Source organism: Hypanus sabinus, chromosome 6 (genome assembly GCF_030144855.1).
Source record: "Hypanus sabinus isolate sHypSab1 chromosome 6, sHypSab1.hap1, whole genome shotgun sequence".
In the NCBI taxonomy this organism is placed as follows: Eukaryota; Metazoa; Chordata; class Chondrichthyes; order Myliobatiformes; family Dasyatidae; genus Hypanus; species Hypanus sabinus.
The window spans coordinates 57,671,742-58,097,892 of NC_082711.1; the positions used below are offsets into that span (position 1 = coordinate 57,671,742).

At 41.1% G+C, this 426,151-nt stretch overlaps 2 protein-coding genes across 6 annotated transcripts; one reads left to right on the forward strand and one right to left on the reverse strand.

Annotated features, from left to right (window-relative positions):
- Positions 1-8,699: 8,699 nt before the first annotated feature.
- gtpbp10 (GTP-binding protein 10 (putative)) lies at positions 8,700-64,819 on the forward strand. 2 transcript variants are annotated; one of them, XM_059972208.1, is made up of 10 exons: positions 8,700-8,878; positions 21,271-21,464; positions 31,730-31,821; positions 37,972-38,116; positions 40,443-40,516; positions 45,275-45,327; positions 50,804-50,911; positions 52,443-52,520; positions 56,638-56,761; positions 61,626-64,819. In XM_059972208.1, the coding sequence occupies exons 1-10, from the start codon at positions 8,846-8,848 to the stop codon at positions 61,826-61,828; spliced, it is 1,104 nt and encodes a 367-aa protein (XP_059828191.1). In that variant the 5' UTR covers positions 8,700-8,845; the 3' UTR covers positions 61,829-64,819. The 2 variants fall into 2 exon arrangements, with proteins under 2 accessions (XP_059828191.1, XP_059828192.1); XM_059972209.1 differs by lacking the exon at positions 8,700-8,878 and adding an exon at positions 20,385-20,547.
- On the reverse strand, positions 63,284-400,942 carry adam22 (ADAM metallopeptidase domain 22). 4 transcript variants are annotated; one of them, XM_059972203.1, is made up of 31 exons: positions 400,624-400,942; positions 400,182-400,360; positions 399,740-399,816; positions 331,764-331,830; positions 281,535-281,617; positions 258,833-258,902; positions 238,053-238,122; positions 227,340-227,404; positions 226,714-226,788; positions 226,357-226,428; positions 224,168-224,334; positions 197,290-197,371; positions 186,699-186,786; positions 181,829-181,880; positions 144,779-144,878; positions 142,408-142,479; positions 139,474-139,566; positions 130,393-130,473; positions 129,486-129,536; positions 128,123-128,186; positions 126,475-126,580; positions 121,338-121,457; positions 116,282-116,450; positions 109,156-109,255; positions 104,772-104,862; positions 97,562-97,579; positions 96,735-96,845; positions 95,143-95,243; positions 92,060-92,126; positions 70,397-70,520; positions 63,284-69,724 (listed from the first exon to the last, which is right to left on the reverse strand). In XM_059972203.1, exons 1-31 carry the CDS (start codon positions 400,709-400,711, stop codon positions 69,704-69,706), a joined length of 2,724 nt encoding a protein of 907 aa, XP_059828186.1. In that variant the 5' UTR covers positions 400,712-400,942; the 3' UTR covers positions 63,284-69,703. The 4 variants fall into 4 exon arrangements, with proteins under 4 accessions (XP_059828186.1, XP_059828187.1, XP_059828188.1 ...); XM_059972204.1 differs by lacking the exon at positions 97,562-97,579; XM_059972205.1 differs by lacking the exon at positions 96,735-96,845 and having other exon boundaries at positions 400,624-400,941.
- Between the last annotated feature and the right edge of the window lie 25,209 nt (positions 400,943-426,151).

Sequence of the window (426,151 nt, forward strand, 5' to 3'; positions counted from 1 at the left end):
CTTATCAGAATAGGTTGAGTGAACTTGGCCTTTTCTCCTTGGAGCGATGGAGGATGAGAGGTGACCTGATAGAGGTGTATAAGATGATGAGAGGCATTGATCGTGTGGATAGTCAGAGGCTTTTTCCCAGGGCTGAAATGGTTGCCAGAAGAGAACACAGGTTTAAGGTGCTGGGGAGTAGGTACAGAGGAGATGTTGGGTAAGTTTTTTACTCAGAGAGTGGTGAGTACATGGAATGGGCTGCCAGCAATAGTGGTGGAGGTGGATACAACAGGGTCTTTTAAGAGACTTTTGCACAGGTATATGGAACTTAGTAAAATAGAGGGCTATGGGTAAGCCTAGTAATTTCTAAGGAAGGGACATGTTCAGCACAAATTTGTGGGCTGAAGGGCCTGTATTGTGCTGTAGGTTTTCTATGTTTCTATTTTTCTATATTACCCCCAAAGCACGACTTATTTGCAGGGATGTCATGGTCAACTCTGCCATCTGGGTGGAGCTGGCCGCACGCAAAGGGAACCGCCAGCACAGATTTTCACTTAGTGCTCCAGCCTGAAACCAAGAGCAGCACAAGTCCAACGTCTCATCACTTGCAAAGGTGCAAACCTGTTAACTATGTTGTAGTCTTTTCTGTTTCAAGAAAAACAGAAGCAGGTATTACTCAAAGCCACAAAAATTAATAATTACACAAATTATATTGCAGGAAGATGTTCCTGCTTTGTGATTTGGATCTGCTGCTACCTGTCACACATTAGTATGTTAATTGCAGCACACTGCTGTTCATCAATATATACATATATATAAAATTTTGATGGCATTTGACAAAGGTTGATTGAGTGTGTCTGTTGCCAACTAAAGGGACATCTTTTTAAATGTCAGATTGGGAAAGTCTGGCACCAATATATTCTTGCAAGAGTGAAGGACAAGGTTGGCACGTTTATGAGGAAATAAAAAGAAGGAAGCGTGCACTGTCAGGATCAAATTAATCCCTTGAGGAATATAAGGGGTGTGTAAGAACAGACTTTCAAGGGAAAATAGGAGGACAAATATGGGATATGTGAAGCCCTTGACAGATAAGGTAAAGGGTATTCCTAAGAGACTTTATAAATACATTAAGAGCTAAAGAAGGTGACTAGGGAGATCATGGATCCGATCACTGTAGTTATTTCCATGTGGGGCCTTGAATTAATACTTCATACCTTTACTTACCATAGAGGAGATCACAAAAGTGAGTGAATTCAGGGAAGCAAACAGTGATATCCTGAAATACACCAATATTAAAAAAGGACATACTGGCAGCCTTGTAGTGAATAAAGATGGATAAATCCGTAGGACCTGGCCAAATGCATCCTCCGATGTTACAGGACCATAGGACATAGAAGCAGAATTAGACTGTTCAGCCCATCAAGTTTATTCTACCACTCAAAATTAGCTGTTATTTTTCAACCCATTATTAGGTCTTAACAGCCCCCAAACTAATCAAGAACTTTTCAATCTCTGCCTTAAATACAGCCAAATAAATTCTTTCTTTCTTTCTTTCTTTAGATTATAATCAATTATTCTAATTAAGAACAGTTGTTGACCAATACATAGAACTCCATGTTAGAAAGTGGGAGAAAGTGGAATGGAGGGTGTGGGAGAGTGGGAGGAGGAAGGGCGGAGAGGGAGAGAGAAATATGGAGAAGAAACATCTGGTCAATGGGTTGAGATCCTAAATTGGGAAAGGCTAACTTTGATGACATCAGAAAGGATCCGGCAAGTATGGATTTGTAAGTGAAATGCCTTCAAAAGTGAAATTTTGAGAGTACAGAGTTTATATGTTCCTGATACAATAAAAGGCAAGGATAACAGGTTTATGGAATGTTGGTTTTTGAGTGATATTGAGATCCTGGTTAAGAAAAAGAATGAGATTCATAGCAGGTATAGACAGGGAGGAACAAAGGAGGTACTTGAGTGTAAGAAATGAAAGAGAGCACTTAAGAAGGAAATTAGTAGGGCTAAGAGAAGACATGAGAATGCACTAGTAGATAATGTGAAGGATAATCCTAAGGTCTTCTACATATATATTATGAATAAAAGGATAGCAAGGGACAAAATTGCTCCCGTGGAATATCTGAGTGGTAATCTATCATGGAGCCTAAAGAAATGGGAGAGATCTTAAATTGATTTTTTTTTTGCATTTGTGTTACTTGGGAGACAGACACAGAGTCTGTGGATGTGAGGAAATACAGCAGCAAGTTCATGGACCCCATGCTGGTTACTGAGGAGGAGGTGCTTGCTGCCTTGCTGTCAGGCACATCTCCAGGTGTTCGCTCAGACTTTGTGGGAGGCTAGTGCAGAAACTGCAGGGACCTCAGCAGACATATTTAAAATATCCTTGGGCACGGATGAGGTGCTGGAGGATTGAGGATTGCTAATGTTGTCCCATTGTTTAAGAAAGGCTCTCAGAATAATATAGTATATTATACGCTGATGAACCTGACATCAGTAATGGGTAAGTTATTGGAAGGTATTCTAAGGGACCAGATATATAGCTATTTGGATAGACAGGGACTGATCAGAGATAGTCAACATGGCTTTGTGTGTGTAAAGTTATGTCTGTTACGTACCCCGTAACTGGGTTTACAGACCAGCAGAAATAGGAGAATCCGTTGGAGTCTGGTGGTACCAAAAACTAAAGGTGTTTATTAGTAAACTACACAATACAGTATCAAAAATGCAAATATACATATAAAACAGGTTAGCGTTAATAAAACATAGAAGTGTAGGAATAATAATCAATAATAATAAACAAGCCCAATGTCTAGGGGTAAATGAATTGTCATTGAAGAATATAAAGTTCAGTTCAGTTCAGTTCAGTTCATGTGTGCTGAGGTAGTTGCAGTTGCTGTATTTTAAGTTGTTGGAGAGAGAGAGAGAGACAGAGAGAGAGCGAACAAGAGATTGAGCAGCTGCAGCCAGCAAACCTTCTGTTATATTCTGATTCCGTTGTACCATTGTGGTCATTCGGTTATGACCCCTCTGTCCTCAGCTAGACCATTCTTCTGTGGTGGCCTCGTCACTCTGGCATGAGTGGACATGTACAAGTCCCCACCGGCCCTGTGGTCACACTGTGAGCTTTGTTGACCGATCTCCTGATTCAGTCCTCGAAGTCCCCACCTTCCTGTGGGTGCACAACATTCGGTCAGTATCCACTGGTGTGTCTGAGGGGTGGCTCCCCACACCTGTCTTTTATCCCCACTGACTGGGTATCAGAACTCAAAATGACCATGTCCATCAAATCAGGCCACTCCTGCTGTCTCCTTAGAAATGTTAATAAGCAAAGTAACGTCCTTGCAGCGAAAGGTAAACAATCCAGGAAGCCATAATACATAAATCAACTGTGTCTCTCTCTCTTATCTGTAGCAGATGTCTCTCCCTCTGTGCTTCATCTCTCTCTCTCATTAGCAGCATAGCAATAGCAATAGTTCATAGTTCTCAAAGGGGGGGGGAATGGTTAACTCTTCACCCCATTTCCATCAGGTCTGTTCAGTACTCATAACATGTCTAACCAATATTTATAGAGTTTATTTTGAGGAGATTACCTGGAAAATTGATGAAGGCAAGGCCATGGATGCTGTTGCATGGACTTTAGCAAAGCCTTTGACAAGGTCTCGCTTGTGAGGCTGGTCAAGAAGATTCAGTTGCTTGGCGTTCAAACTGAGGAGGTAAATTGGATTTGTCCTTTGCTTCATGGACGGAGAATCTCACATGGTTCCTCAACACCAGCTCCGTAGCTCAGAAAGCCCAGCAGCATCTCTACTTTTTGCAAAGGCTGAGGAAAGTCCATCTCCCACCCCCCATCCTCATCACATTCTACAGGGGTTGTATTGAGAGCATCCTGAGTGGCTGCATCACTGCCTGGTTCAGAAAGTGCACCATCTCAGATCGCAAGACCCTGCAGTGGATAGTGAGGTCAGCTGAGAAGATCATCGGGGTCTCTCTTCCCGCCATTACAGATATTTACACTACACACTGCATCCGCAAAGGAAACAGCATTATGAAGGACCCCATGCACCCCTCATACAATCTCTTCTCCCTCCTGCCGTCTGGGAAAAGGCTCAGAAGCATTCAGGCTCTCACGACCAGACTATGTAACAGTTTCTTCCCCCAAGCTATCAGACTCCTCAATACCCGAAGCCTGGACTGACACCTTGCCCTACTGTCCTGTTTATTATTTATTGTAATGCCTGCACTGTTTTTGTGCACTTAATGCAGTCCAATGTAGGTCTGTAGTCTAGTGTAGTTTTCTCTGTGTGTTTTTTTATTATATAGTTCAGTCTAATTTTTTGTACTGTGTCATGTAAACCATGGTCCTGAAAAATGTTGTCTCACTTTTACTATGCACTGTACCAGCAGTTATGGTTGAAATGACAATAAAAGTTGACTTGACTTGACTTGACTTGGAAGGCAGAGTGGTTGTAGATAGTTACCACTGATTGTTGAAATGTGACTAGTGGTACGTGGCTGGGATTAGTGCTGGATCCATTGTTGTTTGTCATCTACATCAACAATCTGGATGATTATATGGTAAACTGGATCAGCAAAATTGCAGATGACACCAAGATTGGGGGTCCTGATCCCTCTAGCAGTGAGAACTAACAAAGCTTGCAGTGGGGTCTGGACCAGCTGGAAAAATGGGCTGAAAAATGGCAGATGGAATTTTATGCAGACAAGTATAAGGTGTTGCACTTTGGAAGAACCAATCAGGGTATGTCTTACATAGTGAGCAGTAGGGCACTGAGGAGAGCAGTGGAACAGAGTTACCTGGGTATACTGACCCTGCGGAAGACCACTAGTCACTGGCAGCCAACCAGACAAGGATCCTTTTATTCCCACTCCCTGTCTCCTACCAATCAGCCAATGCTCTAACTAGGCCAGTAATTTTCCTGTAATATCATGGGTTTTTAAATTGATAAGCAGCCTCAGGTGTGTCACCTTGTCAAAGGCCTTCTGAATCCAAATATACCACATCCATTGAATCCCCTTTTTCTACCCTACTTGTAATCTTTTCAAAGAATTCCAACAGTTTTCTCTTAAGGAAACCATGCTGACTTTGTCCTATCTTGTCCTATCACCAAGTACTCCATAACCTCATCCTTAACAATTAACTCCAACATCTTCTGATGCACCATCAATAACTCTCTGAGATGTGAGGCGAGATATCGGCTTTTATTGACTGGAAGAAAGAACAAGCAGTAGTTGACCGCCATACTACATCCTGGAGACTGAGGGCAGGGCTCAGGCCTCAATGGCCTTTATACCGGGGTCTGTGGGAGAAGCCACGGTTTAGTGGGAGGAGCCACAGGAGCAGTCAGCGGTGGGAGGGGGGAGGGGCGTGTCCAGACAAGTATATGTAGTTCACCACATCTTCCCAACAACTGAAGTCAGGCTAACTGGCCTATAATTTCCTTTCTATTGCATTCCTCCTTTCTCAACGAGTGGGGTGACATTTGCAATTTTCCAGTCCTTTGGCACCTTGACAGAGTCCAATGATTTTTGAAGTATCACTTCTAATGTCTCCACAATGTCTATGATTCACTCTTTCAGAACCGTGGGGTGTAGTTTATCTGGCCCGGTTGACTTAGGTCCTTCAGCTTTTTGAGCACCTTCTCCCTTATAATTGTAACTGCACTCTCTTCTCTTCCCTCACAACCTTCAACATCTGGCACACTGCTAGTGTCTTCCACAGTGAAGACTGATACAAAATACTCATATAGCTCATCTGCTATCTCCTTGCCCCCTGTTATTATTTCTGCGGCCTCATTTTCTAGCAGTTTTATATCCACTCTCATCTCTCTTCTTTTTTTTTACATATTGAAAAAGTTTTTACTATCCACTTTGATATTGTTTGCTAGCTTGCTTTCATATTTCATCTTTTCCCTCTTAATTACTTTTTTAGTTGCTCTCTGTAGGTTTTAAAAAGCTTCTCATTCCTTTGTATTCCCACTAATTTTTGCTTTGTTTTATGCCCTCTCTTTTGCTTTTACATCAGTTTTGACTTACTTTGTCAGCCATGGTCGTTCTGTTTTCCCATTTAAATATTTCTTTGATTTTGACATACATCTATCTTGCACCTTCCCCATTTTCCCCAGATAGTGTCATGCCATTGCTGCTTTGCTGTCATCCCTGCCAGCATCTCCTTCCAATTTATTTTGGCCAACTCCTCTCTCATACCACTGTAACTTTCTTTACTCCACTGAAATATTGCTATGTTAGACTTCCTCCCTATCAAGTGCCAAGCTGAACGCAGTCATATTGTGATCACTGCCTCCTAAGGGTTCTCTTATCTTAAACTCCCTAATCACCTCCAGTTCATCACATAACACCCAATCCAGTATAGCTGATCCCAATAGGCTCAACATCAAACTGCTCTAAAAAGCCATCTCATAGGCATCCAACAAACTTATTCTCTTGATAATCATATTATTACTAATATGATTTTCCTAATTGACTTGCATGTTGAAATCTCCCACGACTATCATAACATTTCCCTTTTGACATACATTTTCTATTTCTCATTGTAATTTTGTAGTCCACATCCCAGCTACTGTGGATAGGCCTGTATATATCTGCCATCAGGGTCCTTTTACCCTTGCAGTTTCTTATCTCAACCCACAAGGATTAACATCTTCCAATCCTATGTCTTTCTACTGATTTGATCCCATTCTTTACCAGCAGAGCCACGCTACCCTCTTTGCCTATCTTCCTGACCTTCTGATACAATGTGTAACTTTGGATTTACAGCTCCCAGCTACAACGATGGGCTGAAGGCCCTGTTTCTGTGCTGTAGTGTTCTATGAATCTGTCGCTCTATATTTAAAATATGTTATCTGAATTTAGATATTGAGTTACAAGTCTGGAAATCTGGAAAAACTCAGCAATATCTAACGGAGGAAAATGAATGGTTGGCATTTTAGGTGCAGACCCTTCATGAGGACTTTGAGTGAGAGATTTAAAAAGTATAGATGAAGGGTCTCGATCAAAAACATTAACTCTGCATCTCCCTTCACAGATGCTGCCTAACCTGTTCAGTTCCTCCAGCAGTTTATTTGCTCCAGATTTCATCACCCACAGTCACTCTGCCACCATTGAGTGAGTGATATTGACTCTGAAAATGATTGTCTTAATTGAGTGCCTCAGTAAATGTATCAGATATTACTAACCTTGGTACAGAAGCTAAAATTTCAGCCTGCACCTGACAATCTTAATATCTAATTTCAAAAGTATTTGGTCCTGGAAACTGATTACGACGTTGACCCATGAACTAAAAAGAACACATGGATCACTTTGCTCCTAGTTTTTCTATATCAGACATCCCACCTCTCCAGGAAATCCTGGGAGTCTCCCGCATATTGATAGCGGCTCCCTGATGCCTGCAAATTATATACAATATCCCAGAAATCAATTTTTTTGAGAGTGAGATGTGGGGGGGGGGTTAGGTGAGGGAGAGGGCAAGGGAGAAAAAGGGAAAATGAGAAAATCCTGATTGGTCTCTCTTCCTGATAAGTAGACCTATCAGTTTTCTCTGTGGGCGGGTTTTACAGTCGACCTCTCTCTCCCTTTCATTGTCCATCAGTTCAGTTTAGTCTCCTGAAGTGCCTTGGCAAAGTGTTCCAAAAAATATATATAAAATGTACTTCACCCCAGACTATGCTAAAGTGAACCCCAGCTAATAGAGGTCAAAAATAAAGACAGTGTTTCTCGCTGCACTGTTTGCAACAGTTACTTTTCTATTGCCCATGGTGGGTTAAATGACTGTCAAAGGCATGTTGAGGTGAGTTTAACAGGTGTCATTTGTTCATTAGCATAGCTTATGTTATTTAAACTAGCTGGCTAGCTGCCAATGAGGTACTCCATTGATTTCCTACGTGATGAGTCCAAACTCCCTGTAGACTTGCTTAAAGTTGTAATAGAATGAAACATTATATATTATTATATTAACATTATATAACATGATATAATTGTGAATCTTGTGAATCTGATGCCTTGCAAAATTAACAAATTCATTGACACAGACTGAGGTCGAGACTTCCAGCAAAATGCTCAAATCTGCCAAGCAAACCATGTCACAGTACAAGGAAAGTTTGCAAAAGAAATAGAATTGTATTAGCATTTAGCTATTATCATTGACCTGCCAACAAAATACTCAACAAGGAATATATATATGTTTGTGTGTGTGTGTGTGTGTGTGTGTGTATAGTTTCAATATGTGATCAAATAAATTGTTGTGTTCTTTCATAATCAAATGTTCTGTACACACCCTTGGAGGTCGACCGTGGGGGCTGGGTGGATATGGGGTTGCAGGGGGCGGGGGTGGTGGTGCTACCTCCCCGAAATGAGCTTTTGCAAGGTGGGATGTCTGTTTTATATCTTAGTGCTGCAATGCTAAACCATCAGTTCACTTGATTATTATATCGTTTATAAATTATATCAGATTATTATAAGACTTTGCGTATTCAGGTTCAAGAGTACTTGGGCAAAGTTGGCAGCTTTCCCTTTTACGCGGGATGAGGACGGAAGGTAACTTTCACGATCACACCGATCATAGAAAGTGGAACTAATTAAATGTGTGCAGCTTCCCCGGAATTTTAAGATGACGTACCAACGACGTTCCTCGACAATTCTACACTTTTCTCGAGTCCTTTGGCTTGATCGTGTTATTGAAATTAACACATCGTACAGCGCGAATATTTTATTATTTAATCAGGAGATTGCAACCAGTGAATGCCTCTGTTTTCCCTCAGTAAACGGATGAAGGTTTGGAGGAGGCGGAAACTCTGACGGACAGATTCCGGTTGTGGTTGCCATGGTGCGGTGCGGCCCCGCGTTGCTGAGAAAGGTGCGTTAGTTCTATTCCGTTATCGCTCTGGTGGGCGCGAAGGAGCTGAGCCGATTGTATGGGTACGGGTGGAGCGGGGCGCGGTCCTAGGTCGGGGGCGAATGATTCGGGACGGCAGGCTGAGTTGCTCTGGTGCAAGGGTAGCGAATGTTAAAGCCTGTTGCGGGGGAAAGAGGTGGAAGTTATCATCGGTACAAGTTCCTTTCCAGACTAAAGAGCATCAGTTCTCTGTTGTCATGAGTTGGAATCCATCACAGGATTCCATCAAGCTGCATTTCTTGTAATTCCCGTAGGCACCTATGTATTCGGGACAAGATAATCAGAATCAGGTTTATAATCACTGACAAATATCGTAAAATTTGGTGTTTTGCAACCGCTTAAAGGCACTCAATATGTTCATTGTTGTTTTGACTGTAACATCGTCTTCACATTTCGGAACAGCTGATCCAGAAAACACCGTTTTGATTTCCTTCCTTAATTCACATGGAAAGCTACCAAGTATTGAAAGGCCTATATGGTGTAGATGCGGAAGGATGATACCATTATTAGGGGAGTCTAGGATTTAATGTCAGAACTTTAGAATAAAGGGACATTCCTTTAAAAACTGAGATGAAATGTAATTTCTACAGCCAAACCAAACAACATTACTACAGGGTCAAGGTGTACAACACAGTATGGACAGTCACACACAGCACAGACAGTCACAAACAGCACAAAACACACATAAGATTGCAAGCACACATAAAATCACAATCACATAGTAAAAGAGTCAAAAACTCACACTATCAATCCACAGTTGACCAATAAAGTCCATCTTCTCCAACCTGGATGCTACCCACCCCAGACAACACTGCAGCTTGAGACCATACCACACACATACAAGACTACAAGCCCATGTAGAATGTCAGAAGAAAAAAATACAACCACAGGAAATATATAGAAGACCCTTAGTCCATTGAAATCTTCACAGTGGACTTCCAATGTTTGGAAGCCAAACCATTGGGTGTACTTAAACCAGAGATTGATTGGTTAAGGGTTATGGGACGGAGGAGAGAAAATGGTGAATAAACAAAAATCATCCATGATTCAATAGTGGAGCAAACTTGATAGCCTACTTCGCTGTTATATCTTATTATTATCTCCAGTTGCTCCAGGTTCCTCCCAAGGAAGGAACTGATATCTGGAGGAACTGATTGATTTACATGCTGGCTGGGTCAATGGGTCAATTAACTGACTACTCTAAATTGCTCCTATATAGATGAGTTGAGCACAAGAGAGAAAATAATCACAAAAAAAAACCGAGATTGACTAGATCAGCCTGAGAGATTGATAGACCTAATAGCTTCAATGATTTTCTTTTTTTTATATAACAAGTTAATAATATTTCATTAAAAATCCTATCATTTTTTAAAACTCCAGTGAATGCAAGATTAAGTTGTCCAGGCCTTCTTTGCAACACATACTCTTCCTACTGGAAATATTGACAACACTTGATTATGAAGCTCTGATTATTTTGAACATCTGAAGGTTGCAAAAGACACTGAATCCTCCAGCAGTTTGGCTCCATTTAAAAGAAAAACTTTTTTGTATATCTATTAAATACCCCTGATCTACTTTCAATAGTAAACTTTATACGTTTAAATCTCAGTTTGAGAGGTAGAAAATTTAATGTATTGTACATGAACTGGATACTGCACTTCATAATAGTTCATATGAGTCCAAAAAGAAGACTGTCATATCCAGTGGGCAGTGGAGTGAGAGGTAGCAGAGTGATAGGGCTTAGGCAATAATGAGGTGAGGTAGGTTTACCTGTGTTAATTGCGGAAAGGAAGTATGTGTGTGAAGCCGATTTTTGTGCTGGGTGTCAGATGTGGGAGGTCCTGGAGTCTCCCAGCCTCTTAGATGGCCATATCTGCACCCGGTGTGTCGAGCTGCAGCTCCTCAGGGACCACGTTAGGGAACTGGAGATGCAGCTCGATGACCTTTGTCTGGTCAGGGAGAGTGAGGACGTGATAGAAAAAAGTTATAAGCAGGTGGTCACACCCGGGCCATGGGAGACAGACAAATGGGTAACAGTCAGGGGAGGGAAGGGGAAGAGTCAGGTTCTAGAGAGTACCCCTGTGGCTGTACCCCTTGACAATAAGTACTCCTGTTTGAGTACTGTTGGGGAGGTACAGCCTCCCTGCAGGAAGCAACAGTGGCCGTGCCTCTGGCACAGAGTCTGGCCCTGTGGCTCAGAAGGGTAGGGAAAGGAAGAGGAAGGCAGTAGTGATAAGGACTCTATAGTTAGGGGGTCAGACAGGTGATTCTGTGGATGCAGGAAAGAAACTCAGATGGTAGTTTGCCTCCTAGGTGCCAGGGTCTGGGAAGTTTCAAATTGCATCCACAATATCCTGCAGTGGGAAGGAGAACAGCTGGAGGTTGTGGTACATATTGGTACCAATGACATAGGTAGGAAAAAGGAAGAGGTCCTGTAAACAGACTACAGGGACTTAGGAAGGAAGTTGAGAAGCAGGACCACAATGGTAGTAATCTTGGGATTACTGCTTGTGCTACTTGACAGTGAGTATAGGTGGAGGATAAATGTGTGGCTGAGGGATTGGAGCAGGGGGCAAGGATTCAGATTTCTGGATCATTGGGACCTCTTTTGGGGCAGGTGTGACCTGTACAAAAAGGACAGGTTGCACTTGAAACCCTGGGGGATCAATACCTTGGCGGGGAGGTTTGCTAAGGCTGCTGGGGAGAGTTTAAACTAGAATTGTTGGAGGTGAGAACCGAACTGAAGAGACTGTGGAAGAGGTGGTTGGCTCACAAATAGATAAATTTTAGAGACAGTGTTTGAGGAAGGATAGGCAGGTGATAGAGAAGGGATGCGCCCAGACTGATGATTTGAGGTGTGTCTTTTTTAACACAAGGAGAATTGTAAACAAAGTGGATGAGCTTAGAGCGTGGATTAGTACCTGGAGTTATGACATGGTGGCCATTACAAACACTTGGATGGCTCAGGGACAGGAATGGTTACTTCAAGTGCCGGGTTTTAGATGTTTCAGAAAGGACAGGGAGGGAAGCAAAGGAGGTGGGGGCGTGGCACTGTTGATCAGAGATTGTGTCACAGCTGCAGAAAAGGAGGACATCATGGAGGGATTGTCTACGGAGTCTCTGTGGGTGGAGGTCAGGAACAGGAAGTGGTCAATAACTTTACTTGTCCTGACGAAGGGTCTCGGCCCGAAACATCGACAGCGCTTCTCCCTGTAGATGCTGCCTGACCTGCTGCATTCCACCTGTATGTGTTGCTTGACTTTCCAGCATCTGCAGATTTCTTCGTGTTTGCCTTTAAAATAACTTAGTGTTTTTTATAGGCTGCCCAATAGTTACAGGGACATCGAGAAGCTGACAGGGAAACAGATCCTAGAAAGGTGTAATAATAACACAGTTGTCATGATGGGAGATTTTAATTTCCCAAATATCAATTGGCATCTCCCCAGAGCAAGGGGTTTAGATGGGGTGGAGTTTGTTAGGTGTGTTCAGGAGGGTTTCTTGACACAAAATGTAGATAAGTTTACAAGAGGAGAGATTGTATTTGATTTGGTATTGGGAAATGAACCTGGTCAGGTGTCAGATCTCTCAGTGCGAGAGCATTTTGGAGATAGTGATCATAATTCTATCTCCTTTACAATAGCATTGGAGAGAGATAGGAACAGACAAGTTAGAAAAGTGTTTCATTGGAGTAAGCGGAATTATGAGACTATCAGGCAGGAAATTAGAAGCTTAAACTGGAAACAGATGTTCTCGGGGAAAAGTACAGAAGAAATGTGCCAAATGTTCAGGGGATATTTGTGTGGAGTTCTGCCTAGGTACCTTCCAATGAGCCAGGGAAGTTATGGTAGGGTGCAGGAACCATGGTGTACAAAAGCTGTAATAAATCTAGTCAAGAAGAAAAGAAAAGCTTACAAAAGGTTCAGAGAGCTAGGTTATGTTAGAGATCTAGTAGAATATAAGGCTAACAAAAAGAAGCTTAAGAAGGAAATTAGGAGAGCCAGAAGGGGCCATGAGAAGGCCTTGGAGGGCAGGATTAAGGAAAACCCCAAGGCATTCTACAAGTGTGTAAAGAGCAGGAGGATAAGGTGTGAAAGAATAGGACCTATCAAGTGTGACAGTGGGAAAGTGTGTATGGAATCAGAGGAAATAGCAGAGGTACTTAATGAATACTTTACTTCAGTATTCACTATGGAAAAGGATCTTTGTGATTGTAGTGATGACTTGCAGTGGACTGAAAAGCTTGAGCATGTAGATATTAAGAAAGAGGATGTGTGGGAGCTTTTGGAAAGCATCAAGTTGGATAGGTCGCTGGGAACGGATGAGATGTACCCCAGGCTACTGTAGGAGGTGAGGGAGGAGATTACTGGGCCTCTGGCGATGATCTTTGCATTATCAATGGAGACGGGAGAGGTTCCGAAGGATTGGAGGGTTGCTGATGTTGTTCCCTTATTCAAGAAAGGGAGTGGAGATATCCCAGGAAATTATAGACCAGTGAGTCTTACCTCAGTGGTTGAAAGTTGATGGAGAAGATCCTGAAAGGCAGGATTTATGAACATTTGGAGAGGTATAATATGATTAGGAGTAGTCAGCATGGCTTTGTCAAGGGCAGGTCCTGCCTTACGAGCCTGATTTAATTTTTTGAGGATGTGACTAAACACATTGATGAAGGAAGAACAGTAGATGTAGTGTATATGGAATTCAGCAAAGCAAAGCAAAGCAAAGTTACCCCATACAAGGCTTATTGAGAAAGTAAGGAGACATGTGATCCAAGGGGCCATTGCTTTGTGGATCCAGAACTGGCTTGCCCACTGAAGGCAAAGAGTGGTTGTAGGTGGGTCCTATTCTGAATGGAGGTCAGTGACCAGTGATGTGCCTCAGGGATCTGTTCTGGGACCCCTTCTCTTTGTGATTTTTATAAATGACATGGAGGAGGATATGGAACAATGGGTTTGTAAGTTTGCTGATTACAACGGTTGGAGGTGTTGTGGATAGTGTGGAGGGCTGTCAGAGGTTACAGCAGGACATTGATAAGATGCAAAACTGGGCTGAGAAGTGGCAGATGGAGTTCAACCCAGATAAGTGTGAAGTGGTTCATTTTGGTAGGTAAATATGGCAGAATATAGTATTAATGGTAAGACTCTTGGCAGTGTGGAGGATCAGAGGGATCTTGGGGTCTGAGTCCATAGGATGCTCAAAGCAGCTGCACAGGTTGACTCTGTGGTTAAGAAGGCATACGGTGTATTGGCCTTCATTAATCGTGGAATTGAATTTAGGAGCCGAGAGGTAATGTTGCCGTTATATCAAACCCTGGTCAGACCCCACTTGGAGTATTGTGCTCAGTTCTGGTCACCTCACTACAGGAAGGATGTGGAAACAATAGAAAGGGTGCAGGGGGGTGGAGTTTCAAGATGGCGACGTAAACATCTGCCTTTTAGGCGCTCTTCACTTTTCTAACTATAATCACCCTTTAATCAAATCTTTTCGAATTTAATCAAATGAGTTGATATTTTCGATTGACTTTTTTTTCCCTAAAACTATATTTGATCTAACTTTGCCGAACTTAAAATGGCTACAAGTAAGAAATCGTCTAAGGAGCCTTTATCTATCGACGCAATTTCTAATCTTCTGGACGTTAAATTTGCAAGTTTGGAAAACAAGATGGAAAGTAAAATGGCAAGTTTGGAAGATAACCTGGAAAGTAAAATGACAAGTTTGGAAAACAAGCTTACCACGAAAATGTCTGAACTTGAAGGAGCTGTTAAATCGCTTGATACTAAGTTTCAGTCGCAGGCAACGGATATTCAGCGGCATGAAGATAAGTTGGAGACTCTTGAAAAATTAATTGTTGAAAAAGCATGTACACTTGAGGAGTTGGATAAGAAGGTACAATCTACTCTTAAAGTTGTAAATCTGCATAAGTTCAAAATTACTGATCTCGAAAATCGATCTCGCAGACAGAATTTGCGAATTATCGGGTTTCCCGAAAAAATTGAGTCCGGTGATTTAACTGAATTTTTCTCTAAATTACTGTGGGAAATTTTCGGTGATGAAGGTTTGCAAACTAAACCTGTTATTGACCGTGCTCACAGAGTTGCGAGGTTTTCGTCTATGACTGATAAACCACGAGCGGTGATTGTTCGCCTTCATTATCCTCGTGAGAAAGAGCTTTTAATTCGATTAGCTCGTAAAAAAGGTATGATCTCTTACAATAACTTCAAATTTCGAATTGTTGAGGATTATTCTTATGAGGTTATGAGAGCCAGAATCGCTTTTAAACCAGTGATGGCAGAGATTTATTCGATTGGACTTAAACAAGTTTTAATGTATCCAGCGAAGCTTAGAATTACGCTGAGCGACAACAATCAGCAAATTTTTAACACTCCGGAAGAAGCGAAGAAATTTGTTGAAGAATTTCGATCTTCTACTGCAACTTGAACTATGTGTTATGTGGAAGATTTTTCGGAGAGAGGATATCTTTCTATCTTAAGTTTTAACCTACGAAGCTGGGTTATAACTTTTTATTTTGATCTATGGATCTGGCTTTTTTTTACTATCATCATTGTTTATAGATGTTCTTTTTAACTTTTATAATATCTTTATTTTCTTTATGTTTTGGTTATATACGTTTATATTTTGCAATAATGATTTACTTTTTTTTAAATGTCGTTTCTTTTTCCCGTAAGATTCTGTTTTTTTGTAAGTATTTATTTGTTTGCCTGTACTCAGAAATGGGACGAATGTTTCGGATTTTTGGTCTTTTTTTTATATATATTGTACTGTTTATTATATCCTTTTTTTTAAAATCTTATTTTGTCTTTTAATAGATTGCTGAACTCACATTTGTATTTAGTAATATGGCTTTTTCAAAATGGCGTTTCTTCTTCCCATAAGTCTTTGCTCTTGAAATGTCATCTTGTATTTGAACACGGGATTTTTTTTTAAAGGTATATTACACTTTTAAATTTTGATGTTTATACTTTTTTTTATTAATGATTGTTTTATTATATTTTTTTTTATTCTGATTGATATATATATTTTTTTGCAACTCTATATCTTAATTTGGGTGTTATATAGTTTTCTTTTAATCTTTTTATAGAGCTGCCATCTTGAAATGGGGGTAATATTAGTATTAGATTATGCGCTTGCCGCTTGGCTTTTTTTCAAAGGGTGGGGGGAGGGGGGAGGGATCTTTTTTCACGCTTTTGCTTTTTATTTTTTTGCTTTTAGTTTATGGGCCGACTTTAAATTATTAATATTGTTGAGGTGTCATGTTCTCCGGTTGCTCCTGAATCAATTTTCCTCCTTCCTGAATTGTGGGTTATGTGTCTTTTTAACCTTTTATGATACACACAACTAATATTAGTATGATGGATAAATCTGTTAATTTTATCTCCTGGAATACTAATGGTTTAAATCATCCGATTAAACGTAAAAAAATATTTAAAGTATTCCATAGACTAAATGCTAATATTATTTTTGCACAGGAGACCCATATCAGGAGGGAGGATAATCAACGTTTTTTTAGGTTCTGGGAGGGTCAACAATTTCACTCGAATTGTACCGCTAAAATTAGGGGTGTGTCTATTTTTATAGACCCCTCAATATCGTTTACACATCATGAAATTATTTCTGACCCACAGGGTAGGTTTTTGTTGATAACTGGCTTACTTTTCCATCGGAAAGTTGTTCTAGTTAATATTTCTGCTCCAAACTTTGACTGCCCTGAATTTTTTAAACGTTTATTTACTTCCCTTCCTAATCTAAATGAATATATATTGATAATGGGTGGAGATTTTAATTGTTGTTTGAATCCTTCGATGGATAGATCTAAACCTATTCGTACTCTTCCGAACAGATCAGCCCTACTTATTAATTCGTTTATGGTTGATTCGGGAATTACAGAAATATGGCGGTTTTTGAATCCTAAAGATAAAGAATTTTCATTTTTTTCACATGTATATCATAGCTATTCTAGAATTGACTATTTTCTTATTGATCATCGGTTATTAACGGATGTTATTGATTGTAAATATGATTCTATTACTATTTCGGATCATGCACCTTTGAAGTTATCTATTAAGATTTCGGACTATTCCAATAATATCAGATCTTGGAGGCATAACGCTACTTTGCTTCAAGACCCAGAATTTATCACCTATATAAAACAACAAATTGACTTGTTTTTCTCAACAAACTGTACTGAAGAAATCGACAGAGGAATACTTTGGGACTCTTTTAAGGCTTTTATTCGTGGACAAATTATCTCATATTCTGCTGGTAAAAGAAAACAAAGATATTTAGATATTGCTTTATTAGTGGATAAAATCAAGGAAATTGATAAGATTTATTCCGTGACTCCTACCAAAGAACTTTATAAGAAGAGAGTTGAGCTTCAAATGGAACATAGTTTACTATTATCTTCTTCAATTGAAAATCAATTAATTAGGACCAGGGCTCAATTCTATGTTCACAGTGATCGTACTGGTAAACTGTTAGCTAATCAATTAAAAGCTATCTCGACTAAGCGACAAATTATTAAAATTCGCAAACAAGACGGTAATTTAACTACTGATCATAAATTAATAATACCTTTCAAGATTTTTATAAATCTCTATATCAATCAGAATTTGATGGTGACCAGTCCATGATAGATAATTTTTTTAACAATTTGAATATTCCTAAACTGATAGATGAAGACCATAGCCTGTTAGATGCTCCTATCTCTATGGTGGAAATAGGAGAGGCTATCTCATCAATGAATTCAGGGAAAGCTCCTGGTCCTGATGGTTATATAGTAGAATTTTTTAAAACTTTTTCTTCTTTGCTCTCTCCTTGGTTATGTGAAATTTTTAATGATGTGTTTGCTAAGAAGAGATTACCTCAATCTTTTTATGAGGCTAATATCTCTCTAATTCTCAAAAAAGATAAAGATCCTACTTTATGTACATCTTATCGCCCTATATCACTATTAAATGTAGATTCTAAGATTCTTACAAAAATTTTAGCCATTAGATTAGAAAAAGTACTATCACAGATTATTTCAGAAGATCAAACTGGTTTTATGAGGAATCGGTATTCCTTTTTTAATGTTAGAAAATTGATTAATATAATTCATACTTCACCACCCACAATCCCAGAATGTGTTATCTCATTAGATGCTGAAAAAGCTTTTGACAGAGTTGAATGGACATACTTATTTAATACATTGAGAAATTTTAATTTTAGTCCTAACTTTATATCATGGATTAAATTAATATATTATAAACCTGTTGCTTCTGTTCTTACAAATAACTATAGATCCTTTTTTTTTCAATTATCTCGTGGTACGAGACAAGGCTGTCCCTTAAGTCCTTTATTATTTAATATTGCATTAGAACCTTTAGCTATTGCTATTCGTGAATCTCCTAATATTTTTGGTATTACCCGTAATGAGAAGTTATACAAATTATCACTTTATGCTGATGACTTGCTGTTATATATTTCTGACCCTGATAGGTCTATTCCCGCTATTTTATCCTTGTTGGTTCAATTTGGTATTTTTTCTGGTTATAAACTAAACTTAGATAAGAGTGAATTATTTCCTTTAAATGCACAAACTTTATTGAGTGATAGGATACCATTTAAAGTTGTTACTGATAACTTTACCTATTTAGGTATAAAAATTACCAAGAAATATAAAGATTTATTTAGATTGAATTTTTTACCTATGCTTCATCAAATTCAACAACTTACTACAAGATGGTCTCCTTTGTTTTTATCATTAATTGGTCGGATTAATGCTATTAAAATGATGATTTTACCGAAATTTTTATACTTATTTCAAGCCCTACCAGTTTTTATCTCTAAATCTTTTTTTGATAACATTGATTCAAAAATTTCCTCATTTGTGTGGCAAAATAAAAACCCTAGGTTAAGCAAAAAGCAATTACAAAAATCTAAAAAAGATGGTGGTTTAGCTTTACCTAATTTTAGATTTTATTATTGGGCAAATAATATTCGTAATTTAATGTATTGGAAACTAGATTTGGATTCACCACTGTGCCCACAGTGGGTAAATTTGGAATGCAATGAGGTAAAGGGATATTCTCTATTCTCTGTTCTTGGTTCTTGTCTTCCTGCTGATTTAGTTAAATTTAATAAACAAATATCTAATCCTGTTATTAAACATACATTACGAATTTGGTTTCAATTTCGTAAGTTTTTTACTTTGAAAAACTTTGCTCTTGATAGCCCTATCTTACTTAATTTCTTTTTCAAACCCTCTTGGACAGATCAAGCTTTTAACATATGGAAAAGGAAAGGTATAAAATGTTTTCGTGATCTTTTTTTTGAAGATACTTTGATGTCATTTGACCAACTTTCCAACAAATTTGAATTACCTAAATCTAATTTTTTCAGATATTTACAAATTAGAAATTTCTTACATAAAGTTTTACCATCTTTTCCTAATTCAACTTTGGTGGACTTTACAGATTTGATTTTTACCTTAAATCCTTGTCAGAAGGGATTAGTAGCTTTTATTTATAATATGATTATGAAGATACAACCAGAAATATCAGTTAGAATTAAACAAGAATGGGAAAAAGAACTTCGATATAATATATCAACAGATAAATGGGAAAAAATTTTGCAAATGGTTAATTCTTCTTCTATATGTGCTAAACATGCCTTAATACAATTTAAAATTGTACATAGAGCAAGATAAACTTGCTCGATTCTATTCTCATATTAACCCTCAATGTGACAGATGTCATTCAGAAGTGGCCTCATTGACCCATATGTTTTGGTCATGTCCCACTTTACATAATTACTGGAAGGACATATTTACTACTCAATTTGGAATATAGATTTGGAATATAGATTTACAACCTCATTTTATTACTGCAATTTTTGGCATACCAAATGAAGATGGTAATCAGTTTTCCCCTTCAATTAGACGAATGATTGCTTTTGTAACATTAATGGCCAGAAGGTCTATATTACAAAATTGGAAAGAAGTAAATCCTCCTACCACGTTTCAATGGCTTTCTCAAACTATTTCTTATCTGAGCCTGGAAAAAATTAGAAGCACTATTTTTGACATCAATTAAATTTGAAGAAACTTGGAGACCGTTTATTCGACATTTTCATATGAATTAATTTGGCCTTTTCCAGACCTTCTTTCTGCTTATTCATGTTCAGGTATGGAGTTCTGGAGTTTGTTGACACTATCATATACTTGTAAATTATTATTATTGCCCATGTTAGTTTAGTGTTTTATTTTTCTTAATATATACTTTTTTTCACATATTTTCAAATTTTTTTTTCTCTCTTTTAATGGTTATTTTTGTTTTTTTTCATATATAATCATATGGACTTGATTGACTAAGGTATTCTCTTCTGTTGATGTTTAATAGGATATTGTTATCTTATTATCAATGTGATTTCAAGTCTATTGTACTCATAATTTACTCATTATTATGTTATTTTTTTGTGTATATATGAAAATCAATAAAAAGATTGAAAAAGAAAAAAAAAAGAAAGGGTGCAGAGGAGATTTACAAGGACGTTGCCTGGATTGGGGAGCATGCCTTATGAGGATAGGTTGAGTGAACTCGGCCTTTTCTCCTTGGAGCGACGGAGGACGAGAGGTATATAAGATGATGAGAGGCAATGATCGTGTGGATAGTTGGAGGCTTTTTTCCATGGGTTAAAATGGTTGCCGCAAGAGGACACAGGTTTAAGGTGCTGGGGAGTAGGTACAGAGGATATGTCGGGTAAGTTTTTTACGCAAAAAGTTGTGAGTGCGTGGAATGGGCTGCCAGCAATGGTGGTGGGGGCAGATACGATAGATTCTTTTAAGAGACTTTTCGATAGATACATGGAGCTTAGAAGAATAGAGGGCTATGTGTTAGCCTAGTAATTTCTAAGGTAGGGACACGTTCGGGGCAACTTTGTGGGCCAAAGGGCCTGTATTGTGATGTAGGTTTTCTATGTCTCTCTGTATTGGACTGTCTGTCCACTTCTTATCTAGCTCTGTCCCCCTTTTCCCTGCTCAACTGTTTTTACAGTAGTTTAGTGAGCCATTGCCCTTCCTAAGTGCCATGTAATTGCATTTTAACAGTAACAGTTCTTTTGCTTTGTAAATTGAGTAATTTGTGGAAGTAGAGTGGATTTCTTTAGTACAAAGAATAACAGTTTTTGATGCATGTATCTTTTAATGGGATACAGAACATTACAAATTCTATTGTCTAGAATGATTGCTTTCACCATGTTAACCAGTGAAAGATAATGATGCAAAAAGTTTGGGGAAAAATATGTTGTGAATTTGTTGAGCATCCAATAAAATATTCTTTCCAATATTCTTTTTGCAGTATGGCAACTTTATTGATAATCTTAGACTATACATCCGTGGGGGCACTGGTGGAATGGGCCTCCCCCGACTTGGAGGTGAAGGTGGAAATGGTGGGAATGTCTTGGTTGTTGCACAAGATGGAATAACCTTGAAGATGATCAAGGATAAATATCCAACTAAACGTTTTGCAGCTGGTGTTGGTGCTAACAGCAGGTATGACTTGTTTATAACTGTTAGGTTTTGAAACAAACTGATAATATAATATTTAGCATTTGAGTTTTTGGTCAAAAGTTATTTCTCTCCTTGTTAAGTGTACTCCCATTTCAAGAACTGAATGAATCTGAAGTTTTTAAAATAATATGCAGCCATTAGAGACACATGTATAATATATTTACAGTTCTGGGCTATGAAGCTGTTTAACACTGACTCAGAAGGGGATATAATGGGGCTGATGACCAAATTGATGGAGATTGATGCATGTACCTAAGAAGAGATGAGGAAATTTGGGAAAAGGTTTTACTTGCTATAGTATATCTTTCTAGTGTAATATCATTTTTGTAACACTGATCATATGAAGAATGACTGGGTTATTTTTCTATGTTAGTAATAGTGAATGCAAGAAAGTTATTCTCATATATAAAAAGGTAATTACTGCTTCTGTTGCATCTGTATGCTTTTGAGACTTCAGATACTGAAAGACACCTCAAGACACTGGGGCGATAATAGAAGAGCTAACTTCAATAAATCTTCTAGATTCACAGATAAATGTCTTCACCCCACCTGACAACCCAGAATTCAAAGTTCGAAGTACATTTATTATCAAAGTATGTATACATTATGTACCCCTGAGATTTGTCTCCTTACAGGCAGCCACATAACAAAGAAACCCAAAAGAACGACAAACACCCAATGTGCAGAGAGAGAGAGGGACTGGGGAAAAAAACACATCATGCAAACAATAAAAGTAAGCAAATGGCATTTAGAGTGAAAGTGAGTTCTCCAACACAAAGCCCAGAGCAGGACGCAGCCTCGGCCTGAGTGCAGAGCAGAGTAAATGTTGTGGAGCCCACAGATGATAGCCTGGATCAGCAGTAGGAAGCCTCAGTGCAATGCAGTGCAGAGCAGAGTAATGGTCGCTGAGCAGCGAGCAGATCTGGCTTGACCCCTGCCTCTGGTCTCGACACCTTGCCTTTTCAATCCATCTGGCTTCGCATTTAAATCATCCAAACATTCGTTCCTCGACTAAAGATCCAAGCTCTGGCACATTGATATGCCACAGATTTCGGCTTGTACCTGACCTTTCCAAATCATCCTGGTGCTTAGACCGATCAAATCTCGCTCTTAGTTTAGGTGGATGGGCCTTGAATCTGCTCAATTCTCCATGAATATGCCTTAACCTTACCTTGACTGTACCTTGAAAGTGCCTCAATCTCACCCCAACTTTGCCTTGCAACTGCATGATTCGACCCTTGATTTAGCCTCACCTTCTCTCACCTCTTCATTGTTTGCAGTGATAATTTTTTTTATATAGGAAAGCGTTATTAATAAAGTATTTAGTTGTGTTTTATATGGTGAGAGTGAGCGTTCGGCACAGACTGGAAGGGCCGAGATGGCCTGTTTCCATGCTGTAACTGTTATATGGTTATTCATTGTTTTGTTAACCACCAGTAAGTAGTCACTCACCGTCAAAAGCGCCATCTTAAGCCAGAACTGGAGACTTATTAGAATCAGATTTATTATCACCACCTTATATGCCATGAAATGTATTGCTTTGTGGCAGTGGTTTAGCACAAATACAGCATATGACATTATTATTAATTACAAATACATAAAAGCAGTGCAAATAAAAGGAATAACTCCATGTCAAAGTAGACAGAAGAAAAGATTCAACAATGTTTATGGTACCACAGTTACGTAACAGTTAGTTTAATGCTATTACAGCCTGGGACATACTGGAGTTTGGAGTTTATTTCCAGCATTGTCTGTTAGGAATTTGTACGTTCTCCCTGAGAAACACGTGGGCTTCCTCTGGGTGCTCCAGTTTCTTCTCACAATTCAAAGATGTACCAGTTAGTAAGTTAATTGGTAATTGTAAGTTGTCCTGTGATTAGGCTAGTGTTAAATAGGTGGGTTATCATTGTAGGCAGGTTTGCTAAAGCTGGTGGGGAGGGTTTAAACAAATTTGGCAGGGAGTCGCGAGATGGAGTGATAGGGCTGAGGATGGGGTAGTTGGAATATAATAAGATGCATTGTGTAGTGAGACTGTGAGGGAGGACAGGTAGACGATAGGGCATAATTGCAGTCAGTGTGATGAATTGAAGTATAACATGGGGTAGAATCGAAAAGGATGATGAATACAGGTCTAGAAGTGTAATCTTTGAATGTACACAGTATGCAGAATAAAGTAGATGATTTTGTATTGCATATAAAGTTCGGCACGTATGACGTTGTGGACATCACCAAGTCATGGCTGAAAGAAGATTATAGTTAGGAGCTTAACATCTCAGGTTATACATTGTATCAAAAATATGGGCAGGTAGGCAAAGTGTTTGGGGTAGCTCTACTGGTGAAAAAATGAAATCAAATCCTTAGATATGATGTAGGATCAGAAAATGTAGAATCCTTGTGGGTTGAGTTAAGAAACTGCAAGGGTAAAAAGACCCTGATAAGAGGTATATACAGGCCTCCAACCAATAGCCAAGGTGTGCAATGAGGGGAGATTTGATAGAGGTATATAAAATTATGATGATTATAGATAGAGCGAATGCAAGCAGGCTTTTTCCACTGAGGTTAGGGGAGAAAAAAACCAGAGGACATGGGTTAAGGGTGAAGGGGGAAAAGTTTAAAGGGAACATTTAGGGGGGGGCTTCTTCACACAGAGAGTGGTGGAAGTGTGGAATGAGCTGCCAGATGAAGTGGTAAATGCGGGCTCACTTTTAACGTTTAAGAAAAACTTGGACAGGTACATGGATGAGAGGTGTATGGAGGGATATGGTCCAGGTGCAGGTCAGTGGGACTAGCCAGAAAAATGGTTCGGCACAGCTAAGAAGGACCAAAAGGCCTGTTTCTGTGCTGTAATGTTCTATGTGGAGTAGGAATTACAATCGGAAGTAGAAAAGGCATGTAAAAAGAGCAATGTTACAATGGTCTTGGGGATTTCAATATTCAGATAGATTGGGAAAATCAGGTTGGTGCTGGGTCCCAACAGAGGGAATTTGTAGAGTGTCTATGAGATGGCTTTTTAGAGCAGTTTGTAGTTGAGCCCACTAGGGGGAAAGGCATTTCTGCATTGGGTGTTGTGCCATGAATTAGATTTGATTAGGGAGCTTAAGGTAAAGGAACCATTAGGACAGTGTGGTCCTAATATGATAGGATTCACTCTGCAGTTTGAGAGGGAGGAGGTAAGGTCCGATATATCAGTGAATTGCAGAGCAAATACAAAGGGAATTACAGAGGTATGAAAGAGGAGCTGGCCAAAGTTGATTGGATGGGGATACTAGCAGGGATGACAGCAGAATAGCAATAGCTGGAGTTTCTGGCGGCAATTCAGAATACGCAGAAGATACATCCCAAAGCCGAAGAAGTATTCTAAAGGGAGGAGAAGCATTCCCATGCAAGTCCGACAAAGAGCTTTAAAAAGCATGAAGTTTTTCTGCGGGAGTCATTGATTGGAGTACTCCAGAGATGTAGGAGAAGTGGTTCTGCGCAAGTCTGGCGAAGAGCTTTAGAAACCCAGTCTCCATAAAAGAGGTCTACCATTTAGTGGTGCAGTTGTCATTGGAGTGGTCGGAGTCAGAGTGGTAAGGCTTTGGGTCCACGGGGCTTAGTCGGATATAGGTGGAGGCAAGATAAGTAGGTAAGTTCATTCCTTATTTCTTATTTAACTCTTGAGAAAATAGTGTCTACAGGGCCAGTTTTCTGTACTGGGTGTCAGATGTGGGATTTCTAGGAGACTACCAGCCTCCCCAGTGGCCAAATCTGTATCAGGAGCATCAAGATGCAGCTCCTTAAGAACTATGTTAAAGAACTGGACCTGTAGCTCAATTACCTTTGGCTATTTAGGGAAGGTGAAGAGACGATAGACAGGATTTACAGGGAGGTAGTCACACCAAGGCTACAGGAGACAGCTAAGTGGGTGACTGTCAGGAGAGGGAAGGGAGAAAGTCAGATAGTTGAGAGCACCACTGTGGCCATCCCACTCAACAGTAAGTACTTCATTTTGAGTACTGTTGATGGGGGGAGGGGTGGAAGCGACCTACTTGGGGAAGCAACAACGGCCACGACTCTGGCACTAGGTCTGGCCCTGTGGCTCAGAAGGGTAGGGAACTAAGAGGATGGAGTAATGGGGGACAGATAGGCGATTCTGCGGATATGCAAAAGAAATACTGATGGTAGTTTACCCCCCAGGTGCCAGGGTCCATGATGTTTCTGAACACATCCACAGTATCATGAAAAAAGATGGTGAGCAGCCAGAAGTCGTAGTACATATTGGTATCAATGACATGGATAGAAAAAGGGAGGAGGTCCTGAAAAAAGAATACAGGGAATTGGGAAAGAAGCTGAGAAGCAGAATCTCAAGGGTAGTAATCTCGGGAATCTGAGAGGGACTAATATTCTTCTGGGCAGTTTTACTAGAGCTATTGGGAGTGGTTTAAACTAATGTGGCAGGAGAATGGGAATCAGTATGATAGAATTGAAGATGAGCCAACAGATTTACAAGTAGGTGACGGATATAACATGAATGTTAGGAAGAACAAGACAATAATTGGGTACAAATGAAGATGGAGCAAAGAGTTAAATTGTAGAGGCAAGATTCAAAAGGGCTAAGAATGCAGGACTGCAGGTGCAGTATTTAAATGCGTGTACCATTCTGAATGAAGTGGACAAACTCGTCTCACAATTAGAGATTGCTCGGTACACAGCATCACTGAATTGTGGTTGAAAGAAGGCTATAGTTGGAAGCTTAATATCAAAGGACATTCTTTGCACCAAGAGGACAGGCAGGAAGGCTTAGGCAGTGGTGTGGCTCTGTTGGTATGAGATGGAATTAAATCTTTAAAAAGAGGTGACATAGGACCAGAGAATGTTGAATCTTTCTGAGCAGAGATAAGAAACTGCAAGGGTAAAAAATTAATTATAGGAATCATATAGACCTTCAAATATGGCCAAGATGTGGGGTTGAGATTGCAAAGGGAGCTGGAAAAGGCATGTAATAAGGGTAATGACACAATTGTGTGATTTCATTATGCAAGGGGATTGGGAAAATCAGGTTGGTGTCAGAATGCAAGAGGAGAAATTTGTTGAATGCCTGCGAGATTACTTTTTAGAGCAGCTTGTGCTTGAGCCTACTAGGGGAAAGGCTATCTTAGATTGGGTGCTGTGTAATAACCCAGATTTTATTAGGAAGCTTAATGTAAAGGAACCTTTAGGAGGCAGTGATCATAATATGATTGAAATCTTCCTGCAATTTGAGAGGGAGAAGCATAAGTCAGATGTATCAGTATCACAATGGAATAAAAAGGAATTAAAGAGACATGAGAGAGAAGCTTGCCCGGTTGGATTGGAGGAGGATACTGGCAGGGATGATGGCAGAGCAGATGGCTGAAGATTCCAGGAATAGTTCACAAGATACAGGATAGATATGTCCCACAGAAGAAATTGTTCTCAAATGGCAGGGCTGGGCAACAGTGGCTGACAAGGGAAGTTAAGGACTGCATAAAAATCAAGGAAAGGGCATATAAAGTAGTAAAATTGAGTGTGAAGTTGGATGATTAGGAAGCTTTGAAAAGCTGACAAAAGGCAACAAAGGAAGCTATAAGAAGGGAAAACATGAAATATGAGGACAAAGTAGTCAATGCTATAAAGCGGGATACTAAAAGTTTTTTTTCAGTTGTATATTGAGTGAGAGATGATATTACGCGCACCAATCCTCATAGAAGGATCAGAAGTAAAGAGAGTGAGCAGCTTCCAGTTCCTGGGTGTCAAGATCTCTGAGGATCTAACCTGGTCCCAACATACTGATGCAGTCATAAAGAAGGCAAGATAGCGGCTATATTTTATTAGGAGTTTGAAGAGATTTGGCAGTCAACAAATACACTCAAGAACTTCTATAGTTGTACTGTGGAGAGCATTCTGGAAGGCTGCATCACTGTCAGGTATGGAGGGGCTACTGTACAGGACCAGAAGAAGCTGCAGAAGGTTGTAAATCTAGTCAGCTCCATCTTGGGCACTAGCCTACAAAGTACCCAGGACGCCTTTAAGGAGCGGTGTCTTAGAAAGGCAGTGTCCATTATTAAAGACCTCCAGCACCTAGGACATTGCCTTTTCTCACTGTTACCATCAGGTAGGAGATACAGAAGCTCGAAGGCACACACTCAGTGATTCAAGAACAGCTTCTTCACCTCTGCCATCCGATTTCTAAATGGACATTGAAGCTTTGGACACTACTTCACTTTTTTAATATATAGGATTTCTGTTTTTGCACATTTTTAAATAATCTATTCAATATGCGTACGTTTGTAATTGATTTCCTTGTTTATTTATTATTATGTGTTACTTACTATTTTTTCGCTCTCTGGTAGCTTATGTATTGCATTGAACTGCTTCTGCTAAGTTAACAAATTTCACATCACATGCTGGTGATAATAAACCTGATTCTGATTCTGATTCTGGACCACTGGAAAATGATGCTGGTGAACTATTAATGGGGGACAAAGAAATGGCAGATGAATGGGTACTTGGTATTGGTCTTCACTGTGGAAGACACTAGCAGTGTGCCAGAGGTCCATGAGTGCCAGGGAACAGGAGTGAGTACCATTGCTATTACGAAGGAAAAGGTGCTAGGCAAAATCAAATATATTAAGTTGGATAAGTCACCTGGACCAGATGGACTACATCCCAGAGTCCAGAGTGGTTGCTGAAGAGATAATGGATGCATTGGTCATGATCTTTCAAGAATCACTTGATTTTGGCATGGTCCCAGAGGACTGGAAGTTTGCGAATGTCACTCCACTCTTTAAGAAAGGAGAAAGTTTAAAACAAAGGAAATTGTAGACCAATTAGCCTAACCTCAGTGGTCGGGGAAGTGTTGGAGTCTATTCTTAAGGATGAAGTTTTGAGGTATTTGGAGACCAATGATAAAATACGTCAGTCAGCATGGTTTCTGTCAAGGGATATCTTGCCTGACAAATCTGTTAGGACTTCTTTGAGGAAGTAATAAGCAGGATGGACAATGGAGAGGCAGTAGGTGTAATTTACTTGGATTTTCAGAAGGCATTTGATAAGGTGCCACACATGAGGCTGCTTAACAAGATAAAATCCTATGGCGTTATAGGAAAGATACTGGCATGGAAGTTGGCTGACAGGCAGGAGAGAAGTGAGTGGGAATAAAGGGGGCCTTTTCTGGTTGGCTACCAGTGACTAGTGGTGTTCCTTAGGGGTCAGTATTGGGACTGCTACTTTCCACATTGTTTGTCAGTGATTTAGATAATGGAATTGGCTGCTTTGTGGCAAAGTTTACGGATGACACAAATATAGGTGGAGGGGTAGGTAGTGCTGCAAAAGCAAAGCGATTGCAGCAGGAACTAGACATATTGGAAGAACGGGCAAAAAAGTGGTAGATGGAATACAGTGTTGGGAAATGTATGATAATGCATTTTGGTAAAAGGAACAAGAGTGCAGGCTATTATCTAAATGGGGAGAAGCTTCAAACATCAGAGTTACAGAGAGACTTGGGAGTCCTCGTGCAAGACACCCAGAAGGTTAATTTACAGGTTGAGTCTGTGGTATAGAAGGCAAATGCAAAATGTTAGCATTATTTTAAGGGGAATGGAATATAAAAGCAAGGAGATAATGCTGAGCTTTTATAAGACACTAGTCAGACACTTGTCAACAGTTTTGGACCCCATATCTCAGAAAGGATGTGTTGTCATTGGAGGTTCATGGGGATGATTCTGGGAATGAAGGGGTTAACATATGAGGAGTGTTTGGCAGCTTTGGGCCTGTACTCACTGGAATTTAGAATGCGGGGTGGGGGTGCACGGTGATGGGATCTCATTCAAACTTACTGAATGTTGAAAGGACTAGATAAGGTTGATGTATAGAGGATGATTTCTATTGTGGGGGTATCCAGAACTAGAGGGTGACCTTTTAGAACAGAGGTAAGGAGGACATTTTTTGGACAGAGAGTAGTGAATCTGTGGAATGCTCTGCCACAGACCATGGTGGATGCCAAGTCCATGAGTATATTTAAGGCAGAAGTTGATAGTCTTCTGATCGATCAGGGCATCAAAGGATATGGCAAGAAGGTAGGTGTATGGGGTTGAGTGGGATCTGGGATCAGCCATGATGGAATGCGCAGAGAGACTTGATGGACTGAATAGCCTAATTCTGCTCCTATGATTTTATGATCTTATGGGAGGATGAGGCAACCAGAGCTGACAAGGGAAATCAAAGACAGCATTAAAAAGAAAAGTGAGGGCATATAATATAGCAAAAATTGGTGGGAAGTTAGAGGATTGGGAAGCTTTTAAAAACTAATGTAAGGCAACTAAAAAAGCCAAAAGGAGAGAGAAGCTGAACTATGAAGGTAAGCTCACCAATAATATGAAAGAGGATACCAAAAGTTTTTTTTAGGTATACTAAGTAAAAGAGAGGCAAGAGAAGATATGGGACCATTGGAAAAAGGCACTGGAGAGGTAGAAATGGAGGTTGAACTGAATAGATATTTTAAATCAGTTTACTGTTGAAGACACTAGCAGTATGCCAGAAATTCGAGATTGTCAGAGGACAGAAGTGAGTATAGTTGTTATTACTAAGGAGAAGTTGATTGGGAACCTGAAAGATCTGAAGATAGATAAGTCACCTGGACCAGATGAACTGTACCTCAGGGTTCTGAAAGAGATATCTAAACTGATTGTGGAGAATTCTTTTAGAAGGGAGAAAGGCAGAAGAAAGGAAATTATAGGCCTGTTAGTCTGATTTCACTGGTTGAGAAAATTTGGAATCATTAAGGATGAGGTTTTGGGATATTTGGAGGCACATGATAAAATTGGTCAAAGTCATCATGGCTTCCTTAAGGGAAAATCTTGCCTGACAAATCTGTTGGAATTCTTTGAAGAAATAACAGGCAGGATAGGCAAAGGATGTCAGTGGATGTCATTAATTTGGATTTTCAGTAGACCTTCGACAGACAGGTTAATGCTCATGCAGTTACTTAACAGCTAGCATGGGTAGAAGATTTGGCTCACTGGCAGATTATAAATAATTTTAAAAATATAAAAAATTATAATCAAAGATTATAAATAAAAGGCGCCTTTTTCTGGTTGGCTGCTGGTGTCTAGTGGACTCCCTCAGGGGTCTATGTTAGGACTGTTTCTTTTCATGTTATGTATCAGTGATTTGGATATCAGAATTGATGGCTTTGTGCCCAAGTTTGTGGATGACATGACAATAGGTGGAGAGCAGGTGGTGTTGAGGAAGCACAGAGTCTGCAGAAGGACTTGGACAGTTTTGGAGAATGGCAAAGAAGTGGCAGATGGAATATAGTGTTGGGAAATGTATGGTTATGGACTTCAATAGAAGAAATAAAGGTATAGACTATTTTCTAAATGGGGTGAAAATTTAAAAATTTGAGGTGCAAAAAGACGTTGGAGTCCTCATGCAGGTCCTATGGTGTTCTTTGTTGTTGGATACTGCAGCTTGGAGGGCTGAATGACCTGTTCTGTGCTATATCTTGAAAGAGATTATTAAATGAATACAAGTCTTCTTGGTAAAATGCAACATCTTCACTGAGTCTTGGTCTGTATTTTCATTGTGTTCTTAATAATCTACAGTGAAAAGAAACACAAAGTAGTCTGTTGTTTTATATTAAAAAAACCTAAACTGGAACCAGAAAAATTTATGATAAGTAATACAAATGGTAAACTCATAGGAGTGTTGAAAGTTGTTTGGGAATAAAATTGCAAACTATATTTTCATACTAGTATACAATTTTATTTGCAGACAATTTTCAAGTTTGATTGGCATTTAGTTGCACCAGTTCCTAGAAACAAGATTATTATTTTTTTTGCTCACAGAAGGGCATGTTGTTGGCAATGTTGGCATTTATTCTCCAACCCTAATTGGCTTCTAGGCTATTTCAGAGAATATACTTGAATTTAAATTACATGGCTGCTGTAGTGAAACAGAAAGATGAACAAATAATAATCAAGATGAAAGGCAAGTTTTGTTCCTGTAATTCTGTTTCTCACAAAAATACTGAAGTTTCACAAAAAGGTAGTAAATATAATGGCCAACAAAGAATATATTAAATAAAGGGACACACGTGTAACAACGTGGCCTCCAAGTTGAGTTTCTTCATTATGTGAGGACGTGGCTGAGAAAAATAGGAAGCCATTGAAAGTAGCATAAATTTTAAATGTCCCCAACTTCGGAATAGTTGAATACTCAAGTTCTAACTATATCTCTTCCTTATCTAGCATACGATCACTTAAAGGTGCAAAGGGAAAAGACTGTGAAATTTATGGTCCAGTTGGAATTTCAATCACCAATGATAATGGAAAAATAATAGGTAAGAAATCCTATGTTAAAATTGATTGTAATATCAGTATAATTTTTCTAAGTAACATTTATCCAGTTGAGTATTAGAATGTTAAGTTAGTCTTTACAAATTCTCTTATGATGCTTTTTGTGACTGAACACTGCAATTACTATTACTAGAACTGATGTAGTTCCACTTATTTTGCATATAAATTATGGTTTTTATTACTATAAATTACACTCAGTGGCCAGTTTATTAGGTGCATTATGAAACTTGGTGTGATCTTCTGCTGCTGTAGCCCATCTACTTTAACATACGACATATACATTCAAAGATGATCTTCTGCGCACCACTGTTGTAACACGTGGTTATTTGAGTTACTGTTGTCTTCCTGAGAGCTTCATATATGTCACCTTGTACAACCCTGAGATTCATTTTCCTGTGGACATACTCAGCAAATAACTATAACAGGATCAATGAAAAATCCACCACAGTGCAGAAATCATCAAATGCAAATATGAATAAGTAGCAATAAATAACAAGAACATGAAATAATGAGATACAGAGCCCTTGAAGTGAGAGCATTGGTTGTAGGAACAGTTCAGTGATGAGGCAAGTGAATGTAGTTCTCTCTATTCAAGACCCTAATGGTTGAGCAGTAACCATTAACTGTCCTTGAATCTGATGGTATGAATCCTGACATTCTTGTACCTTCTACCTGATGGCAGCAGTGAGAAGAAAGCATGATGTGGGTGGTGGAGATTTCTGATAACGGATGCTGCTTTCCTACAACAGCATTTCACGTAGATGTGCTCAGTGGTTGTGAGGGCTTTACCTGTGATGGACTGAGCCATATCCACTACCTATTATAGATTTTCCATTCAAAGGCACTGGTACCAGGCTGTGCTGCAACCAGTTAATGTATTCTCTACTACATATCTATAGGAGTTCGTCAAAGTTTTAGATGTCATGCCGAATCTTTGCAAACTCCTAAGGAAGTAGAGGCATTGCTGTGTTTCCTTCACAATTGCACTTTTGTGCTGGGTTCAGGATAGGTCCTCTGAAATAGTAACACCCAGGAATTTGGAGTTGTCAACTCTCTACCTCTGACCCTCTGGTAAAGACTGGCTCATGGATCTCTGATTTCCCTCTCCTGACGCCTATAATCATTTCCTTGGTTCTGCTGACATTGAGTGAGAGGTTGTTGTTATGACACTACTTTCCCACCTGTATGCTGATTCATCACAACCTTTGATTTGGCCCACAACAGTAATGCTCACTTGTGTTGATGGAGATTTTGTTGCCAATCCGATCTGCAGTTGAGAAAATCCAGGACCCAGTTGCACATAAAGGTATTGAGGCCAAGGTCATGGAGCTTCTTGATTGATTTTGAGGGGATGATGGTATTGAAGTATTGAATGCTGAGTTATAGTCAATAAAGAACATCCTGATGTAAGCATCTCTGCTTTGATCCAGTCTGACCATTTTCTGTTGACCTCTCATTAACAAGCTGCTTTCACCCACTGAACTGCTGCTCACGGGATGTGTTTTGTTTTTTGCACCATTCTCTGTAAACTCTAGAGACTGTTGTGCATGAAAATTCCAAGGGATTAGTATATTCTGAAATACTTAAGCCACCCTTTCAGAAACCAACAATCGTTCCACACTCAGAGTCACTTATTTAACATTTCTTCCTCATTCTGATGTTTGGGTTGAACAACTGGAGACCTTGACTATGTCTGCGTGCTTTTGTTCATTGAGTTGTTGCCACCTGATTAAATTATTAAATATTTGCATTAACGAGCAGGTATACAGGTGGAGCTAATAAAGTAGCCCCATATCTCATTTGAACTCTGGACCCATCTAAGGCAGAAGAGAAAGCAGATGCTGGACCATCTGGATTTCTGAACAGTCAAATGCCAGGAGGAAGCAATGGTGTTGTATATTTAGATTTTTCAAAAGGTTTTAGTAAAGGAAGTAGCTGATCAAATTTAGAACATTTAGATTTAGCGATAATATACTTTGGTCAAATGAAAGTTGGTTATCATATTAAGAGCAAACAGCAATGATGTTTGGGATCAAGTTTTTCCTATTCAACCATTCTCAGGTTGAGTGACTAGATCAAATTTAATATTTGCAGGTTTGAGGACATGAAACTAAGTAGGAGTATGAACAGAGAACAGTTCAGCACAGGAACATGCAGTTTAAAACAACCCTGTGACTGTATATCCCTCCATCCACTGCTATTCATGTGCCTCTGAAATGCTGTTGTCGTGCATATTTCCACCACTACCCATGACAGCACATTCTAGGCACAAATACTGTTTGATATTTTCACCCTTGGAGAAAGAGTTATTCTCCTCTATCTGTGCCCCTCATCATTTTAAAGTTCAAGGTAAATTTATTATTGAAGTACATATATGTCACCATATACAACCCTGAGATTAATTTTCTTGTAGGCATACTAAATAAATCCACACTCAAATAATAACCATAATAGAATCAATAAAAGACTGCACTAAGTGTGTGTTCAACCAGCGTGCAAAAGACACCAAGCTGCAAATACAAAAATAAAGGAATAATAATAATAATAATAAATAAATAACCAATAAATATTGAGAACATGAGATGAAGAGTCCTTGAAAGTAAGTCCCTAGGTTGTGGGAACGTTTATTGATGGGGTTAGTGAAGCTGAGTGTAGTTATCCCCTTTGGTTCAAGAGCCTGATGGTTGAGGGGTAATAACTGTTTCTGAACCTGGTGGTGTGAGTCCTCAGGCTCCTATACCTTTGTCCCGATGGCAAGAAGAGAGCATGTCCTGGGTGGTGGGAGTCCCTGATGATGGATGTTGTTTCACTGCGACAGTGCTTCTTGTAGGTATGATCAATGGTGGAGAGGGCTTTATCCATGATGGACTAGGCCATATCCACTACTTTTTGTAGGATTTTCTGTTCAAAAGCATTTGTGTTTCCATACCAGGCTGTGGTGCAGCCAGTAAATACACTCTCCACCACACATCAAAGTTTAAGATGTCATGCTTAATCTTTGAAAACTCGTAAGGAAGTAGAGGCGCTGCCGTGCTTTCTTTGTAATCACAGTTAAGTGCTGGGCCCAGTACAGGTTCTCTGAAATAAAACTGAGGAATTTATGAAGTTGCTGACCCTCTGCACCTCTGATCCTCCAATGAGGTCTGTTTCATGGAACTCCAGTTTTCTCCTTCTGAGGTCAATATTCAACTCGTTGATCTTGCTGACTCTGAATAAGTGGTTGTTGTTGTGGTAACATCCTAACAAACCTCTTTTGCATCCTCTGCAAAGCCCCCAAATTCTTCCTGTTACATGATAGCCAGAACTGAACTGCACGCAATACTCCATATGGGGCCTAACCTGTTTTAATGGAACAGCAACATGACTTGCTGCCAACCTTCATACTTAATGCCATGACCTTTCCTTGCATCAACACTCCAAGGTTCTTGCCATTTACTCTATATGTCCTACAGAATTTAACTTCCCAAAGTGCATTATCTCATACTTGTCTGAATAAGTTTCATCTACAGTCACTGTTCCCAACTTTCCAGATGATCTGTATCACACTGTATCCTTGGGCTGTCTTCTTAGTTTTCATCTCTTCTGGAAACTGACTAATCATATTATCTACATTATCATCCAGGTCATTAACACCACAGGGCACTGATCGCTATGGAATATTAATGATCATTTGCTTCCGGTCAGAATAATAACCTTCCACACTTAACTTCTGTCTTTTATGGCCAAGTCAATTCTATATTCCAGCTACCAAGTCTCTGTGGATCCTATATGTTTTAATCTGGTGGATCAGCCAACCATGAGGGGACTGTATTGAATGATTCATTAAGGCCCATGTAGACAACATCTACTGCCTCACATGAATCCAGTCATCTTTGTCATTTCCTTAAAATAACTCCATTTGTAAGACATGGCCTCCCCTGCACAAAGCCATGCTGACTATTTCAAATTGGTACACACTTTTCTAGAGATGATTAAGTCCTGGTCCTAAGGATCATCTTCTGTAATTTCCTTACCACTCAGTGGCCTCCAGTTTCTTGGTTGCTACTGCCCTCCTTAAACAAATGAACAAAACTGGCTATTCCCTAGTCCTCTGAAAACTTGCCTATGACTAAAGAGGATACAAAGTTCCCTGTCAAGACTTCAACAATCTTCTCTTCTCTCAATAAACTGGGATAGATCCAGTCAGGCCCTGGGGGCATCCATCTTGATATTCTTCAAAAGACCCAACACCACCTCTGAGAAATCAGTATGTGTAGCTATCAGAATGCAAAGATACTCAAAATAATCAGTATGAGGTTTTTTTTTATCACTGATTTGTGTCATGGAAGTTGCAGTATTGTGGCAGTAATATAGTGCAAACTTAAAAAATTACTATAAGTTACAAAAATAAGTAGTTCAATAGAGGAATAATGGGGTAATGTTCATGGACTGTTCAGAAATCTTATGGTGGAGGGGAAGAAGGTGTTCTAAATCTTTGAGAATGGTTCCTCAGGCCCTTGTACTTCCTCTCTGATGGTAATACCAAGAAGAGGGCATCTCCCGGATGGAGAAGGTCCTTAATGAAGGATGCCACCTTTTGAGGCACAGCATCTTGAAGATTTTCTCACTGATAGGGAGGGCTATGCCCATAATGGAACTGGCATAGTGCACAACTTTGTGCAGCCGCCTTTGATTCTGCGCATTGGAGTCACCGCACCAGGTGGTGATACAACCAGTCAGAATACTCTCCACTGTACATCTGTAGAAATTTACAAGAGACTTTGGTGACATATCCAGCAACATCAAACTCTTAATCAAGTAGAGCTGTTGGCATGCTTTCTTTGTGATTGTATCATTGTATTGGGCCCAAGATAGATCCTCTGAGATGTTGACGCTGAAGCACTTGAAGCTGCTCACTCTTTCCACTGCAAGCCTCTCAATCAGGACTGGTTCTTCTGATTTCCACTTCCTGAGATCCACAATCAATTCTTTGGTCTTGCTGATGTTGAGTGCAAGGTAGATCAGCTGAGTTGAATGGTCAACAACATTGCAAGTGGAGGACAATGTGGTAAAATGTGATGTTACCAAAAAAGACAGTGTATTTTTTAAATGGTGAAGTAATGGGAATTGTAGATTTTCAAACGTGAATGTGTACAACTTATGCAAAGCTAACATAGTTTAAGTTAAAGTTCAGTTTATTGTCATTCAACCATACACATGTATGTGCGGCATCCATTAGTCTCATGAGACCATGGATCTACGTTCTCTCCAGGGCGCAGGCCTGGGCAGAGTTGTATGGAAGACTGGCAGTTGCCCATGCAGTGTGTCTCCCCTCTCCATGCCACTGATATTGTTCAAGGGAAGGGCAAAGACCCATAACAGCTTGGCACCAGTGTCATCGCAGAAGTTACCAGAATGAGGTTGAAAGCAACGTCAGACTGCCTTAGGGACTCCAGCTCTGGATTTATCCTCAGGGTTTACTCCCTAAGCCTTTCCCCATGAGTGGGTATGGCCGCAAGGCAGCGGAGGTTTAAAATCAGAGTTTTCCCTCTCTTAGATGGACTGTCTTCCTAGGCTGACGAGCTCCATCTACCCGAAGCACTGGTTTTAAGGTGCCAGGACCTGCCTTCGCCCCTTATCCTGTCAGTAGAAACAGTTCTGCTGGGCTTGGAGGCTAAGCCATACGAGAAAGCCAGGAGTTGGACTTGGTTGTCAGAAGCTATTTGATACAAAAGTATTATTACTACAAACAAATTAACAAATAATAAGGTGCATTTATGACACACTGGCACTTCATATGTGATGAGACCTGGGTGTTGGGAGGGGGGTTCAGTAGTCTTACAGCCTGGGGGAAGAAGCTGCTTCCCATCCTAAAAGTTCTTGTTCAAGTGCTACCATCCGGTAGGAACCTTTCACCTTACCCATTACTCCTGGTTCCTTTGGCACCCAGTCTCCAGTGGAAAAAGTCGACTTGAATGTGGGGAAAAAGCCTGCTTGCTTTTGGATTTTTTTGGCTTTTGGATGCTGCTGAAATTTTTGTTTGCATCTAATTATCTGCACCTTTTGATACAGAATATATGATTAGTGATTTTTTTTTTAAATGGTTAGAATTGCAGTTGCTATTCTAAATATTTGAAGTTGTTTTTCTTCTCCAGGTGAACTGAACCGAGCAGGGGATCGGTTAATCGTAGCTCAGGGTGGTCATGGCGGATCATTTAGGACGAACTTTCTGCCTTCGAAGGGCCAAAGTGGAATCATAAGAATGGATTTGAAGCTGGTAGCAAATGTTGGATTGGTTGGGTAAGTTGTAGTTGTTAATTTATCAACAATACCACGGAAACAATGATGTTAGTAGCATATAACATCTGTCATACATTCCTTGAGTGGGATACCAGCTTATTCTAATTTTAGTGATTATCTTGGTCTTCATGCATAATCCTATTTTTTATCATTAAAATAATTGCAAGATTAGCACATTTTATTTGACTGAGATACTCAGAGGAAAATGCACATTTTGCAATTCTGGCGATGGAACAGAGAAAATATTATCTCTAATAGGATTAATAGGGTGCCAATGAAAAGATGCTTTCTCATTTTGAGTGTCTAGAACTATAGTTATACTCCCATGTAAAAGGTGTGCCAATTAGTAGTTACTTCAGAAGTTATAAATCTGGAATTATGATTCCCAGAGACATATGGTTGCTTAATCATTGTGCATTTTCAAGTTGAAATCAATAAATAATCTGTCTCTGTTAATCCAGAGACGTAGGGCAAGACAGAAAATTGGATTGAAAGTAGAAAATCAACTATGATTTTAAATGCTAGTCAGTCTTGATGGATCATATAGGCAATTCCCATTTCTGTTTCTTCTGTTTTTTTATGTTCCCTACCAATAATTTCTTTTATCTGGAGCACTTTCCAAGATGGCTACCAGTGATGAGTGGAATTCCTTAGCGGTTAGTATTGGGACACAAATTTTATCTTCAGGTACATAATGCTTACATATATTATCATTAATGATCTTGATGATGGAACTGATGGCATCATGATCAAGTTTGCAAACAATACAAAGATGGGTGGTGGTGCAGAGGCACAAAGTCTGCAGAAAGACATGGACATTTCAGAAGAGTGGGCAAAGAAATGACATGGAAAACAGATAGAGAAGTGTAAGATTATATATTGTGATAGGAAGAGAAAATGTGTAAACTTTTTTTTAGTTGGAGTAGAATTCAGAAATCGGAGGCATAATGGGACTTGGGAGTTCCAGTCTGGGATTCCCTTAAGGTTAACCTGCAGGTTGAGTTGGTAGTAAGAAAGGCATTCGTCTTGAGAGAATTAGAAAATAAAAGCAAAGATGTACTGCTGAGGCTTTGTGAAGCATTGGTCTGACTGCATTGGAATATTCTGAGCAGTTATGGGTCCTGTATTGAAAGAAAGATGTGCTAGTCCTGGAGAAGGTCCACAGGAGGTTCACAACAACGATCCCAGGAATGAAAGACATAATGTTTGATGAATCTGGACCTGTACTGAATAGAATTCAGAAGGATGAGGGTGGATCGAAATGAAACCTGAAAACTAGGTGATTCTGGGATTCAAGGGCACAGCCTCAGAATAGAGTTATATCCCTTTAAAACCGAGATGTGTGATTTCTTCAGTCAAAGGATGGTGAATCTATGGAATTTAGTTTTGCCACAGAGTCCTTGCAGGCCGTGTAATATGTGTATTTAAGGCAGAAAGTAATAGGTTCTTGATTGGTAAAAGGGTTCAGACAGTGGGAGATGACAGAAGAATGGTGTTGAGAAGAGAAATATAGATATCAGCCATGATTGAATGGAGGAACAGACTCAATGTGCTGAATAATGTAATTCTGCTCCTATATTTTATGATTTTATAACAATTAAGGCAAAAACTGATGTACTACTAGCAAACTTCTTTTTTTTCTTGTAAGTGATAGAAATGTTGACCATCTACTGGATAAGGTAGTTGTGTTTAGGAAGAAATTTAACAATGACTTGGGCAATATAGCCACATGCAAATAAAACCAGAGATCCACTCCTGCTCAGGATCTGAGGACTTGCTAAATAGTTTCTATGGTTTGATATGTCATTTAAAATTCAGTTATACTTCATGCAACAAAGGTAGCATTGAGAAAACTATCTAAAAAATGAGAGTTCTCATCAATTCATAAATTTCTGCAGATTAATGAAAAATGTTTAGAACACATCCTGTAAGAGTGGATTTTTGATTTATCTGCATTGCTGAAGTTGATGTCAAATTTTCTCTATTATAATTACAAACTTTCGCTGTCTGCTGTAAATTTATCAGCACGATATTTGTTGTGTACACAAATTGAAATGCAGAACAATCAAAATGTAAAAGCTGCTCTGAAGCTGAAGTCATAACATTATTGAACTTCTAATTGTTTAGTTTCATTTACTTGAAAGTTCTACATTGAATGACAGGTATCAGTACATCATTGAATTTGGTCTTAATCATTTAAATCTTCTGATTTTTTTTATTATGCAGCTTAGTACTGGACTGACTTTAGCAGATAAGTTAAAACTTTATTGATTGTATACTTTTAAGTTATGTCTTAAGTTCATAAATTTATTTCTATTAATTCCAGGTTTCCAAATGCTGGGAAATCTACACTATTGAGCAAATTGTCTCATGCAAAACCAAGAATTGCAGATTATCCATGTAAGTATAAACCATTGAAGATATTTATTTTTGGATTTTCCCCCTCTATATGTTACCAATGCCTTCCTTTAAGACTTTTTCTGTTGCTTCCTTGATTTGAATGTGAATAAAGGGGTTTGTTTTCTGTTAGAAGTCCCAGTGTCATTATTTCAATCTTATCCTTTCTTGTATACTGTACTTGGGCAATGGTTTCAGATCTATGGATCATTGGGATCCTCTGGGATCTGTACAAAGGGATGGGCTACACCTATAACTGAAGGGGATCAATATCCTTGCAGGCAGTTTTGCTAGTGCTGTTGGGAAGGGTTTAAACTAAAATGGCAGGGGGATGGGAACTGGAGTGTTAGGAATACTGGTTTACAAGCAGATGTAGGGTATAGTGAAACTGTCAGGAAGGACAGGCAGATGCTAGGGCAAAATTGTAGTCAGTGGGATGAGCTGCAATGTTAAAGGGGGCAAAATTGAAAAGGGTGACAAATGCAGGACTTAAGGTTTTATATTTAAATGCACGGGTATCACAGAATAATAGCTGAAAGACAATTGTAGTTGGAAGCTTAATATCCCCCAATGTAATACACCTGCAATACACAATGTATTGAAAAGACGGGCAGGTAGGCAGAGGGGGAAGAGTGGCAGTACTGGTAAAAAATGAAATTAAATCTTTAGAAAGAGGTGATATAGGATCAGAAGATGTAGAATCCTTGTGGGTAGAGGTTATGAAGGTGAGAAGACCCTGATGGGAATTATTTACAGGCCTCCGAACAGTAGCTAGGATGTGATCTACAATTACAGCAGGAGATAGAAAAAGCATGTGAAGAAGGCAATGTTACATGAGTTATTGAGGATTTCAATATGCAGATAGATTGGGAAAATCAAGTAGATGCTGGATCTCAAGAGAGAATTTGTGGAATGCCTCTGAAATGGCTTTTTGGAATAGCTTGTGGTTGAGTCCACTAGGGGATCAGCAATTCTGAATGGGGTGTTGTGTAATGAACTGGATATGATTAGGGAGATTAAGGTAAAGAAACCCTTAGGAAACGGTGGTCATAATATAAAATTCACCCTGCAATTTGAGAGGGAGAAGCTAAAGTCAGATTTATCAGTGTTATAGTGGAGTAAAGAGAATTATGGAGGCATCAGAGAGGAGCTGGCCAAAGTTGATTTGAAAGGGAACACTAGCAGGGCTGACGTCAGAACAGCAATGTCTGGAGTTTTTGGGAGCAGTTTGGAAGGCACAGGATAGATACATCCCAAAGAAGAAGAGGTATTCCAAAGGCAGGATGATGCAACTGTGGCTGACAAGGGAAGTCAAAGCCAACATAGAAGCAAAAGAGAGGATATTTACTAGAACAAAAATTAGTTCAAAGTTAAGAGGATTGGAAATTTTTAAAAAGCCAACAGAAGGCCATTGGGAAGATGAAATATGAAGATAAGCTAGACAATAATATCAAAAATTGTATTAATTTTTTTTCAGATATATAAGAAGAGAGGCAGGATTAAATATTGGACCGCAGGAAAATGACACTGGAGAGTTAGTAACAAGGGACAAGGAAATGGCGGATGAACTTTATAAATGTTTGCATCAGTCTTCACTGTGGAGGACACTAGAAGTATGCTGGAAGTTTCAGAGTATCAAGGGGCAGAAGTGAGTGCAGTTGCTTTTGCTAGGGAAATGACGCTTGGGTAACTGAAAGGTCTGAAGGTAGAAGTCACCTGGATCTGATAGACTACACCCCAGGGTTTTAAAAGAGGTAGCTGGAGATTGTGAAGGCATTAATAATGATCCTTCTAGAATCAATAGATTCTGGCATGGTTCTGGACATTGTGAATGTCACTCCACTCTTCATAAAGGGAGGGAGGCAGATGAAAGGAGATTATAGGCCAGTTAGCCAGACAATCAGTGGTTGGGAAGATAGTGGAGTCAGTTGTTAAGGATGTGGTTTTGGGGTACTTGGAAGCACATGCAAAATAGGTGAAACCAGCATGGCTTCCTGAAGGAAAATCTTGCTTGACAGATCTGTTGGAATTTTTTTTGAAGGTATAACAAGTGGGATACACAAAGGAGAACTGGTGAATGTTTTATACTTGGACTTTCAGAAGACCTTTGACAAGATGCCGCACGAGGCTGCTAAATGAGTTAACAGCCCAGGATATTACGGGAAAGATACTAGCACAGATAGAGCAATGGCTGATTAGCAGGAGGCAAAGGGTAGGAATGAAAGGAACATTTTCAGAATGGCTGCCGATGACTAGTGGTGTACCCCAGAGATCTGTGTTGGGACCACTTTTTTTGTTGTATTTTAACAATTTCCATGTTGAAATTGATAGCTTTGTGGCCACCCAAGTTTGAGGATGATATGAAGATAGGTGGAGGGGCAGGTAGTCTTGAAGCAGAGTCTGCAGAAGGACTTGGACAGAGTAGGAGAATAGGCAAAGAAGTGGCAGATGCAATACAGTGTTGGGAAGTATGTGGTCATGTACTTTGCAGGAAGGAATAAAAACATAGACTACTTTCTAAATGAGAAGATTTAAAAATCAGAGTTGCAAAGGAACTTGGGAGTCCTTGTGTAGGATTCCCTAAAGGTTAATTTTCAAGTCAAGTCACTTTTATTATCATTTCGACCATAACTGTTGGTACTGTACACAGTAAAAATGAGACAATGTTTTTTCAGGAACGTGGTGTTACATGACACAGTACAAAAACTAAACTGTGAACTACATAAAAAAACAACAGAAAAAAACTACACTAGACTACAGACCTACCCAGGACTACATAAAGTGCACAAAACAGTGCAGGCATTACAATAAATAATAAACAAGACAATAGGGCAGTAAGGTGTCAGTCCAGGCTCTGGGTATTGAGGAGTCTGATAGTTTGGGGGAAGAAACTGTTATATAGTCTGGTCGAGAGAGCCCAAATGCTTCAGTGCCTTTTCCCATATGGCAGGAGGGAGAAGAGATTGTATGAGGGGTGCGTGGGGCCCTTCATAATGCTGTTTGCTTTGCAGATGCAGCGTGTAGTGTAAATGTCCGTAATGGTGGGAAGAGAGACCCCGATGATCTTCTCAGCTGACCTCACTATCTGCTGCAGGGTCTTGCGATCTGAGATGGTGCAATTTCTGAACCTGGCAGTGATGCAGCTGCTCAGGATGCTCTCAATACAACCCCTGTAGAATATGATGAGGATGGCGAGTGGGATTTCATGTTGAATCGGTGTTAACACTCATTTTAAGAGGACTAGAATATAAAAGCAAGGATGTAATGCTGAGGCTATATAAGGCACTAGTGAGGCCACACGCAGCAGTTTTGGGCTCCTTTTTTAAGAAAGATTGTGCTGATACTGGAGAGAGTTCAGGGGAGGTTCATGTGAATGATTTTGGGACTGAAAGGGTTATCACTTGAGCAGTGATTTAAGGCTTTGGGTCTGTACTGGCTGGAATTCAGAAGAATGAAGGGGCATCTCATTGAATCCTATTGAGCATCAAAAGGATGTTTTCTTTGTTGGGAGAGTCTAGGACCAGAGGACACAGCCTTAGAATGGAGCCACGTCCTTTTAGAACAGATGAGGAGGAATTTCTTTCGCCAGAGAGTGTGAATCTGTGGAATTCATTGCCACAGTTAGCTGTGGAGGCCAGGTCACTGGGAGCATTTAAGGTGGAGTTTGATAGGTTCTTGATTAGTCAGGGTGTGAAAGGTTATGGGAGAAGGCAGGAGAGTGGGTTTGAGAGGAAAATGACCCAGCCATGATGAAATGGAAAAGCAGACTTGAGCCAAATGGCTTAATTCTGCTGTTATGTCTTGAAGTCTTTTAATTATAAATACTGTATATCTATCTAAGGTGCCTAAGACTTTTGCACAGTACTGTAGTAATTATGTGCACTGTACTGCTACAGCAAGAGAAACAGATTTCATGATGTGTGTGTGTGTGATTAACCTGGTTTTGATATGGATTTCTATGTGGACTGAGAGTGGGAAGGGGCAAGGAGAGGGTCTCATAGTTGGAAAAAGACAGGGAAACAATAGAGACATTCTGTAAAGATCAATAAACCAATTGTTTGGAATCAAATTACCTTGCCCGGTGTCTCAATGCTGGATGTGTCTGCACCCACACCATCCCCCGCCTTTGGCACACCTTCTATGCCATTGTCCCACACCCCACTCATGGCTATGCCCTTGTCATGCTTAACATGCTTTGCTCTTGCCAAATTTTCAAACTTGTTCTCTGCTCCACATTGAAAGATACAGTACTATGCAAAAGTCTCAGTTACCCTAGCTATATATATGTGCCTAAGACTTTTGCACAGTACCACATTATGGTCTAACGTCAAAGGGCAAATGTAGACATATCATCAGACATATTTGTTTGTGGTATACTATTCAACAAAGTTAAACCCAGAATATGATTAAAATGTATAAATATATAGTACATAGAAGGTAGTTTTCATTTTTGCTCTTCCAGTCAGATCTGCATGCAGTTTATATTGAATATGTTGTTGTTGTGGACTCATTCAATGTTGTGGTATAACATGAAAATAAATTTATTTTAAAAGTAATTTATTTGGGACAGGCTATGTGGGCTAACTGATCTTCCCCATGTTGTCTTCCACTTTGAGCACCAAGCAAAATTTCTTTTCCCAAAAGAATGTAGTCTGGGATCCAACTGTCATATTCTTCAGCTTAATTGACATGTAAAGATACTCGTGTCTATATCTTTTTTAAAGTTTTTTTTGTTCACATGTGTTTTGCTTTAATCTTTAGTCACTACTTTGAAACCAGAAATTGGAAAACTATTATACAATGATTACAAACAGGTGAGAATTGAATCATTTATGTTCATTTCACAATAGAGTAGAAAATACGAGACTGCTTTTTTGAATTAATCAGAATTTTTTCCACAGGAAATTGGAGAAGAGGGTCATTGCTAGAAATTTAGCCTGCATCAGCCCGGGGAATGTACAACACAAATAATAAGACCCAGTTTTTTTTAGTAAATGTTTCAATATGTAGAATCTGATGGCACTGTAATGCTGTAGATAGTTGAGCTGTCTTGTGGCTTCAGGGACCTGGATTCAGTTCTTAGCTCCAGTGTTGTCAGTTTGCATATTCTTCCATGACTGCTTGTGTTTCCCCAGTTTCCTCCCACATCCCAAAGACGTGGGTTGGTAGATGAATGGTAGAATCTGGGGGAACTGGATGAAAATGGGGGGAAAGAATAAAAATTAGGATTAATATAAATGGGTGGTTAATGATAACTACAGACTTGAACTGAAGGTCATGTTTTTCATTAAGGCTCCATAACATACTAGGTTAATTGACCACATTAGTAAATTGCCTCGAGTATGGGTGGATGGTGAGGAAGATGATAGTGAATGGGTGAAAGAATAGGTAACAAGCAAATAAGAGAAAGGATGGAATTGCTTGAGAATTGGCTAAGGCTCGATTGTCTGAATGGCCCCCTTGTCATAAAGAATAAAAAGAAACTTCAATGTGCATTACCCTTATTTTAGTAATTGGCAAATAAAACAGAGAGGTATATATTAATTTACAATATAATACATATTTATGATGTTCACAATCTTTTATGTATTTGCTTTATTTCCTCACAGTGTAGTTACTGGTATTTTAATCAGAATCAGGTTTATTATCATTAGCATGTGATCTGAAATCGTGAAATTTGTCAACTTAGCAGCAGTTCAATTCAATACATAATCTAGCAGAGAGAGAAAAATAAATAAATAAACAAGTAACTCGATTACATATATTGAATAGATTATTTAAAAATGTGCAAGAACAGAAATACTGTATATTTTTTTAAAAAGTGAGGTAGTGTCCAAAGCTTCAAAATCGGATGGCAGAGGGGAAGAAGCTGTTCCTGAATCACTGAGTGTGTGTCTTCAGGCTTCTGTATCTCTTACCTGACAGTAACAGTGAGAAAAGTGCATGCCCCCTGGGTGCTGGAGGTCTTTAATAATGGACGCTGCCTTTCTGAGACATCACTTCCTAAAGATGTCCTAGGTACTTTGTAGGCTAGTGCCCAAGATGGAGCTGACTAAATTTACAACCTTCTGCAGCTTTTTTTGGTACTGTGTAGTAGCCCCTCCATACCAGACAGTGATGCAGCCTGTCAGAATGCTCTCCATGGTACAACTATAGAAGTTCTTGAGCATATTTGTTGACGTGCCAAATTGCTTCAAACATCTAATAAAGTCTTGCCTTCTTTGTGACTACATCAATATGTTGGGACCAGGTTAGATCCTTGAGATCTTGATACCCAGGAACTTGAAGCTGCTCACTCTCTCCACTTCTGATCCCTCTATGAGGATTGGTATGTGTTCCTTCGACTTACTCTTCCTGACGACCACAATCACATCTTTCGTCTTACTGACGTTGAGTGCCAGGATGTTGCTGCGGCCCATTCCACTAGTTGGCATATCTCACTCCTGTACGCCCTCTCGTCACCACCTGATATTCTACCAACAATGGTTCTATTGTCAGCAAATTTGTAGATAGTATTTGAGCTATGCCTAGCCACACAGACGTGTATACAGAGAGTAGAGGAGTGGGCTAAGCATTATTTTCCTGATGGTCTCACTCTGTTCTCTCTGTACTGCAATATTATTATGCTTGATGAACATGGTGGCAATAATTATGGGGAAAGACTAATAATTATGGATAATGAAACATAGCATTTGTCTTTTTAAACAAAAATACTGGTAATGTGTTAGTTTATTGATAAAATAAGGCACTTAATTATTTTAGCATCTTAAATGTGCATATTTTGTGTGTTATTATATCAATGGAATGGACTCTCAAGTTATCTTCGGCTTATGTGAAATGAAAGAATACTTTCTAAGATAACCTGTGGCACATCCGTGGACTTACGTATCCTAATCTTTTTTAAAAAGTTCCAGTACATCCTCTTTCTTAGTATTGACATGTTCTAATATATCAGCTTATTTTACGCTTCCCTCACAAATGTCAAGGTCCCACTCAGCGGCGAATACTAAAACAAAGTTTTCATTAAGGATTTCCCCTACCTCCTCCAACTCCAGGCATATGTTTTCTCTTCTATCCCTGATTGGTCCTACCCACACTATAGTAATCATAGAAACATAGAAAATCTACAGCACAATACAGGCCCTTCGGTCCACATGGACCGAAGGGCCTGTATTGTGCTGTAGATTTTCTATTCTTCTATGTCCCTACATGTCCTGACCTTCAGAAATTACTAGGCTTACCTATAGCCCTCTATTTTTCTAAGCTCCATGTGCCTATCCAAAAATCTCTTAAAAGACCCTATCGTACCTGCCTCCACCACCATTGCCAGCAGCCCATTCCACGCACTCACCACTCTCTGCGTAAAAAAAAAAAAAAAAAAAAAAAAAAACTTACCCCTGACATCTCCTCTGTACATACTCCCCAGTTCTAAACCTGTGCCCTCTTGTGGCAACCATTTCAGCCCTGGGAAAAACCTCTGACTATCCACATGATCAATGCCTCTCATCATCTTATACACCTCTATCAGGTCACCTCTCATCCTCCATCACTCCAAGGAGAAAAGGCCGAGTTCACTCAACCTAATCTCATAAGGCATGCTCCCCAATCCAAGCACCCTCCTTGTAAATCTCCTCTGCTCCCTCTCTATGGCTTCCACATCCTTCCTGTAGTGAGGCGACCAGAACTGAGCACAGTACTCCAAGTGAGGTCTGACCAGGGTCCTATATAGCTGCAACCTGCGCAGCTGCTTTGACGGTGCTGTGGCCTCGGACCCCAAGATCCCTCTGATTCTCCACACTGCCAAGAGTCTTACCATTAATACTATATTCTGCCATCATATTTGCCATCCTTCTGTTCTTTACATATGTGTGGAAAACCTTTGGGTTTTCCTTAATCCTGCTCGCCAAGACTTTCTCATACCCCATTCTAACTCTCTTAATTCAATTTTTCAGTTCCTTCCTTGCTGCCATGTAACTCTGTAGAACCATCTCTTATCCTTGCCTCCTAAACCTTAATTAAGCAATTTTCTTCCTCTTGATTAGACATTCCACATCTATTATTAACCATAGTTCCTTTACCCTACCATCCTTTTCAAGCCTCAATGGGATAAACATATCCAGAACCTCATGCAAATGCTTCCTAAATAACCTCCACATTTCTGTTGTGAATTTCCCTGAATAGTTTTGTTCCCAATTTATACAACCATGTTTCTGTGTAATAGTATCATAATTATACCTCCCCCCAATAAAACACTTTCCTATGCCATCTGGTCCTATCCCTCTCCAAGGTTAGCGTAAAGGTTAGAGTTGTGGTTACTGTCTCCGAAATGCTCTCCCACCAAGAGATCTGAACCCTGACCTGGTGCTTTGCTTAGTACTAGATCTAGTATGGATTCTCCTAATGTTGTCTATCTACATATTGTGTCAGGAAACCTTCCTTAACAAATTCTGGCCCATCTAAACCTTTTGCACTAATGAGGTGTCAATCAGTATTACAGAAATTAGGGAAATCACCCATTAGAGCGATCCTGTTATTTTTGCACATTTCTGAAAACTGCCTCCAGATCTGTTGTTATTGGTGGGGTGGGGGGGGGGGGGGTTCCATAGAATATTCCCAGTAAAGTGATTACTCCCTTCCTATGTCTGACTTCCACCCACACTGACTTAGTAGATATTCCCTTTACAATGTCCTCCTTTTCTGCAGCTATGATACTATCCCTGATTAGCAATATCACTGCCCTACCTTTTTTTACCTCCTTTTCTGTCCCTTTTGAAACATCTAATATCCAGCAGCCATTCATGCCTTTGTGACAGCCAAGTCTCTGTAATGGCCAGAATGTTTTCACTGTGTACTGACCCAAGCTCTAAGTTCATCACCCTTGTTCTTAATACTCGCATTAAACAGGCACACTTAAGCCCATACCAAAGACTGCAATTTTGATCTATCAACTGCCTATCCTTCCTCACAGTCTCTACACGCTGCATCCTCTAACCTATCACTCTGATTCCCATTCTCCTGCCGAATGAGTTTAAACCCTCCCCAACGACTCTAGCAAATCTGCCTGCAAGGATACTGGTGCCCTTCGAGTTCAGGTGTAACCTATTCTTTTTGTTCAGGTCCTACTTTCCCAAAAAGTAGTCCCAATGGTCCACAAATCTGAAAACCACTCCTGCACCAATTTCTCCTCATTCCTTTAACTACCTGTGTTGTTGCTACAAATATGTACCATAATTTCTGTCTGCTCATCCTCCCCCTTAAAAATGCTGTGGACCTCTATCTGAGACGTCCCTAACACTGGCATCTGGTAGACAACATACCATATGGGTGTTCCTTTCTCATCCATAGAATTTCATAGCCCCAGCTATTGAATCCCCAATCACCACTGCAAACCTCTTCTTCCCCCTCCTTTCTGGGCCACAGGGCTAAATTCAGTGCCAGAGACCTTGTCGCTGCAGCTTTCTCCTGGTAGGTCATACCCCTGAACAGTATCCAAATTCAATGTACCTGTGATTGAAGGAACAGCCATTTTTAGTAGGCACATTGATGAGAGAAAAATGGAGGGCTATGTGGGAGGGAAGAGTGAGATTGATCTTGGACTAGGTTAAAAAAGATGGCATGACATAGTGGGTTGAAGAGCCTGTACTGAGCTGTAGTGTTCTATGTTTTGTGTTTAGGTTTGTCACTACAAGACCAACATAAATCTTGTGGATGCCATATTTGACGAGCTAACTTGGATTAGCCATATGATTATGAGAGTAGGCTGGAGAGAGATAATAAATCAACTGGTAGAAAGGTGGAGTAGACTTGATGGGCAGAATGGCCTAATTCTGCTCCTATGACTGAATGGTCTTATGGATATTCAAACTGAGTAATTCATTGTCAGGAATTTGAAGGAATACTTGCCACTTGTCTAGATGGATACTTTGTCAGTAACATTTGACATTAACCAAATATCTTCCAAGTGTGTGATTACTAATACCAAGGTGTTCTAGGGAAATTGAGGCACCTCTGCATTTCCCTCTAAACAGTCCATGTTGACTTTTAACATTTATTTTTCTAACATAAAAATTGAGAATTGATGGGCTCACAACTGCTTTTTCAAAGTTAAGAGAACTTAACTTTACCCATTACCCAAACACTGCTGGAAAACTTTCTGTCACGTGTTTGTGTGAGGCCAGAAATTAGAAATAGCACATTTTCAAATATAGTTTAAAATTAGTTCTTTATGTTTCAAACTAATGTATATAAATTGTAAATTATGTGTAAAGTACAAAGTGTTTGTTGTAACAGGTGTCAATAGCAGATCTACCTGGTTTGATTGAAGGTGCACACTTAAATAAAGGAATGGGTCACAAGTTTCTTAAACATGTAGAGAGGACCAAGCAACTTCTTTATGTGGTGAGTGAGAAACTAATTTTATTTGATTTTCTTATATAATTCTCTAGATGTGGAATGTTTTTGCTCACTGTATTTAGACATTGATGAAACCAGCATGACTTATTTACTTGTTTTCTCAAACTGCTTTTTCATCTGAAAATCCTGATTCCATACCCACCACTAGAATAATGAGAAAGTGATTCATCTTTATATATACTTAATCCATAAAATATGGCATGCTGTTTTGTCATTAATGGCAGTCTTGAAAGCATTGCATCAGGAGTCGGACCTGGGTAGTTACAAACAGGTCTATAACTACTCCTGTTTTATTAAAGTCTCAGATCTCAGGTCAGATGTTGTAATTATGACATTGACCACTGAGCAAGTGCTTATTTGAATGTCTGCATGAAATTTAAAAAATCTTAAACTGTAGAATTCCTCTAGTGCATAAACAGGGTACTCAAGATTCAAGATTCAAAAACTTTATTGTCATTCTAACCGTACATCAGCTCAGCAGGGCAGAATGAGACAGCGTTTCCCAGGGGCAAGTGCAATCATAACATAAAAAACGCAAAACTAAATAATAAACACAACAATAGATAGTAAAACACAACAGCCACATCTCAGTTAAAATCAAGTTATAAGTGTCCAGTGCAGGTTAAAGGTGTCTAAGGCAGAGTCAGGTAGAGCAGCTATTTGGGAGCCTGTGGGAGGAAGCTGTTTAGTAGCCTTATGGTTTTAGTTTTGATGCTGCTGTAACATTTGCCTGATGGCAGAACAACAAACAGTTTATGGAGAGGGTATGAGGGGTCTTTAATGATGTACCGTGTCTTCTGGACACATCGACTCTGAAAGAGGTCTTGGACAGAAGGTAGGGAGACCCCAATAACCTTCTCTGCTCCCCTAACCACTCTCTGCAAGGCTTTTTTGTCGGCAGCACTGCAGCTGGAGTACCAGGTTGTGATGCAACAGGTCAGCACACTCTCAACCACGCCTCTGTAGAATGTAGTTAAGATGTTAGTGGGGAGAGATGCTTGTTTAAGTTTCCTCAGAAAGTGCAATCTCTGCTGGGTCCGTTTCACAATCCCTGTGGTGTTCCTGGACCAGGTGAGATTGTCCGAGATCTGCAACCCAAGGAACTTGATGTTTTCCATACTCTGCACTGTGGAGCCGCTGATGCTGAGGGGTGTGTGCTCAGGCTGAGACCGTCTGAAATCGACGATCATCCCCTTGGTTTTGATGACATTAAGCATCAAGTTGTTGTCACTGCACCAGCTCTCTAGGTGTTTGACCTCCTCCCTGTACATTGTTTTGTCATTTTTGCTGATGAGCCCCACCACTGTGGTATCATCAGCAAATTTAATGATCAGGTTCCCCTTGATGACTCTAAACTTTGTTGAAAGATGACCAAAATTATTATACCTTAGTTGATGTGTCATCTATTTTTAAATTTTAAAACTTAATGAAAATCTATTTTACTGACAGCATTATGATAAAATTAATGTACTTGTATGGTTCTTACAATACCTTTTTTTGGATTTATTCTGTGTAGGTGGATGTGACTGGATTTCAACTTTCATCTGAAACACCATTTAGAAATGTATTTGAAGCTGTTCAGCTTTTAACAAAGGTGAGCTAATTTTTTTTTAGAGAAGTATAAACCAGAGAGTTTTTTTGTTTTTGATTTGAACATACAGTCCTGTATATCTACAACCCATTTGACATTTAAAAATATTCTTTTGATTTCCATTCCTTATGTTGTATTTGTAACTCTCGCTTCAGCTAGTGGCTTAATATAGGGGGTGATAGCCCCCGGCCCGGCCAGACTTAAGAGATCTTGTTTGGGTAGATGCTGTGCGATGTGTCCCCTGTTACAAATCAGTAGCTCGAAGTAACAAACAGTACACAATATGTGATTAAATGATTAAGCTTTATAATTCTTACTTTTACTATATGGTTAGTAAAGAAAGAAAAAAAAGAAAATAAAAGGGCCCAATCTTATTAAAAAGTTTGTTGCGAAATGCTGGAGCTCACTGATAAGTCAATCGTCTACCATCAACCTCCTCCAATCGTCGCTGCCCTTCAGACCCTCGCTCCAAGTCCACCCCATTTGGCGGTCTACCAGATCTCTCCAATCGCGAATTCTCTCCTCATCTGTCCCCAGCAAAAGCCTGCAAAAAACCTCCTTCCAGATGCACAGGACAGAGCAACAAAATTCTGATTGGCATCCCACAGTCCTGTTACCTCCAGCCATAACCCAAACATTGCTGCTACAGAGAAACCTTTACCTCAGCAGTGAACATTACATAGAAGCCATTAGCAGTGAATCCTTACAGCACGTTGCTAAAATAAAAGTTACTTGTAACAAGCCATAAGTAAGTAAACTCCTTTACTTCTAGCCTCAAATAACTCAAGTCTATACTGAGAAAGGCAGAGACAACATTCAGGTATGGTCTGTTAAATGGTAAATATTATTTTCACCACACACGTCAGGCAGTATTATTCTCTAATGAGAGAATTCAATCACCTGTGCTTGGCATTCAACTATGCTGAACTCTCTCACATAATACCCTAAGGGCTTTAGTAAACTAAAAAGTTAAAGGGACCAGCCCTGTAAACAAAGTGGCTACAAGAGCTGATTAGGGGCTGTGCATTCTATAGCATATGACTCACCTCCCAACGTCTATAAGCCTTTTTACCAATTTACAAGGCACAAGTCAAGAATATATAAGAATATTTTCTATTTGTATGGTGCAGCTTTAAAAATGCATAAGAAGTTCAGCCCCATCCAGTACATAACAGCCTACATGACTGTCTCTAATCCGGATTGGAGACAGCATCTCCAAAACCATCACACTGAGCACGGCCCCCCCCCCCCCCCCCCCAGGGCTGTGTACTCAGCCCACTGCTGTTCACTCTGCTGACCCATGATTGTGCTGCAACACACAGCTTGAACCGCATCATCAAGTTCGCTGATGACACAACCATGGTGGGTCTCATCAGCAAGAACGATGATTCAGCATATAGAGAGGAGGTGCAGCAGCTAACAGACTGGTGCAGAGCCAACAGTCTTTCTCTGAATGTGAACAAAACAAAAGAGATGGATATTGACTTCAGGAGGGCACGGAGCGACCACTCCCCGCTGAACATTGGCTTCTCGGTAGAGATTGTTAAGAGCACCAAATTTCTTGGTGTTCACCTGGCGGAGAATCTCACCTGGCCCCTCAACACCAGCTCCATAGCAAAGAAAGCCCAGCATCTTTACTTTCTGCGAAGGCTGAGGAAAGTTCACCTCCCACCCCCCTCCTCATCACATTCTACAGGGGTTGTATTGAGAGCATCTTGAGCAACTGCATCACTGCCTGGTTCCGAAATTGCATCATCTCGGATCGCAAGACCCTGCAGTGGATAGTGAGGTCAACTGAGAAGATCATTGGGGTCTCTCTTCCTGCCATTACAGACATTTACACTACACGCTGCATCTGCAAGGCAAACAGCATTATGAAGGACCCCATGCACCCCTCATACAATCTCTTCTCCCTCCTGCCATCTGGGAAAAGGCACCAGAGCATTCAGGCTCTCACGACCAGACTATGTAACAGTTTCTTCCCCCAAGTTATCAGACTCCTCAGTACCCTGAGATTGGACTGACACCAACTTACTGCCCTCTATAGTGCCTATTGTCTTATTATTTATTGTAATGCCTGCACTGTTTTGTGCATCTTATGCAGTCCTGGGTAGGTCTCTAGTCTAGTGTGGTCTTTTTCTGTGTTGTTTTCACGTAGTTCAGTGTAGTTCTTGTACTGTTTCTTGTAGCACCATGGTCCTGAAAAAGTCTCGTTTTTACTATGTACTGTACCAGCAGTTATGGTCGAAATGACAATAAAAAGTGACTTGACTTTACTTACTGATGTACTTTAGTAGTTAATGCACAACTGTAATGCACCAAATTCTCTTTCCAAACTCTCAACTTCACTCTCCCTGTCATACAAAAATAGCAGTTGAATGGAAAACTCACATCCTACAGATTCCTCTCTAAGTGACACATCATCGTGAATTAAACATTTTTTGTTGTTCTTTCATCAGTGCTGGCTATAAATCTTGGATCTGTTTCCCCAGCAGAACTCTGAAAGTATCTTCACTTGAACAACTGAAGTGGCTCAAAACGGCATCTTACCAACACCCTCTTAATTTCATCTATAGATTTTCAGTAAAACTAGCCTTGTCAATGAAGCTCAAATCTTGTGATGAATTTTTAAAAAGCCCTGTTGCCTTTAATTTGAATGTGTAGCTACCTTCCTGACATATCCTCTCCTCTGACTACTTCAGTGTGAGTTTGGGCTTGTTTCCTGTCTCTGACAGCTGTACCAAATAGTTTCATTTAATCCTTGTGCCAGTGAATGGAAATATTGATAGCACGAGGTTCACTATGGATTGCTGTGAAATTTAGCAAAGAACAGAGAGAAATTTGGGGAAGGTTTGTGTGTATGTTGTAGCACCTACTTTGTTGTCAGACAAAAAAGCAGATTATTTTTGTATCTCCTGTAAGATCAAAGCTTAAAACTGATTATTTGAGAATTGGGGAAAAGAAAGGATGAATCTGCAGGAGAAAAGCATAAAAAGATCTTCAGTCTCCTTTCCTCTAAAATTAGGTAAAAAGGTGTTCTGAGCAGGAAATACATGGAGCCAGATTACTTGATTGGCCACAGATTTATTGATGTAGGTACAAGTAAGTAAACCTGAGAATAAAACTTTAAAGTACTTTCTTGTACATTAATGATGTTGTCATTCCTCACTGATCTAATAGAGTAGTGTGATTTTATGCTATTTCCAGTAGTTGCACAAATGCAAGGAAATAACATAAAGATCATACTACTCCGTGAAGACTGCTTCAGTACAGAAAACAAATCTTTACCAAAGGATGCCCATGGCACTTAACAGTAATTGGTGTTGATCAACTTAACAGGGCTTCATCCAGTTATTAAAATTTACCTATTACAAAATCTTTGGAGCTCAATGCTATGAATATTGAATCAGGATATGTAGGTGAAATGTATATTTGCAAATAAAAAGCAGCTTCACATGCATACAATATCATTTTACTTCCCTTTTTTATTTTATAAACATAGTGTTTCTGCCAGCGTAATTCATTACCTATTTTCCTCCAAGGATTTGTGTACTAGCAACTAGTATTCAAGTTTGTACTGAATAACATTCAGAGTACTATTCCTTTTGGTATTCTAGATGACTAATTTCATTTGTGAGTTTGGTAATGTGCATTCTTCTGTCCCATATTTATCAATCTGGTAATTATTTATCTGCTGGTAATGCAGGATACTTGGAAAACTTGTTTTCAATGTGTAGCATGTTATTGCCAAAGTAAAAATTGATTCTTTTTAACCTCCTTTCTGCAATACATTGCTTTTATCAAAAATATTTCCAAGTTACTATCTGCATTTGAATTATTCATTTGAAGAAATAGTCATATTTTGGTATCGGTTGATCTTCATTTCCACTCTTTATATGAGTTTCTTCTCAATTACTTGACACCTCCTGGAAAATACTGAGCTGTGGAGATTGCACAATATGTGCTTTGTTTGGAGTAGGCATACACTCTGCTGTATGTCTCTTACTGTTCATTTGAATTTGGGATATGGTCACACAATGTGTCTCAATATTTCAGCATTCTTACCTGGCAGACTATGTTGTAGATCTTGTGTTTCATTATGATCCTTTTTCACATACAGGAGTTGGAGCTATATAAAGTGGAGCTTTTATCAAAGCCTGCATTGTTAGCTGTAAACAAAATGGATTTGAAAAATGCTGCAGAAAAATTTAAAGAGCTAATGCAACAGCTTCAGCAGCCTCAAGGTAAGGCAGAAAACCCATTTGATCCAAGTGTTTATTCATATTGGTATGTTATAATTTGTCATTATCAAGCACTAACTCCAAAATTAAATGCATCGTAGATTTAATTTTGACCTTTGCCAAATGACTATTGAAGACTAATATAAGTACAAAACACTACAAATTCTCAGTAGATTTGATAATATCTGTTGAGAGAGAAAAACAAAATTAACATTTTAATTTCTGGATCAGTAAAATCTGTAATATTATTTAAATTTATTAAATGAGCTGCAGGACACAAAAAAAAATCCAGATGCCTTTGGCTAGATCGGATCTCAAGAAGCAGCTGACAGTTGAGTTAAATAGCATAGGAGTTATGGAGTGAACACTGAAAGGTTATTTGCATTGCTCCCTGGTCCAGGTCTAAGTTCTAAGCAGTACCAACTAAAATGGCATTCAGAGTTCTCTTTTTGATTTGTCACCAACCGTAGACCCCTTGGAGCTGGTCTTAGAAATGGAATAACAAGGACCGCCACCATTAGTGCTTTATTCATTTCAGGCAGAGGCAATCAAAATCCATTCTGATATCTTTAAAAAAAATTTCTCTATTTGTGATTGTTAAAGTATTTTGCATATAGGAACTGTTCTATCAGCCTAAGTTTTCACAAAAACGGCTAACAATTATGTATCTTTTTTTTAAACCACAGATTTTACTGTATATACCCATGATGTCATCTTACCTCAATGAGACAATGTAACAGAGTTGACATATTTACTAAAATGGCAGTTTTTAATCAGCTGTACCAGAAGAGACAACTTGTGACCCATTTTTGAGAAGCAATTGATGACTTTTCATAATCTATTCATTAACTAATATTGAGTTTTATTTTTAAATTGGCAGTTTTCCATTTTAGATCAGAAACATCTATTGTACTAAATACTTTGCACTTACCCTGTGAATTTCAGCATTAGTGCATGTCATTAGTCAAAATGCACATTAGAAACAACTGATAGTCATGTTAATGTACATTGTTTAAAAATGCATAGTTAAATCTTAAGCAGCAAGCCAACCTAAAATGTAAATAGTCAAGAAAATATGCATTTAATTTTGTAATAGATTCCAGTCAGCATTTGTTTTTTTTATTTCAAATTCAGTCATTAAATTTATTGGTTAAAAATACAGTGCATTAAGTACTCCTGTTTGAGTATTGTTGGAGGCAACTGCCTACCTGGGGGAAGCAACAGTGGCCGTGCCTCTGGCACAGAGTCTGGCCCTGTAGCTCAGAAGGGTAGGGAAAGGAAGAGGAAGGCAGTAGTAATGGGGGACCCGATAGTTAGGGGGTCAGATAGGCGATTCTGTGGATGCAGTCAGGAGACCTGGATGGTAGTTTGCCTCCCTGGTGCCAGGGTCCGGGATGTTTCTGATCGTGTCCAAGATATCTTGAAGTGGGAGGGTGAGGAGCTAGAGGTCGTGGTACATATAGGTACCAATGACATAGGAAAGAAAAAGGAAGAGGTCCTGAAAGGTGAATATAGGGAGTTAGGGAGGGAATTGAGGAGGAGGACCACAAAGGTAGCAATCTCAGGATTACTGCCTGTGCCACACGACAGTGAGAGTAAGAGTGGAATGAGGTGGAGGATAAATGTGTGGCTGAGGGATTGGAGCAAGGGGCAGGGATTCAAGTTTTTGGGTCATTGGTACCCCTTTTCGGGCAGGTGTGACCTGTACAAAAAGGACGGGTTGCACTTGAATCCTAGGGGGACTAATATCCTGGCGGGGAGATTTACGAAGGCTACTGGGGAGACTTTAAACTAGAATGGTTGGGGGGTGGGAATCAAATTGAAGCGACTAGGAGAGGTTAGTTCACAAATAGAGAAAACTAGTAGACAGTGTGTGAGGGAGGATAGGCAGGTGACAGAGAAGGGGAGCGCTCAGACCGAAGATGTAGGGGAGAAGGAAGAAAAAGATAATAAAGTTGTTTGCACCATTAGGGATAAACAGAGGAAGAGGTGGAGAGTTTCTTAAATGCATCTATTTTAAAGCTAGGAGCATTTTAAGAAAGGTGGATGAGCTTGGAGCATGGATTGATACCTGGAAATATGATGTTGTAGCTATTAGTGAAACATGGTTGCTGGAGGGGTGTGATTGGCAACTAAATATTCCTGGATTTTGTTGCTTCAGGTGTGATAGAATTGGGGGGGGGGGGCAAGAGGGCGAGGTGTTGTATTGCTTGTCACAGAAAATATTACAGTGGTGCTTTGGCAGGATAGATTAGAGGGCTTGTCTAGGGAGCCTTTGGGTGGAATTGAGGAATGGGAAAGGTGTAGTAACACTTATAGGGGTGTATTATAGACCACCTAATGGGGAGTGAGAATTGGAGGAGCAAATTTGTAAGAAGATAGCAGATATTTGTCGTAAGCACAAGGTTGTGATTGTGGGAGATTTTAATTTTCCACGCATAGAGTGGGAAGCCCATACTGTAAAAGGGCTGGATGGTTTGGAGTTTGTAAAATGTGTGCAGGATAGTGTTTTGCAGCAATACATAGAGGTACCAACTAGAGAAGGGGCAGTGTTGGATCTCCTGTTAGGGAATGAGATAGGTATGTGTTGGGTAGCACTTAAGGTCCAGTGCCAATTAGATTCAATATAATTATGGAAAAGGATAGGACTGGACCCAGGGTTGAGATTTTTGATTGGAGAAAGGCTAAATTTGAGGAGATGCGAAGGGATTTAGAAGGAGTGGATTCAGACAATTTGTTTTATGGGAAGGATGTAATAGAGAAATAGAGGTCATTTAAAGGTGAAATTTTGAGGGTACAGAATCTTTATGTTCCTGTTAGGTTGAAAGGAAAGGTTAAAAGTTTGAGAGAACCATGGTTTTCAAGGGATATTGGAAACTTGGTTTGGAAAAAGAGAGAGATCTACAATAAATATAGGCAGCATGGAGTAAATGAGGTGCTCGAGAAACTTAAGAATATAAAAAGAATCTTAAGAAAGAAATCAGAAAAGCTAAAAGAAGATATGAGATTGCTTTGGCAAGTAAGGTGAAAATAAATCCAAAGGGTTTCTACAGTTATATTAATAGCAAAAGGATAGTGAGGGATAAAGTTGGTCCCTTAGAGAATCAGAGTGGACAGCTATGTGTGGAGCCGAAAGAGATGGGGGAGATTTTGAACAATTTCTTTTTTTCGATATTCACTAAGGAGAAGGATATTGAATTGTGTAAGGTAAGGGAAACAAGTAGGGTAGTTCTGGAAACTATTATGATTAAAGAAGAGGAAGTACTGGTGCTTTTAGAGAATATAAAAGAGAATAAGTCTCCGGGTCCTGACAGGATATTCCCTAGGACCTTGAGGGAAGTTAGTGTAGAAATAGCAGGGGCTCTGACAGAAATATTTCAAATGTCATTAGAAACGGGGATAGTGCCGGAGGATTGGCATATTGCTCATGTTCTTCCATTGTTTAAAAAGGTTTCTAACACTAAACCTAGCAATTGTCGGCCTGTAAGTTTTACGTCAGTGGTGGGTAATTAATGGAAAGTATTCTTAGAGATGGTACATATAATTATCTGGGTAGACAGGGTCTGATTAGGAACAGTCAACATGGATTTGTGCGTAGAAAGTCGTGTTTGATAAATCTTATTGAATTTTTTGAAGAGGTTACTAGGAAAGTTGACAAGGGTAAAGCAATAGATGTTGTCTATATGGACTTCAGTAAGGCCTTTGACAAGGTTCCACACAGAAGGTTAGTTAGGAAGGTTCAGTCGTTAGGTATTATTATTGAAGTAGTAAAATAGATTCAACAGTGGCTGGATGGGAGATGCCAGAGAGTAGTGGTGGATAACTGTTTGTCAGGTTGGAGGTCAGTGACTAGTGGTGTGCCTCAGGGATCTGTACTGGCTCCAATGTTGTTTGTCGTATACATTAATGATCTGGATGATGGGGTGGTAAATTGGATTAGTAAGTATGCAGATGATACTAAGATAGGTGGTGTTGCAGATAATGAAGTAGGTTTTCAAAGCTTGCAGAGAGATTTAGGCCAGTTAGAAGAGTGGGCTGAAAGATGGCAGATGGAGTTTAATGCTGATAAATGTGAGGTGCTACATTTTAGTAGAATTAATCAAAATAGGACATACTTGGTAAATGGTAGGGCATTGAGGAATGCAGTAGAACAGAGTGATCTAGGAATAATGGTGCATAGTTCCCTGAAGGTGGAATCACATGTGGATAGGGTGGTGAAGAATGCTTTTGGTATGCTGGCCTTTATAAATCAGAGCATTGAGTGAAGGAGTTGGGATGTAATGTTAAAATTGTACAAGGCATTGGTGAGACCAGATTTGGAGTATCTGGTCACCAAATTATAGGAAAGATGGCAACAAAATAGAGAGAGTATAGAGGAGATTTACTAGAATGTTACCTGTGTTTCAGCACCTAAGTTACAGAGAAAGGTTGAACAAGGTAGGTCTTTATTCTTTGGAGCGTAGAAGGTTGAGGGGGATAAATGGAGTTGACATGGATAGGCTTATTCCATTGAGAGTAGGGGAGATTCAAACAAGAGGACATGAGTTGAGAGTTAAGGGGCAAAAGTTTAGGGGTAACACGAGGGGGAACTTCTTTACTCAGAGAGTGGTAGCTGTGTGGAACGAGCTTCCAGTAGAAGTGGTAGAGGCAGGTTCGATTTTGTCATTTAAAAAAAAAAATTGTATAGGTATATGGACTGGAAAGAAATGGAGGGTTATGGGCTGAGTGCAGGTAGGTGGGACTAGGTGAGAGTAAGTGTTCGGCATGGACTAGAAGGGCCGATATAGCCTGTTTCCGTGCTGTAATTGTTATATGGTTATATGCATTATGTATCTTCTATCTTGACGTACATTTTATTTCCTTGTAGATTTCTATCACTTAATACCAGAAGAAATGGTCCCCATGAGACAAGTCCAGTTTAAACACATAATCCCAATCTCTTCATTAACTGGATATGGAATTGAAGAATTGAAAAACTGTATTCGAAAATCATTAGACGATCAGGATGACCTAGAAAATGAACATTATAGGCTTGAAAAGCTGCAGAAGTTACACTCAAACACTCCCTGAAAGTATTTAGAACATTCAAAGTTGTTGATTACTGCAGATGAGTCTTCAAGGAAACTATTGATTATATTCATGATTAAAGGATGCAAGAAAGACCCTTAATATGACTTCAAGTACTCAAATTTTGCTTGTGCTGAACAGATTTATGAGAGACAAGGTGGTGGGACAGGTTGCAAGGTAAAGAAGGCCATCCTCAGTAAAGCACATCCTTGGTATGTGACTCAGTAAAGTAACATCAAAATTTTCACACAATTATGCAGTCCACAAGATTGCCATGCTTGTGCTACCTCTATTAAAGAACACACAGGTCATGCTAATATCCTAATTGCTTATCACCTTTTGCTCAATTATATATTACATATTAGGTAATGGTCGAGGAAGAGGGAAGGATGTTACTATTGGGTTTAAAACCAGGACAGATGGCAACTTTTATAGCATGTTAGAAATGCTAGTTTATTGCCTGAGATTGTTATGTTGATTCTTGACTTACAACAGAAGTTCATGACAAGTGGTGAAATGTTTGCTTCCTTTGGAAATGAAGAGAAGTGAATGCTGATGAAGAAGCCATAGACAGTCAACAGAAGAGCCATGCGTGACCATCAACCCAACTTGAGGTTTATGTGCCTTTACATGTTCATGAGCCGGAAACTTGAGAAGTATTCAAATGTACACGCAATGCTGCATCTTGTACTTAACAAAGAGGGCAAGAGGTTGCAGGAAGAAGTGGGTGTTGAGAATATCTCATCTGATGAAGCAGCTTGACAAATCAGCCTGTAGGATTAAATCATCTTATGATCAGTGATGGAGGGAATGCTCTCTGCTCATTTGATTCATGTATAGATTAATGTTATAGACCACATTCAGGCCCTATACTTCATTCCACACAGAATTCTGGAAATTATATCTATTACCTTCTCTTCCTCCTGAATTGTTCGTTGAATCACAAGGGTCGTAAAACTTGTTTGACTAGTTCATTTTCAAATGCTTCAAAAATGAAAGGCAAACTAACAAATTATCAATAAGTGACCTACCTAATCTTTTTTGTTTCACTTTCTTTCTTGGCATTTTTATGCATGCATTCCATTTTCACTTGAGTGGTGGAGTTTGTGTGGACCTTTAGTCCTGATTCTTGTGCCACCCTTGGCTTTGGCAAATTCTTCTAATCTTCACAGCTACTATGGTACTGTAGAGAACAGTAAGTGTTTCAACAACATTAATAAATGTCCTATTTTACATTCTGCTTTTTTGACCAGGAGGATTAAACAAAAGCATCATAGCCTAAACCAGAGTACAGGCAATGACAGGAATGTTTCTATTGAACATTACTAAAATGGGGTAATTTAGTTGATGACACACAAATCTTATTGCAAATTAAAGATCTTTTGCATCATTTACAGTTTAGAATGTAAAAAATTCCATTCTGGAGGTGATAGGATCATTAACATGTAATATACCAGATTCCAGGTTAAACAGAAGTAGTTTTTTATTAAGTTAATATATTACAATAGTATAGTTTGAGAAAAGCATTAATCTAAAATGTTGCTTTATATACAACAGCACAATAATATCCATGGTCGGCAGAAGCTTAAGACTCAGCCAAGGAAAATGAGCTTTTCTAGGTCATCACATTGCCAGCAAGTAATATACAAGTCCATAACTGGAATTAATTTCTATAACTGTTCCATAAAAGTATACAGAATGGGTGTAAAACTGCTTGAATGGTGCAGAAATGGGAATGGCAACAATTTTATAAAGTTGCCAAAACTCTTCCATTCAATTACATTTTATTGCCAGCCTATTACAGTTGCATCCATAGCACTATAGTCTAAGACAAATATTAAAATTCATCTTATTTTCAAAATGGCATTTCGTAATAAATCATGGTGACATGACATTTTGTTGGCATACAGTTGATGTGGCAAATAAACAATATTTTTGCAATTATGCTGCTGTGGTATAGAGGAGTTCAGAATGGCTGAAAGCATGAGGTACAATTTAACATGCACTTCCAATATGCTGTGAGAATTAAGTATTCAGTGGAATCTTTAAACCATTCTAATTGTTTCACAGAAATATTCTTTGTGTATTTTTATAATTTCTACAGAGCTAACTGTATGTATACATACATCACATTTGATTACAATGATGCATTACAACTTAGCCGGTCATTTCTTAATGAAAGTAGACAGACACTTCTCAGCCTACAAACTGAACTATTGTGGAGGTCCAAGAAATAATTTGACAAATGGTAATGAAAGTGCTACAAAATAATACGGTGGCATGCAAAAGTTTGGGCACCCCGGTCAAAATTTCTGTTACTGTGAATAGTTAAGTGAGTAGAAGATGAACTGATCTCCAAAAGTCATAAAGTTAAAGATGAAACATTCTTTTCAACATTTTAAGCAAGATTAGTATATTATTTTTGTTTTGTACAATTTTAGACTGAGAAAAAAAGGAGCACCATGCAAAAGTTTGGGCACCCCAAGGGGTTTGAGCTCTCAGATAACTTTTACCAAGCTCTCAGACCTTAATTAGTTTGTTAGGGCTATGGCTTGTTCAGTCATCATTAGGAAAGGCCAAGTGATGCAAATTTCAAAGCTTTATAAATACCCTGATTCCTCAAACCTTGTCCCAACAATCAGCAGCCATGGGCTCCTCTAAGCAGCTGCCTAGCACTCTGAAAATTAAAATAAATGATGCCCACAAAGCAGGAGAAGGCTATAAGAAGATAGCAAAGTGTTTTCAGGTAGCCGTTTCCTCAGTTTGTAACGTAATTAAGAAATGGCAGTTAACAGGAACGGTGGCGATCAAGTTGAGGTCTGGAAGACCAAGAAAGCGTTCTGGGAGAACTCCTCGTGGGATTGCTAGAAAGGCAAATCAAAACCACCATTTGACTGCAAAAGATCTTCAGGAAGATTCAGCAGACTGTGGAGTGGTGGTGCACTGTTCTACTGTACAATGGCACCTGCACAAATATGACCTTCATGGAACAGTCATCAGAAGGAAACCTTTCCTGTGTCACCACCACAAAATTCAGCACCAGAAGTTTGCAAAGGAACATCTAAACAAGCCTGATGCATTTTGTAAACAAGTCCTGTGGACTGATGAAGTTAAAACAGAACTTTTTGGCCGCTATGAGCAAAGGTATGTTTGGAGAAAAAAGGGTGCAGAATTTCATGAAAAGAACACCTCTCCAACTGTTAAGCACGGGATTGGATAGACCATGCTTTGGGCTTGTGTTGCAGCCAGTGGCATGGGGAACATTTTACTGGTAGAGGGACGAATGAATTCAATTAAATACCAGCAAATTCTGGAAGCAAACATTTCTTAATGAAAGTAGACAGACATCTTCTGTAAAGAAGATGAAAAGAGGATGGGTTCTACAACAGGATAATGATCCTAAACACACCTCAAAATCCACAATGAACTACATCAAGAGGCGCAAGCTAAAGGTTTTGCCATGGTCCTCACAGTCCCCCAACCTGAACATCATCAAAAATCTGTGGATAGACCTCAAAGGAGCAGTGCATGCATGACAGCCCAAGAATCTCACAGAACTAGAAGCCTTTTGCAAGGAAGAATAGGCAAAAATCCCCTGAACAAGAATTGAAAGACTCTTAGCTGGATACAGAAAGCTGTGATACTTGCCAAAGGGGTGTTACTGAGTACTGACCATGCAGGGTGCCCAAGCTTTTGCTTCAGTTCCTTTTCATTTTTTGTTATTTTGAAACTGTAAAAGATGGAAATAAAAAAGTAACCTTGCTTAAAATAGTAAAGAAATGTATCATCTTTAACTTTAGGCCTTTTGGAAATCAGGTCATCTTTTACTTGCTTAGCTATTCACAGTAATAGAAATTTTGACCAGGGGTGCCCAAACTTCTGCATGCCACTGTATATAGCCACATTTTGTATAGTTATAATGAAATTTAATGTTGAAATCAATTCTTTATAAAAATCATAAGCAAAATGTACGTACCTTACAGAACCACACCTATCATTAACAGTAATTTTACAGCCTATAAATTAAATTATGAAGCATTTTACTGAGATCCTTTAAATCAGGCTAAACTCAATCAGTGAAAATGAAGAAATGGTAGGATATTTTCTAAAACAGAAAACTTTCTAAACCATTCCTTGACATGGATAATTCTAATAGTTCGAAGCATAACGTTAGAAAGCATAAAAATATTTAATATCTGAGTTACTTACTTAGTGGAGCTGTTTAAATTTCACTATTAAATCTTCATCTCATTGATCCACATGAATCAGATATTCTACCACACTTTGACCAAGTACCCAATTCATGTGCATTGATGATGTGAAGATTCAGCAGTGAAACTGATGCAGATTCAAAGCAGTTTTGAGCAATTGTTATTTTACTACTGGAGAGAGATTTGACTTCAGGTACTAGCCTTAAATGTTTATGACTTTTGGCTGCCAATTGTACTCATTTTGTCATAATTTTCAATGGAATTGTGTGTCTAGGAATGAGTACACAGCCAAGTCTCAAGTGTGAGCACCCAGAGGCAAATTTCTTCTATCCTTTATAAAAACTTTGAGATTGTTAAATGTAATAATTTCATTGTAAGCTGCAGAGGAAAAAGAGTATTCACAGTATCTTAGCATTACTGTAGAATCACATTCAATTTGGGCATTTTGATCGGCTCATGACAAACAAATTGATTCAAGAAATAAAGATTTTCAGATTATGACACTATTTGAATTATACAAAGGCACTTCGATTTAAATGCTGCTACTAAAGATAATGAAACCCCCATATCTATAGACTGGTTTTCTACAAAGTAATCAAGAAGCACCTGACATTCTATCTGGCGTTCCACTTTTCTCCCACCATGTCTTGTGAGACTGAACAAACAGGAAAACAGAAGTTATAGTTTGCACCCAACTGACCTTTACAACATAAACAATTGTAAGGAGTTGAGCTGGAAAGTGGCTGTCTAGTGAAACCTTAGGCATATTTATTCTAGAGGGCACACTATATGTAATCGTAGTCTCACTGCTGGATTGTGACCTAAGAATTTTTGAAAAAAGTGTTTCATAATTTACAGATTTAAATACATAGCTTCACATTTTAAATGACAATAATTTGATTGAGATAGACAGGTGATTTTGTATGTTGGGAATTATTCATAAATTTAACTGGTTCAAAAATGTAAAAAAGCCATATTGGACTTCAGTGCAGGGAACTGTCCTCAAGTTGCTTCAGAATCATGAGGATAATGAATGTCAAAGCAATGCTAGGAAGGCAAACATCATGTATGGACATCTGATGACTGTGTTAATGATGGGATGAAGTTAATGAACTGAGATTCATTTTAGAGGAACAAAGACATTTGGGCATTGAAGGCCAGAAGGATAGAGAGATGGGATTGGTGGTTAGCATTGGAGAAGACTGGAAGTTAAATAGACTTTTGCCATTGGATAAAACACACATGGGAATTTTAATTTTGGATTCTGTCAGCCAACATAGACCAGCAAAGACAGAACAGCATCTGAGAGGAATTTGGTGCAGCATTGTTTTACCATCAGTGTTATGTGTGTTTATGTTTCAGAAGGGAGGCTAGGGAGACAAGTACTGAAAAAGGCTGGGTCTAGAATTTTGAAAGACAGCAAACCTGTTAAAATCCTTTGTTATTCTTAAAGGTAACCTAACAAAAGTAAAAAAAAAAACATTTATAAATGATTATAAACTGGATACAAGCATAATCAGTTTTTGAGATTGTTCAAGATAAAATTTTCATTATTATCAAACCAGATTGTAGAGGGGCATGCTGGGTACAGCCATGTACCTAAAAATGCAGTGCCAAGCTGTTAAAGCTCCCAATATAGAATTACATGCATGCTAAACAGTAAAGACAGCATGCAACAGACAGAATTAGGTGATCACCCAATCAGATCTAAGTTCAACTGACCTGATACATCTTGTAAACTTTGATGGACAGTAGCTTAGAGGAGGCTCCAGGAACGTTCCTAGTCTCAACAATGATGGTGCTCCTAGCAAGTGAGTGCAAAGGCTGAAGCATGTACAATATGTTCAGCCAGAAATTCCGAGTGGGTGATCCATCTTAAGTTTCTCATGAGACATCTATCATCATAGAATCAATCTAATTCACTCCATATATCAAGAAACGCCTGACAAGAAATGGCTATCACAAGCCTGTGAGACAGATCAATATCTCAGCTGTAGTTTCTGAATTAGTTATTCTTATAGCCATGTTGTCACAGTACAAATTCGGTGCCTACCTAACAACATAGAAAATTGTCCAGGTATGCCCTGTCCTCAAAACAGCTTGGCAGATCCAGTTGCAACCCACTCAATTTACTCTCAAACATCAGTATATGGAAGGAAGGAGCCATTGACAGTGCTTTAAGTGGCACTTACCTACTCACCACTATCTAGTTTGGGCTTCACTAGGATCACTCTTGGTCCAAATGTGGGCCATAAAGCTCAGTTGCTGATAAGTATTTTCCTCCAGCTCTTATACTGGTAAACTGTTAGCATGTCTGCCTAATGCATTTAAAAAAAAAACATAATTCCTCTTGTGTTTGAAACAAATAGATATTTTTGTATTTTGGTGAGGATGGCTTATTTAGTGAATGACACAACATTAATTATATTTAACTCTGACATGAAAGTTTTCATACATAAATACAGAACTATGTTTTATAATGTATAAAGTTGTACACCCAAACACTTCCTTATCTGCAGATGCTGGAAATTACAAAATAAAAGTGGAAAATGCTACACATACTCAGCAGGTCAACTAGTATTTGTGAAAGGAGAAATAGTTATTTTTTAGGCACATGAGTCTTCATCAGAATTGGAAAAAATGGAAAGAAAAAGACATTGTAAGGTTGGAGGAAGAGTAATGGAGAAAAGAAAGGAAAGCTGTGCAATAGGGTGGAGACTCATTCTCTTCACCCTAAACAAAATTTTCTCACTTTTTCTAGTTCTAATGAAAGCTCATCAACTTAAATGGCTAGCTCTGTTCCTCTTATCATAAATGCTGACTGACATGCAGAGTACCTCCAACATTTTTTTCCATTAAATTATCAGCTTTCTTCTTCATCTCTGGTGTAATGAAGATTCAATAATTTACATGAAAACACCAAATCTACCAATATTAAGTCTGACATGACCATGTTTTGATTTGTAGGGCAAGCAACAATTGCCTGATGTTGTCAGGTAATGTGAAAAACACTGTACATATTTACAAAATACTCTCTGAGCAAGCATTTCTGCAAGTATCAAATATATGATTTTGATCTTCAATTGCATATTCCATTTCTTTAACACAATAACCCTTACAAATGCAATTATTTGTCCCGTTATACAGCTCAATCCAAAGCAATTTTTTAGGGGAAAAAAACATCTTTTTATGTCTATGCAAGTACATTTTGTTCTACTAGACTACTAGAACAAAAGGGATCCGTGCGCACTATTATTCAATGCAGTGAATGTGTACTCAGGAGCTTTCAACTGAGCCTTGCTGAAAAATGGGCTCTCAATCTTCTTCCAGAGGACTAAGCACCATAACATATGCAAATACATGACAGCTTTTTTATTGTCTTTTTTTCCAGGAAGAGTTCCTGTTCCCAGATCATTGTTTCAGTGCGTTATTTTGCACAAGAATGCTGACTCTTCATAGAACATTGTTTTATTAATGATGAGCCAAAGTCTATTATTTTATATTTAGAAGCCCTGGTTTTTGAAGTTAGCAGAGGGAGTTTATATTCCTTCTTTTGAAAGTCTTGTTGATGGTCTGGAGATTCATTCATTAGAGACATCAGTGTAAGGCTGCCCCTTTATAAAACTAGAAGGAAATCTTTAGTTGTTCAGATCCACTAAATGGCAACCTAAATGGAGGTCTCCCAGAGCTGTGGAAAAAAAGAGCACGAATATAGGTTTTATAAATCAACTAGAAACTATTAACCTTTTTAAAAAGAAAACAGATATATACCGGTACCTCTAATTCTTCTGATTTAACAATGGTTCATCTTTCAAAATCAACAAACATAATATTACTTAGCAACCTTGATAATGAACTTATTAATGTAAAATTTAATTTGTGCTTAAAAGCACAATTCACCCACGTTAAGACTAATATATTCTAACTGGTTAAACTACCGACCAACATACGTTTGTGGCTGACAAGAGAAACCAAAGCAGCTGGGGGAAAGCAACATCATCACAGGATGAACATGCATAATTTACACATACAGTACAGGAGATCAGAACTAAAGAAGAGCCATTGAAGATGTGTGAATCAGCACACCTTATTGTTTCATTGTTGCATCCAAATCATCGAACTAATATTTTGTATAAAGAGAAGATTTGTTGTAATTTGATCAGTTCATAGCCGTACTATTTCTCTAACCATTTAGGCAAACTGTTGCCACTCAAGCACAAAATTAACCATTTATACAAAGCTTCATGGTGCTGCCCATAAGATATTGCACTATGGCAAACTAAAGGACCAAATGGTAATGTACTTAAGACAAAATCTTAATGAAATTGTTTGTGTTTTCAACCTCTTCAAATGTACTCACCCGTGCACTTTGTCGACTTGCCTTTCCCTCCTCATCAGGAAGAGGTGGCATCGGGTATGGGCACTTCCTACTAGAAGCAATTGATCCATTGGACGAAGAATGCGACTTAGACGGAGACAATGTCCTAAGAAGGAAAACCAAAAATCAACACAGCCTATGGCATCTTAGATTATTGACAGCCAGAGTACTAAATCTGTATCAGTGCTGGTATGGTTTAGTTAAGGACATCCAGTATATTATTTGGAAAAATTTGCAATGAGCCACTTTTTGTTTTCATTCGGCAATGATTTAAATAAACAGTGAAATCCCAAGACAACATGGTGACACAACTCTTTGTGTTACCCATATGTGTTGGTGGTGTCCTATGGCATTGGAGGATGCAATTTAGGCTACTGATTTATTTGTGAGAATTTCTATTTTTTTCTTATAAGGAAGTTATAAAATGGAGACAAGATGTATCCCACTAAATGACTTAGTTATCAGGCCAGTCCCATATAACATTAGACAGGTAACCCAATTGGTAAAGGCTTGAGAATAAACTGCCTTCAAGCTTCAGCAGTGGTCTGTGGCAGTGGAATAAAGAAGAATTATTACAGACCAGGCTGGTACATCATAGTACAGGCTGATCGCTAAACATTTTACATTCATATAAAGATATTACAAGTGTGGTTAGGGGGATTGGGGTGGAGGTCGGAAGGTGGAAACAAAATCATTGTGCTTACATGCAACTGGCAAAGGCCAACCTGTTATTTGTAAAATTAAGACAAGATTTTTGCCAACTGGAAAGTTAGTCAAGCAAACAGCAAACATTAAGTGACACAAACGCTGCAGGCAGGCAAGACAATGGAAACAATGCAAAATAAAACGTCATAAAAGAAAACTATAAAGCAGCAGGTTTGGAAACATAATGCTTGGTGATTAATTGTTTGAAAACCATTAATTAAACTGGATATATGGTGATAAAATTGGGAAGTAGTATGCAATAGTATATAACCACAAGGTAATTTGTATTATTAACTCGATTTAAGATATAGTTTACTAACTTCCTGTGTCTCCGTGTACATCTCTAATAAGGATCTGTAGTCTTCTTTGCTGCTTCTTGTCTTGAACACCCACAATAGCAACCTGGATTTACCCAGCACTTTTGATGTGACAAAATGTCCTAAAAGTGCTTGGTAGAAGCATCACCAAACCTTGATGCTAAGCCCCATAGGGAGATTATCAAAAGCCTAGTCCTTAATACTCACTTAAACAGAGGAGTAGGAAAAAGGAATAGAGGTATGCAGTACAGAAATTGGTGCAACTTGCCCAGGCTGACTTCTGTGTACTCATCCCATTTCCCTGCAATCAGGCCTGTGTTCCTCTTTGTTTACAAGTATTTGTCTAAATGCATTTTAAATGTTGTAATGTATCTGCCTTTACGACTTCCTCTGGCAAATCATTCCATATAGATGTACAATGTTCTGGAGATCCCTGCCACTTACTAACCAAGATGCAATACTTTTTGCTTTTCTTCCCGATTACATTCCATCTGTCATCCCCATCCCACTTTCCAACTTATCTATGTCCCTCTTTTACAGCCATCTTCCCTATCTACTACTTCATCAATTTTTGGGTTGTCAACAGACTTACTAATCAGTCATCCTAGATTCACACATATATGTAAAACAAACAACAAAGGTCTTAGCACCAATCCCAGTGGTATAACATGGGTTACAATTTCCAATCATAAAAAAAATCCCTTAACCACTATCCCGTCTCATATCATCAAGCCAATTTTGGGTCTAGTTTACTAACGCGCCTTGTATCCAATGTACATTAACTGTCCTGGCCTGTCTACTCTGCAGGATTTTAACAAATGTCTTGCTAAAGCCCATGTAAACCATTATCAACTACTCTCCCTTCAATATTTTTCGTTACTTTCTTCAAATACTCAAGACATGAGAAAGCATTTCACTGAATGATTCCTTCGAATCAATCTCTGCTTTTTGAAGTGGAAATAAATTGTGACCTTTGAATTTTTTTCCAAATAATTTCCCTACTATTACTGTAAAACTCACTACATTGTAGTTACTTATCTATCCTACTGTCCTTTTTTCATAAAGGGAACAAAATTAGGTTATCTGGTATCTTAGTGGGTATGACAAAGATGCAAAGATTTCCATGAGAACCCTAGCTATTTCCTTCCTTCCTTGCTTGCTTCCCACAACATCATGGAATTGATCCTTTCAGACCCCTGGAATTTATTTAGAGCCTGTGCCAACTCTCTAACAACCTCCTTCCTAACACAGGGATATTCTGGAACATCAGCATAACTCTGCATTAATTTTCCATCCTACTTCTTCATGAATACTGATGAGAAATATTCTTTTCAGGATTCAACTCATATCCCCTAGCTCCTCATATTAAATTTCCTTTTTGATCCCGGAAGAAACCTTCTTTTTCTCTAGCTACTCTTTTACTTCTAATATAGAGTCATAGAAAAATACAGCACAGGAACAGATCCTTTGGCCCATCTAGTCTGTGCCAAACTATTTAAAATGCCTAGTCCCATTGACCTGAACCTGGATTATAGCCCTTCATACTCTTACCATCCATGTAAGAGTAAACTTCTCATAAACACTGAATTGCATATGGAGCTCGCATGTACCACTTGCACTGGCAGCTTGTTCCACACTCTCACGACCCTCTGAATGAAGTTTCCCCTCATGTTCCCCTTAAACCTTTCACCCTTAACCCATGACCTATAGTTGTAGTCCTACCCAATCTCAGGCTTTTTCCACTGAGATTGGATAGGACTACAACTATCTACGCCCCTCATAATTATGTGTACCTCTATCAAATATCCCCTCAATCTTCTTCTTTACAAGGAATACAGTCCTAATCTATCCTATCTTTCCTTATAACTAAGGTCCTCCAGTCCTGCAACATCTTGTAAATTTTCTCTGTACTCTTTCAACCTTATTTACAATTTTCCCACAGGTAGGTGATCAAAACTGCACACAATACTTCAAATTAGGCCTCACCAACTTCAACATAACATCCAATCTCCTGTACTCAAGACTTTGATTTATGAAAACCAAAGTACTTCTATAATGTTTTGGAATGTTCTTTAATCCTGCTTTCCAGAACCATTTCATGTCCTCTTTTTTGCCCTCCTAATTTCTTTCTCAAGTCTTCTAAATACCTGTATCTCATGTATGCTTCCTATTTCTGAGCAAACATTCAATTCTCTTTGTTAACTAATTTTTCTTAGTTTTACCACTTTCTGATTCTTACCCTTAAAGGGAGATGTTGACTCTGAGCTCTTACCATCTCATCTTTAAAATGCCTCAACCTTATTGGATTCTGTTTTGCTCTTTGGCTGCTGTTTCCAATCTATCTTCACCAGGTCCTGCCTTATACCATTGAAATCAGCTCTGCCCACAATTTAAGTCAAGGGCCAGCCTTATTTTCTTTTACATGATTACCTTGAAACTTAATAAACTATGGTCACTTTTTCTAAAAGGTTCCTCCAAAGCCACTTCAACCACTTCACCATTGGCATTCCAAGTACAGCCTGTTCCCAATGGAAAAGCATTTTAGAGATTTCATTTTACTTAAGCACCTTCTATGGCCCTCTGTTTGTCAAGGTCAACCATGGATGTTGTGACCTAGCTGTTAAAGTCAATGTGTAAGCCAGGGCAGTATGATATGGACGGCAACCTGTTGCCCATACAGCATCCTCCCCTTCTTCATGCAGCTGATGAATCCAAAGGAACTGCAAAGACCAATACAGTTTCACACCAGTGGCATTGCAGAGTTTCCAGTCAGGATTCAACTCAAAACTGTCTCGGACTATAGCTCCAAATGTTGCCTTAGAATTTATCCCCAAAGCCTTCCTCATGAATGGGTGTAGCTGCAGGGCAGCAAAGGTTTGAAAAGAAGGGTTTCTTCTCCTAGTTGAGCTGCCAACCATGGCTGACAAGCCCCATCTGCCAGGTTTTTAGGTGTCCAAAACTTGACTTTGCCCCTTCTCTTATCAGTAGAAATGGTTCCACTGGGTTTCATAGCCAAGCCACATGTAAAGGCAAGACGCTGGACATGGTTGTCAGAGACTATTTGAGATGTATGCTATTGTGAGTACTTAATCGGGAGCGGGAGCTTATCCCCACTACCCAACCCAGCTACAACAACCTTAAGGAATCTTACACTCAGGCAACCCGTCCATATTGGGAAATTTAAGAAAATCCCGTTATTATGACTCCATCACCCAAGATGTAAAGTTTAAAAAGTAACCTGTTTTTGACAAAAGAGTATACCAAATATTTAATATCTGCTGATGTAGAAATGTTCCCTAACTTTACTGCAAGACTTGGATTTAAATTTTAGAAAACACCCCCTTGTCTCGGACTCATCAACAGTGGAAATAATTTATGACCTCAAGGTCACCAGAACATAGAAGGTTTTTTTCCCATCCTCTGTACTCCAGTCCTCCTGATGACTTTTTGATTATTTTCTGTACTCATCCATGACATTTAATAAAGTGCCTGGATCTCCAAAGCTCTGCAAGCTCACTGGTCTCATGTAATATCACCAACTTTCCCAAAGCTGTGGAAACCCTCAGCCATCATCTGTGGTTGTGGATGTTCCCGTGTCCAAAGTACCTTCCTGTGCTCTACTCCCAAGGTCATCTAAAAGTCATGTCCTAAACATGCCACATCTGACTTAAGCTCCTACGGCCACTGTAGATGTTCACCTCATCAGTAATTGTGGAAAAAGGAATGAGCTACATTGCAAAAAAAGGCCCACATGCCTCACCCACCTCTACTTCCATTCTCTGTGAGCAAGAAAAGGTAAAAATAATTACATCAACTCTGGCAATCTATATTTCACTTGAAAAGTCAGGATTGATTGTATTCCGAAAAAAAAATCTTTGTCACTTATTATTCATTGTTAACATCAGCCTTGATCCTCTACCTGGAGACTGGCATGTGCTTCTCTAACAACTCAGTATTGCATATCAAAGGATACACAAAGCTGTTCACACTAGCATAATGGAGAGTTTATGAAATAAAAATGATAGTGTGGTATGTATTTTATTAGCCTAAATATATAAATCTTTTTAATAGGTTCAGGGTATAAAAGACAGTTACATAACTGTTCAGAACACTCCATTATATTTTTGTTATGCACCTATGTGATATGACCATCACTGGTAGGGATGTTAATTATGGATTATCACTAACTGCCTTCAGAAAGCCTTTTGGTATCACTGGGGTCTACGTGATGCACATACCATGAAAATATTGTTAGCTTTCTGATCTTGGCCTAGTGTTGATGAAGAAATAATGATACATTTCCAAGCCAGGATGGTGATTTAGAAGGAGTCTGCAAGACTGTGGTATCACCATTATTTACTTCTACTCTCTTCTTTCAGAATAGAAAAAAACTATAGTAATAATAGGGCTCTGAAAAATGCTGTAGAACAGAGGGACCTCAGGGTACAACTACATAGTTCCCTGAAAATAAAGTCACAGGTAGACAGAAAGGTGAAGTAGACATTTGGCACACTTGCCTTCTTCAGTCAGGGCATCAAGTACAAGAGCTGGGATATCATGCTATGAGATGTTGATGAAACTACACTTGGAACATATTCTTTTCAGTTTTCATCACCTGGCTATAGGAAGAATGTCATTAAACTAGAAAGGCTGTATAAAAGATCACAAGTATGTTACTGACATTGGAGGGTTTAAGTTATAAGCAGAGTGACAGATATTTTCCATGGAGTCTAGGAATTCAAGGAATGGCCATATAAATGTTTATAAAATCAAGAGGGGCATATATAAGGTGAATGGTCACAGTCCTTTTCCTGAGTCAAGGGAATCTAAAACTAGAAGGCATAGGTTTAAGATAAAATGGGAAGATTTGAAAGAGATCCCATAGGCAACATTTTCCACACAGAAAGTGAAGAATGAATAGGACAGGTTTCTAGAGGAAATAGTAGAGTTGGGTACAATTATGATGCTTAAAAGAATTTTAGATAAACACATGGATAGGAAATGTTTAGAATACAGACCAAATGTGAGGAAGAAGAACTAGCTCAAGTAGACAGCTTGGTTGGCATAGACAAATTGGGCCGAAAGGCCTATTTTTGTGCTTTGTAAGGCCATGGATCTATGTTAGAAACAGGAGTTGGAGAAACACATGCAATACTCTGATTCTGATACACTGTTCAATAAAATTATTGCTCATTTTCTGTTCCAACATATATTCTTATCAAAATGTCTCAGTCTTAAACCTAGTCAATGACGAAACAGTCACTTATCTGTGACTGAATACATTTCACTTCAGGTCAGTCTCAAATGCTCAAACCCTCATTCCAATGAGTAACCTCTTGCTACGGAATCCATCATCAGTGAAAACAAACCTTCTAGTATCTACTCTGTAATTTTTAAAAACAGTATTTATAGTTATAGGCTGACCTATTTAATCTTGGTGGTGAAGGAATGTTTAGAAATAATAATTTGAAACAAATTTAGTGGTTATTTGGAAAAGGTGAATTTATTAGGGAAAGCAAACATTGATTTGGTAGAGGCAAGTCCTATTTGACAAACTTTAAGTAACAGCAAACACAGAGCAGAGAAATCTGATAAACATGGATTATGATGATTGTGAAATGTTGTTTGATAAAGTACCATACACTGTATATTTTCAATCAATATTTAAGCGATTAGAATAAAAGAGACTAGCAATAATAGGTAGAAAATTGGCTAAGTGATAGGAAACACTTTTTTGACTGGAGGGAAATATACAGTCGAATTCCATAGCCTTGGTACTAGGATCACTAATTTTCTTAAAATGTAAACTGAATGACTTCGGCTTGTGTATGGAACACAGTCTCCAAGTCTAAAGATGATACAAAATTGGAAATGTAGTGAAAGTGAAGATGACCAATAAACTAAGAAGTTACATTTCTATGGGAAGTACAAGAAGAGGTAATATGAAGTTAGCAATCTTTTAAAGTTTCAGGAATATAGAGATCTGTGGGTATACATGCACAAAACATTAGAAGTGGCTGTATCTTAAGATAAATTAAGTTAAAAAATGCAGGGGCATGAACTTTTTAAAGAAAAAGGCATATAGTAGAACACACAGTTAATCTTTATGAAACACTACTTTGACCACAACTGGAACATTGTGTGCAGTTCTGGGTACCACATTTTAGGAAAGATACAGAAGCTTTAATGATATCAAAGAGAAGGTTTATTGCATAAATTTGAGAGGCTGGGATTCTAACTGAAGCAGAAAGAAAGGAGATCTCATATGGTTATTTAAAATTATAAAGGATTACAGAAAATAATATTCCTGAAAATTATGAATTATGTCATTAAAGGTTAGCCATTACTTACCTACCATTTTACCTTTTGATCTAGTTTCCTAAACTAGCTAATTAACTTAGAGTATAGTGTATAGTTCTGTTCAGGAACATCTGAAAAAAGTGCAGATTGTTGTCCGGAATGGAGGGCATTAGTTATAAGGAGAGATTTGATAGGCTGGGTTTATTTTCCTCAAAAATGCATGACCATACACTTCCTGACAATGCATTCCATCTGCCACTTCTTAGACCATTCTTCTAATCTGCAGCCTCCCTGTTTCTTCAACACTATGTGCCCCTTCACCTATCTTTTCCTTGTTGGCAAACTTGGCCACAAAGCCATTAATTTCATCATCCAACTCATAGATATACAATGTAAAAAAAAGCAGTTCCAACATCAACCTCTATGGAATACCACTTGTCACTGGCAACCAACCAGAAAAGGTTCCCTTTATTCCCACTCTTTGCCTCCAGCTATTTAGCCAATTCTCTAACCTTGCTAGTATCTTTCCTGTAATACCATGGGCTCTTATCTTGATAAGCAGGATCCTGTATGGCATCTTGTCAACGACCTTCTGAAAATCCAAATACACAGATTCTCCTTTGTCTATCCTGCTTGTTACTTCCTCAAAGAATTACAAAATATTTGTCAGGCAATTTTTGCCCTTAAGGAAACCATGATGACTTTGGCCTATTTTATCATGTGTCTCCAAGTACACAGAAACCTCATCCCTAACAATCAACTCCAACATCCCCCAAACCACTGAAGTCAGGGTAACTGGCCTATAATTTCCTTACTTCTACCTCTCTCCCTTCTTGAAGTGTGGAGTCATATTTGCAATTTTCCTGTCTTCTGGAACCATTCCAGAATCTAGTGATTCTTGGAAGATCATTATTAATTACTCCACAATCTGTTCGTATACCTCTTTCAGAACCCTGGGGTGTAGTTCATCTGGTCCAGGTGATTTATCTACCTTCAGACCTGTCAGTTCTCCAAGCATCATCTCCCTAGTAATAGCAATTGCACTGACTTCTGCCCCCTGATACTCTCAAACCTCCGGCATACTGTTCGTGTCTTCCACAGTGAAGATCGATACTACTCAGTTTGTTTCCATTTCCTTGTCCCCCATTACTACCTCTCCAGTGTCATTTTCCAGCAGTTTGATATTTACTCTCGTCTCCCTTTCATGCTTTATATATCTTCTTTTGATATTATTGGCTAGCTTACCTTTGCATTTCATTTTTTCCCTCCCTATGGCCTTTTTAGTTGCCTTCTGTTAGTTTCCCACTAATTTTTGCTATATTATGTGCCATCTCTTTTACTTTTATGTAGTCTTTATCTTCCCTTGTCAGCTACAGTTGTGTCATTCTACCATTAGATGACACAATTCATTCTTTGGAATGAATCTATCCTAAGCCTTCTCAATTGCTCCCAGAATCTCCAGCCATTGCTGTTCCGCCATCATCCCTAGTAGTATCCCTTTCCATTCGACTTTGGCCAGTTCCTCTTTCATGCCCCTGTAATTCTCTTTACTCCACTGTAATACTGATACATCTGACTAGCTTCTCTTACTCAAATTACAGGGTAATTTTTATATTGTGATCATTGTCTCCTAAGGGTTCCTTTACCTTAAGCTCCCTAATCAAATCTATTTCAATACACAACACCAAATCCAGAATAATTGATCCCCTAGTGTTCTAAAAAGCCATCTCAAAGGCATTCTACAAATCTTCATTCAGGATCTAGCAGAAACCTAATTTTCTCAATCCACTGCATATTGATAGAACCCCAGGACTATCATAACATTGAAAATTTGGCATGCATTTTCTATCTCCCATTGTAATTTGTACCCAAATCCTACGTATTGTTTGAAGGCCTGTATATAACTCTCATCAGGATCTTCTTACCCTTGCATTTTCTTAACTCTACCCACAAAGATTCAACATCTTCCAATCCCATGTCATCTCTTTCTAAGGATTTGATTTTGTTTTTTTTTACCAACAAAGCCATGCCCCCTCCTCTGTCCACCTGCCTGTTCTTTTAATACAATATGTATCCTTGGATGTTAAGCTCCCAATTACAGTTTTCTTTCAGCCACAACTCATTGATGCCCCAATGTTATACTTGCCAATCTTGAACTGCACTACAAGATAGTCTAACTTATTCCTTATGTTGTGTGTATTCAAATATAACACCTTAATTTGTTTTTGATTTTGTCCCCATGTTACACTGCAATTCACCTCACTGACTGTAATTTTGCCGTCATCTGCCTGTCCTTCTTGATAGTCTCACTACACATTGCCTCTGCTTGTACACTAACTGCCCCATCTTCAGCCCTATCACTCCAGTTCCCATCCTCCTCGCCAAATTAATTTAAACCAATTGCAACAGTCCTAGCATAACAGTAGATAACAGATTGGTCTGTGGAGACTCATTGATAAATGAATAATTACAAAATCTTGCTATTAGTTCATGCTGTGATCACCTGAATAATCAGGAGTTCAGGAGGGAATATTTCATTCTCAGAGAGGCATTGACAATGTTATGATCTAAAGGTTACATTGAGTTTAACTGCAGTATCATTGTTGAAATGAAGGATCTGCAAATAGCATGTGTGCTGCAAAATGATTCAATTAATTTTTTTTGCAGTTTCATCCAATATTCTTATAGATTATGCCCTACCAATATTACTCTGCAAATTATTTGTGGACCTAGATTAATAGATCTGAGGCATTAAATTATATTTTTGATGTTGACTAAGTTCTCAACAGTTTTGCTGTTTCAAAATACTAAACGTCTCCCAATTACTGCATAATTAGCTAACTACTTTTTTTAGGTTAATGTTGAGATGGTCCTGTCAGCACTGCACTTTGTGCCGTGGAGAAATCAACAGCGGCCCTCACTATTATGGATAGAAGAGGCAGAAGCAAGGTTTACTGGGCAGTCATTCCATGTACTGTAAAGCTAGTGATCGTCCATAAACTTACAGTCAGCAATGCGTTACACTACATGCACTGATTCATAATCTACACACTTAAATATTTACCACACAGCACGGGGAGGAAATGGACGGTGATTTATAGGTTTCCAGTTGTGAAATAGCTTTCCTGCCTTGAGACATATTAACTTGAAGATGTACAAACATGTATCAATACTTAACCACTTTCTCATTTCTAGGTAGATTGAGTTTAGAATTGTTATTAATTCCATTCTAGTTTTAGCCTTAAAGGAGAAGTTTAAATGCCTAATTCTGCACAAAATTTTCCTTGTGTTGAAGATGTAACTTGGCTTTCTTTGCCCTTGCCAATAGTTTTAAAGAATTTCCACAGTATTGCAAACTCTACTTGGTCACTTCAATGGATCTTTGCAAACAACCTTGCCTCCATTCCTTTTCTCTCTTTTTAAGTAATCAATATAGCAGCAAGTGATACCAACTTAAAGGTATTCCTAATATATAGCTTTGGAATTCAGGTCCATCATCCAAAGGACTTTCAGTAATATTCTGGAGGACCCTATCTTATATTGATAAATGATTCCAAGGAAACAAAGAAAGAAGAGCAAGGATTAATCTAGGAGAGCAGCACAGAGGCACAGCTGGGAGCTTCACAGTCCCAGCCGCCCAGGTTCACGCTTGATCCTGACTGTTGTCTGTGTAGAGTTTGACAATTCATCCTGTGACAAAGTGGATTTCCTCTGGATGCTCTAGTTTCCTCCCAGACTCCAAAGATTTGGGTTGATAGATTAATTGGCTACTGCAAATTACTCCTAGTGTAGATGGGTGATAGAATTTTCAGGAAAGAAAGAACCAATTTTTAAAAAATAGGACATTATCATGGGTTATTGGCTATGTACAACTGGGTTGTTTCCTACATAAACTAAGTTTTGGGTCAAAACCCTCAGAATCAGGTTTATTATCACCAGTATGTGATGTGAAATTTGTTAACTTAGTAGCAGCAGTTCAATGCAATACATAATATAGAAGAAAAAATAAAATAATAATAAGTAAATCTTATTCTGTATACTTTATACTATACATATATTGAGATTAAAAATTGAGCAAAAACCAGAAATACTACATATTTTAAAAAAGTGAAGTAGTGTCTAAAGCTTCAATGTCCATTTAGGAATTGGATGGCAGAGGGGAAGAAGCTGTTCCTGAATCGCTGAGTGTGTGCCTTCAGGCTTCTGTACCTCCTACAGTGGATGGTAACAGTGAGAAAAGGGCATGCCCTGGGTGCTGGAGGTCCTTAATAATGGTTGCTGCCTTTCTGAGACACCGCTCCTTGATGTCCTGCATAATTTGTAGGCTAGTACCCAAGATGGAGTTGACTAAATTTACAACCTTCTGCAGCTTCTTTCGGTCCTGTGCAGTAGCCCCTCCATACCAGACAGTCATGCAGCCTGTCAGAATGCTCTCTGCAGTACAACTATAGAAGTTTTTGAGTGTATTGTTGCCATCCCAAATCTCTTCAAACTCTTAATGAAGTATAGCCGCTGTTTTGCCTTCTTTATAGCTGCATCAATGTGTTGGGATCAGGTTAGATCCTCCAAGAGCTTGACAGCCAGGAACTTGAAACTGCTCACTCTCTCCACTTCTGACCCCTCTATGAGGATTGGTATGTGTTCCTTCGTCTTACCCTTCTGGAAACCCTGCCTCAGGATGGCCTGATTATTTATTTCTTTTTGTCATTGGCCCACTTTATAATATCATGTTGGATGAACACAGCCAACTGTGGGGCGAAAGGAACGGTTAACATTTCAGACCCAGACCCTGCATCGATACCTGATGAGATTAATGAGAGGTCTGACTGCCGCCATCCTAACCAGGATCTTGACCCTGAAGTGTTGACATTTTCCTCCAGCCACAGATGTTGCTCGACCTGTTCAGTTTCTTCACCAGATCTTTTTGCTCCAGATTCTATCTGTGGTCTTTGTGCCTCTCTCTTTATAATTTTACATATAATTTAGATGGTATTTATGAATATGCCTACCCATTTAAACATCTGAAGGCCACTTTATATAAAGTGGTTTATAAAATTGAAGAGGTCTGGATGTGACATTTTTCTGCTATAAAAATTAATGTTGTTGTATTATCACTGGAAACTTTTTAGCGCACAATTGGAGCAATAGCATTACAATGGCAAATCTACCTATTGTTTACTCAAGAGTGCCCTCTCTCTCCTCTGATGGTACCCTAGCAACAAATTCTCATCTAATGACTCATTTCATTAGGCAGCATTTTCCTGCAAAGTGAAACATCTGAATGGATCTAAAAATCTGTTGTGCTGGACTAAGTAATGTAAGTGACCACGTGCTGCAGCAAGCAATGAGCCTCAACATCAGATCAAAATTTGAACTGTTTTACTGCTTCTTCTATGGTTCTCTTTAAGTAAATCTGCATGAATTTGATTGTGCGGAACATCAGTGTAATGTCCATAATTTAGGACTTGGTTATTTGTACTTGACAAATCAACCCCAACATGTACTGAGCTATTTGAAAACAAATTAATTGCTAGAGGATCAGAGATGAAGATCTGACGTCCAAGGGCAGAGTCCAGGGGTGGGGGTGATGATGAGGGTTTGACGTAAAACATTTATTTACTTATTTTGCAATAAAGTGTGGAGTAGGCCTTCTGGCCCTTCAAGCAATGTTGCCCAGAAACCCCTGATTTTACTCTAGCCTCATCATGAGTCATTTACAATGACCGATTAACCTACTAACAGGTACACCTTTGGATTGTAGCAGGAAACCAGAGCACCCAGAGGAAATCCACACATTCCATGGGTGGGGGGTATACAAACCCCTTACAGAGGACGCCAAGATTGAATTTCGAACTCCCACACCTTGTGCTGTAATAGATTCATGCTAACCGCTACGTTACCATGGTAAATGTACTCGAACATGTACAAAATCAAGTTTATTGCCACTCAACTCCACATATGTATACCGCCAAACGAAACAACGTTCTCCCAGATCAAGATGCACAACAACACAACACATCTTACTCACACACATAATACATAAACTAATATTACCACTAGACAATTAACAAATAAGATTCATTTGCAACACAAGTTATAAAGTAAACAGTATAATGCTATTGGCGCTTAATGCCTGTTGATACCTGGGTGGTGGCAGGGATTTCAGTGGAATTATGGGCTGAGGAAGAAGCTGCTTCCATCTTAACAATTCTTGTCCTAATGCTACAGTACCTTCTGCCTGATGGTGTGTGTGGGGGGGGGGGTCAAAGAGGCTCTTGGACAGATGGGGGGGATTACTGACAGTACTAAGGACCCTGCGTATGCAATGCTCCTGATAAGTATCTCTGATGGATGGGAGAGACCTCGAGGATCCTTTCAGCGGTCCTCAGAATCCTTTGTAGGGTCTTGCATCAGATGCCTTGCAATTCCCATACCAGATGGTGATGCAGGTGGTTAGGAAACTCTGCATGGTGCTCCTGTAAAAATTGGTTAGAATTGGGGGTGGGGTGGGGAAAAGAGGGGGAAGAGCCTCACTCTCTTCAATTTCCTCAAGAGGTGAAGTTGTTGCTCTGCTTTTTTATTAAAGAAGTTGTGTTGAGGGACCAGGTGAGGTTGTCCATTACGTGCACTCCCAGAAACTTGATGCACCTAACTCTCTCCATGGAGGAGCCATGTATGCGCAGAGAGGTACGGTCACCCTGCACCCTTTCTGAAGTCCAAGTCATCTCTTTGGTCTTACCAGCCGCTCTACCTCCTCTCGGTATGCCATGTAGTCACTGCTAATGAGGCCACCCTCTGTTGTGTCATCAGCGAACCTGATGATCGGCTTGAATGGGATCTAACAGGGCAGCCATGCATCAGCAATGTGAACAGCAGCAGGCTAGGCATGCAGCACAGGGAGTGCCGATGCTCAGTGTGATGGAGCTAGAGGTGCTTCTGCCAACATGGATTGACTATAGAAGTCCAGGATCCACTTACAGAGACAGCTGTTGAGACCCAACAAGGACAGTTTGCCTACCAGCTGTATTAAATGCCAAGGTGATGTCAATAAACAGCATCCTGGCATGTTCAATGCAGAGGGTGATTAAGAACTAGAAAACAATGCCTGAGGTAACAAAGCAAAATGTGCAAAGTTCAGGCTCCTCGAGGATCTCAATAGGTCAGGCAGCATCTGGGCAGGAAAATGGGTAGTTGACATCTTGGGTCCAGTCGAATGGTCTCGATCTGAAACACCACCCATCCATCGCCTCTCTACAGATGCTTCCTGACCTACTCAGTTCCTCTGGCACTTGTTTTTTCCCTCCTGCAGATTTCAGCATTTCAGTTTCGTGTTTCCATTTTGAAATGATATTCAAAAAGGAAAAGTAATTTGCAGTGCTATTGAAGGAAAAACTTAGAAATGGGACTGAATAGATTGCTCTCCAAGGAGTTAATGAGGACATGATAGGCCAAATGCTCTTTTCTCAATATAGAACCTCTATGATAAATTTACTATTAAATAATATACTACTTTTCTAATTCTCTCTCAACATGAAATAGCTTAAAATAATGTACAAGTTGTTCTCAGACTGCTGAATTTGTGGTTTCTGTAGCAACTTGCAGATTATTATTAGATAATGAATTTAGTAATCGGGCTCAACAATGAATAGAGGATAATTGCTTAAAATTGTAAATGAGGATCATGCCTTGTCCTTTTCTCCACTATTACTGTAACATTTTTCATATCCTGTCTCAGTACAAGCTAAGAAATCCACAAGTGAAGTTTGCAATCAACTTTTTCTCCAACGATGTGCTCCTATTTTGGTCATGCTGTGTGTAGCATAACACAGAGACATTAAAGGTGACAATCAAATGAAGCTTTTCTCTGAGACATAATCCAACAATTTGACAGGCTAGCAATGTAACTAAAAATAGAACAAAACCATTTTGTGACTCAAGCATGGAGAACTACAAATCCTTAATTAAAATAATTGTTATGAATAATAAACTGAATGCATTTATAAGAAGTCAGCCGAAGAGTAGAGTGATTCAAAACAAGCTCAGCAGGTAGCTGGAGCTTGCATAATTTCACTGTCATTGTTTGAAGGCAAAATGTTTAAAAACCTGCAGCGAAAATATGCAAACCCACTTGCATTTGATAAATAGAGTTTTGCACTCACCCTTCACCCATGTTCCTGTTGCATTGCCCATTATGCACATCATTGCAGCGCAAGAGCAGAATTTTATTGTAGTTGTAAATGTCTTAACATGATATTGTGTACAATGAAAATGACATAATCAAAGCAGTGGGTAGATGTGGACATCAAGGTGCTGCATGACTGGACTGAAATGCCACTTTGTATTTGGGCAGTGGCAATTGTGTGTTCGCCCAGTGAGCTTACTTTTAGTGGAAAATGGAAGAACAAGCTAATAATGGTGGCACCAGAGGAAGCATGCACTATAGTACTTCTATAAAGGGGATCTTAGCATTAGATGCAAACAGGAGCTGCAATTGCACATGAAGCTTGGACAGTCAAAGGTAGCAAATGAACAGGGGCAACTTCCAGCTGCAGTAGCTTGTATTTTAATACAAGGCAGCAGGTCCAGTCATAATGTGCTGCAACAGCTCTGGCAATAAATAAATAATTAAATAAATAGACAAATAGATAAACACAATGATTTTAAAAATACCTAAAGTATGGTCCTTCAGTGTTTTTATTCACATCTTCTACCCACTTAGCTACATTATATTCTCTTTTGTACCATGGGTTTAAATACCTGCAGAAAGCATTGGTGGGTTCAAAGAAAGTGGAAGAAGAAGAAGAAGAAAAGAGATCTGAGGTCATAGCAAAGCTTAGCAAAGAGCTTTCTTCACCAAAATGCAAGTGAACGTGCCACATACATCACCATGGATCTTCTCAGCAACTGCAAAGTATTCAAATGACAAAATCCAAGATATATCAAGGCTGGTGCAGTTTCCACAACAGTCAGTTGCCTCAAGAAAAATCATGGGGCCTGCTTTGTGGCCAACTACAAAATTCTGATCTTACTAAAAAAAAAGGTTAATATTGGAGTTTTGCATATTAAGCATGAGATTGCAAAACATTTATGCAAAAAACCTGGCATGTAATTTATTATAGGTAGGGTGTCTTGCATAATTAACTGGACAAATAAAAACAGATTATAGTAAGCTCCACTATCACTGCAAACATTGCTCTTAATCAATTTAAGTAAAGTTAAATTTTTCAGGAAACCATGCAAAAATTTGTTGCATTCTTCTCCACATTATAAGATACTCTAGAAGAATGGCTCCCAACCTTTAATATTCCATGGATCAATACTATTAGGCAAGGGGTCCATGGACTCCAGGTTGGGAACCCCTCCTCTAGAGTAATGAATTAGGTATAATTAACCAATGGCCCAAACAGTTGTAACATTATTCATATCATATCATTTCCAATACAGGCTGTTTATCAGCTGAAAAAAGTTCAAATTAATAACCAAGCTATAAATCAGATCCTTTAGTTATCCAGATAGACAACACATCTGAATGAGCAATGTTTGCCAATCTGCAGATAAGACTATTCTACTGTCATTTAGTCTTTCATCCATCAACAGTGACAGTCAATATAAATAGCATTTTCTGAATATAGATGTATAGCGCTGTGGTGTTGGATGCGGTTAATGGATTAGTAGTTTACCAAATTATTGGCCGCTCCAGTGTAATCATGGAACTTAAGCACATATTGCTAAGAAATACTCCTTGTTACAAAACAAATGTACCTATTGCATACAATTCCATATTGTCTAGCTGAGAAGTGACATAATTCTAGGAAATGCTCGTAAGGCCAAAAAGTTAAGAAAAAGACTATTAAATTTTATCAAAATAACATAAGTTACTGGTTTTAAGAACAGTAATGACTTATTTATATCACAGATGTGCCTTATATTAAAAATGGCCCAGAAATTGGATTGTGACTGAAATGGGAAGTGATCCAGGAGAAACATTTGTTGTTTACGGCTCATGGTGGCAAGAGGATTCTCACAACATTTAAGGAGCAGTTGAATCACCAAGCTGTAGTAGGCTATTAATTAACTGCTAGCATATAGGATTAGTATAGGTGGGTACTTCATGGTCAGTAAAGACATGGTGGGGCAAACAGCCTATTGCTCTGTTGATTGACTCTATGACTCTTGGCTCATCCCTGAAGAGTCATAGAGCTCTATTCCTTATTTCCTTTAATATCCCAAAAACCCTACCAATCTCTGTCTTGATTATAGTCAAATAATACATCTCCACACCTTCTTGGATACAAAACTCACCACACTCTCGGTGAAGATTATTTTTCTCTATTCAGAACATGTTGTATGCTTTAATGAGATCACCTCTTACTTTTCTAAACAATTGAGACCACAAGCCTAGTCTGCTTAGCGTCTCCTCACTGGGCAAAGACAATACACCAGGAGACAATCTGCTGAATCTTCATAGTACACCTGTTTACACAAATATATTCTTTCCTAGGTGGGGAGATCAGGCAGTACTCTGCATGCAGACTTCCCACGAATTCCAAAGAGATGTCTTTATTCTGGCCCTCAAAACCCTTGCAGGAAAGGTAAACATGCATATTGCCTTGCACATGTAACTCTTAACTCTTAGGCACACTTTTCAGTCTCTCACCATTTAAAAACTTGAATTCCTACCAAAGTAAATCTGCATTCCTTATATTATGCCCACATTCCATGATGCCTCTCTGCATTCTCCAAAATTAAACCAGCCACACAGCTTTAAATCCTCAGAAATGATCTCCTCATCAAATTATCAATTTATTGATTAGATTATTATGAACTTCTGGACCCCTGAAATTCATGATTACTGTGCTCAATTGGCCTCCCTATCTAAAATAATTTGTTTGTTCCTACTCTATCTGTTCATTAACCATCCTCAATCCCAGATGCTCAAATTTGTTTATAAACTCTCACACATCACCATATCAAAGACTTTATGAAAATCCCAATCACATGCTCTTTCTGATCCACTTTGCAATACTGTAGTTATAGCTTTGAAATTGAGTTGCCAAATAAGATTTTCCTTTTACAAATCCAATTGTCATTCCCTAAATCCTCAATTACCACAGTTTTTAACACCATCTTCACAAATGATGTCAGTGGAACTGATCTTCACTCCCCAAAGTTCTCTTTTTGGTGGAATTATATTTACAGTACTGCCATCCGATTTGTGAGAAATATTCTCAAAATTATGTAATTTTGGAACATGCAACCCTTGCGTCCATTATCTACATAGTGACCTCTATCAAAATGTTGTTAGAAGGGTCAACTGGTCCTTTAGATTTAAGGCCCATTATTTTCTCCAATACTACTTTTTAATTAATGTTAATTCCTTTCAGTTTCTCATTTGATCTAGATCTGTTTCCACTCTACCTAGAAGGTTTTCCATGCCTTCTTCTGTGAAGCCAGATATTAAATGGTTGTTTAACTTTGCTGATGCTTCCTTATTCCCCAATATAAGTTCTTCTGTCTCTATCAGTAAGCTGAGGTGAGGGTGCCCCTTTTTGTTCTCTTAATTGACTTCTCAATCTCAGTGATTCCTTAACAAACTGATAGTTTGGCTGCTATGCTCCTGAAGCATAGGGCTTAAACGTGGACAATCCTTACAGCAGTTGGACAAACTAATTGCACAAAATGGTAAAAATCAGTCTTTGGGCCAATTGTCTAAGGCAAGATTCAGGCAGGCATCCTGGACAACGACATAGTGCTCTAACAAAAATGCCATTTGTTGCTCTGAAAAATGAGGCAGCATGCAATCGAATTTCTGGGACATTGCACTTTATACCAGAAACCTCTTCTATTCAAATTCAATTAAATCCATCATATAATTACTACATAACAACAATTGCACTCACATTTTGGTTAGAAATTTCAACATCACAGATTGCTTGACTTGCTGCTCAGCACCATGCTCTACATAACACCCAGTTCTACATCATTACAAACTTACATCAAAAATAAGCAGTGCAAGATAAAATAGGCAATAGCAATTGATCACTGACATAAAATACAGCACATTGTTTTGAAATAAATTATGTTCTCTCCTATTAAGTTTTTTTACAACTTTTGTTAGTTTCAACTTTGGAATACTTATTTAACAATAGAAATATTGAAGTCAAAGTGAAACTAATTCAATAGTTCCCCCTGGCAATTAAAGATAAACGTAAAGAGAATATGTCTTCAAATGAAGATAACTTCCACATGTCACAGACCAAATCAGAGATTTAAAAAAAAATTAATCCAGCCCCCAAGTAACTTGTTGCTCTGTTGTGATGGATGAAAATGTATTCTGTGGATATGATAGTGTCAATTTACACTAAAATGAAATAATAGAGCCCGATGTATTAAGCTTCACATTATAACACAGGTATGAAATTTAGCCCAGTAAAGAAACATTTGAAGGGAATATAGAATAAAAGTTTTTTTTCTGCTACATGGCTTTGAAGATCCCTATCACTATAATCAACAAAAATTAAAGAAAGACTTAAGTGTGTAAAAAGTTATAACTTCAATTAAAATATATACCTCTTCACTGTTAACATAATTAAATTGTTAAAACTTTTGGCTTTTCTGTGTGTAGTGTGGATCAAACATTGCAGATAATTTTTCTTTAAATTCAACTTTTACAATTTAATTCTTTTTCAGGGTACAGCATAATCCACATTTATTGGTTATTGAGGAGTTGACCTCATGAACTACAGTGTTGAAGCATCTCCCAGAATTCCTTTGGGGGTAGTTCTAGATTTAGACCAGACAACAATGAAGGGACAGCAATTTATTTTTTTATTACAGGATGGTGGGAGATTTGGAGGGGAACCTTCAGGCTGTGGACATTCACCTGCTGCCCTGATTTTCTTGCGACAGGTTTGGGAAATGGTGTTGAAGTAACTTAGACAAATAACTATACTGAAGGAAATTAAAATTTAGGGTAATAAATGGGCTCTATTTTGTCTCACATGGTGTTAATTTTCTTGAATGATATCAAAAGTTACACATTTAGGCTAAGTAAAGTATTCTATTATACTTCTGCCAAACAGATAGAAGGTAGGTTTGGGGGAGTTGAGTCATTTACCACAGAATACTCAGTACCTGAGCAGTTGGTAGCCACAATATCTATGTGACTGGTCGAGTTGAGTCTCAGCACAATACTGGCCACTGGGGTTGTTGATGGTGAGGCATTCAGTAATGGCAAAGCCATTACATGTCAAGGATAAGTGGTCATCAAATTCTCTTTTGTTGGAGTGGGTCTTGGCCTTTAATGTTGAATGTTTATTCCTTGCCATAGATACAGCCTGACCCGCTGAGTTCCTCCAGCACTTTGTGTGTGTCATTGTAGGTCATTACCAGAATCTACTGTAGTGCAAATGTTACTTGCCAATCATGAGTGCACACCTGGATGTTGCTCAGGCTTTGCTGTCTGCAGGCACTGACTACTTTATTTGTCAATGACTTGAAAATGGATTCAAACATTAACAACTTCCATTGCCATCATCTGACTGGGTATCATGTTTTCCCTCTATAGCTTATACACATTCTTCCCAATCTCTGGTTTCCTCACACATCCTAAAATCTTGGCTGCGGCAAATTGTCCTTTAGTGCAGGAAGTGAAAAAAGAATCAAAGAGGAGTTGTGAGAGAGAATGACTTGCAGGCTGTAGCAAAATATGGAGATAGGAAATGGGAGTGATGGTATAGCTGTGTTGGCTGCCAACTGGGTGACTGTCCTCCTTGTATGGCATAATGCAAGGAATAAAGAAAACATGTTTGAATTATTTTGGAGGTTTTCTTTCAAACATTATTTGATTATAGCTTTGGCAAATTTTATTTCTTAACCATCAGGCTACAATTACTCTGAATGTTCAAATTATGAACAGATTAATCCTTGGTAGAATAACATTCTATGCAAAGATTTTACAAACTTAAGAATCTGTGACATGTGGAGAGAAATGAAAGCAGAAGCAGCTTTTATTGGCAACCACAGTTCCAGTTTGCATGAGGATAATATTCAGGTAGAAAAGTAAAATCTAATCCATTAGCTCCAGACAAGATGAAATAAAAAGTGTAATAAGATGTCAGATTAATCTGAACCAACATATTGCTTATAGCAAAACTCTGCAGTCGTTAATTAATTCTTCATTCAGGTTATACTTTAGCAAGGGGGAAAAATCGCAAAGGCAAACAGGAGTTCAGTAATCTAACTTCACTTGCTGAAGCTACTTAATCTGCAAGCCTCTATACAGCATTTCCACAATTTATAACTAAATATGTTTTGTACTCACTCTGTAGAATTGGAACGTGGCCTAAATTTCCTCCCTTTATTCTTCTTTCGGTTACCTCCTAAATTCCCTTTTAAAATAATCAGGAAAAATTAGAGAAGTTTGGTAACAGAGTGAATGGTATCATCATCTAACTCTAAAAATACATACTGATGACAGTTCATGAAATGGAAAAGGTACCGCAGATGAAAAACATAAACATTTCTAAACATGAAAATAATGAATTTCTCTATTCATGCTGGCCTTTTCCCTTAAGGTTGTGACTCATCTGTTCAAATACAGAATACAGACCATTAACTGGCAAACAATTTTGTTGTGTATCAAAATTCATTCCAGTCCTGGATATTGATTCTCACTATTCAAGTTCAATAAAAAAATGTGTAGTTAAAGTAATTTTACTTTAACTAATTTTACTCCATTGTACATTGTGATGTACATTTCAATTACATTACTGCTTTGGAAAGTGCCAAAGGACTTGCAATGACTGCATACTCTCTATTTCCTTAATACTTTTAATATTTCCTTTTATTTCCTTAATATTTCCTTTTGGAAAGCATCAAGTTGGATAAGTCGCTGGGACCAGATGAGATGTACCCCAGGCTACTGTGGGAGGTGAGGGAGGAGATTGCCGAGTCTCTGCCAATGATCTCTGCATCATCAACGGGGACGGGAGAGGTTCTGGAGGATTGGAGGGTTGCAGATGTTTTTCCTTTATTCAAGAAAGGGAGTAATGATATCCCAGGAAATTTTAGACCAGTGAGTCGTATTTTAGTGGTTGGTAAGTTGATGGAAAAGATCCAGAGAGGTAGTATTTATGAACATTTGGAGAGGCATATGATTATAATATAATTGGCTTTGTCAAGGGCAGGTCGTACCTTATGAGCCTGATCGAATTTTTTGAGGATGTGACTAAACACGTTGATGAAGAAAGAGCAGTAGATGTAGTGTATACGGATTTCAGCAAGGCATTTGATAAGGTACCCCATGCAAGGCTTATTGAGAGAGTAAGGAGGCATGGGATCCAAAGGGACATTGCTTTGTGGATCCAGAACTGGCTTGCCTACAGAAGGCAAAGAGTGGTTGTAGATGGGTCCTATTCTGCATGGAGGTCAGTGACAAGTGGTGTGCCTCAGAGATCTGTTCTGGGACCCCTACTCTTCGTGATTTTTATAAATGACCTGGATGAGGAAGTAGAGGGATGGCTTAGTAAATTTGCTGATGACACAAAAGTTGATGGGTGTTGTGGATAGTGTGGAGGGCTGTCAGAGGTTACAGCGGGACATTGATAAGATGCAAAACTGGGCTGAGAAGTGGCAGATGGAGTTCAACCCAGAGAAGTCTGAAGTGGTTCATTTTGATAGGTCAAATATGATGGCAGAATATAGTATTAATGGTAAGACTCTTGGCAATGTGATCTTGGGATCAGAGGGATCTTGGGGTCCAAAGCCATAGGACGTTCAAAGCAGCTGTGCAGGTTGACTGTGTGGTTAAGAAGGCATACGGTGTATTAGCCTTCATCTACCATGGGATTGAGTTTAGGACCCCAGAGGTAATGTTGCCGCTATATAGGACCCTGGTCAGACCCCACTTGGAGTACTGTGCTCAGTTCTGGCTGCCTCACTACAGGAAGGGCGTGGAAACCATAGAAAGGGTGCAGAGGAGGTTTACAAGGATGTTGCCTGGATTGGAGAGCCTGCCTTATGAAAACAGGTTGAGTGAACCTTTTCACCTTGGAGCAATGGAGGATGAGAGGTGACCTGATAGAGGTGTATAAGATGATGAGAGGCATTGATCCTGTGGATAGTCAGAGGCTTTTCCCAGGGCTGAAATGGTTGCCACAAAAGGACACAGGTTTAAGATACTGGGGAGTAGGTACAGAGGAGATGTCAGGGGTAAGTTTTTTTTTTTAAACGCAGAGAGTGGTGAGTGCACAGAATGTGCTGCCTGCAACAGTGGTGGAGGCAGATATGATAGGGTCTTTTAAGAGAGTTTTGGATAGGTACATGGAGCTTAGAAAAATAGAGGGCTCTGGGTAGCCCTAGTAATTTCTAAAGTAGGGGCATGTTCGGCCCAACTTTATGGGCTAAAGGGCCTGTATTGTGCTGTAGGTTTTCTATGTTTCTATTCAAGAAAACCATCATGGGCCTAGAGCCTTGCATAGTGTGACAAACTTGGTTCAGTAGTTGCAGTCCTGCCTCTGAGGTACAACTCCTGAGGTGCACTCCTGAGACTTGAACCCAAAATTTAGATTCACCTGGAGTTGTACCGAGTGTGCTACACCAGCAGAGGTGCTTAGGTGAAGTGTAAACTTTGGCAGTGCTCCCTTCACAGGTGAACAGCAGAAGTTCCCTTGCTTCAATTTCAAAAACGGTTGGGGTGGGCTTTCCCCTGTATTTTGGTCAACATATTTTTTTATTGTAAACTGGTTTGAAATGTCCTGAAGTCACAAAATATTTTACATAAATTAAGGTTCATTTCCCCCCCAGTAGTCACACTAGTAATAAAACAAATTTGAATAAGGTACATCCAGTAAGATAAATAATAAAACATGATCATTTTGCAACTAATCCTTTTCCTACCGTATTTTGTCTAAATTCCCTGCCATACCCAAATGTAAGCTATAAGCATGTGTGTGTGTGTGTGTGTGTGTGTGTATATATGTGTGTGTAGTTTATACATACAGATCAGTAGCAGTAATGCTAAACATTTTCAACATAAAAGATTCTAAACTAATACTTAAAGCCAGAGTATAATTATGCCCTGGGCTCTAAATGCTCATATACAATGCCCAGAGCACTGGTGATTATAAACTAGTTTGACACTTTCATGTGGTGCTAACTAGGTGCACCTGTTCATCAGATAAGATTTTAATACATTATTTTAATCTCTCATTGATATGAACTATTCTGTTGCTTGAAGATGAAAGGGGAAATTTCAGAAGAAAACTACCAAATTGTATTGCTTGTTCATTATTATTCAGTGAATAATAATATTGGTGGTCCTCTTCGGAAAACTGCCCCTTTAGGTACTTCCTTTGTTCCTTAATCGATTATATTAAATTATCCCCATATATACAATAAACTAACCCTGCCAGGAGTTACTGCGTGGTCTGCCATTTTCACAGACATCTGGAATATGTTTTTCATCTGGAATCCGTTCACTCCAAGAATGTGAGAGTCCATTTGACCTGAAATATTAAAAATACGTGCAAGATAATTCCCCAATTTCACCCTACAAGAAAATGACAGAATAATGTGTTTATTTGTTCTCTGGCATTTCAAAGTTGTTCTATTTGGATGCCAAAACAGAGACCTTGCTCTGTTTCAGTATATTACAGCCATTAACTTTAAATGAGGAAATTTGCATAGTTTAGCTGAAGCAGTAGCCTTTGGAGTGAGGACCCTTGTGTGCTTACCTTGGTGCATGCAGCTCATTACACTGTAGCTTATTCACAAGCAAGGAAGTGGCCTCGTTTGGACATGTGCAAATTCGTGCAGCACTATGCACATTCACAATTTCCCCTTGTGTGCTCTGTATTACTGTTTGTAAGTGCTAATTTTGCTTTGAATACAAGCGGCCATGTTAGACGCTATTCATGGCATTAGGGCCAGTACCGGGAGGAACTGATGCATAGCAGCTCTCCCAGGGTATCTGTGCATGGCATTACAAGCTTTTCCACCTTTTGGTAAATTACTTTGAAGGCTCTCAACATTGCCATCCTCCCCAATTTTCCATATATTTTTCTCAGGAATGGACAGCAGCTGATCTAAATCCAGATTCCAAGATAGGAGGAAATGGGCCATCCTATCAGACCAGATACCTTCTTGGGTAGATAAGCTTAAGTCATGGAGTGTGAATCAACCGGTGACTGGAACCTAGAGAACCAATCGGGTGCCCCTAAGAGGTGATCAGGATAATCAAATGCATAAAATTATCTGAAGAACTTTATATGTCTTCAGTGAATACAATGCCAGGATACTGAATGTTGGAAGTTAAAACAAGCAAAATTCTAAAAGAAACAATAAAACAGAGGCAGCCGCGGCCAAGTACTTACTGTTCCTCTGTTTGTATTTCCTCTTCAGGATGCATGCTTTCTCTATTCTTTCTAGATTCTGAGTTACCTACTTCTCTTTCTCTTTGATATCCAGCTGATTCTATTGCAGTTTGAGATCTTTTTCATTACATTTCTGAAACCTCTACACTGCATTGCCAGAAAACAGACACAGTAGGTAAAATTCCGTGTGAATGAAAGTCTTTTGGAAGTATCTCCTGTCCACAGAGTGAAGGCAGCAAACTTTGGAAAGGAGGGGTGTGGAAGTGAACTGCTCGAATCTGGCCCAGTGTAAACTGATGAACTAAAACCTTTATGACCATCACTGGGTTTTGTCTCAGCATTGTTTGACCATCATTTTGCCGTGTTATAAGTTCACCCCTTCCTTTTCCACCTGCTCTTAAGCTACGTGCAGGTTTTTGTTTGGTGCCTGGGTTAGTTAAAATTCAGAACTGGATACAAAGCCAGTTTTTGCATTAGCACCCCAAACACACACAGGAGGAAATTGGGTTTAAAATGGTATGAAGCTCAAGCTTTTATATAATGTGAGCTTTACTTTATTTGCTATGTAATTAACTCAATCTTCCTGTTGCTTGTAAAAGAGTAGGTTGAAAGAGAAATGCAGACCTTTTCTTAGAACTAGATGCTGAATAGTTTGAGCTGACTCCAGGAGGTATGTCACTATAGAAAGAGTCAGCTTCCCCGGGCTTTTTGACATAGTCTCCTTGTGGCATTTGCCTACAAACAGTGAGAAGGTAGGAAAGAAGAGCCATCAAACCCAGAACAAGTACATCTAGAACTACCATACGTCATAACATATCATCAAATGATTGTGTTCAGAATTCAAATTTAGTTGATGTTATGCTGCATGGTATCACAAGCAACATAGATCAAAGCACACCATGTAGGAAATGAAGACTGTAAAGATAAAGTTGTAATCTTAATTAGTAGTGTGACAAGGATAAAAAATTAAGCAGCCATTGGTATCTGTCATGTTGAACTTAAAGCTGGTCAGCCCAATCATTCACAAGAAACATTAGGCTCCCACCAATTCTAGCCTTAGTTGGCACTCAGATGTATCAGTTTGTCATCCAGGCAGTTGTGTTGGTTCCTGCCTGTTGTGTTAAGTGGAATGTACACAGCATGGAGCCCTGAATTTTAAAGCATAGGGAAAACTAACTAGGCTGCCCGTGGCACACAGGTGAATAACTCCCTTAGGGAGCAGTGCCAAAAGAGGTTGGCACTCCCAGTTCTCTGTTTTTCCATTTGCTGTAGGGAAAGAAGAAGATGAAGGTGAAGGAGGAGAAGGCAATGGTGTAAATTGAGTATGTAATGGGATGGTATGTCCACCGATTAATCATTAATTACCTGTCAGAATTAAAGATTACAGTAAAATAGAGTTAATTCTTAAAGGAAATACATACTTTATAGAGTCCTGAAATGAAATCACATACCTTCTTTCTTGGTAGCTTCTTTCAAAAAATGAAGCAGAGGGAGAAGTAATAAAACAGCAAGTCAAGCTGTGCTCATGACAAGGAAATTGTTTATAAACTACAATGCTAATAACTGCATTTCTTAATGAATAAGCATTAGCACAAGGAATTCATATATTACCAGCATATTACATTGTGGTTCAGTTACTGTATTAGAATAAAAAGGCTTGGACTATTGATCTAGGCAACTTGAATCCCCATGACAACAGCAGGAGAATTTAAATGTAAATAATTAAATAAATCTGGAATAAATAGCTGGCATGAGGAATCATAAACATAAAACTACTGAATTATCATAAAACCCAATCTGCTTCATTAATGCCCTTCAGGGAGATATATTTTAGCCTACACTTGATGAGGCACTTCAGTTTAGTTGACCTTTAACTACAATCAAAAATGGCCCAGGAAGCAATAACTCTGGGGTCAGAGTCATAATTCTGAAGCCAAGTAGTGTCGGAGAATAAATGCCAACATACTCACGATGTCCACATCCCAAACAAACAAATTAAAGTCTTTCTTATTAATCAGTTTTGGAATAAATATCCTACGTTGCAGCCTGCTGTCTCTCTGAGATTTTAATATCTACACCCTGCTACACAAATTCCGAAGCATTTTGTTAAGAATAAAACATCTGTTTTCATTCAGACAACTTCAAACCAGAGGTGTTACTTGTTGAAAATCATTTTAATCTAGAGCAAAGCAATTTCATGTATGCTTTGGGGTAAATTAGCACACACTGGGTATTTTATTTTCTTATGTCTCCCCCACACATATTTTCTGGTGTAAGACCCCTAAAATGATGTCAGCAGAAATGGAGTGTGTTAGCAGCAGGACTTTTAGCCTGATTGGTCAGAGAACATCACCTTTCCCTCACTGAAGTGAGTTTCACAAATCTCTTTACCTCTGAGATTGTTCTGTTCAAAGGGCCAAACCTCAAACTGGATTAGGTTACCTGAACACTATACACCAAGACAGAAGACTTTATCTAGTTTTCTGTTAGCCCATGGGAGCAGACACACTGGGTTCAGGCATCTCTGTACTGTCAGATTCTTCAAAGAATACAAATTCATAGACTTGCCATGACTTATGAGAACCTCCCTCATCTTCCACATCCCTCCCACCCTTACAACAACTGTTTACTCAGAACAACACAACTATAGCTGGAAGAGAAGTGCTTATATTGTTATATGTCTCTGTAGGAACCAGCTGAAAAGATCACACCTGCTGTGCTACTTGCTGATGACCTACAAGGGAATATTGCACTGAAGTTAACAATAATCATTTCTGTGCGGAAGCACACAGGAAAAAAACCATCAATGCTGTAGCAACACCAATAAGACAGCCTGGAGCCAAATATAGTCCAAGATCCTCAGTCCATGCATGTTGCAGCAGTCTGCAGTCGAGCACAATACAGTTTGTCTTCTGCTAAGCGAACACTAGGGGGCAACACCAACCCCAGCTTGGAAGCCGCAGCATACTGCCTCCAGTAGAGCGCACCAACCCCGACACCTCTCTCCTGTGCAGAGGTAGACAGGTGATACTGCAGCTTGAGGCCTTGTCCTTGCTACAATCAAGGCCACACAGCGCCCCCTACCATCCACCCCAGCTGACTGCCAATAAATCAGTGAATTGGATACAGCATTCCACATTAACAATGCCCATCAGGGCCTTGCCGTCACAAGAAGTGTGACTTAAGATGATCACTTGCTTTTAAATTGCACATCACTTCTGCACAATCGACTCCTCTCTGACGCAGGCAGCAGCACAATTTGGACCAAGTTTAGCGGTTTCAGATTTTCCGCCAATGAGCAATTCACTGGTGGGGTAGACCTGCAGTACTTTAAGTTCTTAATGTCCAGCATTGTCTTGTGATCATAAAAAATACATATAAAAAGGACAATAACCGAGTTGACCCCATAGATGGCTGATCAAACATGCCACTATCTTACCTGAAGTCAGTCATCAATGTAGGCACAACTGTAAAGTGAACTAAACTCGTCTATGGTCTAAAAGTGAATGAGTGCGTGGAATGGGCTGCTGGCAGCAGTGGTGGAGGCGGAAACGATAGGGTCTTTTAAGAGACTTCTGAATGGATACATCGAGCTTAGAAAAATAGAGGGCTATGGGTAAAGCCTAGGTAGTTCTAAGGTAGGGACATGTTTGGCACAGCATTGTGGGCTGAAGGGCCTGTATTGTGCTGTAGGTTTTCTATGTTTATAAAGTTTATTCCCCTTATTTCAAAAAGCAATGGTATGTTTAAAGCAGTCTTATGCAGATTTTTTAAAAAACTAACTGTTCATTACTGACACATGAGGAATGGTTTGGTGACATTACAATACGATATGATGGAGTGACTGCACTGAGTTTCAAAGTCTTGCTGGCAGCCTGCAAGCACCTGCCTTCAAGATACAGAAGACAGTCAGTATTTGCACCAACCCTTGGTTGCCAACAATGCATAAACCTCGATTCAGTTTGATAAATAGAGGTTGGATTGAGAGTCTGGATTCAGAATTTATTTACTCATAGAAGACAGAGAGTAGGGGGTGGAAGGCTACTATTCTGGCTGGAGGTTCCTAACACAATGATTGGTTCTGAGACCTCTGTTGTTTGTATATGAATGATTTTTACATGTGCATCAAAGTTCAAAGTAAATTTATTAACAACGTGTCCATATTCAGTGGCCACTTTATTAGTTACACCTGAACACCTGCTCATTGATGCAAATATCTAATCAGCCAATCATGTGGCAGCAACTCGATGCATAAAAGCACATCATTGTTTAGACCAAACATCAGAATGGGGAAGAAATGTGATTTAAGTGACTTTGATGGCATGGTGTGATACTGATGCTCGAATGGGTGGTTTGAGTATCTCAAACTTCTGATCTCCTGGAATTTTCACACACAATTGGCTCTAGAGCTCACAGTGCATTATGTGTGAAACAAAAAACTTTCAGTGAGTGGCAGTTCTAATGAAAGAGATCAATGGAGAATGGCAAGAAGGCAACAGTAACTCAAGTACTTCTTGTGCCTAATAAAGTGGTCACTGATGTATGTCTCCATATACTACCTTGAGATCATTTTCATGCTGACCTTCACAGGAAAACAAAGAAATACAGTTGAATGGGGATTGAAAGGGGGATCTTGATGAGTGGGCATCTCAGGATCTCCATGCCTTCCATCCAGGCTCATGATGATGGTTATCACCAATTATCCCTCGAGATAGACAGATGCCAACCACCACAATTGAATGAAAAACTACACACAAACAAATGCCGACAAACAAGCAATGTGCAGAAGTCAAATTCTGCAAATAATAAATAACACTGAGAACATGATTTATAGAGAGGCCTTGAAAGGAGGGGTTGTGGCATCAGGTGGATTAGCAACTTCGCAGATGACACTGTGGACAGTGTAAAGGACCATCAAAGAATACAATGAGATCTAGACCAGTTACAGATATGGGCAGAGAAATGGAGTATTACCAGGGCAGGTGTGAAGAGATGCCGCTTGAGAGGTAAAATGAAAGGAGGAAGAATACAGTCAATGGTAGACCCCTAATAGCATTGACGTAGAGTGTGATCTTGCTGCCCAGCTCCATAGTTCACTGAGATAAAGTGGTGCAGAAGGCTCATGGCATGCTGGCCTTCATTTGTTGAATACAAGAGGAAGGAAGTCATTGCACAGCCATATGAAGCTTCAGTGAGACTGCACTTGGAGTGTTGTGTGCAGGTCTGATCACCCCACTGCCGAAAGGATGCAGTAACTGTGTCAAGGGTGCAGAAGAGGTTTACCATAATGCTGAGTGGATTTGCAGGCATGAACTACAAGGAAAGTTTGAACAAACTTGGGTTGTTCTCCCTGGGGCAATGGAGGCTGAGGGGAGATCTGAAAGGGGTTCTTAAAATTATGAGAGGCATACTGGAGATAGGGTATACAGTCAGAACCTGTTACCCAGAGAAGACCAAAGGACATAATTTTAAGATTAGATGGAGTAAACTCAAAGGGGCAAGTTGTTTTTACTGCAGAGTAGGTGCCTGGAATAGGTTATGAGAGGTGGTAGTGGAAACAGGCATTTTGGTGCAGCTTTGAGATAGATCCATGAATAGGAAGGGAAGAGAGAGATGTGGATCTTACGCAGGAGGAGGATGACATTTAGTATAAATCGGCATGAAGATTGGCACGGCATCACACGCTGAATGATCGATCTATCCGCTTGTGTACTGCATTGTGTTCTGAGGTTGTGTGCAGTGTATTCACCGTCTTTGTGGACTAGTATAGTCACCCAGTAAACATCAAAGTACTTTTCAAAGTAAAAAGAGACCAAGGCAGCCACGAGTTAACATTGACCTTTAAGTTTCGGCAAAGACTAGGATCTGAGCGATATAATGAGCACAATCATGTTCTATTCTGACCCAGTAAAGCAAAGGAAAATTGAGGGCAGTTAATGCTTTCACAGTTGCACTTTAATGCACCAACTTTTGCTTCACCTTTACATTTGTTTCAAGTTACTTATTTCTTTTAAAGTATCAGTTGTAATCCTGTAAGAAGCTTCCAAATAATCAGCCATAGCAGAAGAAATGAAAATGATCACGAAATTCAATATATGCTACTGAGCTACCAGTATACAAAGAAAACTTCCCTTACATCCCCAGACATTAAATACAAGTAGTTCTGAGCTGGCTGCTGCCTCTCAATCATTTCTAAAAGATTAGCAAATGGAATTTATTGTATATGAAGCAATACTAATTCATCAATTATCTACTTGATTCAGACTTTACCAGAACCTCATTGTAGTTTTAACCTAGCCAGGAAAATGAGACCCAAGCACCATTTGGAAACTGAGAGTCAGTGGCTCCAAGGCTGCAGACTACTGAGTATGTTAGGAGGGAGTCCTAGCAGAAGTGGGCTTAGTAAAGATTAAAGGGAAAGCTCTCTCCCAAGATTGGAAACATCTTTCCTTTTGGAAAAAAACTGTGGTTTTCAGAGGTCAACCAGTGTACTAGCAGAAAATTGGTGGTGGAATTTTTCAGGGAAGCCTCCTCTGACTCGATAATCTACACGTTATACCAATCAATAGCCTTCATCATAACATCAGATTTACTGCTGATTTCCATATTAAGATCTAGTTACAATTCTTCTGAAAATGAACCAGCCCATGCCAGGGAGACTTTTGTTCCCAAGTTCCACCAACATTAGTATCTTTGCAACGGCTGAAGGAGTGTGCTGAGGCCATGATTGACCAAACTCTTAATTGTTCCTGTCATATGGAAGACTAGCAGCTTTGTGAGGAAATGTTACAACAGTGAGCAATTAACTCACTTGTAAACATCTTATTTTTAATTTAATTGTTCATGTGAATACCGGGATATATTGCCTATCCCTCACTGCTGCTGAATTTAACTTCCCAAGATCTGGAGCAGGATTCAAACTCATATCCCAGGAACAATGGGACAGATCTGTGTCTGCTAGTCCAGTTACTACTCTACCCACATAAAACATCAAGAACATAATGAATTATGAGTACTGACCTAGATAGACTCATCGATGGCAATACTGGTTGGCACCCAGAAGGAAGTGCTATTCTATTGACTCAACATTCAGCCTTTCATCACTGGCACAGTATGGCTCCTCTAAAGTATGATATACAGCATGACCCAGAGATCAATATGGAGCAAAAAAAAACCTAATGGCTGGAAGAACTCAGTAGGTCAGGCAGCATCTGCGGACTCTGTATTTCTTCTGTCAGTCCAGACGAAGAGTCTGAAATGGAAGTTGCTTGTCTATTTCCCTCCAAAGATTCTGCATGAGGTGCTGAGTTCCTCCAGCAGTGAGCTTCTTGCTCAAGATGCCAGCATCTGCAGTCTCTATCATCTTCAAAGATCACTATGATTATTATTAGTGTTTAGTCAAATCGGGAAATGCTCATTATATTTTTTCTAAAGATGCACAAAAAACAAGTAACATGGAAAAAAAACAGTGAAGACAGATTTAGTATTGCATAATAAAATAGGTCATAGCAAATTGGTGTCCTATTCAGCTTCCTTTGATTTTATTTCCACTGGAAAACCAGACTAATTGTATCTATTTTATCCAATAAAGTCAGAAAATATGCCCAGTGATATGAGGGTGCAAACTAGGAATCTTGGGACTTTTGCTGAATTCAAAATGCCATATAAAAGCATCTCTATTCGATTAATGTTGAATTCATAATAGACCTGGGTTAGACTGCTGTTAAGGTACAGAAACTTCTGGGAATGCTCTGCAGGTTGAAGCATTTGTGGAGAAAGATAATATTCATCAGACTTCTGATAATGTGTGACCAATCTAAAACAATAGCCCTATTTTATTCTCCATAGATGTTGCTTGACCTGATGAAATAATAACAGCACTTAGTGTTTTATTTCAGATTTCCAGTATCTGCAGTATTTTAGTTTACATTGTGTAGATATGAGCAAATATGTTACCAGAGGTATCATTATGAAAGGATATTTGAGATTTATTTTTCTTCCTGGAGGTTAAAAATATCCTGAATGTTATGAGGAATTACAATGAGATTGAGGGCAACTGATGACTTACAATGGACATTTTGTTGGTGACATTTGAAAATAGTCAAAAGAATTGGCCAGAATGATTAAAACATGTGATGTTCAGTGACATGACCTTGCTGAGGCTGAGAGTCTAAATTATTTAACAGAACATCAGCTGTTTGGGGGAAAATATTAAAGGGGTATGTAGGGCAAGAAGAAGAGAGTGGGATTTGACCATGTGGCTCAGCTGACATGCACGTGCTGATCTGCCAGGATCACAATGAGGCACAGGAAAAGCCTGTATGTCCTGCTCCTGTTCCTTTTCTGAAAATTAGGTAATTTTCTGGTCTTTAGCAGCTGACAGGAATTTTCACCAACCATCTATTTTGTATTAATAAGGATGGCAGCGTGGGAGGTGTGTAAGAGTTCGCCACAGACCCACAAAACTGGCTCTCAATTTCTATCCAAATTCCGTTTTATTTTGGTCAATTTTGGTAAATTAGTGTGACACCAGCACTTTGTAAGAGAACAGATTCTAGCACATTAAACTGTAGCATTTGCTTCAAACATGGTTTCAAGCTATTCTGGAAATAAGCTCAAGGAAGTCACATAGTATCAGAAAAGATAAATTTCTATACTCACTTGTAAAACCATGCTGCAACTGCCAAGACAAGGGCTGCCATCAGGATGGTCCCTGCAATGGTACCTATAATAATATTGGTTCGAACTGATCCTGAAAGAATGGGAGAGGGACACAACAAATTAATCTCCTGGAGAAAACAGTAAATGACCACTTATATCTTTTTTTTAATATGCTTTACTTCATCTCAAAGATTTTTACACCATCATCTGCTCTAGCCATTTCTCATTATCATGCACCAGAAATCCAGTGATAGATCAGTGAGAACTCCCTTTGAATTTCTTTGGATTAATGCACTTCAATCAGTTTCATTTATTTCTGTTTCCAGTTTATCAGTGGAATACACACTACTTAATCTCTTGTGTGTTTCCTAATTAATTTTCTTTGCTATTAAAAAGTAAAATGTGACTATTTATTAATTAAAAAGTTTAACATGTTGACCAATTAACTTCTGTCTTTTAATGATATAAGACACAACTTAGGATCACATAAATTTCAATTTTTGAAATTGGATTGCTTTTTTTCCTTGTAACAAAATGTCGATTTCTGTGAATGAATTAGCATTATTTTTGATTGTATAACATTGTTAGTATTGATCTAGTTTAAGGTGGGTTATATAGGCACAGAGGTACATACGGGATATCTTATGATTTGAAACACTTCCAATTATAAATTTCTTAGCAATTGATAATACCTACAGACATTTACTTTAAAAGGACACAAAAAGTTTGCATGGTTTGGATCCTCAGGGTTCACAAGAAATAAGAAGGCCATGTTCAATGAACGTAAAACTATTTTAAAAAGTTCAGAATCCATGACAAAAAATATAACAACACAAAATAAAGAGGAAAAAAAACAATAAAACCATTAAATGATTTGGTAACAGTAAGCACATCTTCAAATTGTGGCAGCTGGTAGAATTACCCAACCTCCCCTCAAAATTAAAAAGCAAGAAGCATCTTTGGAATGAATTGTTAATAAAATTTAAAATGTTGATTTCAAAATTTTCAAAATAATTATATTATTAGTAAATAATCTTAAACCAAACTTACAAATTAAAAGAATAATCATAACAACATGTTAGAGTTAATATCACATCAAGTACCAGAACAGTCTTTGGCATCATTGACTATTATATTTATATATTATATTTGTCACGTAACTTTAACACAGATTTTGTAGAATTTCAGAGCAGGTTAAAAGGATTTGATTGCAATCCAAGCCTGATGAAACAGCACTAAGATACAATTATTATTATATTTTCTCCCATTACCCTGCTGATTTTTTAATGGTATCTGCCATTATCTTGCCCATTCAATTATCATGACAATAGCATAAAAGTTAGCATAAATTATGAGTCAATAACTGGGTCATGAAGGCTACAAGGAATTGTCAACCTGAACAGACAGGTGAAATAACTTTCAAAAATTAGACTGAAGGTTTGGGAAATAAACAGAACAAAGTGTAAGTTAAAGTTGGTGAAATGAACTTCATATAAAGTACGGAAATGAAATGAGGACAATTAAGAATGAAAAGTGGCTCCTTTAATTTAGAATTTTGCACTTTAATATTTCCTCACTTTAACAAAAATAAAATATACAGTTGCTTTTCAGTGTCAGTGAGGGCGTTTGGTAGTTTTCAATAAATCACATCATTAAAGAACTATTGCACTGTCACACCATTTAATCAGCCACTGAGTTGCCATTCTGAGATTATTGACTTTTGAACGTGGTTTTAATTCTGAGTCTGCATTTACCTGAAGTTGCTGTCACATTTTTACTCATGAAATCCCCAATAGTCTCATAATTAAGTGGTCCAAAGTACCTCAGCATTTGTAGAAAATTCGTTCTGAGGAGTTAACAGAACCGAGTTTTCAGAACTTTACAATAAATGCATGTGTACTAATTATAATTTATAATACTTACTAGATGTGGGCATTTGTAGGCTTTATTACTAATAGAAGTGGCCACCGTATGCAAAGTATTCTCATGCAAATTGCAGGAGATTGTTTTATTAAATTGCCCTTTTGTCATCCTGGATTATAACTGATGATTTTTTTTAATTAGCTGTTTTAATGAGTCATCTTCCTCTGGCAAAATGTAATTACTTTCTGATAGGTTCTGCTCTTCCAATTAGCAAAGTTATTATGTAAATATAACATTTCTTATCTGTCTTAACCAGCAAAGACTAGTTATTTTACTTAAATTGTTATATCTAACAAAGAAGAATTAACAACTATTTTCTTGCCTCTCCTGCAATGATAGTTCCTGTATGTCTCTTAACAAAGCCTTGGTCTCATTACCTTTCTCTATCTTTCCAAATTTCTTTCATGACAACTTGGTTGCCCATTCATAAAATTTTTAATTCGTAGTTCCATGTCTAATTAGTGCTTTAGGTAAGAAATCTTCTTCCTTTAACCCATTCTATTTAACTACTAAGGCCAAAAAGTTCTGTCCCGGCTTAAACAAAATGTTTTATGTTAAGGCTTTTCATTCAAGAATTACGGAGATATCCTCCTTCTTCAAAGAAAGGGGCTTCCCTTCCTCCACCATCTATGCTGCCCTTACCCGCATCTCTTCCACTTCACGCACATCTATCTGCCGCCCATCCTCCCACTACACCACCAGGGCTGAGGTTCCTATTGTCCTCACCCACGAGCCTCTGCATCCAGCACATAATTCTCCGCAACTTCCACTATCTCCAAAGGGATCCCACCACCAAGCACAGCCTCCCCCCAATTTCTGCTTTTCGCAGGGATTGCTTGTATGCGACTCCTTTGTCCATTTGCCCCTCCCCACTGACTCCTTCTTGGCACTTATCCTTGCAAGAGCTACACCTGCACCTACACCTCCCTCACTCTACCATTCTGGGCCCCAAATATTCCTTTCAGGTGAGATGACCCTTCATCTGTAAGTCTATTGGGGTCATCTACTGTATCTGGTGCTCCTGGTGTGGCCTCCTGTATATCGGTGAGACCCAACATAGATTGGGAGATTGCTTCACTGAGCACCTACTCTCCATCTGCCAGACAAAAGCGATATCTTCCTGTGACACCTATTCTAACTGTACTTGCTATTCCGAGACGTCAGCCCATGGCTCCCTCTACTGCCACATTCAGGTTGGATGAGCAATAGCTTATATTCCATCTGGGTAGCTTCCAACCTGATGGCATGAGCATTGATTTCTCTAACTTCCCGGTAATGGCTTCCACCTCCTTTTCACCATTCCCCATCCTGATTTCCATCTCTCACCTTATCTCCTTACCTGCCCATCAGCTCCCTCCGGTACTCCTTCCCCTTCCCTTTCTTCCATGGTCTTCTGTCCTCTCCTATCAGATTCCCCCTTCTCCAGCATTTTATCTTGCTCAGCAAATGACTTCCCAGCTCTTTACTTCACCCCTCCCCCTCTTCCTGGTTTCACCTATCTCCTACTACTTTGTATTTCTTCCTCCCCTCCCCCACCTTCTCATCTTTATTCTTCATTCCTGGTGAAGGGTCTTAGCCCGAAATGCCAACTTATATTCTTTTCCATAGATGTTGCCTGACCTGCTGAGTTCCTCCAGCATTTTGTGTATGTTGCTTGGATTTCCAGCATCCACAGATTTTCTCTTCTTTGTTTTACCTTGGTTAGTCTTCTTTGTGACTCACATTCCAAATTAGCCCTATTAAGCTCCATATCTTCACTTCACCCTATGGCTTACAATTCAGTTTTGACTGTCTAAAAAAAAAATCCAATGCGGCAAAAGCCTAAAAGACGCTTTTGAAAAATGCTGTGGAAGACAAATCCAATCATTAAATAGGCTGGTGTTATTCCTACATCAATTTCCATTCAATCAATGTAAAGAATGTTGCAAGGCAAGGGTAAATCAGAACTTCAGACAAGTACTGACGCTAAGTTAAAAAAACAACATCCAAGAGCCATTGTCCTGAAAAAGTACCTGAATGGCTGGCTTATCATTAAATGGTATTAAATTGGAATGGGATGAAGTGGAATGAAAACAGTGGAACACATAGGCAAGTAAAACACATTGTCATGTCAACATAACATATCTAGTATTACTGACTAGGAATTAACTTCTGCATTAGAGGAAATGAGAACAAGGAGGACATGAAAGTAATGTTGCCCAGTTTAGGATGACTCAAAGGGTAGTCAAAATCTAAAATATTCTCTGAGATGGCAGCTTCAGGTGTTACGTCAATTTAAATTTCAACTGATTTTTGTTGGGTGAGGACATCAGAATTAAAGGTAGCCAAATGATCTCCTAGAGTGATAGATTACTCTAATGAATGGTCCAATGTTCTTCCCATAAATGGTACAGTATTACTATCTACTATGAAATACTGACATACATTCAAAAGTGAACATATTTACATAATTTAGCCAAACCTAGTACTCCTGCGCCTGATAATGCCTTTGGTGCATATTTACTGCAGTCACTGCCGTCCCAGGATGGATCACAGTTGCACTTGACTTCATTACTGCAAATCTGTAATAAAATCATTCAGTGAATGACATTGCAACACAGAGCAGTGAATCAAGTATTAACTGGGAATTTACTAACACCTAACTTTCAAACTTCTCTAGGTGATGGCGGAATACATTTCACCAAACTATATAAACTCTTGGTCCAGCTTGAACTATTGGAGTCAGTACTGATTAAACATAATTGTTCAATTGTGAAACAAAGCTTGGAGCCAAAGGTGGCACAGGTAGTTCAGTTTGAATTTAGCTCTAAGGCTGCCTGCCATTGTACAATAATCATCTTGCTAAGCAGTATTTTTCCTGAATAGGTGGAATTACATCCTGAGATCAATATTTCAGCATTAAAATGCTGAAAAGCATTACAGCCTCTTGTTCAGTTCCATTTTTGTAGAGGGTTTGCCTCTTTAAAAAAAGTTCGTTCATTGTTCAGATCCATTGGTAGAAGGAAAATTATGGATTTGAATGTGATGTTTTAAGTGTTTTCTTTGTAAAGAAATTTATAAGTAGAAATAAAAATGCTTCATTTAAACTTATACACTGATGCTTACTTCAATAGGTTTCAATAAGTTTCAATTGGTACAATTAATGTCAGAGAAATGTATACAATATACATCCTGAAATTATTTTAATACAGAATGGCAGGTGAATGGAATACTAAGGATTTCAATGTTCAGCAGGGGCTTGAGGTGAACCAGATATTACCCTGTCAAGTTTGTCATTGATTTGTGAGGAATTACACATAAACACGTGCAATGAAAGCTCTTCCATTAAAGATGAATTTAATTTCATTCCATTTGTAGAAAGAATTTCATCCATTTTGTCTGGATTCGATGCAAAATAGAACCAGCTGTCAATAAATAGCACTAATCACCTATAGCCATTTGTTCACCTCAAATGAAATCAAAACCTAAAATGCTGGGAAATAAATTGAAGGATGATCAGAAATTATAAACTGAAAATTATATTTTAGATTCCTCCCTTTGAAATTTGTTTTTGTTTTAAGCTAATTGACCTTCCTTGTATTTTCAGAATTTTCTGTCTGTGTTTTGAATTTCTAGCAGTTGCAGTTTTCCAAGTTAGTCTGTGCATTTACAGAAGACTTGATCAACTTTGACATCCTATAACTTTGAAAATTAAACCAAAGTATCATTTAAAATTTTACAACTTTCAATCATATTTTCCCAACAAGGCTGGTAAGCAAATATGGCTCCTGCAAATTCCTGTATGATACAAAAAATAGAAAACTTGACAATTCATAGGTTACACAGTCATTCTTCAAGTACAGTTCAAAGGCAGATAAATGGAGTTAGATTAAGCATGCTTTGCTGGAGTTATTTGCAGAATAGCTCACGTTTTCACTATGCAAAAGTTGACTGTCAGCAAATTAAGAAGCCTAAACAGAGTTTAGTTTACTCGTGCAATGAATCTGGTAATGTTAGCTCTTTAGATGCTACAAACAATTCAACAGTGTACTGGTTTTCGTCTGATATAAATAACAATGGAAAGCTTTTCATACTTCCACCAATGCCATGCAAAGCTTTAAACAATTGCTTTCCACGGTTCAAATTTACTGGATAATATGAGTGCTTCACTGGAATTAGTACAGCAAGTTATTCCTTGTTCCTACTGTCAAGTTAATTTTTTAAGAGATGCAAACAATTTGTGTAAATACCTCAGAGGAAAGTAGTTTGATGCTTTATGACACCAAGTTTGTCCTTCATCAACTTCAATCAACTTTAGATATTCTATGTTCAATACCACATATTGCATTTTTGTTATAAATTAGATTAAATTAGGTATTACTTTTGTGTATCCAATGAAACTACATTGGCATTGAATAGCTTGTTCCAATAATTAATGCCTGCTTGATCACCTTAGTTAAAAGTAAAATCAAACAGGGTATAAAGGATGGCATGGTTATCCTCATTTAAACTGCCTTGCAAATTAATGTTACAGCTAAAATCATCAAAATCTAACAATTCCCAACTCGTGTGTTGCAAAGAGTTAAGACCAAGAAACAGAAATTGTAGCATTTATGAAAAATATGAGCGCAACTTGTAAGAACCCCCTTTTCATTTTAAACTACTCATGAAGACGTTTCAGCTACAGTTCTGCAATTCTCTTAGAGAAATGTCTTTGCAGCGCCTTATATTTATTATGTACTAAATAGCTGGGCAATACCTTTTTTAAATCCTTGAACCTGTAGTCACCTCATAGCAAAATACCTGAATTATTTCAAAGTAGTGCAAAATCATTTCTAGTCTTCTGTTCTTTCATTTTTAATAACAAGCATCAATATTCGCATTGTACATAGTTTAACAGGCTACGCTAAGTTTTTAAAATCTGATTTTATTCCTCATTTTCATTGTTAGCATGTGCAGTTTCATCTACTAACATATTCTAGTACATTTACTTAAATCATTTTTCAGTGTATGCCATTCTAAATGCAGATTCTAGTATAAGGGGTGGAGACAAATGTCTGTTATATTTCAGTGGTGAGAATAAATTATGGCAATTACCTCATTTCCAAAACTCTGTTAGCATTTCAATCTTACCACTGGTAAGTAATGAGTTAAGCAAATAATGTTTATTAATGAAAAATAAAATAATTACACTTACCAGTTGATGATAACAAACTAGGCGGTTCTGGCTTCCCAGGAAAAGAATCACTTTATTAGATATTGATAATATCTATTGATAACATTGCGGCAGTAGAGGAGGCCATAGACAGGCATGTCAAAATGGGAATAGGAAGTAGAACTGAAGTGGGTGATCACTGGGAGATCCTGTTTTTTTTGGCAGGATATAGATGCTCAGCGAAGTGGTCTCCCAATCTACGTCGGGTCTCACCGATATACAGGAGGCCACAATGGGAGCACCGGACACAGTAGATGACCCCAACAGACTCACAGGTGAAGTTTCACCTCACCCGGAAGAACTGTTTGGGGCCCTGAATAGAAGTGAGGGAGAAGGTGTAGGGGCAGGTACGACATCTGCTCTGCATACAAGGATAAGTACCAGGAGGTAGATCAGTAGGGAGGGATGAATGGACAAGGGATTTGCATAGGAAGTGACCCCTGCGGAAAGTGTAAAGACGGAGGTAGGGAAAGATGTATTTGGTGGCAGGATCCTGTTGGAGATGGCAGATGTTACAGAGAATTATGTGCTGGATGCAGAGGCATCCCATTCCCGTTCCCTTCTCTCACCTGAACAACTTACCTGCCTATCACTTCCCCCGGTGCTCCTTTCCTTTCTTCCACAGACTTCTACCCTCTCCAGCTCTTTATCTCTTTCACCTAGCAACTTCCTAGCTCTTTACTCTACCCCTCCCTCTCTCCTGGTGTCACCTATGTACTTCTTTCTCCCCTCACTTTCTTGCTCTAGCTTCTCCGTTTTTTTCCCCAGTAGATGCTGCCTGGCCTGCTGAGTTCTTCCAGCATTTGTCTGTCTTGCTTGGATTTCCAGCATCTGCAGATTTTCTTGTCAGGATGTTTCTTACAGTGGGTGAATCAAGGACCAGAGGGCACAGCCTCGGAATAGAGGGCCATCCTTTTAGAACAGGGATGAAGAGGAATTTCTTTAGCCAGAGGGTAGTGAATCTGCGGAATTCAATACTACGAATGGTTATGGAGGCCAAGTCATTGAGTATATTTAAAGCGGAGATTGATAGACTCTTGATTAGTCAGAGTGTCCTAACTCTGAGCCAACAGTCCAGAATATAGGATGCTTTTACTGTCAAAGCGCAGACAAAGGAGCAGCTCTATGGTGTAATTATCCTAAGTTCTGGTAGTGCAATGAGATACAAACTATAGCAGCTGAATAACAAATTATGTTTAAATACATTACCTTCTTAGATTGTATGATGCATAATATTTTAAATTACCTGGACCATCAATTCACTAGGATGAACTTAATTGTCCAAGAGACTTTATATGCATGTGGTTATTTAAAGCAGAAATGCCAGAATCATTTCCTGATCATTTGGTTCTCAGAAGTTCCTTTTTTAAATTTCCCACAACTGTAGTTACTCAGAAACTGCTGGATTAACATTACTGCTTGGTTTAGGTTTTCAGCATTATTGCTCACAAATCTAGGAGAGAGCTGGAATCTGCTTTCAGATCTGTGATGAACTAGCAGTTTTTGTCCCTCCCTACAAGTGTGAGGAGGGTCAGGATAAATGAACAAATGCAAAAGACCCAAACAAATTAGCTTCCGCAAGCTGGAAGTTTCCTTGCTGTTCTGAAATAGGAATATAGAATTTACAGCACAGGATCAGGGATTTCAACATACAATGCTGCAGCAAACTAAACTAGCAATTAACAACAACTAATCCCTTCTGACTACACAATGTCCATATCCCTCAATTCTTCCTATTTTTTGCTTTAACAGCCTTTTAAACACCTATATTGTATCTACCTTGCACATCTCCTTTGAAATTACCCCCACTCATCTTAATCAAACGCCCTCTACTATTAAACATTTTAATCCTGGAAAAAAGATACCAGCTGTCTATCTATGCCTCATAATTTTATAAACTTTTATCAGATTTCCCCTCACCCATTTCTGCTCTGGAGTAAACAATCCAAGTTTGTCCAGACTCTCCTTACAGCGCATGCCCTCTCATCCAGGCACCATATCCAAAGCTTCTACTTCCTTTCTGCAATGGGATACATCAGATGTTGTCTTGCCAGGAGTTTTATAAAGCTGCACCATAACTTCCAGACTCTTGAACTCATTGGTCCAACTAATAAAGGCAAGTATGTAATATGCCTTCTTTACAACCCTATCAACTTGTGTTGCCATGTTGGGGGAACAATAGGCTTGGACACCATGATTCTTCTGCACATCAACACAATCCTGCGATTAATAGTATACGAATCCTGCGATTAATAGCATACTATCCTTTACCTTTGACCTCCAAAAGTGTAGCACTTCACATTTGGCTTGAATAAACTCCAAATTTTGGGCAGCAGGTTGATACTGACGGTTCATACTTACCCCTTAGATCAGTGCCAATTATCCAACTCATAAAATTTCTACCCCATTAAATATCATAACTGTGTTATGTCCAATGCAGCCTATGCAATGCAAATAGTGTTCCCTAATCCATCAATCATGTTATAACCAATTCACATTATGGAAATATGCATTAAAGTGGAACTACCTGTATATAATCCTTCAAAGTCTGTTTGCTCAGAATCTCTAAACCTAATCTCAAAACTAATTTCCAATCATTATATTTTCATGATGATGGAAAAAATCTAGAGCTGTGAAAGCTATATGTGAATGAGTGCAATGGACATATCAAACTGTCATATACAGTGGCAGCAGTCTGATCTAAAACACAATTGTTCTGTTAATATAGCATCTTTTCATACAACATTGCTGGCACCAACATAATATAAACAATTTATCACACTCAGTGATGGGATAATTCCTGCAATCTCTATTTCATGTTCCAGTACAAGAAGTCACCACTACTGAAAGGCAGGATAATTTGTAAATCTTCTTCAGTGTTCACATTAGGAAAGACCAAGTTAGTCTTTCCTGGAATTACTTGCCATGTGTCACTGCATTCAACATTTTATCTATTGCAATATAAATTCAGTACAAACAATACTTACAATGTTTTTTTGCATTTGGTATATATGCATTTTCAATGGAAAATTAATCCTTTGCCTCATAATTGAAACAGCAATCAATAAGATGCAATGCTCAATTATTTCTGAACATATATTCCAAGATTAGCAGGTGAGGGATGGCTCTTCATGATTATTATTTCTTTGTGATACTTGCATACAATGCTATATTCAAAAATCTTCACAAAAATTAACATTTATTTTGTAAGATTATTTTGCGGGACATTTTAGATTAATATGTTAAAAGATTAAAATAATGCCATGATTCATATTTTACATTTGTCCACATCTTTAACTCTGACCACAAAACACTCCTTTCAATTAGCTTCCTATATATTCACAAAATAGAATCACCACTGCATAAAGGTAATATACCCGAACAAAAGCAGTCATGATGTTCAAAATCTTTAAAAAAGTGACAGTATTATATTTTGAAGTACACATTTGCTAAATTTGAAACACGAGTTTCTCTTTCTGTAAGTTATAATTAGAAAGATTTTGTCTGCTATTTTTCTGGGCTACCAATGTTCGCATATCAGGAGAGCAAGTAGTGTCAGCAAACAGAACCTTGAGTGATCGTCCTGTAACAAATCATGAATGAAGAAATGGTGACCACATTGCAATATAGTAGTTACCAAATTAATTTTCTAATTGACCATAGTATCTTTATCAGATAGACAACTTAATTAAAAGGAATACTATGAATACTGAATTTTGCCTCATATCTTGTAGGAGGTCTTCAAGCAAGCAGCAGCTAATTGTATAATAAAACAACATATGAATGATCAGATTACATCTGTGATAACTGGTCTCCTGAGGTGAACAGTGAAATTCCCCAAGGCAAAAGCAGACAAGATAAAATACACATCAATAGCAATCCATCTGAAATGTCAACATTGTGTATCAATTATATTAAACATTTAACTTTACCAAAAGTGAACATTTGCATGTATTTATAATAAAATTGACTATATTTCTAAAAATTCAAATTGCAAATGCACATATCTTAGAATATTAATTAAATTTTGTAAAAAAGCTTTCAAATCCATTAATTTCAGGCCAACTTTAATCTTATGGTTTGAAATACTTCTGGAATGTGTTAAATTAGACTTTTTTCTATTATTAGAATTATATTAATTTTACAATTTTTCAATTATCTGGTTTATTTTATTTGCTTAGTCTGATTAAATTGAAAATACACAAAACCAATCACCCATGCACGAGTACCCATTTCATAATATAAATTTTATTATTTATGAAACTCTTCATCCAGTCTATTACAAAAACTTATCTGGGTTGCGAAGACTGGATTGGAGTTAAAAGAAAGTTAAGTTACTCAGTTTCAGCATAGACACCAACTATTAAATAACTAAACAATTTTATTGACCTACCCCATGTCCTGAACATCTCTTTGCACCACTAGTGCCAGGGCAGGTACTAAAATTAAATGCTTTCAGAGGAAGACATTTGTGATTGATACACATTCTGTCTTGCCCACAAGGAGTTCCATCTTGCACATATCCCAGATCAGTGTCTTCATCTAATATGACATGGCCACCACTAGAAAACATGAAAGACCAATCATGCAAACAAGAAAACACAGAGACTGACAGTTCTTTTTACAAAAGACTAATAAACGTTCAGAGATTTTAACCAAAGAGTACTCTGTCTGTAAATACTTCCCTGTTTAGTAGCCCTTAACTTCCCAAACCACGTCTTTGGAAGAAGGCAGAAAATGTGAATTCTGGAGAGAATCCATGTGGTTACAAAGAGAACATTCAAACTTCATATAATCAACACTAGAGGTCAGGGCTGAACTCACATCACTGGAGTTCCAAGCCAGCAATCGTACAAGCTACGCAACTATGCTGCCCTAGTAACATGAATTTATATTCCTTAGCTGTGGAATTTGAACCGATGTCATTGGATCAATAGTTCAGACCTCTGCTAGCCTAAAAACTTAACCAAAAGCTACTTCACCATTGTTCCTGTATAACTTGAGTCTATCATCTGACTAGAGAGGATGGGTATGAGATTAACTGTATTTAGCTGAGGAAATCAGATTTGCTTCTTTCCTGGAGGTGATTTCAAGGTTATATAATCAAAGTTTTCTAGCTTATGAAGGGAATTAGGAATTGAGTTATCAGAGAATGAAGCTGAAGTGAGCAGTGCATATGGGCATTAAACACAACTGTTGCATTAAAATAGGAATTAAAAATAATAATAATAAGTACTTTATTGATCCCAAGAGGGAAATTCTTTTGCTGCAGCAGCAACATTTAAAAACGCACTTAGTGTGCAGACTTAACTAAAAGTGAAGTGCAGACTAATAATATACACAATAATGTACCAATGTGCAATAATAATGTACAAAATAGTAAAACAGACACTCTTGTGTTATGATGTGTGTTCTCCTGTTGCACACAGATGAACTGTTGTCTATGCTTATTGCATTTGGTAGGGAAGATCTTCTGTAACAACCCTCATGACAGCGGAGATGAATGAGTCTGTTCAAAAGGGTTCTCTGCTGCTTATTCATTTGGTCATGGAGAGGAGGTGCCGGATTGTCCATAACAGATAACAATTTGTTTAGTGACCACCTCTCCACCACTAACTCAAAAGTGTCCAGGTTGTAGCCAAGGACGAATCCAATCTTCTTAATAAGTTTATTTAGTCTTTTTGTATCACCAGCATCGTTGCTGCTCCCCCAACATAGCGCTGCAAAGAAGACTGCACTCACTACAACAGAATGGTACAAGATCTCTGATGTCCTGCTGCACACATTAAAGGATCTCAACTTCCTTTGAAAACAGAGTCTGCTCATCCCCTTCTCATAAACAGCCTTAGTGCTGGTTTTCCGGTCAAGTCTGCTGTAAGGTGAACACCTAAGTGTTTGCACTCCTCCACCACCACAACCTCTTCACCGAGAGGGCATACAGGATTCGTCACAGTCCTATTGCTCGTAAAATCAATCACCATCTCCCTGGTTTTGGCACATTCAGGAGCAGCTGATTCCTCCCACACCACTCCACAAGCTTGCCCACCAGTCCTCTGTACTCCGACTCCTGCCCATCTCTGATACACTCAACCACCTCAGAGTCATTAGAGAATTTCTGCAAGTGCCAGAACTCAGAGTTGTCCTGAAAGTCTGAGGTGTACAGAATTAAAGAATAATTTAAAAATCAAATAAGCAACCGTTGTGAAGCTAGTAATATCTTCCTACCAATTTTTTACCCTTGGAGAATATGGAAGCATTTTAGGTTTTATGCCAAAAAATGTGCTATCTAGTATGTGCAATTTGCAAAAACTGAGAAAAGTTTAAGCTTGAATCACAACTGTTAATTGAAAAATAATAAAATTTATTGATGTCCCTAAACAAAATAGAACAATTGAACTGAGATGAAATTGAAGAGATTCTATAGAAATTTAGTTAAATTAACATCACCTGATTGCAATTGCTTTTCTGAATCAAGGTTGACAATGCATGCAATTAAAGTAAATTATAGCAATGAAATGAATAAGTCATAAGTAAAGGTCTGATACAACCAGTAATCAATTGGCAGCTGATAATGACTCATCATTTCTGATGGCTGGAATGAAATTAAGGAGGCATTCATGGCTGCTTCTGGTGGATCAGGATATCAGGCATCATGAGTGCACTCCCCACCTGATTTAGCTTTTTACTGAAGTTGACCTGGGACAGCGGTCAGCACTGATCACCTGTCTATTAAAAGAGAAAAAGAGACCAAATGGCTGTTGGGTACAAGGGTGCCGAGAATTTACTTTTTAGGAAAATCAGCTCTATCAACCATGAGGGAGGGCTATAGATAGGGTAGATGCACACAGTCTTTCTCCCAGGAAAGGAGAATTCAAAATTAGAGAGCATAGGTTTAAGCTGAGAGATGTAAATATAAAAGCAGCCCGAGGGTACCTTTTTCATGCAGGGGTAATGTACATATAGAATGCAATATCAGAGAATGTAGCTGAGGCAGATTCAATATAAAAATAATAAAAGTCATTTGGATAAGTACATGATAGGAGGAGTTAAGTGGGAGATGGGTTAAATGTGGGCAATTGGCAAGTAGGTTTATGATTGTTAGATGTACGAAGGTACAATGAAAAACTTGTCTTGCATACCGTTCGTGTAATCAGAATCAGGTTTATTATCACTGGCATGTGTCGTAAAATTTGTTAACTTAGATCAATTCATTACAACAGTACATTGAGGTAACACGATAACAAAGTGCAGAATGAAGTGTTACAGTTACGGAGAAAATGCAGTACAGATTCACAATAAGGTGCAAGGTCATAATAAGGTAGATTGTTAGATCAAGGGTACATCTTACTGCACTAGGAAATTATTCTATAGTCTTACAGCAATGGGGTAGAAGCTGTACTTGAGCCTTGTGATATGTAATTTCAGAGTTTTGTATCTTCTGCCTGATGGGAATGGGAAGAATGCTGGGTGGGTGGTTTCTTTGATTATGTTGGCTGCTTGGCTGAGAAAACAAATAGTGTACACACACTCGGAGTCTTTAGAAGGGAAGGTAGTTTCCATTATGCACCGAGCTGTGTCCATCACTCTCTGCAGCTTCTTGCAGTCACAGGCAGAGCATTGACCTTGGCATTGATACCATGCTGTATTATCACTCTAAACTATCATAATACATGTGGGCTTGCTCAATACCTAATACTTGTGTTGCAGGTGAAGAAGAACCTAGCCTGTCTGAGAAGCCTCTTAGTGCAGGCAAAGCATTAAAAAGGAAATTAAAAGGAAATTGTGGTGATGACAAAGTAGAGGGCTGATCATCAACACTGGTAAAGAGAAGTGTTTTAGGTATTAACAGTTCACATTGTGGGGAAGGGAGGTCATTCTGTGAGAGGCTTTGTAACACCAAGTGAAACAGTCTCAAAGCTCCCATTTCCGATTCTTTTGAATGAAAATACAGCAGCAACAAAAAAAAATGCAAGAGGAAGAAAACAATGCAAAGGATGAAACTGATCCAACAAATGCACATTGCAAATATATACCAGAAAATCCCACTGCTTTCCTTATGAATTCCTAGGACATCTAACTCTGCTGTTGGGAACAGTGCAAGGTTGACAATATACAGTTGGGTACAAGGCTGTGGGCTGGAAAATTTACCCGATTATGGTGGTTTCCTGTCGTATCCAATGACGATAGGAAACCTGAGCTGGAACATTTTTTTTTAAGTGGGACTTCTCCACTCGCTAGACCTCAGAAGTCTGAGCCCAGTGGTATGAGTAGCCACAGTGTTACATTATTTGCTAATAGATTCGGATGTTTTTGATCCAAGGTGCTTTCGGAAGTAAAGAAAGAGGCATAAAATTTGTTGCACCACAATTATTTTATTAAGCGCTAACAGAACAAAGAGAATTGGAAATGGGGCTAATCAGAGCTCTAGTAAGGGAAGGAAAAGACAAAGGCAAAGCAAATCAACATGTTCAGCCCTTCTTATACCTCAGATAAACAGACGTTCCATTCAAATTTGTAGATAAGAGCTAACCAATCAGATAGCCCTATTCAAGTAATGCAGTATCAATAAGCTTCAGAAAGCAACAGAACTGTAAGCACTAGGGACACAATGCAAATACACTCTATGACCATGAGGAAACACACTAAACAGTTACGTGTATATAGCTAGTTATTGTATATAAAACACAAGCAGGCATAAATTGTTAAACTGCAAAGAAAATAACAAATTACATAATCCAACATTGCAAAGCAAGGAATATTATGAAGCCTGAATAATTTTTGCGATAATTAATTTCTGTCATCATCATAAATGGTAGACATTCATAAGAATATAAAAGCATCCATCATTAAGGACCCTCACTATTAAAATAGCTATAAACCCATGTACACCATCTCCTGTACACTACCTCTTTTGCAATCTTTATTATTCATTTATTTGTAACTCATAGTATTTTTAATGAATTTCTCTTTACTGTTGCCTCAAACAAATATGTCATATGTTGGTAGTAAGAAACCTGATTCTGATTATGAACTTACCTCAACCCTTTCTACCCTGCAAGATCCATGTTGTTAATTTTCAAGCTGTTATCCTAAAACCTATTAATCTACAGCTTGAAATGCATTTGTGAACTGAAAATCCACTGTCCCTAGGATAGACAATTCCATCATTACAGCCTTCCAATTATTTGCCATATCTTAGCTCACAATGACAGACCATCTAGGGGAAACAGTTCCTCAGTATCTACCCAGTTAAACCCTCTTGGAATTTCAAAGGTGTAAAAGGATCATATAAATTGCAATAATTATAGGCTCAGTTCATCTTCACAGGACAACCCCAATGACTTCCATGTAAACCTACATTGCTGTTACTCTATAGCGTTCGCTCACAAAGCACAAACATTTCCATTTGGTTGTTTTGTAGTTTGTGTATCAGAGATATAGTAAATTACCTGCAGTTGATGTGTTTATGCTTCTGCAAGAATGAGGTCATCGTCATGTCACCTGATAGTTCCCCTACTCGTGGCACACCGGATGTATCAGCACACAGCAGGTAACCACAAAGCACATCTCTGGATTTGATAAGACAGACAATTAACACTGGCACCAGATGCAGAATGCATTTTCCACATTGTTCAAACAACCTGATCATTACATATTTATATTCTGTTTTTCCCTCCTTTGAAATTTAATTTTATGTACAAGTAACAATGAATTTACCTTGTATAAATTGGGGTTGGAATTTGAAAGAAACCACGTTATGATTCACAGTTTAAGTTAGTTAAACCACTGAGGAGCAGCTTAATGAAAATTTTCAAAAATGCATGGGAAGCTTCCCATGAGTTTTGATTTGTAAAGCACCATGCAACAATTTAATTTATGCTAAATCAACCATTGCTGCATTCATGGAAATATTTCCACAGATAGCTCAATAATAAGGTCAAAGGGGAAGTTAAAGTGTAAAATATTTCAGGTCAAGCAATGCAAAATTGAGAAATAGTAATTAGTCACCTCACTCATTCCCCATGTATAACCTTGCTGTACTAAAATAAACTGATGAGATTGTCTAACTTTGGTGCACCCAGGCAACTGTAAAAATACCCATACATTCAGTGGCCACTTGATTAGGTATCCCTTGTACCTACTCAAGTGGGAACTGAGAGTGTGTTCATGGTCTCCAATCCAAGGTTCAAGGCTCGATGCAATGTGCGTTCAGTGCTGCACACCATTGTGATAACATGTGGTTATTAAAGTTACTATCACCCTCCTGTCAACTTGAAACAGACTGGCCTTTATCCTCTGACCTCTCTCATTATCAAGGCTCTTTTGCCCACAGAACCGCTGCTGACTGGATGTCTTTATTTACTACACTATTCTCTGTAATCTCTAGAGACTATTGTGCATGAAAATCAAGCCATTTCTGAGGTATTCAAACCACCCTACCTGGCACCAACGGTGATTCCATGGTCAAAGTCACCTAGATTACATTTCTTCCCTATTCTAATGTTTGGTTTGAACCACGACTGAACCTCTGGAACACACCTGCATGCTTTTATGCATGGAGTTGCTGCCACATGATTGGCTGATTAGTTATTTGCATTAAAAAGGTGTACAGGTGTGCCTAATAAAGTGGCCACTGAGTGTATGTTAGGCTGCCATTTATTGATTACAATTTGGTGCTCAACTGTATAATTCCCTCACTACCAATCATCAAGCTTCAAAACATGGGCTTCTGTACCTGCCTCGGCAATCTTATCCTTACATTCATTATCGGTAGACTACAATCAGGGTGTATCTTTAACATCTCCTCTTTGCTCATATTCAACGTAGGTGCATCACCCCTCTACTCTCTCTATGTTTGTGACTGTGTGGCTAGGTACAGCTCAAACGCTACCGACAAAATTGCTGACAACACCACTGTTGCAGGCAGAATTTCAGATGGCAACAAGTGAAACCACCTGGATAAGTGGAGTCACAACAAAAGCCTCACACTCAACATATATCCTGGGGGGGCAACACATTGATGTAATATCATGGAGATAGCATGCCAGCAGCCTTATTTCATTAGGAGTTTGAAGAGATTGGGTATGTCATCAAAGACTAGCAAATTTCTATACCAGTATGGCGCAGAGCATTCTGATTGACTGTATCACAGCCTGGTATAGAGGCTCCAAGGTGTAGGATTGCAAGAGGCTGTAGAAGTCTGTAGACTCAGCCAGCTCCATTGTGGGCAAAATCCTCTCACCCCAAGGACATCTTCGAGAGGCAGTGTTTCAAGTAGGTAGCATCCATCACTTAAAGACCCTCATCATTTGGGACATGCAACCATGGGGGATGAGGTGCAGCAGAATGAAGACCCCACACTCAATGATTCAAAATGGCTTCTTCCCCTCTGCCATCATATTCCTGAACAGTCCATGAACCCATAAACACGGCCTCATTATTCCTTTTGTTGCACTATTTATTTATCTTATAACTTACTTATTTATATCTTTGCATTGTAATGCTGATGCAAAATAACAGATTTTGTGTCATCTAAGTCAGTGATAATATATATGATTTTGATTCTGATGTAAGGGTAAGTCTGAAGATACAAAAATTACTGTACAGGCACAGACCTTTCTTTCTCAATTGCTTTTTACATCATCTGACCACTAAATGCTTCTCAATCCACTCTTCCTAATCAACATCTAAAAGGCATTTGGATGAGCACATGGGCAGTCAAGGTTAAGAGGGATATGGATCAAATGCAAGAAAATGGGACTTGATTGGACAGATATCTTGTTGGCATGGTCAGGCTGGGGCAAAGGGCCATTTCTGTGCTGCTGTACTCTATGACTCCAGCTGCTTGTGGTGGTTTCTTGTCCGTCTACAGTACTTTGAACACCCAAAAAGGCAGAGGAGGTTTGGTGGACAGTCTTTCAAGTGTTCCGAGGTATTCATCGCTGACAAGTCAAATTTAGTCTTAACAGAAGTACACTACAGATAGTAACTGAAGAACACTCAAATACTGACATTTAAAGAGAAAGAACAGCAAAGCAGTGTACAACCTTAAGAACACTTTTCAGTCAATTTCTCTGTAGTATTAACTCTGATATACAGGTAACTTTTCACCTCTTAAGCAGCAGCCCCACTCTAGTGACTGAACACAAGCCTAGACTGTTATTTTCACATAATACTATTTGAAAATGTTCTTTACGAAGCTCTATCTCCTCCAAAGAGGCAGACGTAAAAGCAATGAGGTCCCATTTCAAAGAAGATTAGGAAAACTCTTCACCATATCCTGACCTATATCTATTACTTAGCTTCCATCATCGATCACCAGCATCTGCATGATATACTTGTAGGAATTTCTTATCTGCATATTGCTAGCTGTATCTCTTCACAAAGTTGTGTGCTTAGTCCTCTGCTCTACTCATTTTACACTTATGACTGTGAGACTAAGCACAGCTCAAATGACATATTCAAGTTTGCAGATGACACCACTGGTGACAAAACGGCATATAGGAGGGAGACTGAAAATCTGGCTGAGTGGTGCCCTTAACAACAACCTCTCAACAAGATCAGGGAGCTGGATATTGATTTCAGGATGAGGAAACCAGAAGATCATGAGGCAGCTCTCATCGGAGGATCAGAGATGGAGAGGGTCAGCAAATCTAAATTTCTCAGTGTTATTATTTCAGAGGACCTGTCCTGGGCCCAGCATGTAACTGCAATTATGAAGAAAGCATGGCAGCACTTCTACTTCCTTAGGAGTTAGTGAAAGTTTGGCATGACATCTAAAACTTCGACAAACTTCTATAGATATGTAGTAGAGAGCATGTTGACTGGCTGCATTGTAGCCTGGTATGGAAACACCAAAGCCCTTGAACAGAAAATCCTACAAAAAATAGGAATACAGCCCATTCCATCACAGGTAAAGCCCTTCCCACCAGTGAGCACATCTACACAAACTGTTGTTGCAGGAAAGCAGGACCCCCACCACCCAGGCCATGCTTTCTTCTCATTGCTGTCATCAGGAAGAAGGTACAGGACCCTCTGGACTCAGAGCAGTTATCACCCCTCAACCATCAGGTTCTTGAACCAGAGGGAATAACTCCACTCAACTTCACCTGCTCCATCATTGAAATGTTCCCACAACCTTTGGACTTACTTTCAAGGACTCTACATCTCATGTTCTCAATACTTATTGCTTACTAATTTAGTGTTATTATTATTTCTTTCTTTTTGTACTTGAACAGTTTGTGCTCTTTTGCACACTGGTTGAATGCACAAGTTGGTTATTATTCTATATTTATTTACTGAGCATGCTCATATGGTGGCACATATGTACTTTGATAATAAATTTACTTTGAACGTCTTTTTATAGCACAGCTCATAACAGCTAGGATAAATCTCAAATAAGTAAGTATTCTTACATAAGATATAGCACAGTAACTAACAGACCCTTCCAGCCCAATGAACCCACGTGACCCAGTTACTCCCATGTAACCGATTAACCTATTAACTCGTATATCTTTGAATTACGGGAGGAAACCCATGTGGTTACGGGGAGAGAGTACACCGACTGCTTCCAGACAGCAGTGGGAAATGAACCCGGGTTCCTGGCACTGTAAAGCATTATGTTATGCCACCAGCCCCTCGCTGTTACATAATAATTTTTTACAAAGTCGGTTCTAGTGTTCAACGTACTTTATATATTGAGTAAAGCAACGTTCAACAAGTTGCAAATCTCAGTTTTGTTAAGGTATTTACATAATACCAAATAAATTTGCTTTGACTGTCTCCAAAACTTTGCAGCACTTTAAAGAGACTTGTGATGTTCATGTTGTACTTGCAGCATGTCTCCACTCTACATGAAGGACGTGACAGCACTAGAGAGGGTGCCTTAATAAGGTTGTTGCCTGGGCTGGAGCTTTGTGTTAGCAGTAACTATCTATGCTCAGCTGTTTCCTATTAAACAAAGGAGGCCCAAGACTGTTAATGAGAGACTGATACACCATAGGTGGAAACTAATTTCGCCCTTAGCTGTGAGGAGTCGTAAGGGAGGTACAGATGTAAAGATTTTATTGCAAAAGATTTATTTGTCTATCACCTTAATGAAAATGCTTAATCTAAACATTTAAATAGAATGGAAAATAAATTTCAGAGAAATTTATGTTTTCTAGCATTTTGTGGGTATTATGCACAACACCAAATTCTTTAAGACTGTAATAAAAACAGAACATGTTGGGACTATTCAGCTGTTCAGGCACTACCCCTAGCGAGAAAAATAGTGTTATTTTCAGGCTGATAAGCCTTTCAACTTCCTGTTGTATTTCACATGACCAGCACCTGCAGTACTTTTCTTCTGTACAATTTGATTAAATGTTAAAACTTAAAATTGCTATCGATTCTTTCGTAAGATGCTTGATTATCAAGCATCAACATGATATATGTGACATTGGCCATGTCTATGGAGAAGAATGCTTTTTTGTGCAATGACATTGTGCAATAAGAGTACCTTTGTGCAATAGGTCCAGAGAAAAGACAGCCAACAAGCAGCTCATTTTAAATGCCTATAATAGTATTAATGAAATGTTTGTTTACTGTTTACTGCATTGAATCCATGTGCCTTTGTCTTTGCCACAATTTCCTTTCTCTGTTCCTTCAATGTTAAGTTTCTCGTAACATAATTGGTCTGCAGCTCTTGCTTCTAAAAAGAAGATACTTGTTAGTTTCTGACAAATTAAATAAATTTGCTTCAGATCATAAATAAAGCTATCAGTCTGTCATGGGAAGAATGTCAGAGAAGAATTACAGATTGTAAAACGACCTATTTGCACGACAGCTTTGCAACAGATGTTTGCTGAATGATTGAAAATCTATGAAGGCAGTCAGAGGAACCACAAGAAACTGGTTTATGAATCAATAACTAGCCAGATAATGCATACACACTGACAGCGTCCAGTCTAAACAAAGCCTTCTCTCAAGGCTTTCTTCATGGTCGTCTGGGGACTGCAGTCATTCATCCCATATTGTTGACTATTACAAGGGGCTGGTTCCCAAGCAATCTGATTCAGAAGTACAGGCATTTTACGGGATTTGGCAATGGTATTCCCGGGCAGATTAGGAGACCTTCAACTGATAAATAGTTAAGATTTTAAACATTATCGTGGCCTGGTTTAATAAAGGAAAATTGGAAACTTTATAAGGTTCTCTAATGTTTTCAGGGGATGTGGGGAAACTGAGAATGCCCCTTTCTCAGCAAACTACTTTAGAATTTCAAAGAACTCTAGATGTGGCCCTAGTGGTGTGGATGCTCACCATCTGACTGCAAACCAGAACACTCCCTTGCCCCACACCTACAGAGGTTCCCAGCGGGTATGCTTGGAAGTTTATGTCAGCATGTGCCCTGCCGTTAATTTGAAGCCATATATTTAATTCTTTCAATTAGCTCACTGGCCAAAAATAACAGGCCGATATGCTGGATACCATCAAAATGTTCCAGCAGAGTTATGCCTGTAAGCCCAGGTGGCTTATAACCATATAACAATCACAGCACGGAAACAGGCCATCTCGGCCCTCCTAGTCCGTGCCGAACTCTTAATCTCACCTAGTCCCACCTACCCGCACTCAGCCCATAACCCTCCACTCCTTATCTGTCCATATACCTATCCAATTTTACCTTAAATGACACAACTGAACTGTCTACTTCGTCTACAGGAAGCTCATTCCACACAGCTATCACTCTCTGAGTAAAGAAATACCCCCTCGTGTTTCCCTTAAACTTCTGCCCCCTAACTCTCAAATCATGTCCTCTCATTTGAATCTCCCCTACTCTCAATGGAAACAGCCTATTCACGTCAACTCTATCTATCCCTCTCAAAATTTTAAATACCTCGATCATGATACATGATTATCTAATTATCTTGAATTGCAATCAACTCTTATGAACAACAGGAAGGACAGACCCCACCTAAAACCAGAAGGAACTTTACTTATCTGAAGTTCTGATGAAGCTAACTGATTCCAATTACAACATGGCTGATTTAATGCAAGGAAGTCAATACGTAGTTGTCAGGAACATTCAATGGGAGAAGGATCTGAACTCAGAAGGGGCTCCAAAAGTACATTTTTATGAAGAAAATGTATATTCCCACGCAATAATCATTTAAAAACTATGTAAAATAAAATATGAATATAGAAATCAATTAAAATATGTTTTATTTCCTTACAATTTATTCATTCAACTTACTTTCTCCCCACACATATTTGCACTGCCGCTCCCTAGTTTTGCACCTCCCTCCATAACAGCGTCCCTGTAAGTACAAACAAAGACTTTACAGAGCCATCTGTTTCACCAAAGAAAATCACAAACTCTGCTACAAATCTGCTATGAAAAGAATGAAATGTTGAAATTTTTCAGCAGATAAAGCAGGATCTTAGAAGCTCACAAGAACTTTATGGCACAGAAGGCCCCTCTTGCTTGAGCCAGTTAAAAAGCCTAATCTCACCTAACATCACTTGCTCCCTACCCAGTAGTTCAGAGGTTTTCAGGACCACTTCCAGGTGCTGATCAAACATGAAAATAGGGGTATCTCCTCTACCATCTTTCAGGTTGTGAATTCTAGACCTCTACCTTTGAGTGGCTGGAAAAAAATCCTCAACTTCCTTCTAATCCTTCTGACCATTATTTAGATCTATGTATTCCCACCCCATAACCCGCAATAAGACCCATAAACTTTTGCCCTCTTGGCTAACGGGAACTTCCTTCCTCATTATTTTGTTCAGGTACTTCATAATTTTGGCTACTTTAGTGACTACCTAAGGAGGAGGAAACAGTTTTCTATTAAATGCCAGAGGTTTCAAATGGTAACAGCAGCATTTATCTGCTTACGTGCCAGCAAGTTCAGGTCTTGTACACATTTTTAGTGAAACGTGGAAATCGAGACACATTTAGTAACAGAGCCACTACATTTATCAAGGTGCTTTGCTGTTAGATTCCCCATGGATCTTGTCAAGTTCTACCATGACTTATTGTGGAGAGCTGGCTCACAGCCCTTGTGTGACGTTGTTCGGGACCTTCAGACCCCACTGATCGCAACTGGATTGGAGGGCTCTAAAGAAAAAAGTAAAGGGCAAGGTACTCACTTTATTTCAGATTTTTATTGACGTCCGGTTTAGCTATTTCTTTGAATAATTTTAACTTGTGTCACTTTACTAATTCTTTTGAATGTCAGAGGCATTCAAAAACACTGGAGATTCTGATAGCCTGAAAAGCTGGTAGCGAGCCTTTGCAAACTGTGAAAGCTTCAGGGAAGTATTGGAAGTGGGTTCCTTCAGTACATTGGTAGAGCCCCTGGTAGGGTAGGTTCTCTGAATCTGCACCAGATACGCTTGATCACTTGTTGATCATCGGTTGTGATGGAGGTGAGAGCGGCTTCCTGCAACAGCATCTGATCCAACATTTCACGTTAAGTGATTTTTCATTGACCTAGAATCTTAGGTGAGTTTTGTTTTGCTTCCCAGATACCGTCTGATCTGCTGAGCATTTGCAACATCTTATGTTCTTTATTTCCAACCTTCATCAAAGACAGAATTTTGCTTTTCTTACTCACCTGATCGTTGTCACAGATGTAGCCATCTAGTTTATGTACATTTGGTGGACACTTGGGAAAAATTGAAATTGTTAGTGTAATCAGATAATACTTTCATGGGTATTCTATACAGAATAATTAATTGTATTAGGTATAACATTGCATAGCATGTGATCTGGGTGCCTATACATTACATGCAGATTTAACCCATTGAATTACTGTAAATTTTTATTAAGCACTCTTAATTGACTTCCTGTAGCAATGCTAAAGAACAGAAATAAATTATCAATCAAAAGGTGTCATCCAGGGAATGATTAGACTGTAGGGTCAGTTATGCTCGAGACGATAACTACTGCACATAGTATGAGCAGACCAGAACCTCATAGGTGGGTACATTAAGCCAGCAATGTTGGTTCAGCAAGGATTCATCACAGAAGGCTATGAAGTCTTTATTTAAATCTAAAGAAGACACTTGAAGTGAGGCCCTAATTATGGAGTGAAGCATATAAATATTTTCAATAAACATTATTGTAATCTATTTTAAAGCCATTAAAATAAAAAGTCAAAAATATCTCCACTGTTCATTGTAATGAAAATCTCATGGTCTTACACCAATAGAATAGACTAATCCCTTACTTCAGGTTGATGAATTAGAATAAAGATTTCTTTCAAGAGAAAAAAAATCTTGTGCTGGTTTGATTGATTTATGCTGTTATGTGGCTTTTGGGACCAGTTCCCAGTACCAAAGCACATAATTGATGAAAAGTTCAATTGATGTTAGGACAGAATCATTAACAAATTTGGTTACTATCTTAAGGGACACTAACAATCAAATAATCTTCATACAATTAAATTATATAGTTAGGTTTGAACAACTTAATTTTTTTTACAATATAGTTTCAGTACTTAACAAGCTTAAAGAAATCACCTCACTAGAATTTCCAGAGCAAGTTTCAGGAATGTCACAATCATTTACTGCTTCACGACACATAAATCCACTTCTTTCAAACTGCAAAGTCAAAAACAAATGTCAATATTTGAATTTTGATCAGACAAGATCCTGGCATCTTACAGAAAATGGAAAATGCACCAAAATGAGTTTCTAAACTACATCTTTTCCACTTACAAAATCAGCTTGAATATTAAGTGGAGTTCAAGGAGAGGGCAAGAGTATGAATAACCACAATCAACTAGATATAAATAGAAATTCCTTCATATCAAGAGCACTCATTGCTTTGAGACAAAACCCTGAAGATTTAAAAACAATATGGCTGAGAAATGTTGCACTTCGTTCCTCGGCACTCCACCTATGAAAACGGGCTACTTCCAGCGTGGAATTGGATTGCGATGATTTCCAGATCAATTGGGGAACGACCAAATATAAATCATATTTGATTTCCCAACTACTCATTGGGACCACTGCCCAGGAAATTAGGTCACATTTTTCTGAAGAGTTTGTGTCATTGGGAGAAAGAAACAAGCTTGAGCAGGTTCCTGCCTAAGACTAGGAACCACATGCAGGTGGTTTCCTTATTAAATTCATTTCATTTGGCTATCATCCCTATAGCCCCAACTCTGCTGACCCTATCGTTTCAACCCACTTGGTGTGCCATCCCTACTGATAGGACTATGCATTCAATCAATGTATTTAATGTTTTTACACCAAAACAGGTTACTGTTTTTGTAACTTCTTGTTCCAGAGCTCTTTACCTGCTTTTCCATAGGATTGTGCAGAAACATTTCAATGACTCCTGTTGCCATGGCAAATAGCTCAGCTCCTATCCATATTCTAATCAGCAATCAAATACAAGATCTGGGCTGGTTTTTTTTCAGTTGTAGAACTGTCAGGCACCGAGGCCAGCTTTGTTGTCCAGTTTAGATTGAATAATTTAGCACAGGTCAGTAGCCAGCCCTAATTGTTAATTTTTAAAGTATGTGAATCCATTCCGTGGGGTGTGTTTGTAATTTATAAATAGTATGCAGTTCAACATGAAAGTGTTTTAAAATAATCTTAGTGGAAATGTTTGAATCAGGATATATTTTGAACAAATCAGTCTACATTGAATGACTATTAAAGGAATATGTTGAAATTACTTGAATACAAGATATAGCAAATAATGAGGTTCACACTGCACAGTATATGAGAGGCTAAGAAAACAATGAATTCACTGCAGCAGGAAAGAAGCACTAACGTACCATCCTGATATAGACAAATCTGTACTCAAATATCCTTTGTATGCATGTTACTGTTTATGCACATGTACGTTTGAAAGGTAAAAACACACATAATAAAGGATCCACTTAGCTTGAAGGAGCTGCACCTGAACACTTCAGTAAATATGCAAGGAAACAAAATTCAACATTTCAGCAAGCTGCTTACATCAAAACATTGTCTGGATAAGTGAATTAGAAAATTGATTAAGGCAAAGTGACAAGTTCGCTTCATTCCCTCAAACTTCATGAGTAAAAATTCAAACATCTATTCTAATCAAATATAAATTAGCAGCAGTTCACCTCAGCTCACATGAGTGAGATGGTCTTGAAGATGCAATGTGTCTGTATTTACTTATTTATCATTTTATCTTTGCCTCAACATTCCCCCAATACAACATCTACCCCTCCAGAACAGCACAGCAGAGAGAGGTTCTTCATTTAAAAGCTGGGCACAGGACCCACAGGGTTGAAACTCCCATGTCTCCTGTGAGAGAAGTTTATTCCTGGTGGCTGGCATGGAATGCACGATAGAAAATATTCACTGTAGCATCTCATAAACTACTTCTTCAGTGGGATTTTCCAGCTGGAGGTATGTCAAAAAGCAATTTTTGTTATATTGGTGAAGGCATTAATGACATGACAATTGACCTCTTTAAAGAGACTTTTGCTTACATTCTGAATATTCCCTCCCATCAGCTGAAGAAGTTCCATACACCTAAAAGCTGGGGCCTTCATCATGGAAGTTCCTGTGTCTCCGGTGGGAGAACTACAAAAAGCTCTCCTTTGGTTGGAGTTGACCATGGGTGTTGTATCCTACCTGTCTACGTTCAATTAATATGCAAACCAGTACACATACCAGGGCAGTATGATATCGAGAGCGCGCTATTGCCCATGCAGCAGGTTTCCCCTCTCCACAAACCTGATGAATCTAAAGGAATAGCAGAGACCGATATCCTTTGGCACCAGTGGCATCACTGGAGTTAACAGTCAGCATTGAAATCAACATAGGACTGCCTTAGGGTCTCCAGTTCCAGATCTATCGTTAGAGCATACTCCCAAAGGCTTCCCCATGAGTGGGTATAGACACAGGCCTTGAGTTTTCTTTCTCCTAAATGAGTTGCTAACCACAGCTGTCGAGCCCCATCTGTTCAAATGTGGAAGAATTATGTCAGGTGGAACAGGGTGGAAAAGGGAGTATTACATTATGTATTGCAGGTCCTCTAGAAATGGTGTCAACATGGTACTAGGACAGTGGATCAGGAGGACAGGCCTCTGGAGCAGTAATTGACCTACGTTATCTGTTGAAACAGGAATTGGAATCAAATACCAAGAGATATTCAGCACGTCCAGTGACTTTGAAGTTCATACCGACCCTTAACTTCTGTGGCAGCATTATTCCAGGTTGTAGAAAGTGATGTAATCCAATGTCATCTAATTTGATGCCCATCCAACTGTCAAAAATTCTGGCCTTGCAAGGAAACTGCAACATATCACCTTTGAGCAAGCGCTTTTATATTTGGAGCAGAGGAGGATAAGGGGTGACCTGATAGATGTGTATAAGATGAGAAGGGGCATTGATAGAGTGTACAGCCAGTGCCTTTTTGCCATGTTGGAAGCAAGACCATAAAACAAAAAGCCAAGAGAGCTGAATTAGACCATTCAGTCCATCAAGTCTACACTGCCATTCCATCATGGATATTTATTTTGCCTCTGAACCCCATTCTCCTGCCTTCTCTCCATAACCTTTGATACCTTTATGCATTAAATATCTATCAACCTCCTCTTTAAATATATCCAATGACTTGGCCTCCATAGCCCTCTGTAGCAATAAATTCCACAGATTCACCACCTTTGGCTAAAGAAATTCCTCCTCATCTCTGTTCTAAAGGTACCTTCTTCTATTATGAGGCTGTGCCCTCCAGTCCTAGACTCACCCACTATTGGAAACATCCGCTCCATCTCCATGTGAATAAAACATGCAAGAGTCATTTTATCCAGTTAACAAAAGCCAAAGTTCTTTACTTCATAATGAGTAGGTCAAATACAGTCACCTTACACTGACGTCATTACATCTGGCAACATCTCTTAATGCGAACAAAACTCACTGACAGTGTTAGTGAAGTATGTTGAACAATTTCTATTATGAACAATATGGATTATCTGTCACCCATTTCATTACCCTGCTATTACTAGGGAGAAAGTGCTTGGGAAGCTCTTATAATGTAATATGTAACTAATATCTAACATGGACTAGATAGCCTACACTCCAGGGATCTAAAAGAAGTGGCTGAAAGGATTGTGGAGACATTAATAGTGATCTCTCAAGAATCACTAGTTTCTGAAACGGTTCCAGAAGACTGTAGAATTGCAAATGTTATCCTTCTTTAAGAAGGAATGGAGAATGAAAAAAAGAAATTATAGGCCAGTTAGGTTGACTTCAGTGGTTGGGAAGATGTCAGAGTCTTTTATTAAGGATGAGGTTTCAAGGTACTTGGAGGCATATGATAAAATAGGCCAAACTCAGCATGGTTTCCTTAAGGGGAAATCTTGCCTGACAAACCTGTTGGAATATTTTGAGGAAATAATAGGCAGGATAGACAAAGGAGAGCTAGTGAATGGTATCTTCCTGAATTTTCAGAAAGTCTCTGACAAGGTGCCACACACAAGGCTGCTTAACAAGATAAAAGACTATGATATTACAGGAAAGATAGAGGATCATTGACACATATTGAATACTGAAAGGCCAGATAGATTGAATGTAGAGAGGATGTTTCCTATAGTGGGGGAGTCTATGACCAGAGGATACAGTCTCAGAATAGAGTGATGTTCAGTTATAGGAGAAATTTCTTTAGCCAAGGGATGCTGAATCTGTGAAATTCACTACCACAGACGGATTTGGAACTGTTGTGTATTTAATATTTCAGTAATATTTGAGTAATATTGTAAATATATTGTTGATGAAGAATTCTTGTAACATAATTAATTACATGTAAAAGTACATGAATGGCATATATCCTTATCCTGCCGTGTCATCAGTGCACACCTTGCTAGAAGAAAGAATGAAGTAGACATATTTATTTCTGGCTCCATGTTTTTCTTTCAATTAGTTTTACAGTGTGTTTGGAGTTGCAAAACCTAACAGTGGCAACAAGGAGGTTTTAAAACAAACCCAAGTGTCTATATAACTGTTGAAGCACAGTGAAATTTTGAATTTAAAAAAATGCAGTGAGACATTCAAGTCAAAAAAAAAGCAGAAACATGTGCTTCTTTGGGAGGGACAAAGATGTCTGATTTTAAAAAAAGGCAGAAACGGACTAAATTTATGAGTTCATAAACAGTGAGTACTGGGTAATAACAATAATAAATTAACAAAACAGGAATGGCTGGCTACATTGGAAAAATAGACACGTTTGATTGTACAACACATATGTATACAGTGTGGCGGCTCATTTCCTAGCGTATGCGAACCGACTCACAATTAGATAGCCTACGGGGGTTTGCGAGCACAGAGCTTTGGAGCCTCTTCGCCATGGGGGGCCGGTTGACAGAGGCTTAAAAGTGAGGCTGAAGTTTTCGAATAAAGTTTTTCCTTCGACTGCAGTTACCGACTCCGTGTCGTAATTTTAGCGCTGTTTGTAGCACACCGCTACAATTGGTGACCCCGACGGTCCAAACGATTTTTGGACCAGAAATGACCGACGCAGCCTCTGTTCATGCGGTTTCGTTGAAACTGCCGGGTTTCTGGACACAGCGCCCGGACCTATGGTTCCAGCAAGCCGAAGCCCAATTCCACGTTCGCGGGCGCTGTGCGGATGCCGAGAAGGACCCAGGGAAGCTCGTCCGCCCAGTTGGCTCCTCGCAGGCGGGCCATGAGGGCCGACTTCAGGTGACGGTGGAAACGCTCCACTAGCCCGTTCGACTGTGGGTGGTAGGCAGTGGTGTGGTGCAGCTGAGTCCCCAAAAGGCTGGCCATAGCTGACCACAGGCTGGAGGTGAACTGGGCGCCTCTGTCGGAGGTAATGTGGGCTGGTACACCAAAGCGGGATATCCAGGTGGCGATCAGGGCTCGGGCGCAAGATTCGGAGGTGGTGTCGGTGAGCGGGACCGCCTCTGGCCATCTTGTGAACCGGTCCACGATAGTCAGGAGGTAACGCGCTCCGCGCGACACTGGCAGGGGGCCCACGATATCCACATGAATGTGGTCGAAACGCCGGTGGGCGGGATGGAACTGCTGCGGTGGGGCTTTGGTGTGCCGCTGAACCTTGGCCGTCTGGCAGTGCATGCACGTCCTGGCCCATTCACTGACCTGTTTGCGGAGTCCGTGCCAAACGAACCTGCTGGAAACCATCCGGACAGTTGTCCGGATGGAGGGATGCGCCAAGTTATGAATGGAGTCGAAAACACGTCGCCGCCAGGCTGCGGGGACGACCGGACGGGGCTGGTTGGTGGCGACGTCACAGAGTAGGGTCCTCTCACCTGGGCCCACGGGGAAGTCCTGGAGCTGCAAACCAGAGACTGCAGTCCTGTAACTCGGAATCTCCTCATCTACCTGCTGTGCCTCTGCCAGTGCCTCAAAGTCTACCCCTTGGGAAAGGGCATGAACGGTAGGGCGAGAGAGCGTTTCCACCGTCACCTGAAGTCGGCCCTCATGGCCCGCCTGCGAGGAGCCAACTGGGCGGACGAGCTTCCCTGGGTCCTTCTCGGCATCCGCACAGCGCCCAAGGACGACCTGCACGCCTCGTCGGCCGAGTTGGTATACGGCGCGCCCCTGGCCGTCCCCGGGGAGTTCCTACCAGCCCCGAGGGGGCAAGAGGAAGAACCCGCTGCAGTCCTGGGCAGACTTCGCGAGAAGCTCGGTAACCTGGCCCCCATACCCACTTCACAGCATGGGCGGCACCCGACCTGCGTACCCAAAGACCTACGGAACTGTAAGTTTGTGTTTGTACGAAGGGGCGGGCATCGGCCACCGCTGCAGCGGCCATACGAGGGGCCGTTTACGGTGCTCCGGAACAACGGGTCCACGTTCGTGCTGGACGTTGGGGGGAAGGAGGAGGTTTTCACGGTGGACCGCCTCAAGCCGGCCCATGTGGACCTGGCGCAACCGGCCGAGTTTCCGGCGCCTCGGCGCAGAGGCCGACCTCCCAAGCAGGTTCTGGCCCAGGCTGTGGACATTGGGGGGTGTATCGCCGGTTCTGGGGGGGGGTTATGTGGCGGCTCATTTCCTAGCGTATGCGAACCGACTCACAATTAGATAGCCTACGGGGGTTTGCGAGCACAGAGCTTTGGAGCCTCTTCGCCATGGGGGGCCGGTTGACAGAGGCTTAAAAGTGAGGCTGAAGTTTTCGAATAAAGTTTTTCCTTCGACTGCAGTTACCGACTCCGTGTCGTAAGATAAACAGTGAGTACTGGGTAATAACAATAATAAATTAACAAAACAGGAATGGCTGGCTACATTGGAAAAATAGACACGTTTGATTGTACAACACATATGTATACAGAATGAATTGAGCACTATTTTGAAGCAAATTAAATAGCCAATGATAAGCAAGTGCCAGTTTTGCTGAGTGCATTAGCTGGAAGGACACACAGTTTGCTTAGAAGTTTGACTGCTCCAATCAAACCAGCCAAAAGGAGCTTTGTTGAGTTGTAAAAGTAATGCAGGAACTTTTAAAACCAGAACCATGTTGATTGCCAGATGCTTTAGGTTTTATAAACAGGATCAAAAGGAAGGGGAGTCCATTTCAACATATATCGCTGAACTGAAGAAATTGTCTGAGCATTGTCAGCTCAGTAAAGGGCTTACATTTTGCACAGAAAGGTTGTTTAATTTGTGGAATCTTACAAGAAAACATTCAAAAAGGGCTCCAAACTGAAACACTCCTGACATTTAAAAGTGCAGTTGAAATTGCTATATCAATGGAAAAAGCAGATGGAGATGTAATTGAGTAGCAGTCAGAAATGAAAGTGAACGTGAACAAAACTGCAATGTCTAACCAAAAACCTGCCTAGCTGAACAAATTGCATTACCATTGTGACAGGGGCTGACATACATGAAACCAATGCAGATTTAAAGCGAAACTTGCAAAAAATGCAGCTAAGTAGGACACAAATTATATGAATAGCATGTTGGGCAGACAAAATAAATGGACTGCACAGGGAAGAGTGAAAGATAAAAAGTCAAGTTGCAGTTCAAAAAGAGCAGTAACGTGTGCTGTTGATGAAAAATCTGATAATGATGAGAGTGATATAGGACTGGGTAGCCTTGAAAACTAACATTAGACTAACAATATGGCTTACACTGGAAGTGAACAGCAAATTAATTAAAAAGGAACTGGACACTGGCTCAGCTGTTTCAGTCATTTCACAAAATGAGTTTGAATCACATTTCAAAGTTACTAAACTGAAGCCTACAAATATCCAACTAGGAACTTACACCTAATTCAATGCTCCTGGTGGCATATAGCTCATATAGCCTCTGACAACCAAGTCCAGCTCCTGGCCTTCACATGTAGTTTAGCTACTAAGCCCGACAAAACCATTTCTACTGACAGGAGAAGAGGCAAAAGCAGGTTACTGGCAGCTTAAAATCAGTTGTTTCAGGCACATGGGGCTCATAGGCCATGGTTGGCAGCTCATCTTGGAGAACTGAAATGGATCTCAAATCTCTGCAGCCTTGCGGGTATACTGACTCATGCGGGAAGGCTTTGGGAGTTAAAGACCCGAGGGAAAAATCTAGAGCTGGAGTCCCACTGGCTGGCAACTTCTGTGACGTTGCTGGTGCCAAACTGTACCAGTCTCTGCCATTCCTCTGGGTTCATCAGATGCACAGAGAGGGGAGCTTGCTACATGGGCAACAGCTTGCTCTCTATATTGTACTGCACTAGCTCGGGTATCTAGACAGCAAGAATGCAACATCCATAGTTGACGCTGACCAGTGGAAGCCTCGATTTTAAGGAGATTGGAGGAAAGTACGAGGTGATGTCAGAGGTGTTTCTTTTTACACAGAGTGGTAGGTGCATAGAGCACACTGTCAGGGGCCATGACAGAAACAGTTCAGGGGCATGTAAGAGACTCTTAGAAAGGCACATAAATGAAAGAAAACTGGAGGGCTATGTGGGAGATAAGCATGGTTAGACTGATCTTGGGGTAAGTTAAAAGGTTGTCAAACATTGTTGGCAGAAGGATCTATACTGTGCTGTAGTGTTCTATGTTGAAATACTGATAGCCAATCAAAAGTGTGTCAAAATTACTCTCTTGTTCTTACAGTGACCCCAGATTGCAAACACTACCAGGGCCCAGAGAGTTACAGATTGAAGCTCTTGTGTGTTGGAAACAAGAGCACAGACACTGTGTTACAAGACTAGGGGCAAGGGTATTCTAAAATGGCCTCTCTGCTGTGTTGTTTACACTGGAGGCTGCTACTCTACAAAATATGACATCTTTTTGAAGATTTCAAGTGATAACTGGCAGTGAAAGGGAGACACCAATTCAGTTCATAGTGGTGCCTGAGAAACTGGAGATGTGAATTGGCCCAACATTCCCTGCAAAAGGATATACTTTCTGCAGCCACTGCAGGAGTATATGCTTCCCAGTCCAAATATACTGGGATTCAGTCAAATCTTTTCATCCCCTACTGCGCATATAAATAACATGGCTCCCCTAGACATAATTTTGCCATAACTGACTGGACCAAACCATGGAGATTTTTGGGCTTCTGATTTCATTTAATTGATACATTAATCTTCCAATGTATGTGAATTACTGCACAATCACCAGCATTAATATGTTGTTTTACCTGACATTCTTTACAACAGAGTCCATTACTGCATTCAGCATCATTCACGAGGGTGCACTTGACGCAACAGTTTCCCCCTTCTTGGCGACATGCCTAAAAAGATGAAGAAATAAGTTTAAATTGTGCACCAGGATATTAAATATATTATTTTGTAGATATGCTCATCAGTAGTTAGTGGTCTGTTCAAGTGGGATTTTGCACTATTATTAACTAACTGCAGAATCCAACAGAAATTGCTGACTAGCGTCAACCATGTCTCCAATGACACTGTTTCATACCCATGCCTTAATGTGTGGAAAGTTCAAAGTAAATTTATTATCAAAGTCAATATATGTCACCATATACGTAACTATACAACCCAGAGATTCATTTCCTGACATGCAAAGTAAATACAAGAAACACAATAGAATCAATGAAAGACTGGACCCAACAAGACAGACAAACAACCAATGTGCAAAAAAAAATCAAACTGAGCAAATACAAATAATAATAACAACAATGAATAAATAAGCAATAAATATTGACAACATGTGATGAGTCCTTGAAACTAAGTCCACAGGTTGTAGGACCACTTCAGTGATGGGGTGCGTGAAGTTATCCCCTCCAGTTCAAAGCCTGGTGGTTGAGGGGTAATAACTCTACCTGAACCTGGTGGTGCAGATCTTGTGACTACTATACCTTCTTCCTGACAGCACCAGCAAGAAAAGAGAATAGCCTGGATGGTAGGGGTCCTTGATAATGGCTGTTGCTTTCCTTCGACTGTGCTCTTTGTCGATGTGCTCAATGGTGGGCAGGGCTTTACCCGTGATGGACTGGGCCATATCCACTTCTTTTCTGTACAAGGGCATTGGTGATTCCAAACCAGATCATGATGCAGCCAGTCAATATACTCTCCACTACACATCTATAGAAGCATATCAAAATTTTAGATGATATGCTGAATCTTTACAAATTTCTAAGGAAGTAGTGGCACTGTTGTGCTTTCTTCATAATGGCACTTATGTGCTGGGCCCAAGACAGCTCTTATGAAATGATGACACCAATGAATTTATAGTTGCTATCACTCTTCATCTCTGATTCCCCAATGGATACTGGCTCATAGACCTCCACTTTCCTCCTCCTGAACCCAATAAACAGATCCTTGGTCTTGCTGACATTGAGTAAGAGATTGTTGTGGCATCACTCAGATTCATCACCAACTTTGATTTAACCGATGACAGTGGTATGATCGAAAAACATAAATATGGCATTGGAGCTGAGCTTACCCTTACAGTCATAAGTATAAAGTGAGTAGAGGAGAGGACTAAACACACGGCTTTGTGGTGCACCTGTGCTGAGGGAGATTATGGAGGAGATGTTGCTGCTAATCCGAATTGACTGGGGTTTGCAAGTGAGAAAATTGAGGATCCAGTTGCACAAGGAGGTTTTGATGACTAGGTCTTGAAACTTATTCGTTTTGAGTGAATTATACTACTGAATGCTGAGCTGAAGTCAATAAAAGGCAACCTGATGTATGCATTTTTGCTGTCCAGATGTTACAGGATTGAGTGAAGAGCCAATGAAATGGCATCTACTCTGGACCTGTTGCAACGGTAGGCAAATTGGAGTACATCCAAGTTGCTTTTCAGTCAATAGTTGATATGTTTCACCACCAACCAGGCAGATTATCATGTTTTTCTTAAGCACCAGTATAACTGAAAGCTACTGGAAGCAGGTGGATATCTCAGACTGCCAAAGAAAGATGTCAAAGATATTGGTGAACATTCCAGCCAGTTGATCAGCACAGTTCTTTAGTTCTCAGCTAGGTACCCTATCTGGGCAGGATGCTTTCTGTAGGCTCACCCTCCTGAAGGATGCCTTCATGTCAGCCTTAGAGACCAAAATCACAGGCTCATCAGGAGCTGTGGGATTTTGTGAAGGTGCCTCCATGTTTTGATGGTCAAAGCAAGTATAAAAGGCATGGAGCTCATCTGAGAGCGAAACCTTGTTGCACCTATGTCTTTTGGTTTCAATTTGTAGGAAGTGATAGCATTCAAGCCCTGTCACAGTTGTCGAGCATCCCGCAGTGATTCTAGTTTGGTCTTTTAGAATTGCCACTTCACACGTGAGATGGTTTTCTGGAGATCATACCTGGACCTCTTGTATTTAACTTGGTAGCCAGACCTGAATGCCACTGATCTGGCCCTCAGCAAATTGCTGATCTCATGGTTCATCCAGGCCTTCTAGTTAGTTAAGACTGAATGATGTTGTAGGGACACACTAGTGTATGATTGTTTTTATAAAATTCATGACAAGTCCTCTGATGAATCCTTGATCACAGACCAGTCTACCAGCTTGAACTAATCCCATAGCTGCTCCTCAACGTCCGGCAACCACCTCTTTGTTGTCCTTGCTCTTTAGCCTCTGCCTGTATGCAGGCTGAATGAAAACAGCTAAGTGATCAGACTTCCTGAGATACGGTCCAGGCATGGAACAGTAGAAATTCCTAATCATAGTGTAACCGTGGTCTAGTGTGTTGGAACCCCCAGTGCTGCAGGTGATACGTTGATGATAATTGGGCAGGGATTTCTTCAAACAAGTCTGACTGAAGTCCTCAATAATGATTTGAAAGGCATCAGGGCAGACTGTTTTCTTGTTTGCTAATCACAGTACTCGATACATGGAGTACCTGCTTAACATCTGCCTTTGGTGGTATGTAAACTGGAGTCAAGCTCTCTGAGGAGGAATCTCCTAGTAAGTAAAACGGTTGGCATTTAATCAGCAGATGTTCCAGGTCAGGGGAACAAGCATGTGACAAGACCGCTGAGTCTGAGCAACACAAAAGGCTCACCATGAAAAACCAAAGTTGCTGCAGGAGCCATTTTACACAGTAATGTTATTGACTGCTACTGTGACAGTCACAGATTTTAAGCCATAAACAAATTTGCTACTCACAGTCGGTGAGCCACAATCACATTCTTCTCCTGCCTCCACAAATCCATTACCACATTCCGGAGGATCAAGAAGCTGCATTAGTAAAAAGACAACATAGTTACACTGAAAGGCCCCAAGATCTGAAATATAAACCCTATTTTTTCTCTCCATGGATGCTGTCTGACCTACTAAGTGTTCACAGCATTTTCTGTTTTTATTTCAGATTTGCAGCGCCTGTTGTTTTGTACCCCTGATATTCATTCATTGTAACCCAAATCACTGTTACTGATCTATTTTTAAAACAACTAAATGATATCTTTTAATTGCTGAAGAAAATTGTTGAAACAATTCTTGATGTAACAATAATCATAAGGACTAAATATTCTCAATATTATATCTGAAAATCCAGAATGTATCCAGAAGTATTATCTATTTCATAAATAGTGCATTTTTTACCTTCTTTTCTAATTTGTCAGTAACATTGCTTACCATTGTCCCTTATGCTACCAGGTAGAGTGGACAAGCAGGAGACAAATCCCTTGACTTTGCCCCCAGCTTTCACTTTCCCAATATCACATGTCTACATCCAGGAACACATTTTATTGGAGATAGCAAGTGTGAAGACAGGCTTTGCAATACCACAAATGTCATGTTAGGGATTTGTACCATCAAAGCAAATTCTATATTGTCTCTCCAAGTCTGTCATTGTTGGGATTGTCCAATAGAGTCTTGACACTCCTGTTTTGGACATTGCATTGGAATGGAGTATTCTGTGCTTGTTTTGGGGTATGTGTTGCCTACCAGTTAACCACATGGCTTAAGAAAGGAGTAAGTCCAGTAGCAAGTGGGAATCAAGACAACTCATTCAAAAATTCTAGTGTGCTGCTGATTTTGAGATAGTTTTCAGTTTCCTAGTAAGTTATAGCATTGATTCAGTAAATTCCGAAGAAGCTAACAATTATTTCTAGTGCAAAGCAGTAAGAGTTTCAATGAAGAGGAAAAGGCCATCATGTTCGTTTCATAATTCTCAGCCAACCCTGAAACCTGACTACATTAGCAGTTTGCTTTGCACTCAGTAAGTGTCCTCATAAACTAGTGGAGTCAATGCCAGAAAGGCTTAGAGTGGCATAAATAGAGAAATGGATAGCCGACAATGCTGCTGTGCTGGGAACATGCAGCACCCCACTATCCTCCTCCATGCTGGGAAACCCCCTTCTCTGCTGACTCTCCAGCAGCAATGAATTTCCACTTGGCATCATGCAGAGAGGCTGGGGAACAAAGCCAGCACTGGTGCAGCCAATGAGTTGTGGGGCTCAAAGTTGCATCCTGCTGTTGGATCTGTTGGAAGCAGCTGACTCTCATTCCCTTTGTTTGCATCTTGAGTGCAAGAGATATCCCTATGGTAACAGATTCAATTGACATTGTTAGCATAAAGAAATCTCCAAGGCGGGGAAGACATTGCAGTCAAACAGAGAGAAGGTAATACAGCAGCTTTCATCACATCCATCCTGGAGAGGACAAGAGAGAGCACAGGATCTAGGGGTTTGTTAATGCATAGAGCAACTACTGCCAATCCCCAGCAATGGCAATACTCACTATACCAAGCAGGATGCATCCCCAAGCCCCACATCAAAACTCCAGCCCATCTAACACAAGCCTTGATAAACAGCTTCTCCACTCCAGGGTTGAGTCATTGCTCCTGGAGCATCAACAGAAGACAAGAATTCATGCAGGCTCCGAGTGCTTTGGACAAGATTCCGGTCACAACCTCATGTTCCTATAGGGAGGATAGGGATTTGTAACAGGAGCAGAAGACATCTCTAAATCTCTGTTACGTAGCTGTGAGTGCTTAGACTTGAGGAAGAATCGACACTCTGCAAGGTAGCATGAAGCAGGGGACTTTCAATTCATTTTTCCCACATTAATGGAATTCCTTACTAAGCTGCCCTATACTTGGTCCAATGTTCTAGTCAGAGGCATCTGACCAATGTCTCTTCCTATTCCAAAAGTTAGTTATGATCTATATTATCAATAAGGTTACAGTTTCATAAACTTCAAATAGATCACTATTGTTACCTCCCTAAATAAACAAACAAATTACCTTTTCTTCTAATTTCATTACTGATATCAATTGCCTCTGCATTTTTAAGGATAATAACTATGCATATGTACCTACTGCATCATTACACTGTACATTTGAATGACTATATTTGTATGTACAAATGTGTAGTTGTACTATTAAAGCAAATTTCTCAGAATAAAATATAACTCACAAATATATTGAAGCATGACTCTAAGAATTCACTTACAAACCAAGACTAAGATGGTAAACAATTAAAAATGATGTTTATTATAAACAATGTAAAATAATGTGTGCAATTCTTATACTTACTCGGGTAGGTTTATTGAAAAGACAACTACCACCACCGCTGTTCAAAAATTCCCGGTATTCTTCTATGTTGCATTTAGAAAATACATTCGGAAGATAATACCTGCAATTATTAGTACAATGAATCAACGTAATCATAGAAAAATACAAACCTCATTTATCACTTGCAATTATGCACCTTGTTAACAAGGAAACATCAAAAGAAATACTTAATAGACTAGCATTCATTCTTAGTTCCACAAACAGCAAGGATCATTATCAATAACCTGCTTTTCACTAACATGGATATAATGGGAATCCTAAGTAAAATATAATACTTAAGAAACCAGAAATTCCTGCTTTTCTACAAAGTGAACTAAGATTGGTTGAACACTCTACACATACACTGCATTACACTGATCCTTGTAAAACAACATACATACTGCCTTCTCCCAATCTTCTAATATTTTTGATCAACTTTAATTCCTTAGACAGCTCTAAATCTTTCTCTTTAGTTAAGCATGCAAATATTCATGTGTCTGTGGGACAAAATTGAATCACAACAGTGATTCAATGAGCTGAATGAGCTGAATGGTTTGCTTCAGTTGGATTAATTCCCATAATTCAATGATAACTGACTCATTGGAAAGTTTTCCATGCAACTCATGAGCTCAAAATTCCCAGCTGCAGTTTAATTAAGTTAAATTATTTCCAGCTGCAAAAGATTGTAACTTTTATAAACCTTACAAAGATTAAATAAAGGAAATTCAACAAACCTTTTGTGGTATTAAATGTATTCACCTATTACCTTCATTGCTTGGAAAACTTCACTGAGTTAGTTTGAATATCATGAGTAGATGATCATGCTGATGTGATTGTGGGTGTACTTTTCAAATAGCTTGAAAATTTCCAGTATAATAAATCACTGAACACTCAAGGAGCCTCTGGTAGGAAACTGCATTTTAATTATTGTTTACAATAATTCTTTCATCATTGTACTGTTCTGAATGCAATTGATAACCATTTAATTGCTTACACTTTAGGCCACATGTTGTACTCGATGAATGGAAAATTGAGTATAAAATCGGCAATGAAGCAACTTAACTGCAAAGAGCAATTAAAGCCTAGGATTCTGTTTCCATTTTACAGCAGAAGACTAACAAATTAAAAATAAAGTTCAAAGTATGTACATGTCACCAAAGAAATTCATTTCCTTGCAGGCATTCACGACAAAACAAAGAAATACAATAGAATAAAAAAAACTACACACAAAGGCTGAAAACAGCCAAATAAATAATACGTAGTTCATGAGTTGTAGAATCCCGAAAGCGAGTCCATAGCTTGTGGAATCATTTCAGATCTGACTATGTAAAGTTATCCACGCTAGTTCAGGAGCCTGATGGTTGAAGGGTAATAACTGTTCTTGAACCTGGTGGTGTGGGACCTAAGGCTCCTGTACTTCCTTCTCAATAGCTGCAGTCTAAAACAACTGGATCTAGCAAAGAAGGCGAGAGAATGATATTTTTACTCAGGCGAGAGCAAAGTGCTGTATTTTGGGAAGTTAACCTGGAACAGGACATACACAATTATTGGTAGGGCCATGGGGAGTGTTGTTGATCAGTAGCCTACAGGTACACAGTCACAAGAAAGTGGTGACAAAGGGATACAGGGTGATAAAGAAGGCATATGTGTAGCTTGCCTTTATCAATCTAAGAATTGAGTACAGGAGTCGGGACATGATGTTATAGTTGGTTCAGATCAATTTGTTGCTGCCTTGTTATAGGAAGGACCTGATTAAGCTAGAGAGAGTGCAGAAAAGATTCACAGGAATGGTACCTGAACTGGTGGGCCTGAGTTATATCGAGAGGTTGGGTAGGTTGTTTCTGTTCTCCCAGGAGCGAAGGAGGCAGATGGAGTGACATCACAGAGGTTTATAGAACTATGAGGGCAGATATAGAGTGGATGCAAAAGTGGAGAAAAGGTTCAAGAAGAAAGGAGAATGATTTAATGGGGATTTGAGGGACAACTTTTTTCCCACACAGAGGTTGGTGTGTATATGGCTCAAGCAGTCAGAGGAAGCAGGTACAGTCACAATATTTAAAAGACTTTTAGACAGGTAGATGGTATGAAAGGTTTAAAGGGATGTGGGCCAAATGCAACAAGTACGATTAGCACAGACCAGCACCTTGAACAGCGTGGACAAGTTGTGCCAAAGAGCCTGTGTCACTCTGTGAATCTAAAATAAGGGTCTTCTAAATGGTAAAGTAGCCCAGAAAACAGAGAATGAAGTGTCTGTATTTTTGTGATAACATCCTTTGTGTCCATGTTTAAATGCAATTAATGTAAGAGCTGCCAATCAGCAAATTGGATTGGGCACTTTTGGCTGTCTATCACTTCTATACAACTGATGTTTTCCAGAATCATTTAGGCATATGACAAAAAGACATGTCCTCCCTCCTCACCTCCATGACATCCTCTTATGGAACCGTATTACAGATGCCCTGGACTCAGCCCTTTAAGCTTGTGTTCTGCTTCTCATTCTTTTTGTGGCAAAATCAGTTGGTTTGGAATAATAAATGCCATATTTTAAAACCCTGATAGATTCCGTTGTTTTAATCCAAAATTCTTTCAGGAGTCGGGAAAGAGTCACAAAACTTGACACTTCACACTTGTTTAATTAAGCATTAACAGAACAAAGAGAGAGTTGAAAACAGTGTGAGGTCTACTAGTTGAAGAGAGGGAAAGTCAAAACATCTAAGAATAAAGATGGCCTCTGGCCTCATGGTCAGCTTTTTTAACCATAGAACATTACAGCACAGTACAGGCCCTTCAGCCCTCCATGTTGTGCCAACCCATATAATCCTTTAAAAAAAAGTACTAAACCCACACTACCCCATAACCTTCTATTTTTCTTTCATCCATGTGCCTGTGCAAGAGGCTCTTAAATAACCCTAATGTAAGGCCTTTCCGCACAGAAGGTTAGTTAGGAAGGTTCAATCGTTAGGTATTAATATTGAAGTAGTAAAATGGATTCAACAGTGGCTAGATGGGAGATGCCAGAGAATAGTGGTGGATAACTGTGTGTCAGGTTGGAGGCCGGTGACTAGTGGTGTGCCTCAGGGATTTGTACTGCCTCCAATGTTGTTTGTCGTATACATTAATGATCTGGATGATGGGGTGGTAAATTGGATTAGTAAGTATGCAGATGATACTAAGGTAGATGGTGTTGTGGATAATGAAGTCAGTTTTCAAACCTTGCAGAGAGATTTTGAAAAGTGGGCTGAACATTGGCAGATGGAGTTCAATGCTGATAAGTGTGAGGTGCTACATTTTGGTAGGAATAATCCAAATAGGACATACATGGTAAATGGTAGGGCATTGAAGAATGCAGTAGAACAGAGTGATCTAGGAATAATGGTGCATAGTTCCCTGAAGATGGAATCTCATGTAGATAAAGTGGTGAAGAAAGCTTTTGGTATGCTGGCCTTTATAAATCAGAGCATTGAGTATAGGAGTTGGGATGTAATGTTAAAATTATACAAGGCATTGGTAAGGCCGAATTTGGAGTATTGTGTACAGTTCTGGTCACTGAATTATAGGAAAGATGTCAACAAAATAGAGAAAGTATAGAGAAGATTTACTAGAATGTTACCTGGATTTCAGCACCTAAGTTACAGGGAAAAGTTGAACAAGTTAGGTCTTTATTCTTTGGAGCATAGAAGGTTGAGGGGGGACTTGATAGAGGTATTTAAAATAATGAGGGGGATAGATAGAGTTGACGTGGATAGGCTTTTTCCATTGAGAATAGGGGAGATTCAAACAAGAGGACATGAGTTGAGAGCTAGGGGGCAAAAGTTTAAGGGTAACGAGGGGAATTTCTTTACTCAGAGAGTGGTAGCTGTGTGGATCGAGCTTCCAGTAGAAGTGGTAGAGGCAGGTTCTGTATTGTCATTTAAAGTAAAATTGGATAGGTATATGGACAGGAAAGGAATGGAGGGTTATGGGCTGAGTGTGGGCCAGTGGGACTAGGTAAGAGTAAGTGTTTGGCACGGACTAGAAGGGCCGAGATCGCCTGTTTCAGTGCTGTAATTGTTATAAGGTTATATATTTTAGCCTCCACCACCATCCCTGGCAAGTCATTTCACAACCCTCTGTGTAAAAAACTTACCCCTAATGTCTCGCCTAAACTTCCCTCCCATAATTTTGTACATATGCCCTCTGGTGTTTGCTATTGGTGCCCTGGGAAATAGGTATTGACTATCCACCCTATCTATGCCTCTCATAATCTTGTAGACCTCTATCAAGTCCCCTCTCATTCTTCTACACTCCAAAGAGAAAAGTCCCAGCTCTCCTAACCTTGAATCATATGACTTGTTCTCCAAACCAGGCAACATCCTGGTAAATCTCCTCTGCACCATAGCTTCCACATCCTTCCTATAATGAGGTGACCAGAATTGAACACAATACTCTAAGTGCGGTCTCACCAGAATTTTGTAGAGTTGCAACATGACCTCTCTACTCTTGAACTCAATCCCCCTGTTAATGAAGTCTAGCATCGCATGGACCTTCTTAACTACCCTATCAACCTGCACAGCGACCTTGAGGGATGTATGGATTTGAACCCCAAGGCCCCTTTGTTCATCCACACTCTTAAGTAACTGACCATTAAACCTGTACTCAGTCTTCTGGTTTGTCCTTCCAAAATGCATCACCTCACACTTATCCAGATTGAACTCCATCTGCTATTTTTCTGCCCAACTCTGCAGCCTGTCTATATCCTCTTGTTACCTTCAACAACCTGCAGCTCCATCCACAACTCCTCCAATCTTCGTGTCATCCACAAACTTACTCACCCATCCTTCCGCCTCTACATCCCGGTCATTTATAGAAATCACAAATAGCAGGGGTACCAGGACAGATTCCTGTGGCACTCCACTAGGCACCGATCTCCAGGCAGAATACTTTCCTTCCACAACTACCCTCTGTTTTCTTCCTTCAAGCCAATTTTTTATTCAAGCAGCCAAGGTTCCACTTATCCCATACCTCATGACTTTCTTGATGAGTCTCTCATGAGGGACTTTGTTAAATGCCTTGCTAAACTCCATGAAGACCACATCCATTGCCCTAGCCTCATAGATAATACCCTCATTTAGCTAAGGAAAACTCCATTCAAATTCATAGATAAGAGTCAACCAATGATAAAGCCCATTTTCAAATAACCAAGTTTCCAGAAATTCCCAGAATTATCCAATATAACCACTAAGGAACACACTGAATAACTGCATATACATACTGTGGCTACTAGCAATGATATTATGTGTATATAAGAATTACTTCAAATACAAACAGATAATTAAATGTTAAACTGCAAATAAAATTACAATTAAAATTATAAACAGTTGGATCCAACAATGCCCCACCTCATTCTAAATTACATGCTTAGAAGCATTATATCTGAAAATTCAGAGGCAAAAATCTTGTGGTATCTATGTTAAGAATCAAATAATCAATAATTCTTGTTAAGAATTATCAAAGAGTATATATTCTTCAAAGTATTCTTAGGATTATGTCAAGATTATGCAGATTAGTAGGCACACTTATGCGAGTTTGAACTATTCTATTAATGATTGCATTTAAACAAGCAAAAAAGATATAAATTATGATAAGGCATATTAGTATGAATAATATGATTCCTAATATTGAGCAGCCCCATCTTCTGAGACTTAAATGTATCCAGTCAAAGAAATCCCACCCGTCAGATTGATGTATTTTAGCTGCTTCCTTACAAATATGATTAATCGAATTAGTCATGTCTTCAGACTCGTCAGATATGGAAGTACAATACTCCTTGCCTATAACTGCGTATGTTACCCCTTTAACTGCTGAGAGAACATCTAATGTCTTACAACTTTGAAGAACCATCTTACACATCGCAACCATTTCTGTTGTTACTTTCCCTAAGGAAGCAGCAGTTTGTCATTTCTTACTCTTTCTGAGGCTGCAGCAAGATTTTCAATTTCTTTTATTCTCTTTGAAACACTATAAAATGGGAATAAAATTAACGCAAAACAATCTCCTTCTGAAATGTCTTGTTTACTTCTGGAGTAAAGTGTGCATATGTTTCATGGTGGGAAAAACATACCCTCAATAACAAGCACCTAACCAATTACATGAAAGAAAGGTGTAGGCTCCATTTCTGCACATAAAGGACATATTGTTCCATGAACTTAGACAATTTGTTATTACTTGACAGGAGATTTGTTGGATTGTAATAGTTTTGATGTCAATGAAAATGCCAGAGTCATTACTCCATTTAGGCCAATGCAACTTGTAATTGTATGAACTACGCCCTACTGGAATGCTTTCTGAACTCAAGCATTAGGAGGCCTTTATAGCAAAGACATGAAAAGGTTTAATAGCTTTGTTATGAACATTTGATGTACTGTAGATATATCCCAAGATAAGACAATATGATATGTCCTTAAATCATGCTGATTATATTTACATATATTATCTAGTTTAAGACAGCGCTTGGGGGACATGATCATCCTATATTTATGTCTCTCACGAGAATAACAAATCATAGGCATAATGTCAACATCACCATTGCTGAAATGTTTAATAGAGAGGGTGCATGTTCTAGATCTGCAGGAATCCCTAGCATTGCTGCATATTTTGAAATGTGCGCTGTATGTTGACACAGCCAACAGCTAAAGGCATTAACAGCATTAGCAAATTCATGTGATACTTGCAATTATACATTATGAGTCATCTCAACTGGCACAATATAATTAGGAGAAATTGGCAAAACTATAACAAAAATAAATAATATTATAATAAATTTAATACTGTCCACAGTTGTCGACATGCTTGAATTCTTCTGGCTGCTTAGTGATTATGTAGCCTAGCAGTTTAGGAATTGTGGCCAAGAGGTTACTAGCACATTCACCATTGTGCTCGCTGTCCTTTTGGATACATCTTCAGCTCATTTCCAATGGCTGATGAGTATCCACTTACTTCTAACTTCTACTTTCTCTGCTGAGTTGGTAACTAACAACACTTGACAAGGAACTTTCCATCCATCTCCCAGTGGTTTCTTATATGGTTTCTTATTCACTTACTCACCAGGAATCAAGGTTTGTCCTCCCTCTAGATCACTCCAAGGGGCAGTAGCCTGTACAGCTTGAGTTAATTCCACACAATAGTTAACTGAACTGTCTGCCATAAAGCACCTCTTTGAGATTGAGAGCTCCCAGCAGTGACATATTGTTAGACCTCGAATGGACTTAATGTGGTTTTCTTGTTTGTGGTTGTTCTGTTGCTACACAAAGTCATAAGAAGACCCATAAGCCGTTGTTATGCATTCTTCATGATACTTGGTTGTTGCTTGATGATTCCATTCATTTATTTAACTTATTCTGATGACTCTGGGTGATGTGGACAATGATAAGACTAATGAACATTCATTACTCGACATAATTCCTGACAAACACTGTCAGTGAAATGTGTTCCTTGCTCAGAGTTGATGTGACATGGCAATCCCCACCTAGGAATATGGTCTTTGATCAGAGTTTCCCATTGACCTACAGGGTAAGTGGTTCACCTGTAGTAGGGATCCTTAATGCAGGTGCAGTGCACAATGTCACTTTAAACACACTTTCAGTTGTTTTTCATTAAGAGTCATGGGGTTGTCTGAGCACTTACTGCTTTCAGCAGAATGTTGAGTGGTTGAACAATAATTGATGGATCTGCCATTAGCTTGTCAATACATTGATCAGTAAAGGCTTCATCATCAGCCTATGTGTCCTTACTCCCCTTTCTTTATTGGAGCAAGCTGTGACATAACTTTGTCTTATTGTTTCAAGCCTGTCATCTTCACTTGAGTTGCTAGGGGCTGCTATCGATGTCATGTCCATCCTGTAATTCTTCAGAGTTCCGATAGAGGTGCTGTATCGGGAGAATGTCTGATGTAGGCTGTAATTCTTCAGAGTTTAAAGGTGTCGCTGACTTGGGGGACCATTTGATGTAGGTGGTATTTCCCAGGGTGGAGCACCAGAAGCAGCATCACTAACAGGACTAGCCCTTTGAAGACCCTATACAGTTTCTCCTTGTTTTAGTTTGCCTTTGAGCTTCATACATGCACTTTGATTAAATTGCTTTGTTGTTCTTTTGCTCATTCGGTTAATGCAAAGATAATGCTCTTTAGACTTTTTACTATCTCTATCATGCTGTTTTGTAGTTCTTTATAAAAGTCTTTATTTGCCTCATTAACTCTTTCATTTCCTCGCACATTCAATTAAACCGACTACACAGTCTTATCTCTTAATCAGTAAGTGCCATTCCAGGTTTTTCCTTTCCCTCAACAATTTTCCAAATCTTAAAAAAACTTATCTCATTGTTATATTTCATCTGCATCCAGTAATTTGTAATATTTTGAGACTATTTTCAAAGTAATAAAAAGTACATAGATTGCAACTGTGGGTTGTCCTGTGACCAAAATATTATCCCTTGACCAATGGGTCATCCTGTAACTCAATTACTGGATGCAACCGTTGGTTTGTGCAATGTGTATTTTACTAAGTAGCAAATTGATTGCCATCTAACCAAAACAGATCGCTGTGCAAGCAAAATAAATTGTCCTGCAAATGAAACTGATACTTTTACAGATCTGTTTATTTTAATGGCAATGTACTGGTCCTCAATCCTGATTTCCATCTGATCATATTGAAATCAGAACTAGTTTTCCTCTCAAACTTAAACAAAGGAAGTTTGTACCCCCTTTGTTCTGGTGCTGAAAAACTCCACTTTGTCTGTGATTGTTTCAAGTACTTAAAGTTCAAAATATCCTGCCAACTATGCCAATTGTTGGATTCTGATATTTTCATCCAAGGTTCTTTCAGAAGTCAGGGAAGAGGCGCAAAATTTGTTGCCTCATGATCATTTTATTAAGTGTTAATAAAATAAACAGAGAGTTGAAAACAGACAGTGAGAGAGGTCTATTATTTAAAGGGATGGAGAGTCAAAAGATCTACAAACATAGATGAGCTTTGGCCTCGTGGTCAGCTTTTTTATATTATAAAGATGAGGAAAATTCCATTCAAATTCATAGATAAGAGTCAACCAGTGAGAAATCTGGTTGGGAATTTCGAGTTTAACATCAAAGGATGTACTTTGGATCGAAAGAACAGGCAGGATGACCTAGGTTGTGGTGTGGCTCTATTGATAAGAGATGGAATTCCATCTTTATAAAGAGGTGACATAGGGTCAGAGAATATTGAATCTTTGTGGATAGGGTTAAGAAACTGCAAAGGTAAAAATCCATTATGGGAATCAAATATAGGCCTCCAAATAGTAGCCAAGATGTGGGGTTGAGATTGCAAAAGGAGCTGGAAAGGGCTTGCAATAAGGGTAATGCCACAATTGTAATGGGAGAAGCTTAATATGCAAGGGGATTAAGAAAATCAGGTTGGTATCGGATTGCAAGAGAGGCAATATGTTGAATGCCTATGAGATGGCTTTTCAGAGCAGGTCACGCTCGAGCCTAGTCGCGGAAAGGCTATCTTAGATTGGGTGTTGTGTAATAACCCAGATTTTATTAGTGAGCTTAATGTAAAGGAACCCTTAGGAGGCAGTGATCATAATGTGATTGAAATCATACTGCAATTTGAGAGGGAGAAGCATAAGTCACATATATTATTATTGAAATGGAATGAAGGGAATTACAGAGACATGAGAGAGGAGCTTGCCTAGGTGGATTGGAGGGAAATACTGGCGGGGATGATGGCAGAACAGAGGTGGCTGAAATTTCTGGGAATAGTTCACAAGGCACAGGATAGATATGTCCCACAGAAGAAGTTATTCTCAAATGGCCGAGGTAGGCAACTGTGGCTGACAAGGGAAATTAACAACTATATAAAAGCCAAGGAAAGGGCACATAAAGTAGCAAAAGTGAGTGCGAAGTTGGATGATGGGAAGCTTTTAAACTCCAAGAGGCAACTAAAAAAACTATAAGAAAGGAAACGATGAAATATTAGGGCAAATAGATGGTGATATAAAACAAAATGCTAAAAGTTTTTTTCAGTTATATAAGTAATAAAAGGGAGATAAGAGTTTATAAGTTGATATTGGATCCTGGAAAATGATGTTGGTGAGGTAGCAATGGGGGCAAAGAAATGACAGATAAACTTAGTAAGTACATTGCTTCAGTCTTTACTGTGGAAGACACTAGCCAGGGGTCTGTGTGTGTCAGGGAGCAGGAGTGAGTGCTATTGCTATTACAAAGGAAAAAGTGCTAAGCCAACTCAAAGGTCTTAAGGTGGACCAGATGGACTACATCCCAGAGTCTTGACAGAGGTTGCTGAAGAGATAACAGATGCATTGATCATGATCTTTCAAAAATCACTTGATCCTGGCATGGTCCTGAAGGACTGGAAAATTGAAAATGTCACTCTACTCTTTAAGGAGGAAAGAAGGCAAAAGAAAGGAAATTTACCCTAACATTAGTGGTTGGGTAAGTGTTGGAGTCTATTTATTAAGGACAATTTTTTGGGTACTTGGAGACTCATGATAAAATAAATCAAAGTTAGCATGGTTTCTGTGTAGGGAAATCTTGCCTGACAAATCTGTTAGAGTTCTTTGAGGAAGTAACAAGCAGGGTGGAAAAAGGAGAGGCAGTAGATGTCATTTACTTGGATTTTCTGAAGTCATTTGATAAGGCATCTCACATGAGGCTGCTTAACAAGATAAAATCCTACGGTGTTACAGGAAATATACTGGCAGGGATAAAGGAATGGCTGACAGACAGGAGGCAGTGAGTGGGAATAAGGTGGCCTTTTCTGGTTGGCTGCCAGTGACTAGTGGTGTTACACAGGGGTCAGTATTGGGACTGCTACTTTTCACATTGTTTATCAAAGATTTGGATAATGGAATTGATGGCTTTGTGGCAAAGTTTCAAGATGATACAAAGATAGGTGGAGGGGTAGGTGGTGCTGAGGAAGCAATGTGATTGCAGCAGGAATTAGAAAAATTGGAAGAATAGGCAAAAAAGTGGCAGATGGAATACAGCATTGGGAAATGTATGATAATGCATTTTGGTAAAAGGAACAATAGTGCGGACTATTATCTAATTGGGGAGAAGGTTCAAACATCAGAGATGTAGAGGGACTTAAGAATCCTTATACAAGACTCCCAGAAGGTTAATTTACAGGTTGAGTCTGCGGTAAAGAAGGCAAATGCAATGTTGGCATTTACTTCAAGGGGAGTAGAATAAAAAAGCAAAGAATTAATATTGAGCCTTCATAAGACACCAGTCAGGCTGCACTTGGAGTATTGTCAACAGTTCTGGGCCCCATATCTCAGAAAGGATATGTTGTCTTTGGAGACAGTCTGGAAGAGGTTCATGGTGATGAGTCTAGGAATGAAAGGGTTAACATACAGGAGGGTTTTGGGCCTGTAATCACTGGAATTTAGAAGAATGCATGGGGATCTCATTGAAACCTACCACATGTTGAAAGAACTAGATAAGGTGGATGTGAAGAGGTAAGGAGGAAATTTTTTAGCCAAAGAGTAGTGTATCTGTGAAATGCTCTGCCACAGACTGCAGTGGAGGCTATTTCCATGCATACATTCAAAGCAGAAGTTTATAGATTCCTGATTGGTCGGGGCATCCAGGGCTATGGTGAGAAGGCAGGGGTATGGGGTCAGGGTTAGCCATGATGAAATGGCATAAAGGACTTGATGGGCTGAATGGCCTAACTCTGCTTCTGGGTCTCATGGTCTTCTGGTCTTAAAGGTCTTATTCAAACCTTCAAGAAATTCCCAGAATTATATCAACATAACTAGGAGACACATCAACATGTGTCTAGGAGACACATTGAACAACTGCATATACATACTGCAACCACTAGGAAACATATTAAACCATTGCATGCTTATAAGAATGACTTAAAATACAAGCAGATAATTAAAACTGACAATTAAACCATCGGATCCAACACACACTGAAGATCTTTTTAAAAGGAAAAAATTCCCAATATCCCTATTTCTTTTGGGTTGTCCTGAACACAAGTGGAATCAGTTCAACTGTCATTATTATCTCTGTTTGCCAGTGAGTGCCCTGGGAAAAAAATTCTAACTATCCCTTGTATCTACACCCCTTATAAATTGGCAACCCTCTTTATGGTTACCCATCTATCTGCTGCATTTCAGTGAGAACCAACCTATCCTATCCTATCTCTCCTTTAACTGCAGCCCTCAATTCTAGGCAACATTCTGATGAATCTCTTCTGTACTTTCTCTCTTGCTACCATGTTCCTTCTTCAGTGTAGTGTCCAAAACTGTACCCTTGGCACAACCTTGTACAATTGTAACAGATGCTGCTGCCTTATATTTAACAAGAATGTGTTTGAGGAATCAAATATTCAGCAAGTTTAATAAAGCTAACATGTCTCAATTTGGAAAAGGTTATGGAGCATTTCCCATCTCAATGACCAGGAGATAAAGGAAGGCAACATATGAAGTTTTTTCTAGGCATGCATTTAGGTTTGCCTGATTTTATGATTCACTATACTTTGCAGATCCACTGGCAGAATTACAATATGTGCAATTATAACTAACAAAATAAGTCTTTGCATTTATTGAATAAATGCAAAAGCACCAACTGAAAGTGGCAAATAAAATGCAAAGCCCGTAAGTGCTTTGTTTTGATCATCAGTGGGACCAATAAACTTCTTAAGCAGTGCCCAGGTTCTACTCCATTACAAACACAATTAAGTCCCATTTACTCAATTTAAATCAAGTTAAAAGAGAATAATGTATTCCCTTGGGTGCCAATGGTTCCAAATGTATCTAGGCCATTAGTTACCTGAAGACTTGGAAAATTTAAATTTGTTCTTATGTTAATTGACTCACTGTGGGGGTTGAGAATCTTTAGTCAGAAGAGCACTTTATGTTTCTTCTGTTCTAATTGTGTTCTTTCTTGTAAAAATTGGGAATAATTTATGCTTAAATTATGTTCTTCTTTGAATGCTGCTTATATGATGCTATGTGCCTGTGATGCTATTGCCAAGAAGTTTTTCAATGCACCGGTGCATATACAATAAAATTGATTATTGACTACTGGCTCCACTCACACCCCCCCCCCCCCCCCCCAATGTCAACCCTCTAGGGATTGTCTGAAGTCTAAATTACTTGGAATGACAGCACTAAACCATTCAAAACTACATTCCACTTGTTTCAACTCATTAAGACTTTTTTTTACTGTGTATTTTCGTAACTTTTAACTAATGGGAAAGAAGTAGGCAAACTGTCTCTGCATTTTGTCTTCCCTATTGTCACTCTTGTTATAAAATTCCAAAACACTATGCTGAAACAGCACCAGAGTCTTAGTTCCGAACCTGATCCTGGATGCTGTCTGTGGAGTTTACATTACATTCTTAAAGTTCAAAGTACATTTATTATCAAAGTATGTATACATTGTACAACCTTGAGATGTATCTCCTTACAGGCAGCCACAAAACAAAGCCCAAAAGAGCCCATTAAAAAAAAACAGGATACACCCAATGAGCAGAGTGAGAAAGAAAACAAATCATGCAAACAATAAAAGTAAACAAATAGCATTTAGAATGAAAGTGAGTCTCCTACAAAGTGGAGATGGTGTCTGATATCAACTGAAGATGACATATGGATCAGTTGGGGAAAGCAGATTCAATTGGTAGAATGAAAAGTTCACTACTGCTATCAGAACCACTTCCTGCAGTGTCAGAGTCAACTCCTACTATCAGCACAGAGGAGGTCTCAGAACCTGAAACTGTTTCACAGCCACAAGTCTCATTTGTCAAGGAGAGTAACCCCCTTGTCAGGAAGGATGTTATCCCACAAGAGTAAGAAAGCTCCACAGCAATTATTAAGCCTGAATGGGACAATTTAAAACTTGCTATGCTGTGGATGTCTGTAAATAATAATTGTATTATATACTGTGTATCTTGTTGAGATGCATTCTCTTTTGAGTTGAAGTTTGTAGCTAAGCAGGGAGATTGTATATTTAGTGTTTCAATAATATTTGAGTAATCTTGTATATATGTTGCTTGATTAAGCATTCTTGGTTGTTTAATTAATTGTGGTTTATATGTATAAGTACATTAGTTGCATACATCATCATATGCGCCTCACTTAAAATAGAGATGAAATTACACCCGCATTTTGGACTTCTGTGCCTTCCTTTGAATGAGTTTAATGTTTTGTGCTTGTGACTGCATGGGTTTCTTTTGTAACATCTGGTTTTGTCCAGCTTCCAAGAGTACACTAGCTGGTAGATTGACTTTATCCAGTGTTCAGGTGAGTGATTGAACTTACAGGAAGTTCGTAGGAATGTGGGGAGAATGAAAAAAATGGGATTATTACAGGATTGGTGTAAATGGGATCTCGATGGTCTCCATAACTCTGGCTCTATGAACATCTTAAATAGTTATGCCAATTATATTTAGTAATTTGAAACTAGGTTCTCTTTTTTTCAACCTTGAATGCAATATAATCTGGGAAGAATAATTGAAGTGTGGGACTTTCACTTTCACTGTTATATGTGTTGCTTCACTGGAAATAGTCAGGTCCAAAAATGACTGAACATACATCCAACAACATCAAGAAACTATGCAGGCTAAAGCGATCTGCTTGCCTGCTTCTTGACCCTAAATATTCACTTCCTCCACTGATGTTGCATTATAGTTGCAATGTGTTCTATTTACAAAAAAACACTGCATTTTTTTCTCTCAGTAACTCTAAAAGCCCACGACAACAAGGACAACAGCCTTCTCTCCAAGTTGTACTTCATCCTAAGATGGAAATACATCAAAGACCCTTCAACTTGTCACTGAACAATACCATGGGAGTACCTACGTCAGAAAAACTGCAGCAATTCAAGAAGATGGTTCCTTACCACAGTCTCACATGTTACAACAGATAGACAGTAAGTGCTGGCCACATTCTATAAATTACTAAATATCCAAATACATTAAAGGATCCTGATATTGTAAAATATGATTAATGATTCAATTGCCTTTTCAAACAGTGACAATATTTCAAAAATATTGGTTAAATCATAAACTTCTCTGTTGAAAGAGACTTCTGTAGCACAGGCCTTGAAATCTTCTAGAAAATTATACTGGATAACTGATATTATGAGAAGATCGGGGGTGGGGGGCATCTAGACAAGGTGGCTGATGTGTAGGTTGAATTCTGTCCTGAATTCTTGGGTCAAACAGGCTCTCTTTGTGATTTAGCATGTGATAATTCAATTTTTATCTTGAAATTCTGGAGCGGATAAATTGTGTGATTATGAATAGGATGTTAATGAATTCATTGCATTATTCCATTTACAAGTAAAATGAAAGGAATTTTAAAAACTAGGTAATGCCATATTAAACAATTTTGTTCATATGTTAATTATATCCCAAGAAAATTCTTAATTATAATTACTGATTAAGCAAATTAGAAAATCAGCCCTGCTTAATTCATAAATGATTATTACACAAATAAAATTGTGACACATGAATTCACATTTCAGGATTTTTTCATATTCAAATGTACTTCGTTAACATTTTTTGCTGTTGCAAATTGATTGGAGTGCCATGTTCTCATAAAAACAGCATAATCACACTAACAATTGCCAAACATACAATCCATTTCAGGACTATGCAACCTCATATTCTATGTTGTGCTGAAGTGAAGCACTCCCAAAGCAACAAGTAAATGATGATTGGATGTGACTCTAATCTCTGCATTGCTTTGACCAGCCCATTTCCCTGCAGGAACCCTGTAGAAAATGTTAGGCTCCTTTGTCAATTCACCTGGAGCACACTCCTGATGTGAATGCAGCAAGGCGGTCGTGTTATGTTGTGCCCTGTTTTCATCAATTATGCAATCAACTTTCAATGAAAATAATTCATCACAACTGAAAATTTGAACTTATTATGAGTTGCACAAAGTTCTCAATTTTTGTTCCTGGACTTCCATGTTTCTGAAGCATTAGTGCTCAATCAGAATCAGACTTTAATCGCCAAGTACCTGTGCACATACAAGGAATTTACTTCCGGCAGATGTTGTCTCTCTGCTCATAACAATAATGATGATAAATATAAATGAAAATATAGATTATACATACAGGTAGTGCAATCCAAGTAATAGTTAGCCGACAGTTAACTGTTCAGCAAAGTGACCGCAGTAGGGAAAAAACTTCTCCAGTGCCTATTAGTCTTAGTCTGGAGGGATCTGAAGCGCCTACCAGACGGAAGCAGTTCAAACAGTCCATGCGCAGGATGGAAGGAGTCCTTTATGATGTTCCCCGCCTTCTTCTTCAACCTGGAAGAGTACAGGTCCACGATAGAGGGCAAGGAGGCTCCAATGATGCGCTCGGCAGTCTTCACTGTGCGCTGTAGTCTGGTTCTATCCTGCTTGGTGGCGGCTCCAAACCACACAGTGATGGAGGTGCACAGGACAGACTCAATGACTGCAGTGTAGAACTGCAGCAGCAATTCCTGAGGCAGACCATGTTTCCTCAAGAGCCGCAGGAAGTACATCCGCTGCTGGGCCTTCTTCAGGATGGAGCTGATGTTCTGCTCCCACTTCAGATCCTGAGAGATGGTGGTTCCCAGGAACCTGAAGTTCTCCACGGTGGACACAGGGCTGCTGAGGACTGTGAGGGGGGACATAACGGGGGGATATCTCCTGAAATCCACTATCATCTCCTTTGTCTTGAGCGTGTTCAGCTCCAGATTGTTCCGACTGCACCAGAGCGCCAGTTGGTCCACCTGCTGTCGATATGCAGACTCATCGCTGTTCTGGATGAGTCCGATGACGGTGGTGTCGTCTGCAAACTTCAAAAGCTTCACATAGGGGTTGGAGGAGGTGCAGTCATTGGTGTAGAGGGAGAACAGCAGTGGAGAGAGGACACACCCCTGGGGGGTGCCTGACCCTGAAGATGCACAGTGCCTAACAGCATATAATATACACCATCAGGAGTCTCAGGACCCACACCATCAGATTCAGGAATAATTATTATCCCTCAACCTTCAGGATTTTGAACCAGACAGGATAACTTCACTCGCCCCATCACTTAACTCTTCCCAAAACTCCATTTCATGTTCTCAATACTTACTGTTTATTTATTTATTATTTTTTCTTTCTTTTTTTATTTGCACAGTTTATTGATTTTGCACATTGCTTGCTTGTCTGTCCTACTGAGTGCAGTCTTTCTTTGATTCTGTTGTCTTTCATGTATTTACTGTGATTGCCTACAAGAAAATGAATCTCAGGGTTGTACAGGTTTATGCTGACACATGTACTTTGATCATCCGTTTAGTTTGAACTTTATATCCTATTTATGCAGTCTAATTAGCAAAGTACTGTCCAAGACAGAATTCTGATGTGGCTTGCAAACACAGCCCGGAGTAACTGTGAACTGCAATGTAGCTCAGAAGGATTAATTACTACTTCTAAAGTTCAAAAGTTCAGAATACAGTACATGCTCCATTAACTCCATGGTAGAGCTAAGTCTTTAGTTGTGCCTTATATGAATATTGCCATCATGCTTTGTGTCACTTACACTGTATCCAGTAACACTGTAGGGTGCAGTGGCACCCTGTATGGCTAAAGCCCCGTGTATAAGCCATGTGAGACAAATGTTAAAGTTACCAATCCCCACTACTCAAATTAGGGGTATCTGCCTGCAAAAGGGTGATTGGCAGGCATGCTGCCTCTTATATTTCAGAAAGGGAATGTGAAATTTTCATTTCTCCAAGTGCATGTAACTCTTTGCTGTTCGCTTTCTAAATTTGGCTTCACTTCACTTCGACAGATCAAAGGATGCCCTATCATGGTAATTAAAGTAATACGCAGAATAATAATAATGACAGAGTATTAGGCTCTTGCAAAGAGCTCATGTTGACAAAGCTGCTGAAGAATAGGGTAACTCAAGCACTCGTCTATGAGCTCAGGCACTTTCATCTACACAGAGAGTCCAGCAAGCTATTTTTTTGGTGCATAGGTGTATCAGCGGAGGTAGTCATGGAGATTAGTAGTCTTCTGTTCTTTATGTGTTCTGAACACACCTCCTTCTCTTTTTATTCCATAGTTAGGATGTGATGTAGGAAGAAATTATGTAAGAATGATCCTGAAGGGTTGGACAATACTGTCCCGAAATAGGTCCCTAATCTCTCTCACTGCATCAAGATGACTACAGTGTGCATATTTTCCAGTTGGCTATATGAATGTGCATTTCCAAAAGGTGCCCATAACTTGGTGTGAAGGGTTAGGGAGGAAGTAAGCAAGGCGGTCAAGCCTGAGGGTCTGGGTGCCATCTCACAAATAGTTTCATGGCCTCATACATAGTCAAGATTTCTGAACCCACCTTCAGCTGCCATATCCACTTGCCTCAGATCTTTGTTCCACTTCACCCCCTCTCCAACTGCTCACCAACCAACAACTTTTATACCCTCATACAGTAAGTTGATGCATCCGTACATCTCGCACCTTCCATATACTTCCTGCTGTTTAACCTTAACAGTAATATCACCCAAAATTATTAAACGCCTGCACTTTCCACTCTTGCAGAAATAGATGCGGCATAATCAGAGCTACTAGTATCTAATGGGCTGGGACAGGCATGGCTGTGTCATCTGTGAACAACTGGTGCTCTACATAAACAGAATGGCCATTACACGGCCAATATTCAAAGTCAAAGTAAATTTATTATCAAAGTACATAATCCAATTACAGGAGGTAGGGATTCAGGATAAGGTGTGCAGATAGGTGCAGAATTGGCTCACAAATAGAAAACAATGAGTTATGGTGAGAGGATAAGTTTCACATCAAGAAGATGTTAAAAGTGGGATCCACAAGGATCAACTTTGGGGCCGCTGCTACTTCTTATTTAGATTGATGATATGGATAGTCACATAACAAATAAACTAGTAAAGTTTGCTGATGATACAAAATTAGGGGGAACGGGCTGATAACATTCAGGCAGCAAAATCAATTCAGTTAGATCTAACGAAAATCCAGGCATGAACAGATAAACGGCAGATGAAATTTAATGTAAAGTATTATATATAGGAAGTAGAAATATTAGACATAAATATATAATGGGGGATCTTGAGTTAGAAAGTGCACTTGATGAGAAGGATTTGGATGTTCTGGTAGACTGATCACTACCAACATCTAGACAATGCACAGAAGTGATTAGGAACACTAATAGAACCTTGGGCTAAATAATTCTCTCAGTGGAGCTCAAGTCATGAGGTATTGTCTTTAAATTGTATAATGCACTTGTGAGGTCACACGTTGAATACTGTGTACAATTTTGGTCTCCATATCATGTGAGGGATGTGAAGGCACTGAAGAGAGTACAGAGAAGGGTGACTAGTCTCATCCCAGGTATGAAGAAAGATTGAAAGAATTAAATCTTTTACCTAAGTAGACTTAGAATGAGAGGGGACACGATAGAAGTGTTCATTAAGGGTAGAAGTAAAGTGGATGCCAATTACTACTTCAAAATTAATCCATCAACAAGGATATGGGGCCATAGATGGACACTGGTTAAAGGGAGATTTCACACTAACATCAGGAAGCATTTCTTTAACAGTGAGTTGTGGACACATGGAACAAACTACCTAGTTGTGTAGTTGAGAGAAGTACCTGAGAAACTTATAAATCTAACTTTGATAGTTATTTCAATACACTATGTGAATAGGAATTTAGCAAGCTTTGTTGGGCTGAATGGCCTGTTCTTGTCAAAAGCTTTCTAATGTTACCAAATATTACCTTCAGATTCATCCTCTTGCAGGGATTTACAGGAAAATATATACAATAGAGTTAACGAAAATCTATACATAAAGAAAGACTGACAACCAACCAACGTGCAAAAGAAGACAAATTCTGTAAGTAAATAAATAATACCATGTATATGAGTTGCGGAGCCTAGAAAGTGAGTCTGTAGGCTGTGGAATCAGTTCCATGCTGAGGTGAGTGAAATTATCCATGCTAGTTCAGGAGCCTGATGTCTATAGGGTGATTAGTGTTCATGAACCTGTAGTGTGGGACGTAAGGCTCCCATACCTCCTGCCGAGGGTAGGAGAATGTTGACGAAGCAATTGTAGAGGAGGACATTATCTTGACAAAAAATCTTCTGCCTCACATCATAACTCCGTTTAATTTTAAAACCTGCAGGAGGTGAGGGTCAGCTGTGTCTGGGCTTGAACTTTTCTCTTCGGCATGGCGGTCCGGAACCTTACCACTGTACCCAAGGAAATGTGTGAGAAATGAACCCAGATGCAGAGATCACACGGGAGGCCAGAATGAAAATTCAAACAGATACTTTGCTGGATACTTTGTCTGTGTAGCACAGTTCCAAAACAAAGGCAACAATCCAAATCAGAATGCCAGGCCTTTTTTTCAATATTACAAAAACAGAAGCCTAAAAGGAACAAGCAAGCAATTCCAAAAAACGCAACAGACTGAATCCAAAGTTCTAAAATAAAACTGGTCCAAAATACAAAACTAGTGTAACCCCCTGGGTCGCCTCAGGTTCGCTCAGCTCGTTCTTGTCTAGGGGGAGCAGCCTTCGGCCCCACCAAACTGGGTAATCAGCTGGTGTGGATGCTGTGTGATGTCCCCGCCTCGCCCAAAACCAGACAGTACACCATATGCGATTAAATGAGTACAATTTATAAAGGTTACTATAACTAAGTGATTAATAACGATACAGTATATATGAAGAGAAAATTAAAGAAAAGGCGCCAAACTTATCAAAGTCCAAACCACTTCGTGCACAACCGTTGGAGCTCAATTTCTGAAGTCTTCTGGCCACCATTCGATCCCCTCCGAACTCCTCGACTAGCAGCTCAGGACCCTCCAAACTCCTCGGACTCTCCAAACAGCTCAGGACCCTCCGAGTGGTCAACCAAGCACATCTAGCTTCATCCCCCCCCCCCCGAAGAATCTCCCGGCCTCGGACCCCCCTTTGGGGTCCGATCCTCGCCCAGCTTAGAGCATTGCGTCCTCTCTCTTGACCCCCTCGCACCGATCTGCCCAAAAGCCCGTCAACAAAAGCTTACAGACTCAGAAGAAAGAACATTAATCCCCATTTGGTTTACAAAGGAATACCATTCTCGTTATCAGTAAATTAGCATTCCTGCTAGTTAACAAAAAAGAAGAAACCCTCTTTACACTCTCCCTCCACCAAATAAAAGTCATGTCCTCATGACTACTAAATAACTCGCCACCTTTCCTGCCAACACACCGTAACCCAAGCACAAACAGTGACATCTCCTCCCCACACAGTAACCCTCACGCCCTGTTCCTCAGGCGCTACTTAGGCCAACTATCTGGGAGTTCCCTAACCCTTCTGAGGCCTCCGTACCCCCTCACCTAAACCCTTCAGGCTCGGACACAACTGGGGATACCTTGGGCCCACTACCAACTCCTCTCTCAACCCACACTGCACACAGCTAACCCTCCCCGCTACACCTGACTCAATGGGAGAAGGGCCAAAGGTCTCTTCCTCAATCGAGGGAAAGTCAGCAAAAGGCAGCATGTACCACACATCCAGCACATCATCCATCGAATCTGTATTCTTCCTCATTCCTGTGATCGGTAGCTGCTGTTCGATCTTCTCCAAACGGAAACACGTGGCCTGCACTGCTCCTGCAGTCTCTTCAGCTTCCTGTTCAGTATTCACTGCACTTCTCTCCAGCTTTTTCTTCCTCATGACTTCTTCCAGATCAACTTTCAGGTTTTGCACTTCATTTGAACTGTCGATGGTCATCTTCAGGTTCCCTTCAAGCTTCCGCTTCTCTCTGCTGAGATGCGTCTGTAATTTCTTCACCTCCGCAAACTCCCCTCTCCGGGTTCTCAGTTTGCTATTACCCTCAGTCAGACAACTTTCTTCATTCTCTCCAACTTGTAAGTTTTCCGAATGGTTCCAGATCACTTTCTCCAGTCTCTCCGTCTTCATTTCAAACTTGATTCCGTAGAGACAGTCACTCACGAGCTGCGACCTTCGCCAGCCCTGGCACGTGTCCCGAAAACACTTTAACTCGGTAGTTCTCAGCTGCTCCTGCAACGACCTCACTTCATATTCTCCTGAGGCAAATCCAAACACCAAGAGATCATCCACATATACCAAAACTCCAAACGCCTCCACATCCCCTATGGTCTTCCACCTGCCCTGCAGGAAGGTTGCAAGGGCTCCAGATATGCCCTGTGGCATCTTTTCGGACCCGAAGACTCCTAGGGAATTTATAACGGCCGTCTTCTCCTTGTCGGCCCCACTCATCGGGATCTGGCAACATCCACTCCTCCGATCCAGCACCTTAAACCACATCGCACCACTCAGTAGGCCATCGCCTCTTCGGCCCTCAGGGCCATATTCTGGTCACTGACATTGCGCCTCTTCAACGCAATATAATCCACACACACGCTGCCTACGTCTTCCACGGCTTCAGGGGCCAGTCGCCGCAACCTCTCTCTCTCCGAGGTGTCTTCAGCAGTCAACTCCGCTCCCTCGTGGTATTTCGCAGCGTCCACTAAGAGGGTCTCACCCTCAGATACTTCCCCCAGGCCGTACCACCACTGGCTCTTGTTTGAATTCGGTATCAGCCCAATGCTGCTACACACGTCCGCACAAGCAGCTCGAAACCCTGGGTGCATCGACAATGCCTCCAAACAGCGCTCACCCACCTCCTCCGGGCAGGCCCCCAAGCGCACCAGCAGGATATTGGTTCTCTCTAGAACAGAAACACTGCCCGTCTCAACAGGGTCCGGACACATCACCATTAACGATTCCTGAACCTCAGTCTCCTCCACATTTGCCTCTAAGAACTCCATTTTCACTGACCAACAACCGTCGTCTGGATAATCTCCGGCACTGGTACCCCGAATCTCCAGTGTCCTCAATGTCGCCAAGGGTAAATGCTTCCAATAACGGTTATGAAACAAACTGTACAGCAACTTAACCGGCGCCCCGGTGCCGAGGATGGCTTTAACTTGACTTCCATCCATCCGTAACAACACCTGTGCGCATGGCCCCTCTAAGCCTTCAGGAATAGAGTCTGCTCTTTTCGGGAGTTCCTTGGTACATTGCTGGGAACGTGCTCCTCCAGAGACCCCAAGCCGTTCCCCCATTGGGCCTCCTCTAAGTTTCCCGACACCTCTCGAATCAACGGAACAACTGATCCCCTTGACAGATCCCCTTTGCACCACAAGCAATTTATCTGCCCCCCTAGGCAAAAAGGGATACCCTAAAAACTTCCCACCAATCTCCTGCCACGGATATGATAAGCCCCCCAGCTGCGGCATTTGACTTCCAGTCAAACCACACGCATTTTCCCACACTTTCCCAGAACTGGCAGCGGTCACTTCGAGGTAATTGCGCCCGACAGTTCTAACAAAGTCACCAGCCCGTCCCTGTCGCTTTTCCTCAGTCAAGCACTGCCACTCACCCAACAACTGAGAGGTCCGCTCCGCCCACGCTTCCGCCCCTTTAGGGCTGGACATTATTCCAATAACCGGGCAGAGCCCACCACTGCTGAAACATCCCAACCTGTCACTCCTCACTCTCCAAACAGTACGGACAACCCATGGTCCCATCACCATTTCGTCAGCACTAGTCGGAACTCGAACAATGACCTCGAGGCTAGCAACAGCAGCCACCCCACCCAACACACACGCAGCGATAACCAGCAATCACACACCCACAAAGGCACACCAGCTCTTCACCGCAGACACAATTTAAAGAGGGTGATCACACAGCTTCCACAGAAATCAATCCCGGACGAGCCCCCCACAATGTAACCCCCTGGGTCGCCTCAGGCTCGCTCAGCTCGTTCTTGTCTAGGGGGAGCAGCCTTCGGCCCCACCAAACTGGGTAATCAGCTGGTGTGGATGCTGTGTGATGTCCCCACCTCGCCCAAAACCAGACAGTACACCATATGCGATTAAATGAGTACAATTTATAAAGGTTACTATAACTAAGTGATTAATAACAATACAGTATATATGAAGAGAAAATTAAAGAAAAGGCGCCAAACTTATCAAAGTCCAAACCACTTCGTGCACAACTGTTGGAGCTCAATTTCTGAAGTCTTCTGGCCACCATTCGATCCCCTCCGAACTCCTCGACTAGCAGCTCAGGACCCTCTGAACTCCTCGGACTCTCCAAACAGCTCAGGACCCTCCAAGTGGTCAACCAAGCACATCTAGCTTCATCCCCCCCCACCTCCTCGAAGAATCTCCTGGCCTCGGACCCCCCTTTGGGGTCCGATCCTCGCCCAACTTAGAGCATTGCGTCCTCTCTCTCGACCCCCTCGCGCCGATCTGCCCAAAAGCCCGTCAACAAAAGCTTACAGACTCAGAAGAAAGAACATTAATCCCCATTTGGTTTACAAAGGAATACCATTCTCGTTATCAGTAAATTAGCATTCCTGCTAGTTAACAAAAAAGAAGAAACCCTCTTTACACTAGCAAAGCAAGGGCAAGAAATACTTGAAAGGAATACAGCACTGGATTACAACATAGGCACACATCAAGTGTTGGCTCTTCTTCAACTGCTTTGGTGGTCAGCAGACCAATTAAAAAGGTGCATTACCACCACCTACTGAGCTGGAGTGTGAGGAGGATTCAGGAGAACAATCCTGACACCTACCACCACCAGCTAAAGATGAAATACTACTACTAATAATGATAATAATAAATAATTAAATAAACACCCAATGCTATTGACTGAAATTGTATTAAACAGTCCAACAAGCATCAAGACTTGTATTTCTTTTGTTCTTTTTGCTCATATGCCACCAAACTATCCAAAGTAACAATACTGCTTTCCAGAGTCGGCTTCCTCTCCCACTCATATGCCCGACGTTCCAACAGTACATGTGAGACTGTCTCTGAAGTTAACACTGTCCACATTCACCATTACCAAGTCTAAACAATGTGGCACTTAAACCAGTATGGCCAAGTCTCAGTAGAGTAATTATAACTTCCCTTCTGGGCCCTTCTCTCCTTCAAAGTGGAGTAGCCTTTTGCTGAATTCCATATAACGTCTCTCCTTTAATTGTGTGCCCCACAGTTCTGCTAGATTGAGGGAACGTGGTCCCTAATTAAAACTTTTGCCTCCACCTTACTTAGTGGAATATCAATATCAATAACACTGACCTTCAATGATAGTTTTGCCAGCCTATCGATGACTTCATTTCCTTCTACCCCTGCATGAGCTGGGATCCACAAAAAGCAGACGTACACTCCTAAATATTGAAACTGTAATAATGTTTTTCTAACTTAAAACAAAATGTTTGAATGGCTATTGGACACACCACCCTTAAGACCACATAATACAGAAAAGGAATCAAATCATAAAATAACACAGTTAGGCTGCAGATTCTCTATCCAGTGCAATGCAAGGATTGCCACCATTTCAATAAAATAAACTGAAAGTTTATTAGACATGCTTTTTGTAACTGACACCTGAAATTCGGAGGCGTAGACTGCTGCACTGGTGTTATCAGACACTGGGTCTTCAAAGCTATCTGTAAACACTGGGACCATTCCATCATGTTGATGATGCATTATTGTTACCACAACCTCTTCAGATACACCTCTGACAGGTGTATGTTCTGACAGCCTCTCCTGAAGAGTTACATCTGCCCTTGGTAAAGGAAATTGCCAGGGAGGAATAATGGATAAAGCCTGACTAGGAGCATAGATCATATTAGCCAGAGCATGTTTTCTGTCTGATCATTTCCTTTCCATCCAAAACTACAAATCATGCAATCTGGATGCTCCCAACAAATTTTCCATATATTTTTAGTTAGATGATCATCCTCATGATGAGTGAGGTGTACCCAATAGTTCATAGCCATCTGCAATCTTTGCAAATACAATGGCACCTGACCCATTTCCACCTGCAGAACAGAAACAGAAGACCTAACAATGTCCCAACACATACGCAAGTCCTAGGCTTGAATAACATCCAGCTATTTCAAAATTGAGAGGGCAGCAGGCCCATATGAAACACAGCCATAATCTAAGACTGCTCTAATCAATGCATAATACAAAGTAATCACAGATACCTATTAGCCCCTTAATCATATCCAAACTCCGAAGCACATTAAGGACAGCCTTACATCTCCCAAGTATTTTATTGTTATCATGCTTCCATGTAAGTTTCACATCCATCCACATCCCAAAGAGCCTAATCACCGACAACTGTTCCAACATCAGTCCATACAGCCTAAGGTCAACAATGGGCCTACTGACCCATTTACTTAAACAAATAACCTGTCTTTGCTATTGAAAACTTGAGTATTGCTCAAAGACTGAGCAAAGAACAGCGCAATTCACACAGCTTAAATACTCCGAATAACTAGGCACAGGTGTACTCAATTACTATACAACAGGAGTGGCCAACCTTTTACATTCCATGCGTCAATTTTTTCACGCACGAGTTCAGATGCGCCATACAAGCTTGTACCCCCATTCAATTCTTGCAAAAATATGTTAATATAGACATATTTAGCATTTTTACATGATATATTGATTTAATATAAAAACAAGATAAACATTACTTACGTTAATGAGACTTTTAAGAGATATATTTTCTCTTCTTTTGATTTCTTCCTTTTTCTTAATCACATATTCTTTCCGTAACTCAGACCCAAGCACTAGCTTCAGTTTTCCTTCTATTTCAGTCTGATGTTGTGTTTTATAGTGTCTATTAAGATCATGTCTTCTACTATGTGAGAAAGTGTTTTCACACACAATGCACAACGGTTTTCCTGACGGACCCGCTATAAATAAGAACTCATTTTCCCGCTGTTCATTGAATTCACGCTTACTATCACTTTCTGCTTTTCTTTTGCTCATTTTCTTTTGCGCTGTGATGGGTAACTGAATGGAAAAACAAGGCTTAATTTTCGAAAAAGTACAAAACTGCAAATGTTCACAAAGGACGAACAAAGCACAACTCCATAGCGCACCAGTGTCAATTGTAATCTGACTGGCAAAAACCTGTGACGCACCGACATTCCTGTTATAGATTTTTTTTCTACAAATCTGTTTTTGGTTAATACTTCTTACATGAGTAGGCCTTCTTTTTTATTATTATCACTGGGGTGCAATGCATCACTTCTAATCATCCAATGCACCACTTTTGGTACATGTGCCATAGGTTGGCCATCCCTGCCTTACAAGTAATACACCAAGGCTAGAATGTTTGGAAACCATAAGCCCACTGAGGGCTTCTGCTGGCCAGCTGTGGCATGGGCCCCTAAGTCCGGACAGTGAGGTTCCTCCTTCGCTCTCTGCTGCCATAATGATCAAATTGGATATTTCTGAAGAGAAATATTCAAAGTCAGAGGAAGAGTCGGAAGTGGTAGAAGAGTAGGAACTGACTTTGTCTCTCACAACCCAGGTAAAATGTGACTCCTGGTACACTGCAGAGGATAGCTCATTGACTGAACCTGGATATGGGGCATCAGTTGTATGAGTAGTCTTCAGACAGGGCTGGTTCCAGTTCTCTAGAGGGTTGTGGTGAACTACATATACCTGTCTGGACACGCCCCCCCCCACCCCCGCTGACTGCTCCTGTGGCTCCTCCCACGGACCCCGGTATAAAGGCGATTGAGGTCTGAGCCCTGCCCTCAGTCTCCAGGATGTAGTATGGTGGCCAATTGCTGCTTGTTCTTTCTTCCAGTCAATAAAAGCTGATATCTCGCCTCACGTCTCAGAGAGTTATTGATGGTCCATCAATTTTATTGACGGTGCATCAATTTTATTGACTGGAAGTTTAAACCATGGACAGCATTGTACGTCTGGAAAAATTAGACCTTGATCCGCAAGACTCCGAAGCAGCTCTTGCCTTTGAACTCTGGCTTGCATGCTTCCAATCATACTTGGAACAGATTCCAGTGACTGAGCCTGTCACGAAGTACAAAATATTACTAATTAGCGTAAGTCCGAAAGTATTCTCCCTTATCAGGAACCTACCGACCTACCAAGGGGCACTGGATGCCCTTAGAAGACAGTACCTGCGGCTGGTGAACACAGTCTATGCAAGACATCGCTTAGCGACGCGGCGACGGCGGGCTGGAGAGTCGAGCACAATGTTTCTCCGAGTCCTACAGACACTCGTGTGAACTTGCAACTGCAAAGCTCTGATGGCGGAGCAGCATTCAGAGCTCCTGGTAAGAGACGCCTTTGTTACAGGGATCAGGTCAGTGTACGTGCGCCAGTAGCTGCTGGAAAATGCTGATCTTACCTTATGCTCAGCGATCGAGACGGCCGACATGCTGGAGGCTGCTCTGCACAACGCTGACACTGTCCAGCCACACAATCCCCCGCCGGTTCCATGGACACCTCAGACCCCGCCGCCGCCGGTTCCCGTGAGCGAATTTGTCAACGCAGCTGCCAGTCGCGATTCCACGAACTCCCCGAACCCAACCATAGCTGCTGCCAGTCGCAAGCCCGCGCAGTGTTACTTCTGCAGACTCAAAAAGCACCCCTGAAAATGCTGCCCGGCCCGAGAAGCGACCTGCTCCAGCTGCGAGAAGAAGGGCCATTTCGCCAAGGTCTGTAAGTCTAAACCAAGAGTGGGGTCGGGCAGCGCTGCGTGTGAGGCATGGGGGCTGCCATCTTGGTCGGCACCACCTCACCCCGCCCCCGACCCACCGGTGCTTACCGGGCACCAAGATGGCGGTTCAACTCTGGCCTCCGTAACCCTCGACCAAAGCGCCCCACACCAGCTTGCAAGGTCAACGATGGACATCCTGGTGGAGGGGCACAGGACTAGCTGCCTTTTTGACACAGGCAGCACTGAGAGTTTTATTGACCCGGACACGGTGCAACGCTGCGGACTCGTGACACGGCCGGTAAGCCAGAGGGTCACCATGGCTTCTGGGGTGTGTTCCACAGACATCCGGGTGGGTTGTGTAGTGCCATTGGTGGTGCAGGGCACAGAATATCGGAACTTTGCGCTACTGGTCATGCCTCAACTGTGCGCACCTGTGCTATTGGGGCTGGACTTCCAGAGCCACCTTGAAAGTGTGACTATGGCATATGACGGGCCCCTCCCACCACCCACTGTCAGGAATCCTCAGTTTTGTAGGACTTCGTCATATACCCCACTACTGACCACACACACACACCGACCCACACATCCCACCCAGCACCATGCCGACAGCTGCGCTACTGACCACTTGCAGCCTCTCTACCCTCAAGATCCCTCCCCCACCGCTGTTTGCCAACCTGACCTCTGACTGTAAACCTGTGGCAACTAAAAGCAGGAGGTACAGTGTGGGGGACAGGGCCTTCATTCAGTCAGAGGTGCAGTGGCTGCTCAGGGAGGGGATCATTGAGCCAAGCACGAGTCCTTGGAGGGCCCAGGTGGTCGTTGTTTGGACCAGGCAGAAAAATTGGATGGTCGTGGACTATAGCCAGACCATCAACAGGTTCACGCAGCTTGACGCGTACCCCCTACCCCGCATCCAGATAGCTCAGTACAAGGTGTACTCGACAATAGATCTGAAATCCGCTTATCACCAGCTCCTCATCCACCCACAGGACCGCCCCTACACCACCTTTGAGGCGGGCGCAGGCTCTATCACTTCCTGCGCGTCCCCTTCGGTGTCACAAATGGTGTCTCTGTCTTCCAGAGGGAAATGGACCGGATGGTGGACCAGTACCAACTGAAGGCCACATTTCCCTATCTGGATAATATCACCATCTGTGGTCACGACTGGCAGGATCACAACGCCAACCTCCAACGATTTTTCCAAGTGGCCGAAGCTCTGAACCTTACTTATAACAGGGACAAGTGTGTGTTCGAAACCACCCGGCTCGCTATCCTTGGGTATGTCGTGGAGAACATTGGCCCTGATCCCTACCGTATGCGCCCCCTGTTAGAACTCCCTCTTCCCACCACCCTCAAAGCCCTCAGACGGTGCCTGGGCTTCTTTTCCTATTATGCCCAATGAGTCCCCCATTACGCAGACAAGGCCCGCCCCCTGGTCAAGTCTACCACATTTCCCCTCTCTGCCGAGGACCGCGCAGCCTTCAGCTGCATTAAAGGGGACATTGCCAAGGCAACGATGCATGTGGTGGATGAGACCATTCCCTTCCAAGTAGAGAGTGATGCCTCCGATTTCGCATTTGCTGCTACCCTCAATCAGGCAGGCAGGTCAGTAGCATTCTTTTCTTGTACCCTTCAAGGCCCTGAAATTCGGCACTCCGTGGTGGAGAAAGAAGCCCAGGCCATAGTGGAAGCTATTCGGCACTGGAGGCACTATCTCGCCGGCAAAAGGTTCACCTTGCTGACAGACCAGCGCTCAGTTGCATTCATGTTCAGCAACCAACAGCGGGGCAAAATCAAAAATGATAAAATTTTGCAGTGGAGAATAGAACTCTCCACCTACAACTATGATATCCTGTACTGGCCTGGAAGGCTCAATGAGCCCCCTGATGCCCTATCCCAAGAAGCATGTGCCAGGGCACAGCTCGACCAGCTATACGCCCTCCATGCACATCTTTGCCACCCGGGGGTCACCTGATTTTACCATTTCATGAAAGTCCGGAACCTGCCATACTCCCTTGAGGACATCAGGACGATGACCAGGGACTGCCAAGTTTGCGCTGTGCAAACCGCACTTCTACCATCCTGAAAAGGCACAACTTGTCAAGGCCACCCGCCCTTTTGAGTGACTGAGTGTTGATTTTAAGGGCCCCCTTCCCTCCACCGACTGCAATGTCTACTTTCTCAACATTATCGACGAGTACTCGCGGTTCCCCTTTGCCATCCCCTGCCCCGACACCACTGCCACATCCGTCATAAAAGCCCTGCGCCAGCTCTTCACTCTGTTTGGATACCCCTGCTATATCCACAGTGATAGAGGGTCCTCCTTTATGAGTGATGAGCTGCGCCAATACCTGCTGGCTAGGGGCAGTGCTACCAGTAGAACCACGAGCTATAATCCCCGGGGAAATGGACAGGTGGAGAGGGAGAATGCCACAGTGTGGAAGGCCACACTTTTAGCCCTTAAGTCAAAAGGGTTGTCGGTCTCTCAATGACAGGAGGTCCTCCCTGAGGCACTCCACTCTATCCGCTCCCTGTTATGCAGTCCACCAATGCCACCTCTCATGAGCGCCTATTTTCTTTTCCCAAGAAGTCTGCCACTGGGACCACCCTACTGGCTTGGCTGACATCCCCAGGGCCAGTGCTGCTCCGGAAACATGTGAGGAGCAATAAATACTCCCCGCTGGTCGAGAGGGTTCACCTTCTACATGCGAGCCCCCAGTATGCTTACGTGGTCTTACCTGATGAACGGGAGGACACGGTCTCCATCTGCGACCTGGCGCCCGCAGGAGCAGCAGACCACTACCCCAAACGCTCCACGGTAACTATGAACTCTGTACCCGAGGTGACACCGCGCACACCGAGCCCTACACAGACTCCTCACGACACTCCTATACCGGACATCTCGCACGCACATATACCAGGTGCCTTGCACACGTATGAGGGATCACTGACACCTAGTGGGCTGACATCTCCAGTTAGGCTGGAACCAGCACAACCACCGTCTCCGGTGCAAGCACAGCCGGTGCTATGCAGATCGCAGCGACGGATTCGACCACCTGATAGACTTAACCTGTAAATATACTTGTAAGAAACTTTGCCCCACAGGGACTCTCTTTTAAAACCAAGGGGGGGTGAATGTGGTGAACTACATATACCTGTCTGGACATGCCCCCCTCCCGCTGACTGCTCCTGTGGCTCCTCCCACAGACCTCGGTATAAAGGCGATTGGGGCCTTAGCCCTGCCCTCAGTCTCCAGGATGTAGTATGGTGTTCAACTACTGCTTGTTCTTTCTTCCAGTAAATAAAAGCCAATATCTCGCCTCACATCTCAGAGAGAGTTATTGATGGTGCATCAAGGGTGAAGGTCGACATGCTGCAGTGAACTTCGTGGCAGAGTCTACAGCAGGCAATTAATATGCGTGCACAATTAACTTTTTAGTGCATTGAAACTATGTGAGCAACAGCAAGGGTCAGAGAGAAATCCAGCATCCAACCTGTATAGTTGCACACATGCATTTGTTTATATACAATAAACTTGACTACACTCACCAACAACATCAACTCTCCTGGTCTGTTTTGAGTTCTTGGAATGGTAACAATGGACCATTCAGTCATGCGTTCCACTTGTTCCATTGTATCAATACTCTTTTTATTTAATTGCTAACTTGTGCAACTTATGGGAAAAAGGCAGACAAACCGCATTTGCATTCTGTCTTCCCTTGTCACCCTTGTTATAAAATTCCAAAATCCCCGAGTGAAACCTGTTATGCTGAAAGAGCACCAGAGTTCTGGTTCCACTCCTGACCCTGAATCCCTGTAGTTCCACGTGGAGCTTGGAGCCCATCCCATTCACCAGAGTTACTCCATTAACCTGGCACAGAAACAACAAAAAAAAACAAGGGTCTGGAGCATTTTTGAACAGAGAGATCTTGGGGAAAATGGAAACACATGTAGATTGGCTGATGAGGATAGCATATGGCATGCTTCACTTTATCAGCTGAAACCCTGAGAACAAGAGTTGACACATTCATTTACAGCTGTACATAATGTTGTGAGAGACATTGATGTGGTAGATAGCAGGTGTCTGTTTTCCAGTTAACTGTTGTATCTCTTGACAAACGAGAGGAAATCTACAGATGCTGGAAATCCAAGTAACATACACAAAATGCTGGAGGAACTCAGCAGGCCAGACAGCACCTATGGAAAAGAGTACAGCTGACATTTCGGGCCGAGACCATTAAGCAAGACTTTTGAAAACAGAATGGGTGCTAGATGACTGGCAAGTCAAATGGCCCATTTCTGTGCTGTATGATTCTATAACCCTAGCTTCACTGTCTCCCTGGTGGATATGTGAGTGAAAGCCCTCCTTGGCCGCCAGTGTAGCTTACAGAGTTATGTATTGATGACTGCTGTATGTTGACGTAGTGTGAGGCAAAGGGTTGGGAGATGTTCTCATTTCCTGGGGATGCTCAGTCAGTTTCTAGACTACATTCCTTTTTTGATCGTCTTTTTCAGGAGGTGGTTACTCTAGTGCCCAAACAACAGTCCGTGTGGAAATGAGTTTTGCTTTTTAGTCTCCTATCAGCTGCAGCATTCAATGGAAAGTAACGACTGTACTTTAGCGACATGGGCAGGAATCGTGCACCATCTACTGGTGCTTACTTCACACAACAAGAAAAGAATGTGTTTTGCAAGCGAATCTAACAACCAAACGTTGCTTTAAATGCAAAATGTTTTTCAGACATTCTGTTAAGATTATAAGAGGATAACAATGATAGAATCCAAGTGTTTCCTTCACCTGAAGAGTCAAAAGTAAGGAGTCAAAGCATTTGAATATCAAGTAGAATATGTCAGAGTGTGATACTAAAGAGTTGCCGTGCTTAGGATCTTTGGGATTCTTGACTTCTGAGGGCAGAGGATCCTTAGTCATTCAATATATTCAGGACTGGGTTTTGGGCATAAAGTGAATCACTTGGAAACTGAACGACAAGCACAGATCTAACTGAAAGGTTCAAGGGCTATATGGCCTAACCATGCTTTTATTTTTCATGGCCTCACATCATTAAGTTAGACATATAAATTATAAAGAAATCTGTATAAGTACTCCCCGTATCCAGCTGTCAAAATCCATTAAATATTAGAAGGCTCAAAGTGTTTGAAATCCACGTATTGTTGTCAATTAATATCTTCTTAAGTTATGCAAAAGACTGGATAGGCTGTGTTTGTTTATAAGACAGCCAAGGGGAACTAGCTGAGTTAGGCACTTTGGTTGGCATTGACTGGTTGGGCCAGTTTCCACGCTCTATAGCTCTATGAATCTTAACAGAAATTGAGCTAATTGTCCAATTACAATGTACTAGTGTGGATTAAGGATTGTTCAAAGGACATAAAACAATGTAATTAGCAAATAAATTTGCATTGGTATAACCTGAGGGGCACATAAATAAATGATACTGGAGCACCAACAATTCACAATCTATATCAATGAAATGCCTGTGAGGATCTAGAATATATCCAGGTTTGCTAATGGTATAAAGCTGGTAACCAGCTGAGCTGAAAGGGGCTGTAGAAAACTTTAGATATAGACAAGCTAACTGAGAAAGAAAATAGCAGTAGGAATTAAGTGTAGAAATATATTTAGCCATCATTTTTCAGAAAAAAATAGAAAATCTAAATATTTTAACTAGTAAGAGACTAAAAGCTGTTGGTGTTCAGCAGGCTTTGGGTATCCTTACATGCAGATCACTATTATTATTACTGTCAAAAGGCCCTATTATTAAAGCAATCTTTAGGCTGACCAGTACCGCAAACAGATTATTTTCAAAGCTACAGAAATTGTGCTGAAATTCTATAGGGACTGTTGAGACTGCAGTGGGAATGTGCACAACGCTGGTCTCCCTACCTAATGAAGGGTATATGTGTAATAGAGAGAATGCAATGAAGACTTGCGTTCAAAAATTCAAAGTAAATTTATTATCAAAGTACACATACTACCCTGAAATTCATTTTCTTGTGCACATTCACAATAAAAACAAAGAAACACAATAGAATAAGAACATAAGATATAGGAGCAGAATTAGGCCATTTGCCCGATCGAGTCCGCTCTGCTATTTCATCATGACTTTTCCTCTCAGCCCCAGTCTCCAGCCTTCTCCCCATATCCCTTCAAGCACTGACTGATCAAGAAACTGTCGACCTCTGCCTTAAACATACATACAGACTTGGCCTCCACAGCTGCCTGTGGCAATGAATTCAACAGATTCACCTCTCTCTGGCTAAAGAAATTCCTCTCATCTCTGTTCTACAAGGATGCTCCTCTATTCTGAGGCTGTGTTCTCTGGTCTTAAATTCTCCCACCAATGGAACATCCTCTCCACATCCACTCCACTAAGGCCTTTCACCATTCAATAGGTTTCAATTAATTCTTCTGAATTTGAGTGAATACAGGCCAGAGCCATCAAATGCTCTTCATATGATAAGCTGTTCAAACCTGGAATCATTGTTATGAACCCACTCTAGTTTCAACACATCCTTTCTAAGATAAGGGGCCCAAAACTGCTCACAATACTCCAAGTGAGGCCTCACCAGTGCTTTATAAAGTCTCATTATTACATCCTTGCTTTCATGTTTTAGTCCTCTTGAAATGAATGCTAACACTGAATTTGCTTTCCTCACCACAGATTCAAACCTGCAAATTAACCTTTAGGGAATTCTGCACAGGGACTCCCAAGTCCTTTGTGCCTCAGTTTTTTTGTAGTTTCTCTCCATTTAGAAAATAGTCAACCCTTTTATTTCTTCTGCCAAGGTTCATGACCACTGACTTCCCAACACTGTACTGCATCTGCCACTTCTTTGCCTATTCTCCTAATCTGCCCAAGTCCTTCTGTAGCCCCTCTACTTCCTCAAAACCATCTACCCCTCCACCTACCTTTGTATCGTCTGCAAACTTCGTGACAAAACCATCAATCCCATCATTCAAATCAGTAACATATAACGTAAAAAGAATTGGGGTCCCAACACAGATTGGGAAACATCACTAGTCAACAAATATGTAACAAATGTGAAAAGGACAACAAATTGTGCAAATACAAAAAGTAAAACATGATATAGATAAATAAGTAAAAAATAGTATTGAGAACAGGAGTTGTCAAGTCTTTGATTCCTGGGATGGAAGAATTATCCTGTGAAGAAATACTAAGCAGACTGGGACTACATAAAGTTGGGAGGAATAAACATAATGTTGTTGACACAAACAGTACAGAATTCGTATGGAGCTTCTCAAGATAGAACATAGAACATAGAAATCTATAGCATATTACTGGCCCTTCAGCCCACAATGTTGTGCCGACCATGTAGCCTACTTTAGACACTGCCTAGAATTTCCCTGGTGCATAGACCTCTATTTTTCTAAGCCTCATGTACCTATCTCAGAGGCTCTTAAAAGACAGATGTAGCGATGATATTTTCTTAGGCTGGGGTGTCAAGAACCAAGAGTCAATGCCTCAAAATAAATGGCTGGCTGTTCAGGACTGATTTGAGAAGTTTCTTTACCTAAAAGGGTAATATAACTTCAGATTTATCTTTCAAAGTAGACTATTGGAGACTAGTTGGTGAGTAGATTCAGGGTAGATTCAGGGCAGAGGCCTGCAGATTTTTAAATATTAAGAGAATTAAGGGTATCAGTCTCACAAAGATTGTTTTCAGACATGAAAGCAGCATTAGTAAAAGCATCAATTTTTATAATTTTTCTAATATAATTCAAATGCTTTGACAATAATAACAACTCAGATTTCTGTAGGATATTTATTTAACAAAAATATTCCCAGGTGTTTCACAATTCAAACTTTCATTCACTTCCACCAATTCCAGAGCCAAGTGATACAGCTGCAAATGAAGTAATCTGATGAAACCTTCAAAACCTGAATCTATTTGAAACCAAATCATACTGTCAGCTGTGCATTAGTGGGCAATGCTGACCCTCCTAGTCATAAGACTGTGGTCCCACTCAAGCATCTTGGGCACATAATTTAGGCTATTCTTCCCAACACAAGATTTAGGATTGTGGACATGTCGTCATGAGATTTTAAATCATCTTCTCCCTCAAAGAGTACGTTCTCAAGGATCCCAAAGACCTGTTTTAAATAAAATGGGAATTCTTTCTGACTAATATTTTTCTCCCCAAAACGTGAAAAGACAGATTATGTTGTTATTACGGTGTTGCTGCTTGTGGGACCTTTTAAGATTGTTGTTGCAGTTTCCATACCAATCTTTACATATCAAGAGCAGTTCTTTGGCTGCAAAACGTTTCCAATGCCCAAATTCGTCGAATACATTAAGTCTTTCTGTTACTTTTCATGGTAGAAATGTGATGACTTTTGACAGGAGTTACACTACAATGGTCACAACTTGCTGAAAATTCAAGTATAGGCAATATAAGAATTCAAGTATATACAATTTCCTACCCAGGATCATCCATTATGCATCCAGCCCATTTATCTTCACATTTGCAGTCAACTGAAAGAAAGAAAAAGTTCTGATCATCTCAAGATTGTTGTGAAGAATGAAATTCTGCGTTAAATTTGCCTTTATGTAATAATTTATAGCATCCTTTAACTTAGTTATAAATCAATTCACTTAAGACTATCTGTGCAGTACTCAATGCAATAAATGGAACTCGATTATTTGTCTTCGTACTGCAGCTGAGAAACCTGCATGATAAAGTAGAACTGATTCATAACCATGTAATACATTGATCTTGATCGTAAGTCATGCCACAGAATCTCATTATCTTTGAAACTAACAAATGGTTGGAACATAGAACAAAAATGTCAATCATTGTCAACATGCAAGAATAGAATACGGGCAATGCACCTCATTGATCCCTGCACCACTTTCTTTCTGATACAGTGTTTACATTTTAATCCACAAATTATAGTGATAGACTTGGGCTTCTCTCCACAATAAGCATTGTCCTCTTTAATGCTTTCTGTCATTGTTACTTTGCTGTATTCTTTTTCCTAGTGGATACCTTTTCCCATGAGGTGGTTTTTCCCCTAGAGTGTGTTAATGATGCTATTTATGCAGCATAACTTAACGTTAGACATTTGGAGACCTACGAGTAACTAGGTGTCATAAAATGCTTATGCTTAAGAGTGATTGATATAAATTTAATTCAATATATACTGTATATTATGGATCCAATGTGATACTTACTCTTGCATCTCATTTACTTTTAACTAACTGATGACTGCAAATGCTGAATTTTGTCAAAAGCAATGCTGAAATCCACAGTATAAAAAAATGTAGATAGTTCATCCAAAATGGAGACAATATCAAATATAGACAGTATCAGTAAATCATCAAGCAATCTGCTGGAAGAACTCAGTGGGTTGAGCAGCATCCTCATCACATTCTACAGGGGTTGTATGGAGAGCATCCTGAGCAGCTGCATCACTGCCTGGTTCGGAAATTGCACCATCTCGGATCACAGGACCCTGTAGTGGATAGTGAGGTCAGCTGAGAAGGTTATCGGGGTCTCTCTTCCCGCCATCACAGACATTTGCTCTACACGCTGCATCCGTGAAGGAAACAGCATTATGAAGAACCCCATGCACCCCTCATACAACCTCTTCTCCCTCCTGCCATCTGGGAAAAGGCTCCGAAGCATTTGTGCTCTCACGACCAGACTACGTAACAGTTTCTTCCCCCAAGCTATCAGACTCCTCAATACCTGAAGCCTGGACTGACACCTTGCCCTATTGTCCTGTTTATTATTTATTATAATGCCTGCACTGTTTTGGTGCACTTTATGCAGTAGTCTAGTGTAGCTTTCTCTGTTTTTTTTTTACATAGTTCAGTCTAGTTTTTGAACTGTGTCATGTAACACCATGGTCCTGAAAAACGTTGTCTCCTTTTTACTATGTATTGTACCAGCAGTTATGGTCAAAATGACAATAAAGTGACTTGACTTGACTTGATTTGTGTGGGGAGAAGAGTTGCCAACATCTTGGGTTGAAATCCTGCACCAGGACAGAGAGCGGAGAGGAGGAATGGCCAATAGAATGACAAGAGATGGGGATGTTGTAAAAGGAACACAAGCTGATTGGTGGACTAGCAGGCAGAAGGATGATGGGCAAATAAAAACTGGGCAGAGTTTATGGGAATGTGGGGAGATCTGAATGGGTTAAAAAGAATTAATGTGCTGATAGTGCAGACACTATTGGCCTAAGGCCTGCTTCTAAGTTAAATCCTTCTATTTCTCAATGGCAAGGGTTCCAAACCTGGGGTCCACAGATCACTTCGGTTAATGTTGAGTCTCATTGACATAAAACATGCTGGGAAGCCCTGTTCTGTGGGATAGTAACCTGACAGTAGAACTTCATTCAATCACAAGTGAGAGAAACTGAGCAATCTTTTCTTTTGTACCTATGACTGTGCTTTGAGAAAGGATAAATTAACAGTCTTGTTGTGAAGGTCCAAAGAATTTTACACTAAGTTCAAAATGATGAAGGTCAATCAGGATTTGGGGCTTTTAGTTTGAAAAAAAGAACACCACATAGGTATGTGTGACAGGCAGGTTTGTGGAAACTATATTAAACTGAAAAGGTTAGTGAGTGCAAATGTAGGTCTCTTATGAATTAATGAAATCATAGAGGATAGGCAACGGACAGCAATTTAAATTAAATACGTGATTTGCAAAAAACATTTCTTAAAAGAATAAAACAGAACCAGAAAAAATTATTTTAAAAAAATAATCAAATCTCAGAAAGGTTTGTAAAGTTTCCAGAAAGGTGGTACAGCTAAGGTTTCAGAGTGTTTTAAAATTCAGAAAAGGCAGACTGAAAAATTGATTAAAAGAATAAACCATTCAGAAGCAAAACTTCTACACACAAGTCAAGCTGAAAAGGTTAGTGAGTGCAAATGTAAGTCCCTTGGGAATTAAGGATATCAGAGGAATTAAACAGACACATTTATCCACAATGTCAAAGCCCAAAATAAATCTCCCTGAACTTACTGGGACAGTTCAAATAAAGAAAGAAATTTGATGTTAGTAGAAAAAAACAACTACTAGCAAAATTAACAAGCCTGAACACTGATGAATATTAACGATTGAAAATCTACATCCCAGGGTTTTAAATAGAATGAATGATTTGGTTATCATGTTCCAGAATTCCAAAGGTTCCTGTGTGATCCAAATTCTTAAGAAAGGAAGGAGAGAAAAATTACAATCAACCTGCTAGCCTGCACATAATGTATCTTTCTATTTGTAGGGTAAACTGCTCTGAATGCAATATTCCAGGTCTTCATAACATTGCAGTAAACCATTGCCAGTTTTGTATTTTTGTGATGAACGGCATATACCTGTCTGGACACGCCTCCTGCTGACTGCTCCTGTGGCTCCTCCCACTGACCCCTGTATAAAGGCGATCAAGGCCTGAGCCCGGCCTCTCAGTTTCCAGGATGTAGTATGGTGGTCACTCACTGTTTGTTCCTTCTTCCAGTCAATAAAAGCCGATATCTCGCCTTACGTCTCAGAGTGAGTTATTGATGGTGCTGTAGCGGTGTGCTACACGCAGCGCTAAAATTACGACACGGTAACTGCAGTCGAAGGAAAAACTATTCGAAATCCTCAGCCTTACTTTTAAGCCTCCCTCAACCTGCCCCCCGTGGCGCAGAGGCTCCAAAGCTCTGTGCTCACAAACCCCCGTAGGCTATCTAATTATGAGCCGGTTCGGATGTGCCAGGAAATGGGTCGCCACAGTGCATCAATTTTTACCCTTTATTTCAATATCATTGAAGGTCAATATTATGTTTCCTTTCTTAATGTTATTCTGTACTTGCACATTAACTTCAGTAATTCTGGGTGTTTAGAGGGGAAGCCAGATCCCTCTAAACATCAAAGATTTTCAACCTCTTAACAATTAAAAAAACCCTCAATTTTTCTATCAAACTGGGTGACATTAGGTTTTTCTACATTATATTCCAATTACCATTTCCTCACCAAGTCAAGTCAAATCACTTTTTATTGTCATTTCGACCATAACTGCTGGTACAGTACATAGTAAAAATGAAACAACTTTTTTTCAGGACCATGGTTTTACATGACACAGTACAAAAACTAGACTGAACTACATAAAAAAAACGGGGGGAAAAAAACACGAGACTACAGACCTACCCAGGACTGCATAAAGTGCACAAAACAGTGCAGGCATTACAATAAATAATAAACAAGGGCAGTAAGGTGTCAGTCCAGGCTCTGGGTATTGAGGAGTCTGATAGCTTGGGGGAAGATACTGTTACACAGTCTGGTTGTGAGAGCCCAAATGCTTCAGTGCCTTTTCCCAGACAGCAGGGGGGAGAAGAGATTGTATGAGGGGTGTGTGGGGTCCTTCGTAATGCTTTTTGCTTTGCGGATGCAGCGTGTAGTGTAAATGTCCGTAATGGCGGGAAGAGTGACCCCGATGATCTTCTCAGCTGACCTCACTATCCACTGCAGGATCTTGTGATCCGAGATGGCGCAATTTCCAAACCAGGCAATGATGCAGCTGCTCAGGATACTCTCAATACAACCCCTGTTATAGATATGTTACATACAGGAAGCATTGCTGAAATAAACAATGCCATTGTAGCTATCGAAATTGTACTGAACACCTGCTGTTACTTTTAATCTTAGATGTTTGCTAATTGTGATACAGCATGGAAAAGGCCGTTGCAGCCCTTCGAGCCACTCCACCCAGCAATCCCCCAATTTAATCCTACCCTAATCACGGGACAATTTACAATCACCAATTAACCTACCAATCGGTACATCTGTGGAACGAGGGAGGAAACCGAAGCACCTGGAGGAAACCCGGGCAGAACATACAAACTCTTTATAAGCAGTGGTGGAAAATGAATCCGGGTCACTGGTACTATGAAACATTATGCTAACCACTACGTCCCCGTGCTGACCCAAGTCTGATGTACTTTGAATTTGGCAGACTCCACCCACCAGGAGGGTCTCCAGGAAAAAGCTGGCTCATTGTGATAAATAGAGACTTTTCTACCATCAGCTTCAATATCTCTCCAGTGACTAAGATGACAATCACAGCAAGTATGACATGTTTCTTTATTATTCCTTATATTTCACATTGCACTTATTTCTCTCTTTAACTTTGAGACATTACTCCAGCTCCTTTGACAAAATATTTGGTAAACAATTAAGGTGACAACAGAGAAGAATGAGTATTTCACGTACAACATGCTGAGATTGCTTTCTTTGAAATTAATATTCCAGAGCACACTTCATATATCTTTTACAAAATAATTTATAGCACTCCTCCGAAAACTTACCATTCGTTCGCTTCGTATCTAAAAGCATGCCAAGATTTTGGGCTAAGTTCTGAGCGAGTGTGACAGCCATTTGATGTGCATTTCCAAACTGAAACAAAACATCACCAATTGAAATAAGAGCTCACAGAAAAATTCTCTTCAATTCCCAGTTCCCTGTTAAGAGACCCGTTGTTTTACTGCCTCTGAAATACAGGAACGTGGTGTCAGTGCATCAGCTACCCAGCCAACATCATCCCGAAAATGATGACATGCTGCACTGGCATAGAAATTGCCAAAGCTTTCTACTCTCAGCTGGAACAAATCCTCGGCATCCCAATTGTTAATACATTTACATCAAGGTAGCTGTCCCTCATGGAACCTACAGTAAAACTCCAAAAATTCACTGCCTGACCATTTGGATATCCCAATGGTTCAGTGTCAGGTGCAATGGGTCATGATTTCTGCCATTGCTTTCACAGCCTAGTTCTCTTGCTCCCTTTAAACTCACGGACTTCTCTTTCCCATGTGCACTTGAAATTTATTGTTTCCTGTCTGCCTCACACCCTTTAAAGTTACTGGGATCATTGGAAAATCTTATGACTCTACTGTGCAACAGTTTTTAAAAAGTGGACTACGAGTGTATTAGAGAATTGATAATCTGGAAAATCTGCTGGTTCGGCACCAAAGCTCCAAATATGTGGAATTAACAGTTTTACCGCACAACTACACTTGCAGCATGGCTAGATTTCAATCTGCAGATCTCCAGGACAGGAGTAGAAACATGTAGGGCATGCAGATGCACAAATTGGCTGTCAGTATGACCACTTCAATACAATTTCAGTACCGACCACCGAAGTGGGGAAGCTGGAGAAATTAAGAAGCTGGTACTTAAGACAGTGAGGGACAAAGGGAGAAACTGCAGGATGATGTCAACATATCCACAGACTGGTCAGCTGGGAAGGAAGAGGAAGCAGTCGAGAGAGTTGGACCACGGGCATTTGGATCCAGTTCAATTTCCAAATTAGACCAGGAATGGTAAAAGCAGAGCTGTCTGGTGATTTGAAATACTTTTTGTCCCTGCCCTTTTACCCATGTACAGTCATTCCTTTCCGTCCAGATTCTCACATCCTCATCAGTTTGCCCCGATGAGTAACTGTTTTGTTGCAGGATTTTTACAAGAACTAATTCTGCCTTCCTCCTTATTTTGTTTCAGAACATCACTTCTCTCATGTGAACAGTCATGGGGAGGGGGAGAGAGAGGGGGAGGAGGAGGGGGAGAGAGAGGGGGAGGAGGAGGGGGAGAGAGAGGGGGAGGAGGAGGGGGAGATATTGTCCAGAGGTACTGGGAGTTGGGTTGGGGAGGAAAATAGGAATCCTTGAAGTTAACATAAAAATGAGAATAGCAGAGTTTGGACCCGAATAGTGGCGAGTGAGACAGAGATATAGTCAGAGTCTCTGTGTAAGTGCAGATAACCTTATCTCTGATCTCCTTCCCTGTCTGTTGATGGTGCAAAGCATCGGAACACAGTCAAACACAGAGAAATGTAAGGTTTTCTAGACTGCAATTTAGTGTATAATTAAGGTCACAAACTTACAGCATTATTATCTTAGCGCATGGCTTTGGTAAGATTACATCTTAAGTAGCTTTTGTTTCCTTACCTATGAAAGAGATTAAGTTTTCTACTGATGGAGGGCAGGAAAGAATCACCAGACTAGTTGACCCAGGGATGGCAGTTCATCAGCACTTTCTCGGCAACTAAATTGTGACTCAGCCTGCAAAGCCCATATTTTTGAATGAATACAAGTAAATGGGCTGAACAGGCAAAATGGTCTGCTTCGCTTCCTTATCTTCCAAGTGCTTTCTTAACAGCAGATAAGAAATGAAGCCCTTCAATTCACAAATCCCAGAATATTTACATCACTTATGTCCTTTGTCGCAACATTTGATCCATTGGGTTCAAACTAGATGCTCCCACTCCTCACAGCCTTGAAATTTTGCCACTTTGTCTTGCACTGAAGTCCAGGAATGCTATGGACCCCAAAAGCTAAAACCCATGTTAGTACAATTATAACCTCATTCAGCAGTTAACATGGGCTAATGTACCAATCCAGCTCTAAGAAGATTGATCGCATTAAAAATGGTGAGTTGCCGTGAAATGCAGATGTCAACAAGATTGACCCTCCTTCCTGATGCACTGGTTGTGCAGCTCCATCCAATTCCCATCATCAGAACTTCTCCCCACACTCTCTCCTAAGGCTGAAAAATTTTGCAATTCATTTCTTTCAGAAATACAGCTATTAAATTAATATGATCCAAGCAAATGGCTTGAATTTGAATTGCAGCTGTCATTTTGACCATCTTTCAAAATGGTGAGAGCAAATAAAGCCAGTATATTTCAGAGAAACATAGGTTTTAATCAGAACTGTGTCTTGGCAAATTCTAAATTACTGGATCTGAATAACGTACCTCCAAGTACAAGTTTAAAGGGAACATTCAACAATTACCTCTGCTTATGTGTTAAAATGTTAGGAGACTTTCAAGTTACTTCACTCTGTAACTTTCTCCTTTTTGTTAATAGACCTTCACTAATAGAAACATTTTAGAATTCCATAAATGTTCCTCGAGATAATCTGCATATTGTTTATTCTGTTCACTGTAAACAGATCTGTGCACAATACTGTTTAGGTCAGGTGCACAGTTGTCAAGTTATATTGTCTGCATGTTGACACTGTAGTGAAATACCACTGGACTCACTACTGGTTGAATGAATTGTTAAATATGTAAAATACAGTGGACTCTGGTTAACTTGTACATTAGTTAATCAGGGCAGCCATTTATATGGGACAACTCTTAAAGAACAAAAATAGATTGAGAAAATAGCTAGGATCCCATTTATATGCACTTGTATGGCCATTAACACGACATGCTTAGAGTGATCAGTTTTTAAATAGTGTCAGTTGCATGAGCTTGTGTTCACAAAGCAGTGATTTTCGGCATTTATAGTTGATGAGAAATAAGCGATTGGACAATTTGGAACTGTTGCGCTCAGAAACAATTATGAAGAATTATGAATTATGAAGAATTTGAAGGTATCAATAATGTTACAATAAAAATGAAAACTTGAAGGGTGCAGTCATCTAAAACTTTGTATGTAGGCAGGCCATTATCTGCACTGATATTGTTCATTTATAATCAATCCAAAGAACACAGCAGATGAACTCCTCTGTCAATTGTACTCAGTTTATTGTCCTGTAGAGGTATTGGTAATGTTCCAATTTGTGCTATATTTCATTTAAATACATATATTGTGTTACGTACTCGTGACACATGACAGTGGTACCCTTGTCACGTAACTGGGGTTGAAGCTATACTGGACTTGAGGTAATGGTCTTGTGATGGTGGAGTGACGTCATTTTCCCACCAGTAGAGATCATGTGACAGGTTTTTTTTTCAGGTTATAAAAGGAAGACCCCACCCTGTGAGGAGGGGCAGTTCGTGGCTGGATTTGCCAAGTTGACTTCATGCCACTGCGTGATTTAATGTGATGACGCAGTTTAGTTGAAAGATGAAGTTTTATCTAATGCCTAAAGTTTAAAAGGTCATTGCCAGCAGGTTCTTTACAATTCTGCTAGTTTGAGAATCAGTGGAGAGTGAAGATCAGAGTTCGGGAGTTAAAGATCGAGGAGAATCGATTTCTACGGTGAAACGGGTTCAACATTCGGAAAGGAATTCTTTGAGTGTTCTCGTGTTAATCTCTGCGGGATAGCAGAAGATTGAGGACAGTGTGATAAAGGAAAGGTCAGTGCTTTTAAGCAGTTTCGTCTCATTTCGTAAATTCTTCGTGGGAAAAGTTTGACGCCGGGGATCGAAGCAAAGCGACGTGAAAGAGAATTTAAATCGTCTTATAAAGTCTCTCCTTTTAAATGGACTGTGAGCATATCGAACTTTTGCCAATACCACTTTAAAGAACTGTTTTTGCAATATCACTTTAAGAACTGTTTGAGCTGCCGCACAGCGGTTGATTTCCAGTTACGTTAGTGTTTGTTTACTTTTGGGGGGGGTTTGTTTTCTGTGTTTAATAAGCGTGTTGTTTGTTATAAAAAACCCTTGTCGAACTCATATATTTATTGTTGCCTGAATACGTAACATAACTATGGGGGATGCGTCCGGATTGGATCGTTTGAGTTTATATGCTTGCTAACTTTTGAATCGGTGTTTTGGAAAAGGGGAACACTCGGTTCTTTTGTGTGATTGGCTTGTAAGTGGTATTCGGCAACAATGAATATTGATGAGTTTCTGGCTTCGCCAGATGCGGAGTTGTTAGCGAAGGCGGAAAAAACTGAGGTGTCTGAGATAGCTAGTAGATTGCAACTTAAAGGTATTTTGCAGACTACATCTAAGGCTGTTATACAGAGAAAAATCGCGTCACACTATGTGGACTTGGGTGTTTTTGATGAATCGATTTTAGGGTCGTTTCCAATAAGTAATCTGGAGATGCAGTAGCAAATCGAACAAATGAGGTTGGAACAAAGTAAAGCTGAATTGGAGAGGTGTAAATTGGAGGCGGATCAAAAGAAGAGGGAATTTGAATATGCAATGGAGGAATTAAGGTCTGGGAATCAGTCTTCTGGTTCAAGAAAACCGTTTGTTGCTAGTCAAGAAATTAAATTGGTCCCTCTATTTAGTGAAACAGAAGTGGAAAGATATTTTCAACATTTTGAAACTATTGCTCGGATGTCAGAGTAGCCGAAAGATAAATGGTCAGTGTTGTTACAGAGTGTAATTAAAGGTAAAGCACAACAAGTTTACACAGCTTTAACTGCTGCACAAGCACTTGATTATATTGTGAAGATGCATATCCTAAACGCATACGAATTAGTCCTAGAAGCTTATAGGGAAAGATTCAGAAGTTTGAAAAAGTCTGTGGAAAAAACTTATGTGGAATTTGCCTATGATAAAGCTATGTGTTTTCAGAGATGGGTTTCTTCTAAAAATGTAAATGGGGACTATGATACATTGAGAGAGCTGATTTTAATGGAGGAATTTAAAAGAAGCATTCCTGTTGAAGTAGGGACCTACTTAAATGAGAGGGATACTGATAAATTGCAGGACTGTGCTAGATTAGCTGATGAGTATGTTTTAATCCATAAGAATAAATTTCCTCAGGGCAGAAATTTTAAGAGGAAAAATAACATGGAGACTCAAGGTAAATCAGAAATTAAATCAGAGGTTAATGAGAAAGGTAAGGAAGAAGGAAAGCCTGTGAAGGAAAGACAGTTTGGTCTTATTTGTAACTATCGTAAGAAGCCTGGCCATGTAATAGCTAACTGTTTCAGATTGAAAAAGAAAGAGAAGGAAGCAGTTCCAGATGCTTGTGTGCAACATACTGAAGCACCTGTAAAGTTACAGGGTTTGATAAACACAAATGAGGCTTTGTCAGAGTCTGACCAAGTTAGAAAAGGATATGATCATTTTATAACTGAAGGGTTTCTATCCTTGAAAGAAGGATCTACTCTGGTGCCAATAAGAATCCTTAGGGATACTGGTGCTTCTCAATCACTGATTTTAGACAGTGTGTTGAAGTTTAATGAAGAGTCTGATACTGGTGAGGTAAATTACATAAGAGGTGTTGTGAGTGTTTTTATGCCTGTACATTTACATAAAGTAAATTTAAAGTCAGGGTTAGTTACAGGATTTGTTAAAGTAGGATTACAGCATAGCTTACCTGTGAAGGGTATTTCTTTATTGTTAGGTAATGACTTGGCAGGTGGACAAGTTTTTCCTGAAGTGCATTTGACAATGGATTCAGAGGAACCAGAGTTGAATTCTAACACAGATTCTTCCTGTGTTGTGACTAGAGATATGGCTAAAAAAAGATTGATGCGCAGAATGAGGTTGTTACTCAGGACTGTTCAACTCAGGATTCGAGTTTTGAGGATGTGTCAGAGACTTTCTTATCTTCATTGTTTGAACAAGATTCTTGGAGTAAGTCTGACTATAAAGATTTATCTCTGTCTCGGAAGGAGATGATAGCAGAGCAGAATAGAGACTCTGAGATTATAAAATTAAGAGAGCAGGCTTTACTAGATAGTGAAATTGAGAAGGTGCCAGTAGGATATTACTTGGAAAAAGGAGTGTTAATAAGGAAGTGGAGATCGCCTACAATTCCTGCAAGTGAGGATTGGAATGTTGTTTACCAGGTAGTTGTCCCGAAAGTTTATCGAAATGAGATTTTGACTTTAGCTCATAGTGTGCCTTTAGGTGGACATTAAGGGGTAAGGAAAACTGTGGACAAGATTTTAAAACATTTTTACTGGCCTTGTCTAAGAAAAGATGTGGCGATGTTTTGTAAAACGTGCCATACTTGTCAAATTGTGGGTAAACCAAATCAGGTTACACCAGTAGCTCCATTACAACCTATCCCAGCATTTGGTGAACCATTTTCTAAAGTTATTGTAGATTGTGTTGGTCCATTACCAAAGACAAAAACTGGTTATCAGTATTTGTTGACTATCATGTGTACTTCGTCTAGGTTTCCAGAGGCAGTACCACTTAGGAATATAAAAGCTAAAACTGTGACAAAGGCCTTTATAAATTTTTTTTTACTTATTTTGGATTACCTAAGGAGATACAAACTGATCAAGGCAGTAATTTTATGTCTGGATTGTTTCAACAGATAGTTTATAAATTAGGAGCTAAGCAAATCACTTCATCTGCATACCATCCAGAATCGCAAGGTGCCTTGGAGAGGTTTCATTCTACCCTCAAGAATATGATTAGGACATTTTGTGTGGAAAATGAAAGTGACTGGGATGAGGGTATAAACTTACTTTTATTTGCAGTAAGGGAATCGGTACAGAAATCTTTAGGTTTTAGTCCATTTGAACTTGTGTTCGGGCATAGAGTTAGAGGACCTTTAGCTTTATTGAAAGAACAGTGGATTAGTAAGGATGTACACAATAATTTGTTGGACTATGTTTTGAAATTTAAGGACAGGTTACATAAAGCTTGTAGCTTAGCTAAGGAAAATTTAAAGTTGGCTCAGGAGAAAATGAAGACTTGGTATGATAAAGAAGCTAGGATGAGGATGTTTAAGGCTGGAGATAAGGTATTGGTTCTTTTCCCAGTGCACACAAATCCTTTACAAGCTAGATTTCATGGTCCTTATGAAATTGTGTCTAAAATCAATGATGTGGATTACGTGATAAAAACTTCAGATCGTAGAAGGTCAACACAACTTTGCCATATAAATATGATAAAACCATATTTTAAGAAACAATCTGATACTCTGACTATTGTGGTTAGTGAGAATGAGTTTGATTTAACTAGGAACATGATAGATGATTCATCTGACTTTCATTCTAAATCCAACATTCTTTCTGTTAGGTTACCAAATTCAACCATTCTGGAAAATATTGATGAGAAATTAGTACATTTACAGCTAGAGCAGAAACAACAGATGAAGGAGTTAATTTTTAAATATAAGGAGTTGTTTCCAGATGTTCCGAGAAGGACTACTATAGCTTCACATGATGTAGATGCTGGAGATGCCAAACCTATTAAACAACATCCATATAGGATGAACATAGAAAAATGTGAACTTGGTGAGAAAGAAATTGAATATATGTTAGAGAATAATATCATTAGACATTCTAACTCGAATTGGAGTTCGCCATGTGTTATGGTGCCAAAACCAGATGGTAGTAGTAGGTTTTGTACGGATTATAGGAAGGTGAATGCTGTAACGAAAACAGATACATATCCAATTCCTAGAGTAGATGATTGTGTAGATAAAGTTGGAAAAGCAAAGTTCCTGACAAAGATTGATTTATTGAAAGGGTATTGGTGTGTTCCATTAGCAGACAGAGGTAGAGAGATTTCTGCATTTGTAACTCCATCTGGGTTATATGAGTATAATGTTCTTCCATTTGGGATGAATAATGCCCCAGGTACTTTCCAGAGGATGATTAACTCTGTGATTCAGGGATTGAAAGATACTGATGCTTATATTGATGATTTAGTGACAGGAAATGATACTTGGGAAGCACGCATTATTGCGATGGAGAAATTGTTTGAAAGGCTTTCAAAAGCTAACTTAACTATTAATTTAGCTAAGAGTGAATTTGGACATACCACTGTGACTTACCTTGGTTATGTTGTGGGTCAAGGTAAGGTAGCTCCTGTTCAGGCAAAAGTTCAGGCAATTTTAGAGATTCCGACTCCAACGGGGAAAAAAACTCTCAGAAGATTTTTGGGAATGGTAGGACATTATCGGAAATTTTGTAAGAATTTTGCTAATGTTGCCCTTCCATTAACTAACCTTCTGCAGAAGAATGAGAAGTTTGTGTGGACAGTGCCTTGTCAAGAAGCATTTGAAAAATTGAAAACAATGATATGTCAGCAACCTGTGCTTAAGGCACCTGACTTTGGAAAACCTTTTTCATTGGCTGTGGATGCTAGTGATGAGGCTGCAGGAGCAGTATTAATGCAAAGGAATGAGGGTGATGAGGTTGATCATCCAGTAGCTTACTTTTCCAAGAAATTTAATAAGCATCAAAGAAACTATTCGACAATAGAGAAAGAATTGTTATCTCTTGTTTTAGCTTTGGAATATTTTGAGGTATATGTTGGTACAACTCAAAAACCACTTATTGTTTACACTGATCATAATCCGTTAGTTTTTCTGAGTAAGATGAAAAACAAAAACAGAAGATTATTAAATTGGAGTTTGATGTTACAAGAGTACAGATTATGATAACTCATATTAAAGGTAAAGATAATGTGGTTGCTGATTGTCTATCTCGATGTTGAATGTACAATGCAATTTTTTTATGGTGTGTTTTTTTTCAATTGTAACACTCCTACTGTATTGTGAGTTATAAGCTGTTATATGATGGTATTGTATATTGTGTATGTTATAAAATTTATACCTTTGTTTTTCTTGTAAGCAATTGTTAAAAATTTTTGTTCTTGTCAGACCAAAAATGTTTTTTTTGGAGGGAGGTGTTACGTACTCATGACACATGACAGTGGTACCCTTGTCACGTGACTGGGGTTGAAGCTATACTGGACTTGAGGTAATGTTCTTGTGATGGTGGAGTGATGTCATTTTCCCGCCAGTAGAGATCATGTGACAGGTTTTTTTATCAGGTTATAAAAAGAAGACCCCACCCTGTGAGGAGGGGCAGTTCGTGGCTGGATTTGCCAAGTTGACTTCATGCCACTGCGTGATTTAATGTGATGACGCAGTTTAGTTGAAAGATGAAGTTTTATCTAATGCCTAAAGTTTAAAAGGTCATTGCCAGCAGGTTCTTTACAATTCTGCTAGTTTGAGAATCAGTGGAGAGTGAAGATCGGAGTTCGGGAGTTAAAGATCAAGGAGAATCGATTTCTACGGTGAAACGGGTTCGACATTCGGAAAGGAATTCTTTGAGTGTTCTCGTGTTAATCTCTGCGGGATAGCAGAAGATTGAGGACAGTGTGATAAAGGAAAGGTCAGTGCTTTTAAGCAGTTTCGTCTCATTTCGTAAATTCTTCGTGGGAAAAGTTTGACGCCGGGGATCGAAGCAAAGCGACGTGAAAGAGAATTTAAATCGTCTTATAAAGTCTCTCCTTTTAAATGGACTGTGAGCATATCGAACTTTTGCCAATACCACTTTAAAGAACTGTTTTTGCAATATCGCTTTAAGAACTGTTTGAGCTGCCGCACAGCGGTTGATTTCTGGTTACGTTAGTGTTTGTTTACTTTTGGGGGGGTTTGTTTTCTGTGTTTAATAAATGTGTTGTTTGTTATAAAAAACCCTTGCCGAACTCATATATTTATTGTTGCCCGAATATGTAACAATTGTTACTCTGTTAAATGGTAGTTGGTCTGTTTTACAGCTTTTAACTATTTTCATGAAACCTTGGCGAATTGGGGCAGCTGCTTAATTGGGCTAAAATGTACTGGTTGGGATGTATCTCAATTTATCAGAATCCACTGTACCCGGTTTGTCTTCAGAGGAGATGAATCCATCTATTTTCCTTTGGCACACTTGGCATTTAACTATTAATTGTACCAGCAATCATCAAACTTTTAAAAATCATGTTTATGAATAATAATTAAAACCATCTGTTCTACCCAATGCTGTATTAGAGGTTAGTGATGGAAGGGTGGGGAAAGAAGTGAAGAAATAAGCAAATTTTTGCCTATTCTCTTTCACTCTTTGATGCAACACAATGGATTTATCAGTGAATTTGCCACTTAAACTAATTTGGAAGCAAGGCTACTTGCTAGCTAATTAAGTCTTCAATTACTTTTTAAAAATGGTGTTTTTAATGAACTGCAGAATGAAAACATAAAAATACTGAAATTAATCCAATTGTTTATTTAAAAATATTTCCCTTCTCCCAAATCCTGTTTTCTTTTGATCATGTGTACACAACAAAGAATGTGAACCTGTGACCTTGCCCTCTGAACTTGATGGTTTCTCCACGTGTCCCTGGAGGACACCGTTCTGCCATTCTCTGAAATGATACAACTGTGCATGGTAGCTTTATTCCAAGAAGCTGAACCTGCATCTGTCTTATCAAGGCAAATTGAATAGAATTTATAATAGTGCAGCAATTTACCTCATTCACTCCTCCACCTTTCAACTGTGAACAAACTCCACCAACATACGCTGCTCCACTCTGGGTTTCAAATGTTGTTCCCCTAAAAGTAATGGTAAATGTATATTAATAGAAATATCAGAGTAATTGTGTGCACCATGTGGGATTCTATACAGATACTCAAAATAGACAAAGTATGGTGATTCGATGGAAATGCTAGCGCTCATTTGTGTCTGCGTTGCAAAAATCTCTTGAACTCTGACCAAATTTAGGATATTGTTCATTCATTGATATCGCCCTTGTGGCTAAAGGGAGCGGGGGTATGGAGAGAAAGCAGGTACAGGGTTCTGAGTTGGATGATCAGCCATGATCATACTGAATGGCAGTGCAGGCTCAAAGGGCCGAATGGCCTACTCCTGCACCTATTTTCTATGTTTCTATTGTAATCTATCCTTTGAATACCTTCCCCACATACAATTTTGACTGTACTATATTTGTTTCATTCCTTACATTATAAATTATCAATAATCAAATGGATTTTGAGTAAAATTCACAGCAAAAGGAATACACCTAACTGAAAACATTAAGTGCCTAGACCACCTTTTACTCCAGGAAATGCAACTGGGATGGGTATTTTCAACGTCAAATATCTTATATGGTGGGACTCACAAAAGCTTGTGGTTTATAACCAGAGGGTTAGAATCTCCATAGGGGTTCTCCCAGCCTGCCACTGTGATTTTTGTGGAAGACTGATCTATGTTCTGGAGGGGAAAAAACATGAATGGATATTTTGGTCTTGAATCTGTGGATTCTCCTAATTTACCACATCTAAAAAAAGAAAAATAATTATGTAAGCCTTGTAGCTAAGTTGTCAGGTGAATAAAATATTTCCGTTCTATTGCTTAAATAAGATTTCCCCATTGATAGGATACGTTTTTGATGCTGTAACTGCTTGAAAGGTTTGAACCTATCTGCATGTCCACATTATGACCAGTAGATGGCGGTGTGGGGCAGCAAGGAATATCATTGCGGTTTGGCACCACACCAGAGGAATTATTCAATGAAATTCCTATGAAAGTTTAAATAGATCTGAATATCTGAAATGCACAGATTTTATTAGTTTTCAGGTAAATTTTTCATCAAACTGCAATTATGTCAATCCTTTTAAATTTCTGTACCAACTCTCATGAAAAACACATGTAAATTACATTTCAGCAACACACACAAAATGCTAGTGGAACGCAGCAGGCCCGGCAGCACCTATAGGGAGAAGCATTGTCGACATTTCGGGCCAAGACCCTTCATCAAGACTAGCTGAAAGGAAAGATAGCAAAGAGATTTGAAAGTAGGAGAGGGAGGGGAAAATGCGAAATGATAGGAGAAGACCGGAGGGGGTGGGGTGAAGCTGAGAGCCGGAAAGGTGATTGGCAAAAGGGATACAGAGCTGGAGAAGGGAAAGGATCATGGGACGAGAGGCCTAGGAGAAAGACAGGGGGAGGGGAGCACCAGAGGGAGATGGAGAACAGGCAGAGTGATGGGCAAGAGAGAGAAAAAAAAAGGAGGGAGGAGAAAAATAAATATGTCAGAGATGGGGTAAGAAGGGGAGGAGGGGCATTAACAGAAGTTAGAGAAGTCAGAGAAGTCAATGTTCATGCCATCTGGTTGGAGGCTACCCAGCCGGTATATAAGGTGTTGTTCCTCCAACCTGAGTGTGGCTTCATCTTAACATAGAGGCAGCCATGGATAGACATATCAGAATGGGAATGGGACGTGGAATTAAAATATATTTACTTTTTTTGTTAAAACATCAGTAATATATTTAAATACCTAGATATCTTATGGAAGCGTTTTTTAAAATTCTATTATATTTTTGCTTCCTCTGTCCCCTGCCTCCTACCGGCAATATAGCTGAAATTTTCCCCAGGGCATCATTCAGGCTGTAACGCAGACTGTCACTTGCTCACGATGGGCTGACCTCTGACTTTTCCCCTGCACTGCCAGTCCTGCTTGGCAGAAGTCCATTGTCAATCCCCACAAACCTGTCCTGAACTCTGGTGATGTTAAGAACTAGGTATTCAATATCCACCTAACAATCCTGTGGAATCAGAGCATGAGAAATAGGAGCAGATTTACGCATTCAGCCCATTGAGTCTGTTCCACTATTCCATCATGGCTGATTTATTAACCTTCTCAAACCCATTCCCCTCTCTTCTCCCCTTAATATTTGAGTCTCTAACTAATCAAGTACCTTTCAACCTCCACTTGAAATATACTCCATAACTTAGCCTTCATAGCTGTCTGTGACGATGAATTCCATGGATTCACTGCCTTCTGGCTGAAGGAATTCCTCCTCAACTCTGCTGTAAAAGGACATTTATCTCCTCTGAGGCTGTGCCCTCTGGTGCTAGACTCACCCACTACAGGAAACATCCTCTCCAGATCCATTCTATCTAGGCCTTTCAATACTCTATAGGTTTCAGTGAGATACCCCTCATTCTTCTAAACTCCAGTGAGTACAGAACCAGAACCATCAAATGCTGCTCATACATTGACCCTTTCATTCCCGGAATCATTCTCATGAACCTCCTCTGGACCCTCTCCATGTTATTTCTTGGAAAAGGGGCCCAAGTCGGCTCACAAGTGTGGTCTGACCAATAGCTTATAAGCTATTAGCAATACATCCACGCTTTTATATTCTTGTCCTCTCAAAACGAATGCTAACAATGCATTTGCCTTCCTTATCACCAACTCAACCTGCAAGGGAATCTTGCACAAGGACCCCTAAGTCGCTTTGCATCACTGATTTTTGAATTTTCTCCCTATTTAGAAAATACATAGTCTATGCCTTTATTCCTTCTACCAAAGTACATGACCATACACTTCCCCACACTACATTTCATCTGCCACTTCTAAAACGATAGAACATAGAATATTACAGCACAGAAACAGGCCTTTTGGCCCTTCCTGGCTGCGTCAAAACATTTTTCTGCCTAGTCCCACTGACCTGCACCTGGACCATATCCCTCCATACACCTCCCATCTATGTACCTGTCCATGTTTTTCTTAAATGTTAAAAGTGAGCCCGCATTTACCACTTCATCTGGCAGCTCATTCCGCACTGCCATCACTCTCTGTGTGAAGAAGCCCCCTCTAATGTTCCCTTTAAACTTTTCCCCCTTCACCTTTAATCCATATCCTCTAGTTTTTTTCTCCCCTAGCCTCAGTGGAAAAAGCCTGCTTGCATTCACTCTATCTACACCCATCATAATTTTATATACTTCTATCAAATCTCCCCTCATTCTTCTACGCTCCAGGGATTAAAGTCCTAACCCATTCAACCTTTCTCTGTAACTCAGTTTCTCAAGTCCAGACAACATCCTTATAAACCATCTCTGCACTCTTTCAACCTTATTGATATCCTTCCTGTAATTTGGTGACCAAAACTGCACACGATACTCCAGGTTCAGCCTCACCAACGCCTTATACAACCTCACCATAACATTCCAACACTTATACTCAATACTTTGATTTATTAGGGCCAATGTACCAAAAGCTTTCTTTACGACCCTATCTACCTGTGATGCCACTTCTAGAGAATTATGTATCTATATCCCAGATAGCTCGGTTCTACTGCACTCCTCAGTGCCCTAACATTTACCATGCATGCTCTACCTTGGTTTGTTCTTCCAAAGTGCAATACCTATTCTCCCAATTTACCCAAGTCCTTCTGCAGATTCTCTGCTTACTCAATACCACCTGCTCTTCTATCTAGCTCTGTATTGTCTGCAAACTTGGTCTCAGAGCCATCATTGTTCAAAGTTCTAAGTAAATTTATTATTAAAGTACATATAAATTGCCATTAATTCCATTATCAACATCATTGATATACAATGTGAAAAGAAGTGGTCCCAATGCCTATTCTTGTGGAACACCATCAGTCACCAGCAGCCAGCCAGAATAGACCCCCTTTTTTCCCCACTGTTTGCCTACTGCCAGTCAGCCAATCTTCTATCCATGTTACTTTCTTTCCGGTAACACCATGGACACCTATCTTGTTAAGCAGCCTCACGTGTGGAACTTTGTCAAAGGCCTTCTGAAAATTGATGTAAACAACATTCATTGACTACTTTGTCTATTCAGCCTGTTATATCCTTAAAGAATTCCAGCAAGATTTCCCCTTATTGAAACCATGCTGACTTTGGCCTACTTTATCATGTGCTTCCAAGTACTCCAAAACCTCATCCTTAATAATAGACTCCAACATCTTCCCAACCACTGAAGTCAATCTAACTGGTCTATAATTTATTTCCTTCTGGCTCCCTTCTCAAAGAGTGGAGTGACATTTGCAATTTTCCAGTCTTCCAGATCCATTCCAGAATCTAGTGATTCCTGCAAAATCATTACAAGTGCCTTCACAATCTCATCAGCTACCTCTTTCAGAACACTGGGTGTAGTCTGTCAGGCCAAGGTGACTTATCTACCTTCAGACCTTTCAGCTTCGCAAGCGCCTTCTCCTTAGTAATAATGTAGGTTTTGTCAAGTAAAAGGGTGGAGGCGTTTCATGTTTCAGAACTGCTGCAGCAACTCATTTATTGAACACCAAAACACGGAACTCAAAGCATGCTAAAAACCCTTTACGTAATTACGTCATCTCGTCAGACCAGCCTCATAAAGGGAAACCCCAACTCAAAGTCGGTGATGGCGAATTCCACCAATTACATTGCCCAATAAAGCTGGCATTGTCAGCCTGTTCTGAGCTTGACAAGCTGTATGGCTTGGATCCTGTGTTCCAAGGGTGGAGGACTCATCCAGAGGTGTGTTAACACATTCCTGGTCATGGTGTGATGGCAGCAGAATCCTCCAAATCTTGGCAGGCCCGTTTAAGGTGATCTACCAAAATATGTTCAGGTTTACCCATCTTACCTAAGATAAAGGTCTTTTCTCCCCATTCCAAAATGCAGAACAAGCCATTGTAAGGGGGCCTAAGGGGATGTTGGAGTGGATTATGCTGGACTAAAACAAAGGAGGTGGAATGCAGGTCAACAGGAACCCAAGAGTGCTGTACGCCATGATGGGAGGTAGGTATAAGTGCAAAGGAGTTGATTTTACTGAGGACGGTGGAACGTTATTGAGAGGCCGACCAGGTGGTCCTGGCGTCAGGAATGAAATCACCGGGTGCTTGTAACAGCTGCCTGAATACCGACCCATCCGCCTACGACTGCAGGTCCTCCTTGGAGCTGTCCTGAGCCCCACAGGACCCACGGGAGCCGATCATGCCAACACTCATCGGTCAGGGAAGCCCTCAGAGCAGCCTTTAAGCAGCGGTGAAGCTACACGCATAGGCCATTGGACAGCGGGTGATAAATGTTGTGATGTATCCTGATGCTGACATTCTGGGCCATCGCAGCCCAGAGATTTGATATGAATTTGGGACTGTGGTCAGAGGAAATAGATGGGGTGCCAAACCGAGCAACCTAATGGTGGTAAATGCTCGAGCCTCATCTGCAGCCATCTTTGATGCCAGGGAGATGACTGGTAGCTACTTGGTGGTACGTTCCACCATGGTAAGGGGATGTGTGAAACCATGGGAGGGACCAACAAGGTCTATATTGACATGGTCAAACTGCCACTCAGTGACCTCAAAAGGTGCCAATGGTACCTGAACATGACTTATTTTTGCCTGCCGGCACTCCACACAGACCACAGTCCAATCACACGCATCCTTTCGAAGGCTATGCCACAGAAACTTTAGTGCAACCGATGCAAGAGGCCATGTCTGGAGCCTCCAGTCTGCAGGTATGATGGGACAAAGGTAACCTGGGTTGGCTCAAGCACTCAAAAAGTATGTGGAGATAGGATACATGTTCAGATCTGGATGAACTGGTGACAAGTAGGTCATCCAAGTAAACAAAAAAAATGCAAGTCTTTTAATATAGAATCAATCAGCTGTTGGAAAGTCTGTGCTGCATTTTTCAACCCAAATGGCATGCACTGAAACCCAAAGAGGCGAAATGGGGTTATCATGGCCAGGTTGGGAATGTCCTCTAAGCACACAGGCCCTAGGTAGCCCCTAAACTAGATCAACTTTAGAAAAAATAGATTTCCCAGCTAGCCATGCTGGAAATTCAAGACTGTGTAGCAATCAGGGATGGTGACCTCGCTAAGGTGTCGGTAATCGCCACATGGGTGGCAACCATCATCAAACTTAGGGACCATACGGTGCGGCAACGCTCAGCGGCTATTCAACTGGCATACAATGCCGAGTCTTCCCATGTTGGCAAACTCAACCTTCACAGTTGCCAGCTTTTCTAGGTCCAGTCTACATGTGCAGGCATGGACTGCTGGGGCCACTTGTGGAAGTGCAGTGTTCAACACCATGTCTGTGACTGCCATGGAGAATGTGGGCTTGGTGAGGTTTGGGAATTCACCCAGCCGTCAAGTAAACTCACATACAGTGTTGCATGCACTTGACAGAGTCATTGCAGGGAACTTACTGGGGGAGCAGGGTAACGACCCAAAGTCCTTGACATCCACAAGCAGTCCTTAAGATTGACCAACAGTCCTTGGGCGCGCAGGAAATCTGCACCAAGCAGCGGTCTAGCCACTTCAGCCAGAACGAAGTTCCATGTGCAACGTCACCCATTGAAGCAGCGTGTTACCCATTGCATCCCATAAGTCTGGATCTCGCCACTGTTGGCGGCCTCCAGTAAGGTTTCATCACTCTTTGCCTTCACATCAATAGGCGATGCTGGCAGCACACTCACTTGAGCACCTGTGTCACACAGGAAGCATCACCCTGAAAGGGTGTCTGTAGTGAACAGTAGTCAAGCCTGGCAGCTGGAACCCATGGTGTTCACAGACCTCTGAAGTCCCGATGCAGTGGCACTGTTAAAACTGCAAGGCGGTCAGCACTTCCTAGTTTTTGTTGCAAATCAAGTGTGATAACAGCACACAGCCAGTGTCACCTGTTTTACAGACGCAGGTGGGGGCTTTACTGACTGGGCTTATTGAGGACTGAGCTAGGATACATGATGAATATATGAAATACAAGTGGCCTGGCGATTTCAGACCAACCTCTTAAAGTGAAACCCCAGCTCAATGCCTGTGGTTGTGAATTATGTACATTTCCATAAATTATGTTATCCTGCAATAACTACACTCAATTCTGCCCCCCAACACTCTTGAATTTCTGGCATATCACTATTGTCTTCCACAGTGAAGAATGACACAAAATACCTACTACGTTCATCCGATATTTCTTTGTCCCCCATTACTACTTCTCCAGCATCATTTTCCAGCAGTTCAATATTCATTCTCATCTCTCTTTTACTCTTATATCTGAAAACACTTTTGGTATCGTCTTTTATATTATTAGCTAGCTTATCTTCATATTTCATCTTTTCTCTCTGTCTAGTTTCGTTTAGTTGCCTTCAGCTGGCTTGTAAAAGCTTGGCACTCCTCTAACTTCCCACTAATTTTTGCTATATTTTGCTTTTATGTTGTCTTTGACTTCTCTTGCCACCCACAGTTGCTTCGTCCTCCCTTTAAGATACCTCTTTAGCTTTGGGATGTAGCTATCTTGCACCTTATGAATTGCTCCCAGAAACTCAGCCATTGGTGTTCTGCCATCATCCTTGCTAGTGTCCCCTTCCAGTTAACTTTGCCCAACTCCTCTCTTATGCCACTGTAATTCCCTTTATCCCACTGTGATACTGACACATCTGACTTTATCTTCTCCTTCTCAATCTGCAGAGTGAATCATCAAAAATTCTGGTGAAAATTAAGTCTGTGAAACAGTGATAGAGCATTGACATAAAGGCTTTGGAGGGGATACGGGTGAAGTTCATGAGGATGTTGCCTGGATTAGAGAGTATTAGTTATAAGTACAGGCAGAAAATATAAAAGCCTGAAAGTGTGAACCACCAGGCTCAAAGGCAGTTTTGCCCCACTGTTACATGACTATTTAATATCACCTAGTACAAGTTGAACTCTTGATCTCACAATCTATGTTGTTATGACCTTGCACCCTATTGTTTATCTTCTCTGTGCTTTCTCTGTCCCATTTGCTCTTTATTCTGCAGCATTATTGTTTTACCTGGTTCTACCTGAATGAACTGTGTAATGATCTGATCTGTATGAACAGTATTAAACAAGCTTTTCACTGTATCTCAGTACATGCAACAATGATAAAACAACTCCAATTCTAATAAACATCACCTAATCAGCACCCCCACCTTACCATAACCATGCAAACACCCAAATTGAACAGAAACCAAATGCAATGGGGAGAAGACGGCTATCACCAGCATTACAGGATTTTCCTGACTCCCTCTGCCTTTGATCGCATCACCATCTCTTCTCTTTCACCTCCTAGTCTGGCACTTTCCTCCTTCCCTCTCCCTACCCACTCCTTTTGCCCTTTGCTAATCTATTCCTTTTCCTTCTGGGCTGCATCATCTCTCACTCCCTTCCCTGTTTCTCCAAAGGAGTTCGCCTTTCAGGACTCGGGCTCTATTCACAATTCAGTGAGATCAGAAGGCTGTGTGTTCACATCCTGTCAGGGGTCAAGCATTTTTGGGCAGTATGATAATGTAGTGGTTAGCATAATGCTTTACGGTATAGGCGACCCAGGTTCAATTCCCGCTGCTGCCTGTAAGGAGTTTGTACATTCTCCCCATGACCATGTGTGTTTCCTTGGCTGCTCTGGTTTCCTCCCACAGTGCAATGTACAGGTTAGTAGGTTAATTGGTCCCATGGAGTAAATCAAGGACTGGTGACGGTATGGCTCAAAGATTCCACGTTGTACTTTAACAATAATAGATCACAGCTTATCTGGGAACTAACCCCATACAACTTCTTCAAAAAATTGTTTCTGTATGCAGATCAGGACTGACAATCCCTTAAATGAGGAGAGCTGGCCCATTCTTGTTGCCTTCTACCCTTCCTCCACCATCCTTGCTGAGAATCAATCAACATCTCTCGGAGGTCATTTCCCTCTTTCAGCAGCCCTACCTCCTCACTCCACAGTGCACTGATAAACAAACTGGAGAAAGTGGAGTACTATCTACTGGAATAGGATAGCTTTCTCTACTTCAAGCCTGCAAAACCATTAAACATCTTTATTCTCCTGCAATGTAAAACTTTCCCTATAACAAATATGATCCCAAGAATGGCTCTGCTGACAAAAGTAAAACATAAATTACACCAATATGGTTAGAATACTGAACATAAAACAGTACAGCACAGAAACAGGTCCATGGACCCATGACATCTGTGGTGATGATAATGGTGCCATATTAAACTAGATCGGTTGCCTCCACATGATCAATATGCCTCCATTCCCTCCATTAGGCACCTGGCTAAATGCCTCACAACTGTAATGGTTGCATCTGCATCCATCAATTCCCCTTGCAGTGGTTTCTAGGCACCTACTACATGGTGTTAAAAATTTACCTGGTACATGTATTTAAACACCCCTCTTCTCATTTTAAATTCTTCTCCTCTAGTATTTGACATTTACACCCTGGGAAAAAAGAATTCCGACCACCTACCCAATCTCACAATTATATATACTATCAAATCTCCCGTCAGCCTTCAATGTTTTAGAGTAAACACTACAACTTTGCACAACCACAACTTATAACTAATACTCTCCAATATCCAGGCAACATCCTGATGAACTTCATTTGCATCATCTCCAAAGCCTCCGCGTCAATGTTCTATCACACATGACAATTCATTTGGGTCAATTCTTTGAAAGAAACTGCCAACTCATTACATCAGAAAAGTTTTGATCCTTGCAAACACCAACACAATCTCAACAGAGAATGACAAAAATATTTCAAATTTAATCACATGCATCCAACTAAAATAAGAAATGTTTTCATGCTTAATTCAGCTCTGGTTCTAAAATCACTTCCAGGAAGGGAGTTGAACATTCTAAACTGTAAACTTAAACGTAAGTTTTCAATGGAATTCTTAATTCAATTTAATCTTCTGCCCAGATCACAATGATATGAATGTGATGTTATCCGAGTTTCATGATTTGGACGTGGCCTATCAGCAGCATCAACAGAGCTTTACCAAGAGGGATTTCTCACAGGTTGGTGGCGGTTATTTAAAAAGGAAGCTTCGAGAGTGTTTGTCCATTGTACGTGGCCAATCAGCGGCTATAACCGGCACACCAACCGTGAGTTGGAGAGCAGAGAAGGTTCAGGCATGAAAGGGAGGCACTGCCTAGCGCAGCGGTCATCGACGGAGTGGTTTGAGACAGAGTGGTAGGACATTGGCTCATTCGGGCTTCGGCGAGGTAAGTGGGTATGTGGACTTCGTTTTTTTTCTCCTTACATTTTTTTTCAGGAATAGAGAGCATGTCTGTAGGGTTAAGTACTTCGCTCTGGGTGTCAGATGTGGGAATCCTGGGAGTCTTCAGGTCTCCCAGATGGCCACGTCTGCACCAGGTGCACCTAGATGCAACTTCTGACAGATCGTGTTAGGGATCTGGAGCTGCGGCTTGATGGCCTACAGCTTATTAGGGAAGGTGTGCAGGAGATAGATAGAAAGGAGTTAGTCACCCCGAGGCTGCAGGAGTTAGACAAGTGGGTGACTGTCAGGGAAGGGATGTGAAGAGCTCAGATAGTAGAGAGCACCCTTGTGGCCAACCCACTCAGTAATCGTTATCTCATTTTGGATGCTTTCGATGGGGGGGGTGACTTGACAGAGGACAACCACAGTGATCGGGTCTCTGGCATTGAACCTGGTTCCATGGTGCAGAAGGGAGAGAAGATGACGAGGAATGCGGTAGTCATAGGGATTCCATAGTGAGAGGAACAGACAGGAGGTCCTGTCAGCCTGATAGAGATACGTGCATGGTGAGTTGCCTCCCAGGTGCCAGGGTACGGGATGTCTCGGATTGGGTGCAGAGTATTCTGAAGGGACAGGAGGAAAAGCCCTCTGTTGAAATTGTGTTGGTACAAGTTGATACCAATGACAGAGGTAGAAAAAGGGAGGAGGTCCTGAAGAGAGAATTCAGGGAGTTGGGTAGGAAGCTGAAAAGCAGTACTTCCAGGGTAGTAATCTCAGGATTGCTGCCTGTGCCACATGCTAAGGAATATAAGAATAGCATGATCAGGCAAATTAATGTATGGCTGAGAGAGTCGTGTAGGGGACAGGGCTTCGGGTTCCTGGATCATTGGGGCACCTTCTTGGGGAGGTACGACCTGTACAAAAAGGACGAGTTACAACTGAATCCAAAAAGGTCCAACATCCTAGCAGGCAGGTATAATAGAGCTGTTAGGGAAGGTTTAAGCTAATTTGGCAAGGGAATGGAAACCAGAGTGATAGGGTTGAGGAAAGGGAAAACAGAAATAAATCAGTGATAACATGCAACAGAGAAATAGAAAGGACAGGCAAGAGATGAGGCTTAATCACAGCCAGTGGGATGAGTTACAAGGCAATAAAGATGTGGTGCAGTTAAAACAGAAAGCAATAAACACTGGACTGAAAGTGCTATATTTAAATGCACGCAACATAAGAAATAAAATGGACAATCTTGAAATTCAGCTACAGATTGGCAAATATGACGTTGTGGCCATCTCTGAATCTTGGCTAAAGGATGGCTGCCATTGGGAGCTGAACATCCAAGGATATACGGTGTACCGGAAAGATAGGTTAGTAGTCAGAGGGGGTGGTGTGATTCTGTGTATAAGAAATAATATTAAATCATTTGAAAGGGATGACATAGGATCGGAAGATGTAGAGTCTCTATGGGTTGAGTTAAAAAATGGCAAGGGTAAAAGGACCCTAATGGCAGTTGTATACAGGACTCCAAACAGCAGTCGGGATGTGGATTACAAATTACAGCAGGAGATGGAAAAGGCATGTCAGAAAGGCAATGTCATGATAATCGTTGGGGATTTTAACATGAAAGTGGATTGGGAAAACCAGGCCATTACTGGACCTCAAGGGAGAATTAACCCTTAGAGAACAGTGATCACAATATGATTGAGTTCACTTTGAAATTTGAGGAGAAACTAAATTCCAATGTTTCGGTATTTCAGTGGAATAAAGGAAATTACAATGGCATGAGAGGGGAACTGGCCAAGGTTGTCTGGAAAGAGGCACTAGCAGGAAGGACAGCAGAGCAGCAATGGCTGGAGTTTCTGTGAAAAATGACGGAAGTGCAAGACAGATATATTCCAAAAAGGAAGAAATTTTTGAATGGAAGGACATTGGCATGGCTGACAAGTGAAGTCGGAGCCAAATTAAAAGCAAAAGATAGGGCATACAAGGAAGCCAAAGCTAGCGGGAAGATAGAGGATTGGAAAACTCTTAAAAACTTGCAGTAGGACACTAAGAAGGTCATTAGGAAGGAAAAGATGAATTACGAAAAGAAGCTGGTGACTAATATCAAAGAAAATATGAAAAGTTTTTTTAAGTATATAAAGGATAAAAGAGAGTTGATGGTAGATATAGGACCAATAGAAAATGATGCTGGAGATATTGTAATGAGAGATGCAGAGACGGCAGAGGAACTGAATATATATTTTGCATCAGTCTTCATAGTGGAAGACATCTGCAGTGTACCAGACATTCAGGAGTGCCAGGAAAGTTAAGTATGTGCAGAAAATTACGACTGAGAAGGTGCTCAGGAAGCTTAATGGTCTGAGGGTGGATAAATCTCCTGGTCCTGATGGAATGCACCCTTGGGTTCTGAAGGAAGTAGCTGGAGAGATTGCGAAGGCATTAACAATGATCTTTCAAGAATTGATTGATTTTGGCATTGTACCGGATGACTGGAAAATTACAAGTGTTATTCTGCTATTTAAGAAAGGTGGGAGGCAGCAAAAAAGAAACTATAGACCTGTTAGCCTGACATCAGTGGTTGGGAAGTTGTTTAATCAATTGTTAAGGATGAGTTTACAGAGTACCTGGAGACACGTGACAAGATAGGCCAAAGCCAGCATGGTTTCCTTAAAGGAAAATCCTGCCTGACTAACCTACTGCAATTTTTTGAGGAAATTACAAGTAGGGTAGACAAAGGAGATGAAGATGAGGTGGTGTACTTGAATTTTCAGAAGGCCTTTGACAAGGTGCCACACGTGAGGCTACTTAGCAAGACAAGAGCCTATGAAATTAAAGGGAAGGTACTAGCATGGGTGGAGCATTGGCTGGTTGGCAGAAAAGAGACAGTGGGAATAAAGGGATCCTATTCTGGATGGCTGCCAGTTACCAGTGGAGTTCCACAGGGATCAGTGTTGGGACTGCTGCTTTTTACGATGCATGTCAATGATTTGGACTATGGGATAATGGATTTGTGGCTAAATTTGCCAATGATACAAAGATAGGTGGGAGAAGCAGGTAATTGAGGAAACAGAGAGCCTGAAGAGAGACTTAGATAGTTTAGGGGAATGGGCAAAGAAGTGGCAAATGAAATACAATCTTGGAAAGTGTATGGTCATGCACTTTGGAAGAAATAGACAGGTAGACTATTATTTAGATGGGGAGAGAATTCAAAATGCATAAATGCAAAGGGACTTGGGAGTACTTGTGCAGAATACCCTAAAATTTAACCTCCAGGTTGAGTCAGTGGTGAAGGCAGCAAATGCAATGTTGGCATTCATTTCTAGAGGTATAGAATATAAAAGCAGGGATGTGATGTTGAGGCTCTGTAAGGCACTCATGAGACCACACTTGGAGTATTGTGTGCAGTTTTGGGCTCTTTATTTTAGAAAGGATATACTGACATAGGAGAGGGTTCAGAGAAGATTCACGAGGATAATTCCAGGAACGAAAGGGTTACCATATGAGGAACGTCTGGCAGCTCTTGGGCTGTATTCACTGGAGTTCAGGAGAATGAGGGGGACCTCATAGAAACATTGCAAATGTTAAAAAGCCTGAACAGATTAGATATGGCAAAGTTATTTCCCATGGTAAGGGAGCCTAGGACAAGAGGGCACAACTTCAGGATTGAAGGATGTCCATTTAGAACATAGATGTGGAGAAATTATTTTAGTCAGAGAGTGGTAGATCTGTGGAATTCTTTGCCATGAGTGGCTGTGAAGGCCAAGTCATTGGGTGCATTTAAGGCAGAGATAGATAGGTTCTTGATTAGCCAGGGCATCAAAGGGTATGGGGAGAAGGCAGGGGAGTGGGGATGACTGGAAGAATTGGATCAGCCCATGATTGAATGGTGGACCAGACTCGAAGGGCCAAATGTCCCATGTCTGCTTCTATATCTTATGGTCTTGTGGAATATAGAGAATCCATAATTAATGACAACCTTCAAAACAATAATAGTGCCTTTAGTTCTCCAGCCAGTCATGGGTGTGCCACGCTTTTCCTTTTTTTGTTGTTATTTTCAGATCCATAGCACTCAGAATTTTTTTATCAGCGCAGCTATTGTTGGGATCATAAGCAAAACCATTGTTGACCAATTTGAATTGCAACACAACATTAATAATCATTAGAAACAACATGAGATTGGTTTGAGATACTGCCAAGAATGAAACAGGGTCACCAGTGAAAGACTTAGCAAATCTCAACTGTTTTCATGTGACAATTATAGTCAGACTCAAAATATATAAACCAATGAATTTGGCACTGAATGAAGCAGTTACCTAATGCACTAACTAGAGGTGAATCTCAGTCATCCCATCCCTGAATATGTTACATATCTAGTGCCACAATAGCGGAGTTTCTGAATGAAGGATGGGCAGCCACCGTTTCATGCCCTACTATTGCTAATGTCCACTAACAACTTGCATATTAAAACATACAGGATCTATCATTTCACCAAATAAGGTAAGTGCTGAAATGGAATTAACTACACTGCACTGAATTTAATAGATATCTGATGCAATTGGCAAGAATTGGCGTTAGCAGTGGACCAATCAATTTGCAGAGAGAGCGACTTCACAAAGATTGGGGAGAAAAGTTTAAAAAAGGAGCACTTTGCGGGGCTCGGCAGATTAGCAGTGGACCAATTGATTCAAAGAGAGAGAGAGAGAGAGCTTCATGCACATCAGGTAGAAGAGTTTAAAAAAGGAGTGATTTGCAGGGATTGGCGCATTAGTGGTGGGCGAATCAATTTGCAATTCATTAGCAGGAGGTAATAAAAGAAAGCAGGGTCAAAGCAGAGTGGCCATTGTGTGAGTGGATCAGTGTAGGATTGGGAGCGTGAGGCTTTGTCAAGGAGGCACAGGTAAGTAGCAAGTAAGGATTTTGTAGTGGTTGAATAAAAAGTCACTAAATTACAGCTAATTAAATAAAGGGATAATGTAGGATCCGGTGATGTGCTGTGGCAGCATGATGTGGGAGCTGGTGGACCCCATTGTGGTTCCTGGTGACCACATCTGCAGCAAGTGTTGGATGCTCAAGGAACTCAGGCTCAAAGGTGATGACCTGGAATCTGAGCTTCAAACATTGCAGCATGTCAGGGTGGGGGAGAGTTACCTGAATTCTCTGTTTCAGGAGGTAGTCACACCCATTAGATGAGCTGCCTCAAATTCCATCTGTGGTCAGGGACAAGAGGGTGTGACTGCCAGTGAAGTGGGTAGTGGGATCCAAGAGACAGTGTTGGAGGAGCCTCAGCCCTGGTCCAGCAGGTCTGAGATTCTTGCTCCATGTGTGGATGGCAATGGGAGCTGTAGGGAGGATGAGCAACCTGACTTCAAGAGAGGGGTAAAGAAGAGAAATGTAGTGGTAATTCAGGATAGTGTAGTCGTGGGAATAGACAGAGTTCTCTGTCATGAGTATAGAGCATCCTGAAGACTGTGATGCCTGCCTGATGCTCAAGTTTGGGACATCTTATCTGACCTGCAGAGGAATTTGCAGTTGGGGGGAATGATCCAATTGCCGTGGTCCATGTGGGTACCAATGACATAGGTGGATTGGGGAAGAAGGTTCTGCTGAGGGAATTTGAGCAGCTAGGGACTACATTAAAAAGCAGAACCAAAAAGGTAGTCATCTCTGGATTACTACCCGAGTCACATGTAATTTGGCATAGGGTCAAGAAGATTAGAACGTTAAATGCATGGCTCTAGGATTGGTGTGGGAGAAGTAGGTTTGAATTCATAGGAAATTGGCACAGTATTGGGGAAGGACGGAGCTGTACCAATGAGACAGGCTCTACAGGAACTGTGATGGGACCTAGATCCTAGCAAATTGCATAACTAGGGCTGTGGATATGGCTTTAAACAATAGTAGGGGATGGGTTCAACAGATTGGAGAAGTATGGATAAGGGAAAAAGAAGTGTGGATAAAGATCAAGAAAAGCAAAAGATAAAAAAGAAAAGTAAGAGCGGAGTGAAGAAAAGTCATGTGCAAAAGAGTAAAAGATTACAAGATTTTAAAAGCACAGTGAGTGTAAGGGCACTTTATTTGAATGCCCACAGTATTCAAAACAAGGGCAGTGAACTTGTGGCACAAATCAGTACAAAGTGTATGATTTAGTGGCCGTAACAGAAACAAGGTTGCAGGGTGTAAAGGATTAGGAATTAAATATCCAAGGATATCAGGTAATATGGAAGGTAAGGGAGGTGGGGTAGCACTCTTAATTAAAGATGAGATCAGGGCGATAGTGAGAGACGATATATGATCTAAGCAGCAAAATGTTGATTCCATCTGGGTAGAGGTTAAGAATAGCAAAGGGAATGTGCCAGTGAGTGTAGAAACAGGATGATTTGGCAGATAAATGCATGACTGAGAAGCTGGTGTAGGGGGCAGGGCTTCAGGTTCTTGAAACCGTGGGATCTCTTCTGGGGGAGGTATGACCTGTTCAAAAGTGATGGGTTGCACCTGAACCCAAGGGGGACCAATATTCTCACAGGCAAATTTGTTAGGGCTGTTGGGAAGGGTTTAAACTAATTTGTCAGGGGAGTGGGACCAGAGTGAAGGGACTCAGGATAGGACAGATGGTACAAAAAAGTAAAGATAGCATACAGTCAGACTGTCAGGAAGGGCATGCAGGTGATGAGACTTAGTTGCAGCCAACAGGCTGAATATCAAAAAATTAGTGATGCAGAATCACAAAGGATAGCAAATACGAAACTCAAGGTGTTGTATCTAAATGCATGGAGTATAAGAAATAAAGTGGATGATCTTGTTGCACTATTACAGATGGCCAGGTGGTTACAACAGGAAGTAGAAAAGGCATGTGAAAAGGGCAATGTTATGATAGTCATGGGAGATTTTAATGTTCAGGTCGATTAAGAAAATTAGGTTGGTAATGGATCTCAAGCAAGTGAATATGTTGCATGCCTATCAGATGGCTTTTTAGAGCAGTTTGTCATTGAGCCTACAAGGGGATCAGCTATACTGGATTGGCTGTTACGTAATGAACCAAAGGCGATTAGGGAGCTTAAGGTAAAAGAACCTCAGGAAGCAATGACCACAATATGATTGAGTTCAACTTGAAATTTGACAGGGAGGAAGTAAAGTCTGATGTAACAGCATTTCAGTGGAGTAAAGGAAATTACAGTGGTCTAGGAGAGGAGTTGGCCAAAGTAAATTGGAAGGAGATGCCGACAGGGAAGTCAGCAGAGCAGCAATAGTGTGCGTTTCTGGGGAAAATGAGGAAGGTGCAGGACGTAAATATTCCAAAAATGAAGAAATACTTAAATGGTAAAATAATATAACCATGGCTGACAAGGAAAGTCAAAACTATTGTAAAAGCAAAAGAAAGGGCATACAACAAAGAAAAAATCAGTGGGAAGATAAAGGTACATAAATACTATTGATAACCCATGGGTGAAATTGACTCTTAAAATACGGAAAACTACTATAAAAGAATATAATCTGGAGGGAGATATTGCAATTCTTAAATGGTGTGCATATGACTCTGTTGTTACACCAAATAAATTGGATGCTAGATTTAAGGACTGGACAGCAAAAGGGATAACAGTTCTTTGCAACATACTGAAAGAAGGAACACTGTTCAGTTTTGAAATGCTTAAAGAGAAACACTTATTAGAAAAACAAGATTTTTATTGGTATTTACAGATGTGACAATATGTTAATAATACGCTTAAAAATGTAACTAAGGCAAATACATGCTTGATAGAGCTCTTTAGAAAAGCATATAATTCAGATAATGGTAGTAGAATTATTTCAAGCATGTATAAGGGGTTGTCAAATCTTAAAACACATTCGACTTCATACATTAAAACAAAATAGGAGAAGGAAGGAGGGATAATTATATCTGAGGAGGAATGGACAACAATATGGAGATATCAATGGAAGTGTACCAGTTCGCTGAAAAGGAGGGAGTTTGGATGGAAAAACTTGATAAGATATTTTATTACACCCTCTCAGAAATCACATTATGTTAGTAACCTCCCTGTTTGCTGGAGAAATTGTGGAAATCAAAATGCAAATCATTATCATATTTTTTGGGACTGCCCTGTTATCAAAAACTATTGGAGGGGGATACACAATGCCCTACAAGACATCTTTAAATGTGAAATACCCTTGGAGAGTAAGACCATATATTGTGGATATATACCTCAAGAATGCTTGAAAAGAGATAAATATTTAATGAATATACTGTTGGTGGCTGGTAAAAAGACTCTTACTAGGAAATGGCTATCACAGGAGAGCCCAACTTTAAATACATGGATGGAAATTACAATGGACATTTACAAAATGGAGAAGATAACAGCATCTGTTAATCATAAGCTGATTCATACTGGGAAAAATGGTTTAACTACATAATGCCACATAGGCCTGATTTTATTTTCACAAATCAATGAAGCTGTTGTAAAAAAAAGATCACTCCCTACTTGTACATAGTTCTTTCCTTTTGCTTGTTTTTTCTTTCCACTCTTTTCTATGTGTATACCCCAGATAAATACTTTGTGGAGATTTGTGATATATATGATTATATGATATATATGTACAATGTCTGAAATACATCTTATGGAAATGTTTGTTTGATGAACTTCAATAAAAAAAATTACAAAAAAAGAAACATGCTAGCAAATAATATCAAAATGGATAGTAAATGTTTTTTCAAGTATGTTAAAAATAAAAAAGAAATGAGTGTAGATATCGGACCACTAGAAAATGAGGCAGGAGAAATAGTAACAGGGACAAGGAGATGGCTGATGAGCTAAATGAGTATTTTGCATCAGTCTTCACTGTGGAAGACACAAGCAGTACGCCTGATGTTGTAGTGTGTGAAGGAAGAGAAGTGGATGCAGTTACTATTACAAGAGAGAAGGTGCTCAAAAAGCTGAAAGAACTAAAGGCACATAAATCACCCAGACCAGATGAACTGTACTCTAGGGTTCTGAAAGAGGCAGCATTAGAGATTGTGGTGGCATTAGAAATGATCTTTCAAAAATCATTGGACTCTGGCATAATGCCAGAGGACTGGAAAATTGCCAATGTCACTCCACTCTTTAAGAAAGGAGGAAGGCAGCAGAAAGGAAGTTATAGACCAATTAGATGGACCTCAGTGGTTGGGAAGATGTTGGAGTCAATTGTTAAGGATGAGGTGATGGAGTACTCAGTGACACAGAACAAGATAGTACAAAGTCAGCATGGTTTCCTCCAGGGAAATCCTGCCTGACAAACCTGTTGGAATTCTTTGAAGAGATGATAAGTAAGATAGATGGTGACATCAATACGCATGCGCAGGTTAGCAGGGAGACCATTGTGCTTTCTGCTGCAGGAGCTGGTGGGGCTTTGGGATCAAGATCCCCCAGAGGTGCTAGGCATGGTGAGGAAAGGTGAGCATTAATTTACAATATCCATGTGAATTTGTTTATGCTTGTTGGCGAATCGGGAATATCGGTAATTTGATATGTTTTACATGTGGACGCTTTAGATTTTCACGAGTAAGGGTTTCGACGCTGGATAGGTGGCTTGCAAAGTTCCTTACCAGCCAAGCAGGTTAGTCTTCCTGTAATTTAACTACCAGGCAATATCTTGTAAAAGTTGTGCCAAAGTGTACCTTTTGTCTAACTTTATTGTATCGTGACTGATTGTACATGTAACAGCGTAACGTGGATGTGTAGTCTCTGTTTGGGGGTTCAGCACATGTGTACTAAAAAGTAGTAGATGTCTTAAATGAGATGTATTTGCTTACATTTTTCACTGCTATGTATAAGGCACAGGGTTGGGGGGATTCTAATGTTGTTTGTATTGTGTTCCTTCAGAATTGCCACTACCGTACTAGTTCCATATTAGTACTGTATTAGTTTTGTGCGATTTTCTTTGTATTTTTTATACTGCATATGCAATTGGTGGACACACCAGTGTGTGGATCGAACGTTAAACAGAGATTGTAATGGCGGGATCTGATTGTAAAGTTTGTTCGTTTTGTTTTAAGACCCTCTTCTGGCACTTAAACATCTAAAACAGATAAAAGAATTAAAACCCGAAAAAGTAATTGTCTCAGGTGTGTACTTTTCCCCAGGCTACAACATTATACTACATATAAATTATTTAAGGGATGGAATAGATAGCTTTGTTGCCAAGTTTGCAGATGACATGAAGATTGGTGGAGGGGTAGGTAGTGTTGAGGAAACAGGTAGGATGCAGAAGGACTTAGACAGATTAGGAGAATGGGCAAGGAAGTGGCAAATGAAATACAATGTTGGAAAATGCATGGTCATGCATTTTGGTAGTAGAAATAAATGTGTGGGCTATTTTCTAAGCAGGGAGAAAATCCAGGAATCTGAGATGCACAGGGACTTGGGAGTCCCCATGCAGAAAACACTAAAGGTTGACTTGCAGGTTGAGTCGGTGGTGAGGAAGGCAAATCCATGTTGGCATTCATTTCAAGAGGTCTAGAAATACAAGAGCAAGGATGTGATGTTGAGGCTTTATCAGGCACTGGTGAGGCCTCACCTTGAGTATTGTGAATAGTTTTGGGCCCCTCATCTTACAAACAATGTGCTGGCATTGGAGAGGGTCCAGAGGAGGTTCACAAGGGTGATTCCAGGAATGAAAGGGTTATCATACAAGGAACGTTTGATGGCTCTGGGTCTGTACTCACTGGAATTCAAAAGGACGATGGAGGATCTCATTGAAACCTTTCAAACATTGAAAGGCCTTGACAGAGTAGATGTGGAAAGGATGTTTCCCATGGTGGGAGAATCTAGGACAAGAGGGTACAGCTTTAGGATAGAGGGGCATCCATTCAAAACAGAGATGCTGAGAAATTTCTTTAGCCAAAGGGTGGTAAATTTGTGGAATTCGTTGCCACATACAGCTGTGGAGGCCAGGTTGTTGGGTGTATTTAAGGCTGAAATTGATAGGTTCTTGATAAGACATGGAATCAAAGGTTATGGGGAGAAAGCCAGGAACTGGAGTTTAAGAGGAGAAAATAAATAGATCAGCCATGGTAAATGGTTGAGCAGACTTGACAGGCCAGATGGCCTAATTCTGCTCTTATGTCTTATGGTCCTACCGAAAAAAAAATCATAGGTGGGAGTTGCCTATCGGCCACCAAATAATAACATTACAGTGACACAGGCAATAAACATAGAAATATCTGAGGCATGTAAGAATGGAACAGCAGTTATCATGGGGGACTTTAACTTGCGCACAGATTGGGTGAATCAAGTCGGTCTTGAGGAGGACTTCATAAAATGCATCCGTGATGGCTTTCTTGAACAGCATGTTACTGAACCTACAAGGGAACGTGCTATCTTAGATCTGTTCCTGTGCAATGAGACAGTTAAAATTAGTGATCTTGTTGTTAGGGATCCTCTTGGAAAGAGTATGAATGAATTTCTCATACAAATAGAGGGTGCAACAGTTCAATCTAACACCAGTGTATTATGCCTAAACAATGGAGACTACAATGGGCTGAGGGAGGAATTGGACTGGGAACATAAACTCTATGGTGAGACAGTTGAGGAACAGTGGAAGACTTTAAAGAGATTTTTCATGGTGCTCAACAAAATAATATTCCAGTTAAAAGCAAAGACAGTAGGGCAGGGAGATCCCAGCCTTGGATAACTAAGGAAATAAAAGAAGATGTCAAATTTAAAGCTCATGCATACGAAGTCGTCAAGAGTAGTGGAAAACTGGAAGATTGGAAAACTTTAAAAAGCAACAAAGTACCACTAAGAGAACAATAAAGAAAGGGAAGCTAGATTATGAAAATAAACTAGCACAAAATATAAAAATGGATAATAAAAGTTTTAGTAATTAATAAAGCAGAAAAGGATGGCTAAAGTGAATGTAGGTCCCTTGGAGGATGAAGAAGGGGAATTGATATTGGGTAATGAGGAAATGGCCGAGGCATTGAATGACTATTTTGTGTTGGACTTCAGGGTGGAGGACTCATTTAACATGACAAAGAGAGATGTTATTGATGCGATGGGAGATGAAGACCTCAATACAATAGCTATCATTAAAGAGGTACTGCTCAGCAAACTCATGGGTCTGAAGATAGATAAGTCCCCTGGTCCTGATGGAATGCATGCCAGGTACTGAAAGAAATGGCAAAAGTTATAGTTGAAACTTTGGTGATGATTTACCAAATTTCTCTGGACTCTGGGCAGGTCCCAGTGGATTGGAAGACGGTGAATGTCACGACGCGGTTCAAAAAAAGGATGTAGGCAAAAGGCAGGTAACTAAAGGCCAGATAGCTTAACATCTGTAGTTGGGAAAATGCTTGAAGAAGAAATAGCAAGGCATCTGGAAAGAAATGGATCCATCAGTCAGACGCAGCATGGATTCAGCAAAGACAGATTGTGTTTGACAAACTTACTGGAGTTACTTGAGGATATAACAAGTACAGTGGATAGAGGGGAACAGATAAATATTACTTAACGGATCTCTGGAAAGCATTCAATAAGGTGCCACCTAAAAGACTTACCCATAAGGTAAGGATGCTTAGAGTTGGGGTGATGTATTAGCATGGATAGAGGATTAGTTAACTAATAGAAAGCAGAGAGTGTTACTCTGGTTGGCAATCAGTGGTGAGTGGTGTGTCACTGGGGTTGGTACTGGGATCACAACTGTTCACAATATATATTAATGATCTGGAAGAGGGGACTGAGTGTAGTGTATCTAAATTTGCTGATGATACTAAACTGAGTGGAAAAGCAAATTGTGCAGACGATATGGAGAGTCTACACAGAGATATAGATAGGTTAAGTGAGTGGGCATGGTTCTGGCAGATGGAGTACAATGTTGGTAAATGCGAGGTCATTCACTTTGGAAGGAAAAATGAAAGAGCAGATTATTATATAAATGGTAAAAATGCTGTTGTGCAGAGGGACTTGGGAGTGCTTGTGCATGAATCACAGAAGGTTGGTTTGCAGGTGCAACAGACTATCTAGAAGAGAAATGGAAAGTTGGCCATTGCTAGAGGGATTGAAGTTAAGAGCAGGGAGGTTATGCTGCAACTGTAAAGGGTACTGGTGAGGCCGCACCTGAAGTACTGCTTGCAGTTCTGGTCTCCTTACTTGAGGAAGGATATACTGGCTTTGGAGGCAGTACAGAGGAGGTTCACTGGGTTGATTCCAGAGATGAAGGGGTTAGACTATGAGGAGAGATTGAAGCACCTGGGATTGTACTCACTGGAATTCAGAAGGATGAAAACAGATCTTACAGAAACATATAAAATTATGAAAGGGGTAGATAAGATAGAGGCAGGAAAATTGTTTCCACTGGTAGGTGAGACTCTCTTTTCTTCAGTTGTCCATTGGAATCAGATGATGACATCCACTCCTTTAACGGTGAGATCTTTGATAACTATACAGTCCTATCCTGGACCCACAAACTCTATTGTAGGTGGGACATGTATATGCGGTTGTGGTGGTGGTAACAGTGGTAATGATGGCAACCATGGCTGCATTTCTCTTGGCTCTCTTTTGCTGTCTTTTCTGATTGTTCTTTCCATCTCCAGAATACGAACCCCATCCCTACAGAGCTGTCATCAAGTGTTACGGTCAGCAGCAACATCCTCCAGGTCCTCAGGCCTGATCTTGCATTTCCTTAAAGCATTCTTCATCTGATCCTTATAGCGCTTCTTCGGCCCTCCAGCTGAGCGTTGACCATGATGTAGCTGGCCGTGTAACACTCTGCGGGGTAGCTGACATGGGGGCATCCTTATCACTTGCCTCAGCCACTGCAGCTGATGCTGGGTGACCACGGCCTCAATACTTCTGCAGTTGGTTTTTACAAGTATTTCAGTGTGAGGCACCCACTCACGCCAGGTAATTCCCAGAATGCGCTGAAGGCAGCTCATGTGGAAGTGCTCCAAGGCCTTGATGTGGTGGCTGTCGGTTACCCAAGCTTCACAGCCATAAAGGAGGGTGGTGACACAGACCGCTTGGTATACAGCAACCTTTGTGGAGGGATGAAGGCTCCTGTTCTGAAAGACTCTACGCTGAAGTCTCCCAAAGGCAGCTGATGCCTGTTTAATGCGGCTCTGGATGTCGTTGTCAATGCCGCTATCCTCAGAGAGAATGCTCCCCAGATACTTGAAGATGGCACTACTGACAGCTTTTCATCACCAACAGTGAAGGCAGGTTGGGTGGGTGGGACACTAGTACTCCATTGGCAAACCACTTCTGTCTTGGTGGTATTGACAGTCCGGCCCATCCTGCTGCATGCTCTCACCGCCACAGCAAGGACAGTCTGAAGATCCTCCAGAGTATGGGCCACAAGAGCACAGTCATCTGCATACTGCAGCTCCAGGACCTGCTCTCTATGGAGTTTGGTGGTTGTGTGGAGCCTCCTGATGTTAAAGAGGTTGCCATCTAATCTGACGTCCTTTGCCACAGCGCTGCTACCCTCAATCTCGTTGTGGAGAAGCTTGGTAACACACAGGAGGAAGATGTTAAACAGCACTGGCGCTACCACACACCCCTGCCTCACCCCTGTGCATACTCTTGTCCTCCTATGACCCAAGCAGTCATTCCATCATGGAACTGGCAGAGGATGTTAACAAATTAATTGGGACAGCCAAACCTGAGGAGAACATCCCATAAGAGCTCTCTTTGCATAGTGTCGAATGCTTTGGAGAGGTCAACAAAGGCCATAAACAGGTCTTGATGTTGCTCCTGGCACTTTTCCTGAAGCTGCCAGGCTGTGAGACTAGAACTACGGGACAAAGCCTTAAAATTCAGGGGAGTCGATTTAGGATGGAGATGATGAAAACTGCTTTTTCCAGAGAGTGGTGAATCTGTGGAATTCTCTGCCCAATGAAGGAGTGAAAGCTATCTCAGCAGATATATTTAAGACAAGGTTGGAGAGATTTTTGCATAGTAGGGAAATTAAGGGTCATGGGGAAAAGGCAGGTAGGTGGAGATGAGTCCATGCCAGATCAGCCATGATCTTATCGAATGGTGAAGCAGGCTCAATGGGCCAAATGGCCTACTCCTGCTCCTATTTCTTATGATCTTATGTTCTTAAATATATTTAGCAATGTTGTGGTGATTACAAGAATTACCAGCATGTGGTTATGCAATAAATGGAAAATGACTAGAGGATCTGGGAAGCCATCATTTTTCAAATCTAAAACATCTGGGCAGTATCAAAATCAAACTAATTACATTCAGGGATAAAGATTAAAAGAGAAAGATTATCTTTGTTTGTCAATTGTACATCAAAACAGACAGTGAAATATGTCGTTTTGTGTCAAATCAAAGCAGAGAGGACTGTGTGAGCAACCTGCCACATTTCCGGCCCCAGCTTAGCAACACACTAACCCTAACTATACATCTTTGGAATGTGGGAGGAACCCAGAGCACCCAGAGGAAACCCACATGGGCATGGGGAGAACATACAAACTCCTTAGAGACAGCGGTGGGAATCAAACTGATGCTGTAATAACATTGCGCTAACTGCTGTGATCCCCTGATGCCCCGTGTATTTTCAGAAAGCTAGAGTATAGATCAAATACAACTTTACCTAGTGACATAAGACTATATTGAACCACGGTGCAAGAATTGCATGGTAAACCTGTTTGGTGTGAATTATTGGACAAGACCTAGTTTCCTTCAACAAGACAGCACATTCCCACCACGATCCAGACCACACCCAGTGATTCTCAGAAAGCAGGATTAAAGCTCTCCTCAGTTAGGTTATCTCCCTTCCCAGTGGCTACCGTGGAATCATGCCTTGTACATTTGGCCTCAAGATGGCATATACTCTCATCCTGAAGCCCTTACCATTCGATTAATTTATTTGTTCTCAGCTACAGTATATACTGTACATATTCCCACATTGTTCAATCGTCCAAAAGGAGTAACTCATGTATCCCATTACCTCGGACCCACTCCCTAGAACTCATGTCACAAAGCATTTAAAACCCACTTTCTCACCTTCAGTTGCCTCCTCTAATTCATTTGTAACAACATTCTGGGGCATCTCTTACAGTTAAACAGCTACTCAATTCTAGCTTGTACAAGTCTCCATGTCTCTCCAAAGTGCTTCATTTGCTAGGTTCTATGCAGCTCGTTTGCTGCCTGCAATATGTCAGTAACACTAGAACGGCATCAATCTCAGTCTTGTACCAGAGTCCCTCATAAATCCACACTTCAGTCTAGGCAAAAGCCCAATCAGTTGCTCCAATGAACCTAGCCATCTTAAAGCCTTTAAGATATTTTGGGCTATTTTCTTGGAGACCTCTTTCTGCTAATAAGATGACCTTTTGCTGATGCCAAGATAAAAAGCCATTAGATCAGCTCCCAGTTTAGTGCACGGTCACAAAACCAAAATGAAATCAACTTTAAAGTGATTGCAATTACTGTGTTAAAACAGACTCCAATTAAATTATAATGATCTGAATGACATCATCATTCAACTACTGATCAATGATTCCTACTTTAAAATTGAGATTGCTTAGAAATATACCTCTTAAAACCAGAGGAAGGATTTTTACTTCAATACTGGCCCATAATCTAAGAAATGATTCCAACAAACAACTTACGAAAATAGCTGAATGATATCACTCTTCTCTTTGATGAAATCTCTTCGGTATTTCATAAACTCTCGGAGAGTTACCTGAGGGTTTACGTCAATGGTCAACTTATTGTCAACTGACCAGGTTTCCATAGCAACCAGTACAATTCGGGTGTTAATCTGATGCTTGAAAATCTAATGAAAAGAATGAAATATAAAATTAAAGCATCACCAATTTTAGCTCATGATATTCTGTCACATTCGGTGCAGTTCCATTCAACAATACAATGTAGATTCACTAATATACTGGAAGAAAATAAACTGTAATTCACAATGCAAAGTTTGAGTCCAACATAAAATACTGACACAGTTGATTTTCTGCTGATCTCTCTGGATTATTCACTTGTTACTTCATCAGCAACTAAATGGGACTGAATTTGACCTAATTTGCTTACGGCATCCACATGACAAGTCCAAAATGTATTCACCATCCCTAAATGTTCTATTACATAATAACCCTGATGTTCAGAGACATATGGAAACAATAGGACCAGATTCAGTGTAACCCACTGCTCACCCTTGCTCGTGCTAACTCCAAGGTTGCAAGTACTTCCTCTAGGTCTTGTTGTTGTGGCTGTACTGAAACACAGGACAGCCTGTCTGTGGAAAATTAGCTTTGCCTTTATATGTAACCCTGATGGCCTTTTGAAAAGTTGCAACTCTTAAAGGCATTTTTAATAGTCCTTAAACAGTTAGTAGAACTACATTTCAAATGGGTTTAGAAGTATTTAAGCAATTTTTTAATAAAAAAGGCAAGTAAAAACCAAATGTATGTTAAACATATTTCAGACATAATTTTTTTAAAATATTAATTCAAATACAGAAGCAGAAGCATTGGTCTTTTCAATTAAAAACAGCTAGCCCATTCTAATGAATGGGACCACATTACATGAAGGTGATGCAAAATCATCTAGCCCCCCTGCCCCAACTCGATGGGGCAGTAATAAGTCCAGTTGCAAAGCAGGAGGTCCAACCCTGCACTATCTGACCTCTAGCAAGTCGAAATTACCCATTTCAACATACAGGTGAAGAGGTCAACAAAGAGCTTCTAACTGTAGATATGTACATCCTCAGCCAATAAAACAATGAGGAGACAATTCAAAGCAATAATAAAAAAGATTAAAACATTTACATCACCCGAAGTTTAACTTAAGTAATTAAAATCGTTAAATCAAACATAAATAATTTTTAAAATGAATTTATCTTATACAGTATTAACAAATCTCTCTCACTGCCAATCTTCTTCATGCAAATGCATACGTTTGCTGTTACTATGCCAGGTTCAGCAGTCAGATTCCTAGTATAAGATACTGAGAATTCAGCAAATTACACTCAATGTCAGCAGCAACCCAGAACTCAGCCAGCAGGTTTAGGACTTCAGTATTCAGAGTCTTGGATTTCCTGGCATTTATGGGAGAAGGTAATTGCTAACATGTTCCAGCTCCTTTTATCTTGGTTCAGCACTCTGTCTGCGTGCAACAAGTTAGATGTTTACTCCAAGCAAAGTCATTAACCTAAAAAATAAACTCTATTTTTCTCTTCAGAGATATTGCCTGGCCTTCTAATTTCTTCTACCATTCTTTTCAGGTCCTGCATTTTTTGATATTCAACTACTAAATGCATTGTTTAACCATCTGGGTTACAAAGTTACACAAACTCATAATAAATGCGATAAAGCAAAGAATTCTCTCTGAGACTTAGAAAATTTTGAGGAGTGTTTGTAAATGCTTATTCTGTTAATTTTCATACTGTACATACATCTACATAATTAAAGAACTTCCACTATGCTAGAGTATTGGCTCATGCTTATTTTTAGATTGCAAATGATAGATTTTACAAGTATCAAAAATGTATATAATCCCTTAATTTGGGTACCTACTATCAGCAGAGCAAAATATATTTGTCTCATTTTAGTTGAATTGTTAGATTTGAATTATAGGATAAATTGAGTCTGAATAATACTGATTTAATAGAAGTGAGCTTAAGATTTTTGACCATTTTTTTCTTCCCCTTGCACCAAATGGAAAAATAAACATGATGCAGGCAACAAGGAAAACTGGATGCTGTTTATTATAGTTAAAATGAAACAATTAGCCTTCATTTTACACCATTTCAGCTTTGGTTCTTTGCTCAAAGATAACAAGATCTGGAACTTACCATATCCGCTAAGTTCACGATTAACTTTACAAAGTTGTTCGTGAGTCCCACAGATAAACGATATTTTTTAAACTATGAAAAGAAAGAAGAATAAAACTGTTAATGATTCAAGCACTTAAGTACCACTTCTCTACCAAAACTGGCTAAAACAGCTTCAGTGATTCCTCAATGTCACAGGCAAGTTGTTTAGCTGCAATGAAACTTCCCTACTGCTGTGCTTATATCCTCTTGTATTGAAGACTAACATACCCTATGTCCTTTGGCTTGTAGAAAGCTGTATTACTGCTAATTATTATGTTTTCTCTAAATCATCTCAAAGATCAAATATCATTGGTTCATATTGATTGTGGCCTTTACCATAAAATGATCATTAACAACCATCAGTTCAATGTACTTTGTCTCATCGTGAACGTTCCGCCGAACTCGGTGTATCTGCAACAAGAAACAAAATCGGTTAATTAATAAACCATATTATATACCTCTACTAGTCTCACTTAAAACAATTTACAATATAACTCTGTGTTAGGTCTTCTTTGGCCAATGATATGAGGCAAACAGCCAGAAAGATCCCCACTGTCTCTTCAATATTGATCAGCTGGATAAGGCCCACTTGTAGGAACAACCTACCAGTGCCCATTGGGAAGTCCAGACAATCCTGGAATAGAGCAATAGAGGCAAAAGTTCTGCAAGATTTGTCTTCAGCCTCTTACTAAGTTTTGAAGTTGGAGGAATCTGTGCTCCTAGAGACAAAATTCAGGAAAATCGGCCCAGTGACCTATTCCACCCATAATTCATTTACAAATGCTGAGTACTCTGCTGAATGTGACACAGAATTCTTTATATTTTTCTATATAATCCAATGATCTAATTGTATGGTTAAAAAACATAAAATGAACAACATTCGTGTATAAATTAAAAACTATTATTTTCTATAATTTACTGTACATTTCATCAATTTGAGATTCGAAAAATGTTGAACACACCTGTCTTTTCTTCCTTAATAGGATAGAATTCCCAGCTTGGACAAAATCACTTCTTCCTGGCTTCTCTGAAAGATATGTACAATATTAACTCAGGTAATTAAACAACAGTGTGAACAGTTACACAAATGCCAGTGCCAACTTTTCAAACTGCTGGCCATGAAGACCCACATTCAACAATTCAGATACAGCTTCTCCATGAGATTTCTGAATGGTCTATGAACAGTACCAATTTTTGTTTGCTTTTTGTACAGTATTAAAGGTTACAGGGGAAAGGCAGCAGAATGGAATTGAGAGGGGGAAAATCAGCTGTGACTGAATAGTCTTATTTCGCTCTCAGTTTTATGTTCTTAAGATAATTTATAGTAATTTTATATCATTGCACTGTGCACTGCAAAATGACATACAAGTCAGTGGTCATCAATCTGATTCTGATACACCCTCTGCAAACAGAAAAGACCATAGGAATGCAAGGTGGTCTATTTGTTCTGCAGTAAATGCAGAAGATCTTCAATGCTAATCTGCCAGCTGTCAGTTCGTCTGGTGAAGCCCTGGGCAAGATCTTCCTCTGCTGCTGCCCAGCTCCAAAATAATGCAGGACAAAGACTATGCCAGCCCATTGACAAAATGGTTTTAACAGTCAGTCCATGCCAACCGGTTTCATGGCTGTCGAACTCTCAGCATTATGGAAAGTTTATGAATTCCTTTAATTTACACAAAGACAAAGTTATTTGCATATTAATGAGATAAATTGCATTAAATATTTAAAAAGTAAATAAAGACGTGCCCTGACTTTAAAAACAACAATACATTTAATATACCCAAACTGAATCACGTGCAAAAGTTCACCTACTGTTACCTAGGCGGCTTTCTCTCTGCATTTATTTCAACAGAGATTCTTTATATGCAGCAGATTAAATATTGCACAGGCTTGGGAGGCACACTCTCAGCCTGTCAGCTGGGAAATGTGTGAATCCTCTGCACCATCTTAGTGGCCTTCACAAGTCATCTGCCAGCAGAAACCCCACACTAGTGCTTGACTTCAGGACTTCCACAAAGAAACTGTGAATCCAACAGGATCAGTAGCACCCAGAAGAAGTTATGATCCTCTGCTAAGGGACATTCTCCTGTTGGATCCCCATATACCTCGATTTAGCTGGTGTCATCCCTGAACAACTGAGAATCTGACACTCTACAAAGAACATTTTTTTTAATGTTTACAGCTCAGTGAACAACTTTTAGTCTCAAATTAGTCCTCATGTCCTGAATGATAAAATCCTTAGCTTCCAATTACTCGGTGAACCATTAACTTTATTTTTAAAATCTCCAATCATTCATGAAGTCCTCTCAGAGTCTTGGGTTTTCTTCCAATAAGAACTTCTCTTATTCTTCTGAACAAGTGAATATGGATACCTCTTGTTCCCTCTCTCTTCACAAAACTGCCTCTGGCCAGGATCCGATTTGGAGGATCTGCAATGTCTAGCCTCCAAAAGAAGTACATACTTCCTCAGCAAAGGAGACAAACACTACACTGTGTGGTTCCCTTATCCCTATACACCAATTCTCTCATATTCCATTGCTTTCCTAACTCCTTACTGTATGTCTCTGATAATATCCTGCATATTATGCTTGGTAGCAAATAATTTTATCAGAACATCTGCACTTGCTCAGTTCTCATTATTTGAAAAGCATCATTTTTCCCTATCCTTCTTACCAAATTGAACAACCTCATATTTCCCCTCATGATACTCCATCTATCTTTGTATAACGTTCACAGCTCAAAGGCCAACTTTAAATTTGCTGATGATATCACCATTGCTGGCAGAGTCTCAGACACTGACAAGGTGGTGTGCAGGATGTGGTAGATCAATTGGCTGAATTGCATTACAACATCGCTGCACTCTGCAACTGCATCAGCATGACCAAGGAAGGGATTATGGACTTCAGGATAAGGAAGTTGGGAAAACACAATCCAGAGCTCATTGAGGGGTCGGCAGTGGAAAAGATGGGAATCAACATCTCAGAGGATCTATCTAGGGCCCAACATGTTGAGGCAATCATGAAGAAGATATGACAGCAGTTATACTTCATTAAGAGTTTGAGGAGATTTAATACATCACCACAGTTTCTACAGATGAATATTAGAGAGCATGCTGACTAATTGGATCAATGCCTGGCATAAGGACTCCAATGCAAGGATAGAAAGAGGCTGCACAGGGTTGTGAATTCAGTCAGCCCCATCAAGGGTACAACCATCTTCATCAGCAAGGATATCCTCAAAAGGCAGTGTCAAGAAGGTGTCAAACATCAAAGACCCTCACCATCTGGGACATGCACTCTTCTCAATACTACAAACATGGCAAAATTACAGGAGCCTGCAGACACACACTCAACCTTTTAGGAACAGCTTCTTCCACTACACCATTAGATTTCTGAATGGTCTATAAACTATTTTCACTCTTACTCTTTTGCATTACTTATTTAATTCTTTGTATCTTATAGTAATTTTTGCACTACGCTGTTGCTACAAAACAGGAAATTTCATGAACATACTTCAGTGATAATAAACCTGATTCTGATTTTGTCTTACCATTCAATTAATCTGTTTATTTCCATTTGCAGCCGCTGAGCCCTCCTCACTGTTCATTCTTCCATTACTTTAGTGTTGTCAGCAGACTTAAATACTTTACATACCATCCTTTCATCTGAGTCATAAAAATTACCTGCAGTACTGATCACCTTCCTTAAAAAGAAACTATAAAAGACCTAATTACCACCAAATACATCATCATTCACTTTAGTAGTAGAAATAAATTTGTGACTATTTTCTAAGCAGGGAGAAAATCCAAAAATCTGAGATACACAGGGACTTGGGAGTTCTTGTGCAGAGTATCCTAAAGGTTAACTTGCAGGTTGAGTCAGTTTTGAGGAACACAAATGCCATGTTAGCATTCATTTCAAGAGGTCTAGAATACAAGAGCAGGGATATGATGCTGAGCCTTTATCAGGCACTGGCCTCACCTTGAGTATTATGAATAGTTTTGGGCTCCTCAACTTTTAGAAAAGATACGCTGGCATTGGAGAGAGTCCAGAGGAGGTTCATAAGGATGATTACAGGAATGAAAGGGTTATCATACAAGGAAAATTTGCTGGCTCTGGGTCTGTATTCACTGGAATTCAGAAGGATGAGGTGGATCTCATTGAAACCTTTCGAATGCTGAAAGGCAGAGTAGATGTGGAAAGGTGGAGAGTCTAGGATAAGAGGGCACAACCTCAGGATAGAGAGCCACCCTAACCAAACAGAGATGCAGGGAAATTTCTTTAGCCTAAGGGCAGTGAATTTGTGGAATTTGTTGCCAGATGCAGCTATGGAGGCTAGGTCATAAGGTGTATTTAAGGCAGAGATTGATAGGTTCTTGACTGGACATGGCATCAAAGGTTACAGGGAGAAGGTCATGAACTGGAGTTGAGGAAGGAAAAAAAGGATCAGCTATGATTGAATGGCAGAGCAGACTCGATGGGCTATATGGACTAATTCTGTTTGTATGTCTTATGGTCTTATGTTAATAAAGAGTGGTTTGGTTCTTCTCCAAAGACCAAAAGGCTTTGTAATACAAGTACAGCCACATACCACAAAATCCAACATTTTTAAAAGCCATTTTGCTTCTGCATCTTGCTGAAATTTGATTTTTTTTTTCTAGCAAGTTCTCTCCTGTTCTTCCACCTTGCAAAGAAATGGGTTAATTACACAGTCCAGCATTTCCAGATCGTTCAAATCCTTGAATCAACTCTGAAAACCCTTCCTCAGTGACTTCAGGTGTAAGCAGTACTCTTGCAAATCATCATCTATGAAAGAAAGTACCATATTTTCCACATAGGGAAACTGTGAGACCATTCTTCTCCTGGTGTTCTGTTTATAGACTTCCAATTTTCCAATTAAAGTGGATTAAATTGAAATTCTTACACTGTAGTTTCATTGTAAAAGGTTGATTCTGTCATACAGATCGGCTAGGCTTGTCACATCTCCATGTAGAAGTTCATTCTTGTTTCCCAAGCTCTTGTTGAGTTTGAGCAAAAATTCAACCACAGTGTCAAAAAGATTAAAGAAATGTTTTAAGCAGCAGCCTCTGAACAGCCAATGCGCTTCAGTGTGAATAAGCAAGCATTCAAGCTCTTTACTGTAATCTTGGCATAACTAGTAAAATATTCTGCCATTTAACAGATGGCTTTAATTTTGTTGATAACCAATATTATGTCATGCTTGGAAAAAGTTACTGGTTCAAGTTTTTGTCTGCGAGATCTTGATGATAAATTACACAATGGATTGCAAACAGACTTGGAATTACTTTTTTCATAAATGCCGCTAAACCAGCATGGTGACCTGTCATATATGGTGCTCCATCTGTTGCACAAGAAATCATGTCCCTAGTTGGAATACTTTTACCCTCGATATACCTTTTGAGCTCATCGTGGATTGATTCACTGTTGATATTTGTTTTTAACTTTTTACTAAAGACAGTATCTTCAAAAACTTTTCCATTTTTGATAAACCATACATGCCTTTAGCAATGCCTCATTGTGTCACAGTTGATTCATCTGTGACAATTCTGTATTTTGTGGCTCTGAGCATAGTTGATACTCAATGTCTTCACTCATTTCATTAATATGATGAGCTACAGAGTTATTACTCAGAGGAATTGATTTTAAAATTCTGGTATCTATTTTGAGAACAGTGGTGAGCACTTCTGATACAGCAGGTGTTATTAATCTTCCACCAATTGTATGAGATTTTCCACACTTTGCTATTATTTTGGAAATTTTATAAGAAGCTATGAGACCGCTATCAAGGTCATTTTTAGCTTTCTTAGCAAATTACTTGAGTGTGCAACACTTTTCAAGTGCTTCTTTCATCTTCTGGAACTGAGTAATACCATAAGTAGCCTTTTCAGGGTATCTTTTATGGAAGCGTTCCTGAAATCATGATGGTTTCATGGCTTCATCAGACAGTACAGTATTATAAAGAAGACACATGGGGTGTTACTGATCTGACAGGAGTGGAATAAAACGGTACTCCAGGTATGTAACATTACACTGACGCACTTTCTGTAGTTTCTATTTCTTAGCAGGATTAGAATTCAAGGCTTCGTCTTCAGACTCATAGAGATTGCACTGTATGTATTTATCTATCATTAATGGGGCTAAATTAAAATAATTTAATACAAACTGGGAACGCCTATTGGATGTTGACAACAGCAGCAAGTTGTCACAGATGGAATGATGGTAGTGGCACACAAAGGAATGGCGAGGTGAAGATGAAGATGATTACAATAGCTTAAATTACATTGCCAAGGATTCAAATTGAAATCTGAATTTCATTGGGATAGAGCTAGTGTTCAACAAACTATCTTTATACTATTCCAGTTAGTGCGATTAACCAATCATGTGAGGTCTCATAATCCCCAGTGATGGTTCTTAACCACAAACTGGAAGCCGAGATTGGTTTGAACACCTCAAGAGGAACCCTTGGGGTTGGCAGGTTCACTGATTGGCTCTAATTCACCATCTGATTCCGACCAGTGCTGTTTTGTTGCATTACCAGTTTTCCGTAGGTCTGCCCTGTGTACTTGATTTACCAACAGTAAACCTGATGAACTCATTCCATGTCACAAGTCAAGGGGAACTGTTAGGCAGCATGGTTGCTAATTTCTGCATTCCCAATAATGCCTGTTTGGTCGGTAAGGTCGGATGAAGTTGCTGTGTTTCAGATGCACTGTGATGACCAGTGCTCAGTACCTGCAGAAGTATGGTTCTTCCTGTGTTCCTTTGCCTCATCCTTTTTTGTTTGAAGTGCTGCTTTACTAATGGTCGGCCAGGTCTCATGCCTCTAGTTAGGGTGCCGCTTACCACCACCCCCCAAGAATCTTGAACACCCCCCAATGATTTCTATTTTCCCTAATGCCCCCTGAGGGCGCATAACCATCCCTGTTGGGAATCACTGTTTTAAGCAATCCTATGGACTCACTTTCATTGACTCTTCATCTCATGTTCTCAATATGTATTGCTTATTTATTATTATTAATTTTTTTTTCTTTTTACATTCACACAGATTGTTGCCTTTTGCATATTCGCTGTTTGTCCTGTTGGAGGCAGACTTGGAGTCAATTATAAAAGAGGAAATTACGAAACATTTAGATAGCAGTAGAAGGATCAGTCTGAGTCAGCATGGATTTACAAAGGGAAAATCATGCTTGACTAATCTTTTTTGAGGATGTAACTATGAAAATGGACAAGGGAGAGCCAGTGGATGTAGTGTACCTGGACTTCCAGAAAGCTTTTGATAAAGTCCCACATAGGAGATTAGTGGGCAAAATTAGGGCACATGGTATTGGGGGCAGAGTACTGACATGAATTAAAAATTGGCTGGTCTGACAAGAAACAAAGAGTAGTGATTAACGGGTCCCTTTCGGAATGGTAGGCTGTGACCAGTGGGGTACCGCAAGGTTCAGTGCTGGGACCGCAGCTGTTAACAATATACATTAATGATTTAGATGAAGGGATTAAAAGTAACATTAGCAAATTTGCTGATGACACAAAGCTGGGTGGCAGTGTGAAATGTCAGGAGGTTGTTATGAGAATGCAGGGTGACTTGGACAGGCTAGGTGAGCGGGCGAATGTATGGCAGACACAGTTTACTGTGGATAAATGTGAGGTTATCCACTTTGGTGGCAAGAACAGGAAGGCACATTACTATCTAAATGGAGTCAAGTTAGGAAAAGGGGAAGTACAACAAGATCCAGGTGTTGTTGTACATCAGTCAATGAAAGCAAGCCTGCTGGTACAGCAGGCAGTGAAGAAAGCTAATGGCATGCTGGCCTTTATAACAAGAGGAATTGAGTATAGGAGTAAAGAGGTCCTTCTGCAGCTGTACAGGGCCCTGGTGAGACCCCACCTGGAGTACTGTGTGCAGATTTGGTCTCCAAATTTGAGGAAGGACATTCTTGCTATTGAAGGAGTGCAGCGTAGGTTCACAAGGTTAATTCCCGGAATGGTGAGACTGTCATATGTTGAAAGATTGGAGCAACTGGGCTTGTATACACTGGAATTTAGAAGGATGAGAGGGGATCTGATTGAAACATATAAGATTATTAAGAGATTGGAAAAACATTTTCACCCAGAGAGTGGTGGATATGTGGAATGCTCTGCCCCAGAAGGCAGTGGAGGCCAAGTCTCTGGATGCTTTCAAGAGAGAGTTAGATAGAGCTCTTATAGATAACGGGGTCAAGGGATATGGGGAGAGGGCAGGAACGGGGTACTGATTGTGTATGATCAGCCATGATCACAGTGAATGGTGGTTTTGGCTAGAAGGGCCAAATGGCCTACTCCTGCACCTATTGTCTATTGACTTTCAGACCCCCTACAGTCTGCCTACGGACACAGCCGATCGACAGACAACACAATAGCCACTGCTCTACATACCGTCCTTACACATCTAGAGAAGAAGGATGCTTATGTGAGAATGTTGTTCTTAGACTACAGTTCAGCATTCAACACCATAGTTCAATTCAGACTCGAAAGGAAGCTCAAAGACCTCGGCCTTGACCCTGCCTTGTGTAGCTGGATCCTGGACTTCCTGTCAGATCGCCAGCAGGTGGTAAGAGTGGACTCCCTCACCTCCAATCCTCTGACTCTCAACACAGGAGCCTCTCAAGGCTATGCCCTATGTTCCCTCCTTTACCCCCTGTATACTCATGACTGTGTCACCAACCACAGCTTTAATCTAGTAGTTCAATTTGCCAATGACACCACATTGATTGGCCTAATTTCAAACAATAATGAGGCGGCCTACAGCGAAGAAGTTATCTGACACAGTGGTGTCAAGAAAACAGACTATCCCCCTATGTCGTCAAAACAAATGAGCTGGTTGTGGAATACAGGAGGAATGCAGATGGGCTAACCCCTATTGACATCAATGGATCTGGGGTTGAGAAGGTAAACAGCTTTAAGTTCCTCAGTTCCACATCACCGGGGACTTCACGTGGTCTGTGTGGCGAAAAAGGCACAACAGCGCCTCTTTCATCTCAGATGGTTGAGGAAGTTTATTTTGGGCCCCCAAATCCTAAGAACTTTCTACAGGGGCACAATTGAGAGCATCCTGACTGGCTGCATCACTGCCTGGCATGGGAACTGTACCTCCCTTAATTGTAGGACTCTGCGGAGAGTGGTGAGGACAGCCCAGCGTATCTGTAGTTGTGAACTTCCCATGATTCAGGACATTTACAAGGACAGGTGTGAGAAAAGGGCCTAAAGGATCACTGGGGACCTGTGTCACCCCACCCACAATCTACTCCAGTTGCTACCATCTGGGAAACAGTACTGCAGCTTAAAAACCAGGACCAACTTCTGGACAGCTTCTTCCAATAGGCCATCAGACTGATTAACTCATGCACATCTGAATGTATTCTATGTTACATTGACTGTTCTATTTATTATAAATTATTATAAATTACTATGATTGCACATTTAGATGGAGATGTAACATCAAGATTTGTTACTCCTCATGTATGCGAAGGATGTAAGAAGTAAAGTCAATTCAATTCATTGATTCTACTGTGTTTCCTGTATGTACTGTGAATGTCTGCAAGAAAATGAACTTTGAACAGCATTAGATACTTATGGCCACAATTCCTCATTTTAAGTGCAGCCTTTCATGTAGCATCCTATTAGATAACTTTCCAAAATGCACACATTCGATATTCACTGGTTCCAACTGGCACTCTTTGATGGCAGCTTCAAAAGCCTTCAATTTGTCAAGATAATTTCCTTTGGCTGAAACAATTTACACTGATATTATTTTTCATATGCTCTCTTGCCACTTCCTTAAAAACAAATTTGGGCCAAGACCCTTCATCGGGACTGGAAAGGAAGGGGGGAAATACCCCAATAAGGTGTTGGGGAGGGGAAAGAGTAGAGACTAGAAGGTGATAGATGATAAAAACAAATAGGTTGGGGGGAGTGAGAAACTGGGAGGTGATAGATAGAAAAAGTAAAGGGCTGGAACATGGACTATTCAACATAACGACTAAAAGGCAGGCACAGCAGGGCCCATGTGAGCCCTTGAGTTTGGAGAAAGTGGAGGAATTGAAAGCAAAATTCTTGAGGGTGAGGACCATTTCCACCAGATGGAGGAGAGTGGTGTTGGAAGAAAACTGGTCAGATTCAGTATAATTTATACTGAGGGTTTTTGCTGAATATTATTTTACGGCTTCTTTCTTTAGGGAATACCAATAAGAGATGAGATTTCCTGGAGGAGCAAGACTTTCATTTGTCCCTCTTGTGATATTATGCAGTAGGTTTAAGCCTGTCAGGGTAAATCTTATTAACATATGCTAATCAGGCTACTGCACTCAACATCATGTTACTATGGATTTAATATCAATAATCCCAAAGTGTGAAGACTTTCGAGAAGCTACAGAATGAGGTGTAAATGTGACCTTATCAGTAATACCTGCATTCTACAAACGAATTTACTGAAGCAAAAGTGCTAAATTTCGCTCAGGCATGAGAGCTGACAATGATATGGAGAAGCTTGAGCTCTTTACAGCTGAGAAACCAACGAGGTGATTTGGCAAAAGCTTTAAAATCGTGTAAGTTCAGAAAGAGCAAATAGAAATTATTTCCATGGAGATACTTTGAGGAAAAGACCGTCTAGTTTCCTCGTTTCTTTGACCGACAATCACCAATGGAGGTATACAATTATAGAGGAGAATTGTAAAGGCAGTCTCATGGAGGCATACAACATTTTAAGGGATAATGGATCGGGTAAATGCAGGCATTTTCCCCTAACGTTGGGCAAGATTACAATGAGGGGTCATTGGTTTACAGTGAAAAGTGAGATATTTAAGGGGAATTGGAGGGGGATCTCTTTTCCTCAGAGGGTGGTGAAAGTGCAGAACAAGCTACCAGTTGAGCTGGTGGGTGCTAGGTCATTTGTAACACATAAGAGAAGTTTGAGTAGGTACATGGATGAGAGAGGTATGAACAGCTCAGGTCCAGGTGCAGGTAAATGGGACAAAGCAGAAGACCAGGCTGGCAAGGACCAGATGAGCCAAAGGCGTTGTATCTTTGTTACAGTGATCTATAATTCTATGACTTCAGTAACACAAATTTATACCCTTATAGCCTGTCATTCAGAGAACATGTTGATTCAGAGACACTATTGTGTCCAAAGCTCAACGGAAAACTTTTCGCCAACTCTTTTCACCACCCATTCATAATTTATTGATGCACTCACATATTCCCACAATTTTTGATGGTCAGCCACAACCAGGAAGGAAATAAGTATAAATTCACTAAAGGAATTTCAGAATTGAGTGCTTCTATCCTCTGTGAGGAATCTCAGCTTGTAATTAAGAATATGAAAAATTAAAAGGTAATTTTGTCTTTCATGATGAATAAAAAGCAATGACAAATACTAAGGCTGTTATAGATCTGCCAGAACCAGGAGCAATCCATGTCACTTCCAAGCACTCCCATGATTTCATCACTAGACAGCTCAATTCTCTGTGCAAGATGATAACAGAATGTGATGCACTGAACTTTCTTCAACCTTTTCCATATATATCGTAACTTTTTAAAAAATGTCATCTGAACTGAATTTACACGTACCTAGAAAAGTATGAATACTGCAAATTATATTAAATATCACCATAATCTTACCTGAAAGTCGATGCAGTAATGGATCATCATGACCAGCAATCTGGTAAACTAAATGAGACCCTGTTTCATTCTGTGGGGAGGAATAAAAGGCACAGAAATGAATTTAAATCCTTACAATTTTTTGGGAATATTGGAAGTAAACAGGAAGCTAGTTAATGGCTAAAAATAGATATGGGAGGCTAACAATTTAAATACAGTCATAGATTTGTGTAGCAGAGAAACAGAGACCTCAGACAATCCAGACCAACTTCTTTGCCCATTTACCTGCATATAAGGTTTCTACCCTCCAATGCCTTAACTATTTAAGTGCATTTTCAAATGTCTCTGAAACATCTAATTCCACTGTCTCTGACAGTGTGTTCCAAATACCAATCACACTGTGCAAAAGTAACTTACCAATCAATCCTCCTTAAAACCCTTTCCTCTCACTTTAAACCATTCCCACTTGTTGCTGATATCCCTATCATGGGAAGAAGATTCTGCCTATCTACACAATCCATTCCTTTCATAATTGTATACCTCTATAAGGTCATCCATCAGACATTCTCACCAGGGAAAGTGATCTTTCTCCATAGCTCAAAGACAATCAAGACAACTTGCTGGTAAATCTCCTCTACCCTCTCTCCAGCACAAACACACCCTTCCTAGTGACCAGAATTACAGACAATAAAACCAGTACAATGTGAAAAGTATTTTGTAAAGTTGCAACTGTATATCCTAACTTTTATAGTATTTAATGCCCTGGCCTACAAAGGCAAGCAAGGCATTTGCCTTCTTCACCGCCCTTTCTAACTTTGTTGCCATTTTCAGGAAACCTAGAACTTGAACTCCTATATCCCCCCCTCCCCCATTCATCAACATTCCTTAGCACTATATCATTGCTGTAAAATATAAGTCCAATCCCTTTTAAACTTCCCAAAATGTAAGCCTCACAGTCACCAGGAGTAAATTCCATGTGTCAACACTCCTCCCAACTTTCCTTTTGATCTATCTTCTGCTGTAGCCTTAGACAATCTTTTCCCTTTCCACCACACTAACTTTGGTGTCATCCACAAACATACCAGTCATACCTCCTCTGCTTATATCTGTCAATAATATACTTCACACACAGAAGTGGTCCCAGCAGCAATCCCTATGGTACACAACAGATCAGATTTCCAATCCCAAAAGCAATCTTCCGCCATTATCTTCTTGCCTCCTATCCCCAACCTAAAGTTGGATCCAATTAGCCAGCTCACTTTGAACCCATGTACCCTAACCTTCTGGACTGGCCTACCATTGGCGACTGAAGTCCATATAGACAACTCTATACCTACATCAATGCTCCTCAAATAAATCAATCAAATCAAGTTTCACTTGCACAAAGCCATGTTATTTCTAATTAGCCCTTGCCTTTCCAAATGTACATACAATATCAGAATCAGAATCAGGCTTATTATCACCGGCATTGTTAATTTAGCAGCAGCAGCTCAATGCAATACATAATATAGAAGAATAATAATAAAATAATAATAAATCAATCAATTCCAGTATACGTATATTGAATAGATTAAAAATCGTGCGAAAAACAAATAATAAATATTTTAAAAGTGAGGTAGGGTTCACGGGTTTAATGTCCATTTAGGAATCGGATGACAGAGGGGAAGAAGCTATTCCTGAATCACTGCGTGTGTGCCTTCAGGCTTCTGTCTCTCTTACCTGATGATAACAGTGAGAAAAGGGCATGTGCTGGAGGTCCTTAATAATGGATGCTGCCTTTCTGAAACACTTCTTCTTCAAGATATCTTGGGTTTTTTTGTAGGCTGGTACCCAAGATGGAGCCGACTAAACTTACAATCCTTTGCAGCTTCTTTCAGTCCTGTGCTGTAGCCCCTCCATACCAGACAGTGACACAGCCTATCAGACTGCTCTCCACGGTACATCTATGGAAGTTTTCGGGTGTATTTATGACATAACAAATCTCTTCAAACTTCTAATGTAGTTCCTGTCTTGCCTTCTTTATTATTGCATCAATATGGTGGGAATAGGTTAGATCCTCAGAGATCTTGACACCCAGGTACTTGAAACTATATCCTATCCCATCGTTCAGAATTTCTTCAGCAACTTCTCTATTACTGATGTATGGCCTGTAGTTATCAGGTTTATCCCTGCTACCCTTTTTAACCACCCTCCAGTTTTCTGTTGCCTCAGCTGTGACTAACGAAGATGAAGAAAACCTCTGCCAAGTCTTAGCTAACTTTCCCTTGGTTCCCATAGCAACCCGGGGGTCCCGGGGGTTTATCAACTCTTATGTGACCCATGACATCCAGATCAGTAACATAATGTGAAAAGTAGCGGATCTAACATCAGTCCCCTGCATAACACCACAACTCCAGCAGACAAGCAGAAAAGGCCCCCTTCATTCACACACTTTGTCTTCTGCCGGTCAGCCAATCTTCTGTCCCAAATTACAGTATAGTCACTGTTTCAAAGTGTTCTTCCACTGACATGTCCACCATCCATCCTACTTCATTTCCTTGGGTATAAGTACCACCCTGTGTCTAGTCAATCTCTGCATTTCATCTCAAAAACTTTCTAGGATGCACGTAACTAATTCTGCCCCATGCAAAAAGGCACTCCCAGACCATATCCAGAGAGATGAAATGCTCCCTACTATTGCTCTTACACCCTTCTGCAATTTGCTTAGGTATCTCAAAGTTCATCTATACGTTTCATTGATTCTATTGTATTTCTTCGTTCTGTGAATGCCTGTAAGAAAATGAATGTCAAGGTAGTATATGGTGATACATATACGTATAGGAATGTGGCGATACATATACTACCTAAACATTCATTTTCTTGCAGGCATTCACAGAACAAAGAAATACAATAGAATCAATGAAACATGACACACAAAGACTGACAATGTCACCAATGTGCAAAAGAAGATGAACTGTGCAAATAAAATAATAAATAAGCAAATAAATAAATAATACTGAGAACAGGATTTGCAGAGTCTTTGCAAGTTTGTTGATAGGTTGTAGATCAGTTCAGAGTTGAGGTTATTCACATTGGTTCAGGAGCCTGATGGTCGAACTGTTCCTGAATGTGGTTGTGTGGGACTTATGTCTCCTGACCTCACTTCTGATGGCAGCTGCAAGAAGACAGCATGGTCTGGATGGTGGAGGTCCTTGATTATGGATACCGTTCCTCTAATTCCTCAGCCAAGTGATCACTGCTGCCTTTTTGCTAACAGGAAGTATATGAATTCTCCTTGAATACAGTAATGCTTTGCAAATGTATTCATGGTTCAAGCAAATGTTCGAATAATAAGTGGGAATAATAATAATTCAAAATAGTAGCTGGAAAAACTGGAGAGGGTGGGAGAAAAATGTAGAAGATAAATCGAGCATGTGCAGTGGGCAGAGCAGACAGAGACATATTAGGGAGCATGGAGGGCTAGCAGGCTCAACTCCAAAGGCTCTCAGAGATGAGTCAGATGATCCTGGAGCTTGGATCAGCATGTAGAATTATGATGTTATTGCAATCATGGGAATGTAGCTGAGGGAAGGACAGGACTAGCAGCTGAATGTTTTGGGATATATTATTTCAGGTGTGAGAGGGAAATGGAAACCAGGAAGGAGAGTCTCACTAATTATGAAGAGGATATTCAATGTGGTAGTGGCACACTGAGTTTGGATGGGTCTCAAGTTGGTTATTAGAGATGGTTTTGCTAAGGACTGCCACTTAGTCAATATTGATTGAGATGCATCACGACTGGGATATAAAGAGACATGTTCATGTTTGGAGCACAATAGAAAGATGGATGGGCTAAAATAGACCAACAGCACATGAAACCTAATTTTTTGCACTTTATTGTGTTAGACACCACATCTTCATACCTGACAAGTGCCCTTTAAATACTGAATCTGGCTTCACATTTGTGGTACCACTTGCTTCCACAAGAGTGACCTACTCTATTTGTAATCCCATTAAGTCTATTTGCACATCCGTAGCCTGCAAATGGGTTTGTCTAGGGAGGGGTAGCACCTCTGGTGGGGAGGCCTGCCGTGCCCTTTCTCAGGGCAGCTCATCCACCTTTGGTCCCCACCTGGTGCTCAGCTCTCACTTGTGGTTCCAAGTAGCTGTAAAACGCACAGTGGCCACACCCCGGTAAACCGTCTCGGCAGACGGACCAAACCAGGTGAAGGTTTCAACCCTCGGTGAGGTAGGAGATCTCCCTATCCCAGCGTGTGAAGTCTGGCCCTGGCAGATTGAGCAGAGGAGACCAATTAATGGTCCAACGGTCAAGAAGGCAGGCCAGCAGGCGTTGGTGGAGCGCTAACAGCACAACAAGGCACTTAGACGTCCTGGTCATCCACTGCAAGAGGTGGTGATCTCTCTAAACTCACCCAGCAGGAGGCAAAGGCAAACCACTGCTGTGACCTGCCGAGTACATGATTTCCTAAAATGTCAGAGCAGCATGGAGAGAAATCGTCTGCCAACTGGAAATTCCAGGTGCGACCTAATGACAATGACAATGAGCCTGCAAATGAAGTAGATGATGGGATAGTGTAAAGGGAACTTCACTCTGTGTCTGAGTCTGGGAGTATGTGAAAGGACAGTGTAGACAAAGTCCATTGTGTTGAAAGCATATACCTATACCACCAGGATCAAACACAGCTTCCAACCCACTGATATTAGACAGCCCCCTTTTGCAATGAGATGGACTTCACAGTCTATCTCATCATTTCATTGTCTGCCTGCTCTGCAACTGAAACACCATATTCTACATTCTAGCACTACCTCAATGCACTGGTGTGATAAAACAACCTGTATGGATTGCATAAAAACAAACTTTTTCATTGCACTTCAAGTATATGTGATAATAATAAATCAAGTGGCATCACAGCTGGGTAGGAAACACCGATGCCCTACAAAAAGTCGGTTTAGCATCATGAGTAAAGCACTCCCCACCACTGAGCACATCGGCAAGGAGTACTGTCGCAGGACAGCAGCATCCATATTCAAGGACCCATGCTACCAATTTCAACAGAAGTTATCATCAGGCTCTTGAACCAGAGGGAATAACTTCATTATCCCAACACTGAAATGCTCCCACAACCAATGGACTCCCTTTCAAGGACTCTTCATCTCATGTTCTTAATATTTATTGCTTGATTGCTTGTTTGTTTGTTTATTTATTTTTTGTCTGTTTTTGTTTATTTTTGTATTTGCACAATTTGTTGTCTCTTAAACATTGGTTGTTTGTCCACCTTGTGTACAGTTTTTCGTTGACTCTACTGTGTTTCTTTAAATTTACTGTTAATTCCCACCAGAAAATTAATCTCAGGGTAGTATATGGTGACATATACAGTATGTACTTTGATAATAAATTTACTTTGAAATTTGAACTCGGGGTTTACTTTTACTAATATTCTATCCCATATCGGAGAAATGTTGCACCATGTAACAGAGCTTCTGGACCAGAGAACACAACAGGAAACGTGATCTCAGAAGTGGCTTTATTTGTCAGGGTGAACCACAAAATAATTTAGGTGAGACAACTAAATAAATACACACAGGGCCATTATACCAGGTGATTCTAAATCTCAGGCCAAAACCAGCAAAGGTGAACCCCGGCGTCTCAGCCTGAGTTTAAAACAGTGTAACTGGTGCCGAGTCTGCGGATTCATGAAACTCGGTAATACAGAGGAGCATTTGCTTCAACACGTAAGATAGGCTTCCAGGCCTGACACTTAAAGCTCAAAGGCAAACAAAGCCTGTGAATGAATGCCCTGCTCGTGAACCTGGACAGCTAACGTTTTTGAAATTAAGTTGCTATGCTCATTCCAACTTTGTTTATGTAGGTGTGTGAGAAAAGCCAGCGTGGGATTTATACTGGAACTTCACACGTATCACCAGTTTAAAAATAAATCTGTAAAATCATTAAGTTCTACTGAAATGTCTTGTATTTTCAAAAGAAAAGCTGAACTCAAATAGAACAATGCCCAGGCTGTGGGTGAAAATTCTCCTGCATCGACTGAGTAGGAGTTTACAAAACAGTGCAACAGAAGTGCCATTTGTGACTGCATTTCAAATCATCAGCGATCAAAACAAAAATTGAATTTGGTCATTATTTTCAGCAGAAAAGCAGGGGTGGAATTACATTGTGTGCACTATGCACTAGAAGATTCCTCCAAAGCTCTGGTTGTCTTACTGAAATGAGACAGTCCAGAATGGAATAACAGAGGCAAACCATAAAGAACAAACAAAAGGAAATGGCATTTAAATGAATGAGTAATCACATCAAAAGTGAACACACTTAAAATGTTTACAGAAACAAATCAATTGCCAGGATCAAATATGCCTGAGGGTTTTAGGCCACCTTTGTGGAATTTTGATCATCTTTGTTATGAAGAACACAAGAAAATCGAAACCAGAGAAGGCGACCAGGATGATCCATACAAATAAATATGAACAGTTATTTATTAGTATTTCCTCGCTTACACTGGATCCCAAGATTAGGGAAGAGCTTGTGCTTTCCTCTGTTAAAACAGGCCTGAAGCACTTATTTAATTCCTTTGCCATTTTGTTATTTCCCTATATTAATCCTTCCTTCTCTCTCTCTCATCCTCACTAGTGTTTTCATTTTTACATACCTATAGAAGCTCTTCAAAACCATTTTCATGTTTGTTCTTTGTTTACCCTCAAACCATATTTTGCCCCTAGAAGATAGAACAGCACAGGAACAGGCCCAATAACCCATAATGCTGTGCTGAACTAATTAAACTAAGAACGCGTAATCCCTTCTGCCCGCATGTGGCCCATATCCCTTCCACTCTCTGCATATTCACGTGCCTATCTAAGCACCTTATAAATGCTTGCTTTATCAATTTCTTTCTCATCTGTGGCAGAATTCTAAAACTCCATCTTCAGGTTTCCTGTTTTTCTGCCAAATTTAATAACACTTTCCTTAAATTTAATACTTCCAATTTTTACTGTAATCTATGGTTGACCACATTTTCTGTGGTGTTTTTGTGCCTTAAAGGAAAAAAAATGTGTGGCAGTCATGTAAATTTTCTCTAAATGTCCACATACCTATATCCACTGTCAAATTCTCTCATGCAGGTTCCCCATCCAGGCTGTCCCTCATTCTTGCACAATTTCAATTGCCTAGATTAAATTCTCTAGTTTCAAATTGAATTACATCACTTTCAAGCATGAGGTAACATTTTTAGCATTCTATGTCCTCTAGTACCAGATTATTAATGAGACCTTTCTCATTGTACAGTACTAACTCTGAAATAACTTGCATAGTTAATAAATTTCACAACAGAATACATTCCAGGAATTCATCCTTATTATTATTGGCCCTATTTTGATTTGTCAATGGACAGCTTTAAAACCAGCCTGCTTAAGAATTTGACAAAAAAGATAGGCATTGTGAGAAACCCAGTTTACAAGGACATAGATGGACTTGGTTTACTAAAGAGTCATTGAAAGCTGAAAAGAGGAGATTAAAGCTGATTCAAGCAATGGAATTACCATAGGAACTATATTTGACAGCAAAATTCAAAAGTATCCTAAAATCCTCCTTGATAACAGAGAATTGATAGAACAATTTTGGAGGCAGGCATTTACCCTACACTCAATGTTTATTCTGAGTCATGATATGTATCGCCCAGAACTCAAACTGTATAATTGGTTCCATAGTATTTGGCATGCAACTTGGTGCTAGGATCAGATATCAGAACTGATTTCTATTTATTTGTCATACATACATCAAAATTTAGCATGGAACACGTTGCTTGGGTCAACAGCCAACACAAACTAAGAACGTGCATTCTGGTGACAACATACCATGTCCACAATGTTCAGCAGAACACAAGCAACAACAAATTGTGCTGTGCTAGTTTACTTGGAAAATAAAGCTTTTAATTCTCAAAAGCAAGACCAAATGCCAGAAAACATCATTTTATTTTCAAACCTGACACTGGAATTTTACAGAATCACAAAGCTAAAGCAGTAAACTAGGTACAGTAGGAAGCAAGAAAAAACTTTAGTGGCAACTGAGAGACACCTGATGCAATATTCAGTAGGCTTTGTTCACATTTGCTACTTACAAAGTTTTCACAGGAACACTATTAAAAAAAACTCAATATATTTAGCAATGTTTTTGTCTTTCACATCTGAACTCACAAGCTATCATGCAACACAAGCAAAAAATAGCAGCAGCTATTACAGTAGTATTCGTGCCTCAAATGTTTTTCATGCACCTGTGCATATATGTACTTCTAACATAAGGAAATAAACTCAACTTTGTTTTTGAGGAGCTGGGCAGAGTAGATTGGGAGCAGTGTTTATTGGGTAGGCCCATATCCAACATGTGGGAGTCACTTCAAGGCTAGCTGGTCCTAATTCACCACCAAGAGGACCACAACCTTGTTGTAGGGTTTGGAAGCTTGAATGACTCAATGACCTCAAGACCTATGTTGGCCAGAGTCAGGGCTTTCGTGCTTTGATTCTTGGTAGGGTCACCTATGCCAGACAGTGGACTAAGTGGACTAAGAGTGGTCCACTGGCCCTCCAGGTTCAGGAGTTCAGATCAGGGCCAACAGCCCTAACTGTAAACAAAACTGTTACAGAAACAGCAATGAAGGTTCCTTCTGTATCTGAGTACAATGTAATGCTTGAGTCTCCATCTAGGTTGGATTTGCATGGCTGACAGTAGTGAAAAACCAAGAGGAAGCTACTGACATGATGAAGGAAGCCCTGAACACTGCCAAAGATGGAGGACCTTCATGTTGCCCTTAACACCAGCAGTGTAATGGACAGTAATTAGTCACTTTTCATCATAATTCGGGAACAACATGGTTCCTGTGAGGAAAAGAGAACAGCTTAGCAAGGTTCAGAATCCCCTGATGATGAGAATCGTTTGAAATCTTATCAAAAAGAAAAAGAAAGCTTATGCAAAGTTTAGGATGCTCAATTTAGATTGATGGATAGAAATGAAACAGGAGAGAATTTAAACAGGTAACCAGGAAGGATGAAAAGGGGCAAGCAATGCCATTAACAAGTAGAATTGAAGAGATACCAGAGGCATTAAGAACACAAAGATTCAACCTCTCAAAGATAAAAGAGGGTATACGTATATACATGGAGGAAATCAGGTACTCAAAGAACACTTCGTATTGAGATTTACCAATCAGGACATGGATATCCTAAGGCATCTTGATATCAATGGGGTGGTGGTGTTAGGTCTCTTGTGAAGCATAAAGATGGATAAATACACAAGTTATAATGGGTTATTGAAAGAGGCAAGGGAGGAGATAGTTGGGGCCTTTACAGAGATCGTTAGATCCTCTTTAGCCACAGGTGAGATTGTAGATCTAGAGTTTAGTCAATGTTATTCCTCTGTTTAACCAGTTTAAACAAATTAAAAATATATAGGCTGGTAAGCCTCACATGAGAAGAAGGGAAATTATTGGAGAAGATTCTTAGAGATAGGATCTTCTCACATCTTGAAACGCACAGACACACCAGGGATAGTCAACAAGACTCTGGGCATTGAAGGTCATGTCCTACAAACATGATTGAGATTTCTGAGGTGGTGACAAAGATAATTAATGAGGGTAGGGCAGGGATGTTGTCTACATGGACAAGGACCATCATGGTAGGCTGATCCAAAAAGTTAATCCATATGTGATACATAGAGACTTGGTCAATTGGATTAAATCCAATTAATTCCTCTATCTTCTGTGGCTTAGTCATAGAAGATAGAGGATAATTGGAGGGGTGTTATTCTGACTGCTGCAACATACAAAATGATGGAGGAACTCAGCAGAACAGTCAGCATCTGTGGAGGGAAATAGGCGGTCAGCATTTCAGATCAAGACTCTACCTGAGGTCTGGGACCAGTGTCTGTCGTAATTATTTGTGATTATTAATTTGGACTTTTTGGATTATTTTTTAATTATTTGGATAAAAATGTAGGTGGGCTGATTATCAAGTTTGGAGACAGCACAAACATTAGTGGAGCTGTAGAAAGTGAAGAAGGGTGTTAAAGGGCTTAGCGTGATATAGACCAGTTAGGACTATGGGTAGAAACATGACAAATGAAGGTTAATCCAGCCAAGAGGAAGTGCTCTACATTCAGAGGTCAAATGCAAGGGGAAAGAATATGGCAAATGGTAGGATCCTTAGGAGATTGAAGCAGAGTGGGAAATTGAGGAGTAAGTTTTATGGTCTTTTATGATGGTCAAGAAGACATACAATATGCTTGCCTTAGGGAGGCAGATACATTAAGGACATTTAAGAAACTCTTAGATAGAGGCATGGATAATAGAAAAATAGAGGGTTCTGTAGGAGGGAAGGGTCAGATTCATCTTAGTAGGTTAAAAGGCTTGTACAAGGTGGGCCAAAGAGCCTGTACTGCACTGTTCTATAATCCAAATCAGTCAGGTGCTGAGTGGTGTGTATTTAATAATATGTTGTTTACATAATTCATTACAGGCTATATATAAAAGTATTGTATGTCAATGGCAAACATCATGAAGCCACCTAAGTGGGCAGCTCACTTAAAGTATAACAGTAAATAGACCCATAATCACTGGCTCTGTGCTTTCTTTTTGATTAGATTCTGGAGTTACAAAACATAAAGTGAAGATGAGGATGTTTTAAAATTAACCAGAGACGATGACCTACCTGTGAGAGACAGTCGAGTTTTTTTTAAAAAAGCACAGCACTCTTTTTCTTAGCAAGATATGTTCAAGTTTTATAAAGTGCAGGACTTTGCTTTTCTTCATAAGAGAAAAGAGACTCTTGAGTTTAAGAAGAAAGTGCAGCACGTCTCTTCAGAGGAGGGAGAGAGATGGTTGAGTTCAAAAAAAGGCAGTAAATAGCAACATTCATGAATTCATAACAGTGAGTACCAGATGATAAATTTTAAAAAGTGGAAATGGCTGGCTATGTCAAAACAATAGACATATATGAATGCACAACAGATAAATGGATGTTGTATACTGAATAAATTGAGCAATATTTTGAAGTAAATGAAATAACCAATGCAAAGCAAGTACCAGTGTCACTAAGTGTAAAAGGTTGAAAGGCACAGAGTTGGCTGAGAAGTTTAACTGCTTCAACCAAACCAGCCAAAAAGAAATCTGCTGTTATTGAGAAAGTAATGCAGGAACATTTAAAACCAAAACCATTGTTGACTGCAGGCACTTTAAGTTTCATAAGCACAATCAAATGAAGGGGAATCCATTTCAGCTTACATGGCCAAATTGAAGAGACTGTTTGAGCATTGCCAGTTCAGTGATAGGCTTAATGATGCACTGAAAGATTGTTTAGTTTGTGGAATCTTACAAGAAGGCATTCAAAAATTGTTCCTCACTTAAGTTCCTCACATTCAAATGAGCAGTTGAAATTGCTATATCAATGTAAACAGCAGACAGAAATGCAATTGAGTTGCAATCAGAAATGCAAATGAACATGAACAAAACTGCAATGTCTAAACAAAATCTGCCTGGCTGAATAAATTATGTTTCCACTGTAGCGGGGGCTCATATACATCAGACCAATGCAGGTTAAAAAAAAATGAAACTTATAGAAAATGCAACATGTAGGACGCATACAAAGAGTAAGTCAGGCAGATAGAATAAATGGAATGCACATGAAAGTGAAAAAGATAAAAAGTTACAGTTTCAAACAGGGCATGCTATTGGTGGAAAGTCTGATACTGATGAGAATATAACAGGATTGAGTAGCCTTGAAATTTTTAATGTGGAAACTAACAAGAGACAAGCAATATGGCATACACCAGAAGTGAACAGCAAATTAAAATAGAATTGGATGGACCTTGTTTCAGTCATTATGCAACATAAGTTTGAATGTAATTTCAAAGATACTGACCTGCAGATACCTAACTAAGAAAGTATAACGGAGAAAAGATAACTCCTTAGGGAATGACATTCATAACAGTAAAATAGTTAAATACAACAACCAACAAGATACATTGGGTTTGTATGCAGTAAACAAAAGGGCCAGCATTGTAGGGCCATGAATGGCTGAGACAACTATAACCTGGTTGGAGATCCATCCATCATTTGCTTGCCATATCCCCTGCAATAGAATCAACTGAAAGCAAATTGAGAAAGGTACTGGATGATGTCACCGCGGTGTTCAAGTTTGACATTGAAAAACTCACTCAAGGGTAAAATAGTTTAAATGAAAATGCCACACTCAAGTTTTACAAAGCCCATTTGGTTTCTTACACCAACTATGATAAAGTAGCCAGTGAGATAGACGGATTTAGGCTGAAGGAACTCTTTCCAAGGTTGAGTTGGGCCCATGGGGAATGCCAGTGGTCCCAGTAGTAAGGAAGGATGGATCGATCAGGATCTGTGGTGATTTTAAGGTCACCATCAACCCAGTACTGAAAGTAGATCAATCTCTTCTGTCCACAATAGAGGCTATCTTTGTAAAACTTTCTGGAAAGAAACACTTCAGCAAAGTAGACTTAGCTAAGGCCTAACGACATATGGAGATGGAAGAGAAGTCCAAATTGTTTCTCACCATAAACATTCACAAAGGGCTTTATTACCATTATAGGTTTATTTTTTGCACTGGCACTCTGACAGAAAGCTATGCAAAGCTGCCCAGGACTCAATGTTTTCTAGAAGACATAAATGTTACTGGTGAGGATGACTAGAGAACATCTCCAAAATCTCAAGACAGCATTAAAGAGATTAGAAAATTATGGACTCACTGCACAACAGAACAAGTATGGATACTTTAAACCAAGCATTGATTTCAAGAGGTCTAGAATACAAGAGCAGGGATGTGATGCTGAGGCCTCACCTTGAGTATCGTGAACAGTTTTGGACCCTTCATCTTAGAAAAGATGTGCTGGCATTGCAGAAGGTCCCAACAAGGTTCACAAGAATGAAGGGATGATCATACAAGGAACGTTTGATGGCTCTGGGTCTGTACTCACTGGAATTCAGAAGGATGAGGGGAGAATCTCATTGAAACCTTTGGAATGTTGAAAGGCCTAGACAGAGTAGCTGTGGAAAGGATGATTCCTATGGTGGGAGAGTCAAGGACAAGAGGGCACAGCCTCAGAATAGAGGGGCGCCCTATGGAGAAATTTCTTTAGCCAAAGGGTAGTGAACTTGTGGAATTTGTTGCCACGTGCAGCTGTGGAGGCCAGGTCATTGGGTGTATTTAAGGCAGAGATTGATAGGTTCGTGATTGGACACAGCATCAAAGGTTACGGGGAAAAGGCCGGGAAGTGGGGTTAAGGAGGAGAAGAAAAAAGGATCAGCCACGATTGAATGGCAGAGCAGACTCGATGGGCCAGCTGGCCTAATTCTGCTCTTATGTCTTATGGTCTAAGCATCACTTACTGTGATCACACCATTGACACACAAGATTTGCACACTCGTGCTGAGAAAACTCAAGCCATGGTGGATGCCCAAAGGACTTGTCACAGTTGTGGTCCTTTTTAGGATCTTTCAATTGCTATAAAAGGCTCCTGCCAAACTTAGCTACTGTGCTCCACCCCATGAACTCATTACTACAGATCAGGAAGAAATGGCAATGGACAAAGCAACGTGAGGTGGCTTTCCAAAAGGTACAGGAAGTGGTGATATCAGTCACTGGATTCACACATTGTCTAGTGAAGTGTGCCTGTGACATATCACCTTATGGTATAGATGCTGTCATGTCACGTTATGACTGCTGGAAGGGAATACACCATAGTCTTTGAATCACTTTCCCTTACCGCTGCAGAGAAAAATTACACACAGATCGACAGAGAGGCCTTGAGTCTAGTTTGGGGCACAAAACATTTCAATTGGTACTTGTATGAGAGAGAGTTTACCCTCATTACTGATCATCAACTGCCAGTGTCCATTTTCAATCCCAGAAGGATGTTCCACTGACAGCAACAGTGCAAATGCAGAGATGGGCTCTGTTTCTTGGAGAACAATCGCAAGATAGAATTCAAAGGAATGACTTATCATAGAAATGCTGATGGACTGTCCTATTTACCTTTGGAAAAAGAAATAACTGAAAAATTTACAAATGAGCACACTCCTCGTGACATATTCTCCCTCATGCAAATTGAAAGTTTCCTTATTATGGCAGAGGTGATCCAAAGGGAAACCAGAAAGAACCACATTGTCTCAAGTCTACATGGCCATCCAGAATGGCTGGAATGTGCGGAAAAGATTCCAGTTCAATTACATTAACCAGCTCAGGAATGAACTTTCCCTTGACAGCCATATGTGGGGGACCGAGAGTTGTACTATCCAAGTTAAGAGCTAAAGTGCTGGAGGAGCACTTGCCAGTCATCCTGTGGTAGTCAAAATGAAAGTGTTGGCTGGAAGATTTTTCTGGCGGACTAGGATAGACCAGATCGAGCAGTTTGCTATGCACTGTTCAGAATGCCAACATGTCCAGAAGATGCTAAGAGCACCTTGAAGAAGGAAGAAGAAAGGAGAAGAAAGGAGTCCAGAGCTGACAGAACCATTTCCCGCAGTCCACTCCACCCCGGAGGAGGCTTCACAACCTGACATTGTTTCACAGCCACAAGTCTCATCTGCCAAGCTGAGTGACCCTCCTCATCAGGAAAGGTGTTATCTCAAAAGAGTAAGAAATCCTTCACAACAATTAAACCTTTAGGCTTAAGTGGCACAATTTAAAATTTACTGTGCTGTCTACATAGGAGTTGTATTAAATAGCATACAGGTTTCCCCTGCTATTCAAAGGTACAGTGTTCCTATGAAATGGTTCGTAAGCCGGAATGGCATAAAATGAAGAAGCAATTACCATTTATTTATATGGGAAAAATTTGTGAGCGTTCGCAGACCCAAAAAATAACCTCCAAAATCATGCCATATGACACATAAAACCTAAAATAACAGTAACATATAGTAAGAGCAGGAATGATATGATAAATACACAGCCTATATAAAGCAGAAATACTTTTCTGCAATCATTGCAACACTGTCCACCGCAGCGAAAATCTCACGCAAGCGCTCTTGGCAGCACTCTTGGCGCAAGGTTACTCTCTCCAGTAACCTTTAAGCTATGAAGCTGCCAAATCGTACCAAGTAATGCATAAATATATACAGCCTATATAAAGTAGAAATAACATATGTACAGTGTAGTTTCACTTACCGGAATCACGAAGACAGCAAGCACATTGATGATGGTGTGTTAGGCTGAGTCGTCGGAGGTTGGGGTGGTGGGAGGTAGAGGAGACTGGGGTGTCATCTCATCGTCGTCTGTTTCCATCAGAACAGGCAGGATATCTTCTATGTCTGCCTGCCTCGATGTCGAAAGTCGAGGTTCGTCATCTGCTGTGGCTCATGTGGAAGGCTTGAAAAATGACAGTATGCTTGACTGCTTAGCCTCGAGCATTTTTCTATCATACAGTTCTTTGTAAGCACTCAAACCATCCTGCAAATATGCCCTAAACCTACGTACCCCTTCAAAATTAAAGTCGTACTTTTCTGCAATCGTTGTAGCAGTGTCAATCGCAGCGAAAATCTCACGCAGTTGCTTCACGTTCAGTTCCTGGATGACTTCACTTTCGGTCCGTTCGCTACTGCGTTCGATTTCAATTGTTATTCTTTCCTCTTCCAGTTGCGTCAGGTCTTCATCTGTCAGTTCTTGGTCATGGGATGTCAAAACCTCTTCAACATCATCTTCATCAACTTCCACAAGCCAAACTCACTTTGTCCTTACTTCGTTCACCACGATCGAAATGCTTAATTATGTCTAGTTTTATGCTAAGTGTAACACCGCTACGAGCTCTTTTAGGCTTTTCCGATACCTTAGAACTCATCTTGCTAACAGATGCACAAAATAAATCAAGATAAAGCAAAGATGCTCACAGTCACGTGTTTAAGCAATGGCGGTTCCAATGCATTTCCGGGGGAGGAGTTTGGCTGCTTGGCGCATGAGCTGCCTTTTCTCGCGCAAAGCCTTTTTTGTGCGCTGCCTTTTATTGTAACAGTGAAAACAGGTAACTAATGTAGGTCTTTCGTAACAGTGAGGTGTTGTTAAGCGAATGTTCGAAAAATGGGGGGCACCTGTACTGTGTATATAGTTGGGATGCATTCTATATTGAGTTTAAGTTTATAGCTAAGCCAGTAGGAGCATTGTGTATTTAATATTTCAGTAATATTTAAGTAACTTTGTAAATATATTGTTTGATTAAGCATTCTTTGTTGCTTACATAATTCATTATCAGTTATACGTAAAAGTACGTGAATGGCATACGTCATTACATCACCATGTTGTAAGTGTGCACTTCACTAAAGATAAAACAGTAAGTAGACGCATTATCCCTGCTCCATGATTTTCTTTTGATTAGTATTTGGAGTTACAAAGTATAACACTGAGTATAAAAGTCAGTAAATAATGTTACAGCCGCATAAAACTTTGGTTAGGCCTCATTTGGAGCATTGTGTCCAGTTCTGGTTTGGTCACCGCATTACAAAAAGGATGCGAATTAGACAGCAGCAGAGCATTAGCTACCAAGAGATGTTGCACAACCTTGGATTGTTTATGGTGGAACATCAGAAGCTGAGGGGAGGCCTGATAGAAAACCTTGGATTGTTTATGGTGGAACATCAGAAGCTGAGGGGAGGCCTGATAGAAAACCTTGGATTGTTTATGGTGGAACATCAGAAGCTGAGGGGTGGCCTGATAGAAAATTAAGAGAGGCCTAGATAGGGTAGATGGTGACCCTTTTTCCCTGGGTTGAAAAATCAAATATTAGGGGACATAGCTTGAAGGTGAGATGGGGAAAGTTTAAAGGAGATTTGCGAGGCAAGTTATTTTGCACAGAACATGGTAACTGCCAGGGGATATTGTGGAAGCAAATAAGATAGCAAAATTAGAGAGGCATTTACACAGGCACTTGAAGAGGCAGGGAATTGAGTGATGTAGATCAATGTATAGGACATTGGGGTTAATTTCGATTGGCATCACGGTTGGCATAGCGCTGTTCTGTTCTCAGGCCCTAAGTGATGAAGAATGAGGTGATGGGAAAGGATAAGTGACACAAATTAGAATTAAAGTACAATAATACACATTGTGTGTGAAGTATTCTGATTATTTCAGTTTTATATAATATTGGACTAAAGGGGGTTTCACTAATTTAGTATGCCCAGCTCATGAGTTAAATACAAGAAACTAAACATAGTTCCAAAATTAAATCTTCCTTAACTACTGGCTTTGAAAATAAATGTCTGCTCTTGCAGTGGACAACTGTTAAAACATTAATGAAATCTAATTATGGCTGCTTTCAAAAGTTTAATTATTGTGCAATGAACCAGGACTTCTGAACCAATAATGCAAGGAAGGTCATTTACAAAGTCAACTGGTGTTGGCTTGGTCCAATGCACTGTCTTGACAGTCTCACGCAGTAGGGGGTTGGAATGATTGATCTCCAAAAACAACTACCTTTGGAAGATCCTTTCTGTGATGTACAATTCTACCCCATGGAATTTCCATATCATGCCGATACCCTTCAGTTTTACCTGCGCACCTTGATGCCATACTCAGTCAAAATCCCTCTCAATGGAAGGATTAATCACTCCCACCTCACCACTGGAATTAATTTCAAGGCTATAATAATATCTGTGGCTAACTGGTCTGACCCTATTGTTTACACCACATGGAGAGAATACAATTTACTGGATACTGGTGTCTGTGATGGTAGGGATCTTGGGAGGAAGCCAAGGTGGATCACTCTAATCAGCACCTGACCAAATGTAATTGCTAATGCTTCAGCCTCTTCTTCAGCAGTCACATGCTGGGCCCTGTCATCATAGCGGGCGGGGATGTCCTTGGAGCCTGTTTCTCCTGTTAGATGTTTAATCAACTGCATGAGAAATGAGGGGAGGGCATGGGACTGCAGAGCTTCAATTTGACCCACCGGTTATGGGTCACTTCACTGTTTATTCAATGTTGTATTTGCCGTTTATCTCATATGTACTTTGCGGCAGCTTCACCGTACTGATACCTCAAGTGCTTTAGGTACGCCTGGTGCTGCTACTGAATTGAATAGAATTGACTTTATTTCTCACATCCTTCACATACATGAAGAATAAAAATATTTATATTATGTCTCCATCTAAATGTGCAATGAGTGTAATTTATAATAAATAGAACAGTCAATGTAATGTAGAGTACACTCAAGTTAGCATGAGTACATCAGTCTGATGCCCTGGTGGAACAAGCTGTCCCAGAGCCTGTCGGTCCTGGCTTTTATGCTGCGGTATTGCTTCCTGAATGGTAGCAGCTGGAATAGATTGTGGTTGGGATGGCTTGGGCTCCAGTGATCCTGCGGGTCCTTTTTATACACCTGTCCTTGCAAATGTCCTGAACCATGAAGCTCTTCTGAACTCTTTCCTTGAAATGGGATCAATGTCCCAGTTGATAGTAACAGTAGACTGAGGAATATGGAACTCATGAGGTTACATTTTCTGCTTCATCTACTGCTGTACTCTGTGCTTCATGGATGCTCCTTTTCAAGCAGCTGGCTCAGTAGAGAATGTATCCCATCTAGCACAATGAATTGCAAGACAACATAATATACAGTGTTTTCAATTTGAAGTCACACTTAATCTCCACAAGGGCTGACAGTTACTTTTACCAATTATATTATGCTCAGATGGATCTGCATAGGTAATTACAGGAGGTCAAGTATAAGTAGGTTTGGCCTTCCTATTAAACCTATTCATTCAATGTCACAAACTCGTTCAAGCAGCTATGTCCTTCAGGACTAGGCCAGCTCCTTTGGTGGTAATGCTCCCAAGCCACTTGGAGATAAACAATGAATGTCCCCAAGAAATGTGAGTGTGAAGTGGTTCAGTTTGGTAGGTCAAATATGATGGCAGAATATAGTATTAATGGTAAGACTCTTGATAGTGTGGAGGATCAGAGGGATCTTGAGGTCCGAGTCCATAGGACACTCAAAGCAGCTGTGCAGGTGGACTGTGGTTAAGAGGGCATACAATGTATTGACCTTCATTAATTGTGGAATTGAATTTAGGAGCCGAGAGGTAATGTTGCAGCTATATAAGACCCTGGTCAGACCCCACTTGGAATACTGTGCTCAGTTCTGATCGCCTCACTACAGGAAGGATGTGGAAGCCATAGAAAGGGTGCAGAGGAGATTTACAAGGATGTTGCCTGGATTGGGGAGCATGCCTTATGAGAATAGGTTGAGTGAACTCGGCCCTTTCTCCTTGGAACGAAGGAGGATGAGAGGTGACCTGATAGAGGTGTACAAGATGATGAGAGGCATTGATCATGTGAGTAGTCAGAGGCTTTTCCCAGGAATGAAATGGTTGCCACAAGAGGACACAAGTTTAAGGTGCTGGGGAGTAGATACAGAGGAGATGTCAGGGGTAAGTTTTTGCCCAGAGAGTGGTGAATACGTGGAATGGGCTGCCAGCAATGGTGGTGGAGGCGGATACGTTAAAGTCTTTTAAGAGGCTTTTAGATAGGTACATGGAGCTTAGTAAAATAGAGGGCTATAGGTAAGCCTAGTAATTTCCAATGTAGGGACATGTTCGGCACAACTATGTGGGCCGAAGAATCTGTATTGTGCTGTAGGTTTTCCATGTTTCTAAGAATACAGTGTGCACCTTTGCCATTTTCATTCTTTTTCCCAGGTGTTGTTCACCTTGGAAGAACAATGAATCACCAAGTGAGGGCGTAATTAGGCAATTAGGCAGTTTCTTTTCTCATCTTAGTCTTAAGGCCATGAGACTTTATTGGGTCTGGAGTCAATTTTGAAGATCTCAGGTGTTACTCCCTACTGCCCACCTCCCTAGTGGACTGTGCTGCTGATGAAACTAGACTTAAGCAAGGCCTGTGATGGTGGTACCAGTACATTGCCTAAGGTATGATTTGGTTATAACGATTATTTCAAGTTTCTTGTAATAACTAGTCTGTAGGACAGTGCTCCCAATTTACACACAGAACCCAAGATGTTTGTGAAAAGAACATTGCAACATTGACTGGGCTGCAAACAGTTTTCCCACATTGGAATTTGGTGCCTGGCCCAATGCCTGGTGGTTCAGTCAGTTTATTGTTTCTCTTTTTGAATATACATAATGGTTCAATTCAATGGCACATTAGTCTATTTCAGATGGCTGACCTTGTCAGCGACAGCTGCATTCTGTAGATTAATTAAATATCATAGGCCCATTTTGTTGGTTCATCCTATTTTTTTAAGACTGTATTCTGATACGTATTGCAATCTCTCTCCCAGCTAGGCATACCCCATCTTCAAACCAACCTGTGGGATTGGATCTGGATGGGGTTCAAGTAAATCCCTCCCGCCTGCTGCACCACTGCATTTCTACTTGACCGATGTTCACTTCAATTCTCCTGGTCTAGTGCCCTTCTCAATCTCCCAACTAGAAATAGTACCATCGGGAATAAAGGGATAAACCAGCCAGAAGGAAATGGAACAAAGTAACAGCAAGAGTTAGTGATATTTGTTTAAAAATTCTCTTGTACATTATCAAAAATACTTTAAGTCTTTTTTCTATGCAAATACAAACTCTTATATTAAAGATCAGAAATGAAATAAACGTTTTGGCAAATCCTTTGAACCTTCATTATCGAAAGAAAGCTGGATTGCTATTTTAAAATGATATTTGTAACTGTATTAAGAGTTGCTGTCAAGAAAAAGGCAGCAAAAATGAGTACTATAAAATCATTATTTAATTTAACTTCATGTAAATCATGAAAGCTGTACTTACCAATAAGTTTTCTTCATTCTTTGGTGCTGGTTCAATCAAGTAACTATAATTCCCATCATAAAAGAAACCACTAAGGATAGAAGACAAGAAATCATTTTATTAATGTGTGTAGTATGAGGAAGTGGGTTATGTAGTGAGTCTCGGCTTGCTCACCAGAACATCAGTTTTACAGCAGCTCAAGATAAAGTGACTAGGACGACCTTTACAAAATTCAGTCCCACTTTCTGTTCCAAGCAAATGAGAGCAACTGAGGGACAACACTCTTTTTTCATAAATGTGTCTGTTTCATTAACAAAAGAGAAATTCCCAAATACTGCCAGACACTGCCCGCCACCCCCGTAAGCACACTGTATGAAGCCAAGTTCCCCAGAATTGTTCTAAAGGGCTGTGTATGTACTAAGTACTTAGAACTGCCAAGAACCACCATAATACTTGTGTTGACAAATAATGTATGATCACCTCTGCTTGATATGCAAAGCAGGAAGTTCATGGCCAGCAGCAGAATGCAAGGTTCTAATCACCAAAATGAAAGTATGGGTTTGTTTAGCAATGACCCACACTGGGGTAAACATTCCCCACCAAAACAAAATTACTATTACATCTTTGGGCAGCACTAAAGTTGAAGCATGTGCAACTTAATCCTAGAAAACAGACTGCAGCAGTGTGCTTTTCATAATTTAAAATTTTGCATCTGAACAATGCAAGGATTAAATTTATCAAACTGACAATAAACATTGAAGTCCAGCTAGGATGTGACAAGGCCCTTGGACCAACAGCAATGCCATTACTGGAGGAATAGCTTTTCTTGTTTCATAATTACTTAAACACTCAGTGTTTCCCTCTGCATCCCTAACCTGTTTTCCGTCCTCTACTACCATATAATTAGATTACCAAACAATAGGTTGTAATCTATAGTGCAGAGTAAATTCTTGGTGTTGGATCTCATTCAAAGTTGCTGCAATCACACCATTGACTGGAAAGTTCCGCTTGATATAGAAAACCATTCAGAAAAGGAGGCAATATATAAAAAAAACCAGTATGTAGAAAAATTCCTAATACTGAGCTTGAGCAAGTAATCAGTGGAAAATAAATGAGATACAATCAGTATCATTAGCACTGACTTATTAAGTACTTAGTGACTCACATAATACATTAACTTACTATCTTAGTTAAGAAGTCACAGTAAATATTTCAGCTGTTTGACAGCAGTGTGCAATATGAATAAGAGCATCTGCCTCCCCCGCCTTGCTGATTCCCAAACACTTGCCCCAGTGGGGATAATGCCAGAAACCTGCAATCTTCTAAAGCAAATAAAAGTTCACAGATTCTCCTTGTGATTTCAAGAGAAACTAAAATGGAGGGCTATTTGGAAGGAAATGTTAGATTGATCTTGGAGTGGGTTAAAAGGTTGGCACAATATTGAGAACCGAAATACTTATACTGTACTGTTTTACGTACTATCAGCTCAATCTCACATTTCATTCCAGGACATTGCCTAACAAGTTTCCTGAGTTTGTTCATTATAGAGGGAATAATTGTCCTTTATACTCACAATTAATAGCACCCTTAAAAATATTGAATGTAACACTTCAAAAAAGTGAACCAAGTTAAAGAATGGCAGTAATACCAGTGCCACGCATTTCCTGTGAGCTCCTAATCAATTTCCACTTATCAGGCACAAGATACAAATTGAATTTACTTTGGAGAATCTACCCCAGAGTCTAAGGCACAAAGGACAATGGGATCCTACTAATGAGGCAGAGCAGGTACCCCATAATGTAGGAAGACAAAGTGCTATGACATGGTTCCTAAAGATGAAGTCTTCAAGCTGGACACTGGTACCTCTCTTAAGTGCATTCCAAAGACACAAGTGTGTTAACCAAATGACCTAATAGAGATTTTAATACCATCGTATAATGCAGATGCGTTCCTATTATTTTTCTTCCTATGAATGAAATAATGGAATTCCTTAAGGGAAAAAATAAAGTATTGCAGTTATTTATGAAAAGGTGAACATACAATAAAAGCTTCTAGAGTCATAGATCCTAGTCTGTGCCGAACCACTTAAACTGTCTAATCTCATTGACCAACCCCAGAACCATAGGCCTCCATACCCTTCCCATCCATGTACTATACTGTACAGATCCAAACTTCTCTTGTTGAAATTGAAATCACATCCACTTGCAGTGGCAGCTCATTCCTTACACTCACCTCCCTTTGAGTGAAGATGTTTGACCTTATGTACCGTTAATTATTTCACCTTTCACCCTTAACCCATGACCTCTAATTGTAATCTCACTCAACGTCAAACGAAAAAGCCTGTCTGCATTTACCTTCTCTGTACCCCTCATCATTTTGTACACCTCTATCAAATCTCCTCTCAATCTTCTATATTTTAAGGAATAAAGTTCTAACCTATTTAATCTTTCCCTATAACTCAGGTCCTTCAGCCCCACAAACATCCTTGTAATCATATTAACATGTTTTCTATAGGTAGCTGACACAAATGCACACAATACTCCAAATTAGGCCTCACTAGCAACTTATACAACTTCAATGTAACATCCCAACTCTTGTACGCAGTATTTTGATTTATGAAGGCCAATGTGCCAAAAGCTTTCTTTATGACCCGATCTATCTGTAGCACCATTTTCAATGAATTATGGACCTGTGTTACCAGATCCCTTTGTTCTACAGCACACTTCAGTGCCCTACCATTCACTGTGTAAGACCTACCCTGGGTAGTCCTCCCAAAGTGTAACACTTCACAGTTGCCTGCATTAAATTCCATCTGCCATTTTTCAGCCCATTTTTCCAGCTGGTCTGGATCCTGCTGCAAGCTTTGATAGACTTCCTTACTGTCCACTGCAATCCCAATCTTGGTGTCATCCATAAATTTTCTGATCCAGTTAACCACATTATCACATTATCATCCAGATCACTGATATAGAAGACAAACAACAGACCAAACACCAATCCCTGTGGCAGTCACAGGTCACAGGTCACAGGCCTCCAATCAAAGAATCAATCATCGACTACCACTCTCTGGGTTCTCCTGCAAAGCCAATGTCAAATCCAATTTACTACCTCATCTTGAATACCAAGTGAATGAACCTTCTTGACCAACCTTGCATGTTGGACCTTGTCATGCGCCTTGTTGAAGTCCATGTAGACAACATCCACTGCCTTGCCTTCATCAACTTTCCTGGTAACATCCTCAAAAAAAAAACTCCATAATATTGGCTAGACATGACCTACCACACATGAAGCCATGCTGATTATCCCTAATCAATTCCCATTGATCCAAATAAAATACTTATGTATCCGGTCTCTTAGAAATACCTTCAATCACTTTCCCACTGCCGATGTCAGGCTCAGCAGCCTATAATTTCCTGGCTTATTCTTTGAGCCTTTTTTAAATAGCATTACTATCCAATCCTCTGGTATCTCACCTGTCATTAAGGAGGATTCCAATATCCCTGCTAGGGCTATTTCAGCAATTGCCTTGCATTGGGTCCGAGGGAACACCTTGTCAGGCCCTGGGGCTCAGCCCACTCTGATTTGCCTTGAGAGCCAACCCTTCCTCCTCTGTGATCCACACAGGATCCATGAACCTGTTGTTGCTGCTTTGCCTCAGTTCCCTAGACTGCGTCTGTCTCCCAATTAAATACAGATTTTAAAAATCCACTTAAGATCTCTCCATGCATTGATTACCATTCTGATCTTCCAGAGGACCAATTTTGACCCTTTCAATCCTTTGGCTCTTAACTTATCTATAGAAGCCCTTTGGATTCTCCTTCATCTTGCCTGCTCGGGCAACCTCATGCCTTCTTTTAGCCCTGCTGATTTCTTTCTTGTGTTCTCTTGCATTTCTTATAGTCCTGAAGTACCTACCTGCCTATACCTGCTATGCACCTCCTCTTTATTTCTTAACCAAAGCCTCAGTATCTCTTGAAAACCAAGGTTCCCTAAACCTGTCATTCTTGCCTTTTATTCTGACAGGCACATACAAAATACATTGTAAGTTCTCCAAAATTAACTCACAAACTTATCAGACCAGCAGTAACAGATGAACGGGAAGAGACTTTGGGAATGAATTTGGCCGTGGTTTGCCCTATTGGGGAAATGGGTCACATTGTGCCTTTTCCATTTTGAAGAAGAGATCACATGGTAATGTCATGCCTGTGTCTTCCTCCTATGGAGAATGAAGCATTTCTCAGTCATCAGAGTAACTGTTGAGCACAGATCTCATCACTGGTCAATCACTCAGCTAGCAATTTCAAACAATTCTTTTTCCTTTGCTTCTTTGTGTATGTTTTAGTCATTTTTCCCTGGTTCAAAAACACTGTAGTCAAGTACTGCCTTGCAGTGTAATCCTAAACGGAGTACCAATTAATGACAGAATAGTCAACAAGAGGATCTCTTTTATGAACTACATTGGAGGAGGAGTTTCAAAGTAATTGAGTGTAACCTGGCAGCTGTGAGAACTTATTGCTCAATCAGTGTTAAGGAAATTCGAAACAAAGAAGAACTTGCAGCTAAATTGTGTTTTCTGCGTCCAATATACAGTACCATACAATCAATAACGAAGCTTTACATTTGAATGTAGTCACTTTGTAATGTAGGAACTGTGGCGGCTAATTTATGCACAGCCAATTCCAATAACTAGCCGTATTCATGCCCAAGTGGTAGTACCAAATTCATTATGTGGTGGAGAAATGGCACCAAAATGGCCTCTTTTGAACAATTCCTCCCCCACCCACTCATGCTGAGCATGATGCCCACATATATTAAACGTATATGCTGTATTAAGACTGCATCCTTCTATTCCTTTCCTATCTGAATACCTGTCCAAATGTTTTTTAAACACTGCAAATGCATATGCCTCCACCACCTGCTCTGTAGTTCATTCCAGATATTCTTCACTTTTACAAAAAAAAAATGCCCCTCAGATCTTCTTTAAATTTCTTTCACCTTCAACCTGCATCTTCTAGTTCTAGACCAAGCAAAAAAAGAAATTCTGGTTATCCACCTTTTCTATGTCCTGTCCATAATGTCACCCCTCAGTGTTCTGTGTTTCAATGAGAATTAACACAGATCATAGACCATTACAGGACAGTACAGGCCTTTTGGTCTACGATGTTGTGCCAACCTTTTAACCTCCTTCTACCTTCCCTCCTACCCAGCTATCCAATCTCTCCTCAGTACTACAGCCCTCCACTCCAGGCAACATCCTGGTGAATCTCTTAAGCACCCTCTCTCTATTGCTTTACAAAGGATTCACAATAATACTGGCATCAGCAATTGCTAATATCCCAGTAATAAATTTAAAAAGCTAATTTATCAATCACCATGTCCAATAATTGTTAAATGGCAATAAACAAAATGAGATGTGATTTTAGCAGTCAAATTAGTTGATTTGTTCATCTCCAAAGTTCCTACTGAAATTAGACAATGGCCTGTTTAGGCTGTACACTTTTATGACTTGTTTATGCTATGGATGACAATGGGTAAAGTTTGTAGTCACAATGAGCTGAAGAGACCCTTCATATGAACTGATCTTATGACATTTAATCTAAATTCTATTTAAAATTCTGCTGTGTCTGTTTCCAAACATATGTTACCAACATCAAGCCTCACTAGACGAAACAAGAGTACATGAACATCAACCATCTCAACACAGCCTTTCCCTTGTGCAGGCAGCACGGTCTTTCACCTTTTACAGGGAATGCAGGGTGAGAGAAACATGCCCAAAATGGTGCACAACACAAACTGACCACAACAGTGGGCAGGAAATAGGTAGAGCCAGGAAATACAGTGGTAGAGCACTGCCATCCTGGCAGTTTGGTGAAGCAGATATTCTGCTGCATAACATGGAAGGCAAAAGGCTTGCTGTGTGTACAACTGAAGGTCACCCTGTTCCAAAGACTACTTGACACGTAGCTGGCAGACATGGCAGTCAGATCTCATGAGTTCTGCAGAACATGCAGAAGATGATGATCCTGTTTTAAGGAAAGGTAAGGCTAGCCAAATGTCCCACATACCAACATTAAGATCCAAGATTCTATATCACGATTTAATGCTTGCTCATATCAAGTTGCCAGAAGTTGAAGTGCTACATCAATACTATACATGTGTATTGTTGGACGGATGTATAGCTGTCATCATTTTGGGTAATATATCAGTGTGATAAAATAATCAGATTCTCTTTCGATCATTTGCTTACAAAGACATAAAAATACTTGCAATACTGAGCAGCAGTCCAAGAGAGAAGAATGAACAGACAAAGCCCACACAGTGATACGACAGTTTCAGCCATGCACCATGCCTGGTTCTATGAAAATGATATGACAGCGTAAAATGCAGCAAAGCCCTCACAAATACATTGGCTGTTTTGATACATCCACTCTGATTTACTCTATGGAAACTTACAATATAATCAACTTTACTTTGATTTCTTCAACATTTTCCTGTAAAAAGTGGTCTGCAGGTGCCTTTAAAAACCCGTATCATTTCTGATCATTAACTATGTCCTAAGTCAGCACTGCTCAAAGGCTTTGAAGCTGTGCCTCACACCTTCATCTCGTGGACTTCCACAATGATATTGTGAGGGTTGCCTGAGTGATCCTCCATGGTATTAAATCATCCCTATTCATTAACTATCTTAAGACGCACTTACTTGCTAGGCTAACAATAATAAAGTTATATCAAGTCTGGAATTACAAGACAAGCTTCAATTCAATAATGAAATGCACTTACACATTTTTACACTACATTTGGGATCCTCGTAATGTCCTGGCACAACGTGTACAAAAAGTATTGAGCTCACTCACCCTATTAGGAGGGTGATAAATGGCAGCACTTTAAGAAATTGCTGCTGGGCTTTCATGCCTCACTCCACCAGTTGTGCACCTGCTCTCCCTATGCACAGCCCTGCTGAATCAGTCCTCTTTGTTTAAACAATAGCTGTTGATTACATCATTTAGTGAACTGCCTTAGACAAGACACTGTACCAGAGTGCGAAGGAGCTGAATCAACATATGTGGTTCAAGTGCCAAGCCCTGTGAAGTAGCCTGGGTTCATTACTGAATCTACTGCTATCAATTCAGCTTTCTCACAGTAATCTACTCAACTTGTTCTCCCAGTGTTTCAAAGCTTGCCGTTGGATCAGTGTAGTGGGTTGAAATTTTAGAGTGTCCAGTCGGCATCCTGCTGAGAGACACAGGGGTTTCAATTCACTTCATCATCTACCCTCAACCAAAACACAATGGTAGTGAAATTCTACCATGCTTGGAAGTAGGTGGAGAAAGAGTGAGAACTATGGGTGACCTGCAGGAACTCAGCAGGTCAGGTCAGGTCAGGAAAGATCCTGATGAATGGTCTCAGCCTGAAATGTCAGCTTTATGTTCCTTTCCTGGCCTGCTAATCTCCTCCAGCAATTTGTGTGTGGGTATTACTCTGGACTTCCAGCATCTGCAGAGTCTCATGTTTATGAGAATTATGGGGATAGCTTGGTCTATGTTAAGGTTAACTGGTTCGAAAGAACCATTAAAATGGGATGAGAGAATGTGGTTTGTGTTGGGGAGGGTGGCTTGGTAGCTAATCAGGGACCATGAGGACACTGGTTAGGAGGAGGAGTATGGATCCTGAGAGAAACATTTTACAGAGAACGCAACAAAAACTGGTGGCAAGCAAAGTAAAGTTATGCCCCCTTTAATTAACAACAAAGTAGTCACCCCACTAGGTAAAGCTTGCTGTGGAGTACAAGCCCTCCAACACATATCGGTCTTGTGCATGATTTCGCAAGAGTATGGCCAAAATTTATATTGCATGCCATTTGTCATCACTACACGTGCCCAGCAGACTCGGTGTACATGTGCATTTTTCACATCTACCTTGAATAAGAGCAAGAACCTGCTTCCATCTTCATAAATTTATATCAGGAGGCTCAAAAGCAACATAATTTCTTGGAGTACTAGAATAAAATTCTTAGTTACAGCAAAACATTTATTCACAATTCAAATTATTGAAGTTTTGAAATTTGGGGTTTCCTTTGAAGTTTGCATCAAAGAAATTAAAGATGAAATTACGGGTGCCACCTGAAGATGTATATGATAGATGAAGGATGGAAAAGAGCACCATACCTTGGATGTTTAAAAAACTTTTATTTTATTAGAAAGTTCATTCTACAGTTTTACAGAATGCTTGGCAGAGCACAGTTTGAATAGTTCTTCGGTTCTGTCACCATATGACAAGAAAGATGTGGCTTTACTGTAGACGGTGCCAACAAGATATTTGAAAATGTTTCCAGGACTGAATTTTCTTTTCTGGTTGATAGGAGTAATTGGAAAGGTAGGAGCTGCTTTCCTCAGAGCAAACTGTGAGGAAATTTAATTAAGCTATATAAAACTATGAGGGATTTAAATATAGTTAACATGTAGTATCTATTTCCCTTAGTTAAAGGAGTAAAAGCTCCCGAGAGAACATAGATTTAAAGAAAATAAGGATTTGCTTTAAATGCCAGAAAAGTTAGAGAATAGAACTCACTGCTTGAAAGAATTAGATCATTTGGTCCATTGTGTTTTTCTGTCCTTCAGTAAGATTATGGCTGATCCTTTACTTGTACTTCCCTGCACTAATCCCACATTCTTTGACTTTCCTAACATCAAAAAATCCACCTTGAATATATGTAGAAATTGCACCAAAATCCTCCAAGATAGAGATTCATAAAGATTGACCACCCATTGTGTAATAATTAACCTTTTATTCTGAGGCTACGACACCTAGCTTTGCCAGCCACAGGTAACATCATTTCCCTATGAACCCTGTCAAGCAAGTATACACATTAATGGAATCACCTTTCAGTCTCAGTTCAAGAGGTCCAATCCGCTTAATTTCTCATCATCTTTAAACCTCAGGAATCATAATACTCAATAAATCCTGGGCACATACTTGAAGAGCCATGGTGTAAAGCAACAGTGAGCCTCTGAGCACAAGATAACCCATCAAACATTGAAAGGCCACCAGAGAGTGGACGTGGAGAGGATGTTTCCCATCATGGTGGAATCCTGGACCAGAGAGCACCACTTCAGAATAAAAGAACAGAGATGAAGAGGAATTTCTTTAGCCAGAGGGTGGTGGCACAGACAGATGGGATAAATGGCCTCCTTCAGTGTCATGAATTTTTAATGATTCTGTATTCTCCAGAAACAGGCTTAGTACTTGGAGCAAATGTCCCAAAGAATAGTAAATTTTATGCAACAGTAATGATTTCCAACTTTTGAACTCTCAAAACCAGTATATTGGCAAGTTGGTTTATTATTGACACGTACCGAGATAGACAATAGGTGCAGAAGTAGACCATTCGGCCCTTCGAGCCTGCACCGCCATTCTGAGATCATGGCTGATCATCTACTATCAATACCCTGTTCCTGCCTTGTCCCCATATCCCTTGATTCCCCTATCCATAAGATACCTATCTAGCTAATTCTTGAAAGCATCCAGAGAATTGGTCTCCACTGCCTTCCGAGGCAGTGCATTCCAGACTCCCACAACAAAGAAGTTTTTCCTTAACTCTGTCCTAAATGACCTACCCCTTATTCTCAAACCATGCCCTCTGGTGCTGGACTCTCCCAGCATCTGGAACATATTTCCTGCCTCTATCTTGTCCAATCCCTTAATAATCTTATAAATTGCAATCAGATCCCCTCTCAATCTCCTTAATTCCAGCGTGTGCAAACTCAGTCTCTCTAACCTCTCTGCGTAAGACAGTCCTGACATCCCAGGAATTAACCTTGTGAATCTACGCTGCACTTCCTCTTCAGCCAGGATGTCCTTCCTTAACCCTGGAGACCAAAACTGTACACAATACTCCAGGTGTGGTCTCACCAGGGCCCAGTACAAATGCAAGAGGATTTCCTTGCTCTTGTACTCAATTCCCTTTGTAATAAACGCCACTAAAATAACTTGATTTGCATGCTGACCATTCAGATCAGTTCATTATGACAGTACATTGAGGTAGTACAGAATAAGTGCAGTGCAGGTACTGTTACGAACCCCGTAACTGGGTCACTTACCAGCAAAGATAGAGAGGTCCGTTGAAGTCTGATGATACTATTTTTAACAGTATTTATTAGTAAAAATACACAAAAATACTATCAATGCAAATATACAGATAATATACGTCGTCAATACTAAGTCTAAAAGTGCGGGTATAATAATAATCAATAAGAAATAAGCTCTATCGTTGTCTAGGGGATAATATATTGTCCGATGGAAATATAAAAGTCACTCAGTTCATGCAGGCTGCAGCCGTTGGGGACCGCTGTGTGGCAATGGTTGGAGAGAGAGAGAGATTTTGAGAAACTTGCCGGCTTTCCTTTTATGATTTCGATCCATCAGAGTCTCGTTGGTGTGGCCGTTCACTTGCGGCCTCTCCTTTAGCTAAAGCCGTTCTTCCATGGCGAGGCCGTCAATCCCAGGCAAGGGAAGGACGCACACGAGCTCCCCACCGGCTGTCGCTATTAAACGCTGTCACGGGATCTCTAGCGTTTCTCCTGGTGCGTCTGAAGGGGTTGTTCCCCAGACCCTCTTTTATCCTTACTCACGGGGTCTCTGATGTCAATCAGGTTGGGATGATGCAATCCCTCAACCAGCCCACTCTGGTCGTCGCCTGAGGGGCTTCAATGAATAGTACAGTACTCAATACACAATTCCATCTCCAAGAGACAATAGCCGTTATCAGTGGCTTTGTTTCGCTGAGGCCAGGACACATTCCAAACCTTGTGGATTCTCTCTCATTTCCTGGGTCCCAGACCCGAATTAATAGCAATCTTGCGATTCTCAAAAAGGAGGGACAACTTTGTACCCTTCGGCCCCTCAGAGTTGTGGCACATTCGTAACAGTACACAGTCAGGTGCAAGGTCACAGTGAAGTAGATTGTGAGGTTGAGCCATCTTAATATATGATGGAAACATTCAATAGTCTTATAAGCTGTCTTTCAGCCTAGTGGTTCATGCTTTTGCATCTTCTGCTCCGGGGCAGAAGAGGGACTTTCCAGGATGGGTGGGATCTTTGATGCCAGGAGGCTGGCTTCTGTGATGTACTCAACTGTATATTCAGTTCCTTGCAGTCACAGAAGAGCAGCTGTTGTACCAAGCCATAACGCATCTGATAGGATGTTTTCTATGGCGCATTGGTAAAAATCAGTGAGGGTGAAAGGCAGCATACCAAATTGCTTTAGCCTCCCAATGAAGTAGCAGTAGTAGTGAAGTAGTAATGAAGTAGTGGCTGTGGCGACAATGTGGTTGGAGCAGGACAGGTTCACTCCTAGGAACTTAACTTTCAATTTCCTCAATCTCTGCACTGTTGATGTAGACAGAAGCATGAGCACCACCCTGTTCCTGAAGTTAAAGACCAGTTCTTCTGTTTTGCTGACATTGAGAGAAAGGCTGTCATCACGACACCTGGTCACTAGGTTATCCAGCTTCTTCCTGTATTCTGACTCATGGTTATTTGAACTACAGCCCACTATCATGGTATCATCTGCAAACTTGCCTGTGGAGTCAGAGCAGAATCTGACCACTCAGTCATGAGTGTATAGCAAGTTGAAGACACAACCCTGTGGGCGGGCAGTGTTGAGAATAATCGTGGCGGAGGTATTGTTACTGCTTATCTTTCCCAATAGTAGTCTGTTGGTCAGGAAGTTAAGGATCCAGTTGCAAAGGTAGTTGTTGAATCCCAGGTTTAGGAGTTAGGCATTTACTTTTATAAGTCTACTTTGAATTACAGTATTGAAGATGGAGGTGTAGTCAATCACCAGTAGTCTAGCATAAGTGTTTTTACTATCCAGATGCTTCAGAAATGAGTATAGGGCAGAGGAGATGGCATCTGCCGTAGACCTGTATCGGCACTAAGCAAATTCCAATGGGTTGAGGTAGCCTGAGCAGGTGGAGTTGATGTGCATCATGAGCAGCTACTCAAAGCACTTCATGATGCCAGATGTCAATGTCACCTGGTGGAAGTCATTAAGGTATATTACCTTGTCTTAAGCACCAGAATGATGGTGGTCTTCCTGAAGCTGGTGGGAACCTCAGTCTGAAATAGGGAGAAGTTAAAAATGTCTGCAAACAACATTGCTAGCTGATCTGCACAGAACTCAAGGACAGGAATAGAGATACTATCTGGGCCCTTAAAATTTGGCGCTTGCAAGAACAGCTCTATTGCTGTGCAATAAAAATATTCAAGGATTCACCAGTACCCACTCAATTTTACAAATAAAATCCAGAAGATACATAAAACATTAACTCTTTGTTCCTACTCCACAGATACTGCCTGGTCTGATGTATATGACCAGCATATTCAATATTTATTTCAAATTTCCAGCACCGGCAGTGATTTTCCTTAAGAAAAAAAATATATTCCCTTCTATCAAAACAGAACAATACTGATTGTTCAGTTTGTAGTATGCAAAGGCCTAAAATATTGAACCAAAAAAAAGTTGTGACATATAAGTACTCACTTCCTGGAAATGGGAAGAGACACACAGAAGGGCATATGGTATGTTGCCTTCACTGGCAGATGGACTGAGTGCAAGAGTTGGGACGTCCTGTTACTGTTTTAAAAGAAACACGTTGATGAGGCGGCACTTGGACTACTGTGGTCACAAAGTTACAGGAAAAGCCTGATTAAGGTGCAGAAAGGCTTACAAGGATGTTGCCTGATTTGAAGGGTTTGATTATAAAGACAAACTGCATAGCCTTTCGTTCCTGGAACAAAGGAGACAGAGGGGTAACACAATAGAGACATATACAGATAAAGATCAATAGTCAGGGTCTGTTTCCTTTGGCATGGGTCTCTAAATCAAGAGGCATATATTTAAGGTCAGAGGGAGGAGGGTTAAAGATGGTCTGAAGGAGAAATTTTTCCTCACAAAGTACTTGTTATCTAGAATCAGTTGCCAAGGGTGATAATAGAGGGAGAAACGGTTAAAATATTTAAGCCATCTTGACAGGTACTTGAATGAGTGGGGCATAGAGAGATATGGAATCAATGTAGGAAGTGGGATTAGTATTTATAGGCATGATGGGCAGCATAAACATGTTGGACCAAATGGCCTGTTTCAATTCTGCACAACTCTACCATAACTCTCACATATTCATTATATTGAACTTTATTATCTCTGATTTATAATCCATATAGGAAGAAAATTGATAAGTTTTATACCGTACAGCAACTAGGGACGTACTGTAGCGATGTACCACATACAGAGCTAGAGACGACACACAGTCGGTAAGCCGTTTCGAGACTAGTTTTTTCAAACTTTGCGGCGCTGGCATTTATTCCCTAGCGCCCGCCCTCTCCGGGCGGAAATGACGTCAGAGGTGCATTACCAAAGTCTCCCCCCGCAAGCTGGCTATTAGTGAGCCGGATCGCCTGCGCAGAAAGTGGGTCGCCACATAAACCCCCACCCCAAAACTGGCGATACACACCCCCCCCCAATGTCCAGAGTCTGGATCAGCCTCTGTTTGGGAGGTCTGCCTCTGCCCCACGGTGCTTGAACCTCAACCGGCTGCGCCAAGTCCACATGGGCTGGTTTGAATCGGTCCACCATGAAAACCTCCTCTCTCCCCCCTATGTCCAGAACGTACGTGGACCCGTTGCTGTTGATCACCTTGAACGACCCCTCGTACGGCCGCTGTAGCGGTGCCTGGTGTCCATCCCTTCATACAAACACAAACTTACAGTCCTGCTGGTCTTTGGGTACATGGGTTGGTGTCCGTCCGTGCTGTGAAGTCGGTACGGGGGCCAGGTTGCCGAGCCTTTCGCGTAGTCTGTCCAGGACTGCTGCAGGTTCTTCCTCTTGCCCCTTTGAGGCTGGTATGAACTCTCTGGGACGGCCAGGGGTGCGCTGTACACCAACTCGGCCGACAAGGCGCACAGATCCTCTTTGGGGGCTATGCGAATTCCAAGCAGGACCCAGGGAAGCTCGTCCATCCAGAGGTCCTCTCAGGCGGGCCATGAGAGCCGACTTCAAATGACAGTGGAAGCGTTCCACTAGTCCGTTTGACTGGGGGTAGTAGGCAGTAGTGTGGTGTAGCTGCGTTCCCAATAGGCTGGCCACAGCCGACCACAGGCTGGAGGTGAACTGGGTGCCTCTGTCGGAGGTAATGTGGGCCGGTACCCCGAAGCGTGCTACCCAGGTTGCAATCAGTGCTCGGGCGCAGGAATCGGCAGATGTGTCGGTGAGCGGGACCGCCTCTGGCCACCTTGTGAACCAGTCCACCATAGTTAGGAGGCACCGCGCTCCTCGGGAAACTGATAGGGGGCTCATGATATCCACATGAATGCTGCGGCGGGGCTTTAGTGTGCCGCTGCACCTTGGCTGTTTGGCACTGTGCACATGTTCTGGCCCATTCACTGACATGCTTGCAAAGTCCGTGCCACGCGAACTTGCTTGAGACCAGCTGGACTGTTGTCTTGATAGATGGGTGCGCCAAACCGTGTATGGAGTTGAAATCTTGCCGCCTCCAGGCTGCCGGGACGATGGGGCGAGGTTAGCCGGTAGCCACGTCGCACAGGAGGGTCCTCTCACCTCAGCCTACGAGAAAGTCCTGCAGCTGCAAACCCGAGACTGCGGTCCTGTAGCTGGGCATCTCATCGTCTGCCTGCTGCGCCTCTGCCAGTGCTGCATAGTCCACCCCAGGGACAGGGCCTGGACAGCTGGTCTGGAGAGTGCGTCCGCCACGACGCTGTCCTTTCCCGAGACATGCTGGATGTCTGTCGTGTACTCAGAGATTTAGGACAGATGTTGCTGCTGACAAGCCGACCAGGGATTGGACACCTTTGTGAACGCAAAGGTCAACGGTTTGTGGTCCATGAACGCGGCGAACTGCCTGCCTTCTAAGAAGTACCTGAAATGCCGGATTGCCAGATACATTGCCAACAGCTCCCGGTCGAAAGCACTGTACTTGAGTTCGGGTGGTCGTAAGTGCTTGCTGAAGAACGCCAAGGGTTGCCAGCGCCCCTCGATGAGCTGCTCCAGCACCCCACCGACTGCTGTGTCAGATGCGTCCACCGTGAGTGTGGTCGAAACATCCGTTCTGGGGTGCACCAGCATCGCAGCATCTCCCAAGGCTTCCTTGGCTTTAACGAAAGTGGCCGCGGCCTCCTCGTCCCAAGTAATGTCCTTGCCTTTACCCGACATCAGGGTGTACAAAGGGCACATGATACAGGCTGCAGAGGGGAGGAAACGGTGGTAGAAGTTCACCATACCAACAAACTCCTGTAGGCCTTTGACCGTGTTGGGCCGGGCAAAGTGGCGGATCGCGTCTACCTTCGCGGGCAGAGGCGTTGCCCCGACTTTGATAATCCTGTGGCCCAGGAAGTCGATGGTATCGAGACCGAACTGGCATTTGGCCGGGTTGATCATGAGGCCGAAATCACTCAGGTGGGAGTAGAGCTGGCGGAGGTGGGACAGATGCTCCTGGCAACTACTGCTGGCTATAAGGATGTCGTCCAAATAGATGAACGCAAAGTCCAGGTCGCGTCCCACCACATCCATTAGCTGCTGGAACGTCCGTGCGGCATTCTTCAGGCCAAACGGCATTCGGAGGAACTTGAAAAGGCCAAACGGTGAAAAGTGCTGTTTTGGGGATGTCTTCAGGGTGCACCGGGATTTGATGGTATCCCCAAACGAGGTCTACTTTGGAAAAGATTCTTGCCCCATGCAGGTTTGCTGCAAAGTCCTGTATGTGTGGCATGGGGTAGCGGTCTGGAGTTGTAGCCTCGTTCAGTCTGCGGTAGTCGCCGCATGGTCTCCAAACCCCAGCTGCTTTGGGCACCATGTGCAGGGGGGAGGCCCATGGGCTGTCGGACCTCTGTATGATCCCCAATTCCTCCATCCTCTTGAACTCCTCCTTCGCCAGGCGGAGCTTTTCCAGGGGGAGCCTTCATGCGCGGGCGTGGAGGGGTGGTCCCTTGGTCGGAATGTGGTGCTGAACCCTGTGTCTGGGCATGGCTGCCGTGAACCGTGGTGCCAGAATCGATGGAAAGTCCGCCAGGATTCTCGTGAATTCGTTGTCCGACAACGTGATGGAGTCCAGGTGTGGGGCCGGCAACTTGGCTTCACCCAGGGAGAACGTCTGGAAAGTCTCGGCATGTACCAGTCTTTTCCCTTGGAACTCGACCAGCAGGCTGTGAGCTCGCAAGAAGTCTGCCCCCAGGAGTGGTTGGGCCACGGCGGCCAGTGTGAAGTCCCACGTGAACCGGCTGGCGCCGAACTGCAGCTGCACTGTGCAGGTGCCGTAGGTCCGTATCGTGCTGCCATTTGTGGCCCTCAGGGTGGGTCCTGGCTTCCTGTTGCGGGTGTCATACCCCGTTGGGGGCAAGACGCTGATTTCCGCTCCGGTGTCAACCAAGAAGCGGCGTCCCGACTGTTTGTCCCAGACGTACAAGAGGCTGTCCTGGTGGCGAGCTGCCATAGTCATTAGCGGCAGCTGGCCCTGGCCCTTGCAGGGCAGGCGACAACAGCAGGCTTTTGTGCCCCACTGCTGGTGGTAGAAACACTACTGTTCACTGGCCTCCTCACTCCTGCCTCTGTGTTGTGTGCACCCCCTGCCAGGCCTGGTCTGGTCCGCTGTTGGGCACGTGGCCTGGTAATCTGACCGACGGATGCCACGCTCTCCCTCTTGGCTTTCCACAGCACGTCTGCCCGGACCGCCACCTTCCGGGGGGTCACTGAAATCTGCATCGGCCAGTACCAGATGTATGTCCTTGGGCAGTTGCTCTAGGAACGCTTGCTCGAACATGAGGCAGGGCTTGTGTCCGTCAGCCAGGGCCAGCATCTCGCTCATCAATGCTGACGGCAGTCTTTCTCCCAAACCGTCCAGGTGAAGCAGGCGGGCAGAGGTGCATTACCAAAGTCTCTCCCCGCGCACTGGCTATTTGTGAACTGGTTCGCCTGCGCAGAAAGTGGGTCGCCACAGTACAACAATAAAACACAGGAGCAGAATTAAGGCATTCGGTCTGCTCCTGCTAGTCCATTGTGGAATATTTATTATCCTTCTCAACCCCATTCCCCTGCCTTCTCCCTGCAAACTTTGACATCCTTACTGATCAAGAACCCATTAAGCTCTGCTCTAAACTTCTGGAAACGGGGGAAAGTTAAGCTAAACGGTGACTCCTTTGCTTGCATCTTCAGAAACAGCTGTATTTCCATCTTTAATGTTTTTATTTTTCCCTTTCAGGGTTCTTTCGAAGACCCTGACCTGAAGTTACACACTGACTTCGGTTCTTTGTGGGAATGGGACCTGTTCTCGGGGTTCCATAACTGACTGTTGTTCGGCCCACCTTCTGTCTGAGAGCCCAGCTTGAATTTGGAAGCCTAAGGTCTCGGGGCTCTGGAGGGGGCGAATCGAGGGTCAGTGTCACAGCAGGTGACCCTTCTGTCATCAGGGGAGTCAGGATATCTGCTGTGGGCCCAGAGACCCAAGGTCTTTGCAATCTTCGGGCACAGAGCTTGGAAAAAGCAACATAACAGACTTTTGGCATCATAAACCAGTGAGTTGTTTGTTACGTCTCCCCACTCGCTGGTGAAAAACAGAGACATCTTTTTCTCCCTTATTAGGGGGAGAGAGAATCTGTGGTATGTCGTATACCAGACAAAATGCGAAGTCTTTGAGGTATCTGCAAGGCTCTTGGTGTGTCTTTGTTCACACTGAGTCCTCGGTGAGATTGCTGAAGCTTGCGTATCTTTGCCGGTGGAGGGAGAGGGGATTGTTACTTGCTGCCACTTATGTACGGGAGGGAGGGGAACGGGGTGGGGGGGTACATAGGGGTTCTTACATTTATCTGTTGTTCATTCTTTGGGGCTCATCTATGTTTTCATGAATGCTTGCGAAGAAAAAGCATTTCAGGATGTATATTGTATAACTTCTCTGACATTAAATTGGACCTTTGAACCTTTGAAGTATACCCAATGACTTGGCCTCCACAGCCACCTGTGGCAGTGAATTCCACATCTTCACCACACTCTGGCTAAAGAAATCCCTCCTCATCTCTGTTCTAAGTGGACCTCCATCTATTCTGAGGTTGTGCCCTCCAGTCCTACACTCCCTCCATCATAGAAAACATCATCTCCACATCCACTCTATCTAGGCCTATCAATACTTGACAGGTTTCAATGACATCCCCCCTCATTCTTCTGACCTCCAATAAGTACAAGCCCAAAGTCATCCAGCACTCCTCATACCATAACCCTTTCATTTCCGGAAGCATTCTTGTGAACCTCCTCTGGGCCCTCAACAAATCCAGAACGTCTTTTCTTAGATAAGGGACCCAAAACTGCTCACAATTCTCCAAATATGTTCTGATCAATGCATTATAATGCCTCAGCATTACAATTTTGCTTTTATATTCTAGTGTTCTTGAAATTAATGCTAACATTGCATTTGTCTTTCTAACCATTGACTCAACCTGACAAACAATATACAATGTAAAGTGGTCACAATATCAACCCATGCGGAACACCACTAGTCACCAGCAGTCCATAATTTCTGATCCTCTTTATTCCCTCTTTTTGTCTCCTGCCAGTTAGCCTATCTTCTAACCATGCATTCCTGTAATATCATGTTCTCTTATATTCTTAAGTAGCCTCATGTGCAGCACCTTGTCAACGTACCTATGCAGAACCCCACGCAAATACCCCCTGAATATTTGCCACATTTCCCTGAGAACATCTGCTCCCAATTTACGTTTCTAAGTTCCTGCCCGGTAGCTCCGTATTTCCCCTTTCTCCAATTAAATATTTCCCTAACTTGTCTGTTCCTATCCCTCTCCAATGCTATGGTAAAGGTGATAGAATTGTGATCACTATCTCCAAAATGCTCTCCCACTGAGAGACCTGACATCTGACCAGGTTTATTTGCCAATACCAGATCATGTATAGCCTCTCCCCTTGCAGGCTTATCTACATATTGTGTCAAGACACCTTCCTGAACACACCTAACAAACTCCACCCCATCTGAATCCCTTGCTGTGGGGAGATGCCAATCAATATTTGGGAAGTTAAAATGTCCTACCATGACAACCATGTTATTATTACACCTTTCCAGAATCTGTCTCCCTATCTGCTTCTCAATGTCCCTGTTACAATTGGGTGGTCTATAAAAAACACCCAGTAGTTACTGACCCCTTCCTATTCTTAACTTCCACCTACATGGACTCCTATAGGAGGATACCTTTAATGGACAGGCATGTAATAAACAAATATTGCCAGAAATGCTTATTGATACAATCAATACAGACAAGATAATATGAAGGTTATAGTTCAAAATGAAGCCTTAAGAGAGACATTAGACTGTATAAGTGCACAGATCAGTCTCCCTAACTGCTCCTCGATGTCCCTGTTGCTATTGGGTAATCTATATAAAAAAAACAGTAGAGTTATTGACCCCTTCCTGTTTCTAACTTACACCCACAGAGACTCCGTAGACAACCCATTCATGAATTCCATCTTTTCTACAGCCATGACACTATCTTTGATCAACAGTGCCACGCCCCCACCTCTTTTACTTCCCTCCCTGTCCTTTCTGAAACATCTAAAGCCTGGCACTCTAAGTAACCATTCCTGCCCCTGAGTCATCCAAGTCTCTATAATGGCCATAACATCATAGCTCCAAGTACTGATCCATACTCTAAGCTCATCTGCTTTGTTCATAATACTCATTACATTAAAATAGACAAATCTCAAACCTTCAGTCTGAGCACGTCCCTTCTTTATCACCTGCCTATCCTCCCTCTCACACTATCTCCAAGCTTTCTCTATTTCTGAGCCAACCACCTCTTCCTCCGTCCCTTCAGTTCGGTTCCAACCCCCCAGCAATTCTAGTTTAAACTCTCCCCAGTAGCCTTAGCAAACCTCCCTCAGATTCAAGGGCAACACGTCCTTTTTGTACAGGTCATGCCTGCCCCAAAAGAGGTCCCAATGATCCAGAAATCTGAATCCCCGTCCCCTGCTCCAATCCCTCAGCCACACATTTATCCTCCAATCATTCTATTCCTATACTCACTCTCACATGTCACAGGCAGTAATCCCGAGATTACTACCTTTGTGGTCCTGCTTCCCAACTTCCTTCCTAACTCCCTGTAGTCTGTTTTCAGGACCTCCTCCCTTTTCCTACCTATGTCATTGGTACCAATATGTACCACGACCTCTGGCTGTTCACCTTCCCACTTCAGGATATCACGGACATGATCAGAAATATCCTGGACTCTGGCACCTTGGAGGCAAACTACCATCCACGTTTCTTTTCTGCGTCCACAGAATCACCTGTCTGACCCCCTAACTATAGAGTTCCCTATTACTGCCGCCTTCCTTTTTCTACCCTTCTGAGCAACAGGGCCAGACTCTGTGCCAGAGGCACGGCCACAGTTGCTTCCCCCAGGTAGGCCGTCTCCCCTAACAGTACTCAAACAGGAGTACTTATTGTTTATGGGGACTGCCACAGGAATATGCTCTAGTTTCTTACTCTAGCCCTTTCCTCTCCTGACTGTTACCCACTTATTTGTCTTGAGACCCCGGTGTGACTCCTTGCCTATAGTTCCTCTCTATCACCTCCTCACTTTCCCAGACCAGACGAAGGTCATCGAGCTGCAGCTCCAGTTCCCTAACCTGGTCTCTAAGGAGCTGCAGCTCGATGCACCTCGTGCAGATGTGGCCTTCCGGGAGGCTGGGAGTCTCCCAGATATTCCACATCTGACACCCAGTACAGAACACTGGCCTCACAGAAAATCTTCTTTTTTCTATTCTTCACAGGTAACCTACCTCACCTTGACACATTATCACCGAAGCCCCATTGAACCAAAGGCCTCCTACTCTGTCTACCTCTTCTCTAGCATCCGCTCTGTAAAGCTGTTTCCTTTACAACTTTTTGCTCCGCTCCAACTCGCTGACATCCCTGCGCTTGAGCAGTCATCCCTTGATCAAACTGCCGAAGAAAAAAACTGTCTCCTTTTAAACTCTTTGCACTGGTCTAACTCGCTGACGTCCACGTGCTTGCGCAGTTGTCCTATTGTCATCATGTGTCCCCAAGTACCCTGAAACGTCATCCTTAACAATGGACTCCAAACCTTCCCAATCACTGAAGTCAGGCTAACTGGCCTATTATTTCCTTTCTTCTGCCTCCTTCTCTTCTTAAAGAATGGAGCTTCCTCTTAGTAATAGCAACCACACTCACTTCAGTTCCCTGACATACTCAAAATTCTGGCATACTGCTAATATCTTTCACAGTGAAGACTGACACAAAATACTTACTAAGTTCATCTGCCATGTCTTTGTTCCCCAATAGTACTTCTTCAGTGTCATTTTCCAGCAGACTCTCTTGCCTCTTATATCTGAAAAAACTTTTGATACCCTTCTTTAAATTATTGGCTAGCTTGCCTTCATATTTCATCTTTTCACACCTTATGGTTTTTTTAAAGTTTTAAAATCTTCCCAATCCTCTAACTTCCCACTAGTTTGTTCTATATTAGGTGCCCTTTCTTTTGCTTTTATGCTGTCTTTGACTTCCTTTATCAGCAATGACTGCAGCTTCCTCTTTAGAATACTTCTTCATCTGTGGGATACATTTATACTGTGCCTTCAAAATTGTTCCCAGAAATTCCAGCTATTACTGTCCTACCATCATCACTGCTAGTGTTCCCTTTCAATCAATTTTGTTTTGCTCCTTTCTCATGCATCTGTAATTTCTTTGATACATTTGACTTTAGCTTCTCCTTGTTAAACTGTAGGGTGAATATTATAACATTATGATCACGTCTCCTGTGGTTTCCTTTATCTTCAGCTCCTTCATCAAATTTAGTTCATTACACAACACCCAATCCAGAATTCCCTTTACCCTTTGCCTGATGTTTATAGATCCATGAATGTTCCAAATGGACACAAGATCAATGTAAGAACATTTATAAATTCAATTCTAAATCTATTCTCTAATGTGAAAGTAAACCAAATTTAAAATTGTATTGTAAAGAACCTGTGACATTTATGCACATTGGCATTTTCAGAAGCTTGCTCAATTTGCAATAACATCTCTGTGTAAAGGAAGATGACTAGCTTAGCCTTGCTATTTAAAAGTAAAGAAGGCATGCCAAGAAACCTCCAGTGGTCTTGGAAACTACGTAATAAAGGTAATTCCAGAAGGGTGCTTCTATGTTTTTGGAACATATACAGCAGGTTGATGGACAATCAGAAGAAATCCTGGAAAATACTCTCACAAGTGTATTCAGATGTTCTAGTGTAGAGAGTACAAGGCTCAAGTAATTGTTCCTTTTGACAGTGCCAATTATCTTCTTTCTGCTATCCACAGAAACGCCAACTTGTTTCCCTCTGTCTGCATAAACTTATACAGCAGTTGTTAATGAAATATCGGATCCCAGCAAGATTATAGCAGTTAGAATAAGAACAAATATCCCCCAACAGCTGCCTGCTTCATCACACAGCAGTAATCAAAAATCTTAACAGCTCCTACCATAGTGGAAAGCTTAAACACATATTTCTCAAACAGACCTCTGCTCCCTAACCACCAATCTCCCTAACACCTGCATCACCATGATTCTGAAATTTCCATGTATTCCAGAGAATAGATCAAGTAAATTTAATAACATTAATCTTTTTTAAAAAAATCTAAATGTCCATGCAACTTACTGTAGTCCATAACATGTTGAAAGGGCCACAGAGCTTTGAGCATTTCCTTGAATTTTGCCATGGTAATAACAGTGTTCTCCTCCCTGTAATTAAAATGAATCAGTGTCACAATGCATTGCGCTCTGCAGATTTGAAGATTTCACTGTAAACGAAACTAAAAAAAGCAGTATCATAGAACAGCTGAAAAGGTATTTATATATTTTATGGTATTTTCCAGATTAATCCAATAACAGATTCACTAGTATAAATCTCACTATTTTTCCAGTGTATAAGAACAACCTTCCTGAAAGCATAAGAAACAGGTAATTAGTAACTCCATCTTAGCAATTGCTTAGACAACATGGAACCACACAGCATAAGAACAGACCCACTCTGTGCCAACCGTGACTAAACCAAACCAATCTGCAATACATGATCTATACCCTTTCCTACATGTTCATATGCCCATCCAAGTGCCTCTTAAATATCACTATTGTGTAGACTTCGACCACCACACAATACTCTATGCGCAATAGAAAATCCTAACACACACATCTTCTTTAAGCTTTCCCTCTCTCACCTTGCCTGTTACATCTTCACCTTGGGAAAAAGAGCATCTTTCTGAACTTCAGAGTTACAAGATTGTTTGATTTGGGAAAATGTGAAATTTCAGGAGGGATCCAGCTTATCCTATGAAGTGCAATACTAATAAAAGACAAAGCTAATGAATAAGGGAAATGAAAACCATCCGTGTTCCCCTCATCTGTGTGTATGTATAAAATATTGCCATTGCATAAGTAGAAAATTTAAAGACCAGCTATGAAAAATTAGTTTGCTGAGAGCATCCAGCTCAATGCTATGTTGAGGACAGAATCCTAATATCTAGAAAGTGCACATTTTCTCAACCAACTTAAACTCTTTTGACAAGTAACCACAGTATCAGAAGGATGAATGTGAATCTGTGGTAAACTATGTATACCTGTCTGGACACGCCCCTCTGCTGACTGCTCCTGTGGTATAAAGGCGATTGGAGGCACTGCTCCTCCCTCAGTCTCCAAGATGCCGTACTCCATTTTGCTGCTAATAAAAGCCTATCGTTCACCTCCCGTCTCCGAGAGTTATTAATGGTGCATCAGAATTACAATGCATAAATCAAATATGCTGTCAAATTGTGCAAGCCACACATAAAATTCTTGTTAAGATCTCATCATACTATTGATGGATTTATTGCATAGTCATTGTCCCCAATTGGTACATGGCTAGCAAGAGTTCAAGTTAGATTCCAGTTAATAAGGCCAGGACCTCCCTCAAAGTGAAAGTGCTTCATGGTTCCAATCTGTGGTTTTGCAGTCTTTATAAGTCTTTGCAGCTGACAAGAAGATGTGATAGGCCAGTAGGGGAGAGCAAACACTTTGATTTTTCCATTGCTGGTCTGGAGGCCTGAGAAGATGGACCAGCTAGAAAGAGGTGTACACCCCAGAAGTAGTACACAAGTCAAACTATCATTGGAGAAGATAGCAAATAAGCTCATTGAGTCAAGCCCCAGACAGGGTTTCATGCTTTTCAGGATCTTACCTCTATTGCCAAAGTCAGTGAACACATCATCAAATTCTAACTCCTGACATTCTCTTGCAATAGAGGCTGACATGTAACTGCTGTCAGGAACAGCAACCCTCAGTGTCTCTGATGAGCAGCAGTGCAGAGGTGGTGGATAAAATGCTCATATCTCGCCCCATTCCCTTTCACCTTAATTCCAGAATCTCTTCCGACTTATATCTTGTAAATGGCAAACACCCATTTCTTACATAGACCCATTTAGCTTCACCATAAGCACAACTTTGAGACTACCCCTTTGAAGATAGTTAAGAACTTCTACATGCCTGGGAAGCAATAGCTGGACAAGTAAGCAGTGAACAAAAGTAGCCTACACTTGAAGTCATACTCATGACATAAGATGCCCTGAAATTGAAGACACGATTGGCATCTTGGAATGAGTGGTCTGCAATCAGGGAATAGATGTAACCAGCATAAAAACATGGTTGCACACAAGTTCTACTTCAAAGGATTCAGAGGAGGATTTCAATCAGGCAAACTGCAGAAGCTGCTCACAAAATGCTGGAGCAATTCAGTAGGGCCAGTTACATCTTTGCGGGGAATAGTAGGGGAGGGGAGCCAGTGAGAGGAGGAGTGTATAGACGATGGACAGATAAAGAAGATAGGGGGAAAGGAAAAGAGACATGGTGATGGGGGCCAGGTAGATTACGGGGAGAAAGAAAAGAATTAGAGCATTCACTGGAAGTTGGAGCATTCAATATTCATGGTGCCAGGCTGTAGGTTACCCATGCAGAATATGAGGTGCTGTTATCTTGTCCTCATCATTGTCCATTTCCCTCTATAGGTGCTCTCTGAGCCACTGAATTCCTCCAGCATTTTGTGTGTTGTTCCAGATTCCAATATCTGGAGTGCAGTAGTGAGAGGTTAAAGATGTCCCTGAACATATCAGCCCACTGGTTGGCACAGGTTTTCAGCGTCTTGCCAGTACACTATCGGGACTTGATGCCTTACAAGAGTTCACCATCTTGCAGGATGTTCTGAATCAGCCTCTGAGTTGGAGGTCACCAGATATTGTGGGGATTCACACAGGTATAGTGGTATTCTACCTTTCAAAGCATTCATAAAAGGAGTACAGCTCATGCGGGAGTGAAGCATTACTGTCACTTATGCTGTCAGGTTTCACCTTATAGAAAGGAATGGGCATGCAATCCCTGCAGCAGTAGTTCTACATCTGATTGTGCATCAGTCTTCACTGTGAAAGACATGAGCAGTATGCCAGATGATGCAAGGTGCAAGTGAAGAGATAGAAGTGAGTGCAGTTACTATTATAACAGAGAAGGTGCTGAAGAAGCTGAAAGACCTAAGGGTATAAAAGCCACCTGGACAAGATGAACTTCATCCTAGCGTTCTGTAACAAGTAGCATTAGAGATTGTGGCGGTGATAGTAATGATATTTCAGAAATCATTGGACTCTGGCATGATGCCAGAGGACTGGAGAATTGTGAATGTCACTCTACTCTGAAGAAAGGAAATTATAGACCAGTTAGCCTGACCTCAGTGCTTGGGTAGATGTTGGAGTCAATTGTGAAGGATGAAGTTATGAAGTACTTGGTGACATAGGACAAGATAGGACAAGGTCAACATGGTTTCCTTCAGGGAAAATCTTGCCTGATGAACCTGTTGGGAATTCTTTGAGGAGATTACACATAGGATAGATAAAGGGGCTGCCATGGATGTTGTGTATTTGGACTTACAGGAAGTCTTTGACAAGGCGCCATACATGAGGCTGCTTACCAGGTTAAGAGTCCGTGGTATTACAGGAAAGTTACTGGCATGGTTACAGCACTGCAGATTGATAGGAGGCAGAGAGTGGGAATAAAAGGATTCTTCTCTGTTCGGTTGCCAGTGACTAGTGCCATTCCACAGGGGTTAGTGTTGGGACCACTTCTTTTTACGCTATATATAAAAGATTTAGATGATGGAATAGATGGCTTTGTTGCCAAGTTTGAAGATGATACAAAGATTGGTGGAGGGGCAGGTAGCGTTGAGGAAACAGGTAGGCTGCAGAAGGACTTAAACAGATTAGGAGAATGGGCAAGGAAGTGGCAAAAGAAATATAATGTTGAAAGCTCCATGGTCATGCACTTCGGTTAAAAAAATAAATGTGCAGACTATTTTCTAAATAAGGAGAAAATCCAAAAATCTGAGATGCAAAGGGACTGGGGAGTCCTTGTGCAGAACACCCTAATGGTTAACTTGCAGGTAGAGTCGGTGGTGAGGAAAGCAAATGCAATATTAGCATTCTTTTCAAGAGGTCTAGAATACAAAAGATATGTTGCTGAGGCTTTATAAGGCACTGCTGAGGACTCACCTTGAGTATTGTGAACATTTTTGGGCTCCTCATTGAAGAAGAGATGTGTTGGCTTTGGAGAGGATTCAGAGGAAGTTCACAAAGATGATTCCAGGAATGAACTGGTTATCATACGAGGAACATTTGATAGCTCTGGGTCTGTACTTGCTGGAATTTTGAAGGATGAGGATTTATCTCACTGAAACCTTTTGAATGTTGAAAGGCCTATACAGGGTAGATGTGGAAAGACTGTTTGCCATGGTGGGGAAGTCTCAGTCACAGCCTCAGGACAGAGGGGGCGTCCATTTCAAACAGGGATACAGAGGAATTTCTTTAGCCAGAGTGTGGTGAATTTATGGAATTTACCACAGGCAGCTGTGGAGACCAGGTTATAAGGCACAGATCTTGATTGGACAAGGTATCAAAGGAAATGGGGAGAAGGTAGGGCAGTGGGACTGAGGAGAAGATTAAGGATCCGTCACGATTGAACAATGGAGCTGACTCGATTGGCCAAATGGCTTAATTCTGCTCGTATATTTTATGGTCCTATAATCGTAATCAGGGACCCAACCTATGCCGCACATTCTCCATTCTGCCCCCCTTCCATCAGGTAGAAGATACAAAATCCTGAAAACATGTACCATCAGGTACAAGGACAGCTTCTATCCTAATATTATATGACTATTGATCAACAAGACAAACCCTTGACAAAACAGCGCCTCTTTCACCTCAAATGGTTGAGGAAGGTTGGTATAGGCCCCAGATCCTTTCTACAGGGGCACAATTGAGAGCATCCTGATTGGCTGCATCACTCCCTGTTATGGGAACTGCACCCCCTTTAATCACGGGACTCTGCAGAGAGTGGTGCGGACAGCCCAGCGCATCTGTAGTTGTGAACTTCCCATGAGTCAGGACATTTACAAGGACATGTGTGTAAAACGGGCCCGTAGGATCACTGGGGACCCAAACCATCTCAACCACAATCTATTCCAGCTGCTACCATCTGGGAAGCAGTACCACAGCATAAAAGCCAGGACCAACAGTCTCTGGGACAGCTTCTTCCACCAGGCCATTAGACTGATGAACTCACACTTATTTGAGTGTACTCTATATTACATTGACTGTTCTATTTATTATAAATCATTATGATTGCACATTACATCTCCATCTAAATGTGCAATGTAAAGATTTTTACTCATGTATGTGAAGGATGTAAGAAATAAAGTCAATTCAATTACAAGTTACTTTGTCATGGCCTTGCTCCTTCCTGTCTGCCTGCACTGCACTTCCTTCCATCCATAACATCTGATCTGCATTCTGTTATTGTTTTTCCCTGGTACTACTTTAATATACTGACTTGATGAGATCAAGCATGGTGCTTCCACTGTATCTTCAAACATGTGACAATAATGAACAAATTTGCCTCATTTTGCTAAGTATGCTGCAATCAGGACAGAGACTGGGCTGAGTGAGGGTTCTGATATGGTGTTCAGGGATTTAGACGCAGATACAATCAGCAGTGTGGAAAACAAGATGAGTGGATGGAAAAACTCATTGATTGCTTTGTAGGGATGTCTGCAGAGACATGCAGTGTATTTAACTAGCATCTTATTTACAGAAGACTGCACAAGGAACATTAAAAAGTCAAATTGATCCTTCCATTAGAGCCTGAGAATAAATGGATTTTTACAGCAAAGACAGGAAGATATCAGGGAAATATCAGACCTGGACTGAAAATAGCAGGGAGTTACATGTCAGCAACATGACCTGAGACTCACTTTATTTCACAACCGTAAATTATCTTGAACAGGTTCATTGAGCAAAGATGGGTTTAGAGAGGACAGGTTAAGTAGTAAATGATTTACGAGAGACTGGACTAAACAATAGAAATACTTGGGAAGTCAGTTGGGATTTAGATGGGTTGGTATGAGCAAGAAGCTAAAGGAGAACATGGAGCAATCAGTCTCGAGGTCCAATTCTGTCATATGAATGTTCATGGTCATATATTATTTGAGCATCACTTGTCAGAAAAGTCTGGAGCCACTACTACTGGCTTCACTCCAAGTTCTAAAGAAGAATTTGGATTATAGATCATAGGTACAAGCCCCTCCCCTCCATGTGCCCGTCCAAGTGCCTCATCCTTACTCTTAAACTCGATTACTAAGCGATGAACAGACAGACATACGTTATTGATCCCGAGGGAAATAGGGTTTTGTTACAACCGCACCAACCAAGAATAGTGAAGAAATATAGCAATATAAAACCATAAATAATTAAATAATAATAAGTTAATCATGCCAAGTGGAAACCAGCCTATTGGCTCAGGGTGTCTGACACTCCGAGGGAGGAGTTGTAAAGTTTGATGGCCACAGGCCGGAATGATTTCCTATGACGCTCAGTGTTGCATCTCGGTGGAATGAGTCTCTGGCTGAATGTACTCCTGTGCCTAACCAGTACATTATGGAGTGGATGCAAGTCATTGTCCAAGATGGCATGCAATTTGGACAGCATCCTCTTTTCAGACACCACCGTCAGAGTGACCAGTTCCACCCCCCCCCCCCCCCCACAACATTACTGGCCTTACGAATGAGTTTGTTGATTCTGTTAGTGTCTGCTACCCTCAGCCTGCTGCCCTAGCACACAACAGCAAACATGATAGCACTGGCCACCACAGCCTCGTAAAACATCCTCAGCATCGTTCGCCAAATGTTAAAGGACCTCAGTCTCCTCAGGAAATAGAGACGGCTCTGACCCTTCTTGTAGGCAGCCTGTGCTCTTTGACCAGTCCAGTTTATTGTCAATTCGTTATCCCCAGGTACATGTAATCCTCCACTAGGTCCACACTGACCCCTTGGATGGAAACAGGGGTCACCAGTGCCTTAGCCCCCCTCAGGTCCACCATCAGCTCCTTAGACTTTTTCACATTAAGCTGCAGATGATTCTGCTTGCACCATGAGACAAAAGTTTCTCACCGTAGCCCTGTACTCAGCCTCATCTCCCTTGCTGATGCATCCAACTATGGCAGAGTCATCAGAAAACTTCTGAAGATGCCAAGACTCTGTGTTGTAGTTGAAGTCCGAGGTGTTGATGGTGAAGAGAAACGGAGACAGGACAGTCCCCTGTGGAGCCCCAGTACTGCTGACCATTCTGTCTGACACACAGTGTTGCAAGCACACGTATTACAACCCTGACTTTCATTTTCTTGCAGGGAATCACAGCATATAGAAGAAACACAATAGAATTAGTGAAAGACCACTACAGGTTGTACAAAAGACAACAAACTGTGCAAGTACAAATATGAAAAATAAATATTATTAATAATAATAAATAAGCAATAAATATCAAGAAAATGAGATGAAGAGTCCATAGGTTCTGGGAACAGTTCAGTCATGGGCAAGTGAAGTTATCCCCTCTGGTTCAAAAGCCTGATCACTGAGGGATAATAACTGTTGCTGAACCTGATGGTATAGGTCCTGTGGCTCCTGTACATTCTTCCTGATAGCAGCAGCAAGAAGAGAGCATGGCCTAGGTGGTGGGGGTCTTTGATAATGGATGCTGTTTTCCTGTGACAATGCTCCATGTAGATGTGCTCAGTGGTGGACTGGACTTTACCACTGATGGACTGGGCTATCATTTTTTGTAGGCTTTTTCGCTCGAGGGCATTAATGTTTCCATATCAGGCGATGATACAACCAGTCAATATACTCTCTACCACACATCTATAGAAGTTTGTCAAAGCTTTAGATGACGTGCCAAATCTTTGCAACTTTCAAGAGAGTGGAGGCTCTGCACTGCTTTCTTCGTAATGGTAATTACATGCTGGGCCCAGGACAGATCCTCTCAAATGATAACACCAAGGAATTTGAAGTTGCTGACCCTCCATTTCTGATCCATGAGGACTGGCTCATGGACTTTCGTTTTCCTTCTCCTGAAGTCAATAATCAGCTCCTTGGTCTTGCTGACATTGAGTCATGTTGTCATTGAAAAGACAGACAGACATACTTTATTGATCCCGAGGGAAATTGGGTTTTGTTACAGCCGCACCAACCAAGAATAGTGTAGAAATATAGCGATATAAAACCATAAATAATTAAATAATAAGTTAGTTGTGCCAAGTGGAAATAAGTCCAGGACCAGCCTATTGGCTCAGGGTATCTGACACTCTGAGGGAGGAGTTGTAAACTTTGGTGGCCACAGGCAGGAATGACTTCCTATGACCCTCAGTGTTACATCTCGGTGGAATGAGTCTCTGGCTGAACGTACTCATGTGCCTAACCAGTACATTATGGAGTGGATGGGAGACATTGTCCAAGATGGCATGCAACTTGGACAGCATCCTCTTTTCACACACCACCGTCAGAGAGTCCAGTTCCACACCAACAACATCACTGGCTTACAAATGAGTTTGTTGAATCTGTTGGTGTCTGCTACCCACAGCCTGCTGCCCCAGCACACAACAGCAAACATGATAGCACTGGCCACCACAGACTCGTAGAACATCCTCAGCATTGTCCGGCAGATGTTAAAGGACCTCATTCTCCTCAGGAAATAGAGACAGCTCTGACCCTTCTTGTAGACAGCCTCAGTGTTCTTTGACCAGTCCACTTTATTGTCAATTCGTATCCCCAGGTATTTGTAATCCTCTACCATGTCCACACTGACCCTTTGGATATGGAAACAGGGGTCACCGGTGACTTAGCCCTCCTCAGGTCCACCACCAGCTCCTTAGTCTTTTTCACATTAAGCTGCAGATGATTCTGCTCGCACCATGTGACAAAGTTTCACACCGTAGCCCTGTACTCAGCCTCATTTCCCTTGCTGATGCATCCAACTATGGCAGAGTCATCAGAAAACTTCTGAAGATGGCAAGACTCTGTGTTGTAGTTGAAGTCCGAGGTGTAGACGATGAAGAGAAACGGAGACAGGACAGTCCCCTGTGGAGCTCCAGTGCTGCTGACCACTCTGTCTGACACACAGTGTTGCAAGCGCACGTACTGCGGTCTGCCAGTCAGGTAATCAATAATCCATGACACTAGGGAAGCATCCACCTGCATCACTGTCAACTTCTCACCCAGCAGAGCAGGGCGGATGGTGTTGAACGCACTGGAGAAGTGAAAAAACATGACCCTCACAGTGCTCGCCGGCTTGTCCAGGTGGGCGCAGACACGGTTCAGCAGGTAGACAATGGCATCTCAACTCCTAGTCGGGTCTGATAGGCGAATTGGAGGGGCCAACATTCTAAGTGTTTTCTTCACCACATCTACTGAAGCAGTGAACTGTATACGCTCAGGTCCCTCTTTTCCACAACACTCATCAGTGTCCAGCCATTCACTGTCCAGTTCAGAACTTTAACCCTTGGTGCTACTCTATTTTTCATTTCTCTTGGCATCCGTTAGTCTCGTGAGACCATGGACTTGCGCCTTGGAAGGTTTGTGCACTCCTGGGCAGTGTTTTATGGGAGACCAGCAGTTGCCCATGCTGCAAGCCTTCCCCTCTCCAAGCCACCGATGTTGTCCAAGGAAAGGGCACTAGGACCCAAGCAGCTTGGCACCACAGAGCAATGTGTTGTTAAGTGCCTTGCTCAAGGACACAACATGCTGCCTCAGCTCAGACTCAAACCACTAGATCACTAGACCGATGCCTTATCCACTAGGCCATTTCTATAACTATTTTAAATTTGATACAATTGTGGTCTCTGGACCCAAAGCGCCTCTTAACTGCCAGTTCAGTTACATGGTCTTCCTCGTTCCCTGAGAGGAGGTCCAGTATTTCTTCCCAATACTGTAAAATGTGCTTTATGAACAAGTTCTTAGAACCACAGAACCATAGAACACTACAGCACAGTACAGGCCCTTCAGCCCTCCAAGTTGTGCTGACCCATATAATCCTTAAAAGAATGTACTAAACCCACACTACCCCATAACCCTCCATTGTTCTTTCATCCATGTGCCTGTCCAAGAGGCTCTTAAATACCCCTAAATGTTTTAGCCTCCACCACCATCCCCCCGGCAAGTCATTCCAGGCACTCACAACCCTTTGTGTGAAAAACTTACCCCTGATGTCTCCCCTAAACTTCCTCCCCTTAATTTTGTACATATACCCTCTGGTGTTCGCTATTGGTGCCCTGGGAAAAAGGTACCAACCACCCTATCTATGCCTCTCATGATCTTGTAGACCTCTATCAAGTCCCCTCTCATTCTTCTACGCTCCAAAGAGAAAAGTCCCAGCTCTGTTAAACTTGCTTCATATGACTTGTTCTCCAAACCAGGCAACATCCTGCTAAATCTCCTCTGCACCCTCTCCATAGCTTCCACATCCTCCTTATAATGAGGTGACCAGAATGGAACACGATACTCTAGTGCAGTTTCACCAGAGATTTGTAGAGTTGCAACATGACCTCTCTTCTCTTGAACTCAATCCCCCTGTTTATGAAGCCTAGCATCCCCTGGCCTTCTTAACTCCCCTATCAACCTGAGCAGCGACCTTGAGGGATGTATGGATTTGAACCCCAAGGTCCCTTTGTTCATCCACACTCTTAAGTAACTGACCATTAATCCTGTACTCAGTCTTCTGGTTTGTCCTTCCAAAATGCATCACCTCACACTTGTCCAGATTGAACTCCATCTGTCATTTTTCTGCACAACTCTGCAGCCTGTCTACATCCTCTTGTAACCTTCGACAACCTACAGCTCCATCCACATCTCCTCGAATCTTCATGTCATCTGCAAACTTACTTACCCATCCTTCCGCCTCTGCATCCAGGTCATTAATAAAAATCACAAATAGCAAGGGTCCCAGGACAGATCCCTGCGGCACTCCTCTAGTCACTGACCACCAGGCAGAATACTTTCCTTCCACAACTACCCTCTGCTTTCTTCCTTTAAGCCAATTTTTTTATCCAAACAGCCAAGGTTCCACTTATCCCATGCCTTATGACTTTCTAGATGAGTCTCTCATGAGGGACCTTGTCAAATGCTTTGCTAAAGTCCATGTAGACCACATCTGTCCTACCCTCATCAATTTCTTTTGTTACCTCTTCAAAAAACTCAGTCTCGTGAGGCACGATCTTCCCTTCACAAAGCCATGTTGACTATCCATGAGTAGACTGTACTTCTCCAAATGCTCGTAGACTCTATCCTTAAGAATCCCTTCCAGCACTTTGCATACCACCGACGTAAGACTCACCGGTCCTCTTTAGATAACTGAAGCAACTAAGGTAACAGCCAAAGTACTGTACATCCTAAGCCATGCAACCAATATGCATGGCATAGAATCAAGGGATCATATAATTGTTTAAATACAGATGAAGACCATTCATGTCAACTGAAGGGTCTCTGAGTGCTGACGTGACATCACGAGTGAAGGCAAGTCTCTGCACACCACAGACAGTTCTAAGATGTGACATCATATACTACGTGTAATGAACAGAAGTTAATGAAAAATAGAGTAACAGTAGAAAGCAAAAACTGACCATCTCAATGGTGTATTGAAAGAGTAGATTCATCAGTGCTGGAGTGAACACTTAACAACATGCTGATTATGAAACAAGCAAAAAGCTATCACAACTAACTGAAAATTGAAGGCAATAGTGAATATTCAGCAGCTGGTTGCAGAAATTTAAGGAATGGAACATCATTAATTAATTTGAAGATTTGTGGTCACAAAGCTACACAGAAATTTATTGCCAAGATCATCGCTGCTGAAAATCCAACATGTTGAATGACTTGCATCAATACAAATGCAACAAACAAGTATAAGACAGGCCGCTTACCAGTAGCACATATATTCAGAGTCAGAAATGATGCAGGCCATCTCATTTTACATTCCAAATTCTAAAAATACCCAAAATCCAAAAAACTTCTGGTCCTGAGCTTTTCAGATAAGGGGTACTCAAACTGCATCATTTAGTTTTTTTTCCCTCTTTCCTGTAGTATTTGCACAACTTGTTGTCTGTCTTGCTGGATGTAGTCTTTCATTGATTCGATTGTGTTTCTTGTATTTAATGTGATTACCCACAAGAAGATGAATTTCAGGGTTGCAAGTGGTGAAGTAAGTATTTTGATAATAAATTTACTTGTGAATTTTGATTACACTGTATGATGAAATCTCCTTTTGAAAGCTGCTTCTGCCATCCCTTCCATGAGGTAAGCATCAGGAAGGCAGAGATCAAAACATCCAGAGAAATCCAAAAACCAGAACTGGGGAAACAGGCAGAATCGATATTCAGACACACAAGAGCACAGATACAAATGCTTGAAAGGCTCAGGAAAATTCCCTGGCACAATCTGGCAACAACAGGTGAAAACAAAGGACTGGAATACACTGAACAATAAACAGAGAGGCAGATGATAGGTGGTGCACAATGAGACACAGGTGGCGACAATACAGTAATAATGAGAAGCAGATGAGAGACAGAGTACTCAGAAATGCAGGGGCTGGAGTACAGCAGGAGCAGGGACAGGAGCACATGGCAATACAAAACCACAGACTGACAGCAAGGGGGAAACACACAAAACTACAGAGTTCAACTGGAGGTACTGACAGTACCCTCCCCAATATGGATGCCTCCTGGCATTACAGCAGGTAGAGCCGGGTGCTGGCAATGAAAGTCCCTGATGATAGTGGGGTCCAGGATGTTAAGGGCAGGGACCCAGCACCTCTCCTCAGGACTGTAGCTCTCCCAGTCCACGAGGTACTAGAGGCCATGGCCCCGGTGACAAACGTCCAGCAGTCAATGCACTGTGAAGGCCTCTGACTCATCGATGAGCATGGGGAAGTGAGGGGTCTGGGGACAGGACACAAAGGGTGGCTCATGAAAGGCTTGATGCAGGAAGGTGGGATGAATGCAGTGGAAAGTGGAGGGGAGCCTGAGATGGCTGGCAGCAGGGCTGATGACTTTAGCAATGGGAAAGGGGCCAATGACGCAAGGGGCGAGCTTGCAGGAATCCACCTTGAGGGACAGGTCTCAGGTTGAAAGCCACACACGCTGTCCCTGATGGTAACGTGGGGCCTTGGAGCAATGGTGGTCAGCTTGACGCTTAATCCTAGCAGAGGCACGAAGAAGGGCAGAGCAAGTGCGCCTCCACGGCATGTGGAACACCAACCTCCTCCTCCTGGGCAGGAAACAGTGGAGGTTGGTAGCCAAGGCAGCACTCAAAAGGGGGCAGACCAGTGGATGAGGACGGATGAGAGTTTATGGCGTACTCGGCCCAGGGTAGCTGCTGACTGCACGCGGAGGGATTCTGGCAGACCAGACACCGCAATACAGTCTCTAGATGTTGGTTGGCCTGCTCAGTCTGGTCATTAGTCTGGGGGAGGAATCCTGAAGACAGACTCACAGAAGCACCCAGAAGATTACAGAATGCCCTCCAGAAGTTGGATGTGAATTGAGAGCCCCTGTCTGACACAGCATCTACAGGTAAACCATGTAATTTAAAAACATACAGTACTAGTAATTTGGTCGTTTCTTTGGGAGACGGGAGTTTAGGTAAAGGAATGAAGTGTACAGTCTTCAAGAAATGATCAACTACTGTGAGATTGGTGGTATTACCATCTGATGGGGGAAGACCGGTGACAAAATCCAGGGCAATGTGGGACCAGGGTCTCTTGGGGATAGACATGGGTTGTAACAGACCAGCGGGTGACCAGTTAGAGTTCTTGCCTTGAGCATAGACTGAGCAGGCTGAGACAAAGTTGTGGATATCATCTCCCATGGAGGGCCACCAGAACGGCCAACTGATGAAGGCCTGAGTACATTTAGTTCCACGGTGACAGGATAATCGGGAAGAATGACCCCACTGCAATACTTGTGAGTGGACAGAGCTGGGAACGTAAACACGGTTAGTGGGGCATTGGCTAGGGGCTGCCTCGGTCTGCTGAGCAGCTTGCACAATGGATTCAATGTCCCATTGCGCTCCACCCATGAGACAGGTGGCAGGGAGGTTGACATCGGGGACCTCAGTGGTCTCAGAGGTAGGAAATCTTTGGGAGAGGACATCAGGTTTCCCATTCTTGGAACCAGGGTGGAAGAACAGAGTAAAATTGAATCTTGAGAAAAACAGGGACCAACGAGCTTGACAGGAGTTGAGACGTTTGACCGTACAGATATATTCCAGATTCTTGTGATCAGTCCAGACTAAGAATGGCACCTTTGCTCCCTCCAGCCAATGCCTCTACTCCTCCACAACTAGCTTCACAGCCAAGAGCTCCCAGTTTCCGACATCGTAATTCTGCTCCATGGGAGAGAGGCAGTGAGAGAAGGCGCAGAGGTGTACCTTCTCATCCTTGGCCAAGCGCTGAGAGAGAACAGCTCCTACACCAATGTCAGATGAATCCTCCTCCACAATGAACTGCCAGTTGGTGTCGGGTTGAATCAGGATAGGGGCAGAGGTGAATCTGACAGCCAATGGGGTAAGAGCAGTGAGTGGTGCAGCCAGGGTACTGTAATTTCTGATGAAGCTGCGATAATTTCTGATGAAGCTGCGATAGAAGCCTAAGAAGCGTTGCAACTCCCGGTGAGTCAAGGGTTAAGGCCATTCAACAATCACCTTGACCTTCTGTTGGTCCACCTGAAATTACATACCCAAGGAAGGAGACAGTATTGTGATGAAACTCACACTTCTCAGCCTTCACAAAGAGCTGGTTCTGCAGAAGGCGCTGGAGAACTCTGCATATGTGACCTGTGTGTTCAGCAAGGGACTTAGAAAAAAATCAAAATGTCACTGAGATACACAAACACAGATTGGTTCAGCATGTCCCTGAGAATGTCATTTACCAGGGCTTGGAAGATGGCAGGGGCATTGGTGAGACCAAATGGCATGACCAGATACTCGTAATGGCCTGAGGTGGTGTTGAAGGCCGTCTTCCACTCGTCCCCTTCGCGGATGTGGACAAGATGCTAAGCGTTACAGTGATCAAGCTTATCGAAAACTGAGACTCCTTGTAGTTCAACTGCTGAGGTCATGAACAGAAGAGGGTAATGGTTCTTAACAACGACTTCATTCGGTCCCCGGTAATCAATGCATGGATGCAAGGAGCCGTCCTTCTTTTCAACAAAGAAAAAACCAGCACCAGCAGGGGAGGAAGAAGGCTGGATGATGCCTGCAGCCAGAGATTATTGAATGTACTTATTCATGGTTTCTGCTTCAGGTACAGACAGTGAATACAGGCGGCCCCTTGGGGGAGATGTGCAGGCAAGAGGTCAATGGTGCAATCATATGGACGATGAGGCGGCAGGGGAGAGGCCCGGGGCTTGCTGAATACAGCCTTGAGGTCCATGTATTCAGGAGGGATGGCACTAAAGTCTGGAAATTTCTCGTGGGACCTGGGCTTGGAGACAAGGGGATATGAGCATGCTGGAGGTAGTGGGTGACAGAATAGGCTCCAGCCTACAATCTTGAAATTGAGCCAGTCAATGTGGGTGTTGTGTTTAACTAACCAGGGATGACCCAGGACAATGGGAGCTTGAGGAGAGTCAATAACATAAAGGGTTAACTGTTCATGAAGGTTGCTGGATAAACTTAGATGCACCGGGGCCGTGACATGGGTGATATTAGCCAGTCTCTGACTGTTCAAGGCGTTGGTCACCATTGGTGACTGGAGAGCGGACGTGGGTAGTCCCCACTGGGCAGCCAAGCCCAAATTGATAAAATGCCCCTCTTCACCAGAATCGACCAAAATGGAGACTGCTCAGCGTTGGACACTCCACTCCAGAGAAGCAGGAATGATAGTGAGAGGCGTCGAGGAGGGCCGGACAGGAGTCACACTCACCAGTACTCTTCATCCTACTGGTGAGTGCTGGCTTTTACTGGGCAGGTGGAGATGAAATGGCCTGGTTGGCCACAGTACAGACAGGAACGGGTGCTGATTCTCCTTATTCTCAGTAATACAGGGGACCAGAGTAGAGCAGGAGTGGGAACTGGAGCAAATGGCAATACAAAACCACAGACTGTCAGCTAGGAGGAAGCACACAAAAAGACAGAGTTCAACAGGAGGTACTGACAGTAAGTTCCATATCATGACTACCTGATGCTCAGAAAGACTTTTCATCATGTCATCCAAGTTCCTTTGCCAATCATCTTAAATCTGTAGTTTTTTTACTTTTGTTGCACCTTTCTTGGTTTTGAACACTTCTATCAAGTCATCTCTCATTAATCCAATTCATTCCTGCAAAAGTTATTTAACTACTACCTTATCTTACCTCTTTCCTATAATGCAGCCACCAGAAAAACAATACCCAGTTGTGGCTGAAGTAATGTTCTGTAGAGATTCAGATTATTTTTCCGGCCTTTATAGTCTATGCCTTTCATAAGACAGAATCATGCATACTTCTTTGAAGATAATTTCTTTAAGCTATGTATTCTGACAACTTCAGAGATCTGTGCACTTACACAGTCTAATGTCTCTCTTAGGGCTTCATTTAGAACTATAACCTTCATATTATCTTGTCTGCATTGATTGTATCAATAAGCATTTTTGTCAATACTTGTAATAACATGCCTGTCCATTAAAGGTATCCTTCTATAGGAGCCTCTGTGGGTGGAAGTTAGGAACAGGAAGGGGTCAATAACTCTACTGGGTGTTTTTTTTTATATAGACCATCCAATAGCAACAGGGACATCAAGGAGCAGATAGGGGAACAGATTCTGGAAAGTTGTAATAATAATAGGGTTGTTGTGGTGGGAGATTTTAATTTCCCAAATACTGATTGTCATCTCCCGAGAGCAAAAGGTTAAGATGGGGTGGAGTTTGTTAGGTGTGTTCAGGAAGGTTTCCTGACACAATATGTAGATAAGCCTACAAGAGGAGAGGCTGTACTTGATCTGGCTTTGGGAAATATACCTGGTCAGGTGTCAGGTCTCTCAGTGGGAGAGCATTTTGGAGATAGTGATCACAATTCTATCTCCTTTACCATAGCATTGGAGAGGGATAGCAACAGGCAACCTAGGGAAACATTTAATTGGAGAAAGGGGAAATATGAGGCTATCAGGCAGGAACTTGAAAGCATAAATTGGAAACAGATGTTCTCAGGGAAATGTACGGAAGAAATGTGGCAAATGTCAGGGGATATTTGCGTGGGGTTCTGCATAGGTATGATCCAATGATACAAGGAAAGGATGGTAGGGTACAGGAACCCTGGTGTACAAAGGCTGTTGCAAATCTAGCCAAGAAGAAAAGAAGAGCTTATGAAAGATTCAAAAAACTAGGTAATGATAGAGATCTAGAAGATTATAAGGCTAGCAGGAAGGAGCTTAAGAATGAAATTAGGAGAGCCAAAAGGGGTCATGAGAAGGCCTTGGCAGACAGGCTTAAGGAAAACCCAAAGGCATTCTACAAGTATGTGAAGAGCAAGAGGATGAGGCATAAGAGAATAGGACCAATCAAGTGTGACAGTGGAAAAGTGTGTATGGAAACGGAGGAGATAGCAGAGGTATTTAAACAATACTTTAGTTCAGTATTCACTACGGAAAAGGATCTTGGCGATTGTAGGGATGACTTGCAGCAGACTGAAAAGCTTGAGCATGTAGATATTAAGGAACAGGATGTGCTGGAGTTTTTGGAAAGCATCAAGTTGGAAAAGTCACTGGGATTGGATGGGACAGACTACTGTGGGAAGCGAGGGGGGAGATTGCTGAGCTTCTAGTGATGATCTGTGCATCATCAATGGCAGGATAGGTTCCAGAGGATTGGAGGGTTGTGGATGTTGTTACTTTATTCAAGGACTTATGAGCATTTGGAGAGGCATAGTATGATTAGGAATAGTCATCAATGTTGTCAAGCTGAGGAGTGGTAGTGTAGACAAGCTCCCACTATCTAAAAGTACTCCTCACACCATGCACCTCAAATAGCCTCTGACAACCAAGTCCAACTCCTGGCCTTCTCGTGTCTTAGCCTCTAAGCCTAGTGGAACCATTTCTACTGACAGGAGAAGGGGCGAAGTGGGGTCCTGGCACCTTAAAGCCAGTGCTTCGGGTAGATGGAGCTCGTCAGCCTGGGAAGGCAGTCCATCTAAGAGAGGGAAAACTCTGATTTCAAACTCTGCTGCCTTGCAGCCATACCCACTCATGGGAAATGCTTAGGGAATAAACCCTGAGGACAAATCTGGAGCTGGAGTCCCTAAGGCAGTCCGACATTGTCTTCAACCTCGTTCTGGCAACTCCTGCAATGATACTGGTGCCAAGCTGTATCAGCTCTTGCCCTTCCCTTGGACAACATCAGCGGTGAGGAGAGGGGAGACTTGCTGCTTGGGCAACAGCCAGTCTTCAATACAACCTTGCCCAGGCCTGTGCCCTGGAGAGGCAGAAGCAAGACTTTCCAGGTGCAGATCAATGGTCTCACAAACGGATGCCATCCAGTCAGCATGGCTTTGTCAAGGGCAGGTCATGCCTTATGAGCCTGATTCAATCTTTTGAGGATGTGACTAAACACATTGATGAAGGTAGAGCAGTAGATGTAGTGTATATCGATTTCAGCAAGTCATTTAATAAGGTGCTGCATACAAGGCTTATTGAGAAAGTAAGGAGGCATGGGATCCAAGGGAAAATTGCTTTGTGGATCCAGAACTGGCTTACCCACAGATGGCAAAGAGTAGTTGTAGACAGGTCATATTATACATGGAGGTTGGTGCATCAGGGTTCTGTTCTGGGACCCTTACTCTTCATGATTTTTATAAATGACCTGGAGGAGGAAGAGGAGCGATGGATGAGTAAATTTGCTGATGGCACAAAGGTTGGAGGTGTTGTGGATAGTGTGGAGGGCTGTCAGAGGTTACAGTGGGACATTGACAGGATGCAAAACTAGGCTGAGAAGTGACAGATGGAGTTCATCCCAGATAAATGTGAGGTGGTTCATTTTGTTAGGTCAAATATGATGGCAGAATATATATTAATGGTAAGACTCTTGGCAGTGTGGAGGATCAGAGGGATCTTGGGGTCCGAGTCTACAGGCCACTCAAAGCTGCTACGTAGGTTGACTCTGTGGTTAAGAAGGCATATGGTGCATTGGCCTTCAATCATGGGATAGAGTTTAAGAACTGAGAGGTAATGTTGCTGTTATATAGGACTCTGGTCAGACCCCACTTGGAGTACTGTGCTCATTTCTGATCACCCCACTACAGGAAGGATGTGGAAACCAATAGAAAGGGTGCAGAGATTTACAAGGATGTTGTCTATATTGGGAAGCATGTCTTATGAGAACAGGTTGAGTGAACTCAGCCTTTTCTCCTTGGAGCGACGGAGGATGAGAGGTGACCTGATAGAGGTGTAGAAGATAATGAGAGGCATTGATCATGTGGATAGTCAGAGGCTTTTTCCCAGGGCTGAAAATGGGCTAGTACGAGAGGGCATAGTTTAAAGTGCTTGGAAGTAGGTAAAGAGGAGATGTCAGGGGTAAGTTTTTTTACGCAGAAAGTGGTGAGTGTATGGAATGGGCTGCCGGGGCCAGTGGTGGAGGTGGTAACGATAGGGTTTTTTTAAAAGACTCCTGGATAGGTTCATGGGCTTAGAAGAATAGAGGGCTATGGGTAACCCTAGGTAGTTCTAAGGCAAGTACATGTTCAGCACAGCTTTGTGAGCCAAAGGACCTGTATTGTGCTGTAGGCTTTCTATGTTCTGTACCAGTTGGTGGTGTAGTGGTATCAGCACCGGACTTTGGAGTGAAGGATCCCTAGTTTGAATCCATCCAGCTCCCTTTCACGCTTTCCATCCATGTTGGGTTGAGTGTCACGCCAGCAACTCGGCATCATAAAAGCAAGATAGCCTGCTAAAAAAAAATCGCTATCACAACAGCATCCCAATGACTCCACTTGAAGTTAAGGGCTTTCTTCTTTCTATGTTCTATGTTCAATATACATCTTGAAGTCTATTGTTATACACCTCACTGTATAACACTCTTTCACATTTTAAGTCATCTCCAAAATTGGGACAAGTGACCTGCATACCAAAATCCAAGTTTAGATAAAGAATAGCAATGGTCCTAATATCCCACCTTCCTAGAACACACAACGTTTGATGTTCTAAAGTCAATGCAATATATATGTTGGCCACCTAACAATTTCATAATGGAGTATTTTATCAAAGACATATTAACCACTTAACCCTCATCACAAAATTCAACTTAGGTACAATTTGCCTTAAATAAATGCAAATCTGGCTTCCCTGGATTACACTCTACTTGTCAAAAGAACTGTTAGTTTTGACTTTGTGGAATTGATGTTGCCTACATAGACTTGAGAAATGTCATGGTCCTGACCGTTAATTCCCCATATTCTCCTAAATCCCTTTGGATTGCGGCACCTGATTCTCATCTAAACCTGAAGCATAAATATCCCGGCTTTGCATCCACTCATCGCTGGATTGTTGTTTTAGCCAGTGTGGTAATTCATGTTCCCGGCCGCGTAGGATTGTGTATTCTACGTTTTACTTCAGTACCAAGGTTTATCTGTGTAACTCTGTCTCTCCGTGTCAAGAGAAGTATTGCCTGCCACCTGCCTTTCCGTTTGCCGTTCAACTCCAGCCACGCTCGTGTCAAGAGAAGTATTGCCTGCCGCCTGCCTTTCCGTTTGCCGTTCAACTCCAGCCACGCTCGTGTCAAGGTAAGTATTGCCTGCCGCCTGCCTTTCCGTTTGCCGTTCAACTCCAGCCACGCTCGTGTCAAGGTAAGTATTGCCTGCCGCCTGCCTTTCCGTTTGCCGTTCAACTCCAGCCACGCTCGTGTCAAGGTAAGTATTGCCTGCCGCCTGCCTTTCCGTTTGCCGTTCAACTCCAGCCACGCTCGTGTCAAGGTAAGTATTGCCTGCCGCCTGCCTTTCCGTTTGCCGTTCAACTCCAGCCACGCTCGTGTCAAGAGAAGTATTGCCTGCCGCTTGTCTCCTGTTTGCCGTTCAGCTTCAGCAGCGCCTTGTTTCAAGTTGAGTTTTACCTGCCTCCTGCTTTTCCGTTCACCCTCCTGTTTGCCGTTCAGCTCCAGCCACGCTCAAGCCCTTGTCTACAAGCTAAATCTATCTCCATGCCAGTGTCCTGCGTTTGGGTTCGCCTGTTCCTTGCAACAAGTAAGGCCTTTGACAATGTCCAACATGCAACACTGGTGCAAAAGGTCCTTTTTCTGTCCAAATCAAGTTCACAAACTGGATCCAAGATTGGCTTGATGATGAGGAGTAGACAGCTACTTCTGTGATTGGAAGCTTGTGACCAGGGATTAGTACTGAGATTCTTATTGTTATATATATATATATATGAATGAATAAGATAAGAGTGCAGGAGGTATAAATAGTAAGTGTGCAAGTAACATGAAAATTAGTGGTGTTGTTGGCAATATGGGGGATGGTATTAAGTTACAGGAAGATACTGATTTGTTGGTAAAATGGGCAGAAGAATTGCAGGTGGAATTTAATCCTGATAAGTATGAGCTGATAAATTTGGAAGGACTAATAAAAGGTAGGGCATACATAACAAATGGTAAAACCCTGGGGTGAACGCAACAACTGAGGAACCATGGTCTACAAAGCTAAGGATCCCCATAGACAGCAGCTCAAATAGATAGATGGAGAAGATGATGCACCGGATATGAGCCTTCACCAGGACATAAAACATATGAGATGGGAGGCTGCACACAAAAGAAACTGCCTCAGCAGGGCCTCAACCCAAAATATTGACTATCCCTTTCTCCACAGAAAGGACAGATAAAAGAAAACTTTTCTCCATAAGCTGAGAGTCAAAAACATTAATGGTTTAGCTTTGAGATGACGGGAATGCAGTTTTGAGGAGCAGCTTTATTTTTACCCAGAGGATCAATAGACAATAGACAATAGGTGCAGAAGTAGACCATTCGGCCCCTCGAGTCTGCACCGCCATTCTGAGATCATGGCTGATCATTCACTAACAATACCCAGTCCCTGCCTTGTCCCCATATCCCTTGATTCCCCTATCCATCAGATATCTATCTAGCTCCTTCTTGAAAGCATCCAGAGAATTGGCCTCCACCATCTTCCAAGGCAGTGCATTCCACACCTCCACAACTCTCTGGGAGAAGAAGTTCTTCCTCAACTCTGTTTTAAATAACTGACCTCTTATTCTCAATCCATGCCCTCTGGTACTGGACTCTCCCAACATCTGGAACATATTTCCTGCCTCAATCCTATCAAATCCTTTAATTATCTTAAACGGTTCAATCAGATCCCCTCTCAATCTCCTCAATTCCAGCGTGTACAAGCCCAATCTCTCCAATCTCTCTGCATAAGACAGCCCTGCCATCCCAGGAATCAACCTAGTGAATCTACGCTGCACTTCTTCAATTGCCAGAATGTCCTTCCTTAAACCTGGAGACCAAAACTGTACACAATATTCCAGGTGTGGTCTCACCAGGGCCCTGTAGAAATGCAAAAGGACATCCTTACTCTTGTATTCAATTCCCCTTGTAACAAAGGCCAACATTCCATTTGCCCTCTTCACTGCCTGTTGCACTTGCTCATTCACCTTCATTGACTGGTGAACTAGGGACTCCTAGGTCTCTTTGCATTTCTCCCTTACCTAACTCTACACTGTTCAGACAATACTCTGCCCTCTTGTTCCTGCTTCCAAAGTGAATAACTTCACATTTATTCACATTGAATGACATCTGCCAAGTATCTGCCCACACACCCAGCCTATCCAAGTCTCCCTGTATTCTCCTAACGTCCTCTTCGCATGTCACACTGCCACCCAGTTTAGTATCGTCAGCAAACTTGCTGATATAGTTTTCAATGCCCTCATCTAAATTGTTGACATAAATCGTAAAGAGCTGTGGTCCCAATACAGAGCCCTGTGGTACCCCACTAGTCACCTCCAGCCAGTCCGAGAAACACCCATTCACTGCTACCCTTTGCTTTCTATCTGCCAACCAGTTTTCTATCCATGTTGAAACCCTGCCCCCAATGCCATGAGCTCTGATTTCACTCACCAATCTCTTATGTGGCACCTTATCGAATGCCTTCTGAAAATCTAGGTACACAACATCCACTGGCTTACCCTCGTCTAACATCCTTGTTACACCCTCAAAAAACTCCAACAGATTAGTCAAGCATGATTTGCCCTTGGTAAATCCATGCTGGCTCGGCCTAATCCTATTTCTACCATCTAGATGTGCCAATATTTCGTCCTTAATAATGGACTCAAGCATCTTCCCCACGACTGACGTTAGGCTAATAGGGCGATAGTTCTCCGTTTTCTCCTTCCCTCCCTTCTTGAAAAGTGGGATAACATTAGCCACTCTCCAATCTTCAGGAACTGATCCTGAATCTAAGGAACATTGGAAAATGATTACCAATGCATCCGCAATTTCCTGAGCCACCTCTTTTAGAACCCTCAGATGCAGACCATCTGGACCCAGGGATTTATTAGCCTTCAGTCCTACCAGTCTACTCATCACAGTTTCTTTCCTAATGTCAATCTGTCTCAATTCCTCTAATATCTTATGACCCTGGCCCATCCATACATCTGGGAGATTGCTTGTGTCCTCCCTGGTGAAGACAGATCTAAAGTACGCATTAAATTCTGTTGCCATTTCCCTGTTCCCCATAACAATTTCTCCCAATTCATTCTTCAAGGGGCCAACATTGGAATCATTGGATCATTGGAATTTGGAATGCAGCATCTGAGAGAATGCAGGACAGTTCCACAACATAAAACAATCTCTTAACAAACACTTAAATTATCAAGACTGAGAAGGCCTTGATTTAACTGAGTGCTGGTAAACAGGATGAGAGTAGCTGGGTAATTGATAGTCAATATGGGCACGACGGGCTGAAAGCTTGTTTCAGTGCTGATGGTTAAAACTGGACTGCTCCTACTGATTACAGGAACCTTTAAATATTTTAAATTATTTTTAACCATTCTACAAGCCATCATCTAAATACCTGAAGTAAATGTCCACAAGCAAGCACAAAGTTTCAATCATATCTAGATACAGTAAGAGGGGAACAGATAATCAGTCTATTTTTCACAATACCAACTGTTTGCAGAATATTTTTAGTCAAATATATTGATTTAATTGATCAGTGAAATCATATTAAGTTAAACACAACAAAAAATAAACAAAAGGACTGTTAGAGAACAAGTGAGTAAAACAAGATTTAAAAAGTGTGCAAGCCCTGTGAGGACTTTAGTCAGTGTGAGATCATTTGGGTTGTTAGGCAAAGGCCAATAAAAAGTGGCTATTATAAGTCAAGTGGCCACAGAGTGAGTGGAACAGAGTTAGAGTGAGGAACTAAGGCTTTGGCTCAAGGGGCTTCATTGAGGAGAGACAGATGCTAGGCTGAGATTTTTGTCAAGCTTCTTTTTCTTTATTTGTGCCTAGCTTGAACAGTGGTAATGGACCCCAGGTCAGTGGTCTGCTCCTCTTGCAAGATGTGGGAGACTGGGAGACTTGCAGTCTCCCTGGTTGTTAGATCTGTGAAAAGTGCACCTGAGTGCAGCTCCTTACAATCATGTGTCAGGGAACTGGGTGGCTTATGGCTCAGTCGGAAGCATCAGGAGGTGGTAAGTATGAATTAAAGGGAGCTAGTCACACCCAAGTTGCAGGAGGCAGGCAACTGGGTGGCTGTCAGGAGAGGGAAAGGAATAAGCCTTTCCCCCCAATAACAATAGGCCTTTCCCCCCAATAACAAGTATACTGATTTGGATACTGAATTGTGTGGGCGGGGGTAAATCAACGTACTAAGGGAAAGCTGCAGCAACCAGGTCTCTGGAGTAGAGTCTGGCTCGGTGGCTTAAAAGGAAAGCGGGGAGAAGAGAAGAGTGGTGTTGATAGGGGATTCAGTAATTAGGGGAACAGACAGGAGAGTCTGGGGATAAGAGAGAACCCTGGATGGTATCGGGTCTGGGTCAGGATGTGATCAAAGATTCGGAGAGAGGCAGAGATCACAGAGGGGGAGCAGTGAGAGAGGGTCTCACTGAGCTCCCGTCGAAGGGAAGATTTAAACTTCTTCAGGGTAGGCATACTTTGAAGAGAGTTCGCAGCAGAGTAGCAAATCGTAAACCCAAAATATTCTGCAGATGCTGGGGTGAAAGCAACACACGTGACATGCTGCAAGAACTCAGCAGGTCGGGTAGCATCCTTGGAAATGTTGATTGTTTGTTTCCACGGATGCTGCCCGACCTGCTAAGTTCCTCCAGTGTGCCTTGCGTGATGCTTTCACCCCAGCATCTGCAGAGTATTTTGTGTCCTGGATGGTATATTGCCTCCCAAGTGCCAGGGTTAGGGATATCTCAAATCAAGTTAAACATCAACTGTTTTCCTTTGCATTGATGCTATCTGACCTGCTGAGTGTTTCAGCATTTTCTACATTTACTTAATCGAAAGATTTTTTTAATTAATTTCTTAAGAGAAAATTAACAGCATTTTTCTATTTAATCATATTCTTAATCTCTGAAAATTTGAATGTTCATAGTTCGTTGTTTTGAGCATATTATCAGTCTTTGTGTACAGTAGTGGTCAGCAACCTTTTTAAGCCCAAGATCCCCTACCTCAGCCTTAGTGAAAGGCAAGATCGACCCCAGGTCGATCAGTTACACGCACGCGCACCGGGGCAGAAAAGACCGGAAGTAAAACTCCGCAACCCGGAAGTAGAAATTATGCATAAACACCGGGGTACCCACCGTTTTTTTGCAACGTGGACTGGTTTAATATTGACAATATTCTTGCGGACCAGCCAAGGAGGGGTGGGGGTGTTAAACACGACGGGAATACAGCGATACTCGAAGCAGGTTCCTTATGTCCAGTCTATTCCGCAGTTTAATTTTTGCGGCTCTCGGCACTTAGCTGCTGTCCTGCACTGCCCACGTTTCTTCCGCTGAAAAATCTCAGCAGGTTCGTCTTTAAGTGCAGGGTGCTTGGACTTGGTACAGAAGCAGTTTGGAGGACTTCATTGCCTCATTAGACAGCCTCCCAGCCCGAACTCCAGCCTCTGCCCGCCAGACGTCCCTAGCCAAGTGCAGCTGGTCATGGGTGGGATGAGAGGACAAGGTCAGGGCCGGAGGTCCCCGTGCCGGGGCCGCGGCAGTTGCAGTCTGGAGAGAGTGACCAACCAAGCGAGGAGTGTGACAGGCCTGCACCTGCCCCCCTTGTAGGATCTATCGGCCAAAAAACGTTTGACTAGAGGGATGACTTTCAGTAGATCGCAGTGAGGTAGCTGCTCTGCTACTTACGAAACCCTGAGCCCAAATTAGGTCATCTGCGAATATTTTAGCACCAGGTTCCCCACGGACATTTGGTGTGCTAAACAGGTTTAGAGGTGGCGCCCATCTGTCCGCGCTCTGGGCCAGTAGCATTGGCAGTTCTCGCAGTCTGCACGAGGCGAACACTGGCGCGAGGGTATCACTGCATTTAGGTGACTGATGACCTTGCATGGGTTCAAATTCAACATTGGCTGTGACAGGGAACGAGGAAAGGTGCAGCTAACTCATACTGTTCCCTCGCAGCCCGGTGGTTGGGGACCACTGAAGTACACTGTGTAGTGCAGGGGAGCTATGCGCATGCGCACTGGGCAGAAAGAACGGAACTAAAACCCCACAACCCAGAAACAATCTCTCAACAGTATTTGTGTATTTATTTTTTTTTTCGAGATCTACTGGGAAAGTCTCAAAGCTCGACCAGTCGATCACCATCGACGGGTTGGTGACCACTAGTGTACAGCTTTCCATTGATTCTATTGTATTTCTTTATTCTACTGTGAATGTCATAAGAAACTGAATCTCAGGGCAATATATCATTATACAAACTCCATTTCCAGAAAAGTTGGGATATTTTCCAAAATGCAATAAAAACAAAAATCTGTGATATGTTAATTCATGTGAACCTTTATATAACTGACAAAAGTACAAATAAAAGATTTTCAGTAGTTTTACTGACCAACTTAATTGTAAAATAAGATTGAAAAGAGCACAGAATATTCAAGTAACACCTGTTTGGAAGACTCCACATTAAGCAGGCTAATTGGTAGCAGGTGAGGTATCATGACTGGGTATAAAAGTAGCGTCCATCAAATGCTCAGTCTTTGCAAGCAAGGATGGGTCGTGGCTCACCCCTTTGTGCCAAAATTCGTGACAGAATTGTTAGTCAGTTCAAAAGGAACATTTCCCATGCAAAATTGCAGTGAATTCAGGTCTTTCAACATCTACAGTACATAATATTGTGAAAAGCTTCAGAGAATTCAGAGACATCTCAGTGCGTAAAGGGAAAGGTCGGAAACCACTGTTGAATGCGTGTGATCTTCGAGCCCTCAGGAGGCACTGCCTAAGAAACCATCATGCTACTGTGACAATTATAGCCACCTAGGCTCGGCAGTACTTCGGAAAACCATTGTCACTTAACACAGTCCGTCGCTACATCCAGAAATGCAACTTGAAACTGTATTACGCAAGGAGGAACCCATACATCAACTCTATGCAGAAACGCCTGTGAGTTCTCTGAGCCCGAGCTCATCTCAGGTGGACCGAAAGACTCTGCTGTGGTCAGATGAAACCACATTTCAGCTAGCTTTCGGAAAAAACGGGCGTCAAGTTCTCCGTGCCAAAGATCAAAACGACCATCCTGACTGTTATCAGCGAAAGGTGCAAAAGCCAGCATCTGTGATGGTATCAGGGTGCATCAGTGCCCACCACATGGGTGAGTTGCATGTATGTGAAGGTATCGTTGACTCTGAGGTGTATATTAAGATCTTACAGAGACATATGTTGCCATCAAAGCGACGTCTCTTCCTAGGATATCCATGCTTATTTCAGCAGGACAATGCCAGACCACATTCTGCACGGGCTACAACAGCATGGCTTTGTAGACAGAGTGCGTGTGCTTGACTGGCCTGCTGTCAGTCCAGATCTATCTCCTATTGAAAATGTATGGCACATCATGAAGAGGAGAATCAGACAATGGAGACCACGGACTGTTGAGCAGCTGAAGTCTTATATCAAGCAAGAATGGACAAAATTTCCAATTGCAAATCTACTACAATTAGTACCCTCAGTTCCAAAACGATTAAAAAGTGTTATTAAAAGGAAAGGTGATGTAACACAATGGTAAACATGCCTCTGTCCCAACTTTTGTTGAGTGTGTTGCAGCCATCAAATTCTAAATTTGGGTATGTTTACAAAATACAATTAAGTTGGTCAGTAAAAGTATTGAAAATCTTTTCTTTGTACTTTTGTCTGTTAAATAAAGGTTCACGTGAATTAACATCTCACAGATTTTTGTTTTTATTGCATTTTGGAAAATATCCCAACTTTTCTGGAAATGGGGTTTGTATATACATAGTTTGATGATAAATTTACTTTGAACTTTAAAGTAACGAGACAACAGCCCAAAATCAATGGCAATGTTTTCATGCAGACGTATTTACTATCACATAGCAAGATTTTAACCAAACTACAGGAAGTGCACAAAGAGAAGGAATATCCTATAGGTCATGTCACTTCATATTTTTTTCACTGAAACAAAACAAAAGGAAATTATAGCTTTGTCACATGCTCACCTAAAAATCTCTCATAAAGAAATAATACAATTAACTTCAATACAATAACAATATCTTCATTTTAAAGTTCCTAATACAGTTCCTTATTTCAGACTTTAAAAAGTGATTCTGATGCCATGATCAAAAACAGAATCTGTTGTGTTGCCACAGTATTGATGCAACACTGATTTAAGTTTTGAAACGTACATTTTACACCCAGGTCCCAGCATACAAGAACCATGAGTAGCTTCAATGTAACATTCCCAGCCTTATCCTTCCTTGCTCTATCACTGTTCGTATTTCTGCACATGACTGGCAATGAACATTGCCAATAAGTATTATTCTCCCAGTGAGTGAACGCATCAGACTGCCTCTAAAGGCTCTTTAAACTATATATGTTCCTTTTGTGCCTGGGATCCAATTATATAGGAGTTATTCTAGTTACTTAGCAGGTTAAGTTGTAGAGACGCATTGCCTATATTTATAATACACTTTGCTTATTCTAGTTTTTAAAATGTTATATTTTCTCTAAAGGATGTTATCAGATTTAATTCTAATCATTAGTTCTAACATAATATGGATATTAGATTTACTTCATATAAATGCATGTAACTTAATGATAGCTTAATAATATCTTATATAATGGATGTAACTACACTCAAGGGAGCCCTGAAGCAGCAGCAGTTGGATAGTGCAAGGTGATAGATGATTCCTGGGAGCTTGCAGCTTTGTTAAGCAACATCTCCAACTCAAGAATGAAGTGAATTAAGACACCAAGATAAATATGTAAAATAAAAAGCAATATTCTACACATGCAAGATTACATTTTGAACGGTCTGTAAAGGGTCTATGTATGGGGCAACGGGAAGGGTAGAGCAACAGACAGGGCTAAAGGAAAATGGAGTCTTTGTACTAGTGATAAAAAAAAGTTTTCTGGCTCAGAAAACTAAAAGCAAGAGACTCTGCAGATGCCAGAAATCTGGAACAAAACACAAACACTGCTGGCAGAACTCAGCACCTCAGGCAGCATTTGTAGACTGAGACTCAGACCTCAGGCAGCATTTCCTGACTGAGACCAAAGTTCAAAATAAATTGCTTATCAAAGTCTACTGCCCATGCTACCTCAAGATTCATTTTCCAGTGTTACGAATGTGACACAACTCTGAGGGGCCGAAGGGTACAAAGTCGCCCCCTCCTTTTTGAGAATCGCAAGATCGCTATTAATTTGGGTCTGGGACCCAGGAAATGAGAGAGACACACGCAGAATCCACAAGGTTTGGAATGTGTCCTGGCCTCAGCGAAACAAAACCACTGATAACGGCTATTGTCTCTTGGAGACGGAATTGTGTATTGAGTACTGTACTATTCATTGAAGCCCCTCAGGGGGTGACCAGAGAGGGCTGGTTGAGGGATTGCATCATCTCAACCTGATTGACATCTGAGACCCCGTGAGTAAGGATAAAAGAGGGTCTGGGGAACAACCCATTCAGACGCACTAGGAGAAACGCTAGAAATCCCGTGACAGCATTTAATAGCGACAGCCGGTGGGGGGCTCGTGTGCATCCTCCTTTGCCTGGGTTGGCGGGCTCACCACGGAAGAACAGCTTAGCTAAAGGAGAGGCCACAAGTGAACGGCCACACCAACGAGACTCCGACGGATCTAAATCATAAAAGGAAAAGTCGGCAAGTTTTTCTCCAAATCTCTCTCTCTCTCCAACCTTTGCCACACAGCGGGCCCCAAAGGCTGCAGCCTGCATGAACTGTGTGAACTTTATATTTCCGTCGGACAATACATTATCCCCTAGACAACGATAGAGCTTTTTTCTTATTGATTATTATTATACCCACACTTTTAGATTTAGTATTGACGACGTATATTATCTGTATATTTGCATTGATATTATTTTGTGTATTTTTACTAATAAATACTGTTAAAAATAGTATCATCAGACTTCAACGGACCTCTCTATCTTTGCTGGTAAGTGACCCAGTTACGGGGTTTGTAACACTAGCAAACACTTACAGGAACAAAGAAAAAATAAAATAGAACCTACATAAACCAAGACCGACAAGCAAACAACATGCAAAAGAGGACAAACTGTGCAAATAACAATTACTGAGAACATGAGCTGTAAAGAATCCTTGAAAGTGAGTCTACAGGTCACAGAAAACATGTCTCTAGGTTGTAGAATCAGTTTGGAATGTGGTTGGTAAAGTTATCTGTGGCAATTCAAGAGGTTGATATATTCATCTGAACTCCAGCTTCCTGACTTCATCATGAATCCTGATAAAGGGTCTCAGCCTGAAATGTCGACTTCTTATTCCCCTCAGTAGATATTGCATGACTTGCTGAATTCTTCTTGCATTTTGTGTGTGTTGTTCAAATGGTTATGTCCGTTTGGCACATCAACACATCTCTTCAGAAGACAGAGCAATACAGGGGGTTTCAACATTATTCAACACACAAGAAACAGGTAGTTTAAGATACCTCAACCCACAATAATTCATACTGAACAGATGATACAACATTGGCTTGACAATCCAGTCAACACTTACTCTTTGTACATACCAAGCATCTCACAACATTTCTGTCTCCTGCAAGTTCCGATAATATAGAAACATAGAAAACCTACAGCACAATACAGGCCCTCGGCCAACAAAGCTGTGCCAAACGTGTCCCAACCTTAGAACTACCTAGGCTTTACCCATAGCCCTCTATTTTTCTAAGCTCCATGTACCTATCAGGAGTCTCTTAAAAGACCCTATTGTTTCCGCCTCCACCACTGCTGCTGGCAGCCTATTCCGCACACTCACCACTCTCTGTGTAAAAATCTTACCCCTGACATCTCCTCTGTACCTCCTTCCAAGCACCTTAAAACTATGCCCTCTCATGCTAGCCATTTCAGCTCTGGGGAAAAGCCTCTGACTATCCACATGATCGATGCCTCTCATTATATTGTACACCTCTACCAAGCCACCTCTCATCTTCTGTCACTCCAAGGAGAAAAGGCCAAGTTCACTCAACCTATTCTCATAAGGCATGCTCCTATTCCAGGCAACATCCTTGTAAATCTCCTCTGCATCTTTTCTATGGTTTCCACATTCTCCCTATAGTGAGGCAACCAGAATTGAGCACAGTACTCCAAGTGGGGTCTGACAGGGTCCTATATAGCTACAACATTACCTCTCGGCACTTAAACTCAATCCCACGATTGATGGATAATGCACCGTATGCCTTCTTAACCACAGAGTCAACTTACGTAGCAGCTTTGAGTGTCCTATGAACTCGGACCCCAAGATCCCTCTGATCCTCCATACTGCCAAGAGTCTTACCATTAATATATATTCTGCCATCATATTTGACCTACCAAAATGAACCACCTCAAACTTATCTGGGATGAACTCCATCTGCCACTTCTCAGCCCAGTTTTGCATCCTATCAATGTCCCGTTATAACCTCTGACAGCCATCCACACTATCTGCAACATACGCAACCTCTGTGTCATTGGCAAATTTACTAACCCATCCCTCCACTTCCTCATCCAGGTCATTTATAAAAATCACAAAGAGTAGAGGTCCCAAAACAGATCCCTGAGGTCACCAGCCTCCATGCAGAATATGAACATTCTACAACCACTCTTTGCCTTATGTGGGCAAGCCAGTTCTAGATCCACAAAGCAATTTCCCCTTGGATCCCATGCCTCCTTACTTTCTCAATAAGCCTTGCATGGGGTATCTTATCAAATGCCTTGCCAAAATCCATATACACGACTTCTACGATCTACCTTCATCAATGTGCTTAGTCACATCCTCAAAAAAATTCTATCAGGCCCGTAAGGCACGACAAAGCCATGCTGATGATTCCTAAACACATTATGCCTTTCCAAATGTTCATAAATCCTGCCTCTCAGGATCTTCTTCATCAACTTACCAACCACTGAGGTAAGACTCACTGGCCTATAATTTCCTGTGCAATCCCTACTCCCTTTCTTGAATAAGGGAACTACATCCACAACCCTCCAATTCTCCAGAACCTCATCAATCTTTGCATTGATGAAGCAAAGATCATCGCCAAAACCTCAGCAATCTCCTCCCTCGCCTCCCACAGTAGCCTGGGGTACATCCCATCCGGTCCCAGAGACTTATCCAACTTGATACTTTCCAAAAGCTCCAGCACATCCTCCTTCTTAATATCTACATTCTTAAGCTTTTCAGTCCACGGCTAGTCATCCCTAAAATTGCCAAGATCCTTTTCTGTAGTGAATACTGAAGCCGCAGTAGTCATTAAGTATCTCCACTATTTCCTCCAGTTCCATACACACTTTTCCATTGTCACAATTGATTGGTCCTATTCTCTTACAGCTTATCCTCTTGCTCTTCACATACTTGTAGAATGCCTTTGGGTTTTCCTTAATCCTGTCCGCTAAGACCTTCTCATGGCCCCTTTTGGCTCTCCTAATTTCATTCTTAAACTCCTTCCTGCTAGCCTTATAATCTTCTAGATTCCCATCATTACCTAGTTTTTTTGAACCTTTCGTAAGCTCTTCTTTTCTTCTTGACTAGATTTACAACAGCCTTTATGCACCACAGATCTTGTACCCTACCATCCTTTCCATGTCTCATTGGAACGTACCTACTCAGAACCCCACACAAATAACTCCTGAACATTTGCCACATTTTTTCCATGTTTCCCTGAGAACATCTATTTCCATTTATGCTTCCAAGTTCCTGCCTGATAGCCTCATAGTTCCCCTTACTCCAATTAAACATTTCTCTAACTTGTCTGTTCCTCTCTCTCTCCAATGCTATGGTAAAGGAGATAGAATTGTGATCACTCTTTCCAAAATGCTCTCCCACTGAGAGACCTGACATCTGACCAGGTTCATTTCCCAATACCAGATCAAGTACAGCCTCTCCTCTTGTAGGCTTATCTACATATTGTGTCAAGAAACCTTCCTGAACACACCTAACAAACTCCACCCCATCTAAACCCCTCACTCTTGAGAGATGCAAATCGATCTTTGGGAAATTAAAATCTCCCACCACAACAACCCTGTTATTATTACTCCTTCCCAGAATCTGTCTCCCTATCTGCTCCTCACAGTCCCTATTACTATTGGGTGGTCTATAAAAAAACACCCAGCAGAGTTATTGACCCCTTCCTGTTTCTAACTTCCACCCACAGAGACTCCGTAGACAATCCCTCCATGACTTCCTCCTTTTCTGCAGCTGTGACACTATCCCTGATCAACAGTGCCACGCCCCAACCTCTTTTGCCTCCCTCCCTGTCCTTTCTGAAACATCTAAAGCCTGGCACTTGAACTATCAGCAGGACAGAAAGTAAGAATGTAACCTAGAAAGGGAAGTTGCATAAAATTCATCAAAAGTGTGTGTGTGAGAGGAATTCCTTATAGCACCTCAACACACACATACATAACAAAATGGCAGATCATGGACAAAATGGGGTTTCACCTTGGTAAGGTTCATAAATAATAAGGTAGGTACTCTCAAAGAAGGTCAGTCTAGACATCTGCCACATTTTAGCAAGAAAGTAGTAAAGAGAGAGCAGCATGCATCCCCAAACTCAAGACAAATGCTGCCTTGGGCAATTTTGCTCTTTCTTCCTAACTCCATTGTAGATGTGGACAAGCATCCCATACGTGGCTATGCAGTGCAAGCTGTTTTGAATTTCCTTAGGGAGCTACAATTTAAGTATTTATTCTATCCTTGTGGAAATAGAAATGTAACAAAAGTATAAAAAATCAACATAATATCTTTGTAGAATTCTTCAGGCTAGCCTTTAAGTAAAACCAGACAGGAGAATCTAGCCATCCAAGTCGAGCATTCCCACCTCCTTTACTTCTATCAAAGTTAGTTTTGCTCCCAAAGGTCATACATCGGCCCAAATATCTAGTGTTCATTATAATATCCACACAATTAATTTCCTATATAACACACATTTAACTGGGACAGAGCTTTATAACTGTCTGAATAGAATTAATTAAATAACATCTTCAAGCAAATATTTGGAGGCATCACTGCAGTGTACCAATCTATATGCCTTGCCATACAGCTTTTGTGAAGGTGATTGTAGGCAATCTTTTTCAACTGCTTTAGACCATGGTCTTAGTAATGAACTAAGTGGTTTGCCAGTCATTTCAGTGGACAGAGAAGCACAACTATGTTCATTTGGGTATGAAATCATATAAAGGCCAGACCAGATTAAGAAATCAATTTTCCACCTTAAATATTATTGTAGCAGTCCAGTAGTTTCACAGTCACCAATGGTCACTTTTTACTTTGCATCTATTTAATTAAATGGATTAAAGTTCTCCATTTCCTATTGTGTTATTTCAACTTCTGACTTCAGATCACAGGCCTCATTGTCTAGATTGCCTGTGAACATAACCACAATGTGACCATGCTCCTGTGGGAAAAAAAGAAACAACGGGAGTTGTACAAGGTGTTGTTTAAAGAGAAAAAGCAATAAACCACATCTATTTCAAGTGAACAACCAGGAATTGGAGCACAGCTTGAATTTTATCATTTACTTTTACTGTAGGCCTGTATTTACAGTAGGATTGTCTGGAAGTGCAATCCTTTCTGTTGCAATGCAAACACCTATTCTTTCTCCTGTGCTTTGACAGATTGGCTGTGTATGACCCAAACAATCATCTTAAAATAACAGGTGACAAATATATTTATACCTAAAGTTCTTTTCAGGCCAGTGTTTCTACAGGAAATTGTGGAACAGATGCCACACGTTAGCTAGATTACCTGGAGCTTTATTTGTCTTGCATGTACTAATTACTATGAACAAGCATGTATCAACTAGAAAGGTAGTTTTATATTTATGCTAAGTTTTCCAGAATGGTACATAATATACAGGTACATATCCCCAACAGTAAGAAAGCTTTCATACATGGTAATATGTTTAATTAATAAATTTATGCTTAAAAAAAATTCTTAAATATATTGCTATGCCTCCATTATCACACAGACTTAATTCTGGAACTCCTTGCCCCGCAGCACTATAGGAGTATTTTTATCTAGGCCTCTGTACCTCCTGCTGTAACTGGATCCTTGACTTCCTCATTGGGAGATTAGTAATGACTTCCCTCCTCGCTGAAAATTAACACAGGCACAAATCAAGGACGCATGCTTAGCCCACTTCTGTTCTCTCTCTACATCATGATCATTGGTAAATTTGCAGAGTAGGCTCCACTGTTGTTGGTTAAATCTCAGGAAACATACAGGAGAGAAATAGATTGGCTGGTTCAGTGGTGTTGCAACAACTACCTCAAACTCAATGTCAGCAAGACCAAGAAACTGACTGTGCACTTAAGGAAGGGAAAGTTAGGAGAATACACACCAGTCCCTATTAGGATGGTGCAGTGGAAAGGGTAAGCATCTTTAAGTTTCTGGATGGCAACATCTCCGAGGACATGACCAGGACACAACACATTGACACAATCAAGAAGAAGACATGCTGTTGTCTCTACTTCATTCAGAGTTTGAGGAGACTGGGAAAATCGGGTTGCTGCTGGATCCTGAGAGACAAAATTTGTAGAATGCCCACAAGATGACTTTTTAGAGCAACTTGTGATTGACCCCACTAGGGGATCAGCTATTCTGGATTGGGTGTTGTGTAATGAACCAGATTTTATTAGAGAGCTAAGGGTAAAGGAACCCTTAGGAGGCAGAGATCATAATATGATAGAATTCTATCCTGCAATTTGAGAGGGGGAAATGAAAGTCAGATGCATCAATATTACAGTGGAGTAATGGGCATTACAGAGGCATGAGAGAGGAGCCATGCGAAGTTGATAAGAAGGAGACACCAGCAGGGATGACAGCAGAGCCACAGTGGCTGGAGTTTCTGGGAGCAGTTTGGAAAGTGCAGGATAGATACATCCCAAAGAAGATTAAATTTTCTAAAGGTGGGGGGGGGGGGAATGAGGCAACCATAGCTGACTAGGGAAGTCAAAGACAACATAAAAGAGCAGTCACACAATAGTGCAAAAATTAGTGGGAAGCTAGAGGATTCGGAAACTTTTAAAAACCAAGAAAAGGCAACTAAAAAGGGCAATAAGAAGATATAATATGAAATATTAAGTTAGGCTAGCCAACAATATCAAAGAGGATACGAAAAGTATTTTTTCAGATATATAAAGAGAAAGGAGAGGTGAGAGTATATATTGGAGGGCTGGAAAATGATGCAGAAGAGGTTGTCAATGGGGGACAAAGAATAAGTATTTTGCATCAGTCTTCACTATGGAAGGCACCTCCTTTGAATCCACTCCAATGTCAGCATAACATTCTTAGAAAAGTAGTCCAAAACTGCTCACAATACTCCAAGTGCTTTATAAAGCCTCAACATTACATCCTTGCTTTTATATTCTAGTCCCCTTGAAATGAAGGCTAACATCACATTTGCCTTCCTCACCAGTGACTCAACTTGAAAATTAACCTCTAGGGAACTCTGAATGAGGACTCCCAAGCTGCTTTGCATCTCAGTTTTTAATTTTCTCTCCATTTAGGAAATAAGCTAAGCTTTTATTTCTTCTCCCAAAGTGCATGACCACACAATTCCTGACACTGTAGTTCTTCTGCCACTTCTTTGCCCATTCTCCTAATCTGTCTAAGTCCTTCTGTAGCCTCTCTGCTTCCTCAAAACGACCTGCCCCTCCAGCTATCTTTATATCATCCTCAAACTTGCCCACAAAGCCATTAATTCCTTCATCCAAATCATTGACATATAATGTAAAAAGCAGTCTCAACACAGACCCCTGTGGAACACCACTAGTCACAGGCAGCCAACAGGAAAAGACTCCTTTTATTCCCACTCTTTGCTTCCTGCCAATCAGTCAATGCTCTAATCCAAGCTAGTATCTTTCTTGTACAACTATGGGCTCTTAACTTGTTCAGCAGCCTCATGTCTGGCACTTTGTCAAAGGCATTCTGAAAATCCAAGTACACATCTACCGATTCATCTTTGTCTATCCTGTTTGTTACTTTTTCAAAGTATTCCAACAGATTTGTCAGGCTGTAGCGGTGTGCTACAAACAGCGCTAAAATTACGACACGGAGTCGGTAACTGCAGTCGAAGGAAAAACTTTATTCGAAAACTTCAGCCTCACTTTTAAGCCTCTGTCAACCGGCCCCCCATGGCGAAGAGGCTCCAAAGCTCTGTGCTCGCAAACCCCCGTAGGCTATCTAATTGTGAGTCGGTTCGCATACGCTAGGAAAAGAGCCGCCACATAACCCCCCCCCAGAACCGGCGATACACCCCCCAATGTCCACAGCCTGGGCCAGAACCTGCTTGGGAGGTCGGCCTCTGCGCCGAGGCGCCGGAAACTCGGCCGGTTGCGCCAGGTCCACATGGGCCGGCTTGAGGCGGTCCACCGTGAAAACCTCCTCCTTCCCCCCAACGTCCAGCACGAACGTGGACCCGTTGTTCCGGAGCACCGTAAACGGCCCCTCGTATGGCCGCTGCAGCGGTGGCCGATGCCCGCCCCTTCGTACAAACACAAACTTACAGTTCCGTAGGTCTTTGGGTACGCAGGTCGGGTGCCGCCCATGCTGTGAAGTGGGTATGGGGGCCAGGTTACCGAGCTTCTCGCGAAGTCTGCCCAGGACTGCAGCGGGTTCTTCCTCTTGCCCCCTCGGGGCTGGTAGGAACTCCCCGGGGACGGCCAGGGGCGCGCCGTATACCAACTCGGCCGACGAGGCGTGCAGGTCGTCCTTGGGCGCTGTGCGGATGCCGAGAAGGACCCAGGGAAGCTCGTCCGCCCAGTTGGCTCCTCGCAGGCGGGCCATGAGGGCCGACTTCAGGTGACGGTGGAAACGCTCCACTAGCCCGTTCGACTGTGGGTGGTAGGCAGTGGTGTGGTGCAGCTGAGTCCCCAAAAGGCTGGCCATAGCTGACCACAGGCTGGAGGTGAACTGGGCGCCTCTGTCGGAGGTAATGTGGGCTGGTACACCAAAGCGGGATATCCAGGTGGCGATCAGGGCTCGGGCGCAAGATTCGGAGGTGGTGTCGGTGAGCGGGACCGCCTCTGGCCATCTTGTGAACCGGTCCACGATAGTCAGGAGGTAACGCGCTCCGCGCGACACTGGCAGGGGGCCCACGATATCCACATGAATGTGGTCGAAACGCCGGTGGGCGGGATGGAACTGCTGCGGTGGGGCTTTGGTGTGCCGCTGAACCTTGGCCGTCTGGCAGTGCATGCACGTCCTGGCCCATTCACTGACCTGTTTGCGGAGTCCGTGCCAAACGAACCTGCTGGAAACCATCCGGACAGTTGTCCGGATGGAGGGATGCGCCAAGTTATGAATGGAGTCGTCTGCCGGGGGCGACTGTACGAACTCCGCGACCTGGGCAGCTGTGTCCTGGTCGAGGGAGCCCACCACGTAGTAGTAGCGGGTGTCTTCTGAGGTGATCCGGCGAACGTGGAATTGGGCTTCGGCTTGCTGGAACCATAGGTCCGGGCGCTGTGTCCAGAAACCCGGCAGTTTCAACGAAACCGCATGAACAGAGGCGGCGTCGGTCATTTCTGGTCCAAAAATCGTTTGGACCGTCGGGGTCACCAATTGTAGCGGTGTGCTACAAACAGCGCTAAAATTACGACACGGAGTCGGTAACTGCAGTCGAAGGAAAAACTTTATTCGAAAACTTCAGCCTCACTTTTAAGCCTCTGTCAACCGGCCCCCCATGGCGAAGAGGCTCCAAAGCTCTGTGCTCGCAAACCCCCGTAGGCTATCTAATTGTGAGTCGGTTCGCATACGCTAGGAAAAGAGCCGCCACAAGGCAACATTTTCCCTTCAGGAAGCCATGTTGACCTTGGCCTATTTTATCATCTGTCTCCTCCAAGTAGCCCAAAGCCACATCCTTAACAATTGACTCCAACATCTTCCCAACCACTGAGGTCAGACTAATTGCCCTGTAATTTCCTTTCTTCTACCTATCTCCCTTTTTGAAGAGTGGAGTGACACCTGCAATTTTCCATTCCTTCAGAACCATCCCAGTATCTATTAATTCTTGAAAAGTCATTACCAATGCATCCACAATTTCTTCAGACACCTCTTTCTTTGTACACCATCTGGTCCAGGTGACATATCTATCTTCAGACCTTTCAACTTCCCAAGAATCTTTTCCCTAGTAATTGCAAAATCACACACTTCTGCCTGCTGGCACTCTCGAACTTCAGGAATACTGCTAGTGTCTTCCACAGTGAAAATTGGTGCAAAATACTTATTCAATTCATCAACCCTTTCTTTGCCCACCATTACTATCTCTCCGGCATCATTTTCACACACACACACATATATATATATATATATATATATATATGAAGAAACTTTTGGTATCCTCTTTAATATTATTGGACAGTTTACCTTTGTATTTCATCCTTTCCTTCTTTATGATTTTTTAAATTGCCTTTTTTTTTTAAACTTCCCAATCCTCTAACTTCCCACAAATTTTTGCTCTATTAAATGCCTTCTCTTTTGCTTTTATGTTGGCTTTGACTTCTCTTGTCAGGCATAATTGTGTCATCCTGCCTTCAGAATCCTTCTTCCTCTTTGGGATGTATATATCCTGTGCGTTCTGAATTGCTCCCAGAAATTCCAGCCATGGCTGCTCTGCTATCATCCCTGCTAGTGTTTTTTCAGTCAATTTTGGCCAGCTCCTCTCTCATGTCTTTATAATTCCCTTTACTCCATTGTAATATTGATACATTTGACTTTATCTATCTGACTGATTCTATCATATAATGACCACTTTTCCATAAGGGTTCCTTTAGGACTATCCCCCATGAATATCATAACATTGTTCTTTTGACATGCATTTTCTATCTCTTGTTGTAACATCTTTACATCTGTTTGGGGATTTGTATATAACTCCCATCAAGGTCTTTTTACCCTTAACTCTATCCACAACTATTCAACACCTTCCAACTCTATGTCACCCCTTTCTAATGATTTGATTTCATTTTTTACCAACAGAGCTACACCATCTCCCCTGCCTACCTGTCCGTCCCTTCAATACAATGTGTATCCTTGGACATTAAGCTCCCAACTATAACCTTCTTTCTTCCACGATTCAGTGATGCCCATAATGTCATGCATACCAGTCTATAGCTGTGCTACAAGTTCATCTATTCATGATTCTGGGAATGAAAGGCTTATTCTATGAGGAACAATTGATGGGTCTGAGCCTTTACTTGCTGTAATTTAGAAGAATGAGTGGGTATCTCATTGAAACCTGTTGAATGTTGAAAGGCCTAGATAGAGTGGATGTGGAGAGGATGTTTCCTATGGTGGGCGAGCCTAGAACCAGAGGACACAGCCTCAGAATTAAGGGACATTCAAAGTTCAAAATTTTAGATTTATTGCATATGCCCACAAGAAAATTAACCTCAGGATTGTATATAGTGACATGTATGTACTTTGATATTAAATTTACTTTCAACTTTGAACCAGTCTGGCCATTTTCCTCTGACTTCTCTCATTAACAAGGTGCTTTTGCCCATATAAATGCCGCTCAGTAAATATTTTTCATTTTCTACACCATTCTCTGAAAACTGTAGAGACTGTTATGTGTGGTGTTATGTACCCCTAGGGGTACATTTTTTCTGTGGACTGACACTTTAAAACGCCGAAAGAATGAGACTGACAACTGGACACTGTTTGGAGGGAGAGGGAGAGGGGGAGTTATTTGATGGACAATCAATATTATGGTTTCTCTGCAGCTTGTTTTGAACTTACAAGGACAGTTACAGACACACAGAAACACACAGTTAGAGTCAAGATGGATTCAGTCAATGGAAGACACCAGTGAGTCGGTCACTGGTTTAAACTTTCAGTAGCCTAAAAGGGATGAGTTGAGTTCGATCTTGAGTATTGATAAATGACTCTCACAAGTTTCTGCAACTAGAACGAGTTTGCAGGAAGAGAAGAGAGGAGAGGAAGGTTTGAAATAGAAGAAATTCAGTGACAAAGAGATCACTGTTTGGACTCTCTAAGTAGCCCGTGAGGGTGAGTTTGCTTCCATTTGGCTACGGAAGTGTGATTGTCACATAGTTAATCCACAGGAGTGGGTTCTCTGGTGAGGGGAAAACCTTTGTGAATACCACGTGTGTGTTTACCCTTTGTCTGGGTGTGGTAGTTCACTGAAGAAAGGCACCCCTGTGGCAAATGACTGTTGGAGGTACTTCATAAGTTGTGGAGCTGGATAAGTGGCTATCACATTGTGTGTATGATCGGGTAACCTTGTGGAATCTGCCAGTGTTTCGACCCTTGCCTGGGTGGTGGTTCCCTTGAAGATGGTCCCCTTTGTGATAAGCTACTGTTGGTGATAAACCATACATGGATTCTGTTTGAGTCCTGTGGTCACCACTTTGAGATGTCCCATAGATGAGTTCGGGTTGGTCCCACTTGTGTTGAAAGGATATTCGTTAAAGGTCACTGTCAGTGATACTTCATGTGTGGAGTGGAACAACTTCGGAGATAAAATCTACTGCTACTATTAATTTGTGTTGCTATCGTGGAATCTGTGGAATATCGACGAAATTGCCTTCTCATAACACTCAGCTTTGGATTACAAACATCTCACATTAATTAACCTGTGCATCTGTACTGAACTTTTCTTACATACCACCATAAGACTGTAACTCTTGCCACCTGAGCTTGAATAAGTTTGGGAACTTTATTTACACCTATATATGCATAACACTGTTAACTCTTGATTTACCTGGCTAAAGTTTCTATAATACGTAGATACTAATGAAATAGTGATTTGTTAACAGCAAAACCAGACTCCAGGTGTGTTCTGTTGCTGCTGATACTTTTACAGGTTGCATGTACGTGACAGTGGAAAAACTCTGGAGATCTGCATTTTCTGAAATATTCAAACCACCCCATCTGGCACCAGCAATCATTCCACGGTCAAAGTCACTTAGGTCACATGTTTCCCCATTCTGATATTTGGTCTGAACAACAACTGAACTTCTGGACCATGCTTGTATGTTTTTATGCATTTATTTGCTGCCACATGATTGGCTGATTATTTACATTAGCGAGAGGTGTACCTCATGAAGTGGCCATTGAGTGCATACCTCTAATACTTCAGTCAGGAATGCAAAATTGCATGCTGAGAAACAGGAAGCTGAATGGAGGACTGTCAGGATGATTAACAGCTTCTTCCCCCACACTGAACTCCCTGCCACCACCCAGTTCTCATCAAGTGTGAAGCGCCAGAAGTGTTATACTGTTTGCTTTTTAACTTGTGTTGTAAATGCCTCTTTTAATGTCTTCATCTATTTGTGGTAATATTTCTTTATGTGCTTGAGTTATATATACTGTGTTGTGCACCTTGTTCCAGACGAAAATGGTGTCATTTGACAGTGTACTTGAATACAGTTGAAAGACAATAAACTGAACTTGAACTTGAAAATTACACAGATGATGAGCAGAGTAACAGGATTCTCAATCACACAGAGGCACAAACCAACATAATATACCAGAAGAAATTTTACACTGTTAACAAAACAACCCTCTTCAATGATCTGTACAATAATTTACTGTAATGTACTTCCACTTCAATCACTTCCCTAATGTTAGATTTATCTTTTTGCTTAGTACATAATTGCCTGTAAATGGAGCATGGCAGGGTTAGGGTATACAGTAAATATACACTTATCTGCACTAAATCAGAAAACCAGTTAATATTTTGCTAAGACTCAGCTAAATTTAAAATTAAATTTAGCATCAACACAGGGGAACAGACTATTCAAATCAATTTCACAATTTGCTATAATGGGATTTGAACTAATGACCAAAGTCTGGTCCATTTCATATCCATTTATCCATTCATCTAATCAGCTGTAAAATACTTGTGAATGCTGTTGCACAGGCGTGAAAATTACACAAGGTGGCTATTTAAATGGTCAGCAAATTCAATTATGTTTCATACAAACTTTTTGGTAATATTCCATAATCTATTTTCTTCAAAAACAGAAATCCTGAACGAGTACTAAATATTAACAAGTAGTTCACTGGTACTTCATCCAATGATTATCAATCACAATTTTTTCACTAAAATTATGCATCAAAAATTCAGCCCAGTATTATTTATGTAAGAAATAGAAAATGAGCCATGAACACAGGGCAAAACAAATATTACATTTATAATAATTAGATTATCAGTTATCCTATTTTAATTTTCTTTCCTCCCAATCTCATTTATATCCTTGGCTGCACAACTGCACAACAAATTAGAATGTGCTAATTTAATTGCCATTCATATCATGTGATCAAGTGATGAGCAAACTTTTGACTCCATGCAAGGTCAATTCTAATGATGATCATAACCATCAGCATATTTCATCAGATGCCACCGAAGAACCTCTGCTTTAAATATACTCAATCCATCTATAGCTGTCTGTGACAATGAATTCCACAGATTCACCACCCTCTGGCTAAAGAAATTCCTCCTCATCTCTGTTCTGAGGGTGTGCCTTCTGGTCCGATCATTGCAAACATCCTCTGCATGGCCACTCGATCTCAGGCTTTAATCTTAAGTAGTAGTCAAATGCACCGACATATGAGGTTCAGGCCTCGATGGTAGGTTAGAAAACCTTATGATGGATCACTTTGAATACTTCACAGTAAGCTTACAGGAAAGGTGACAACAAAATCTAATCTTGACAAAAAATTATTCTACCATAAGGTCTAACAGCCCAATAAGCTTAAGATCCAAGATATCATGGTCAATACCTACGGCAGTCATCGGGCTTGGAAATGTATTTGCATTCCGGGAAATTCATCATAAATGGATGCAGGTAACTGTTTAAGTGTGAATACCTGATCTTTACTCTTTGACCTACTTCATTTCCTGAACCAGAAACAAAAGTTCCCATTGATCAGTCCTGCTAAGATCCATCAATTATCAATTACCATTGTTTTCACTAAAATTATGAAAATCAACAAATTCAGCCCAGTTTTACTTACATGACAGAAACAGAAAGCGTGACTCTCAAACACAGAGTGAAACAATCGACATTATAACAATTAGAACAACCTCACATAGACTTACCATATCCCACTTGACTTTTTTTCTCTTTCATCTGCACTCATTCCTACCTTTATAATCCAGCAATGGAACCTCTGAAAATCTCAAATTTTGGCCACTTGGGGATCCCTGATTTCTATTGAACCCCAATCACCTCACTAACTGACACCTATATTTTCAGCTCATATGCCCTATACCTCAACAGCTCTACAATATTCTATTTATGAATAATCCTTAATATCTGCCTGATTGAACAAGTCCTCAGTCAGTCAATCATTCCAAAATCTCCTGTGTAGTATAGTTCCCAACTTAGCTGATAGTATTCTTGTGAAGTATCTTGGAATGTTTACTTTTACACTTAAGTTGTTACCCAAGTGAAACATCGGGTTATATGAATAATGAAGGTGAATTATTATTGCAATGTCTTCTTCAGAATCTGTGAAAACACACAATAAACATAACTGAATCAGACACAATGAATTGTTCTAACACCAATGACAGGACAGCAAATATGGTTTCTAACTGCATGACAAACCCAGATAATGATTTTCTCACAAAATATGCCTGCATTATAGTGTTATTTGATGACAGCTGTCTTTTCAAGACAGATTTCTTGCCAACTAAAAAAGTCTGAGAGAATGAATTTGCTTGCCAAATGATTTAAGTGCAACGTGATTCAAATCCAAAAGCATTTGGAATAGATTTATATTGCAAATTCCATTAGGAGCTGCACTTTGTATTAATAATAATTTCATATAAACTGTAATTCATGTAGGCTGATTGGGAGTGAAATAAAAATATAATTTATTATTCCTCGAGGTTATAGCTTCTTTTGAAGCAGTCATGGACTTAATTTCCTATAACAGATGGCATCTGAGAATGTTTTATCCATTCACAACCATTATAAATGGTGGCATTTCCTATCCATTCCCAATTGCTCTTGAGAAGGTGATGAATTAAGTCAACTAGATGAGTGTGTCTGGCATAACATGAAGGTCAAACAGGATAAGAGTGGCAAAATCCCTTACATGAACCACAATGTTTTGATGATATTGCTAGCAATATCATTCTTGATTTTAGCTTTGTAATTGCATTATTTAATTGCTTTAATTTAAAATTCCACTGCTGCCACCATGGGTTCTGAATGCCAGGTTTCTTTTTATTCATTCCTGTGTAGCGGACATTACTGGCAGAGTAGTGCTTCTCCCTCTTGACTTTGAGAAGGTCCTAGTGAGCAGGCATTTTGAAACACCACAGTCATTCTAGGGAAGGCACTGCTACATTGCTGGAAGTACTTTGGCTCAGTGATGCAGGGAAAGTGACAATAGTAGGTCGGGATAGTCTGTGTTCCAGAGAGGAACAGGAAGGTGGTGGTGTTCACATGCCCCTGCTGCCCATATCCTTTCTGGAGGTAGAGATTTGGATGGTATTATTTAACAGTCTTAGTGAGTAACTGCTGTATGGTGAAAAGTGAAGACCAGGCAGGTGTATACTTATACTCAAAATGCATCTGCTCTCCCAAGCCTGAGGGCTGCTGTAAGCATGGCAGTTACCAATGACCATAAACATGACTAATACTAGTAACACAAACCACAGACTTGTTACTCTGCAGTGTGTAACTCAGCTTGTAACAACTCATTCATCTATACCATGAATGTGGCACAAGTCAGGAGTGTACTTTCTATACTGCTCATATTAATGCAACTCAAACAATACTGAAGAAACTCAATGTCATCCAGGACAAACCTACTTCTCGGGAACCTATCAACACCTAAACGTTAACAATTTCTGCCACTGGAGCACATTGGCTGAGGTGTGCACTATGTACAAAATGCATATTAGCTGATTGAGGAGGTTTCAGCGATTACAATGTCATCGAGTACCAAGAGCAAGTGGAAGATTCTATCATTAGAGATGGTCATTGCCTAGCACGCTTGTGGTAGGAATGTCACGTGCTACACATCAGTATGGATAAAACAGCCAAAGGTGGTTGGGCCAAGGACGCTGCCCCAAGGCTGGGGTGATTGATCTTCAATAACCAAAGCTGTGACCTAATCACTGATGCCCAGTTTGGAGCCAAGTGATCCTGGGGAAATGATTCAATGATTGGCAATTAAATGCCACTTGATAGCACTGTTTCTGATTGAGAGTAGACAAGTTGGATGACTTGCTGGGCTGAATTTGTCCTTTTCGTTGTGAATAGATCTACATGGGCAATTTTCCATATTGTCATGTAGACACCTGTGTTGCAACCATACTATAGAATGCAACTTGCTCACGGGTCTTGAGTTTGTACAGCAAATACTATACCCCATAGGATTCGCTGCATCCAGCGAATCTGACTGTGGGGATCACAGTGGATTACTTGTTTATGTGGATTACTTGTTTGGCTCCTCTAGTTGAAAATGGTGCAAAACCTTTTCCTTAGCACTCGCCTACTGAGCCCAGCCACTCTTCAAGGATGTGGGTGAATTTGCACCCGCCGCCTCATGTTAAATGTTTAATTGTCTACCATAACTAGCTGTGGTTAGACTGCAGAGCTTTCATCACTTATCTCTGTCTGCTTCTACTGTCAAGCATGCAAGCAGCCCTGATGCAGAACAGATTTACTGAAATATTCCCGGGGACAACAGATTCTATTTATGTTGATGATATGTTCTCCCTGGACCATAGGAAGTTGAGTGGTATAAACAGAACAAGTGGAGAGAAACTGTTCTCATTGATTCTCTCCTCCAGTCAAGAGCCAGTGAGCATGGAATGAAGGTAATTTGGAAAAGACTACTGAATTTTAAGCCTGATTTCATTGGTTAGAAGGTGCATTAGACACAAATTCCATGAGCTGTTGCAGCATGCAAATGCTGGTGGAGGCAGGGACGTTCGAGTGTTGATGATGACATTGCTTGGCGCATGATGGAGCACAATCACTTATTGTCTGCAGAACCAGTAAGCACTAAATAGGAATCAGAAATACCAAATGAATGAGCTTTTAAAATTTACATCTACAAATAAACATGGTATTATCTGTCTCTGCCAAGGAATCTCCAGCAAGAGAAACTCTTTGCATGAGTCACCCTGTGTTTTCCAAGTCCATTCATTGTGGAGGTTCATAGGCTGCAAATTATTGAATGAAGAAAAAATACAGGTTCTACTCTGAAGATATCATAGCTGCTTCATAACATTTAAAGATACCAAAGAAAAGTGTTGATGCATGGGATTAATTGATTTCCACAACCGATGGTCTCACTTTACTGACTGTTTATCTTGGTATTTCATGTTCTCGTTATTTATTGATATTTATCTACAGTTGCATTTGTACAGTTTGTTGTTCGTTAATCCTGTGTACAGGTGCTGTTCTACAGATTATGCCCACGGGAAAAAGACTCTCAGGGCTGTATGTGGTGACATATAGGTAACCCTGATAAGTTTTACTTTGAACTTTGACATGATAGTCTGAGTGGTCTATTTTAACAAAAGTTGACTCCTTACTTCTTGGCATTGTGGATATTTGAAATCTGCTAACCGGTGTAGACTGGAGTAAGAGGCTAGTTAAGTGCTTGTAAGTTGCTGTCCTCCCATAGGGTGTTGTAGAATGGCATGCAAACACCAGACCAACAATGATGTTGGCTGATGCCCCAGTGCAGGAAATCCTAAACTGCCTGTAAAATAAAAGCACAGTCACAGTGCAGCAAGTAGGAACTAAGTGGAGTGTCTTTGCTCTTCTGCATTAGATGATTGTCTGCCTCTTTAGAGCAAAAGCTCTCCTCTTTCCCATTAAGCAGTGGTGAAGCAGGGCCTGTGTAATGAGGAAATATTGATTAGGCTTACAGTATGTGTCATTGGATGTCCATAACCAGCCTCTTTTTTATGTTAATGCATTAAATTTAATGGAAGACCAGCATAGAACATATTGAACTTTGCAATAAAAGCACTAAACTGAATTTTCAATACACAGATATGATATCACTTACAGTATCAAAATGTGATGGTGTGCAATCTAATTTTTAGGTCAAAGATCATTTTCTTTTTATAAATGACTACCAGTAAAACTCTGATAGGGTGCAATCTCAAAGATTGGAAATCCCAATGTTCTGGCATCTGGTTTCTGTGCTTCTATGCTTTCAATAGCTCTCCAGGTTCTTAGATACTGCACTCTCTTTAAATTCCCAAGGCCCTGGTTCCTGCATTCCCCTAAACTTTGAGCAACAGACAGTCTGCTAAATCCCTCCAGTAGATTGTCTGCTTCTGCAGATCCCAATATCTGCAGTCTCTTGTGTCTTCCCTTGAACTTTACTGGGTTCACTGGAAAATTTCTACCATTGTACAGCATCTAAAAAAAAGTGAACCAGAAGTGTGCTGGACCATTAATCAGAATAACAGCCAATAGTCAAGAGTATCTGCCAGTCTGGCACCATCGAAGTCCCAAGTCTTATTGTATTTTCAGGCGAACTATCTTCTCTCCTAGTACAGGGACCTTTCAATAAATATAATCAGCAATCTTTACTCCCCATCCCAACTGTAACTGACATGAATAAATCAACAAGCTGCCTACTTTGTCCCCAGTACAAGCAACTAGATGCATTGTGCTGCATTATCCACAGACATTTTCCAAAATTGGTAAAAATGTCTTTGTAATTTATGACACAGAGTTACAGTTGGAGCTTTATTGTCATTGCCAAGGACATTTAAACTGCAGTGCTACTCCATTTAGTAAAACAACATACTGGCAATTCAGTTACTAAAAACACAATGACTAAATTTAAAATAATGTCCGAGTTATTTAAAATAACATCTGAGTTACAGCTGAATTATAAACATCCAACTCTAAAATTAAAAGAAACAGCAGCTTCCCCATTCAAGTGTTGCACTTGCCCATGGCATAAAATCCAATGATTAAATATTAAATAGCATTAAGAATTAAAGCTGAAGTATAAAAATAGAGCTCTCAAATCAAAGAATGCAGCTGCCCCATTTAAACCCAAATATTACACATGCCCACGTAGAGATTTTCCATAGTGTTCATGGATTATGGGTGGGTGGGTGGGGGGTGAACATTGTTAGTTGCACGACAGCCCTGGGGAAAGAGCAATTTTTCAGTCTGAATGTCCGTGCAGAGATGTTTCTGTATCTGCGGCCGGATGACTGGAGATTGAACAGATGATTACTGGAGTGGGATGAGTCCATCACAATGTTGCAACCCCACCATAGACAGCGTGAGTTATAGATGGTTTCCATGTTTGGTAATTGTGTCCCAGTGATGTTATTTGCAGTCCTGGTCACTCACTGAAGTGCTTTCTGGTTTATCTTGTCGGTGCTAGTGTACCATACTGTCATGTCAGTGTGCTCTCAGTTTGGGGTTTTGGGGGCAGATTTATTCTCTTTAAACTCCTAAGATAGTCTCAGGGGCCAGCTGAGTATTCCTTACTATCAAAGAGGTGTTGGTCCAAGAGAGCACAATAAAATACATGTGCAAAACACATACAGTGCATAAAGTGCCTAACAGCATAAAATGTGGATTTACATGAATATTACTTCCAAGGAACAATTCAACTTTCATAAACACAATACTTACATAAAACATATGTGATTGAACTTTCCCAAGAACATCAATAAAATAAGACAGAAAACAAACAGAAAAATACCACTGTTACATCTGTTCAAATTTTCTTTGTTTTCATAGTAATGATCAAGTGGTTATGACTATACTAGGTCACAACCTAGCAGCTGTAGAGTAGGCTAAGTTGAAAAATTAACCCAAACTCACAGAATTTAAGGATTCAGACTTCAACTTATCAGACTTACCACTGAATGGATAGATCTTCCCCTTGCATGAACAGTTCGTTCCACGTACTGGGATGAGAGCAGATCACTAGTTGAAAAGAATAAATGTTATTCAACATATAAATGCTATGTACCTTGAGGGCAATAGATATATTATTAACCAGAATTATTTTTTGACTTCAACCTTTATGTATTTATTTAAAAACTGCATATAATAACCATTATACCAAGCACAGAATTTGCCGATCTACTGTGAAACTTTATAACCACCCAGATAGCTTATCCTGCATATAGTCACCCTTCTGGTATCTTTAAACCCTTCTGGATTTAACAGCAGATTTAGGAAATTTAAAGGGGAGCAGGTTTCAATTGGGAAGATCTTTTCTAAAACAAGAAAATGATAGTTTAAAACCAAGACTATTAAAGTGTTAGGAATGCTGAATGTTTCTGTCAGATGTTTGCCCAAAATGGGCAGGAAGAAACAGTCAACCAGTTTCAGGAAGGTCAATACTGGCCACCTCATTCCCATTTCTACTATGTCTGATCCATACTGTATTATTTCTCTTTTCTTCCCATTTCTATTATCCTTCACTTCCATTCAAGGTCACTTAAACTCTCCTGTTTTCCACTCAATTAAAATGGGAAGCAGGAGAGGGGTCAAAGGTGCTGGTAAGCTATCTCAGGTTCGGGAAGGAGGGTCAAGGTAATAGAGGCCTAAACTTCCCTTACAGCCTCACTAAACCTGGTGCACAGTGGAGGGCCTCCCCTTTGTCCCATAGGCCTCAAACACAAGTCCCTTTGAAATAGAGGCAGAGTTAAGATAACAGCAAACAGGAACTTAATGGGGATTATTTACACTGCTTTTTTATATAACAAAATAAACTTTATTCTTAAAAATTACAAGAGTAAATTGTGCAATGCTTTTTCATTCTTACATTCAAAGACATCCCACCTCTCCCTGAAGTTCTGGGAGTCTCCCGCATATTGATAGCAGCTCACTGATGCCCGCAAATTATATACAATATCCTGGAAGTTGATTTTTTTTGTAAGAGGGGGAGGGGGAGAGAGAATCCTGATTGGTCTCTCTTTGTGGTAAGTAGACCTATCAGTATTTTCTGTGGGCAGAAGCACAAGAGATCCCCTCTTACAAGACAAAGCAGTTCTTCAGAGATGCCAGAGCATTTTATGTCAGGTGCTTCCAAAAAATCTTGGGAGAAGTTCCCAATGAGAGAACAAATCTTGAAAAATCTTTCAGTGGTTAATACAGAGAGCCAAGATCAGGTGAATCCAGAGCAAATTTTGACTTTGGCAAAGAGATTTCCAAATGTGATCAAGGCAAATGCAAGAGAACAGCTCCACTTGGAAGTTCTGGATTATGTCTCAACTAACCTTGAAGGACTGGTGCCAAACTACAAAAGTTTGCCAGTTGGTGAGTTCTGGGGGAAGCTGACCAAAGTAAAATCTGTAAGCATAGGGCAGTTGAGATTCAAAGAGCTCTGCCAGTTGATGAAACTGCTTTTGGTGCTGACAAATTCTAATTGTGCTGTAGAAAGGGCATTCAGCACGGTGTGTCACATTAAGACAGAATTCAGAAATCAGCTGTCTCACAAAACACCTGTGAATCTGATGTCTTGCAAAATTAACAAATTCATTGACACAGACTACTATGAGGTCAAGACTTCTGGCAAAATAATCAAATCTGCCAAGCAAACCACATCACAGTACAAGGAAAGTTTGCAAAGAAATAGAAAAGCTATTTACATTAGCATTTAGCTATTAGCATTGAGACTGCTAACAAAATACTAAACAAGGAATCATATATATATATATAAATATATATTCCGTGTGTGTGTGTGTGTGTGTGTGTGTGTGTAAATAGTTTCAATATGTGATCAAATAAATTGTTGTGTTCTTTCATAATCGAATGTCCTGTATACATATACCCTTGGAGGTTGACCAGGGGCGGGGGGGGGGGATATTGGAGGCGGGGGTTGGTGCTGCTACCTCCCTGAAATGAGATTTTGCAGGGTGGGATGTCTGCATTTATAGACAATGTATTAAGTGATGTTCTATTTCATCCCTTAAAATCAATAGGACTCTTGCACTCTTGTGACCCTATGGTGTGATCCACTACTACAATAACTGAGGGGTTTCCTAACCTAATGCAGCCCCTCCATGTCCAGCAGTGGAAGAACCCTATACCATGGTCCTACCCCAGCTATTCTTTGCAACAGCTGCACCAAGTTTCATTCCGTCCCCCAGCACGTACTCCTGCTGCCTGGAATGCGCCAGTTGGCAGCATTCCTCTATAGATATCACAATGTGCTGGCAGACCGGCAAGTTTCGAGCAGGCCAAGTCGAATCTTCCAGCAGCACTCGATGTCTGTCTTTGTGTGTGAATCTTAGAGCAGGCTGTAGATCAGAGCTGCTCGGGACAAACCATGACACAGGCCCTTACAACTTCCTGCACACCCTTTTCACAAATCCACAGTCCGCAAAGAGGTAAGCAAGCATCTCATCCCCATGGCAGTCGTCCTGCAGGCAGGGTGTGGTGGCGAAGCAATTGCTCCATTTTCAAATGATAATACAACCAAGATTCTTTCTTCCTTTACATCACTCCATATCATACCTCAGTTGACTCAAGCAATGTTAAACAAATTAAATTTCTTGTAACAAAAGCACTATGTTACAGTATAACAAAGCTATTTTAGCAAGCTGTTTCATCAGGCGTGACATGCTAACTGAATTGCTCAAAATTAGCATTCTCATTACTTTTATTTTTCCATCAACGCTGTACCCTAATTGCTGCACACAAAGCACAAGTAGGAAATAGAGATGGCCTATTTTTCCCCAAGGTATATATTATTTTAGATGAAGTGGAACACAACAGAATATATATGAAAAGCCTATTTTATGACATTAAAACTGGCAGAACAAAGGCATAAATACAGCCTAATTATTGTACTTTTCTGCTTCTGTTCACTTTCAACATTCCCTTTATAACTGACTGGGGTCATTTCTCAATCAACCAATTGCCCCTTTCCCTCCTTTTTCTTGAATGCCTACACTTCCTATTATGGCTGATATAACCCTTGACTTTTTACCTCCCCTCTCTCCACAATCCAGGGTCTTAAGCAACCCCCTCCACCCACCTCCTTTCAATTCTGTATATTCCATTCACTGCTCACAAAACACTTTCTATTAGACAATGAGGAAAGAAAATGAATACTTGACAAAATATTTTTCATCAGTTCACACAAATTACTCCAACTTTCTGTCTGTGCATTCCTTCGATATTGATTCACTCATGTTCCAACCTCTGCCTCAAACACTGTCCAAACGAGCTCAATACAAATCAGATTTCCAAACTCAAATCTCAACACTTCCAGGTGATCTTACATTCCCCATCCAACTGTTTTCTTCTCTTTTCTACCATTTTTCACTACCAAATCACTGCGCATATATTTCATTTATTGCTTAAACTCCCTTTCCACTTTATTGGTTAATCACCTACTTTCCACTCTACCAAAGATATTAATTTTTTTCTCTACCACCACCGTCTTCCATCCATGTTCCTATTGGAGTATAAAAGTTGCATTGTTTGTGCTGCATTAACCAAAACTATGTAGTCAGCTTTGAACTTGCTATTTGCTATGCATGTATCCAATTTAGTAGGAGAATGAAATCTTAAGAATGTAGAAGACAATGATGTGTTAATGAGAGGCTAGCTAAGAGATGTAGATTATGTAGTCAGCTTTGAACTTGCTATGTGCTATGTATGTATCCAATTTAGTAGGAGAATGAAATCTTAAGAATGTAGAAGACAATGGTGTGTTAATGAGAGGTAGCTAAGAGATGTAGATTAGAACATGATTAAGTCAATGGGTAGAAACAATAGTGGCGGATATATTTGTGATACCCAACTGTAGACCGATTGGATATGCTAATGCAACTAAACCAGGAGATTGCTATAAAAAATGCTATGTACAAGGATTGGTGGGCAATCGGCGACTAGCTCACTGACAGTCTCAGCTTCGATTTGCAAATTAAAGTTGAACCCTTCTTGAAGAATCTTCTGCGTCTCCTGGTCGTTTGTGGGGCACGAGAAACCACGGCAAAATTGGCGACCATGACAGGACCAGAAAGAGACCTGCAGAAAGGAAACGGCAGATTGGGGACACTTCTCAGTCCCCTAGGGACCCCCACAAGGCTAACAGAATTAAGGGTGCACCCAAACAAAAGGTAAGCGCTTTTTGCGACAATTTGGACTAAGAATTCTGTTGGTTTTGGGGAGGTCTTGGACTCTCAGAAGTGTGGAACCACTGCCGAAGGGTCTCTCCAGTCCAAAGAATCTGGCAGAATTGGGGGTTAACAGGAGGCTCAGAGGATTGATCAAGAACACTGCAATGAGGGTAAGTACAAATAGGCTAATAAGAAGTTAACTGAAGAAAAATTCCACGTGGTGTTGCTAAGTCCCTGTGGATACCGCTTTGTATAAAAAGGTCTGAATGGGCAGGGAAAGGGAAAATAGAGAAAATCCTCACGAATACTTCCTTAAGAGAAAAGGGTCTGAATAGACAAGGTGCATAGAGAAAATCCCTGTGGGTACCGCTTTGTATGAAATGAAGGTCCGAATGGGCAGGGAAAGGAAAATAGAGAAAATCCCTGTGGATACCGCTTCGTATGAAACGAAGATCTGAACAGGCAGGGAAAGGAAAATAGAGAAAATCCCTGTGGATACCGCTTCGTATGAAACGAAGATCTGAACGGACAGGGAAAGGGAAAATAGAGAAAATCCCTGCGGATGCCGCTTCATATGAAACGAAGGTCTGAACAGGCAGGGAAAGGAAAATAGAGAAAATCCTCACGGATACCGCCTTAAGAGATAAGGGTCTGAATAGACGAGGTGCAAAGAGAAAGTTCTGTGGATACTGCTCTGAATAGAGGTCTGTACAGGGAGAACAGAATAGGAAACAAGGACAGTCTAATATATAGTTTAAAGCACTGGTAGATAGACGATAGACTAGGCATAGAATTAGAGTAAATAATATTATCCAGTAAACGAACTGTGAATCTCTGAAATACCTTAAAAAGAGAGAACAACATGACAGGTAAAGGAAAGGCAGTAGAGATTCTGAGCAAAAAAAATCCCAGTAAATAAATATGAGATCACAAAAACTTCAGAAAAATGGGAAAAGAGAACCAAAAACCTGGTCACAAAATGGCCAAGAGAAGAAACGTTTGCTATAAGCTTGTGCGAAGAAATAGAGGCACTAATTAAAAATTACAAACCAAAAGATAAATCTAAGAGGGCAAAAAAGAAAGCGAGAAATGGAAGTGCTAAAACTCTTCAGAACGGAGGGAGAAAGGCTGAGGAGGACAGGTAGAATATTGATTACAAGCGAGTAAGACACTAAGGTGCTGGAGAAACAGCCTGTTAGAGAGAGAGGAAGATACAGTGAGAAGCTGGCTTCAGCTCCGTACCCGGATGTGAAAGAAACAGTAAAGCCCCCTCCCTATAATGAGGAAGGAACCCCTGAGCAGTGCCCCCTGCTGACGGGAACAGTAAACATGCAGGGAGAAGTACAAGTTTGGGATAATGAGGAGAGAAAAGACAATCCGAGAAGGAAAAAGCGGCGATATGGAAGGAGATACCGGCAGAAAGGATAAAGGTGGAACAGGCAAAGAGAGAAATGAAAGAAAAGATTGAACGGATGAAATACTTGAGAGAGGAAAAGGAGTATGAGGCGTATCGGTTATACCATAGAAATAAACAGACTAGTAAAGAAAGTGGCTCATCAGGGCAGGAAGAGATGAGGCATTCAAGAGGAAGTGGAAAAAAGATAGGAGATGAGAGTCTTGGAGAAACACAAGAGAGAAGGGAATCAAGCATGAGTAAGGATCATGAGGAGTCCCTGCTACAGGTGTACAGACACGGACAGGAAGAAAGAGAAGGTGACTTATTGGAGGAGCAAGAGTTAAGTGGAGACAGAGGGGATGCGAGAATTTGTGGGGAAGAGGTAGGAGGCAGAAGCCTAGAAGAGCAGAAGGAGGTGGTAGGGGAGCAACTTGCAGAAGTAGAGAGAGAGCTAGATAAGTTACTGAGAGGGGATTGCCAGGGGAAATGTGAAAAATACTCCAGGGGCCAACCAAGTATTGAATCAGGTCAGAAAGGAAGGACTCCACAGGGAGACTGAGGGAAGAAGAGGACCCCGGAGAAATTTGTGTGGGAGGCAGTAAAGACATACCCTGAGACAGATGGGGAGTCAGGCAAGGAGGAGAGCCAGGGCAGGTGGGAAGAAGGAGGAAGAATGATGCCGTTGTTAGTTAAAGGATCAGGACAAGTGCAGTATATCCCTTGGGGATCCCAGGACCAAGAAGGGCTGAAAAACACTCTGCCTAATCTACATGAAGGAGCAGGGAAATGGATTACAGCCTTTGAAGAAGAAATGGCGGGACGATTATTGGCTATGGGAGATTTGAAGGCACTATTTATAAGGTTGATGGGAACCTCCAAATTTAACGAACTAATGGAAATGGCTGGCATAGTAAACTCAAACAACCCGAGAACTGATGGAGACGGGTTTGACAGAGTGAGGCAGAGGGTATGGCAGGCCCTCAGGAAGCTTTATCCACCCAAAGTGGACCCCAAAACCTTAAAGGGGGATCCACTGGGAGACACTGAAAACCCAGCAGCCTACGTAGAAAACCAGTTGAAAAAGTGGAGACTGGAGACTGAGCAAGAGGTGGAAAATAGCTTATTTATCACCACACTGTTCCGACATAGCATTTTGGATGCAATGCATCCGCAGGTAAAATCCAAACTGGAGGAAGTGGTTGGGCTGATGTCAATGACCCCACAAGAATTTAGAGACCACATAGTCCATGCGGTTGAGAAATACCGGAAAGACAAACGAAGGTTGGCTGAGCAGTAGGAAGAGGTGCAAAGAAAGTTAATACAAATGCAGCTCGAAGAACTTAAAAAGAAGGAAAAAGAGAAAAGCAAAAATATGCTGACAGCAACCACCGGTCCGAGCACAGCCATCGAACTGGATGAAGCACTGCTATATGGAGGAACCGATCATACTGTAAGACAAGGGCCAGAAAACCCCATGCCGATAATCAACATCTTTGGAGGAGCATTCCCACAAATGCCCTATCAGGAACAGACTAAATTCAAACAGCCCAGACAGGACTGGAAGTCCCAGGGAGGGGGACAATGGGCAGAGGGGACCAGTGAGGAAACAGGGGGAAAGAGAGGTAGAGAGATTGTGCTGAGGATGTAATCAGCCAGGTCACATGAGAAGAGATTGTCTGTTTACACCATGGCCTGTCACACACCAGCAGGAACCGATAAGAAGGGAACTAAAGTTTAGCCAAGGACCAGCCCCCACAGGCCCAAGCGGACCTGTGAACCCTTATGTGAGGTATTAGGGGTGCCCCGAGAACTCGAGTGGGAAGGGACATTACCCAATGATAACAAGGGAGGCAGACGAGGAACCCATTGTTTAGGTTATGTTAGAAGGGCAACTGACACCAATGATGATAGATACTGAAGCCACGTACACTTGTGTACAGCCACAGTATGCCCTTAACCTTCCCATGTCAGGAAAGTTTATTAAGACTGTAGGGTTCTTGGGGAAAACACAGTTGACACAGTGCACGGCCTCTAGTGCAGTTGAGAATGGGAAATAAAGGAATTGTTTTGCTGGTGCTAGTATTTAAAGGAACTCCGATTAATTTGTTAGGCAGAGATGCCTTATTGAAACTGGAATTACAATTAGAATGCACCAGAAATGGGCTGAGTGTGGAAAGAGCAGGGGCTCAACTGACAGTGCGAGAAGGTAAGAAGACTAATGTCTTTTGGATAGGAGACATCGCAGATCAGATTCAGGGAACCTGAGAAAAATGGAAAAAGAGCGTGCAGGCTATATTACCCAGGGCTGTAATGCCCAAATCTGAGCTACATTGTACAGTGATTTTTGACGAGACTCAGAACAGGGAGTTAGAGGAGAGATGGCACCTGGAGGCATGTACCCAACAGCACCTGGAAAGGGAGGCTGTGATAATTGGAAAGCAAGGGGCAGCTTTACAAGTTAAGTGGAACACCTTTTTAGAAAAATGGTACAGGATACCGGAGGCTGCGCCCCACGTAACGTTGTTGGTAAACAAAGGATATCAGTCTAAAGACTTAGGACCCTTAGTTAAGAGTGCTGAAACCGTAACAGTGTGGAGGAAAATCACGCTGGAGGTGTGGATATCAGAAGACAACAATTGCATTAAAATAATGGTAAGTGTAGGTATGGTAGGGACAGCGAGAGAGGTCGAAATAACTCCCCAACCACACATGCCATTGCTGGGAAAGGAAAGAGGCCAGCAGAAAGATAGAAGGTTAGATGAGTTGCCATCTATTCTGTGGTCACAGCACGACATGGACGTAGGGAAAATAAAAACAGCTAGTCCGGTGGAAGTAAGGCTGAAAAAAGGAGCAATTCCACCCAGGAGACCACAATACCCTCTAAGACCAGAAGCAGAAGAGGGAATAGCATCGACAGTGCAGGGGTTGCTTGAAATAGGAGTGCTTAAAAGAACAAACAGTCCAGGCAATACCCCGTTGCTGCTGGTCTTAAAAGCAGATAAATCTAAGTAGAGATTGGTGCATGATATGCGAGCGGTAAATGATGTGTTAGAGGACTGGCCAGCGGTAGTCCCCAACCCACACACACTTTTGACTAATGTTCCACCAGAAGCAAGTTACTTTTCAGTGATTGATTTGTGTTCGGCTTTCTTCAGCATTCCTCTGGCCGACCAGTGTCAGTATCTGTTTGCATTTACTTACAGAGGTGCTCAGTATACCTATACCAGAATGCCGCAAGGGTTTAAACATTTACCACATATTTTTAATCAGGTGTTGAAGGCAGACCTAGAGGGCATACCATTGGAAAGTACATTGTTACAGTATGTGGATGACCTGTTGATTTGCTCCCACAGTAATGAACAGTGTGAGCAGGACTCTATAACTCTGTTAGAGAAGCTGGCGCACGGAGGACATAAAGTATCCAAAAAGAAACTGCAATTTTGCACGCAGCAAGTGGAATACTTAGGCAGGGTAATATCCAAGGGAGTGAAGGCAATAGCACCAGATCAGATTGAGGGAATAACTAAGGCCCCAAAACCCCAGACTGTAGGGCAGATAATGACGTTTTTGGGAATGGCAGGGTACAGCTCTGATTGGATAGGAGAATATGCTGAGATTGTGGCACCTTTGAGAAAGATAATGAAATTTGAAGAATGGCTTACAGTGGAATGGAGAGGCGGAGATAGCTTTCAATACTATTAAGCAGGAATTGCAGTCAGCACCAGCATTAGCTTTGCCTGACTACGAGAAGGTTTTTCATTTGTATGTATCCAACCGACAGGAGGGTTATGTCACAGCGGTTCTAACACAAGAGACAGGCACAGGAAAAGCAAAGCAGCCGATAGCATACTACAGTAAGAGACTAGATGAGGTGACTCAGGGATTGGCGGCGCTGTACTATGCATATGAAAAGACATCATCTGTAACCCTGGGCTATCCTGTGACTCTGTGTACACACACCACAAAGTAGCAGAATTGCTGGAAAGAGGGAAATTTGTGCTGACGCCAGCCAGGATAGCAGCGTATCAGATGCTATTGACATTTCCAGACATAACTATACAGAGATGCACTACCAGTAATATAGCCGATTTTGTTCCTTTGGGCTAAGAAGGAGAACCCCATGAATGCGTAGGGAAGACGATGACATTTGCCGAATTGAGAGCAGATTTACGGTCAGAACCACTAGAGGATGCAGGTAAAAAGGTTCTGTTCGTAGATGGCTCTTGTTTTAGGGTTAATGATGGAAGTCATGCAGGGTTCTCAGTAGTGCAGCAGAATCAGTCGAGCTACAAGATTATTAGGATGGAGTCCTGTCCCCAACCGTGTTCCGCCCAACTAGCAGAAATCAAAGCCCTGACAGCTGCGTGTGAAATGATGGAAGGTGAGAAAGTAGACATCTATACTGATTTGGCATATGCTCATGGAGTATGCCATTTGTTTGGGGCAGTGTGGAAACAGAGAGGTTTTAAAAAAAGTAGTGGAGGTCCCATACAACATTGTCAGCGAATTCTAGACTTAATAGAAGCCATGATGAAACCTAAAGCATTGGCTATAGTAAAATGCCAGGCACATAAAAAGGGAAATGATGTAATAACAAAGGGAAATCAAGCTGCGGATGAGGCAGCCAGAAAAGCGTCTGGATGTACATCACCTGTCATTGCCCCCCAGGTAAGCCTAGCTCCAGAACCTGTGGTAGAGGACCTAATTGAAATACAACGTAAGGCAACTTTGGCAGAAGAGACAATGTGGAGACGAAGGGAGGCCAAGCAGAACCCGGAAGGCTTGTGGAGCATGGAAGATGGTTTGTTGGTAGTGCCCACCCCTCTACTGACGATTCTGATTTCAGAAGCGCATGGGATTGACCATTGTGCAAGGGGAGAAGTGATAAAGAAAATAAAGGGTGGTTTTTGGTCACTTTATTTACAGGCTTCAGTGGACTTTGTCTTGTCACAGTGCGAGGTATGCGCACAGAATGCAGGGTTCGGACATCAGTTATTTGACTGGTTGGAAAGTAGACTCGGAGGATGGGGAGCATGGCTGACTAAAATGGCAATAACTATCAGTATTGTATTGTTAAGCTGTGCGCTTGTGCTGTGCTGTTTTCTTCCTTGTCTCAAGTCTCTTGTAGTGCGTGCTGCAACCAAACAGTTTCCGATGCTCGTGGCAATTACTGAAGCAAGCTTAGTGGAGAAAGAAACACCGAAAATGTATCGTTACAGCCTACAACACCTGCAGGATGAACAAGAGCAAAACGACAGTGTGGGAGTAGATTATAAGGGCTTCTGAGTTTTTTTCCTTGTCTCAGGTACAAAGGGACAGGTTTTTGGCTCAGCAGCCCAGGGTAACAGGGAGAGAATACTTTGAGGTCTTGGTGCAGAAAATTATAGTTTAACCCGAGATTTGGGAATAAGTACTTGAGTTTATTGGGGCTTTTGTGCGCAGACTCTTAGTCTTCTTTCTCTGTGTGAGTCCCTATTGGTCTCAAAGTGGGTATATATTGGAGTATAAAAGTTGCATTGTTTGCTGTGTTAACCAAAACTATGTAGTCAGCTTTGAACTTGCTATTTGCTATGCATATATCCAATGGAGAATAAAATCTTAAGAATGCAGAAGACAATGGTGTGTTAATGAGAGGTAGCTAACAGGTGTAGATTAGAACATGATTAAGTCAATGGGTAGAAACAATAGTGGCGGATATACTTGTGATACGCAACTGTAGACGGATTGGATATGCTAATGCAACTAAACCAGGAGATTGCTATAAAAAATGCTATGTACAAGGATCGGCGGGCAATTGGCGACTAGCTCAATGACTGTCTCAGCTTTGATTTGCAAATTAAAGTTTAACCCTTCTTGAAGAATCTTCTGCATCTCCTGGTCATTTGTGGGGCATGAGAAACCACGACATACCTCAGTACTTAAATTTATCATCCTGTTAAATTTCTAACTTTCTCCTTTTCTCATGAACTTTATCTTTTCACTCTTCACAGATGCTGCCTTACCTGCTATTTCTATGATTTAAGGTTTCCAATATCCCTCATATATTCATCACAAAAAATTTTCAAAACTAAGAATAAAAATTGCTGGAAACACTCAGCAGGTCAGGCAACATCATTACAACAGCTGAGTGTAGGATCTCAGACTTGAAACTTGAGCTACTTTTCTGTCTACACAGATGATTTAACATCATAAATCAGCGAGTTATTTGCTGTCTGCTCTCTCACAGTGAAACGGGAACACCTCTTTTCCCCTTATTAGGGAAAGAGAGAGAGAGTCTGTGCTATGTCGAATTACCAGGTGAACGAGTAGTCTTTGGGGTACTGCAAGTCTGTGCCTTTATTGACACTTTGCTGCATGCTTGAATGCTTGGTGGGTGGCGCTGACTTTTTTGTTGGTGGGGGAGGGGGTTCGTTGCTTTGCTGCTGCTTATGTATGGGTGGGGAAGCTGGGGGCACTCTGGGATTCTAACATTTAACTGTCATTCATTCTTTGGGGCACTCCTCTGTTTTTGAGGATGTTTGCAAAGAAAAAGAATTTCAGGATGTATATTGTATATATTTCTCATACATTAAATGTACCTATCAAAACCTACTGATGACCAAACTCCATTTTGAGCATTTTCTGTTTCCCTTTCAAGATGTTTTGCTCAGATTTAGAAATGGATCCAGTTTATTAAAATTACTTTCCCCCTGCACAGTTCAAGCAGATTATAATGGATAGGTCGTCTTAAAATAATGCAGAACTTGAAAATTCAAAAAACAAATTTTTGAGCAGTGTAATGTACTTGGATATTTACTCATCCAAGTAAAGCTAAATGACTAGGTTGATCAACGTATCCAGGCAAAGATCACTAACACTGTACCAACACTGTCAAGAAAACATTGCTTTTTCAATAAATCAGTAAGAAGTCATTTGGTAAAGTTTCATCAGCAACAGAGTCTCAGCAATAAATGAAGAATGCATTGGTATTAGGAGTACTCCATTTGCAACAGAAAATCTACAAATTATGCAGGAATTGCTCATTTAAACCTTAAATTGGATCTATATCCAATCATCGTACTGAATGTGGCTGTGTCAAAAGTATACAGCTCACAAAATGGGCTTCAAGATGAACTCAAATCAGGTTTGCAAGCATAAAACCTAGTCGAAAGAGAATGAGATTTTCAAGAGGCAGTGTATGTGCCCCTTCAAATTACTGGAATCCAAATTGAGAAGAAAAAAATTGTTGCAATTTCCAGATTGTACAGAGACTGTGGATAAATTTCAAAGTTATTCGCTGAAAGTGGTCTGGAATTGAAATTGGGATTTGAAACGCAGGCTTAATTTGTCAAATAAGCAATCATGTTTTCAGGCAATTGTAGTGTAAATTTGCTTTATTTTGAAGCTCTTAACAAAATGTTCTGCTGAATCAATACAATAAGATAATACAGATTGACCTTCTATAATCCAGCACCACTGGGACCTGAGGAGAGCTGAATTAGTAAAAATGCTGAATTACAGAAGAATCACATTAAGCAATAGCTAACCGCCTCATCGTACCTTTAAAATACCATGTAAATCAGTACAAGTTAGATAATAATGTAACAGAAATATTAAATGAGTAGCAAGTGAAATTTTAATAAAGTACTGTACAGGCACAGATAAAAGAAAGGGTACAGGTAAATGTACAGGAATTAATTTATACAGAACAGTTGAGCACTTCTGCTTCTAGAGTGAGACGTTTAATATACCTTCAGGCAAAGTTACATGTCTGAAAGTGTGGGGTTGTCAGGATCATCAACATCGTCATCTTGAAAAATGAGTGAAGCATCAAGAACTGGTGCTGAAACTGGCACAGCAGTTTCTTCAAAAACTGTTGATGTTGGTGGCAGCACATCTGGGTGAGCAGAAGCAGAAGTCGGAGAAAGAAGGTCTTCCATATGCCACATTTCACGCAACCGCCAGGCAGCTGGGGATTCAGCGCTGAGCTCTTCCCTCTTCACTTGCAGTTACTGAGGGAATCCTCGTTAGTTTCTTTTCCTCTGCTTAGTAATATGCTTAAATTCAGCAGGATGCCACGTCTGATCTGAGGTCGTAGGCAGAAGGCAACAGAGTGCTGGAGGGCAGTGCGCGACTGCCAGCAGGTGGGCGAGAAGGCGGTCCGACCCAGCACGCGCCAGATCCCCCGCTGCTGGTGGGTGAGACAGGTGGCCATGGCTCATGCAAATGATATTAATAAATGCAGGAAAACAAGCAGGAATCTCCAGTCTGTGCTTACAAGAGTGCACCAACACGTGAACAGATCGAGCGCAACCAAAACAATGTGCAGCAGAACGGTACGTTGGCCCAGGAAATTTGAAATTACAGTTGCGCGGAAAATTTGAAATCAATGCCGGATTATCGAAGGAACCAGGTTACAGGTAGTCGGATTAGTGAAGTTCGACTGAACAGGAAAAATAGGCAAATCAGCCCCTCAAACCTGTTTTACCATTCCCTACAAACATGGATGGTCCTTCATCTCAAAACCATATTCTCATTCTCCCCATACCCTCTCAATAGCTAAACATTACGCAAACATCAGTAAGTATCTACATATTTGACCTCGTGACAAAGTGGTAGTCATTGAGTCATTGATTAAGCTGCTAAATATGGTTGGGTCTTTGATATTCCCTGAGGAATTCCTGCAGCAATATCTTGAATTATGTATTAGATTATATGTATGCATAGTTCAAAATGCACATATCAAATGTTTGAAGGTTCCTATAGCTAATTACAAAAGGAATTTGAAACGCCTTTTACTATCCAGAGAAAATGGAGGGCTGATGTAATTATTCATAAAATGTTAACATATTTTATGTTGGTTGGTTGAATTCCAAAAATTTTCTTTACTTTAAATCAAAGAATCAAACTCAGTATGATTCCTTGTATATAAAATACATTCAGATGTTTGCATCTCTGTTTCTATACTGAAAATGAAGGATCACACCTCCCTTTATTACATTCAGTACAACTAAAAAAGACAAATCTAAAAAAAACAGCAAGAAAAAGCAATGGGATTTTCATTCCTTTGCAAAGCTACACCAAGTCTTACTCCCATCTGAAAAGACCTTTGCAGGAATTAGTTAAGAAATTATTGGCTGCTACAAATAATGAAAGCAATATTGACATCTATATACAGTAGCTGGTGAAACTAACAAAGTAGATCATGAACCAACTAGTGGAAAGTAAAGTTTTCAAGCTGTAACAAAGGTTTTGAGAGAAGCAAATCAAGGCTAGCTTACATCTCAAGTTTAAAGTTTAATTATCATTCAACCATATCTGAATATAGCCAAACGAACTCTGTTCCTCTGAGGCCAAAGTGCAAAGCACATTACTAACAGCACACAGTGCACTGCAAGTAGCACATATTGTTATGATATCAGAAAACATACAGTCACATAGAGAAAATATATATAACCCAAGTCCCTGAGCCCTCCTGGTCCAGCTTGATCTTCCACTGAGTGAACTCTGAAGGACAACACCAGTGAGAGAGGCCAACTGCCCATCCAGTATGAAATCCAGCGGCACACAGCCAGTTCCGATGTCTCTGATGGACCATCAATAACTCTCGGAGACGTGAGGCAAGATATAGGCTTTTATTGGCTGGGAGAAAGAACAAGCAGCCATTGACCACCACACTGCATCCTGGAGACTGAGGCCAGGGCGGTGTCTCCAATCGCCTTTATACCAGGGTCTGTGGGAGGAGCCACAGGAGCAGTCAGCGGGGGGGGCGGGGGGGGGGCATGTCCAGACAGTCCAGACAGGTATATGTAGTTCACCACAGTCTCCTTCATCAGTGATGGCCACCAGGCAACTTCGAGGCATGTGGACCTTGTTCGTGTGACAACTGAGGCAACCCAGCTCCCCTGCCAATGAACCAGTGGAACGGGCTTGCTGTGTTCTGAAACTGTCACTGAAAAGTGGTGAAAGCAGCCTGCAAAGCACCAAGTCTACCGCAGCAGAGCAATATATCATGCAGATCAAACTAAACGGGGAAATAAGGTTCCCATCTGGTTAAATATAATCAAAAAACATTGATTATGTGGCCTTTACCCACTGATAACCAATTTAACTCCATTTTCCCTGGGTGCTTATTCTTGTGTTTTATTATTATTACTATCATTTACTTTTACTGTGCCTGAATGCAACAATTTCAACAAGCAAACCTAGACAAACATATTTCCAGTGTTCTTAACTAATCACCATTTTTTATGCCTCATTGACCAGGAAAGAATTTTTGAGAGTGCTCATCACTCGACTTTTCCCAGATACGATTTTCCCCCACTCACACTACCTGTATACTTTATCAAATGGCATGGGTGCCCTGTAGCAGCCTTTGCCACTCCTCATTACTCGAGCCCCACGAGACGCACATGATCCTACTGGGGAGGAAGTAGGTAGTCTTAGTGAGGCAAAGCACATGGGATTCCAGTCATGACTGCAGCTCAAACAAATTGTCAAGATTGCAAACAGCCTAGTTTAGACAAGGCCAGCTCAATCTAGAAATAGTAATGAAATCAGTGGTAATGGGAAAGAAGTGCAAAGGAATAGTCTCTCGAGAAGTAGTCAGGTAGCTCAGCATTAACCACAACAAAGCAATCCACCTGACCAGCACTCCATCAACCACCTCAGACATTCATTGTCAGCAATGGTGCACAGTTCCTGCAAAATCACTTCAGCTGCTCCTTTCTCTAACAGCACCTCTCAAATGCATAGCCTCTGGCAAAGTGGAGGACTAGGACAATAGGTACATGGAAACACCACCACCTACATATGCCTTCTCAAACGCCCACCATCATGACTAGAAAATAGTTAAATCATTGAAAGCATCCCCATAAAGCCCATTCTTTATCCCACCTTCCCTTGCTTCACTGTTGTGTATTGATTGACCTGCTGGCCCAGACTGCAGACTCCTGCATAAAAGACATCTAGTAGGATTTAGAGATTCCAATGGAAGTTTGTTGCAATAAGACTTTACTTTTAAAATTGGCATGGCATTTATGTCATCTACTTCATGTGTGTTGCTGGCTTTACTATCCCCTCTTACAATTCAAATTTAATTTACTTAAATGTAAATGGGGTGGTGGGGTGGAGATACGTCTACACCAAAAGAGGTGTAAGGTGCTCCTTCCCTCTGCTTGCCCGCAGGTCACCCTTGGGCAAGGTGTAGCACCTGCTTAGCCACCGATCAAGGTTACATGAAGCCAATGGAGCAGGTGGTGGATGGTCAGATGAGCAGCTGGTGTGTATCACACCAGTGAAAATTTAGTTCTGTTTTTAGTTTTCTGCTTCCATTAGAAAACAAGAAGTGGGTTGTGGAAGAAAGCACATATCACTGATTCTGCAACCACTGATGCCAGGCAGACAATCCCTAAAGAGTATTGATATTGGTTGGGATCATCTGCCTTGTAAAGACACGGCCCAGAAAAAGGCAGACCACTTCTGTAGAAAAGTTTGCCAAGAACAATCATAGTCATGGATAGAGGGAAGACCATGATCACCCATGTCAAACGACATGGCACATAACGATGATGGTGAAATGTGAACACTGGCATTTTTGGAATTTCTGCAAAGAACTTAATTCAAACAGCAAAAGCTAAGAGCAGTTTTCCATTTCAGTTATGCTTTAAAGTATAAATCTATATCTTAATTAATCAATACAGTGTTCTTTCAAAGCAGTATCCGGAAATAATTGTATTAAAATAAAAAAGAATAAATGTTACAGAAATTTGTGGAATTTGTAGCTACATACAGCTGTGGAGGCCAGGTCGTTGGGTGTATTTAAGGCAGAGATTGATAGGTTCTTGTTTGGACATGGCATCAAAGATTACGAGGAGAAAGCAAGGAACTGTGGTTGAGAAGGAGAAAAAAAAAGGATCAGCCATGATTGAATGGCAGAGCAGATTTGATGGACCAGATGGCCTAATTCTGCTCCAGTATCTTATGGTCATGTTTGGTTCAATGAGACCAAACTATTAAGCACCCATTTATCCCAATCCCATTTTATTCTCATTTCATTCCCATTAACTCCCTCCAGATTCTACCATTTACCTAAACACACGAGATAATTTGCAGTGGAAAAGTAATCTACATTTCTTTGAGATGTGGAAGGAAACCAGCAGACCCACAGGAAACCCATGTGGTCAGAGAGAGAATGTGCAGATTGCACGCAGACAGCAACAAAAGTCAGGATTGAACTGGGTGACTGAAGCCGAGAGGCCCCTCTGCCAGCAGTGACACTGTGTCACTCTAAAAAGTGTGCACTCTTCATGTTTTTCTTGTTTTGTTCCAATTGGTTTGATTTTGCTGTTAACTAAAAAAATTCAGCAGTCTGGAGAGTTTAAAGACCAACTTAATCGCAGCACAGAAGTTCCCACAAAGTGCTGGCAGAATATCTAACAAATACAATCAAATCACCATTGTGGGCGAGTCTAGTTACAGCATGGCAAGTTTACATCAGCAGTGTGAACGTAAGAACTTACTGTAGAAATACTGATAGAAGCATGTGCAGAATAAGGTCAAATATTTGAAAGCAAGCAATTATCATTGAAATTTTCATTCACCAGAATGCAGGTGGAGAAAAATTATCATGGAGCAATAGAATCTGCAGCACAGAAGTGTACAATTCTTCCAGTCCTGCTTGGGCCAAGTCTTTGACAGAGTTATTGAACTCAGACACTCAAAAATAAAAGTATATAAGTCAGGAAGTCACTTTGAGCTTTATAAAATTTTGGTTAGAACACATTTAGAGTATTGCATACAGCTCTGGTTGCTTAATCACAGATGCTTTGAAGAGGATGCAAAGATCTTCACCAGTTTGTAGCCTGGATAACAAAGTATAGGCTAAATGGACTGGTTGAACAAACTCTGGAGTGTAGGCGACTGAAGGGCAACCCGATAGAAGCTTTTAAATTTTTGAGCCATAAATTAGTTAGATAGTCAAAGCCTTTTTTTAATCCCATCGGGTGAAAATGTCAAAAACTTAAGAGATGTTTGGATAACTACATTGATGAGAAAGGTATGGAAGGCTATGGTCTGGGTGCAGTCAGATGGGACTATGCAGAAAGCTAGGCCAGCATAAACAAGATGGGCTGAATGGCCTGGTTCTGTGCTCAGTGACTCTATAACTAAAGAGTACAGCTTTAAGTGAGAATGAGAACATTTAAAGAAGATACAAGAAGCACACACACACACACACAGAATCAGCCAGGAGAGAAGAGTGGGTCATAGGAGAAAGGGAAAGAGGAGTGGAACCAGAGGAAGCTGAGAAGAGGTAAGAGGCCAGAGTGAGGAATAGAAGAGGGGAGGGGAAGGGGAATTTTTTTTTACCATTAGGAGAGATTGATTTTCAAGCCATCAGGTCGGAGGCTACCCAGACAGAATATACGGTGTTACTCCTCCACCCTGAGAGTGGCCTCCCTATGGCACAAGAGGAGGCATGGACCAACATGACGGAACAGGAATAGGAAACAAAATTACTATTCTGCCCCATGACATATTTCCTGTAATATCATGGTCTCTTACTTTGTTTAGCAGCCTCATGTAGAGCATCACGTCAAAGGCCTTCTGAAAATCCAAATAAACAACATCTACTGACGACGCAGACTGGGAGACCGTTTCGCTGAACACCTACGCTCGGTCCGCCAGAGAAAGCAGGATCTCCCAGTGGCCACACATTTTAATTCTACATCCCATTCCCATTCTGATATGTCTATCCATGGCCTCCTCTACTGTCAAAATGAATCCAAACTCTAGTTGGAGGAACAACACCTTATATACTGGCTGGGTAGCCTCCAACATGATGGCATGAACATTGACCTCTAACTTCCGTTAATGCCCTTCCTCCCCTTCTTACCCCATCCCTGACATATTTAGTTGCTTGTTTTTTTTCCTCTCTCTCTGCCCATCACTCTGCCTGTTCTCCATCTCCCTCTGGTGCTCTCCCCTCCCCCTTTCTTTCTCCCGAGGCCTCTCGTCCCATGATCCTTTCCCTTCTCTAGCTCTGTATCACTTTCGCCAACCACCTTTCCAGCTCTTAATTTCATCCCACTCCCTCCGGTCTTCTCCTATCATTTCACATTTCCCCCTCCCCCCACTACTTTCAAATCTCTTACTATCTTTGCTTTCAGTTAGTCCTGATGAAGGGTCTCGGCCCGATACATTGGTAGTGCTTCTCCTTATAGATGCTGCCTGGCCTGCAGTGTTCCACCAGCATTTTGTGTGTTTTATCTACTGACTCTCCTTTGTCTATCCTGCCTGTTATTTCCTCAACAAATTCCAACAGATTTGTTAGCAAAGTTTTTCCTGAAGTAAACCATGCTGACTTCAGCTTACTTTGTTATGTGCTTCCAAGTCCCCTGAAACCTCATCCTTAATACACTTCAACATCTTTCCAACCAGTGAAGCCATGCCAACTGGCTCATAATTCCCTTTCTTTTGCCTCCCTCCCTTCTTAAAGAGAGGAGTGTAATTTTTCAGTCCTCTGCAACCACTGCAGAATCTAATGATTCTTGAAAGATCATTACTAATGCTTTCTCAATCTCTGCAGCTACCACTGCCAGAACCCTGGAGTGTAGTCCATCTGGTCTGGGTATCTTATCTACCTACAGACCTTTCAGCTTCCCAAGCACCTTCTCCTTGGTAATAGTAAAGACACTCGCTTCTGCCCCCTGACATCTCGCTTTTCAGGCATTCTGCTAGTGTCTTACACTGTGAAGACTGACACAAAATGCACATCAAGTTCATCTACTATTACTTTGTCCCCATTACTAGATCTCCAATGTCATTTCCCAGCAGTCTGATATCCATTCTTGTCTTGATTTTACTCTTCATATATCTGAAAAAACCATCTGGTATTCTGTTTTATATTATTGGCTAGCTTAACTTCATATTTCCTCTTTTCTCTCCTCATGGCTTTTTTAGTTGCTCTCTGTTGGTTTTTAAAAGCTCCCCAATCCTCTACTTTCCCAGTAATTTTTGCTACACTATAAGCCCTCCCGTTTGTTTTTATACTGTCTTTGACTTTCCTTGACAGCCACGGTTGCTCCATCCTCCCTTTAGAGTACAGTATCTCTTCATTTTTGTGATGTACCTCTCCTGCACCTTCCGAATTGCTCCCAGAAATGGGATGGCATTTCTGGCAGGATGGCATTACTGTTCTGCCATCCTCCTTGTTAGTATCTCCTTCCAAACAACTTTGGCCAGCTCTCCTCATGCCTCTGAAATTCCCTTTACTCCACCATATTACTGATACATCTGACTTTATCTTCTTCTCAAGCTGCAGGGTGAATTCTATCATATTATGATCACTGTCTCCATAGGATTCTTTACCTTAAGCTCCCTAATCAAATCCAGGCCATTACATAACACCCAATCTAGAATTGTTGTTCCCCCAGTGGGCTCAACCCCAAGTTGCTTTAAAGAGCCATCTCAAAGGCTTTCTACAAATTATCTCTCTTGGGATCCAGCATCAAACTGATTTTCCCAATCTACCTGCATATTGAAATCCACTATGACTATTGCAACATTGCCCTTTTAACATGCCTTTTATATCTCCCATTGTAATTTACAGCCCACATCCCGGCTACTGTTCAGGGCCCTTTATGTAACTCCCATCAGAGTATTTTTTACACTTGCAGTTTCTTAACTCTATCCACAAGAATTCTACAACTAGAATTTTGTGTGTTGTACAAAGTAGTAACACTCAAAATCCATTAGCCACAACTACAGTCGGCCTTCCTTCTCCGCGGGGGATTGGTTCCAGGACCCCCCGCGGATACCAAAATTTGCAGATGCTCAAGTCCCTTATTTAACATGTCTCAGTGCGGTGGTCTTTAGGACCCAGCAGAACCCTGGACTTTATTTAACACATCTCCGTGCGGTGGACATTAGGACCTGGCGGCGCAACTCTGATCCGCAGCGTTTCTGTTCACGAAAATAATCACGATCTCAATTGAAAATAAGGTGGAAGTAATAACGCGATCAGAAAGAGGTGAAAAGCCATTGGTCATTGGAAAAGCGTTAGGCTACAGTCAGTCAAAGATCGGAACAATTTTAATGGCGCATGTGAAAGGCCCTGCCCCATTGAAAGCTACAATTATTACTAAGCAACGCAGTGGTTAAATTATTGAAATACATATGTTTCTTAAGTGTTTTATATGCATAGAAAGGTAAAATATGTACTATATACATAAAAATGTTTGACTAACTGACGCTAAATAACCCCGGATGTACCTGTTCCGACTTCAAATCTGACTTTAAGACGGACTCAAGAATGGAACTCATTCATAACCCGGGTACTGCCTGTACTTTTAAGTCATTTCTAGATTACTTATAATACCTAATACAATGTATGTGTAAATAGTTGTTTAGGGAATAATGAAAAGAAAAATTAGTCTGTATATGCTCAAGCAACGAGTGCTGGAGAGAGAACTTCCAGGTTTTCCTGATCCGCGGTTGGTTGAATCCGCACATGTGGAATCCACGGATAAGGAGGGCCGACTGTACTCAAACCAAAACTGATTTATTTCTGGTTTTCTGTCTGGAACAAATTCTCAATCCACATCAGCATTTCAACTCAACATTATGCAATCTAATTGAGTTAATCTTCTGAAAGACCAAAAACTTCACGTCAACTTGTTTTCCCCTTTCTGTACAGCTAGATCAAAAATTGCAAAAAATTCATCAAACATGATTTCCTTTTCATAAATCCATAATGTTGTGCCTGATTTTATTGATATTTTCTCAGTACAGTTGTTTAACAATAGATTCTGGTTTGTCCCCATTACTGATGTCAGGCTAATTGGTACAGGTCTGTTTCTTTTCAATTTATTTTCTTAAATAGTGCAGTTGTAATCAGAACAAACCACTCTAGAATCTAGATTTTTAGAAAATGATATCCATTATTTCCAATGCCATCCTTGGTATGCAGTCTGCAGATTCTGGAGATTAATCAGCTTTCTATTCCATTAATTTCTCCATTGCTAGTTCTTAATTAAAGTGAACTTCCTTTGAGATCCTCATTCACTTGAGACCTTTAATGCTGCACTATTTTGGGGAGTTAGTGCGTCCTCTGAGAAGACCGGCACTGACTGCTTGCTTACTTTCTCTGCCATTCCCTTAATTTGTCTTTTTCAGTCTATATAGGGGTCATAGTAATGTTAATTAAATGTCTCCTGCCAGAACTCTAATTTTATGTTACTGTTGTAGTTTGCTTTGCCTCTCTTTATGAATTCCTTTGACCACCTTTGCTAAATTCTGAACTTTACACAATTCTCAGACTAATTTTATATCACTTCTTGCTTTTCAATCTAGTCATCTTTAAATTTGCTTGATAGTTGAGCTGATACGCAATCCTAATTTGGCTTTAAAAGGGATAAGTATTATTTGGAAGCTACGTATGAACTCCTTAAATGTTAGTCATTGCTTGCCGACCGTTGTTCTTTTTAATACAGTATAGCATCCCAGTCCACTGCAGTAACTAATTCACATTTTTCTCCTTTGTAGATTGTTTTATTTAGGTTTAACACCCTAGTTTCAGATAAAATAAAATTACTTTGAATTTTTATATTATACTATCTCCTTCAATATGCAAGTGATACAGCCTACCCAATGTCACTGGCTGAGTGTAACTAATACTGTAAAGGTGGGAACATGCTGATCACTGTTCCTGAGAGGCTGCTTAACTACTTTTTCCACATTACTTAACACTGGATCAAAATTACCTGGTGTCCTTGTTGGTTCTTTAACATACTGATCTAGAAAACCATTTCTTAACATATTCCATGATTTGATGTTATTACCCTTTCATTTCCACTGTGTTTTGAACGTTGTCCTTTTGCTTTTATCTCTCTATGCTCTACATTGACTACTAATCAGTTGTCGGTTACAAACCAAAAATGATCTGCCCATCACACCCTCTTATTACCTGACCCACCATCCCAGTCACCACATCCAAAAGACATGGAGTTATAGAACTATTTGTCACTTTTCCATCACAGGAATTGAGAAAAAGCATGATTATTCGCTCACTGTAACCTGTCTAGCTTCACGATGCAAATTGAAAACTGAACTCATCAACTTTGGTGCCATTGTTAATGAATCCTTCTGGACCAATGGTAATGGTATAAATGTGTTAATCAGCACATCCACGCTCAGCTTAGAGGGGTGGCACAGTAGCACAGTGATCAGCATAACGCTCTACAGTATCAGTGACCCAGGTTCAATTCCCACCACTATCTGCAAGGTGTTTGTACGTTCTCCCCATGACCATGTGGGTTTCTTCCGAGTGTTCCACTTTCCTCCAACAGTCCAAAGATGTACCAGTAGGTAGGTTTCTTGGTCATTGTAATTAGGCTAGGATTAAGTCAGGGCTTTGCTGGGCAGCGAGACTCTGAGTGCTGAAAGGGCTTATTCTGTGCTGTATCTCAATCATAAACAAATAAGTAAATAATCTGTGCACTAACCCAAAGTAAATCAATGCCCTAAGGTTGCTTCATCTAAGTATCATTTCCTACAACTTAGTAAACAGTGAATGAAAGAGCAGATGTGAGATCTGGAGGATGATATTCCCTGAAACAAAGTTAAGATGGCAAAATGTTCACTTGAAACGATCCAGGATTTAATCAGGAATTCCATTCCAGTGGTACCTAACATTCAGAAGGTGATAACAGACTCAGAAAATAAATTAACAACATTTAATAAGTAGTTGGACAGGTATATGGATAGGAAAGGCTTAGAAGGATATGAGCCAAACTAGGCAAATGGGACTAGCTTAGACAGAAATCTCATCGGCATGGACTAGTTGAGACAAAGGGCCTGTTTCTGAGCATTTTGGCTCTAATAAAATCCAACAAGGCAGTGTTATTGACAAAATCCTTTCAGTCCTCAACCCACCTCATTTCACCTTTTTTGCATGCTTGAAAATAGTGCCTGTACAATGAGATTCATACCTCCTTAAAAGAGAGTTAAGGCCGTACACACTTTTGACTAAAAGCTTTGCATACACCTGCCTTTTACCTTTTCTTGTCCACGCTACCTCCTCTGAGATCAGTGAACACAGACAAATGGGATAGATCAGTAATCTACAGTATATTGGGTGGATCAAAAGTTGTGTTCTGCCTCAAGAGGCATAGTTGTATGCAGTTCGTTTTGTACAAACATCACTTCCTGTTCACAAGCTGCACTTAACGTAATTTCCTTCACAGGTTAATTTGGATTTCTACTTGGAACAAACACAGTAGAAAGACATCAATCTCCATCCACTCTTTATTTGCCCATGGAACAACAACACCTGTAAGTCTACACGGGGAAATCTGCAGATGTTGGAAATTCAAACAACCACACACACAAAATGCTGGTGGAACACAGCAGCCCAGGTAGCATCTATAGGGAGAAGCGCTATCGACGTTTCGTGCCGAGACCCTTCGTCAGGACTAACCGAAAGGAAAGATAGTAAGAGATTTGAAAGAGATTTACCTGTGAGTCTTAAGCTTTCTTAATATTGGTAAGCATTTAGTAGATGTACTGTGAAGGAAGTATTATGTTTATTGTTCATCACTATGAAGCTATTGTTGCAGCACGAATTCACTCTAGCTGACAACATAGCTATGGAATGCTGCATGTGTGCATTACCTTGTTTAATGCTGATCAATAATATCAGTATACTCAGATGTGTGATGATTCAGTATTGAGTCTAAAACGTGTTTTTCTTAGCTTTCTTCAGTTTCACAAAGTTTTCTCATTAAAAACCTGAAGAAAGACTCTAGCTCGGGTGATTCTTGAGAAGGTGTTTAACTCCCCGTGTAGCTTTGTACATAATGGACTATGAGGCCAATAGAGTGAAAGATAACTTGTCTTCAAAGGCATCACCACAGTCAGGAGAAGCATCTGAACACCGTACACCACAATGTCAGCTTCCAGCCCCAGCAACTTCAATTGTCAAGCCCTGGAAGTCAGGTCAGAATGTGGTGCACTGATCGCGTCGTCATGACACTCAAGCAAAACCATGGTTCTGATTAGCATACACGAGGAAATATATAATGTATTCTGATTAGCATAGCTGCAGCACAGGCCTCACGCTAGAGCTGAGGCGGCAAGAACGAGAGCAATGTGTGCTCAGTGTAAAGTAGAAATGCTAATGGTGAAAGCTAATTTAGACATGAGAAAGCTCGCACAGACGTAGAGAAAGCACGTGTGGAGGCTACATTGAGTGCACTCAAGGTGCAGTGTGAAGCTGAGGCTGCCTTAGCAGAGTCAAAGTATATGAAGCAGCAGCTGACTTAGATAGTGGTAGTCGTCTCTCTAGGAAGGTGATGGAAGAACCAACCATTGGTGCAAGTCCTCTAACACAATATGGTTGCTCAGCAGAGGAGGAAATCAAAGCAGCAGGCTATGACAGGAACCAGCTTCCTGTCAGGCTTTGCACCAAATTTCCACCCAGCCTTCTTCCTGGATGCATCCTCTGCCTCAGATTCAAACCCAAAGAAAAATGAACATCCATTTAAGGTACAAACCAAGAGACATTAAAACACAGAAAACCTACAGCACGTTACAGGCCCATCGGCCCACAATGCTGTGCTGAACATGTACTTACTTTAGAAATCACCTAGGGTTGCCTCTATTTTTCTAAGCTCCATGTACCTATCCAGGAGTCTCTTAAAAGACCCTATTGTATGCACCTCCACCATCATTGCTAGCAGCCCATTCCACGCACTTACCACTCTCTGCGTAAAATGTTACCCCTGACATCCCCTCTGTATCTACTTCCAAGCATCTTAAAACTGTGCCCTCTCATGTTAGCCATTTCAGCCCTAGGAAAAAGCCTCTGACTATCCACACGATCAATGCCTCTCATCACCTTATGCACCTCTATCAGGTCACCTCTCATCCTCTGCTGCTTCAAAGAGAAAAGGCTGAGTTCACTCAACCTATTCTCATAAGGCATGCTCCCCAATCTAGACAACATCCTTGTAAATCTCCTGTCTATGGTTTCCATAGACAACATGCTCCCCAATCTAGACAACATCCTTGTAAATTACCCTGTCTATGGTTTCCACATCCTTCCTGTAGTGAGGGACCAGAAATGCCCAGTCAGCCAACTAGGAAACACATGGGTGCTCATCACTTATCATTAATAAGAGCACACAAGGGATGAACAGTGCACCAAGAGTATCAGTGGCTCACGCTTCAGAAGCTACTGCAGAACCAACTGCACGCCCCTTACTTACTGCACCAGGCTATGGTGACACAATAGTTTAAGCGAGATACTGAATCTGGCCTGAGAAGCCCTGAGGCAGAGTCAGTCCAAATGTGGACAAGACAGTCATCCAGAGAGCGGTGGAGAATCTAGGGACGGTAGCAAGGCAAGCTGGAGAAGCAGTAACAGTATATTGCTGAACACAGATGGACACATGCAGCAAGCCCCAGTGGTCTCCAGGAAACTAAGCCAAGAACCTACTGACACAGCATCAGAATCAGGTTTAACACCACCCGCATATATTGTGAAATTTATTGTCTTTGCAATGCAACACATCCTATAAAAAGTATTCACCCACTTGGAAGTTTTCATGTTTTATTGTTTTATGACATTGAATCACAGTGGATTTAATTTTTTGACCCTGATCAACAAAGAAAGACTCTTTCGTGTCGATATGAATATAGATCGCTACAAAGTGATCTAAGTTAATTACAAATATAAAACACAAAATAACTTGTTGCATAAGTATTCAACCCCTTCAAGTCAGTATTTAGTAGATGCACCTTTGGTAACAATTGCAGCCTTGAGTCTGTGTGGATATTCCTGTGTAGCTTTGGCTTTATGCTTGGGGTCATTATCTTGCAGGAAAACAAATCTTCTCCCAAGTCGCAGTTCTCTTGCAGACTACATCAGGTTTTCCTCCAGGATTTCCCCGTATTTTGTTGTATTCATTTTATGCTCTAGCTTCTCAAGATTTCCAGGGCCTGCTGCAATGAAGCATCCCCACAACATGATGCAGCCATCACCATGCTTCATGTGGGGGTGGTGTGTTTTGGATAATGTGTGATGTTTAGCTTATGCAAAACATAGCATTTAGTCTAATAGCCAAAAAGCTCAATTTTGGTTTCATCAGACCATAGAGCCTTCTTCCAGCTGACTTCAGAGTCTCCCACATGCCTTCTGGCAAACTCTAGCTGAGATTTCATGTGAGGTTTTTTCAACAGTGGCTTTTTCTCTGCCACCCTCTCATAAAGCTGTGACTGGTGAAGCACCCAGGCAACAGTTGTTGTATGCGCAGTGTCTCCCATCTCAGCCAATGAAGCTCCAGAGTTGTTGTAGATCTCTTGATGGCCTTCCTCCCTAGTCTCCTTCTTGCATGGTCACCCAGTTTTTTTGAGGATGGCCTGCTCGAAGCAGATTTACAGCTGTGCCATAGTCTTTCCATTTCTTGATGAAAACTTTAACTTTACTCCAAGGGATAATCAGTGACTTGTAAATTTTTTTGGATCCATCTCCTTACTTGTGCTTTTTAATAATCTTTTTGCAGAGTTGCCTGGAGTGGTCTTTTGTCTTCATGGTGTAGTTTTTGTCAGGATACTGACTCACCAGCAGTTGAACCTTCCAGATACAGGTGTATTTTTACTATAATCTATTGAAACTCCTTGACTGCATACAGGTCTCCAAAAACAGATCTCCATTTAATTAATGATGTGACGTCTGAAACCAATTGGCTGCACGAATGATGAGTTGGTGTGTCATATTAAAGAGGAGTGAATACTTATGCAATAATTATTTTGTATTTTATATTTATAATTAATTTAGGTCACCTTGGAGAGATCTGTTTCCACTTTCACTTGAAAGAGTCTTTTTCTGTTGATCGGTGTCAAAAAAGCAAAATTAAATCCACTGCAATTTAATGTTGTAAAACAATAAAATATGAAAACTTCCAATGGGGGTGAATACATTTTACAGGCACTGTATATATTAAATAGTTAAATTAAATAGTGCAAAATCAGAAATAAAATAAGTAGTGAGGTAGTGTTTGTGGGTTCAATGTACAATCAGAAATTCGATGATATAGGGGAAGAAGCTGCTCCTGAATTGGTGAGTGTGTGCCTTCAGGCTTCTGACCTCCTCCCTGATGGTAGCAATGAGAACAAGGCATGACCTCAATGATGGACATCGCTTTTTTGAAGTATTTCTCCTTGAAGATGTCCTGGATACCACAACAGCTCATGCCCACGACAGAGCTAACTGAGTTTACAACTCTCTGCAGTTTATTTCAATCCCTCCCCCATCCCACACCAGAGAGTGATGCAGCCAGTTAGAATGCTCTCCAAGGTATATCTGTAGAAACTTGCAATTGTCTTTGCTGATAATCTCCTCAAACAATGTCAGGCTTTCAATCTCCACCTACGATGCTGTGTTTTAATTACAAAAGATACACTACACTATATTTGTATCTTACAATTTTTTTAAAGGTTTTATGTAAGGTATAAAAAAATCAACATCGTAGACTTGTTCTGGACTTTCATCAATGATGATCTTTGCAAACTCAAAATAGTTTTAAGTCTTGAGAAATTTAATGCCGTCTTAAATTTCTGCAATCAGCCTGCTGAATATTCACAATTACCTTCAATGTTCAGTTTATAGTGATAGATCTTTGCTTGTTTCATCTTCAGCATATTGTTAAGTGGTATATATTCACCTCAACACTGCCGAATCCACTCTTTCAATACACATTCGAGATCTTCATTTTTTTGTTTAGACTACATATGTGAGGTCACTTCTTAGAACTGTCTATGATGCACAGATATCTGTATACTACATAGGAACCTTCCCAGTGTCTTGTGGAATTTTCCATTTGTGACATCATGTCAGTGTTCGAAAAATGTTAAAATTTTGGAGGTTTTCTGATTGGGGTACTCCATCCACTCTGTAATGGATCACCAATATCACTTTAGAGTCACAAGGTCCTAAGTAGAACCAAAGTAGTTGCTGAACTACCAGAGGGGAAAGGACCCTGGACTTGATGTATGCTAACATTAAGGATGCTTACAGTTCCTCTCCCCTCCCCCCACTGGGAAGGTCAGATCACAACCTGGTGTATCTCAAACCCTGCTATGTGCCTCTGGTGAAGAGTAAACCTGCAACCTCGAGGTCAGTGAGGAAATGGTCGGGGGAGGCTTATGAGGCACTCCAGGATTGTTTTGAGGCGACAGACTGGCAAGCCCTCTGTGAGTCATATGGAGAGGACATTGACGGGCTCACAGAGTGCATCACTGGTTACATCAACTTCTGTGTGGACTGTAATGTTCCGACAAAAACTGTCCTTTGTTATTCAAATAACAAGCCATGGGTAACAAAGGACATTAAGAACATCCTGCATGCTAAAAAGAGGGCGTTTGGAGATGGAAATAGGGAGGAGCTGAGGACAATACAGAGGGACCTGAAAGCCAAGATCAGGGAGGCTAAAGACAGGTATAGGAGGAAGCTTGAGTGGAAACTCCAGCAGAACAACATGAGAGGTCTGGAGTGGGATGAGGACCATCACTGGGTTCTGGCAAACCAGCAACAGAGGAGCTGAAGGCAGTGTGGACAGGGCCAACGAGCTTAACCTGTTCTTCAACAGATTTGACACTGTGGCCCCTGCCCATCCCCCACATGATTCATCTGTTGTCGGTCCCCAACCAACACATACTCCACTCTCCCCTCCTCACAGCCCCCACCCTGTTCTCGTGACTACACCCCTCCCTCACCTGAAACCACCACGGTGGGCTTCACAGCTGAACAGGTGAGAAGAAGCTGAAAAGTCTCCACCCAAGCAAGGCTGCAGGCTCGGATGGTGTCAACCCCAGGGCGCTCAAAGCCTGTGCCCCCCAGCTATGTGGAGTACTTCACCATGTCTACAACCTGAGCCTGAGTCTCCAGAGGGTTTCTGTGATGTGGAAGACGTCCTGCCTCGTTCCTGTACCGAAGACACTGCGCCCCAGTGACTCCAATGACTACAGACCGGTGGCATTGACCTCCCACATCATGAAGACCCTGGAGAGACTTGTTCTATCGCAGCTCCGGCCTATGGTTAGGCCACACTTAGACCCCCTCCAGCTCGCCTGTCAGCCCCGACTGGGAGTTGAGGATGCCATCGTCTACCTGCTGAACCGTGTCTACGCCCACCTGGACAAGCCGGCAAGCACTATGAGGGTCATGTTTTTTGACTTTTCCAGTGCATTGAACACCATCCACCCTGCTCTGCTGGTGATGCAGGTGGATGCTTCCTTGGTGTCATGGATTATTGATTACCTGACTGGCAGACCACAGAATGTGCACTTGCAACATTGTGTGTCAGACAGAGTGGTCAGCAGTACTGGGGCTCCACAAGGGACTGTCCTGTCTCCCTTTCTCTTCACCATCTACACCTCGGACTTCAACTACAACACAGAGTCTTGCCATCTTCAGAAGTTTTCTGATGACTCTGCCATAGTTGGATGCATCAGCAAGGGAGATGAGGCTGAGTACAGGGCTACGGTGGGAAACATGGTGCAAGTAGAATCATCTGCAGCTTAATGTGAAAAAGACTAAGGAGCTGGTAGTGGACCTGAGGAGGGCTAAGGCACCGGTGACCCCTGTTTCCATCCAAGGGGTCAGTGTGGACATAGTGGAGGATTACAAATACCTGGGGATACGAATGGATAATAAACTGGACTGGTCAAAGAACACTGAGGCTGTCTACAAGAAGGATCAGAATCATCTCCATTTTCTGAGGAAACCGAGGTCCTTTAACATCTGCCAGATGATGCTGAGGATGTTCGAGTCTGTGGTGGCCAGTGCTATCATGTTTGCTGTTGTGTGCTGGGGCAGCAGGCTGAGGGTAGCAGACACCAACAGAATCAACAAACTCATTCGTAAGGCCAGTGATGTTGTGGGGGTGGAACTGGACTCTCTGATGGTGGTGTCTGAAAAGAGGATGCTGTCCAAGTTGCATGCCATCTTGGACAATGACTCCCCTCCACTCGATAATGTACTGGTTAGGCACAGGAGTACATTCAGCCAGAGACTCATTCCACTGTGATGTAACACTGAGCATCATAGGAAGTCATTCCTGCCTGTGGCCATCAAACTTTACAACTCCTCCCTCGGAGTGTCAGACACCCTGAGCCAACAGGCTGGTCCTGGACTTATTTCCACTTGGCATGATTAACTTATTATTATTTAATTATTTATGGGTTTATATTGCTTTATTTCTTCACTATTCTTGGTTGGTGCAGCTGTAACAAAACTCAATTTCCCTCAGGATCAATAAAGTATGTCTGTCGGTCTGTCTGAATGATATAGCACTTGCAATTCCTCTTACCAGCAATTCAAAACGTCTACAGAATGGGGAAACTAACAGAAAATCTCTGGGCAGAGTATCAGAGAAAATGTTTGAAAACTTCTATTGAAACTTCATTACTGAAGTCTATATGGAAATAAGCATTTCATCACTTTCAGTTATTAATTGATTTCAAGTAATTCATAAATATACATTCACCCATGTGTACATGGGGGCAACTGTTGATTTTAAAAGCTGTTTTGGGTTGAGGAAAGGAACTGTTAATGGAACCCCCAGGTAGCTTTGACTTTCTACTTGTAGTATAATGTCAGGCAAAACAACATTAACACCTTCAAATGAAAGCTGCTAAAAATATAGTGAGAGTACAGGGCTATCAATCAGCTCTTCAATACCAAATAGAATTGTTAATAAGATTGTGGCTAAAAATTGACACAAAGTTCTCGTAAATTTTCAAAATTTTTCTTGAAATACAATTGTTTACTTGTTAAGGTACGAAAAAAATGAAGATTACTTGCAGTATTTACATGGAGCTTTGTGGGTCATTTATAATCCAAAGCAGTGAGTGAACCTAGGTAGGTGAGAGATAAATCCATTCATCCTCTTCTTCAACAATCTGCTGTGATAGATGCATGTGTCCATAATCATCACTGCAGGCTTGACCATCGCATTGCCCTAGTCGGGGGAAAAATTTTGTCTTCACATCAAGAACACTCTCCATTATGTTGTGTGGTAGTACAAATGTGCTAAATGGGATAGACTGACAGCAGATCTGGCGTTTCAAAGCTGAACATCAAGTTTGCTGAATACACCACTGTCAAGGGTGGTGATGAATCAGCATGTAGGAGGGAGACTGAAAATCTGAATGAGTGGTACTGTGGCGACCCATTTCCTAGCGTATCCGAACCGACTCACAATTAGATAGCCTACGGGGGTTTGCGAGCACAGAGCTTTGGAGCCTCTGCGCTATGGGGGGCCGGTTGACAGAGGCTTAAAAGTGAGGCTGAAGTTTTCGAATAAAGTTTTTTCCTTCGACTGCAGTTACCGACTCCGTGTCGTAATTATAGCGCTGCGTGTAGCACACCGCTACAATTGGTGACCCCGACGGTCCAAACGATTTTTGGACCAGAAATGACCGACGCCGCCTCTGTTCATGCGGTTTCGTTGAAACTGCCAGGTTTCTGGACACAGCGCCCGGACCTATGGTTCCAGCAAGCCGAAGCCCAATTCCACGTTCGCCAGATCACCTCAGAAGACACCCGCTACTACTACGTGGTGAGCTCCCTCGACCAGGACACAGCGGCCCAGGTCGCGGAGTTCGTACAGTCACCCCCGGCAGACGGCAAGTACACGGAATTCAAAGCCCTGCTCCTCAGGACTTTCGGACTCTCTCGGTGCGAGCGGGCTGCCCGTTTACTGCACCTGGATGGCTTGGGCGACAGACCTCCATCGGCTTTAATGAATGAGATGTTGTCTCTCGCCGACGAACACACACCCTGCCTCATGTTTGAGCAGGCATTCCTGGAGCAGCTGCCCGAGGACATCCGCCTGCTGCTGTCCGACGCGGATTTCAGTGACCCCCGGAAGGTGGCAGCCCAGGCGGACTTGCTGTGGAACGCCAAAAAGGTGAGCCATCGCACGGATCTCCCAGCCCTGGTCCCGGCAGCAAACCAGTCCAGGCCCGGCCGCAGAGCCCGCTAACCCCCAGCCCAATGAACACTGGTGCTTCTACCACCAGCGGTGGGGTGCAGAAGCCCGCCGTTGTCGCCCGCCCTGCGAGTTCCCGGGAAACGCCAGGGCCAGCCGCCGCTGATGGCTACGGCGGCTGGCCATCGGGATAGCCTCCTGTATGTGTGGGATAGAAGGTTGGGACGCCGGTTTTTGGTCGATACTGGGGCTGAGATCAGCGTTTTACCTCCGACGAGTTACGACACCCGCAGCAGGGCACCGGGTCCCCCCCTGAGGGCCGTGAATGGCAGCACCGTAAGGACCTCTGGCACCCGCCAGGTGCAGCTACAGTTCGGCTCCAGCCAGTTCACGTGGGACTTCACACTGGCCACCGTAGCCCAACCGCTTCTGGGTGCGGATTTTTTGCGGGCTCACAGCCTGCTGGTCGACCTGCCCAGGAAGAGACTGGTACACGCCGAGACCTTTCAGACGTTCTCCCTGGGTGCAGCCCAGTTGCCGGCCCCTCATCTCGGCTCCAGCACGCTGTCCGACAACGATTTCACCAGGGTCCTGGCGGAGTTCCCATCGGTTCTGGCACCGCAGTGCACAACAGCCATGCCCAGGCACAGCGTACAGCACCACATCCCGACCCAGGGACCACCCCTCCATGCCCGTGCTCGGCGGCTTCCCCCGGACAAGCTCCGACTGGCGAAGGAGGAGTTCCAGAGGATGGAGGAATTGGGGATCATCCGGCGGTCTGACAGCCCATGGGCTTCCCCCCTGCACATGGTGCCCAAAGCGACGGGGGGCTGGAGACCGTGCGGCGACTACCGCAGGCTGAACGAGGCTACCACACCGGACCGCTACCCTGTGCCGCACATTCAGGACTTTGCGGCAAACCTGCACGGCGCACGGATCTTCTCCAAGGTAGATCTCGTCCGGGGATACCATCAAATCCCGATGCATCCTGACGACGTCCCCAAAACGGCTCTCAACACCCCATTCGGCCTTTTCGAGTTCCTCCGCATGCCGTTCGGCCTGAAGAATGCCGCACAGACGTTCCAGCGGTTAATGGACGCGGTGGGACGGGACCTGGACTTCGCGTTCATCTATTTGGATGACATCCTCATAGCCAGCGGCAGTCGTCAGGAGCATCTGTCCCACCTCCGTCAACTCTGCGCCCGACTGAGTGAGTACAGTCTTACAATCAACCCTGCCAAATGCCAGTTCGGACTCGATACCATTGACTTCCTGGGCCACAGAATTACTAAAGACGGGGCAACCCCTCTGCCCGCTAAGGTAGATGCGGTCCGCCACTTCCCCCGACCCACCACGATCAAAGGCCTTCAGGAATTCGTAGGTATGGTCAATTTCTACCGCCGCTTCCTCCCTTCAGCTGCCCGGATCATGCGCCCCTGTTCGCCCTGATGTCGGGTCCGAGCAAGGACATTACCTGGGACGAGGAGTCCGCCGCCGCTTTCGTTCAAACGAAGGAAGCTTTGGCGGACGCCGCAATGCTAGTACATCCCAGAATGGACACCCCTACCGCCCTCACAGTGGACGCATCCAACACGGCAGTCGGTGGGGTGCTGGAGCAGCTCATCGCAGGTCGCTGGCAACCCCTGGCGTTTTTCAGCAAACACCTGCGACCACCCGAGCTTAAGTACAGTGCTTTCGACCGGGAACTGTTGGCGCTCTACCTGGCAATCCGGCATTTCAGGTACTTCCTAGAAGGTCGGCCCTTCACCGCGTTCACGGACCACAAACCGCTTACCTTTGCGTTTACGAAAGCATCCGACCCCTGGTCATCCCGCCAGCAACGCCACCTGTCCTACATCTCTGAATACACGACGGATGTCCGGCACGTCTCGGGTAAGGACAATGTCGTGGCGGATGCGCTCTCTCGCCCTACCGTTCATGCCCTTTCCCAAGGGGTAGACTTTGAGGCGCTGGCAGAGGCACAGCAGGCGGATGAGGAGATACCGAGTTACAGGACCGCAGTCTCCGGTCTGCAGCTCCAGGACCTCCCCGTGGGCCCGGGTGAGAGGACCCTACTCTGTGACGTCGCCACCGGCCAGCCCCGTCCAGTCGTCCCGACAGCATGGCGGCGCCGCGTTTTCGACTCCATTCATCCCTCCATCCGGACAACTGTCCGGATGGTTTCCAGCAGGTTCGTTTGACACGGACTCCGCAAACAGTTCAGTGAAAGGGCCAGAACGTGCATGCACTGCCAGACGGCCAAGGTGCAGCGGCACACCAAAGCCCCACCACAGCAGTTCCATCCCGCCCACTGGCGTTTCGACCACATTCATGTGGATATCGTGGGCCCCCTGCCAGTGTCGCGCGGAGCGCGTTACCTCCTGACTATCGTGGACCGGTTCACAAGATGGCCAGAGGTGGTCCCGCTCACCGACACCACCTCCGAATCTTGCGCCCGAGCCCTGATCGCCACCTGGATATCTCGCTTTGGTGTACAAGCCCACATTACCTCCGACAGAGGCACCCAGTTCACCTCCAGCCTATGGTCAGCTATGGCCAGCCTTTTGGGGACTCAGCTGCACCACACAACTGCCTACCACCCACAGTCGAACGGGCTAGTGGAGCGTTTCCACCGTCACCTGAAGTCGGCCCTCATGGCCCGCCTGCGAGGAGCCAACTGGGCGGACGAGCTTCCCTGGGTCCTACTCGGCATCCGCACAGCGCCCAAGGACGACCTGCACGCCTCGTCGGCCGAGTTGGTATACGGCGCGCCCCTGGTCGTCCCCGGGGAGTTCCTACCAGCCCCAAGGGGGCAAGAGGAAGAACCCGCAGCAGTCCTGGGCAGACTTCGCGAGAAGCTCGGTAACCTGGCCCCCATACCCACTTCACAGCATGGGCGGCACCCGATCTGCGTACCCAAAGACCTACAGAACTGTAAGTTTGTGTTTGTACGAAGGGGCGGGCATCGGCCACCGCTGCAGCGGCCATACGAGGGGCCGTTTATGGTGCTCCGGAACAACGGGTCCACGTTCGTGCTGGACGTTGGGGGGAAGGAGGAGGTTTACACGGTGGACCGCCTCAAGCCGGCCCATGTGGACCTGGCGCAACCGGCCGAGTTTCCGGCGCCTCGGCGCAGAGGCCGACCTCCCAAGCAGGTTCTGGCCCAGACTGTGGACATTGGGGGGTGTATCGCCGGTTCTGGGGGGCGGTTATGTGGCGACCCATTTCCTAGCGTATCCGAACCGACTCACAATTAGATAGCCTACGGGGGTTTGCGAGCACAGAGCTTTGGAGCCTCTGCGCCATGGGGGGCCGGTTGACAGAGGCTTAAAAGTGAGGCTGAAGTTTTCGAATAAAGTTTTTTCCTTCGACTGCAGTTACCGACTCCGTGTCGTAATTTTAGCGCTGCGTGTAGCACACCGCTACAGTACCATAACAACAATCTCTCAATGTCAGCAAGACCAGGGAGCTGATTACTGACTGCAGGAGAAGGAAAGAAGTGGTCCTTGAGCTAGTCCTCATCAGAGGATTACAGGTGGAGAGGATAGCAACTTTAATTTTCCTCAGTGTTGTTATTTCAGCAGATCTCTCCTGAGCCCAGCACATCGGGGGCAATTAGGAATGAAGCATGGTACTGCCTCTACTTCCTTAGGAATTTGCAGAGATTCAGCATGACATCTATCTAAACTTATATGAACGCAGTTGCAGGAAAGCAGCATCCATCATTAGGGTCCCCCACCACCCATGCTCCCTTCTCACTAACGTACATGGTGACATACATGTACTTAAATAATAAATTTACTTTGAACTTTGAAGGCACAGTGGTTCATTGGCAGCGACAGAAATGCAAACCAGAACAATATGTGACCTTGTGGCCATGCATCTCCCATTCTCTACTGCCACGATCAACCTTGTTTCAGTGCAGAGAGCAAAGGGCATGCCAGGAACAGCATCAGGCCTCAAAATGCTGAGGTGGCAGCATGGTCAATCAGTATCTCCTGGCACCAAAAGTCTGGAGATCAGCAACAGTTGAAGTTCCTAGGTGGGGGAGGGGAAGTGTGTGTGTGAGTGTGAGTGTGTGAGTGTGTGAGTGTGTGAGTGTGTGAGTGTGTGAGTGCGTGAGTGCGTGCGTGCGTGCGTGCGTGCGTGCGTGTGCGTGTGCGGGTGTGTGTTTAGCTTTCTGCTGTTGCTTGTTATATATTGACTGTATGTTGTTTTGGTGACCAAAAGTGTGACAACACTTGCAGGCTGTCCCCTGCACATCCTCAGATTGTGTTGGTTGTTACTCTAAATGATGCATTTCACTGTATGTTTCACCGAACGTGATTAGTAAATAAATAAATCTAAATCCAATTGGCTTTATCCATATAATGAAGGCCACTCACCCCATCAGTCCATGCTGGCTCAAAAGAAAGTGATCTCTTCAGTTCTATTAATCCTCTCTTCGCTTCCCTGTCTCTCTGCAATTCACCCTCCCACAAACGTATGACCATAAGACCATAACACAAAGGAGCAGAATTAGGCCATCTGGCCCATTGAGTCTGCTTTGTCATTCAATCATGGCCAATACTTTTTTTTCTCCTCCTCAACCCCAGTTCCTGGCCTTTTCCCCATAACCTTTGATGCCATGTCCAATCAGGAACCTATCAATCTCTGCCTTAAATAAACCCAAATACCTGAACTCCACAGCTGCATGTGGCAACAAATTCCACAAATTCACCACCCTTTGGCTAAAGAACTTTCTCTGCATCTCTGATTTGAAAGGGCGTCCCTCTATCCTGAGGCTGTGCCTCTTCTTCTAGACTCTCCCACCATGGGAAACATCGTTTCCACATCAACTCTGTCAAGGCCTTTCAATATTCAAAAGGTTTCAATGAGATTCCCCCCCAGCCCCACCATCCTTCTAAACTCCAACAAGTACAAACCCAGAACCATCATCTCGTATGATAACCCTTTAATTCCTGGAATCACCCTTGTGAACCTCCTCTGGACCCTCTCCAATGCCAGCACATCTTTTCTAAGATGAGGAGCTCAAAACTGTTCACAATACTCAAGGTGAAGCCTCACCAGTGCCTTATAAAGCCTCAGCATCACATCCTTGCTCTTGTGTTGTAGACCTCTTGAAATGAATGCTAACATGGCATTTGCCTTCCTCACCACCAACTCTACCTGCAAGTTGACATTCAGGGTGGTGCATAAGGACTCCCAAGTCCCTCTGCATCTCAGATTATTGGATTTACTCCGCTTAGAAAATAGTCTGCATATTTATTTCTACTACCAAAGTGCATGACCACGCATTTTCCAACATTGTGTTTCATTTGCCGCTCTCTTGACCATTCCCTTAATCTGTCTAAGTCCTTCTGCAGCCTACCAGTTTCCTCAACACTACCTGCCCCTAATCATTTATATACAGCATAAAAAGTAGTGGTCCCAGCGCCAACCCCTGCAGAACACCACTAGTCACTGGCAGCCAACCAGACAAGGATCCTTTTATTCCCACTCATTGCCTCCTACCTATCAGCCAATGCTCTAAACATGTTAATAACTTTCCTGTAATACCATGGGCTCTTAACTTGGTAAGCAGTCTCATGTGTGGCACCTTGTCAAAGAAAGGCCTTCTGAAAGTCCAAATATACAACATCCACTGCATCCCCTTTATCTATCCTACTTGTAACCTCCTCAAAGAATTCCAACAGGTTCGTCAGGCCGGATTTTCCCTGAAGGAAATCATGCTGATTTTGTACTATCTTGTCCTGTGTCACCAAGAACACCATCACCGCATCCTTAACAATTGACTCTAACATCTTCCCAACCACTGAGGTCAGTCTAACTGGTCTATAATTTCTGCTTTCTGCTGCCTTCCTCCTTTCTTAAAGATAGGAGCAACATTTGCAACTTTCCAGTCCTCTGGCACCACACTGGAGTCCAATGATTTTTGAAAGATCATTTCTAATGCCACCACAATCTCTAACCCTACCTCTTTCAGAACCCTAGGGTGTAGTTCCTCTGATCCGGCTGACATATATACCTTTAAGTCTTTCAGCTTTTTGACCATCTTCTCTCTCGTAACAGTAATTGCACTCACTTCTCTTCCTTCACATACTACAACATTAGGCATACTGCTAGTGTCTTCCACAGTGAAGATTGATGCAAAATACTCATTTAGTTCATCAGTCAACTCCTTGTACCCTGCTATTATTTCTCCTGCCTCATTTTCCAGCGGTCCTGGATCCACTCTCATTTCTTCTTCATTTTTACCATACTTGAAAAACCTTTTACTATCCACTTTGATATTTTTAGCTAGCTTGATTTCATATTTCATCTTTTCTCTTCTGCTGATTTCTTAGTTGCTCTCTGTAGGTTTTTAAAAACTTCCCAATCCTCTATCTTCCCACTAATTTGTGCTTTATTATGTGCCCTTTCTTTTGCTTTACAATAGCTTTGACTTCCCTTATTAGTCAGGGTTGTACTATTTTGCCATATGAGTATTTCTTCATTTTTAGAATATACATATCCTGCACCTTCCTCATTTTTCCCAGAAATGTACGCCATTGCTGTTTCTGCTGACATCCCTGCCAGCAACTCCTTCCGATTTACTTTGGCCATCTCCTCTCTCAAACCACTGTAAGTTCCCTTACTCCACTAAAATACTGTTACATCAGTCTTTTTCCCTATCAAATTTCAAGTTGAACTCAGTCATACGGTGATCACTGGTTCTAAGGGTTCTTTTACCTTAAGCTCCCTAATCACCTCCGGTTCATTATATAACACCCAATCTAGTATAGCTGATTCCCTAGCAGTCACCACGACAAACTGCTCTAAAAAGCTACCTCGTAGGCATTCAAATAACCATCAAATCACATTAGATTTTAATTGCATTTGACTATCACTAAGTGGAAATTTACAACAGCCAGTTACACTATCTGCACATAGTGCGAACTGCAGCAGCTGGAGTACACCCACGTGGTCACAGAGGAGATGTGCAAACCCCTCACTCTCAGAAATCAAAGCCAGAATCGAACGCAAGACACTGGAGTATCGTGTGACTTTGTCACCCAGTGAACGGGTAGATGGAGCCACATTGAAGGTGGGGAGCAGGATGTTGAAACAAAGCCTGGTAAGTACTGGGTAGAATCAGAAAAGGGGATAGGAAAGGTAAACCCTCTTTATGCTTCCATCTACTCATTAATCTTCCCTATCAGGTGCCATCTACTAGTCTGGCTCTACCCTTTTCCCTCTCCTCATCCGCACAGCTCCTACTGTATGTCCAATTTAATTTTCTTATATTTCTACCCATCGCCTATCAGTCTCAACATTCCCCCCCACCACCTAGTTCCACCTGCCTATCACACACCCAAACCCCTGCCTCACCTTTCCCTCTCACTTGTATATACAGACTATCTTCCCTCTCTATTTTCAATCCTAATGTAGTGTCTCAAACAGAAATAGCAATTATCCCACAGATGCTGTTTGATCAACTGATTTTTTTTTTACCTCAATAGAGGTAAATTAACATGAGGTTTGGTGGAAGAAAAATCACATACAAATTAGAGTATTTTGAGTGAGATAGAGTTGAGAGAATGCTTCATGCAGGTAACAAATGCTTTCACTCTATGATCAAGTGGAATGCATTTCAGAAATGCAGACCTTGACAGCTGAAGGAATGGTTATCAATAATGGAGCAGGAGGGAATGTTATCGTTTGAAGATGTGAATAACACCAGGCACAGAATGAATAGTTGATAATATTATAATGAATAATAATAAAGTTATTCCTGGCTCCACACAACTTTGCTTTACCACCCCAGTTGGGAAACTTAGGTGAAATATTGGTAAAAATTCTTACGAGTTATATAATACTGAACACTGTGTAAAATCACCATTAATCCCATTTCCCAAGAGCCAAGTAAAACAGTCTTCTATCCTTCTTTAGCATCTTCATTTTGCCTTTATTGTTATGGCATTCTTTAGTTTTTTAATTAAATATTCATTTTAATTTGCAAAAGAAGATGCACATCAGCTGCCAGTGTAGGGACAAAATAATGAACAGTGTGCAATGCTTTCCTTATGAAATTAAATTGTTGTCTGATATTCAGGCCATTGTCTGGAACCAAGTGTATCAAATAAAATTGTAGCTGAATAAATATGGTCTAATTTATAAGTACTTTCATACAAATTAATGGCATCATGGTGGCAGTACATTCAGTCCAAACTGCATGTCTAGATTAATGCTCTCAACAAGATAGGAACAGAATACACCTCATGTTCACATCGTACCACTCCAGCTTTCAACTACCGGGTTTGGCTGAGATTCCATGCAACTGCATTAACCTTTTAAGGTCAAGTTGAGCCAGAGCAGAGCATCCCATAAAGCAGAACCATTCACATACAGTAACAAGACCTCAAGTAGGGGATTTTGAGGGCTCACTTCGAGGCAAACTCCAGAAGACTGATCTTTTTTAATTTAGTTTCTTTCTATATTTAGTAAGTATCTCCAATAGATAATGATGTTTTTAAAGCCACAATATTGATGTTTTTCATTTTCTTCCAGATCAGGAACCCCTATCCAAATGAATGGGGGTCTCTTGGATAGGAGACCCAGCCAGGATGCAAATTTGAGGGGCCAGGTGTGAACACATACTGATTTCAGCAGAGTGGAAGTGCACTACTATCTTTGCAATACTCTTGTTTTGTGCTCTCTGAAAGTATACTGAGATGCTGTGAGCTTCACAGAGGAGCAAGGCATTTTATTGCACTCTGGTGTACATTAATTAATTGTGTTATATAATAATGAACATTAATACATCTCTTAGGTCAGGTACTCTGGCATCTGATATCCAGTGTGTTCCTGAATCCACAATGTACACCACTATAGTACAGCAGTTAACACAACTCTATTACAGATCCGGAAGTTCGGAGGTTGGTGTTCAATTCTAGCGCCATTCCGTAAAGAGTCTCTGAAAATCCTCTGCACAGAATGGGTGCTCTGGTTTCCTTCTACAGTCCAAACACATAGAGAGTGGGCTAATTGGTCATTGTAAATTGCCCCATGATTAGGGTTATGGATTGCTAGGGCTCGAAGCACCCACTCCATGGTGTATCGTTAAATAAATAAATATAATGTAATGCTATTGTTCTTTTTGAGTGCCCTCAAGTCACCATTGACTCATGGTGACCTTATGTATAGTGTAGTTGTCCACAAGGCTTTTGTGGCAAGATACAGAAGTAGATTGCCATGCCTTTCTTCCGCACAAATACTGCTACTGCCCAGGTTGAGGCAGGTCGGAATCAAAATCAGGGCCATCTGCCTTGGAGTCCAGTGCTGATGCCACACCATCAGCCAGCAACAAATGTGTACGAATTCTTATTCCACGGAAGATCAACTCAAATTTAAAAACTGAGAGCACTTAAGTTGGAACATATAATAATGAACAGTACAGCACAGGAACAAGCCCCTCAGCCTGCAAGGTTGTGCTGAACCAATTAAATTAGTAATTAAACAGCCTACAAATCTAATTCCTTCTGCCTACACAGTGTCCATATCCTTCCATTTCCCTCCCATTAATGTGCCTATAAAATGGCTCTTAAATGTCTGATCTGATGTACCTACTGTTCTGTGTACAAAACCTGACCCTTGCATTTCCTTTGAAATTATCCCCTCTCATCTTAAATGAATGCCCTCTGGTATTAGGACATTTCAACACTGGGGAAGCAATACTGTCTGCTTACTCTGTTCTTGCCTTTCAGATCTCCCCCCAGCCTCTGCCGCTCCAAAGAAATCAATCGAAGTGTGTCTAACCTCTCGATATAGCACATGACCTCTTATCCAGAGAGCATCCTGGTAAACATCTTTTGCACCCTCTCCAAACCTCGACACCTTTCTTATAATGGGGCAACAAGAACTGTATGCAATTCTCCAGATGTGGCCTAACTAGCGTTTCATAAGGTGCAACATGACTTTCTGGCTTATGAATTCGATGCCTCAACTAATAAAGGCAAGCATGCCATATGCCTCCTTAACCACCCTATCAACTTTCAGGGGGCTATGAACGTCGACCCTAAGATCCAATTGCTCATCACCACTGCTAAGGGTCTTGCCATAACCATTTACTTTCTCTTTACAGTTGACTCACCAAAGTACAATGCTTCACATTTGGCTGGGTTAAACTTCATCTATATCTGTGTATTCTTTGCCAGTCTTCTATACTATCCACAACACCACCAATCTTATCATCATCTACAAACTCACCAACCCATCCATCTGCATTTTCATCCAGGTCATTTATGTACATCACAAACAGCAGAGGTCCCAGTATAGATCCCTGTGGAACACCACTACTCTCCCGACCTTCAATGAGAGCAAGTCCCTTCAACCACTACCCTTTGTCTTCTGTGGGCAAATCAGTTCTGATTCCAAACAGTAAATTCACCATGGATCCCATGCATCTTAATCTTCTGAATGACCCTCTCTCAATAATCTGGGGTATATCCCTCAGAAACCGGGGACTTAACCATATTAATGCTCTTTAAGAGACCTAACACTACCTCTTCCTTTACCTCAAAATGCCCAAGCTTCCTACCCTCCATGTCCTTCTTCTTAGTAGAGTACTCATTAAGGAACTCACCCTCATTCTCTGCATCCCAGCAAATGTTCCTCCTTTATCCTTGAGTGGTCCTACCCTCTCCCTCATTATCCTCTTGCTTTTGATGTATTTATAGAATGCCTTGAAATTATCTTTAATCCTACTTGCTAAGGACTTTTCATGGCCTCTCTTAGATTTCCTAATTCCCTTTTGGTTTCTTTTCAAGCTGCTTTATAACCCTCAAGGGCTCTGTTTGATTCTAGCTTCCTAAGCTTTACATACTTTTTCTTATTCCTCTTGACTAAATTTATCACCTCTCTGGACATCCAAGGTTCTCTTACCTTGCCATCCCTGTCCTTCCTTCTGACTGGAGCATACCTGTCCTTTTCTCTGTGCAGTTGGTCTTTAAACTCGCTCCACAGGTCAGATGTGGACTTGCCCAAAAACATCTGTTCCCATTAACTCTCTCTAGTCCCTGCCTAATGCTCTCATAATTTGCCCTGCATGAATTTAATACTCTCCCACAAGATCCTTATCTATAGCTTTTACTTAAAACCTAAGGAGTTGTGACCACTGTTCCCTAACTGGTAATGAGCCTGGTCAGGTGACCAACCTTTCAGTGGTTGACCAGCTAGGGAACAGTGGTCACAACACCTTTCCTTAACCTGCCTATATATTTGTCCCATTACCTCTAGTACAATTCCATCAGAGTGATTGCATCCTTCCTATTTTTCATTTCTACCCATACAGACTCATTGTCCCTCATAAGTAGTGCAACTCCCCTCCCCTCTTTTACCTCCCTCTCTTATCTCCTTCTCTACCTTTTCTGAAACATCGAAACCCTGGGACATTATGCATTCATTCTTGTCTCTCTCAACCAAGTCTTCATAACTGCCACAACATCATAGTTCCATGTGTTGATCCATGCTCTAAATTCATCATATTTACCCATAATACACCCTTAGCATCAAAATACATATACTCTTCAAACTATCTATGCCATTGTATCTATTACATTGCTTCTGTCTGTTTTTACTGGTCCTGACATCTACATTCCTCTATCTTTCCACTTTCTGACCTGATGCTCTAGTTAACATACTCCTGCCAAATAATTTAAACCTTCCTGAGTAGCATGGGGAATGTCCCAGCCAAAATACAGGTTCCCATCTAGTTTAGGTGCAATCCGTATCTCTTATGCAGGTCACCCCTGCCCCAGGGGAGGTTCCAATGATTCAAGAACCTGAAACCCTGCCCCCTGCACTAGTTCTTCAGCTACTCATTCATAAGTACTATCATCCTATTCCTGTCATGACTAGCCTATGGCACCAAAAGTAATCTAGATTTTACTACAATGGAGGTCCTTCTTTCAGCCTCATTCCTACCTCCCTATACTTATTGTGCAGGACTTCTTCCTCTTTTCTACTTCTGTAACTATAAGACCATGAGACATGGGAGTAGAACTGGGCCATTTGGTGATTGAGTCTGCTCTGCCTTTCAATCATAGCTGAACCTTTTTTCCCCTCTTCAGCCCCACTCCCTTCTCCATATAAAGTTTGATGCTGTGTCCAATCAAGAAACTATCAAGCCCTTCCTTAAATACACCCAATGTCTTGGCCTCCACAGCTGCCTGTGGTAATAAATTCCACAAATTCCACCACCCTCTGACTAAAGAAATTTTTCTGCATCTCTGTTTTAAATGGATGCCCCTCTATCTTGAGGCTGTGCCCCCTTGTCCTGGACTCCCCCACCATGGGAAACATCCTTTCCACATCTACTCTGTCTAGGCTGTTCAACATTCCAAAGGTTTCAATGAGATTCCCCCTTTATCCTTTTAAATTCTAGCACATAGAGACCCAGAACTATCAAATGTTCCTCGTATGATAATCCTTTCTTTCTCAGAATCATCCTTGTGAAATCTCCTCTGAACCCTTTCCAATGCCAGCACTTTTCTTAGATAAGGAACCCAAAACTGTTCACAATTCTCAAGGTGAGGCCTCACCACTGCCTTATAAAGCCTCAGCATCACATCCTCTTGAAATGAATGCTAACATTGCATTTGCCTTCCTCACCACCGAATTTACCTACAAGTTAACCTTTAGGGTGTTCTGCACAAGGACTCCCAAGTCCCTTTGTATCTCAGATATTTAGATTTTCTCCATTTAGAAAATAGTCTGCACATTTATTTCTTTTACCAAAGTGCATGACCATGGATCTTCCAACATTGTATTTCATTTGCCACTTCCTTGCCCATTCTCCTAATCCAAGTCCTTCTGCAACCTACCTGCTTCCTCAATACTACCTGCCCCTCTACCAATCCTTGTATCATCTGCAAATTTGGCAACTAAATCATTGATGCACAGCATAAAAAGCGGTCCCAACACTGACCCCTGCGGAACACCAGTAGTCACTGGCAGCCAACTAGACGAGGAATCTTTTATTCCCACTCACTGCCTCCTACCAATCAGCCAATGCTAACACCATGCCAATAATTTTCCTGTAATGCCATGGGCTCTAACTTGGTAAGCAGCCTCACATGTGGCACCTTGTCAAAGGCCTTCTGAAATTCCAAATATACAACATCCACTGCATCCTCTTTAACAATCCTACTTGTAATCTCCTCAAAGAATTCCAACAGCTTTATCAGGCAGGATTTTCCCTTAAGGAAACCATACTGACTTTGTCCTATCTTGCTCTGTGTCATCAAGCACTTCATAACCTCATCCTTAACAATTGACTCCAACATCTTCCCAACCACTGAGGTCAGGCTAACTGGTCTATAATATTGTTTCCAAATCCTTCCTTCTTTGTCAAAGAGTGGAATGACATTTGCAATTCTCCAGTTCTCTGGCACCATGCCAAATTCCAATGATTCTTGAATCTTCATTACCAATGCCTCTACAATCTCTACTACTACATCTTTCATAACCTTAGGGTGCAGTGCTGGTCCAGGTGACTTAGGTACCCCTATGTCTTTCAACTTTTTAAGCACCTTATAATAGTAACTGCACTCACTTATCTTCCCTCACACCCTTCAATACCTGGCACACTACTAATGTCTTCAAAAGTAAAGACTGATGCAAAATACACATTTAGTTAATCTGCCAGTTCCCTCTCCCCCTGTTATTATTTCTCCAGTCTCATTTCTTTTAGTTTTTATATATTTGAAAAAGCTTTTACAATCCACTTTGATATTGTTGCTAGCTTGCTTTCATATTTCATCTTTTCCCTCAATGATTCTTTTAGTTGCTCTCTGTAGGTTTTTAAAAGCATCCCAATCCTCTGTCTTCCCACTGATTTTTTGCATTGTTGTATGCCCTCCCTTTTGCTTTTATATTAGCTTTGACTTCCCTTGTCAGCTACTGTTTCGAAATTTGAGTATTTCTTTATTTTTGGAATACATCTATCCTGCACCTTCATTTTTCCCAAAAACTCACACTATTGCTGCTCTGCTATCATCCCTTCCAGCAGCTCCTTCCAATTTACTTTGGCCAACTCTTCTCTCATACCACTGTAACTTCCTTTACTCCACTGAAATACTGCTATGTCAGACTTCTCAAGGACATTGAACAAACTCTTATTGTAATCCAAGATCCACATCCCAGTTCCTGTTGGAGGCCTGTATATAACTGCCATCACTTATATCCTAACAAGAGAAACTCTGCAGAAGCTGGAAATCCAAGCAACACACACAAAATGCTGGAGAAACTCAGCAGGCCAGGCAGCATCTATGGAAAAATGTACAGTTGACATTTTGGGACAAAATATCGACAGTACTTTTTTCCATTGATGATACCTGATGTGCTGAGGTGCAGTTTCTTAAATCAACCCACAAGGATTCAACAGTTTCCAATCCTATGTCACATCTTTCCACTGATTTGATGCCATTCTTCACCAGTAGAGCCACACCACCCCCTCTGCCTACCTTCCCATCCCTCCAATACAACATGTAACCTTGGACATTCAGCTCCCAATTACAACCATCCTTCAACCACAATTCAGTGATGGCCACATCATACCTGACAATCTGTAACAGTACAAGACCATCCACCTTATTTCTTATACACTGTGCATTGAGACATTATATTTTGAGTGCTGTATTTGCTACACTTTTTGATTCTGAGTCTGTAATGCACTGATACTAAGCCTGCTGGCTGCAGTTTTGTCTTATCATCTGCGTGCCCTTCCTGACAGTCAGACCTTTGATTTTTCACCATCCATCCTATCCTGAGTCCCTTCCCTCCGGTTTCCACCCCGCTGCCAAATTAGTTTAAACCCTCCCCAACAGCTCTAACAACCCCGCCCATGTCATTGTGTATCACAGCCTTTGGCTCTTCACCCTCTCTCTTGAAAATATTCTGCAGTGGCTCTGAGATATCCTGAACCCTAGCCAATGGAAAGCAACACAACATCCTGGCATCTCTTATGTTGCCACAGAATCTCCTGTCTGTCCACCTAACTACCACTATCACTCTGTCTGATTTTACCCTCCCCTGCTGAGCCTCAGAGCTGGCCACTGTGCCACTGGCAGGTCATTCCACCACCCCTCCTAAGCAGTATCCAAAGGAGTATACGTGTTGATAAGCAGAATGCCCACAGGGGAACATTGCAATGACCGCTTACTCCTCTTCCTTCTCCTCTTGGTCACCCATCTATTACCTGAAGCCTGCACACTGGGTGTGATCCCGTCAGTAAAAGCTTGATCTCTGACGTACATCCAGTTGCCACTCCAGTTCCAGTTCCTTGATCTAATCATTCAGAAGCTGAATCTGGGTCCACTTCCCAACAGATGTAGTCATCAAAGGAAGACTGTTAGGTAACCCAAAATCCCACATCCTACAGGAGGAGCATTCCACCACGTTAACTACCGTCCTACCTACAATGAATTAAGGACAAAGGATTCATAGACAAAAAAAAACCTACCTTCTCTCAGAAACCCTTGAATTTTGTACTCACCTAGGTAATTTACTTAAGCTTCTTTTTGCTGAGCTTGTTATATCTTGGGATTTAACTTCCCAAGCCTAAGATCTACAATCAATTTAATGATTCTAAATGACTTAGTACCCTTAACCTCCACCTGTTCTCGCCTGTGAGCCAAAGCCTCCCACTCTAACCTGGACCCTCTCCAATAATGACCACTCTGCTTAACTTATATTTATTGACCCTTGCTAATTAGTAATAATCCAAGCAATTTCTCACTCCATAGGAAGTCCTGAAAGGCCCTGCTCACTTATAAAACTGATGCTTAAAGTCCACAAGGAAATTCCTCTATGAACAAAATTTATCAAAATATATTAAATGAACTTCACTGCCACTTAGAATAAAATGATGCAATGTCCAGTTAAACAACTGTTTATTTACCTCTTACTCTCACTTGTAGTCACGATTTCTTGATAATTATATAGTTTTTCCTTTGTTCAGAACATAGTACTTATTTCCTTTCACACATTCAAGAGATTTGCTCCCATCTATAGTGTCTAGACCCCATCATTCCCAGCACTGTCAGACCATGGTCACTCATCATTCAATCCTCCTCTTGATGCAGATGGCCAAAATGATCTTAGCATGAATAGTAAAATGTTGGTCACCTGATAGTACATAATTTAAATATTTAAAATGAAATATAACCAGTTGTCCAATGCTTGGTTTTTGAAAGTACTAGTAAACAGCCGTTCTCTCGATCTTGTAGAACTTCAAAGTAAGGTTTCTATGACCTTTTGTGTAATATGTAGAATTTGGCAAGGTTTTCTTTGCAGGTCCAGAAATCATTCTAGAATCTTCTTATTAGCTGCATATTTAATATCAATTAGATTTGAACACACCCAAACTTCAATGCTAGATTTTATCAGAAAACTGCTAACTTTAGGCCCTAAAAATTAATTTGTTATTTTTATACTATGCTTATTTGGAATATATAAAAGAATGTTCTCAGAATTAATTAACTTAATCAATGGAAACAATATCAAGGTTATTATTCTATTTTTAGGAGGAGAACATTGAATTGATTTCATGCCTTTAAAGGAAATCATTATCTTATCAAGGAAACTGAGTGCCACTTTAAACCAAAATGATTTGGAGTCTTAAGAATGAGAGGAGAAAAGGTGCTTTAATGCTGCTGTTGTTTTAATCTGGATTCCAAAATCCCAACATCCATGAGTCAGTCCTTGGCATTTGCAGCACTAAATTTCTGTCCATTATCACAGAAGCAATCATGTTCTCAGAGTCTAGGTACTGACATAAAGGAACTAAATTAAATTGTGCATCTGCCAAGAATTGGCTCATGGATGTCAGCCCTCAAGTACAAATGGTAACAGACTTGATGAAAGAGAACCTTTAGGGGCTCACCAAGTCACCTCTGAAATTAGTTCAAATTCAGCCCAATGGAGACACGAGGAACTGTGGATGTTGGGATCTAGAGCAACGCACAAAGCACTGGAGGAACTCAGCAGGTCAGGCAAATCTACAAGGGAAACAGACAACCAACATTTCTGGTCAAGACCCTTCACCTGGCCTCAATGACAGTGTTGGTAAGTTCCTCTAGTGCTTTGGATGTTACTTCAACTTCAGCCCCAGTTGACAAGGTAAAAGCTTCATCATTTGCTAGCTCCTCTCTCCCATTTCAACTCTGATGATACCCGGTAAACACGGAGGACTTTAGGTGCAATGAGAAGATTAATAATAGTTTCTTTAAAACCAGATACTTCAGACTTAACATATGTAAAATCATAAAAACATAGAAAACCTACAGAACAATACAGGCCCTTCAGCCCACAAAGCTGTGCCAAACATGTCCTTATCTTAGAAATTACCTAGGTTTACCCATAGCACTCTTATTTTTCTAAGCTCCATGTACCTATCCAGGAGTCTCTTAAAAGACCCTGTTGTATCTGCCTCCACCACCGTCGCTGGCAGCCCATTCCATACACTCACCACTCTCTGCGTAAAAACTTACTGCTGACATCTCCTCTGTACCCACTTCCAAGCACCTTAAAACTGTGCCCTCTCATGCTAGCCATTTCAGCCCTGGGAAAGCCCTGGGAAAGCATCTGACTATCCACACGATCAATGCCTCTCATCATCTTGTACACCTCTATCAGTTCATCATATTAAAGTATCGCTAAAGTGGCCTTATAAATTTGGTAACACGTCTCATTTTCAGATGTAAAAATCAAACATCTTGTATATTAGCATGAGAGACAAGCATGTTGGAGGTATCTTTCTGATATTGGGGTTTCCCTCGATGTGAACATCAATCTGTCAGAAAGTCAATTTCTGGGCTGCAACATCCTGATTAATGCCTTCATCCAATATAGCTTCAACACAATGAAACAGCATCAGATTAGCACTCATTAGCTCTATACAGTAAACAGATGCAATAGTCTGACAATCAGCAGGAAGTTTATGCACTATAAATTTTCTACAGTCAGATATTGCTTATGTGGCATATTTAGTCCAATACATCATGGTGGATCATTGATTCACATTCAATATTTCTCAATTTCTGTCTATAAAATTATTCTTGTCAGCCTGATTAAAAATATCACTTTACATAGCTCAAGAGCAAACTTACCCCAATTGTGAATTCTACATCTGGCTGTGAATCATAGCACAGAAATCAAATACAAGAAAAATTCCCCTTCATAGAGTGCCAATGTCATCAGATTGACTGTGTTGTGTCTATGTTTATCTTGTTAGACGATCCGATCTCAAACTAAGCTAGGGAAATACAATACTGTTATGCCCGCAGCCCCCTCCTTTGTGAGAATCGCAAGAGCATTATTTGGTTGGGTCAGAGGACCCAGGAAATGAGAGAGACACATGGCCATTGTCTCCTGGAGACAACGTTTATGGATTGGGGACTATGCTACATGCAAGCCCTCGGGAAAAGTGGGCTGGTTGAGGGACAGATTGCATCACCCCAACTTGATTGACATCTACTACCCTGCGAGTTAAGATAAAAGAGGGTCTATGGGAACAGCCCCTCAGACGCACCAGAAGAAACGCTAGTGATCCCGTAATAGCGGGAAGCCATTTGAAGGAAGCCACGTGTGTTCGGTTCCCTTGCCTGGGGTCTGGTAGCTGGTACCACGGAAAACGACTTGGAACTAACAATGGGGAACCAACTCCCCCGACTCAACGGATTGGCCTCATAAAAGACCCGGGCAAGTTTAAAACCATCTCTCTTAAACCCAAAGAGCTGCAGCTTGAAAGGACAGTGACTTTTATCTTTCCATCGGACAATACAATATCCCCTAGACCAGGGGTCGGCAACGTTTAACACTGAAAGAGCCAATATGGACCCATTTCCCACAGAAAAGAAAACACTGGGAGCCACAAAATGAAATAACACTGCATACAACGGGGTTTTTTTGCCTTTATGCTATGTATAAACAAACTATAATGTGTTGCATTTATGAAATTGATGAACTCCTGCAGAGAAAACGAAATTACATTTCTGCATGCAACAAAAACATTTTGAACTCCGAAAAAAAGACGTTGGGTTGAAGGTTACTCCGTAGGTAGCCTACCTTGGATCGAAGAATTAAAAGAATGCGCGCACTGGCGGGCGTCAGGCATTGGCAGTTGTGATGTATATTAATAGTGATAAAAAAACACGTTGTAGCGGTGTGCTACACGCAGCGCTAAAATAAAGACACTGCAGTCAAAGGTAACTTTATTCGAACTAAACAGCCTTGCTTTAAAGCCTCCCTCAACCTGTCCCCGTGGGCGCGGATGCTGCAAAAGACACGTACTCACAAACCCCCGTAGGCTATCTCCCTTAGTCGGAACGGTGGCTAATTGTGAGCCGGTTCAGATGTGCCAGGAAACGGTGTCTCCGCAAAGTTTTCAGATTGTACAAGATCACCATAATCTTCAAATTTCGAATTACATTTCAAAAGCTAACAAACCACGGGGAGCCGCATCACAGAGATCAAAGAGCCGCATGTGACTCTGGAGCCGCAGGTTGCTGACCCCTGCCCTAGACAAACGATAGAGCTATTGCTTAATTGATGATTATTATTATACCCGCATTTTTAGATTGAGTATTGACGACGTATATTATCTGAATGTCTGTATTAATCTTATTTTTGTGCCACTTTATAAATAAAGACTTTTAAAAATAGTGCCATCAGACTTCAACAGACCTCTCGATCTTTGCTGGTAAGTGACCCAGTTACGGGGTTCATAACAATACAGAAAGGCAGAGCTTTCATAGTTAGGCATTTTTACTCAATCCTTGTTTACTTTGTAGGAAATGGAGAATAGAAACAATAACGCAAATTAAAAAATTCTTTATGATTGATCAGCTCACTAATTAATGCCAACATCATATAGATAAACAGCAGAAAGTGATGTCACGAAGCAATACTACACGTTAAATTAACTGTTGTATATTTTTGGCAAAACATTTCAATAGGGTCATCAGTGAAAAATTCTGGATTTGCTTTTGATTATCATACAGCAGCAATTTGGTAAAGAATGACAATAAAAGAAGATACATCTTACGTAAGAAATAAACAGATTGTAATAAAGGGAAAGAAGCAGAGAATGCTAATAATCCTTGCAGGTAGTAATCCAGTCCTTCAATGAATGTGTTTACCATATGCCACACAGGAGAATGGAAGGACATCAGGTGCCTCCTGTGGCTCTCCCATATGTTAAGATTACAGTCAAATCATACTAAACCAGGTGCATGCTCACAGTGAAAGAAGGATATCAATTTGCATGCGGCTCTTACCCACTGATTACAATCATAGAGGCAGAAGCACATTGTTTGTAGCTCCATATTACTCTTCTCTTCTTTAACCTTCAACGCTTTTGTGCTAGCATTCTGATATTGATGGGGGAGGGGGAACTGAGTGATGGCAATGTCTTACACAGCCAGTTAAGATCATCTCTTGTCGGAGATGATCACTGCATGGCACTTACTGTGCAAATACCACCTGACACTATCAGCCCATGTCCGAATGTTGCCCAGAAACACAGTGGTTTCATTTGCTGACACTTGCAAATGGAATTGAACACTGTACAATTATCAGCAAGTGGCCCATTTCTGACTTGATCCTGGAAGGAAGCTCATTGCTGAAGCAGCTAAAGATGGCTGTGCCTTAGACACTGCCCACATTGCCCTTAGGAACTCCTGCAGTCACAAATGCATTCTGACAGGCTGCATCACTGTCTAGTATTTGGGGCTGCACTACTGCACAGGACTGAAGAAAGCTGCAGAGGGTCATAAATATAGTTGGCTCCAACTTGGGCACAAGCCTACAAAGTACCCAGGATATCTTTAGGGAGTGGCGTCTCAGAAAGGCAGCATCCATTATTAAGGACCTCCAGCCCCCAGGGCATGCCTTTTCTCACTGTTACCATCAGGTAGGAGGTACAGAAGCCTGAAGGCACACACTCAGTGATTTAGGAACGGCTTCTTCCCCTCTGGTATCCAATTCCTAAATGGACATTGAACATGCCAACGCCTGCTCACTTTTAAAATATGTATTAGTTCTGTTTTTGCATGATCTTTAATTTGTTCAATATACATGCACTGTCAGAATCAGAATCAGGTTTATTCTCACCGGCATATGACAAGGAATTTGTTAACTTAGCAGCAGCAGTTCAATGTACTGTGATTTATTTATTTTTTCCCTGTTTTTCTATATTATGTATTGCATTGAGCTGCTGCTGCTAAGTTAATAAATTTCACAACACATGCCAGATATAATAAACCTAATTTTGATATGCTCCCAGTGTGCCCTCCTCTACATCAGTAAGCACCTAACTTAGATTGAGGTGCTGTTCCATCAAGAACCTTTGCTCTGTTCAGCACAACAGCCTGGATCTCCCAGTAGCCACCCATTTCAATTCAACTTCCCATTCCCATACCAACATGTCTGTCCATGGCCGCCTTTACTGCCATGTTGAGGCCAAACTCAGGTTGGAGGAGCAAACATCTCATTGACTGTTACAGAGACTGAAGCCAATTGGTCTCAGAAAAGCCCAAACTAGGCATCAGTAAGTTAATGGTGAGTGTCAACTGTCTGCTGCCAACAGTACTACGGTAATCACTTTTCTGTTGATCATTAACTGACTGGGTAGTTATTACTCAGTTTAGATTTGTCATTTTGTGATTAAACATAATTGGTAAATTTTCCACATTGTTGAGTAGGTGCCACTGTTATAAATTTTCTGTAACAATTTGACTTGAGGCAGGTTTCCAGATCCCAAATCTCAGTCGTATTCCCAGGTTAATGATTGGTCCTATAACCTTTGCTGCATGCAGAGTTCTCCGCATGAAATGAGTAGAATCAGCTAAATACCAGCTTCTGCAAACGTGGGGATTGTATTAGGAAGTTGAGATAGATCATTCACAGAATACTTATAGTCAAACGTGGACGCAAATGCCTCAGCCTTAACTTCAGGACTTTAACTCTGCACCTTGTCATCATATTGGGTAGGAATATTCTTGCAGCCATCTCCTTCCATTAATTGTCCACCAGCTTTCAGAACTAAATGGAGCAGTCTATGCTGATCTGATCCAATAGTTGTGAGATTACTCTGCATTGTTATGTTTTATTTTCAGTTCAATGTGTTTAGTCTTGTACTGCATCTTTGTCAGGTAGCAACTTATTTCATGCAAATTTGTCTCATTGTAGAAATAAAACCCTAGAATAAAAATCCTCGGGCTTCTCATCAGAAGAAAATCCCCAAAAAAAAATGGAAGGGGGCAGCACCAGAAATAAGATAAAATTTTACAAAATGCTTAGCAAAATTCAAGTTAGGGATACAGATTTTCACTTCATAATCTATCATTGTCACATCCTGCATAATGCATGTTTTAAATAAGAGGAAATCTGCAGAAGCTGGAAATCCAAGCAAAGCACACAAAATGCTGGAGGAACTCAGCAGGCTAGGCAGCATCTATGGAAAAGAGTAAACAGTTGATGTTTCAGGCCAAGGCCCTTCATCAGCACAGAAGTACACTTTTAAAACTGTAGTCAATCATGGGCACTAGCCTCCCCAGAATAAAGGACACTATCAAAAGGTGATGCTTCAAAAAGGCACCATCCATCAATAAGGGCTCCCATCGCCAAGCACATGCTCACTTCTCATTGCTACCATCAAGACAGATTGTCAGGAGCCTGAAAACACACACTCAACATTTCAGGAACAGCTTCTTTCCCCCCACCATCAGACTTCTGAATGGACAATGAACCCATGAACCTCAGTGTTTTTTCATTCCTTTTTGCACTATTTATTTAACTTATTTTTTATATACACTTATTAATGTAATTTGTAGTTTTTATTACAATGTATTGCAGTGTACTGCAGCTGTAAAACAACAAACCTCATGACATATGCTGGTGATATTAAGCCTAATTCTGATTCCGTAACACAATTATTCAAAAGACCACAATGGCTGCTTTTCAAAGTTACATCATGTTTAAAAATGTTAAATATAATTAAAAACTTTAAAAGTCATAAATCAGATGTAACCCCCTGGGTCGCCTCAGGCTCGCTCAGCTCGTTCTTGTCTAGGGGGAGCAGCCTTCAGCCCCGCCAAACTGGGTAATCAGCTGGTGTGGATGCTGTGTGATGTCCCCGCCTCGCCCAAAACCAGACAGTACACCATATGCGATTAAATGAGTACAATTTATAAAGGTTACTATAACTAAGTGATTAATAACGATACAGTATATATGAAGAGAAAATTAAAGAAAAGGCGCCAAACTTATCAAAGTCCAAACCACTTCGTGCACAACCGTTGGAGCTCAATTACTGAAGTCTTCTGGCCACCATTCGCTCCCCTCCGAACTCCTCGACTCGCAGCTCAGGACCCTCCGAACTCCTCGACTCTCCAAACAGCTCAGGACCCTCCGAGTGGTCAACCCAGCACATCTAGCTTCATCCCCCCCCTCCTCGGAGAATCTCCCAGCCTTGGACCCCACTTTGGGGTCCGATCCTCGCCCAGAGAGCATTGTGTCCTCTCTCTCGACCCCCTCGCGCCGATCTGCCCAAAAGCCCGTCAACAAAAGCTTACAGACTCAGAAGAAAGAACATTAATCCCCATTTGGTTTACAAAGGAATACCATTCTCGTTATCAGTAAATTAGCATTCCTGCGAGTTCACAAAAGGAAACCCTTTCCCAACAGTAACAAAAAGAAAAAAAAAGAAACCCCCTTTACACAGATATTTTTAAAGTACACTGTAAAATATTTAAGTAATATCTGGAAATAAACAATTGTGCAATTATCTAAAGGACAATTAATTGTAATGCACCTGTTAAACTAATAAACTGTTAAACTTGTTGACTAATGCCACAATCCCTTCCAGCTGTTACCATCCAGGAAGTGGTGCTGCAGCATAAAAGCCAGGACCAACAGGCTCTGGGACAGCTTCTTCCACCAGGCCATCAGACTGATGAACTCGTGCTGATTTGAGCGTACTCTATATTACATTGACTGTTCTATTTATTATAAATTACTATGATGAGACATAGGGATATTTAAATGGAGACATAACAAGGATTTTTACTCCTCATGTATGTGAAGGATGTAAGAAATAAAATCAATTTAATTCAATTCAACATAACAGAAGGAGCATGAACTTTATCATTTATCATATCATAAAACTGTAAAAGTATGGAAGAAGTAACTCAGTACATTGAGGCTGTCCCGGATCCTATTAAACCACTTCTGCCAATCCCACTCCTCCATCCCTTCTCTATCCCTGCAAATTGTTCCTTCTCAAGAGCCAATCCAAATCCCTGATTGAAGACATTAACTAATGCCTTTTCATCACCACTACAGGCAGTAAATGCCAGATTAAATCCTCTGGTAAGATGGCAATACGTTCGAAAACAGCGTCCTCTCAGGGGACAGCCAAAGTGCACTTCTCTTTTTAAAATGTGTTTTTATGATCGTAAAAATATATTGGACTCCCAAGAACTATGGGTACAGCGGGTCTACCGCATCAGTGAGCTGTTTGTTGTTTGGAGCAGCCTGCTGGGACATTGAAAAAGCTGATGGACGAATTGGAGAAGGAGAAGCCAACAGATGGGCCGGTGTGGGTTCAGAGGAGCTGACCTGGGTGCAGACCATGTTGCTGATGTCTACTTGAAAGTTGGTGCATGAAAACAGCATGCAGCGTAACCATGAGAGATCGTTTTGGACGTTGCACCAGTGATCGCAAGACCCTGTTGGATGTTGGTAACGTAAGATGTCGCAGGCCTGTTTCCCTTGTTTGGTGGCGAGACAGGCAGCAACATAGCCTCGGTTGTAGCAAAGACTATACCTCAAACTGTGGGCTTGCCTGCTTCTGCAATCCAGGTGAGACAACGCTGGAGACAGTGTACCGTGGAATCCGTGCTCAGTTGGGAGCTGGCCTCTCCTGTCAGTGCTGCTCTCCAATGTTCAACCAGTGGAATGACAAGCTGGATTGCCAGGAGCTGTACTATCAATTTGTATGTCGCTCAGGGACTTAGAATATACATGTTTTCTTGTGCAATGAATTGTGCTTTTTTCCCCTCTCTCTCTCTCGCTATTTTGAATGTATGTTATGCACTTGATCCCAGAGGAATGCTGTTGCATTCAACAGTATCTATGTATGGTTTGAATGATAATTAAACTTGATTTGATTACAACTACTCCAATATATATGCTTTGTATCTTGGATTTTCCTAGTTTTTGAACCTGTATTTCAGCAATTCTGAATTACTGATTTCGAAATGAATCAGTAATGAAGTTTGTGAGTTGCAAATAATAACACTTCTTGGAGATCTTTTGGTTTGATTCTGCAAAAGTCCCAATGGATTACAGTAGCCCAAATGTGGCTATACAGTACAGTATACAGTAGCCTGTCACAAGGTGGGCATTGGGAGCGGACCCAAATACAAGACACAGACCCTGAACTACCAGGAATAGGACTAGGCATGAGAAGGAAGCAAGGAAAGTGGGGAAGAAAGTGGATACAGGCCCTGGATAAGACAAGGATTCCAGGCCTGGGCTAGGACTTGACTAGGATAGTGGAACCAAGACATGGAACTGGGAACTAGGAGCCTGGGCTTGGACTCCGAGCCAGAGACTGGACAAGGACCCAGAACCTTGACTCGGGCTCGAACTCCAGAACTTGGCGAGGACAAGACATGGCTACAGGACGAGGAGAGGCAACAGGACTAGACGAGAGACTCCAGGACAGGACAAGGGAACCCTAGCACAGGATGAGGGAACCCCAGCACCAGGCTGGGCAAGATACTCCTGGGCTGGGCGAGGCACCTGGACAAGACGAGAACACACAGCTGGGACCCCTCCTTGAGTACAGGACATGGGGCCGGGACTCATTACACAGCATGCAGAGTACGATGAGACAGTACTCAAGACAAGGTAGTGGCAGACAGCCGGACCTACCTAGCGAAGGAGAGGATACAAAGATGGTTCCCAACACTAGGTAGCAGCAAATGGCCGGACCTACATAGTGAAGGCGTGAACACAGAAACAGTTCAAAACAACGACAGACAGTTCCTGTCTTGCTCTGGTGGTTAAACTTGATAGCAGTGAAGGCAAGGGTTACAGGCGAGGCAAGGCAAGGTGAAGAAAGGCTCCAGGCGACGTGAGGCAAGGCTCCAGGAGGAAGGTGAAGGGAAAGAATACAGACGGGGGTTAGGATAGGAACAATCCAGCAGCCAGAGGCTGAATCCTGAAAGAGTATGCAGTATAGGATTATGAGAGGCTTAGATACAGTGGACAGTCAGTGATTTTTTTTATGAAGCCAGCCCAAACAAGAATCAGCTGCCTCAACAGAAACTGGGGAAAACCAGAAATCCTGGAATAAGGAGCATGGACTGGACCATGAACTGGAATGCGGATTTCTCGGACCGGACCATGTCAATGCCATTATTCAAGGAAAGAGGAATTAGAAAACAAGAAACTATGGTCAGTTAACATGTTATTGGGAAATACAAAACAGAGATTTCTTATCACTGATTTAAATGACGACAGTTGTTGTCGTGCAGCAGCAGTACAGTGCAAGAACAAAATTACTATTTATTACAAAACTAAATAATTTAAAAAGGAAGACTATGAGGTAGTGTTACAGGAATGCATTAATGAAGAAGTGGTGCCAGACATTTAGAAAAATCATAATACAATTAAGCAGAGTCAGAATCAACAAGCTTGTATGAAGGGGAACATTTTTACACCAAAGACACAGTGAAGGAGAACCAGAAGATGAAGTTTAGCTGAATTTTCAAATGTGATTCTATAAGGAGCCACATACAAGATTAGAACATAAAACAGTACATCACAGTATGGGTCCTCCGCCCACAATGTTATTCCAACCTACTATATAAGCCTACTTCATGATCATTCTAACCCTTTCCCTCCTACACTGCCCGTAACCTCCATTGTTCTTACATCCATGTACCACAACTCCAGCAGGGCATTCTAGGCACCTACCACTCTCTGTGTAAAAAAACTCCCTCTGACACCTCCCCTGAACTTTCCTCCACTCACCTTAAATGTGTGTCCTCTAGTATTAACCATTGCCACCCTAGAAAAAAAATCACTGACTGTCCACTGTATCTAAGCCTCTCATAATCGTATACTGCATACTCTTTCAGGTCACTTTTTATCTTCCTTCACTCCAAAGAGTGAAGTCCCAGCTAACCAACCTTTCCTCAAAAGACATTTTCTCTAAACCATGCAGCATCATGGTAAATCTCCACTGCATCTTCTCTAAAACTTCCACATCCTTCCTATAATAGGGAAACTTGTCAAATACCTTACTGATATCCATAGACACCACGTCCACTACTCTAATTTCATCAATTTGTTTTGCACCTCCTCACAAAACACATTTAGTCTCATGAGGCATGACCTACCCTTCACAACACTATGTTGAGTATCCCTAATAAGACTTATGCTTCTCCATATGCTTGTAAAGATGGTCCCAAAGAATATTCTCTAATAGTTTATTCACCAATGACGTTAGACAGTGGTCCATAATTCCCCCATTATCCCTATTAACTAAACAATGGAGCAACATTTGGCATCCTGCAATCCTCTGGTGCCATGTCTGAGGCCAGGTAGGATTCAGATATCATCGGCAATGCCCCAGCAACCTCTTCCCTCATTTCCCCTAGTAATGGGGTATATCTCATCTGGCCCCAGTGATTTATCTACCACAATGTTATTGAGAAGCTCCAACATTATCTCTTTCTTAACCTCAAAATGCTCTTGCATATTAGCCTGTTCTGCACTGGTCTCTCATTCTCCCAGGAGAAGGGCCTACTGTAGCAAAATATTCATTAGGGACCTCCCCTACTTCCTCCAATTTCAGGCACATTTCCCCCTTTATCCCTGAGAGATCCTACTCTCACTCTAGTCATCCTCCTGTCATTCATGTACTGTACATGAATGCCTTGGGGGCTCCCTTAGTCCTAGTTGCCAAGGCCTTCTCATGACTCCCTAGCTTCCCCAAGCCTCTTTTTAATTTCCTTCCTGGCTAACTTATAATTCTCAAGAGCCTTCTTCCTCTTGACTAGATACTCCACATCTCTTGTCAACCATAGTTCTTCAGCCTTCCATGCTTTCCCTGTCTCAATGGGACAAACCTATCCGAACCTGAGACAAGTACTCCCTAAACAACCTCTGCTATGCATTTCCCTGAGAACATCTGTTCCCAATTTACGCTCCCAAGTTCCTGCCTAATACTATCATAATTAACCTTCCCCTGATTAAATACTTTCCCTATAATTTACTTGTGCCTGGCTATGCCAAAGATCACTGAGGTGTCATTGTTATCTCCAAAATGCACATCCGTGGAGAGGTACTGCAAGACACCTGACCAGGTCTATCACCAGAGTTAATATGGCTTCATCTCCAGCTGGCCTATCCCCATAATGTGTCAGGAATCCTTCCTGGACATACCTAACAAATTATATCCCATCTAAATATTTTGAACTAAGATTATTGGAGATTAATTCACAAGATTTATGAGTTTATAGCTACAGCGATATTAACCTAGGTAGAAGATTGGCTAACTAACAGAAAAGCAATCTGAATGAATCTGATAGTTGGTATAAAATTTATACATCGGAATAAATCAAGTGAGCTTCAAACAGACTAAGTATAACTAGTGGGTGCCACAGGGATTATTGTGGGACCTCAACTTACAACTCAGATTCATGACCTGTAAGCCAATTTGCTTATGATGCAAAAATGAATGGGAAAGCAAGTTATGAAAAAAAAAACACAAATAACTCACAAACTGCTAAGCAAGAAGGAAAAGCATTAACAGAAACACTTTAAAGTGGGGAAAGAAATGCAAACTTATCCTATTTGGTGGAAAAATAGAAATGGAAGTTTACAATAATGATATCAGAAATGCAAGAGTCTAAACATTCAGAAATAATAAATGAATGAACCAAGCAACACAAACAAAATGCTGAAGGAACTCAACAGGCCAGGCAGCATCTATGGAAAAAGAGTAAACAATCAACGTTTTGGGCCGAGACCCTTCATCGGGACTGGAAAAAAAGATGAGAAGTAAGAGCAAGTAGATGGGAGGGAGGGGAAGAAGATGTACAAGGCGGTAGGTTTTAGGTGAAACCAGGAGAGACAGAGGGGTGAAGTAAAGAACTGGGAAGTTGATAGTTGAGAGATAAAAGGCTGGAGAAGGGGGAATCTGATAGGAGAGGGTAGAAGACCATAAAAGAAAGGGAAGGGAGAGAAGTAACAGAGGGAGGTGATGGGCAGGTAAGGAGATGAGGTAAGAGAGGGAAACAGGAATGGGAATGGTGAACAGGGTGTGGCGGGCGGGGGGAATTACCAAAAGTTCAAGAAATTGATGTTGATGGCATCAGGTTGGAGGTTACCTAGACGGAGTACAAGGTGTTGCTCCACCAACCCGAGTGTGGCCTCATCACGACAGCAGAGGAGGCCATGGACTGACATGTCAGAATGAGAATGAGAAGTAGAATTGAAGTAGGTGGCCATCGGGAGAATGAACCAAGTCTTTTTTTTCCCCTCAAGAGAAAAACGGCCAGCTTTTTAAAAAATGGTGTCATAAAGAGATCTTCATGAAGGATTTTGACAGAACATTTTACTTGGGGTCATTATTAATAAACCGTCATCACAAAATCCAGTAGAGAATTTGGAAGAGATTATTTAACCCAATGTACAGTTAGAATACAAGAATCAAGTCTAATATCACTGGTATACATCATGAAATTTATTGATTGCAGCAGCCATACAAGGCATACATAATAAAAAAATCATAAATTCTAATAAAAAAAATCCACAGTATATAAATTTAATTAAATAAGTAGAGCAAAAAGGGAACAAAAATAGTGAGGTAGTGTATGTGGATTAATTATCCATTCAGAAATAATGACAGCAAAGAAGCTGCTGCTCCTAAAACGTTGGGGCTCCTGTCCCTCCTCCTTGATGGCAACATTGAGAAAAGTACATATTGTAGGTGATGAGAATCCTTGGTAACAAATGTCTCTTTACTAAGGCATTGCAATTAGAAGGTGTCCTTGATGCTGTGGAGATTAGTGCCCATGATGGAGCTGGCTGAGTTTGCAACCTCCTACTGTTTTTTCTGATCCTGTGCAGTGGCCTCTCCACACCAGACCGTGAAACAACCAGTTAGAATGCTCTCCATGGTACATCTGTAGAAATTTGCTAGAGTTTTTGGTTATATACCAAATCTCCTCAAACTCAGCAGCTGTTGTGCCTTCTCTGTAATTGAATCATTATGTTGGGTCCAGGATAGGTCTTCAAAGATATTGACATCCTGGAACTTGAAACTGCTCACCCTTTCCACTGCAATTCTCTCAGCTTCCCCTTCCTAAAGTCCACAATTAATTCTTTGGTCTTACTTACATTGAGTACAAGATTAATGTTGCAACACCACTTAATCAGAAAAATTTATAGATGCTGTTTGAGCTTTCCCTAGCCACACTGTCATGGGTGTAGAGAGTAAAGCAGTGGGCTAAGCACACATCTTTGAGGTGTGCCAGTGTTAACTGTCAATGAGGAGGAGATATTATTTCCAATCTGCACAGACTGTGGTCTCCCAGTAAGGAGTTTAAGGATCCAGTTGCAGAAGGAAGTATAGACGCTCAGGATTTGGAGCTTGTTTATTATGATGGTGCTGTAAGCTGAGATGTAATCAATAAACAGGAACCTGACATAGGTATTGTTATTGGCCTGCTGGCCCAAGGCTGAGTGAAGAGCCAGCAAGATTACTGACTGCAGACCTATTGTAGTGATAGGCAAATTGTAATGGGTCCAGCCTCTTGCTTAGGCAGGAGTTGATTCTGGCTACAATCAACCTCTCAAGCACTTTAACTCAGTAGATATGAGAGTAACTGAGTGATAGTCATTGAGGCAGCTCACTCTACTCTTCTTGGGCACTGAATGATTTTTCACCCTTTTGAAGCAGGTGCCACCAACTGCAGCAGTGAGAGATTGAAGATGTCCTTGAACACTCCCACCAGTTGGTCGGCATAGGTTTCAGGTACATCCTTGGGGCCTGATGCATTGTAAGGGTTGACCCTCTTGAAAGATGATCTGACATCTCAGGGTCGCCTGATGCAGCAGGCATTGCAGAGAACATGCTATCACAGTGAATGATTGAAGTGAGCAGCACTTACACAATTAATGATAGAATAAACATGCATATGAGGGAGAAGGGAATAGAGGGTGATGTTAATGTATACAGAAGAGGGAAAATGAAGGAGGTTTGAGTGGAGCAACTGAATTAAATGGCCCATTTTTTATTCCATATAATCCAAGGAAGAATGGGTCTACACTGGTTAGTTTAAGACTCCACCATGGATGGTCCGAAGCTCAGCTGCAAAACGAGGAGGGTTGGACATGGCATTAGCAATCCCATTCTGGAAAAACCCCAGATTTACAGAAATGCCAACAGAAGCTCCAATGACTTCATCACTGGGAAAGGAAGGATCTTTGTCCAAAAGACGTATGAAATCGTGTGGTGAAAGCAGCAAGTCCATAGAAGCCACAGAATTGATCAAGCTCCTAAGAGAAGTTGGCCAAGAATACCTGGCATGCAACCTTGATGCTGACACCAAGAAGATGGGCTACACCTGGGGACAGGACAGAGGACTCTGGCAAAAGCTGCTGTTGGCAGCCTATGCCCCAGAAGGGGTGATAGGCTTAACTAACTAACTGGTTGGTTTGGAGGAATGAATGAGAGGTGATCTTGTTCAAACACAGGATTCTGAGGGGCTTGACAGAAAATATATTTTACCTCAAGAGGGAATTTGGAACTAGGTTGCATTGTTTCAGTATAAGGGATCAACAATTTAAAATAGAGATAAGAATATCTTTCTTCTCCCATAGGGTTTGGATTCTTGATATTCTCCCCCCAAAACAGCCGTGACACCCAATTCGTTGAATATGAGCCTGGCAGATTTTTGCATGATGGGGGAATAGGAGTAAATGGAAAAGGAAGGATACAAAAGTAGAGTTAAAGCCATGATCAGGTCTCACTGAACTGCAAAACTGTTCAAGGAACTTTATTGCCAAATCATGGTCCCATTTCATATGCTCTCACCTATCAATTTTTTTTTATTTTGCCTACTCTCATTAAGACATATATCAACAATAGGACTATCTTTAAAGATGCCACCTGCACTGCTGCACATTTTATTGCCAAACCACTTCTATACAAACTTCAGAACAAATATTTGTGACGATTTCATTAACTTTACTTCTTGATTTTCGTATAAGCTTTAACCACAAAGAAAATGAAATTACTTCAAAGTAATCATACATGAATTTAAACTATCTAATCAAAATAATCTATCATTTTTAAGTTGTTTTCAATTAAACTGTTGAATAAATGCATAACCACTGATGTAAATACTTCAACCCTCAGTCAACTACACTCTCAACAGCTAACCATTGCTGCTTTGCCAATCCTAATCGCCCTCCGAATGGCAAAATATTTACAGACGATCGAAAATTGCTTTTTAAATGTTATTCGCTACTTTGTAATAGCATTCAATTGGATCGATGTTGAGAAGTTAAACAAAACTTCACTAGATTGACTTTTGTTTGCAGTCCCGTCCCCACCCCCCCCCCCCCCCCACGCCACGTATTGCTAGCTAGGAAGTGCGCTTAACATACTCAAAAGCAGTAGTTATCGGAAACTGCAAAAGCAAATGACCAGCCCTTATTTAAGAGGTACAAAGATTTTTTTTGAGATCATCCTAGTTTAGTGTTTTCTCTCCAATTATTTCAATACAAACGTGTACATAAACCAGGAAGCCATCACTTATTTTTAGTTTAGACCTGAGGACAGGTGGTAGCTAATTATATTTCTGTCAACATGGGTCTACGTGTAATTTGCACAATGCCTCCTAAATACTTACTACAATACTTCACGAAATATCTCGGCCAAAAACGTTGACTCTTTATTCTTCTCCAGAGATGCTACCTGACCTGCTGACCTCCTTCAGCATTTTAGGTGTGTTACTCTGGGTTTTGCAGCATCTGCAGAATCTAATGGGTTTACTACAATGCATGCACACTATGGGCTGGATTATTTTAAATCAGCTCGCCGTCTAAACTCACTGCTTCTGGTCCCTGCCTTCTTCCGTGTCAGGGTTGAGTCGCGGGTGGTGGAGAAAGCAGGGAGGGAATAGACTGCTTAAGCAGACCAAGGACATCCCGACAGCCTTTAAACCTCAGCTGTCAAAAGCTTTACAACAGTTTTTAAATAGTCTGACATTTAGTAACTATACAAAGTTTACAAAAAAATAGATTTAAGAAAATTTTCAAACATAATTTAAACAAAAGAGCTGAAATGCTTAGCTAGAGTCATGGTGCTCCCAGTCCAGCCACGGTAAAGGACGGAATGTTAGAAGTACCGCCATCCGCACTCCCCTTACTTCTAAAGTACCTGTGGCCAAGTCCAATATAAACCTGACCTGAAGCGGCTAAAAGCCAGCGATTGTCCACGATTCGCGTCATATTTACGCAATGGGATCACCGTTTTATGTTAACCAGTGCTTTCGAAAGTTGGTATTAGCGAACCCCCGAAAGCAGCATTTGCCGAGTTTGCTCATCATTAAATTGCGTGTACTTTTGAGAGACCACTTCTTGATTGTCAGCACGCTGAATGCAGAGGCACAATCACAACTACCTATAATTAAATGGAACTAATACGCACTGAACTATATCATGCACCAATCTCTTAGCCCGAGTTCATTTCACATCCGAAACATCAACCTCATTACAATTTCTCAACGTTTAAATCTCTTCGCATAAATTTTGGTCTAGTTTGTATTTGCCCCTTTCAGAATTTAATGGCGACTAAGCCATCTCTTCGCACGAAACAGACTGTTTCAACGCGTTCCTGGCGCTTTCCAAATGGGTTCAGTGAAATTAAGGATTAAAAAGTAAATCATGGGGTGAAAATCCCGCTATATTTCTTCTCAAGTAGATAGCAGCATTGATAACTAGCTAGTAAGGAGCAAACCATCCCTCCCCCAAAATGTCATGCAGACTTCTTCTGTACCCGGAGTCGCTTAGAGCGTACCCCAATAACTTAGTTCACTCCCCAAGAATAAGGAACATTCTGAAACTTCAATCATTAAAGAAAACTATCAGTTCAGGAAAATCGCAACCTCAATAGTTCAAACTAAACTAAACCCTGTCAAACTTCCGCCTAAAGTGGATTTGAGATCCGTGGGTCAAGGTGGTAATGTGTATGCCAAAGACCCCGGAGAGGAAGGGTCTGTTGCTCTATGGCTTTTAGATTCTCCCCCACAAATACTTACTGATTCAGTTCAACTTCAAGAATGAAAGATGAGTTGAAAGCGTCAACCTGGAAGGTGGCTTGAGCGATGTGTGGGGACTGCAAAAAAAAACAAACGACAGCAACAATTAGTTACCTACAAGAGAAAGCAAAACTACTGCATCGAGCGAAAACTAGATTGGCGATTTTGTGAATCAGTACTCCGACTTTGCAGGAGTGTAATAGAAGCAATAAGCTGCTTTGAATGAACATCGTTTGTATCCGGTGTGCGAGACTGAAGCGTTGAACGAATTGATTTTACGAATTGTGCAAATTAGCCTTACTGTAAGAGGATTTCTGGTTCTGTTTGGTTCATGCGGCCAGCGTCCCCAGGGGTGCTCAGAAGGAATGCAAGAGGGGAATTTATATTCGCACATTTTAAATGCTGCAAATAAAGAGAATCCAGCGGGGCTGGCGATGCTTACCGGGTAGGCGGCTTCGTGCTCTAACGTCCTCCTCACCCTGGTGTCCAGGCCAACCCGGCCATTGGCAATGAGCCGAAACGGACTGATTCTCTGGGGCGGATTTAAGCCGTGCTCCCCCCAGCTCTCCGTTGCTGCCACCGCCTCTTTGCTCCCGAAGGCGTTGTCACCTTCATCCACACCTGCAATGTGTACGATTCGCGGATACACTGCCATGAGTTGCAGTTATTTACTGGTATCACCATCAACCCCCTTTAAGCCTCTCATCTGACTGAGCCTATCGCTATCTCAAGTTAAAACCACAAATCATGCAGCTTCATATCTTTCTCCCTAATAATTCCCGATTCAATCCATAATTCAACCTGCGTCCTCCTCCCTACAAAAATACACGCATCCAGGGAATTGCTTCAATATTCAAAGATGCTGCTTTCAGCGAGATTCTTACCGGGGTTTCTATTGGCGCTGCTGTACTGAACGAGATAGACTAGTCCACACAGAGATACCAAGGAAATCTGACGCGGTAAATGCTTCATATTTCATATTCTTTACAGCCCTGCTACACAGGGAAAATTGAACCACCTTCTCCGCCTAATGCATAGACTGGGTCCTACGGAATGTCTGGATATCATTCGTAGTGGGCACTGGGTGTGTGGACTATCTTAGCTCCCTTTGAATGCAGTCTGCAGCACTGGACGGCAGTGACAGGCTGAGAACATCTGAGCGCCTCCCCTACCTCCGAGTTCTTCGTCACCCGGATTTCGTCATTTCTGGTCCACGCTCGCGACAACCCCGCGCTCCTCTCGCGAGCCGCAGACTGCTCGGCGCCCGCACTGAGCGTGGGCGACGTGCACGGAACGATCCCCGGGAGAGCTGTCGTCCACCGGTTGCGGAGACTGCAGCAAGGAGGGAACCCGCCTTCGACAGGGTGGCACGCACCCCATGTTCTTCTCAGCTCCACAAATCCCTTTAAATATCACATCTGTGAACGTGAGTTCACGTGCAAATCCAAATGCGTTAGCTATGACAGCTCATTTACACGTTTGCCCACTCATGTTGCATTCAAATGTGGTTATAAACAAAATTAATAATCTATGTAAAAGTTGTATAAAGAATTAGTGTTAACAAAATCATTTATTCTTTGACATCATCATTTGCACTTATTTGTTGGAAATAGATTTTTTATAATAAATGGTTAATTTGTCAATTATCTTCCAGTTATTGTTCCTGAAATAACTCTTGCCAGAGCAGATCAAATGCAGTATCTATCCAGGTACTGAAACTCAGAAAGGAAGTACTGGTCTTGGATGTTGTGCTGCCAGATTTGATGATGAGCTTAGGAGTAAGTGGGTTAAATGATAAGCATGGCTCGCCTTGCAATTCCTCCAGTGCAAAAGACTGGAGATGATCTAACTAAGGTGTCAACAATGATTAAAATATTTCTTTGGGAAAATAATATATTTTGATAAGAATGTTCATTAAAAAGGGCTAAGCCTTAAATATTTAGCTAGATCTTCCAGTCCTAACAATATAAATCCCTTCATAAGAAGAGTGGAAGGGTTAAGCTCGTTTTACCGGAGCAGAGGAAACTGAAGAGTGATCTGTTAGTAAATACAAAATTATGAGGGACTTTGACAAAGTAGATAGTATGGAACTAGAGGTATTTAAAGCTAGAGGGCATAGTCATAGGGTTAGAGATTTAGAGATCCAAGAACGATTTTTTCCACACACTCTGTTGGGATATGGAACACACTGCCTTTGAGATGTTGGAGATTAATAATCAGCTGGAAACAGGAACTCCAATGACAATAATGAAATTTCTTGAGTTGAAGTTGTGTTGATTTTTATGGATATGACATGTCTGGGTAATTTTCCTTATTAAATGATACGTGACCTGACATTAATTGTACTGTAACAATTTGGCCAGAGGCACATCTACATTATTAAATTGACTACATGGTAAATTCAAACACAAAAAAGTTCCTGTATTCTCCATATGATGACATCTGAAATTACTACATGGATCACAGACCTCAATTTACAAATCTATTTTCTATTCTTCAAAGTTCAAATTACATTTACTATCAAATTATGTATATAGTATACAACCTTCAGATTCATCTTGCAGACAGCCACAAAACAAAGAAACACCATACAACTGATTTAAAGAAAACGTAACAAGACCATCAGACATGTCGAAAAAAGGAAGAATCTATGCAAACAACAAACAACACACAAAACATTAAACATCAAGCTATGGAGTTCCTAAAAGTGAGTCCACAGCCATCCTCTGCCGAGGCGAGTAAAATCAGTCCAGGAACTGATGGCCGTGATCACAGCCACCAAGTCAGTCAGTTCAGCATTATCAATGGCTGCAGGCCATGATCAAATCATGGAAATAGTAAAGCACGTTCAGCAGTGAGGACATTAAACATCAAACTGCAGTTGAAAACAAGTCTATGGCCATGAGCCATTGAGGTGATCAAATCTTGCAACATGGGACCCAAGAGTCCTGCACCTTCTACCGTCAGTAAGAGGGAGACCTGTCAAATGCAGGCAGGTGGCACTGAACACCCTTTAATTTTCCTCCCTCATCCTCGCCGATTTTAATTTTGCTCGACACTTTAATCAGCATGGAATAATGGATCGACAACAGGTTTGTATTCCGCCACTAGGAACCAATGCAGTGTATTCCCCCAGAAACAGCCATACTCCATGCCAAATCTTCCAGGAGATTGTAGAAATGCCAGATTGTTCAGTCAGCCCATAAATACATTCTTAGAAGGGAAATTACAGGTTGCAACCAATCCCAGTTCAGATATAGATAGAGGAATATCCAGTAGTTTTGTAAGCTATCTGCAAGATGTTGCCATTGGTCACTAGTGCTATCTTACTGGAAGTTTATGGGAAACTTACATTTCACATGAAATATATTTGGAAAACTAAGTGGCATTTTTGGAAGATACTAGAAGATAACACATTTATTAATGATAAATTGTGTCTGATGAACCAAAAGCCTAATCCTGCCAATCTACCTGTAAGTGTGCATGTTTGGAATGATCATCACACAGTTATTTGTAGAAACAAATTCTTATATTTATCTCAAGGACACAGATTGTTATGTGGCACAACCACAATGCTAAATGAGGTGGACTCACAACAGATCAGGCAGTGCAAAATTGACCCCACATGGCATCATCTACGGCAGAGAAAATGTCTTCTACTAGAACCTGTAACGTCATTACCTGGCATATACCTAAATCTATCATTATCACTATGCCAGATGATCATCTTTAGACAGATGAACACAGGCAAGGAGATTGGATGCAAGAAATTGTACCATGGATATCTGGAAATAACTTGCCATCTTAGTACAACTACTGCAAACAGCAGAAGAAGCACTCAACAATCAGAATAAGTGGATCCAACAACCATCAAATACTGTCATTTGTGCCATAAGAGGGATAGATAGAGTGGATAACGAAAGAGGATTTACCAGGATAGCAATAGTTAATACAAGGAGACAATTTTTTGATTGGAAGAAAGTATAAGGGGTCAATTCTTTCCACAGACAGTGATGGGTATGTAGAATGCCATGTGGGGGTGGTGGTGGAGGCAGATATATTAGGGACATTTAAGAAACTCTTAGATAAGCACATGGATGATAGAAAAATGGAGGGAAGGGTTAGATTGGTCGTAGAGTAAGTTAAAAGGTTGGCACAACATCATAGGCTGAAGTACCTGTACTGTGCTGCAATGAATGTTCTATCATGTTGAAATAGTGATTGACTGAATAATTAACCAGCTCGGTATCAAAGTGCAAGTAATCACCTTTTTCTAATTCTTGAAAAGACCTCAGCTTCTTAGCAGTTTGTCTTCGGTCAGTTCAATTGCTTCCTCTTAATAAGAGAAAATGGTTGAAAGCACTGGATACAGCAAAGGCTGGGGTATCAGACACCACCCTGTTGCCCTGAAGAACTCACTGTTGTACTCCAGATGTAGCTGTGCATTCAGGTATGCTGTCCTAGTACTGTTATAAAACCAGTATCCACCTAACAAGGCAGAAGATTACTCAGGTGAACCATATCCAAAATAACAAACAGCCAATCAGTCTAACATCAATCGTCTGTGAAGTGATTGTAAGCATTGCCAATAATGCAGTCAAGCAGCTCTTATTCACATCAAATTGCTAACTAATGCTAAAATCAAGTTCTGGCAGGAACAATTGCTTTGTGACATTTTTGCAGAGGAAACATTGGAATGGCCACACTTAATATCAAGACAACATTTGACCAAGTGTAGCATCAATGACCCTGGTAAAACTAAAGTCACTGGGCATCAATATGAAAAATCTTCAATGACTGATGACATAACTCACACAAAAGAAGTTCTCAGCCCTGCTCTCTTCAGCTTATTCAATTACCTTCCTTTTATCACTAAGTTACAAACAGGATTGTTGGCTGATTAATGTGTAATTTCACATAATAAAGCAACTCAGAACAGCAAATAGTAAGGACTACATTCCTATCACACAAATGTCTGGCAAAGTCAAGTCCAATATTGGAGATTCTAACTACCTACCTTTGACTACAACAACATCACCATCATATAGTTGTTCACCTTTAATCTCCTTAAGAAGGCTGAAGGTGGGTGAGGTGGGGAGAGGTCATTGTTAGCCAGAAGCTTTTTTGGATCAGCCGTCTAAAGACCATAGCAAAAGAAGGGGTAGTCATAGGGCTAACACAGCATAGTGATCAAGTTAACAGGCTAGTAGCCAGAGCTCTGGACATACACTCTGGCCATTTTATTAGGCAGAGGGGTGGAACATGGTGTGGTCTTCTGCTGCTGTAGCCCATCCACTTCAAGGTTTGATGTGTTATGAGATGCTGTTTTGCACACCTCTGTTGTAACGCATGGTTATTTGAGTAACTGTCACCTTCCTATCAGCTTGAACCAGTCAGGCCATTCTGCTCCGATCTCCATGACTAAAAAGGCATTTTAACCCACAGAACTGTCACTCACTGGATGTTTGTTTTTTTTAACACTACCCTAGACACTTGTGTGTGAAAATCCCAGAAATTCGGCAGTTTCTGAGATATTCAGACCAACCCATCTAGCACCAAAAATGGTCAAAGTCATTTACATTACTTTTCTTCCCCATTCTGATGCTTGGTCTGAACAGCAGCTGAACCTCTTGACCATGTCTGCATTGAGTTGCTGCCATATTGGCTGATTAGATATTTGCATTAATGAGCAAGTGTACAACTGTACTGAATGAAGTGGCCATTGAGTATAAATTCAAGTAACCTGGAATGTTAAAGACAATCCCAATATCGGTCATGGTGATACTTTTCAATAGGTATATAAAAAAAATTTGCTCATGTACTCAGGAAGGAAATCTGACATTCTTTTTGACTCCACAATTATATTCAATTACCTACAAGGCTCAGTCAGGAGTATGATGGGATACTAACCACTTACCTGGATGAGTGCAACTCTATCAAATTTCAAGAACCTTAATTCCAACCAGGGCAAAACTGTCCATTTGATTTACACCCTATTCAGGACTTCAGATTCTTGGGATCTCTTCTGGGGAGGTGGGGGGAGGGGAGGGTGTATGACCTAAAAAAAAATGGGCAGGCTGCACCTGAAGCCAAAAGGAACCGATATTCTCATGGGTAGGTTTGTTAGAGATGTTGGCAGTGGGATTAGAACCAAACTGAAGGGACTCAGGATAGGACGGATGGTAAAAAAGCAAAGATAACATGTAGTCAGACTATCAGGAAGGGCAAGCATATGACAGAACAAAATTGCCGCCAGCAGAGTGAATGTCAGTGCATGAGGGATGCAGAATCAAAAAGGGCAGCAAATATAGTACTCAAAGTGTTATATTTCAATGCACGGAGTATAAGAAATGAGGTGGATAATCAACCGTGCATACACGAAACTTGGACTTATCATCAATTCCAAGAAGACTCAGATCACCTACCGACACCAACTGAGACAAATCAGATAGAGCCATCAATTCAACTTGGCAAAATAACCCTGGAAAACGTGGACCACTTTCCGTATCTTGGAAGTCATCTCTCCTCCACTGTCAACCTTAATGATGAGATCCAACATCGTCTTAAATGCACCGGAACAGCTTTTGGACGTCTCCAAACAAGAGTCTGTCATGATCGTGACATCCGAACAGACACCAAAATGCTAGTGTACAAAGCAGTGGTAATTCCAACGCTCCTGTATGCATCAGAAACCTGGACAACATACCGATGACATCTGAAGGCACTTGAAAAGTTCCATCAATGCTGTCTTCAAAACATCTTAAGTATCAGCTGGAAAATAGAAGAACCAACATCAGTGTGCTAACTGAAGCAAAAACAACAAGCATTATAGCCTACGTCATCAAGAACCAAGTAAGATGGAGAGATCATGTTGTTTGGATGAAAGACAAACATCTGCCAAAACAAATCTTCTACTCCCAGCTTAAAGAAGGCAGATGTAAAAGAGGCAGACAACAGAAGAGATTCAAAGACATCTTAAAAGCCAACATGAAGAAATGTAACATCAACATCAACAATTGGGAAACCAATGCCAAGGACAGGAAACTGGCAGCCATCATCTAAAAAGGAACAGCGACTTTCAAAGCCAACAGATGTGCAGAATTAGAAGAAAAGAGAAGAAAATGAAATGAGAGGCAACAACAACCAAAGCCCGATCTGCCATCTGGATCTACCTGTCCTGAATACGGAAGAACTTTCAAAGCCATGATTGGACTCAGAAGTCACTTGAGAGCCCATAAATAAATCAGCAAAATGAAGACCATCATCCTCGACCTCGAGGGATAGCCACAACAGGATAAGAAATGAGGTGGATAATCTTGTTGCATTATTACAGATCATCGGGTACGATGTTGTGGCCAAAATAGAACTGTGGCAAACACGAGGAAATCTGCAGATGCTGGAAATTCAAGCAACACACACAAAATGCCAGTGGAATGCAGCAGGCCAGGCAGCATCTATAGGAAGAAGCACAGTCGATGTTTCGGGCTAAGACCCTTTGTCAGGACTAATTGTGGCTGAAGGTCCAAAGCTGCACATTGTATCGGAAGGATAGGAAGGTGCACAGAGGTGGTGGCATGGCTCTGTTGGTAAAGAATGGAATCAATATAAGAATGTGACATGGGATTGGGAAATATTGAATCTTTGTGGGTTGAGTTAAGGAACTCCAATGGTAAAAGGATCCTGATGGCAGTTATGTACTGGCCTCCAATCAGTAGCTGGGATGTGAACGACAGATTACAATGGGAAATAGAAATGGTGTGTCAAAAAGGCGATGTTATGATAGTCATGGGAGATTTTAACATGCAGGTAGACAGGGAAAATTGGGCTGGTAATGGATCTTGAGAGAGTGAATCTGTTGAATGCCTATGAGCTTTTTAGAGCAGTTTGTCATTGAGCCTGCTAGGGGATCAGCTGTATTGGATTGGGTGTTATGTCATGAACCAGAGGTGAATAGGGAACTTAAGGTAAAGGAACCCTTAGGTGACAATATGATTGAGTTCAACTTGAAATTTGATAGGGAGAAAGTAAAATCTGACATAGTAGTATTTCAGTGGAGTAAAGGAAATTACATTGGTATGAGAGAGGAGTAGACCAAAGAAAATTGGAAGGAGATGCTGGCAGGGATGAATGCAGAGCAGCAATGGCTTGGGTTTCTGAAAAAATGAGGAAGGTGCAGGATAGAGGTATTCCAAAAACAAAGAAATACACAAATGGCAGAATAGTACAACTGTGGCTGACAAGGGAAGTCAAAGGTAATGTAAAAGCAAAAGAGAGGGCATACAACAATGCAAAATTTAGCGGGAAGCTACAGGATTGAGGAGCTTTTAAAAACCTACAGAAAGCAACTAAAGGAATCATTTGGAGGGAAATGATGAAATATGAAATCAAGCTAGCAAAGAATATCAAGGTGGACAGTAAAACCTTTTTCAAGTATATAAAAATACAAGAGGGATGAGAGTAGATATAGGACCATTAGAAAATGAGGCCAGGGAAATGATTGATTCATCTGTTGATTATTAGCCTACTGCATAGATTTCCCCGACTTCAGCATCCTTGTCACAGGGTCACATTCACATGGCTTTTCCCCTTTACCCTGCTTGAGTCAGTTTTAGTTTCCTCCTTGGTTTTCTTAATATATTTCAGCAGAGTTATTTTCAATTGTTACTGCATGTGCTTCTGCCCTCCCCTTCTCTGCAAGCTTTAAATTCAATTACTTTCCCCAATTCTTCTATGCTTATTTTAGTTTCTTGATTGGCTATGGCATCCAAGGCATCACAAGCCCTGGGAAGAAGGCCAGGGAGTGGGGCTGAAGAGGGGGGCAAAAAGGGTCAGCCATGATTGAATGATGGAGCAGACTCAGTGGGCCAAATGGCCTAAATCTGCTCCTGTGTCTTATAGTCTATTATGCATCATACTGAACATTTATTTCTTCTTGCATTTGTTAGCTGGTTAAAAGAATTACTCTACAGGGCTAATTATACTACCATTCCCACACCATCAAAATGGAAACATATTGTGCTTTTTTCATTGTCAGGTCTAAATTCTGGAACTTCAACTCAATACCTCACTAAGAGTACCAGAAGACTGCCACAGATCAAACCAGTATCTCATTGCTATCTTCACGAGCAGTGTATAAATATTAAAAAGGAAATACTACATATGAATTAGGAGCGGTAGATCTTGTAACCCTTCAAGTCTGTTCTACCATGGGGAGGCATGAGAGCACAGCAGTTAGTGCAACACTGAATAGGTTCAATTCCTGCTACTGTCTGTAAGGAGTTTGTACTTTCACCCCGTGACCATGTAGGTTTCCTCCAGATGCTCCAGTTTCCTCCTACGTTCAAAATGTATAAGGAAACTGGAGCACATGGTTGTGGGCATGTTATGTTGGTGCCGGCAGTGTAGCAACACTTGCAGGCAGCCCTGCACAATCCTTGTTGATTTCATTTCTCTATATGTTTCAATGTACATTTGACAAATAAAGCTAATCTTAATCTTAATAATTCTGATTCTGAAAAGAGTATAAGTGAATCGTAACCTTAACTCCTCATTCCAGTCTACCTGTCACACCTCGCTGCCAGGTGTCGGTAAGTGAGCCCAACGAGAGTCACAAGTTAAAAAAAATGGTCAGCCACAACAGCATGTTAGTGCAATGGGTTTTATTTAGTGCCAAGTGAAAATAAAGGCTTTCTCCATGACACAACTTATTGCTAATTTTCCAATATAACTATTCACCAACCATCAAATCCAACCTCCACACCTCTCAGTAAAGCCAATCTGAGGGTTTAAATCTGCCTGCATAGGGTGTAGCCTCCCACTAACCCATACATTATTTTAGAATGCCCAAACTGTCCGTCGGGTGCTTTGTAGCCATTCTACCACCTACAAACTGATGTAACAGGGTGAATGAAAATAAATGAAGCTGTTTGGAACATCTCTGTCTAGAATCCTGACTTTTATGAGCTATAAACCAGAACATTAACTGAGAGGGTTGTTTTGATGTGCCAGATTTTTTTTTCTGTTGGGGTGTGTAAATGGTGAACTCCCAAGAACTGCAGAACAGGATGGCAAAGTGTTTGAACTACTGGGGAAACTAGACCAGGGACAGAATGAGGTGGAGTGTCTAACGGGGCAAAGGGGCAAGGTTAGCAGGAGAATTAGCATTGGCAACCTGTTCTGTCACATCACCCCTCCCCCCTCTGGATTGCACAAGGTGAGCAATCGGGAGAGATAGTCTGCCTTGGTCTTGTGTTGTCCTGCCTTATGACAGATGTTGAAATGGAACGGTTGTAGAGCCAGTTAACATCTCATGATGCGTACACTGTGGTCTTTCATGGAGCGGATCCAGGTGAGTGTTTTGTGGTCAGTCTCCAGACAGTGGAATATCTTGTCTCCCATGGTAGCAGATTCCAACTAAGGTACAATACTGGCTGTTGTTTTCCCTCTTTCCCCGGGTCAGGAATGCTCCAATCCCCACTGCTGAGGCATCAACTTGGATGGGGAATGGTTTCGTGAAGTCTGAGCTGATGAGGACTGCCTGGGAACACAAAGCCTCCAGGCACAAATTCACCATGGGAGAGTGACTTCACTAAATTATGGTTCTAATATTGGAAATTATTGGAAAAGCTGTAAGGGAGTAGATCAACTTAAATGACATGGGTTGAAATTATTTCAATGACTGAAATGCTAGAACATGTGAAGTTTAATAGTGAACAATAGTGAAGTTTAAGAGACTACTAGACAGGTATTTGGAGGAATTTAAGGTGGGGGTTATATGGGAGGCAGGGTTTGAGGGTCAGCACAACATTGTGGGCCGAAGGGCCTGTAATGTGCTGTACTATTCTATGTTCTATGAAGGGGACATTGGAGATATTCAATATAGATTTAAAGAGAGAGTTTTAGATAGAGATCAGCTTTGGTATACATCGAAACATACTGTGAAATGCGTTGTTTGTGTCAACGACCAACACAGTCTGAGGTGTCAACATAGCATGGGCACAACTTACTAACCCAAACCAGTACATCTACTTGCAATGTGGGAGGAAATCAGAGGAAACTCACACAATCATGGGGAATTCCCATCTGATATGGGAACTGCAACAACCTTGATCGCTGGGCATTGCAGAGTGGTACAGACAGCCCAGCGCATCTGCAGATGTGATCTTCCTTCCATTGAGGACACTTACAACAGCAAGTGCAGAAAGAAGGTCTGGAAGATCATTGGGGAGACCAGTCACCCCAACCATAAACTGTTTCAGTTGCTTCTGTCTGGCAAACGGTACCGCAGCATTAAGGTCAGGACCAACAGGCTATGGGACAGCTTCTTTCTACAAGCTATTAGAATTTTAAATTCACATGTCTGTACACTGTGGCATAACGCAGTGTATAAAAATCTGTCATAACGCAGATTTTTACTCCCTCATATTGTGGAATGGATGTAAGATCTTAAATAAATTCAAATTCAATTTCAAGCATACAAACTCCTCATTCTGTTTCTGTATTTCAATTTGGCATTCAACATCACGGTCCCACAGATTTTGGATCGTTTTTTGTAACAGAATGTCCTAGAAGCAAACACAAACAAGAGAAAATCTGCATGTGCTGGAAATCCAAGCAACACACACAAAGTACCGAAAGAACTCAGCAGGCCAGGCAGCAAAGAGTCCAGTTGACATTTTGGGTCGGTACCAGCTGAAACATCGACTGTACTCCTTTCCATCGACGCTGCCTGGCCTGCTGAGTTTCCCCAGCATTTTGTGTGTGTTGCATGTTAGGTCTGGTCACTGCCAAAATTGAGTGGACACTTATCCAACCAAAATCATAATATGATGGAGCTTAATCTATTATTAGAAAGGAGTAACTATAACATTTCTAACATTCTATATTTAGGCAAGCTGATACATGATGAAGAGAGACTGCTCATTGTAAAGTAGGCAATTGTTATTGGGTAAATTGGCAGATCACTGGAAAATGCTTAGAAGCATGAAACCAGTTTGTATCTATCATGAACGAACAATGAACTGCTTGCCAAGAAGATTCCCAGATAATTGTCCAAATGAACTGAAATTATGGCAAGCTTGATTTCTGCAATAAGGTAAAACATTTCAGCTTTGAAATGACATGTTCTATTAGAATGTAATGAACTCGGTCAACATTGAACATTTCTAGGGATAATTTTAAATATCTCCAAAGAATATAGCAAAATCATAATACATTCTTGGTTATATATTGATATCTACATTATTTGGAGATAAAACATTTGGAGATAAATGATTTGGATGAGAGAACAAAATGTAATATTTCCAAGTTTGTCAACAGCATGAGTTGTAAGGAGGAAGCTAAGAGGCTTCAAGGTGATTTAGATAAGTTGAGTAAGTAGGCAAATAAACGGCTGATGCATTATAAGAAGGATAATTGTGCAGTTATCTATTTTGAGAGAAAAAACAGTATATAAATATTAATGGATTTGGAAATATTGATGTGCAAAGGAATCTGGATGTCCTTCATATACTAGTCACTAAAAGCAAAGGTGCAGATACAGCAAATAGTTAAAAAGGCAACCGGCAGAGTAGCCTTCAATGGTGTATTTATAGATGATGTTTGAGTTGGGCAAAGTCTCTCAGTCCTGAGATTAGAGCAGTGGGCTATGCATGCATCCTTGAGATGTGCCTGTGTTGAGCAGCTTACCTACCTGCACTAATTGTTGTCTCCCAATAAGGAAGTCAAGGATCCTGTTGCATGAAGAAGTACAGGTCAAGATTTTTAAGCTTGTTTATTAATATTGAGGAAATGATGACATTGAATGCTGAGCTGTAGTTGATATACAGCAGCCTGACATTTATCTTTCAATTGTCTAGGACCAGATGCTCCAAAGCTGAGTGGAGAGCCAGTGAGTCTGCATAGTCCTATTGCAGCAGCATGCAAATCGCACTGGTCCCAGGTCTTTGCCCAGGCAGTTAATTCGAGCCATAACCAATCTCTTGAAGGACTTAATCAGAATAAATGTGATATAATGAATTCTTCAAGCCTGTGTGAAGCGCCAGTGAGTGCTGGGCTCCAAGGTTTTTAGAGCATCTGAATTAGTTAATTGTTAATAAGAGTTATTAATCAGTTAATTCCTTTGGTTTTTCTTGAGTTTATTTTGATAGGCTCATGGATTTGTGTTACTTGTATTACTTAAGTGGATGCCTAATTAGCACTAGCACCAATTGGTCCTAGTTTTGAGAATGTTACTTCTTTCTGTGTCACTCAACTGAGCCACTTACGTTTTTTTGAGAATTATTATTATCTCATCACCATCTCTGTATTGGTCTCTGGCATTCCTCCACACTTGGGTGCCAGTATTGCCAGCACACACAATGACAGAAGGACACTACCAGGAAATGTACCCAGCGGAGGCTGAACAGCAGTGTTTTGACATTGAAGGCAGGAGACAAGGGTGTCTTCTATTCTAAGTGCATATCCTGTTCCTATGTTCCAAGTGTCCTGAGTCTACGTTCCAAGTATGTGTTTCAAGCTTCTCTAGTCTATGTTTCTCTGGTCTCCATTCCGAGCTTTTCAAGTCATAAGTACCCAAGTTCCCAACTTCAGGTCCTATGGCTCAGATCTGCAAAATGATTGAGCACTTCAAGTAAGCTTATCAATAAGTTTGTTTGATTCTACAAATCAGCATTCAAGTCAATAGTGTAAGTTTTGAAAGTGTCCTGCTCCAAAAGCTGATCCCTGGCCGGAGTATGCAAAAACACAAGTAACCCTATTAAGAGTAAGTTACCATATACTTAACCTCTTGATAAAAGTCACAGCAGATTGTGAAAATTTAATTTTCCCATAACAAATGAAACAGATCGACAGACAGCCAGCTAGTTCAGCAATAAGAAGACCCCCCCCCAATGCTGTTTCAATCTGTAAAATTAAGAGCACAGCCTTCTGTATCCTAATTGCCTCTGGAAAAATAGTGAACTGTAGGTGAGGTCCTTCCAGGATCCTTCCCTAAGTTTTGAGTTTCATGTTTTCAAGGATTATAGTTTCTGGGTCTCTAGGCTTTTTCCAGGTCTAAGCATCCCAGCCTGAGTATTCAAGGTTCTCAAAGTCATCAAAGTTTTTCAGATTTCCCATGGCACTCCAGACTTCCCAAGGACTTTGAGGTTTCCAAGCTCTTTTCTCTGTTTCTGAGGACTTTTCTAAATGTTTCCAAGGTTTTTCAACCTTCTCCCCATCTCAAGGACTTCCAAGCCTCCTTCTTGAGGTTCCATAGTCTCTCAGGGTCCCTAGGTTTCCCTGCTTCTCAAGTTGTCCCTGGATCTTGAATGGTGAGGGTTCCATAACGAGTCCTTTGGCCTGTGAGCAGCATCGGAAAGCAATGGGCTCTGAGGTTTTTAGAGCACCTGAATTGATTGTTGTTTACGACAGTCATTAATCATTTAGATTTCTTTGTGTTTTTCTCGAATGACTTGCTCCTCGTAATGCGGTCTCCTGGTGCCTTCTGTCTTAGCTTGTTAAGCTTTATTTTGATAGGCTCGGGGATGCTGTGTTACTTGTATTACTTAGGCCGATACCCTATTAGTAGGGTCCTAGTTTTGAGAAAGTTATTTCTTGCAGTGTTGCCTAGCTTAGCCACTGATGTTCATTTGGAAGTATTGTGAATAAACTCACTGCTGTCTCTACATCAGTCTTTCTTTCCTTCACACTTGGATTCCAATATTGCCAGCACAAACCATGCTATGTGAGTGCTCCTGGGTATAGTCATTGAGGCAACTCACCCTGTTCTTGGGCACTGGAACAATTGCTGCTCTTTGAAATCAGGTGGGAACTAGAAGGCAACAGTGGAGTGAGAGGCTGAAGATATCCTTGAATGCCCCAACCAATTGGTTGACACAGAAGGAATGCATTAGTCACATATTTATGGGAAGAGAGCAATCTCATATCAGGTACAAAATTATGATTGGCATTGATGGTTTGGATGCAAGAGCATGTTTCCTTTGGCTGGTGGATCTAGAACGAAAAATATGAAAAAGACACTGACTAAATTTTTCTTCACTCAAACCATTTGGAAGTCTGTACCACAGAAGGCTGTGGAGTCAAGCTGTTGAATATATTTGAGCAAGAGAGAGATAGATTACCAAACTAAATAGCTTCGAAGGACGTCCCTGTGGACAGATAAACAGGCAGTTAGTGTTTCATACAATGGCCTGCATTTTGTTTTTATCTCAATAATATGCTCTTTTTAAACTTTACTTATATTGACTTACTTCTGCAGTAACACAAAAATAAACCCATAGAAGCTAGTTTAGGCTGGATAGAGTTGTTTCACCTATTTGCCAGACCTGTTCTTCAATACCAGACAGATACTTTATTTGGCAGATTTGTTGGAAACACAACTACCCATATGTAATCATTCTTTCAATTGGTAAAGCTTTATATAAACACAAAAATGGATATACAGTACTTCACATGTCATCTCTTTGCAAGTTGTATTAAAATTGGCACAGAATTTATGACAAGAAAACTACAGTTACAGCTGCTCATTCACACAATGGATTTTTGCACAGCAACTTGGAACAAGAGTCCAGTTTCATTCTCTACTGTGCATTTTATGAATAGGTCAAGCCTCTATAAACAATCTAATACTGCAATCTGGATTACAATTTTTTTGTCTTCAATTTTCATTCTAATCTCATTGTCTACTTCTAAGAGCTGAGGCTCACAATCTAAACCAGTGTGTCAGAATATTTAATTTCATGTAATATCATGTTCAGGCTTCAATTGACAATTCATGAATCTTAAATATAATCTGAAAAATGCTGTAAGTACTCAGCAGGTCAAGCAGCAGGCATGAAGGAAAACAGGTAACAGTCACAAACATGAGAAAACCTGCAGATGCTGGAAATCTAAGCAACATACACAAAATGCTTGAGGAACTCAGCAGGCCAAGCAGCATCTGTAGGAAAGAGTAAACATGTCAGTATTTTGGGCTGACACACCTCATCAGGACGGGATAAAAAAAGAGAAGTCAGAGCAAGAAGATAAGGGCAGTGGAGGAAGAAGTACAAGGTGGTAGTTGATAGGTGAAACTGAGAAGGGAGGAGTAGAGATGAAGAGCTGGAAAGTTGATTGGTGAAAGAGATAAAGGGCTGGAGAAGCAAGTACCTGATAGGAGAGGGTAGAAGACCAGGGAAGAAATGGAAGGGAACAGCACCAGAAGGAGTCAATGGGCAGGTAAGGAAGTAAGGTGAGAGAGGGAAATGGGAATGGGGGGAATGGTGAAAAGAGAGTGGAGGCAATTAGTAGAAGTTCAAGAAATCAATGTTAATACCATCAGATTGAAGGCTATCTAGACAGAATATAAGGTGTTGTTCCTCCAACCTGAGTGGGACCTCATTGCAGCAGTAGGGTAGGCCATGGATTGACATGTTGGATTGGGAATGGGAAGCAGAATTGAAATCGGTGGCCACCCGGAGATCCTGCTTTGCTGGCAGATGGAGAATAGGTGCTTGGCAAAACTATCTCCAAATCTACATTGGGTTTCACCAATATTTAGGAGGCTACATTGGGAGCACCGTATATAGTAGATAACAGAATCACAGATGAAGTGTCACCTCACTTGGAAGTATTGTTTGGGGCCAATGTCGGCTTGCTGAGGGAATCAGGCCTTCAGTCCTCGGAGTCACCTCATGCCGGTAGCCGGAGATGGGGAAAGCATAAGCAGCTTGCGTAGAAGCAGAAGGAGGCAAGTGGCAGGAGTCCACGCCAGGAAAAAAGCAAGCCCTAGCCGGCCGGCCCTCCCGCCCATTCTGCTCTCAAATGGACATTAAATTGACTACATCTGTGGCAACGAAATACTTGGCGGGAGTACAAAAACGGACTGAATCCCAGGTGCCGCCATTCAGCTGATTACTTATGTAACAGATTTTCCCAAGCCATCAGACTACCAACCTATTGACGTCTGCTGTGCCTATTGTCTTATTTATTATTTATTGTAATGTCTGCACCGTTCTGTGTACTTTATGTAGTCCTGGGTAGGTCTGTAGTCTAGTGTAGTTTTTGTGTTGGTTTACGTAGTTCTGTGTAGTTTTTATATTGTTCATGTAGCACCATGGTCCTGAAAAACGCTGTCTCGTTTTTACTGTGTACTGTACCAGCAGTTATAGTCGAAACAACAATAAAAAGCAACTTGACTTGACTTGACTTGAATGCTAGTGAGGGAGGAGGTGTAGGGGCAGGTATGGTACTTGTTCCCCTTGCACAGATCCTTTGACAGTACTGGTAAAAATAAACAAAGGAACAAGTTTTAGATTGCAGAGAAGGTGGGGGTCAGAAGGAAGAAAAGGAAGGCATTCATGCACAACTGGAAATTTTCATTACTTTTGCTTTTAATTTACATCCTATTTTTGTCTAATATGTTTTATCCTTAACTCTTTCCTTCAGCCTACAGAATTATATAGTTATCTACAGTTCCTCCATCCAGCCTCCTCCCTCCACTTCCTCCCGTTCTGTCACATTTGGCCTAGTGATGAAACTTTCCATACCACTGCCTTGGAACTGTCCTTCTTCTTCCTGAACTATAGCTTTACCTCTACCACAGTGCACAAAGCCCTTGACCACATTTCATGTTTCTTGGACCCCTGCGCTTTCCCTCCTCCTCACCTCGACATCTCTCTGCAAGGGTGGTCCTGAGTCTGCTGTTGCCTGTCATTCCCACTCTCACAATGACTTTTCTGTCTTTGACTTGTAATATAGTACATATAAAGTCCAAAATAATTCTGAGGGAAAACATCTCATCTTGTTTAGGCACACTTGCTGACCTATAAAGACTGATTTAGGTAAGTTACCATTAATTAATTAAAAACCGTGTATTTATTGTACCTATGCAAATAGTCATATAAATAACAATAGACAATAGACAGTAGGTGCAGGAGTAGGCTATTCGGCCCTTCTAGCCAGCACCGCCATTCACTGTGACCATGGCTGATCATACACAATCAGTACCCCGTTCCTGCCCTCTCCCCATATCCCCTGACCCCACTATCTATAAGAGCTCTATCTAACTCTCTCTTGAATGCATCCAGAGACTTGGCCTCCACTGCCTTCTGGGGCAGAGCATTTCACATATCCACCACTCGCTGGGTGAAAAAGTTTTTCCAATCTCTGTTCTAAATGGCCTACCCCTTATTCTTAAACTGTGGCCTCTAGTTCTGGACTCACCCATCAGCGGGAACATGCTTCCTAACTCCAGTGTGTCCAATCCCCTAATAATCTTATATGTTTCAATCAGATCCCCTCTCATCCTTCTAAATTCCAGTGTATACAAGCCCTGTCACTCCAACCTTTCAACATATGACAGTCCCGCCATTCCGGGAATTAACTTTGTGAACCTACGCTGCACTCCCTCAATAGCAAGAATGTACTTCCTCAAATTTGGAGACCAAAACTGCACACAATACTCCAGGTGGGGTCTCACCAGGGCACTGTACAGCTGCAGAAGGACCTCTTTACTCCTATACTCACTTCCTCTTGTTATTAAAGCCAGAATGCCATTAGCTTTCTTCACTGCCTGCTGTACCTGCATGTTTGCCTTCATTGACTGATAACATTGACCCCTGGTCAATACTTAGTTCCTGAAATGCTCTTGTTCTTTTTATAACAGTACTTATTCAGACCACCACTCCAACTCAACACTGAAATAAGGGATCTACCTTTGGCCAAACAATTGATCCTCTTTCTTCCTATCCCTGGCAATGGGGGTGTTCCTTGCAATAGTTAGTTATCTCCAGGCCCCTCATTCTCCTTCCTTTATCAGTTTAAACTCTTAAAACATAACCACCAATTTTCAGTCTCATGTCCCTAATTCCTCTCTTCTCTTTAAAGCCTACAGTACTGTGCAAGTCTTAAGCACCCTAGATTTTTTGTATAAATTTTGTTTTTGATATTTATTTTAGTCTTCTGCATTAATGTGTTAGTAGAAAAGAACAATTTTTAAATTTCCAAACATTCATTTTCCAAAAAACTAAATGTTAGAGAAATTTTGTATTTCCCGAAAGAAAGTAACATATTAAGTAATGAACCATTTTTCAAATAAAAACTTGATTACTATTTAAGTATACAAGCCCACTGCATGATTAAACAGAGAAAGCAAAAAAATCAATGACACAATGAGTTGAATGAATTAAACCGATTCATTGAAATAGATACAGGAGTAGAAGGAATCAAAATGGGCAAAGGACAACCAAACTAAAAGGTGATGAGTGTTGCAAATGTGACAGTTCAACCTCAAAATGATCAATTCTGACACCATGGCAAAAGTGAGCATAGCAACAAGATACAAAATGGTCATCCTGCACAAGCCAGGTGTCTCCCAAGCAGAAATTTAATGGCAGACAGGAGTTTCAAGATGTGGTATCCAAGCTCTTCTGAAAAAACACAAAGAAACAGGTAAGGACCAGAAGCACAGTGGTCAGCCACAGAATCTGAGCTTAGCAGATGAGGGATACACCAAACTGACGTCCCTTCTGAATTGGAAGTAGTTCAATACTGCTATTAGCTCTGAACTCAAAGAAACCACTAAGTATACTCCTCTACAGTCCAGAGAAGTCTTGTCAGAAGTGATCTTCATGGAAGAGTTATTTGCAAAACACCATACCTCCGAAGTAGAAACAAAGCCAAGAGATTCACCTACACACAAAAGCACAGGGACTGGGGTGCTGAACAATGGCAGCAAGTGGTATGAACTAACAAGTCAGAATTTGAATTTTTTGGTTCAAGCAGGAAGGATTTTGACTGTAGAAAAGCTGGTGAGTGCCACATGGATGAGTGTCTGAAGCTAACAGTGAAACGACAGAGGTCCCCTGCAGGTTTGGGGCTGCATTTCTACATATAAAGTTGGTGATTACATTTCCTCATTTTTGAAGGTTCTGTGGTTTGATGTTTAATGTTCTGTGTGCTATTTTATGGTCTTTTTATTGTTTGTGTGATCTGTCCTTTTTTTCGGATGTTTGATGGTCTGGTGTGGGATTTTTTTCTTTAAACGGTTCAATGGTGTTTCTTAGCTTTGTGGCTGCCTACAAGATGAATCTCAAGGCTGTGTTTTGTATACATTGATAATAACGTACTTTGAATTTTGAAGGAAAGTTCTCTTTGGGCACCAGATGGAGTAAGTCGTATTTTGGCTTTGTTCTGTTCATTTTTCAATTTTGTTTTACCACTCTTTCACTATCTATATCAAAGTGTTTATAACACTTTTATATGCCTGAACTTTGACTTTTAATTGCCGGAAATGAATACCAGAGGGCAAAAGGCATCAGCCAAAGGAAAGGAAGCTGGTAATGGAAGTGGAAGGAAAGGTGGATATTCTCAACGACTTAAACAGTCTCTACACACTTTGGAAGGTATGTTGAAGCTCCTCGATGATAAATTCGATAAAAAATTTTCTACATTGGAAGTATTGTTGAAGGAGATCGAAAGCAGACTGGGAACTCTTAAGCGGGAGAGTGAAAAGCAACAGTGGCAAATATCTGAACTCAATGAAGCTGGAAGACAGAGAGATCGCAGATTGGATGCACTGGATAAGAAATTAACTTCGATTACTCAAACACAGTATAAACTCAAGATTATTGACCTGGAAAGTCGCAGTCATAGACAGAAACTGCAAATAATAGGACTCCATGAAGATGTTGAGAGTGGTGAGCTTACTAAATTCTTTTCTCAATTTTTAATGGACATATGACCAGAACATGTTCTGGTCATGTTCTTCATTAAAACTGTTTTGGAAATCTTTATTTTCTACAATCTCTAAAGCTTTGAAAATTAATTTACAACCTAATAGATTGACTGTTCTATTTAGAATAGTTTCGCATCATATTCAGGGTATTTCACCTTCAGATCAACATGGAATTGCATTTGTTATATTGTTGGCAAGAAGAGCTATTTTATTAAAATGGAAAGATATCGCTTCCCCTACATTAATTGAATGGTTTTCTCAAGTAATGTTATGTCTCAGCTTGGAAAAAATTAGTAGTAGAACTTTTGAACCTCGATTTGATTTTGAAAGAAGATGGGGTTCTTTTGCCAAATGTTACCATTTAATTTGACTTATTCTACTTGGTTTCCTTCCAATTTTATAATCTTTTTAAAAAAATGTGAACTGGTGGTTGAGTTTTTTTTCTATATATCTCGATGATGATTAAACGTATTACTTCTGGGGGTTGATTCCTAATGGGTTTTTTTTTGTAGTTAATAAGGAGTTTTTTCTTAGTTAGATGGGGTTTTTTCCCTTCCTTTTTCTATATAAAATTTTTTCCATTTTTATATATTATGATTAATTTTTTTCTTCAGCTCTATTAATTGTATACATATTAATTTGTTGAAATTTTGTGTTATTCTATAGTTGTAGAAGATTATGTATTAATAAAAAGATTTTAAAAATGAAAAAAAAATTATAATAGACATGTTCGGCTCTGAAGCTCTCTTCTATTCCTATACTTGACCATGCCCATTGGGCTTTAAGAGCCAAACCTCATAATGAGCTGAAGCCCTGACCTGTTATACTCCAATTCCACTATGTGCAAACCAAGGTGCATTTAATTCTGACTGCCCATCTGAAAGAGGTTATTGAACACGGGGACCTCAAGTTTTGACTGGTTGAAGACTACAGTCCTGAGGTAATACGAGAAAGATTTTTAAACCGGTGATGCCCGAGCTTTATCAAAGAAAGTTTCAACCAGCTCTGCTATTTCCAGCTCGTTTAAGAGTTGTTCTGCTTGACAAATCAAGTAAATGCTTTAAATCCATGGAAGAAGCTCAACAATTCCTTGAGGATCAACATTCGATCCCAAGAAATTTAGTTTCTTTGTGTCTGTATTCATTTGGTTTATTAGTTAATAATCAGTTCATAGTGACTAGTGGGGTACCGCAAGGCTCAGTGCTGGGACCCCAGTTGTTTACAATATATATTAATGATTTAGTCGAGGGAATTAAATGCAGCATCTCCAAGTTTGCGGATGACATAAAGTTGGGCGGTGGTGATAGCTGTGAGGAGGATGTTAAGAGGATGCAGGGTGGCTTGGATAGGTTAGGTGAGTGGGCAAATTCATAGTAGATGCAATTTAATGTGGATAAATGTGAGGTTATCCACTTTGGTTGCAAGAACAGGAAAACAGATTATTATCTGAATGGTGGCTGATTCGGAAAAGGGGAGACCTGGGTGTCATTGTACACCAGTCATTGAAGGTGGGCATGCAGGTACAGCAGGTGGTGAAAAAGGCAAATGGTATGTTGGCATTCATAGCAAAAGGATTTTGCAGGTTCTACTGCAGTTGTACAAGAGTGAGACTGCACCTAGAAAATTGTGTGCAGTTTTGGTCCCCTAATCTGAGGAAAGACATTCTTGCCATAGAGGGAGTACAGAGAAGGCTCACCAGATTGATTCCTGGGATGGCAGGACTTTCATATGAAGAAAGACTGGATTGACTAGGCTTATACTCACTGGAATTTAGAAGATTGAGGGGGGATCTTATTGAAACATATAAAATTCTAAAGGGATTGGACAGGCTACATGCAGGAAGTTTGTTTCCAATTTTGGGAAAGTCCAGAATGAGGGGTCACAGTTTAAGGATAAAGGGGAAGCCTTTTAGGACTGAGATGAGGAAAAACTTCTTCACACAGAGTGGTGAATCTGTGGAATTCTCTGCCACAGGAAACAGTTGAGGCTGGTTCATTGGCTATATTTAAAAGGAAGTTAAAGGGATCGGGGGTATGGAGAGAAAGCAGGTACAGGGTTCTGAGTTGGATGATCAGCCATGATCATACTGAATGGTGGTGCAGGCTCGAAGGGCCGAATGGCCTACTCCTGTACCTATTTTCTATGTTTCTATAGATTTAGACTTTTGAAGTTTGAAGATTTTTGTCATTGGTTTGATAACACCCATATTCTCTTTCAGAGAATGGATGTTTATTATGCTTCTATGTTTGTTTTTTTTTTCTTTGTTACTTTATTATTTTCAATTGTTCGTTTTTGAAAATAATTAAGAATTTGATTTGGTGATTGACTTTTTTTCCTCTGAAATATTAGTAAGATTGTATTGTTTCATTTTTCAAGAACTCGCCTTGCAGAATGTTTTGCAAATGGCTGATTTTTTTTTTTACATTTATAGTCTTCCCTTCTCAATGGTTTGACTATGGATGGCATTTTTCTCAATTTTTTCATGTCTGTATTCATTTAGTTTATAAATTAATAACCAGTTTATAGATTTGGACTGCTAAAGTTTGAAGTTTTTTTCTGATCTGGTGACTGATTTTTCCCCCTGAAATATTAATAAGATTGCATTCTGTTTCACTTTTCAAGATTTTGCTTTTCAAAATGCTTTGCAAATATGGCATTCCTCTTTCAATGTTTTGACTGAGTGGTATTTTGCATCTTTTTTTTCAATTTTGGAGATATGCCTTCAAGAGAGTGGGGTAAGGGAGTTTCTAATTAGCTTTCTGGCTGTCTATTGGCCATTTTTGGGCTTTTGTGCATGGGGGTGGGGCTAACCTTACTTCAGTATTTTTATTTGGGCTTAACTGAAACTACAAATATGTCTGAATTGTCGTAACTTCCAGTTTCCCTTTAAACCTTTCCCCTCTTCCTGATTCATGAGTTTCCTATGCAGGAAGGTGAACCCTTTTAATACCATATGGTTTATTCAAATAAAATTGATAATATTACTAACTTTGTCCCGTGGAATGCAAATTATTTGAACCATCTGATTAAACGGAAGATTTTAAAAGTTTTTTGCGGATTGAATGCTCAGATTATCTTTGCCCAGGAAACTCATGTGATGAAGGAGGATAATCAGCGGTTTTTTTTAGGTTTTGGAAAGAACAACAATTTCACTCTAATTCACAGGCTAAGCTGAAAGGTGTATCTATTTTTATAGACTCCTCGATTTCATTTGTTCACTATGAAACAATCTCAGACCCGAATGGTAGATTTCTATTAATTACTGGTTTACTTTATAACCAAAAATTTGTTATGGTTAATATCTATGCACCAAATGCCAACTATCCGAAATTCTTTAAAAATCTATTTGCATCTCTGCCTAATTTAAATGAATATATGTTGATAATGAGCAGAGATTTTAACTATTGTTGGAATCCCTCGATGGACAGGCCTGCATACAATCAGGTACCTCCAAACAAATCCACTATTCTTATTCATTCCTTTTTAGTTGACTCTGGAATTATTTTTTTTTAAGCAATTTGGAGGTTTTTACATCCTAACGATAAAGAATTTTCATTTTTTTCTCATGTATATCATAATTACTCTAGAATTGATTCCTTTTTAATCAACTCTCAATTAGTTCTGCCCGTTACTGCCTGTGAATACAATGCAATCGCCATTCCCAATCATGCACTTTTGAAACTATTAATCAAATTAACTGATGTAACTTTTAGCGCTAGGCAATGGCGGTTCAATTCTACTCTACTTCAGGACTTAAACTTTGTTAACTTTATTAAAGAACAGGTTGCCTTTTTCTTTTCAACTAACTTTACTGAAGAAATTTCCAGTGGGATATTATCGGATACTTTTAAAGTATACATCTGTGGCCAAATTATATCATATTCTGCTGGATTAAAAAACAAATTAGTAATGAAATACGTACACTGGTTGATAAGATTAAAGAAATTGATAAAAAAATTCTGCTGCTCCTAATCTGGAGCTTTATAAAAAAAAGAGTTGAACTTCAGATGCAACACAGTTTGTTATTAACACCCCTGACTACAAATCGAGTACTTAAAACTAAGATCAATTTTATATGCACGGTGATAAATCGGGTAAATTATTGGCCAACCAATTGAAAATTGCTTTGGCTAAATGTCAGACCATTAAAGTTTGTAAACAGGAAGGTAGTTTGATGATTGACCATGATGAAATTAATAAATCTTTTCAAGAATTTTATACCTCTTTATACCAATCAGTATTTCCTGATGATTATACCATAATGCACAAATTTTTAAGGAAATTGAATATTCTGAAATTACCACTTAATGAATGTTTAGCATTAGATGCACCCATCATGGAAGAAGAAATAAAAAAATTAATTTCTTTAATGAATTCTGGTAAAGCACCTGGTTTGGATGGGTATACAGCAGAATTTTTAAAAATCTTTTTCAAATCTACTTTCTCCTTGATTATGTAGAATCTTTGAGGATGCCTTATTTGTAGGTAAATTATCACAATCCTTTTATGAAGCATTTAATTCCTAAAAACAATAAAGACCCCATTGAATGTGCATCATATAGACATATATCCTTGTTGAATGTGGACTCCAAAATATTTTCCAAATTATTAGCAATAGATTGGAAAAATTATTGCCACAAATTGTCTCTGATGACTAGACAGGATTTATTAAAAATTGTTAATTTTAATGCTAGGAGGTTAATGAATATTGTATATACTTCTTCATCTAAAACTCCAGCATGTGTTATTTCGCTTGACGCCGAGAAGGTGTTTGATAGAGTTGAATGAGAACGTTTATTTAACACACTTGAGAAATTTAATTTTAGCCCTAAGTTTATATTTTCGATTAAGTTGATATATCATACACCTTTGGCTTCTGTACTTACCAATAATCAGAGATCCCCCTTTTTCAGACTTTTTCAAGGTTCTAGACAGGGTTGTCCTGTGAGTCTCTTACTATTTGATATTGCCTAGGAGCCCTTGGCAATTGCTCTTCGTGATTCATCCAATATATTTTGCATTATTCGTGGGAATGGGATGCAGATGACCTGTTATTATGTATCTCTAACCCAGAGAAATCCAGCCCTGCAATACTATCACTACTTGCTCAGTTTAGTAGTTTTTCTGGTTATAAATTGAATCTTAATAACAGTGAGTTTTTCCCCATTAAATATGCGAGCTCCAATCTATAGATAATCACCATTCAGACTGGTTACTGATGACTTATTTGGGTGTTAAAATTACGAAGAAACATAAGGATCTACTTAAAGTTAACTTCTTATCTTTAATTGATCATGTTAAACAACTGCTTACTAAATGGTCCCCACTATCCTTATCATTGATTAGTAGAATTAATACTATTAAGATGATTATTTTACCTAAATTTCAGTATCTATTTCAGGTGGTACCAATTTTCATTTCTAAATCCTTTTCTGATATTATTGATTCTAAAATTTCTTCATATATATGGCAGAATTTTGAAGGAGTTCTGCAACAGATGGTATGGCCTCGAGATCTCAACATCACCTCCATGCCTGGAGATAAAGAAACAAGCAAACAAGACACCCAAAGTCTGCAGAAGAACTGTGGCAAATTCTCCAAGATGCTTGGAACAACCTACCAGCCAATTTTCTTATAAAACTGCATGACAGTTTTCCTAAGAGAATTGATGCAATTTTAAAGGCAAAATGTTTTGAGAT

Coding starts and splice junctions, on each gene's coding strand:
- gtpbp10 (XM_059972208.1), top strand. CDS start 8,846: ATGGTGCGGTGCGGCCCCGCGTTGCTGAGAAAG. Junction 50,912..52,442: donor CCAAGCAACTTCTTTATGTG/GTGAGTGAGAAA, acceptor TATTCTGTGTAG/GTGGATGTGACTGGATTTCA. Junction 52,521..56,637: donor CTGTTCAGCTTTTAACAAAG/GTGAGCTAATTT, acceptor TTTCACATACAG/GAGTTGGAGCTATATAAAGT.
- adam22 (XM_059972203.1), bottom strand. CDS start 400,711: ATGAAGCATTTACCGCGTCAGATTTCCTTGGTATCTCTGTGTGGACTA. Junction 109,256..116,281: donor AGAGATGTTCAGGACATGGG/GTAGGTCAATAA, acceptor ATTTTATTACAG/ATTTGCAGTAATGAAGTCAA. Junction 69,725..70,396: donor CAAGTCGACAAAGTGCACGG/GTGAGTACATTT, acceptor TTTTTTCCACAG/CTCTGGGAGACCTCCATTTA.